The sequence below is a fragment of the Lissotriton helveticus genome, chromosome 4_2, assembly GCF_964261635.1.
Source record: "Lissotriton helveticus chromosome 4_2, aLisHel1.1, whole genome shotgun sequence".
Lineage (NCBI taxonomy): Eukaryota > Metazoa > Chordata > Amphibia > Caudata > Salamandridae > Lissotriton > Lissotriton helveticus.
Window position 1 is genome coordinate 36,002,170 of NC_136064.1, and position 576,716 is coordinate 36,578,885.

Sequence of the window (576,716 nt, forward strand, 5' to 3'; positions counted from 1 at the left end):
AGTAAGTTTCCTACTACATAACCAGTCATTAAAATACTCAAACTATCAATCCACCACCACTCTTATTAGTGGCAGGTGTACAAAGGAAGGACTGGACTTGAGTCTCTAGGGGGCAGATTTACAAGTCCCTTGCAGCTCTTTTGCTCCGTCGTTGCGTGACTTTTGTGACGCAGCGGCAGCGCAAAAGAGGCGCCATGGTGTGGGGTATATTAACAACGTGACGCATCTGGGAGATGCATCACGTTGTAAAGCCCTACGCCATCAGGGGGCGTTCCGGCTCAATGGGAGGGTGTTCCTGCGCAGGAACGCATTCTAAAAGTGGCTGAATGAAATCTACAAGATTTCACTCAGTCACTTTTAGGCCAATGCTGCGTCACTCTAAACCCTGCGGCTGCTTGAAGCAGACGTACGGCTTGACGCAGCAGTGGGGAGATAGGGCACCCAAGAGCATTGCTGGAGCTGCATCGTGGTTGCGACGCAATGCGCTGACTTTAGAGCACAGATGCGTGACGCTTCTGTGTCATTTTTGCCCCATGGTGCGCTGCATTGTAAATGGGGCGCACCATGGGTGATCGAGGCGTGGCGCACAATTACTGGCGCATCCCTGCTAATTTGCAGGGATGCACCAGTAATTGTAAATCTGCCCCTTGTTGTCTAGCATTACGCAGTTCTGTAAAGTACACTCATACATAATTACTCAGGCCAATGAAATGAGCACAAAAAATCGAAAACAAATAAGCATAGTAGCACCGCCAATGAGCAGGAGAGCAGTGCACCTGAAATGCAATCACAGAACATTTTGAAACATAATTTACCTACAATGTAATCAGCAGCATTATTGCTCTTTGGATAAAAAAAATTGCAATACGATAACACAGAGCAGGAGAAAACAGAGTAGTGATTAAGTAGCTACTACTACTCACCAAGCCCTGGTATCTAGACGCCTAGCAGGTCGCATTCACGGTCCAGGAGGTCGGACCACTGGTGCATGGCCTGGTTGTAGGTGCGCCGGACCCGTGAGTGTTTGTACATGGCCCGGCACACCTTCTCCCACAGCTTCCGACGCTCCCGGAGCCTGTACCCGCTAGCGATCTTGCCGCCTGCCGCGATGGTCTTGGGGAGGCGGTGCTGCACATAGTAAACCAGTGCGGCCACCTCCTCCGTGCTGAATATCTCCCGGGCTATGACTTTCTTCCCCCCGCAATCGCCCGCATGGGAGCCGGCAACGGGGTACGGGACCCTTCCCCTTCCCCTTCTCCTTCCCGGCTCCCTTTGCCATGGTCCTGTACAGCAGAAAGAAAAAAAAAGGAAAAAATAGGAAAAAAGTAAAGTAAATTTTTTTTTTTTTAAAGTAGCTTAAAAAGTAACGAAAAGTTGAAAAAAACACAAAATATAGATCTAGAAAAAAAGAGGGATAGATATAGAGTAGAAAAGATTTTAAAAAGTCCAAAGAAACAAAGGATTGCACAGATGAAAGGAGGGTTAGAAAGCATGCACAGAACCATAGCAATGAATGAAAAACAAGATGGCCACGCCCAGTGAGGACCGCGTGGGTAAGTTTGTGTGATTTTCCCCCCGCGAGTACGCAAAAACACTCGCGAATTCGTAATAGCGCGCCGCACACAACGCGACATTGCCAATAGCGCCCGGACACGGAAATACGCAACGCGCACAAGATGGCCACACCCACGTACGACCGCATGGGCATCCTCGCGGTCGGTGCGCTGCAAGCGGTCCGCGAATAAGCAAAAAAACGCGCCAACATGCAAAAAAAAGAAATCCGCAAATTCGCACGAATTCGCGGATTGCAAGTTCGATTTCGAGCAAATTCGCGCCCCGCGAATCTCGCGAAATTGCAGAAAAACAAATTTGCAAAACTGAAAACACTTGGCAGGTGCAAAAGTTCAAGCTAATTTGTAACCATTCCCTGTAGTGCTTTCTGAGGGGCCCCTCCAAAGTTCAGTTGCCTACTTCCAACTATTTTCTGACCCTGCTCTGACCCTCAAAGCAGGGTCAGAGAATAGTTACAAGTATGGCACAATGCTCCTTTAAAAAAAATTAAACTGAAACAGGAAGCACTTACAGCTAAGGAAGCAGGTGCCAGACTTGAAGCTCAAATTCAGTGACACATTAACCAGCCCCAAATTAATTCATCTCAGTTGAGGCTGGGAAGGTGTGCTTTCCCCCCATAATCTACAGTGGTGAACAAGAGGGTGGTAGTGGTGAACCAGAGGGTGACAGTGGTGAACCAGAGGGTGCTGTGATGAACCAGAGGGTGGCAATGGTGAGTGCTGAACCAGAGGGTGTTAGGGTGAACCAGAGGGTGGCAGTGGTGAACCAGAGGGTGACAGTGGTGAACCAGATGGTGCTGTGATGAACCAGAGGGCGGCAGTGGTGAGTGCTGAACCAGAGAGTGGCAGCAGGGGTGAACCAGAGGGTGCTGTGATGAACCAGAGGGTGGCAGTGGTGAGTGCTGAACCTGAGGTTGGCAGGGGTGAACCAGAGGGTGTCAGTGGTGAACCAGAGGGTGCTGTGATGAACCAGAGGGTGGCAGTGATGAACCAGAGGGTGGCAGTGGTAAACCAGAGGGTGGCAGTGATGAACCAGAGGGTGGCACTGGTGAACCAGAGGGTGCTTTGATGAACCAGAGGGTGACAGTGATGAACCAGAGGGTGGCAGTGGTGAACCAGAGGGTGGCAGTGAAGAACCGGAGGGTGGCACTGGTGAACCAGAGGGTGGCAGTGGCAAACCAGAGGGTGGCAGTGATGAACCAGAGGGGGACAGTGATGATCCTGGGGGTGGCAGTGGCGAACCAGAGGGTGGCAGTGATGAACCAGAGGGTGGCAGTGATGATGCTGAGGGTGGCAGTGGCGAACCAGAGGGTGTCAGTGGTGAACCAGAGGGTGGCAGTGGTGAACAAGAGGGTGGCAGTGGTGAACCAGAGGGTGACAGTGGTGAACCAGAGGGTGCTGTGATGAACCAGAGGGTGGCAGTGGTGAGTGCTGAACCAGAGGGTGGCAGCAGGGGTGAACCAGAGGGTGCTGTGATGAACCAGAGGCTGGCAGTGGTGAGTGCTGAACCTGAGGGTGGCAGGGGTGAACCAGAGGGTGTCAGTTGTGAACCAGAGGGTGCTGTGATGAACCAGAGGGTGGCAGTGATGAACCAGAGGGTGGCAGTGGTGAACCAGAGGGTGGCAGTGATGAACCAGAGGGTGGCAGTGGTGAACCAGAGGGTGGCAGTGATGAACCAGAGGGTGGCACTGGTGAACCATAGAGTGCTGTGATAAACCAGAGGGTGGCAGTGATGAACCAGAGGGTGGCAGTGGTGAACCGGAGGGTGGCAATGATGAACCAGAGGGTGGCACTGGTGAACTAGAGGGTGCTGTGATGAACCAGAGGGTGGTAGTGATGAACCAGAGGGGGACAGTAATGATCCAGAGGGTGGCAGTGGCAAACCAGAGGGTGGCAGTGATGAACCAGAGGGTGGCAGTGATGATCCTGAGGGTGGCAGTTGCGAACCAGAGGGTGGCAGTAATGAACCAGAGGGTGGCAGTGATGATCCTGAGGGTGGCAGTGGCAAACCAGAGGGTGTCAGTAGTGAACCAGAGGGTGGCAGTGGTGAACAAGAGGGTGGTGGTGGTGAACCAGAGGGTGACAGTGGTGAACCAGAGGGTGCTGTGATGAACCAGAGGGTGGCAGTGGTGAGTGCTGAACCAGAGGGTGGCATCAGGGGTGACCCAGAGGGTGCTGTGATGAACCAGAGGGTGGAGGTGGTGAGTGCTGAACCTGAGGGTAGCAGTGGCAAACCAGAGGGTGGCAGTGATGAACCAGAGGGGGACAGTGGCGAACCAGAGGGTGGCAGTGGTCAACCAGAGGGTGGCAGTGGTGAACAAGAGGGTGGCAGTGGTGAACCAGAGGGTGACAGTGGTGAACCAAAGGGTGCTGTGATGAACCAGAGGGTGGCAGTGGTGAGTGCTGAACCAGAGGGTGGCATCAGGGGTGAACCGGAGGGTGCTGTGATGAACCAGAGGGTGGCAGTGGTGAGTGCTGAACCTGAGGGTGGCAGGGGTGAACGAGAGGGTGTCAGTTGTGAACCAGAGGGTGCTGTGATGAACCAGAGGGTGCTGTGATGAACCAGAGGGTGGCAGTGATGAACCAGAGGGTGACAGTGATGAACCAGAGGGTGGCAGTGATGAACCAGAGGGTGGCACTGTTGAACCATAGGGTGCTGTGATGAACCAGAGGGTGGCAGTGATGAATCAGAGGGTGGCAGTGGTGAACCAGAGGGTGGCAGTGATGAACTAGATGGTGCTGTGATGAACCAGAGGGTGGCAGTGATGAACCAGAGGGGGACAGTTATGATCCAGAGGGTGGCAGTGGCAAACCAGAGGGTGGCATTGATGAACCAGAGGGTGGCAGTGATGATCCTGAGGGTGGCAGTGGCGAACCAGAGGGTGTCAGTGGTGAACCAGAGGGTGCTGTGATGAACCAGAGGGTGGAAGGGGTGAACCAGAGGGTGGCAGTGATGAACTAGAGGGTGGCAGTGGTGAACCAGAGGGTGGCAGTGATGATCCAGAGGGTGGCACTGGTGAACCAGAGGATGCTGTGATGAACCAGAGGGTGGCAGTGATGAACTAGAGGGGGACAGTGATGATCCAGAGGGTGGCAGTGGCAAACCAGAGGGTGGCAGTGATGAACCAGAAGGTGGCAGTGACGATCCTGAGGGTGGCAGTGGCGAACCAAAGGGTGGCAGTAATGAACCAGAGGGTGGCAGTGATGAACCAAAGGGTGGCAGTGATGAACCAGAGGGTGGCAGTGGTGAACCAGAGGGTGGCAGTGATGAACAAGAAGGTGGCACTTGTGAATCAGAGGGTGCTGTGATGAACCAGAGGGGAACAGTGATGATCCAGAGGGTGGCAGTGGCAAACATGAGGGTGGCAGTGATGAACCAGAGGGTGGCAGTGATGATCCAGAGGGTGGCAGTGGTGAACCAGAGGGTGGCAGTGATGTACAAGAGGGTGGCAGTGGTGAACCAGAGGGTGATAGTGATGAACCAGAGGGTGGAACTGGTGAACCAGAGGGTGGCAGTGATGACCCGGAGGGTGGCCGAGATGAACCACAGGGTCGCAAACAGGCTGAACACGTAGAAACAACATGGTCGCGACCGTTGCGACCACACAAGTAAGTGCGCATTCCTGAACTTGTAAAAAACCCTCGCAAACTGGCAAAAACCTTTGCGAACACGCACAAAAAATCCAAATTTGCGAATTCGCCGCGAAAGCGAACTCGCAATTCGCAAAATCCGCGAATTCGCAAATTTCGCCCATACTTAATAATTATACATCCATGTACCTTGTAGGTATATACGTCGTCAAGGTGCATATAATTATACATCAATGTACCTTGAAGATATATATGTTGTCAAGGTGCATATAATTATACATATAAGGGCCAGATGTAGGTCACCCAATAACGGTCGGTAACGGACGAAATTACCGAATGTTGGCCGTTACTGACCGGTATTAGGCTACTGAGATGTAGGTGGCCTAAATTGCAAATTCGGTAATTTACCGATTCGGTATTTTATGGAATCTGTAAATTACCGATTCCTTAAAATACCGAATCGGTAAATTACCGAATTTGCAATGTAGGGAGCACTCAAATGAGTGCTTTTCCCATTTTAGGATTCGTTATTTACCACCAACTATAAGTTTATGGTAAATAACGAATACCTTTGAAAATGTAATGTGTGCATTTTCAACTGTGCTATGTGGCGGACATACATGTGTGTGCCACATCTGCACACAAGCAGGATTCAGGGATGCAACAGGGTGTCAAACTGACACCCTGGCACCCATGAATGTGTCCCCCATTTTACCGAATCGTAATTTACCGATTCGGTAATTGCCATTCATTCCTATGGGCCTCCATAGGAATGAATGGCAGTTACCGAATCGGTAAATACCGATTCGGTACCGAATCGGTAAATACCGATTCGGTAAATACCGAATCTTACCGATTTGGTAATGTTTACCGATTTTTTTTGCTACATAGCATTTACTGATTCTAAAATACTGAATCGGTAAAATTCGGTATTTTAGAATCGGTAAATGTCCTTTACCTACATCTGGCCCTATGTACCTTGAATGTACATATGTCGTCAAGATACATATATGTGGAGTTAGATATAGAATATCTATACTTACTTTTGATATTTTGTGATCGATATTTTGTCTTCAATATTTGATGTCCTCGATGGTATGCCTCCGATATCAGGGTGCCCACCCCTCTGAGGCATCTGAACATCGGAGACTCTTAGAACTGATTCTTTGGACACAGGTGACAAAGGAAGGGACTCTAAATCAGCACTGATTCTCAAATTGTTTCTCAATTTAAGGTGTTCTGACTTGCTGGTATGTTCTTGAAGAAAGGGATTCGTCCAGTCTGTCATTAGGAAGCCTTCCGTGATGGCATTGGCAAAATTGACTTTGGCGTTAACGAGTTTGTCTCTAATGTTTTGTGTGAGATAGAACAGTACTTGTTTACATGCCCAAAGACATAGAAACTCTGACCCCAACCTTACATGGGCTTCAAATCTGAGATTAGAATCTCACACCAGACATAAATTATTTCTTGGTGGGAGGCCAAGCAGTTAAGGAGGGCTGAGACAATCTGCTTAATGCATGGGGTTCAAATATGAGCCTCCTTTTTTGGCCACATTCGCTTTTATTCCGTTATCATTTATCCATTGGCCTACCTTGACCTGCCCACTTTTTAAGTTAGAAAAATCATATTCTGAGGCATTGATCTACAGACAAATCTGAATATAAGTTGTGCAGGAGTGGTGCACACCTGTGGCCCTAATGAAGAAACACGGTAGTTTTATAAACGTTTTATGCAGGAGGGAGGACAGTGCAAACCCCGGGGCACCTCACATTACACCCCCACTTCCGAAGAGAAGAAAGACTCTTTATGAGTGACCGTCACGCAAATAACAAAACATGCCAAAGCCAACTAACTGCCCAATTGGATCCAGCAACCTTAGACCTCAGCCCAGGTCAAAATACACTGTTATCGTCATCATCGTCAGGTCAGTGACTCACTTTGCAGACATGTCCAAGGGGCAGGTCTCAATTACCTCCTTATTACAGATCATTGCTGCGTGCAGAGTTTTGGGGGCTGGTTGGAAGCTGCAGCGCAATCGCAGGCACCTCTGCATGTCCTCAGCACCTCAAGGCAGAGAGGTCATTACTGTGTCTATGCTTTTTAAGAGTCATGATCGACCAGCAATAAGGTGATAATTCAGAAGACTTCTGGGTCTAAGGAAGCTTTGTTAATCCCTGGAGCCGCACCCGATGTATCCGGCTGCTCCGGATTGTTGACAAAGTGCATACATGTGTTTACCCACCATATAATGTTTGGTGCAATGAGGGACACCATTTTGTTTGGACGCTAAACCCACTAAAACATCATATTCAAAGTGAGTCGGATTCCTTTGTTTCAACAGAGTAGGCGTTTGAAACTCCTCTAGACCCACAAAGAACAACTGTGGAGGAGACATTAGTCCTTCTTTGCTCACTTAAGTCAAAACAAGTTGTTGCCTAGTGTCTTTTGACGGACTATTGCCAGTCCAGTATCAGTGGTTTCCAGAATATTGAAGTGTACGCCTTCTCCATAGAGGTTGCAGCAAAGGAATGAGGCATCTTGGGTTCTCAAAGAACTTTAGCATCTAAGAATTATTTGAGTTTGCACCAAGTTGTTTACATTTTAGTATTAAATTAGATCTTGTTCCCTTTAAAATGGCTTTTTACTTTCTTGCAGTTGGGTCTTCGGTGTGCACTGGTCCTCGATGTGTTTGGACTGCCTCCAATCGGTTTGCAGCCTCCACCAACTGTGCTTACCCTCTCACAGACATGGGGTAGACCAGGATGGCGTTTTGTATGTCTGACAGGTTCATGTCTGCTGCAGTTTGTGCATTACTGTATTGAAACCAATAACAAAAAAAACAGTGTTGCTGCTGAGGTGATTGTAGCCACAAAGCAGCAGCATCGTTTATCACTAGCAGCTTATCCTCCACCGTCGCTGATATCAGTGATTTATTTTGGCGATGTTTAGCTGGTCATCTATTGGTTAGGTGAATTGTGTGTCCTATCTGGGGCTCAATAATAGCAAAATTGACCGGATAAAAAACAAACGAAAGACACTGTCCAAATGGCCGGAGCAGGTATGAAGGTCACCCCATGTTCATAGGTTGCACCAGTGGCAGATGGGAAACAACCTTTACAACACAGTCATTACATTGCACTACATTTACAACACAGTCATTACATTGCAACATCCTTTACAACGCATGCCACTACAATGCATCCATTACATTGCATGTCACTATAACGCATGACACTACAACGCATGTCACTACAATGCAGGCATTATATTGCATGTCATTACAATGCATACCATTACAATGCATAGTACCCCTACACTATCCAACACTTAACCTACTTTTGCACCCCCTGGAGTTGGAATAGTAATTTTTACCCCAACACTATCCAACACTTACCCTACTGTTGCACCCCCTGGAGTGAGAATAGTAATTTTTGCCCCTACACTATACAACACTTACCTTAAATGCAATGTAATGATATGTGTTGTAATGGTATGCGTTTTAAAGGTATAATGCGATGTAATGGAATGCGTTGCAAACGTAGTTTTAAAAAAATTGTTTTAGTGGTATGTGATAAAAATGTATGCGTAGTAAAGGATGTTGTGATGTAAAAAATGCGTTGTAAATGCATGCGTTGTATATTTATGCGTTGTAACGTCATACATTCGTGGCAGATGCACCTCAATTTTCCCTCCTCATTGGTTGTTCTGGTGCTCCTCGAGAAACGAACAGCGGATATTAGAATAAACGTGCCCTTTCTTCAGCACACTACTGTGGCTGACTTCTCATTTTTTATCTCCAAATATTTTTGTGGTTTTCAGCTGTTTTTCAGCTTCAAAAATTCTTTAAAAGTCCTGTACACCTCTATGATTTTTAAAACCGAAATAGAAAGGCATGTTTTTCATTATACAATTTCGCAGAGTGATTTTTCTATCACAATCAATATAAATAATGTTGCGAGTGATTTCATTGAGGAAACCATCTTTCTCACACGAAATGTCGTACGATTCCACTGTGTAAGTATAATTTTTGGCAGAATTATGGCCCCAATAAGGGCAAGTAATACAAAATGAAAAGTTGTTCGAAATAAGTCTTCAAAATAATCTGCAAACATGTATTTAGAAGAAAATATACATATCCTAGCAGTAGACATCCATAATCATTTCCAGGACAAAGTTTTTAAACCATAATAAAATGAAATAAAAAAAATCGACAAATTAAAACCGTTTGTAAACACAATGCCTTGGGGTTTGTGTGAGCTCTTTTTAGTATCCATTATCAACGCATTTGTTTGGACTAGGTAACAAAAACAAGTGAAAAAAATTACACATTTCGAGATAGCAGAAGGTAAGGAAAGTTCGCGGTTGGGTCGTTCTCGCCTCTGACTTTTATCTCGTTTTACCCGCGCTGGAACATCCCCCTCTCCCCCCATACCCCGTCACTCACCCTTTCCCTAGCTCGCACCTTCCCTTGCGGACGCAGTACATCAACAGCTGTGCTGGGATGAATGAAGAAGGCACTTCAAAAGAGATGACAATTGCCTCTGGCAAAGCCTGTCTGCCTCCTATTGGTCGTGGCCATCTAGACCGACCCTCCCCTGTCTCCTGGTGAGAAGTGTGCACAGTATAAACAGGGCTGGTCCTCAGAGCAGCTCCCATTGCGGGGCTCGGGTACAACAGCTCGGAGCTTATGGCATTCAGCACAAGGACAGCACCCGTGGCACCGAGGCAGAACTAATGCGGTTCAGCACCTTAGCTGGCGTAGGGGCTTTCACTGTCAGGAACGGCTTGTACACTGCTGTGCACAGCTCCTAGTGCAAGGCTGCAACACTGCTAGGTAAGAGCTCACACACTGCTGTGCGCAGCTCCCAGTGCGAGCCTGTGAAACTGCTAGGAAGAGCTGACATACTGCTGTGCAGCTCCCAGTGCAAGGCTGCGACACGGCCAAGAAGAGCTGGCATACTGTTGTGCACAGCTCCCAGTGCAAGTCTTCGACACTGCCAGGGAGAGCTAACATACTGCTGTGCACAGGTCCCCGTGCGAGGCTTTGACACTCAGGAACTGCTGGGACACTGCAGTGCCGAGGGGAACTCCCAGTGCAAGATTTCGACACTATCAAGATAGCTCCTTCTGCAAGGTCCAAAACTGTAGGAAACAACGTGTATACTGCTCTGCACAGCACCACCTGCACGACTGCGACACTTTCAGGAACCGCTGAGACACTTTAGTACCCAGGATAGCTCCCGTGCAAGGCTTCGTGATACGACTATGCACAGCTCCCTGTGCACGACTCGGTGACTGTCAGCAACAGTTGTTATACTTTAGAGTCGAGGACAGCTCACTATTCACGACTACTACACTATCAGTACGAGTTTATATACTGCTATGCTCACGTCGGCGTGCAAGGCTTCGACACTAACAGGAACATACGATACACTTCAGTGCCTTGGACAGCTCTCTGCGCAAAGTTCCGGCACTGACTGGAACATCAGACCCCCCTACATCAGATACACGTCAGTGCCTTGGACAGCTCTGCGTGCAAAGGCTTCGACACTGCCTAGGACATTAGATAAATGTTAGTGCTTTGGACAGCTCTATATGTGCAAGGCTTCGACACTACTCGAAACATCAGAAACACTTCAGTACATTGGACAGCTCTCCGCCCAAGGCTGAGACACTGGCAGAAACAGCTGATATACTTCAGTACCGGCGTGGTCAGCTCTCCGTGCAAAGCTGCGACACTGACAGCAACAGCTGATATACCTAAATAACCTTGACAGCTCTCCATGCAAGGCTCCGGCACTCTCGGGAACAGCTGTGCACAGCTCCTTGTGCAAGGCTCTGGTGCTGTCAGTAACAGAGGATATACTTCAGTACAGATGACAGCTCCCGTGTGAATCTCCGACAGTTTTAGAAAGTGCTCAGATCGCTCCTCCGTGAAGGACCACAATTGTGCAGTGCCGAGCACCCCTTCCACTTCAAAGCCCTGGTTCTACCTCACATTTTCCGGCTCAGACTCTTGGACAGCTGGGCAGAGCTGCCCTGGTGCTCCGGCTCTGGGGACAAGGTGCTGCACAAGGCCCTGGAACTGCCGGTCCCTCTGATATAAACTCCAGCACAGAGGACGGCTGGCAGCAAACTCCGGACAGAGCTGCCGCACTTCAGCACTGGGGACAGGAGCTAGTGAAAGGCTCTGACCGGTACATCTGATATACTTTAGCACAGACAACAGCTAGCTTTGCACGCTCCGGGCTGAGCTGAGCTCCAAGAACACAGTCCGGACAGAGCTGCTCCACACTGGTAGAGAGGACAGCTCCAGTGAACATTCAGGACAGAGCCGCTCTGCTTCAGGACAACAGACAGATCCGTGGGCATACCCCGGACAGATCTGACCTGCTCAGTCCTGGCGACAGTTCCCTGTGCACACTCAGGACAGAGCTGCTGTTCTTCAGGACGGAAGATAGCTCCAGTGACACACTCTGGACAGAGCTGCCGTGGTTCGTGACTTAGGACGGTGCTCCCAGTCTATTCTATCCTATTCTATTCTCGCATGGCTATCAGAAGGCCTCCCAACGCCTCCCAGCTCTGATATTGTTGTGTCAGTGATGCTGCAGCTCGTTCACAGCTTCACTGAGCTTGTGTGAAGGAAGCCTATTGATGCTATTGTTTCAAAGTGTGCAATGCCCTGGCGGTTCTATAGCACCTAGAAGCCCATGTCATAGCACAGACGACACTCTACAACATAAAAAAGAAAGAAGGTTTCCTTCCTAAAGGACATTTTCAAATGTAAGAGCTAAGCTGGCGCACCAGACTAGTAAAGTTGCAATCCGTTAATGCAAACTGTAGAAAAGCGCTTTTTTTCGGCATTCAATAGAGAGAATTAGAATTGCGGGATCAGAATTGGAAGCAGACCCCATAAATCTATTGATTCTAATCAACATTAGCGCCATGAGTAGTTGCTGAGTGCCTTGAGGCGTATCTTTCTGACAGTTGAGGCTGAGGTGAGTTTTCTTGGAAGGATGACCTGGCACACCTGGTTCAACTTCTCGATCCCTTACGCTTCCAAGTCCTTCCGGCGCAGAAAGGGGGTGAACGGCACTGACCTCCTATTCGGCCTCAACGAGGACTCCAACATAACTTCATTCTTTGACAACCTCGAGGACTTTGAGAACAGCAAGTATGAGGCCGAGTCCCAGAGCTCGACCCTCAAGGCGCTGCTCATCCCGGCCTACTCCGTCATCATCCTCATCTCCCTCTTCGGGAACCTCCTGGTCTGTCACGTGCTCATCAAGAACAGGCGCGTGCACTCGGCCTCCAGCCTCTTCATCGTTAACCTGGCCGTAGCAGACATCATGATCACTCTACTGAACACCCCCTTCACCCTGGTAAGTCAGCTCTGTGCCCGCCTCACCCCACAGCTATATATTCACTCTTCATCAGTGTGATCCATTAACCAGTGTTAGCGCTAATGTGATGAGGGATATTCGGTGTTATGGTCTCATTTGAATATTCGACCCTGATTGCGCATGCGCGACCCCCTCAGTGCTGCTGCGTTGAGTTTCAGCTTTTTCTAAATGTCCCCAGTGCTTACGCTGGTGCTGCAAGCGCAACATTCACCCGAAGAATATGTACATCCCTTAGACTGATTGCCCGTTGCTTTCTGAGTTATCACAACTGCTCTTCCCAGCTTTCAACATTGCAAACTGTGCGCCTGATGTACGAAGGCTTTTGCCCATTCTGTGTCCCTGGGGAAATGTGTTGATGCAGAAGGGGCTACGTTGCTAAAAGATATTGTAATGTTGCCCAGATATATGGCGTTGGAACTTTGGAAAAACATATCCAAGTGTCCGCTCATCAGTAGAAGGGTATGTTGAGGCTGCTCCCAGTGTTTTATATGTGTCTGGTGTTCTGGTGTATTTCATGTGGCACACACCTAGCTCCAAGGAGCGGTGGAGGGACTTACAGAGAATATGTTGTACTGCAGATGAAGAATAACATATATGATGTGTTGTGCATAGGGCAGAACGGGATTGCCGATATAGTATGTGATGTGAGATATATGAGCTTGCGAAGTTTAATAATGTTTTATTAATTTGTTTAAATGTACTTTATATGACTTTTAACATGTATGAAATGTTGGTATTGTGCTTTTATGATTGTTTGCCTACAATCCAATAAAGCTTTCATGATTGATTGATTGATGTGAGATATGTAACTTTCACGGCACTCTATACAATTAGATTTATTTTTATTATAAAGTGTTATTTTCAGCACATGGAGATTTCCCCAGAATCACAGTCTTTTGATGAACGGTAGGAGGGTAGAATGAACCCAGCCATATAGGCTCCAGCGTCACCAGTTTAGGGTCTGCCCACATCCGTTACCTATTGAGAGGCATAGGTACGAGGATCCGTACTCTGTGGTAAAGAGTCTAGTACTGACTGACCTATTCCACTTACAAAGGTAAACATTAGGGGCTGCCTCTTGACGCCCCTTTCATGCTGGCGAGACATGCTCAGATGCCATTTTGCCCCTCACTTTGCACAGATGGAGTATATTCATGTACTGGTCTTGACTAAAGCAGGTTTTTAGGATTGCCTTATTTCCCCTGTTAGCCTTTGAAATGTGCACTTCAGAGTGACAATACATGGCCTCTTTGGTCACTTGAGACACGTTCAGGCTTTCTATCACTGGCTTATCTGTGCCGGGGCAACTAGCCTATAATGGCACATCACTCTTTAATTATAAGTCTTACTTGATGGTACGCAGTATTCGTGCCCCTGCCCCCACCTGATTTCTCTGCTCCTCTCTGGCGGGGCACCATTGAGTCTCGTTTTACACCCATGGTGACCCCAGAAATAACAATTTCTAGCAAATTATGCATTTCCGTTTTAACGTGGTGAATTTTGTGTATGGCTTATCTTCACTTTCCCCCTTCAGACTGAGCATACACATCAGAAAGTGTCCATTTGTTTCATCTCTCTGCTAGAGCAAAACAGAATAACATGAGTCTGTGCTTTTCCTCTGCTAATAAACTGACGTTCAAACTTGGACCCTTGTGGTGGGTCACTTTAATATGAAATATTTCTGCCCTCATCTCATGGCGTAATAAGACGAGCTGTGTTAATAAGGTCCCAGACCTCACTGTTGTCGTGTGGTGGGGTAAGTACACTTGAATCCAGTACTCCACCTCCCTGCTAAGGTGCCACTGCCCTTCTCCTTCTCCATGTTCCTGGTATTATTATTTTCAGACACTTAGCTCACGCCCCCAGCATGTTCATGTTTAACCTGACTTTCATTGTTATACATGTTTCTTCATAATATTTGTCCTCCCACTTTAACCTGGTGAAATATACTACATTGTATTGTTTACTTTTATTCTCAATCAACATCTGTAAGGTGTTCGGTTATATCCATTATAATCTCTCTTGACACGTGGCATAAGATGATATGTGCTTTTCTTAAATCTTAAATATTGGGAAGATCATTTAAGCTTTCACTCCAAAAACGTCATCTGTGTTGTCCCTTTCTTCGGTTTTCCCTGCAAGATATTCTCCAAGCTGTCTAAGCTGCCCCTCTACCCATAAGATCTAGAGAGACATCAGCCCCTCTTGTTCCCATGTGTGATGATAAAACTTGTTGAGACTGTATCTTTTCACCTCCCCCACATCAACCTGAATAAGAGTGCCCCTACCTCCCCCTTTCTTTTACTTTCACTTCCAGGCATTATTATGGTGTCTCTTCCTATTCCTTCACATTCTTAGGCCCCTCATCTCTCATTCACCATCGTCCGATGCCATCTTTGTACCCAAGCCCAAATGAAGAAACACGTACAATCAGTTCAGAGCCTTCCCGGTGATACTGAGCTGACATGCTTGTTCAGCCCCCTGTCTTCTGCTTTACCCCTATTCACACAATTCCAAAATACCCTACCACTGACTTATTACTAAGATGAGTAACTGTATTTGGAAAACCTTAGCTTACACTCCTGGTGCAATACAGGTGAATGCTTGGATGGAATGCCACAGTGCTGGGGTGTTCCTTTAGTAGACCGTACATTGAGTAGACCACTACACCACAAGGGTGGTCCTTGAGTAGACAACCACACTGCTGATGTGTTTCTTCAGTAAACTACCACTCCACTGGGGTGCTCCTTGAGTAGACACGACATTGCTAGGGCGTTCCTTGAGTGAACTAACATACCACAGGAGTGTTCCTTGAGTAGAGTACCACACAACTGGAGTATTTTTTGAGTACCCAACCAGACTGGCCTTTTATGTTCCAAGGAGGGTGCTCCGATCAGCTTCATCTGCCACGATTGTGGTCCCGTCTATTAAACGTGCTCGGATGGGTGGTCGGTCCTTCCGCTATCTAGCGGCCCTCCATTGGAATGGGCTTCCGATTTCTTTACGGAAAGCCAATAGTCTCCTGACGTTTAGAAAGGAGCTAAAGACGTGGCTCTTCTCTGCGTGATTGACATGACTTTCTGAGCTGCGGTCTGGATTTATTGGTCTCTGATTTCTTTACTAAAGCGCCGGGACACCCGTTTGGGTAGCCGTGCGCTATAAAAGAGCAGGTACATAACATAACATAACTCCACTGGGGTGTTTGTGGAGTAGAGTACCACACCACTGGGGTGTTCCTTGAGTAAACTATCACACCACTGGGGTGATCCTTGAATAGACTACCATGGCACTGGCGTAGTCCTTGTGTAACCTACCACACCACTTGGGACCTACTATACTGGGGTGTTCCTTGAATAGACTACCACCCCACTGAGGTGTTCGTTGAGTAGGCTACCACACCACTGAGGTGTTCCTTGAGTAGACTACCACCCCACTGAGGTGTTCGTTGAGTAGACTACCACACCACTGAGGTGTTCGTTGAGTAGACTACCACCCCACTGAGGTGTTCGTTGAGTAGACTACCACACCACTGAGGTGTTCGTTGAGTAGACTACCACACCACTGAGGTGTTCGTTGAGTAGACTACCACACCACTGAGGTGTTCTCTGAGTAGACTGCCACACCACTGGGATGTAACTTGACTGGACTACCTTACCACTGGGGTGTTTGTTCCTTGAGTAGACTGACGTGCCACTGGAGAGGTCCTTCAATAGACTACCATGGCATGGGGTATTCCTTGTGTAAACCTACCACACCACTGGGGAGCTACTATACCGGGGTGTTCCTTGACAAGACGACCACCCAAATGAGTTGTTCCTTGAGTAGACTACCACCCCACTGGGGTGCTCCTTGAGTAGACAATCACATTGCGAGGACTTTCCTTGAGTGAACTACTACACCACATGAGTGTTCATTGAGTAGAGTATCACACAACTGGAGTATTCTTTGAGTACACAACCACGCCACTTGGGTTTCCCTTGAGTAGAGTACCACACCACTGAGGTGCTCTCTGAGTAGACTACCATGCCACTGGGATGTAACTTGACTAGACTACCTCACCACTGGGGTGTTTATTACTTGAGTACACTGACACACCACTGGGGTGTTTCTTGAGTAGAGTACCACACCTCTGGGGTGTTCTTTGAGAAAACTAACAGACCACTGGGGTGATCCTTGAATAGACTTCCACGGCACTTGGCTATTCCTTGTGTAAACTGCCACATCACTGGGAAGCTACTATACCGGGGTGTTCCTTGAGTAGACTACCACACCACTGAGGTGTTCCTTGAGTAGACTACCACCCCACGGAGGTGTTCCTTGTGTATATTTTATTTTATTTTATTTTGCTATTTGTAAAGCGCTCTGCAACCCTACGGGCATCCTGGCGCTGCGTACATATGGCTGAAAAATGCTGTGCAACAAGGAGGGGTGATAGCCTTAGGATCTAGTAAGTTAGGTTTTCGGGAAGAGCCATATTTTCACCTTTTTTCGAAAGGGCATCAGTTTACTAGTTTTTCTGATGTCAATAGGTAGACTGTTCCACAGTTGAGCTGCAGCTTTACTAAAGGCTCTTCCGCCAAGGGTGGTTTTCTTGATCCTAGGTACATTAATGAAGTTTGAAAAAGAGGATCGAAGAGACCGGGTAGGTTCATACCAGTTAAATTTATTTTGAAGTGGTCGGGGGCCTAGCCCATGCACTGCCCTGAAGACAATGCATAAGGACTTGAAGCGGATCCTCTGGTGTATGGGCAGCCAGTGTAGGTCAGCCAGGGCGAGAGTGGTAGAGGATCTTCGCTCTCGAAAAAGTGCCAGTTTTGCTGCAGCCGCCTGGATACTCTGAAGCCTCGAAATTAGGTAGATAGGGGATTCCAGTAACAGGGCATTAGAGTAGTCCAGGCGGCTGAGAATGGTGCTCCTGACTATAGTTGCTCTGACCTGTGAGGGTAAAAGAGGTAGCAGCTTGCGCAGTCCCCGCATTAGAGCAAGGCAGCTACTAACCTGCTTGTTGACATTAGTCTCTAGGCTCAGACTGTTATTAAAAGTAACTCTGAGGTTCCTTACTGAGCTCACTGGAGTTGGAGAGTTCCCTAGCCCCGCAGGCCAGAAATCTGTGGGTATACTTTTGGGGATTCTTCCTACCATGCAATGCATTATTTCCGTCTTGTCACTGTTGAATTGTAGTGAATTCTGATTTAGCCAGAGTGTCATATCCAGCATACAGGTGTGAAAGGTCTCTAGGGAGTCAGCGTGAGCACCATCAAGAGAAATCATCAGCTGCGTGTCGTCTGCGTAGTTAATCACGCTAATGCCGTGAGTCTTGATGATGCTTATCAGGGGTTGCATATATATATTGAAAAGTATAGGACTAATAGCAGACCCCTGTGGGACCCCATATGGGACTTTGACAAACTCGGACTGATATGGAGGGATGGCTACTGCCTGCCATCTGTCCGTCAGGTAGGAGCGGAACCAGTCCAGCACATCTCCCCCGACTCCAATGTTCCTCAATCTTGTCAACAGGATGTCATGACTCACCGTATCGAATGCGGCGGACAGGTCCAGCAAAATTAAGGTAGCTGAATTTCCCCTGTCCGTCCGCATTCGTAGGTCGTCCAGAACTGTCAGCAGAGCTGACTCAGTTCCGTGAGCTGGTCTGAATCCAAATTGCTCCTCTTCCAGGATGTTGTTAGTCTCCAGGAAGAGGGCTAGGGAACTGCTGACCCACCGCTCTATGATCTTTATGGGGTATGGCAAGAGCGATATAGGTCGGTAATTTTTATGGCAATTAGGGTCTAGATTTGGTTTCTTTAATAGTGGAGTAACAATCGCCAATTTCCAGTCTTTTGGTACGGTGCCAGTGTCTAGAGACTGGTTGCACAGCTGATGCAATACTGGGAGGATTTCATCCCCGAACTCCTTTACTATTTTGTGGGGTAGAGGGTCAATAGGGGATCCCGATGTCGTGTTAAGGGCTATTCTCAAAAATTCTTGCTCTGTGGGGGTCTCAAAATTTTTCAAGAAGGCCTTTGGTCGTGGACACCTTACATTTTCCTCATTTTCCTTCCTGCTCTCCAGATTGCTGTTACTGTTGTCCAGCACCGGAGGATTAGAGCTATCTTTCAATCCTTTTACAATTTTAGAGATTTTCTCCTGGAAGAATAATGCTATACCGTCACACAATTCTTGTGAGGGCTTAATTTGGCTATTCGCACAAGCAGGATGAGATAGCTCTCTAACTATCCTGAAGGTGTCACGGGATTGATTGGAGCTATTTAGTATTAGATCTGCAAAGTGACTTGCTTTGGCTAAGGAGATTTCTTTCTTGTATTGTACAATTGTAAGTCTCCATGTCAATTTCTCCTGTTCCGAATAATTTTTCCTCCAGAGCTTCTCTGCCTTTTTACTGGCGTTTTTCATTTCTTTCAGTTTGTCCGTATACCAGGGTGCGGAGGGTTTTCCTCTTTTCCTGATAATTTTCAGGGGTATAGTATCATCAAGCTTCTTAGTTATCTCTTTACGCAATGAGAGATAGTTTGTAGTGACATCGCTCTCTGGGTTAAACGAGATCCCGACTTGACTGAAGTCAGACTTTCCTTCCTTTTTCCTTTTTTGCAAGCTTTTCCAGTTACGGCCAATAAAAGACCTGGTTTGCGCGTTTATGGATCCTATATTGACCAGGGTATGGATATTAAATAGAAGAAGGGGGTGGTCTGACCAGTCTACTGGAAGAGATGTGCCCATAGTAATTAGATCCTCCGCGGCGAATATTAAGTCCAGTATATTTCCTTGCTTGTGTGTAGAGGTAGTTATCCATTGTTTCAGCCCCAAATTATTACAAGATTGAGTAACGTTAAGAAAAGCCGTGTGTAATTGTTCATTGTCCCAAAGGTTAAAATCTCCCAAAACCAACAGCTTGCTATGAGAAATTGATATATTGTTAATGACAGTAATCAGTTCCTGCTGTTGTGTAACATTGATATGCCCCGGTGTCCTGTAGCAGATTATCGAAACTCCAAGAATTTCAGCACATGAGACTGTATCAACATCCAAGGTAGCAATATTTAGATCCTCCTTGAAAATGATTCCTACTCCTCCTCCCCGTCCTATATTTCTGGGTTTATGAATAACTTTGTATCCAACAGGACATGCTGGCTCTAGCTCTGGCTCCATTCCCGCGGCCATCCATGTCTCGGTTAGAAATAAAATGTCTAAGTTGTTGGACTCAATCAATAACTGTATTTCAGTGGCGTGTTTCGGGAGGGATCTGACATTTAATAATCCACTAAGTAATTTTCCCTTAATAGTATGCTTAGATCCAACAAGCGTTGACGGGATATGTCTGTTGTCAGAGAGCGGATTGGGTTTCAAGAGAAATCCAAGAGGAGGGGATTAATGTTTGGCAGATGCCCTCGGCAGTTCGGAAAGGGGTTCTTGTCTTCATGTACTATGTTTGAGGCAAGGCGTGGGCAGTCAGCAGTATCTGCCAGTGGGGTTCAGTTGCATGAGTGTTTCCCTACTGTATCTGAGTGCCTCAGAGTCCGGAGCTGGTCGATCAGGTGGGGTTGCCCGTGGCCCGGTCTCGGCACGGACGAGCGCAGACAAGCTTGCCTTAAGCGCGCCTTCGGCGCGCATTCGTCGCGCCGGCTGCGCTTCCGGTAAGGACACATACTTTATGGGGATGGAAATCGGGAGCAGATGGGGCATGGCTATGGTTGTTGGGCGTGCCTCCGGAAACCGGCCAATAGTGTGGCTACACAGAGGAGTCCCCGCCCGCTTCAGCTTTCTATCTGCTGAGCGAAGGATTTAGTGCAAAATACGCTGTTAAAAACACAGTATCACAACAGTAAGTTTTAAAAAAGCAGTCTAGTCCCTGCTCCCGGCTGTGCCTCAGGAGAATTCAGCTGTTAGACGCTGCGCTTGCAGTCAGCGCGCGTTATAACACTAAAGGGGGCGTGGCTATGGTTGTTGGGCGTGCCTCTGGAAACTGGCCAATAGCGTGGCTACACAGAGAAGTCCCCGCCCGCGTCAGCTTTCTATCTGCTGAGCGAAGGATTTAGTGCAAAATACGCCGTTAAAAACACAGTGTCACAACAGTAAGTTTTAAAAAAGCAGTCTAGTCCCTGCTCCCGGCTGTGCCTCAGGAGAATTCAGCTGTTAGACGCTGCGCTTGCAGTCAGCGCACGTTATAACACTAAAGGGGGCGTGGCTATGGTTGTTGGGCGTGCCTCTGGAAACCGGCCAATAGCGTGGCTACACAGAGAAGTCCCCGCCCGCGTCAGCTTTCTATCTGCTGAGCGAAGGATTTAGTGCAAAATACGCTGTTAAAAACACAGTATCACAACAGTAAGTTTTAAAAAAGCAGTCTAGTCCCTGCTCCCGGCTGTGCCTCAGGAGAATTCAGCTGTTAGACGCTGCGCTTGCAGTCAGCGCGCGTTATAACACTAAAGGGGGCGTGGCTATGGTTGTTGGGCGTGCCTCTGGAAACCGGCCAATAGCGTGGCTAGACAAAGAAGTCCCCGCCCGCGTCACCTTTCTATCTGCTGAGCGAAGGATTTAGTGCAAAATACTCTGTTAAAAACACAGTATCACAACAGTAAGTTTTAAAAAAGCAGTCTAGTCCCTGCTCCCGGCTGTGCCTCAGGAGAATTCAGCTGTTAGACGCTGCGCTTGCAGTCAGCGCGCGTTATAACACTAAAGGGGGCGTGGCTATGGTTGTTGGACGTACCTCTGGAAACCGGCCAATAGCGTGGCTACACAGAGAAGTCCCCGCCCGCGTCAGCTTTCTATCTGCTGAGCGAAGGATTTAGTGCAAAATACGCTGTTAAAAACACAGTATCACAACAGTAAGTTTTAAAAAAGCAGTCTAGTCCCTGCTCCCGGCTGTGCCTCAGGAGAATTCAGCTGTTAGACGCTGCGCTTGCAGTCAGCGCGCGTTATAACACTAAAGGGGGCGTGCCTATGGTTGTTGGGCGTGCCTCTGGAAACCGGCCAATAGCGTGGCTACACAGAGAAGTCCCCGCCCGCGTCAGCTTTCTATCTGCTGAGCGAAGGATTTAGTGCAAAATACGCTGTTAAAAACACAGTATCAAAACAGTAAGTTTTAAAAAAGCAGTCTAGTCCCTGCTCCCGGCTGTGCCTCAGGAGAATTCAGCTGTTAGACGCTGCGCGTGCAGTCAGCGCGCGTTATAACACTAAAGGGGGCGTGGCTATGGTTGTTGGGCGTGCCTCTGGAAACCGGCCAATAGCGTGGCTACACAGAGAAGTCCCCGCCCGCGTCAGCTTTCTATCTGCTGAGCGAAGGATTTAGTGCAAAATACGCTGTTAAAAACACAGTATCACAACAGTAAGTTTTTAAAAAAGCAGTCTAGTCCCTGCTCCCAGCTGTGCCTCAGGAGAATTCAGCTGTTAGACGCTGCGCTTGCAGTCAGCACGCGTTATAACACTAAACGGGGCGTGGCTATGGTTGTTGGGCGTGCCTCTGGAAACAGGCCAATAGCGTGGCTACACAGAGAAGTCCCCGCCCGCGTCAGCTTTCTATCTGCTGAGCGAAGGATTTAGTGCAAAATACGCTGTTAAAAACACAGTATCACAACAGTAAGTTTTAAAAAAGCATTCTAGACACTGCTCCCGGCTGTGCCTCAGGAGAATTCAGCTGTTAGACGCTGCGCTTGCAGTCAGCGCGCGTTATAACACTAAAGGGGGCGTGGCTATGGTTGTTGGGCGTACCTCTGGAAACCGGCCAATAGAGTGGCTACACAGAGAAGTCCCCGCCCGCGCCAGCTTTCTATCTGCTGAGCGAAGGATTTAGTGCAAAATACGCTGTTAAAAACACAGTATCACAACAGTAAGTTTTAAAAAAGCAGTCTAGTCCCTGCTCCCGGCTGTGCCTCAGGAGAATTCAGCTGTTAGACCACTTAATATACACACTGTGTGTTGCTTATTATTAACACTGTTTTTCTTCACACTTTACTTTCCCTAATTTTTATTGCATTCGTATTGTCTCTCTGGCTCTTTAATTAGGTGCTACACTCTTGTTTATCACCGACTTTGCTTATTTTGGGATCAGTAGCTGAATGGAAGTTTGTACCCGTACTTGTTTTCATCATCCTAGCATGTACTAACAGGTCTGTTCTCATCAGGTTTAGACACACTGCCACACCACTGGGATGTTACTTGACTAGACTATCTCACCACTGGGGTGTTTGTTCTTTGAGTAGACTGACACACCACTGGAAAGTATCTTGAGTAGAATACCAACCCACTAGGGTGGTCCTTGTGTAGACTACTACGCCACTTAGGTATTCCTTGACTAGTATCTGCACCACTGGAGTGTTCCTTGAGTAGACTACCACACAGCTGCGGTGTTCCTTGAGTAGTCTCCACACCACTAGAGTGTTCCTTGAGTAGACTACCATGCCACTCGATGCTGAAATGAAAGTTTTCTCATGTTCTGTCCATCTGATTTGCAAAAAAGTAATCGTTCTGCAGGACCTGCATTGCAAACTAGCAGAACACCCTGCATTTCACAGGGGGAGAAGCACCCCCCCATCCAAGAGTCCTTCCATTCACCCTGTAATAGGGACATGTGGTGCACCATTACTGACAGAATAAGGTCCTCTCTCTTTAACCTTTAACATAAACCAGGCAGTTACTCACTATGCTTGTATCATAGTATTCTAAGTTTATATTGATCTCACCATATCCTAATAAGGCATGCTCACACCTTGAACCCATGAGTGTTGTTCTGATGGGAGATGTTCAGTACGTCCTCTGCCTACCTTGATCTGTGAGAGATGTTTTAGGTGTTGTTAGACCTGGCATCTTTGGCGTGATTTCCCCTGACTTTTTGTCTCTAGGGGGGAGCATAAAAGGCATATGACAAATTGAGTGTGCCCCTCGCGCAGCAAAGGCGAGCAAAAGGCAAGCCCATCTGTGCCCGTCCACGCCAAGACAATGCCAGGCGCTAGGGATGCTTCTCAGCTTGCCAGGGGCCAAAGGGCAGAGCACTGTTACTCTGGTGAGGAAAAACACAGTCTGAATGACAAGCCAACAAATTGCATAGGCCTAGACCATTGCATACTATCTGTAAATTCCTCTGGTAAATGCCCTGTTTGATGCCTCACACTCCAGCTAAACCCTGTGCTGCTGACATCTCTCCCTTCCAATGCACCTTTAAAACTAAATGCTCTAGACATTACTCGCTGTGCTCTAATTATTGCTTGGTCACTGCCCAAGCATAGGCTAGAGATCGCCGAGCCTATTTAGGATAAACAGCTTGATGTACTTTTCATTACTGAAACATGGGGTGACAAAACGTCAGGTCCTAACTTCTACCATGCTGTCCCACAAGGCTATACGTTATTTAGTTTTGACAGAACAGAGAAAAAAAAGGAGGAATTGCATTGGTGCATTGGGACAAAATAAAAGCTACTTTTGCGTCATTACCCAGTCCTGATTGCGAAGCTTTCTTCTTCAATGCAAAAAATTGCCAATCACTTTACTTTTAAAGGGATACTACTTTACCGACCACCAGGAAGCAAAATAAGTTTCCTAAACACAGTTAAATCACTGCTGGAGGTATGTGTGATTGAAAAGTAGACACATCTTTTAGGTGATTTTAATTTTAATTTTGGGGATAGCTCGGACACTAATACTGATGCTCTAACTGAACTTATGACAATGACTGGTCTAAGACAAATAGTCACAGGACCCACACACAGAGCAGGGCATACCTTTGATGGTATTTTTACCATCAATGACTTCATTTCAGTGAAAGAGATCTTGCCTTTGACTTGGACAGACCACTCAGTTATCATTTTTGAGCTATTCAACCCCTCCACTCATGAAGAGAATTATTCAAAACATTTAACCAGGACTTACCAAGCTGGAAACAGGTTGATGGTAATATGCTGAGTAGCCATTTATCCAAAACCCAAATTGTGCTCTCAGAAGATGTTGAATGTGCTTCTTCACAAATTAATATTTGGCTCTCACAAGTGGCCGATAAGTTAGCCCCTTTGAAAAAAACTACAGTCAAAAGAAAATCACCCACTATGGCATGGTTTTCGGAAACTCTCAGGGCAAAAATCAACAAGAACGTAGGTGACAGGGAAGGTGTTGCGGAAAGGACTGCATTGCCCTGACCTCGCCACCTATAAAACCCTTCTGACTGAATACAGAAACCTAATTAAGTGTGTATTTTACTTGTGTAAACTACCACACCACTGGGGAGCTACTATACAGGGGTGTTCCTTGAGTAGATGACCACACCACTGAGGTGTTCCTTGAGTAGACTACCACACCACTGAGGTGTTCCTTGAGTATACTGATACACTACTGTGATGTAACTTGACTGGACTTTCTCACCACTGGGGTGTTTGTCCGCGCATCAGGTCTCCAAATGGTAAATCATTGAGTGAGTCTGCAGGATCGGAGATTGACATTGAAATGTTGATTGATTTCAAAGTAAAGCAACTCAAGCAATTCTGCAAAAAGTTGGGATGTCCCATGAAGAGCCACTCTATGAAAGAGGTGCTGCAGAAGGCCTTCCAGACCTAGTGGGAGTGGCTCAATGGTTAGAGCGGCAGACCCTGATGCAGAAGTCTGGGCCGGGACCAGGGTTCAATTCCCGCCTCAGCGGGTCTTGGGCTCAATTTCCTCGGACCTGTTAATTCTCGCCTCGGTGCCCATTCTAATCATGGGTCCCACTCTGCAACTATGGGCAATAGCTTGCCTAATCTCCACAATGGCCCCAACAACGCAAGGATTCCTGGCTTCACCTTGGGGGTGCCCAGGAGTGGGCACTTCACAGGAAAAGGCCAGGAAGGGTTCCTCAGCGGTATTCGTACAAGCGCCGAGATGCATCCCGGGTAGTCGTGCGCTATACAAGTACCTCTATATTTACATTTAGTCGGAGGCCGGACAACCTGAGGAGACAGGGGATGCTGATGTCGTTGGGAGTGCACCAGAAAATGGTTTAAGATCCCAGAAATTGCCTGTTGGGAGAGCAGTCTCTAGGGCTGGCAGCAATCATTCTTCCAGAAATTCGGCGCCAAAGGAAATGGAGGAAAGGCGCATGGCTAGAGATCATGAGTTGGAGGTTTTGAGGCTCTAGACTAAAGCAAAGGAGAGCAAGAATGCTCGTACTTTGGAGGAAAATAAATTGATCTTCGCCCAGGAGTTAAGCATGAGAGAACTGGATATCAAAGCTAAGTAGGTAGAGTCCAGTACAAATGGTGGCAGCGCACAGCCAGTGCAAGGGGGTAAGGTTTACATTCCCAAGGACTTAGTACAAAACTTCCAGAAGGGGGAACGTATTTATGCATAGTTTGCATCTTATGAGGCTGCATTGCATATGAATGAGGTCCCAGAGAAACACTGGGGGCAGGCCTGAGGAAACACTTTGAGGCCAATGGGAGGAACACCCTGACACATTTCGAGGAGGCAGATAATCTGACCTATCCCACTATGAAGGAGGCTTTATACCTCAGGTATGGGCTCACACCTAAGCAGGACAGGGACAAGTTTAGAACCTTCAAGAAGCTTGAGTCTAATACTTGGGTTGAGTGTGTGAACATGTATTGCAGAGCACTTGATGGTTGGATAAAGGGCAGAAAGGTAACTGATTACTAGGGGTTGTACAGTCTGATTGGTTGGGAGCACTTGAGTAGTCTTTGTGTTCCAGAGCTGCACCAGTATCTGATGGATAGTGAGCTGACTGTCCCCAGGAAGCTTGCTCTAGAGGTGGACCGATGAACGAGTACCAGGTTCCACAAGGAAGAGTGGGGGGACATGGGTAAAAAAATGAGTTCTCTAAAGGGCCCCACAATAGTTCCAAGGTTAAGAAGTCCCAGCCCCCGAGTTCTAAGAAGTCATGGCCCCCTAAAGGTAGTCCAGACACCCGGGTTCCCCACAAGTGTTATTCATGTGGTCAGGAAGGCCACATTGCAAGTGACCCCCTGGTGCCCCAAGACACCACCGGCACCCACTGCTGCACCATCACTGGGGTTAGTTAGTTAGTGCTGGGGGAGGAGCTGATTCCTAGTGTGGGTGGGGAGCCAGCTGTGGTGACCCTTATCACATTAGGAGACAGAGGGATGGTCCAGGTAACCTGCCTGCTGGATAACACTAAAAAGTACCTTCAGTGGATGACCATCAATGGGAGGAAGGTAGAGGCTCTGAGAGACACAGGAGCTAGTGTGACATTTGTCAGGTGTCAGTGGGTGTCTGAATAGCAGGTCATCCCTGTGTAAAGTGGCACAAGTTCCCTTTGAATGGGGGGGGTCTCAGGTTCCTTGAATGTCATTGTTAGTCCATCCATGCCTGTTGACTGTCTGCTTGGCAATGACCTGGAGATCTCACCTTGAAGGGAGGTGGAGTGCCAGGCCCATTTGAAGATGTTGGGACTGCCTTTGTGGGCCTGTGTGACCACTCGGTCAATGACAGCCGGTAGGGCTGATCAAGAGGACCTGGACCCTGAAACAGTGACCCAGGTACCTGCTAGAAGGAGGAAGGGCAGGGGGCATGAGAAACCAGCCCCCAAAGTTCCCACGGCCCAGGAGGAGGCAGAACCTGAGGGGGATAACTTGGAACCTACAGGGGAGCAAGTGGCCGAACTGGGTGACCTGCCTGAGCTGAACTATTGGCAGCATGAAGGAGGTCCGTCTGGGGAGGAGTTTTGCAAGGCGCAGATGGAATGCCCTACTCTTGTTGGTTTGTGGCAGCAGGCTGCAGACTAGGGAGTGGGTGGTCCGTCCGGATCACAGATGATTTATTGGGAGAATGGTCTCGTTTACAGTGAGCCTAAGGTTGCTGGGCCCGAAGCAGCCCATGTGCTGGTGCTACTCACGTGCTACAGGACCTTTCTACTATGGCTGCTGCATGACATGTCTTCGGCAGGACATTTGGGATGTGACAAGACCTATCACAGGCTTGTCACCCACTTTTGCTGGCCCCAAATGCAGAGGCATGTTGGCACACATTGTAGGTCTTTTCAGACTTGCCAGGCAAGTGGCAAGACCGAAGGGAAGTGTAAGGCTCCCCTTCAACCCTTTCCTATAGTGAGCACCCCATTCGAGCAGATAGGCATCAACATTGTGGAGCCACTAGAACACAAGACAGCCTTAGGCACCAAGTTTATCTAGGTGGACCATGCCACCGATACCCATGTCGTGAGCAGTGCATTGATGGGGATATTTACCCAAGTGGGTTCCCTAGAGATGTGGTCTCTGAGCATGGTACAAAACTTCATTTCCAGCTATACAAAGTCACTCTGGGAGGAGTGCGATGTAATGTACAAATTCACCATTCCTTTCCATCCCCAAGGGAATGGGTTGGTTGAGTGATTCAACCAAACCCTGAAAGTCATGATAAAGGGTCTTGCAGAACCCAAGAGGCGTAAGTGGGTCGTCTTTCTACCATGCCTGTTGTTTGCCTACAGGGAGGTAACGCAGAAATGCTTAGGGTTCAGTCCTTTTGAAGTGCTGTATGGGCACCATGTAGGAGGACCTCTGATTCTGGTGTAGGAGGGCTGAGAGAAAACTCCTGGTAAGACCCCCCAAAGATGTGTTCAGCTACATGCTGCCCTTCAGAAACCAGACTCAACACTTCAGGAAACTTGCTCTGGCGAACCTGGAAGCCAGCCAGGAGGAGATGAAATGATGGTACGTCCAGAATACCACTCTGGTTGAGTTTCAGCCTGGCCAAAAAGTGTGGGTGATTGCACCAGTGGTGCCTTGTGCGCTCCAAGACAGGTGGATTTGATGTGGTGGTATAGTGCAAGAGTGATTCAACCTACCTAGTTAACTTGCAGACTCCCCGGAACCCTTTGAGGATTCTGCTGGATTCTGCACGTGAACTGCCTCAAACCTCACTTTGAGAAGTCTGAAGTGACAATGCTCCTGGTTACAGATGATAGAATGGAAGAGTAGAGTGAACCTCTTCCTGACCTCCTTTCAGCCAAGGAACATGATAGTTCAGTGGATGGAGTGAACTTCTTTCCCACCCTGACCCCATAGCAGCAGAGGGGCTGGTGCCATGTGCTGGTGAGTACACCTCCCTGTTCTCCCTGACTCCAGGAGTCACCAATTGGTGCTTCCATGATGTGGACACTGGGGACAGTTTACCTGTGAAGCATAAAATTGATAGGGTAACAGAGTCAGGGCCAGCATTAAGGAGGAGGTTTCCAAAATGTTGGTGTTATGGTTTATAGAGCCCTCTAGCAGCCCCTGGGGTAGCCCAGTGATCTTGGGTCAGAACATAACTGCACCTGGTGCCACACCTGAACTTTGGTTCTGCGTGCACTACCGTGGGCTTAATGCCGACACCAGGACTGACGCGCACCCCATCCCCAGAGCTAATGAGCTCATTGATCGGCTTGGAGCTGCCCGGTACCTTAGCACGTTTGATATAACGTCTGGTTGCTGGCAGATTGCCTTGACCGATGAGACAAGAGAGAGATCTGTGAGGGGCATTACCAGTTTCATGTCATGCCCTTTGGGTTGAAAAATGCCCCTGCCATATTCCAGACACTGGTCAACCAGGTACTGTCCGGGCTGGCGGAATTCAGCACCACTTACCTGGATGATATTGCTGTGTTCAGCTCCATCTGGGAGGAACACTTGCAACACCTCTGTGAAGTGTTGAAGGCTCCGCAGAAGGCAGGCCTCACTATCAAGGCCAGTAAATTCCTGAATGGGCTGGGATCTGTGGTGTACTTAGGGCACCAGGTAGGAAGCGGCCAGGTGGCACTCCTACCAACTAAGACACCATCCTGGGTTGGGAGCCCCTAAGACCCAGATGGAGGTGAGAGCCTTTCTAGGACTCACTTGGTACTACAGATGTTTTGTCAAAGGATATGACACCAGGGTTGCCCCCTTGACAGAGCTGACTTCAAGGAAGAATTCTGCAAGGAAGAAGCCAAGGAAAGCGATCTGGACCGATGCCTGTCAGACCGCTTTTGACACCCTGAAATCTGCCATGTGCATGACGCCCATGCTCAAGGCACCCAACTTCTCCCAAGAATTTGTTGTGCAGACAGATGCTTCAGAGCATGGTGTGGGAGCAGTACTCTCACTAATGAACGACAAGGGCTTGGACCAACCCGTTGCTTTTATTAGTAGGAGTCTAATTCCCAGGGAACAGAGGTGGAGTTCAATTTAAAGAGAAGCTTTTGCTGTGGTCTGGGTACTGAAGAAGCTAAGACCCTACTAGTTTGGGACTCACTTCCGGGCTCAGACAGACCACAGACCCATCAGATGGTTGATGCAGGTGAGAGGTAAGAACCCAAATCTGTTAACGAGGTCCATCTCTCTACATGGAAGGCCTTTATGGTGACTGCCTTGGTACAGAACATGCCAATGCTGATGGTCTGTCCAGATTCTTCTGCCTTAGTGATGAGAAATCCCAAGAGGGTGGTTAGCTCTCCCCATCTTTCAGCTGGGGGGGACACGTTTTAGACTTCTACCTTCTGTATTTTTGATGCTGTGCTGGATTTTGTTTTGCTGGATTAGGTGCTTTGGGCACTGTGCCACTTCTGATGAGTGTCAAAGTGCAAGTTCTGCCTATGTAGGCTGTTGTTACAGTTGGTTCTCCCTGATTGTCATATTTGATTTACTGATAAGTCCCTAGTAAAGTGCACAGAAGTGTGCCAGGTCCTGTAAATCAAATGCTACTAGTGGGCCTGCAGCACTGATTGTGCCACCCACGGATCACTGACAGAATATCGACAGTCAAAATATCAAGATGACAAAATATCGAGGTAAAAATATCGACTGCAAAAATATCGAGTGTAAAAAATATAGACTGTCAAAATATCGAATTTGTTAAATGTCTTAAAATACTTAAATAAACGTATTAAAATATTAATATAACTTAAAAAAAAATATTTTTAATACATATATATATATATATATATATATATATATATATATATACACATATATATATATATATATATATATATATACATATTATTAACAAAACATATACAATATTTTTACCGTAGGATAGCAAGAGGTTTAAATTTACTGTAACGACTCAAGGGAGTGCAACAGTAGGGAAAGCGTTGGATAGCGTAGGGGTAAAAATTACTATTCCCACTCCAGAGAGTGCAACAGTAGGGAAAGCGTTGGATAGCGTAGGAGTAAAAATTACTATTACCACTCCAGCGAGTGCAACAGTAGGGAAAGCGTTGGATAGCGTAGGGGTAAAAATTACTATTCCCACTTCAGAGAGTGCAACAGTAGGGAAAGCGTTGGATAGCATGGGGGTTAAAATTACTATTCCCACTCCACAGAGTGCAACAGTAGAGAAAGAGTTGGATAGCGTAGGGGTAAAAATTACTATTCCCACTTCAGCGAGTGCAACAGTAGGGAAAGCGTTGGATAGCGAAGGGGTAAACATTACTATTCCCACTCCAGAGAGTGCAACAGTAGGGAAAGCGTTGGATAGCGTAGGGGTAAAAATTACCATTCCCACTCCAGAGAGTTCAACATTAGGGAAAGCGTTGGATAGCGTAGAGGTAAAAATTACTATTCCCACTCCAGAGAGTGCAACAGTAGGGAAAGCGTTGGATAGCGTAGGGGTAAAAATGACTATGCCCACTCCAGAGAGTGCAACATTAGGGAAAGCGTTGGATAGCGTAGGGGTAAAAATGACAATTCCCACTCCAGAAAGTGCAACAGTAGGTAAAGCGTTGGATAGCGTAGGGGTAAAATTTACTATTCTCACTCCAGAGAGTGCAACAGTAGGGAAAGTGTTGGATAGCGTAGGGGTTAAAATTACTATTCCAACTCCAGAGAGTGCAACAGTAGGGAAAGAGTTGGATAGCGTAGGGGTTAAAATTACTATTCCCACTCTAGAGAGTGCAACAGTAGGGAAAGCGTTGGATAGCGTAGGGGTAAAAATTACTATTCCCACTCCAGAGAGTGCAACAGTAGGGAAAGCGTTGGATAGCGTAGGGGTTAAAATTACTATTCCAACTCCAGAGAGTGCAACAGTGGGGAAAGAATTGGATAGTGTAGGGGTTAAAATTACTATTCCCACTCCAGAGAGTGCAACAGTAGGGAAAGTGTTGGATAGCATAGGGGTTAAAATTACTATTCCAACTCCAGAGAGTGCAACAGTAGGGAAAGTGTTGGATAGTGTAGGGGTAAAAATTACTATTCCAACTCCAATGAGTGCAATAGTAGGGAAAGTAAATACTTCATATATAAATATAAATAACATAAATAGTAATACCGATTATAAATTAATTAAAATATTTTACAATTGTATAAAATATATTAAATAATTATTTAAAAATACAAATTAAAATTATTTAATTATAAATATTACCTACTAATACTAATTAATTACCTATTAACAATAAATTAATTTACAATTTAATAATTAATCAATTAATTTTAATTACCATTTATATTTTCATTAATTACCTATTAATAATTAATTAACAATTAATTCTTAATAAATACCAATAAATCAAATTACATATTTAATTAATTATATTTAAAATACTTCCCACCCTCTTCCCCTATAAACCCACAACCCGCTACAGAAAATAAATTAATGAAATTAACATATTTATCAATTAATCAATTAAAATTATTTACGAATTATATTTTAATTAATTACCAATTATTAATTAATTAACAATTAGTTGTATATAAATATCAATAAATAAATTAACATATTTAATTAATTATAATTAAATTACTTCCCACCCTATTCCCCTATAAACCCACAACCCGCTACAGAAAATAAATTACTAAAATTAACATATTCATCAATTAATCAATTATAATTATTTTCCAATTATATTTTAATTAATTACCAATTAATAATTAATTAACAATTAATTCTAAATAAATAACAATAAATAAATTAACATATTTAATTAATTATAATTAAATTACTTCCCACCCTATTCCCCTATAAACCCACAACCCGCTACAGAAAATAAATTACTAAAATTAACATATTCATCAATTAAGCAATTATAATTAATTTCCAATGATATTTTAATTAATTACCAATTAATAATTAATTAACAATTAATTCTAAATAAATAACAATAATATTTAATTAATTATAATTAAATTACTTCCCACCCTATTCCCCTATAAACCCACAACCCGCTACAGAATTATATCACACAAAAAATAAAAAATAATATTAACTTACCTTAAATTCGATATTTTTGTTGTTTATATTATGACTAGTCGATATTATGTCCATTCTATATTTTTGATTCGATATTATGTCCATTCTATTCGATATTACATATTTCTAGTCGATATTTTTGTTGTCTATATTGTGTCTAGTCGATATTAAAAACTCGATATTTTAACTCTACACCGCCACCCACATGAGTAGCTTTGAAAAGATAACTCAGGCCTGCCACTGCAGTGCCTGTGCACAGTTGTTAACTGCCATGACGACTTGGTTAACCATCCAGTGTGCCTCTGCTAGGATGTGGATTGACTGGCTGGCTGGGGAGTGACAGGGACTGGGGAGGTGCAGTGGCTCCAAAGAGTCTGGATGAGTCAGGGCTGGGCTGAATAGACCTGGGCTGCATTTAGAGTGGGGGAGGAGATTTTCTTTCACCTGAATGGGCCTGGTCTGACTTCTACAATGCTGTCTCCACCTCCTTCTGGGCAGCTGTACCAGAGAGGAAAAAACTGGTTTTAGATGGGCATAGACACTCTCTGCCTTCAGTGAACAATGCCATTACTGTATAAAAAGAGGGGATCAGACCCCAGAACTTTAAACTACTTCTGGAATCAAGAGGAAGCTTTGCCAAGGAGAAGAGCTGGAGAAACTGAGGAGAAGTACTGCCCCTTTGCTGTGTGTCTGGGGTTGGCCCGTAGTTGCTGTTCCTGCCAAGGAAAGTTGAAGACTGTGCTGTGTGCTGTGCCCCTTGCTTGAAGAAGATCTCCAAAGGTTTGAGTAGAGATTGTCTCCTGTTTTGAAGTCTCAGGGATACAAAGACTTTACTCCCAACTTCCCTGAACTTTCATGCTAGGAGTTCTAACATGCAAGGAGGGGCCTGTGACTGTGGGGGGCTTCTGGAGGTTATTTCTGCTGTTGGGAGCTGGAAAAGCAATGCAACTATAAGAACTGTGATGCATTGCTCTTCTTGCAACAGTTGTTCTGACACAGCACTGCGGTGTGAGTAGAATCTTCACGCATCGCATTGCCGCACCACTGCCGAAACTGACACAGTGCCTGTCGCCGCTGCAAGAACCAATGCATTGAGGGGTCGCGGCTGAAGAAAATGATGTAGCACCGCTCAATGCTGCGACATAGATCGCTGACACATCCCTGCTTTCCACACGTCGTACCTGTGCAGCAAGTTTTTCCAACACATCACCCATGGTTCAGAATCATCTTGGAATCGACTAATCACTTCCCCCTACAGACAGGACACGACGCATCACTATTCCTGCATGCAGAAGAAGTGTTTCATTGCCTCCCTATGGTCTCAGAAACTGACGCATCTCTTTGTGTTTTCGACGCTTCTCATCTCTGTGGCTGTTTGGCCTTATGAATTATGTCGCAACTGCAGGTACTTTGGTAGAAATCACACATCCATAGTTTTCCATGGACCCGGTTGCTTAAAACCTTTTAAAGTTATTTTCTTAATACTTGTATGTTCGATTGTTGATGTTTTCGTCTTGTTGAGTTTAGATTAAGATACTTTATTTTTCTAAACTGGTGTGATGTCCATTAGTGGTGTTTACACTGTGTTACTGTTGGTACAAATACTTTAGTAATTGCCTTTGGGATAAGCCTGTCTGCACATGCCAAGCTACCAAGGGGGTGAGCAGGAGTTATCTAAAGTGTGTATCCTCCTTACCCTGACTAGAAGCAAGTGTCCTTATTTGGACAAAGGTACCTACTTCTGCCAACTAGAGACCCCCCTTTCTAGCAGGTGTCCTCTGCTTCTTTCTTCTTCCTAGTGAGACATGTTCAGCATGTCCTCTGTCTCCATCCTTATTCTGATTGGGCTTGTGTAGTGTGTTGTATGTGTCACCCTTATCAAGTAACACATAATGAGGGTGTCCTCCATCCCTATATATCCTAGTAAGAAATGTCAACGCTCTCCTCCGGCTACTCTTTGTTCAAGAAAGACATATCTAGAGTGACTTCCAGCCCATTGTAACCTAGAAAGAGATATCTAGGGTGTCCTTCTACCACTTTTATCCTAACAAGTGATATGTAGGCTGTTGTCCACCTCCCCTTATCCCAGTAAGACATGTCTAGGGTGTCCTCTAACCCCTTCATGCTAGTGAAACATCTTTAAACTCTACTCTGGCTCTCCTTTATCATAGCAAGAGATGTCCAGGCTGTCCTCTACCTTCCCCATATCTTAGAAGAGATCTCCAGGCTCCTTTATCTGAGTGAGAGATGTCTAGACTGCCCTCTGCGTATGCCTTATCTCAGTAAGACATGATCCGGCATCCCCTTTCCTTCCCCTTTGCCTAATAAGAGATGCCAATGGTACCCTGTAACTACTTTTCTCCCAGTAAGAGATGTCAAGGGTGTCCTCTGGCCACCTTTGTTCTCGTAACATATAACCATGCCCTTTTCCGTTTCTCCCTTATCTAAGTAGGAGATATCCAGGGTGTCCTCCTACCCGGTTTGCTTCTATTTTGAGATGTCCATGGAGTCCTCCTGCTTCCTTTCTCCGGTAAAAGATGTCCAGGCTGTCCTATAGCAACCCTTCTCCAAGTAAGAGTTGTCCAGGGAGTTCTCTAGTAAACCTTCTCCTAGTAACCCATGTTCAGGGAGTTCTCTATCTACTTTAGTCCTAGTAGGAGCTGTCCAGGATGTCCTCTAGCTACCTTCGTCCTAGTAAGTGACATCCAGTGAGTCCTCTAGCTACCTTTCTCCCATTAGGAGCTGTCAAGGGAGTCCTCAAGCTACCTTTGTCCTAGTAACAGAAGCCCAGGTTCTTTTTCGCCTCCCCTTATCCAAGAACGCCATATGGAGGGTGTTCCCCTGCCCCCTTTTCTCCCACTTAGAGATGTCCAGGCTTTCCTTTGCCCCCCTAATATTAGTAGGAGATTTCCAGCCCACTTTATCTGAGTAAGAGATGTGTACACTGTCCTCTGTCTCCACGTTATCCTAGTAAGACATATCCAGACTGTTGCCTGTGTCCCCATTGAATTAATAAGAGCTGTCCAGGGTGTCTTTTAGCTCCAGTTTTCCTAGCAAGAGATGTCCAGGGAGTCATCTAGCTCCCTTTGTACTATTAAGAGATGGCCATGGTGTTCTCGTGCTCCCTTTGTCCAAGTAAGATGTATCCAGGTTGGCCTCTTGCTCCATTTGTGCTACTAAGATATATTAAGGGTATCCTCTGGCTAACTTTGTCCTAGTAAGACATATCCAGGGTGTCCTCTGGCTACCTTTGTCCTAGTAAGACATATCCAGGGTGTCCTTTAGCACTCTTTGTCCTAGTAAGATAAAAGTGATTAGCAATATAAGAACAGCAAAAAGGAAAAACTATTCGACCATTGTGCTAAAGCAGTGTATTTATGCTGGCATTTAAGTACTGTTATAGTGTACTCCTACTATGTGTTCCCTAAGCTACTTGTCTAGGAAGGTTGTTCTTCCAAGAATCTTCTGCTGAAGGATCTAACTCCCCATTACCTGAATGTAAGTGTGTGCAGGTCTCCTTCTTGGTCACAAGTTGGACATCACTCCTTACAGAGGGTAAACAGGAATCCGCAGGGCTGAGTCTCTGACAAAGTGACCTTGCAATGACAGCAGAGTGCTCCTCTGATTTGAGCATGGAATTGCATCTGTATTTATAATTCCATCATCTATGCTTCCATGTCAAGGTTTCTGCCGGGCAATCATCATGTCTTGACTTAGCTAAGATAAAGGATTTGAACACGCCACACATTCTCACATTTGCATGTTTTGAAAACAGTTTACAAAATACAAGGAGGAATTACTAGACACAATGCTACGCAATGGCACATACAATTCAGCGAAGCCAATTTAGAGGGGGTTATTAGTTTGGCCGTTAAATACTAACAGATGTCAAGCACAGTTCCTTGGTAACACCAAGGGTTTCAAGATCAGCAGGCCTGGGTTACATGCAGACAGAACACTCGAGATGGTGCCAACTTATAGTTTGGGAAGTTGTGCCTTAATTGGCTAAATACCTTAACATTGTCCCAGGTGACATAGCACATGTTCCTTCTTTCTGGGGACCTGGAACTATCGGACTTCTTGTTATGTCCTTGAAAACCAAGTCAAAAACGCTTCTAGTATGCAAAAGATAATGAAATATGGACAGTTTCTCAGCTAGAAGCTGTTGAAAGACTTTGGGAGATTGACAGGGCTAATTTAGAAAAGACTCTATCAGTGCCTGACAACGGAATGACAACCTTGTCCTCTAGAATGAGCTCTCTGGGTAGCATAGTGTTGTCAACAATAAATAATATACAACATGACATGTCCGCATTACAACATGGGCAGTCACAACTTAGATCCATCTTACTATTGAGTTGGACACTTCAGACACTTTGTTCAGGTTAAGTACCATGGCAACATAATAATGACACAAGCCTGTTTTCACCATACCACTGTACAAAACAGTAAATACTCATGGCATGCAAACATGTGGCATACACTATGTTACACATAGAGAAGTTACAGAAATTTCCTTTCACTGTTGTTGAAATGCCTTCCGCGGATTGGATAATCCACAAGTTCATTACTTTGCCAATTTTCACATTCCATTTCAAATACTGTCTGCAATATCATCAACTGGGCAGATATGAAGCATTAGGGTATAATATGTTCATGAGTATTGGGAATTAAAATTCTGATCTCTGGATAAGAAATCAGCGGTTTGGGCTGCAGCAAAGCTTTAAGTGGTTCCCTAGTTTGCAAGGAAGTTTTGCTCCATGGGGCTTGTAACGCATCTCAGGCAAACATATCTTGCCACTGAAAGGTTACCCAGGGGCAATGATCAATCAATCAATCAATCAGGAGTTTGTTAAAGCGCGACTACTCACCCCTAAGGATCTCAAGGCGCTAGGGGTGAGGGGGGGGGGAGGGTGCAGGTTCCATTCCATCAAGGAGGGGGTCTGTCGAAGAGCCAGGTTTTGAGGTTTCTTGTGAAGATGGGGAGCGATGTTGTCTGTCTGAGGTGGAGCGGAAGGGCGTTCCATGCTTTGGCCGCGAGGAAGGAGAAGAAGCGGCCTCCCGCTCTGGTCTTTCAGGTGCGGGGGACCACGGCGTAGGAGAGCTGGGCTGATCGTAGGGTCCTTTGGGGTGCGTGGAATTTGAGCCGGTGGTTCAGGTATGCTGGTCCGGTGGCGTGGAGGGCCTTGTGTGCGTGGGTGAGCATCTTAAAGGTGATTCTCTCCTCGACGGGGAGCCAGTGGAGTGTGCGCAGGTGCTGGGAGATGTGGCAGTGCAGTCTTGCGGCAGCGTTCTGGATGTTCTGTAGCTTGCGGATGAGGTTTTTGTTTATTCCGGCGTAGAGTGCATTGCCGTAGTCGAGTCTGCTGGTGACCAGGGCTTGAGTGACTGTCTTTCGGTGTTCGAGGGGGATCCATTTGAAGGTCTTACGAAGGAGGCAGAGGGTGTGGAAGCAGGAAGATGAGACAGAGTTGATCTGGCGGTCCATTTTGAGCTCGGAGTCCAGGATGAGTCCCAGGTTGCGTGCGTGGTCTGTGGGGGTTGGCGGGTTTCCGAGGGCGGTGAGCCACTAGGTGTCGCTCCAGGCGTCGGGGTTTGGGCCCATGATGAGTACTTCTGTTTTGTTGGTGACGGCTTCCATGCCTTCTCGGAAGTTGCGTCTGGCGGTGTTGGGCTCGTTGGATAGGGAGAGGATGAGCTGGGTGTCGTCTGTGTATGACACGATGTTGAGTCCGTAGGTTCTGACGATGGGGGCAAGTGGAGCCATGTAAACGTTGAAGAGCGTCGGGCTGAGGGAGGAGCCCTGGGGGCCTCCGCAGGTGGTAGGTGTGGGGTCTGAGAGGAAAGGGGGGAGTCTGACCCGTTGCGTCCTGCCGGAGAGGAAGGAGCAGATCCAGTCGAGGGCCTTGTCCTGGATTCCTGCGTCATAGAGTCTGCGTATTAGGGTGCGGTGGGAGACTGTGTCGAACGCCGCTGATAGGTCTAGGAGGATGAGGGCTACTGTTTCTCCTTTGTCCAGTAGGGTGCGGATGTCATCTGTTGCGGCGAGTAGGGCGGTTTCCGTACTGTGTTTTCTTCTGAAGCCGGATTGGGAGGAGTGGAGGATTTTGTGTTCTTCAATGAATGTGGCGAGTTGGCTGTTGATGGCTTTACCGATGACTTTCGCTGGGAAAGGGAGCAGGGAGATGGGTCTGTAGTTTTTGAGGTCGGTGGGGTCCGCTGAGGGTTTCTTTAGGAGGGGGTTGACCTCGGCGTGTTTCCAGTTGTCGGGGAACGAGGCGGTCGCCAGGGAGCGGTTTATGGTGTGGCGGAGCATGGGTGCGATGGTGTCGGCGGCTCTGTTGAAGATGTGGTGGGGGCAGGGGTCCGTGGGGGCCCCTGAGTGGATTGACTTCATTGTCTTCAGTGTGTCTTCGGTGGTGAGGGCTGTCCAGTCATCAATCGCTGGTTTCCGGATGTCGGGGGTGGTTGGTGAAGGTTCAGTGTGTTGGTTGTCTTCGTCGAAGTTGTCGTAGATGCTCTTGATTCTGTGGTGGAAAAAGGTGCTGAGTTTGTCCCAGAGGTCTTGTGAGGGAGGGATGTCGGTAGACTCGCTGGTGGGTTGGGCGAACTCCTTGATGATGCTGAAGAGTTCCTTGCTGGTGTGTGCGTGGGTGGAGATTCTGTCTTCAATCACTTTTTTCCTCGTTTCTCTGATGAGTTGATGGTGGGCGTTGGTGGCGGCTCTGAAGTTGTTGTGGGCTTCTGTGGATTTAGTGTTTCTCCAGGCCTTTTCGAGGCGGCGACATGTGCGCCTGGACTCCCGAAGTTCGGTGGTAAACCATCTGGCTTTCTTGGCACTGGTATTGTTGTTTTTCTTGAGGGGGGCTATGGTGTTGGTGCTGTCCGAGATCTATCTATGAAGGGTTTGGGCTGCGGTGTTGGGGTCGTCGTTTTCCACGATGGTTGGGGTGGAGTTGTTGAGTGAGGAGGTGAGCTGGTCGTCGGTGATTTTGGTCCAGTTTCTTTGTGGAAGCAGGTGCTGGTGTCTGTGGATGGTGTGTGTCCTGAAGGTTGAGTGGACGTAATGATGGTCGGTCCATGAGAGTTCGGTGGTGTGGCTGAAGGTGATGGAGTTTCCTGTAGTGAAGAGGGGGTCGAGGGTGTGTCCTGCTGAGTGCGTGGGTTCGGTCACGATCTGGCAGAGTCCAATGTTGTGGAGGTTATCCAGGAGGCATGTGGTGTTGGGGTCCAGTTGATTGTCGAGGTGGAAGTTGAGGTCTCCCAGCAGGGTGTAGTTGGTGGATGCGATGGCCTGCGGGGAGATAATGTCCCTGATGGAGTTGGCGAATGGTCCGCGGGGTCCAGGGGGTTGGTAGATGAGGGTTCCTCGGAGGGCAGCGGTGGGGCTGGCCAGTATCTTGAAGTGAAGGTGTTCCATCAGTTCTGTGGACTCGTCAGGGAGTGTGCTCAGGCGGAGGCTGGATTTGTGGAAGATGGTGATTCCTACTCCTGGGTGGGTGGGGCGGTCCTTCCTGGAGATCTTGTATCCTTGGGGGATGGCGATGGCGATGCCCGGTCCCGAGGTGGTGTTGGTCCAGGTTTCGGTGAAGAATGCTACGTCCGGGGTGGTGCTGTCGAGGAGGTCCCAGATTTCTGTGGCGTGTTTGTGGAGGGATCGGACGTTGAGGAGGATGCATTGCAGGGTCTTCGGTTCGGTTGTATTCTTGTGGGCGAGTTGTGCTGGATCCATGTTCGTGGTGGTGCTGCAGGTGTGCCGGCAGCAGTGACAGCTGAAGGGTCCATGGGTGTCGGCTGGTGATGCTAGCTTGCAGTTGTTGTTGCAGCCTCGGTTGAGTGCGTGGAGTGCTGCTGGGTCGTAGCGTTGGTGGGGCGGAGGTCCAGGGTCCCTGGTGCTGGTCGTGGACGGGTCGCGGACGGGCGCAGACGTGCTTGCCTTTGACGCGCCTTCGGTGCACCAGCGGCCGCCATTAAGTAGGGGTCGGGGAGGGCTGGACAGCTGGGAGGTGGGAGCGGGGAGGGGAGCTGGATTGGGCCGGTCGTGCTGGGGGGGAGGGGCCGCGGGGGCAGCAGCGACGGGGAAAGGTAAAGGGAGGAAAGAAGCAGATAAAGAAAAAAGGGAAAATAAGCAGAAATAAGGCACAAAGAGCAGAGATGCAGAAAAGAGCAGAAAGGTGAAAGATAGAAAGAGTAGAAAAACGAGTGAAAACGAGTGAAGGAGCAGAGAGAGAGAAAGGGAAAAGGGGCAGAAATTAGGCACAAAAGAGCAGAGGTGCAGAAAGGTGAAAGATAGAAAGGGTAGAAAAACGAGTGAAAACGAGTGAAGGAGCAGAGGGAGAAAAAGGGAAAATAGGCAGAAATAAGGCACAAAAGAGCAGAGATGCAGAAAGGTGAAAGATAGAAAGGGTAGAAAAACGAGTGAAGGAGCAGAGTGAGAGAAAGGAGACAGAGGTCCACTGGACCACCAGGGATGAGGCGCAGGGAAACCTGCGGGTGGAGGAGGGCCTCGATCACTAACACTCAAGAGTGCAGGGGCAGGGGCACCTCACTTAATGGTGGAGCTGCGAGGGTGGGAGAGCAATTTCACTGACAATGAGTCAGTGGTTTTGATTTATCCGGCTCTCAGATTACTTTCAAATGAGAGTTATTTGATGTTGAACAATCAAGGTTGTTAGGGTATGAGACCGGGCATATCCTATCTTGTCATAGTTTCTTCCGAGGTCACTTGTTGTACACTAGTATTGTTTCTTCCTGCCTTTACAGTAAGGGAGGTGACTCTTCAGCCTTCGATACAACTTTTGAACATGAACTTTGATGCCTTGAGCAGCCTGAAAGCTTTATTGTTTCAGAAAGATGTGGCCTTAACATTTACAATCAAGATGTTTGATCTTCACATTTCAAGGTCTTTGTTGGACCTGGCCCTTTTTGCAGGGTTAACCCTAAACTTTTTGCCTTCCTTCAGTATTTTCTCTGACTTGTTTTTGTTCGCTCTAGGACCCTGGACACTTTACCACTGCTAATAAATTCTAAAGTGCATGTGCCCTCTCCTTTAAACATGGTATGATTGGCTTCCACCTGTTTGGCATATATAACTTACCTGTAAATCGCTTGTACAGTGTTATCCCATATACCCAGGGCCTGTAAATGAAATGCTACTAGTGCACTTGCAGAGCTGCTGGCACCACTCATAGAAGGACCCTTTCAAACCTGTTTCAGGCCTTCCACAGCAGTGCCTGTGCACACAGTTTACTGCCGCAGTGACTTGGCATTCAAAGTTACTTGCCAAGCTTGAAACTCTCCTTAGGTCACCCCTAAAGTAGGCCGCAGGTAGCCCTATGGGAAGGGTGCTGTGGAGCTACAATGTACAATACGTGCCTTAATTTTGTCACATGTCCTCATAGTAACAAACAGCCTATTTGTTTTCTCGCTGCTGTGAGACATGCTCCTCTAATAAACTAGCATTGGGAATTCCCTGATATGTTTTTTCAGTAGTAATTCCTGATCATGGAGGTAGTGCTGCCTTGTTTGGTATGTTTAGAGTTGATGGGATACATCCGACCCTTTGGTTTAAGTGGATTTTTTATTACCATGGTTGAAATGCAACTTTTAGATAGTTGGCATTTCACTGTTTTTATGACTCTTGTGCTTTGCAGCCTGACACAAATCCATGTCTAGGGTAGAGTGACAGCAGGGCTTTTTGCATACTTTCCAGACAGCCATTACACAGGAAGGGTTAGGTGTAACAGGGTTGCATCTGCGTTTATCTGGATACTGACTGGTCTTCCTGGGCTGGGAGAGAGGGAGGTGGGGCACATTTACATTTATATAGGCTGCATCCTGCCCTCAAACAAAGGGCTCATTTACCCCCTTATGATGTCTGGAGCCAGGGCTGGGATTGAATGAGGGTGATGTGCACTTCTGAAAATAATTTGAAGTTAAGTCCACGTCAAAGACATTTTGAGGGTAAGCACAAGGGCTCTGACCCCACATCTTTAGAAACTGCATGGACTTGTAACCAGATGCTGTTGGCTCCACAGACTGCACATTTCTGGAAGGAACTAGTTTTATGCTGCCAGGAAGAACCGCCATTGGACTGCCTTGCTTGTTGTGCTGATATGTGGCCTGTTGGGCTGCAGGACTGCCAATTCGGTACAAGGACCCTGATGTGCTGGCCTGCTGCCTGTTGCCTTGTTCCTATTGTGCCCCCAGTGTTTTCTTTGGGCTTGTCGGCTTGCCTCTCTCCTGCACATATGAGGGGATTCAGGGGTCCAGGAAGACTCCTGTAACTGTGCCAGCAAATGTGTGCACAGTTTCTTTGACATCAGAGTGGTGAGCGCTTCATTGGAAATTTGAGTTGGGTTTCTTAAGGAGATTAGCATGTGGTTAGTACTTCCTATCTCCCGGTTCCCCTTATATCCGCCCTCAGCGTGTGTTGAGCTCTGAATGCCCCTGTCCCTGCCTGTGTGGCAGTGAAGACCTGAGCATCTGTGATATGGTTCTCCAAGCCAACAGGGTCGTGAAGGACATCCTGTTGAGGAACCTCTTCTGAGAGGAAACCTGCACGCAAAAGCTGACACCATTGCCAATCACATTGAAGCCCCCTAGTGGGGCCCCAGAGATACAGAGTGCCAGACTCACCGGGCTGAGGGAAGACTATTAACCCAGAGCTGTGTCTGAGGCTCCGGCTGTGGTGCTGGCAATCGGGGCCTAATAAGGGAGGAGAGAGTCTTGCCAACACTGCCTAGCCATAAAACGCCCGAATACGAGAACCCAGTGCCCACAGAGGTATTATACAGTGGGGTGGGTCCAGAAGCGTGGTGTGGATCCCAACTAGCTTACTACTGAGAATTGGCCACATAGTGTGGTTTCATCAAATCAAGAGAGACACATCTCTAGTTTCTGCAGCCAGCAAGAGGCTGAAGGAATACAATTCTGGTACCTTCAATGATCAGGACAGGCACAGGATGGCCCAAATTCTTTTTTGTCCACAATTTTCTCCCTGACCTGTTCATTTATGGCAAATCGTTTTTCAGCCACCACTAAGCTGGGACTGTTGAGGTCTGGGACCAATATTTTTACTCCAAACAAGATCTCATAGGAAGTCCGACCACCCAGGGATTTTTTAAGCAGATTGTTCAGTGCCCTCGACCAGATAGATAATGGACCCAATTGCAACCTGAGCCTTGTACCCTAGTTGTTAAATATTGCTTTAAGTCCTGGTTTTTCTCTCCATAACCATATTTCCTTCTGGATGGTAAGGGGAGAAATAACACAGGGTCATACCCAAGCTTCCCATGGCATCTGTGTAAGCCCTGAAGGTGAACGACAGACCTTGGCCGAAATGTAGTGCGCCAACTGCATATGTCCCAATAAAGACTCCCACATCTTTTATAACAGCTCGGGCATCAGCCAACAGCTGTGTCCATACCCACAGGAATCAGCTGCAGGAATCCACTGCAACAAAGATATACCTGTAGGCCCCATGTGACGTCAAAGGGCTGTAATTGTCAAAACAAATACATGCCAGCGGCCTTTTGGAAATCAGTAGCGGTGCCAGTGGATGAACCTTTCATCCACTGGCAGATGTTGCATTTGAAGAAAAAGTTCTTGGTCTGTTTGTAGAGACCTAGAAACCAGTAGTGTTGCAGCAATATTGAAATTGTAGCAGCCACCCCTGCTTGTGCAGATGAAACACCCTCATGTGCAGCTAGAATTAATCTTAGCATGCAGTTTTAATTTGGTATTACTCTATCCCCCACTCCAAAATATGAGCAAATGGTATGTTTTGCGCATCTAACTTGTAGAGGTACTTGAGTGGGAAGCAAGGGGTGTCATTGCATACAGCGCTGACAGCCGTCATGCCTGTGTCTATTCTTGTACTTTAATGAGTAACTGCTATGACTACAGTAGCTTGCACTGTTGCTTTTGTGGCTTCTTCAGCTATGGAATTCCCTGCAGCATGTACACCAGTACGTTGGTAACTGAAGGTATGCATTACACGAGTCAGTGCAAGCAATCTTTCAGCTTTGCCACTTGTTCCCAAAGCATCTTATGCATGATTGTGCACCCTTTTGAACCTATGAATCCATTCTGGCTCCAGGAATGTAAATACTCATTATAGGACTGGGCACAATATTATGAACCACACACCATCAGTGTTTGGATTCCGGGATCCATATTCTCCAGTGCCAGAATTTGAGACCTGAGTTTGACCAGCTCTGTGCAGTCACCAAGTGACTGCATGTAGGTTTTGTCAGTATAGAACTCTCCATACTGCATGCGCCCCTTTATGGCACTGCATTCTGTTGAGTATTGGTGCTTTGTACCTACTTAAGGCTGGGAAGAACCATCAATATGAATTATTTAAACATACTGCTATAAAGGCATAATTTCATTAGGCAGAGGATATTCATGTTCATATTGCAGAAAAGCTTGTGTTTGTAGTGTAGAGTCACATCTGTTCTCTACATCTGCTGCGGTGAGTGAGTAAGCCCATTGTATCGAATGACGATGTAATGCTTTTGCATTTGGAACACTTGCTCTTATGATGGCTTCTAAGGACGGCACTGGGATCATAACAATTATTCATTTGCCCTGAGCCAATGCTCTCTCCCTCACCACAGCAGTTTGTACCACAGTCAGTATTTTTTCTGTCAGTGCAAAGCGCAGTTCGGCATTGGTGTATTAATGTGATTTATATGCAATTGGTACAGTGTCACCTCCATTGAATGTAACACAGGGATACCCTGATGCCCCCACATTATATGGCTTACCGGATTTGTTATGTTAAAACATGTCTGTAAGTGTTTTGATGCTATCATGTTAGATTGTAATGAATATTATATTTGTGTATATTCAGTGGTCAAGTGATACTTGAAATGTGTGGATGAATCAGGTTGTACAATGGTTTAACCCTTTCTGAGTAATCTGAAATGTAAGTTCTGCCAAAATTTAAGAATCATAATATGGATTGTAATCTCTTCAACGTAGTTGGAGGTTGTAGAAGTACACACCTCTCTAAGAAGTGTGTCGCCATGATTTTGCCTTCACTTTACACTTGTACACCAGAAACAAGACATTGTGATGGACAAGCTTTGATAATATAAATTTAAGTTAAAGTTGTGGCCTATATAAACAAATTCCAGAACTATGTGATCTTGTCTTGTCAGGTATACTGAAAGGTCATCCTCCTTCAAATATATCTTATCAACATAGGACCTGATGCCTGATCAGCAAATTGTTGTTAAAGGTCTGTTACTTGAGTTAAAAACAGCCTGGGCTATTGTTATACCTTTGAGATAATCAAAAAATTGTCTCTGAGATCCCAGATTGCTGAATGCGGTCACATACCTGCTTTCAGGTGCTGTACTTTTGCAAAAAAATTCACTTAAGATATCTATTGTGATTTTGTATTTTTTCCTCACTATGTTATTAGTTAGTGTTGCACTGCGCATGTATTGTACTGCAAATGTGTGAGTAGCTGTGTTTAAATGTCTGTAGTCTAATACTAGATGATATGAATGGTCTGGTTTCATCATGGGAAACAAGGGATTATTCTTTGTAGAGGCGCAACTTTCTATTACACCCTGGTATTCAGGTTTTTAGAGAATTTGCCTAACTTCTATTGTATCCTCGTTTTAATGGGGTATTGTCTTTGAGGATGTGGGGTTGCCCTCAGTGGTATTTCATGATATAGGGAACCGCCGTCCCACCCCACATCATTGTGGTATAACGCAGGACCTAGTGCTAATGCCCACTCTTTGGCGTATGAAGGTTTAACTGATTCTTTTTTTTTGTAAACACATTTTTAAAAAGCATTTATGATAAGACCTGCACCCGAATATTATATTAAACAACTTACCCCTGTTAAAGACTGCAGGGATTTGTTAGCATGAGCTGAAACCCATTTTGTATTTTGGCAGCCATTTTAGGTAGCCATGTGCTCGGCATGTGCTGTTTCCATCTTCAGAGCTTTGCACATGCTCAGAAGGGCCTAGCTAGTAGAATGCACCTGCTCCTCTTATAGAACTGTCAGGCTCTTTTTGCTGCTGTATGGAGAAGTAACTCCCCTCCCACTTTGTTGAGCAAGCAGATCTTGTATGCCCATATTAGTCATTTTGCATGCTTACATGTGCCAGGACCTCCCCATGGTCTTATGCTGACTATGTAACCCTATGTTATAGAAAATTGGGTTGGACCCATATAGTCAAAGGGACCTGTGTAAGTAATTATTATAAGCATAGGGGTCCCAGACTGGACAAGAAATAATTTAAATAAATGTTACTAAATTTGAGAATAAACGAATTAGAAACATACTAGAAGGTATACAACCTTTACAACGCAACTTTTACAACGACCTACCATTACCACACATTTTTTACAACGCAGGATCCATTACAACGCATACCATTACCACGCATGTATTTACAACGCAGGTACTTTTACAACGCATACCATTACAACGTAAGTATTGGTAAGTATATTATTTTATTAAAAATATTATTTGGGTTTTTGGGTAAAGGGGTATTTTTAGGGTTCAGGGTCAGTTTTGGGTTTTTTGGTAAAGGGGTATTTTTAGGGTTCAGGCTCAGTTTTGGGTTTTTGGGTAAAGGGGTATTTTTAGGGTTCAGGGTCAGTTTTCAGTTTTTGGGTAAAGGGGTATTTTTAGGGTTTAGGGTCAGTTTTCAGTTTTTGGGTAAAGGGGTATTTTTAGGGTTTAGGGTCAGTTTTCAGTTTTTGGGTAAAAGGGTATTTTTAGGGTTCAGGGTCAGTTTTTAGTTTTTGGGTAAAGGGGTATTTTTAGGGTTTAGGGTCAGTTTTCAGTTTTTGGGTAAAAGGGTATTTTTAGGGTTCAGGGTCAGTTTTCAGTTTTTTGGGTAAAGGGGTATTTTTAGGGTTCAGGGTCAGTTTTCAGTTTTTGGGTAAAGGGGTATTTTTAGGGTTCAGGGTCAGTTTTCAATTTTTGGGTAAAGGGGTATTTTTAGGGTTCAGGGTCAGTTTTTTTTTCTGTTTGGGTAAAGGGGTATTTTTAGGGTTCAGGGTCAGTTTTGAGTTTTTGGGTAAAGGGGTATTTTTAGGGTTCAGGGTCAGTTTTGAGTTTTTGGGTAAAGGGGTATTTTTAGGGTTCAGGGTCAGTTTTGGGTTTTTGGGTAAAGGGGTATTTTTAGGGTTCAGGGTCAGTTTTGGGTTTTTGGGTAAAAGGGTACAGGGTAAAAATTAAATATAATTAAATTTAAATTACATTAAATTAAATTGATTAAATTAAATTAAATTAAATTAAATTAATTTAATTAAATTACATTAAATTAAATTAAATTAAATTACATTATATTAATTTTAATTAAATTAAATTAAAAAAAATATTATATACTTACCAATACTTACGTTGTCATTGTATGCGTTGTAAAGGTATATGCGTTGTAAATACATGCGTGGTAATGGTACTTCGTTGTAATGGATCCTGCGTTGTAAAAATTGCGTGGTAATGGTAGGCGTGGTAAAAGTATGCGTTGTAACGTCATACATCCATACTAGAAACATGCAGTGTTTTTTTATTTTCACTGCAATTTTACCGTTCAATGGTAAATTGATATAAATCAAAACTTTTTGTCACTTTGTTCAATAAGCCCACAGGGGAAGGGGAACAGGGGGATGTGCAAAAATACTTTAAGATAAATGAGTCACTAGTCAAAAAGGTCACTGATATACACATAAATTCATGAATGTAAACAATACGTGCTAGATGGTCCTCACGGAGGAGGCCACACCACAACATACGCAAAAGTCAGAACATTCTTGACAAAAACATATTCCTAAAAAGCAGCACATATCACGCTATTGTTAGGAATTGACATTTGTAGATAGCAGTCTACGTTTCGACCCAGAGGTGTAGGATAGTCGGTCCTTACTGCGCGGGTCTTCGTCAGGACGTGTGGGAAGGGGTGGGACAGGGGCTGACTCCTAAATTAAAGAAAAGGAGAACTATTTGTTTGAAATGGTCCCCGTAAGGTACCATTGATTCATAGTAGAACATCGTGAGTTACAAAATTAGGGGAACTGAGGAATATATACTAGGCGTGAGCCACATAATGTGCTCCAAAACATTGTTATAATCCAATTACCTGTGTTATTGGCGGGGCAGGAGATATACGACTCTGCCGAAAAACTTGTCGTGGGCAATCTATGTAATCAAAGGAATTTAATGAAAACTAGTCCCACTGGTTAGATAGAAAAAGCGTGGTCAGTAGATGAAAATAATGTTAATATTGACTGTTAAAGGATTACCTGCAAGTGTGGAGGGATGATTGGAATGAATCAATCAGTAGTCCGTATCTGTAAAAATGGAAGGTTGAAGGGCCAGTCATTATTTTGACCACGGTGTGCCGATAGCGATTCTAAAACATGATTTTATATGGTATTTCAAAAAAGGGGGGGCTTACCCGTAATTGCTGGAATACGGGAGTAGTATGAGAAGATAAGGGCACGAGTCCCTCACCGACCTTAAAGAATATCGAGGCAAATGGAGCAATCAAGGCTCAATGCGGGAAAATCCGCTGACGAAGTCTGTAAAATTAAATAAATAAGACTCGTCGTTACTTTGTACACTCAACGGCGTACAACCTCAGGTAGGGACATGTGCAGTATATTGGAAGGACTTACCCGATAAATCAGAGCTTCTCGGAGAGTTCAGGGCGGCATGTACAGGAGACGCGCTTACACGCCGCCCTGAACTCTCCGAGAAGCTCTGATTTATCGGGTAAGTCCTTCCAATATACTGCACATGTCCCTACCTGAGGTTGTACGCCGTTGAGTGTACAAAGTAACGACGAGTCTTATTTATTTAATTTTACAGACTTCGTCAGCGGATTTTCCGGCATTGAGCCTTGATTGCTCCATTTGCCTCGATATTATTTAAGGTCGGTGAGGGACTCGTGCCCTGATCTTCTCATACTACTCCCGTATTCCAGCAATTACGGGTAAGCCCCCCCTTTTTTGAAATATCATATAAAATCATGTTTTAGAATCGCTATCGGCACACCGTGGTCAAAATAATGACTGGCCCTTCAACCTTCCATTTTTACAGATACGGACTACTGATTGATTAATTCCAATCATCCCTCCACACTTGCAGGTAATCCTTTAACAGTCAATATTAACATTATTTTCATCTACTGACCACGCTTTTTCTATCTAACCAGTGGGACTAGTTTTCATTAAATTCCTTTGATTACATAGATTGCCCACGACAAGTTTTTCGGCAGAGTCGGATATCTCCTGCCCCGCCAATAACACAGGTAATTGGATTATAACAATGTTTTGGAGCACATTATGTGGCTCACGCCTAGTATAAATTCCTCAGTTCCCCTAATTTTGTAACTCACGGTGTTCTACTATGAATCAATGGTACCTTACGGGGACCATTTCAAATAAATAGTTCTCCTTTTCTTTAATTTAGGAGTCAGCCCCTGTCCCACCCCTTCCCACACGTCCTGACGAAGACCCGCGCAGTAAGGACCGACTATCCTACACCTTCTGGGTCGAAACGTAGACTGCTATCTACAAATGTCAATTCCTAACAATAGCGTGATATGTGCTGCTTTTTAGGAATATGTTTTTGTCAAGAATGTTCTGACTTTTGCGTATGTTGTGGTGTGGCCTCCTCCGTGAGGACCATCTAGCACGTATTGTTTACATTCATGAATTTATATGTATATCAGTAACCTTTTTGACTAGTGACTCATTTATCTTAAAGTATTTTTGCACATCCCCCTGTTCCCCTTCCCCTGTGGGCTTATTGAACAAAGTGACAAAAAGTTTTGATTTATATCAATTTACCATTGAACGGTAAAATTGCAGTGAAAATAAAAAAAACACTGCATGTTTCTAGTATGTTTCTAATTCGTTTATTCTCAAATTTAGTAAAATTTATTTAAATTATTCCTTGTCCAGTCTGAGACCCCTATGCTTATAATAATGACTATGTAACCCTAAGCATATATAAGGCCTCGGTTTTCTGTACTCCTTAGACTGCCTCATTCATTTGCTAAGGCTTCTGTGTGACGTAGTCTACCCTAATTTGAGGTTATTAAAGATGTTACTTTTATATTACAGCTTCTGTGCCAATTTCTTCTTTGCTGGTTTAAACGGACCAAGTATCAGTGAGACCCCTGAGAAGGTTTCTATTTTCTACACCCCCACTACCACCACCCTCCTGTGATTCCAGTCCCCATTACAGTATGTATACAACACATATTTATATAGCAATTTACATTTTAACCCATTTTCTAACCCAGAATCATCAATCTTTTCAGAGAGCCTCATTTATGAAAAGTTTTGCACCTCTGGTTGAAAAAAGCGATGCAACACTTTTCAATGTTTTCTCCTTACGACACCTTTAATGTGCCATATGTAGGGTACGGCGCTTCATGTCGCAAGGATTGACCAGATAAGTCAGGAATGCTGACGTATCTTGTGGTGCAGTAATGACACATTGTTGGAGTGGGTCGCAAAACAGACGCAACTCCAGCAATGTGTCATTACACATGGGCGAATCCTATGTAAAAGGGTCTGCGTCAGTCCATATGCCTTCTGTGAAGCAGGAGTAAGGATTTGATGCAGTGAACTTGTAGAAGTGGAGCAATGAAATCTCATAGATTTCACCGATTCACTTGCACAAGCCTTTTGTTTGGGGGGGAATACCTACCCAGCCCACATTATACCAGATGCAGGTGTAATGTGGTGCGGCTGTTCTGATTCTCCACGATTTGTCGGCTGCCTTTGATACTGCGCATCATGACACACTGCTCCAGCATCTGGGAAAAATAGGAGTAGAGAACTCAGCTCTCTCTTTAATAGCATCATTTAAAGTTGCCCCTTACGTACTCCCCTGTGGGGTCCCTCAAGGGTCATCATTAAGCCCATCTTTGTTTAACATATATGTGTCTGAATTGGCCACTTTGGTTAAAAATATTCAGCTTCAATCTGACATCATATGCCGATGACACTCAGATTGTCATAGAGGTGCATAAAGATCAAGCTCCACCTGCTTCACAATTACAGAATTGCACGAGGGAAGTTAGTCATCGGATGGGTAGGCATTGCCTTAAACTGAACTCGGATAAAACTGAGGTAGTTATTTTCGGCAACCTCCGAGCCACATGGGATGACTTATGGTGGCCGGTGGATATAGTAGAACTCCCAAAGCCGGTAGAAAAGGCAAAGAACTTTGGGGTGTTGATCAATAACAAACTTACCTTTTCTCATTTTTCTCAGCAAACTAATGCAACAGTGTCAGCTGCTTTCTACCTGATAAGAAAACTGAGGAAGATTATACACTTCATCCCTTCAGACCTTAGGAGGACGGTGGTAACAATGTTAGTGCTATCGAAATCTGATTACTGCAAAGGCCTTTATCCTGGGTTACAGAAGCAACATTTGAAAAAACTGCAAATGTTACAGAATGCCGCTGTTAGGTTTTTGCTGGATGTACCAAAATATCAATCTGTTTCAGATGACATGCGGGAACTCCATTGGTTACCAGTAACTCAGCACATCAAGTTTAAAGTACTTTGCCTTGCTTACAGGGCTTTGAACAATACTGGGCCTGAGCCACTAAAAAGTTTGTTTGATGATTCAGGTAGATGTTTAAGGTCTACTTACGCCAGGTTAATGCTTGTACCTAAAATTCATACGACAAATTGGGGAGGCCAAAGTATAAGCTACTCTACAGCTAAACTCTGGAACACTCTCCCAGGTGATATACGAGCGGCCAACTCCCTCATTACCTCCAGAAAAAGTCTGAAAAACGTGGTTGTTTAACTAAGTCCATTGAATCTATGCTCTTTTCTTCTCCTTCTGTCATGGCTACTTAGGTTCAGCGCCAAGACACCTTCGGGTATTCGTGCGCTCTAAAATCATATTGACATGACATAATATAACAGGGGTTTTCAGAGTGACGCAGATGCCTAGATATGTCACTTTGTAAATATGGCGCAGTGTGACGCATTGTTTATGCTGCCGCAGCATCACGAAAATTTGACGCAACTGTGGTGTAAGGCCTCATAATAAATGATTCCATGCAAAACCTTTTTAATTGATCCTCTTCCTTTCCTTAATTCCCTATTCAATTTTGCACTCTCATTACCTGCCCAACTAAGCAACTCCACTTTCCATTTTGCTACCCTAAGGGCCCTGGGCACCTTCCAGTTTCTAGTTATTTCATGTCTTGCAAGTACCAAAGCTAAATTAATAAATCTTGTAGTATTTGTAAACTTTGTAGGTTTTGGAATTCCCCCTAGCAGACAGACCATAGGAGTTCACTGAATTGATCTCTTTGTTGCCTCATTTATACAGAATATTGCTTCCTTCCAGTATCCCACTAATAATGCGTATGACCTTAACATGTGCAAAATATCTCCCAAAAAAGAACATCAATATTCCTAGCTACATGAAGATGATGCAGCTTAAGTAAATGCTGCTTTTGGATGCCCACTTAAAGAGCAATTCCGTAATCAAGTCTGGACAGGGCTAATGCTTTCACACGTGTTTTTCAAGGTATTCAGCAATATATAAGGACAATCTTTCCTTATTATCTTCGGGATGAAGCAGATAGCAGAGGTAAGATTTCAGATCTGGTGTTTAAAGGTCAGATTATCGTCGAATACGAAACCCAAGTTCTTCACCTTTTTGACTGGGACTGGAAGATCTCCCAAAGCAGCTGGCCACCACCTACGTGACCGGAAGAAGGTTTACGTACCCAACAGGAGTACCTCTGTATTTTCCCCATTTGAATTTAGACAGTTGAAGCTTATCCACTGGTTCATACAGCAGTTGAATAGCTCTGCTGTTTTCTCCACCTTCCTTGAGATTGACGCCACTAGCTGGGAATCATCTGCGCAGGATACCACGAGAAACCAAACTACCTGATTATTTTAGCCACAGGGTTCACATAATGGTTGAACAATGTAGGGATTAATGAAGAACCATGAGGCTCACCACAGGGGAGTATAAAATGCTCTAAGGGGGAGGCTTCTATCTGAACAAATATAACCCTGTTGCCCAGATAGGATTCAATCAGTGTAAGGGCTGTCTCCTTTATCCCTGCCTCTAAAAGTCTTTTGACCAGTAAATCCCGTTTCACTGTCTCAAAAGCCACAAATGAATCTAATAAAATCAGGGTGACCTTGCCACCAGTCACCAAGAATGCTCTGAGCTCTTTGGTTGCCATGACCAAGGCAGAATCAGTCCTAAGCCCTTCCCGGAAACCATGTTGAGAGGGATTTAGCAGATCCGCAGACAAGATGAAGGCTGTGAGTTGGGAATTCGGCAATTTTTCTAGTCCCTTTTAAGGTGAAGGTAACCTGGAAATTGGTCTGTAGCTTCCGAGTTTACTTGGATACAGATTAGGTTTCTTTAAAAGTGGTAGGATCAAGGCTATTTTCCAGGTCTCTGGATAAAATACCTGAACTGGGAATCTCTTTGAATACTGCCCCCAATTGTTCAATGATAAGTTCAGGAGCAAGATGTAGTATTTTTGGGGGGCGGCAATGATCTGATGGAGCTCCAGAATTTGATGTCCTAACCACCTGAGATATCTGTTCTACATTAGGTGGGTCAAAAGAAACAAACAGATTAGAAGGTAAGGAGGATGCAGCAGCTGAAGAGATTCCATTTGAATCAGTATCTCCATCAAAAAGGACCTATACACAGTCTCCGCCGTGTCCCTAGAAAAATGTGCTAATGAATTACAAAATTCGTCACTGCTGTCCATGCTAATGGGCTCTGGTAATTTCGCTAGGCTTTTAACTGTTGCAATGAGTTCCTTACTAGAGTTTTTAGCCAGCAGGACGTTTGCTGAGAAGTACTTGCTTTTTTCTTCTACTATCAGTTTCTTGTAGTCAGACAGTGTTTGTGCGTATTTCATTTTTTCCAATGAGCTGTAATTTGTTCTCCACTGTCTGTATGTTTTGTGAACCTCAGATTTAGCCAACAGTGGTTGTATAGTTTAGTTCACTTTGTAAGTCCATTAGAAGGCATTTATAGAGTTGTCCTGTCCTATTTAGGCTCATTAATATCTCCCTGGAGTATTTGATAATGGGCTCCCTACTTGGAGTAAAATGGGCAGGAGTGATGGTGCTGGGCACGTTCCAGGCACAGACGCATGCAGACTGGCTGCTTTTGGCGTGCCAGCTGCGTGCGTCTCTTTAAGCATCCTGATTAAGTAGATGGATGCAGCGGGAAACTGGATTGCAACTACCGGATGCCCCTGGATTCACCGGAAGTGAATTAGAGGTATGTGCGGTCAGTAATGCCTTCCCCGCAAATGGCACAAGTCATGACGGAAACAGGGCTGGGACCGGATTCCCCAAAATGAATAAGTGCTAAAGTGCGATGTGCATAGGGGCGGAGGTCTGATCCAAACAGCTTGTATGACAGTGGAAAAGCAAAGGTAAAAGCACTATATTTGCACCATGTAAGGGAAGCCAAAATTGTAATAAAAGCACTTCCAGTACTGGTAAAATTGAATAAAAACAAAGTGGGTAAATAAAGAGCACAAATAATCACTGCACCTTTAGTAAAAAGTGAGGCGAAGCGCAACTGTGGCAACCTATATCTGGTGTCTGCGCGTCCTCTCTGGCTTCCTGATTAAGTAGGTGAATGTGTCAGGAAACTGGATTGCAACCACCGGATACCCCTGGATGAACCGGAAGTCAATTAAGGGTATGTCCGGTCCGTATTGCCCTCCGCGCAAATGGCACATGTCGCAAAAGAAATAGGCCTGGGACCCGGTCCCCTGCTATGAGTAAGAGCTAAAGTGCGATGTACATAGGGGCGGAGGGCTGATTCCAAACTGCCTGTACGACAGCAGAATAACAAAGGTAAAAGCTCTATATCTGCAGCATGTAAGGGAAGCTAACATTGTAATAAAACACTTCTAGGGTGGGTAAAAGTGAGCAAAAGCAAAGCGGGCAAATAAGGAGCACATATAATCCCTGTGCCATTAGTAAAATTAAGGCGAAACGCAACTGCGACAACCTACCGCTGGTGTCTGGTTCAGAAGCAGTGTTCTTGATATTCGCAGCATTCTTGACCTTAAGTCCAGCTACCTTCTTCTTTTTGAATTAATGTTTGGATGTTTTAGGTTTGGTTTTATTTTTCTTGATTTATTCAGATGATCGTTGTGAATCCTTCTTTATTTTCACGTGCTCCTCTGATCTGCGTTCTGACCATCCACTTCTCTCCGAACGTTCATCAGGTGACTCCTGAAAGGAATGAGATGGACGTGTATCAGTATCCTAATACCTGTCAGGCAGTCTAATATCATATTTATACAGGTTATAGTCTTTCCGAGAGTCTTCCTGTGGTGAAGACCCATCGCATGCTTTAGATTTTCTTTATTTTTCTTATTTTGCCACTTCTTCTTTATAGAACTCTCTGGTGCTTGCTTAGAGTTATCCTTTTCAGAATTACTCTTTAACTGTGGTTTACCAGGTTTAGCTCCCAAATTATCTCTACCCAGCAGAGCATAGGTATCTTCATAAATCTTAGGTAAATCACGCTCCTGTTGTGCTGAAACCAAATCCCTAAGATGTTGGTACATAGCTATCACTGCAGCTTCCCCTTTAATGTTACTTAACATAATAGTGGATACTGCAGCAAAGTTGCCCATCAGTTTAATCCACAAACCCAGGGCAGGTGCTGCCCTGTACTAATTCTGGATCTTTTTAACCCTCTCACATGCCATTCTGTTAGATAGACTGTCTAGCCTTGGGATACAGGATACCCCCTTGGCCTGGATTAGATCTTTTTTGAAGGGTAGGACTCAACAGGTCTTACTCCGGCCTTTTGCTTCAGAGGAAAAACCTCTCATCTGTGGCGTTCCTCAGGGCTCTGCACTAAGCCCTCTCTTTTTTAATGTCTATCTCTCACCTCTGGCTGAGGCAGTTGAATCTTGGGGGGTCAGAGTGGTCTCCTATGCTGATGACACTCAGCTTGTGCTTTCATTTCGAGATCACTCTGACGGCAGCGTTGCCACTGCCTGACCAACATCTCCTCTTGGATGACCCTCAATACCCTCAAACTTAATACGGATAAAACCAAGGTGCTGTTCTTCAATCAAAGTGCCCCACTTCCCTCTCTACTGTGGTGACCATCGGAGCTTAACCCTCCTCCGGTACCAGTAAAATCAGCTCAACATCTGGGTTTTCAATTTGACAATCAATTGTCTTGTAAGACTCAAATTAATAAGATCACCTCTGCATGCTTTAGTAAACTCCGTATGATTAGTAAAATTCTTTCTTTTCTTCCCCTGGACTCACGCAGGACCGTCATTCATGCCCTGATCACTTCCCACCAGGATTATTCTAATAGCCTGTATGCGGGAGCCCCAGCCTTTCTGATTAAATGGCTGCAGATTGTGCAGAATGCCGCAGCTAGGCTGGTATGCAATATCCCCTATCGCCATTCAATTACCCCTGATGAAACTTCACTGGCTGCCAGTCACCTATCGCAACCAATTTAAATCCTTGGTCCTGGTTTTCAGGGCTTTAAACGGCCTTGGCCTGGCCTATCTCAGATGCAGGCTAAGGCATGTTCAGTCTGCCATAGCTCTCGGATCCAATCATCTTCGTCTTCTCCACCCTCCCCGTTTTTGCAGAACGGGAGGAAGAGCCTTTGCTGTTGTGACTGCTAAATTGTGGAACAGTCTACCATTGTGTTTACGGCTGACCGCATCTGAATCTTTGTTCTGACGCAATCTGAAAACCTGGCTGTTTTCCAACCTCTAGCTGCATTAGACATTTCTGCTGCCTTTAGTCCGTAGCGCCAGGACACCCCCGTTGGGGGTAGCCGCGCGCATTATAAACTCCTAAAATAATAATAAAAATAGGTCTTTTCCCTCCATCGGCTAAGCCTTTTTTTGGCTCTTTCGGTTAGTTTGTTCTTAGAGCCCTGTCACTTTTTGTCCACATAAGGTATCCACACCAAATTTACATCCTTTTCTTCCAACATCAGAGGAATTTCAAAGATACCCAGGGTTTGTGGATTGCCATGGTGGGGGCTCAGAAATGAGCCAAAACATTTTGTTTTTTATTTTGCAAAAATGGGTAAAAGTGCTGCAGAAGAAAGTGTCTAGATTCTGCAAATGGTATCAACAAAGGTCTGTGGTGCTGAAATCATCATCTTACCAGCTTTCAGGGACAGGCAGACTTTTGTCAGAAAACCGAAATGTTCTACACAGTTTTGGCATTTTACTGGTACATAGTGAATTTGTTCTACTTTTTGTGCTTTTAACCTCCTTCCAGTTAGTGGTAGAAATGGGTGTGAAACCAATAATGGATCCCAGAAAGCTATATATGTCTGAAAAGTATACACAATTCTAATTTTTGCAATGGGTCATTTGTGTAGATTCTTCAGGGTTTTTTTTTAATGTAAACTAACAGTTGCAAATGGGACATATGAAAATTAGTTGAAAAAAACAGCAATTTGTGCCAACGATTTCACCTGTAACTTCTTTAAATATGATATATATTTAAAAGCAATATAAAGTTACATCCACTGGACACTTTTAGTTGTGGGGATATATAGGACTTGTAGGTTCACTAAGAACCTGAGGAACCCAGAGCCAATAACTGATCTGAGTCGTGCAAGTGTTTTTCATTGTGTACCGGGTATATAGCAATTAATTTGGTAAAATATAAATAGTGTAAAATTGGTATCCAGGACAACTATGTATTTCTGAAATGGGAACAAAATATAGAGTTTATAAGCAGTAGTTATTAGCACATCTCTGAAATTGTTGGTACCCATACTTGCATGTGACTTATAGGACATTTTTAAAAGTGACTTCTTTTTTACACACTGCCTGACATTTGGAAGTCATAAATGTATAGAAACTCAATGGGTAATAGCAGTTTCACTACAAATCTGTATTCCCCTAAGTTTCTCAATTTAAATGATACCTCACGTGTGTGGGTAGGCCTAGGGCCTGTGACATGAAACGGTCTGAAACACAACATGGACATATCACATTTTTCTAGTGAAAACAAACCCTTTTTTGCCTAGCTGGTTTTTGGACCCTACCTCAGCTGGCACCTGGGGAAACCTAGAAAACCTGTACATTTTTTAAAACTGGACACAAGGGGAATCCGGATGGGGTGACTTTTGTGGCTCTCACTAGGTTCTGGTACACTGAATCCTTTGCAAACCTCAAACTTTGTAAAGATGGAAAGTTCTAGAGTCTGCATGGATCCACAAAATTCCACCCCCCCCCATTCTATAGAGTCTCCTGATAAAAATGGTACCTCACTTGTGTGGGTGGGCCAAGTGCCCCCGGCAGGGGAGGGCCCAAAGCGTATTGTGGAGACATCAAAATTACCTATAACAAAACTACCTGGTTTTGCAAGAGGGGCCACCTCGATTTTTGGCCACGGGCTAGGAGGCCATCTAGGGAAATCTACCAAACCCACATATTTCTGAAAACTAGAAACCCTGGGGAATCTAAGGAGGTATGGCTTGCATGGATGCCCCAAAGTTTCCCTTACCCAGAATCCAATGTGAACCTAAAATTTAACTGAAAAAATCACTTTTTTCCAAATTTTCTGTGTCAGATCACTGTGCCGTCACAAATGTTCTACCACCCAGCATTTCCCTTGGGCTCCCAAGTAAAATGAGACCTCACTTGTGAGGGTGGGCCAAGGGCCAGTGGCTGGGATGGGCCATAAACATAAGGATTAATTGTGTAGCAAAGCGAATTCTAAGCTCTACATTTTAAAAAAAATACGTTTTTAACGGATTCTGCATAGGACAGCCACACAAGTGAGGTATCATGTTACTCGGGAGGCCAAAGGGATTGAAGGGTGGTAGGAATTTGCGCTGGCCTGGTGATCCCAAACAAAAATGTGTGGAAAAAGTAATTTTTTCAGCTAAATTTGAGGTTGCAGTGGCTTCTAGGTAGGAAAACGTTGGAGCATCCACGCAAGCCATAACTATGCCGGCTCCCAGCAGTCTGACGCATTGAAGGGGTTAGGAATTCTGGCAAAACAGCTAATGAAGGGGTCGCATGACTTCTGGTATATACTGCAGCAAAACCGTGCCCCTAAGTCGTGCAGCCTTTGACAAGGGGAGCCTTGACTGGCAAAAAAAAATGTTTAAATCCTATGTTTATCCGGCGGTCCTGTATGAGGAAACACTGCTTCAAGATAACATGTTTTTTTGTGCAATCCAGAACATAATCTCCTCCTGTCTGTTGGGAACCTTATCCATGACTGCATTTTGTGTTCTTTGACTGATGCTCAGTGTAGCCAATTGTGGTAGTGCAGCTTGGGCCACCCACACAGAATTTAGTGTTAATGTTCGCATAACAAACTGTCTAAGATCTGTAAATTGTCACAAAATGTTTGTATAATCTACATGCTTGTATTTTTGTAAAATTATCGACATCAGGAGGCTGTGTGTATCCTGCTAAGACTGGCCATGTTGCTTCCTCAGTGCTAGGGGGACCAAGTCTAATGATTTCTGTTGTGTGTGGTAAAGCTCCATTGTTGGAAAGTGTGTTATTGGTAGTGGTAACTTTGCACCTATCACTAATAATAGGTCCACTAACACAGTATAGGATCCAGTGAAGGTTTCAGTATAATAGCCTCCTGCTCAAACATTAGTAGCTGTAACCGAGCAGTCAGGCTTAACTTAGGAGTCAGGTATGTAAAGCATTTAAAAACACCAATACATCAAATTAGTATGACACAACACGCAATAAATATCCCACCCAATAAAAAAAAAATCGTAAACATTTTTAGGAACAAAACCAAACCAAAACGACAGAATTCCAATGTAGGGAACTGGAAATATGAATTCCTAAAGAATAACCACTTTATAGTGCTTAAAACGTATAGCGCCACTCAGACATCTGGTTGCACTTGGCCAGGACAAAGTAAAAGGTTCAGGCTGAACGCAATGGAACCCTGGTCGGATACACTAAGAGGGAGGACGCAGTATAAACTTCATCTTCACACTCAGAAACCTTTCTGGAGCTTTTTCTTCTAATCCCCCTCAATGATCTTCAACAAGCCTGATTCAGAGAGGGTTCCATGAGGCCCCGACAAATCCTGGAAGTCAGAGCTCTGGAGCTTTTCTTCGGGACTAACCTGCAGTCCAGGCTGGATCATGGTTGAAGGAGGACAGCTTGACTCTCCCTGTCGGGGCAGTCACCTTATGGAGCTTTTTTCGATAATTTCTCCAAAATTTGGGAGGTGCTTTCTGAAGGTGTCCTTGTGGGTTCAAAGTGTCCTAAAGACAAATATAAGCGTCTGGAATCTTCTGGATGGTTCTTGGAAGATTGGGACCACCATTTCCACAGTCCACTTGGCCAAATCCTTAAAAGTCCATTAGAAGCATTCCAATTGGGGGACTGTTGGTGGAGATGATGCAGGTGAGCTCTGTTAACCTTTAGTTGCAGGGAGTTTACTCCTTAATACTTCTAGAAACAAGGCACATTCCCCAGGGCTGTAGTACCAAATTGACCAGCAGGCACAGTTATCCAGAGTGTAGGGCATTTGGGTAGCAAACTCTGATTCCAGCAGGATAGTCATTTTTTTACTTGTAGTTTCAGGCAGCAGAACTGAGTGCTATGTACTTCTCACATATTTCATGTCAGGGCATCAAGAAGGGGACACCCCTGACCAATGGGATGCAGTATACCACCCAGGCGCATTACCACTTCCTCAAATGTGTGGTGTATCCTTGTCCCAGAAAGCGCCATTCTTTCATAATCCAACATGGCTCAAATCTCAGCAAAGCAGTAAGAACTAACTAAACCAACACTCAGTGTGGGTCATTTCCATAGCCCTCCCCCCAACAACTTCACAAAGGGGACAAGGGTAGGTAGATCTGGCATTGCCTGCCTGTCCTGTCCTTATTTGAAGCTCATTCTTTATGACCCCTCTACCCTGCCCTGGCATTACTGTGTAGCTGCAGAAGTCTTGCCTAATCAAGACAGCCTGGCTAAGCCTGTTATCACTGACCAATCAGGAAAGACTGCAGAAAGGCTGTTTTTTGGCTTACAGAAAAACAGTCTTACACCTACCTTTCTGTACAAATTATGATAAATTCAGCAATGGCAATCTGTTGGATTTATCATTACCGTTCTTTTAAGTCTTCAAATTATATTTTTTATTCCCTTCTTAGCAATAACTATGCATCCATAAAATATTGCAGTGTTAGCCTATGGGCCAAGTATCTACAATGGGAAAAAAGTCAAATGGGCATAAATCCCTCACAGTGGTTTATAAAGCATCTTTTATAAGGGACCTGCGGAAGATTATCATTTTTCAGTGCCCCTACTAACAAAGTAGAGTGTGGGCTCAGAATTTACATTTAAAAGCATGCTGCAGAGCAGGCCTGGTTTTACAATAATCTCAGGCACTCTTGTGAGTGCAACAAAGGCTGCTGGCCTCTAAACGTCATGCCACTAATAAACTAGTGTGTTATAAGTAGTTTCAATATCCCTGCCCTATTACCTACTAGGAACCGACAGGGTAGGTCACGCCAATTGTAAGAATTTACTTTTTAAGGCAGTCTGCAAGGCAAGGTTGCATTTAAAATGGTAGGCACCTTCTGGTTTCCACTCGTAGGTCTAAGGATTTTGTCGGCGTACTCGCTGCCTCATCACACGTGTATTCAGTGTACTGTTTGAGGGTACTGAGACATAATGAAGTGCCCCGTGGCCTAATCATACTTTGTTGTAAGGCATAGCTCATATGATTAATCAATAAGCCTTCATATTAGCACAGGCACACAAACTATTTTTTAACTTATTTTTAGTATTTTATTCATTTTTTCCTTTTTTGTAGTATATCAAAAGAGACTTTTTACTATTTTCCATATATATTCATCAGTTCATCGACAATAGTTATCATCTTTTCAACATTACAATTCAATAAACAAATCCTTTGTCTTTACAATGCAATGCATATAAAAAACAATTTTTTACAATGAAAAACAAGCGCCATGTCTAACACACACTTATCAACATTCACACCTGCTCATTCATACAATTATACACACTTCTTTTTGAAACCCAAACAATTTCTAAGGTTGAAGTAACACAGATATTAGTTGTGAGTCTCCACGCCAGGTCTACGCGCGTTTCGGTGGGCTTGTACCACCTTCCTCAGGACCAGCAAAGAAAGAGTTTTTCTCTCCTCAATGTGTGTGTACAGGGTACCTGAAATTACAAATATAGTATAATGTACCTATGACAAATTTCTTTTAACCGAAGGACAGTTGAATTAATCTTACACATTTCACTTATATAACATTCTATGATTACTGTAAGGTATCAGATAGCATCAAATTATCCCAACGCTACCCGGGTATGTGACGTTCTTGTAAATGGAGAGGAAGAGTTCGCCTATTTATAATGTGACACTATGTAAGTGAGTTGTCACTTTTAGTTGATTTATCACAATTAGGTGCCTCATTAGGATTTTTTTTTTTAAAAGGGAGATCTTATTGGACATTTTGTTTTGGTCAAATTTATGAAACGCATTATAACAGACATTCTGAGTTGTGGATATATTCTCACCTTTAATTTAACTCTGGTAAAATATGTAATGTATAGTTCTCTTTATTCCCTTATACATTGAGGATCATATCTTTTCAATCAATCAGGCAATCGAAATGTATATGCCTAAAAGAAGGAATCACAGTTTTTTTTTAAAGGCTTATCCTTATTTCTATATACATGGGAAATTTCAATTTTACCAAAATTTTCTTACCCAGAGCTGATTTGAGTCAATAAGTTTACAGGTTGTACTTCTCAGTTTTCCTCACGTAGGCAACAAGAAGAGGGTATTTTTTGGAAGGGCTCCAGTTTTATTCTGAGAGTAAAAAATTGAGTCACATGAGTTCTACTATTACTGAGTCATTTTCTCATATCTGTTATCATGTCATTGATGGTCTCAATTTAACTGACCTTTATATCCGTCTTTAACTTTTTCTCGATAACTTGAGGTCTTCACGTTTATCAGATTCCACTGTATGTTCATTTAATTTCACAATCTCTCAGTCATGATAATCTATAATGAGGAATGCACATATTGATAAAAGTACACTAAACATTTTACACTATCAGGATTTCATGCTGTCTTTTTATATTTAATTATAATCTTTTAATAGACGGTTTCTACTCATAATGTCTGTCTAATTTATCTTGGTGTACCGCTTCACATTGGTTGTATTAATGATGTTAAAGCTCGATGACATACGGGGGTGTGTCATCCTCCTGACTGTACACAAGTTTTCCATATGTATTTTACATGTCTGTCCACATATAAGGCTTTTGCGTTTATACTTGCAGGCATAGAGTTCTTACTAGATTTACACACTCCTATTCATTTTCATACAAGTCTCGTAAAGTCCAAATTACTGGGCTTGTTGTATTAAATGTTGTATTATAGACTTCTCTGTATCAAAAAAAAAAGTCTCTGTTAACCTCGGGAGTATTATTTTAATGCGTTACAATTTTAATAAAAGTACAAAATGCACTTAATTTATTGACAGATGGCTAAATACTTTGTAGTTAGGAAAACACTATGAATTAGACTACTAGGGGTGAGACTTCTCTCCTTTATAACTACATATTCTAACTTATCAGTAGAACATATGTTTGCAGAAAGTGTAATATATTTAAAAAAAAGGAGAGAGAACACCTTTAGTAAAACGCTGAACTCAAGGGTAGTACTTCTAAAGTTACACCAAAACCATAGCCATCTGTCAATAAATTAAGTATATTTCGTACTTTTATTAAAATTGTAACGCATTTAAATAATACTCCAGAGGTTAACAGAGACGGGTTTTTTCGATACAGAGAAGTCTATAATACAACATTTAATACAACAAGCCCAGTAATTTGGACTTTACGAGACTTGTATGAAAATGAATAGGAGTGTGTAAATCTAGTAAGAACTGCCTGCAAGTATAAACGCGAAAGCCTTATACGTGGACAGACACGTAAAATACATATGGAAAACTTGTGTACAGTCAGGAGGATGACACACCCCAGTATGGCATCGAGCTTTAACATCATTAATACAACCAATGTGAAGCGGTACACCAAGATAAATTAGACAGACATTATTAGTTAAAAGAGTATAATAAATTATAAAAAGACAGCATGAAATCCTGATAGTTTAAAATGTTAAGTGTACTATTATCAATACGTGCATTCCTCATTAAACATTATCATGACTGAGAGATTGTGAAATTAAATGAACATACAGTGGAATCTGATAAACGTGAAGACCTCAAGTTATCGAGAAAAAGTTAATGACGGATATAAAGGTCAGTTAAATTGAGACCATCAATGACATGATAACAGATATGAGAAAATGACTCGGTAATAGTAGAACTCATGTGACTCAATTTTTTACTCTTAAGAATAAAACTGGAGCCCTTCCAAAAAAATACCCTCTTCTTGTTGCCTACGTGAGGAAAACTGAGAAGTACAACCTGTAAACTTATTGACTCAAATCAGCTCTGGGTAAGAAAATTTTGGTAAAATTGAAATTTCCCATGTATATAGAAATAAGGATAAGCCTTTAAAAACCCCTGTGATTCCTTTTTTTAGGCATATAAATTTTGATTGCCTTATTGATTGGAAAGATATGATCCTGAATGTATAAGGGAATAACGAGAACTATACATTACATATTTTACCAGAGTTAAATTAAAGGTGAGAATATATCCACAACTCAGAATGTCTGTTATAATGTGTTTCATAATTTTGACCAAAACAAAATGTCCAATAAGATCTCCCTTTTTAAAAAAAAAATCCTAATGAGGCACCTAATTGTGATAAATCAACTAAAAGTGACAACTCACTTACATTGTGTCACATTATAAATAGGCGAACTCTTCCTCTCCATTTACAAGAACGTCACATACCCGGGTAGCGTTGGAATAATTTGGTGCTATCTGATACCTTACAGTATTCATAGAATGTTATATAAGTGAAATGTGTTAGATTAATTCAACTGTCCTTCGGTTAAAAGAAATTTGTCATAGGTACATTATACTATATTTGTAATTTCAGGTACCCTGTACACACACATTGAGGAGAAAAAATTCTTTCTTTGCTTGTCCTGAGGAAGGTGGTACAAGCCCACCGAAACGCGCGTAGACCTGGCGTGGAGACTCACAACTAATATCTGTGTTACCTCAACCTTAGAAATTGTTTGGGTTGCAAAAAGAAGTGTGTATAATTGTATGAATGAGCAGGTGTGAATGTTGATAAGTGTGTGTTAGACAGGGCGCTTGTTTTTCATTGTAAAAAATTGTTTTCTATATGCATTGTATTGTAAAGATAAAGGATTTGTTTATTGAATTTTAATGTTGAAAAGATGATAACTATTGTCGATGAACTGATGAATATATATGGAAAATAGTAAAATGTCTCTTTTGATATACTACAAAAAAGGAAAAAATGAATAAAATACTAAAAATAAGTTAAAAAATAGTTTGTGTGCCTGTGTTAATATGAAGGCTTATTGATTAATCATATGAGCTATGCCTTACAACAAAGTATGATTAGGCCACGGGGGAACTTCATTATGTCTCTTTAGAATCTGTCCTCTCTTTTCCCTGGTCTCAAATTAATTACAGAGGGGGTCCCAAATTCATGCTACTGTTTGAGGGTACTGACCACCTCACTATCTGATTTTCATTCTTTTTGAGTTACTCACCCACATCAGCTGGGACGGAAGTACAACCGGCGGAGAGATAGATCCCTACCCAGCCCATTGGCCCGCATAGCCCTGAAGAAGTCATGGGTCCATTACCCTGAAAAAAACACATATTGGCTGGGCATGTAATCGGCATTAAACAGAGAAAAAACACAACATTTGACTACTGTGATTGTTGTGGTTGTGGATTTCTGTATTCTAGACTTGCAGTATTTGCTCTGCTTCTGTATATCACGTGTGCACAGGCCATCTGTATAAATTGTTCTGTTCTGAGACCTTGTGTCCACCTGGGGGTTCAGGGTTATCCCCTGTCTGTGGCTCCATTTCTTACTGTCATTTTCCACACACATCGAGCAGGCGCCAACGCATATCGCAATGCTTTAAACCCGTTTTGAGTGTCTACCCTCTCAGCAGTGCGCACCTGCAAAGTGAATGAAATATGCTGGGCTTCTAAACCTCAGTGCCCTATTATCTATGAGGGGCTTATAGGCAGATGAATCCCCTCTGCCCTGTTACCTACAAGGGACTTATAGTGTCTTTAAGGCCAATTGTAAGTGTACCCTAATACCTAGTGTACCCTGTAGGGAAATGGACCACTTTAGCAGTTTGGGACTCTCCGCTCCCATCTGCATGAGTCAGCTGCATGGTCTGTGGTCACAGAAAAGTGAGCACCAAACAGGTAGGGTCTCAGTTTTTTCAGGGACCAAACTGCAGCAAATTCACTCTCAATGACATGACATCTTTGTTCTCTGGGAAAAAGTTGACTGCTAATAAAGGTAACCAGCTGATGAAGGCCCTCCTCATTTTCTTGTGCCAACTCTGCCCCATTCTCTGGTCTGAAGCATCTCTCTCAACCAAAAATTCCTTTGTATAGTTGGTGGCCAGTGACACTGGTGATGAACACTTAGCCTATTTCAGTGTGTCAAAAGCCTTCTGACACTCTCGGGTCCAAATCACTTTCCTTGGGCACTTCTTAGAAGTGAGTTTGGTCAAGGGAGCCAAAATGGTCTCATAATTCTGAAGAAACCTTCTCTAGTGCCCAGTCAGACCAATAAATGCCCTGACCTGTGTCTGGGTAGTGGGAGCTGTCCAATCCAAAATAGTTTGGATTTTAGCCTGGACAGGCTGTACATGGGCTCCGCCTACCAGGTGGTCCAGGTACTCCCCAAAACTCTGCCCTATTTCGCACCTACTGGCATTAATAGTCAGACCTGCCTGCTGCATGGCCTGAAGCACTTCCCTCAGGTGATTTAAGTGATCCTCCCATGTGTAACTGTACACACCTGTGTCATACAGATAAGATGCATTGAGCTGCTCCAACCCAGACAGGACCCAGTTCACCAACCTTTGGGAGGTGGCAGAGGTATTCCTTAAGCCAAAGGGCATTACTTCAAACTGGTAATGTCCTTATAGTGTGGAGAATTCTGACTTCTCATTTGCTCCTTCAGTGAGAACACTCTGCCAGTAGACTCAAGTCAAATAAAATGTCAAATCTACTCAGATACTTAGCAGCCCCTAACCTATCAATGAGCTCATCAGCTCTAGGTATAGGGTGAACATCAGTCTTAGTGACTGCATTAATTCCTTTGTAGACCACACAGAACCTTAACTCTCCCCCCCGGAGATTAGGTTTGGGCACTAGCCCCACATCACTTTCAGATAGCTGAACATGAAATGCCTGCCCGTATCCAAAACAACCTTTTTTGGAAAACACACTCTGGTGAACACAAGTAGGGCACTAGCCACTACAGGAGCAGTGACTGTTCTGAGGGTATTGCCTTAAGATATCTGGTGGCATGGTGCACTACCACGAAGATATACTTATTTCCTGATACAGTGGGAGGCTCCAGGGGACCCACAATGTCCATCCCCACCCTCTCAGAAAGAGTACCAACTACTGACTGTGGTACTAAGGGAGCCTTCGACTTTCCCTCCTATCTTGCCACTGGCCTTACAGGTGACACAGGAGCTACAGAACTCCTTTACCTTCTCAGACATAGGGGGCCAAACGAAATGTTTCACCAACCAGTTCCCAGTCTTGCTGCACCTTAAAGGACCTCCAAGGGGATTTCATGACTCAAAGTCAGGATGAACTCTCTCTACTTCTGGGGCACCTTGAGGTTTCTGGCCTCAGAATAGAGCAGCCCATCTTTCCAGTAGATTATGTGGAACCCACTGTCATGTCTTTCCTCTTGTTTTAAGGCAATCCGCCTCAAGTCCTCAAGAGTGGACCAAACTCTATGCCCCTGACAAAACTCCTCTCAGGAGGGACCACCAGCTCCTGTCAGTTCTGCCAAGTCTGACAGCTCTGGCAGGGATCGAGTCACTTAGTGTGAGGCTAGATCCTCACATCCCACCAGGGTTGCAGTTTCAACCCCACCCAGGGATACTAAAGTTGCTCCTGTCACTTCCCTACTCCTCTTTGAGACACTCTAAACCCCCGCACCAACACTAGCCCGCCCCTGGGGCTGCCCATCAGTGGGTGATATCTTTGTGCAGAGAGCATCTCCTTTATTGTGCCCTGGCTGACAGTCAAAGCACTTCCCCACCGTTGAGGGATCAAATAGCCTACCATTCTTTCGTTGATACACCCTCCCTTTAAACTTATTTTGGCTTGGGGCCCCTCCTCTTTGTTTAGGTTTTTGCCGTTCTTTTGAGGACTCCTGTGTTTTACCTTCTTTCCCCTAGGCAGGAAGGACCTGTCCTCCCTTCTTCTGATCTCCCCCATAGTGCTGATTGGAAATCCGGGTCCTCACCAAATCATCAACTAACTCCCCCAGCTCTCTAGGGCTAGTCAGCTTGGAGTCCACTAGATACTGGCGCAACTTCTTTTCTACACAATAAGTCAAAATGTGCTCTTTCAAAATAAAATTATACAATTGCTTTACCCATGTACTGTTCTGGGGTCAGCAAAGCAAGATTGTGAACGGAGTGCTGAAACTTTTCAGACACTCACTACCAGTTACAAATCTGGTTTGAATCCATCATAGTTCTTCAGCTCACCTCACCACCCCAGTTCAGAACTACCCATATGCAAATCAGTCTTGACCCTGTTCTTTATGGGAACAGTCCAGCCTGAACTGCCAAGGCAGGTATCCCCTAGACCGGAAACAAGCATTCTGGGACCAATTTCAGGGTAATTCACCTCATCAGCCATGCTAGCTTGAATACAGTGGCAATGTGGGCAAGGGGCCCACGTCTGGGCATACCCTGCCAACTTAGGGTGAACAAAGCAAACACAAGGAGATGATGGGCGGAGTGCTGAAACTTTTCAGACCCTCACCCCCAGTCACAGATCTGGGTTTAATCCAACATCGTTCTTTAGTTGAAATCAACACCCCAGTTCAGACCTAGCCATATGTAAATCAGCCTTGGTCCAGTTCCTTATGAGAACAGTCCAGCCCGAACTGCCAAGCCTGGTCTTCCCTGGACCGGAAACAAGCATTCTGGGACCGTGTCAGACCAAACTTATTGACTAAGCATTGTCTCATGTGACAGTAGGATTTTGCTTCATCTACCTGCAGGGTCAGGAGCATATCCAATAGCGACTTGTGGGACCTTCGCTAATAATATTACTAAAACCCAAAGTGAGAGGAGTCACAAGAAGGGAACTCGACTTGATCATGGTAAATTGTTAACTCTGCCTGTTCAAATTCGGAACATGAGAAAGGAAACAGACAGACTCTTTCGGCTAGTACGCCAACATCCAGGAGACCCTTACCTGCTACAACAGCTCCATAATGAAAGATGGCAGCTAAAAAAAGAGATCTGGAAGTACAAACAAGCAAAACAGGAAACATTATGGGCCCAGTAACAACATGCCTCCAAACGCACATAAAGATTTTGGTATATAATAAATCGGAACGAGAAAGGCTCTGCAGCTGCAAATAATGCCAATATCAGTGAGACAGATTGGGTAAATTATTTAAAGTCACATTTCAAGAGCGACTTGATTCATCCCGCTAGTACATTCTGCCCTAATAAAACCACTGTGGTACAGCGGAAAATTGCAGCAGCTGAAGTAGAGATGTTCATCAAAAAGTCCCAGGCTGACTGTGCCCCCGGTCCAAATGGGTTACCACAGGCTTTATTCAAACACCTTTCCCAAAAATGGGCTGTTCTCCTCTCATCAATGTTCAATTTAATTTTGGAAAACAATGCTATTCCCGATATCTGGAGGGGCCATTTTCAAAAAAGGCCTGGCTTGTTCACCTAATAGCTATGGGTTAATAGCACTAATGGATGTTGAGTTAAAATATTTTTCAACGTTAATACTCCACAATCTGGAATTGTGGGCGCATGGCAATGGAAGAAATCCCCTAAATAAAACTGGCTTCCAAAGGGGCCAAGATAACTTAACCAATCCTTGGCCCTGGGTATAATCAGGAACAGAGCGAAAGCAACCAGGACACCCCTTTATTTGTGCTTTGTTGACTTTAAAGCAGCTTTTGATGGTGTCCATGGGGACAAATTATGGGCTAAGTTTCAGCATTGGGGCATCCCATCGAGCATCCTACAAGCATTTAGGCTAGTATATTCCGACATCTGGGTCAAAATCAAAATCGGAGACAGCTCTTGCGTATCAAGGAAGTCCAAACAACTTTAGGTGTAAAACAGGGCTGTGTCTTAGCCCCCTTCCTTTTTAGGTCTCGCCCTGGAATAAGCATCCAAAGGATGCCTTCCAGGGACGGAGACGTATAGTCACCTGTCTGGAGGGAAGGACGGACGAGAAGGTGCACGCGCTTCTCCCCGTCTGGATTCAGCTGCTTGCACGCGCACGTCGGCTCCGTCCACATTAACAAGAATTCCCGCGCCGTGCACATCCCCACTCATACACACATGCATGCATGCGCATACACACACAGAGACACTCGCTCGCACACACTCTCTCCCTCCCCCCCGCAGTCATCACACACGCATACACACACGCACGCATACACACAGACTCCAAGACACATACACACACGCAGGCTCACACACATACAGAGCCCCCCGCCGCCCCACGCACACACACATGCCCCCCGCCCTCGCAGCTCAGTAAAGGCCCCCACTCACCGGTACTTGTCTTCAGGCGAGGGCTCGTTGCAGGTGGCGGCGGTCTCTTCCTTCTGTGCGTGCAAGGCTCTCTCACCTCACGGGAGCCCGCCCGGGCTTCCGGTGTGTCTTCACGTCCCGCCCCCGGCCTGCCTGACTTCCGCCCGGGATTGAAAACATTGTTTTTCGCGTAGTCCCTTGTTCTGTATGCATTAATGTCGTGACCTGTTCCTGTTCTGTGTATACACGTCTTTTTTGCCTCACAGCAGCTCTGCAGGGCAGTGAGTGTTGTTGCCGTTGCCCCCTGAGTTCTGAGTAACCGAAAGACCATAAATTCAAGCGTAAAAAGTGGTGAGCACAGACAAAGCGCTGCCTTCCGCTCGGTGGGCCCTTTGTTCACTTTTCTCTTTGTTTCTCTAGATGAAGAGTTTGTGTGCAGTTTTTCATAGCTAGGAATGCGCTGCCGGCGAGCTCATTAGGCCTGCTCTGGCTGAGCCCAAGGCCTTGATAGTTGGCACAGTGTGCAAGATTGGAGGGGAGAGGGGGGCACTCGGGGGGCCTCTGAGAGTCACAGGCCAGTTCATAGAAGTGCGCTAACTCTTTGGGCACATTTGTTTGCCAGTTTACGAGCAACCACCTTTGCTGAAATGTTAGTACTTCTCTTATTGTATTCTCAAACTTTGCAGACGCAAATGTCATATGCGGCAATAACAGAAAATAGCCTTCAACCAGGAGTGTGCGGTGGGTGCAGGAACAAGTGGGGCACTACCGAATAGGTTGGTCCATTGCTGTTCTCTGGGTGACCTTGGGCAGTTCCTCTGTATTGTGGTGCGTTGCCTCTGTGCTACATGCAGGCTTGCATCATTTTGTGTATAGGGTTCAGACTCTACGGTGGTATACCTGCCCCGCACAGCGGTGTGAAGGAAGAGAATGGAGGGCTGGTTGAACATTCTAACATAATCCCATAACCAGGGCACAATCGGGGGTAGACGCGTTCCAGAGAGAGGATATCACCCCCACTAGCCTACGGTCGGGTGAGATGGGGCAGTGTAGTGTCCCCTTGTTGTGAGCCCAGTAGTGGCTTCCCTTTTGCCTCTCTGTGGCGCTTAGATTGATACATCATTGTTGGCTACTGCATAATCATATATTTCCAATGTGGCCGCTTCACAGGGTGTTTGTTAACTCTTCCACCGAGGTTGCATTTGTGCCATCTTTTGGAAAGGCACAGGATGGGTGCACATTAGAAATAAAGCTTTTTGTTTAGGAAGCCGCCCACCATTAACCTTTGATTACTGTATGCAGGTGATGTCCCTAAGGGATCGACGGATGCCCCTTTGAGCTTTTACTCCAGTGTAAAAAATGGCAGCTATAGACAAGCACATTACACCGTCGCAGCAAGCGAAAACCTGCATTGCGCAGGAAAATAAAAATGTGTTCTTTGCATTATGCTTTCCATAGGTCTTCACACAGAACATTTTCATATGCAAAAGATATCCACTCTAATCTTGTACTCATTTCATTGACCTTGGAATGAGGAAACTGTGAGTTCACCAGCTGGGATCTGAGCATGTGAACACTCAAAGTCACACTCCCATCTCAGCAGTGAATGCTTAAGACAAAAACCTTTGTTTGGATTGCAATAAAACTTCCTGTGACATCACATTCTGCATCTGAGGTAGTTCACATTGTGTATCCTAACTAGTCCCCCATGTATGTTTGGTAGGGATTGAGCCCGACTCATGATGTTCAGTGTCCAATAGCTAGATGTATTGATACCCGTTCTGAGGATAACAAGTAGCTTGTTACCCAAAGTGAGGCTGTTAGGCACTAACTTTAGGTTCTGGAGTAGTGTGCTACTCACCTTAAAGCGCTGCATCATCTCCCCTGAGTAGGCACTATATCCATGCAATTAAAGTACAATATGATGTGAGGAGAAGGCTGTTAGGTCTGCAAATAAAAGTAAGAAAGCAAAGTTAAGATCTAACTCTTTTATGATCTTTGAATATATGTGATGCAGAACAGTAGCCCTTTAGTACAGGGTATCCAGTAGATGCAAGGAGCAGCTGGATAACAGTAGTGGTGTTACAGTGGTCTCATGCTACCTGCCCAGGCGACCCCTTCATCCCCAGCCAGCCAATCGAGGGCACAGCTGGATTCCAGTAAAAATTCAAAAACGACACCTACAGTTGGCTGCCGCCTTGAACCGGCTCAATCTGGCCCGTACCTGTCGCCTGGGCCCACCATCACCCGACGTTGTCCCTGGTCCATTCTTGTTAATGCTCATCAGAATTGAAGAGAGTTCAAGGGCAGTCTGACATTGAACACATAGGAATAATGTTTTCTAGTAGACTGGATATTTATGCATTTTTGGAATGTTGCTATTAGAGCACTGTGTTTCTCCACATGATGGGGTAGGAGACCCTCAATATATCGTGCAGAGAGGGACGAAAGTAATGTTTTGGACATTGATAACATGGAAGGAAATGAATGGGACATTAGAGGGAGACAGTGGTTTGAGAGGCACAGGGGATGCAATATTGATAAGTAGTGGTGTGGAAGGGAAGAAGAGGCATTCCTAGAGAGAGAGTCCAAGGAAGGTCACAGATGGTCATATAAAAGTCAATTTGGAGAGTGAAAGCATTGTAAGAAAATGGTAGAGTGCGGAGGAGAGCGCAAGAGACATGGATTGAGTCAAAGATTTAATTATACAGGAGTAGTGACACTTTAGCACCACTGCTGCCCCTTTCAGCTGGCCACACAGTGCATGTGCACAATAATGCATATGCGATGTAAAGTGCAGGGACTGAGCACAGCTTCTAAGCCCCCATCACATGGCAGCGAGAACACCGGACCACAGCGGTGTGTGATGTACAGCATTGACTGAACTACAGGTCATGGATGCGGTGTGGATGTGCTTGGGCCATTTGAGTCTGTGCATCATTTTGTGGTGTGTAAGTGCAGGCCATGCTGAGGGGGATCCAGCGAGGTGAGCGGACAAGTGTTTCTAATAGTGATCTTGGGTGGAATCTGAAATATGCCAACCAACATTTTGGTGCACTTCACTGAGGCCCTCATAATGAGTTGATCGGAGCCTTATCCCCAGGGAATGTAGTTGCCCAGAGAGCAGCAAGGGCAACACAGTCCCGACACTAACAGCCACAGCAAGTCCGTATCAGCTGTCAGTCTGGTCCAGACCTGAAGCTCCACTTAACCAAGTGACCTACCTTGTATTGGGTTTATATGTCCCTTTTTATAAAAACAAAACGTAACTACTGCAAAAAAAATAGCCAATGCCATTTACAATACTAAAAGCTCAAACTTTGCCTAATGCGAGACCTATTGCATTGCAAATGCTTGTTAACTTATTTTTGGCAGATCTTTCCACTTAGCTTGATGAACAGATTGCTCACGCTCCGTCTGTATGAGGTAAACAATTGTCCCATATCCTCTTTGCAGATGACCAGCTGTTGTTTAGCAACACGCGAATAGGACTCCAAAGGCTTCTCAACACTCTGGGAGCTTACACTGAAAAGAATAGCCTGGAAATACATTTTTCAAAAACAAGTGTGATGGTGTGCAATCATCTCGTCAAGACAAATCAGAAATGGGTTATTAACGGAAACAAAAGTGAGGAGGTCAAACTCTACATATACCTAGGAGTGAAAATAGACCAAATTCCTCCTTTGTTTCCATAAGAAGGCGATTAGGGCGAAAGCGCAGGCCCTTAATTACGGCTTATCGTCACTGGCCAGATCTATTAAAGGTCATGATCTAAAGCCCATGGGATCAGTTCTGAAAGCCAAACTGTTGCCAACACTTACATATGGAATGGAGATTATGTTGGGCGATGATGCACTTCTGCTAGAAAAACTGACGATAAGAGCCTATGAACAGATTTTTAGGCTCCATAAAAGTCGGCTTCTCTGGAGCAAATCCGGCTAGAATTTCTGCTTACAAAACAGACACTCGCTAGGCCGGCGGCGTTTGTAAAGCTATGTTATAACTTGCAAGCAGCAGCAGAAAATACTCTGGCAAATCTAGCCTGGAGTGAAATCAACTTGCAAAGGGGCAACTGTGCTTACAAGACATTTTAAGAAAACAGCATTACGACGCTTGATCTGGGTGACCTTTGGAATTCTAATATCTATGGGCAAATCTTTAAGAAGTTTGTAAATATATCTACAAAACGGGTGGCTGGTGTTGAAATCATATTCCACTCTAAGAGAATCAGCCTTGCTAGCTGCACCTTACCACCGGAACATAAAACAGTTCTTTTTTTTAAAATACCCACTCTAGACCTCATGCCAAAATGGAGGATGTCCAGTCAAAGAGAAGACCTGTCCTGCCATGTATGCCACCAGGGGCTTGAATCTCTGCTTCACATTGTCTGTGTTTGTCCTGCTTTGATGATTCAACGAAGAGTTCTATTAAGGCGGGAGTTCCTTGAATGGGGAATTAGGCCCTGCAGGCATGCACTGGTGGGGTCCATGGACCCAATCAACACCATGTTGAACATTAGATTGACTCCGTTACTGATGTGTTTTAAGAAAATGATCAGCTAATAGTTTATGCGATGTGTAATCTGGAGGTGGTCCCTGAATGTAATTCAAAGTTATAATAATTCGGAAACCTTTAATGTTAACCGAGCACGCACAGTAACTGTGAAGGACGGGCTGCTAGGGACTGAAACTAGTATTTTCCTATCCTGTTAGACTCATATAACTACTTTATCTATTTCTGTATTCTTAATGATGTGAATATTTGTATAATTGTTTTTAATAGTGGGGTTCACAGTCCATCTGGCACCGTATTCATACTTTTCTTAGTCCCGCTTATAGGCATTTTAATTATATATATTAATTTACTTAAGGGACATTTTAGTTATTTGTGCAGAAAGCTTGCTTTTTTAGACATATGGGTAACAAACAATTCCTGTTTAGTCACTTTTTATCTAACATAGATTAGTGTTGGTATTCCAACTAAAATTTCTAGGAAGGAAAGTTGAAGAAAGCAAAGTGTATGTAGCGTGAAGAGTCGAGGTTGTACTAGCTGTATGACATACCCATTTCACATCCATTTTACTTTTTATTCGTTATGTACTTTTTAACAGTGTGATTTTGTTTATGGTTTTAAATGACTAATAAACTAAGCTAAACAGTCTTGACCCAGTTACTTATGGGAACAGTCCAGCCTGGACTGCCAAGGTAGGTATTTCCTAGACCCGAAACAAGCATCCTGGGACCGGTTTTGGGGTAAGACACCCCATCAGCCAGGCTAGCTTGAATACAGTGGCAAAGTGGTCAAGGGACCCACGTCTGGGCATACCCTGCCAACTTAGGGTGAACAAAGCAAACACAAGGAGATGATGGGTGGAGTGCTGAAACTTTTCAGACCCTTACCCCCAGTCACAGATCTGGGTTGAATCCATCATCAATCTTTAGCTTAAATCACCACCCCAGTTCAGACCTAGCTATATGCAAATCAGTCATGACCTTGGTCCTTATGAGAACAGTCCAGTCTGAACTGCCAAGCCAGGTCTTCCCTGGACCGGAAACAACCATTCTGGGATCGCGTCAGACCAAACTTATTTACTAAGAATTGTCTCATGTCACAGTAGGATTTTGCTTCATGCCCCTCCAGGGTCAGGAGTCTATCTCTCACCTCCCTGCTACTGGGACCAGTCCCCACAAGAGTGAACCCAAATGTTTGGTGGACACCCCACATCTCAAGGGTCTTTTCAAATGCAGTCAGCCATTTGTCAATATCATCCCCCTATGTGTACCTGGGTATTACACCCTTGGGTAGCTTGTAGTCAAAGCCACCACCCAATGACTTCTCAATCACTGCCACCATTTCTTCCTGCCTTCTTCTCCTCCCACTGCTCCTCAGCTGATTCCACTTTATTCTGCTCCAAAGCTATTACATCTAGTTGGGCCACAAGCTAATGCTCTGCAAGGGACAGCAGTGGTTCCTGTGTATGGGACCCTGCCCCCTTACCACCATCTGGAAATACATAGCTAGCACTGAAAGCAATGGAGGAGGCATCATTCTCACGCGCCTCCTGGGTGACATTGGGGGGGTCATCCACCCCCTGAACTTTATTCTCTGGTGCTGACCTTGCCCAGACCTTCAGAAAACTAACCAACTCAGCCTTCCTAATCTTGCTAGTAGCAGGATGCCCCCTAGCATTACACAAAACCATAAGCTCAGTCACTCTGAGTATAGTCAGGTTAGTAAATTCCAGATCCTAGTTTGGGGTCTCAACAACTATCAATCAGACTTAGAACACATTTAGAAAATTAAAACAATGGATTAAACATCAGCATAATCTAAATTGCATCAAAAACAAGTTTTGATTAAGACAATTTAGCGGATTTTAAAAAGTATTGCTTAATCACTGGATGGTGTACTTTAAACACGAGTCCTCATCCACACTGCTGAATGCCAAATGTTGGAAAGTGGGTTATTGGCAGGAGTATGTTTGCCCCTACCATTAGTAATAAGTCCACTAACACGATATAGGGTCCAGTAAAGGTATCATTAAATTAGCTTCTTACTCAACCTTTGGTAGCTGTAAAGGAGCAGTCAGCCCTAACTTAGGAGACAGGTATATAAAACATTAAAAATATCAATATATCAAATAAGCACAACACAACACAAAATAAAAATCCCACACAAATTTATAAAAATAGTAAATCTTTTTAGGAACAATGGACACCAAAATAACAAAAATCCAATACAGAGAACTAGAGATATCTATTTTTTAAGAATAACCACTTTATAGTGCTTTAAAACCTATAGCACATCTCTGGGACATATGGTCATGCTTGACTGAGACAAAGTCAAAGTTTTAGGCTAATCGCCATGGAACCCTGGTCGGATACATTAAGCGGAGTCCCGGGTCAAAATTTTACCTTCACACTTAGAAACCTTTCTGGAACTTTTTCTTCTGACCCCCCTCAATGCTCTCCACCAGGCCGTATTCAGACAAGGTTTGCTGGCTTTAGTTTCCACAAGGACTAGGTCAAATCCTGGAACTCTGAACTCCAGGGCTTTTCAGTAGGATGAACCTTCATTCCAGGCCGGGTCATGGTTGAAGGAGGCTGTCTTGACTCTCCCAGTCTGCTCGGTCACCTTACGGAGCTTTTTTCTAAAACTTCTCCAAACTTCTCCAAACATCACCAAACCTCAGTAGGTGCCTCCTCAGGGTCTCCCTGTGGGTTCAAAGTGTCCAAAATACAAATCTAATCTCCTGGATGGTCCTTAGAAGTGTGGAAAAGTAAATTTTGCCATGTTGTATGTGCCTACGTGTTCCCCATGTTATGATATATGTGCATGATCGATATGCATGTATTCCCCTCTGATCAATTAAAGACGCAATTACAGTTGTGTCCATCGTTAGTATGCCAGTTTCCAGTCCTCGTGATAGCTACGAGTATTAGGCCTATGTAAACCTACGTTGCCACATTTTACAGTGTGCACGTTAAATCATTGAATTATCCCCGTTTCTAGGCCTCAAAAGGGCCCGGACTCAGATTCAGCTCCTGTCTCCTGAAACCTCTCCAAGGAGCGATACAGCCCCCACCTGTATCCCTGACCCTTCACTTACTTCATGCCTCGCAGTGCCCGGCCCGGCCTGGCTCTGCCTCCCAGTCTGCCAAGAGTATGTTATGATTCTAGTTATCAGTCCAGCCCTCCTTCTCTGCATTCCTAAGCTACTGAATCACATCAATAGTTTCCGTCATGGTCTAGCCTTTATGTCTCCATGTAAGAGAAATACTGTATTAATATTCCTCGCACATGCAATACATTTAGAATAATGCATGCACCAGTCTTAGTGTCTGTTAGCCTTTACCCTGATAACTTTTGGATTCTATCAACATGTTCTATAAACACCAGATACTAGATATGCCTAGGTACATGTCGCTCTGACCCTCCAGACTTTCGTCTCCTCTTCTAGCACAGAAGTCATAGCCCCAGTTTTCCCTGGTAACACGTCATTGCCAGTTTGCGCGCACCACTAGGTTAAAGGTCCCAGCTGCTCAGGTAGCCCCCTCCATGTTTCCGCCCCTTTTTATGACATATTCTGTTACGTTTACATCACATGTCTATGTATACGCCCTGTACACACCTCTTGTTACACCCACTTTATGCCTTATCTTCCGCGACTGCTACAAACTCCGCCTACTGCTACGCCTACTGTATTGAACGCAATGTATTTTGTTTAACTATATATATTGTGCACTGTTATTAAAAGTTACGCCAATTGCCTTATTCCTGTCCCCGGCAGCTGCCATCCCATTCCCGTACAGGCTGTCCTGTTCCTGTCCTTTATGCTTATTAAAGCCTGTCAAACTTCAGCTACCTCGTATCTTGACTCTTATTTATTGAGCTACCCGTTTATCGATTATAGTCAAAAATAGAACCGGTAATTAATTATTTATTTACCACATAATGGCGCCCGAATAGGGACTTGCCCTTTCCCCACGCGCCGGAGAAGCCACGCAAGCCCCCTGATCCTCTGCAGCCGTGACGGAACCATACCGTGCACGTGCAGATATTTCTGCTTCAAGTATCCCTCAGGCCCACGGAGGAGACGGAGGTTGCGGTCCAGCGTCCAGACGAGGCGGTGGAGGAACGCGGCGAGTCCCGACCAGACCCCAAGCCGAGAGTCCAAGGTCCGAGGTATCCGGAGGCCCACCTGTAACTGAAGTCCGAAGTTCGTCCGTCTGTCGTCGTAGCAGTCCAGTCCAGTCCGAGGCCTTCCGTTCTTGCTGCCCGGTGAGTACCGTTGCTGGGGTAGTATCTAGACAGGGTCAATTAATTTGTCTCTGGTCCGTGGGTTTGGGTACACAGATCCAACACGAAGTGTCCACCTAGGTGGATGCGGGTCCTGACGTGTCTCTTTATGATGTGGTAAATAAATAATTAAATACCGGATCTATTTTTCAGGATACAATAATAACAGATAGCTCAATAAATAAGAGTCAAGATTCGAGGTAGTAGGAGTTTGCAGGTTTAATACAGCATAAAGGACAGGAACAGGACAACCTGCACGGGAACAGGATGGCAGCTGCCTGGGGCAGGATCTGGGATGAGCGCGCTCTCTTTAATAACAATGTACAACATATATATACTAAAACAATTGCATTGCAGTGGATACAGTAGGCGTAGCAGTGGGAGGGGATTGTAGCAGTCGCGAAAGATAAGGCTGAAAGTAGGTGTAACAGGAGGCGTGAACATAGACATGTGATGTGAACGTAACAGAATATGTCATAAATGGGGCGGAAACATGGAGGGGGCTACCTGAGGAGCCGGGACCTCTGACCTAGTGGTGCGCGCAAGCTGGCAGTGACGCGTTACTAGGAGAAGCTAGGGGCTATGACTTCTGCGCTAGAGGAGGAGACGAAAGTCTGGAGAGTCAGGGCGACATGTGCCTAAACGCTATCTAGTATCTGATGTTTAGGGAACATGTTGATAGAATCCAAAAGTTATCAGGGTAAAGGCTAACAGACTCTAAGACTGGTGCATGCATTATTCTACATGTAGTGCGTGTAAAGGAATATTAAATGACCATTAATACAGTATTTCTCTTACATGGAGACGAAAAAGCTAGACGATGACTGAACCTATTGATGTGATTCAGTAGCTTGGGAATGCAGAGAAGGAGGGCTGGACTGATAACTAGAATCATAACATACTCTTGGCAGACTGGCAGGCAGAGCCAGGCCGAGCCGGGCACTGTGAGGCAGGAAGTAAGTGAAGGGTCAGGGATACAGGTGGGGGCTGTATCGCTCCTCAGCGAGGGTTCAGGAGACAGGAGCTGAATCTGATGTCCGGGCCCTTTTGAGGCCTAGAAAACGGGGACTTTATAATGAAATAACGTGCACACTGTGAAAACGTGGCAACATAACTTTACATAGGCCTGATACTCGTAGCTATCACGAGAACTGGAAACTGGCATACTAGAGTTGGACACAACTAGAATGGCGCCTTTAATCGATCATAAGGGAATACATATGCATATTGATCATGCACATATAACATAGGATGGGGAACACGTAGGGACACAGAACATGGCAAAATTTACTTTTCCACATTCCCTCCTTGTCACTACGTTTCCATCAGGAAACATCAATATTCATGATACCATCTATCATTTCATACAGTATCATTTGCTCGTCTCAAATTATCTTGGAACGAGACTTAGGACGGGGACTAAGACTGGGGATACAGGATGTAGCACAAATGCCGCAAATCGCAGGGCCACATTGTATACAGAGGCAGCAACTGAATATGATCATTACTGCAATACCTAGAAATGACAATACTTTCCATCCCCAGGCAGAAATTATACTCCAGAGCCAACCGGACCATGTCCAGGTGCCTGGATTCTGGTGTAACTGATGGGCAATTTTATGAAGTCTGGTTATAGCTGAATAAACAGACGGCGCGTTATTAGGAATGAAAATGCAGCAACTAGATCCGATGACTCTACATGCCCCGCCCCTATCGGCCAGTATGACGTCAAGGACGAGACGATTTTGCAAAACTACAAATCTCATAGCAGATTGCTCTTCGGTTAAGTTACCTAGAGCAGAAGTAGTCTCATTCACTACTGCTTCAAGGGTTCTGGTTAACCTACGGATTAGCTTACTGTTCTGGACAGGTCCTATAAAGAAGAAGAATCCTTTATTAAAATCTTGATACTGTTCTAGAGTAGTTTCAGTTTGATCGACAATTGGGGACTCGATCTCCCTTCTATGTCTAACGTGTACTAGATGTGTGTTTCAGTGATAATCGGATGGGGCTAGGAAAACTGGTGGCAGTAGGAAGGCAATGTAACAGGTTCCCTCCCAATCGAGGGGCAGACGAACATATGCGGTCTGGCCACAAACAAAATATGAATGACGTGAGGCTTTGAAAATAGATTCCCTACTGTCACTATACTTGACAATAGTAGTACAATCACTATGTCCTACATGTGCGGAGCCATTATTTCTGACACATAATTCGCCTTTGACTGGTAGTACTGAAATAGCAGGTAAGTCTGGAGTAGTATCAGACTGAACATTCAATACCATAAAATTCGAAGAATAATTACCTAAATTATAAACTTCATTTTCTAGATCTAACCCTGTTCTATGGGGGAGACCTTGCTTGTCTGGAAAACATGTACTGTTTAGAAGGGACTTATCAGTTGAGGATGACGTTAACGTGGACCATGCTCCACACGAACCATTATGTGAAAATGGATAAGGAAAAAGTGGCAGAACTCCCTTCGGTGTCTGGAAAGGGGGGAGTCGACCACACACCCAACAATTAGTGGCATTGCTGGTCTGGTGTGAATAGTGTAACATACGGATGAAGGTATTATTACGCATAGCAAGACGATAGGATAGCTCGTGAGGAGGCAGATCACTAAATGTGTGCTCTACTGTAACATTAGAAGACTTATTTACATGAGAAATTGGAAAACATAAATAAAATGCATAACTAGTGCAGGTAATCATCAAGCTGAGAAATAATATAAAACTTAGAAAAACGATACATCGGATTGAGTTTTGACTAACTCTCTCACTATGGGGGTCTATTTCATACATGTCAGATACCTGTCTAACCGTTTCACCTAGGGGAGGACTTAGACAATCAAACTGGCTGACTTATTTTACTAGACCTTAATTTCTTCTTAAACTCCTGCTGCGGAGTTTCCTCTAACAGGGAGGGTTTGGTATCAGTGTCTTTTGCGGGACAGTCCTTAAGAATAGTGCTTTGGCAGTCTTTAAAATCCTCGGAAGTGTTCTTGGAAACAGTCTTTAGTCCATAAAATTTCTTTACATGAGACAGATGGACCCACCCCTTCCTGCCTTCCAGCTTAACGGCAGTACGGGTGGCCAGGAGGACCTGCTTTGGCTCCTTTCAGCGAGGCTCCAGCGGACTTGAACGATCAAAGTTCCTTACAAGAACCAAGCTTCCTGGAACGATTTCATGCGGTTTCACCTCGGTATTGTCTGGAAATGCGGCGGCAACCTGTGAACGACAAGAGTGTAGGGCAGACATCAAGGAAGCTAGGTAATCTGTCAGCATATTACTGGAAACATCTGTAATACTTCGGGGTCTGGGTGTACCCCACATATTAGGGGGACGGCCGAATACGACCTCGTAAGGGGACAGACCTGATCTGGAATGTGCGACCATGCGCATATAAAACAGAGCGACTGGCAGGGCAACTAACCAGTCTACACCTTTTTCTTGACAGACTTTGGCAATGCGGATTTTCAAGGTTTGATTATGTCTCTCTACGAGACCGGCTGCTTCTGGATGGCGTACACAATGGAACTTCCACTGGTACCCTAACAACAGGGAAACGTGCTTCATCAATTCAGATGAGAATGGTTGGCCGTTATCAGAATATACGACCCTAGGGAGTCCATAGCGGGGGAAGAATTCATGAACCAACTGCTTGGCAGTGGTCGCGGCTGTGTAATCTGGAACTGGATATGCCTCTGTCCACCTGGACAAAGCGCATACAACTATAAGGACATACTTGAAACCTCGACATCGCTCCATCTGAATATAATCCATCTGGAGGACTTCAAAAGGGTGGTCAGGGGGCTGGAATCCACCGTGTTCCACCGGGACACTTTTACCTGGATTGAACTGGCAACATATCATACAGGTACGGACTTTCTGCTTGGCTGCAGCTCGTAAATGCTTGTTAAACCAAATGTTCTGGATACTGTCTAACATGGCTTTTTCCCCCAAGTCTGCTGGACTATGTGCGGTATTGATAATGACTTGAACCATAGAGTCGGGGAGAAACCATGTGGCTTTTCCCTTCGTCAACCATCCTTGATCTGTCTGGACCCCTCCTTGTTCGGACCATTTCTTGATTTCTTCAGGAGTAGCATGTAACTGTATATCTATGACATCTTGAGTGGGGTCCTTAACTGTCATACAAGTAGTCTGTTCTGGAGTGGATGTCTGTGTCTTGTTAACTGGAATGTCTGGTGTCTGAGCTGTAAGCTTGGCTGTTCGATCTGCTAGATCATTACCTTGGGAAATAATGTCAGTGACTTTCGTATGTGCTTTGCACTTCATAATAGCAATAGCTGTCGGTAAATGTATTGCTTCTAACAGAGCTTGAATGAGGAGACCATGCTGAATCTTGGTTCCATGAGAAGTCATGAAACCTCTCTCCTGCCAGAGCACTCCAAAGTCGTGTACGACTCCAAATGCGTAGCGTGAATCTGTGTAAATGTTAACTTTCAGGTTCTTGGCACGTATGCAGGCTTGGGTCAGAGCAACTAGCTCTGCTGCTTGAGCGGACAGGGTGTCAACACGGTGTGTCTCTATAACTTTAGTGTCAGTAGTCACTGCATACGCGGCTACGAGATCTCCTGTACTTGTTCTCATACATGAACCATCCACATAAAGTGTCAGGTCGGGGTCTGGTAATGGAATATCTGACAAGTCTTGTCTTGGCTTTGTCATAGTGTTAACTACTTCCACACAGTCATGTGTGGCAGAATTTGGAGTAACTGGCGGTAACAGTGTAGCAGGATTTAGAACGTTGCAGCGTCTGATTTCTATGTGTGGCTGGAACAGTGTTAGTTCATAACCTGTCAAACGTGCAATTGTCAAGTGCTGAGTCTGTGTTCGATTTAAAAGAACTTCCACGGAGTGTGGAACTTGTACTGTCAGGGAATGTCCTAACACTATGGAATCACTTTGTCTGATAGCTAGTGCTGTGGCTGCAACTGACTTGAGGCACGCAGGCAGAGCCTGGGCTACTGGATCTAATGTGCTCGAAAAATAAGCACAAGGCTTGTATTGTCCTGCTTGATCTTGTGTGAGAACAGATAATGCTGTACCTTCACGTTCTGTGACGAAAAGTATAAAAGGCTTACTGTAGTTCGGTGTAGCTAGAACAGGTGCTTGGCATAAGGCTTTCTTTAATTCATTAAAAGCAAGTGTATGTTCAGATGTCCAAGGGAGAACAGTCGATACGGCTGCCTCCTGTGTCGTTAACTGTATCAGTGGCTTGGCTAGGAATGCATACTGAGGAATCCATTGTCGGCAATAAGAAGTAAGGCCGATAAAAGCACGTACCTCCTTCTGGGTCTTGGGCTGAGGAAGACTCGCTATTAACTGGATACGATCAGGTGTCAACTGCCTACCCCTCTTGGACAGTAAGTGGCCTTAGTAGATCACTTGCTGGACACAGAATTGAAGCTTCGAAGGGGACACCTTGTGCCCCATCTCGGCTAGGAAATACAGAACTGTCAGTGACGCTCGCTCGCAGTCACGTTCAGAACGGGCTGTGATCAGTAGATCATCGACATACTGGAGCAGGGCAGTATCAGTTGGCATGTGAATATTGTCTAGTTGTCTTTTAAGTGCTTGACTGTAAATACTAGGACTTTCTGTGAAACCTTGAGGAGCTCGTGTGAATTTATAGCTCCTTCCATTTAAACAGAATCCGAAAAGAAACTGGCTGTCTGGATGAATGGGGACACTGAAAAATGCGTTCTTGAGATCAATTACAGTAAAGAACGTGGCTTCAGAATCAATGGCTGTCAATAGGGAAGAAATATCTGGGACTACTGGGTACTGGGGTATGATACATTTATTAAGTTCTCGAAGGTCAATCACTAATCGATATACTGGAGGTGCATTTGGATCAGTACGTTTCATGACTGGAATGATAGGAGAATTACATACATTGGAGTCAGTTTCTACAACTACTCCTTGAGCCATGAGCTCGTCAATAATTTTGGATAAGGCTGCTACAGTCTCAGGTGGCAATCTGTACTGTCTGATTCGTGGCAAGACTACACCTGGCTTGAGAGTCACACGATGGGGTGTGATTTGCATGAAACCAACATCAGTTGGACCTTGTGCCCATAGATGCTGGGGGACATTTAACAATCTTGGATCGAAATCACGTAATACATAGTGACCCTTGAAGTCACGCAGAAACAAACGTATTCCTTCTGGGGAGCAGCATATAACTGCACCTAATTCTTTCAGTGTCTTGATACCTAACAAATTCTCTGGACATGACTTCGTAAGTAACAGATCAGTAGTTCGGGACAATGGACCTACTTCTAGAGTAACTGGTTTAGAAATCTCATTTACAATAGGCTTTCCTGAAAATCCAAGGGAAACATTTCTAGAGCCTGAGAGCGGAGCCCCTGGAACCTCGTCGTGACTTATAGTCGTCCTTCTTGCCCCTGTATCAATCAGAAACTTTCTGTCTTTCCCTAATACTTGACTGTGTACATAGGGACCCTCTTGATCTACAGGTATCTCGATGAGAGGCAAGCCTACCTCCCTCTCTAGGCTGTTTCATGAGTACTGTTGGTACTCTGGATACTCGGACTGTGCATACTGGTACATCTGCTGTGTAACATGTTGTGTTGCAGCGATAGGCTGCGGTGCTGTAACTGTCTGGGGTGCATTCTGTGGTAACTGAGAAGTCTGTGAAACTTGTTCTTGTCTAGGCGGACGTGGTCTTTCTTTAGTCTTACCGGTAGCTATATTGTGTTTCAGAACGGCACACTCGTTTATAAAATGACCTGGTTGCTTACAATAATTGCAGGTCCCTTTAACAGGAACTGCAGGATGACTGGCTTGATTCGTACCCCTCTTCTGACTGTCTTGTGGAACAGATTGTGCAACTAATACTTTCATTTTCGTGTCTTTCATACGTTTCCTCTCGTGTTCTTGCTCTTCTCTGATTCTATTCTGGTGATACTGGAGCATCTGAAGCATTTGTGACGGGGTATTAGCTTGCCAGGTACTTTCGACTTTCAAAACTCGATTTTTAACTTGTGGACTTGAATTCTCGACTAGTTTAGTAACAAAAAGATGAGGGTATGACTCACTACTCGTCTTGAGACCACTGTTGATGCTAAAGCATTTCTCAAATCTAGAATAAAAATCACTAGTATCTTCGTCTGGTTTCTGTTTACAGGCTGAGATTGCATCCAAGTCTTCCTTTTTAGTAGCTAGTAATCTTGGCAAAACTTGTATTAACAGTTCAGGTAATTCTTTACATTTATCTCCTAGACCGGTACCTGGTACACGTGTATTTTCTTCAGCTTCTAGAACTGCCCAATCTAACTTTTTCTCTCCCACCTCCCATTCTTTTTCCTTGAGTTTTTCATATACGCCCGCAGGCAACAGGACCTTCAACATTTTAATTATATCTGGATACGTGTATTCTCCCATACGGAGCATGTCTTTTAATTCTCGATGGAACCCTGCTGGATCTTTATCGTGACAGGGAATTAACTTCTTCATCTCTAAGAGTTCCATCTTTGTAATCGGGGTGTAAACAAATACTCGTTGCATTTCACCACCCGCTGTCCTAACTGGGTGTACTTCTCGTAACGGATTCTGTCTGTCTATGTAAAAGGATTTACTTTCTGGGGGTGAGACGTGAACAAAATGCGGGTTCAGAAACGTTCTATATTTGTGGCGTTGTTCTAGAATGATACTAATTAAATCGGTACCTAGACCTTTCCATCTGTACTGGAGTAACTCGTTCAGAACATCATGTAACGGACCTGGATCAGAATGTTGACCCTCATACAGCGTAATGAGGTGCTGGATCATGTACATACCCACCAGTCGCTGCTCGGCTGGGGGCAGTTTCAGAAACATTTGTGCCACTATTTCGTCTGGAAAAGTGGTAGAATCAGTAATCCATCGGACTGCTGATCGGGCTAGTTCTTGTTCATGCATAGTACTAAGTTCACTATAACCGATTCGTGATTTCAGAATGTGATCGGTAGCTTGAAATACTTGCTCTAGAGAACCTTGTTCTGGTGCTGGATGAGGAACAGTCTTCTTGTAGTCTAGACGTGAATGTCGGTCGGAAAGTCTAGCTCTACCTACATACGCTATTCTGGTGGGATTCTCGTCGTCTACCTCTTCAGTAGAAGAGTCATTTTCTTTCTCGCTGACTAGTGCTTCTCTGCGTTTCTCGTGTAACCTTATTATTTCTTTACGGATTTTCTTGTACATACTCTATATACTACTGATGGTTCTGTGCTTACCCTCAGCTATATTATCACTCCACCTTGTCAGAACTTTCATTTCGGCCGGATCTTTAGTCGGGGAATCTTGTTCCCTTATTAAACAATTAATCAGAAACTTTTAATATCATGAGCTGAATCTCGGCTTTCCTTTGAGATATGGCTTCGGCAATACTTTCTGGATCTGTTCCTGTACGAATGAAACGATATATTCTGTCTAGATCTTCTTTCATATTCGGTAGGGTGTCCAAATACTCGGTCACCCGTCTTATACGTACGGAATATATAACCATACTATCCTCGCCTGGGACTGGATCATAACGGCATTCGGTAAGAGCTCGCCTGATTTCTGCAACGGACTGATATTTGGGCGTACGCTGTAACGCACGTTCATGTAACTCGACTAATGTTCCACGTTTGTGTGGCGGCGGGGTACCAGGGAGACCTCCTCCCGCGGCCCCTAAACTAGAATCATCGACGGATACTCTCCGTGCTGGCAGAGTGACTGATGTGGCGGGAAGTTGTACTACGGGCTGGACCGGGGGTACCGTAGCAGGTACTGCTACAGGTGCCCCGGTGGCTGGAGGACCATGAATTGCATGATTTACAGGAACTGGCGGAACAGGATTTGCATATTCTGGGACTGTGTCGTCCAAATAGGACGAGATAAAAATATCAGCTGCGGTCGGTTTGTGACGTAGCTTGATCGGAACTAAGGGTGGCGGAAAATTACTGGACGCCTCCGGGGTCGTTTTTGGCAAGCCCTCGGCAAGAAGAGGATACATACCCTTAATGAGGGCATTCCTCTGTCGGTCTGACTGTTCGTATTTGACTCGTTCACCTATCTCGATTAATTCCCTTTCTTGGGCTCTTTCTGAGGATTCCCTACTCAATTCTGACTTTCTGATTTCTTTTTCGGTTCTTTTATGAGATTCTTTGCGCCATAACTCGATGGCATCTTTCTGTGACTGTCTGGCTTTCTTTTTCCATAATACTTCTTCTACTCGCATGATGCACTCGGCATCCCATGTACCCGATACGGGCCATCTGTACTTTTCTTCTAACTGTTTGGTGTACTCCACCCATAAATCTAGATACAATATGGCACTTATGCCATGCTTTTGATACATAAAATGACCTGGACTGTCCCTAGGCGGGACAGGAACTGCTTCTTCTAACAGACCTTTTCTAGTTTTTAACTGACGTAACTTGGAAAACAAAGGCATGACTGAACTGTAGTCTAGACACAATACAATACACAATGAACACGATAATTACACCACTTTCATACCACAACATTGAAATACATGAATGACATTTAAAATAACAGTTCTGACGAAATACTACCTGGAATACTGAAAACAGAATACATGAATTTCTCGAGAACAGAACGGACTAGAACAGAAACTAGATGCACTGCTAAAACAGTACGAAACTTACCGGTCTCATAAAGAGACACGTCAGGACCCGCATCCACCTAGGTGGACACTTCGTTGTTGGATCTGTGTACCCCAAACCCACGGACCAGAGACAATGCAATTGACCCTGTCTAGATACTACCCCAGCAACGGTACTCACCGGGCAGCAAGAACGGAAGGCCTCAGACGGGACTGGACTGCTACGACGCCGGACGGACGGACTTCGGACTTCAGTTACGGGTGGGCCTCCGGGTACCTCGGACCTTGGACTCTCGGCTTGGGCTCTGGTCGGGACTCGCCGCGTTCCTCCACCGCCTCGTCTGGATGCTGGACCGCAACCTCCGTCTCCTCCGTGGGCCTGAGGGATACTTGAAGCAGAAATATCTGCACGTGCACGGTATGGTTCCGTCACGGCTGCAGAGGATCAGGGGGCTGGCGTGGCTTCTCCGGCGCGTGGGGAAAGGGCAAGTCCCTATTCGGGCGCCATTATGTGGTAAATAAATAATTAAATACCGGATCTATTTTTCAGGATACAATAATAACAGATAGCTCAATAAATAAGAGTCAAGATTCGAGGTAGTAGGAGTTTGCAGGTTTAATACAGCATAAAGGACAGGAACAGGACAACCTGCACGGGAACAGATTGGCAGCTGCCTGGGGCAGGATCTGGGATGAGCGCGCTCTCTTTAATAACAATGTACAACATATATATACTAAAACAATTGCATTGCAGTGGATACAGTAGGCGTAGCAGTGGGAGGGGATTGTAGCAGTCGCGAAAGATAAGGCTGAAAGTAGGTGTAACAGGAGGCGTGAACATAGACATGTGATGTGAACGTAACAGAATATGTCATAAATGGGGCGGAAACATGGAGGGGGCTACCTGAGGAGCCGGGACCTCTGACCTAGTGGTGCGCGCAAGCTGGCAGTGACGTGTTACTAGGAGAAGCTGGGGGCTATGACTTCTGCGCTAGAGGAGGAGACGAAAGTCTGGAGAGTCAGGGCGACATGTGCCTAAACGCTATCTAGTATCTGATGTTTAGGGAACATGTTGATAGAATCCAAAAGTTATCAGGGTAAAGGCTAACAGACTCTAAGACTGGTGCATGCATTATTCTACATGTAGTGCGTGTAAAGGAATATTAAATGACCATCAATACAGTATTTCTCTTACATGGAGACGAAAAAGCTAGACGATGACTGAACCTATTGATGTGATTCAGTAGCTTGGGAATGCAGAGAAGGAGGGCTGGACTGATAACTAGAATCATAACATACTCTTGGCAGACTGGCAGGCAGAGCCAGGCCGAGCCGGGCACTGTGAGGCAGGAAGTAAGTGAAGGGTCAGGGATACAGGTGGGGGCTGTATCGCTCCTCAGCGAGGGTTCAGGAGACAGGAGCTGAATCTGATGTCCGGGCCCTTTTGAGGCCTAGAAAACGGGGACTTTATAATGAAATAACGTGCACACTGTGAAAACGTGGCAACATAACTTTACATAGGCCTGATACTCGTAGCTATCACGAGAACTGGAAACTGGCATACTAGAGTTGGACACAACTAGAATGGCGCCTTTAATCGATCATAAGGGAATACATATGCATATTGATCATGCACATATAACATAGGATGGGGAACACGTAGGGACACAGAACATGGCAAAATTTACTTTTCCACAATGAGACCGGTAAGTTTTCGTACTGTTTTAGCAGTACATCTAGTCAGTCCAGTCTGTTCTGTTCTCGAGAAATTCTTGTGTTCTGTTTTCAGTATTTCAGGTAATATTCTGCCCGAACTGTTATTTTAAATGTTAGTTCATGTGTTTTCAGTGTCGTGGTATGAGTGATTTGTTTCCTTAAAGTTATTATTGTGTTTATCGTGTATTGTATTGTGTTCAGACTCCAGCCTAGTTATGCCTCTGTTCTCGAAATTACGCCAGTTAAGAACTAGAAAAGGTCTGCTCGAGGAAGCAGTCCCTGTCCCGCCTAGGGACAGTCCAGGTCACTTTATGTATCATAAGCATGGCATAAGTGCCATATTATATCTAGACTTATGGGTCGAGTATACTAAAGATCTAGAAGAGAAATATAGATGGCCTGTATCAGGTACATGGGATGCCGAGTGCATCATGCGAGTAGAAGAAGTATTATGGAAAAAGAAATCCAGACAGTCCCAGAAAGATGCCATCGAGTTATGGCGCAAAGAATCTCATAAAAGAACCGAAAAAGAAATCAGAAAGTTAGAATTAAGTAGAGAATCCACAGAAAGAGCCCAAGAAAGGGAATTAATCGAAATAGGTGAACAAGTTAAAGCCGAACAGTCAGACAGACAGAGAAATGCCCTTATTAAGGGTATGTATCCTCTTCTTGCCGAGGGCTTGCCAAAAGCAACCCCGGAAGCACCATGTAATTTTCCGCCGCCATTAGTTCCGATTAAGCTACGTCACAAACAGACCGCAGCTGATATTTTTCTCTCGTCCTATTTGGACGACACAGTCCCAGAATATGCAAATCCTGCTCCGCCAGCTCCTGTAAATAATGTAATTCCTGTTCCTCCAGCCACCGGGGCATCTGCCACAGTACCTGTTACGGTACCCCCGGTCCAGCCCATAGTACAAGTTCCCGCTACATCGGTCACTCTGCCAGCACGAATAATACCAGTCGACGATTCTAGTATAGGAGCTGCGGGGGGAGGTCCTCCTGGTACCCCGCCGCCACACAAACGTGTAACGTTGGTCGAGTTACATGAACGTGCGTTACAGCGTACGCCCAAACAGCAGTCCGTTGCAGATATCAAACGAGCTCTTACCAAATGCCGTTATGATCCAGTCCCAGGCGATGATAATATGGTTATATATTCATTGCGTGTAAGACGGGTGACCGAGTATTTGGACACCCTACCGAATATGAAAGAAGATCTAGACAGAGTATATCGTTTCATCCGTACAGGGGATGATCCAGATAGTATTGGCGAAGCCATGTCTCTAAGGAAAGCTGAGACCCAGCTCATGCTATTAAAGTTTCTAGTTAATTGTTTAATAAGGGAACAAGATTATCCGACTAAAGATCCGACCGAAATGAGAGTTCTAACAAAGTGGAGTGATCATATAGCCGAGGGAAGACACAAGACACTAGGTAGTATAGAGAGTATGTAAGAGAAAATTCGTAAGGAAATAATAAGGTTACACGAGAAACGCAAAGCAGTACAAGTAAGCGAGAAAGAAGACGACTCTTCTACTGAAGAGGTAGACGACGAGAATCTTACCAGAATAGCGTATGTAGGTAAATCTAGACTTCCCGACCGACATTCATGCCCAGAACACAAGAAAGTCTTTCCTCCTCCAGCACCAGAACAAGGCTCTCTCGAACAAGTATTTCAAGTTACCGATCACATTCTGAAATCACGAATCGGTTATAGTGAACTTAGCACCATGCATGAACAAGAACTAGCCCGATCAGCAGTCCGATGGACTACTGATTCTACCACTTTTCCAGACGAAATAGTGGCACAAATGTTTCTGAAACTGCCCCCAGCCGAGCAGCGACTGGTGGGTATGTATATGATCCAGCACCTCATTACACTGTATGAGGGACAACATTCTGATCCAGGTCCGTTACACGATGTTCTGAACGAGTTACTCCAATATAGATGGAGAGGTTTAGGTACCGATTTAATTAGTGTTATTCTAGAACAGCGCCACAAATATAGAACGTTCCTGAACCCGCATTTTGTTCATGTCTCACCTCCAGAAAGTAAACCATTCTACATAGATAGACAGCATCCGTTACGAGAAGTACACCCAGTTAGGACAGAGGGTGGTGAAATGCAACGAGTATTTGTTTACACCCCTATCACAAAGATGGAACTCTTAGAGATGAAGAAGTTAATTCCCTGTCACGACAAAGATCCAGCAGGGTTCCATTGAGAATTAAAAGACATGCTCCGTATGGGAGAATACACGTATCCAGATATTATTAAAATGCTAAAGGTCCTGTTGCCCGCAGGGGTATATGAAAAACTCAAGGAAAAAGAATGGGAGGTGGGAGAGAAAAAGATCGATTGGGCAGTTCTAGAAGCTGAAGATAAAATACGAGTACCAGGTACCGGTCTTGGAGAGAAATGTAAAGAATTGCCAGAGTTATTGATTCAGGTTTTGCCAAGGTTATTAGCCACGAAAAAGGAAGATTGGGATGCAATCTCAGCATGCAAACAGAAACAGGATGAAGACACTAGTGATTTTTATTCTAGATTCGAGAAATGTTTTATCATTAACAGTGGTCTGAAAACGAGTAGCGAGTCATACCCTCATCTTTTTGTTACTAAACTAGTCGAGAATTCAAGTCCACAAGTTAAAAATCGAGTTTTGAAAGTCGAAAGTACCTGGCAAGCTAGTACCCCGTCACAAATGCTTCAGATGCTCCAGTATCACCAGAATAGAATCAGGGAAGAGCAAGAACACGAAAGGAGACGTATGAAAGACACGAAAATGAAAGTACTAGTTGCACAATCTGTTCCACAAGACAGTCAGAAGAGGGGTCCGAATCAAGCCAGTCATCCTGCAGCTCCCGTTAAAGGGACATGCAATTATTGTAAACAGCCAGGTCATTTTATAAACGAGTGTGCAGTTCTGAAACACAACATAGCAACTGGTAAGACTAAAGAAAGACCACGTCTGCCTAGACAAGAACAAGTTTCACAGATTTCTCAGTCACCACAGAATGCACAACAGACAGTTCCAGCACCGCAGCCTATTGCTGCAACACAGCATGTTACACAGCAGATGTACCAGTATGCTCAGTCAGAGTATCCAGAGTATCAACAGTTTTCATGAAACAGCCTAGAGAGGGAGGTAGGCTTGCCTCTCATCGAGATACCTGTAGATCAAGAGGGTCCCTATGTACACAGTCAAGTATTAGGGAAAGACAGAAAGTTTTTGATTGATACAGGGGCAAGTAGGACTACTATCAGTCATGACGAGGTTCCAGGGGCTCCGCTCTCAGGCTCTAGAAATGTTTCCCTTGGATTTTCAGGAAAGCCTATTGTGAACGAGATTTCAAAGCCAGTTTCTCTAGAAGTTGGTCCATTGTCCCGAACTACTGATTTGTTGCTTACGAAATCATGTCCAGAAAATTTGTTAGGCATTAAAACATTGAAAGAATTAGGTGCAGTAATTTGCTGCTCCCCAGAAGGAATACGTTTGTTTTTGCGTGACTTCAAAGGTCACTATGTATTACGGGATTTTGATCCAAGGTTACTAAATGTACCGCAGCATTTATGGGCGCAAGGTCCAACTGATGTAGGTTTTATGCAAATCACACCCCATCGTGTGACTCTCAAGCAAGGTATAGTCTTGCCACGAATCAGACAGTACAGATTGCCACCTGAGGCTGTAGCAGCCTTATCCAAAATTATTGACGAACTTATTGCTCAAGGAGTGGTTGTAGAAACTGACTCCAATGTATGTAATTCTCCTATCATTCCGGTCATGAAACGTACTGATCCAAATGCACCTCCAGTATATCGATTAGTGATTGACCTTCGAGAACTTAATAAATGTATCATACCCCAGTACCCAGTAGTCCCAGATATTTCATCCCTATTGACAGCCATTGATTCTGAAGCCACGTTCTTTACTGTAATTGATCTCAAGAACGCATTTTTCAGTGTTCCCATTCATCCAGACAGCCAGTACCTTTTCGGATTCTGTTTAAATGGAAGGAGCTATAAATTCACACAAGCTCCTCAAGGTTTCACAGAAAGTCCTAGTATTTACAGTCAAGCACTTAAGAGACAACTAGACAATATTCACATGCCAACTGACACTGCCCTGCTCCAGTATGTCGATGATCTACTGATCACAGCCCGTTCTGAACGTGACTGCGAGCATGCGTCACTTACAGTCCTGTATTTCCTAGCCGAGATGGGGCACAAGGTGTCCCCTTCGAAGCTTCAATTCTGTGTCCAGCAAGTGATCTACTTAGGCCACTTACTGTCCAAGTGGGGTAGGCAGTTGACACCAGACCGTATCCAGTTAATAGCGAGTCTTCCACAGCCCAAGACACAGAAGGAGGTACGAGCTTTTATTGGCCTCACTTCTTACTGCAGACAATGGATTCCTCAGTATGCATTTCTAGCTAAGCCACTGATACAGTTAACGACACAGGAGGCAGCCGTATCGACTGTCCTCCCTTGGACATCTGAACATACACTTAGTTTTAATGAATTAAAGAAAGCCTTATGCCAAGCACCTGTTCTAGCTACACCGAACTACAGTAAGCCTTTTACACTTTTTGTCACAGAACGTGATGGTACTGCATTATCTGTTCTAACACAAGATCAAGCAGGACAATACAAGCCCTGTGCTTATTTTTCGAGCACATTAGATCCAGTAGCCCAGGCTCTGCCTGCGTGCCTCAAGTCAGTTGCAGCTACAGCTCTAGCTATCAGACAAAGTGATTCCATAGTATTAGGACACTCCCTGACAGTACAAGTTCCACACTCCGTGGAAGTTCTTTTAAACCGAACACAGACTCAGCACTTGACAATTGCCCGTTTAACAGGTTATGAACTGACACTGTTCCAGCCACACATAGAAATCAGACGCTGCAACATTCTAAATCCTGCTACACTGTTACCGTTAGTTACTTCAAATCCTGCCACACATGACTGTGTGGAAGTCATTAACACTATGACTAAGCCAAGACAAGACCTGACAGACATTGCATTACCTAATCCCGACCTCACACTTTATGTGGATGGTTCATGTATGAGAACTAGTACAGGAGAACTAGTAGCCGTGTATGCAGTGACTACTGACACCGAAGTTATTGAAACACACCGTATTGACACCCTGTCTGCTCAAGCAGCAGAGCTAGTTGCTCTGACCCAAGCCTGCATACGTGCCAAGAACCTGAAAGTAAACATATATACAGATTCACGTTACGCATTCGGAGTCGTACACGACTTTGGAGTGCTCTGGCAGGAGAGAGGTTTCATGACTTCTCATGGAACCAAGATTCAGCATGGTCTCCTCATTCAAGCTCTGTTAGATGCAATACATTTACCGACAGCTATCGCTATCATGAAGTGCAAGGCACACACGAAAGTCACTGACATTATTACCCAAGGTAATGATCTAGCAGATCGAACAGCCAAGCTTACAGCTCAGACACCAGACATTCCAGTTAACAAGACACAGACATCCACTCCAGAACAGACTACTTGTATGACAGTTAAGGACCCTACACAAGATGTCATAGACATACAGTTACATGCTACTCCCGAAGAAATCAAGAAATGGTCCGAACAAGGAGGGGTCCAGACAGATCAGGAATGGGTGACGAAGGGAAAAGCCACATGGTTTCTCCCCGACTCTATGGTTCAAGTCATTATTAATACCGCACATAGTCCAGCACATCTAGGAGAAAAAGCTATGTTAGACAGTTTTCAGAACCTTTGGTTCAACAAGCACTTACGATCTGCAGCCAAGCAAAAAGTCCGTACTTGTATGATATGTTGCCAGTTCAATCCAGGTAAAAGTGTCCCGGTGGAACAAGGTGGATTCCAACCTCCTGACCACCCTTTTGAAGTCCTCCAGATGGATTACATTCAGATGGAGCGATGTCGAGGTTTCAAGTACGTCCTCGTAGTTGTATGCGCTTTGTCCAGGTGGACAGAAGCATATCCAGTTCCAGATTACACCGCCGCGACCACTGCCAGGCAGTTGGTTTGTGAATTCTTTCCCCGTTATGGACTCCCTAGGGTCGTGTATTCTGATAACGGCCAGCCATTCTCCTCTGAACTCATGAAGCATGTTTCCCTTTTGTTAGGATACCAGTGGAAGTTCCATTGTGTGCGCCATCCTGAAGCAGCCGGTCTCGTAGAGAGACATAATCAAACCCTGAAAATCCGTATTGCTAAGACATGTAAAGAGAAAGGTGTAGACTGGCTAGTTGCCCTGCCAGTTGCTTTATTCTTCATGAGGATGGTTGCACATTCCAGATCAGGTCTGTCCCCTTACGAGGTCGTATTCGGCCGCCCCCCAAATATGTGGGGTACACCTAGGCCCCGCAGTATTACAGATGTTTCCAGTAATATGCTGACAGATTACCTAGCTTCCTTGGTGTCTGCCCTACACTCTTGTCGTTCACAGGTTGCCGCTGCATTCCCAGACAATACTGAAGTGAAACCACACGAGGTCATTCCAGGCGACCTCGTGTTGGTCCGGAATTTTGATCGTTCAAGTCCGCTGGAGCCTCGCTGGAAGCAGCCGAGACTAGTCCTTCTGACCACCCGCACGGCCGTGAAGTTGGAGGGGAGAAAAGGATGGGTCCATCTGTCCCACATCAAGAAATTCCATGGACTACCAGAAAAGAACATTTCCAAGGACTGTTCCATTTCTAAAAACTGCCTGAAACCAGAACTTAAATCTGAATTAAAAGTTCCTCTGTTAGAGAAAACTCCGCAGCAGGAGTATAAGTTAAAACTCCGGTCTAGTAAAATAAGTCAGCCAGTTTAATTGTCTAAGTCCCTCTCGGGTGAAACGGTTAGACAGGTTCCTGACATGTATGAGATAGACCCCCATAGTGAGAGAGTAAGTCAAAACTCTATCAGATGTATCGTTTTTCTAAGTTTCTTATTGTTTCTAAGTTTGATGGTTACCTTCACAAGTTATGCATTACATTTATGTTTTCCAAGTTCACATGTAAATATGTTTTCTAATGCTACAGTAGAGCACACATTTAGTGATCTGCCTCCTCACGAGCTATCCTATCGTCTTGCTATGCGCAATAATACATTCATTAGAATGTTACACTATTCACACCAGACCAGCAATGCCACTAATTGTTGGGTGTGTGGTCGACTCCCCCCTTTCCAGACACCGAAGGGAGTTCTGCCACTCTTTCCTTATCCATTTTCACATAATGGTTCGTGTGGAGCATGGTCCACGTTAACGTCATCCTCCAATGATATGTCCCTTCTGAATCGAACATGTTTTCCAGACAAGCAAGGTCTCCCCCATAGAACAGGGTTAGATCTAGAAAATGAAGTTTATAATTTAGGTAATTATTCTTCGAATTTTATGGTCCTGAATGTTCAGTCTGATACTACTCCAGACTTACCTGCTATTTCAGTACTACCAGTCAAAGGCGAATTATGTGTCAGAAAGAATGGTTCCGCACATGTAGGACATAGTGATTGTATTACTACTGTCGAGTATAGTGACAGTGGGAAATTTATTTTCAAAGCCTCACGTCATTCTTATTTTGTTTGTGGCCAGACCGCATATGTTCGTCTGCCCCTCGATTGGGATGGAACACGTTACATTGCCTTCCTACTGCCACCAGTTTTCCTAGCCCCATCTGATTATCATAGAAACACACATCTAGTACACGTCAGACATAGAAGGGAGATCGAGTCCCCAATTGTCGATCAAACTGAAACTACTCTAGAACAATATCAAGACTTTAATAAAGGTTTCTTCTTCTTTATAGGCCCTGTCCAGAATAGTAAGTTAATACATAGGTTAACCAGAACCCTCGAAGCAGTAGTGAAAGAGACTACTTCTGCTCTAGGTAACTTAACCGAAGAGCAATCTGCTATGAGATTTGTCGTGCTCCAAAATCGTCTCGTTCTTGATGTCATACTGGCCGATAGAGGAGGAGCATGTAGAGTCATCGGATCTAGTTGCTGCATTTTCATTCCTAATAACGCGCCGTCTGTTTATTCAGCCATAACCAGACTTCATAAAATTGCCCATCAGTTACACCAGAATCCAGGCACCTGGACATGGTCCAGTTGGCTCTGGAGTATTATATCTGCCTGGGGATGGAAAGTATTGTCATTTCTAGGTATTGCAGTAATGATCATATTCAGTTGCTGCCTCTGTATACAATGTGGCCCTGCGATTTGCGGCATGTGTGCTACCTCTTGTATTCCTAGTCCTAAATCCCGTTCCAAGACAATTCGAGACGAACAAATGATGCTATATGAACAGATAGATGGTATCATGAATATTGATGTTTCCTGATGGAAACGTAGGGCACAAGGAGGGAATGTGGAAAAGTAAATTTTGCCATGTTGTATGTGCCTACGTGTTCCCCATGTTATGATATATGTGCATGATCGATATGCATGTATTCCCCTCTGATCAATTAAAGACGCAATTACAGTTGTGTCCATCGTTAGTATGCCAGTTTCCAGTCCTCGTGATAGCTACGAGTATTAGGCCTATGTAAACCTACGTTGCCACATTTTACAGTGTGCACGTTAAATCATTGAATTATCCCCGTTTCTAGGCCTCAAAAGGGCCCGGACTCAGATTCAGCTCCTGTCTCCTGAAACCTCTCCAAGGAGCGATACAGCCCCCACCTGTATCCCTGACCCTTCACTTACTTCATGCCTCGCAGTGCCCGGCCCGGCCTGGCTCTGCCTCCCAGTCTGCCAAGAGTATGTTATGATTCTAGTTATCAGTCCAGCCCTCCTTCTCTGCATTCCTAAGCTACTGAATCACATCAATAGTTTCCGTCATGGTCTAGCCTTTATGTCTCCATGTAAGAGAAATACTGTATTAATATTCCTCGCACATGCAATACATTTAGAATAATGCATGCACCAGTCTTAGTGTCTGTTAGCCTTTACCCTGATAACTTTTGGATTCTATCAACATGTTCTATAAGCACCAGATACTAGATATGCCTAGGTACATGTCGCTCTGACCCTCCAGACTTTCGTCTCCTCTTCTAGCACAGAAGTCATAGCCCCAGTTTTCCCTGGTAACACGTCATTGCCAGTTTGCGCGCACCACTAGGTTAAAGGTCCCAGCTGCTCAGGTAGCCCCCTCCATGTTTCCTCCCCTTTTTATGACATATTCTGTTACGTTTACATCACATGTCTATGTATACGCCCTGTACACACCTCTTGTTACACCCACTTTATGCCTTATCTTCCGCGACTGCTACAAACTCCGCCTACTGCTACGCCTACTGTATTGAACGCAATGTATTTTGTTTAACTATATATATTGTGCACTGTTATTAAAAGTTACGCCAATTGCCTTATTCCTGTCCCCGGCAGCTGCCATCCCATTCCCGTACAGGCTGTCCTGTTCCTGTCCTTTATGCTTATTAAAGCCTGTCAAACTTCAGCTACCTCGTATCTTGACTCTTATTTATTGAGCTACCCGTTTATCGATTATAGTCAAAAATAGAACCGGTAATTAATTATTTATTTACCACAGAAGGTTGGGACTAGCATTCCCACAATGCCCCTGGTATAATCCTTGAAAGTCCTCTTGGTGGAGATAATGCAGATGAGCTCTGTTCACTGTAGCTGGAGGAAGTGCACTCTATAATTCTTCTTGAAGCAAGGCACAGTCCCCAGGGCTGTAGTATCAAATTGTGAAGCAGGCACAGTCATCCAGAGTGTAGGGCCTTTGGGTGTAAACTCTGATTCCAGCAGGACAGTCCTTCTTTTCCTTGTAGTTTCAGGCCGCAGAACTGAGAGGCTGTGCACCTCGCACATATTTTATCTCAGTTTTTGATCATTAAGGGGGGATACCCCTGACTAATGGGATGCAGCGTGCCACCCAGGTGCATGACCACTTCCTCCAAAGTGCAGCATATTCCTGTCCCGGACAGAACCATTCTCCCAAAATCAATCATGGTTGAAATCTCAGCAGAGTTGTAAGAACTAACTAAACCAACACTCAGGATGGCTCATTTCCATTGACCTCATCTCCCAACATCTTCACACAGGGGGCAGGGGAGGTAGAGCTAGCATTGCCTGCCTGTCCTGTCCTTATTTGACATTCATCCTTTATGACCCCTCCACCCTACCCTGGCATTACTGTGTAGCTGCAGACGTCTCTCCTGTAGATAGCCTCTCCCCTGAACAGCCTCTTTTTACCTAATCAAGGCAGCCTGGCTCAGCCTGTTATCACTGACCAATCAGGGAACACTGCAGGAAGGCTGGATGTTGGCTTTCAGAAAAAAAGTCTTATAACTACTGTTCGGTACAAATTATGATAAATTCAACAAAGGGAATCTTTTGGATTGGTCATTACCATTCTTTTAACTCTTCAAATTATATTTTTTATTCTCTTCCTAACAATAACTATGAGTCCATAAAATATTGCAGTGTTAGCCTCTGGGCCAAGTATATACAATGGTAAAAAAGTAAACTGGGCATAATTCCCTCACCATGGTTTATAAAATATCTTGTATAAGGGCCCAGTGGTATATCATATTTTTTACCACCAAAATTGAGTTTGGGCAGAATTTAGAATTAAAATCATGCTGCTTAGCACCATTCTACCAAAATCCACTCTCTCCCCTGGACAGCCACTTATCACCTAATCAAGGCAGACTGGTTAAGCCTGTAAGCCCTGACCAACCAGGGGAGACTGTAGTAAGGCTGGATTTTGGCTTACAAAAAAAGAAAGTCTTATGACTTCTTTTATGTACATATTATGATACATTCATCAATGGCAATCTGTTGGATTTATCATTGCCATTCTTTTAACACTTTGAATTATATTTTTTACTCCCTTCCTACTGTAAGTGCATAAAAATATTGCAATGTTAGCCTTTGGGCCAATTATCCACAAAGTTCCCTCACCAAGGTTTATAAAACATCCTTTATAAGCACCCTGCTTATAGCTACATTACCCCTACCCGGGACAGCCAGGGTAGAACCTGGAGGTACCTAATATGTAAACATAGGGTGGATTATGACTTTTTGTAAGTGCCCCTATCACCAAAGTAGAATTTGGGCACAATTTACATTTAAAAGCAGTCCTGCACAGCAGGACCGCTTTTGAACTGACCTCAGGCACTCAGCAGTGCACACAAGCAAGTGCAACAAAGGCTGCTTGCCTCTAAACCTCCATGCCCTTATATATACTAGTATCTTATAGGTAGTTTCAAACCACCTGCCCTAATATCTACTAGGGACATTTACGGCAGGTCATGCCAATTGTAAGAATGTACTTTTAAAGGCAGTCTGATAGGCAAGGCTGCATTCAAATGACAGACAGCCAGTCAGCAGCGCGCACATACGAACTGCATAACATCTCCTTGGCTTCTAAAGCTCCATGACCTATTATCTACTAGGGCCTTATAGGCAGATAAATCTCCCTTGCCCTGTCACCTACTAGGTACTTATATTGTCTGTCAAGCTGATTGTTAAGTGTACCCTAATACTTAGTGTACCCTATACATGCATTGTGTTTTAAACATTGCACTAGCCTGAGCCTGCCATCTGAGCCAAGGGCACAGTCAGAGTCAGTAACAGCTAGTATCATTCAGCAAAAAAAAAGGGAGTGAACATGGCAAAAGGATGACTTTCTAACAGCCATCAATCCAATTTTTATGACGCACACGAAGTAGGATATTTTGCAGCTGAATTACAGATGCCTATTATTTTCCAACCCAAAGGCAATTCGTTTATCGATCTCAAAAGGATGAAAAACTGAGTGGATCCACTTGGATTTGAACCTGTGACCATGAGGTCAAAAACAAACACTAGAGCGGACACATTAGTAAATTATGCCACCAGACCCAGTTATTAAGCCACCAGTCCCAGTTACACACCCCATCTCCTGCATCTAATAATGGCGATTCAATTACATCCTCTGGTGTCTCCATCTCCAATATGGCCAAGAAGCATCACCTACTATGTTACATACCTGCTTCCTCCATCCTAACTCCCTAAATGAAAATGCAGAAGTACTGCACTGCTTTCCTTCTATTATTCCACTATATTAAGGGTGTGTTGCTGTTTGAGCACCAACATTGCTAAATATGCCATGTAAACTTTGGAGTGCGCAGGGAATTGACTTTTTAGTACCAATAATAATATAATTCTCTATTTGTGAAAAAGTCATACTATGGTATGTTTACATTATAACTCAGTGTCAAAAGCCCTCCTTCTGGTAAACACCTATTGCACACAAGGTGTGGTTTATTTTTGTTATTATTTGCACACATGGCAGAACGCATGCTTCAATCAAACTTTGATATTCCATTTATCTCAGCGGTAATACACAGTTCTTGTGCCTGAAATTGACTTTAAACCCATTTGAACATCAAGTTCACTGATATCACCTTTCATCTTTGTTTTCCCTCACCCTTTTTCCTGTTATGTATCCATCACCAACTCTTTCTCTCTCTCATCTTGCAGTACTTCTCTCCCAATCTCACTGTCCACTTTCACCATCTTGTCTTTGCTTTTATCTGTGCTTATCTTGCTCTGGTTTTATCTTATCTATCGTCCTCAGTAATCCTTCCTCTAACCCCTTCTTCCTCTGCTTTTTGAAATGCATTTCCTCTTTTTCTCTCTTCCTTTTACGTGTTTCTCTCTCTCTTTACATATTTCTTTCTTTCTCTCTGTCAGCTAAATTCAGTTCAGTTAAATTCATTTCTATATTGCTGTATTTGAAAATTAATTGCCAGGTCGCAAAGTACATGACAGTATAATTTACATTTGAGGTTGCAGAACCCTGGTGGTATCACATGTTGACATTGATTTTGCTGCCTGTTCCTGTCTCTGGTTCTTCACTGACATGGATGAATGTCATTGGTACATCATTCTGTCTCTGGTTAATCACTGACATGGGTGCATTTCATTAGTACATACTTTTGTCTCTGGTTCTTCACTAACATGGATGCATGTTACTGGTACTTCATTCTGTCTCTGGTACATCACTGATGTGGCTGCAAGTGGTTAGTACATTGTTGTCTCTCCGGTTCTTCATTAACATGGATGCATGTAATCAGCACATGATTCTGGCCCTGGTTCTTCACTGACGTGGATGCAAGTAATTAGAAAATCATTCTGTCTCTGGTTCTACACTGATGTGAATGCATGTCATTAGTACATCAGTCTGCCTCTAGTTCTTCACTAAAGTGGATGCATCTCATTAGTACATCCTTCATTCTCTGGTTCTCTACTGATGTGGATGCATGTCATTGGTACTTCATTATGTCGCTGGTTCTTCACTGATGTGAATGCAAGTGATTAATACATTGTTCTGTCTCTGGTTCTTCACTGACATGGATGCATTGTAGTGGATCCTTCTCTCTCTTGTTCTTCACTAACATGGATCGATGTCATTGGTACATCATTCCTTCTCTAGTTCTTTACTAATGTGAATACATGTCATTAGTACATCATTCCATTGCTGGTTCTTCACTGACGCTGGGAGGGATTCCAAGGAACAATGCAGAGGAAAAATAAAATAAATAAATACATTTCCCTCGTCATTGTCCTTCTGAATCTCCCCCACCCGACTCCAACACCCCACCACTGTTACCTGCATGGGATGTGGCTGTACATGTCATTAGTGCATCATTCTGTCTCAGGTTCTTCATTGACATAGATACATGTCATTAGTACATCCTTCTGTTTCTGATACTTGACTGATGTGAATGAATGTCATTAGTATATAATTCCACCTCTGGTTCTTTACTAACTTGGATGGTTGCCATTAGAACATTGTTCAATCTATGGTTCTACACTTACTTGGATGCATGTCTATAGTATGTCCTTCTGCCTCTGGTTCTTTGCTAATGTGGATGCATGTCCTTAGTGCATCCTTTTGTCTCTAGTTCTTCACTGACATGGATTCATGTCATTGGTACTTTATTCTGTCTCAGGTTCTTCACTGACATGGATGGAAGTAATTAGTTCATAGTACTGGTTCTTCACTGATGTGGATGCATGTCTATAGTATATCCTTCCATCTCTGGTTCTCCATTAATGTGGATGCATGTCATTAGTATATCATTCCATCTCTGGTTGTTCACTGCCATGGATACATGTCATTAGTACATCATTCCATCTCTGGTTCTTCACAGACGTGGATGCATGTCATAGTAAATACTTCTGTCTCAATGTTCTTCACTAATGTGGATGCATGCCATTAGTTGGTTGGTTGGTTGATTGCTTTATTTCGATATGCAAATATCATAAAAGCATTACAAAAGTATATAAAAACAGCACATCGTAAAAGACTGTACATTTAAAAGCAAAGCAGATAAGAAGTGGCAATTAGATCGAAAATAAGTTAATTAAAAGGAGAATTAAATTGATATGGACAGTCTTTTTAAACGGATCAACCATGCCCATTTTAAAAATTTGGATACAGCGCAGACGATGGGAGAGGATGTATCAGTTAGTAAAATACGTAGAGCCTCCAGATGCTGGCGAGTACCCAATTGTCTACAAAGTGGTTTAAGCCAGTGGGATCTTGGGCGGGCGTAGTCAGGACATTCAAAAAGGAAGTGGGCCACAGTTTCTGGCCTATTAGTACATAGGGCGCAGTGGCGTGAAGCCTGTGCAGGCATATTCCATCTAGAGAGGAGATCAGCTAGAGGTAAAGTGCCTAGTCTAAATTTAATAAAAAGTGCCCGGTCCACAGATATCGTGATTATGTCCAGATAAGGCTCAAAGGCAACAACGTCTTTTGATCGCAGGAATACTGCGGTGGAATTGCAGTGACGCTGATTGCTGATGAGCTTGGCAGAGACCCAGTCCCAGTATAGTTTTTTTAGGGTCGCTTTCGGTGGGGCAGAGTGGGCGGACCAGCACGACCCCAATCCTAGGTCCCCTAGGAAATTTTTAATATCCCTAAGCCATTTAATCTTGTGCCAGCCGTCCGAGCCCATCACCTCTGACAACCCGTCTGCATATGATTTTAGTTCCGGAACCCTCCACAGACGGGCCCAAAGGAGAAGAGGCCGTAGGCGGGCCTGGTCCTTAATTGCTTTACAACCCGTATCCAGAAGCACCGGAACTGTCGGGGTGCTCATCGGGATGGCCAAGAGGTCCTTTAGAAATTTGTTCTCTGCCTTGGTCAATGCCTCCATGTTACCTAGGCCCCAAAGCTCAGCCCCGTAGAGTGATGCGGTTACAGCTCAGGCTTTGTAAATATCAATTATTGGAGCTACGCATTGTTTAGATGAGTTATTATACTCCTTCAGCAATGCTCCCCCCACCCTTTTATGGCTAATGGTCATTTTGTTTATATGGGGAGTCCAGCTCATGGCATCGCTCATTCGAATTCCCAAATAATCAAATTCTGACACTCTTTCAAGAGGGATATAGTTCAGAGTAGGAGGGCGGCCAAGCTTACGGAGTGGGTGCATGATTAGATATTTGGTTTTGTCCACATTGATGACAAGTCCTCTTTTTGCACAAAAATCCTGGAAGCGGTTCAGAAGCTTCTGGAGGCCCTGGGGGGTTTTGGAAATGAGGAGGGTGTCGTCGGCAAACAGCAGGGTTGGAATCCTAATGCCCCCCAAAGAGGGGGCGTCTGCTGGTTCACCAAGCAGGTGCTCAACCACCCCATTCACGTACAGGGAAAATAAGGTGGGAGCTAGTACACAGCCCTGCCGGACGCCCCTGACGACCGGGATCCTATCGGTCTTTTCCCCGTTCAGTCCACATCGCACCTGAGCATAGTTGGCGTTGTGCAGTTTGATGAGGAGCATTAAGATGTAAGGGGGAATCCCAAGACCATACAACACCCTCCAGAGTTCCTCCCTGGGAACCAGATCAAAGGCAGTCTTCAGGTCTATGAAGGCCAAGTAAAGACTGCCTTTGCCCAGCTCTACCACCTTCCAATGAAGTAACAGGAGTCTAAAGACTTGCTCGGTAGTTCCTGTACCTGAGCGAAAACCGGCTTGCATATCGGACAATATGTGGTTATCATCCACCCACTGGAGAAGCCTCCCTATAATAGCTTTTCCCGCCACCTTCTGGGTTGAGTCAATGAGGCTTATTGGCCTGTAATTCCCCGGTAGATCCCGACAACCCTTTTTAAAAATTGGGACTACCTCTGCCCCTTTCCAAGACTCAGGCACTGAACCTCCCTCGATGATAGCATTAAGAAGGGCAGAGATCAACACCCCCCATTCGCCCGGATAGGCTAGGAGAAGGTCCCCTGGCAACCCATCCGGACCAGCTGCTTTTAATGGTGTTAGAGATTTAATCAGATTCGTAACCTCCCGTGCGGAAAAGAGGTCAGTGCCTCTGTCCAAGGATGAGGGGGGAAGGAAAAAGGGGTCATTGAGTGTGCCTTCTACGGCAGAATAGAGAGCCTTAAAATGGTTAAACCACGCCTGGGCAGTGATAGAGCAGGTCCTCAAAGTGTCATCTGGACGATTTCTACTACCCACCAGGTCCCAGAACCCTTTGGCGTCCCTCCCTCGACTAGCGGCCAAGAGATCCTGCCAAAAGCTGTCCTCCCATTCCTTTTTGGCATTTTTTAGGCAGTGTGAGTAAAGCCTTCTGGCCTCCCTGATCCTGGTTTGTGATTTGAATTTTACCGCTTCGACGAGCAATGTCTTTGCTTCCCTACAATTACGATTAAACCAGCCCTGTCTGGCCCGGGGACGTAGTTTCTTCCCGTTGGGACTGGCTGGGACAATAAAAAGGTTGCTTAGAGCCTGAGTTAGGTTGCAAACCCTGTGTGACACCTCCACCACCCCACCCTCAGGAGAGTCAAAATTATCTAGGGCTGCTGCTAGGAGCTGCGTTATGGAGGATATTTTCTCGACTGAGAGCGACAGCTTGGCCCACTTTAGCCGTCGTCCACAGTTAGAGACAGATGACAGGTCCGGGACGGTGGCGCATGGGGTTCCGCTCCCTATACCTTCTAACCACCAGGGAGTCAAGGCAAGCGAGAGCGGGTTGTGATCGCTCTCGACGGAGGGTATAATCTCCATATCTATGACCGAACTCCATAGGTGGACGTCAAGCAGAATGTAGTCAATTCTTGACGTATGGCTGGGCCTATTGTATGTATGTGCTCCCTTTTTGTCTGAACTAGTCCTACCATTGAGGGCCCTCAGATCAAATTCCATTGATAGGGAATTTACCTGGAGCGCCACTTCCGTCCATCTTTTAATGGGACTAAGCTCGAGAGCCGGTATCCCCCTCCTGTAATCAACATCCTCTTGATCTTGGGTGACATCTGAGCCAAGAGGTTCAAACGTGCAATTGAGGTCGCCCTCTACCAGGGTACAGGACTTATGGGGAGAGGATCGTAGCAGGCCCTCAAGGCGGGCTATAGTGGGGGATTCTCTACCCCCCTTGGTGCCTCGTGCATAGATGTTGTAGATGTTTAAAATGACACGACCCGTGGGGGATTTTAGAATGATGTTAAGGAGATCCGGACATTTTGTGTCGTGCTCCTCCACCCTACAGTTAAGCGAGGAAGCTACCCAAACAAGGAGGCCACCCGAGGGACGACCCCTGCCAGTTACTGAGTGTACAGCTGGTATATGATGGGAAGAATATCCTGCCTTGTGTAGGGGCTCCCTGCTCCAGGTTTCCTGGAACAGACATATGGAGTACTCCTCCACAAGTGCGTTCCAGTCGGGCAGGGCCAGTTTCCTGTCCAGACCAGCCACATTCCAGCTGAGAACCCTAACGAGTGGGTCCGCCACAGCCGCAATGCTACAGGGCTCGACAGGGCCATCCGAGTCTGTGTCTCCTGAGGGAGAACAGACAATGGCATGCTCAATTTGGTCCCTCGCCACCCCAGGTTCCCCTGTATCTACTGGGACGACCTGCTCCCCTGGGATAGTCGGGGGGTCATCACATTCTGCGGATGGAGAGGACTGGACATCAGATGATCGGTCCACCCTGGCCTCATAAGAGGAGTCAGGGAGTCAGTACCCCCTGAGACCCCAATGTGAATACATGTCATTAGTACATCATTCCATAGCTGGTTCTTCACTGACGCTGGGAGGGATTCCAAGGAACAATGCAGAGGAAAAATAAAATAAATAAATACATTTCCCTCGTCATTGTCCTTCGGAATCTCCCCCACCCGACTCCAACACCCCACCACTGTTACCTGCATGGGATGCGGCTGTACATGTCATTAGTGCATCATTCTGTCTCAGGTTCTTCATTGACATAGATACATGTCATTAGTACATCCTTCTGTTTCTGATACTTGACTGATGTGAATGAATGTCATTAGTATATAATTCCACCTCTGGTTCTTCACTAACGTGGATGGTTGCCATTAGAACATTGTTCAATCTATGGTTCTACACTTACTTGGATGCATGTCTATAGTATGTCCTTCTGCCTCTGGTTCTTTGCTAATGTGGATGCATGTCCTTAGTGCATCCTTTTGTCTCTAGTTCTTCACTGACATGGATTCATGTCATTGGTACTTTATTCTGTCTCAGGTTCTTCACTGACATGGATGGAAGTAATTAGTTCATAGTACTGGTTCTTCACTGATGTGGATGCATGTCTATAGTATATCCTTCCATCTCTGGTTCTCCATTAATGTGGATGCATGTCATTAGTATATCATTCCATCTCTGGTTCTTCACTGCCATGGATACATGTCATTAGTACATCATTCCATCTCTGGTTCTTCACAGACGTGGATGCATGTCATAGTAAATACTTCTGTCTCAATGTTCTTCACTAATGTGGATGCATGCCATTAGTACATCCTCTCTGGTTCTTCATTGATGTAGGATTTATTTAATTAGTACAGCATTCCATTTCTGGTTCTTCACTGACGTGGAATTATGTAATTGCTACTTCATTCAGTCTCTGGTTTTTCACTGCTGTGGATACAACTGATTATTACATTGCTCTGTCTCTCATTCTTCACTTACGTGGATGTGTGTCTATAGTACATCCTTCTATCTCTGGTTCTTCACTGACATTAATGCATGTCATTAGTATATCATTCTATCTCTAGCTCTTCTCTAACATGGATGCATGTCATGAGTACATTGTTCCATTTATGGTTCTTCACTAATGTGTGTGCATGTCAATAGTACGGCATTCTAACTCTGGTTCTTTTCTGACGTAGCTGCATGTCAATAGTACATCATTCCATCTCTGGCTTTTCATTAACATAGGTGTATGTCCTTAGTACATCATTCTGTCTCCTATTTGAGATGCTCCTTTTTAACTGAACTCTCATTACCAAGGATCAAAATGTGAAGAGCAAAGATGTAAAACATTTTGCAAAATTCTCAGCCACAATCAGTAACTTGACCTGATGCAAATTGATTGTTTTTATGCTCATAGTTCCACTCCAGACTGAGAGTAAGTAACCCTAAATAATCCGATTTGGTTTTGCTGCAATATCAATGGACCAGTTCGGACTGTCAAATCGCATAGATACTGGACGGTAACTCAAGCAGCCTCAGACCACCAGTTGTGGCCTGCTTGGCCTCATCAGTGACGTGCAGTTTGATAACTATGGCACAGTGAGCAAGGGACCCGCATCTGGGATACCACTCACATTTAGGGTGTCAAAGTTAATATACAAAGGATGAGGAGTGTAAAGCTTGCAAATATCCCACATGCTGGCATCTGCTTGGGGCTGTCTTTTTTTGCCAACAGTACCACTTCAGATGGGAAGTAACCAGATCCAACCAGAATTGGTCCTACGCCAAACAGAACAGTGCAGCCTGAACTGTTGTAAACAGTCAAAATCAAAGTACCAATATAAAAAAAAACATAAATTGGCCACACAAATAGAGTTTAAGAGTGGACATCAATGCCTGATTGGGGTGATGGTACTGTAATACATTGGGGAATAGGCTGAATAGGTTGTTTAGGGAGTGCTACCTCATCAACATAATAGTCCAGTATTTTTCTGAGCTAGATCACAGTTCCAATGATAAATCTTTGCTCAATCAATGATATCTATAGCACAAACAGAGAAATTAAAGTATGGTATTCAAGCAGCTGCAAAATAAAATTACATTCTGAAATGCAAGCAATACTATTTCCAAACTGTAATACATTGAGCTTTTGATTGAGGGTGTGAAAACCAGGCTTGGGCACAGTTCATTTTGTTTTGCTACGCGCAGCTCTGCGAAGCGACAACAAAACTCTGCGGAGTTCCGCAAGTGGCGGAGTGCAGTGCAAACTGCCATTCGCGCTGATCTTTCTGCTACTCTGGTAGCAATTGTACCTGAGCTGCAGCTTCCGCTCGCCAACTTACTGTTCGCGAGCGGGGAAAAAACTCTGCTGCACTCCACGGAGCAGAAGCTTCTGCACTCTGCGAGTTCAGTGGGCGCGGCGTGCAGAAAACTCTGCAAACTCCACAAATGGAACGGAGTACACCTTCCAGGCCTAGTGAAAACTCTCCTCAAGCAGCAACTACAATCCTTGTCAGGGTGAAATGTAAAAGTCATGTAATGAACCAATGCTTAACCGTCTGGTAGGTTGGCACAAAAGCAATCAGGCTTAAGGTAGAGGTACTGTGTTAAGCGTTTATGCCGTACACAAACAGTAATAAAGTGAAAACACGACCACAAGAAAAACTCCCATTCACTTAGCAAAAAAGAGTAAAATGTATTAAATAAAATTACATAAAAATGACAAAAATCCAGTCAGTAGAAATTGAGATTTGCGATATAAAAGATTTGGATAAAAGTAGAACCAAAACGTGCAAAATGCCAACTGAGGGTATCTGGTTGCGCTGGACTGGGAAAAAGTCAAAAGTTTAGGTCAACTGCAAGGAAGCCCTGGCCAGGCACAGGCTCCGCTGACGTCGCTCTGGCCGAGGTCCCCTGCATCCGCAGAATCAGAACAGGCAGGAAAGCCTTCTCCTACATCACAGCAAGGACCTGGATCGAGCTCCCGGTGAACAGCAGATGCTCCCCTACCCTACTCTCGTTCAGGAAGGACCTCAAGACCTGGCTTTTTTACTGATCCGGAGCTGCCCTCCCTACTGCCTTGAGACCCTCACTGGTGTGTAGCACGCTTTACAAACCCCTGATTGATTCATTGATTGAAGGTTGGTCTGCTGAGAATTATAGGAACCAGAGCCCCAATGCCTTGCCAGACCCTCTCCCAAAGCCCCCACAGTCAATGACCGACAAAAGCTGCTTTGGGAAGAAGGCCATGCTTATTACATAAGAAAAAACCCAAACATGACAATTTTAAATGTTATATCATTACTTTAACACCATATAGCAGTTCACAACTAATAAATTCGGAAAAAGCACATTTAACATTTTTATAGTTTATAGTATGAACATAGGGTCTCAAACTTATTAAAAACTAACCACTAGATTTAATGTAATCAAACAATCATATTGAAGTTTCCCATTCTTTACCCATCCAGCACTAAGGTATTGTCCACCTTCACCCAAAGGAGAACCACACAGGTGTACCCCACCTGCGTCCTTGATGGGTGGTTGCCAGTCCTCTGATCATTGTCTGCAACCTCAGTGGCCTGCCCTCCATCAACAGGCTGTCAGTGGGGCTTGTAGAGTTTGACCAGGAGCTTCAGCCCCATGCCCTACACTGACTAACTGTGCGCCCTTGTCTCTAGCCGGTTTGAGCATTCTCTTTGGGGGTTCGTTTTTATGTCTCCCTCTGCAGGGCTGCACCAGGAGGGATGTGGAAGACTCCCCCTGCTGTTGTAGAGCAATCTTGATGTTCACTTTTTTGCCAGTAACAGACTAAAGAAAAAACTAAATTATTGGGGATAGATGGGTGGGTGGGCGTTGTCACCGGTCCAGTCCAGCTGTCGCAATGTTAGAAAACGAAGGGGCTGTAAAAACCCTAAATAGGCCCCTTGACTGCAACAGCACTAGTGGAAGCGAAGCACAAACCACCCGGAACCTTGACCTGTAAGTAGTCACGCCCCCCTCTCTACTGGCCAGAGAATCAGGACAGCAGGAGGAGCGAGTCTGGCCTTTGGAGCCTATAGGTCCTGTTGCTGCAGCCCCGTGAGGTGTGGCACTCAGCCATAGGCCCAAAGCCCCCAAAGCAGCGCCAGACCCCTGCCCAAAGCCCCCACAAGTCAACTACAGACAACAGCTGCTTTGGGAAGAGGGCCATTTTTATTAGGTAAGACAAAATACAAACATTACATTTTTAATCTTCAAATCATTACTTTAACAACATATAGCAGTCCACATCCAATAAAATTGGACAAAACAGATTTTACATTTTTATAGTTGTATGTACATAGGGTCACAAAAAATGTCCTCAGTCATCTGATCCTCGTCTTTAACTCCAGGGTCCTGCCCCTTGAACACCAGGCTGTCTTCAGGGCTTGTAGAGTGTGACCAGTGGCTGGAGCCCCATGCCCTACACTGACAAACTATGCGCCCTTGCCCCACATTGCAGGATCCCCTTGCTGTTATACAGCGATTTTGGTATTCACTTTTTCACCACAATGTCGTCCAAAGCCAACCAGTCCTTCACCCTTGCCACCAAGGAATAATTCCCAAGTAAAGGCCCAGACTCCATCAATAAACAAGTCTGTGCCCAAGTATGAGAAGTGAACGCCATTTCTGTGGAACATTTGGTCCCCCCTGAACAACTTGTAACGCATGCTACAAAGCCGACCTGTCCCGGGCAAAACTTGGCCATTTCAGCATTAGAGCATCTGACTGATACGTTCAAAGCCCCTGTCTTATGTCAGGCACCCAAGTGCGTTGGTGGATCATGTCTGACCAAGCTATCCACGCCCTAGGAAAGGTCTTACCCAAACAGGCAAACTCAGCCAACAGGGCCTCCATGACTTCCCCATGCCCCAGCTTTACCATGTCATTACCAATGACATGAACAATACTCATGTCCGGAAACTTCAACCCCACATGACCCCTTGTCTCTTTCAGCATCTAGCAAAGCTGAGAAATCTGGGGACCCCCAATCCACTCCATCAGAAGAAGGCACTATCCAAACTCGTAGGTTTCAGCTTACGATGCTGTTGCAAATGGTAAGTGGCCCGCCGCATGAAGGAGTGGTGCAGCAGCCATACCACTTTGTAAGGCATACTCCCAAGAGAGGAACCAAATTGAAAAAAACAGCATTACTCAGCAGGTAAGGTGCAAAACACAGACAGTCAGAGCAACTTAGGTGTACATAATGCTTAAAACAAGATAATGGCCAACGACCTATCCGCTTTACCTCATCTGCAGATAACCCCACCCCCGCAGCGAGTCACTGCCCCAATCCTGAATGAGTGAAAAAAATATCCCACTGGATCAAATCCCAGACTGCCAATAATGTTGCATAACAAAACTGAAAATTGATGTTTCAATAGTTCCTAAAAAGACAACATTCTTAGTCAACCCACTCTCATGCCACTCAGCTGGCCAGTCCACCCTGCACCATTGTTGCCCAAGGACGGCCCCAAAACCTGCTACATCAGTAAACAGTCCCAAAGTCTCACTAGTTACTGGTGAAGTTGGACAATCTACCGAACCATTAAAGTGTTGCAGAAATTCCCATCATAATTCCCATAATAGCTGAGATGCTTTTTGTGTGGATTTGCTTCTCCGATGGGCCACTGGAGTTATATTTTGGTGCACTAAGCTTTTTTTTTAACAAAAGGAAGGAAGGGCCCCAGAGACTCCAACTTCCTATTTCTGCCCAGCAGGCTCTTCCCAGGGCTTTGACCGTCTCCTGGTCACGTTTCTTTTGGATTTGGAGCTGGAAGTATCACTCTCCTTGTCTGCTGAATATATACCATTGGATCTAGGGACTTTGTTTTTGAGATTTCACAAGTGAGTTAAAAAAACTGGTGTATAAGAGTGTTGTTTGTTTGATTGGGGGCATGCATAAGGATGTATTTGTACATTTATGCAGATTTTAAAACTTATTGTAGTGTGTGACCTGCAAGTATATTAGGGGTCTAATCATTTTTTTGCATGTAATGTTTCTTATTTCATAAAGGAAAAATGTTGCACAGTTTAATACATTTTCTCGATGTTTTTTTTTAACACAGTTGCAGTATTCATTTAATTTACGATGTGGCCTAGTCTGCCAATGGGCCTTCCAGCCAGTAGGCCCAGTACTAGTCACGGGTGCATGAAACAACTGTTTCTATGATGTCTGTTGAAATAAAACATTATTTAGGCCATGGATGTCATTGGATGTAATTACAAAATGTGTTTTAGGGGGCATTTCATGTTTTGTTCTGCAGAGAGTGTATTGGTGGAGCAAATCTGTTTAATGCTTTCGGAGGATTTTTATTTATTTAAAGTTTTGAATAGCACGAACATGACCCAGGTGGGTATCAGAGTGCTTTACATATGTTTAGGTAGAGAGAGGAGAATAGAAAGGTGATAGAAATCATGGAAAAGGTGGGACAATAAACAACAGAAGCAGGATGAAATTGCGCAACAAGTAACAAGTAAGAAAGTAAAGCAACAAGTAGTGCAATATAGATCAACAGCATATCAGATACATACAAGAGTTACCTTGAGTCAATTTGGTGAGAGAATCGGGTTCATCACATAATTTATTAGTAGAGTTTGTTCATTTGTAGAGTTTCGACTTCCCTTTTGAATGCAAGAGTAGACGGAATCAGTCTTGTTTCTTCTGGAAGGAAGTTCCAGATTCTATGGGCGATGCCAGATTATTATGAAATTTCTTGGGCTTGAGCAGCAGTGTGCCGGTGCTCCTTGTAGCCCTGGAGCCACCTGAGAGTTCCAGCTTGTTTGTCAGGTAGATTGGGGTGTTGAAGTGTAGTGCTCTATGGGTCATACATGCAATCTTTAGTTGTATCCTAGCCTCAAAAGGAAGCCAATTGAGCGATTTAAGGTCCGGTGAAATGTGATTGGACTTCTTAGAACCCGTAATGAGTCTGGTGGCAGCATTTAGAGATGCTCTGATAGGTGCTAAACTGGGTTTCGGCAGACCACAAAGAGTCGCACTGCCATATTCAAGTCTGGAAATGACAAGTGCTTGCACCATCGATTTAAAGTCATCTTGGGGAAGGTAGGGTTTGAGTTTTCTTAGGATGCAGAGTTGATAATTCGCTCCTTTGGTTGATGATCTGATGTGATCTTGCATGTTTAGGTTTTTGTCTAGCACAATTTCCAGTGATTTAGTGGAGTCAACAATATGAGGTGTTCAGTTGAGAGCGGTGAGGTTAAAGAGAAACTGCAGCCCAGTGTGGGTTTGCCTAGCGGGTGCAATGAGGAAGAATTCCGTCTTAAGGGTGTTTAATTTGAGATGGTTGGTGGTTAGCCAGTTCAGTGTTTTGAGAAGGGTTCCATTTAGAGATTTGATGTCCTCGGGGGAGGAGATTTTCATGTAGAGTTGGGTGTTGTCCGCATACATGTGATATTGGATGTTGGAGGCTTTAAGAATTACAGTCCGTGGTTCAAGGAAAAGGTTGAAGAGAGTGGGTGAGAGTGAAGATCCTTGGGGGACACCTAGTGTTCAGGGCCTCGCGGTGGAGAGAGACTGGTTGGATTTGATTCTTTATGTTCTGTTATTAAGGAAAGAGGCAAACTATTTAAGGACCATGCCAGATAGCCCCATTCTGTGTTCCAAGAGGAAGAGTAGATTGTCATGATTGACAGTGTCAAATGCCGATGAGAGATCGAGCAAAATTTAAAGGCAGGTTTCGTTTTGGTCCAGTAAAGTCAGAGCTTCATCCACAATGTGAGTGATGGCTGTTTCGGTGCTGTGGCCACTGCGGAAACCCGATTGGAATAAGTTTAGAAGCTGGAATTGCTCAATGTGTTTGCAAAGTTGTTCATGGACACATTTCTCCAGAAGTTTCACCATTGTCGGAATGTTTGTGATTGGGCGGTAATTGTTCAGGTCAGCAGGGTCAGCCGAGGGTGTTTTGAGAATAGGGAGCACTAGGCCCGCCTTCAAGCAGTCAGGGATCTCACCTTGAAGAAGTGAGGCGTTGATGATTTTGGACCAAAGGGGTGCTAGTGAACCTATCTTTTCTTTAAAGAAGTTGGGGGGAGAGGTCTTTGAAGTGATTTGAGGGTTTGAGGGTAGAGAGAATGTTGAGGATGGTAGAGTCATTGAGGGGAGTGAAGTAACTCCATGTGACACTGTTTTTGAGCGAGAGACCCTGATGGGAGGACAGGGATGTGGAGACAAAGGAGGAGTCAGGAGAGAGCAGGAGAGGGAGTGCAGCAGACCGTAGGTCTGATTCGATTTTGTTTGTCTTTTCGAGGAAGAATTCAGCAACTTCATCGCAGTTAGGTTGCGGGCGAGCAGGGTGCTAAGAGTGGGTAGTGGTGTTGTTGGATTGAGATTTAATGATTTCAAAAAGTCGTTTGGGGCGATTTTTGGCCATGTCAAGTTGGTGTTTGAAGAAGTTGGCTTTCTCCATTCTAATGAGTTTATGTTATTTACTTTTTGGGGATCTTAGAGTTTTTAGAAGATCTGGGGAGATAGAGGATCTCCACTTGCGTTCAGCTGGCCTGAGGCTGTGTCTGTCCGTGTTTAGACTGTCATTGAACCATGGCTTGGATTCTTTTATGGGAATTCTTTTTAGTTGAAGGGGGCTGTATCATTTAAGGTGGATAGCATGGTGTTGTTATAATGGTCAGTGAGGTCATGAACGTCAATCAAGTCAGAAGGGGGTGGGAGAGAGAGATTGCAGCGTTCTATGTGCTCCTTCATGCTGGTGTTATGGAGTGGTCTCTTCCAGTGTTTTAGTTTGAGTGGTTGCGCAGAATTGTGGTTCGAACTTTCAGGTATCAGGAAGTTGATGAGATGATGGCTGGACCAGTCACAGGGGAGAATGGATTCGAGATGAATGGATTTGGGGTTAGAGATGATTAGATCAAGTGTCGAGCCTAAGTTGTGGGTGGGGCTGTCACAGAATTGGGTCAGGGATAGATCAGTGAGGACGTTTTTGAGTGTTGTGACAGCCTGATCGTGGGGGTCATTCCAGTGGAGATTGAAGTCACCAAGGAAGATCTGGGGGGAGTGTCGGCCAAGGTTGGAGGAGATGGTTTCCATAATTTGTTCAATTAGATGGAGGTTATCTCCTGGGGGTGGTAGAAGATGTGAAGGCAGCATACGGATCTGAGTGAGCTGGAGATATCTATGGAAAGGTATTCACAGGAGGAGAGCTTAGCTGAGGGGACAGATTTGCTGTAAGAGAGTTGCGGAAGATGCAGGCAATGCCACCTCCCAGTTTCTTAACTCGGTCAAGTCTGATAATGTTGTGACTAGGAGGGACTAATAGGTCAAGGATAGGGCCAGAGGAGTCGTTGAGCCACGGTTCTGTAAGCATGAGGAGGTCCAGATCTTGGGCGAGGATGAGATTGGCAAGGTCTATGGCATGTTTAACTGCTGATTTATAGTTAACTAGCATGCTTTCATTCCATTTTCTGAAGGGGATGTTTTGAAATACAAGAAGTGGATTGTAGAGCAAGCCGGCGACCTGGAAGAAGAGCAGCTGAAACTTTGCGTCCAGATCCACAGTTCTGGGGTGCTGTCTTCAACATCCAGAGAGGGCAGTCTCATCTCACAGTAGCTAGCACCATCATCAACCAGAGGACTGGCAACAGAAGGACAGGACCCAACCTCTGCATTGTATTGGTTTTAATTGGTAGGGCTTAAGTCCAGTGCAGAGGTGATGGCAAAAGAGGTTGAGCAAGTGGCAGCACCAATGACCATCAAAAGGATGTTCCAGAAGTATCTGGATGATCTAAAAGAGGTCTATGTGGATCAAAATCTATTGTACTGTATGGGAAGATGCACCGATGGTCAGAGCTCAGCAAGCCGGCAATAAAGTATCTGGTTTGTTTTGTAGCCAGTGTTTCTGCAGAGAGTGTGTTCAGTGCAGCTGGTGTGGCAGTTGAAATGAGAAGGATCACCCTCTTGCCTCAAAACATGGTGAGATTGACTATGATAAAAATTAACCAGCATTTCATACCACACAATTACACCATTCCCACAACAGCACAGGGGGAGAAGAATGAAATTAAATTTAAAATTATAACACACGCTAATACCTGGAGAAGTCATGGTGCGGCAGCTCACAATGATCTGCTAACCAGCGTGGGGTGTTAGGACGGTGGGAACGGGCTAGTTGTTGAAAAACAGAGTTTACAAAATGCCAAGAGATTGTTTTCTGTCTTAAGTGCCAATGAGTTCCACAATCTGGCTGTGCCTGCAACAATACTTCTCCACTCCAAGAGTCCATTCTGGCCCTGGGGATTACCAGTTTTGCGGATATTGCAGAGCAAAGCTGCCTCTCTGGAATTTACCACTTGAACTTGTTTGCCAAGTAGTCAGGGACAAACCTGTGCAGTGCTTTAAAAGTGATACAGAGGGCCTTGAATTCAATCCTTCTTTTTACAGGAGGTCAACGTAATGTTGGGAAGGCATAGGCCACTGATTGATGTTTCAGATATCAAGCAGCAGGCGAGCTACTCTGTTTTGGAGGACCTGCATTTTGCTGAGGAAGCGTGCGTGTATGTTAAGGAACAGCCCACTGCAATAATCTATTCTAGACAGTATAAGACCTGTTACCACTGCTTTCTGGAGTTCTAGCGGGATGAAAGGATTAATTTTTCTGATAGTTTTATGACCTAATGATGATTAGTGAGAATCAATTGTGTTAGCTGACCAACTTCTGGGTGAACAACCTGAGTTCGAAGATGAGCTATACTTCCCTGACTAAGTATGCCAGTGCACCCATAGAACTTTTTCTTTTATTTTTGTGTCAGATTTATGCTGCCCCACCATCTTTTAGTCACATATTTTGTCAGATTGCAGTTGGACTAATGTGCCTCCACAATTCCTTTATGACATTGGAGACAATGCCTTCCCCCATATGCCTATTGTCTGTCCCTTTTTGTATCATTTATCACTAGCAGGTCTGCCCCAGAATATCGTTAATTTATAAGAGTGCCAATACCAAATTCCAGTGTGTTGTCTGCATCAATGATGAATACCTAATAAGGTGAGTGAGGGGTTATGAGTGATGATTGATGATTCATTTGTTGGCAGACAGTGAGGGAGGGTGTTGAACTGTAATGTGGGAACTTAACTTTGTTGAGATGATTGATTTGCATTGTTAGCGGCCTTAGTCATGGACTGTCATTTTATTCCTGGAGGTGATTGGCCTTTACAAACTTACTTAGTGAAAATTAAATACCATGTACAGTCACCTCCTATGATCCTTCTGGTTTTCATCACCTGGGGTGGCTTCCCCAGACAATCGTTTCATTTACAAGACTGCCAAATTCCAATGTGTTGCTTCCATCAAAGGAGAGATAGGGGGCTTCATTGTGACACCAATGATGCGTCATATTTATAATATGATGCATCATGTCGCAAGGAAGGACAGATATGTCAGTAAAACTGACGTACCTGCCAGCGCAAAAAGTGGCGCATTGCTGGAGTTGTGTCAGAAGCCTGACGCAACCTCGGCAATGTTCCTTTCAAATGGGGCAAGACCCATGGGAAAGGGCCTGCGTCACCCTTATGCCTGCCATGAGGCAGGCGTAAGGTTTTGACGCATTGGTGTCCTTGAAGTGGCGCAGCAAAATCTCATGGATTTCGCTGCACCACTCCTACAACCCTTTCTTGTGGGGTTACGCCTACCCTGCATATATTATACCTGGCGCAGGTGTAATGTAGGGCAGGGGTCTATTAAGTGACGCATCTACCTAGATTCGTCACTTCATTAATATGGCGCAACATGGCAATTTTTTTTACGCCACTGGTGCGTCACAAAAGGTGATGCACAGGTGGCGCAAAAGTGACACAGGGGCTCATAAATGAGCCCCCAGGTACATACCAACCTGATTGGATTGAAACAGATAACCATTGCACCGGGTGATTGGATTATTGTGAGATTGTGAGTGATGACTGATGATTTATGTGGTGAGAGACAGCGAGGGAGGGTGCTGAACTGTAATGTGGGAACTTAACTTTCCTGAGATGATTGATTTGCAAAGTTTGGGGCCTGAGTGAGAGGCGATAATTTTTTACCTGAAGATGATTAAACCTTTCACATTTAGACAGATTTATTTGCACAGTCCTAACTTTTATTCTGGTTCTTAGGAGACCAGAGCAGTCACTTTAGTTAACAAACAAAACATATGCATAATACTGCAGTGCTGTTTCTCTACTTGTTTTTCAACAGCAGTTCTCTACACATCTATCTTGGTCACATCATGACGACTGGTTGAAAGGAAAACCGAGACTGTGAGGTCTAGTACTCGGCTATGTGGAATGGACAGTGGTCCATTTATTTGTGAAATGATTCTGTATGTATGTTTGTGTTGCACTTGTATTTTTTGATCTGCCTCTGAGTCTTCTTGATACACTCCTCATGAAGCTTACCTTCCGTAAGTCCTTCTCCTTGACTCTAAAATACAGTTTCTGTTTCACAATCTGTAGGCCTTCTAGTCTCTTACATGAGCGAAAGGCAAAAGCTGAGCTCAACACTCCTGCTGACCTACCTGTTATGAGTAACACACCACATTTCATGAGTGTTACCTCACATGCTTCTCATTTGTGCTGTCATGCAAGGGTGTCTGCATAATTACAAGAAGTTATAATATGTGTCTAAGTATTTGACTCCAAATAAGTCTGTAATGTGCACTTTAATTTCTGTGCACATGTGAAAAAGGAAGCAGTTAAACAAATCAATAACACGTGTAAATCTCTCCATGTGTAATCAAATAAGAAACCATCCTCCTTGTTTACAAACCATAATTGACCCATGCATCCATTCCCGCATGTGTAGTCAAATGAGGAACGTGCCTCCTGCGCGTGTACAGCGCGACCTTTCCAACACGTGTCTTTGGCTTATTTAAAGCATGAAAATGTGTCAGGCATTCACTTGGCCTCGTCCTTGCGCTGAAATAGCACTTACCTGAAGTCTCTGTTCTCACTCTATGTTCTCTGACACCTGTAATGTTCTTCCTGCAACGCTCCGGCTACAGACATCAACACCCGGAAAATGACTTCAGCTGACACTAACGTAGATCACGTAAGAGGTGTAACGTAGATCACGTAATAGGTGTGTCTTCAAAGTGGCAGTGAGCCCTCCTGTTGACTCCTAAAAAGAGGAAAATATGAGAAGAGAATTACGGTAAAAACAATCATTTCATTTCCAATGATAATCATGACAATACTTTAAATAACTGCTCAAGACAAAACTTTATTGACAACTCTGTAGTTGCAACAGACAACAGTGTTGTACTTGAATCGAACAAAGCATTACTACATTCAGATAAGAACCAATTGAATTTTTAGTAAAGCGCTACACGATTGGAAAGGCGCAACATAATTATTTTTGGGCACCACTTAATGATAATATTTAGTCCATGATCCTCCTTTTCATTTTCAGTTGAATACTGTATCTGAAACCTTGAAAATATATCATCAGAGTGGGTATTGATTTTGTTGCAACAATGTTTCTTGCCCATAAAATATACGAAAAAATAAAACTATTAATGTCTAATTTTTGCTATTGCTTTACTTACAGATCTTTTTGTGTACATGCTCCTTGTGACAATTATAGATGGCTATCTGATTTTTAAAAGTAACTGTTTCACCTCATTGTTCAAGTATGATACAGCTGTTGTAATTCAAAAGGTGCAGGAAAGCAATACTCATTATTCTTATCAATCTTTCCTTGTAGTGATTAATCAGAAGCGAAAAATAAAACCTTGGCTGATAACTTGTGCCACCACCTGAAATCAGCACATAATGATAACTACCATGGAGAATATCCTGAATTCCCGAATGACCAGTCAGAAGCTGCTGGTGTTCTTCTTTTTTATTTCTTTTCTCTCATCTCATACCCTCCTTCCCCTTGAGAGATTGCTGGTGTTTGATGTTTCAAGATCATTATTCTCATAGTACTTTGATAGGGATTCAGGGACTGCCCTCGCCCAAGTGGAACTACCTGGATTTCAGGTGAGTGGCTATCCTGATACTACTGGGCCAGTCCAGACAGGCACCCAAGAGTGATGGACATTCCCTAGGAGACTGCAGATACACCACCTGATTTTGTAATACAGTATAATTTTTCTTTTACCAATCATATTTGGAGAACTGGATGGTTGGGTTCACTCCCACTCTAGAAGACAGAGCACTTAGATATCTGATAACTTGAGGCAGAAGGACTGTTTGCAATGCATTTAACTGTACTCTGTCATATAGATTCCTTTGGTCATTCCACAACACATTGATGACAAATGCTGTGCTGCTCATTGTCCCGATGAATATTGTCCTTGTGTAATACTTGTCTTTGTCAAACCTTTCCCCAAATCCCCTTTTCCATCCATTCATCAAACCTCTAACCCTCTTCCCCGAGCTATGTTGTTTATTGAGGTGCAGCTTAATGTACACCATTAATGGATCACTCACTTGGTGGAGTGGATGTTGTATAATCAATACCAACTTACTGCATGGTCTTGTAAGCAGTAGCTCATACTGGCCCCATTTACCCATCTGTGCATAATAAGTGATCCATATTTTAGATATAGAACAAAGAACATCACTCGTCAGCTTCATCATTCAGGCATTGTTTTGCATAACCATGAACGCCTAACATGAGCTTGTCCATTCCAGTGTTTTAGTCCATTTTTTATGACTCAAGGATTTCATGAGTTATTAGTAGATCACCATTAACCAAATTACTACCGTTGCTATTTTTTAATATTTTATAACTATCAGAAATTCTTGTTGTGTTATCATGTAGTAGTCTGGTGTAAATACTTTGTAAAGCCTAAATATAACCCACTAACTCAGTGTTTTAAATTTCCATTTGGTAACCTACGATGGGTAACCCTTCTGATTAATCCTACAGTTGGAGCGCACCTGGGTAGAGGTGGAATGTCGCTTGTGAAGTTGTGAGGCCTTCCCTAATATTGCTTCATTTATATTCAGGTAAGACAACTATGGAGTGAAGCGAACTAGTTAACCTAGTAAGTCAGTAACTAACAGCTGCTATCATTTATCTAGGTTGTTGTAAACAATATAGGTCATGGCAGCATCCCCCTTAATGATGAAGCTAGTTAGAGAGGTATAACTCTATAACTTAGTGGTACACTCTCTCGTACAAGCACATAAACAGGCTGCAGAAAAAGTGAAGGCAGCAGCAGTGCAAAATAAAAGTAAACAAACTACTTCAGGGCAGCATAAAGTTTGATCAAATATATAGTTTCCCCTTTATTTCTTTTACAAAGAAACCCACACTATCCACCAACACAAAATGGCCACCCCTCTCCCCAAACAAACTGACCCAAGCCCAAATGTCCCAAAATCTGAAATGTCCAAATAAACCTTGTCCCAAATCCCTTCCCATCCTCTCCACCCAGCCACAAGTGCCCTCCCATTAAAACAATTGTTTTTTAAAGGGCTAAAATAGGGCATTCTGGATATCAGTCCAGAGCTGGTCCAAGCTCTGTTCCACTGTGGTGAGTTGGCTTTTCTTTGCAGGACCTCACACAAAATTTAGTGGAACCTTTATTAGGCTGTTGTAGCGCCTTTAACCCCACTTCCAATAGTCCAGGACGATGGAGGCACCACATGGAGGGTCTTTAACTCATTTGGGTGGAGTCCTGGTACGGTTTCAAGATGGTTGGAGTCTTTTCTGTCCCTGATGCTCTGATAAAGAGGCTAGCCAACTAGCCCTTGGAGACACTAGGGTAGTCCTGGGTGCAAGCATAAAAACATGTCTCAGCAGCAGGACAGTTCTCTGAGGGAACAAAGCAGGATTCAGGAAGCATAACAGCCCTATTAGTGTAGCAGGGCAGTCCCCTGAAGTACACAGCAGTCCAAAGAGAGCAGATCAGTGATTCAAGAGCCCTTCAGCAAGTCCAGAAGTGAACTGAAGAGTGAGTCTGAGAGCTGTGCCCACTTTGAAGTGGAAGACATTTTTGGAGTGTCCCCCTACAAAAGGATCTGGTATTTGCTGCCTCCCTGCTCTGTTCCTAGACTGTCTGCTGACACAATAGGCTAGAGTAAAGTAGAGTCATTGAAGTGCAAGTGGGGCTGTGCAAAGCTCTGCCCCACTACTTTTCAACATCCAGGCTCTCTATTGTGTGGGAAGGAAAACACAAACCCCAACTGCCAACTACATTCTAGTCATGCGACCCAGAAAGCCCGCTGCATGCAACAAATGGTTAGGAGAGAAAATGCAGACTTTATAAAAGTAATCAAGGAACACCAAAGGGCCTTGACTCTACTCAGTAAGGCTGAGTTAAAATGACAACAAAACGGAACAAGTGCCAGTACTGAGTACTATTAGCTAAATCACTTAGTATTTGGACCTCTGAAACCAAATAAACAGGTCCACACTGTTTAAAGTGCCATTATTTATTTTATTTGGCAGCAAACATTTTAATTGCTTGACAAAAAACCTCTATACAAAATTTGTATTTACAAGACAACATCAAAAAACACATACTTAATACAGATCACTAGACACCAGAACACTAACAATCATTCAATACATCCCTTCATTCATTCCCTCATTCAATTAAACCCATTCAACTCACAAATCACACAACCGCCTGACCTGGTAGGGCCACACCAAGCTACTCAAATTTGAAGATGGCCACCAACCAAGGATGCCTACTCCAAAGTCAAACAACCCAAAAATCCCAAAAATCACAGAACAATATCACAATTGCACAAACCTAACTCAAGGTATCACAATGTACAATGTTCATCAATTATATACAGTGCACCAGTGGACAAGCCTAATTAACTACTATTAGAACATGTAGGAAACAACAAAATAAAAAGGGGGGAAAGTGTAGTAAAAAAAGGACACACACATCCAAAGTAGTTAACCATAACCCGGTTGCTCCTATTACTACGCCAGAGGGAAGTACGGCAGCTAACATTACTTTAACCCCAGAACAGTTTGAGCTACTGATACATTCATTAGAAGTCAAATACGAGGCCAAATTAGTGGAAACTGTTCAACCATTAGCGCTCAAGCTGGATACTCTTACAGCAGAAATAAAGATGCTTGGGGCTATGTTAGAAAAGCAGATGGCAGGGACCAATAAATTACCATCAAATAGGAATGTCCAACTAGGGACAGAGAAGTAAGTACAGGCAGAAAAGCAGCAGAGACCGACTCAGCCATTAGTAAGACCAGGCTTAACCATACCTGATCCCTCTGCCCCAACTACCACAGTCCCACTCTCCCAGATAAGGCCAGAGGGAACACCGGGAATGCGGGTAATGAAAAGCAAATCTATTAAATCTATTAATCTCCCACCTGACTGTGCCCCCTATGTCGTGGTTCTAACCAATGTCCCTCCCCTGATCCTCACTCTGCCCAGCCCAGAGAAGAATCTCATGATTCACTTAAACACAAAACTGTGGCGTGGCTAAATAGTAGATGTGGCTTTCCAACAAAATTTGCTACAGATATTCTAACGACTAGAAGGGCAAATTGGATTGGGCCTTCGAGGAAAACATGCAGTGGAGAATGTATAATAGTAAACTTTAGACACCCACAACATGTCGCTACAGTCCTGTTACGGGCAGCCTCTATGCAGAATGATGAAAATAGTATCTGTGCCCGCCCCCTGGGGTATTTTTATTCACACTTAGGTAGAACTATCCCGCTAAGTGCTAGTATGAGACCTTCCACACCCTTTACACCTTCTGAGGCGCGGCCCCCGGGAGCAATGCAGGGCTCTGGGGGAGACAATTGTTTCACATTTGGGCCCAATCTTGTGACCTATAATAGATTCGATGCATTATCAGGCCTAGAGTTATGCGATTGACAGGAGGGATATGAGGGCTTAGGAGGGGATAAACCTGCGGTGGTGCAGTGTATAGAGCAAGAAGAAGCGTGGTTGAACTTAAATCCTAATTATAGCAAGCCTGGGAGTAGGTGCTATAATCTGGTGGATAAGGTAAAGTTTCTAAGTTGGAACATTGCTGGTCTATGATCTAAAAAGGAGGATAATAATTGGCTGAACTTCCTGAAACAATATGACATTGTGGCTCTTCAGGAAACATGGGATAAGGATTGCAACTTTTGGATAGATGGATTTACATCCCACTTTGTGCCAGCACAGAGCTCAGCTGCAGGGAGAGACAAAGGGGGCCTACTGATTTTGGTCTCCGTGTATATAAGGGGGAGAGTAAAAAGGGTTGAGTGTACCTCTGCTAATTCTCTCGTTTTAGAAATTAGTTTGATGGATGGAACAAAACTAATACTTGTGAATTGCTATAACTCACAGCAAGAGGATCACCCAAATGAACATTTAAACTGGTTGTCTGAATTTTTAATTTCTTATAAGGAATCACAAACCACTTTCTGTTACTTTATTGTGATGGGCGATTTTAATGTACATCTATGTAATATGAACTGCCAAATTGTTGATAGCGATGGTCCTGAGCTCACATGCCCGCAGCATTTTGAGCATACTTCTAAGGGGGAAGCATTGGAGAAACTATTGTCCTGCAACGATCTATTTGAGGCAGGGTTCCCCGATGAGATGACCCGTACCCCCACGTACGTTGCAAGGGGCTGCGAAACAATAATAGATTACATATTTCTTTCCTCGGTTCTCTTAAAATGTGTTTTTTTTTATAACGCTATACCCTCCCCTTTTAGTGACCACAACCCAGTGGTGATGAAATTAACAAATGAACTCTATTTTTTAAATAAAAATGACCCACCACAGGTTGTAGTGGAAGCAAAAGCTAAAGATCAGGGCAGAAAATTGAAATGGAGCAAGGTTATCCCAGTAGATTTCTTTCAGAATATTATAACAAAGGTGGCCCCAGAATTAAATATATGTACAAATCCATCTGTATTTGGGGTGGAAGTAATAGCCTCTTTTGAGACTATCTGTTCTCAGGTAGTCAAGGAGCTAACGATAACAAGCAAAAAAGGGAAATCAAGAGCAGTTCAAGGCTGGTTTGATCATAAATGCTCTAAAGCATATAAACTTTTAAAAAAAGCCCTAAATGAGCTCCCAAGGAATAAAGGTTTGGTTGCCGAGCGGAGGAAAGCCTACCATAGAGCTGTCTTGGAACGGAAAAAAGAAATAAAAATAGAGGTGTGGGAGGACTTAATGGATAAGGCCACCATGAAAGATAGCGCTAAGTTATGGGCAATAATTAATACTCCCCTGTTCTCTGGCAAACAGAATTCTGTATTAGAATTAAATATTGAAGAGGAGGAATGGTTAAATCATTTTAAAAAAATCTATGGGAGTGACTTAGAGTTGGGAACTTGTGCGGTTCAAAGCTCTAACGACTCCTTTATGCCAGTAAATTTTAATTTAGGCGATGTTGTTAAAGCAATAGAGGGTACAGCTGGACAGAAAGCTCCGGGCCCTGATGGGGTCCCGGCAGACATGTATAAGGCGAACATGATGTATTGGGCTAAGATCCTGACCAATGTCTTTAACACCGCGGCCATTGTAGGGCCACCGAAATCTTGGTCACGGTCAATTATAATCCCCGTGTTCAAAAAGGGTCAAAGGGGAGACCCCAGGTGTTATAGACCTATCTCACTTCTTGATTCTTCCTTTAAAATACTGGGGAAAGTCATTCTTACAAAAATATCGGATTGGGCTCTGGAAAAAGAAATATTATCGGATGCCCAGTATAGCTTTAGAATCGGGAGGGGCACGGAGGACCAATGCCTTAATTTACACTTAATAATATCTAAATATACAAAGGTGGTAAGAGGCTCCATTTTCTTGGGCTTTATGGATCTGTCCACAGCCTTTGACTTGGTTAATAGGTCTAGGCTGTGGACCATGTTGCTGGAAATGGGCCTTGACCGGTCTCTCGTGAATTTCTTAGCCGAATTACACAAAGATCTGAGTGCCTCAATACGGATGACCACTGAGGGGAAATGCACGGCTAGCTTTAAGTCCGGTAGAGGGGTGCGCCAAGGCTGCATCCTGGCCCCTATGCTGTTCACCCTGTATATAAATTCCCTGGAAGCTAACTTGCTAACTGCGACACTTGACATCCCGCGTATGGGTGGCTCCCCAATTCCGGTGCTACTCTACGCGGATGATGCCGTTTTATTGGCAAGGACACCTTTGGGTCTACAAAGATTGCTTGAATCTTTTGGAAATTTTATGAATTCTTTGGACCTAGTGGTCAACAGTAGTAAATCGCATATCATGGCTATAGGCACAGGAAAAAGCAACGTTAGATCCTTTCATTGCGGCAAGGAGGAAATCAGTAAAGTTAAAGCATTTACCTATCTGGGGGTTGTCTTTGATGACAAGGGAACGTGGACACCCCAGCTAGCTACAAAGGTGAAAGCTGTGAGAAGCTCCCCAGTAGCAATCTTAGGATTTGCTAAAAGATTGGGGGGGAAACCTTATGAGGCAATTTTAAAAATGTATCAAGCCAAAACTGTCGCAATAGCTAGATACGGGGCGGCTATATGGGGGTATACTAAATCTGACCCCATTCAGATAGAGGAGAACACATTTCTAAAAGCCCTTCTTGGCCTCCCACAATCCACTGCAACTCATGCCATACATCTTGAGTTGGGATTGGGTTACATCTCAGACATAATCAAACTAGCTCCAATCCTGCTATGGATGAGAATATGGTTGAACTCAAATTTAACCTTAAACCATAAGATTATAAGGGATTGTATGAACCTTGATAAAAAAAAAGGACATCCATTGGCTGGAGTATGTAAAAAACTCAAGCGAGAAATGGGGCGCCCTGAGAATTACCACCACCCTGAATCTCTATGTAAAGCAGACCTAGAGTGGGTTAAGAAGAACTTTATTAAGCAAAGCGAGGCAGAGCGGGAAAATCTGGAGCTTTGCAAATCATCAGTCAGGACCCACTTTCTGGTAATTTCGTCATTAAAAATGCAATCATATTTGTTAGTTGTTACTAACCAATTTCATAGATGGCTTCTGACGAAATTTCGCTTTAATCAAATACACCAGGTGCTATAGGATTTACAAGGATGGAAGAGGCTTGAAGACGTGACCCCGTGTAAAGGCGATGATTTCTCCCCCCAAGATACTATGCATTTCATGTTATTCTGCCCCTTCTTCCATGAACCAAGAAAAAGGTTTATTTTACCTGTATTGAATAAGATGAATTTTGTCCAATGTAAACCTGCAATATTGTATTTACAACTGTTGGAAACTCCTTATATTATGTGTAGTGTTGCTAGCTTCCTTGTTGCGTCTATTAGGAGTAGGAGATTGAGATTGAGACAGGGAGCTGAACAGGATATGGTAACTTGTATAATATAGGTCATGTACACTGATTAGCGTACTTTAACAATGAACGCGTCTATTTAATGTACCTTTTTAACTGAATTTTAAACTGTACATAATACTTTTTAATGATTCATTTTGTATAGCATCCTTTTATGATTTTAAATAATCGAATAAAGTGGTTTGACTGACTGAATTTTTTTTACTAGGTTTGTTTAACAATAACCATCACAACAGAAGGGGTCGATGCGTTTTGAACCAAACAAATTCTAGGGTTCTCATCAGGACCACAGAATCTACAATAAAGAGAGAGACAAAAAATACAATTATTAATTTTGGAAGCAATTACATCTAATGGGTCAAGAGAACACCGACTCCGGGGAGTGCCACCTACCTGAATCATGCGGCAGAGTGAATCAGCTTTATCACAAAAACATAAATGAAGAGGTGTCTAAAGGGAGGCAAATTGACAAACAAGACAGTCTTACAAAACATTGTTCTTACACAAAAAACTTCCTCTCTAGTCACACTATGAGGAAGTTAGAAGGACTTACAGTGAGGTGTCTCCAGTTAGTCTTCACAAAAGTTTGAATTGCAATGTCTGTCAAACAAAGACCAATGTTTTGATATTATGTCACAGTCCAGTCAAACAGGCTTGAAGTGCCAATCGTCAAGGCCATGCTTAATGAGAAGAAATCACCAAGGCCTACCTTGTTAATGCAAGATCCCAAGTGTTTCAGGCTCTCCTCGTTATAACGTGACCAAATTAATATTAAATCTCATGCTGGAAGAGGAAAGAAGTATAACGATGTTTTAGGTCTTCGGTATATATTACGCCCTTTTATCCTTTTGAATCTTGGGAAGGTTGTATTTCACATATTGTCTGTGCAGCCGCTAGTTGAAGTACTATACACAGAACCAGTGGCTCAAGTCAGAGTAAGGAACACGGTCAAGTCATCGTTGAAAATCTCCAGGGGTGCCCCCTATCGCCCCAATTATATGTACTAGTAGCTGAGTCATTGGCGAGAAACATACATGAATATGACAGTCATAGGGGTATACACTTTGCAAACTAGAATTTCATAATTTCAGTGTATGTGGACGATACATTGATATACTTCTGGGACCCGGAGTGGATCCTCTCTCCTGTTCTCAGAGAGGTGGTGCGCTTTGGAGGCTTATCAGGACTCCGAACCAATTGGGAGAAATCTATGGTATTCCCAATCACTCCAGCTATGACACAGATCGCTTTGCACTGTATGATGTAACTAGTCGGATATTTGGGAAATAAAAATCCACACAGACCCCATGACACTTATACTAGACAATTACACAACAGCAATGACAAGACTGGAGAAAGATGTGGATTGCTGGATCAAATTCCCGCTGTCACTAATGGGATGTATTTTCATCAATAAATTGATGGTCCCACCTAGATTCCTATTTCTATTTCAAACTATCCTAATCCTATTACTAGGCATGCTCTTTACCACACTGTGATCCCTTATGATTACATTTACCTGGTCTGGAAAACAACAATGGGCAAAATAGGAGACTCTTACCCTGCCATATTACATGGGAGTCATAACATGCCATACTTAGAACAATCATACAAAGCAGCGCAAAGCTCTTTTACACATAATTGGCTCCACCGAGTGCAGAACTTGCTACATTTGTTTATAGAAAGAGATGCGGTGGCTTCCAACACTCTCCTCCAGATGCTATTTTCTGCCTCAAAAAGACGTTATGGTGTCTTTGATTCTTTAAATACTACAGTATATGTTTGCTGGAAACTACTGAAAATCAGGATGGCTCTGTACTGTACTCCTCGCACATGTCAATGGATTGGTGCTCACGGTTCACAATTGGGAGAAAGAAGGGGGTCGTTCACTAGGGATCACCAAAATGGGAGACCTGTTCCAAGATGGGGCTATGAAAAGTTAGGAAACTGTTAGGAAATATATGGCCTGCTTTCATTAGTTCAGAGTTAGGCACAACAACTACTTGTTTAGATTTTAAAAGCCTTGAGAAAGCCCAGGTCTCACTGACCCAAAGCTTAGCCTTGTGGGATGCGGAACACTTACCGAACTCATCCGGTTCCTGACAGTGTCATCTTCCCTCTGCTCCACAGCGGCCTTCTTCTAGTCTGCAATTTGGGAGACAGCTCCCTGGACTACTGTGTTGGATCGTCAGCTCCCTGGCAACCTGTATTAGAAGCACAGCACAGTTGAGGTCATTTGGTCATGTTTCCTCCCACTTCGTGTCAAGTAAAAGCAAATAATTTCTCTAGAATCTTCATGATTTTACAACAACACAAGAAAGATGTATTTTTTGTTTAGCACAAACTGGTATTTCATAATTTTTTTTAACTCTGTAAAGTGAACTAAGCATTCGAAATCTTGCTTGGATACAAGTAGCAATAGAGGGTGTGTTTTTAAAGTGCCTGTTGGCAGAACATTATTTATGAAACATTTTTGGCTGAACTTTGATATGCAGCACATGTTCGCTGTCTATGAAACGCGTTGTATAACTTGTTAACTGACCATTTTGGAAGTACTCGTGAAAACATACAGTCTTGACTTTTGGTACAGTGCTGTACAATGGTTGTGTTATACATATTTCTAATCAGTGACTGTGATTAGGAAGAAGTGTTCTTTATTGATCAACCTTGTAGTATGCATTTTAATTGCCTAATTACTAAGCATATTAATGACAATTGAGTATTATATGTATATATTAACAAAACTAATTAATGTATTTCTGTACAGATAAACAGTGTGCAGTAATATACCTTAACTTAACACCATTTACCCAACATCACAGTGTAGTGTGGACCTGAGCATGAACCTAAGACTCCAGGAACCCAAAACAAGAACCCATCAGCACAAGTGTGGCAGACCAGATCTGTGATGTCCAGGTATTTATTTCTCTTTTCTCTCATTCCATCCCCCTTCCCCTGGGTAGGTCACTAGCGGGCAGTGTTGATTCCATTGCCAGCTACTGAACTTCCCTGGGGATTCTGGGAATATCCTCGCCCAAGTGGAACCACCTGGTGTTCAGGTGAGTGACCTACAGCACTAGGGGTAACTTATAGGTACTAAAAAGGGAGTTTTAGGCGTGACAAAAGGTTTATTTTGCCAAGTCACACTTGCAGCTTAAAACTGCATGTAGGCTGTAATGGCAGTGATGAGACATGTTTAGAAAGGCTACTTCAGTGGATAGTACAATAAGTGCTGCAGGCCCACTAGCATCATTTATTATACAGACCCTGGGTATATTTAGTACCACTTTACATGGGACTTATATGTAAATTAAAAGTGCCAATTGGCTGTCAGCATGTTTTTAATGGAAAGACACATTTCTGATAGATGTTAAAGAGGCTTCACAAAGAATTAAACCCCAGGAATCCAGAAAACACGTATATAACAAATTACTCTCCCATCGAAGTTGACTCAAAAATATTTGTGGAACTTACCAAACATACCTGTTGGGGAAGGAAATGGGTGAACCGGAGGGAGAGGGATCCTGGCCTCAAGAGCTACACCAGATGCAGAGGGAGGACACAGACTATTAGGGACTAACACTGCAGAGTGGCTCAGGGAGTGGTAATGATGCTGATATAATTGATGACTGAACAGAAATAAGCACAGGTGGCATGGGAGATAGGGTATATATATCATCTGTAGAAATAGGGAAACAGATGAGTGCATGCTCCTCTTTAATTAAATGCTCTTGATCAAGAAACTGCAGAGTTCCAATTTGATGTTTGTTATTTTGAATATCTTTATTTTTTCCTTACAATCTTCCTCATCATATCATGATTCATAGATTGGCATGGCTCTCCAGAGTGTTAGAGAGATAGTCATTTTGATGTTGGAGCAGCCAACAGATGTTTTGCCCTTTTGTGGTCAAGTAGACCAGGGCTTTCTCAAGGCTTTTAAAATCTAAACAAGTAGTTTTTGTCATGTAACATAGTATTTGACAACATATTCTGCATCAAGCAAATCAAACAACATCCGGTATATTTTGTAACGGTAAACAGTCAAAATATCGAGTAAAAAATATCGAATGGACATAATATCGAGTTTAAAATATAGAATGGACAAAATATCGAATGGACAGAATATAGACATCAAAAATATTGTTTTTAGGTAAGTAATGTAATATCAAATGTTAAAAATATAAAAAGTTAAAATATCGAAGTATATAACATAGGTTATTAAAATTATCGAATTTTTATAATATCGACTTTTTTATAGTGTTATTATATGTGTGAAAAGTGTGTATTTATGTTATAATTTATTTTAATTAATAAATTTTGTTTTTTTAATTTTTGCATAATTTAATTCTATAGCGGGTTGTAGGTTTATAGGGGAATAGGGTGGGAAGTAATTTAATTATAATTAATTAAATATGTACATTTATTTATTGGTATTCATTTTTAATTAATTGTTACTTAATTTATATTTGGCAATTAATTAAATTTTAATTGGCAATTAATTTTAATTAATTGATTAATTGCTAATTATGTTAATTTTACTAATTTAATTTCTGTAGCGGGTTGTGGGTTTATAGGGGAATTGGGTGGGAAGTAATTTATTTATAATTAATTAAATATGTAAAATTATTTATTGGTATTTATTTCGAAATAATTGTCAATTAATTTTTTATGGGTAAATAATTAAATTTTAATTGCCAATTCATTTTATTTAATTGATTAATTGCTAATTATGTTAATTTTACTAATTTATTTTCTGTAGCGGGTTGTGGGTTTATAGGGGAATAGGGTGGGAAGTAATGTATTTATAATTAATTAAATATTTCAATTTATTTAATTGTATTTAATTTGAATTAATTGTTAATTAATTTTTAATTGTTAATTAATTATTTGTTAATTTGTAATTAATTTGTATTAATAGGTAACTAATTGTAATAATTAAATTTAATTTGTAATTTTAATTGATTAATTATTATATTATATTAAATTGGTAATTACTTTTAATAAATTTTTTATAGATATTAATTTATATTTTGTTAAATAATATATGAAGTATTTACTTTCCCTACTGTTGCACTCTCTGGAGTGGGAATAGTAATTTTTACCCCTACGCTATCCAACGCTTTCCCTACTGTTGCACTCTTTGGAGTGGGAATAGTAATTTTAACCCCTACGCTCTCCAATGCTTTCCCTACTGTTGCACTCTTTGGAGTGGGAATAGTAATTTTTACCCCTACGCTATCCAACGCTTTCCCTACTTGTCACTCACTGGAGTGGCAATAGTAATTTTTACCCCTACGCTATCCAACGCTTTCCCTACTGTTGCACCCACTGGAGTGGGAATAGTCATTTTTACCTCTACGCTATCCAACGCTTTCTCTACTGTTGCACTCACTGGAGTGGGAATAGTAATTTTTACCCCTACACTATCCAACGCTTTCCCTACTGTTGCACCCACTGGATTGGGAATAGTAATTTTTACCCCTACGCTATCCAACACTTTCCCTACTGTTGTACTCTTTGGAGTGGGAATAGTAATTTTTACCCCTACGCTATCCAACGCTTTCCCTACTGTTGCACTCACTGGAGTGGGAATAGTAATTTTTACCCCTACGCTATCCAACGCTTTCCCTACTGTTGCACTCTTTGTAGTGGGAATAGTAATTTTTACCCCTACGCTATCCAACGGTTTCCCTACTGTTGAACTCTTTGGAGTCGGAATAGTAATTTTTACCGCTACGCTATCCAACGCATTCCCTACTGTTGCACTCATTGGAGTGGGAATAGTAATTTTAACACTCTTGCTATGCTACGGTAATAATATTGTATATTTTTTAATAATATTATGTTAATATCTATATATGTTTTAACAAATAAAATTGTATTTTTTTATAATTTAAATTAATTATTTATTAATTTTAAGGTTAAGTGTTTTTAAGTATATTTTAGTTATTATTATTATTTATTTTTTTTTACATTAATTTTAATAAATTCGATATTTTTACAAAGTACATATTTTTAAACTATATTTGTAATTCAATATTTTTGTACTTACCTGTTTGTAGATAGGACTTCGATATTTTTGTAGTCGATATTTTGGAGTCGATATTTTAAATGCCTATATTTTTGTAGTCGATATTATGTCAGTGATCCTTTGTAATGAAAGGGCAGCCGGTCCTGGGTAAAATCCCTTGTACAAACAAAAAGCCGCTCTTACCTGAGAAAAACTACTTGTTTAGATTTTAAAAGCCTTGAGAAAGCCCAGGTCTCACTGACCCAAAGCTTAGCCTTGTGGGGTGCGGAACACTTACCTAACTCATCCGGTTCCTGACAGTGTCATCTACCCTCTGCTCCAAAGCGGCCTTCTTCTAGTCTGCATTTCGGAAGACAGCGCCCTGGACTACAGTGTTGGATCGTCAGCTCCCTGGCAACCTGTACTAGAAGCACAGCACAGTTGTGGTCATTTGGTCATGTTTCCTCCCACTTCGTGTGAAGTAAAAGCAAATAATTTCTCTAAAATCTTCATAATTTAACAACGACACAAGAAAGATGTCTTTTTTGTTTAGCAGAAAACTGGTATTTCATATTTTTTTTTAACTCTGTAAAGTGAACTAAGAATTCAAAATCTTGCTTGGATACAAGTAGCAATAGAGGGTGTGTTTTTAAAGTGCCTGTTGGAAGAACATTATTTATGAAACATTTTTGGCTGAAATTTGATATGCAGCACATGTTCGCTGTCTATGAAACGCTTTGTATTACTTGTTAACTGACCCTTGTGGAAGTACTCGTGAAAACATACAGTCTTGACTTTTGGTACAGTGCTGTACAATGGTTGTGTTCTACATATTTCTAATCAGTGACTGTGATTAGGAAGAAGTGTTCCTTATTGATCAATTTATTTTTTTCATTTTGCAGATCATAAACATATTGACAGCCTTGTACTTCTTTAGTAACCTTGTAGTATGCATTTTAAATGCCTAATTACTAAGCATATTAATGACAATTGAGTATTATATTTATATATTACCAAAACTAATTAGTGTACTTCTTTACAGTTAAAAAGAGTGCAGTAATATACCCTAACTTAACACCATTTACCCAATATCATAATGTAGTGTGGATCTGAGCATGAACCTAAGACCCCAGGAACCCAAAACAAGAACCCATCAGCACCAGTGTGGCATACCAGATGTGTGATGTCCAGGTATTTCTTTCTCTTTTCTCTCATTCCATCCCCCTTCCCCTGGGTAGGTCACTAGCGGGCAGTGTTGATTCCATTGCCAGCTACTGAACTTCCCTCGGGATTCTGGGAATATCCTCGTCCAAGTAGAACCACCTGGTGTTCAGGTGAGTGACCTACAACACTAGGGGTAACTTATAGGTACTAAAAAGGGAGTTTTAGGCGTGACAAAAGGTTTATTTTGCCAAGTCACAATTGCAGCTTAAAACTGCATGTAGGCTGTAATGGCAGTGACGAGACATGTTTAGAAAGGCTACTTAAGTGGATAATACAATAAGTGCTGCTGGCCCACTAGTATTATTTAATATACAGACCCTGGGTATATTTAGTACCACTTTACTTGGGACTTATAAGTAAATTAAAAGTGCCAACTGGCTGTCAGCATGTTTTTAATGGAAGGACACATTTCTGATAGATGTTAAAGAGGCTTCACAAAGAATTAAACCCCAGGAATGGGTGCTGAATCCAGAAAACACTATTAGGGAAGGTTATCTTTTTCAAAAAGATAGAATGTTTTTTCACAAGAGGAATTATGACAGCAAATCTTACAATGGCACAGTGACACAGCACTATCATGCCATCCTGGTGTTCAAAAATCTCTTGAAAACTGTTTAAGGAATTTTTGGTTGGACACAATTCATAAGGATGTGCAAGCTTATGTTAATGTATGCCCTGTCTTTCCCTGTAACAAAACACTGCATACAGAGCCTGCCGGATTCTAGCAAACCTTCCCAATCTCTCCACATCCCTGGCATACAATCAGTGTAGATTTTATTATAAATTTACCAGAATTCAATAGAAACACCACTCTGCTGGTGGTGGTTGATCTATTGTCCAAAATGGGCAATTTCTTACCTTAAAAGAAATTATCCACAGCTGTTGAATTTAGTGACATCTTTTTAATACACATCGTATGGGTACTTGGCCTTCCTAGCAAAATTATACTTGACCATGGCCTACAATTTATGTCTAAATTCTGGAAGACCCTATGCTCAAAACGAGGGATTAAAGTTGCTCTCTAATTTCCCTTTCACCCACATTTTGATGGACAGACAGAAAGGGTTAATCAAAGTCTAGAGCAGAGTTTAACATCCACTCTAATCACTCACTGGGATCAGGCCATACCCCTGGTAGAATGTTTGTTTAATTACAATACACATGCAGCTCTAGGGTATTCCCCTTTTTATTTCCTCACACATCATCATCCACACACTTTTCTAGGAATCCTCCCAGTTCACGAAAGTCTTAAGGCCTCCATCTCTACTAGTTTACAACAATTACAAGAGATACAAGTGCAAGCATGTAAGTGCCTCGCACAGAATAAAACAACCACCAAAAGACAGGTGAATAAACATGCGACCCCAGAACATTGATATAAAGAAGGAAACATGGTGTGGGTATCCACCAGAAACATCTGTCTTGACGGACCTAAAAAGTTACAACAAGGGATCATCGTTCCCTTTCCCATTCTGAAGATAGTCAACCTGGTTACAGTGCATTTGCAATTATCTTAAGATGATACTATATATCCAGTCATTCATGTATCCCTCCTCAAACCATATCATCCACACACACTTAAAAATAATCCTACTCCCTCAACCCCTCACACCCACTGAGGCAGCCTTTGGTGGGAAGTACTATCATGGGCGTCACCTCCCTTCAACATCTGAAGTTCTGTCATGCTGGTTTATCAGGATCATTATCAATATGATACAGCTATAACCCTGCTGTCACATGAAACCTCTCACCTTGTATTGTTTTGTCAAGTATTTTCACAACTTTGCAAATCCCGTGTGGCAGTAGTAGGTTGATACTATGATTCATGTGTGTGCTTTTTTTACTATTTAGTGAATTGTGCGCTTGTGAGCACATGCAGATTGCCCTCCATGTGAATGCAACCAATGGAAAGCTTCTACAATGTGCAGCGTTCCATGATGTCAATGTGCGACCATTGGAGTCACTTGCACATGAGCTGTGCACTCATGCTGATCAGTATTTAAAGAGCTCTGCATTCTGACTCAATGCTTTGCCTCGTCGGCTGCAGAACACTTACCTGACTCCTGCGGTTCCTGACACTGTCGTCTTCCCTCTTCTCCGTAGCAGCCTTCTTCCAGTTTGCAATTTGGACACCGGCTTCCTGGACTTCCACGTTGGATCTTCAGCTCCCTGGCAACATGTAATAGATGTGCAGCACAAACAGTCAAGGTCATTTGTTCATGTATCCTCCAGATTCTTGTCAGGTAAAAACTAACCATTATTCTAGAATCGTCATGATTTATCAACTAAACAGGAAAGACGTACTTCTTGTTTAGCACCAACTGGTGTTTCATTTTTTTTTACTCTGTAAAGTGAACTAAGAATTCTTGCTTGGACACAAGTAGCAACCAAGAGTAGGTTTTTAAATGCCTGTTGGCAGAACATTATTTATGAAACATTTGTTGGCAGAACTTTGTTATGCAGCACATGTTCACTGTTTATGAAACTCTTCGTATTGCTTGTTAACTGACCATTGTGAGAGTACTCGTGAACACAGACAGTTTTGATTTTTGGTACAGTGCTGTACAAAGCTTGTGTTATACATATTTCTAATCCGTGGCTGTGATTATGAAGAGGTGGTCACTATTGACCAATGTTTTTTACATTTTGCAGATCCTACTCATATTGACAGCCTTGTACTTCTTTAATAAGCTTTCGAATTGCTGACATTTTTGTGGTATGCATTATAATTGCCTACTTACTAAGCATATTAATGACAATTGGGTATTATATTTATATATTAACAAAATAAATTACTGTATTTCTTTACAGATAAATAGTGTGCAGTAATATACCATAACTCAATACCATTTACCCAACATCACAGTGTGGTGCAGACATGAGCCTGAACCTTATACCATAGGAACCAAAAACCTGAACCCATCAGCACCAGTGCAGCAGACCAGATCAGTGACGTCCTGGTATTTCTTTCTCTTTTCTCTCATCCCATACCCCCTTCCCCTTGGTAGGTCACGAGCAGGCAGTGTTGATTCCACTGCAGCCTAGTGAACTTCCATGGGGATTCTGGGAATACCCTCACCTAAGTGGAACTACCTAGAGTTCAGGTGAGTGGCTTATGACTCTAGGGGTGACTTACATGTGATAATAAGCATTTCAATGCAATAGGTCTCTCATTTGCAAGAGTTTAAGCTATTGGCATTGTAAATGACAATGCCTTTTATTTATTTGTTTTGACAACTCTATAAATAAAAGGCATTGTCATTTACAGTGCCGATAGCATAAACTATTGCAAATGTGGGACTTATTCAAAGAGGTGGCTGCCATTGTACCCGGCTGTTTAGAAAATGAAAGCGCACATAGCTTGCTGAATGTTGCAGGAAAGCATGTTGTGCATTCTGTTGGAGAAAATATTTAAAGTAAATTGTGCTTTCAGACCAAAAAAGACGTACCATGTAGCAACCAAAGTAAAGGGTCAGTCCTCATGGGAGGTTACAAATGAAGGAGGGACTAACAAGCCTATTAATTATTCAGAAGCTATTATTTACGAAGGACAATGACAAGTCTAAGGAGCACAGACGTATCTAAAGTGGAAGAATTGAGGATGTTGATATATTATTTTGTTTTGCTTATATGGTTGTGTTATGCAAACCGAATAAAAGCTTTTGAACTAAACTGACAAGTCAATTATAAATATCGGCGGAGAGTGGACGAGGCTTCTAGTTCATACTATAATACAGCATGCCTTGCAGAGCAGCGCATGTGCTACCCAGGCTGGACCTATAAAAAAGAAATCCCTTTGAAAAAACAGCAGAGGGATCCTGCGTTGGTATCTTATGGATGTAACTGTTATGTTAATGGCATGGAACGGGTTAAGGGTATAATAAGTAGTACTAAGAAAGCATTACAATTTGGTCCAAATGTATGGTCAGGGTTTGGAATATTTGAGTTGGGCAAGCCTAAAGCTAAACGTATGCCTTGGCCCTTAGTTCACATGGTTAGCTTTCATGACACAGCCCGGACAAGCATCCCAGTCGTTTTCCCTTACATCTCCCTATTGCCGTTGTTGACACCAACGATGGTGAAACAGGACATAAAATCTGAGCTCTGCATGGACAAAAATTCTGACAAATAAGGCTGCATTTCACATGTCTTGTAAACTCTTCTGTCTTAGAACACCCCACCCCCTGGAGATGGTGGCTACTTTGTTTGCTAATTTATTTAACTGGTGGCAATGAACCCCCTTGACCCCTAAAATCATTCTGGATTTGTAAGTTCAAGGGGGCAGCATATTAATGTAAAAAAAGGTACACTGTCTTCAGATCTGCTTGACCTCACATTTTTGTAAATAAATACGTGTTTGCCAACAGTGGTTTCACATGCCACTTATATTTATTGGGCAGCTTACCCAATTAGTTTGTGAAAGAAAAATATTTTAATTATTTAAATGGGAGACTCCTTGAGAGATCTATCCAAAGTCTTAAGTAACAAGCAGTGGGGAGGAGGATGTGGCTGAATTAAAGGAGCAAATGGGAGCAGAATGGATCCCTTAGTGGACTTCCTGCTCACCCTAAAGACATGCACGCAGGCAGAATTCGGCACTAGGATGGGACGCGTGCATACATATGTGCGCATTCATGGAGGAATAATTAACGAGAGTAAAGCATGTGAAATGTAAGCAGGAACAACATGGTTACCTTAACACACTGTAACCGTCCGGCAGTGCAAAAATACAATGCTGATACATGGAAAGACAAGCGTGATGATCACTAATTTTCACTTAAGAATGTCCGCTGCTTCCAGATATTTTAGTCAGTCTTGGGAAATCTGTTGTGAACTTACTGCATTGCAGTTAGAGGAAGCAGCTTCTACAAGAGTCCGGGTTGTTGCTGATATCGTTAATGTTCCTGAAGAGCTTGAGTCAAGGATGCAGTAGGACCTTAGGCGTGGGGGGTGGAGGCTGGGAGGGCTGATGTTTAAAAAAATACAGACACTGTGTAGTAGAAAGTCACAGAAGTTTGGCTGCTGCTGCTTTAGGGACTGGGTCAGAAGCTAGCAAATCTGCATCTGAAAGTGCTGGGGCGCAGAGGAAGGAAAAAAAAGTAGATAGTAGTGCTTGGGAAAAACACAGCGCTCCTAAAAAAATAACATATGCAGTAGTACAAAACAGCTAAAGGCGAAATTTAGGCTCAGCAAAACAATGCAAACCACACCCACACATCTAAACGTCTAGAAGGTCTGCCTGACCACTATCTCATACCCCGGGGCACTAGGAAAGTGGAAGAGGGGCGGGGGAGTAAGTCTGCCTTGCAATGGTATACTTGAATTTAAACATGCCATTAGGGTGCATTTACGATGTCCATTTAGTTTGACCACTGTTAGGACTAAACATACATAGAATACATAGTTTAACAGTGAATACTTACTGTGAGCAAATGTAGGCAATGCTGTAAGCAGGTCATTTTAAGCAGGAGTTTTACAATTGAAGGAAGAACAGAACTTGTCATGGCACCAGGAGAAACTGAACTGCTGCATGAATAATTTAGCTTTCTACGGAAAACCGGCCCTGACTGTTGCCTCATTAGAAAGTCTCTAAATCAGAGGACTGGTGACATTGGCAGCGCAGGGACAAAAAGCGGGCACCATACTGAAATATAAGTGTTACAGCAAAGAAAGATCTGGGTTAAATCCATTGTCCTTTTGCCCACTACAGCACTCCAATTTGGACCCAGTCATATGCAAATCAGTCTTGACCCTGTGCCCCATCGGAACAGTCCAGACCAAACTGCCAAGTCAGGTCCTCCATGGACAGGAAACAAGCATCCTGAGACCGGTTTCAGGGTATGTCACCCTTCATCAGCCAGGCTAGCTTGAATCCAGTGGCAGTGTGAGCAAGGGACCCACGTCTGGGCATCCCCATCCCACTTAAGGCGAAAAGTGTTACAGAAAACAAATGATGGATGGAATGCTGCCAATGCAAACATTCTCCCCCAGTCAAAAGATCTGGGTTTAAATCCATTGTTCTATTGCCCACTACGCCACTCCAGTTTGGACCCAGTCAAATGCAAATCCGTCTTGACCTTGTGCCCCATGGAAACAATCCAGACCGAACTGCCAAATCAGGTCCTCCATGGACCGGTAGCAAGCATCCTGGGACTGGTTTCAAGGTATGTCACCCTTCATCAGCCAGGCTAGCATGAATCCAGTGGCACAGTGAGCAAGGGAGCCACGCCTGGGCATACTCATCCCACTTAGGGCAAAAAGTGTTACAGCAAACAATGTTTAAAAAAAGACAGACACTGTAGTGGTAGAAAAGTCACAGAAGTTTGTCTACTGCTGCTTTAGGGACTGGCACAGAAGCTAGCAAATCTGCATTCGAAACTGCTGGGGGCAAAGGAAGGAAAGCAAAGTAGATAGTAGTGCTTGGGAAAAAAACAGCACTCCTAGAAAATAATGTATGCAGTAGTACAAAAAAGCAGGAGGCAAAATTTAGGCTCAGTAAAACAATGCAAACCACACCCACTCATCTAAACGTCAGAAAGTCTGCCTGACTACTATCTGATACCCCGGGGCACTAGGAAAGAGGGAGAGGGTCGGGGGAGTTAGTCTGTCTTGCAATGGTATGCTTGAATTTTAAACATGCTATTAGGATGCATTTAATACGTTCACTTAATGTGACCACTGTTAGGACTAAACGTTTGTAATATACAAAGTTTAACAGTGAATACTTACTGTGAGCAAATGTAGGCAATGCCATAAGCAGGTCATTATAAGCAGGAGTTTTACAATTGAAGGAAAAACAGAATTTGTCATGGCACCAGGAGATACTGAACTGCTGCATGAATAATTTAGCTTTCTACGGAAAACCGGCCCTGACTGTTGCCTCATTAGAAAGTCTCTAAATCAGAGGACTGGTGACATTGGCAGCGCAGGGACAAAAAGCGGGCACCGTACTGAAATATAAGTGTTACAGCAAAGAAAGATCTGGGTTAAATCCATTGTCCTTTTGCCCACTACAGCACTCCAATTTGGACCCAGTCATATGCAAATCAGTCTTGACCCTGTGCCCCATCGGAACAGTCCAGACCAAACTGCCAAGTCAGGTCCTCCATGGACAGGAAACAAGCATCCTGAGACCGGTTTCAGGGTATGTCACCCTTCATCAGCCAGGCTAGCTTGAATCCAGTGGCAGTGTGAGCAAGGGACCCACGTCTGGGCATCCCCATCCCACTTAAGGCGAAAAGTGTTACAGAAAACAAATGATGGATGGAATGCTGCCAATGCAAACATTCTCCCCCAGTCAAAAGATCTGGGTTTAAATCCATTGTTCTATTGCCCACTACGCCACTCCAGTTTGGACCCAGTCAAATGCAAATCCGTCTTGACCTTGTGCCCCATGGAAACAATCCAGACCGAACTGCCAAATCAGGTCCTCCATGGACCGGTAGCAAGCATCCTGGGACTGGTTTCAAGGTATGTCACCCTTCATCAGCCAGGCTAGCATGAATCCAGTGGCACAGTGAGCAAGGGAGCCACGTCTGGGCATACTCATCCCACTTAGGGCAAAAAGTGTTACAGCAAACAATGTTTAAAAAAAGACAGACACTGTAGTGGTAGAAAAGTCACAGAAGTTTGTCTACTGCTGCTTTAGGGACTGGCACAGAAGCTAGCAAATCTGCATTCGAAACTGCTGGGGGCAAAGGAAGGAAAGCAAAGTAGATAGTAGTGCTTGGGAAAAAAACAGCACTCCTAGAAAATAATGTATGCAGTAGTACAAAAAAGCAGGAGGCAAAATTTAGGCTCAGTAAAACAATGCAAACCACACCCACTCATCTAAACGTCAGAAAGTCTGCCTGACTACTATCTGATACCCCGGGGCACTAGGAAAGAGGGAGAGGGTCGGGGGAGTTAGTCTGTCTTGCAATGGTATGCTTGAATTTTAAACATGCTATTAGGATGCATTTAATACGTTCACTTAATGTGACCACTGTTAGGACTAAACGTTTGTAATATACAAAGTTTAACAGTGAATACTTACTGTGAGCAAATGTAGGCAATGCCATAAGCAGGTCATTATAAGCAGGAGTTTTACAATTGAAGGAAAAACAGAATTTGTCATGGCACCAGGAGATACTGAACTGCTGCATGAATAATTTAGCTTTCTACGGAAAACCGGCCCTGACTGTTGCCTCATTAGAAAGTCTCTAAATCAGAGGACTGGTGACATTGGCAGCGCAGGGACAAAAAGCGGGCACCGTACTGAAATATAAAGCGCGGCGCCTGTGCAGAGAAAAGTAATGCTTATGGCATCCAGTGAAGCGGAGCCATGCTAATGATGAAAAAAACATTGATAAAAGCAGACACTTGCTAAAACATTAAGCCCGGCACCCTTACTGTTAATATAAAAGTAGGCGATGTGCTGAAACCTAAAGCGCAGCACCCCGGGTGGAACGGGGGGATTAGGGGCAGCGAGCCCTGCTGACGTCAATGTTGAGAGTGTGTTGAATTATTTGGGTGAGCCGTGGGGCCGCCATTCTAAAACCTAAAGCTGTCTCGCATTTGAAAAAAACCATAAAGATTGTCTTAAAACCGGTGCTTTGAGAAAAAAACAAATTATGGCATGAGCAGCGTTAATGGCGTGACTGACATTTTTTAGGCCAAAAATATTATATAAAATAGAGTACAGCCAAGCTGCTTAAAAAAAAGTCAGAGCCACCAGTATCAACCTTGCAAAATGTACTCGCAAGGCATGTTCACATTAAACAAGCATGGGGAGGGAACTGTATGCTGCTCTCAGAGGGAGAGGTTATGCTTTAGCAGTTAGAGCTGCCGATTCCGGAGCAGAGAACCAGTGTTCGAGCCTTGGCATCGGCTCAACATCTGCAATTATTAGTAAATCCGGATCTAGCACTTTAAATAAATAAATAAATAAATACATGGCATCTCAGAAGGGCAGAGGTGGAAGAAAGATCAACCAAGTGAGGAGCTGCTTGGAAAGTCAAAGCGCACATCGAAAGCTGTAGGACGAACTCATCAAAGAAAGTAGTGCTTACAGATTAAATAACATGTACCATGTAACAGCAGAAGCAAAAGGGCCAGTAGCCATGGGAGGTTACAAATGAAGACAAAGCCTTATTAAGGAGGGACTAACAAGTCAATAACTGAATCAGAAGCCAGCATTTACAATGGACAAAGACACAAGCCAATGAAAAATATGGGCAAGGAATGGACAGGGCTTCTCTTCCATTGTCCAGTACAACGAGTCTCGCAGCACATGCGCGCTGACGCTAGGCTCCACCTGAAAAGAGAGTTTTAGACTTGGCAAAAGGATCATTTTATACACAACACGAGAGGTACCAGAAGTCTATATGCGGGAGCCTATGAAGTACTCATTCTGTGAAGAGACAAAACCAACAGGTCAATGTACAGATTATCCACGATTGAAATATAATAACAGGAGAAGAGAAGAGAAAAACCTGAAGGGAAAGAAGAGCCCCAGAGGTCCTTGAAAAAATTCCCATCAGCCCGCTCAATAGCGGAATGTCGTCATCTGGGTAGAATGGTTGACAAAGGCAATGTCCATGATGCCCTTCCTTAGGAAGCACCCAAGGCTAGCAACAACTTAGGACCATTGCGTTGACCCTCAACCAACAGAGACACGGACTGAAAAGGATTAAATTGCAGTGCTCAAAAGAATGTGTGATAAGGAAAAGAAACAGGGTTCATAATCCAAGTGTTGTTAAAAATACCTACCTTGATGTCATAAAAAAACTTTATTGGGTCTGACCATCAAGGTGGTATGGTTAAAAGCAGAGTGCAAATAGCATGCAAGAAATTGCTATTAATCATGAGTCTTAAATGGTCGACATGTTTCAGCCTTAAAAAGGCTTTCTTCAGGACCTATGATGTACTACTGCAATGAAGAAAAAACGTGAATGAACTTACTGGGTGAAAGCCTCAATAAGTGAATCTGTCCTCCAAAAGTAAGGAGTCAGAAGTCTTCTCCTGTATATGGAACAATCAGAATACAAAGCGACAAACATGATTCTTATTGTCAGCAAAAGGAAAATCTAAGTGTGAAGTACACTCTAGACTCCTGCAGAAATCAACTCACCCAAATTGCAGGGAGGAAAAACCTCACCTCACCTGGCACTTGCTCACAGTGAAGGAGGCCACGCACTAAGAAGAAAAAGAAGAAAATACAAAAGCATACGTATCATTAAATGAGTTTTGTGAAGATCAACACCCCCAATGGTTTTAATAGGGAGTCCTTGAGTCATGATAACAACTCTGACACAAGGGCCTCTAGAGGGTTTAGCATGCCCTACACGAGGCCGCACACCAAGTTAAAAAATGGCCCATCAACCCCAGAGGGCCAGAAGACTAGGCAGCCCTGAATAAAGGCTACACGAGTAGTTCCCATTCAAATATTAACAAAAAGGACATCTCCTTACACTTTTGGTGTCTTATATATCTGTGAAAGCTCAGAGGAAGATCGCCAGTAGGCCAATAATAGCGCCTGATACCCACCAAGTATTACAAAGATCTACCCAGCAAGTATTTGTAGAAAAAAGGCAGCCTCCGTGACAGGCCCCATGTGCTCACCTCTCCGTCGTTACCTCGCTCAAAACTGTGAGTCGAGGGGGAGGTGAGGACATCAGGAACATCGCACGGTGAAGTAGTAAGACTGCGGACCTGCAAGGGAACGAAGCCGTCTCCTTTGGCAGCCAATCAAATGCGAAGGAGCCAAGGCGGACTTCATTTCATATGCGTGCAGTCCCGGGTGGCTGCTCGCTAGCGAACGAGCCCCGCTATTGGTCCGTTTTTGGACCAATCCATACCGCGCACAGAAATGTTGAATGTATAGTTAAAAGCTGTAACGCGATTGGATCAAAATGTAGACCAATGGAGTTTTGCTTGTCTGTGTTGGTTGAAATATACACAGACCGCATCCGCACATCGCGAATGCGGCAAAACGCCATGCAAAGGGCAAAATACTTGATGTTTCTCTGCAGGGACAAATAAAACTAAATGTCCCAGAGAAAAGACTGATCATACTGAAAAGCGAACCACTTTCAGCGCTCAGTTCTCTGACCCTCGCTGGAAGTAGGCTGTTGATCAGATACCGCGTCTATCGAGTCCAGGCATTGGATAGATATAGACCATTCACAGGGGGCCATCTGTTCTAATACAGTGCAGACTAGAACAAGCTCACACACAATCCAAGTGACGTTATTGCAAGAGCAGTTACATATAATCCAATGTCCTCCCTCAATGCCCCATGATGGTGTGGGCTCGCCCTACAATGGAGGCATGAACCAACGTTAGGAAAAGCGTGAGAAGGTACACACGCTCACATCACAACCTGTCAGATGGTATAGGCCAGCCCGAGTACAAAGAGCCAAAAGACAAAGACCACTTTATTCAAAGTTGGAACAGATCAAGGGACCATGAAAAATTCGTGAAAAACTGATACCCACGGTGTAATTGAAAACCAGAGCCTTAAAGTTGTAACCACGGGATATCATCATTCAACCCCTCCGTGTCACTCCGTAATTTATACACCCACTTTTGTTCCCTTCTCAGTAAGAACTGTGAGATATCTGTTATGTGGTCAGGTATGTAAGGTTGTTCCAGGACCACCCACTGTAGGTCATTTGCCGTATGCTTCGCCTGTATAAAATGGGATGTGAGGCGAGTTGCTTGTTTGTTGCGTCTGATCGTACTCTTGTGTTCCTGGACGCGTAGTTTAATTTTCCTCGTTGTCATCCCAATATATCTCAGCATGCATGGACATGTGATTTGGTATATAACTCTTTCGCTATTACAATTTGTATGGCGTCTGAGTATCCACGGTCGAGAGGTGCCTATGTCCACTGAAGTGGTCTTTCTGGTCTGGGGACAAACCGAACAATTCCCACAGGGATGATGGCCCTGCACGGGTGGAAGGTTCCACAGAGTGGACGTGGAAACGTCTCCCACTCTACGTGGTCTGGTATGGACCAGTTCATCCTTTAGATTTGTGCCTCTTTTAAACGCAAAAAGAGGAAGGGGAATCTTGTCACCAGAACTGTTCAGAATCTTCCATTTCTGTCTAACAATTTTCTGCAGTTTAGACGAAGAGGTGTTAAAAGTTGTGACACAAACCATTTGCCCCAGAGGTGGCTTGTCCACCGGTGCCTCTAGCAATGACTCACGATGGTTATTCGTGGCCCGTTTACATGACGTCCTGATCAGCCGGCTGGGGTACTGTCGCATCTTCAGTCTTGTGGAGAGGTCCCTGGCCTGCACTCGAAAATCTCTTATCTCTGAACAGTTTCTCCTCACTCTTAAAAACTGCCCAAAGGGGAGGTTCTCCCTCAGTGAGCGTGGATGATGACTATCAAACCTTAAAAGTGAGTTCCGTGCCATCGGTTTTCTGTACAGTGAGCTGGCTAGATGACCGTCTAGTGGAAAGACCACCAAATCCAAGAATGGTAATTGGTCTCTACTATGTTCTTGAGTGAACCTCAGAAATGGGTTAAGGCCATTGAGCCAGACGTGGAAAGCTAGTAAAGAATGTTCATCGCCGCGCCACACCACCAAGATGTCGTCTATATACCTTTTCCACACCACCAAATGCTGGTGGTGTGGATTGGTGGTACTCAGTACATGCTGGCTTTCAAAGTTATGCATGTAGAGGTTCGCCAGACTCGGCGCAAACTTGCTACCCATCGAGGTCCCAGATGTTTGTAAATATAAGGAATCCTCAAAAGCAAAAAAGTTTTCGGTCATTGCGATCCTGGCCAGTTCAATTATGAAATGGACAGGTGTCACACTGACTGGGGGAGACTCTTCTAAGAGTTCCTGTACAGTTTGCAGAGTCTCCCTCTGGGGTATGCAAGTATACAATGATTCTACATCAAAGCTCGCTAAGATGTCGGTATCCGTATTGAAGTCAACTCCTGGTAGCAAACGAAGGACATCCTTCGTGTCCTGAAGGTATGACGGCATCCGTTTTACCAATGGTTGTAGGAAGACATCAACAAATGATGACAACGGTTCTAGAAGAGAACCAATGCCAGAGATGATTGGCCGACCCGGAGGTGGTCTGGTTGGTTTATGCACCTTGGGTAGTGTGTAAAAGTACGGGACAGTGGGGGATTTAGCCACCAGATAAGTCGCCTCTTGGGAGGTAATCCAGCCTTCTGCGCTAGCCTCCTCTATTAGATGTTTAATCTCATTGGTGATCCTGGCTGTTGGATCCAGATCGAGTAGTGCATAAAACTGGGTGTTGCCTAGTTGCCTCAGACATTCCATGCGGTATGCTGTGGTGTCCTGGATGACAATGGCCCCACCCTTGTCTGCTGGTTTGATCGTAATACCAGAATCATTGGACAGAGTCTCAAGTGCAGATCTCTCTTTCTTGGACAGATTCTGATAGCCTATGCGACTAGAGAAATCCAAAGCTTTCATGTCCTCCAGCACTGCGGCCTCAAACGCTCCAACCTTGGGTGGAACCTGTTGGAGCAAGGGCATGAAGGTGGATTTCACCCTTAGTCCGGTGTTGTTGTCAGCATCTACATCCAGTTCCTTATTCTTAAAGAAAAAATGTAGTCTGACTGTCCTGAAAAAGCGTTCCATCTCCGATCGGATTTGGAACGACTCACCAGTGTTGGTGGGGACAAATCCCAAACCCTTATTGAGCACTATTTTCTCTAAGGGTGTTAGTGTTCGTGCACTCAAGTTTACAACAAGATCGCCCGTGATGCTGGGTGTGTCCCTAACTGGTTCTGTGTCTCCTGGATCTACTCGTGTCAAAGATTGTCTGCCCATTGGACTTGACCTGGGTTTTGTCCTCTCCGCTTCCCCCGATTGCCTCCCCGGCCCTGTCCTAAAAAAGGAGGCTGATTGTAAGGGTATTGTGGAGGGTAATTAGCCATGGGCATCGGAAATTGCGGGTAACCCCACGGGGCTGGAGGCCACCATGGTCCCGACTGGTACATGTTACCACGTGTGTTCTGTCTGCGATTTGCTCGACCGCCACGACTCCTCCCCCTTCCCATGTTGTTTCCTCCATTATCTGAATCAGAAGAATCTGTGTCAGAAGATGTAGCATAGGAGGAACCCGCTGCCTGTTTATGTTTATTGGCATCAGTGGGAGTGTAATTATCACTTGTGTAGGGGTATATTTTTTCATGGGAAAACTTGGCCAGATCTTTCTTAAATTTCTCGATTTTTGCAAAGAAAATAGGGTCTTTGTACTCTTTGTTGGCCTTATTAGAATCCTCCTGCTGTTTTTCGAATCTCTTAGCGGTGAGTGTAGTTTTAATCTGACCTTCCAAGACCTGGATTTCCACCAAAATGGCGTCTGCAACTTTCTTGGCTGTGGCTATAATCAAAATCAGCCAATCCCTGGTGCATCGCCATGCTATCAGGGACCAGTCCTTGATGAAGGTCTTGTCCGTCAGAAAAAGTCTAGGCACGTTAGTAACTATCAGGCCTGTGGGGGCACACTTTCCATGTAGGTATTCGGCCATGATCTGGCCGTGTATAACTGTCCTGGAAAGACTCTTTTTCAAATTAAGAACTGTTTCCCAATCACCTACAGTTGGTGGGGTGGGTGTGGGAACTTGATCCAACATACTGGGATTGTCTGCGAGGATGGTTGTCAGGGTGTCATCATCAAAACCAAGACCCCCAAAGTCAGCCATTATAGTGTGATCAAAAACAACCTATGATACGTATGAAAGAACACCAAAGTGGTGTGTAAAGAAAAGAGAGGAAGGCCCGCAGCCTCAGCTGCACATTTACAACAAACCAAACTGGGTAGGGGAGGGCCTAAGGGGAGAAGTGTTTAAAGACTTAACGGTACCTTGTCCCCCAACTAAGTCATACACAACACGAGAGGTACCAGAAGTCTATATGCGGGAGCCTATGAAGTACTCATTCTGTGAAGAGACAAAACCAACAGGTCAATGTACAGATTATCCACGATTGAAATATAATAACAGGAGAAGAGAAGAGAAAAACCTGAAGGGAAAGAAGAGCCCCAGAGGTCCTTGAAAAAATTCCCATCAGCCCGCTCAATAGCGGAATGTCGTCATCTGGGTAGAATGGTTGACAAAGGCAATGTCCATGATGCCCTTCCTTAGGAAGCACCCAAGGCTAGCAACAACTTAGGACCATTGCGTTGACCCTCAACCAACAGAGACACGGACTGAAAAGGATTAAATTGCAGTGCTCAAAAGAATGTGTGATAAGGAAAAGAAACAGGGTTCATAATCCAAGTGTTGTTAAAAATACCTACCGTTGTCATCATTTGTTGATGTCTTCCTACAACCATTGGTAAAACGGATGCCGTCATACCTTCAGGACACGAAGGATGTCCTTCGTTTGCTACCAGGAGTTGACTTCAATACGGATACCGACATCTTAGCGAGCTTTGATGTAGAATCATTGTATACTTGCATACCCCAGAGGGAGACTCTGCAAACTGTACAGGAACTCTTAGAAGAGTCTCCCCCAGTCAGTGTGACACCTGTCCATTTCATAATTGAACTGGCCAGGATCGCAATGACCGAAAACTTTTTTGCTTTTGAGGATTCCTTATATTTACAAACATCTGGGACCTCGATGGGTAGCAAGTTTGCGCCGAGTCTGGCGAACCTCTACATGCATAACTTTGAAAGCCAGCATGTACTGAGTACCACCAATCCACACCACCAGCATTTGGTGGTGTGGAAAAGGTATATAGACGACATCTTGGTGGTGTGGCGCGGCGATGAACATTCTTTACTAGCTTTCCACGTCTGGCTCAATGGCCTTAACCCATTTCTGAGGTTCACTCAAGAACATAGTAGAGACCAATTACCATTCTTGGATTTGGTGGTCTTTCCACTAGACGGTCATCTAGCCAGCTCACTGTACAGAAAACCGATGGCACGGAACTCACTTTTAAGGTTTGATAGTCATCATCCACGCTCACTGAGGGAGAACCTCCCCTTTGGGCAGTTTTTAAGAGTGAGGAGAAACTGTTCAGAGATAAGAGATTTTCGAGTGCAGGCCAGGGACCTCTCCACAAGACTGAAGATGCGACAGTACCCCAGCCGGCTGATCAGGACGTCATGTAAACGGGCCACGAATAACCATCGTGAGTCATTGCTAGAGGCACCGGTGGACAAGCCACCTCTGGGGCAAATGGTTTGTGTCACAACTTTTAACACCTCTTCGTCTAAACTGCAGAAAATTGTTAGACAGAAATGGAAGATTCTGAACAGTTCTGGTGACAAGATTCCCCTTCCTCTTTTTGCGTTTAAAAGAGGCACAAATCTAAAGGATGAACTGGTCCATACCAGACCACGTAGAGTGGGAGACGTTTCCACGTCCACTCTGTGGAACCTTCCACCCGTGCAGGGCCATCATCCCTGTGGGAATTGTTCGGTTTGTCCCCAGACCAGAAAGACCACTTCAGTGGACATAGGCACCTCTCGACCGTGGATACTCAGACGCCATACAAATTGTAATAGCGAAAGAGTTATATACCAAATCACATGTCCATGCATGCTGAGATATATTGGGATGACAACGAGGAAAATTAAACTACGCGTCCAGGAACACAAGAGTACGATCAGACGCAACAAACAAGCAACTCGCCTCACATCCCATTTTATACAGGCGAAGCATACGGCAAATGACCTACAGTGGGTGGTCCTGGAACAACCTTACATACCTGACCACATAACAGATATCTCACAGTTCTTACTGAGAAGGGAACAAAAGTGGGTGTATAAATTACGGAGTGACACGGAGGGGTTGAATGATGATATCCCGTGGTTACAACTTTAAGGCTCTGGTTTTCAATTACACCGTGGGTATCAGTTTTTCACGAATTTTTCATGGTCCCTTGATCTGTTCCAACTTTGAATAAAGTGGTCTTTGTCTTTTGGCTCTTTGTACTCGGGCTGGCCTATACCATCTGACAGGTTGTGATGTGAGCGTGTGTACCTTCTCACGCTTTTCCTAACGTTGGTTCATGCCTCCATTGTAGGGCGAGCCCACACCATCATGGGGCATTGAGGGAGGACATTGGATTATATGTAACTGCTCTTGCAATAACGTCACTTGGATTGTGTGTGAGCTTGTTCTAGTCTGCACTGTATTAGAACAGATGGCCCCCTGTGAATGGTCTATATCTATCCAATGCCTGGACTCGATAGACGCGGTATCTGATCAACAGCCTACTTCCAGCGAGGGTCAGAGAACTGAGCGCTGAAAGTGGTTCGCTTTTCAGTATGATCAGTCTTTTCTCTGGGACATTTAGTTTTATTTGTCCCTGCAGAGAAACATCAAGTATTTTGCCCTTTGCATGGCGTTTTGCCGCATTCGCGATGTGCGGATGCGGTCTGTGTATATTTCAACCAACACAGACAAGCAAAACTCCATTGGTCTACATTTTGATCCAATCGCGTTACAGCTTTTAACTATACATTCAACATTTCTGTGCGCGGTATGGATTGGTCCAAAAACGGACCAATAGCGGGGCTCGTTCGCTAGCGAGCAGCCACCCGGGACTGCACGCATATGAAATGAAGTCCGCCTTGGCTCCTTCGCATTTGATTGGCTGCCAAAGGAGACGGCTTCGTTCCCTTGCAGGTCCGCAGTCTTACTACTTCACCGTGCGATGTTCCTGATGTCCTCACCTCCCCCTCGACTCACAGTTTTGAGCGAGGTAACGACGGAGAGGTGAGCACATGGGGCCTGTCACGGAGGCTGCCTTTTTTCTACAAATACTTGCTGGGTAGATCTTTGTAATACTTGGTGGGTATCAGGCGCTATTATTGGCCTACTGGCGATCTTCCTCTGAGCTTTCACAGATATATAAGACACCAAAAGTGTAAGGAGATGTCCTTTTTGTTAATATTTGAATGGGAACTACTCGTGTAGCCTTTATTCAGGGCTGCCTAGTCTTCTGGCCCTCTGGGGTTGATGGGCCATTTTTTAACTTGGTGTGCGGCCTCGTGTAGGGCATGCTAAACCCTCTAGAGGCCCTTGTGTCAGAGTTGTTATCATGACTCAAGGACTCCCTATTAAAACCATTGGGGGTGTTGATCTTCACAAAACTCATTTAATGATACGTATGCTTTTGTATTTTCTTCTTTTTCTTCTTAGTGCGTGGCCTCCTTCACTGTGAGCAAGTGCCAGGTGAGGTGAGGTTTTTCCTCCCTGCAATTTGGGTGAGTTGATTTCTGCAGGAGTCTAGAGTGTACTTCACACTTAGATTTTCCTTTTGCTGACAATAAGAATCATGTTTGTCGCTTTGTATTCTGATTGTTCCATATACAGGAGAAGACTTCTGACTCCTTACTTTTGGAGGACAGATTCACTTATTGAGGCTTTCACCCAGTAAGTTCATTCACGTTTTTTCTTCATTGCAGTAGTACATCATAGGTCCTGAAGAAAGCCTTTTTAAGGCTGAAACATGTCGACCATTTAAGACTCATGATTAATAGCAATTTCTTGCATGCTATTTGCACTCTGCTTTTAACCATACCACCTTGATGGTCAGACCCAATAAAGTTTTTTTATGACATCAAGGTAGGTATTTTTAACAACACTTGGATTATGAACCCTGTTTCTTTTCCTTATCACACATTCTTTTGAGCACTGCAATTTAATCCTTTTCAGTCCGTGTCTCTGTTGGTTGAGGGTCAACGCAATGGTCCTAAGTTGTTGCTAGCCTTGGGTGCTTCCTAAGGAAGGGCATCATGGACATTGCCTTTGTCAACCATTCTACCCAGATGACGACATTCCGCTATTGAGCGGGCTGATGGGAATTTTTTCAAGGACCTCTGGGGCTCTTCTTTCCCTTCAGGTTTTTCTCTTCTCTTCTCCTGTTATTATATTTCAATCGTGGATAATCTGTACATTGACCTGTTGGTTTTGTCTCTTCACAGAATGAGTACTTCATAGGCTCCCGCATATAGACTTCTGGTACCTCTCGTGTTGTGTATGACTTAGTTGGGGGACAAGGTACCGTTAAGTCTTTAAACACTTCTCCCCTTAGGCCCTCCCCTACCCAGTTTGGTTTGTTGAAAAGGATCATTTTGCCAACTGATACTGGAAGTTTAAAACTGCATGTAGGCAGTAATGGCAGACCTGAGACATGTTGAAAAAGGCTACTTAAGTGGATGGCACAATAAGTGCTGCAGGTCCACTAGTAGCATTTAATTTACAATCCCTGGGTACATGTAGTACCACTTTACTAGGGACTAATAAGTAAAATAAATGTGCCCATTTGTGTAAGCCTGTTTTAACAGAAAGAACACAAGCACTTTCACACTGGTTAGCAGTGGTCAAATGCACAGAGTCCTGAGGCCAATAAAAAAGAATTCAGCAAAACATGAGGGGAGAAGGCAAAAAGGTTGGGGTGACTTTGCAGAGAGGGCCAAGTGCAACACAATCTGGTTTAGAAACATTTTAAAATTGGTAATACATTAATTAAGACGTAACATGCAATATGAATTTTTAAAGTTTTATTGCAAAAAGGGTCAAGAAATTACAAAGTGTAAATTAAAGTCAGTGGTTGATGATGACTAGGGACTAGGTGCAAATTTTAGCTGCAAAAGATTAGGGGTGAAGCAAGTCTTGTATGTTGCACCAGTAATTAGGTTTACCTTGGGACCCAGGACATCACTTAGAGATTGCTGGGATGGTAGCCTCAGCTTGTTCTAATGTTGACAACTCTAGACATTTCGACTGGTCGACATTCTGGCTGTCGGATCACAGTACTACTTGCTCTGCCCTATCTGGGGAAGGATGACATCACTGGATTTCCCTGTCTGGGTTTGACATACACACAAACCATTGTGGACCCAGGCAAGCAGTAGGTATTTTTTACGTTATGGAACCAAATTTAAGCTCAGCAAGTTTTTTTAGGTAAAAAAAATGAAACAGAGTAGACAATATAAAGCTGGCACCCACTTACTATTCAGCCCTGTGTACAGTACACCTGCAGCACAGAGCAGCAAGGCAGGATACTGAATCAGTTAAAAAATCCTTCAAACTAAACGCATCATGTCTGGGCTCCAGTTGAAGCCATCTGTTGTGGCACAAAAATCTCCATGTGAGACAGAGCTGGATTCTGTAGCTTCTGTGGTGACTTCACTAATGTGAAGGCTTTGCAGCCTTTTTTTGGTTTTCAGAAATTTCCAATATGGCAAGGTGGGAAACTGTACCACAGCTCAATGACATTGCATGCTTATTTTGTTTGAAAATGCTCTGAGTACATTAATGTCCAATTCATACCATTTAGAGTTGTATCTATGTCAGTGTCCTCAGCCCCTTCTCCCTGACCTCCGTAGGCCAGGGAAGTTAGAAAATCCCCCTTTCGTGTAGGTGATGAGAAAAGTCTTGGTTTCTCCTATGACCTCTAGGCCAACAGGAACAATTTGCAGGTTCCCTTATCTCGCCGGCTAGGAATCCCTCAGGGTTCAGTACCATCGACTCCAGGCTGGGCAGGTGGTTCGTCCATAGCGGAGCGGAGCTGTTCTTACGTCTTTTACTTTCACTAAACAAGAGGCTGGGCAGTTGAAACTTGGAGAATGCTTCCAGTTCCTCAGTACAGGTGGACAGAAGGCCAACCCTCAGCCTCTTCACACATGGATCCACACAATAATTCTTCTTCTTAGTCTTTACCATGCTCATTTGCGTTTTGATCAGTCAGTGTGGCAAAGCCACTTTCATCCTGTACACTAAACAGTGATTGATGACAACCATGAACTAATCATTACAGAATAGCCACAGTCCAGCCATCTCAGCTATGCAGCAGTTCATGTTTAGGTGCCTGCAAAGTATTCCAGAAGCCATTGTTCAAAATGTAAGGCACCAGACACCAGGTTCTGAGGCACTTATGCCCCCACGGCCTATAACCAGGCCTGTCCATAGGAAAAAGCTACATCAACCTGTTCAGTTGGAAAGAGGCCTTTGTATGTAGATACTTGAGGAATATAGTATCTTTAATATTTAGGATGTTGTACCTTTGCATAAAAGGCACTATGACGTGTGGCCTGAAAGGCACAAGTCATGGTAAATCACTTAATGTACAAAAGTGGCTTTTTGTACATACACAACAGTTTCTTTTGTTATTCTTAAGCCAGTCAAGCTCGCTCCAATGGTAGGCCTGAACTATGTTTTTCCAGTCACACATGTGGATGGCATAAAGGCAGCCAGAGGCCCACTTGCAAAAATTTACTTTTATGCCATTGGTGCATTTTCTGTGCCAGCTTATAGTGGCCTTACCTAAACGATTAATAAACCAATTATTTGTTTACCCATTTTTTCCTTCTGCTTAGAGGCAGATCACATTCACTAGGAGAGTGAATGGGATTTCACACACCCCTGAGTCAAATTCCAGACATCTAAAAATTGGGGATGGGGTTAGGACTTTAATGGTTTAATATCTGTTTCAGTGTACTTCTTATTTAGAGTGCTTAGTGTGTGACTCATAAAATACATGTGCCATACATGTAAAAAGGAATGTATATTGTGTAATGTTACAAATATAATTATGTGACTGTAAGTACTTACCAAAAAATAATATGATTATGAAATTGAACAAATGATGATGACTGATAATGGATGTGAGTTGCTTACAAGTGATAAGTCTGAAGCCTTCCCTTTACTCGGTATCAAGCATCCATCTCTGGATAGCGACGCAGAACAGTCCAAGGCCTACTCATTAATGGTGGCATGCAACAAAAAACACTGATTAAATAATTGTCCATTCAGTGTTTTTCATTGTAAAAAGAAAAAGTGCTTTATTACGTAAATACTACTAAAGACTACACCTTAATTACAGATATAGATAATCAGGTCACTTGAAATACATTTAGTTACATCAATAGAACAGTTTACATCCCCAGCAAGCCTTAAGCACAAAACTCCCCTTGGCCTACACTACATGCACCTCTAAATAAAGGGGTAGGCTATTCAGGCTGTCAACAAATTAGTAAAAGCAGGAAACGTATAATACACCATTACATCACCATTTAGATCAATGGAAATAATACCAACATGTGATTAAGCATGGGCGGATCTAGCGGATCTCACGTACGCGAACTTGCGGATTTACGGTTTCGCAATCCGCGAAGATCCGCGAACTCTAGCGGATTTGCGGATTTTCCCATTTTTTGTGTTGGCGCGCGTTCGCGCCGATTTTGGGACAAGTTCGCAATTGCGAACTTACTTTTCGGCTCGCAACGGCCGCGACTATGTTGTTTCTATGTCTGGTTTATCATCACAGGTTCACAGCACCCTCTGTTTCACCACTGCCACCCTCTGGGACACCCATGCCACCCTCTGGTACATCCTCACTGCCACCCATTAGGTTTATTTATCACTGTAGATTATGGTGGTTGAAAAAAGCAAGCACACCTGCCCTTCTTCAACTGCCATCAATTAATTTGTGGGTCATTAATGTGTCAGTAATTTTGAAACTTCCAGTCTGGCTGGCACCTGCTTCCTTCCTTATCTGTAATTTGCTTTTTGTTGCAGTGACATTTTTTTTTAAGAGACCTTTATGGTCTACTTGTAGCTATTCTATGAGCCTGCTGTTTGGGTCATAGCAGGGTCATAGAATAGTTGCAAACTCTGGAGGGGCCCCTCAGGAAGCACTACCTTGAATGTTACTAATGTTAAGTTTGAACTTTTGCACCTGCTCATTGCTTTCAGTTTAGCTAAAATCGTTTTTTTCTGCAATTTCGCGTGTTTTTTGAGGCTCGAATCCGTGCGAGATCGATTTCGGAAGCCGTGAATACGTGCGAATACAAAATTGTTTTTTGTGCGACGTGTATGTTCGCGTGATCTTGCGCGTGTCCGCGAGGCGCTTCTAGCTATACGTTTGCCAAGTTACCCTATCGGTCGTACACGGGCGCGGCCATCTTGTTTGCGTGACGTAATTCTGTTTCCGGCCGCTATGTGTAATCTCGCAAAGTGTGCTGCTCGCTAGTACAATTTCGCGCGTGCTCGCAAGGAAAATCTCGCGCTAACTTACCCACGCGGTCGTGAACGGGCGCGGCCATCTTGTTTCTCATTCATTGCTATGGTTCTGGGCATGCTTTCTCTATCCTCTCTCAATCTCTGCCATCCTTTGCTTGTTTGAAGTTTATTTGATCTAATTTTACTTATTATCTATCCCTCTATTTTTCTAGCTCTATATTTTTGTGTTTTCTGCTGCTTTTAGTTACTTTTAAACTACTTTTTTAAACTCTTTTCTTTTCTTCTTCACTATTCTATTTCTTGTTTATCATTTAACTGTATTTCTGCCCAGACCATGGTAAAGGGAGCCGGGAAGCACCCTGAGAAGGGGAAGGGTCCCGCACCCCGTGCCCGGCTCCCGTGCGGGCGTTTGAGGGGGGAGCAAGTGGTCCCGCGGGAGATCTTCAGCGCGGAGGAAGTGGCGGCACTGATCTTCCACGTCCAGCGCCGCCTCCCCAAGACGATCCTGGGAGGCGGCAAGATCGCGACTGGCTATGGCATCCGGGAGCGCCGCAAGCGGTGGGAGAAGGTGTGCCGGGCCATGTATAAGATCTCTGGGGTCCGGCGCACATATAACCAGGCCACCCACCGCTGGACCGATGTCATGGACCGGGAGCGGGACTTGCTGGACGCGCTCGGCGTAGAGGTCCCCGGGCTTGGTGAGTAGTAGTAGCTATTCATTTACTACTCTGTTTTATCCGCCTCTGTTATTTGCAAATCTTTGTTCTTTACCAAGAGCAATAATGCTGCCGATTACATTGAGGTAAATTTTATTTCAAAATCTTCTATGCATTTCAGGTGCACTGCTCTCCTTCTCAGTAGCCTTGCTTGCTACTATGCTTCTTTGTTTTGTATGATGTGTTCAGAAGCATTTCATTGGCCTGAGAAATTATGTATGAGTGTAGTGTAAAGATAAGAACTGCGTAATGCTAGACAGTAAGGGTCATATTTTCAATTACCGGCGCATCCCTGCAAAGTAGCAGGGATGCGGCAGTAATTGTGTGCCATGCCACCACCACCCATTGGCCCAAAACGTCTCAGAAGCCTTACGCATCTGTGCCGTAAAGGCAGCGCATTGCTGGAGTTGCGTGCCAACGATGGCGCAGCTCCAGCAATGCTCTGGGGTACCCTATCTCCCCAATGCTGCATCAAGCCGTACGTCGGCTTCAAGCGCGCAGGGTTTGAGTCATGCATCATTGTCCTAAAAGTGACTGATTGACATCTTGTAGATTTCCCTCAGCCACTTTTAGGATTCGTTCCTGCGCAGGTACGCCCTCCCTTGCGCCGGAACGCCCCCTGATGGCGCAGGGCTTTACAACGTGATGCATCGCCCATATGCCCATATGTGGTTCTTTTTTAATATATACGCCGCACCAACACCATGGCGAGTCTTTTGTTCTGCCGCTGCGTCACAAAAGGCACGCAACAATGGAGGAAAATGAGCCGCAAGGGACTTCTAAATCAGCCCCAACAGACTGAAGTCCAGTCCTTCCTTTAGACACATGGCTATAAGAAGAAATAGTGGCGGTGGTGGGTGGATTGATAGTTTGAGTATTCACTGATCTGCAAGCAGGATGGACTTTGTCTGTCACTTCGCGTGCTGCGGACTGCTGCCTGCAGTGCCAGGCCTAGGCAAACCTCTTTAGTAGTCTGTTTATTGAGTTACATAGGAACTTTCTAAGTCAACGTTCCGCAAATCAGGCAATACGAATAACGTAGTATACCACATGAGATAGATCCTGTGGAATAGTTGTCTATCTATTTGCTATTTCTCCAAAATATTTTGTTATTGTTCTTTTGAAATGTTTGATTTGGTTGAAAAATCTCATCCATGTTTTCTGGTTTTTCTTTCTTTCATGTTGTACATCAGCTCCCCCCAAGGGCAAGAGGACACAGGAGGAGGGTGCTGAGGATGCAGGGCAGGATCGGGCAGGCGAGGGCTCCTTTGCTGGCCCCAGTAAGTTTACATTTTAATAAACAGTACCTATTTTTTCCTAGCGTTCCTCATTCGATTTTTTCTAAATCGTCTTTGATCTTCTTGTAGACTGGATATAAATTCTTATCCTGCCTCGAATATGACTCCCTGTGGTATTACTAGACTATTCTTATTAGTCTGTCTGTGTAGCTAACTAAGATTGGACATTTGGCAATTCCATTGGACTCCCATTCTATTCAGCAATAGCTCTATGCACTGTCTCCTTACTGACTAGATAGTGTGGCAGAGTCATTCAGCTCCCGAAGTCACCGATGATTGATCCCCAATGATCTCTAGATTATCGTACGCAGGACAAGAGAGTACGGAGTCACAGCACAGTCAAGAAGTGTCAGAGGCACTCATGCTTGCAAAAATTCCAAAACCTTTAGCTCATCCACTCTAGTCTGGAGGAACAAAAACCACAGAGTCTATTTAAGTTTAAAAGCTTTATTAAAAGTAAACACATTTATTAAAATCTACTTTGTCATAAAACTATTTAACTGAAAACGGAAAAGTGGTTAGTGAGTGCTGACGATTAATTGGACACATTTCTTGTGGTCGAGCCGAGCTCTCACCTGGTTTGAACTTGATCCTGGTCGTGTTCTTAGGAGTCAAGCTTCTGTCTGTTAGGAGAAAAAGTGGTGCGTGTTAAAAATCAAAAGCAAGCATTCATCAGTTGTGCATAAAAGTGCAGCAAGACAACAGCCTTCCCTGGAAAATGAGACATTTTTACTATGGAGTAGACAGTCACAAATTATTAATTGTATTCAGTTTTTTTAACATTTCTCCTAGACCAAATATTATATAGTAGTGAGTGGTGTATTCTAACATTCTTAAATGTACTTTGTAGGTGTAACATCTGGTGACGGGGCCAGCGCGGAGGTGGCTGTGTTGGGCGAGGACTCGGAGGACTCTGGGGAGGAGGCGGTGCAAGAGCCGGCGGACGGTCCTGTGGGGGTTCAAACGGTGGTGGCGGAAACAGGTAAGCTATATATTCCTTACTTATTGAGATTGAAGACTGCATAGTGTGCTTTCTGCACGGGTGTATTACAATTACAAATCAATCAGGTAGTAGCCTCCTCGAAATGTACTTCGACTTAGCTGTGAAGTTTTTGGTGAGAAGAATCCCAATAAGTTCTTAGACGAACGTGATGGATGGGATGAACGAAAAGCGAAAGAAGGGTGTAAGTAAGTGGGACGCGAACTTCTATGATGGCTGGCAAAGAAGAACGATATGTGTTTGCTTGGCCCCCGAGGTGGCTGGGAAGGAAAGAATATGGTATGGTGCATGGCTGGGTCAATGATGAAGCAAGGATGGGTGGAAGGACAGCAGCCTGGGTGGGTGAAACAGAAACTGTATGTGTGCGTATACTTTGACTGAATGGATGCCTGGAGCATGGTATTCTCTGACTCTTAGATAGCACATGTGTATCTAGAGAGAGTAGATGGTCGCCAGATGAAGTAAGTGTTACCTTGAAGAGCATGTACCACCGCACCCGCACGTCCGTTCCAGTGCAGGGAAGGCAAGGAAAAGAAATTGTAAATGTGTCCAATACTACCATGAATAGTAGCAGTACTTTGTATTGCGTCTGCAATCACAGCATATATCTGGTTATTACGGTGGACACTCCGTACCTCTCTTAATAACTTTAGTTTACTTGTAGTACGTCATTCATGTGTGGGTGTATCACTGTTCACTCAATATTAAGCAAAGCACCTAAAGTCATCCCATATGTCATCAAATACGTCCCATGTGAAATGATAGATAATCAAATTAGTTAGCTTCTTCATTTTCCTTTTCTAGTACTCATTTGCACTGTAGGGTGAAAGGTAAATTAATTAAGCAGTAGCCCTTGTAACAGAGTATTCTCAGTGCCACCCGTAATAGAAACGTAATAGCTTCACCACCTGCATGTACTGGACCGGTACAGTAACGCAAGTCTGTCTCACTCATCATGGTGTGCAACTTTTTTTCTCGGGTGCAAGTTCACTGTGCTGTCCATGTCATTCTGCCGGCTTGCATAAGATAACGTACCAATTTCCCTAAACAAGAGAGAAGAAGAAGAATAAGACTGGTGTACTGTCATAGTCGACTGTAATGGAAGTCCATAGTGGTCGTAGAATTTGTTCATTAAACTACCACTAATGTTAGAGCAAGGATGCAGAAGTGGGAGGTTACAGAGATACTGTCCTCAATAGTTATGTACTGTGCTTTCAATTTGCTACTTGTACTGTGACCCAACTTTCGGCTCAATCACTTTGTGTTATTAATGCTAAGGAGCATTGGTTACAGACTATGTCTTTCTTTCTTCATATAGTTGCTCCTTCCAAATCAACAACACGGAGGGAGCAGGCTAGACTGGCCCGGCAACGGAGGCTGGGGGCCACTGTCGCCGAATATCGGCGGCTGGTGGCCCTGGAGGAGGAGGAGGACACGCAGTCGAGCGGGGCAACAACAACATCCTCGACTGTGACCACTGCATCCTCCTCCGTAACTAAGCCAGCGGGACCGAGCCGGGCTAACAAAGACAACCGCCACCGCCAAGCAACAGAAATACCAGCTGCCCCCCACAGGAGCTGCAAGGAACGCCAACGCCGCCTACGAGTCCGAATGTCCAACCTGGAGCAGGAGGTCCTGAAATATAAGAACTTGGTTAAGGGCCTCCGCTCCGAGCTTGCCACCCTCCGCAAGGAGTATGATGCCCATGCCGCCAAATGCACCAGCACCAGCACCCTCCAGTAGTGGAGTGTCCCTTGCCCTTTTTTTATAGACTTTTGGGGGGTGGGATTTGGGAGTTGGGATCGTTTTGGGACGTTTCAAAGACAATCGTTGGGGTTAGGGTGGGTGAGGGAGATTATTTTGTTAGGGCTACATAAATATATTTTCAAACTTTATCTGACCATACCTGTTTTTTACTGCTTTTCAGTCTGGTGGGTGGGGGGCGGGGGTGTAACAGTAACTTTGTTTTCCTGAACAGTCGTAGGACTTTAGTAGTACAACCGTCAATCTCTTGTCTACTCCGAAATAATACTCCATTATACTACATCCCACCAAACGCTTATCTTACCTGTAATTTGTGTTAGAAATTAGGGCTAGGCCCAGGGCTGGCTCCACGTGAAATGGGGATTAACGTTCTCAATCCTGGGCGGGTGACATTTCCTCATTGCGGTGGTACTAGTGGTGTGACACAGTGGCAGTTGCAGGCCTATGGAAAAAAAGAAAATGAAACCTTGTTTGTCCTTACTGTAGCATTACAACGGTTACGGTACGATCGAGAATATAGCAGGTGACAGACAGAACAGTGCCATAATGTAGCCTAACAAATGGTAAAGTATTTGCTTGCAAGTATAACTAGTACTTGCGTTGAATTTATTTGACATTGGCTACTACTACTAGAAGATATAGTACTGAAGCTGAGTAAGTCTAGAAGATATCCTCGTATTCCTTCACCAGCCTGTTGCTATGACCTTATCCTCCCCAGCAAGTGTGTGGAATTATTGATGTCATTTTAGTCAGACATCAAGCAAAACAACACAGCCCGGGGGAAGAGGGTTAGGGTTTGTAAAATGGATGGGAATGGGGGTTTCTTTTTGGGTAGGTTTTGTTGAGAGAAGAAAAGAAAAGCAGAGCATGGACAAACAATAATTGAAGATAAAGACAATCTTTGGTTACAAAGTAAAGCTAAGCACATGCAGTCACACTCATAGAATCAAACAATGGATACTGTATCTGTATTGCGTATGTTGTTGGAGTTGTCCTTGAATTTGGTAAGTAAGTTGCATGCAGCAAACAATTCCTCTTATTGGCGGCACTCCTCCATTCCAGCTGACGCTTCGTCCATCAATGTTGGTGACCACTGACAGAAGACACCCTGTCCACTGCCTGCCTGGCGGATGTTGACTGAAACCCGGCCTGTAATTATTGAACGGAAAACAGGAAGTGCTATTACAATACCACTGATAAATAAATAAAAGGTATGTACGCTGTGTGGTTCAAAATGTGACACTTTGATTTCCCTAATAGACAGTACAATATTTTTGAAATTGCGTGCTCTGTCTGAGTCACCTTTTTAAGGATAAATAAGTATGGCCAAAATATTATAGCGGATCTTTCCCCTCAAGGTAGGTGTACTGTAAACTGTGTTTTAGAACAAAATTTGACCTTCCCAGCAATGCTCCCACCAAGACCCTTACTAAAGCCAGTCGCAAAAATGTAGAAGAACCCCAATCAGATCTCCAAAAACGATGCCTAGCAGAAAAATGGTTACAAAACGTACTTTGAAAGTAACAGTAGGCCCAAATACAGACCGTGGATTGTATTCAAACCACTTGCAAGCAAGCAAAAGTATCCATAGTCAGCATCGCTCCAACAGTGCTCTACAACACCAGAACTGCGTTGCAATAGAACCCCCCGAAACACATGCAATCCTGCTGCTAGGGCTAACCCTAACGAACCCTAACTTACAAAAAGTGCCAAAACTGGTGTTTCATTCAGGATTTTGTCCAAAACACTTCTATCCGGTATTAGACCTTCCCAGGAATGCCCCAGGCAAGACCCGCCAACCCACCCGGAAAAAACCACCCGACAACACCCCCAAACAGCGAAAAAGCTCAATCTCATACTTACAATATATCTCGGCCTTCGGTCCAAACGCGGCGCTGTGCAGCTAGGTCATCATCATCATCATCAATCATCATAACTCCTGTTTCCCACCACGGATTTCCTGAAAAGCAAATGCAATCAAGATTAGATTGTCGCAGCAGTGCTTCGACAGAGACCCCGGCCGCAACCCACCCACGAACAGCAGGAAGCCCCCCAAAACGCTACATTGAGCAAGATGACAGAAGAAATAGCAAAAAAAAGGCTGTTCCTTCAGGATTTTGTCCAAAACACTTCTATCCGGTATTAGACCTTCCCAGGAATGCCCCAGGCAAGACCCGCCAACCCACCCGGAAAAAACCACCCGACAACACCCCCAAACAGCGAAAAAGCTCAATCTCATACTTACAATATATCTCGGCCTTCGGTCCAAACGCGGCGCTGTGCAGCTAGGTCATCATCATCATCAATCATCATAACTCCTGTTTCCCACCACGGATTTCCTGAAAAGCAAATGCAATCAAGATTAGACTGTCGCAGCAGTGCTTCGACAGAGACCCCGGCCGCAACCCACCCACGAACAGCAGGAAGCCCCCCAAAACACTACATTGAGCAAGATGACAGAAGAAATAGCAAAAAAAAGGCTGTTCCTTCAGGATTTTGTCCAAAACACTTCTATCCAGTATTAGACCTTCCCAGGAATGCCCCAGGCAAGACCCGCCAACCCACCCGGAAAAAACCACCCGACAACACCCCCAAACAGTGAAAAAGCTCAATCTCATACTTACAATATCTCTCGGCCTTCGGTCCAAACGCGGCGCTGTGCAGCTAGGTCATCATCATCATCAATCATCATAACTCCTGTTTTCCACCACGGATTTCCTGAAAAGCAAATGCAATCAAGATTAGACTGTCGCAGCAGTGCTCCCAGACACCAAAAATTACCCACAAACACCCGGAACCCCGCCAAAGAGCACCTCAAAGGCAAGCAAGTCAGCAAAAACGGCAAGAAATTTCCACCTCATATTTGGTCCAAAACACTTTTGTCCATTATTAGAGCTTCACAGCAATGGGCCCAAATCCGTCAACTCACCCGCAAAGAAGTACAACACCCCCACAAGTGCTGAGTCTTTCTTCATTGGGCGTAATCCAGCACTCTGCTTTGAGGGAAATCTCATTCTGGAGGAGGAGGATAGAGGAGCATGTTCTTCAGAACTTGTGAACCTGAGGAATGTAGACTGCGGCACCTTCAAATCAATAAGCAAACAAGTGAAGACAGTTCTGATGATGGTCTTGTTTTTCGGATTAGGTGATTAAAGTTTGAATTAAATTAACTGTGCAAAACAAAGAAAGAGAGACACAAAGCACACAGGAATAAAAGTGAATAAGGACGAAAAAGAAAGTTCTTGATTGATTGTCTCATTTTCAGGGCTCGGTGTCAGGGAATAAGAACAAGATTTCGTCATCATACTCTGCGAATTCAGGCTGGATGAGGTCAGTGCCACCGAACAGAGAACAAATCCCCTCATCTACGTTGCCGTCCTCCTCGTCTTCATGCGGCGTGCTTTCTCGTACTTTGTAATCTGGTGGTATGAGGTGCTGATTCATCTTGATCATTGTCAGCCGCTCCACATTTTTGGGCGAGAGGCGGCTCCGTTTGGGAGTTACAATGCCACCAGCAGCACTGAAAACACGTTCAGAAGACACACTTGCGAGTGGGCAAGACAAATAGTTTATAGCCAGGTTGGAGAGCTGTGGCCACAATTGTTTTTTGCCATGCCAATACTGCAATGGCTCATCATTAAGAAAGACCTCTGTTGAGTCATTCAGATAGTCCTGCACCATCGACTCAAGGTCATCAGCGGTTCCTCCACTTTGTTTACTTTTTGCTGTGCCTGTGACTTTTTTTCGAGAACCATACCCAAGCAAACTTAGCCAATCCTCTACAGCAGCCACTGTTTTTGTTGTGTGTGGTGCAGATGATCCAGTTGCCGGTGTCTTTAACGGCTGAGAGGTCACTTCAGCCACAGGTGCAGAAGTGGATTCTTGTGACTGGGGATGGCCTGCTGATGCTGATGCTGATGTACTGGCTTCTCCTTCAATAACCTGCCGTTCTTTTTCAAACCTCTTGGCTGACCAGGCTAACCAATGTTTGTACTTTTGAACATCTGCATCAGCAAAAGGAAAGAATGCTTCGTCTTCCAGCGCCTTTTTGTAGCGTGGATCCAGAATAGCAGCACAAATGTAATGCTGTTCTGAGTTGATCATTTTAAGACGTTCATCACCACGTAGGCGCTCTAATAATTTCTCAGACAAAATAAAATGGTCTTTTTTTTTCATCTTTTTCAAACTCAGAAGACACCGCCATCAGTTGGTGCTCCAGCATGCACAACAATGGGATAGCTTTTCCCAAATTACAGTCCTCCTGGCTGACTGCACGCGTGAAGAACTCAAAAGGACGAAGCATGTCTGTCAGGCTTTTAACTATGTCCCATTGCGCCGCACCCATCCGCATGTCCTCCTTCTGAGATGTAGCCTCTGTGAAGAAATAGTGATCGAGTACCGTATACTGCTCATACAGACGCTCAAGCATGTAGAAGGTTGAGTTCCAACGTGTTGCCACCTCCTGGATGAGTGCTTTCACTGGCATTCCACGTTGAAGTAGCAGTCTCCGCAGATGCTTCCGGGCCTTAAAAGAATGGCTGAAATGGTTGCACATTTTGCGGCAGGTGGCCATTACCTCGAACGCTGTACTCTGTTTATCACTCAAGAATTTTTGAACTACCAGGTTGATACAGTGCGCCAAACACGGCACTCTAAAATGGTCACCCTTCAACATGGCCTTAACTACATTGGCACCATTATCCGTGGAAACATAACCAATCTTGCGTTTTAGGGGGGATAGCATTTTCAAGACCTTTTTGTTAAACTCTTCCAAAAGGTTTTCTGCTGTGTGACTTTTCTCCAAGCCAAACATGGCTAGTGTTGCATGTTTCCGAGCAGCTTTGAAAACTTTGTCCGGGTCAACACCTGCGTTTAGCTTTGCTTTAACACCTGAAAAAGAGACCCAGTGTGCAGTGATGCACATGTAATCAGCGCCTGCGCCACTGGTCCACCTGTCTGTTGTCAGATGTATTGTGTGAACAGCACTCTTCTGCAAAGCTGCCCCAATCGCCTCCAGCACATCTTCATGTAGTGCTGGAACCGCAACTCTGGCAAAATAGAACCGGCTCGGAACCTTCCATTTAGGGCAGAGCGTTGCCACTAATTCAAGAAAACCTACCGCTTCTACAAAAGAAAAAGGTAGAAGGTCCACAGCTAGCATTTTAGCCAGCTTAGTGTTATACAGACGCGTCAGTGGGTGGTTGCATTCATATGGCACGTCTGAAGTAAGCATTGTTCTAATGTTGCCCTGGACCAAGCATTTACGGGCTGATAATGACTTCGTTGACCCAATTTTGCTGGCTGGTGAACTTTTGTGCGTTGGTGTCTCACTCGCTCCAACACTCTTAGTGTGCCTCACATTGGGTGTGCTGCTGACAGGGGTACTGGGTGTAAGGGAAGTGTTTGACACGTCTTCTTCCTGCTCGTCATCATCAGATGAAACAACAACGTTTCCTTGAATTCGGCCTTTCTTGATCTCATCTAGGTGCGCAAACCATTTGACAGTGTGCTGTCTCCTAAGATGACCTGACCTCTCTGGCCTCCGGTACCATAGTTGGTACCTGGCTTACCACGACTAACTGCTTGCTTACAAATGGTACAAATGGCAAACTTTGGATTTTTTGGACAAACAGTAAAGAAGTCCCAAACTGGGGACTTGAAGTGTCTGTGGGACATGGAGGAGGCGGCGATACTGGTGGTGGTGGTCATGAAGCTAATGCCAGATGAAGTGGAGGATCTGGATTGCCCAACTTTTGTACGTTTTGCACTTTCACCGCCACTAATTAAGGTCGAGGTTGACGGAGGTCTCTTCTTGCCAGAAAGAAATATGGAAGCGGGACGAGTTGGTGTACTACTTAACTCCAATGATTGTGGTGTTTCCACTGCCTCCTCATCGACAACATCATCACCATCATCACGCTCAGCAGCTCTTCGGGCTAGGGTCAAAATGTCTGTTTGCTGCATGCCCGCTGGGGCTGCAGTGACCTTTATGATGACTGGGTCGTCGTTGGCAGAGTCTTCATCAGCAGCAGTATCCGCCACTTCTTGTTGAGACTCATCACACTCCATAACTCTGAGACTTTGGACGAGCTTCCTTTTACGCTTAACTACCTTTGTCGGATCATGGTGTGCCTCACTCTCAGACGGCTGTGGTGCTGGTTCCCAAGTTTGATCCGTATCATCAGAAGGAGGTGTGCTTGAAGAAGATGTAGACACCACCCTTGATCTCTTCCTTGCTAGGGGTGTGGAAGACAATGAAGGATCATCAGGAGGAGTGGCTTCCTCAAATGATACCTCGCCTTGATTGTCGATTTCCTGATGTGCCCCTACTTCGGGAGGAACAACTATTGTGGGCACTTGTGACCCTCCATGCACCTCTGCTTGTGCATCTCCTTGCGCTGCCTCTCCTTCCACATGTACTTGGGCTTGTACTTGCACATGTGATTGTTGTTGCGGCTGTGGTTGTTCAACACTCGTCAGATGAGCTACAACAACCTGTGTTGATTGAGGGACATTGCTGCTGCTTTCTTGCGATGAGCCAACATCACTGGTCGATGGTGATTGAACAACTATACTGGCTGCCTCTGCAGCACTCAAGGGCTTGGACTTAAGTTGGCGTGGTGGTGGTGGTGGCACTGAGCCCAATGGAGCGGGGGTGCTGCTGCCAGCTTGGTCCCCAGCAGATCCCGCTGCTGCTGCTGCAGGCATACTTTTTTTTTTACTCCCAAAAAAAGGGGCGGGCAGCACACCAGTGTCCTTGGTAACTTGCTTCTTCTGCTCCTTACTGGCACCTTTCTTGCTAGAGGAGCTACGGGTTACTTTTTTTGGGGCCATCTTCTTCAGAGCAGGTCAGCAGGCAGCAGTTGCACGAGTTGCAGAGGGTTCTGTGTCCAGACGTGACGTCGCGTGACGTTATGCTGCACACACACACCGCTGCAGGACTTCTTCCTGGCACTGGTGGTTCTCTTGAGTCTTCTTGTGCACCTAAAAGCAATGGAAGACAGAGGAACATCAGTTCAGTTATACACCCCAAAAAATCGAAAAAACACAGAAAAATGAGCACAATCCCATGCCATCCATGATGTTTACATTGAAGACACCCAACAGAAAGACTAGGGACATGCAAGTATGCAACACTCACTACCCCTGGGCATAATGGATGAAAAGTAGGCAAAATAAGTGCAGGCCTCAGACACTGCCTCTCCTCAAAATGGCCCCTTACGCCCCAAGCACATGTTGCCTGTACCAGCCAGCACTCAAGATGGCCACCACCACCACCCACATGGCCAGTCCACATCAACAGTAAACCCCCAAAAAACAGAAAAACAGCCAGAAATCACCACAATCCAATGCCATCCATGATGTTTACATTAATGAGAGTGAGACCACACCACAGGCACACTCAGTCCATGCACCACCACCCCTGGGCAAAAGGCCACACCAGCAGCCCCCCAAAAACGACAAAAAACAATAAAATCAGCACAATCCCAGCCCATCCATGGCCTGAATTATGTTTAAATTCAAGAAGACACCCCACAGAAAGACTAGGCCCATGCAACACTCACCACCCCTGGGCAAAGGGCCCCACCAGCAGGCCCAAAAAAACGACAAAAAACAATAAAATCAGCACAATCCCAGCCCATCCATGGCCTCAATTATGTTTAAATTCAAGAAGACACCCCACAGAAAGACTAGGCCCATGCAACACTCACCACCCCTGGGCAAAGGGCCCCACCAGCAGGCCCAAAAAAACGACAAAAAACAATAAAATCAGCACAATCCCAGCCCATCCATGGCCTCAATGGTGTTTAAATTCAAGAAGACACCCCTCAGAAACACTAGGCCCATGCAACACTCACTACCCCTGGGCATAATGGATGAAAAGTAGGCAAAATAAGTGCAGGCCTCAGACACTTCCTCTCCTCAAAATGGCCCCTTACACCCCAAGCACATGTTGCCTGTACCAGCCAGCACTCAAGATGGCCACCACCACCACCCACATGGCCAGTCCACATCAACAGTACACCCCCAAAAAACAGAAAAACAGCCAGAAATCACCACAATCCAATGCCATCCATGATGTTTACATTAAAGAGAGTGAGACCACACCACAGGCACACTCAGTCCATGCACCACCACCCCTGGGCAAAAGGCCACACCAGCAGCCCCCCAAAAACGACAAAAAACAATAAAAGCAGCACAATCCCAGCCCATCCATGGCCTCAATTATGTTTAAATTCAAGAAGACACCCCACAGAAAGACTAGGCCCATGCAACACTCACCACCCCTGGGCAAAGGGCCCCACCAGCAGGCCCAAAAAAACGACAAAAAACAATAAAATCAGCACAATCCCAGCCCATCCATGGCCTCAATGGTGTTTAAATTCAAGAAGACACCCCTCAGAAACACTAGGCCCATGCAACACTCACTACCCCTGGGCATAATGGATGAAAAGTAGGCAAAATAAGTGCAGGCCTCAGACACTGCCTCTCCTCAAAATGGCCCCTTACACCCCAAGCACATGTTGCCTGTACCAGCCAGCACTCAAGATGGCCACCACCACCACCCACATGGCCAGTCCACATCAACAGTACACCCCCAAAAAACAGAAAAACAGCCAGAAATCACCACAATCCAATGCCATCCATGATGTTTACATTAAAGAGAGTGAGACCACACCACAGGCACACTCAATCCATGCACCACCACCCCTGGGCAAAAGGCCACACCAGCAGCCCCCCAAAAACGACAAAAAACAATAAAATCAGCACAATCCCAGCCCATCCATGGCCTCAATTATGTTTAAATTCAAGAAGACACCCCACAGAAAGACTAGGCCCATGCAACACTCACCACCCCTGGGCAAAGGGCCCCACCAGCAGGCCCAAAAAAACGACAAAAAACAATAAAATCAGCACAATCCCAGCCCATCCATGGCCTCAATGGTGTTTAAATTCAAGAAGACACCCCTCAGAAACACTAGGCCCATGCAACACTCACTACCCCTGGGCATAATGGATGAAAAGTAGGCAAAATAAGTGCAGGCCTCAGACACTGCCTCTCCTCAAAATGGCCCCTTACACCCCAAGCACATGTTGCCTTAAATTCAAGAAGACACCCCACAGAAAGACTAGGCCCATGCAACACTCACCACCCCTGGGCAAAGGGCCACACCAGCAGGCCCAAAAAAAGGACAAAAACCAGCACAATCCCAGCCCATCCATGGCCTCAATGGTGTTTAAATTCAACAAAACAGTTGTATCATGCACCCCTAACCAACCCTGGTCCTACTGGATACTGTGGCTACCCACAATATAATTTATGTAATGTTCTGAAAAAGTTCCAAAATTTTACTTGCACCAACTGTAATGCCCCAAACAAACTTACTTGTGAAAGTTGATTTCTAATCCAAAAGTGATCCAAAGACAGTCAAAAAGGCCTCAAATCCAAATATCCAGCAGCACCCACAAAAAGTAATCCTTCCAGCTCCAGATCCAAATGAAAGTGACCAGGAGATGGACAAAGCACTGGGAGGAGCCTGCTGGACAGGAACAGGAAGTTGGAGACTGTGGGGTACTTCCTTCCTCCCCCCCCCCAAAAATGGACTCCTTGCAAAAAAAAAAAAGGCCATGCAAATGTCAACCTGAGGAGTGATTCTGATAAAAATCATAATTTTCTGAAGGTTTATCCTGTTTGCTGGTGATTTTCTTGTGCGAAATTGCAAAATCTCTGTTTCGCAAGTGCGAGATTGTTCCTTTCCGCCGCAACTACGTGTTCGCAATTGCGAATTCTCGCGAGTTGTGCTGTGCAAGGTGGCAAGCCGCGATTACGTATTCGCGGGCGCCAAACTCCAGCGGGAAAACGCAGCAAGATCTAAAATGGCGCGTCACTTGCAATGAAAAACAACTCGGCAAACGCTAAATGACGGAAAGTGAACGCCGTGCACCACGCCGCGCGCCGCAACCAAGCAAAAAATCCGCCGCGAGCGGATTCACTGATTTTCGACAAATTCGCGAGCGTTCGCGGATTGCGAATTTGCCGAAAATCCGAAAAATCCGCGAGCGGAGCGGATTTTACGCCCATGCTTACATGTGATACTATTCATTTCAGTATAAGACCTTGCACTATCAATCATCAACGTTGTCAATTAAGCCTTATGTTGCGTAACACATGCCCTGGAGTCTTATTTCTAAATTTACACTGCTGCAAATGCAGCCATAGGAACCACCAACAGAGGCCCATGCCCTCCCAAGCCCAAGTGCAAGAAAAAAGGCTCTAGGAGTGGTTTGGAAACCAAGCAACGTTTCCTGGGGACATCAATATTACCCCTGGAACACTTAGAGCTACTTTTGTTTGGACATCTTCAGGGGCTCTGCTGGACTTCCTGTAGCCCCCAAACACGCTTCTGAACCGTGGCTGGACAAAGGTCCCTAAAATACTCTACAAAACTGAGAGTGCCCCAGGAAGAACTCGTCCTTCCTGGGACCCCACCAGAGCAAATTTACTACTTTTAAGAGCATACACAGGACATATGAGGTGAGACCATGTCCCATGGCATGCCTTTTGAAGTAGCAGCTTCACTGCTGTGTCCCTGTCTTGTTTTTTCCAAAATGTGGCTTCATGCTGCTTATATTTCTTTATTTTATTGCCAGCTGCCTGTGCCCACACTGCAGCTGGTTGCTTCCTTTTTGTTGGGACAGCCCAGGGACCCCCCTTCCACCATTGCATCTGGTGCTGGTATGGGATCTGGCATCTCAATCATCTCCCTGACGGCTCCATGCGGGCAGGGTGCTGGGGGTCAATGTGTGCTGTATGCTCACCAGACATGGGCATAGGGAGTCGGAGCAGGCAGGTTCCAGCAAGGGGTGCAGCAGCACTCATCTTTGTGTCCCGGGGGATAGGGTCCAGTGGGACTGTTGGAAAGTGGGTTATAAGTAGTGGGAAATACGTATTTACCACTGGCATTAAGGCCACTAACACCATCTGGTGCTCAGTAAATGTCTCAATAAATTATTCCCATGCTTAACCCTAGGTAGCTTGGCTGCGAGCAGGCAGGCTTAACTTAGGAGGCAGGTATGGAAAGGGTTTAAAAACACTGATTCAGTCAATATTTAAGACACAACACACAATCAAAAATCCCACACCAATTTATAATATTAGGCAATATTTTTATGTTTATAATGACACCTAAATGACACTAATCCAATATAGGTCAGAGGGCAAAGGTGTAGATGAGCCTAGCCTGCCCTGCTTGTCCTATCCCCCTTTGAAGCTTTTCACCCCTCCTCCCTACTCTGGCAGTCCTGTGTAGCAGACCTCTCTCTCCCAGATAGCTTCTCCCTGCTTGGGAGAGCCACTTATCACTTCATCAAAGAGGCTGGGCTAATCCTGTTAATTCTGACCTATCAGGGAAGAGGACAGGAAGGCTGAATTTTGGCTTACAGACAAGAAAGGTTTATAACTTCTCTGAATATTTTAGGATAAATTCAACAATAGCATATTGCTTTACTTATCAATACCATTCTCCTAAATCCTTGAATGATATTTTCTTTTATTCCTAGCAATGGTAATGTGTTCATAAACTTTTGCAATGTTATCCTATTTGGCTGGTGATCCACGATGGGGAAATGAAATGTAAATTTTCTTCAACACCAGGGCTTATAAAAACGTCTTTTATAGTGGTCTTCCTTATACTGACATGACCTTTTACCCCTGGGACACCAAGGGGAGACCCCGGGGTATCTAATATACCAAGATGTTGTAGATTATCACTTTCTAAGTGCTCCTACCACCAAAGTCGAGTTTGGGTATGTAGGAAGCTGGTCTGTATATATTGCCACTTGGTGGTAATATTATGCAGAGAGTCCAGTGGTTCCCCAAAAGTGTACAGGGCTCAATGTAAAACCCAAAGTGCTCTATTAGTGGTAGTGTGGGCGAGCAGCCTTAGGCCTAACACACAGGAGTGTAAGGCATTTATTGCACAACAGTGATGAATAATGGACACATGACTCAAGTAGCAGATACAGTCCAATTTTAGAAAATTATACTTTGTTTGTACTTTATTTTAAGACCAGGATCTTTGCAATAGGGTCAGTATGTGTTAATTAAAAATACTTTGCACTTTGAAATATTGACAGAGAACATTTTCAGCACAGTTCAATGTTATCCTATGGGGAAAACAGTTTTCCCATTATTCAGGTAGGTACGCAACTTACACCTCCAGTCTTCGGGACCAAAGGTTGTTAGTGGGCAAGGGTAAGACAAGCACCAAGACTGACAACCAGCGGTATAGGGTAGGCCTGGGGCAGAGGTCCAAATCAGAGATTGGCCCAATGCATTTCAATAGCAACTAAAGGTCTTTGGAGCCATGCTGCTGCAGGTAAGTGGAACGGTTGCAGGGGTCAAGATTTTGGGTGTTAGGACCAGCACAAAAAGCAGCACCAAACATACACCACCAGTGGCACAGGGGTGGCCGGGTGCAGGGTGCAAACAAAGCATTGGGCCCCAATGCAATTCTATGGAGTTTCTTCTTTGTGAAAACAGGCTACAGGTGCCGAACCGGGGGTGTCCAGGCTGAACACCAGTAACAGCAAATGTAAGTTAAGGTGTTGAGGTTCACAGGGGCACTGCTGGTTGAGCTCACCAAAGGCCCAGAGGCTACAGGTGTAGGTATGCCTTTAGATGCCGGAATTCTACATACTAGGACAATTGCGGTGGGAGGACAATGCTAGATTCAGAGACTTAGTTGCTGGGCAGACATCACTGGGTAGTTGGGCCTCTCAGACTCGGGTCATGGGCGTATGGTACAGAGTGGGCACGAGTTGCGGATTCGCCTGGATCCAGAGCCTTTGTTGTTGGTTTCTTCTGTTCAGGTCCACTTTCCATGTGAGATTTGGGATCTTTGTTGAAGGCAGCAGTCCTCCCAGGGGCTTTAGAGGAAGCTGGCTGCAAGACAGGGCACAGGTTTGTCAAAGCTGGAGGCAGGCTGGTAGGACAGGGGTAAGGCAGTCAGTGTCATCAGTCTTCTCTGCAAGGTTGTCTTCTTTCTTTGTAGGTCTTCGCAGATCTAGTTTCTAGGTCTGGGGAAGCCACCTAAATACTAAATTTAGAAGGTGTTCTAGGGTAATAATAGGTAGGGCCAATGGGCATCTTACCTGGGGTGACTACTCCCTCTATTATGCCACCCTCCTGCGCGAGAAGGGCATAGACCTAGCCCTGATTGGAGGGGTCCCCTCATCTTTAGGATAGTGGGGACTGAAATATGAGCTTCACCTCGCCTCCCTCACCTTAGGGGGTGAATTGATAGGCGTAGGTACACCTCCTATTCTACTTAAGTTTTCCAACCCAAAGTGGGGGTGTAAACTGGATGCTGACATCTGCTGCTAGCAGCAGAGGCTGGGGGCCACATTACAAAGGTAGAAGGCCTTGGAAGCTTCCCTCTTTGAGCACTGACCCATCCTGGGGGAGGAGGTTTTACACCTCTGCCCAGGATATGCATGCATTGCTCTCAAACCAGGTGTCCAGAAACATGTCTGGTGGTGGCTGGCTGCCTACAGCCAGTCAGAGACCACACCAGGGTTGGCAGCTTTTCAGGGGGCACCCTTGATGTACCCTCTGGGTACATGGCACATAACATTTCACACTGGCAACGTGGTGGTGGGGAACTTGAGTTGTTGAGTTTTCAGCCCATATACTCTCTATGGCTTCCCTGGCACTTACAATATCTAGGAATGGACCCCAATATTGTATGGGCATATCTGCTCATGCAGATATGCCCTCATCTGTTGTATAGTGCATCCTGCCTTAGGGCTGTGAGGACTGCTAGAGGGTTGACTTTAAGCATGGGGGTAAAATCCGTTCCGCTCGCGGATTTTGTGGATTTTCGGTAAATTCGCAATCCGCGAACTCTCGCGAACTTGCCGAAAATTCGTAAAATCCGTGCGAATCGGATTTTTTGCTTGGTCGCACTTGCCAACTAGAATACTATACAATTTCGCGGGAGTAAACACTTGCGAACACGTAGATGCGGTGGGCAGCGACAATCTCGCAATTGCGAGATTGCAAAATTTGCAATTTCGCACAAGAAATCCACCAGCAGGCAGCATAAACCTTGAAAATTATGATTTTTATCAGAATAACTCCTCAGGTTGACATTTGCCTGCACTTTTTCTTTGCAAGGAGTCCATTTTGGTGGGTGGGGGTGGGAGGAAGGAAGTGCCCCACAGTCTCCAACTTCCTGTTCCTGCCCACCAGGCTCCTCCCAGTGCTTTCTTCATGTGCTGGTCACTTTGATTTGGATCTTGACCTGGAAGGATTACTTTTTGTGGATGCTGCTGGATATTTGGATTTTTGCAAAACTGAAAGCACTCAGCAGGTGCAAAAGTTCAATCTTATCATTAGTAACCATTCCCTGTAGTGCTTCCTGAGGGGCCCCTTCAGAGTTCACAAAGGTCCTGTGAAGAAAACATTGCACTGCAACAGAAAGCAAATTACAGATAAGGAAGCAGGTGCCAGCCAGACTGGAAGTTTAAATTCAGTGACACATTAATCAACCCCAAATGAATTCATGTCAGTTGAAGCAGGGCAGGTGTGCTTGCTTTTTTTCACCCCCATAATCTACAGTGATAAACCAACCAGAGGGTGGCAGTGATGTACCAGAGGGTGGCATGGGTGTACCAGAGGGTGGCAGTGGTGAAACAGAGGGTGCTGTGAACCTGTGATGATGAACCAGATGTAGAAACAACATAGTCGCGGCCGTTGCTTGCCGACAAGTAAGTTCGCAATTGCGAACTGGCACAGAACCCTCGCGAACTGGCAGAAATCCTTGCGAACACAAAAAAAAGAAAATCCGCAAATTCGCGAGAGTTCGCGGATTTTGCGGATTGCGAATCCGTAAATACGCAAGTTCGCGGATTGCTAATTCGCAAAATCTGCCCATGCTTAGTTGACTTACCTATGCCAAAAGGCAGTGCTGTTTGGCATGGCACCCAATCATGGTGCAATATAAACGTTATCGTTTTCTCCCTCACTTGGGCATGCAAGCTGCAAGGGTGGTGACATGGTCCCAGTGAGGGTTCCTCTTCAGCTCCAAGGCCCTTTGTTGCCAGTGTACCATTTATTAGGGACTTACAGGGCTGAAGTACCAAATGGGGGTTGATTTTAGAGAGAAGCACTGGCACAGGGGAACTGGTTAGCAGAAACCCTGTACTCCTCCAGTCAAAAACAGATGAAAACTAGGCATGAAGTGGAGGCTAACCATGCAAAAAGAGGCCCTTTCTCACAGGGCACAATTTTAAAATGACATCAGGCTCTCACATGAAAGTGCAGAAAAGGCTGCTGGCCTGCCATGCCTCATTATGAAGTAGGGACTTACAGGTAGTTTTAATCCCCCTGCCCTATTATGCACTAGAGACGTATAGAGTAGGTAAATCCAATTATAAGTGTATCCACTTATATATATTCTACCCACCTGTAAGTGTGTGTTTTCACTGTGCTTTCAACATAGGACTGGCCCTGGTTAGACAGAGCCCAGAGGCAGTCCGAATCAGTTACCACCAGTGCGAGTCACCAAAAAAGTAGGGTGCACAGGGCGCCCAGGATGTCTGTGCAACAGGGACAATCTCTTTGTTTTTGGGCCCCCGAGGATGGGGGCATGGGAGGCTTGGGGAGAGGCTCCTGCGCATGTCCCATCCCCATAAAAATTTAATAAATGGAGTTTGAGCTGACCCCAGGGGATTGACATTCCCTAGGGACATGTTCTAAGAACACAGCAAAGTGCCACACACTTTATGTCCTGTCCCCCATACCCAAGGGATACTGAGCTTCAGGTGTTGGTTTCTCTGGTTCTGTAATGCCAGTTTCAATGATCGTGGTCTCATTCTGCTCCGGGTGGACAGCCTTAGTCACCAAAAGCATTCTCTTCGGATCTAATGCATCTAAAGCTTACCTTCCTTTTGGGAACTTGATTTTGCTGTACACTTTTCAGGTCTGTCCTCTGTCTGGGACCCGATGCTCCCCCCTGCTTAGGGGCTGTCCTCCATAACCCCTCCACAGTCAACAAGCGGAACACCCTCCCTGTCGCACTCCACAGGTCCCACAGCCTACTTGAAGGACACATGTGTGTCAATGGAATCAACAGCTAGCCCACAGAAGTTCAAGGAGAACGGTCCAGGGTCCCCAGCGAGTCCATTATCCCTACTGTTTCTGAAGGGGCATAGGATGACCAGCACCACTGACTCATCCTAGTCCAGGGGGCTAGTTGGAGTAACAGCCCTCAAGTCCATCTTGTCAGTGACGTTAGGTAGATTCTCCTTCCAGCTGGTCTTTTTTTGCTGTCATTGCTCCCAGGTCCAGTCTCTTCTCAATTGTCTCTCCCTTGTGCAGGGTTTATGTAAATGGGGGTGAAACGTTCTAGAAAGTTGGTACCTCTGCCCAATTTTATGGTTCGACTTCATCAATGCACCCCTGCCCCAACCCTCCTATACAGCATTCTGGGATATTTAAAGATGGCAATGTCATGTGGTCTATGAAAAAACCTTCCCTGGGAATGGTCCAGGGTCCCCAGCAGGTCCATTTACCCTACTGTTTCTCAAGGGGCATAGGATGACCAGCACTACTGACTCATCCTAGTCCTGGGGGCTAGTTGGAGTAACAGTCCTCAAGTCCATCTTGTCAGCGACGTTAGGTGGATTCTCCTTCCAGCGGGTCTTTTTTTGCTGTCATTACTCCCAGGTCCAGTCTCTTCTCAATTGTCTCTCCCTTGTACAGGGTTTATGTAAGTGGGAGCGAAACGTTCTAGAAAGTTGGCACCTCTGCTCAATTCTATGGTTCCCCTTCATCAATGCACCCCTGCCCTAAACCTCTTATACAGCATTCTGGGATATTTAAAGCTGGAGATGTCAAGTGGTCTATGAAAAAACCTAGGAGCCTCATCCCTTCCCCCAACTGACACAGCTGCTTGATCCCTTCTCATTAAAACTTCAAAGTAGAGCCCTTCCTGTGTTTGACTCCAGAGGTCTGGCCTTCTCCATTTGATTATGTGGAGTTGCCCAGGCCATGTGCAGTGTGAAGAGTTAATGAGTAAATACAGATTTCCTCCCTATCCCTTACTGGTGCAAAAGCTGGGCCAAGCATTGTCACTGGCACTATTGATCCTCCTGCTGGGCAGCATAGTAACTAATTGGGCCCAGTAGGGGGGAAAATGCCTTGAGGTTCCTTATGGCAGAGTCAGGGAATTATGACATTTGTTTAAGTGCCATAAACAGTACAGTCATCAGAAATGTGACAGTGGGTCTGTACTTGATGTGCATGTATATCCTAAAATTTTTACCTGGCTGGTTTCTCTAGGCCTAAATATAGCACAATTGTGGTGGTACATATGTTTTCCAGAATGTTGAGTGCGCCTGTCGGTTTGGCTTTATTGTAATTGTGGGTTTTGTTCCACCAATACTGCCTAAAAGGAAGGAAAATATAAAGCATTATTACTGAATCTACGGTTGCTTATACATACCACACCATCTATTGATGTAAAGAGTTGGAGCAAGGGAACACACACACTGGAGGAATGGATGCAATAAGATGAGTACTCAAGGGAAAGATACAAGAAGGAAATAGCAGAAGAGATAGGATTAAGGAGGTAATCACTCAACAGCTGGAGGAGGACAATAAGAGGCAAGAATGCAGGAGTTAAAGGGATATATGCAAGTATGCATGAAATAAATGGACGTCTGCAAGGAGGGAGGAGCTAAAAGGACAGAGGCAAGAAGACAGGATATGAGGGGAAGAAGAGGTCTTGAATGTATTGTTATATTTATAGAGGGCCTACTACCCCCATGTACTGTACTTGATGGCGGAGGGTCGGCGGCTCTTACCCTCCTTGACCTGTCTGCGGCATTTGATACCATGGACCACACCTTGCTGATAGAACAATTAAAGACCATAGGTTTATGAGGAAAGGCCCTTTCACTTTTAAAGTCATTTTTATCAGCTAGAACCCAGACAGTCCAACTAGGCAATTTTAAATCTGCACCTTTTATCCTGCCTTGTGGGTTGCCTCTGGGCTCCTCATTGAACCCTACACTTATTAATTGTTATGTGTCTGAATTGACACCTTTGATATGAAGTTTTAATCTAATTCTCAACTCGTATGCTGATGACACCCAGTTGGTCATTTCCACTATAAACAAGGATGTTGACTATTCCAGCAATCTTCATGACTGCATGGTCTCTCTGAGCAACTGGATGGGTAGGCACTGCTTGAAGCCTAATTCTATTAAAACTGAGGTGAAATGATGAAATGAAATGATTACGCACTTGTATAGCGCACGACTACCCGTAGGTACCTCGGCGCTTGTACGAATACCGCCGAGGAACCCTTCCTTGCCTTTCCCTGTGAGGAGCTCACTCCTGGGCTCCCCAAGGTAAATCCAGGCATCCTAGCGTTGTTGGGGCCGTTGTAGAGATTAAGCAAGCTATTGCCTAGAGGTGCAGAGTGGGACTCATGTTTAGAATAGGCACCGAAGCGAGAATTATCAGGTCCGAGGAAATTGAGCCCGAGACCCGCCGAGGCGGGAATTGAACTCTGGTCACGGCTAGACTACTGTATCAGGGTCTGCCGCTCTAACCATTGAGCCACACTTCTCTACTATGTGGTGCTATTTGGAAAGCTCTTTCCTCTATGGTCGCCAGTTTGGTGGCCAAACACTTTAAGGTCCCCTCCTTCACCGCTAAAGCTAAAAACTTGGGAGTCATAATTGATGAGAAGCTTTATTTTAAGTCTCAGATTTCGAAGTTTGTGTCTTCCGTATTTTTTACTATTAGAACATTGCATAACATTCTTCCGTTCATCCCTAAAAATACTAGAAGAACAGTTCTAACTTCTTTGGTTTTATCAAAGTTGGACTACTGTAATGGCCTATACATTAACTTACAGTCCAACCTACTCAGAAGATTGCAAACGGTACAGAATGCTGCCACTAGATTAGTGCTGGATGTTCCCAAACTCTAGTCCATTAGGGCTGGGATACAGAAGTTGCATTGGCTGCCAGTCGGTCAGCACGTAAAATTCAAGGCACTTTGTACTGCACATAAGGCACTTTACAAAGAACTTCTATGGGATGCCTTTAGCTGGTATTCTTCAAGCAGACCGCTAACCTCGGCTAATGATTTCCTGATGCGCACCTCTAGAGTCAAAAGGTTGAACTGGGTGGGAAGGAGTTTCAGACACAGTACTATTAGGATATGCAACTCTCTTCCACGCTCTCTCAGGAGGATTTCATCCCTTTTTACAAATTAGCTTCTCTGACACAGTATGCGATCCGTAAGCGCCTAGACATCTATGGGCATTAGTGCGCTATGCAAATTGTTATAACATAACATATATGGAGAAAAGAAGCACTTGCGCTTGCCTACATGAGTGCAGCGCTACAATATATGTTTGGTGTTTGGTTGGAAGGGCACTGCATTTGTTTTGATGCTATGTTGGAAGTGTTTACATTCCATGTTGTGTATGAGGACCATTGAGAGGCGTGTGTGCAGCTTATTGTGCAAAAGGGTGTAGCGCTTAGCAATCTGATGGATTAAGCGGTGTGAGAGATATGCACACTATTTTGTTTTTCATCTTTCTGCCGGTCCATTTCTGGTATTCCTTTTGTTCATTATTCCACTTTGGTGATTACTGAAACATTTGTCGGATCAGGCTGCTTTCTGGGTGGATCAGGCTGCTTTCTGGTGCCTAATCACCAAGGGAAATAAAACTGGGAAAAGCAACAAAGATCTCTACTTAGATGAGAAAACCTGGGTAGACCATTTCACCAATCTCTATCAGGATCACAGTGAGGGTGACTCCGCCACTAGAGATGAAACAGAGGACATAATTTCAGATAGAGTTTTACACTTTAGTCTGGAGGAGACTAAAACAGCAATAGGGGCCATTAAAGCAGGGAATGCCCCAGGCCCTGATAGGATCCCAGGTGACCTTTTAAAACACGATCTAGAAGTATGGGGTCCCTATGTAAATTTTTTATGTAACTCGATAGCCGCCGGGACACCTATTCCCCACACATGGAAAGGGGCGGAGATCGTTACTATTTTTAAAAAAGGCAACCGACAGGACCCAGCCAACTACCGCCCAATTAGTTTATTAGACATACTTCAGAAAATTTATGCTAGGCATATTTTAAACAGATTGATAGATTGGATGGATGAGGTGGACATCTTAACTAAATACCAAGCAGGGTTTAGATCAAAAACAAGCCCACTGGATCAAGTATTTAGGTTCATGTGTATTTATTGGAAATATATTATTTTTAAGAAGGGCAGTCTTTATGTTGCTTTTATAGATTTAAGGGCAGCTTTCGATTTAGTCCCTCGCCCCCAGTTATAGGAGACATTAAGGAAAATTGGGGTACCACTGGAATTATTAACACAAATGGTAAAGTTACATGCAGGGAACTTTGCTACAGTGCGATGGGGACCAAGGGGAGAATTAACTAAACCAATTCCAGTGAGAAGAGGAGTAAGACAGGGGTGCGTCCTGGCACCAACCCTCTTCTCACTATACATTAATGATATCCCCGAGTTCCTATCAGACTCCAGGCACGACTCCCCTCGCCTTGGGGGTGAAGTGGTATCGGCCCTATTATTCGCCGATGATACCATCTTAATTTCCCAAACTCCTAAGGGACTTCAATCCCTAGTGGACACTTTCGATAGATATTGCTTGCAAAAGGGCCTAGAAATAAACTCCACCAAGACCAAATACATGGCATTAAACCCGCATAGATCTTATAAAAAGAACCTTGTTTTAAACAAACAACCATTAGAGTATGTAGACAGCTTCAACTATTTGGGAATTAACCTGGACAGCAAAATGACCTGGAAAGGCCAAATTGAAAAAAGCAGGATAATGCTGGTGCAAAACTCAGCACCCATTTTAAAAAAACACGAGGCTAGCTCAGGTAGGGCAATTTCTCCTGTACTGGAGGTATTTAAAGCTAAAGCACAAGCGGCAGCGCTATACAGGGCGAGATCTGGGCCCACAGTGCAGGAAGAACTTTGAACGGGAAGAAAACATATTTTTTAGACAAATATTAAAACTCCCTAGCAGGACGCCGCTGTTACCTGTAACACTGGACCTGAATATAAAACGTACAGACCATCACGTAGCACTAAGGCCACTCTTGTTCTGGATCAGGATTTGGTCAACTCCTGAACTGACTCATTATAAAACTGGCCTAGAGGAAATTTTAAAAGTGAGAAGACCCAAAGACATTCCGTGGTTAACACACGTTATGTCATGGATGCAGAAGCTAGGCTTACCCCATTACTGGAATGACCCAGAACAGCTAACAGTATCCTCTAAAAAAACACCTAAAAGAGACATTCTGTGCTTACATAATGTTCAATCTAGTAAACAACACGACCATTGGGTCCTTAACTGGGAAGTTTCTGGCTTTCAAAGACGTAGAATATTTGGAGCCTTTCCTTGACGAGATAGAGCCCCCGCTAGCCAAATCTCTATACCTGCAATTTCGATATGGCATTCTCCAAATAGGTGTTAACACATCTAGATGAAATGGAAATGGGGGGTGCTCTAGAAGCGATACTTGTCCCCTTTGTGATGTTCCAGGAAAAGAAAATGTAGCTCACATATTATTCTTTTGTCCAGCGTACATTAAAGCTAGAAAACGCTGGATTAAACCTCTTTGCAGGGCCCTAGATAGTAGGCTCTGCAGTACTGTTGAGCGCATATTGAAAACTGACTCATCACAACCAATAGTGTTCTCTGTAAGCAGGTTCTTATTTAATGTATTCCTGGTTAGGAAGAGAATGGGGCTCAAATTTTAGGAATTATTTTAAATTGTGTTTTAAAACATATGCTGGTAAATATGCTAATCACCCTGCAATAGAGTTAACATTCAGGTGATCCACATCAATCCATACTGTTCAATTTTATGTATGCTTTTAACCCTTTTTAAAATGTCGATATATTTATATTGTTTTAAGCACTAATTTTATATAATGAATATGGTCTAGCAATTAGGGCGTGTAGAGGCCGACCGTTTGATGATCTAGCACTTTGTTATCCTCTGTGCTTGTGTACTATTTTCCCTTGAATTTATTTAATACTTCGGGTATTTGTTAATTTAATGAAATGTTCTTAAAATGCATCTTTTATGATCAAACTGACCGAAATAAAGTATACATGAAACATTTGTCCACTCTGAAATACTGTGTGTACTGTTTAAAGTTAATGGAACTGAGTAGGCATAAATTAAAGGGTAGAAAACAGTGGAGCTGGAATGGACTTTGTAACAAGCATCCCCTATCTGATTGTCATTGTGAGGTGTCAAGAAGCTGTCAAATGTAGCGAACTGGACCAGTTCGGAATAGTCTCTGAGCTGCATCACACGCCTGCAGCAGGCTCAGCTGACTGCCCATTTCTTATTCAAGGGGAGGATGAATGATTAGTGTTACAAAGTATAATCGTAGTCAGGAGGTAAATCCAAGTAGAGGTTTATTGTAAGTTACAAGATGATAGTTGTAGGTTACAAGCTGATTGATGGTTTGTTCAAGATCATTACATAGCTAGTTCATGGCCCCACCAGGAGCTGCATCTTCACAGCTCAGCTCACTCTCTTCAACAGTCATTCTTTCAGTCCACCAGGCACACCAACATTCCACACTGTCATCAGGCATTCTAAGGTTCCATACATACACACAAGCATACTGGCTGAGCAGCTGTACATGCAAGCACAAAATATCCTCTTTCCTTAAGGGAACAAATGAAACAAATAGTTAAGACCCTGTGAGAGTATAACACATATGTATAGAAGACATTATACAGGCAAAAAGCCAAAGATAAAAGAAAGAAAGACTGAGCACAGACAAGCAGCAGGGATAGGTTCAAAAGGAGGACATGGCAAGACACCTCATCTTCCCTTGGGAACATTAAGAAAATAGATAGATGGTAAAATGCAATAAGTAACATGCTGAGAAGATAATAATACAATAATGTGTGGAATTGGGAGATTTAAACTAATCATCCATTTGTACGCACCACACTAAAGAAAACACTCTAGAACATGTGGAATAGAGAACAGTAAAATCATAAAGCTGATGCTAAACACAAAACAAAGAGTACGTAGGGTGAAAACAGTGAGAAGGGTGTGCGCACAACCCACACTGAAGACTAGACCAAGTGTATGAAGACCAGCCTCTATACACAACCACCCTACAGCAAAAAACACATTCTAAACTCAAAGCACTAGCAATACCAAGATAGTCCCAATGTGGAGCAAATACAGCTCACACAAAATGTGTACCACAAAAGTAAAATACACAATTAAAGTGTGAGTAACCAAAAGAATGAATTCGACCACAGTCTTACTTAAATTGCTGCAAAAACCACTACAAGCCTCACTGTGCTACTTAAATTGCTGGAAAAATCATTACAAATATAGTATAACAGTCTTACTCAAATTGCTGCAGTACAAATATAACAGTCTTACTTAAATTGCTGCTCATATCATAACAATATAACAGTCTTACTTAAATTGCTGCAGTACAAATATAACAGTCTTACTTAAATTGCTGCTTAAATCACTATAAATACTACAGTCTTAATAAATTGCTGCATGAGTCACTATAAGCATTACAGTCTTACTAAATTGCTGCATAAATCATTACAAAAATAGAATAGCTGGCTTACTAAATTATTGCATGAATCACCATAAGTACTACATTCTTACTAAATTGCTGCAAAGGCTACTACAAACATTACAGTCTTGTTTAAATTGCTGCAATACAAATATATTATAACAGTCTTACTAAAATAGCTGCATAAATCATCAAAAATATATTATAAAGTTAAACAAACAATTAAAAATGCCAATGTATGAGCAAACACCAGCGAGTGTACCCTCTCACCCGAGTATTAATGCAAGCTTGTACATTTAAACAGCAAACTCGCACTTCTAAATAATCATGGTGTGCCTGTCACCGCTATGATAGACAGGCGTGGCTTGAAACATTTCTTGAAGTGAAGGAAAGAAACTCACATGAATTAAAGACACAGAAGATAGATGATCACTAATTCAAAAGAAGAATTCCAACTTTGGACAATAGATGGCAGCATAACCAAATGTACATGTTTGAAATACATTAAAATACATTACGTTTCGAATAAGCCTTAAAACTTTCCAGATAATCTTCTGACATTTCCAGTAGAAAATGGCATCTTAACAAGGTACTTTGCAGAAAGATTCGGGTGTGGAAAGTCCAGTTCATAAGAAGGACACTGTCTCCAAACTTGAAGTCGAAAACAAAAGGCAAAGTCAAATGTCCGATGAATTCTTGTGAAACATGTTGACTGCCCAAACGACGAAATGAAAAAAGCACATATTTGAGAAAAATCCTCATGGTGCGGCGCTAATGAAATGTCTCGATATGCCAACTTCCAAAATGACGGGACACACAGGAGGCGCAAGCCGAGTGGCTCACGGCACGCTTCTGCTTCAAAAACACCATATGCAGTATCGGAAAACAGAAATGCCAAAGACGTCATAGAAGCTGAAGAGAGGCTCGGCGAAGCATTAACCAGTGTAAGCACGAGCCAGTTTTGAATTTTAAATCCCGCAACTGTCTTTACAAGTAACACCTCAACCATCTCCAAAACAATTTTATATGACTTTAAATCAGTCTGTGCTCACATTCAAAGTGACCTCTTCATCCCGTAGAGAGACTTGACTCATTATTTTCATGCTTGGTAGCTCGAGCGTTATTTGTACTTCAATGAGAGTTTCTTTTCTACTCTCAGTTTCTCCTGGTTTCATCCAAAAAAATGTCAGACAGAGTGCAGTAATCTTCACTGTAGTTAGAGAAAAGGCAGCCACATATAACCTTAGTTGAATAAAGACTGTAATTCAGTGAGTGAACAAAAACGATCTCCTCTTACGTTTATTAGAAAGCAGGAAGCTTCAATGTAACTGCTGACAGGTTGTCTTCAAGAGACATCTCCTCTTAAGCAGTACGTTTGCACAATGTCAGATTCTGCTCATATACACTGTAAATCTTTCTTTATGCTCGTTGAATAGGTTGCCTTTAAGAAACACAACTTTTGAAACATGGTGTTAAATCCTTAACCTCTTCTATTTCCTTTAAGTTAATCAATATAAGGAGTGTGAAGCACCCAGGCAGGCTCTCCCGATGGTAGTGGACACTGGTGGGGCTAGGCGGGCGTTCTTCTCCTTGATTAAATTTTTTTTTTAACGCAGTTTCAGTAGTATCCAGTACATATATAGTCTCATATTAGGTTAAAATGTTACCTCAGGTAGCTTGTAAGCAGGGTTTCTTCGCCAGATCATCGCCAATGTTACAAAGTATAATCGTAGTTAGGAGGTAAATCCAAGTAGAGGTTTATTGTAAGTTACATAGTGTGTCATATTATTGTCCCACAAAGCACTGCACTTTAAAATTCAAGATGGTGGATTCCTCTCCAGGAAAGTAGGACCTGGTTAAACCGACCTATGTGGCTCATTTCCACTAACACTGCCTCTCCAGACCATCTACAAATTCCATTCCTGGGCCTGCCATCTGCCTGGGGTACAGGGAGAGAGGGGGTAGGCCTGGATGTCCTTACTTTACTGCTCTCTTTGAAGCACAGCTTGATTTACCCAGCCCGACCTGGCCTGTTATTCCACAGCTGTGGAGCTTCCCCATCAGATAACCTCTGCTCTATTACAGCCACTTATCACCTCATCAAGGCACCTTGGCTAAGCCTGTTAATGCTGACCAATCAAGAGAGGCCCCTGGAAGGGTGGATTTTGGGTGAAAAAAAGAAAGTTCTAAACCATATTTTCTATACTAGTTATGATAAATTCAACAGCTGTAAGTTAGAATTATAATTGACAATCTGTTAAGTCCTTAAATGACATGTTTAGCCCCATCCTAGCAATATTAATACTTAAATAAATGTTCTCTGGAGCTCCTAGCAGAGACCTTAGGGGTGACTTAGGTGTAAAAATAAGGTAGATTACCACTTTGGAAGTACTGTTAACTCCAAAGCAGAATTTGTATATAATTTACTTTTACAGACAATCTACAAAGCAGGGCTGCCTTTAAAAGTGACAGCAGGCAACACAGTGGTGTACACTCCAGTGCAGGAAATCTACTAGGCCTCTAAACCTCCCTGCTCTGTCATATACGAGGGACTTATAGGTAGTTTGAATCCCCCTTGCCTTATTATATTCTAGGAACACACAGGGGTATGTCATTTCCAATTGTAATAATAACTAACTACCATATAACTTTTCAATTAGATCACTGGCTCTGGGTCTGGTTAGCAGAGCCCGGGCACAGTCACTTAACAAAGCAGCAGTCCACAAAAATGGGGGAGAACAGGGTGAAAAGGATGGCTTTCTCACAGACTCACTACTCAGCTGACTTGTTTTGCTTTGGGTGAGAATTCATTTGGTAGAAGTACAGTACTCAAAGCTTACTTTGCTTTTTAATATACGTATAATTTGCCAATGCAACTTGAAAGGAACACACCATCTGGAATTCTTGAGATAGCGCGTAATGCAAGACAGGGTTTTAGCGTAACAGGTACATTAGTAGCGCTCATATTCACCATGAAGGGTTCTCGTGGCACTACTGATCGGAAATAGATATTTTGAAGTTACTCAGAGGTATTCATGTTAATAACCTTGGAAGAGCGAAAGCCTTAGCAGAGCTGTTAGATCTGTTATCCTTAGGATGGTTTTTCTCCCAAATGTATGCCTTTTGCCTCCCATTTTTGCTTATTCTTTTTATTGGCCTTAGGACTCTGAGCACTTTACCTCTGTTAACCAGTACTAAAATGCATGTACTTCTTCCTTAAACATGATGACATTGGTGTATGTTTGATTGTCATATTCAGTCTACTGATAATTCCTTCTAAAGTGGTATACCATATACCCAGGGTCTGTAAGCTAAATGCTGCTAGTAGGCTGTAGCACTGATTGTGCCACCCACAGACAGAAGTAGCCTTTCAAACCTGTTTCAGACCAGCCACTGGAGTGCCTGTGTGTGCAGTTTGCCACCACTTCGACTTGGTATTTAAAACTACTTGTCAAGCCTTAAACACGCCTTTTATTACATATCAGTCACCCCTAAGGAAGGCCCTAAGTAACGCTAACGGCAGGGTGCTATGTAAGTAGAAGGTAGGACATGCACCATTATGTTTTGCATATCCTGGCATGTCCTGGCAGTGACAAACCGCCTATTTTTTTTTCACTACTGTGAGGCCTACTCTCATATGTCAGAAGTGGGAATCCCTTAGTATTCGTTTAGCTGTAATTCCTGAACAGTGAAGAGCAGCTTTTTCATGTTTGATGTGTTTGGAATGGTAATGATAAATTCTTCTTACTGGTGAAGTTGGATTTAACCTTACTGTTTTAGAAATGCCACTTTTAGAAAGTGGACATTTCTCTGTACTTACTGCTATTTGTGCCTGACAGCCTGTCTCAAACACACGTCTGGGTTGGATGACACCCGCACTTTGTGCAGTCCATCTAGACAGCCACCAACACAGGACGGTGAGGCTCTTCTGCTTTCTGAGCACTCATCTGCATTCTGAGGGGTCTTCCTGGGAAGGTTGGAATGGGAAGGACTGACATGTGCACTTCAGTAGGCAGTGTGCTGTCCACACGCAAACCACTGATTTACCCCACAGCGTTAGCCTGGCAAACAGGAACAGATAGAAAGGCATCCCTGTGCACTTCAGAGAGTTCCTTTGAAGTCACCCCCTACATCAAAGGCACTTTTGGGCATAAGTACTGAGATACTGACTCCCCAAAATCAGACACATCTAGATCTTGAACTGAACCTCTGTCAGAAGGACTGCTGTGCAGCTTAAAGGACTCAACTGCAATGCTTTCCTGAAAGGACTGCTTTTCTTCTTGTTGTCCTGCTACCTGTTGCTCTTTGACTCTGCTGGATGGACTCTGCCTTTCCTCCAAGTGATCTCCAAGGGCTTGCTAGCTTGCATCCTGTTTTCTGAAGTCTCAGGGACACAAATGACTTCCTACAATTCTGCTGGTTCTGGTGGACTCTACCTTCTGTGAGCCCTGCCATACCTGAGGTGCCCTCAACAAGCTCTGGGCTTCAGAAGTGGGTTCTGCAGTTGTTGTCATAAAAAACTGGCGCATTGCTTCAACTGTGTGACAAATTTCACCACATCGTCTTTTGACGCCGATGCAGTGACTGCCTGACAACAGTGGTTCCACAGCCTGCACTGTTTGACAATGATGCTCTGTACGGCTCAATGACAACTAATTACCTTCATTTCAGCAAAGCTCAACGACGAGCCAGCAACCAGATTGCGTGGAAATGATCAACACATCGAGCCCTCAGCGCCAATGCTTTGCTCCATCCAAAGTACATTCTTAGCAGGCCCTGCATGGGTCAGCCTGTACTTTGGATTTGCACTGGTCCCACGTGACCTCAAGTAACCTTTTGACCTCTAGTGACTTGTAAGAACTATTTTTGTATTTAATCTTTACAAATTCATATCTCAACTTCTACTGATTGGATTTTCGTCACTTTGATCTTAGTTTGCTCAGATACATATTCTCTATTTTTCTAAACCTGTGTAGAGTCTTTTTGCCATATATTTATTGTGTTACTGTGTGTGCATGTTCGTGTGTGTATATGTGTGTGTGTTGCGCAAATACTTTACACATCTACTTGTTAGATAAGCTGACCGCTCTCTGTGAAACTACCCGATGGTGAGCACAGGCTACCTTTTAGTGTGTAACTAGCTTACTCTGACTAGAGTTAGGGTACCTGCCTGGCCTGGGTGCATACCTCAGCCAACCAGGAATCCCATTTCCAACAAACACCTTATAAATCACTGGAGTGTATGCATTAGCCCACTGGGTAATCACACACAGTTTCTAATGCTACTGTATGCTGAAAGGCTGCATAAATACAAAGGTACTTATTATCTGTGAGATACTTTGCTTTGAATAGATCTTCACCCATCTCTGGTTGAAGATGTAGGTGCATTTGCAGTGAGTAGGGTTCAGAAAGTAGAGTCCACATTAGCTAGAGGGTACAGGGGTAACATGTAAGGTAATATGGAAGGCTGGTTGCTGAGAGCTTGTGACACACAGTTGCCTACTCTCAGAATGATGAGAGAGTGTAGGACACTAAGTGAATGGGGAGTAGCATACATACTTCTGTGTGTCAGCGAGGAACCTAGGCAAGGGAAGCCTTTGGACCGGCCAGAATAACTTCCAACCTGTCCCTTTCTCAGTGGGACCAGATGTGAGCCTGGGTATGGGAGATAAGCTGGGTTCTGACAGGACCATTTTAACCCAAAGTGTGTCCTGCATTTGCGTATATTCCTAGTCTACACACATACATACTATCTATCAGGCCCAACACAGACTGTCTCTTCCTCTCTCTCCATCTCGCTCCCTCTCTCTCACACACACCCACATACACCTTTTTTCACACACACACACACCTTCGTCCCTGATATACTAGTAAGTAGCGCAGATAGAATAATAATGTTTACAACAAACAGACGGTAGCCTGGAATATGTTGGTTGCATCTAAGGGATTTTGGGTGGGGATGAAACATTCCTATATTTATTTATTTTAATTTAACATGTTTTATATATTGCTAGCTGGACCCGGGGGTATCAGAGCACTTTACATGAGTATACATTGTAAGATAGCAACATTTACAATGAGGTAGTATTCAGAAATTAATACAGACGACAGAAAGCAATTTAAAATTACACAATCGAATTAAACGAAACAAGTTGCCATGGGTTACAGCAAATCATGAGGGATTAGGCTAGAGAGAGAGGGAAAGGATGTAAAATAGGGAGGAAGGGTAAGGAAGGGGAGAGGTAAAGGAGGGGGATATTTAAGGCAATTTCAAACAGCTACAAATAGATACAATTATTTGCATATAATAGGTTATAGTTAGTTATATTTATATAGCGCTGAATCACCCATGAGGGTATCTCGGCGCTTAGGCTGTGGAACCCTTCCTGGCTCTCCCTGTGAGGGGCGGAGCCAGGCATCCCAGTGCTGGTGGGGCCGTTGTGGAGATTAAGCAAGCTATTGCCCAGAGTTGCAGCGTGGGGCACATGATTAGAGAAGGCACCGAAGCGAGAATTATCGAGTCCGCGGACATTGATCCTAGACCCTGCCGCATCGGGAATTGAATCCTGGTCCCGGGCCTGATCTCTGCTTCAGGGTCTGCCACCTCTAACCAGTGAGCCACACTTCTCCACTTTACAATGTTTACAATGAGGTGGTATTCAAAACCCCACAAGAAGGTAATGATAACTCTAGTTTTATACCATCACCTTACATGAGTTGCAAAGGGTTACAGCAAGTCTTGAGAGATTAGCCTAGCGTGGGGGGAGAGGATGGAGAAGAGGAGGGAAGTGTAAGGGAAAGGAGAGAGGCTGGGTGGGTGAGGTTTCGGTAATACCATGTGTGACGAGGCAGGTCATATAGGAAAGATTGGAGCGAGGAGTTAGTGGGCGAAGGAAGATGAGAGATGGGGAAGAGAGGAATAGGAGGTAGGGGAGGGAAGAGTGCTCAGGGGAGGATTTAAGGACCCCAGTATTTGGTAAGCAAGAGAAGTTTAAGGTCTTTTTTTAAGCTGGCGTAAAAAGGGTTGCAGCGAAGATCTTTAGGGAGGGAGTTCCAGAAGTAAGGTGCGTTCCCAGAAAAGGAACGAGATTGTGTGGTATTCTTGTTTAATAGAGGAGGGACAAGATCGAGGGTGTTCGAGCTTCTCAGTGGTCTAGAGCAGCCGGCTAAGTGAAGTTTGTCTGTGAGGTATTGCAGGGTGCATTGATGCAGGGCTTTGTACGTAATGCAAGCTGTCTTGTAGGAAGCTCTGCCTTCAACGGGCAGTCACTTAAGGGCTTTAAGGGCAGGGTAGATATGATCAAACCATTTGAGGTCGCTAATGAGCCTAGCTGCAAGGTTCAGAACCAATTTGATTGGGGCGAGGTGGGCTTTAGGAGTACCAGCGAGGATGGCGTTACCATCGATTTTTGACAGGACCAGCGATTGGACAACTAATTTAAAGTCATCAGCTGGAATGAAGGGTTTTATTTTCTTTAAGTGATGGAGAGAGCGCTTTTGGCCGAGCTTTTTATGTGGGGGATAAGAGTGAGGTTCTGGTCAATGTTAAAACCGAGGGATTTAACTGAGTTAGAAATAGTGAGAGAGCAGTTGAGTGCTGTAAGGTCAGAGATCGAGGATAGAATAGGGAGAGAGCTGTTTTAAGGGAGAAAAGAATGATTTCAGTCTTTTTTGAGTTGAGTTTGAGGTGGTTGTGGTGGAACCAGGCTTGAATCTCACTCAAGGCATCATTGAGGTGAAGGACGTCTGAGCGGGATTGAATCTTATAGTAAAGTTGTGTGTCATCGGCGTATAGGTGGTAATTGATTCCGCTTGTTTAAGGATGAGGGTGAGGGGTTCCATGAAGAGATTAAATAGAGAGGGGGAGAGGGTAGAGCCCTGTGGGACCCCTAGGGAGACGGGCAGAGATTTAGAAAGGCAGTCGTGAATTTTAATTTGCTGGGTTCTATGTTGGAAAAAGGAGGTGAACCATTTGAGGACTGAACCGTTGATGCCAAAACAATCTTTAAGTGTGTTAAGAAGCGTAGAGTGATTAACAGTGTCAAAAGCAGCAGAGAGATCAAGGAGAATGAGTAGGGAGGATTCACCTTTGTCGAGGGCGTGATGGATGTCATCAATTATGTTTAGCATTGCTGTTTCTGTACTACGCAAAACAAAAGGGGATGGGGCGATACAAAAGCGGATGATGGACCGTTTCTGTACTACAGCCCTTTCTGAAGCCTGATTGGAGCGGGTCTAGAAGATTGAAAGAATCAATGTGTCTATCTAGTTGGAGCAGGGCATATTTTTCAGGGCTTTTGAGAGAAGAGGGAGGTTAGAGATAGGACGAAGGTTATTTAGGTCATTAGGGTCACCAGCGGGATTTTTGATGTTGGGAGTAATTTGTCCCAGTTGGAGGGACGCAGGGACACAACCAGAGGTAAGGAGGAGTTGATTATTGAGGTCCAATAGGGGGCAATGATATGTTTTAGATCTTGTACAAGGTTGGGAGGGAGAGGATCTTTAGTGTGAGATGATGGTTTCAGTCTGGAAATGACGTTAAGGACATCAAGTTCAGTGATTGGATGAAAGTTGTGCAAGAAGCATTATTTTTTAGTTCAAGTACGATGGGTCCGGGTTCAAGAATAGGGAAGATAAGAAGGAGTGATAAGGAGTCTTGAGGGAGCGTATAGAGTGAAGGAGAATTTGAGGAAATGTCTGATGAGGGTAGTGGCTATGGCGAAGGATTGATCAATTTTGGAGATTTTTTCTGAAAAATAGTTGGCAATTTCCTCCCATCTCTAAGTGGTAGCAATCACCTTGGGGGCTGCAGAGGAAGTTTGGTTTTTCACAATGCTGAAGAGTTCCCTAGGTCTGTTTTTGGCCCGGTAGAGTGGGGAGCGGAAAAAAGATGTCTTAGCATTGAGGATGTGTTTTTTTATAGTTGGATCTAGCGGATCTGAGGAGAGAGAGGTTAAAGGGGGAAGGGTTTTGCCGCCATAAGCTTCCAGTTGATCTAAGTGAACGCCAATCATTGTTGAGCTCTGGTTTGAACCAGGAATTGGAGGAGTTTTCTTTCATTTTAGTTTGGCTGGGGCAATTTGGTCAAGGACCTCAACGATGGATTTGTGAAAGTGTTCGGTGAGGTCATTAGCATTTTGGGAGGGAGGAGAGAGTTGAAGTTGAGCTTTGACTTTGGCCTCAAGTTCGCCTGGGGGGATAAGCTGAAGATTCCTGGTCTGTTTCATCTGGTTGATGGTTTTGGGTGGAGGAGGTGGAACCGAATTGATGATCGTGAAAAGGATGAGGTGGTGGTCGGACCAGTCGTTGGGAACTATGGAGGAAAGGGAGGCCAACTCATTATTAGTAATGGTAGCGTCAAAAGTGGCTCCTTTTGAATGAGTGGGAGTGTGGCACAGTTGTTTTAGGTCATGATGTCGAGTAGATCAGTGAGGAGGTTGACCATTGGATTGTCGTTTTTGTTCCAATTATTTAATTATTTAATTCATATTAAAAGCAAAGCTTTCTTACATATGACTTCTACCATGCCCAGGCTTGTGTATTCATCATTTAGCAAAAAAGTTCAGCAGCAAAATATTTCAGTAGAAATGGGAGAGTCCATTGATTGTTCAAAGCCAGGTTTTCCAAGGCTCAGTATAGACTAATGCAGGGGCCGGTGTCGGAATGGCATGCTTTGTAGGCAAATCATTCCTTTCTAAATACAAATGCCTTGAAATATTTTCTATGTCAATTTGCAAGTTTCATTTAATATATATGCTATATGGGATGTTGAATATACATTTTTCTCATGTGGTACTTATTGTTGTGGCATTGATGTCTGACCTAGATGTGGGTGGATTGTGCCCCAAAGCACTATTTACATTACCAAAGGAGTCCACCTTAGTTTGGGAGGGTATTTTGTCACCATTCTATAATTACACAGCTAACCTTTTACATTCGGTCATCACCTTCCCTCTTAAATGTATGCAAATGTCAGTATTGTTTCTTTAACAAGTCACAAGGGAGCAGTTAACCTCAGGGCTTATTTATGAACCCCATGCAGCACTTTTACACCATTTATCCATCAATTTGTTGATGCACTGGTAGAGTAAATAATGCGCCACGTTGCACTATATTTACAAAGTGGCGCATCTAGGCAGATGCATCACTTTGTAAACCTCTGCTCTACAGTATATTTGTGTCAACTATAATGTATGCACGGTAGACGTTTCTCCGCAAGAATCCATTGTAGAAGTGGTGTAGTGAAATCTATCAGATTTTCAATGGACCACTTCTAGGACTCTACTGTGTCAAAACCTTACGCCTGCCTCACAGCAGGCGAAAGGGTGACACAGGCTCTTTCACATGAGGCTTGCCCCATGTGAAAGGATTCGAAAGGACACATTGCTGGATTGCATCTGTTTTCAAACACACCCCAGCAATGCGCCACTTTTGTGCCCGTAGATGTGTCAAGATTCCTGATGTATCTGTAAATCCTTGTGACATGGCGCACTGTACAGAACATAGGGATCAACCAAGGTGTTGCAGGGAGGTTGCAATGAAAAGTGTCACATCACTGGTTTCCCCAGCGATGTGACACTTTTAATAAATGAGGCCCTTCCTTCTTAAATATTCATGAAGATTCAAATTGGAGTAAAATGAGAATTGCTGGTCGCCCATTGAAGATGAATTTGAGGAAACCCCTGGCAAAAGTGCAGGCAGACTTGGCAAACCAAAGGCAACACTTTAAGTCATAGTTAAAAGGCATCCTAGCTGTTGTGAAGTACTAACCCTCTGTGTGTTCATGTTTTTTTGTTGATGGCTGTCCCACAGGCCCGTTTCATTAGCAGTACCTGGGTGTTTGGGAAGTACATGCGTCACCTAAGCCGCTTCGCACAGTACTGCTCGGTCCATGTCTCGGTGCTGACTCTGGTCGCCATCGCTCTGGATCGGCACCAGGTAACAAGAGTGATTTGAATATAGTTCTATTTAGGCTGAAACATGTCAAATGTACTCGTCTTTGGTCATTCATTGAATTATTGGTGTGAACTGCAAGTTAGGTGGTGTCTACAGAAATCTGAAGTATGTACTTATGCTCATACATACATACAAACAAGTACATGCATACTGAAGTATGTATGTACTTGTGAGCAATGGTGGGGTAATAACCTCATAGATAATTGAACATCCTGAGACTAGAATCTGGTTTATCATTCTATCAGATATTTACATGAACAGTTTTCTAAAACTAAACTAGACATGCAACCCATAAACAAACATGTTGAATTGATACCTGAAATATAGAGGAAGAGGCAGCTACTAATAGAGAATTCCCACACGGATAGTGTCGCAGAATCAAATACAACTCAGAATTACTCTTTCCAATACAAAGCAGAGGGTTTTTCGTCACCAACTAAAACTCTCAGGGGGTCATTTAGAGTTAGGCCCAGTGAGGGCCATATGATAAGCAGGTAGACCTCTCTTCCTGATGAATATGAGGTTTCCTGCTTATGGTTGAGTGACCCACTGGATTCAGGAACGAGGAGGCTGTATTTAAGGCGAGCTGGTGGGAGCTGCTCGACCTTACGGTAAGGGGACACCTATACCGCCTTGGCGCCTTCCTTCTCAGCTGCAGTAGGCGCGCAGCGCTTTTAAAACTGGCAATTTTAATCGTTTTTGTGTGTTTGTTTAAAACTATACTGTGCACCTGACTTTTACCTGTTTTTCACCAGCGCGGTAGCGCCCACATTCTTCCACCATAATTGTGCCCCCCACCGCTTGCAGAAGCGGAGCGTTGTCACCTGGCATTATTTTTCTGGGCAGGAAGTAGGGCCGCCATCTTGGGGCTGCTGCCTTGAAGCGTGCCACCTCACTCAGCGCTCTAGTTCTCCGCGGGGAGAACGAGGAGGCTGTATTTAAAGCTCGCTTCCTCCGCGCAGCGGCGACGCGCAGCGGAGGCGCCTGACTCGCGCCTGAGTCAAGCCAGAGTCCTGCCCGTCTGCGCCCGTCAGCGTCCCGGAGGCGGTTCGGGCGGCGGGCGGGGCTCTGCTCACCTAGCATGTGTAAACCCGGTGCACTTTCTGTGCGGTACACATCCGAGGAGCTGTGCTCTCTGAATTATCGGGAGAGCCGTTGTGGCTCTGTCTTTCCGGCACGCCATAGGGGTAAGTCTCGTTGCCCGGGTTGTGGCTGGCGCCCTAATCGGGCATTGTCATCTGTCCCTATTAGCAACAACGTGGGCGCAGAGTATGCCTGTATGCTGCTAAATACTAGATCAGCGTGCTGTCATGCGCAAGACATCTTTGAGCTCCTCGAGACAGAGAAGCCTCTCTGTTTATTGTTGACCGAGACATGGTGGGGAGAATCCTCGAACCCCGATGTGGCGATGGCAATTCCGCCGGAGTATAACATCCTCAGGAAGGACAGGGCCAAGGGCCGGGGCGGAGGTGTCGCACTGGTGGTGAAGAAGGGTACGGTTTGGACCGTCTTGCAGACGGAGGATATCCGTGGCTCGGAATCGCTTGCTTTTTCAATCATGCTGGCGCCGCACCAATCAGTGAAGGGACTCCTGGTCTATCGACCACCAGGTCCGCCCGGAATGTTCTTTGCTGATCTCGATTCGGTGTTGCTGGGACTGGTCCTGAGAGCAGAACATTGCATAGTAGCGGGGGATTTTAACATCCGGATGGATGATCCGTCTGACCCCGCTGCTATAAAGCTTTCTGAGACCATGACCCCGCTGGGTCTTACCCCCTATTTGAAGGGCCCGACTCATGCTAGGGGGCATACGTTGGACCAGGTCTTCTCCACGTCACCTTTGGTGGTGAAAGAGATTCTTCCGGTCTTGTGGTCGGATCACTGCCTTGCCAAATTTGTTATCAGTGGCACGGTTAGGCCGTCCATCCCTGTCCCTCAGCAACGGGTATGTGCTGCTAGAGCTTTTAATAGAGTGACCCCTGAGATGTTGGCTCAGGCCGCTTTGGATCACCCCTGTCCTCTTGCCGGTGAGCTGGAGAGAGACTTGGAGTCTCTGCAGAAATGGCTTGTGGATAGGCTTAATGACCTGGCCCCGGTGCTGCCTCCCTGCTTAACATCAAAGCGGGCCTCGGCCCCTTGGTTTACTACTGCACTGTGGGCTACGCGGCAGCAGTGCAAGGTAGCCGAAAGGGCCTGGCGGGCACACTATGACAGCGTGGACAGGTCTGCCTATAAGGCTGTGGTGAATGCTTACCATCGGGACATCCGCCTTGCAAAGAAAACCTATCTCGCGGGTAGAATTGAAGCAGCCTCTAACTCTAGTAAGGAGATCTTTACTATTGTTAGAGAATTCATTGCTCCTCGGACCTTCGCGTCGGATGAGGTGCCCTTAGAGTCCTGGGCGGCGGATCTTGCCTGTTTTTTTACGGGCAAGATAAAACTTATACAGGACTCTTTTCCATCGGGTGCACCTGAGGAAACATCGCGTACTTCCGAGGCTGATCTGTCCCCTCCCATCCGGCAGGGTGCCATCTTGGCCGAGTTTCCATCTTTGCCTGCCTCTGCCTCCCTAGCGCTTATGGGCAATTTAAAATCTGGGTCTCCACTTGACCCCTGCCCAGCTAAGCTTTTGGGCAAGTTGGCGGAGGTGGTCAACCCACTGGCGAACCCTCTTCTCAATCTTTCGTTGAGTCAGGGAGTGGTTCCGCCAGTGTGGAAGCAGGCAATGGTTATTCCGTTGCTTAAAAAAACGGGGCTTGACCCGAAGGTCCCAGCCAATTATAGACCGATTTCGCTGTTGCCGGCCCTCGTTAAAATCTTGGAGAAGCACGTTCAGTCGGTGCTCTCCAATTTCTTGGAGTCTCATGAGATCTTGCACGACTCCCAGTCTGGCTTCCGTACAAATCGTAGCACCGAAACCGCGCTCCTTGAGGTTTCCGAAACCATTAAAGGAGTGTTGGATACCGGTGGCAAAGTCATGCTGGTGTTGTTGGACTTGTCGGCGGCTTTTGACACCGTCCCCCTTGATGGCCTTCTTGCAAGACTCTATGAGATTGGCCTGCGGGGGACGGTGCTCAAATGGTTTTCATCTTTCCTTGCCGGCCGCCGGCAAACGATCTGGACTCCGCCTGACACCGCAGTGATGCCGCCATTGGGAGTCGGGGTCCCTCAGGGCTCTATTTTGAGGCCGACCCTTTTTAACATCTTTATGACCCCCTTGGCGGCGGTCGTGGAGTCTTTTGGTGTCCGGATCGTGTCGTATGCCGACGACACCCAGCTCCTCTTCTCTTGCGAGAGAGGGGCTGACTTTGACGGGGAGAGTATCCGGAATTGCCTTGGGGCGGTGTTCTCATGGTTCCAACTGAACAGCCTCAAGTGCAATTCCGATAAGTCCGAGGTACTCTTCTTCGGGTGCGATACGGAGCCTAGCTGGCAGGCCTGGTGGCCCATCGATATGTTCCCTCCGTCCGGCTCTTCCCCTATGGCTAAGAACTTGGGGGTTAAGATGGACAGGGGACTGTCGATGAAAGCCCAGATCTTTGGGGTGACCGGCACCTGCTTCGGTCTTCTAAAAATGCTGCGGAGGTTCCTGCCTCTTCTGTCGGAGGAGCATAGGAGGCTGACAGTGCAGGCCCTGATAGGCTCCAGGTTGGATTATGCCAACATTCTTTACCTGGGCCTACCAGAGTACCTGCTGCAGCGGCTTCAAGTTGCGCAGAACGCGGCGGCCAGGGCCATTTATGGTCTGAACAGACGCACCAGCGCCTCCGGGTTAATGCGGATTCTGCACTGGTTACCGATCCGTAAACGGATCGCTTTTAAGGCCATGATATTGGCCTATAAGGCACTCCACGCAGTGGGAGCAAAGTATCTCCAAAGGAGATTGGTCTTTTACCAGCCGGGCCGCTCTTTGCGGTCTGAATCTTTGCTGCTGGCGGCTGTCCCTCGTGTTAAGAGAGCTCGCTTGGGCGGCCGCTCTTTCAGTCTGCTGGCCCCACAGATGTGGAATTCGCTCCCACTTCTACTGCGGGGAGCTACTACTCTTTTGGATTTTAGGAGAGGTCTTAAAACTTGGTTGTTCACCCAGTAGGCCTCCCTAGCAGTCCCTCTTTGTTTCTGTGTGTGTTGTGTTTTCTTTTTAACTGTGTTATGTTATTCTGAATTAGTTCCCCTTACCCAAAGCGCCGGGACACTCTTTTTGAGTATCCGTTGCGCTATATAAAAGCATAAATAACATAACATAACATAACATTCTCAAGAGTGTAGCCTCATATGTCTGCACCATTTGAAACCCCTGACTCAGAGCCCCATACATTAACAGTCATCTTGGCTCATGTAAGGCAGGCCATCATCATTGATTTCTTTCTTGGATGTAACCACCATGTCAGTCATACACAGGAAACAAAAACATCATGTATCTCACATGAAAGGAGAAAACTCCCTGTGCATTAGGGACGTTTGTATGTGTTTTAGTTAAATGAAACCTCCAATTTGGAGGTTTCATTCTGCAGAGCAAACATGACTACTGAGTCTGCCACATTAAAATGAGGTATGTATCCATGCCTAAAGTGTAACCGCTGCACGGTTTGCTTAAGGCACAGAGGTCCATGCCAATAGATATCTCCCACTATACAAAGAGGCATATTTACAAGGTCATTGTGCAGCACACACAGAAGTAACAATTAGCCATTATGGATTTTTTATGTGCAGGAAGGGACATATTCCTGCACATAAACAATCATTCCCTGAAATGCAGGTACCTTTCTACTGTGGTGCAAGGGTGCCTGTGTTGGTGCTAGGCAGCTAAATTTAGCACCAGTGCAATGGAAAACACAGGGGTGCGCCGTATTGTAGCAAATACTGCGCATCCCTCCATTTTGGAAATGTCAGAGCGCAGCACAAATTTGGCGCAGCTTTGCGCTCCGACATTTTGTTGTAACAACGCTTCCGTCAAAATGTTAATGAGGCTCAGAGATGTATTCATTCATTAAGTAGCTGTGTTTACTTCCTGCTCAATATTTGTGAAGTCTTTTTTAGAAAAGAAAACAGGTAGCATAGACTTATTTGAGGGGATACTTTAGATATGACCTCGCCAAGGACTGCTAACATTGAGATTTTGGCTAAGGTTGAAATTCTAATATGTCCAGCGTGGCCTGCTCCCATGTGAGAAACAAGTCTTCCTTCAAGCCGAAAATACTACCTGTCCTCGCAGCAAAGTCTCATGGTGCATGAGTTGCATCAAAGCAATACATATACTTGGTTAGTGCTGGGAGTAATCTTGCATAGTGGACTGAGACACACCTCTTGGACCAAAGATGTGTGCGAGGTAAAACACCATTAATGCAGGACTTTACGAAATGGTAATCAGTAGAGTTTGTATAGCCCCTATTTGGGGTTCTGATGGGGTCTGTAACCAGAATTACCAGCTCAATCAGCATTTGGAATCTAAGAGTTTCACTCTGGTACTCTGGCTGCAGGAAACAGCTGAAATCTCTGTGTGAAAATCCTAGCGAGAATGAGGAATTACCATCAGAACTGAGTACATTATTCCTGATTTCCTGATTATTTCTCCTTCCTCAATGGAGTCGCAAGGTTCCAATTGTAATCCTTTCAACTTCCTCATCCCTGTATCCATAACTCATGGTATTTTGCAATAACCAAGGACAAATCTGAGACACCCAGAATTAGTCCCTTAGTGGAAGGTCTTGACTGAAGGGAAATTCAGGCCTATGGCTAATTGGATAAGATGCAACAAGGCTGTGCTATTCTATTAGGGTTAGGAGTGAAACCCTCTCTCCACAATGCAGAACGTCTGCATCACTCAGGATGGCATGTTCATATATTTTCTTAGCTTTGTTGTTAAGAGTATGAGTCTCACCTGAGAGGCAGACAGGGCTGTGAAGCCAGGGCTGGACTGGGGAACCCAAAACAACCCTGGCGAAAATGCTCCACTTCCTTCCTCTCCCCGCACAATCTCTTGCTTTCCATCTTTTCTCTCTCTCTTCTCTCTGTCTGATCACTTTCACTCTACCTTTCCCCTCCCTCCTTCCCTCCCTCCCTCATTTTGTCTCTCTTGTGAAGCCTCTGCATGCCTGCTCCAATTAACCCTGAGAGCTGGAGAAAGTGACAGAGGCACCAGGAGAGGCTGTGGGCTTTCAAACCCGGCCTCCCGCGACTCCAGCCCACTGGGGTAATGCCAAGTAGAATGAAAGGCCTGTCCTGCCCTGTATACAATGGGATAATAATATATAAAAACAAGCACAAAAATGAAAACCAGTATTTGCACTAAAATAATATTTTATCATTTTATAGGTAATTTTAAAAGGAACATGTTTTGTTTCAAATATTTATTGTTCTTAGTCGAGAACTAAATCAAATAAACTCAAACTTGAAACTCGAAAAATCAAATACAATATTTAAACTGTCTAAAAGGAACGTCGAATAACAAGGAAGCTGAAATAACTCTATGTTCAAGGGATTTGTAGCACACAAAATGTTATGGAACAAGGCATAGATAAACCATTAAAAAGGTATCTGGAGAATTTTGCAGTGGGGTGCTAATAATTTGACAGGGAAAGAATTCAAAAACCAGAGACAACAACTGGGAAATATTTATTAGAACCTTTTGTACGATTAAACCCAGGGGCTGGTCTCTTGTGCATCAATGGATTCTTGTAATGATAAGCCTCGCTGCGGATTCCTTTTGATTTGCCAGTATCCATCAGGATAGAGAGTGGTAAGAACCCCTAACTCCAAAATGGATAGTAAAGGGATCTGCCAGGGTTTCTTCAAGCTAGCATGTTTTATGTGACCTAGGACCACGAGACAGTAAAGATTAAGATTAAGTTACCTGTCTGTACTAACTGGGCAAGGGCAACCTATGGTTGATTTGCTTCATCCCAGATTATCACAAAACGTGGGGAGGTGAATAGGCCTAAGATCGGCATCCTCACATCCATATAAAGAAGAATTATAAACAGATTCAAATGGGGGTATTATTTCAAGTAAAAACAAATAATGATAGGAGTCAAATAGCTGGTGACACCTACCCAAACAAAAAGTCACCAGTGGAAGCCAATATGAGGATGCAAGTTCTGGCAAAGGGTGTAGGAGCTTTAATCATGTTCAAAAGATTCTAAAAATAGCAACGCTATGATAAAGTAATTGATAGACTCCAGGATGACATGGGGAAGATCAGATCTGTAGGCTTAGGGAATAATGCAAGAAGACTGGCAAGACCATCCGGAAGGATATGAAGGGGAAAGCTCAGAGCTTGTGCAGTAAAACATAAGAAAAACAAAAGGTGGAACGTTGAAAGAATCTTAGCCATTGGTAGGAACAGTGGACTGCAATCCAGTTAATTGTGTTTGCCTTCTATCCTTCTCTAGACAGAAATAACTTTCATGGCAATCAGACTTGTTAACACCCCAATAGGAACGACCAGTCTTGAACTGCCAAGTCCAGTCCCTTGGACATCAAAACAAAAACAATCCCAGACCAATTTTAGCCTATTTGGACCTCACCGGTGAGAACTGACGAATGAGCCCAAAACTTCAACTCAATATATGTTGCATGAAGAAGGATTCCTGTAAACATAAATGCCAACATTGTGATTTTTGACAAACAAAAGATCATACCAACCTTATATCAACCTTGTTTGTAGGTCTGCTACATCCATATAAACCATTCTCCAAAGTTTATAGTGATTTTGTCCTCACTTCAATAGTCTAACATTTGTCATTTTTAGATGCACACTTTCAGTAACTAGACCATAGTTCCACATTTATGAACCCATGTGGTTAGCTTTGTAAGCAGTCTGAAGATGAGCCGGTCATACTTGCAGACATCTGACATTCAACTACATCTCAAGAGTTCCTCTAACAAAGTCAAGATATGGATTGATTGAACAGTATGGGGATTCTGGAATTTAAATGCATGCAGATATATTTCAGACCATTTATATTTTTGTGCTTCCAATTGTTCCTTATTGTGCTACAAACCTATAAGTTAATGCCACCATTTTATGTTGGTGAGATAGGTCTGACTAAAGCACCATGAAAAACATTTGTGTCTGAATAACAAACCATGAGAAACATTTCAGGCTGAGGGAATGAGGTCATAGTCTTGATGTGAGCTGTAGCTGTTCCTCAACAAATTCCTCTTCCAGAAATTGTATGTTGCATACGTATAACAGCTAGTCCAAAAACAATTATTAAGAAAAAAAAACTAGGAGACACCAGCCCAAAAAATTAAAATGACAAAAGGTACATAAGAGAAATGTCACAAAATGAGGAAAATCAGATAAAAAGAATTAATGATTGAAGGAATAAAAAATGTCCTTTAGAAAAGCACTGCAAAAAGGATTCAGTGTTGTCCTATGAGAAATGCATAAAATATGAAAAAAGGTTGGTGGATGGTCATACTGTATGTTTTCATCTTCGGGCTTTGAGCATGATTGCGAGTAAGGCGGAGCTACTACCCAAAAACCATGTCCGCCAATAGCCCACAGCGCTGGCGGTCTTTAAACCGCTGCATTACGAGGTGACCATGGTGCCGGCAGTGTGGATGCAATGATTTTGTAGAGGTGGTGAGTATTGTTTCAAATATATTGATGCCTGTGTGTGTATTTTGATTACAAATGTGTTGGATGCACACATATTCATGATACATGTGGAAAAATACCATCTACCCATTTCTAGAGTCGGGCCCATAAGTGGTAGTCCTGACAATAGGCATACATGGAACGAAAAGGACTCACCTGTTGATCACCACAAACAAGGCTGTATTCCCCAGGTGTTGATCCTACTGTGAATGGAGGCTCTGGAGAAAGGGATACATGTCAAACTCTGCCTGGAAGAACATGAAAGGTTTGGGTACGCACCTCAAAGCTTCATTTCCACCACCTGGAAACAGGCAGTCGGACCGCCGGGGTCAGCTTGTGGAATGCGCTCACCTGTGTTTCCTATGTTTCAGTAGTATTTCTAAAAGAAAAGGAGACAAAAGAAGGGAAAGGAAGAATTAGCGGGGCAATTTTCCTGGATTTATTGAAAATAAACTACTGCCACCGTGAATTTCTATGTGTACTTATTATCAATATTCAGTGATTCATTCTATCCTAAATTCGTTAATTCTAGCCGTGCAACTTCCTCCATGCTATCTTTTGGATAAAGTGATCCCTATAACTATATTTGAAAGGATTTGTTAAAAAATGTTTTCTTGTGAAACAACAGGGTGATATTATTAACATAGTGGCCGTATTATTCCTGAGTTGGCCATGCTTGTATTTAGCTACCAATATTGAACGTTTGTTTGTTTTCACACCAAATTATTGCTATGTGGTGGAAAGGCACACAGTCAGTGTCCCAAAATCGCTAGTATTGTCGCGTGCACATTCATTTATAGATATGATTCCAAATGCACTTTTTTACTTGGCTTACCTACTGGGGCATACTAATTTGCACCATGTGGGTCGATGGAGAGAGGTGCTGTCTTGTAGTCACAAAAATATAATAAATATAATTATAGAACAACAACTCATTTAGGGGTCGATTAGGATGGCGGACGGAAATGGCCACTGTCCGCCATGGTGGGGGAAATTTTACTCCCGGCCGCGCCGCGGAGATTCCGCGTTTGGGATTAGGATAATCATGTCACGAAACTCCGACCGCGGCGGACGGATCATAACCAACACCGTCCGCGGTGGACGGAACACATCCAACTCCGTCCGCGGCGGACGGAGTCCAATGAACAACCACTGCCGCGGACGGAAATGACCGCGGAAAATAACACATGTACCGCCATACCTGTGAATACTCCGTGGCCGCTATTAGGATTAATCCGCCCGGACCACGGAACTCACAGCCATCCACGTCCGCGGCGGAAAGAATGCTACGATAACCACAGCATCACTGCGGAAGGCCAACACGCACAACATCCCTAGCGGCAAACAAATGTCAGGAAGCCTACCGCTAGTCCAAAGCAAACATACCAACATTGACAACGCCCCCCCCCCCAACATCAAGCACAAGCCGCCATGACACGTCCCAATTATCCAATTATGCACACTAGTCAACACGCCCACCCACCACCTGACTGCCAACAACCATTGAGACACGACTATAAAATGACACACACACGCTACCACAATCCTTTGCATCACAACATTGCTGCTAGCAAGAGGCCAAAATCTAGATAGTGCAAACTCACATAGAAGACACACAACCACCACCCTACCACACCCACCACACAAACACCCACCACACAAATCCTACACATCACACACCACACACCTGCACCCCCCAACTCACTCAACTCACACACTGAGCACCACACACCATGGCACCCAAAAAAAAAAACAAATTCACGGAGACAGAGTTGAGGGTAATGGTAGATGAAATACTCCGTGTGGAGCCCCACATCTTCGGGGCCCAAGTCCAGCAGACGTCCGTGGCGCAAAAGAACCACATGTGGGACAGGATCGTCACTCGGGTGAATGCCTCGGGGACTGTGCCGAGGACGAAGCATGACATCCAGAGGCGGTGGCATGACCTGAAGACCAGGGTCAAGGGCATCCGAGCTAAAAACTTTGCCCGAGCCAATCATACTGGCGGTGGCACACCCCCGGAGCCCATACCCTACACCGATTGGGAGGAGAAGGTGCTGGTGATACTACACCCAGAGAGCCTGGACGGACTTGACGAAGGAGAAGAGACTGGTGAGTACAAACCAAGCACCACGATCAGCACGACATGGTCAGGCTCACACAACTGAGAAGAAACATCTCCTATGCCCCAACCCATGCACGTTGGACACCAACTCACTAACATGTCCATGGCTCCCAACAGGCCCCCATGCTCACGGGGAGGGTGCTGGTGGTGGTGGTGGTGGTGGTGGTGGAGGGCGGGGTGTGTGAGAGGCCCAAACTACAACTCCCAACAGGCCCCCATGCTCACGGGGAGGGTGCTGGTGGTGGCGGTGGTGGTGGAGGGCGGGGTGTGTGAGAGGCCCAAACTACTACTCCCAACAGGCCCCCATGCTCACGGGGAGGGTGCTGGTGGTGGTGGTGGTGGTGGTGGTGGAGGGCGGGGTGTGTGAGAGGCCCAAACTACTACTCCCAACAGGCCCCCATGCACACGGGGAGGGTGCTGGTGGTGGTGGTGGTGGTGGAGGGCGGGGTGTGTGAGAGGCCCAAACTACTACTCCCAACAGGCCCCCATTCACACGGGGAGGGTGCTGGTGGTGGCGGTGGTGGTGGAGGGCGGGGTGTGTGAGAGGCCCAAACTGCAACTCCCAACAGGCCCCCATGCTCACGGGGAGGGTGCTGGTGGTGGCGGTGGTGGTGGAGGGCGGGGTGTGTGAGAGGCCCAAACTACTACTCCCAACAGGCCCCCATGCTCACGGGGAGGGTGCTGGTGGTGGTGGTGGTGGTGGAGGGCGGGGTGTGTGAGAGGCCCAAACTACTACTCCCAACAGGCCCCCATGCTCACGGGGAGGGTGCTGGTGGTGGTGGTGGTGGTGGAGGGCGGGGTGTGTGAGAGGCCCAAACTACTACTCCCAACAGGCCCCCATGCTCACGGGGAGGGTGCTGGTGGTGGTGGTGGTGGTGGAGGGCGGGGTGTGTGAGAGGCCCAAACTACTACTCCCAACAGGCCCCCATGCACACGGGGAGGGTGCTGGTGGTGGTGGTGGTGGTGGTGGAGGGCGGGGTGTGTGAGAGGCCCAAACTACAACTCCCAACAGGCCCCCATGCACACGGGGAGGGTGCTGGTGGTGGTGGTGTCGGTGGAGGGTGGGGTGTGTGCGACAGGAAACAGAAATGTCTAAAAATCTACATAACCATGTAATGTCCACATCACTGACCAGCTCTATCTTGTCCCTCAGGTGATCGTCAACTGACTGGGGAAACCAGTACCCGGCCGCCAGCCTCGCCTCCCACACCTACAGGACTCTCTGGTGACGAGGACACAGGCAGCTCCGGTGCGGAGGATGGAGCGGGACCAAGCACGCAGCCAGGGCCATCCGGCTCACAGGGACTCCCGGGACCGACCAACGTCGCAAGTGTCACTCCAGCGACACCTGTCTCTGTGATCTGCACAGTCCCCACCACCACCAGTACCACCAGTACCACCAGTACCACCAGTACCACCAGCACCACCAGCACCACGACTCCTGCCGGTGCCACCCAGCATGACCCAGCGCACAACGCTGGTCCATCGGCCCCACACACAAGCAGGGTGAGTGGGCCACAGACACAGGCAACGGGACATCAGCCAATCAGGCGAGCCACACACCGCCGTGCAGAGGAAGGACAGCTACCCCAGCCAGTGGCACAGTCCCTACAAGCCCTTGCCAGGTGCCAGGCGTCATACGACCGGTCCCAGGCAAACGCAGACCGTGCACACCAGGACTCGGTGGACAACAACAACATCCAGCGCGAAATCTGTGGCATCCTTGGCCAGATGTTGCAGATCATGGGCCAGCAGGCAACGATGTGGAGGGAATGGGTTGCCCGGAACAACCCCCCCCCTCCACCAAGTGTCGTAGCGCCACCGCCACCGTCACCTCCGCCTCCACCGCCACCGTCACCTCCGCCTCCACCGCCACCACCACCACCTGTGCCCCTGGCGACGGATGTGGCCCTTCAACAACCTGCCCTCCCAGCTGACTCTGTACCACCTCAGAGACGGAGGGGCCGGCCGAGGCAGGAAGTGGCTGAGAGCAGTGTTGGAGCGCCATCCACACGCTTCAAGAGGGGACGACCATGACAATGTCACCGCCTGTGCCAGACATTTACCCAGCTAAGTATCCTGTCCCACAGACAATCATTCCCACTGGTCTGCTGGACTACCCTGACACCCCCCAATGTGGTGTCAGCACGGACATTTCATCTGCCATTACCTTCAACTCCAACTCCCTCCACCCCACTTACTTGTAAACATTCACCAGCACAGAAGCACAACCTGTAAATAAATAGCACTTACTCACACAATGATGTTTTGCCTCCATGTTTATTCACATGATTGCCTTCAGTAACAGACGTAAACAGGTTCAGGGATGACAGTCGTACATGATCATGGCGCTGCGGGAGTGACCTAGAGAAAATCAGAGACAGCAAACACACGTCAGGAAACAGATTCACACACATCACAACACAATGCACAGCAACATTACACAAACGACAACCATCACAAAAGCATGGGATGAGAGCACACACATCATGGAGACATGTATGTCCAAAGAAATAAAGACACACATTAGCAACCATCACAAACAAGAACAGCCAGCTGATTAACCCCACATCCACACAACACCAGCAAACATACATGAGGCATTGTCAACCGCCACTAGAGGTAGTAACTCACATTCAAGGGAAGTAGCGATCTATGAGCTGGCGCCTCTGGTCCACACCTTCCTCCTCACCACTATCCTCATCAGTCGACATGGGTGGGATGGGAGGCGGAGGAACTCCTTCGTCTTCAGGGTCCAACAGCAGTTCAATGTCATTGCGTACTGCCAGGTTGTGGAGCATGCAGCAGGCAATCACGATCCTGCATACTTTTCCTGGTGAGTAAGGCAGGGCCCCTCCGGTCTTATCGAGGCACCGAAACCGAGACTTTAGCAGTCCAAAGGTACGTTCGATGACTCTCCGTGTCCTTCCATGTGCATCATTGTACCGCATTTCACCCGCTGTTCTCGGATTACGTAGGGGACTGAGGAGCCAGGGCCGGTTTGGGTAAGCCGAGTCGCCTATGTAGGGGGATGACAGAGACAAACATCACAACAAGATATGGTGGGTACCCCATGCAACACGGAGATCACAAGAGTCCCCACTGCACACTCACCAACAAGCCACGCTTGACCGGGTCGCAGATTAGCCATGAGTCGTGGGACATTGCTGCTCCGCATGATGTGGGCGTCATGTGCAGATCCAGGAAATCTTGCACACACATGTGAGATGATGTTGTTTGCCAGGCACACCACCTGCACGTTCAGCGAATGGAAGTGTTTGCGATTCCTGAACACTTGTTCCCGTGCCCGTGGTGGAATGATTGCGATGTGTGTGCCATCAATTGAGCCCACAACGTGAGGTATGTGGCCCAGGGCATAGAAATCAGCTTTGACAGCTGCCAACTCTTCCGGACGTGGGAAATGTATGTACTCATCCTTGTACAGCATCATAGCTGTTAAGACATCCCGAAGAACCGTGCTGAACATGGCCTGTGACATCCCCCCGGCATGTCCAACTGTGTACTGAAATGTGCCAGTAGCAAAGAAATGGAGTACCGCCATGACCTTTGCAGTGGGTGTAATCGACCCAGGATACGTCCTACGTGGCTGCAGATGAGGAGACAATTGAGCCACAAGCTCCAGCAACCGACGTCGATCCAGCCGGAATTTCCGAATCACCTCCTCGTCAACCATATCCTCCAGCACAGTGTATGGCCGATGCACATTTGGAGCCCTCCTGTGTGGGAGAGAGATGTAACTTAGGTCAACTTGCAAACGACGCATACGTGTACAACTCCATCACATGTGAACCTTACTGACAATACTTCAGTCTGCACCCTATTGTTTAGTAGCCACATCACAGACACACATGCAACTGCATGCACACAAACGATAATTATACACACGCCATGTCATCAAGCACACATGCCAACACCAAGAATGATGTACATACGGTAATTACATGCATGGTGACACAACGTACAAAACTCACACACGGAATGCATGTGTACCACCACCACTGTAGTCACCTCGCCAGAACAAGACACAGACAACAGATGCATAATTTGGGCACACAGCCGTGATGTACTGTGTAGTTGTGAAGATGTAAGAACGTATGTAGGGTCACACCCGACGTCAACACGTACAAATGCACATCTGTTGCCCATTGTGTGCCGACCGATGGGCATTGCATGGACACATATGCTACATTGTATGACATATGACCTTTCCCTATCACGCTCACATCCCTCATGACGCAACTGCACACAACACATCACGGTGCAGCGTCTGACAAGATAACATAATTGGCGCCGCCATGGCGGTGCTCAACTTCCGCTACTTCCCAAAGACCATACGCGGCCAGCGTCCCTCTTCCCATTGGCTGCATGTGCGGGGACCGTCACGGGCACACATCGGCAACCGCACGTGCAAGCCTCAGGCACGGATGCTTCAGTTGCAACTATGTTCCATCACTGGCGCCACCATGGCGGTGCACGTACTCAGCGGGGGAGGTGCAGGCCTATACACCCTGTAGATGTACGCAATGGACATGCCAGGTCATGACCCCCCTTACAGTCACCTTGCATCATCCACCGTACACCGGCCGTAGCGGCCGGGCCTAGGACGGCCGTGGCCGGCCATGAACACAACCGCCGTGCCCGGCCATGAACACAACCGCCGTGGCCGGCCATGAACACAACCGCCGTGCCCGGCCATGAACACAACTGCCGTGGCCGGCCATGAACACAACCGCCGTGCCCGGCCATGAACACAACCGCCGTGCCCGGCCATGAACACAACCGCCGTGCCCGGCCATGAACACAACCGCCGTGCCCGGCCATGAACACAACCGCCGTGGCCGGCCATGAACACAACCGCATGGCCGGGCACGGCGGTTGTGTTCATGGCCGGCCACGGCGGTTGTGTTCATGGCCGGGCACGGCGGTTGTGTTCATGGCCGGCCACGGCCGTCCTAGGCCCGGCCGCTACGGCCGGTGTACGGTGGATGATGCAAGGTGACTGTAAGGGGGGTCATGACCTGGCATGTCCATTGCGTACATCTACAGGGTGTATAGGCCTGCACCTCCCCCGCTGAGTACGTGCACCGCCATGGTGGCGCCAGTGATGGAACATTGTTCCAACTGAAGCATCCGTGCCTGAGGCTTGCACGTGCGGTTGCCGATGTGTGCCCGTGACGGTACCAGCACATGCAGCCAATGGGAAGAGGGACGCTGGCCGCATATGGCCAATCGCAAGTAGCGGTAGCTGGGCACCGCTACAACAGGGCCAGTAATTGGCCCATCTCACGATCACGCTTCCAGGGCTGACCAATTGCTGGCGACGTATGCCACTGACACGTGCTGAGGGCCCTATATATGTGTGTTGGCCAAAATGACACTTCCTACCCTGGGGACCAGTGCTGCCTATTCACCTCGACCTGCTGCTGCTGCTGAGCTGACCACCGACTGCTGCCTGTGACCATCACCTCGACCTGCTGCTGCTGCTGAGCTGACCACCGACTGCTGCCTGTGACCATCACCTCGACCTGCTGCTGCTGCTGAGCTGACCACCGACTGCTGCCTGTGACCATCACCTCGACCTGCTGCTGCTGCTGAGCTGACCACCGACTGCTGCCTGTGACCATCACCTCGACCTGCTGCTGCTGCTGAGCTGACCACCGACTGCTGCCTGTGACCATCACCTCGACCTGCTGCTGCTGCTGAGCTGACCACCGACTGCTGCCTGTGACCATCACCTCGACCTGCTGCTGCTGCTGAGCTGACCACCGACTGCTGCACTAGTGCCATACTCCGTGATCTTGCCATGTCGAGAGGCAAAGAGATCCGGTCTCGACCCTTCACCGCCGCGGAGCTTGATGTCCTCGTGGACGGTGTACTCCGCAACTATGGACGCCTCTACGGCGCACCAGGACGGGTGGTAAGTGCAGTGTGGGACATGTTGGTGTGCGTGAGGGGGCCAAATGATGTGGCCTATTCCTATCTTAGCTGTGTAGTGTGGGCTAGACATATGTTCCTGATTGTGCATGGCTGCTGACAGTTACGTCTTGCCCCTATGTGTGTGACAGGCCACCTGTCCACTGACTTAAACCCTTTTGTCTCCCATCATGGTAGGTCAAGCTGCACCTTCGCAAGGACCTGTGGAGGAGCATAGCACGGGAAGTACGGGCATTGGGGGTGTGCAACAGACGACATACACACTGCCACAAACGCTGGGACGACATTTCTAGGCTGAGCAAGAATGTAGCGGAAGTAACACTGGGCCTGATTCCAAGGACGCCCCGTCTGGCCCGACGCTCCATGACCCCTCTCATGCACCGTATCATTGCAGTGACGCATCCTGAACTGGCCGAACGTCTGAGTGCCGATCAACAGCAAACTAGCGGTGAGCAAACTGTCTGTGTAGGAAACCTGTGAGTGCTATGCATGTATTGGTGCACAGACACACTATTGAGTTCCGTGTTGCATATGTATGTCTGTGATGCCATTTTGGTCCCATTGGGTGGTTCTCATTTGACATCCAGGTCCGCCATGTTGACACGCCACTTGCTTAGTAGTTGAGTGTTGAGGCACATCCCCTAGTGGTCCATGGCCCCATGGCAGGAAATGTGAGGATGACTGGTAGATGTGGGCCATGTGCAGGATGAGGGCTACATAATCTTTGTCAGCTATGTAATTTGGCAATCCTGTTCCTTCTGTACGTCAGTCTGCCCATGACTCACACATCTTTTATGTGCATTTCAGGTATGACAGAGGACACTCAGCCACAGACGGCGGAGAGTAGTCGAGGAAATGAGTCCGGCTCAGACTTCGCACACACGCAGACTGACACAGAGGAGGCCAGCGCCGGAGAGGGGGACAGGACCGTCCCTGAGGACTCGCATGTGGAGACACCATCGTCCTCCTCGTCGGACACTCTTGGTGAGCCTGCACTGTTGTCACAGACTGGGAGTGGGCACTCTTCACCTTCTGTCGGAAGACAGCACACAGGGCCCACACTTCCACAAACTGCACCATGTACTGTTCGTGGCCGGAGGAGTAGGGGGAGCAGAGTGGCGTTCGGTGCAGGCACCGCTGCCCCTGCCACGGTGAGCCAAAATGCACTGTGTGCTGAGGCCGTTGATCTGCTGCGACAGCTGTGTGTGGGGCAGACCAATATGACAAATGCTTTCCAGGACCATGATAGGAAGTTGGGCCAGGTGGTGGCTTTCATGGAAGGGATGCATGGCGATCTTGCAGGTCTACACAGGACAGTGCAGTCATTGGCAAGCAGTGTGTCGTCTGCAATAGTACAGTCGCATGAACAGGGTGCTACTTCTGTTTCCCCATCTACACCACTGGATGTCTCAGGGGGTAGTGATTATTCTGAGCAGGACTCAAATACAGGTTATTGCACTAGAAGCAGCGTCAGACAGCACGTCAGGGCACGCAGGGCACAGACCCCATCCCCTAGATCAGCTAAATCTGTTCACGTAGACGACGTCAGATACACTGGAGTACACACACAGGATCCACAAGTGTTGTTGGGGGACCTGCCTTCAGGAGCTACACAGGCATTCAACACAAAAGGTACTCCCAAGGCAAGGGATACTCACATGTCCATGGACTGTACCTTGGACAAGGCCAGTCAGAAGACAAAGGCACCTACTAGGAGCAGGGAGACTCCCAAGGGCAGGCCCACAGCAGAGGAAAGGGACACTCCCAAGGACAGTGACAAGACAAAGGCACCTACTAAGAGCAGGGAGACTCCCAAGGGCAGGCCCACAGCAGAGGAAAGGGACACTCCCAAGGACAGTGACAAGACAAAGGCACCTCCTAGGAGCAGGGAGACTCCCAAGGGCAGGCCCACAGCAGAGGAAAGGGACACTCCCAAGGACAGTGACAAGACAAAGGCACCTCCTAGGAGCAGGGAGACTCCCAAGGGCAGGCCCACAGCAGAGGAAAGGGACACTCCCAAGGACAGTGACAAGACAAAGGCACCTACTAAGAGCAGGGAGACTCCCAAGGGCAGGCCCACAGCAGAGGAAAGGGACACTCCCAAGGACAGTGACAAGACAAAGGCACCTCCTAGGAGCAGGGAGACTCCCAAGGGCAGGCCCACAGCAGAGGAAAGGGACACTCCCAAGGACAGTGACAAGACAAAGGCACCTACTAAGAGCAGGGAGACTCCCAAGGGCAGGCCCACAGCAGAGGAAAGGGACACTCCCAAGGACAGTGACAAGACAAAGGCACCTCCTAGGAGCAGGGACACTCCCAAGGGCAGGCCCACAGCAGAGGAAAGGGACACTCCCAAGGACAGTGACAAGACAAAGGCACCTCCTAGGAGCAGGGAGACTCCCAAGGGCAGGCCCACAGCAGAGCAAGGTCCATCTCCCAAGGGCAGGGACACACACAGAGAGCAGGTGTCTACTGGAGACAGGTGCACCACAGACGACAAGTCTGCTGGCAGGAACAGGGCGGCGACCAGGGCACAGGCTACATCCAGAGACAACACTCCACCTAAGGATAAGGCACATCCTACGGACAAGGCATCTAGCATAGACAATGGCGCAATCAAGGACAGGCATACTTCACCCCTGGCTGCACTGAGGCTGATGTTTTCTACTGTACGCCAAACAGATGTCTCCGCGGCGGAGTCCCCCCATACCTCCACTCCCATCCAGGCCAGTCAGAAGCAGAGGAGGGTGTCCCCTGTTGTTGCATCCCCCATTACACATGATTCCGAGTCCAGGCGGCAGGCACAGAGCAAACGACAAGCAGGCTCCAGCACGTCCCCAGAAACCAGATCCCCGGCTGCAGATGCTCCACCTATGGTGGGTGGTGATTCTTTGGAGTCCCCACCACTTGCCAGTCCTGTCCTGTCCAGGGTGCACTCACACATCCCTAAGAAACGCAGACACACACCATTGACACCTGCCAACCCCGATTTGGCTCTAGGTCAGCTATCCCCAGCTCCCAGGCCCACCCTGCCTCCTGGCCCATACAGCCCTGTGGCTCATCATTTCAGTTGTCCCAGTGGCGCTGGTGCAGTTGATTCTCATGTATCAGAGGGTGGCACAGTGTCAGTTGTGCCCTCTCCTGTTGCAGGTCCTGGCAGTGTATCTGGGTCTATGGCTCACGTGTCAGTTAGAAGATCTGTGGCTGTGTTGCACACTCCTGTTTCTGGTGCTGGCAGTCTGTCTGGGTCAGTGGCTCACGTGTCAGTGACTACATCTGTGGCTGTGTCTCACACTCCTGGTGCTGCCAGTGTGTCTGGGTCCGTGGCCCATGTGTGTGTCACTCGGGCTGTGGCTGTGTCTCACACTCCTGTTGCTGGTGCTGCCAGTGTGTCTGGGTCCGTGGCCCATGTGTGTGTCACTCGGGCTGTGGCTGTGTCTCACACTCCTGTTGCTGGTGCTGCCAGTGTGTCTGGGTCCGTGGCCCATGTGTGTGTCACTCGGGCTGTGTCTCACACTCCTGTTGCTGGTGCTGCCAGTGTGTCTGGGTCCGTGGCCCATGTGTGTGTCACTCGGGCTGTGGCTGTGTCTCACACTCCTGTTGCTGGTGCTGCCAGTGTGTCCGAGGCAGGTATTTCACGCAGTCCCCCTGATTCTGTGATGTGAGGTGCTGAACACTTCACTGAAATGTAATTTCACATGGTGTGTCCATTGAGAACTGCGTGGCACTCTTGTGGTTCCTGTGACGGGTTGGTAGGGACACGTACTTGTGCAGCCTATGATGTACCTGCTCTGTACTCTACAATGCCCTGTTGATGCTCTGATACTACATTCTGCCCTCTCGTTAACTGCCAATGATGTACCTGCTCTGTACTCTACAATGCCCTGTTGATGCTCTGATACTGCATTCTGCACTCGCACGTGCTGCCTCTGATGGAGCTGTTCTGTGCAATGGACTGTTGATGCACTTGGCCCCTCTCACGTGCTGCCTCTGATGGAGCTGTTCTGTGCAATGGACTGTTGATGCACTTGGCCCCTCTCACGTGCTGCCTCTGATGGAGCTGTTCTGTGCAATGGACTGTTGATGCACTTGGCCCCTCTCACGTGCTGCCTCTGATGGAGCTGTTCTGTGCAATGGACTGTTGATGCACTTGGCCCCTCTCACGTGCTGCCTCTGATGGAGCTGTTCTGTGCAATGGACTGTTGATGCACTTGGCCCCTCTCACGTGCTGCCTCTGATGGAGCTGTTCTGTGCAATGGACTGTTGATGCACTTGGCCCCTCTCACGTGCTGCCTCTGATGGAGCTGTTCTGTGCAATGGACTGTTGATGCACTTGGCCCCTCTCACGTGCTGCCTCTGATGGAGCTGTTCTGTGCAATGGACTGTTGATGCACTTGGCCCCTCTCACGTGCTGCCTCTGATGTACCTGCTCTGTACTCTACAATGCCCTGTTGATGCTCTGATACTGCATTCTGCCCTCTCGTTAACTGCCAATGATGTACCTGCTCTGTACTCTACAATGCCCTGTTGATGCTCTGATACTGCATTCTGCCCTCTCGTTAACTGCCAATGATGTACCTGCTCTGTACTCTACAATGCCCTGTTGATGCTCTGATACTGCATTCTGCCCTCTCGTTAACTGCCAATGATGTACCTGCTCTGTACTCTACAATGCCCTGTTGATGCTCTGATACTGCATTCTGCCCTCTCGTTAACTGCCAATGATGTACCTGCTCTGTACTCTACAATGCCCTGTTGATGCTCTGATACTGCATTCTGCCCTCTCGTTAACTGCCAATGATGTACCTGCTCTGTACTCTACAATGCCCTGTTGATGCTCTGATACTGCATTCTGCCCTCTCGTTAACTGCCAATGATGTACCTGCTCTGTACTCTACAATGCCCTGTTGATGCTCTGATACTGCATTCTGCACTCTCGTTAACTGCCAATGATGTACCTGCTCTGTACTCTACAATGCCCTGTTGATGCTCTGATACTGCATTCTGCACTCTCGTTCCCTGCCTATGTTGTCGCTGCTCTGGTGCCCACTTTGCCCATGCTCACGCATACACTGTGATTATTCCCCTATTTTGTACAATAAAGGTAGTCTATCAAGTCTCGTGGTCTGTCGTTGTCATTCCTGCTTGCGTACTACAAATGTGTATTCGTATATGCTTCTCATCAGTGGTTTCGGTAACATGACACTCCCCCTCCCTACGTCACGTCCCTTGCTGCTATTCCCCTCCAGACAGCCAATGGTTTGTGCCTTACCTGCGTCGTCGTCCATAGTGGGCCATGACTAGGACGTGGTGGATCGCGAAGAGCATCGGGAAAGCGTGTAGCGCTGGGTCCATGGTGGTGGTCAGCTTGAGGTGGGTATCTCTGCTATGTCACCTATGTTCGCTGTGTGGATTCCGCCGTGTTCAGTCAGGTTGTTTTTCCGCTGCGGTTTTATGTGGAGTTTCCGCCATCTTGATTTGGAGGACGGTCTTAGACGTCAGTACGTACGGCGGGGCCTCCGGGAGTGTTCCGTCCGCCACGTGGTCGTGTGTAGTTCGGCGGCGGTGCGTCCTTTTCCGTCGCGGACGGAAACTTGACACGTTTTCCTATCCTGATATGGCGGACGGAGTATCCGCGGCTGGCGGACACGGAAAGGGCTTTTTCCGCCTACTCCAGGGCCGCGGTGGCTCTTCCGTCCGCCATCCTAATGAGCCCCTTAGTGTGGTGAAATGGTATTTGTATTCTGAATGCCCAGTCTGTTTTGTTCATACAAAATATTTTCTATGACGTTTGCCATGTTAGGAGTTTGTAGGTATAATATTGTTCCACTGTAGCAATTGTGGTCCAGATGTCACTCGTTCTCATTCTAAAAATGCTGGGAACACATTTGGACACATTGTTTCTCATTTAATCACCTGTATGTCAAGGGTGTATAGCTCACAAGGTTCAGTTTAAATTGTTTTAAATTCTGTTCGCAACTGACACAATATTACCCTGTTTTCAAAAAGACTCGCAATATCCATGTGTACTGTCACGGTATCATATTGTCAGCACAAGTTTACAAGTTTACAAGTTTTTATTTTATTTGTTTTGGTACTCTGCTGAGGACCACAAATTTTGTACAGTAAAATTCAGTTACAAATACTTTTAGAATTTCATATTAATACAAAGCTAAAAAAGGTTTTAAAAATTTATAAAAGTTATAACAAACTAATTCATTGGGGGGAAATTTACATACTGTGATCAAGTCCTTTACAGTAGTAATACGGCAGTTAATGTATATAGGATTCAGATGTTTTGTCCTAGCTGCCACTACTTTTGGATTAGGGCATGTGAATAAAAGATGTTCTACATCCTGCTCCCCTCCGTAGCAGAGGTTACATAATGAAGATCCATTTAGGTGTCATCTTGATGTTATGGTTAGCACTGGCAAAATGCCAAGCCGTAACAGGATGATTGTTCTCCTAGCGCCGTGCGAAAGATTAAAGTCTATGTATTGTTGCACTGGCTTAGGTGCAATTGTTTCCGCAAAGCTTTTATACAGAGTCAATTTGGCACAATGTGAAAAGTCAAGATCGTAACTGAGTCTGGGGGTAAAACATTTTAAAAAAAATTTCAGTTGTGATGGAGTCCACGTAAGCAGCAGGTTAACATTGATCTCAGCTAGTTTAAATGCAGTGGACATATTGCTGAAGAATACTTGTTTCGAAGCATCACAGTCGAAAGTCTCGGCTTTAAGTAGTGAACGGAGAGTTCCATCCTTTGCGTGCAGCAGGTTATATGCCCACCTGATGACGTTTGCAATGGCTCTTGAATAGGAACTCGTGATTGAGAATTCGAGGCGAAGGGCTTGCACCGGAATAGATTGTGATACCTTCAGCATTTTCCTCAGTATCTTCCCTTCTTTTTGGTCCAGGAATGACCACTGTTTTATTGGAATGTATTCCAAAGCAAATGATAAAACTGGAGGTATCTTTGTACTATATACTTTGAGAAGGGCTGAAAAATGTCTGATACCTGAAGCCGTGTATAGTCTTTGAAGGGCTCCAGCGTGCACCTCGGATTTCCTAGTCAGGTTATTAATCTGTGAATTGTTTTTTAATGTCTTAGTAAAAATCCTGCCCAAGTGTATTCGTCAGTCTCTTCTATTGTTCCAGCACCGAGTCTCCAACGGAATTTGGTACTTCTTTTTCTTCCTGAGAAGGAAACTATTTTTGTCTTTGTGAGATTTGGAATTAAGAAGTTTTCCTGAGTATATTTGTTCAGGGTGTCTAAAAGTCTTTGCAGACCAAAGGGCGTAAGATCAAACATTACAATATTGTCTGCGTATAAGAGAGCGTGAACGTTTTGGGCAGCGATCTTTGGAGGCAGACTTGGCACTTGTTGCAGGCGCTGAGGCAAATCACTAAGGTATAGTGAGAATAACAAGGGGGCTAGGAGACACCCTTGCTTGAGTCCATTTGCTGTTGGAATTATGTTGGTCAGGCCCTTTTCACACCCCATTTGCACTTGGCACCACGTATGCGAATGTAGTGTAATTATGATTTGTAATAATTGTTCAGGAATTCTTAGCTTCCTCAGTTTTTTCCAGAGAGATGGTCTGTCTACTCGATCAAATGCGGTAGAAAAATCGATGAAAGCTGCGTATACCATTTGGGATTTTTCTACAACGTATTTGTCGAGGATCGTTTGTAATATCGCGATATTATCAATAACCGAGTGCTTTGGCCTGAAACCGGCCTGATATAAGGGAATTAAATCCTGAGAAAATGCCCAGTTTTTGAGTTGGTCCAACACTTCAGTGGCGAAGATTTTCCCCGTGGCATCTTGTAATGCTATTTGGCGATAGTTACCAGCCTGATGTCTTGATCCTTTTTTAAAAATCGGTTTTATGATACTCCCCTTCCAGGATTTTGGCACTGTTCCTGTTTTGAAAATGAAGTTAAAAAGGGGAGAGAGCATCTTACTCCAGCCCTTAGGGTCAGCCTGTAGGACCTTGATTGGTATTTGGTCTGGGCCAGAGGCGCCTGTGGATCTCGCCTTTCGGATATGCATTTCTATTGAGAACGGAGAGGCGTATCCGATCGGAGCATTGTTTCCTTCGCTATTATTCCCTGTGTTTTCGGCCGCTTCATTACTCGTGTTTACTCTGTACAAAGCTGTCAGGTAGGTTTCCCATTCTTGAGGTGGAACTGGGATGGTGTGCAGGGCCTTTTTTGTTCCGGTTTCCTTTGCAATTAATGACCAGTATGATCGTTGGTTGCGCTATTTTGCCGCAATTTGTAAGTCGACCCAGTTTTTGTCCTGCATTATTCTTTTTAAACGATGCTTTTCTCGCTTGAGTTGATTTTTCAGTTTGTTAATTTCTACCTGCCTTGAGATTGAGCGGTCCACATATTGAGCTCTAATAAGTTTGTTTAGTCTTTTTGCAATTGCAGAATTCGAGAGTGAATTTTTGTTTTTATTCTTTACTGATACAGCTTGTTGCAATTTGTTTTGAAAGACTTGCTTTAGATTCTCGAAAATGGATTCAAAGTTTGTTATTAGGTCAGCGGAGTATTCTATGAATAAAAGATGATTTGTGTCAATTAAGGTAGTTATTTTGTCTAACGTAGTTGAGTTCCAGTAGATCCGCCTTTGGTTTATTTTTGTCTCTACTGTACTATGTTTATACATGATTTTACTAGGTGAGCAGGTGCTTATTTTCCATTGCGCGTGTAATAGTAGGATTGCGTGGTCACTCTCTTCAGTGAAGTAGGTGCGAAGATGTGAAGCGGACTCAAACAACTCCATGCTGCAGATCATATAATCTAGGATTGAAATGGTGCAATTTCCCCGTCTTGTGTGGGATGCAGGGATGTCTCCTTCCACGTTCCCGTTCAGTATAATTCCATTTAATATTGGAAGTGACCCTAATAGCATTTCCCCCCTTTTATCAGCCCTGCTTCTGGTCGGGAATGTCGGCACCGGTATTTCTAAAGCTTCTATTTTATACCAGTTCGCCCAGTTGGAAATTTCGGTGTTTGATATTTTGCCGTTGAAATCACCCATGATCAAGTATGGCAGATAAGACTGAGCTTCGAATAGTTGCTGAATGGCGTCAAGGATTTCCTCAAATTGGACATCGTTCTTTGATCCGGGGGGGACGTATACATTGAAAAGTAGCAGACAACATTGACAACATTGAAAAGTAGCACTATTACATCTATGGCCAAGACAAGTTCCTAGTGCCGCCCCAGAATTTAAAACAATATAACCGATTGAATTCAAAATAAACACCATTCAGACTCGATTTTATCCTGTACCCCAGGTACCCTACGAATAAACACATGGTTTGGGTATATCTCTCGGTGTTTTTAACATCACCCTTCTGGTTCTCAGTTGTGTCAGTTTTTAGTATTCTAAATGCCAGCATGCATTTGCGGAAACCTAGGTTTTTGAATAAAGGAACAAGCCAGTGTTTCCTAGCCTTGTAATCACCTGGGCAAAAGAACAACACGTGCAGTTCAGTTTCAGAGTCGTATTTGCACGCTGGTCAATTTTCGGGGCAGAAGGTGACCACCTGCTGGTGACAGCTCGCAGTGGCAAAACACTGTGCCTCCACTGGACATATAGTTTTTTTGCTAAAAGAGGATAGTTGTCATCTAAGAATTTCTCAAATAGGTAAAAGTCTTTGACCAGCAGGAAAGAGGCTGTTAAAGAGCCAGTTAGGGGATTGCGCTGTGCAGCATTAAGTCTATCAGCAAGAAATATGTTTGTGAGTTGTGTGCGCGAGAGTTTTTTGCAGTCCCGGTCTGGGTCAGACCAAAGATCAGAGATATCTAACCTTGTTAATTCTTTTCTTATGTAAACAAGCCAGGGAATATTCCCCAAGCCTGTAAAGGTCAGAATCTCCTTAAGTTCTTCTCTATATTGTAACAGCTCTGGGGTGACCCAGAGCCTGCGCCAAAATCTGAGGGGTTTTAGTGCAAGCTCTTCATTGATCAGTCTGATTCCCAAGTCACACCTTAGGGGGAAAAGTGGGGTGCTTGACGGTAGTGCTAGTAGCCCTCTTAGAAATTTATTTTCTGTCCTATTGATTTTGGACCTCACGGAATAGCCCCAAAGTTTGCCGCCATACATGATGGCTCCCCTTGCTTGCGCCTTATAGACCTCCAAAGGGGGTCTCAGGGGTTTGATTGTGGACGTATTAGATAGTTTAACATCATTGGTTTAGTCTGCCCAGGTAGTACCATCTTACCTGGGTGTGGAAAGATGCGTATGATGAAGCATGTCACGATAAGTGAGAGAGGCATCTTCTCCAATTCTTTGGATACCCCACAATCCAAAGTGGTTTTGAGGAAGGACGGATTATCTGGGACCCCGTGGACTTACTCCCTTACCTCCCTTCCCCATTTTTTGACAGTGCGCATATCCACAAAGGATAAACAGACAAACAGCATTTGCATTTTGTGATATGATTAATCTTGGGAGATTGCAACTGATCTGGTTCTCTCACTCTCCATTGTGAAAAAGAGCTGTGTAAGTACACCATACCGACCTACGGCAGCTGCCTTTCTCCGACTGCGAGCTGGGAAGTCTGCGGTTCGTCTCAGCGGTTCGTCCGCGATCTTCACAAAGCCAATCCACACAACTTGTGATACAGCTGTCGGAATGCCGAGCTCTCCTTGGTCAGACCTCCACCACAGACAGCAAACTCATAATAACGCCCTTAGAAACACTTTGAGCACTCAAATATCTTCAGTAGAAGAAGTGTGGTTGTATAGCTGGACATGGTACCCCATAGTTCGATATGGTAAATTAGGCAGTGCTTCTGCAGATTCAAACTTCAGCTTAAAACATAATGCAGGAAAAACACTATCTTTAAACCACTGAAGTTGAGTCTTTTGTGGACGGATTAGCAGATTGTTTCAGTCCTTCAAAATTCAAAGTGTTTATGCAAGTTCTAGTCAGGGCTGGACTGGCTTGTAGCGCAATCAAGCACTTCCTGAAGGGCTGGTCTGACAGGTCAGTGTGTGGACCTGTTTTATAGTCTGCTGGGTCGGTTTTGATATTTAAAACAAACATTGCCTGCAGCAAGCTCAAATCTATAGTCTTCCATACCTTTCAAACACTAAGACAGAGTGTATTTACAAGTTGACAACAGCTCCAATTTGCAAAAATGAGCCACATTTTAAGCTATCCAATTCACTAATGGCGGCCACTTTTCTTTGGGTGCCCGAGTCGATTTTCTTTCTTAGTCTGACCCTGATTCTTACAGAACTAACTTGAGATACATTGTGGAACTTGCAGTCATCATGAGAGACATTTCCTACAGAAGGTGTTTTTTTTCAACCCACAAGCACAGAAATTGTATGGTTATACGACCTGCCAACAAATGTGACCGAGTTTTGATATATATATGAAAGAACTAATAATATCAGACCCTCAGTGGAGACAAGCATTGAGAAAGGCGAATTCTCGCTGAAACGTGTCTGCTTGGCACAATAAATGGTCTTTGGAATCTGCTGTGTGCTCCTGAATGTTCCTATTGAAGCGTTGTTGTTGGAAATATTAATTGTGTGCAGCCACTTGTACGCCAAAGGAGGTGAAAAGTGTTTGGCTGCCATAATAGAGGCATTTGGTGAAATGTTGAAATCGAGACTGCCAGACCGTCACTTCACTAAAAGGACAGTCATACCTATGGACCCTGAGCTTCCATTACATAATTGTTAGCATGAGTAACTAAATGAGCGTTCAAGGGTGTGATACCTTGCATATGATAATTGCGGCTAATCGAGGAGGTCAGAGAATATTTCCCCATTTTAAGACAAAACAGCCCATTATCTACTAATTGTAAGAACTTGGGATGCATTGTGAAACTTGCAGTCATCGTTAGAGACGTTTTCTACTGATGTTTTTTTTTCAAACCACAGGCACTGCAACTGGATTTTTATAAGACCTGATAACGAATGTGAGTGAGTTTTGTTATATATATGAAAGAACTGATAATATCAGACCCTCAGTGGAGACAAGCATTGTCAAAGGCGAATTCTTGCTCAAGCGTGTCTGCTTGGCACAATAAGAGAACTTTGGAATCTGCTGTGTGCTCCTGAATGATCCAATTGAAGCATTGCTGTTGAAAATGTTAATTGTGTGTGACAATTTTTTTTTCTTCTTAGTTTTATATAGCACAAACTTGTCCCGAAGGTATTGGGTATCAGAGCGCTTTGCACAAGCACCAGTTACGGTACATGAGGACACATTCATTTTTGATAGGCTTGGGGAGATTAAGTGATTTGCCCAGAATCACAGGATGTTGCACGTCCTTGCTGAGACTCGAACCCGGTTCCCCAGATTTGAGGTTGACCACCCTAGCCTCTAGTAGACCAACTCCTCTCCCGTTGCACGCCAAAGGAGGCACCCGATCTGAAAAGTGTTTGGCGGTCATAATAGTGGCATTTGGTTAAATGGTAAAATAACTAAATATATATTCATATATATCCAAACAAGAGTTGCCTGCAACAAAAAGGTCACACACAGGAAGGTATAGCTGAAATCTTTAATGGAGGCATGGCATAGACACACCAATGTAAGCTGCAGTTATTGTGTCCAGCCGATGCATTTCGTGCTTCATGCACGTTGTCAAAGGCTCATCACTGCTGGCAAAGCATCCAGCATTTTTTCAAGCACCAATATTAACTCAAGGCACCTGCCCCAGTGGGCGTGGCCACGCTCAGCCTCCTGGTAGCTGTAGTGCTGAGTGTTATTGCAGTGATTTGCGGTCATGCTCTGCCACAAAATAAAGTGAAAATAAAAATATAAAGTGGGTTACTGCAGCTTCCCCGTTAAACCAGCAAACATTAACGCCTCCAAAAACAAGCACCTGTCCCTTCAATTGCTCCGCCACTTGGTGTCACATCGGGTCTGCAATCAAGCAGCGGGGCTCCCTCCATGGCTCAGACCAGCCTTAAAAAATACAAACAAGAGTTGCCCGCAACAAGAAGGGCCCACCAAGGGAGACGCGCGAGCGCACATTTAAGATGGCCGCCGCAGCTCTGTATTAGCGTTTTTACGCCCGCATTTTCGTTTTTAAACGCCGATTCCTGTCCCAAATTACCTCCAAAGTCGGCGGAGAGCCTTCTGAATGCCTACCTGCACTGTATGAGGACTTTTATCGACTTTGGGGCACTGGAGGTTCCTCTTTTGATGGTGTGGTTCCTGATCCCAGCCCAGCTTCTGAGGTACTGCAGGGCTTTCTGTCAGAGGGGCGGAGTGCAGTTCTAAGAAAGGGTTCCATGATGAAATATCGATTACTAAAACATCGACCTACAAAAATATCGCCACAAATACATCGTCTACAAAAATATCGTCACCATATACTTAAACAAGAAATTACACAAATATCGATATTTTTTTATCGACTACTCTAATATCGTTAACAATTATATCGACTACATAAATATCGACTACTACATTATCGACTATCTTTAACATAACATTACCTTCTACACTAATATCGACTACACAAATATCGACTACCTTTCTACTTATATTAATATACAAAAAATATCGTCATTTTCTTTATAACCTTATATACACATTACCTTTCTATTATTCACTTTTTCATAATAATTAAAAATCAAAATAAGCTTTTCTAACATATATGTATATACACTATGTATGTTTTATTTATATATAATAATAAAAAGATACATTAGTAATATAAAGGATGTATGACGTTGTGGAAAAGTAAATTTTGCCATGTCATATGTGCCTACGTGTTCCCCATGTTATGATATATGTGCATGATCGATATGCATGTATTCCCCTCTGATCAATTAAAGACGCAATTACAGTTGTGTCCATCTCTAGTATGCCAGTTTCCAGTCTTTGTGAATACAACGAATATTAGGCCTATGTAAAGCTACGTTGCCACGTTTTACAGTGTGCACGTTAATTCATTGAACTATCCCCGTTTCTAGGCCTCAAAAGGGCCCGGACTCAGATTCAGCTCCTGTCTCCTGAACCCTCTCCGAGGAGCGATACAGCCCCCACCTGTATCCCTGACCCTTCACTTACTTCATGCCTCGCAGTGCCCGGCCCGGCCTGGCTCTGCCTCCAAGTCTGCCAAGAGTATGTTATGATTCCAGTTATCAGTCCAGCCCTCCTTCTCTGCATTCCTAAGCTACTGAATCACATCAATAGTTTCCGTCATGGTCTAGCCTTTATGTCTCCATCTAAGAGAAATACTGTATTTATATTCATAGAATATTCCTCGCACACGCACTACATATAGAATTATGTATGCACCAGTCTTAGTGTCTGTTAGCCTTTGCCCTGATAACTTTTGGATTCTATCAACATGTACTATAAACACTAGATACTAGATATGCCTAGGTACATGTCGCTCTGACCCTCCAGACTTTAGTCTCCTCTTCTAGCACAGAAGTCATAGCCCCCAGTTTCTCTCTGGTAACACGTCATTGCCAGTTTGCGCGCACCACTAGGTGAGAGGTCCCAGCTGCTCAGGTAGCCCCCTCCATGTTTCCGCCCCTTTTTATGACATATTCTGTTACGTTTACATCACATGTCTATGTATACGCCCTGTACACACCTCTTGTTACACCCACTTTATGCCTTATCTTTCGCGACTGTTACAAACTCCGCCCACTGCTACGCCCCCTGTATTGAATGTAATGTATTTTGTTTAACTATAAATATTGTGCACTGTTATTAAAAGCTAGCCAATTCCCAGATCCTGCCCCCGGCAGCTGCCATCCTATTCCCATGCAGGCTGTCCTGTTCCTGTCCTTTTATGATTAATTTAAGCCTGTATACTCCAGCTACCTCGTATCTTGACTCTTATTTATTGAGCTATCTGTTTATATGAGTATCCTGAAAAAGAGAACCGGTAATTAATTATTTATTTACCACATAATGGCGCCCGAATAGGGACTTGCCCTTTCCCCACGCGCCGGAGAAGCCACGCAGGCCCCCTGATCCTCTGCAGCCGTGACGGAACCATACCGTGCACGTGCAGATATTTCTGCTTCAAGTATCCCTCAGGCCCACGGAGGAGACGGAGGTTGCGGTCCAGCGTCCAGACGAGGCGGTGGAGGAACGCGGCGAGTCCCGACCAGAGCCCAAGCCGAGAGTCCAAGGTCCGAGGTATCCGGAGGCCCACCTGTAACTGAAGTCCGAAGTTCGTCCGTCCGTCGTCATAGCAGTCCAGTCCAGTCCGAGGCCTTCCGTTCTTGCTGCCCGGTGAGTACCGTTGCTGGGGTAGTATCTAGACAGGGTCAATTAATTTGTCTCTGGTCCGTGGGTTTGGGTACACAGATCCAACACGAAGTGTCCACCTAGGTGGATGCGGGTCCTGACGTGTCTCTTTATGAGACCGGTAAGTTTCGTACTGTTTTAGCAGTGCATCTAGTCATTCCAGTAAGTTCTGTTCTGTTCTCGAGAAATTCATGTGTTCTGTTTTCAGTATTCCAGGTAATATTCTGTCCGAACTTTTATTTTTAAATGTTATTTCATGTGTTTTCAATGTCGTGGTATGAGTGATTTGTTTTATCGTGTATTGTATTGTGTCTAGATTCCAGTCTAAATCATGCCTCTGTTCTCGAAGTTACGCCAGTTAAGAACTAGAAAAGGTCTGCTCGAGGAAGCAGTTCCTGTCCCGCCTAGGGACAGTCCAGGTCATTTTATGTATTATAAACATGGCATAAGTGCCATATTATATCTAGACTTATGGGTCGAGTATACTAAAGATCTAGAAGAGAAATATAGATGGCCTGTATCAGGTACATGGGATACCGAGTGCATCATGCGAGTAGAAGAAGTATTATGGAAAAAGAAATCCAGACAGTCCCAGAAAGATGCCATCGAGTTATGGCGCAAAGAATCTCATAAAAGAACCGAAAGAGAAATCAGAAAGTCAGAATTAAGTAGAGAATCCTCAGAAAGAGCCCAAGAAAGGGAATTAATCGAAATAGGTGAACGAGTTAAAGCCGAACAGTCAGACAGACAGAGAAATGCCCTTATTAAGGGTATGTATCCTCTTCTTGCCGAGGGCTTGCCAAAAGCAACCCCGGAAGCACCATGTAATTTTCCGCCGCCATTAGTTCCGATTAAGCTACGTCACAAACCGACCGCAGCTGATATTTTTCTCTCGTCCTATTTGGACGACACAGTCCCAGAATATGCAAATCCTGCTCCGCCAGCTCCTGTAAATAATGTAATTCCTGTTCCTCCAGCCACCGGGGCACCTGTCACAGTACCTGTTACGGTACCCCCGGTCCAGCCCGTAGTACAAGTACCCGCTACATCAGTCACTCTCCCAGCACGAATAGTACCAGTCGACGATTCTAGTTTAGGGGCTGCGGGGGGAGGTCCTCCTGGTACCCCGCCGCCACACAAACGTGTAACGTTAGTCGAGTTACATGAACGTGCGTTACAGCGTACGCCCAAATATCAGTCCGTTGCAGATATCAGACGAGCTCTCACCGAATGCCGTTATGATCCAGTCCCAGGCGATGATAATATGGTTATATATTCATTGCGCGTAAGACGGGTGACCAAGTATTTGGACACCCTACCGAATATGAAAGAAGATCTAGACAGAGTATATCATTTCATCCGTACAGGGGATGATCCAGAAAGTATTAGCGAAGCCATGTCTCTAAGGAAAGCTGAGACTCAGCTCATGCTATTAAAGTTTCTAGTTAATTGTTTAATAAGGGAACAAGATTATCCGACTAAAGATCCGACCGAAATGAGAGTTCTGACAAAGTGGAGTGATCATATAGCCGAGGGAAGACACAAGACACTAGGTAGTATAGAGAGTATGTACAAGAAAATTCGTAAGGAAATAATAAGGTTGCACGAGAAACGCAAAGCAGTACAAGTAAGCGAGAAAGAAGACGACTCTTCTACTGAAGAGGTAGACGACGAGAATCCTACCAGAATAGCGTATGTAGGTAAAACTAGACTTCCCGACCGACATTCACGCCTAGAACACAAGAAAGTTTTCCCTCCTCCAGCACCAGAACAAGGTTCTCTTGAACAAGTATTTCAAGTTACCGATCACATCCTGAAATCACGAATCGGTTATAGCGAACTTAGTACCATGCATGAACAAGAACTAGCCCGATCAGCAGTCCGATGGACTACTGATTCTACCACTTTTCCAGACGAAATAGTGGCACAAATGTTTCTGAAACTGCCCCCAGCCGAGCAGCGACTGGTGGGTATGTATATGATCCAACACCTCATTACACTGTATGAGGGACAACATTCTGATCCAGGTCCGTTACACGATGTTCTGAACGAGTTACTCCAATATAGATGGAGAGGTTTAGGTACCGATTTAATTAGTGTCATTCTAGAACAGCGCCACAAATATAGAACGTTCCTGAACCCGCATTTTGTTCACGTCTCACCTCCAGAAAGTAAACCATTTTACATAGATAGACAGCATCCATTACGGGAAGTACACCCAGTTAGGACAGAGGGTGGTGAAATGCAACGAGTATTTGTTTACACCCCTATTACAAAGATGGAACTCTTAGAGATGAAGAAATTAATTCCCTGTCACGACAAAGATCCAGCAGGGTTACATCGAGAATTAAAGGACATGCTCCGTATGGGAGAATACACGTATCCAGATATCATTAAAATGCTAAAAGTCCTGTTGCCCGCAGGGGTATATGAAAAACTCAAGGAAAAAGAATGGGAGGTGGGAGAGAAAAAGATCGATTGGGCAGTTCTAGAAGCTGAAGATAAGATACGAGTACCAGGTACCGGTCTTGGAGAGAAATGTAAAGAATTGCCAGAGTTATTGATTCAAGTTTTGCCAAGGTTATTAGCCACGAAAAAGGAAGATTGGGATGCAATCTCAGCATGCAAACAGAAACAGGATGAAGATACTAGTGATTTTTATTCTAGATTCGAGAAATGCTTTATTATTAACAGTGGTCTGAAGACAAGTAGCGAGGCATACCCTCATCTTTTTGTTACTAAACTAGTCGAGAATTCAAGTCCACAAGTTAAAAATCGAGTTTTGAAAGTCGAAAGTACCTGGCAAGCTAGTACCCCGTCACAAATGCTTCAGATGCTCCAGTATCACCAGAATAGAATCAGGGAAGAGCAAGAACACGAAAGGAGACATATGAAAGACACGAAAATGAAAGTACTAGTTGCACAATCTGTTCCACAAGACAGTCAGAAGAGGGGTCCGAATCAAGCCAGTAATCCTGCAGCTCCCGTTAAAGGGACATGCAATTATTGTAAACAGCCAGGTCATTTTTTAAACGAGTGTGCAGTTCTGAAACACAACATAGCTACTGGTAAGACTAAAGCAAGACCCCGTCCGCCTAGACAAGAACAAGTTTCACAGATTTCTCAGTCACCACAGAATGCACAACAGATAGTTCCAGCACCGCAGCCTATCGCTGCAACACAGCATGTTACACAGCAGATGTACCAGTATGCTCAGTCAGAGTATCCAGAGTATCAACAGTATTCATGAAACAGCCTAGAGAGGGAGGTAGGCTTGCCTCTCATCGAGATACCTGTAGATCAAGAGGGTCCCTATGTACACAGTCAAGTATTAGGGAAAGACAGAAAGTTTTTGATTGATACAGGGGCAAGTAGGACTACTATCAGTCATGACGAGGTTCCAGGGGCTCCGCTCTCAGGCTCTAGAAATGTTTCCCTTGGTTTTTCAGGAAAGCCTATTGTGAACGAGATTTCAAAGCCAGTTTCTCTAGAAGTTGGTCCATTGTCCCGAACTACTGATTTGTTACTCACGAAGTCATGTCCAGAAAATGTGTTAGGCATTAAAACATTAAAAGAATTAGGTGCAGTTATTTGCTGTTCCCCAGAAGGAATACGCTTGTTTTTAAGGGATTTTAAAGGTCACTATGTATTACGTGATTTTGATCCAAGATTGTCAAAAGTTCCACAGCATTTATGGGCGCAAGGTCCAACTGATGTAGGTTTTATGCAAATCACACCCCATCGTGTGACTCTCAAGCAAGGTATAGTCTTGCCACGAATCAGACAGTACAGATTGCCACCTGAGGCTGTAGCAGCCTTATCCAAAATTATTGACGAACTTATTGCTCAAGGAGTGGTTGTAGAAACTGACTCCAATGTATGTAATTCTCCTATCATTCCGGTCATAAAACGTACTGATCCAAATGCACCTCCAATATATCGATTAGTGATTGACCTTCGAGAACTTAATAAATGTATCATACCCCAGTATCCAGTAGTCCCAGATATTTCTTCCCTATTGACAGCCATTGATTCTGAAGCCACGTTTTTTACTGTAATTGATCTCAAAAACGCATTTTTCAGTGTTCCCATTCATCCAGACAGCCAGTACCTTTTCGGATTCTGTTTAAATGGAAGGAGCTATAAATTCACACGAGCTCCTCAAGGTTTCACAGAAAGTCCTAGTATTTACAGTCAAGCACTTAAGAGACAACTAGACAATATTCACATGCCAACTGACACTGCCCTGCTCCAGTATGTCGATGATCTATTGATCACAGCCCGTTCTGAACGTGACTGCGAGCGTGCGTCACTTACAGTCCTGTATTTCCTAGCCGAGATGGGGCACAAGGTGTCCCCTTCGAAGCTTCAGTTCTGTGTACAGCAAGTGATCTACTTAGGCCACTTACTGTCCAAGTGGGGTAGGCAGTTGACACCAGACCGTATCCAGTTAATAGCGAGTCTTCCACAGCCCAAGACACAGAAGGAGGTACAAGCTTTTATTGGCCTCACTTCTTACTGCAGACAATGGATTCCTCAGTATGCATTTCTAGCTAAGCCACTGATACAGTTAACGACACAGGAGGCAGCCGTATCGACTGTCCTCCCTTGGACCCAGGAACATACACTTGTTTTTAATGAATTAAAGAAAGCCTTATGCCAAGCACCTGTTCTAGCAACACCGAACTACAGTAAGCCTTTTACACTTTTTGTCACAGAACGTGATGGTACTGCATTATCTGTTCTCACACAAGATCAAGCCGGACAATACAAGCCCTGTGCTTATTTTTCGAGCACACTAGATCCAGTAGCCCAGGATCTGCCTGCGTGCCTCAAGTCAGTTGCAGCTACAGCTCTAGCTATCAGACAAAGTGATTCCATAGTATTAGGACACTCCCTGACAGTACAAGTTCCACATTCCGTGGAAGTTCTTTTAAACCGAACACAGACTCAGCACTTGACAATTGCACGTTTAACAGGTTATGAACTGACACTGTTCCAGCCACACATAGAAATCAGACGCTGCAACATTCTAAATCCAGCTACACTGTTACCGTCAGTTACTTCAAATCCTGCCACACATAACTGTGTGGAAGTAGTTAACACTATGACTAAGCCAAGACAAGACCTGACAGACATTGCATTACCTAATCCCGACCTCACACTTTATGTGGATGGTTCATGTATGAGAACAAGTACAGGAGAACTAGTAGCCGCGTATGCAGTGACTACTGAAACTGAAGTTATTGAAACACACCGTATTGACACCCTGTCTGCTCAAGCAGCAGAGCTAGTTGCTCTGACCCAAGCCTGCATACGTGCCAAGAACCTGAAGGTAAACATATATACAGATTCACGTTACGCATTCGGAGTTGTACACGACTTCGGAGTGCTCTGGCAGGAGAGAGGTTTCATGACTTCTCATGGAACCAAGATTCAGCATGGTCTCCTCATTCAAGCTCTGTTAGATGCAATACATTTACCGACAGCTATCGCTATCATGAAGTGCAAGGCACATACGAAAATTACTGACATTATTTCCCAAGGTAATGATCTAGCAGATCGAACAGCCAAGCTTACAGCTCAGACACCAGACATTCCAGTTAACAAGACACAGACATCCACTCCAGAACAGACTACTTGTATGACAGTTAAGGACCCTACACAAGATGTCATAGACATACAGTTACATGCTACTCCCGAAGAAATCAAGAAATGGTCTGAACAAGGAGGGGTCCAGACAGATCAGGGATGGGTAACGAAGGGAAAAGCCACATGGTTTCTCCCCGACTCTATGGTTCAAGTCATTATTAATACCGCACATAGTCCAGCACATCTAGGAGAAAAAGCTATGTTAGACAGTATTCAGAACCTTTGGTTCAACAAGCACTTACGAGCTGCAGCCAAGCAGAAAGTCCGTACTTGTATGATATGTTGCCAGTTCAATCCAGGTAAAAGTGTCCCGGTGGAACAAGGTGGATTCCAACCCCCTGACCACCCTTTTGAAGTCCTCCAGATGGATTACATTCAGATGGAGCGATGTCGAGGTTTCAAGTATGTCCTCGTAGTTGTATGCGCTTTGTCCAGGTGGACAGAAGCATATCCAGTCCCAGATTACACCGCCGCGACCACTGCCAAGCAGTTGGTTCGTGAATTCTTTCCTCGCTATGGACTCCCTAGGGTCGTATATTCTGATAACGGCCAGCCATTCTCATCTGAACTTATGAAACATGTTTCCCTTCTGTTAGGGTACCAGTGGAAGTTCCATTGTGTGCGCCATCCTGAAGCAGCCGGTCTCGTAGAGAGACATAATCAGACTCTGAAAATCTGCATTGCGAAAGTTTGTAAAGAGAAAGGTGTAGACTGGCTAGTTGCCCTGCCAGTTGCTTTATTCTTCATGAGGATGGTTGCACATTCCAGATCAGGTCTGTCCCCTTATGAGGTCGTATTCGGCCGCCCCCCAAATATGTGGGGTACACCTAGGCCCCGCAGTATTACAGATGTTTCCAGTAATATGTTGACAGATTACCTAGCTTCCTTGATGTCTGCCCTACACTCTTGTCGTTCGCAGGTTGCCGCCGCATTTCCAGACAACACCGAGGTGAAACCGCATGAAGTCATTCCAGGCAGCCTCGTGTTGGTGCGAAATTTTGATCGTTCAAGTCCGCTAGAGCCTCGCTGGAAGCAGCCGAGACTAGTCCTTCTGACCACCCGCACAGCCGTGAAGTTGGAGGGGAGAAAAGGATGGGTCCATCTGTCCCACATCAAGAAATTCCATGGACTACCAGAAAAGAACATTTCCAAGGACTGTTCCACTTCTAAAGACTGCCTGAAACCAGAACTTAAATCCGAATTACAAGTTCCTCTGTTAGAGAAAACTCCGCAGCAGGAGTATAAATTAAAACTCCGGTCTAGTAAAATAAGTCAGCCAGTTTAATTGTCTAAGTCCCTCTCGGGTGAAACGGTTAGACAGGTTCCTGACATGTATGAGATAGACCCCCATAGTGAGAGAGTTAGTCAAAACTCTATCAGATGTATCGTTTTTCTAAGTTTCTTATTGTTTCTAAGTTTGATAGTTACCTGCACAAGTTATGCATTGCATTTATGTTTTCCAATTTCTCATGTAAATAAGTTTTCTAATGCTACAGTAGAGCACACATTTAGTGATCTGCCTCCTCACGAGCTATCCTATCGTCTTGCTATGCGTAATAACACATTCATTAGAATGTTACACTATTCACACCAGACCAGCAATGCCACTAATTGTTGGGTGTGTGGTCGACTCCCCCCTTTCCAGACACCGAAGGGAGTTCTGCCACTCTTTCCTTATCCATTTTCACATAATGGTTCGTGTGGAGCATGGTCTACGTTAACGTCATCCTCCAATGATATGTCCCTTCTGAACAGAACATGTTTTCCAGACAAGCAAGGTCTCTCCCATAGAACAGGGTTAGATCTAGAAAATGAAGTTTATAATTTAGGTAATTATTCTTCGAATTTTATGGTCCTGAATGTTCAGTCTGATACTACTCCAGACTTACCTGCTATTTCAGTACTACCAGTCAAAGGCGAATTATGTGTCAGAAAGAATGGTTCCGCACATGTAGGACATAGTGATTGTATTACTACTGTCGAGTATAGTGACAGTGGGAAATCTATTTTCAAAGCCTCACGTCATTCTTATTTTGTTTGTGGTCAGACCGCATATGTTCGTCTGCCCCTCGATTGGGATGGAACATGTTACATTGCCTTCCTACTGCCACCAGTTTTTCTAGCCCCATCTGATTATCACAGAAACACACATCTAGTACACGTTAGACATAGAAGGGAGATCGAGTCCCCAATTGTCGATCAAACTGAAACTGCTCTAGAACAATATCAAGACTTTAATAAAGGTTTCTTCTTCTTTATAGGCCCTGTCCAGAATAGTAAGTTAATACGTAGGTTAACCAGAACCCTCGAAGCAGTAGTGAATGAGACTACTTCTGCTCTAGGTAACTTAACTGAAGAGCAATCTGCTATAAGATTTGTCGTGCTCCAAAATCGTCTCGTTCTTGACGTCATACTGGCCGATAGAGGAGGAGCATGTAGAGTCATCGGATCTAGTTGCTGCATTTTCATTCCTAATAACGCGCCGTCTGTTTATTCAGCTATAACCAGACTTCATAAAATTGCCCATCAGTTACACCAGAATCCAGGCACCTGGACATGGTCCAGTTGGCTCTGGAGTATTATATCTGCCTGGGGATGGAAAGTATTGCCATTCCTAGGTATTGCAGTAATGATCATATTCAGTTGCTGCCTCTGTATACAATGTGGCCCTGCGATTTGCGGCATGTGTGCTACCTCTTGTATTCCAAGTCCTAAATCCCGTTCCAAGACAATTCGAGATGAGCAAATGATGCTGTATGAAATGATAGATGGTATCATGAATATAGATGTTTCCTGATGGAAACGTAGGGCACAAGGAGGGAATGTGGAAAAGTAAATTTTGCCATGTCATATGTGCCTACGTGTTCCCCATGTTATGATATATGTGCATGATCGATATGCATGTATTCCCCTCTGATCAATTAAAGACGCAATTACAGTTGTGTCCATCTCTAGTATGCCAGTTTCCAGTCTTTGTGAATACAACGAATATTAGGCCTATGTAAAGCTACATTGCCACGTTTTACAGTGTGCACGTTAATTCATTGAATTATCCCCGTTTCTAGGCCTCAAAAGGGCCCGGACTCAGATTCAGCTCCTGTCTCCTGAACCCTCTCCGAGGAGCGATACAGCCCCCACCTGTATCCCTGACCCTTCACTTACTTCATGCCTCGCAGTGCCCGGCCCGGCCTGGCTCTGCCTCCAAGTCTGCCAAGAGTATGTTATGATTCCAGTTATCAGTCCAGCCCTCCTTCTCTACATTCCTAAGCTACTGAATCACATCAATAGTTTCCGTCATGGTCTAGCCTTTATGTCTCCATGTAAGAGAAATACTGTATTTATATTCATAGAATATTCCTCGCACACGCACTACATATAGAATTATGTATGCACCAGTCTTAGTGTCTGTTAGCCTTTGCCCTGATAACTTTTGGATTCTATCAACATGTACTATAAACACTAGATACTAGATATGCCTAGGTACATGTCGCTCTGACCCTCCAGACTTTAGTCTCCTCTTCTAGCACAGAAGTCATAGCCCCCAGTTTCTCCCTGGTAACACGTCATTGCCAGTTTGCGCGCACCACTAGGTGAGAGGTCCCAGCTGCTCAGGTAGCCCCCTCCATGTTTCCGCCCCTTTTTATGACATATTCTGTTACGTTTACATCACATGTCTATGTATACGCCCTGTACACACCTCTTGTTACACCCACTTTATGCCTTATCTTTCGCGACTGTTACAAACTCCGCCCACTGCTACGCCCCCTGTATTGAATGTAATGTATTTTGTTTAACTATAAATATTGTGCACTGTTATTAAAAGCTAGCCAATTCCCAGATCCTGCCCCCGGCAGCTGCCATCCTATTCCCATGCAGGCTGTCCTGTTCCTGTCCTTTTATGATTAATTAAAGCCTGTATACTCCAGCTACCTCGTATCTTGACTCTTATTTATTGAGCTATCTGTTTATATGAGTATCCTGAAAAAGAGAACCGGTAATTAATTATTTATTTACCACAACGTTACAACGCATACTTTTACAACACATACCTTTGCAACGAAATTTTTACAACACAAATACTAATACAACGCATGAATTTACAACGCATGTTTTTACAACGCAGGTACCTTTACATCGCATACCATTACAACGTAAGTATTGGTAAGTATATATTAATTTTGTTAATATAAATTAATTGAAAAAAATAAATTGTAAATTAATTTAATATAAAATCATTTCATATAAAAAAAAAATTCAATTTATATATCATTTTATTTTTTTCTATCCTGTACCCCTGTACCCCAAAAACTCAAAACTGACCCTGAACCCTAAAAATACCCCTTTACCCAAAAACTGAAAACTGACCCTGAACCCTAAAAATACCCCTTTACCCAAAAACTAAAAACTGACCCAGAACCCTAAAAATACCCCTTTACCCAAAAACTGAAAACTGACCCTGAACCCTAAAAATACCCCTTTACCCAAAAACTGAAAACTGACCCTGAACACTAAAATTACCCCTTTACCCAAAAACTAAAAACTGACCCTGAACCCTAAAAATACCCCTTTACCCAAAAACTGAAAACTGACCCTGAACCCTAAAAATACCACTTTACCCAAAAACTGAAAACTGACCCTGAACACTAAAAATACCCCTTTACCCAAAAACTAAAAACTGACCCTGAACCCTAAAAATAGCCCTTTACCCAAAAACTGAAAACTGACCCTGAACCCTAAAAATACCCCTTTACCCAAAAACTGAAAACTGACCCTGAAGCCTAAAAATACCCCTTTACCCAAAAACTGAAAACTGACCCTGAACCCTAAAAATAGCCCTTTACCCAAAAATTAAAAACTGACCCTGAACACCAAAAATACCCCTTTACCCAAAAAATAAAAACTAACCCTGAACCCTAAAAATACCCCTTCACCCAAAAACGCTAAACTGACCCTGAACCCTAAATATACCCCTTAAAAAAAAAAACATTTTACATTTTAAATATAATTATATACTTACAAATACTTACGTTGTAATGGTATGCGTTGTAAAAGTTACGTTGTAAAGGTGGTAAACCAATATAAACATTACCAAACACTATCATACACTCTTATCGGATTACTTTAAATAACATTTCACTAATTTTAACATTGTAATAAATATTTACATTTAAAATAAAACGCATATAATACATTTTGTAATTAAAATCGAAAACAATTATTGATGCTACAAACTCTTTACAAATTAACGGCTTTCAAATTCAAACTAATGTTCTCAGCCAATGAATTTAAAATATATGTAATTGAACCAATCAAATATAACAATTAATTAACTCACTACTATAAAGACAATTACAGACTTAACGTAATTTACCATTTTTTGGCCAAACTTGGATGAAAACGGTTACTTTGCTGAAAACAAGAGAATACACACCTACTACAACGACTACAACACAGCATACTAAAAATCAAGTAAGTGAAGTCCCATTTCATTTATCATACAAACCTGTCGATAACTAGCTAAACTCCCTAAACTAAAAAGATGGTCTTTTTATTTGTTTAAATATAACTACAACATCCTATCAACAACTACCACAAGATAATAATTAAATGAAATTATGAACTGCCTTATCCATGTGTACTTAGAAAGCTTTAAAATAAATGTAAAAAGTCACAAAGTAAACTTGCTAAAGACTTGATATGTTATTACCTACTAATAGATCCTAATACAATAAATAACACAATTTAACTTTCTTTTACAGATTATAGAAAATTCATCTACCAATCTACAACTAAACTAACAACATCTTCTACTACATTAAGTAAGTATACCCACTGTGTCTATTAATAATCAGAAAGTAAAAACAAACAACTATAAAACTAAATCATTTTTTTGTATTATTCTTTACCACAACTACAGAACATTAAAGAGTGAAAATCTACATATAAGAACAGAAAACATATAATTAGCAGGAAAACAACATTGGAAGTAAGTTTTTGCAGTTTTTCCTTTTAACGTACACATGTCAAGAAATGTTTATCACTTTTACTAAAAAATATATATATGTCTTCACAGATCTACCTTAGACATGGCAACAGGAGCTACTTTTATTACTTCTCAAAAAGGGAAAATTATGCTGAGCTACATGGGTTACACCTACACCCAAGAAAGAATCAAAGGGAATAAAACTTATTGGAAATGTAGTAAATATTACTCAACTGCATGCTATGGTAGAGCACAGACTGTTGATAACAATGTTGTAAATGTACATGAGCATAACCACCCACCCAATGTAACAGAAGTCGAAGTAAGAGAAGCACTAGAGACATTGAGAGAAGCTAGTACAGGCTCACAAGAAACAAGCACCACTATTTTGAAAAATGTTTTAAGCAAGGTGCCAGAACATGTCACAGGACAGTTACCTTCAATACCCAACTTGAAAAGATTAATTGCAAAAACAAAACGAGCTTCTGATCCAACTCCACCAGCACCTAAAACTTTTCAAGACATTATAATTTATCCTGAATATACTATTACACACAATGAAGATAAATTCTTAATGTATGATAACCACAGTCATGATAAAAGAATTTTACTTTTTGCAACAAATAGCAATTTGCAAAAACTAAAATCGTGTGAAACCTGGATGATGGACGGAACTTTTAAAGTATGTCCCAAACCTTTCTATCAACTTTACACCATCCATGGTGAGTACCAAGAAACAAATATCCCTTTAATTTATACACTGCTGCCAAATAAAACAAATGCTACCTACGTAGAAATTTTAACAACTATCAAAGAATTTACTGATAATTACTATCCACAAAGAATAATAATAGACTTTGAAATAGCCATGATTCAAGCTATACTTAAAATATATCCTCACACATCAATACAAGGGTGTTATTATCACTACAACCAAAGTATATGGAGGCACTTACAAAAATCTACTTTAAGCATTGAATATTCAACAAACAGTAACTTTGCTTATCAGATTAAAAAGTTAATAGCATTGGCATTTGTACCAACAACAGAAGTTGCTAACTATTACAATTTACTACTTGACAGCCCTTTCTACCGCACCAATGAGACAAAATTAACTCCCTTCTTAGACTATTTTGAAGATACCTGGGTGGGAAGATTACATCGTTCGGGCCACCGCAGACAACCTAAATTCCAAATTCCATGGTGGAATGTGTATGCTAGTACTATGGCACAGAAAGCCAAAACCAACAACGCGGTCGAAGGATGGCATAATGCCTTCCAAGCCACAATAGGAAGAACACAACCCACACTTCATAAACTAATCCAAAGCATCAAAAAAGAGCAAAGCTACCAAGAACTAAGAATAGAGCAATCTCTATCTAAAATCGGCCCTAAACTAAGTAAACAAACATTAAATATGTACGAATACCTACAGCAAAAAGTCAGAATGTACCCAAGTATTGAAGGTATTGAATACTTAGAACTAATAGCAAAATCTATCCTTTAACAAGCAACACATAAAAACATTTCTAACAATAAATAAAACAAACCTTTTTATTTAATGTAGTTACATTATGTCATGTAAAAATAAATGTAATCTATTATTACAAGACATAATAAAACGACATTAAACAAAATTGCACAATATAGCTCAATCCACCCCAATCTAAAATATAATAATAACTTAAGTGTTGTGCAGCTGTAGAATGTGTTCCAAAAAGATGGTTTCAAGACGAATAGAACATAAATAAATCCACATGGTTTAAAAAAATCCCCACAAAATGGAAAAAAACAACTGTTTTATAAGGGTCCCACGTAGCAATCCTCTCGAGAACGGAACCATAAAAAACGAGAAAAATAATGACGATAAAAACGCTCCAAAACCCCGAAAAATCAAGAAATGTAGTTAAACATTTAGCTGTATTTAACCAAAATTACGCGATAAAATCCCTCAGCTCACCAAAACGAACACCTGTAAATAAATACAAACAAAACTCACCCACAATAAATACGAAAGCCACTAAGCCTAAACATAACATATAAAACATAGGAAAACCCCTAAATTAATTCATTTACACAATACATAAACCTTAATTTCATAATAAATATCTTACAAAGTACGTTATCAATAAAGACCTTAAATAACACGTATTTTTCACATAAACTGTAAAGTACAACACATACCAACACTTACACAATACAACTAGCTCTATAATGTCTTAAAATGTAGTTAAAAATAATGTAAAATAAACTTACATTCACCAACACGAAGCAGCTCCCAACCGCGAGGTTCCGTTTTCTGAATTGACCCAAACAACGATGTAGATAGACAAAAAAGTGAAGTTCAAAAATTAAAATGGCAGCACAATAAAAACTAAAATAGGACAACATCCGCATAATTTAAACAAAAATAGAGATGAATAGCATTATTTTTTCCATGTATTGTAATAAATGTATTATTGTTTGTAAAGAACCTTTTGATTAATGTAAAATATACAATAATATTTTTAATATAATTATATATTAAATAATTATAGTATATTAAAAAGATGTTTTTGATTGTTAAATTTTTTTTATATGTATAACACTGAACACAATTTTATGTACATACTTTAGAAAAATACAATTACATGTAAATTAATTAACATTACATTTTAATTTAAAAATTTTAAATTTAATATAGTAATTAATGTAATATAACAATGTATATATGATAAAAATTGCAATGTAGAATGTAAACAAATATTTGAAAAAAGTGTATTAAAAAATATGAAAATGTTTGCATCAACAACTGAAAAGTATGAATAAAAAAAGTGTCCAAAACTATATTACCATTGTACTTAATAAATGTTGACACTTGTGATATATATGTAAAAATGTACAAAAGAATCATATTTGTTTATTATTTAAAAAAATATAGCAAAATTATATATCATAATAATTGTAAAATATAAAAAAATAAAAAAAGTTAATTTATTTTTTTATAAAATATAAAATATAAAACATAACACATAGAAAATACTTAACAGTAAGCAAAAATAAATCACAATTTTAACTCCAATCCTACATAAGTCAGGTAAAGTGCTGGACAAGAAACCATAATAAAGAATTATTCTAACTCCAATCCTACATAAGTCAGGTAAAGTGCTGGACAGGAAACAATACTATTTGTGATATTATAACACATAAACATCACTATATATATTAATAACCACTCTTATCTATTATACTACAAAATAGACTATTAAATTACAATCACACAATATTTTATTTTGAACATAATAATACCAAATTTTTTAACCAAAATTTAAAATTTCAAAAATCTAATTTTTTTAACAATTTTAAAAAAGTTTAAATTTTTTTTAAAATGTAACCCAAACTTTGTATATTTGTATTTTGACTCATTCTTAGCATATATTATAACAAATACACAAACATAAAATATTACACACTTGACTTATAATAATATAATGTAAAAAATAAATGTAAAATTTCAAATTTCAAATTTGAAATAAAAAATTTCAAATTTCAAATTTCAATTTAGAAATTTAAATATTGAAATTTCTAATTTCGTATTATTTATAGAATTTTTTTATTAAACACTATATAAAAAATATAACACTTAATTACCAAATTATTATATAATACATTCAATTTCAAATAAATTAAAAAAAAATTCGTATTTCAATTTATAATTTATTTTAATTTAATTTAAATTTTATTAAACATATTTTAATATACTACCCACCCTTATCCCCTATATCACCAACAACCCGCTACTAAATCTTTAAAAAATAACAATTCAATCAATAATTCAGTAATTTAAATTAAATTTAAAATTTCGCCATTGAAAAAAATTGTAATTTGAATTTTTTACCATTATATACATATTATTTACACTACTTTTTTAAATTACTACCCACCCTTATCCCCTATAATACCAATAACCCGCTCCTAAAATATTTACTAATATTAAAAAAAAAATACATTTTTATCCCTATAATAATAAAAATAAACATTTAATTAATAATATTTAAACATAAAACAAATTTTTCTACACTTATATTACACATTCAATTATTTTGTCGATATTATATTCAACGATATTTCTCTAAACGATATTCTATTCAACGATATTTTATTTTGACGATATTTTTGTCATTCTACAAAAACGATATTTACAACAACGATATTTACTACAACGATATTTTTTACAGTCGATATTCTTACCTCGATATTTATGCTAGTCGATATTATCCCGTCGATATTCCTGCTTTATACCCTAAGAAAGGGCCTGGCTTGGGCCTAGACACGCCCACAGCTCAGTTTAGCTGCTGCACCAGTGATTGTTGCTGCATTTCCACAATTTTAACAGTTTTTGAGCTATTTTCCTGTTTTTCTACTGTTTTTCTCCTTCTTTTTGACAATATGGAGAATAAGGCTGTAGTTAATAATAAAAGGAGGCAGCAAATTTCTCCTCCTCCTGTAAAATCTAAAGTTGTTGAATCTTCAGAGCCTTCCTTAGCGTTAATATTGGAAGAAATTCAAGCGTTAAGAGTCAATACTGATTCCATTGCGTCAGAAATTAAAAATGTTTGCAAAGAGATGGCTAGTTTATCCATGAAAAGTTCCGATAATTCAATTAAAATTCAGGATAATAAATAAGGCTCCCGGTTTTCCGTTTAAACGGATTTTTACACATAAATACAGACGGAAAAATATTTTTTTTCCGTCTGTATTTATAATAGAAATGGAAAAATACGACCAAACCAGTCCTCCAGCCAAGTAGTTGCCTCGCCACGCCACATGCCGCTCTTCCTGATTTCAGTGTCTGCCTGCCCCCTTTAACACCTGCTGGGCCATTAATCTTTGGATATGCGCGGGGAAATTCCTTCCTATGAGGCTCTTGTATTGACCTCTGGCCTGCCCTCCATAGCCCTTTTGTTTTACTGTTTGCTCATTATGGAGGCTGGGGATGTGCTAAGTAGCTGATGAAAGAACAGTAGAAGTGAGTTGATGGCAGGATAGATTCTGAGGATCGGCAGGATGAAAAAGCATTCAAAAACTCTTTTACTCCTTTCTTTTACGTGTGGCTTCAGTTATTTTCTTTTTTTTAAAACTAATTATTATTGCCACATGCTTCCAATAAGCAATTAACCAAATGGTCACTGAGTCACTGTGAGAAACAAAAATGAATCTTTTGAATGTGACCTGAAAAGGGCTAAAAGACCCGCAGCATAAACACGGGGAAATTCGGTTGGATTAACATTCATATCCTTGCAGGCCGTAAAACAAAAGTTTCCACCCTGACTTTGGTTGGCATGAAGAAACACAACAAGAAAACAATAGCAGAATGTAAACATTCCTGTGAGGTGCATCTAGCCAGAGACAGCCAGGCCATATCTGTAAACGCTATTGAAAGTTGAATAGTTTTTTCCCACTGTGGTCACAGTTACACTGTGTGATATAGCGCACTAATGCACCAAAAACGTCTTCAACAAACAGAACTTCGTCTTCTAAATTCAGTAAAAGGTTCAAGGCTACTAGACAGCAAAAAGTAAAATAAGGCAAATGAAACACGTCTAAGGCCCAGACTCTTTGATGCAGAGATTGTCTCTCTCTTCTGGAAAATGTATTTTGCACAAGTGAAGGAATTAGTTGAAAAAAAAAGTGATTAAAAAGATGCCAGCACATGTGGGTGTTCATTATTTCAGGCTTCAGAAGTGTGAGGAAAATAGAGCCTGGCAGAACTAATGCAGGGCCTTAATTTCTGAGGAGTGCAACTTTATTCCCACATTAGGTGGACGATTTATACTCAAGACTGCCCTAGCCACATGGGAGACTATGGCGAAAGGCAGAGATGGAACGAAGGTGTGGGCATGATGCTTTAAAGATACTTGGTCTTCAGAAATAAGAGCCCTCTGCCTCAAAGGAGGTTGTTTGCTCGCTCAGCTGTGGGCAGTAACTTGCACCACAGAGTATGCTGCGGAGAGGAGCATGGAACTAGCAATAAGAGCAATGAGGCACCCAATATATCTAAATTATCATGAAAGCTGTCAGCTCTTTCATGCCTTCTTTGGCCAGGTCACTGACAGTGCACTGGTGCACTCATCTAAATTCTAAACATGTTTGCATCTAATAATCATGACTAGTGGTGCAGTGTTTCCAATATTGTAACAGCAGCAGCTCAAGAATGTATTGTATTCACTTAATTTGGCATGTATATATAAATGTAGCTAAACCTATAACAACCGTGTGCACTGTCTATTTAAATAAATGTGGAAAAATACTAGCTCCAGAGTCTTATCTTGCTTGCGCCAAAAATAAATGCAGATATATACAGATAAAATGACAAAAAAATAAATATGGATAAATACAGACGGAAATGCTAAAAAAATAAATACCATAAAACCGGGAGCCCTAATAATAAAGCTAGAATTGACTCTTTTGCTCCTCTGGCGACACAAATTTCTCCTTTGTGCTCTCAGTTGCTCGAGTTGGAAAATCGCAATAGACAATACAAACTTCGCATTTTTAATCTGCCTGAAGATGTTGAAGGGGATAATTGCAGATTATACTTGGAAAATTTGCTCCCTGGTCTTTTGCAACTCAAATTTTCTGAAAAATTTGAAATAGATAAGGCTCATAGAATCCCGTCACATCGAAATTCTCACCACACCAAACCACGTCAGATGATCTTTAAGGTTCTGCGTCATCACCATTTGGTCCTAATTAGAAATTCCTTCGCTGATGGTTAATGGGAATAAGATCTTTATCCACCAAGATTTTGCTAAGGAAACTGTTGCAATATGAAAAGAATTTTCTGCTTTCCGTCCTCATCTTCGCCGCCTTGGTTTCAAATATGAACTTTTTGATCCATCCACGATGCGTGTCTGGATGGATAATTTTTCCAAATCTTTTCAACGTCCTGATGACCTACGACATTTTCTTGACCAACAGTCTCATCATTCAATGGATACTAATGACTCCAATACTTGAGTTATGATAATTTTGCCTTTCTCTTTTGACAGGATGCTAAGATTTTCTTCTACTGGGCTTCAGCGGTTCTGGCCATTCTTGTAACCGTGTGTGCGTTTTCACAATTCATATTTATGTCTTTCGTTTGTCGTTTTTCCCTGTTTACTTTTCTCCTTCCTTTCTTTGCTGTGTGTTTTGGAGCTACTCTTTTCTCCTTGCTTTTCTGTGGCCGATTTTTTCTTTGCTCTTATACGTGTCGTCTGGTTCTCTTTTTCAATCACTTTCTACTATGGCTAATTTTCATAAGTTGAATGTTGTATCATTAAATGTTAAAGGATTGCGACATCCAGTTAAACGTACTAAGATATTAGATTACTTAGGAAGACTTAATGCTGATATTTGTTTTATTCAGGAGACTCATATTGATGATCACATTTTGAACTTTATGAAAAAGAAATGGGTTGATACCATTGTCTCTTCTCCTGCTTCTGGCAAGAAAAACGGAGTGGCGATATTGTTTGCAAAAAGATTACATTGCCAGATTTTAAGCAAACACTCTGATGCTGATGGTAGATATATATTAACCAAAGTTAAAGTTCATGATTCATTCTTATTTTTATTGAATGTTTATGGCCCTACTGCTGACGATCCTACTTTCTGGACCACTCTTACTACAGAGGTCTTAAAGGTCGGAAATGTTCCTTTAGTTGTTGGTGGGGATTTTAATGTCATTTCTGACCCTTTACTGGATAGAATTTCTCAAGCCAAATTCCACCCTTCTAAAGTATATTTTGCTTTCAAAGCCTTTCTTCAATCCACTAAATTAGTTGATATATGGAGGTTACACTTTCCCACAGAATTTTTTTTCACTTTTTTCTCCAATCCTCATAACTCCCATTCCAGAATTGATTGTTTATTAATTTCTAGACACTTAATTGCTTCTGTTTCAGATCCCCAGATTGGTAATATTGATATATCTGACCATGCTTTGGTTTCTTTATTTTTAACTTTGCAGTCCACATACACTAAACAATCTAGGTGGCGTATGAATACAGATATTGTCTTGGACGAGAAACATAAACCAAAACTTTTATCAGCCATGACTGACTACTTTTCATTTAACCATGAAAGTGATACTTCTTTAATTACGAGATGGGATGCTTTTAAAGCTTATATTAGGGGGACTACAATTTCAATTATGGCACATGAAAATAAATCCTTCAATGCTTCCATTTTAGATTTGCAAAAACAAATTGCGAAAACTGAAAGACTCTTTATAACTTCTAATGATCCCAAATATAGGTTTACGCTTCAAAAATTGCGTTATGAATTTAATTCCCTTCTTTGTAAGAGGGCTGGCGTTCAGATTTCTAATGCTAAAGCCAGATTCAAGTTTAATACTAATCGCTCTGGCCGACTATTAGCTAATTATTTACGCATTAAAAACAGACAAAGCTCAAATCAACTCTATTCATAGCACCCATGGTAAAATTGCTTTTTCTCAAAATGATATAGTTAAGGAATTTTTGAAGTTTTATTCTACATTATATAGCAAACCTGATTTTCATGAGGATTCTTTAATTGACTCCTTTTTATTTTCCTGTAATTTACCTAAGATATCCCAATCTGATAAACATGGTCTTGATTCACCTATCACAAAAGAGGAAATTTTACTTGCCATAAAGTCCCTTAAAAAAAATAAGTCTCCTGGTCCTGATGGGTTACCAGCTGAATTGTATAAAGCATTTCAAATGCTATTGTTACCCTTTTTACATCAACTGTTCACATTTTTTGGTTCCAGTGGTGCAACCTCTGGCTCATTCACTGACGCACTAATAATTGTACTCCCAAAACCTGATAAAGATCCCACTCATGTTTCTAATTATCGCCCTATTTCTTTGATTAACCAAGACTGTAAGTTATATGCAAAAATACTCGCATCTAGATTAGCTCCTATTTTAGATTCTGTTATTTCTCCTGATCAATCTGGTTTTATGAAAAATAGAGTTTCTGCTAATAACACTAGAACTCTCCTTCATGTTATTGAACAAAGTCCTACTCTATCATCCTCAGCAGGTATATTGGCCTTAGATGCTGAGAAAGCCTTTGACAAGATTCATTGGCAATTCTTATTTCATACTTTATCTTTTTTTAACCGCATGCGTGCGGGCGGAATTCCGCCCGTACGCTGGGTTTTGCGAAACCGCACTTTACGTGACGAGCTGGGCTCGTCATGAGCGTGCGAGGAGGCTACGCCATGACGAGCCCAGCTCGTCATGAGCGTCGAAGGGGTTAATTTTGGAGATTCCTTTATTCGTATGGTTTCTGCCTTATATTCAACACCGACTGCTCGATTATTCATAAATGGACATATTTCTCATCAATTTTCTCTTTTTAGAGGTACTAGACAGGGATGCCCCCTTTCGCCTCTTTTTATTTCTCATTAGTATTGAACCCTTTCCCTCCTCAATTAGGAAGTGTGATGAGATTCAGGGGATCAATATTAAAGGTGTTCTTGTTAAAGCCCTTGCATATGCTGATGATTTACTTTTATTTTTAAATGACCCTGTGTCCTCTTTCCCACCTTTATTGTATATAATTACACAATACTCTACAATTTCTGGGTATACTTTAAATATAACTAAAACAGAATTTTTCCCTTTGAATGTTTATTGTACCCCGGATATGCTTCCCTTAAATGGTTTACTTTGGCAAAAAAATAAGTTGAAATACCTTGGGATTTTATTTTCTACATCTATAAAATCAACCATTACGTTGAATTGTGATTTTCTTTTATCGTATATCAAGGACAAAATTTCCAAATGGTCCTCATTACATCTAACTTGGTGGGGAAGGTTAGATTCTATAAAAATGACATTGGCACCTAAAATTTTCTATACACTTGCAATGCTTCCAATTCAATTTCCTCTAAAGTTTTATAAAGATGTTGATAAAGTTTTGCCTAAGTTCTTATGGAATAATAAATCACCTCGTATTAGTTATAAACTGCTCAAAATTCCCAAACGAAATGCCGGTTTTGGCATTCCAGATTTCTTTCTTTATCATAAAGCTTTTATTTTGAAACAAAGTTCCCTTTGGTTTAACACCTCGTTATTAAATACTCCCCCTACTTGGTTATCTATTGAGAAATCACTAGTAACTCCTCACCCTCTTTCTTCTCTGTTAACTATGTCTAATACCACTGCATTTTTCCGTAAATCAGTCATTATTAAATCTACTAAAATGATGTTTAATGATCTAGACTTAATTTTTCTTTCCCCCATGAATACTACTGGAGATATGTCCCTTTGGTATAGCAATGTTATCAAATTGAATAGGAATGTCCCTTTTTGGTCCTCATGGATTAATACAGGTATTTTCTATCTTAAAGATGTGTATTCTAATAATAATTTTATTTTGTTTGAACAGTTTCAATCTCGATTTGGTTTACCTCGATCCCATGTTGTCAAATACCAATATTTATGTAACTCAATTTTAGATTCTTTTCCTGTTGCTATTCCTTCTAATGTTGATGTTGATTTGGCTAGATACATTCAAACGGTTTCCTTTTCTTCCCATGGGGTCTCTATTTTATATAAAAAATTATAGGACACTCTTGGTACTAATGTTGATACGCTGTCATCCTTCTGGAATAATGAACTATCTCTTTCCTTATCCAATGACACTTGGAGCGAAATTTGGGGTAATGGTATATCTGGCTGGCTCCCTGTTTCTCTCTTTCAAACTAATGCTTACATTTTACTTAATAGACTGTGGACCCCTTTCCGTTTATTTCATGCTAACCTTATCCCCTCTCCTGACTGTTGGCATTGCAAGGTTGAATCGGGTACATTGCAACATATGTTATTTGATTGCCCTTCTATTTTCAAATTTTGGTCTGATGTTTGGGTAGTTATATCTAAGATTTTTAATATTCAAGAAGATATTTCTTACAAAATGTTGATTTGTAAATCGCATATCTTATCTCTTGATTTAAACGTTTTAGAATGTAAACCTTTTAATAATCTTATTTCTGCAGCTTTGAAGTCCATTACTTATTGTTGGAAAGATTGTTCTTCTTTATCTGTTCATGCATGGTGGTCTTGGGTTCTTTTTACAAGAAGAGGTGCTCAACTATCTTTGAAGGGGCTTGTTCATAATTCGCTTTCTTTCCAATCATTTTGGATACCTGTTAATATTTATTTAGAAGTAATGTATCCATTTTTGTCTTCCAATATTGGCATTCTTTTGGCCATTCATGGATGTTCTATTTTTATTACAGTAGCTCCTTTCACTTTTTTCTTATCCTAAGCATTTATATTTTCCCTTCCCTCCCCCCCTTTTTACTTTTCATTACATTCCGATTTCTTGCTACCTTTTGCAATCTTTTATTGTGCGGTTTGCTAACTCTTTTGAAATGTATTAATGTATTTTCGCTATTTTGTAATATTTTTTGTATTGTCTTCCTGTTTCACCTGCATTTAAAATTCAATAAAATATTTTGAACTAAGAAGGGCCCACCAAGGAAGGTATGGCTGAAATATTTAATGGAGACTTTGCACAGGCATCCCAAGGAAAGCTGCAGTTATTGTGTCCATCCGACGCGTTTGTGCTTCACGCACATTGTCAAAGGCTCATCACTGCTGGCAAAGCATCCAGCATTATTTCAAGCACCAATGCTAACAAAAGGCACCTGCCCCAGTGGGCGTGGTCACGCTCGGCCTCCTGGTACCTGTAGTGCTGAGTGTTACTGCAGTTAATTCATTTTATCTTTCATTTTTAATAACTATTAAATATATATTTTAATACTTTAGATGACCATTTATTTTTTAATTTAAAGTTCTGCAAAATAACTTTTATTTAATGTAATATTCTTAATTTAATTAAACATGTAATTCGAATTTCGGTTCATAGCTTTGTTGTATTTTTTCTTTTGTCTACATTTAAAATAAATATACAAAAAATATGTAAAATATTATTTAACATAGAAATATTTTTCCAAGTTTAATTAAAAATGTTTACTTTTCCCTTTACTTTACCATATGGAGGCCTCAACACACCTGTGGAGCCTCTGTTGTAAAGTATAGGGAAAAGTAGAAAAGATTATTTAACTCAAAAGAAGTATTAAAAATATTGATGTATATATTATGTATATAATATAAATTCATGTTATATATTGTTTGCAAATGTAGAACAAAAGACAAAATGTTACAGTAAAATTAAATCCATTTTGAATTAGGTAATTCATTCATTAAAATACATTAAATTGAACTGAGATATGCTGAAGTTTAAATTATTGAAATAATAAATATAGTTTATCTTAGATATTTTGATAACATTAAATTATATTCGTAAATATTTAAAATAACAATTCAATATAGTTTAGTTTAATTTAACCTTCTTCCCTATGGGGTTTTATTTTATGTCCCTACCTTTCATTATTTTCTATGGTAGGTTGCTTCTGTACAAGAAATTAGCCATGAGGCTAGATTCACTCCAGCTCTGAGCTGAGGTGACTTACATAATATTTGGATCTTGTTTTTGTTGCAGTACCTTTAGAAGTGCAGTCTGTGACTAGCACTTGGCATATTCTTTGTGGGTCAGTGCACATCCATCACTAAACCATTGCCCAACCATACCTTAACCCCTCCTTACTGCCCTAAACCACAACTCTTTTGTAACGAGTATGCCCTATTCTTCAACCTCTCCCCAGTCTCTCCATCATATACTAATTATAACCCTAGGTATGTGAATGGTACTTTTGCAGTACTACTAAACATACTAACAAATTTAGTTTGTGAATAGGGCCCTTGGACTTTAATCAATCAATCAATCAATCATAGCATTTGTATAGCGCACTATTCACCCGGAAGGGTCTCAAGGTGCTTGGGGGAGGGGGTCCTCTATTGCTCGAACAGCCAGGTCTTGAGTTGCCTCCTGAAGGCGAGATGGTCCTGGGTCAGCCGAAGGTGGATGGGGAGGGAGTTCCATGTCTTTGCCGCCAGGTAGGAGAAGAATCTGCCTCCGGCAGTGGCTCTTTGGATGCGTGGTACGGCGGTGAGGGCGAGGCTGGTTGACCGTAGCTGGCGGGTGGGCGTGTAGAAGGTCAGGCGGTCGTTGAGGTACTTGGGGCCCAGGTCGTGGAGAGATTTGTGTGCGTGGGTGAGGAGCCTGAACGTGATCCTCTTGCTGACGGGGAGCCAGTGCAGGTCTCTCAGGTGGCCGGAGATGTGGCTTGGTCGGGGGATGTCCAGGATGAGTCGGGCGGAGGCGTTCTGGATGCGTTGGAGTCTTTTCTGTAGCTTGGCTGTGGTTCCGGCGTAGAGGGTGTTTCCGTAGTCCAGTCGGCTGGTGACGAGTGCCTGGGTTGTGGAAAATTAGTACGGTTTGGTGAACATTATCTGCGCCATCTTGCCTTTTTCCCCGGATGCCACACTTTTGTCGTACGCACCCGCCATTTTAGGTGCCTCGATCAGAACCACCCTCTGCACGCCACTGGCCCCCAGCATAGCCCTTCGCCCTCGCAAAGCCCGCACGCTGACAACCCCCACACTCGCATGCCTTGGGTCATAAACTCCCTTCAACGCAGCTCTGCCTCAGAACCCCATCCTGTTCCCAGCGCGACACCTCCCTTCATTCCCTTTCATGGTCCCAGGCCCTTTGATACAAACCCCTTTTTCCTGTGTGCCCGTTTGTCTTCCTCTTTCCAAGGCCGACACCTAGCTCTGCCAATACTGTTATTTGCCCCTCCCCGTACAGTAGAAAGCTTCCCTCATCAAAGGACCCCCGAGTTGATCAAAGCCCCCCACCCTATGAGATCCGATCAAACCCCCACATTCCGTGAATCGGCGGAATGTCCAGCTGCGCGATAATCATCACCTGTTGTGACCGGGGTGGGGACTTCAACTGTAAATGTGTGTGGGAACGGGCTTGGAGGGGAGATTCAGAGGATGTCCTTTCATACTTCAAAGCATTACAAGACTGTGTTACCTGCAATAAAATTCATTTAACTGTGTATAAGAGGCCAGGCCTCAGAGATGCGGTTAGAGCACCTCGTGACGATACTGGCTGTCTGAACTGATGTGTTCTCCTCCGGAGAGAATAAACCTTGTTTCCTGCCTTCCAGTCTCCAGCGCCTGCCTCTTCATTGGTTAATATTTTGTGGGTTAAAGAGGCGATACCGCCGGGCAAATATTGATTGTCCATTGACCTTAGTTTTAACAATTGGCGTCCCAAGCGTGGGGCCCATCAGTGACTCGTGGATCCAGTGGGAGAGGTCCTGACGACAGAGTGAACGACTGCAACGATCGGGAGAGCTCTTGCCCAATAGACCCTCGTCTGGCAGCCGATCATCCGAACTTCACTGGCTCCGAACAGACCTCTCTCGAGTGATCTACGGTCCTGACTGGGAACCATCAGGAGTGCCGCGAGGAATACGAGGAAAGGAGGACGATCGGGCGCTGGATTCGGAAGATAAGAAACTGTCCATACGGTCCGGGTAAGGTTGTGTAGACACGACGAACTGCGAAATAGTTGTTTAATTGTTCAGAAAATACTAGTATTACTCTTTGTTGACCTATTTGGAGATTCACTGCCTGCAAACAGAGAAACAGTAGGCTCTTTCTCTTTGCAAACAGTGAAGGATAAGTAATGCAGCCAGCATGCCTATCTTTCTCCCCCACTGATTGATTATTTATTCACGAATTGTTTTCGGGAGATTCCCTCTCCCACACTGATTAACTGTTTTTTGACCCCGAGCTACTGTTCGCGGATTGTTTTCTGGAGATTCTCTGTCTACAAACAGGAAAGAACAGGTTCCCCTTTGCAGATAGTGAAAGGGTAGAGGACGCAGACCTTTGCGGGTCTACTTATTCTTCCCACTGATCGTTTATTTATTGTTTTGATATTGGTTCATGAGGTATTCACTGCCTGCAAACAACGTAGAATAGAAATATTCTGTCTAGTCTTTGCACGCAGTGATAAGATAGGCAGTGCTGACTTTTTGTCCTCTTCGCGAGCCGTCATGTCTGTCTTCTCCCCACTGGTCGATAGTTGGTTCAGCCCGGACCGCTTATTAGAGGTGGATCATCTAGCTCCGCTGGAAGGCACCCCTAATAAAGACATGTTCATAAACTATGGATTAGTTACCATAGCCTATAGTAAACTGTGGCACAGGTATACCAAAGAAAATCAAGAGAAACAGTGGCCACTGATAGGATCCTTCGATCTTGATAAAATAGAAACGTTAGAAATAGCCCTTCGTAATAATAAGACAACGCCTATTATGCTCGACAGTCTCGGTATGTGGCGCAAAGAAGCAATGCAACGAAAGAAAAGAGACGAGGACAGAGTAGGTAAAGGAATATATCGACAGGACAACCCCAGGACACAACGACCCGAAAGTAATCCCCCGACACTGCGCACAGGGCGACCAGACTTAGGGCAAAACCAATGTGCTTTTTGTAAATATGCCGGGCACTGGAAAGCCCAATGTCCGACTTTACTGAACGAGAGTAGGAGCAGAGGGCCGACAGGAACAACAGGCCGGCAGAAAGGGAAAAGGCGTGAGACAAAGATGAATCAGACCGACATGGACAGGCCAGATAGAACCACCACATTCGATTATGCCCGATGGCACAGATTTCGCCAGGCCGATTTCAGCGACATGTTCGAGTCCTCATAGATCAAACAACGCTAAGACGGGAAACCCAGTCTAGCTCTAAATTAACCACGACAAACCCCGAATAAAGCAAAAAGAATAATGTACACACGTGATCAAGCATTCTTACGTTTAGCCAAGTAGGGAAAAGTTTAGGGTATTTCGAGGTAAGGGTTACACGAGTATCCTCCGCCGAGAGGACTAGGGATACTGCCAATTATTTGAAAACCTCCTACCTCCTTTTCCGCATCCTTATAGGCACATAACTAAAAGCTGCCCCAGTGCTCTCCAATTGACACCAACGGTTTGTCAATCAAAGCCACCAGAAAAAGGCAGCCAACGAATAAAAAGACAAGAAACAGGTAAAAAGAACTCAGAACAATAAGTATGCGCAGCAAACAGAAAAAGATAATTATGGCCAATAACTGTTTCATGTTCGTCTTGGGTCTTTGTATATAATACTTGTACTGTCTCCCCGTCTGAGTTTGTGTGTACGTGATGCATGAATCTACGTCATCCCTCTGCCTGTGTTTCCGTGTTACTTAACTTCTGTTATCAGAAGCTTTAGCATGAAACGACTTGGGAAGAAAGGAATGGGAAAACGAAATCAGTAGGCCACTGATGAACATGAACTTTTATTTAACATAACGAGCAAGAAACAATAACAATACGTAATAATAACACCTATTAATGCCCTAACAACAGGAAACGTTAGAAACAGGAACGGTAAACTGTAGAAAATGAAAGTCAGCAGAACATCCCTCCCCCCACTCTGGAAACTTCCAAGGTGGGGCAGGGTTGCGGCTACGCCCAGCCGGCAGCAACTCATATAAGGCGGGTCCTGCTGCCAACAGTCGGCCAGGAAATTGTAGCATAGGGTGGAGCCGGAGGAGAGACAGGGGCCAGCGGGACCCAGCCAGGGGATCGCCTTGACCACACTGGAGAGTTGTAAGGGGGGGAATGTCTATGTCCTCGACCCCCCCCCTCTCTCTCTCTCCCAGTCCAGCCGCGGTGGCACGTGATAGTTGCAGATAGTCCCGCCACATGCTCCCCCGGTCCAGCCACCAATGGCCGGGGACTGGGGCCAACTGGATCCGGCTGCAGCCGATGAGCCAAGGAACCCGTTCATGGGGCCAGAGCAAGGGGCGTCCGGCCGACATCCACCGGAAGCCCGGCCCAGAGACGGACAGGACATTTTTTTCCTTTTCTCCTTCGTAATGGCAGCGACAACACACCAGGCGCCACTTCTTTCTTTTCTCCTCCGTAATGGCAGCAGCAACACGCCAGGCGCCACTTCTTTCTTGAATAATGGCTGCGACAACTCTGGGGGGGGATGTCTTGTACATACCTCCGCGAAAATTAGTCCAGGTCGGGCTGGGAGGGAGAGGCGACGCGGACGAGCCTCTCCCGCCTCCACGGGTAGGAGGCTTCCCAGCCCCCGGCCCGGCACCGAAATCCTCCAGCCGGACGGTGCCGATACTTGCACAGCACCGAACATGCAACGGTGCCGATACTTGCGCAGCACCGAACATGCAACGGTGCCGATACTTGCGCAGCACCGAACATGCAACGGCTGCGCCAATACTCGCACAGCACCGAACATGCACCGCAGGTGGCCATACTTCCGCAGCACTGGACATGGGACTTGAGGAACACGTGATGTGGAGTGGCCATCATGCGTGCCCATGAAAGAGAGCAACGTGGGGTACACCGGGAGAGGGAGACGGCGCGAACGAGTCTCCCTCGCCCCCCCAGGTGGGGGCGCCACAGCTGCACCCTAGCCGAATGTCCAGCTCCTACGACACAGAGTTCCTTTTCTTTCACTCCAAAAGGTCTCCTCCACTCTTGCAGACTCGACGAAGGGCGGCTGCTGCAGGCCTCAAAATGGCGTCTGGGCCCCCTGGAAGGCGGGTCTAGGCCGCTAGAGTAACTTTGACCAGCAATATAACCCGGACGCTTGTCCACCGGGGCACGAGCCCCCACCCCCAACAGCATCCCCACAGCCTTGAAGATTCTACCAAAGTCCCAGGAGCCCTCGGCCCCTGCCGGCTCTCGGTGAGGAACGACTGCCTTGGTCGCTAACGAAAATAACCACGACATAGCCACCCCTTCTGTTAGCACGAGTGTTTGAACTGCCAAAAAGGACTCTGGTCCAACCGCCGGTTATGGGAAACATTTTGTCTCTGATGCTACTTCCGGACTAACCCGGCCCCGCCCAAAATGGCGCCGGAATCAATGAGAACTTGCGAACGCCTCGTGGTGTTTTTTTTTTTTTTTTTTTTTAGCTAAAAAGACTCGATGTTCTGAAATATGTATATGATCCTTTGTACACTTGACGAAAAAGAGGGAGGGTTCACTCGACGAACATGTAAAAGGGTCCCGTGAAAAGTTTTTTTCAAATGTACAATTTATTATGATGTTTATCGTAGCCGATACATAACCTCGCTTACGACACACACCCACGGTATACATATAGGAAATTTGATTGCAACTAGTCCAACTGTACTGCCAACTATGAAATGAATGCCCCTTGATCCCTCAACTATCGATAGACATTTTAGTCCCCTGCAAATGAATGAATAAGCCTTTTTAATATTTTTAATATTCCCAATACTGCAAAATAACCCCCCTACTGTACACACTTTAGCCATTGCCGTGCCCGGCCAAATACGATAGCACTGTCATATCTACATGCTGAACGATTGTGCAAATAAAGGTTTTCCGAACTATGAAATGGGTATTGCATGCTTTTTTAAAAATGTGGGGTCAGCGGGAGAGTTTTTTGTGCACCTTGCTTTGTTCTCTTTTTAAGGTTATTAGAAAATGGTTGCTCAGCTCCAGAGGGAGGATCGAATCTAAGACACGATACTCTGCCTCCAAGTATGCGACTGGCTCTGGAACTAACGCATGGAGAAGGACCTCGACTTCTGAGGACGGGTAACGTGAAGCGGTGTAAATGATAGAACGTTATGAAGGTACAGCACTCAAAGGTACTAGGGAACAAAGTTGGCCGAAGAGCTGGTATGCCTTAGACCATCACAGCATTGGAAAAGATTTAAGGGCCCCGATAGCTAGATACATCTACCAACTAGATACCCCGCACTGAGAGCCCCTGATTTTTTAACGTTTCCCTACACGTGACCTATAAGGACACACTGCCCCTTTTTCCCCCCCTGGCTTCAGAAACCAAGACCCCAGGGATTCTATCCCGAGGAGACAAGACGAGTATGAGGTAAGTAAAGAACTTTCGTGCCCATGCGTTTGAAATGCGCGAATGTTGTCCCCCTCCCTTCCCCTCTTCTCCTCCCCCTACAGGTTACACTGGAGATCACGACCGAGGTATGGTGAAGATCTGAAGCCCCGCCATGTCTGATAGACGAAGTGGACTAACGTTGCCAGATGGCCCCTAAGCACACCCACAAACTGCTCTTGTAACGAAAGAGCTAATAAGTTGTATAATATGATAAAACACGGTCACCCCTAATCCGTGTTGCGTGAATGGGCACGTGTCACGTATGTCTGAAAACACGGTCACCCCTAATCCGTGCTGTGCGAATGGACACGTGTCACGTATGTCTGAAACTATGAGAACATGTTTTTGTGCGACTGAGGCGCTGACTTGACTGGTCGGCGGACCAAGAGTGCGAGAAGTGCAATACAGTGGTGTCTTTTACTCAATGCATGCCCCCTCTACCCTGCCTAATGCTCGTCCATCCCAAACTGCATGTTTTCGAGATTCTAACACAGACCCGTAATGTCTCATGTTGTGTAAATGCGCTGAATAGCCTATCTTAATACACAGCCACTCCCCATGTCGCACGTGTACTATTTAGCCTGTTGTAGCACATCTCTCTCTCTCTCTCTCTCTCTCTCTCTCTCTCCCTCCTTCACACTCCCACTCTTCCGAACGACTAGCACCTAAATTGGCAAACCGCCACCCCTAGTGCACCACCCAATTGGCTCCAAATACCGCAAGTATTTGCACAAAATTTGTCTTAAATAAAATCACCCTGATGCCGTGTCACTACCTCTCCTTTCTGCTAAAAATTGATGAAACCGAGAATTGGCCAGAAGGGAAAGAACAGGTAAGACGACTGAGGTTCCCTAATCTGGCCCGTAATAAGGGAACTACATGTCAGTGGCTTCTAAAAAATTTGCCTCAGGATAATGCGACCTTCCCCATCCCGAATTGTCGCAATCCCCGAACAGTAAAAAGTGATCGAAACATCCCCATCTTCCCAGAACGCCCCCAGTTTTGTATCAGCTGCCCCAGACGAGATTTTTAAAACTGTCCCTCACCCCCGATTGTAAGAGATGGGTCGGCTTACGACTAACGCAGGCCAGCCGTTGTCCCTAGAAATGATTTGTTGATAAGCAAACTACAGAGTTTAGAATTCGAGAAATGTCGCTGAACGCTTACCAACCGAACCGTGGCCTTCTGCTAAATAACGCCCTTATAACACAAAGCAAGACGATAGTCCCTTACCACAGTTTGCTATGTCCCTAGTTGTTTTTCATAAGACCCCGGTTTTTAATGAAGTAGTCAGGTCGTAAGAGGCTATGTAGGAACTAGAATGATGTTTGCCAAACTAAGATTAGACCGAAATGAAGAAATTGTTGCAATGAACCCTGTTGAGAGTAAAATGTTTAGCTGAAAGATAGGATGCATGGATAGAATGGAAATTGTTTAGCCTATGTTCGTCCCTCAGAAAGATACCTATCAGACCATGGTGATAGCACGTTGCACTTTTTTGAAAAATATAAAGTCCTGGAGAACGGTATAGCTTTGTAAGGCACGTACTAGGAAGGTGGGTCTCTGTCAGAAGATCTGACGTAACTGTAATACACAAAATACGATGAATAGGCACCAGATTTCATACCACGACAATGAATGTAACGCCAAAAAGCACCAAAGAAATAGTTACGAAGGAAAGTTATAGGAAATCCAACGAGCCCATCATCAATTATTTATATGATGGTTGTGAACCCCAATGTAACGGATGTTTCTCATTTGCGTGGAGCTGGGAGAGAAATAGACTTATGTGATTACCTTCCTCTGCCAATTCTCTAAAGACTGTCTTTTCAAACTCATTTAAGGGTACCGCTGTCGGAGGAAAGAGAGACCGGATGTGGGAGCACGTGGCCTGACTACAGATCGTGGAACATCTGCGACATTGGCCAAGGCGAGACCACGACAGAAAGGAGTTACAGGACGAGGCACTGTTTCCGACAAAATGAGAGGAAAGGGCTGACCTGATGCCCCTGCTCAATGTTCAACGTGTGCCGAAAAGTCCCCGCTCTCTGAATTCGGTCATGAGCCCGCCTACCTGAAATTTTCCGTCCCCCTGACCTGTTCCCGATTTGGCCCCGCTCCATCCCCCCTTTTCCTCCGACCTACCCTATGGACTACTTACACACACTCTTCTTCCACCTGAACTTTTTGACAATCGACTCCAAAGGACACAGGGCGAAAAGGACCTTCTTGACCAGGAAAGCGAGGAAAAGATCATGCCCTGCAACGCGGAGCTCAGAAGAGAGCTGGACTCATCGCTCCACCGTGCCAACAGAAGACGACAAAGAATGCTGAGAACTCACTAATAACGGTCCATGACAATAGGACCTCCCCTTCGAACAATGGCGCCTCTGATTATCGTTTTTTCTATGCCTCATTTCTCTCCCAGCCACCGTTGTATTGATTATGCTCCAACCAAATATGAACAGAACTTACATATGTAATAACCTATCAGTTCACTTTCCGAATGACTATAAGTATCTGCAAAATGTACTCAATGCTCTCACTACAGAATCGTTTTTGTCCGATATTGCATTACTATGACTTTTCTGCAAACGAGTTTATCAATAGACCCGCCTCCTAAGACGAAAGATTTTAAATGAAATGTTTATAGCTCCTTTCACCTGGGTTCCTACTTCTTTACTTATGACCGCCACAGTAGACATGGATAGGAAATAGGCCAGCAAGATGTCTTGGATATGTTAAAGGGAGGACTGTGGAAAATTAGTACGGTTTGGTGAACATTATCTGCGCCATCTTGCCTTTTTCCCCGGATGCCACACTTTTGTCGTACGCACCCGCCATTTTAGGTGCCTCGATCAGAACCACCCTCTGCACGCCACTGGCCCCCAGCATAGCCCTTCGCCCTCGCAAAGCCCGCACGCTGACAACCCCCACACTCGCATGCCTTGGGTCATAAACCCCCCTTCAACGCAGCTCTGCCTCAGAACCCCATCCTGTTCCCAGCGCGACACCTCCCTTCATTCCCTTTCATGGTCCCAGGCCCTTTGATACAAACCCCTTTTTCCTGTGTGCCCGTTTGTCTTCCTCTTTCCCAGGCCGACACCTATCTCTGCCGATACTGTTATTTGCCCCTCCCCGTACAGTAGAAAGCTTCCCTCATCAAAGGACCCCCGAGTTGATCAAAGCCCCCCACCCTATGAGATCCGATCAAACCCCCACATTCCGTGAATCGGCGGAATGTCCAGCTGCGTGATAATCATCACCTGTTGTGACCGGGGTGGGGACTTCAACTGTAAATGTGTGTGGGAACGGGCTTGGAGGGGAGATTCAGAGGATGTCCTTTCATACTTCAAAGCATTACAAGACTGTGTTACCTGCAATAAAATTCATTTAACTGTGTATAAGAGGCCAGGCCTCAGAGATGCGGTTAGAGCACCTCGTGACGATACTGGCTGTCTGAACTGATGTGTTCTCCTCCGGAGAGAATAAACCTTGTTTCCTGCCTTCCAGTCTCCAGCGCCTGCCTCTTCATTGGTTAATATTTTGTGGGTTAAAGAGGCGATACCGCCGGGCAAATATTGATTGTCCATTGACCTTAGTTTTAACAGGGTGACCGTCTTCCTGGTTTCGGTCGGGATCCATCGGAAGATCTTGCGGAGCATGCGTAGGGTGTGGAAGCATGATGAGGAGACGGCGTTGACTTGTCTGGTCATCGAGAGGGAGGAGTCCAGGATGAAGCCCAGGTTGCGTGCGTGGTCTGTTGGCTTGGGGGTCGTGCCCAGGGTGGGGGGCCACCAGGAGTCATCCCAGGCGGAGGGCGATGGTCCCAGGATGAGGACTTCTGTCTTGTCTGAGTTCAGTTTCAGGCGGCTGTCCTTCATCCACTCGGCGTCGTCTTTCATCCCTTCGTGTAGGCTAGTTCTGGCGGTGTCGGGGTCTCTGGTGAGGGAGAGGATCAGCTGGGTGTTGTCGGCGTAGGAGATGATGTTGAGGTTGTGTTGGCATGCGATGGCTGCATGAGGTCTCATGTAGACGTTGAAGAGGGTGGGGCTGAGTGATGATCCTTGAGGTACGCCGCAGATGACTTCGGTGGCCTCGGAACGAAACGGGGGGAGGCGGACTCTCTGTGTTCTTCCGGCGAGGAACGAGATGATCCACTTCAGTGCCTTCTCTTGGATACCCATGTTGTTGAGGCGTTGAACTAGGGTGTGGTGGCAGACAGTGTCGAACGCTGCGGAGAGGTCCAGGAGGATGAGTGCCGCTGTGTCCCCGTTGTCGAGCAGGGCTCGGATGTCGTCGGAGGCTGCGATGAGGGCGGTCTCGGTGCTGTGGTTGGCTCTGAAACCGGACTGCGAGGGGTCGAGGGATCCGTTCGTCTCGAGGAAGGCGGCAAGCTGTCGGTTGATGATCTTCTCGATGACTTTGGCAGGAAAAGGGAGGAGCGAGATGGGGCGGAAGTTCTTGAGGTCGGTGGTGTCCGCTGTAGGTTTCTTCAGCAGGGTGCTGAGCTCGGCATGCTTCCAGCTCTCCGGGAAGGTGGCGGTGTTGAGGGAGCAGTTGATGATGTCCCGGAGTTGGGGTGCGATGAGGAAGTCGGCCTTGTTGAAGACGTGGTGGGGGCAAGGGTCGGTTGGGGATCCGGAGTGGATGGTGTTCATCGTGCGGGCTGTGTCTTCGGTGGTCACCGTGGTCCAGGTGCGGAGGGTGGCGGCGGGGGGCGTTGGTTCGACGGTTGGGTGCGTGGATGGTGCACTGAATCTGTTGTGGATGTCAGCGATCTTGTGGTGGAAGAATGAGGCGAGAGAGTTGCAGAGATCTTGTGAAGGAGTGATGTCGTTGTTGCCGGTGCTGGGGTTGGAGAACTCCTTGACGATGCTGTAGAGTTCCTTGCTGTCGTGGGCGTTGTTGTCCAGTCGTTCCTTCAGTGATTTCTTCTTGGTGGTGCGGATGAGCTGGTGGTGCTTGCAGGTGGCTTTTTTGTTGTCAGTGGTCTGATCGAGGAGCCAGGCTTTCTCGAGGGTGTGGCAGTTCTTCTTGGAGTCCTTGAGTTCGTCTGTGAACCAGGAGGCTTTCTTGCTTCTTGGTCTGCTGGGGGGGTTCTTCAATGGCGCGAGGTCGTCGGCGCAAGCGGTCAGCCACTTCGTGAAGTTGCGGGCTGCTTCGTTGGGGTCCGTTGTGCTGGCGGGTGGGTTCTGGCTGAGGGAGGTAGTGAGCTGCTCAGCGGTGATCTTGCTCCAGCTCCTGTGAGGAACCCTGTTGCGGGTGGTGGTTTGTCGTGGTTCTTCTGAAGCTGAAGTGGACGCAGCGGTGGTCGGTCCAGTGGAGTCCGGTGGAGTGGCTGAGGTGATGTGCTTGCTGGATGAGAAGACGGGATCAAGCGTGTGGCCGGCGTAGTGGGTGGGGGTTGTCACCAGTTGCTTGAGTCCGAGGTTGGCGAGGTAGTCCAGCAGGGCGGCGGTGTTGCGGTCCTTGTTGTTCTCCAGGTGGAAGTTGAGGTCCCCTAGGAGGATGTAGTCGGCGGAGGTGAGGGCGTGTGGGCTGATGAAGACCGTGATGTACTCGCTGAATTGTGTGCGTGGTCCCGGTGGTCTGTAGACGAGGGTGCCTCTGAGGGTCGTCTTTGGGTCGGTGTGTATCTGGAAGTGGAGGTGCTCGGCGGTGGAAAAGGTGTCGTTGGAGTCGGTCGTGATGCGGATGGTGTTCTTGTGGACAATGGCGATGCCTTCTCCAGTCTGATTGACGCGGTCCCTACTGATGATCTTGTATCCGTCCGGGATGGCGATGGCGATGTCGGGGGCTGAGGAGACGTTCATCCAGGTTTCAGCGAGGATGACGACGTCCGGGGATGTGGTGTCGAGCAGGTTCCAGAGTTCCACGGCGTGTCTGTGGACAGAGCGGGTGTTGAGCAGGATGCACTTGAGGTGGTTGCTGCTGGAGCTTGGTTTGGCGGGTGCGGTGCAGGTTCGGATGCAGGTGAACTTGCTGGTTTTTCAGGTGAAGGATCCCTGGATGCGTTTCGGGGTGGTCCGGCAGCAGGCGGGGTTCCGGCCGGCATTGAGTGCATTGAGGGCGGCGGCGTCGTAGGTCTGTCGGGCGGTCTTGCAACGGCGGGGACAAGGGGTCCTGGCGCTGGGCGCGGGCCAGGCGCGGACGGGCGCGGACGGGCTTGCCTTTGGCACGCCTTCGGCGCACAATCGGTGCGCCCGCTGCGCGTGAACGCTGCATGTATGCATGGGCGTCATAAGAAGGAGCTGGGAGGGAGGAGCAGCTGGGTGGCGGGAGCGGGGCGGCGAATGGCAGGAGGGGGGCGGGGCCGCAGGGAGGCAGGGGCGGGAAAGGAGGTCGGAGGGCAGCTCAGCAGCGGCTGGGTCGCCCTGTGGAAAACGAAATGGAAAACAAAGGAACAGCAGAAGTGAAAAACGAGGCAGCAAAAGAAAGGCAAGCTAGGGCAGGCTGGAGTGAAAATGAAGGCAGCAAGAGATAAGGCAACGAGGCACTAGCAGGGGTGTGTGGGGGCGACCTCGCCTGGTTACAGGCTCAGCGGTCTCTCCCTGCACCTCTGAGCGGTCCCCTTAAGAAGGATCTGGGAGGTAGGAGCAGCTGGGCGGCGGGAGCGGGGCGGCGAATTGGCAGGAGGGGGGAGGGGCCACAGGGATGCAGCAGCGGGAAAGGAGGTCGGAGGACGGCTCAGCAGCGGCTGGGTCGCCCTGTGGAAAACGAAATGGAAAACGAAGGAACAGCAGAAGTGAAAAACGAGGCAGCAAAAGAAAGGCAAGCTAGGGCAGGCTGGAGTGAAAAATGAAGGCAGCAAGAGATAAGGCAACGAGGCACTAGCAGGGGTGTGTGGGGGCAACCTCGCCTGGTTACAGGCTCAGTGGTCGCTCCCTGCACCTCTGAGCGGTCCCCTTAAGAAGGAGCCGGGAGGGAGGAGCAGCTGGGTGGCGGGAGCGGGGCGGCGAATGGGCAGGAGGGGGGCGGGGCCGCAGGGAGGCAGCGGCGGGAAAGAAGGTCGGAGGGCGCGTCAGCGGCGGCTGGGTCGCCCTGTGGAAAACAAAATGGAAAACGAAGGAACAGCAGAAGTGAAAAACGAGGCAGCAAAAGAAAGGCAAGCTAGGGAAGGCTGGAGTGAAAAACGAAGGCAGCAAGAGATAAGGCAACGAGGCACTAGCAGGGGTGTGTGGGGGCGACCTCGCCTGGTTACAGGCTCAGCGGTTAGTTCTACTCATAAGCATTCTATTCTAATTTAGCACAAGGTGATATGCAGTGCTTTACAGAATAAAACATAAATAAATATATAAGTAAATGAATAGATGAAACAGTGTGATAGTGTCAGGAGTATATTTGAGGCTGATCTATTCTTAGATAATGCTGTATTGGCGTAATACATAAAGAGACTGCAGGTAGGGGAGTTCACTCATAGGAATAAGGGAACCCATGGGTTGATTAGCAATTTACCCACTGGGACAAAGCACCAGGCATTTTGAAGAACCATTAAATTCAGGTTTCCTGTGAATGTTTACAATAAAACAACAGGAGGTGCTCTAAACATAGCCTACTTTGGTCATGGAAATTTCCTTAGGATTGGATTACTAGTTGTCACTAATCGTTGCCTAGTAACCACTACTAAAAAAAGAGCACCTTAAAGTGTAGGTTTCCAGCGTCATGATGCCAAGATTCAGTCTTGACCTGCTGAAGAATTTTTAGTTCAAAAAGTGACTTTGGGCTGTGCCATATTTAGAATTTGGTGTTCAGGGTTCTCCATCACATTCTTGGGGTACTCAATCAAACTCTAGGGGTCCCCACTCTGCATAGAATCAGGCAAACAGTCATGTTTCTGCTAGCGAAGCTTCTTCTTATTTTGATATTGGAAACAACTGACAGAAGACCCATTGGATATTTAGCTATTGGTCAATACCCATGAGACCAGCCACCCAATTGAGGAAAAACCTCTTCTGATCTGCCACCAGGGAAAGCCTGGCAATCCTAAGCAGGAACAAATAATAATGACACTCTCACACACACACAATGGGATATAAGTCTTAGCCAGCTTGGACACTTATTTAGTGTTTTTAAAACAAAAGTCCTATTTTGTAAACTAGGTTTTGAAAAAAATTGGTTGAGAGGCTGCATTTATCATGGCATCTCCATCATGCTGGCTGAAATATCTAAATATGGCGGGTGGTCATCTGGTTGGGTTTTGGAGGTTATGACCTCCACCTCTTCAGTGGGACAGTATGCCTGACAAATTCTACTGAAAGCCATAAGTCTGAATGTAAAACTCAAAAGCAAGAAATGATTGCAAAGTTAAGCTGGTGACAAGAAGGTTTCAAGGCTACAACTTTCCAATGTGTACTACTTGGAACTTTTGCCAGTAAAACTCAAATCTTCAGATGAGCTCTAAAACATGTGTACCCAAATTGATGGAGACCCTGCAGCTTACAGGGCCCAGCTTTGCAAAAGTAAAACTCTTAATAAATGCACACCAGTGTGGGAACATTTTTTAAAATTCCCTTCAGCATAGATCTTCTCATTGATTGGGTGTAGACAAAAATCAATAAACCCGTAAGCAGACACATGAGCAATAGAATGAAAAACAGTGGGAGACATGCAGTCAAGCCCAAACACAGACATGTAGGCAGACACACAGGCAGACCTGACAATATTAAAAATGCAAGAATGGTGATTGGTCAGAGAGGTCAATGTAAAAATGTTACAAAAACTTGCACAGATATTGAAGGAATACAACATTAGAAGGGAGAATTTTGAGATACTTCTTTAGTCTGGAAGCCATATCTTATAATTGTGTGCATGTGCAGAACTAAGATGGTTTCCTGTTTCTGAAATTATTTGCAGTTTTTACAATGCATACACAATGGTCTCCATTAGAAGACCCTCTGTATTCACTCTGCAATTAATCCCACAGCCAAAATTACCAATAGTGTATGCATCAGTAATTCTGGATTATGGCACTACTGAGGATTAATATGCAGAAACTGGTGTTTACGTATCTAATTTCCAAGCCTTTTGCATGGACAAAAGCCAGCATGTTTGTCCAGATGGAATTGTTCCCAGTTTTACCTGTGAATTATTTTGAGTACTATTGCCACATTCTTCATTATACCAATATAGGCGGAAACTCTTGTTGCTTATATTAAGAACAACTTGCAATGTGGGCCTTATTCAGAAAGATAGTCGATGAGTTGCTGACTGTAAAGCTCACAAACAAGACTAGTGATCACAGCTCAGTGTTTCCATTCAGTGGTGTTTGAATCTCATTTAGTAATTATGCTCCAAATGTATATGTTGGTGCAAAGGTGACAGAGTACCCTTTCTTTTAACCTGAAGGTCTGCCAGCCTAATTTAGAGTCGGGTGGAACTTCAGTGTGCAGATGGCAAAGACAACTCAGTCTCCACCACCTACATACCCTTCTGATGGCCTGACGGGGTGGACTGTCAGTTGATTGGCTATGTGCCTGCCCGCCATATTTCTGAAAAGGCATGAAAGTGGGTAGGTGTTTTGACTGTAATGAGACAGGACACAAAAGAGGAGAGGCTGTCTGTACAAGGAAGCTCCCACAGGTGGGCAATCCAGGGAATTGTCAGTGTAGGTGTGGGGGGTGCAGATTGTCCCTGAGATGGGGAAGGGCATCAAAGAGGCAACCTTTGTGTCCTTGGGTGGGGTGGAAATTGCAACCTTGGTCACCTTGTCTCCCAGTATGGAGAGGTACAGGCAGAGGCCTAAAATCAATGGAACTGAGGTTGAGGCTCTGAGGAATATAGGAGCCAGTGTGACTATAGTCATAGTGATACTGGTTTCCCTATGGTAGATCATACCTAATGTGCAACACCAGGTAACATATACAGACAGCAGACCCAAACTTCATCCTATGGCAATGGCGAGTTTGGAATGGGGAGGTGTGACAGGCCCTATGTAGGAAATTGTGTTTCCTGCATCCTTAGTAGCGTATCTACTGGGAAATGTTCTTGAAGTGTCTTTCTGGTCAGAGGTGGATAGAATGATCCATGTGAGGATGCTAGATCTCCCTGAGTGGTTATGTGCTGTGACCAGGTCACTGGCTATTCTGGAAAGGAAATGATGGACACTTGGACCCTGGAACAATGGACAAGTATCCAATGACAAGGGAAGGGGCACAGGGTCTGGTGAGTCGGCCCAGAGGTGTGGAGGAGGAATCTGACCCTGATGGGGAGGAACCAACCTCTGAGGTAGGGATTTTACTGATGCTAGATCTGTCCAACTTGGCAGAATTGGCAGGAGGTGGACCCTCCAGAGAGGAGTTGTGTCAGGAACAGAACGCGTATCCCAGTCTTGAGAGCCTGAGGCAGACCACCTCCAGGCAAGAGAAGGGTGAATGAGTCAATGGATTCCACAAAGTCTACTGGGATAAGGGATTTCAATATACTGAGGCCAGAGACCTCAGTATGAAGAAGCCGCCTAGAGGTTGGTGGTCCTCCAAAAAGTATAGAGTACTCCTTCTCACATTGAGCCACAGCATCCCTTGGCATGTCATTTGGGACAGAATAAAACTTGAAACTGGGTGGTTAGTCATTTCTATTGACCCACCATGTCTGCCAAAGAGAAGAAGTTTTGCAGCTCCTTTGCAACCTGTAAAGCTTGTGACAAGACAGGGGGAAAGCCAAAAGCTCCCTTGATACCACTGCCAGTGGTTGGGACTGCCTTTAAGAGGGTGGGGTGGACATTGTTGGTCCCCTATACCCATCAACTGCATCAGGGATAAGATCAATCTTGGTGGTAGTGGACTGACAGTCGCTGCTGCTTTAGTGGCTTGGGCCCTGCTTGGTGGGCTCACCAGAATGGGTTTCCCAAAGGAGGTGGTTTAAGATGGAGGTACGAAAATCATGTCTGAATATATGAAGGCGGTGTGGGAAGAATATGGTGTTACCTACAAGTTCACTACCCAATATCATCCCCAGACTAATCGTCTGGTGGAAAGCTTAAATAAGACCCTGAAGGCATTATCCTGGGTTTGTTTGAGACAGTGCTTAATTTGTAAAATATGAAGTCCAAGTGCTCAACATTTTTGCAGAGGCCACACCCACTTCCTCCCTGGCTCCACCCACTTCCTCTACCTAATTACTCTACTGGCTCCGCCCGCATCCTCAACTGGCACTGCTGAAAGTCTGATGTAATACCCGATCTGAATTTCAGCAAGAGAGCCTTCGCGCAAGTAGGGATTTGATAGGAGGTCCCCCTGCCATGTGAACATTTTGAAAAAGATTAAATAAAAAGTGCATTTAAAGCACAATTTTGGAATAAATGAGCTAAAAGGACTATTGCATTTAAAAGGGACATGTGAAAAATGTGACCCACTAGAAGGCACACCAGGGCCATAAATAACATTGGGAGTGCAAGAAGTGTGTCGCGCTGCTCCGGACACCCTAACTTGTGGGCCAGTATCACTTGTGTATGGCATCCTATAACATCGAACACAACAACAGACACACACATACAAACATGCACAACGCATAAAATGTTGTTTTCAGGACTCCAGAGTCATCGTGAGCAGCAGAACTTCACATGACTGAGCTTCTAAGTGTGTATTCACACTTCACCGGTACAGGCCTGCCACTGTAATTCATCAATCATGGTACGCTGCCATTTCCACGCTCAAGGCAGAAACCAGTAAACTCACGATAGGGACAGTACGCTTGGTGCATCCCTCCCGGTTCAGGACCGTGTCCAGAACCTAATATAATCAAAAGATTGTTCCTCAGTTTACACAAATGGGATTAGTGTGTGTCATGACAAAAGTCAGACACCTAGGATCACAGGAATGCAAGTCAGGCATGCAGAGCTGGCATGGCACACGGGCAGTCATGCAAATTACACTTTTGTCCCAACAATGCCATTTTTTTAAAACTTAGTGTATTTGATTCATATATCTTTTTCACTGAGTTGAATTGTGTGTGCTTAAAAAGTAGTCAATCAAAAACAGTAGGAACATACTGTCAAGTTCACACCTATTTGCCCTGTGTAAAGCAGTTTAAAATCCTAAATGTTGCCACAAAGATCCAAGAACATAGGAAGGTCAGAGGCACACAGCCTGCTTAAGCTGCACAAGAGCTAATGGAAGAGATGCAGCTGACCCTGCCTTTTCTAGAACTCCAAACGAAAATAGTGCTACAGATAACAGTTGTTTTTGTCCCTGAATTTTAGGAAGTAAAATGAGCAGGGAAATAATGTAATTGTTTCACTGCATCTTCTCACCAGGGCAGGCTTCTTAGGCCCCTTCTTCCATGGCGTTTGCATTTTCTAAAAAATGAAATCCACTGGAAAGGGAGCCCGTGAAAAGGTGCTCCCTCCCTCTGTTTGCAGAGCTCAGCCTCTCCTGTGAGAACTTTGACCTCGTTATCTGTATATTCTTGTTTCTGTTTCTAACAGTGTAATATACTTATACAGGGTTTCAGCGTGCCCCCACCCAATTAATTCATTTCCTATTGTGTCTTGATTCACATTTTTGCCTACTCAGTGCTCATAGCTGCCAAGATTTCAGATTGCCATGTGTGACATTTTCATAAATTTAGTGTAGCTATCAGTGACATTCCAACGACTGGGACAGTGTCTCGCGAGCAAAAATTAAGCAATGAAGACAAGTAAGTAAATTATTTTATTGCACGATTAATAAAAATCTTTGCAATTTGTCTAAAAATACACCATTGCAAAGCACATAAAAAAAGACAAATAAAAAAACAGGTTAATTCAGTGCAATAACATTAATGTAAAAACGTTTTTAGATTTGCAAATATATAAAAAAATATAAATATGTACAAAAGCAAATCGTAATTTATCCAGTTCATGGACTGGCTGCTGGGTTTAGCGCGGTGTTTGCTAATTTCATAAAGCGAACCAGACTACAGGCTAATTGAATGTCGTCCCCCTTAAAGCTTGCCAATAGGGCTTGTCGGCGGGTTCGCAGATGTCTTTGGTTCCAAAGCTGTGTTAACTGTCTCCTTCGTTCACAATCTAAGGCTTTGCATCTGCATAGCAGGTGCAAGACGTCCTCCTTTGGGTCTTCGCAGAGTCTGCACTTTGTATTGAAATCTAAGCGTTTCCACGGGGGAAGATGTTCCTTTGCTGGTATTACCCCCACCCTTAACTGCAGAAGGGATTCCTTCGCCGTCCTTGAGAAGCCGGTGCCTAAATATCCCTGTGGTAGGGACCTGGTGTAGCTCTGGATCACGAACCAGCCATGTGTCCTCCTGGTTAGTGCTACTTTGTCTTCTTCCAGAGATTTTATCTTCACAGTTTTGTTAATGAGGCGCTGAAAGCATTTATGTGTACAACTTGCTTCCCAGAGGTCTTTTAGCTCAGGGGTCTTTATTGCTACTTGAAGGTAGACCATTGCAGGGCTGGCCATGTTTCTTTCATACATTCGCTGTGATAGGTTATCAATGGCAGTAGTTTTGCTTGTAGAGTGTCTAGCAGAGGGATTAGGTTTGGTCCCGTTATTTTGTTCTTTATGCTTTTTAGTGTGATGGCCAATGAAATCCCTCTTGTCTTGATTACCATTTTTTGTTGTTTAAATGAGCCTTTTGTATCGAAGATTATGCCCAAATATTTATATTCTTTGACTGTTTTCATCTTTTGATCGCGTAAAAACCACTTTGGCCGTAGCTTTTTGAGTTTTTGATTTAATATCATCACCTTTGATTTTTCTGAATTTATGGTTAGCCCGTTATTTTCTGGAAAATTGCTTGTTGCATTAATGAGATGTTGGAGACCTACGGGCGTTTGGCTGATTAATATTAAATCATCCACGTTTAATAAGTTGGACAGAGTGAAGGCCCCTAGCTTTGGGGCATGATAATTGCAGTTGTTAAGATCTTCCGAGAGGTCGGACAAAAAGAGATTGAACAGGGTCGGTGTGAGGACGCACCCCTGCTTCAATCCTTTTGTAGTTGGTATCTCTCTTGATAAACAATTACCTGCCCCCAGTTTTATTTGAACCCAGGTTTCCGTGTGCAATAAAATCAGTAGATTCAACAGTTTCGGGTAAGCATCCCAACTTGAGAGCCTAGCCCAGAGTTTTCCTCTGTCTATGCTGTCAAAAGCAGCTGAATAGTCGATGAAGCACACGTATAATGTTTTTTTCTGTTTAATTGTGGAGTCTATTAACAGAGAGAGGGCTAGAATATTTGTTGCTGTCCCTGTATTTTTTGGAAACCACTCTGATTAATGGGGATTACATTTTTCTTTGACGCCCAAGTAATTAGCTCTTCTAGTAGGAGTCCCGAAAAGTTTTTGGCGTCTATATCTATAATGGCAATGAGCCTGTAGTTCTTTGCTTCAGTCCTGTTGCCTTTTTTGTGAATGGGGCGATAATTGATCACTTCCAGGAGCTCAAAAAGCTATGGCCACAGTGGTTTTTACGCGATCAAAAGATGGAAACAGTCAAAGAATATAAATATTTGGGCATAATCTTCGATACAAAAGGCTCATTTAAACAACAAAAAACGGTCATCAAGACAAGAGGGATTTCATTGGCCATCACACCTAAAAGCATAAAGAACAAAATAGCGGGGCCAAACCTAATGCCATCGATTAACTATGGCAGCGAATGTATGAGAGGGAGAGACGAGGCCATTTTAGACAAAGTAGTATCCAAAACCATGCAAATACTCTTCAGTCTCCCGTCGTACACCTCGCCAGCTCAATTAAGGCTTGAGTTCGGCCTACAGAAACAACAAATAGCACACAAAGGTGCGTACGTAAAATGTTGGCACAAAGTAAAGAGTGCTGAGATGGGCTCCCTGAACACTTACCTTTGGAAGGAGCTGGAAAGAAACATGGCTTGCCCTGCAATGGTCTACCTTCAAGTAGCAATAAACACCCTTGAGCTAAAAGAACTCTGGGAAGCAAGTTGTACACATAAATGCCGGCCGAAAAGCAACCTAAAAACTCATCCTCCGACTCCCCAAACACGTAAGTTAATGCAAACAAAAACAGCAATTAATAGGACACTCCGCGGGCTGCGGAGAAACGGGAGCGAAAACAACTTACTGACTGAACTGAGGTCTTTAAAGATCAATAAGAACAAGATCCTGTGGCGAATAAAACAGGACTTGACAGAAAAAACATGGGTGAAATTGCTTTACGACTCTAGAAATAAAAACAGTGCGAGATTCTGGGACACAGTTAATAAAATAGAGAATCCTAAAGCTTCTGGAGTAAACTCCTACATAACGGAGGAGACGTGGGTCACACACCTAACTAACCATTTTAATAACGAAATTAACAATGCAAACCAAGACCTAGAGGTCCGGGAGGAGAGCACGAAGGGCCCGACGTCTCCGGACGAAGACTCCAACTTCCCAGGCTCAATATTACAGATCAAGGGAAGAATTGCCTAAGGCCGGAAAGAGGGAGCCTCAGGGCCAAACGGAATAACCCCCATTCTCTACAAGCAAGAACCAGATTACTGGGCAGAGCGTGTAGGTTTTTTTTATGGCTCAATGGTGCATAGGTTTCCTGTAAGGGGTTGCTCTTGGAGTTAGCTAGGCCAAATATTTTCAGGAAGGTTTCCCAGGCGCTTATGTTGTTATCATTCAAATATTTGGCACTTTCCCAGTACATCTTGGCGTCTTTCGCAACTTTTTCTGGGTCACTGATTTTACATTTGATTCTTTTACATTTTGAGGAGGTCGCTAAATTTTGCACGTCAGTTGGAATTGTTAGAGCTGTCCCCGGTGCCATCAGTGTCAGTTCTTGCGAAAGATGATCGCTGCAGTCGGCAATGCGGATTTTGAAGTTGTTTACTAATGTGAATAGTGAATAAGATAGAAAGGTGTAATCTATCGCTGAGCTGAGCTGAAGTTAGAGTTGTGGAAGGTTGCTGATTGGGGTCGATCCCCGAGTGATCGTCCGTTTATCGATATAAGGCCCAGATCTGTTAGGTCTTCTAATAGGTTTTTGGATAGATTTGTTTGTTTGTCCCATGGGCACCCTTCCAATGGAGGAATCCCCCTTGCATGTAGTAGATCTTCTGTTGGATGGTTGTTTTCTATACTGTTTGAGAGGAACATATTAAAATCACCCGATACAATCAGGTTCAGGGTGTCTCCTTCCGTTATTAATTTCATCAGTTCTGATACCAGTGATTTTGCGCCATCTTTTTTCCTTTCGGGTGCAAGTATTTACCAGGATTAACTGTTGTCTGTTTTTTCCCGGGGTTGATATTTCCAGCTGAACTGAGTTAATTCCGTTGACCGTTCCCGGTGTGTTTTTATTCAGCAGTTCTTTTGCTGTGTTTATTGTTTTTATCGACGTGTATGTAGTTAATCCTCCTTTCAGGTGTCCGAACTTTGAATTTCTACTGGCCGGGAGATGGTATGTTTTATAGCCGTGGAGGTGAAACGGCTCTGCAAACCAGGTTTCTTGCAGTAGAATTAGATCGTACTGCTGGAAATATAACAATAGATCTTTATTTGTAGTTTTTGCACCTAGCCCATTTATGTTCCAAGAACACATTTTTAACAATGTCTTTATTTTTGGCTCATTCATGATTCGTTCTGCTGACTGTCACGGACCAGTCTGTCTGTTATTGATAGTTTTTGCTACCCAATCCCAGTCTTGTCTTGGGTCCGATTCTCCTTTGTTTTTGGGCAACGCGAGATCTCTTTCCATTCGTTCGGCTGATCTTCCTCAGGCTCCTCTTAATATGGATTTGTTGGATACACTAGGGCAGTCTTTTTTCTGTGTTGAGTTAATGCATTCTTATAAGTTGCGGAGTAGTGGTTCGGGGTAGCCGGGATTATGGTACTGTTTTATACGAATCCCCCATGCCTCTAGTTGCCTTTCCTCCTTTAAGATTTTTTCCACCAGGTCTCCGAAAAGCCAGGTAGTTTTTGTTATTTCCTGTTCAGACAGGTGCTTATAGCTGATAAATTCTACGGCCTCCAGATCTTGGGTGTTTACTCTTCCCAGGTTTGTGATTGAGTTTAAAACTCAAAGGATGTTGCTTCTATTTAGAATGTCCTCTCGGCCCTTAGGTCTGTACTCTGGGATGTATAGTATTGATTTGTAGTCAACATGATTGTTGTTAACCGGAGGTTGTTCGGGTCTTGTTTTCAATTCTGACCTTTGGAGTATTCTGGGGGCGTGGGAGGCTTGCACTCTCTGGTTCATTGGTACCATGTTGAGAATTGGATTGTGGGTAGCATAAATAGTGTTGTCCAAAGATTGTTCAGATTTTACTTCAAGTATTGATCTTTGAGGTGATCCGGAGGTGTGTGGGGCTTGCCCTCTCTGGTTCACTGATTCCATGTTGAACTTTACCTCAGGTTCTTTTTTCCTTGTTATTGGGGTAGTAGTGGTGACAAGTTCCCGGAAGTCTGAGTCCCCTGCTTTTTGTAAGGCCATATAACGGTTTTTGTTCCCACCTTTTCCATTCCTGAGGACTTTTCTACACTCTTATTTTTTGCCCTTAGACGTTCTTGCTTGATCACTTCCGCCTCTGATCCTTTAGTCTTATCTGCTTTGATAAATTTGGTCTGTGGGGACATTATTTCTGGTCCTGTTTGGGCGAGGTCGTTAAAGCGACTGAGCTTGATATTTAAATTTGGTTCGTCGCGAATGTTTCCTTGTTCCGTCTCGGCATTTTGTTCACCTGTTGGAAGAAGGAGTTTATGCTGCGTGTTTTGTTTCTCCCTTTTCTCTTCATATTCCGTCTTTGTTTTGCTGTTTGTTTTCTGCCGGTCCATTGGTCTCCTGCTTCCGAATTATTTGGCGGCTCTATGAGGTTACTCTGCTGATGTTGTTCATGTTAGGGCGAGTCTGAGAGTTCCGCTTGATCATATCTGAAGCTATTATTCTTTTGTGGTGTATGTCCATCCTGGACACCCTCTTGGAGTATGCTCGATTCGAACTTTTCCTTGGACTGGACTTTTGTGCCATTTGATTCCTTGGTTGGTTCGCAATGGTTCACAGCCTCACATTTTTGTATTAAGGCATAGTCCCCATTTTTTCTTTCTTTGCTTCCGATTGCCTTTACTTCTCCTTCTATTTGAGGGTTGTTTGCGTATTTTATGTCTGTTAGGAGATCGCTCATTACTGTCAGGAGGGTGGCTAGTTTATCGATAATTGAATAACAGATGCAGCTTGGGGGGTTGACCGCAGTTTCTGATTGGGCTCTTTTAATCAGTTCGTTCAGATCTAATAACTTGTTGTCGATGTTGATGACATGTGTGGTTAGGCGGGTTAGAAGGGTTAGTTGGATATCCATCTTATCCGAATGGTATTCCATGGCTTTTGTCGAGAGGTTCATGGTGTTTAAAAGGGACGCCCATTGACCGCTCTGTTCTCTAGTTACGGCTTTTGGTGCTTCATATATCTTGTTTTCTATATCATGCAATGACGTATCGCAATTTCCCTGGGAATATGTATCCACCATTTTTTCCCACTCTTCAGTTGTCAGGAAGGGTGAATTAAATGCAGCTGTACCCTAAAACTCATCCTGCGCTTCGTCGATGATCTTGTTTTCTAGGGATGGGGTTTTAGTTCGATTCCAGGTGCCATTTGTTTTAGTTATTGAAAAATTGTCTCTGGATTTGTCTGTAGACGAATGTTGAGACCTTCCATCTCCTTCTTTTTCCAATTCATCAATGTCGTTGCGTCCCTCCTGTGTTCTTATGGGGTGGAGGGGAATTGGGTAGAGGACTGAGCCGTTTGCGGCTGTTGATACTGGGTCTCGTGTTGTGTTTGGCCCAAGATGGCTCGATTGAATTAAGTAGTTTGGTTCAAAAGCCACTCTTGGGGTTTCCAGGGGCCTTAAGTGGAGCTTGTTTGTGTGGTTTTGCATAGTCTGGTTATAGCCCGTCTCTTCTGTTTTTCCATCTTTCTCGTCTACCTCTAGTTGGGGCTCTACTTTGCTGCATTCAATGCTTTCCTTTTGCCACCTGGCTTGGTTCTCTTCCTTTTTGATGACTTGATCTCTGTTTTCTTGTATATTAAGTTCGGATGTTGGCTTCAAGGGATATTTTGTTGTTTTTTCATTCTTCAGGGTACTTGCCGACACGGAGTTTACTAGATTATCTGGACTTTTTGTGGGATTTTTTTCCGGGCATAAGGGGGACGGAAAGCCCTTCTGTGTGGTGCTTGTGTGGTTCAGCGCTGCCCCAGCGTCTTTTTTGAATGAAAATCTGGTATAAATTTTTGGTTGGAAGAGAGTTTTTTGTGTTTTGGTCTAGATTGACACCTGCCCCTCTGCTTCTAATTTCCTTCCCATGTCCAATTTTACCAAGATTTCATCCTCCATTTTGCTCAGTGCGTCGGTTCTCGTTGGTTTCTTCTGGGTATTGGCAGGCACCTTGAGGATCCTATTTTTCTTTTTCCGATTGCTAATCACTGTTGAGATGCTCCACCTTTCTTTCCCCGATCTCATGTCTAGTTTGCTACCTAAGGCGTCTATCTGTCTGTCTGTCTATATCTGTGTCTGTATCTATCAACCTGAGCCTGGGCCTGAGCCTGAGCCTGAATCTAAAAACTGGCTATTTTTTCCTGTTGTTCCTGATAGATATCGTAAAGCTCCTGCTTCCACGCCTCTTAATTAATTTGATTAATTTGCAAATTTATGTTTTTCGGCCTTGGGCCTTGTACACAACTTAGTGGTACCAAGTGGATTCCTGGTGCCAGGTAGCTTTGGTTATATCCTTTGCCAGCATTCTCCTTGTTATTAGAGACTTTATCACCTTGTTTTGCTTTAATTTTCCTTAAATTTTTCTTAATTTTTTGCTTGAACACCTTCGCTACCAGGATTAGCAACGTGTTTTGCCTTACCCTGTCTGCTGCAGTGCTCTATGCTCAGCACCCCCTATCAGCCAAGTCGACCCGAACTGCCAAAACAAGCAAAGATATCCAATAGAGCCGCTGATGTGGGGTGAAGGCGCAAGGCAGAGCAGGGCTGGTAAGTGTAGGTGAGGGCTGTTGGAGGCTGATGCAGGTAAGTGTAGGTGAGGGCTGTTGAAGGCTGATGCATGTGGCGGGAAGATAGAGTCGGTCTCTCTGGGTCTTTTCGCAGAGGAATCACTGCTGCAGCAATCACAGCTGTCAGTCAGTCACAGCCATGGCAAAGGCAAGGCTGAGAGCCGAAAAGACTGTATAGATACTGCTCCCGCTCCAAATTAGAATTACGGGAGAACAGGGAACCCGCGGGGGGTCAGGGGGAGGGGAGCGTTTATAGTGGACACCTCCCCCAATGCAAGCAGGGCAGCGGCTCACCTCCGAACGCCCATCCAGCTCCAATTGCAGCCGCCGCCTCCGGTGTTTGCTCTCTCATCTCCTCTCTCCTACTCCGTGGGCTCGTGTGACTCGTTTCCCGGCTGCCATTCTCCGCCGCGCAAGCCTTTCCCTTTCCCTCGCTTGCGGCGGTGATGACGGTGATACGGTTTACAATTGCGGCTGGGTAGTGGCGGTTAGCGGGAGAGATGCTCTCACTTGCTCCCTGCTCCCCGCTCGCACTGCACCTCCGCTCCGCTCCTCGACTCTCGTGACTCCTCCTCCTCCTTAACTCTCGCGACTCTCGAACACCTGACAAGGAAAAAATTATCCGAAATTACACCCATTTGAGCAACGAGAACTCTAAGGGCCCGTGACAGACATTCAATCATGACGCCAGTGACAATACCCGACTATCACAATTTCAGGGATTGTAGCATAGTTATGCTGGCAAAAATGCACAGGTTAAGAAACAGTCACAAAGAATAGCTTATAAACAACAAGAAGGAATTATATACTTTTATAGTAAGAGAATCAGTGCCAGAATGATAAGCATAGTCATATACAATATGCACATTTGTATAAAAGGTCAATTTGTATGCCAGCTTTTGTGTGGAATGTTGAATGGATGCTATTATGCAAAGGATCTTTGGCCTGTCGCCCTAAATGCTTTACAACTAATCATCTCTACTCATCCACTGTGCCTATGTTTACTTACATGTACACTGAAACTCGAAGGTTTTGTGCCCTTTAAATCATTTTTACCTAATTCATGAAAAGTTTTATTCCTACGCTAGTTTCCATCGCTTTTTAAGTGCCAGACTGGAGCCCAGGGTACGTTTGAAACGGTAAAAGTAGCTGTCAGCATGCAAATGCAATATTAAGTTAAATGTGCAATTTAAACGTAACTGCCCCCTGCATTGATTACCTCAAGGGGGCTGCACTGGCCCAGTGTTCGCTGCACAGCTAGATGTTGCGTGGGCTCGGCATCCACTGCGTCACCCCCAGTGGTTGAAGTGGGGGAAAAAAGTAGGGGAAGTGTGGGCGAAGAATCAGAGGGCGGGAATAACACAAGGATTGGATTAGTGGGCAGAGCCAGAGGTGTGGCCAGAATGCGCAAACAACCCAATTGTTTGTATTTGTTTGGCATTTCACTCCCCAGTTTAAGGTCATAATGAGTTAGTGACATTAAAACACATTCGCAAAGTGAGATATGCTTCTAATCACAGAATGTCACAAATACGATTAAATGTGGAAGCACAAACCATTTGTCCCCAGCCATGGAGTTTGTCTTCAGCACTTCTCCCTTTTTCCACAACAGCAGTTCAAACATGAATGGCAAAATATCTTAGTTTGCAAATGTTTTCTATATTAATATTGCTCTGTCATATTTGCCTCATAATGCAAGATCTGCTGCATGATCTGACCATTTAAACTAATAAATTGTTTATAGCTCAAAACGTATCAAAAGTTAATAAAAAATGTGACTTGTTTTGCTGCAGAGTGGATGGATTATTGCAAAGGTTGACTGAGCACCTTTCTCAATGTTACATTTCTATGTTACACTGGCACTAATAAGGCAAAAACTTTCCAGAGACTGTCAGCATGTGTACATAGGTCAAAATAATAAAATATCAGAAAATATACTGCATTACTCTGCAGCCTTTTTTTATGCATAACTCAGTCAACACTGCGGCATAATTTAGTCCTCCTTCACTTCATAATTAATTCCAGTGGCCCCACAGCAAGCACCACATGTTAAAAGTGCTTGTGAATGTAGCAGAGAGACTGTGAAGTTTGAGAACTTAGTTTGGTGTGCGTGCAAATCCTGCATTGCCAATCCCTGGTGAGTTGCAGCTACTACTTCTGAAACAAGGTCAATAGAGGTACCTATGGGTGAGGCAGACTGGTCTCAAGGGCAGGGCCAGCCTTATCACTGGTGGTGCTCCGTGCATTAATGTTTGTTATTGGCCCCCCAATGACCACCTCTGCCATGTATTCCCTCACTACCACCCTTTAACAGTGCCCCTCAAGTTTCCATGACCACTCTCAAATGCCTTTAATTTGATTTACAGCGTCACTCATACCAGTGCAGGGTGTCGGAGCACTTTACATCACACACATTACTCAGAGACAATCAATATGTGTGTAAATTACTGTATAGAAAATGTTTCATAAGACTAAGGACTACAAGGTGTAGGAGCCACATGACAGCCATACTAGTAGGCCTAGGCCGTATAGTTTAATAGTGATTGGTCTGGAGAAACACAAACTCAGAATTTAAAACGTAATACCATGGTTGGGGGTTCTCTTTAAGAATCAGAATTGATATCTGTGCAAAAGAACACTTTTTGCAACATTAGGTTAATCAAAGACTGGGGGGGAAACATAACGCTCTAATTTATACATTGCAGTTTGTATACAGCCCTTAGATGAAAGTTAATAGCTCACTGTTCTATGTTAACTCTATGTCAGCTCTCTGACAAAAGCAATAGCCCACTAACCTATTTACATTATGTGCACTTTGCGATCTGCATGGTACATGTTCTTTGCAGCAGGCATCTTAACCCTCTGAGCTACCTTTCCATGAGTCAAAACTTCCAATAGACAAAATGATCTCTCTCTAGGAAGAACATTAAACACCAGAGTCATCTTGAAATTTTTATTTTGTGCCGAAAATTGCTCGAGGGAGGCCAGGAAGGAGTCAGCAAGAGCCTTTAAAACCTTAATATACTTGCAAACATAATGCCTCCACCCAAAGTCAGAACCCGGTGCGGTCACACCGGTTGCATTGCCCTAGAGCTGGCCCTTCTCATGGGTCCTGTGACCACAGTGACAGAGCCACTGTTGTTCTAGGTTGTGCTGCTTAATATGCCTGCCCGCAAGACAGGAGGTGAACTTCAGTATGGATTGTGATGAACAAACTTCGAAGGTTAACCCACACTTGACACTGCTAGAGTCCACCTGCTGGTGCTAAGACACCAGGGATTCTAAGGACTTACGAAGCCTTCTAAGGTCTTGCAAGGAATTGTACTCTCTAAGAGTGGTCAGTTCGACTGGTGCTTAAGGCTGAACCTGATTCCCCAGTTCCAAATTCAGCAGCTCTGGCCATTGTGCCACATCCTCTCCCCCACCAAAGACCATACTGCCCCACTGAGAAAAACTCACACTGCCTTCAACTACAACCCAATTGCTGCCGGCTATAAACACCTGGATGCGGGTCAATTTAAATGACGCACTAGACAAGAGCAATATGCATCCTACAAAAAAAGTAACAACATCCTGGAAAAAGCAAACACTCATAGGCAATGCAACATTTACCAAACCATGTGAAATGTAAGCAGGAACAACATAGTTACCTTAACGCTTTTACACTCACTGTTTAGAAATCAGTGAGTGCTTTTGCCTGAAAAGTTAAGGACATGACTACAGGGCCCTGAATGGACCCATTTGAATGTCCATTGCTTATATCCTTACAAAACTTAATCAGTATGGTAAAAAGACCACATCCCTGTACGCAGAGCCGCAGTACACATTTTGTTTTCCAATCCACACATTGCAGTACCTCCAGGATTGGTGCACTAGTGGCAAGCCCAGGGAAAACAAAGACAAGAAAACAAAAACTGTGCTTCACTGGCAAACTCTGTAAAAGTGGCACTAATGTGTTTGAGTGTGAATAAAATCAATCTGGCCAGCTAGCTACCAGTCTGTCTTGCTTTAGTTAGTTAGTTTTCATATTTTTAACCTTTTATTCCAGATGCTGCACTTTGGAATTAAAATGTCAGAAAAATACGACATTTCTAGCAAAAATGTTTCTTTTTTGGATCCATTTCACTGGGGAGCAAATAGAAAAAGGAGAGGAAAGAGAGTGAGAACCCCGTATTGAAGTCACGGTTTTCAGTAAGAGTATTAATGCTAGACAGAAAGAGAGGGAAGAAGGAAAGAGGGGAGGGGGAGGGGTGGGCAGCTGAAGCGGCAGAGCAGGAGTGGACACTTTTTTTCTTCTCTTGGTGACTCACCCTTCTCAGTCATATCAGTCTTCCGACGGCGACCTGGAGTAAAGAGGGCTGAGCAAATACATGGGCTCCCGATCATCGCACTGGTTACTCAGGTCTCAGGGCCAAAGGAATTCCAGTGCAGCCTTGGAGAACCGGCCCTGTCTGCTTTGTCCCGTCTGGCAGGCACACAGTTATTGTGCTCACGATCAAACATTGCTCAAGTAATGCCAGTCTGCCCGGGGGCCGAGCACTGCACGCCTGGCACAGTGGCATGAATCTTTGCTCGGGCCTGGGGTGGCGGGCCTCTGACTGGGTTCAGGTGACCGTCACTGCATCACAACGTGCAAGAAAAAAACAGAAAGAGCATCAGGTTGTGTATTAGATAAACTTACTGTGGTACTTGCTTGGTTACTGCTGGTCTGGTGGCACAGCCTTTATTAAGAGGCCTGCTGCGCAGCTGAATAAAAGGGCCCACCTTGACGTCCTGCTAACTGCTGCTGCAACTCGTCCAATGCAGTGCGCGTGTGCGGGCGTGGTCCACCTTTGGTTGAAGGAAAAAGTTCACGCGCGGCATTCGCTGCCCCTCAGTCAGTGGCCCGCCCATCTGCAACATTGCAACCGAAAACAAATAATTAATGGATTTAATTATCTGTCTCACTGTGCTGTCTCAGCAGCACTGCACGTCATCATCAACACACTTCTTCTTCACCGAAGGACTGGAGACACTCTCGGATTGTAACAGAGTGTACAAACAAGACTGCATGCAGTAAGCCATTATATTTGATTTAATTTGACATGACGCATGACGTTCCGACTGCAGTAATGTTGGTTTGCAATGTAGAGTATACCTGGCCCTGATATAAAGGTGCCGGTGCTAAGCCCCAGAAAGCACCGGCACAAATTAAGCACTGGTTTGAGAAAGTTAGAAGGAGATGGGACCGTCTCCTCCCATGCTTACTGTTTACATACAGGGAGGTGCCACAAAAGGGGTTGGCTTCAGCCACTTTGAATTGTTGTTTGGGCACCCTGTTAGGGGTCCATTATGTCTGGTGAGAGTCTTGGGAAAAGCCTCTCTTGGATACCAAGGACAATGTTCTTGATTATATACTACGCCGGGGATCTTGCATGACAGAGTACATGTACAAACCAAGCAGAAAACTGGAGGCCAGCTAATAGCTCATAAAGCTCTGGTATGACCGAAAGGCTACCATGCCTTAGTACACTCCAGGACAAATGGTGTGCGTTTTGAAGCCGGTGGCTCCAAGGGCCCCCCAGGGCATGTGGGATGGGCCCTACACAATGCTAGAGAACATGGGTTAGGTTACCTACCAGAAAGACCATAACACCCCCAGCAACCCCCACAGGTCCTGCATGTTAATAGGTTGAAACCCCACCAAGACAGACCAGACATGACAATGTTGATGGTCACAGATGAAGGAGAAGAGGAAGAGACTGAACTATAGCAAGATATCCTCTCTACCAATGTGCAAGATGGGTCAGTGGAGGGAGTAGTACTCTCTCCCAAATTAACAAACCAACAGCACAGAGACTGCAAGCAGGTGCTGGAACAATTTGCTGGTTTGTTCTCTTTGACCCCCGGTATCACCAGCTTTTTTATGCATGACATTGAGACTGGTGACAGCCTACCTGTCAAAAATAAACTGTATAGGTTATCTGATCATGTCAGAACCTGCATCAAGGCTGAGGTAGCTAAGATGCTGGAGTTAGGGGTTTTTGAGCCCTCTGAAAGTCTATTGGTCAGCCTAGTGGTGCTAGTGCCAAAACCTAATCACCAAGTGGAAAGAATGAGTTAGGGGTTCTCTGTGTACTATATAGGATATAATACCATCACTAAGAGTGATGCTCACCCTATACAGAGAGCTGATAAGCTCATTGATAGGTTAGGGTCTACAAAGTTCCTGATTAAATCTGATTTGACCACAGGCTACTGGTAGACGACCCTCAAAGAAGGAGCAAAGAGAGTTCAACATTCTCCACAATGGAGGAACTTTACCAGTTTAAATGAATGCCTTTTGGCTTAAAGAATACACCTGCCACCTTCCAACTGTTGATGAGCAGGATCCTGTCTGGGTTGGAGCAGTAACGTGCCCACCTATGTGGATGATATAGCTGTGTGCAGTTCCACCTAGGATGTTCACCTGGACCACCTGAAGGGAGTTCTTTAGGCCCTGCAGCCGGTGAGCCTTACTATCAAAGCCAGTAAGTGCCAGATAGGGCAACGTTCAGTGGTGTTACTGGGCCTCATTGTAGGTGGAGGCCATGCACAACATCTCCAGTCAAAATTCTGACACTTTTGGATTGGGTAGCTCCTACAACCCAGACACAAATCAGGGCATTCCCTGGTCTGACTGGATACTATAGAAACTTTGTTCAGAACTATGGGACCATTGTGACTCCCCTGACAGAACGGACGCCAAAAAAGCAGCTCAAAAAAGTCATTTGGGCACCAGAGTTTCAGAAGGCCTTTAAAACTCTGAAAGGGGCCATGTGTTCAGCAACAGTGTTACTGGTCCCTGACTACACAAAGGAATTTGCCGTTCAGACAGATGCTTCAGAACAAGGAATTGGGGGTGAGCTCAATTAAATGAAGAGGGCTTAGATCAGCCAGTTGCCTTCATTAGCAGGTGACTTCTCACCAGAGAACAAAGATGGAGTGCCATTTAGAGGGAAGCCTTTGCCGTGGACTGGTCTCTGAAGAGGTTAAGGCCATACCTGTTTGTTCAAACTGGAAACAGACCTCTCAGATGGCTAATGCGGATGAGGGGGAAATCCTAAATGGTTGAGGTGGTCCATTTCCTTACAGGGGCTGGACTTCACTGTAGCACACAGATCTGGGACTTTCCAGGTTTTTTCATTTAGCTGATGAGGACTACCAGGGTATAGGTTAGTTACCCATCATCTTTCGTCTGAGGGGACTATGAAAGAAGGAATTTTAGCTTTGTAGAGTGCAAACTTTTCCCAGGGGCATCAAGGCGCTATGTTAAGGGGCCAGCAGACGATTATGCGTATATGTACAAGGCTTACAGAGTTGTGAGGGTGAAAAGCTAGGTCTTCAAAGCTTTACGGAAGAGAGAATGAGTTTCCAGTCCAGAGATTATGGAAGGAAGGGAATTCCAGAGTTTGACCTTAGCTAGAGAGAAAGCACTATCCCCATCTAGCTTTCCTGTAACTCCGAACTATCAGCAAATTCTTGCTGGCAGATCTTAGATGCTTGGTGAATGAGGCAACGAGCTTTAAGTACAATTCTCCGACCAAGCGGGAGCCAATGCAGATTACTGATAGTGGCCGAGACTGAGTGATATTTGGGAAGACCCATCACCAGCCTGGCAGCAGCGTTCTGCACTAGCTGAAGTCGATGCACAAGCCCCTTGTTAATACCCAAATAGAGGGCTTTACAGTAGTCCAGTCTGGACAACACAAGGGCCACAACTGCCTGTTTTTGGGAGGAAAAGGAGAGAAATTGTGAGATCTTTCTAAGAGTCCTTATAATTCCAAAGCAGGTGGAAACTGTTCTACTGATTTGGGGTCCAAGGGGGAGGGAATTGTCATTTATGATGCTTAAGGTTTTAGCACTATACCCAGGGCAGGGGCAGGGGCCAAGCGTATCCGGCCACCAAGCCTCTGACCAGGTATCCTGATGGTTTCCAAAAATTAAAATCTCAGTTGTATCCCCATTGAGTCTGAGATAGTTCTCTACCATCCAGGAAGCCACTGCCTGCATGCAGTTTTTAAAATTCATCGCCGAAGCTTCAACGCTGTCAGTGATGGAAACCATAATTTAAGTGTCATCAGCTTAGGTTAACACTTCCAGAGCAAAACATCTTAGAACCCTTGCGAGAGGGGCAACATCAATATTAAAAAAGGTTGGGCTCAATGAACAGCTGAGTAGATTTGGCCCATCTTAACTATTAACTATTTGGGACCGTTCCATAAGAAATGAGGTGAGCAAGTTTAGGGCAGAGCACTTGATCCCTATTTCCCTAAGCCTGCCTACCAATCTTAGAGGAGAAATTGTAAGGTCCAGAAGGATCAGTACTGTCATATGACCAGCGTCAACCTGACTTTGGATGTTGTTAAGTACCAAGGTTAACACCGTCTCAGTACTGTGCTCACTTCTGAACCCATGCTGCGATCCATCGAGCAGATGATGTTCCTCCAAATAGGAACTTAGATTGAAATTTAGATGTTTTCTGCTGGAACAGGTAATAGGGAAATGGGACTGTAGTTTATAACTCAGCTGAATCCAGAGAGTGCTTTTTTAGAAGGGGTTTAACCACCGCAGTTTTCCAAGAGATGGGGTGCTGCCCGGATGTGATAACAGTGTTCAGTAATGATGTCAGGTGAGGAACAATAACCTCCCTTCCTAGTTTCTGAATTTTCAGATGGCAGGACTCCAGCAGGGAACCAGACTTGATTCCATTTAGCAACTGATCAGTGTCCTCTTGCAATTGAGGAGGGAAGGAAAAATAATGACTTTCCTCCATAGGAGTTACCAAATGGTCCTCAACCGAGGAGTGGAATGGAAAACCTACATTAACTCTTCCAGCATTAAGGACCTCCATCATTTTAGATTGGAAAATACACTCCATATTGTCACACAGACCCAGAGGGAATTAATCACAGTAAAGAGTTCCCTTGGAGACCTTAAGGATTCAGTCACCGTAGAATAAAATAAAACTTTTTCCTCTGTGATAGCATTTTTGTATTCTCTTAATCTAAGTTTGTGCAAATCTCGTTCAGCTGGTTTGAGATCGCGGCCCCATTTCCAATCTTGGTGTTGGCATACTTGTCTAAGTTTCCTCACTCTCTGAGAACCAAGGAGCCGAGGGTCAGTTTCTGGCCGTATAGTGCTCCAGGTTCATGGAACTGCAATGCAACTCGCTCTGCATTTATAGGTGAAGCAGCTGTTCTCTGGAATAAATACCTGACTTAATGTGATCTGAGGTAAATCCGCCAGGGTTCCTGGCGCAAGACGCAGACAGTGCATGGACGCGCGCAGAGGGGCTTGCCTTTGGCGCACATACGGCGCGCCGGTGGCACACCCGCTACATGTTCAGTCCAGCATGCCGTGCAATGGGCTGGGCCGGAAACAACTAGACCGCAACCCCACAAATGCGAGCAGAAAGTGGGAGGGAGGAAAAATCCAAGTACTCACTTCCCTCCGCACAAACGACAAGCCGTGGTGGACCGGGGAAGGAGTAGTACTCCCACAGCGCCTCAGAACGGATCGGTAAGTGCACCGATTGGACCGGCGAATAAAATAAAGGCTCACAGTATGAAAAATGAAAATTTAAATATGAGAAAGTCATCCTTTTTGCTCTGATCATCCCCATGGTTTGATTGATACTGGTGGTAACTGACTGACTGGGCCCTTGGTTCTGCTAACCTGACCCAGGGCCAATGCTCTGTGTAAAAGGTAATTAGGTGTAATTACAATTGGTATGACAACTTACCTGTAAGTATATATATATGGTGAGGCATGAGGGCTTTCACTTCCAGCAGATTCAGTGCACCTAAATGTGCAGTGCTGTGTTGCCAGCAGCCATTTTAAAGGCAGCCCTGCTTTGTAGACTGCATCTTAAAGTAAACTATATGCATATTCGACTTTGTAATACAGGTACTTACAAAATATTAAACTACCTTATTTTTACATATAAATCACCCCTAATGGCTGCCCTAGGTGCCCTTAAGTTTAGGGTGCATTGTAACTATAAGCATAACCATAGTGCAAGGTTGCCTGCATTGCAATGAATGATTGTTTATGTGTAGGAAGGTGTCTATTCCTGTACATAAACAATCCATAATGGCTGTTGTGTGCTCCATTGCGCAACTTACATAGAAGTAGTACATTTTCATTATTTAATGATTGTTTATGTGCAGGAAGGGACACTTTGTGCAGAATGCAGCACACATGGCAAAAACAAACACAATAAGAAATAAATGCATTTCTCCTTGTGCGCCATTCTAAAGCCTGCTCTTGCCTGGTGTTATTTTTTGCCTTTGCCACAGATTTACACCTCCTTCTAAATCTGGGGCAACATCAAAAAGCAATGGGTGTTGCAGTGGTACACCCACAACAATACCCATTGCACGCCCCTTTCAATCACATGTTTGTATGAAAGGGTTACATATGTATAAAGCGGTGTTAAGCTTCGATGGCACCAGGGGCTTGTACATATGCCCCAAAATATGTCAATGTTCACAAATAAATCCCATGCAATCATAATTAATTAAATATACATACCACATAATGGTGAATGGAGTCTGATGTCTGCGTTGGATATGGACGCTGACTATGACACCAGCACATGAAAAAAGTCTGGAATAGAATGTTATTTTCAGAAAAGCCTGATTGTTATATATATATATATATGTATATATATATATATTGTTCAATTATCACACGGAATCTGTGATATACAAGTAGCCTGTTATTGAAAGTGATAGAAAAGGGCTCAGACCTGTTAAATGAATGCATTTTTAAGTAACTATGCATGACCTTGAGAAGAGGACATATCTTACGTTCACAAGACAAGGGAGATACCAACAAGAGACGAGGCTGAGTAGAAATTATCTCTAATGGACCAAGTGGAGATGTTAGCAGGAGTTGTGCACTGTGAAATTACACGTGTTGGGCCAGGACTTTACTTGCTGAGGCAAATGTATTTGTGAAAGGCATTACCTCTGGGAAATGATTTAGAGGAAAGTTTACCAGGGGAGCCTTATAAATAGGGAGTGGTACTCTAAATATGAGATTTGTATCAACATGATTAAAAGGGGGTAGAGGAAGTTATTGGAGAATGAGACGGAAGAGTTGAATGAGTGGTGAAATATGTAGGGTTAAGGAAAGCACAGGCTGGATGCATTGGGAAAGTAATGAAGATATAGTATAAGGATGCCGATTGGTGGCCTTTGTAGATGAGTGTAGCTAAAGTGGCCACCTATGGCCAAGCGCAGCGAGTTCAAGGCCCTCTGTCTGGCCTTTAAAATTCTGAAGTCCGCCTCCCTGAGGATCATGGTCAATCTATTAGTGCCTTACAATCCCCAGCTCCCCCTGCACTCTATGGGGCAATGCACGGTCACCGTTCCTTGGGTAAAACGTGTTCGTGCTGGTGGACGGTCTTTCCATAGCCTAGCGGCTAAACTCTGGAATTATCTTCCTTCCCAGATCTGATGTTTGGACAATTATCTGATGTTTCGTAAGGCGATAAATACCTACCTCTTTCCTGTAGCTTAAGTCTCTCTCCTGTGTTTTGCTGCTCGCACACCAGGACGCCTCTTTGCTGGGGAAGCTGTTGCACTATACAAGATGGCTTAACATAACATAACATAATTGATGGTGACTCAGTGTTGCAGCCCTTATATGATCCAACTATGAATTACCATGTAAAAATGGGATGGTAATACGAGATAGGGCATTAATGATTCCAGGTGGTGTTATTGCCTCTTTACTGCAAGCTTTGGGGAATAACATGAATCAGCAGGAATTAGAGGGTTTGCCTCATGATTTTCCTAATTGCTGGCCTTTTTTCGCCATAGCATATTCTACCTGACTGTAGCAGGTGAAAAATGTTACGGGAAATGTCAATACTGGGTGCCATATTGCTGGATGGGATTTTGCACTTATTATAACTTGCATAAAAAACATTCTGCACAACTCTTAAAGTGTTCCATAATGGCATAGGATGGGAAAGTTGTGGCCTTATTATTTGTAAATCTGCATCCAAAGGTGTATGACATGGTTGAGAATTGTTCACATTCCCTTCCGGATACTAAATTTAAGACACTGGTAATTTACCATCTAGCGCTGAAAATAGGTAGAGCCATCTCTATAATTGCAAAGTTTGCCTTGAACAACCAAGTCACTGCAGTGAAAGATAAAGTGAAAGTGATCTTATCTAGAGGTCCTAAGAACATTTACCTTCATTTTAGGTGATCATGCACCCACTGAAACCTCGGATGTCCACCGTCAAGAGCGTCATCTGCATTACCATCATCTGGGTGATGGCGAGCTGCTTCTCTTTGCCACATGCGGTGTATCAGAGCCTTGAGAAATTTTCCTTCGGGTAAGATGAAGAGAATCTCGGTGCAAATTATTTAAATCTCTTGCAATCTGTTTTTTCGGTTTTGATTCCAACAATGCCTTTCTGCCTTAGTCATTGTGCAGTCTGAGTTTGACATTATCTCTTATTGGACAACCCTTCTATCTGCTTTCCATTCTCATTCTTTCTTTAACATACTTTTGCTTGTCCTTTTGCTCTCTTCAGAGAACTCGGGACCGATTAACAGAACTAACTTAAGACAAAATCCTAAAATGACTACCTTTTTGGTATTCACAGAAGGCACCTACTTATTTTGGTATTTACAGAAGGCACTTACTCAGTTTGGTATTCACAGAAGTTAGGAGTCCTACCTTTAGGATGCCTTCTGTGAATACCGAAAGTCTTAAAGTTAGGATTTGTCTCTGTTTAGGAGTAGTAAAGTTAGGACTCCTAATTTTAGGACTCCTAAATGCCTTATGTGAATACCGAAAGTCTTAAAGTTAGTATTTTTCTCAGTTTATGAGTAGTAAAGTTAGGACCCTTTACTGATATGTAACCCATGTTTCCAGTAACCAATAATGTTCATCCAGGAGATATACAATGCCAAAGACACACATAAATGTGCACACACGCATAGACACACAAAGATGTATGCACAGTGGGGCCTGGAAGTGGATCTCAGCTCTAGATCGGGCCACTGCTCTCCCCAGTTCCTGGGCTGATCATGCACCCTACTCACACACTTTCTCTATGGCTCTTGACAGCCCACACTTATGTGACTCTGCTCTATCTCCTACTCCAGTTACCGTTGGCATTCTTATTTCCTGGCCCATTGTTCACAAACATAGTTTGACTGAGAGAGTAGCACCTACAACATATCCAATCTCCTAGTGACTTTTCAAGATGAAGAGTGCATACAGATGCCTTACAGGCTAACATAGTGTATGTCTGTGTGCTACCATGAGGCCCTTCCAATAGTTTGGCTGGTTGCCACTCCAAGGGTCTTGAGATGCGCTGTGCAGCTTTCTATAACATGCATACACCCTCTGAATGTTATACTGGGCTGAGCTTCACTTTGGTGAGCTACGCCAAAGGTGTTGGTGAGCTACCAACGGCTCCCGAGCTACTCGTTGGAGACCAAAGTTATATACTACCTTGAAAGAATCCTCTAACAAGATCCCTTACTTGTTTTTTAAATAGCCTGAGACCTTTTGTAGTAGCGTTTGCAGAATACATTTTTACTCTAAATTTGAGTAAACATTTTAGTTCACTATTAATTGTAATCCTAAAGTATTTATACTAATCTCTATAGCCCTTCTAATTGCCACAAGAAAGCATTTCTAATTGATTTTGGACTAACAAAGAATATTGTCATAATTTTTGTGAAAATATTGAATATTGAATTAAAAAAATACACATGAATAATTTTACCAGTTTATAAAACTACAGAGATGTGAACTCTTTTTTTTTTATTGAGCAGAAACACAGACGATACAGAAAAAGGAGGAAACTGCAAAACGATTTAGATAATGAGCATCTTAGTATATTTATATAAATTATCGCCCATAACAAGTATAGACAAGTATAAAGTGCAATGTGTCATAAGTGTCATGTATATGTCGTTCTCAATAGGGTTAATGTTCGCAGCTCCTAAATAGTTACAGTACAAATATAGTACATCCAAACATAAAAAATCACAATTGATCTTTGTAGAAAAACTGCACAAAGTGCCAGTGCAATACAATACTAACAGACATATATAACAAAAAAGATGTTGAATTTCACAAATATTTACTATTCCTGCAAATTAGGACTGATGCCTTATAGATAAATTTCCGACTAAAATGCTGAGTACTGGTTACCATCAAAACGTGATATTAAAAAATCTAAGCAAATTCAGATAGGGAGAGAGAAAGAAAAAAGGAAAATTGTTCATATACATCTTCCAAACATACCTCGAAGTACCATCTAACATAGTATTTTCCAAGCTAGAATATACAAAAAGAACAGTGTATAAAGTGCAAATGTGCTAAACATTTTTTCCCTTGCCCTTTTCCCCTTTCTCGCCCCATTTTTTTTATCTGACCCTACATGCACGAAAAGGTCTCCAGCCTCTCCATAAATCGCCATATAGTATTGAATCTTTTATTGGCACCTTTTCTCTTAGCGTATGCTTCTTCAAATTTCCTAGTACGAATTTTATTGAACCATTCAAACTAAGTGGGTGTTTCCTCCCCTCTTGACATTCTGACAGTTTGTCTTTGGCTTGAACAAACAAAAAGTGCAATCTCAGCATCAGGATCCAAACTTTTCTGTACTCCCCAGCTTAAAGCCAGGAAGAACTTTTCCCAGAATTGTCCTAACTTCGGGCAGGTAAAAAAAGGTATGGAGCCAGCCTCCCTCGCCTGGAATCTGGCAAAAAAAGCATTTGTTCTCTAATTCAGGATAAATCTTATGGAGAGCATGGGGAGTGTAATACGCCATCCAGGGTGACAGAAATGCCATTCTTTTAAAATTAGCTGCTCATAGGGCCTTGCTGCATAGCTGAGTGAAGGCTTGCTAATCCCGATTTGAGAACCGGTCTCCAGTGCCACTTTTTCTAAATGATTATTAACCATTGTAGGTTCCCCTTGAGACCGTATACACTAATACCAGTTGCCTACCCCTCTCTGTTTTGCTCTAAATAGAGCAGTCACAAGTGGAGTTGAGACAGGGCCAGGTAAAAGGCTATACTTTTGTAGTAATTGTGAGATCTGAATGTATTCTCGCTAAGACTTCTGACCAGGTAATGCCTCTGCCAGCCACTAGAAAGTGCCCTAGCTCTTTGAATCCCCAATTAGTCCAGGACCTTAGATGGCTGGACTGTATTTGAAAGCCCAAGCTCTTACATTTGGTTTATTCTAAAAAATAAGATCCTGTGGAGCAGGTCTGTTTCTAATAAAAATGTGTAGTCTGTAGATATACTCTTGCAAGGTCTTATATCTCGTTTTTTAGGGAGTTTAGCTGTTTTCAGAAATACTGGGACCTGTGAACCCGCCTCTTGCACCATCTTGAGTAAGAAGAAATCATCAATAGAGTCCTTACGGTCAAGTAAACAGGCTGTTAAATCTAAAAAGGCTGCTTCATAGTATATGCGGACTTAAGGAAGTGCAAGCGCCCCTGACTGATGTCTAGTTGGAGCACTGGAAGTTTTATTCTCTGAGCCTTTTTATTCCAAACAGACCTTCTAAACAACATTTGTATCTCCTTAAAATAAATCATGTTAATTTTTGTAGGAAGATTTATAAACAGGAAGACCAGTAAGGGTAAGATTGACGTCTTAATAAGAGCCACAAGACCTATCAAAGTAAGCGGTAATAGTGATCATTCTTCTAACAGCTTTATAATTTTTTTCCTCGTGGCTTTATAATTTAATTTGTAGATTTCCGTGTATTGAAAAGTGACATAAATCCCTAAATATCAAATTGGATTGGGACTAAGGGCTTGCTGTTTAAGATTGTTGGGGATAAATTCATATGATATATTCATTGATAAAACCTCAGTCTTGTTTTGATTAATTTTGTAGCCACCAAATAATTCAAATTGTGTAAATTTGCCTAATATTAGATCAATATTCTGTCTTTCTGGTCTGAGATAAAGGATGATATTATCTGCAAACAGCTTCAATTTAGGCATACCTGGTATTGGAGGTTTAATCTCCATGGTATTACAGATTTTAGTGACTAAGGGTTCAATAAAGAAGGCAAAAAGTATAGGAGAAAGTGGGCACCCTTGCCTGATCCCCCAACTGACATTAACCATCCCAGCTAAATTTGAATTGATAATCACCTGTGCCTGAGCCCCTTGATAAATATTACAGAGCATTTTTACAACCTCGGGGGGAATCCCATACCTACTCAGACCATAGAACAGGACATCCCAATTAACTAGGTCAAATGCCTTTTCGGAGTCAACCATCATGATGAGAGCTGGAGTTTGATTACAGTTAAAAAAGTCTAGTTCTTGTACTAAAAACCCTGTATTTGTGGACATCAACCTTCCTGCACTGAACTCTGTCTGGTCTTTATGGATCACTTTTTGTGCAAGAGGAGAGAAGCACTGCGCCCAGATTTTGATTAAAATCAGAATTAAGTAAGCTTTATTGGTCTATATGAGTTGATCTCTCTGGAGTTCTTCCCTTTCTTTACAAAGCTGACAATTATGGATTCCTTAAAAATTGTCGGAACCAGCCCCCCTCATTTTTACATAATTAAAAAGCTCTACCAAGAAAGATGTTAAATCTTTTGCAAAAGCTTTATAAAATTCTATTAGTAGCCCATCAATACCACACGCTTTCCCTCCGGACATAGAAGCAAGGGCGCGCTGAACTTCAGCTGCAAAAATATCGGCTTGAACCTCCTTTACCTGACTATTTGATAGCTGCGGGAGATTGGTGTCCTCAAAATATTGTTGGATACCCTCTTGCCCCACCAAATATTTAGTTGCATACAACTGCTTGTAGTGCTGCAGGAAAATGTTAGAAATCATTTCTTTATCAGCCACAGGCAATCTTGTGTTAGGTTCTAAAACTTAGGTAATAAGGTCTGCTTCCTGTTGAGTCTTAGCAGACCAAGCCAGCATCTTGCCTACCATTTGGCTCTCTTTGTAGGCTTGCTGCTGGAATGTGCCGGAACTGTTAATTTCATCAAGAATGTAGAACTCCTTTAGCTCCTGTTTAGCTTTTTGAAGCTGCCCTCCCACTGGCTTATTTCTTCCTAAAGAAGCATTTTTCTGGAGCAAGGCATAATCAACCGCTAATTGGAGTTGATCTATATGAGTCCTGTGTGTTTTAGACTGTGCGGCCATAAAGACAATTAACTCCCCACTAATTTTGGCCTAAAAAACTGAAAAAAGATCTGCTGTGCCATTAAAAAATTCCCATATCTATTCTCTCGTGTCAGCTAACCATTGTAGATTCAAAAGAAGGAGTCGATCCATCTGCCACCTGGAACTCGTCCTCCTGACGTCATCTATTTCTATTTCGACTTTGACCAGCGAGTGGTCAGAGAAGGAATTAGCCCCCATTTCTGCTCCAAAATATTTCAAAGAGCGATATTTCATAAAAAAGTCAATGCGTGAGGCTGACTGGAATTGTCAGGAATAACAAGTATATTCTCGTAAATCTCTAATGAATGGTTTTTAGTAGTCAGGGATTGTAGGTGCATTGCTGTATAACGCAAATTGTGAATATGTCAAAAGGGTCCGATGGTGCTACTAGGAGAGGGGATGAGCCCTGTAACCCCTCAGTGTTGTGTGGTAAACGGCCCTCACACTTTCTAAATGTTATCCAAACCTAGGCACACATCTAGGTAAATAAACAGTCTGTATATTCACTACAAAAGCTTAAATAACTTCAAAACAATAATCCATAAACATATAGGTGCGGTGTTGCTTTGTCTTTAGCTCGGGTTTCTTTAAGCCAAAACAGAAACCAGCCAACACGTGTTTCATCGCATGTGGAAATAGTTCTGCAACTTTCTAAGGGCAGAATAGTGAAGAAAAAGTTTTTGCAACTGTGCTGCCGGGGATAAATCCAACCCGGCTGTGCTAATCACTAGGATTGGTTGAAAATCTTTGTAAATTAGAACCTCGTGCTGCCGGTTCAGTTATTCTCTGGCAGGCCTTAACGTAGTCCAGGAGTGAGGGACTCAATTGGTGATATCGTGCTGCCAGTAAACAGAATCTCAGGCTCGGCAAGAGAAGTCCTGTAATGTAGGAATCGAAAGATTTGATGTAACCACGCTGCCGGTAAACAGAATCTCCGGTTCGCATAGAGAAGTCCTGCAGCATAGGACTCGAAAGATATGATGGAACCGTGGTATAGGTTTAAATCATGATGAAGGCACCGTGAGGGAAATCTGTGTAAGACGGCAATCATATTCAATGGCAGATCTATAGCGTGTGTGCTCAGACCTCCTCACGGCATATAAATATGTTCCGGGTATGGACGTCCGGTGCCGGGTTTGGACGTCCCCCGCTTCAAATACCAGAGGCAAGGTGGCAGTTCACTGACAAGGAAGGCCTCTCTTGCTTGGAATGCACTGCCCCTTGCTCTACATAATATTCAATATCCAATTGTATTCAAGAAAAACTTGAAAACACACCTTTTTGCCAAAACAGACGCTTTTACCCTTTGCTACGTACCGCGCCGGGACACTCGTGAGTGTATGAGCGCTTTACAAATTAAAATAACATAACATAACAATGGTGACATTGACAGAAATGATCCAACATTTAAATTTCATTTCCAAGAGTCATACTTCAGCATTGCATTAAATATTGCATTAATCAATTCAGCACAGTGTATTGTTTTTCCGCCATCCCTCCGCTATACAACTGCTCATTTTTTTGCCCCTGCACTCACCTGCTGCCATCCCCTCCGTTCACCCTCCAAATCCCTGTCCTCCCCAAGAGATGTGTGAGAACCTGTGTACCACATCTCCACCCTCCCCGGCTAACTCTTAAGGGGTGCCCTGGAACTGCACCCTAGGTGACCACTACCTCCCCGTCGACCCCAGAGGACCTTCATGGCAATCATGACAATCTCTAATTCTATTCTATTTTCCACAGGAAATATCTCTTAATAAATCCTGCTCTCCCTCCAAGTTAGTAAACATATTGAACTTTCCTCTCACTAGGACTCGTAACTTGGATTGCTGAGCTATTGACGCTTGTGTGCCTTGGGCTTTGAAATTTTATAATATTTCGATGAACTCTTTTTGCCGGAGTGCAGCAGCTGCCGACATGTCAGCAAAAATCCAACAACTAGAGACCTCATTGATTGAAAATTGCCTCTGCTGAATTGCCTTAGTTAAAATCTTTCCTTTAATATAGTAGTCGGCAAAATTGATCAGGATTGTGCGTGCAAATTTTTAATTTGGCAGAGGCTGGAGGGGAACCTGATGTGCTCTTGTTACAGTGAGGTATCCAGTGAATTCTGGTAAGAAGTTTTTCTTAATAATGCTCTCGACCCATTGAAGTGTGTGAGATCCCCCATTTCCCTCAGGAACCCTAAACTATGCGCAAATCTGCTAGCCATGAATGATTTTCGAGTTCCTTGTGTTTAATTTCTAGTAATGTTGTTTCATTAGTTGCTTCATTCACTTTCTGATGTATAATGTTCATGTGATCTTCCAAATGCGCAATCCTTGACTCTGCTTCTTGTATCATATCTGGAAAGCTAGCTACTGCCGCCTTGATTTTTCCAACACGCTGATGTAAGGAGGTTATTTCAGTCTCTTGTGATGTCTTCAAATCTCTTATCTCATCTAGAATAAGATTCAACATGGTCTTTATATCACACTGCAGGATGGTGCTCTTTTCTTGAGTTTGTGTCAGCTATCTGTGGCTCCTTAATCCCCTCGGCATCGGTTAAGAGCTCTTGTGGGCAGCGAGGCCTGGGGGACAGGGTGATGTTATAGGGGCGCAGCCACCATTGTCCCAGCGGCTTCGAAAGTGAAAGTGGGCTTGGCCCACTGAATGTAAGCAAAGCATGTTGTGGGGCTTAACATAGGGAAAACTTAATAAATAAAAAGTACACGTACCGTGTAACAAACAAGTAAAGGGGCCAGTAGCCTTGGGAGGATACTAATGACGACATGGCCCTACTAAGGAGGGACCAACAAGCCTCATAATGAATCAGAAGACAGCATTTACAAAGGACAAACACACAAGCCAATGAAAAATAAGTTTGGGGGACGGGGCGAAGCTTCTCTCCATAGTGAACTACCACAGATCTTCGCAGAGCTGCGATTGCGCGCTGGCTCAGGCTCGATCGATAAAATAGAAAAAAAGTCAGGCATTGGAGTAAAATCCCTATGTGTCAGAACAATTTACTTTATGTTTCATTGAAACAAATTCTCAATGTTATTGTTTATTTCTGTGAAAAAATGAAGTTCTGAGCAGGCCTCCAAGCATTACATTTGTGTTGAAAGAGCCCCCACCAGGTTGCTAAGAATACTATTGTCCCCAAATGGATTAGCAGAGCACACACCATGGTCTACATTAGCCTTCAAACTCAAAAGGATTCATTCAAGTACAGAAATGCAACGCTGGTCAATCAATCTAGAGTCTTTTATTTTAAAAGTGATGTTTGATATTTTTTAGAAACTACATCAATCAAAGGAAATGGCAGTCTCATTAGTTGCTACATAAAGTAATTTCAACTTTCTTTGCATATAGTAATAATCATACCATCTCTGAGACTGTCTAATACTAAATACAGAATGCTGACATGTTTAGTTGAACCACTTCTAACATCAGGCACAAATTGTTTCTTTCCATATCTTTCTCTGTAAAGGAATCATTTTTTAAACATGTCACTCTTGATTTCTTGCTTAGAGTATACCGGAAGAAGTGTTTTTGCTCTCGTTAAAACCATAATTTCTCCTGGGTCCGTATTGGGAGTAGCCCAGTACTTGTTGCAATATTTATCACACCCTCAGGAATTATATACTGTGTTAAATAAATAGCTCATATTACCAGTTGCCCCTGCTAGTGGGGAATTACAATGTGGAAAGCCACTTCTTAATAAATATAATTTTGCTTAAAATCTGCAATGTACGCTGACAGTGGGCAGATGATCAAACAACATTTCCTGGCTCATTTCCATCATCCTTGACTCTCAGCATGGCACCAATGTGCTTGGTGCACTTCTCATTCACTACTGCCATGCTACCGGTCTATGAGGCCTGCCCGGCGCGCTTCTCATGCACTACATCCATACTGCCGGGGCAACAGACCTGCTCGACTTCACTGTTTTGCAGGCATCCTCAGATTGTACCTGTGGGAGAAACAGTAGGAAACAAAGGCCATTGATGATTTTACTGTGACAACTGAGGCAGAAGCAAAACATCTTCTGATGGTTTTATATATTGTAATGATATTTCATTTAAATAAATGCATTTATTTTTGGTTTTCTCAGGTTATGATCTGTGAATCCAATTCAGTAAAAACTATGTGAATCCAAAATAAAATTCCATCAGTGTTTCATTCATCATGTTAAACAATACTACATTCACCATGCTATCCAGTTGTTCCTGATATCTGTCAAATTAAAATGTTTTTCTTTCTTCTCCAGCACCACGGTGAGGATGGTCTGTCTGAACAGCTTCCCCCATCCCTCAGACCTCTTCTGGAAATACCTAGACTTGGGAACCTTTGTACTTCTGTACGCCTTACCCTTGCTGGTCATTTCCATCACATACACAACAGTGGCCAAGAAGCTATGGCTGCGTAATGCCATTGGGGACATCACTATGGAACAGTTTTACGAGCACCGTCGTAAAAAGAAGGTTACCCTCAAGATGCTCATGTTGGTGGTGGTCGTCTTTGCCGTCTGTTGGTTCCCCTTGAACTGCTACCTGGTGCTCATGTCCAGCAAGGTCATCAGCAGCAACAACGCGCTCTACTTTGCCTTTCACTGGTTTGCAATGAGCAGCACCTGCTACAATCCCTTCATCTACTGCTGGCTGAATGAGCACTTCCAGTCGGAGCTCAAGTATCTCCTCTGTGTGTGTGCCGGCGGAAGAGCGCTGCCCAAGGCCACGCCCTGCACGCCATCTCCCCTCCTTTCAAACATGCTTGAGATGAGAACTGTACCTATAAGAGAGGGAATCCCTCAAATAGCAACCGGTGAGCCTTTACTGCCAACTCAGGAAGGACCAACATTACCATTGTTGAGCCCATTGTGAATGTGGGCTAAGGTGTTTCCGCTCCACCTTACACATGTGTTGTGTTTCAATAGTTTAAAAATGTGGAGAAGTGAATTCATGCCCGAAGTGTCTTAGTCTTTTATTCAATGTTAGTGGAAACTATCCTCAGTTCCCTATAGCAAGGTAGAAGTACTTTGGTCAAGTAATTCATCCTTTATCCGGAAATAGTAGATTTCATTATTAAGAGAGGAACAGAGGCCAAGGGCCTTATTTATGAAGGCCTTGCAACACTTTTGCTCTGCCACGTTGTACCATGTTTACAAAGTGACGCATCTAGGCAGATGCGTCACTTGTAAGGTCCTGCGCCTCATTATACCTGCGACAGGTATAATATATGCAGAGTGGGTCTTCCCACCAAAAAAAGGATTGTAGAAGTGTTGCAGTAAAATCTATAAGATTTCACTGCAACACTTCTAGTATGCCACTGCATCAAAACCTTACGCCTGCCTCATGGCAGATGTAAGGGTGACACAGTGCCATAGTCACAGGCCTACCTCATGCATTGCTGGAGTTGCATCATGCTTGCGAGACAGCTCCAGCAATGCGTGACTTTTGCACCAACAGATACATCAGGATTCCTGGCGTTTCTGTCATTCCTTGTGACATGTTTCACCATACATTAAATATGGTGCATCCATCGTGTTGCATGGAGGGGAAAACTTTTATTGCAGCAAAGCAATAGTTTTTATAAATGAGACCCCAAGTTTCTTGCATAATTTAAAAAGTTTGCTTTTATTCTTAGGAATTTTAATAACAAACGTAGAGGACATTATTTCCCCAAAAATATCACATTCCACAAGCACATGACATGTTCATTGTGTGTTCAGTTTAAAAACTTTAAGTAAACAAAACAAAAATAGGTTGAATAAATCATTCAATATTTGATTTTATAATTGTATAGGTAAGTTGTGCTAGACCTTTTTCCATAGGGGAGTAGCAATTTAAGATTTTTAGGATAACAAGTGACAGTGTAGAAGATTCCCATTTACGTTACAAAACCTCAATTTACTTTGCAAATGTATATTGTTGCTTTTCATTCACAGCATGAGAATTTAAACTGATCAATGTATTTGTTCACAAATAATATTGCACCAGTAGTGCATTATATCACCTTAGAACAAATCATAGTCAAGGGATATATGTGTGTGTTTTCTTTGGCAGAGAAAACTGCAAATGGATGTGTAAATCCACAAACTTGCAGTTTTGTGGTGCCTACACTCTAGGCTCTCTTATACCCACTGTGTATGGAGTCAGAATTTTACTGGTGCCAAAGACAGGTAAATAACATAAATTGGAAAATAAAATAACTTAAATGATGGGGGTAACAGAAGAGGTTCCATCAAATGAATTATATTTTTCACTTTCAGAAACAAATAAAGAAATGACAAGTGCACTGGCCCTTGGAAGTCACATGTATGCATGCACACAAGTGCACCCAGCACCTTCAAACATGCCAAAATGGTACGTGGGATTTGGAAAGATTTCCAGTACTCAGACCAGGCTTGACTGTAAAGTTTATAACCTCAATTCGTTAGCCGAAACCTTTTACTAAATTAATATGCATAATATACTTACATAAAAGGACTTCCAGGTACCTCTCTTCATCCACTGGTCTGTTCTTGTGTCATTCTCATTTTGCTTCTGCCCGGTACCGTACACAGGAGGGTGCAGTGGGTGTGCCTACTTCAGCCACTGACTAACTTCACTTTGAGTGACTGCATTTAGTCGTTTCACAAAGAGCACATCCGCACACAAGGTAGTTCCCTACAGGGCCAGTGTTTCTGTTTTTAATAAAATATATATTTTTTGTTTTGCCTTTGTTTGTAGAGCCTGATGTGTTAGCAGGAAACTATTTACCAGATGAGAGCACAGGGCACATTCCAGCTTTATCGCTTCCTGTCTCCTGTCGAAACTGTAGGAAATTCCTTTTAAAGTGGCTTTTGTTTATCTGATTGCTGTTTTTTCACATCAGAACAGCAGCTCATGTGAACTCTGAATATGAATAAGGTCATGAGGGTGCTCTATCTGTGGAACCCTATCAGTCCTTCTTTCCACATTCTTTAATTACTTCTCTCTTCCGTCCTTCTTTCCACTTTCTTTAATTGTCTTTCTCTCTTCCTTCCTTCTGTCCACTTGTATTATCTTTCTCTCTTCCTTCCTTCCACGTTCTTTAATTATTTTCCCTCCCTCCGTCCCTCCCTTCCTTCATCTCTTCTTTCCTTTCTCCCTTTCTTCCTTCCTCTCACCATCCCACCCTGTTTCCCTCCCTCCTTCCCTTCCTTCCTTCCATCTCTCTCTCCTCTTCTTTTCAAAGCAAAGACACTGGTGGCGTTGCCAGTCCCAGTGGCTTTTTAAAGTCTGTGTTAACCAAGGCCTTTTTTTTATCATACAAACATTTTGTGTTACCTATAGGGGTATTCAGCCAAACATCGCCCATTAGTCTGTGGTTCCGTCTTCAAACTTTTTTTCCACCCACTCCAGCATGCATCAAGGGTTAATGTGACAGCCCACTTCACTGACCGACTTTATTATGAGTTATGCTTGCTGTTCTTTCAAAATGAGCAAATCAACACACCATTTCCATCAGGGCCAGGGAGTACTATGCCAATGTGTGCTCTTTCGGGACCAAAACACAATTTTTGCGTTTAACCAATGTTTTTGATTACATTGAGGAGGGCCCAGCATGACAAAACAATGCAAGTATTGCCAAAAGGATGGTGAACTATGCCCAACCTATTGGCTTTAACAATGCTTGTAATACACTGAGGTCCTCATGTCTACTGTCTGAAGTAGAATATATTATCAGAATACTCCGGTGCTTGGGTACTTTTAACAATATAGGCCTCTAAAGAGGGCATTCTGTGGCTGGCAGCACACAATGTCCATCCGGAATAGGCAACAGGAAGCGTCGCTTGGGCAGAACCATTCTTTCTGAGGAATGTATGGGCAAAGAAAACAGCTTTATTCTACCCTGGCTCATGTCATACTGTCCATGCATTCTTTTTTCAGTTTTATTGGTGGTTACATCAAAAGATGAGTGGGAAGAAAATATGCAGATGGGATCCAGGCACAAACCACAAGGAATCGAATAGTTGGAATTAAATTAAAAAAAGAGCGAATTAATGACACCTTTTTCAAATTCAGAGAATTATATAAATATAAGTACTGGAGAAGCCCCCAATAAATGTATAAGCTCCTAAAAATGGAAAAAGAAGCTAAAAGGAAAAGGAGTAGGGAAATGAAAGAGGAAAAAGTGGATATGTGGGGATATGAAAAGTACAAGGAAAGTTGGGACTAAAAGTAATGAAAAGCCTTCTGTGTATTGCGAGGGGATAGACACTCAACTCTCATGTGCACTGTAGATCTATGCACATTAATTTGTGCATCTTCTCCTGCGTTCCCCAAAGCCAATATACGTACTAACATCTTTGTAAACACAAATTTTGCATGCTGCCTTGACTTGAAATATATTAGGTAAGCTGGCAGAAGAATAGGCAGGCCTTCCTATGCAATATTTTCAGGCCCGAAAACGACTCTTTTAGCTGTTGTTTGCAGAGTGGGGCTCAGGTTCTGACGGGAGCCGGCTTGTCCCCAAATCTTGCACATTTATGAGAGACTAGAGCTGGGAAACTACTGTATCCATGTTTGGAGAAAATGGGAGTGACCTTGGAATTGACTAAATATTGAGCAAATCTAAATATAGTTCCCCATAAAATTTCACTGATCAATTACTCTTCCTAAATCAATTTCCCTTCTTTTATATCTTTGAGAAACTCAGAGTGGGAGCTGAAAGCGTGTAGCACTCAGTAAGCAACAAAGGGAATACTTTATAAAAGAGATAGAGTTGTCAGTTCAATGATAGAAACATGGTCATTGTTTATTTAAATATACTGATGGATAATTGGGGTGTAGATATATAAATGCACCTTCTATTTGGTACCCCCTGCGTCTGATACCATTGTCAATATATGACCATGAGAGAGCGCCATGTAAAGTGAATTTTGTAGAGGTGCACCATATGTACAAGTAGTCAGCACCCGGATATATAGAGGACCTTTAATCATGTTTAGATACGATATATGACAAGGCATTTGAATGAATTGACATCTGAAAAAGTGCAGAACTAGCGTTACAAGGTGCAATTCCATGCTTACTACAATGTAGAAGAGTTTGAAATGAAAGCTTTCATTAATGTAGAAGTGTTTCATAGATTAATAATGTGCCTTTGAATGAACTATAGCAAATGTATAATCATGCTTTATGTACTAGATAATTAGTTTAAGATTAGAGCAAATGCTTTTGTCATTAAGGTTGGAGGCCTAAGTGAACCAAGAAAGCGCTAATGTAAAGCGTTGGGCCTATAACCAGCAGAGGCCTAGTAAATGGAAATGGCGCAGGCCTGTATGAAAATGTCTTGCTTAAACACATAAACGATAGAAATGCTTATGAAAGACCTTTAAGAATTGTTGTAACATTTGTAGACTGTGAGTTATGTGCGTATTTCTTTGCAGGCGCCTCATCAAGCAGATAGTAGAGTAGAAGGGCCCATTGTGTTTAAGCGTTAGGATGCTAGACTCAGACACCGAACCCTAACCAAGCAGCCATTAACCTCACACAATGGCTAACCAACAGCGCCGACAACCTAGCACCCTTGAAAAAACGCCAAATCAAACTAGGCAGCAAAAACGCCAACTGGTTCAACGATGATCTTAAGAAATCCAAGAAACTCTGTCGCTCCCTTGAGAAGGTCTGGAAAAAAGACCCTAACACTAGCACCAAGGACGCCTTCATAAACGCCACCCGTATACACCACCAACTGATCCGGTCAGCCAAGAAATCAGCATTCAAAGACCGACTAGACAACAATGCCTACAACAGCAAGGAATTATTCAACATGGTCAAAGAGTTTACTAACCCCACTGCCAACTCCAACGACATCACTCCCTCCCAAACCCTCTGCGACTCCTTAGCCTCGTTCTTCCACGACAAAATCGCCGACATCCACAACAGCTTTGACAACCAACCCGGAGACCAACCCACCCAACCTTCTGCCGAACCCTCACCCTCCTTGAACATCCTTTCTGACTGGAACCCAATCTCAACCGAGGACACCATCCGCCTGATGAACTCCATCCACTCAGGATCCCCCACAGACCCCTGTCCTCACCACATCTTCAACAAAGCAGACTCCATCATAGCACCACACCTCCGAGACGTCATCAACTCCTCCCTCAACTCCGCCACCTTCCCGGAAAGCTGGAAACACGCCGAACTCATTGCCCTTCTGAAAAAACCCACAGCAGACCCCACCGAACTCAAAAACTACCGCCCCATCTCGCTCCTACCATTCCCGGCCAAAGTCATCGAGAAAGCATCAACAACCAGCTCGCCGCCTTCCTCGAAACCAACAAATTCCTCGACTCCTCACAGTCCGGCTTCCGAGCCAAACACAGTACTGAGACCGCCCTTATCGCAGCAACAGATGACATTCGAACTCTACTGGACAATGGAGACACAGTCGCCCTCATCCTTCTCGACCTCTCCGCAGCCTTCGACACAGTCTGCCACAGCACCCTTGTACAACACTTCAACAACATCGGAATCCAAGGAAAAGCACTGGACTGGATCACCTCGTTCCTTGCAGGAAGAACTCAGAGAGTCCGCCTCCCACCGTTCAAGTCTGAAGCCACCGAGGTCATCTGCGGCGTGCCACAAGGATCCTCTCTTAGCCCCACCCTCTTCAACGTATACATGAGCCCCCTCGCGACCATCGCACGCCAACACAACCTCAACATTATCTCCTACGCTGATGACACTCAACTGATCCTCTCACTCACCAAAGACCCTAACACCGCCAAAACCAACCTACATGAAGGAATGAAAGAAGTAGCTGAGTGGATGAAGCACAGCTGTCTTAAACTGAATTCAGACAAAACAGAGGTCCTCATCTTAGGTACTTCCCCTTCCGCCTGGGACGACTCTTGGTGGCCAGCGGCCCTAGGAAAAGCACCCATCCCAACGGACCACGCACGGAACCTGGGCGTCATCCTGGACTCCTCACTCTCGATGACCAAACAAGTTAACGCCGTCTCATCATCTTGCTTCAATATTCTTCGCATGCTCAAAAAAACATTTCGCTGGATCCCCACCGAAACTAGAAAAACGGTCACCCACGCACTAGTTACGAGTCGCCTAGACTACGGAAACACCCTATACGCCGGTACCACCGTAAAACTTCAGAAAAAACTCCAACGCATCCAGAATGCCTCAGCCAGACTCATACTAGACATCCCGCGCAAAGATCACATTTCTGGTAACCTTAAAGACCTCCACTGGCTCCCTGTCAATAAGAGGATAACATTCCGCCTCCTCACTCACGCACACAAAGCACTTTACGATCTTGGACCCGATTGCCTCAACACGCGACTTTCCTTCTACACCCCCTCCCGCCAGCTACGCTCCTCCAACCTAGCCCTTGCTGCGGTTCCACGCTTCAACAAAACCACCATGGGAGGAAGATCCTTCTCATACCTGGCAGCTAAAACCTGGAACTCCATCCCCACACACCTCCGCCTCACTCAAAACCACTTAGCCTTCAGAAAGCAACTTAAAACCTGGATATTCGACAAGTAAGTCCACACCCTTCCTCAAGCGCCTTGAGACCCTCTGGGTATGTAGCGCGCTATACAAATTATTTGACTTGACTTGACTTGACATGGAGGAGTAGACCAGGAATTCACTGAAGTAACTTGAAAGGATGAAGAGCCTGAGACCCAAGAACGTCTGAACGGACAAGAATGGACTTGTGCCATGTGGAAAAATACAGAACGCAACACCTTTTTGAGGGGCGTCCCAGTAGGCGTGATGCTAACATTGTGGGGTTTGGTATTAGGGACAGTGCCCCGAGGGTGGAGGCAGAGCAGACGAGCTGAGGAGCTAAAGAGAGCTGTCAGATGGGCAAAGGGCATAGATGCAAGTCAAGAATGATAGTCTAAGAGAATGTGGGCGAACTTCACTTGGAAGTCACCACGGCTGACACCTATTGGATAGGACTGGCGATTGTTGAGTAGGGATGTCATCTAGTATAGAGTAGGGACAGACTAACCTGAATTTATGTCTATTATCCTGATGAGTACCAGAACTCAAGTGATAGCAATTTTGTTTAGCCTGATGGTCTTGGAATTAATTCTCGTTCTGTTCATTAGCCGACTGAGACTTTTCCGTAGGATTATGTTTGTATTAGTACCTGTTTATCTGTTGAACCTCTTGCTGAGGTGCCTGTATCTGCAGTTATTTTTGGTTATGTAATAAACCTTCTAAATTCAGTCTTTAGTCAGTGGTTCTTTGGGGAAAGCAATTGGGTATTTTGAATTTGATCTTTTTAGTGTCAACTAGGTTGCCTTATTCACTCCATGACAGGTAAAAAGGTCCAGTCGACCTGTGATGGGATTCTAGAGGATGTGAAGCAGACTCTAGAGGAGAAATCCCGCCGTATCAATTGGCAGCAGTGTAGGATGGTTATCTTCTAGAGTGAGGGTAATCTAGAAGTAGGTTGAGATTTCCCCGAGGCCCATAGAACCCAAGGATGAGTGTCCAGAAAATCGCGGATGGCGTTCCATGGAATCTGACGGAGACTAACAGTGCGGCAGACAGCAGCAGGTCGGAGGAGAGTGAGTATGAAAAGGGTCATGCGTTGTTAGATTGCGGTGTTATGTGTATTGTATGTGTATTGTCTTGCGGAGTTGAATGCCTGTAGTGTGAAAGAGGACAGGTTGTGAGCGCGCGCAACCGGTGAAAATCTTAAGCTTAAGGGCAGTTTAAGTGGTTCGGGTGTATCGAACACCCAAAGTAATTGTCGACCATTGTGAAAGGGGGTCATGAGGTACCATTGATCGCCCACAGGACCGAGATAGGGGGAACGTGTGTGTGAGTGTGTGGGTAACGGACGCTGGTCGGAAGTTACCGTGAACTTGTAACCTATCAGAGTGGCGAGTGTCCGGCCGTTCGCCGACAGACACCTGCCAGTTGGTGACAATTACAGTTAGATTGTGGCCGTACAGTCAGGGAAGTGGTTGCTTGGTCGGAAGCAATCATTTTCAGTGTATGATTGGGACGCATGCGAGACCGCGAGAAGAACGGAGAGAGGAGGGGAACTGCTGCAAAACGGAGGCGAGTGACGTCAGAAGGAGCCACGCTGTGATAGGGCGGTTGGCGTGAAGCCGCGCTGGGATTGGTGGATTGTCATCAGGAAGTACAGCGAGTGTTGTAAACAAGGAAACGCGTTGTTTTCATCATGAAATGTTTTAAGATATTGCGAAAATGTTTCAAAGGAGAAAACAGGATAGAACCTCGGGGTGGGGAGGAGGCTCCACCCGAGGATACCCCAGCTTACTACATGGCAACGAATGTTGGGTTGCATACCATATTGTGGCTCGATAATTGGTGTAAGATGACAGATGGAAACGAGGAATTGACTTTTCCTAAATATGGAACGTTTAGACTAGAAGTGTTATACCAGTTGAAAGCGATTATGGCTGCATTGCGACCTTTGCCCAGACCAACACAGTTCGAAGCACTAAACGCATGGATAAGGGCAGCCCACGGCAGGAACAGAGATAGGAGACAAGAAAGAGTGAAACGCTCGGTAAGGGCGGTTCAAGAGGCGAGGTGGGATGCCATGGAAAAGAGATGGAGGGTACAGACCATTGCAGTAGACAAGTTGTATCCATTGCTGGAAAGTGCAGGCAATGGGCAGAAAAAGAGTATAGATGATGAGGAAAGCGAGACAGACGACAGCCTGATAGAAAGGCTGTTGTCAGAAAGGCCACCCCCCATACAATCCAGAGTTGCAGGGAACGCAAGCACCGGCAAAGCACTGGGAAGCCCCAGCATGGGAAGGCGGGGTTCCAATGGGGAACGGATGGGAAACCCCAGGGGACAGGTTTACCCCAGAAAAGGGAGAAAGGGCACCCCCACCCTCCCCAGTGTCGAGAGTAGTGGGACGGTTTACAGTACAGAAAGTTAGGGTAGAAGAGGGTGTCCATTCTCAGAAATTGCCAGATGCCCTGACTGTACCTGTCACCATAGGTCCTATAGTATCAGTGTATAATCCAGAACAGACCCAAGGCGAGAGTCCACCAAAGATGGGGAGCGAGAGGAGTGCTAGTGAAAGTAGGACTGGTGCGGCAGATGGGTGGAAGACCTTACCCAGACCAGTAGAACGGAGCACCCCTTTGGTGGCATCGGCAGACTCCTCAGAGGAGAAAAGAGGTTGGAGGGATTCGATGGATTTGAGAGGACCGAGGCCGAGGTCGATGAGGCGATGAGGAAGTTAAGGCCAGATTTGAGAACTTGGGAAACAATTGTGGACACCCAGAGCGACAGATCAAAGAATGTGTTTGGGACAGAGAAGGAGGAGAATAGGATGGGTTCTCACTGTGCAGCTAGCGAAAGCAGGCAGGAGTGGGAAAACGGAGGGGTGGGGAGCAGGGGGACGTCTCATCATTCCTCCGGAGACAGGCGGCAGGAGTGGGACTGTAAGAGTTGCGAAGGTAGAAGGGTTCCTCCTAATACACCTGAGGAGAACAGAAGAGGGAGTCAGGAAGGTGGCGGAAGAGACTCTAAGGAAACCTCTAGCCAAGGCACACTGAGAGCGGCAATAAAGACTAGGAGGTTAGATGTGCTGAGATTAAAGTCAGAAGTAGAGGAAATAGTGGAAGGTACGCTGCCACTCGAAAGGATTGAACTTTACGAACCAGATGAGTTGTTGTTTGTGGCAAAAGATGTTACTCGAAAGGCTAGGACAGCTCATGAGAAACTTTCTGAATTGGCAAACAAGTATGTGGTGGACTTGACAAAAACGAAAGCCCTACAGGGGGGCCACAGGTTACAGTATTCAGATCAAGACCTAGAAGAAAAGAGGGTGATCGGATTAGAAACCCATATTAGGGAACTGATAATGTGAATCCGGACATGGTCCCAGCTGGAGAAATGGGAAGAAAGGTGGTCAAAGAAAAAGACAGTCAGACGGAGTGTTATCGAGACATCCCCGGGAGGAGGGTTGATGCACGCGGAAGCATACCCCTTGCGGGAGGTGGCTCATGGGGGATATGTACATGTACCCTGGAGCAGGGGAGACCTGGCTGCTTTTACGAACACATTTCCTAAGTTGAGGGAGAGTCCAGTGGAATGGTACAAGCAGGTAGAGAGGTTTGTTAAAATTTCTAAGGTGCTGTGGATTGATTTGAACACACTGTTTGATATTGTGGTTCAAAGTGATTTATGGATAGCATGCAAAGTCAGTGTCGAATGGCCCACTGCGGAGCCAGAGAGAGATAGTGCCACAAATGGACCGTCACCTAGGGTGATGGCAAAGTACGAGCAGGCGATCACGTGGCTAAAAAATAAAGTACCACCACAAGACATTGATTGGGTGAAAATAGACCGTACAAGACAGGAACCTAAAGAGACAGTGCATGAATTTTATGAGAGGCTATTGCTGATTTTCAAGCAGTACAGCGGATTAGATGTGATGGATCCGAAGGATATGGGACAGTTCGTATCCAAGTTTGTGCTGGGATTGAGGCCTGATATCTGCCTTATGATACAGCAGCATTTGATTTGTTGGCAAAACAAACCTCTAGATGAGATTTTGAGATATGCGAGGTACTGCAGTGATGAGATAGACTCGAAGACAAAGAAGCTTAAGGATAAACTAATGTTAGTCCAGATGCAAGCCGGAGGACAGGGTCAGTCAGGAAATGACACCATGGGAAGGAGATCAGGGGGGCAGAAGAAAGACGGGGAGGAAGGTCCGAGACCTAGAATAGACATAGAGGCCCTGAAGAAGACGACCAGGTGTCATCAATGTCACGAGGTCGGGCATTGGAGACGCGAGTGTCCCCATAACCCAGACAATCAGGTACAGGAACAGGAGCAGGAGGAGGAGGAAGTCCAAGCCCCTCCGGCACGGAAGATGACAGTGCATAAGTCTCAGATGACGAAAGGGGGGTCTTCAGCCCCTAGAGCTCGGGTTCCCCAGCCACCAAAGATTTCAGCAGGGAACAAGGTATACCACCAGATGCCTTTCATAGTTGAGGGGGATGAGTGCTATTACTTTGACCCAGTGACAGGTCGGTACCAGGATGGGGAGGAGGGTTGTACCCTTGGAGCAGTACTGGAGGTAGATCAGAGAGGACCGTTTGTAGAGGCAGATGTAGATGGACATCCCACCACCTTCTTGGTTGACAAGGGCGCTTCTCGCTTCACTGTGCGGTCTGCGGTAGTTCCCAACTTACCCCTCTCAGGACAGACCATCCAAGTGGTAGGAGTAGCAAACAGAAGAATGACAAACCCCCTGACTGAGCCGGTCCCTGTGAAGATTGGAAGTTTTAGAGATCGACACCAGTTCGTGGTGTGTGATTCCAGTCCTGTGTGTCTGTTAGGAAGGGATCTTTTGTGTAAACTTAATTGCACCATCTATTGTACCCCCAAGGGAGTAGAATTGCAGACTAATGATGATGATGCTGATTTTAAGGTTGCAAATACGCAAGTGTGCATTGAGTTGTACCCTGCCATAACTGTGGATGAACTCCCATGGGATTTGAGGGATTCAGTCTCGCCGGAGGTGTGGGACTTTACGGGAGAAGAGATTGGACTGATCAAAGGGGTAGAGCCTGTCCGAATCCAAGTGAGACCAAATGCTGAATTCCCGAGAACACCACAGTACAAATTGACCCCAGATACACTTGCAGGTATAAAACCCCTGATTGAGTCCATGATTAGACAAGGGATCCTGAAGGAGGTTATGGGCAGTCCCTGTAACTCTCCGATAATGGGTCTGCAGAAGCCAAGTGGCAAATTCAGGATAGTGCAAGATTTGCGAAAGATTAACAACATTGTTGTCCCATGCTGTCCAGTGGTACCGAATCCATCAGTGATATTGTTCCAGATACCGTTCCAAGCTGAATGGTTTTCTGTGATTGATTTGTGTCAAGCCTTCTTTTCCATCCCATTGCATGAAGAAAGCCAATTTCTTTTTGCGTTCAAAATAGAGAGTCGCGTTTTAACATGGTGTCGAATTCCTCAAGGGTATACAGAGAGTCCATCGATCTTTAACCAGTTGCTGAAAAGGAATTTGGAGAGTCTGGTACTGCCGCAGAATTCGGTTCTCGTACAGTACATAGACGACCTCCTTGTTGCGTCAGACACCGAAGATGCATGTAGGATTGATACCATTGCCTTGTTGAACCATCTGGGAAGGAACGGTCACAAGGTGTCCCCCAACAAGTTGCAGTACTGCCTACAAGAAGTGCAGTATCTGGGTCACAGAATAGAGCAGGGAAAGAGGAAGGTGTCGCCTGACAGGATCGAAACAATCATGAGAATGAACGTGCCCTCGACCCAAAGGGAGGTTAGAATGTTCTTGGGCATGGTTAGCTACTGCAGACAATGGATTGTTAACTTTTCCCTGAAGGCGAAACCCTTGCAGAAACTGACGCACAAGGACGTGAGTGATCCGGTACCATGGGACTCAGACTGTATGATGGCTTTTCTTGAATTGAGAGAGGACTTGTGTCGGGCTCCGGCTCTGGGAATGCCTGATTACAATAAATCATTTGCATTATTCTGCTGTGAAAGAGAGGGATGTGCATTGGCAGTTTTAGTACAAGATCATGGAGGAGTCCGTAGACCAGTTGCATACTTTTCGGCTACCCTAGATCCAGTAGCCGCAGCGTTGCCCGGATGTCTCAAATCCGTTGCTGCAACAGGTGTCAGCATTGAAAGATGCGAAAGTATAGTGATGGGATATCCGCTGACAGTGCATGTACCGCATTCTGTAGAATTGCTGATGACCAGGACCAGGACGCAGCACCTGACCAACAATAGGCTCACACGCTACGAGCAAGTTATACTTGCAGCGGAGAATGTGACTCTTAGAAGGTGCTCTGTCTTGAATCCTGCTACCTTGTTGCCATTACCCAATGATATAGATGATGATTGGGAAGATCATGATTGTCTTGATGTAACTGAACTGTGTACCAAGCCTAGGCCGGATATTGTTGATGTGCCGTTGACTGACCCTGATGAAATTTACTTTGTCGACGGCTCATGCATAAGAGACAATACTGGTCAGCTGAGAGCAGCGTTTGCGGTTTGTACCATTTCTGGAGTAATTGAAGCAGCCTGCTTGGAAGGAGTACACTCCGCGCAGGTGGCTGAGATAGTTGCATTGACGCGTGCCTGTTTGGCAGCCAATGGAATTCGGATCACCATCTTCACCGACAGCCAATATGGATTTGGGGTGGTTCATGACTTCGGTCAGTTGTGGTCCCAGAGGGGTTACATGACATCATCGGGCTCCCCAATCAGAAATGGCGAGTTCATCAGGTTATTGCTGGAGGCTTTGCAGGGTCCTGCAGCAATAGCAGTGGTGAAATGTACTGCTCATACAAGAGGAAGTGATTTTGTGACAATGGGAAATAAATATGCTGATGAAGTTGCACGCTATTGTGCGGAGCAAGGTTATTCTTTTACTGAACAAAGCATTGAAGGACCAAGGGAAAGGACTGAACTAAGCATGATGCTTGAGATGGCAGACACATGGGAAGAGTTGAGAGACATGCAAGGACAAGCGTCGGAATATGAGAAAAGGGTGTGGACATTGGCTGGCTGTGTCAAGGGAGACTTGGACATGTGGGTTTCTGCTGATGGAAGAGCTGTGTTGCCGAATGAGTTGGTGAGTGCAATGGCATGACAGATACATGGTCCTGTGCATCTGGGAAGGGATGCGATGTGTCGTGTGTTCAGGCAGACGTTGTATAATTCCAAATTTAGACAGGCTGCAGAGGCAGTATGTCAGAGATGTGTGACGTTTCAGCAGATAAATGTGGGAAAAAGAACACCGGTTACACTGAGTCACATTGGAAGGTCCGGCGGACCTTTCTACAGGATGCAAATAGATTTCATTGAAATGCCGAGGTGCAATAGCCTTAGGTATGTCCTGGTGATTGTGTGTGTGTTTTCTAGATGGGTTGAGGCATATCCCACTCGTAGGTGCGATACACTCACGGTAGCCAAACTATTGCTGAGGGAATTGGTGCCACGATTCGGGGTCCCGACCTCTCTGGAATCGGACCGAGGAAAACATTTTAATAGCGAAGTTGTGAAGATGCTTTGCACTGCTCTGAACATTGATCAAAGACTGCATTGTAGCTACCGTCCAGAGGCGTCTGGCATTGTAGAACAGATAAATGGGACATTGAAAGCCCGAATGGTAAAGGTGTGCTCATCTACATCCCTGAAGTGGCCCGATGCACTGCCGTTGGTACTAATGAGTATGCGTAGTACCCCAGATAGGAGGACAGGGCTCTCTCCTCACGAAATCTTGATGGGGAGGGCTATGAGATTGCCATCGATTACTACGACTGCTTTGCTGAATATCACAGATGATGTCATTTTGACTATTGCAGAGGACTTTCTGATGTCATGCGTTCTGTGTCCCTTCAGGTGCAGGCTGCTGAAATTCCAGCTTCTAGCAACCTTTGTCACGACCTGTGTCCAGGAGACTGGGTCTTCGTGCGAAAACACGTCAGGAAAAACTGCCTGGATGTGCATTGGAGAGGTCCGTTCCAGGTTATCCTAAAAACCACGACATCTGTGAAAGTTGATGGACTGCCAAATTGGGTCCATGCTTCTCACACCCGACGAGCTCCAGCACCCAAGGAAGGAACAGCTCCCCTCATAGACGAAAACAATAACGAAGAAGAAGATCCGGGTGAGGGAACAAGTCAAGCTGTGGAGGTGCCAGTGGAAGATAGGGATTCCCCTAGTCAGGCTGTATATGATCACGACGACAGTGACACCGAATCTGCCCAAGAAGAGGGAAGTGGCGGAGAAGGTGATCTGAGTGCAGAAGAGCCTGAGAGTGGGGACGAACAGGGTGTGCAAACGAGAAGCAGACGAGCAAGAGGTGCAGAAGCTCATTGGCCTGAGAGACAGAGGCGAAGAAATGTGAGACTGGCTTCTAAAAGAGAATTTGCCCCTGTGTCTGAAGAATCTGATCTGGAAGGGGAAGAAGAAGAAGCTGAGCAAAGGGGTCCGAGAAGGTCAAGGAGAGTGCGAGTACCTTGCGGAAGATACGCTACTCCAGAGTGGACCTACCCTTTCGCAAATGCTAGGGCTACCAATGCCAGGAGTACTGAGGTCCGGGAGGGTGAGGACAGTGACGGTGATCAGCACGATTCCCAATGTTAAGCTGGAAGTGATGTTGTTGGTACCTGGACTTGAAATTGAAGGTATACTGACACTCACTATTCCTAATCCCCCTCTCCTAAGCAAGATACGTGATTTACTCCTGGATAGACTGATTTTCCCTACCTTTGTTCCGGACATGCCAGTCTATGATGAAGTTGTGCTCCGTATGGAACTTTTAGATTATGTGCTGCAGGCAATCGGATCAAGTATAATCATCGACTATTGAGAACTTTGAACTTTGAACTTTGAATTTGAATTTTGATCTTTGCTTGAGCTTTGAAGTGCTTAAAAGACTTTTGAAAAGACTTTGTCAATAGCTGTTAACTTAACCTAGAGCCAAGTGGAAGAAGAACAAATTTGGGGACTTTCCACAGAGGACGGAGAAGGGTTAAGGCTGTCTGTTGATTGAAGCAAAAGAAGAACTGAAACAGAATTTTCAAGCTGCCAGGTGTGGTTCAAGAGACTCGAATAGCAGAGAAAGAGACTTTGGGTGCTTTCTGAGAACGAACTGCTTCGCGCTGAGACCATGGCACCTGGGAACCCGAATCGTAGAGCCAAGTGCATAGTAGGCACTCTTTTAGCTGTAGTGATTCTCCTTATAGTTATAGTAGTTTCCGTTTCCTATTTTGCACCACACAAACAAGTAGAGAAGGCTGGGGGAACACCGACACCTATTACCCCTAGCCAGAAGGAAGAAAGAGAAAGAAGAGAGAAGGCCTTGTTGGCTGCAGAGAGTCGTAGGTTACATACAGATCTGTCTAAGGGAAATTTTGGACAGAACGCATATGCAAAGCTGCTGTATGAATACATTGATGCGATGGATGCGAAGGACTGTTACGTGTGTATGCAATTGCCAGCTTCAGTAGATGAGGGTATTAGATACCATCACCTTCCATTGACATATGGGATATCCTGTAGTTTGCTGATTAGTATCCTGTATGGGCGAAATCACTTTGAATACTTCTTTTCGAATTATGATGCTGTGTTGCCAGAAGTCCAGAATTACAAGCATTTGAACAAATGGGACTATTATAAGTCTGAGGACAGACTTGGATATTTTTTCATTCCCACTCAAGAGCTAGACACCCCGTATGTACACCGACACAACTTGACCTGTTCACTATCCGAGGTAGAGAAGAAGTTCATTGAGCAAGTGGAAGATAGATACACGAAGCAAAAGAAGTTGCGAGATTCAGGTCAAGGCAAGGTAGATTGGACCGAAGAAGAGAAACAGCATAAGTCAAGGGGGAGTTATGGTCCAACAGCTCTAGATGTAGTACAGAAAGGAAAGTTATGTCTTCATCGACCACAGACGTATTATGAAAATGTGTACGTGGGTCAGACCTCGTGTGACCACACCTTCACATTAGAGTATTATACGAAGGGCTTCCTGAAGAGAGTGGTTCAGGTGATTCCTACTGTGTATTTTGTCTGCGGAAGGAATGCGTATGTGAGATTGCCAGAGAAGTGGTATGGAACGTGTTACCTGGCAATTATCTTTCCCAAAATTTACCACACTGAGGATTTTGCTCTCTTAGAGGGAGGGTCTCAGAGGAGGGTGAAGCGGGGGGAGAGTGCTGGAGCAATAATTGGAGATGTGTTTGGGGCAGCGATACCCATGCTAGGTATCATTTTAAATGACATCAAGATAAGGCGGTTAGCAACTGTCGTAGATGAACTGTCAATGAGTACAGCCAAGTCATTGGTGCTGGTCGAGGGTGAGATGTTGTCGATAAGGACAATGGTTTTAAAGAACCGTCTTGCTCTTGACGTCATCCTAGCAAAAGAGGGCGGGGTCTGTAAACGTTTGAAGGTCCAAGAATGTTGTACTTATATACCAGACAACTCTAAGGATCTGGAGAAATATATAACCAACATTACTGCAATCCATTATGAGATTGAGGATTTGACCCAAGAGAATACATGGGAGACCGTGGGCAAGGGATTTGGAAAGGTTGGAAACTGGTTTGCTAACATAGGGAAGGGATTCCTGGGATTTGTACTGAAACCCCTCATTATAGCAGTGGCATGTGTGATTGCTTTGTGGGGACTAGTGAGGTTGTACAAATGGTACAAATCAAACAGATTGGCGAGATCAATGAGAGCGCAAGAGATGCGAATGGAAAGGATGCAAGACAGTCAATACCGCAGTTTGAGAGCATTGGAGATGCTCAAGCGAGGGAACATGGCCACGAGCTCCGTTTAGTTCAGTTCTTACCCTGAGTGTGATGTAAGGGTGGTGATGACACAGGTCATCAAAGGGGGGAACTGAGAGAGCGCCATGTAAAGTGAATTTTGTAGAGGTGCACCATATGTACAAGTAGTCAGCACCCGGATATATAGAGGACCTTTAATCATGTTTAGATACGATATATGACAAGGCATTTGAATGAATTGACATCTGAAAACGTGCAGAACTAGCGTTACAAGGTGCAATTCCATGCTTACTGCAATGTAGAAGAGTTTGAAATGAAAGCTTTCATTAATGTAGAAGTGTTTAATAGATTAATAATGTGCCTTTGGATAAACTATAGCAACTGTATAATCATGCTTTATGTACTAGATAATTAGTTTAAGATTAGAGCAAATGCTTTTGTCATTAAGGTTGGAGGCCTAAGTGAACCAAGAAAGTGCTAATGTAAATCGTTGGGCCTATAACCAGCAGAGGCCTAGTAAATGGAAATGGCGCAGGCCTGTATGAAAATGTCTTGCTTAAACACATAAACGATAGAAATGCTTATGAAAGACCTTTAAGAATTGTTGTAACATTTGTAGACTGTGAGTTATGTGTTTTTTTTTTTTAACGCGCCTCATCAAGCAGATAGTAGAGTAGAAGGGCCCATTGTGTATAAGCGTTAGGATGCTAGACTCAGACATGGAGGAGTAGACCAGGAATTCACTGAAGTAACTTGAAAGGATGAAGAGCCTGAGACCCAAGGACGTCTGAACGGACAAGAATGGACTTGTGCCATGTGGAAAAATACAGAACTCAACACCTTTTTGAGGGGCGTCCCAGGAGGCGTGATGCTAACATTGTGGGGTTTGGTATTAGGGACAGTGCCCCGAGGGTGGAGGCAGAGCAGACGAGCTGAGGAGCTAGAGAGAGCGGTCAGATGGGCAAAGGGCATAGATGCAAGTCAAGAATGATAGTCTAAGAGAATGTGGGCGAACTTCACTTGGAAGTCACCACGGCTGACACCTATTGGATAGGACTGGCGATTGTTGAGTAGGGATGTCATCTAGTATAGAGTAGGGACAGACTAACCTGAATTTATGTCTATTATCCTGATGAGTACCAGAACTCAAGTGATAGCAATTTTGTTTAGCCTGATGGTCCTGGAATTAATTCTCGTTCTGTTCATTAGCCGACTGAGACTTTTCCGTAGGATTATGTTTGTATTAGTACCTGTTTATCTGTTGAACCTCTTGCTGAGGTGCCTGTATCTGCAGTTATTTTTGGTTATGTAATAAACCTTCTAAATTTAGTCTTTAGTCAGTGGTTCTTTGGGGAAAGCAATTGGGTATTTTGAATTTGATCTTTTTAGTGTCAACTAGGTTGCCTTATTCACTCCATGACAGGTAAAAAGGTCCAGTCGACCTGTGATGGGGTTCTAAAGGATGTGAAGCAGACTCTAGAGGAGAAATCCCGCCGTATCAACCACTCACATCTGTACAGGTAGGTTAGGCAGTTCAGTTTGGCTGACGTCTACAAACTATTTTTCATGCATACAAAGTAAAATACATGTGAAGAGGGTCTTTTGAATTAAGGAGGTTCCAAATGCTACGAAGTTCATAGCAGCAACTTGAGTTCAGTTAATCTTAATACCAATGGAGAAATGTCAGATTTCCTCCTATGTTAACAGTAAAAGAAGCTGACGAACTAGAAACAGCACCTCACATTCATTTTGTGGCTAAAAGCCAACCTCCTCATTATAGGTTAACTATAGTGATTTTAAGAAAATATTTCAGAAATTGGGATATTAGTTTGGGAAGGTGTGACCCTCTATCAGCATATTAAAAACAATCTTGGCTAGAGCTAAAAAAGTTCTTGAAGAGTCTCTGCTCAACCCCCTGATAGCTATGGCACTTGAATCAGCAATTCCCCAGAAATGTGCACATTAAGTTCAAGCCATACCAACAAATTTGAAGTCCTGAAAACACCAACAATGTCAGAAATTAATATAGAACAGTAGCACAAACTGCATTAAGCAAAAATATTGAATAAGCGGAATCGTAGGTATGCATTTATAAAGTGATTTTGCTAAAAGCATCTAGAAAATGTAAAGTGCCATTGAAAACTGTTTGTAAGTGACCAAGATCTAGGCACAAGTCAGGCAGACTGTGATGGAACAGAGGTTAGATACACCAAGCAGGTCTTCTGAATCAATGATCTATCTTCTGACTTAGGGCCTCATTTATATCTTGACTTCATCCCATCCACCCTATTACAAGTGCCATAGGATATTATGCACTTATAATACGGCAGAGGGGATAGGCATCATATTTGTGACAGAGTATCCCATCCGCCAAGATATAAATCAGGCCCTGAGTCTCCTAAATGAAAGTCTGACTCCTTCTTCATGACAACATCCAAGCCTAGGACCTTTGAGTGTTCCTCAAAGTCAGACACCTCATTGCTGAGTTCTGAATAGTCTTTGATTGCAGCACCAAATAGCTCCAAGGAGGACAAAGCTGGATTTCATAGCCACCATGGTCACTTTAAAGGATGGATGAATTTGCCGATGTGCCATAGTTGAAATTTTTCAATCAGAATCTGTCTTTTTTTGACTTTCCAAATATTGGAGCAGAGAAAAGTTGGAAGCTATGGTCAGGCAGGTGTCCTTGAGGATCGATACCTTTTTGGCACGCTCCTTCTGAACTCGTTTTCAATGCAGTAAAGTAACCCTGATGCAGCTTAAAAACTGCTCACTCTTTCCACGTCACATAAACCTATAAATGACAAACGTTATCTGGCATGTCAAATGAATGCGCATGTTGCACAAAAGCTGGACTTTAGAGATTAATGAAAATAGCGAAAAGAGAAACATGAATGTTTAATTTAGCTAATGAAGTGAATATTGTTAAGTTAAAACGTGTTAATATGTAATGGTTAGCTTAAAAAAGTTATATAAATCCACCCTTTGGCCAATAGAAAATATAAGATGTACAACATGGTGTCAATCAGTGGGAGTAAATGTTAGAGGCTAGAAAGTAACACTGAACATACTACAGCTAAGATATTGAAATGTCAAAAAACGATTTTTATTAAACAAAGGGGCATATTAGCAAGAACATCGTTAAAATTATCGCCGTTTTAGCGGAAGCCCAGGTTAGATGTGCAGGACATCTAACCTGGGCTTCTATTGGAATTCTATAACGCATAATAGCAAGCCCATTATCGCCTTTTTAGCTGCAGTTTCCTGCCGCTAAAACGGCAATAATTTTAACGAGGTTCTTGCTAATATGCCCCATTGTATTTATATATATTACATGTATGCACTTTAAATTCGTAGCACCCATTCATAGTTAAGCCTGATTATGTTGATGTCTTTCTAAATTATGTTATGTGCATTAGAATTAATTAAAAATCTATATTATTTATGCTGTGCTTACATATGCTTTCATAAGCATTAATGAGAAATTAATGTTTTAACAACATCTATTGTGAGGCCTGTATTCCTCGCCATTATGATTAAATGAAATCATTGCATTCTTGTTTTCTGCTAACATGACTGTTGCAGGTATTGTCATGTATTGTCAGCAGTAGTAGATACATTTTTGCATTAATGGACTGGTACATTTCTCTGGGAAAGAAACCTTTGAGAGAGCACACGGGAACTGCGATACTTTGAATGGACAATTAAATGCTTACCCTGAGTGTGGGAAGAAGCAACTGTTCTTATAACCAGTGTGAGAACATTCTCAGATGTTACAACTGTAAAGTGTAAAATGTGTGATACCACAGATAACGAAAAGTCGATGGTCGTGTGACTAAATTGCCATCCCTAATGGGCTGTTTAGAAGTGATATATTAATCATCATCATGAGAGGAGTCTTCTTGGTCTTCCTCTTCGCTCTACTCACCGTGGGTGCTCTCCTTCCTCTCCCTTCTGATGAGCAGAGCGGATGAGATGCTGATGAAGAGCTTTACCCAGACCAGGATGAAGAGGCCGATGCTAATGCCCTTTACCCATTATGCCTTGAGTGTTTCTCTCATTGGGCTTCGAGACAGAGATGCTCTTTCTTTGGAGATGCTTCTCCAACCTATAGACTTTTTACTGAACTCTCCAGTTCTATGGAACTCTGCAGAACTCATATGAATCCTTTCATTTCCTTTCCATGCTATAGATAAACCTTAATGGAGTCTGAGAACTGTAAATCGCTTAGGAGTAACCTTGGTTATCACATTCTCAGAACTAATTAGTGACTCTTGACAAAGCCTCAATCTGCTATTGTTTACTTTGTTTCTGCCTATATTACTATACAACAATATAGTCCTAAGATGGACTATATTGTTTCTGAGACCTTTTAATATAATTCTATTTGGTAATTAATCAGCTATATATCTAATGGCTAAGAAGACTGGAAACATTATTTTCTGAGCCTCAAATACTAATGTTACTGTCACCTCCAAGAAGGCGTCGAGACAGGCTACCGACCGCCAAAACTTATTGTGAGAACCTGCCAACCTTCTTTATTGAGAAGGTACGCACAATATATAGATCCTTCGCCACCAATGCCCCGCCGACTGCTCTGAGCTGTGAAATGACTCAAATTAGACCAGAGGGTATTAACAAACTTTTGACTATCCCGGATATTAGCAATGAGGAATTCACCGGATTATGTGGAAAAGTCAAATCGGGCTCTCCAGCAGACCAGCTCAATTCAGGGAAGCACCTACTTTCATTCTTTATCCCCTTCGACAAATTATTAATTCTTCTTTGAAATCAGCGGAGATACCGGCAAGATAGAAGCAAGCCTGGGTTTCACCAATCATAAAAAAACCTACTTTAGACCCCAATAAACCGGAAAATTTTAGGCCTATCTCCCTGCTTCCCTGGCCTGCTAAAGTAACGGAAGCACATGTCAATAAAATACTTACCAGTTTCCTCCAATCCAATAACACTCTGGATGCCTCTCAACATGGCTTCCGAGCCTTTCATAGTACCGAGACAGCGCTTCTAAGCGTGACGGAACATCTCCGGTCCACTTTGGACTCGGATCAAACGGCGGCACTGATCCTGCTGCATCTGAGTGCCGCCTTTGACACTGTCTCGCATGCGATTTTGCCGTATCAGCTGGAAGAGGCGGGCATAGGAGGACAAGCCCTGGAGTGGTTTAGAGCCTTCCTAACGGGAAGAAGTTTCCGGGTTTCTACCCCACCGTTCCTCTCTAAAGCACATACGATTCATCAAGGCGTCCCTCAGGGCTCGGCTCTCGGCCCCACGTTATTTAATCTTTATGTGCAGCCACTAGCTGCGGTCGCTAAGCTATGGGAACTTGATATGATCTCATATGCGGACGACACGCAGCTAGTGGTAGCCCTGACTGAGGACACCGTCCACAATGCCATCAGATTTAAATGTGCAAAAAACACAGTTGATGGACAGAATGTAGAACAATGTCATACATTCACCCCAGTACAAGGATCTGGGCCTAAATCCATCGTTTTTTTGCACTCCACACCACCCTGGATTAGACACTGGCTATATGCAAATCAGCTCTGACCCTGTGCCTCATGGGAACAGTCCAGTCCGAACTACCAAGCCATGTCTTTACCAGACCGGAATCAAGCATCCAAGGACCGGTTTCTGGCTATCAGCCTTCATCAGCCTGGATAGCTTGACTCCAGTGGTGTGGAGAGCCTGGGACTCACGTCTGAGCATACCCAGCCCACTCGGGGTGAAAATTGCAAAAAACACAGTTGATGGACAGAATGTAGAACAATGTCATACATTCACCCCAGTACAAGGATCTGGGCCTAAATCCATCGTTTTTTGCACTCCACACCACCCTGGATTAGACACTGGCTATATGCAAATCAGCTCTGACCCTGTGCCTCATGGGAACAGTCCAGTCCGAACTACCAAGCCATGTCTTTACCAGACCGGAATCAAGCATCCAAGGACCGGTTTCTGGCTATCAGCCTTCATCAGCCTGGATAGCTTGACTCCAGTGGTGTGGAGAGCCTGGGACTCACGTCTGAGCATACCCAGCCCACTCGGGGTGAAAATTGCAAAAAACACAGTTGATGGACAGAATGTAGAACAATGTCATACATTCACCCCAGTACAAGGATCTGGGCCTAAATCCATCGTTTTTTTGCACTCCACACCACCCTGGATTAGACACTGGCTATATGCAAATCAGCTCTGACCCTGTGCCTCATGGGAACAGTCCAGTCCGAACTACCAAGCCATGTCTTTACCAGACCGGAATCAAGCATCCAAGGACCGGTTTCTGGCTATCAGCCTTCATCAGCCTGGATAGCTTGACTCCAGTGGTGTGGAGAGCCTGGGACTCACGTCTGAGCATACCCAGCCCACTCGGGGTGAAAATTGCAAAAAACACAGTTGATGGACAGAATGTAGAACAATGTCATACATTCACCCCAGTACAAGGATCTGGGCCTAAATCCATCGTTTTTTTGCACTCCACACCACCCTGGATTAGACACTGGCTATATGCAAATCAGCTCTGACCCTGTGCCTCATGGGAACAGTCCAGTCCGAACTACCAAGCCATGTCTTTACCAGACCGGAATCAAGCATCCAAGGACCGGTTTCTGGCTATCAGCCTTCATCAGCCTGGATAGCTTGACTCCAGTGGTGTGGAGAGCCTGGGACTCACGTCTGAGCATACCCAGCCCACTCGGGGTGAAAATTGCAAAAAACACAGTTGATGGACAGAATGTAGAACAATGTCATACATTCACCCCAGTACAAGGATCTGGGCCTAAATCCATCGTTTTTTTGCACTCCACACCACCCTGGATTAGACACTGGCTATATGCAAATCAGCTCTGACCCTGTGCCTCATGGGAACAGTCCAGTCCGAACTACCAAGCCATGTCTTTACCAGACCGGAATCAAGCATCCAAGGACCGGTTTCTGGCTATCAGCCTTCATCAGCCTGGATAGCTTGACTCCAGTGGTGTGGAGAGCCTGGGACTCACGTCTGAGCATACCCAGCCCACTCGTGGTGAAAATTGCAAAAAACACAGTTGATGGACAGAATGTAGAACAATGTCATACATTCACCCCAGTACAATAATCTGGGCCTAAATCCATCGTTTTTTTGCACTCCACACCACCCTGGATTAGACACTGGCTATATGCAAATCAGCTCTGACCCTGTGCCTCATGGGAACAGTCCAGTCCGAACTACCAAGCCATGTCTTTACCAGACCGGAATCAAGCATCCAAGGACCGGTTTCTGGCTATCAGCCTTCATCAGCCTGGATAGCTTGACTCCAGTGGTGTGGAGAGCCTGGGACTCACGTCTGAGCATACCCAGCCCACTCAGGGTGAAAATTGCAAAAAACACAGTTGATGGACAGAATGTAGAACAATGTCATACATTCACCCCAGTACAAGGATCTGGGCCTAAATCCATCGTTTTTTTGCACTCCACACCACCCTGGATTAGACACTGGCTATATGCAAATCAGCTCTGACCCTGTGCCTCATGGGAACAGTCCAGTCCGAACTACCAAGCCATGTCTTTACCAGACCGGAATCAAGCATCCAAGGACCGGACCAGATTTAAATGTGGCCTTTCGGCTGTCGCAGATTGGATGACGCTTAACTGTCTGCATCTTAACACTAGCAAGACAGAGGTCCTACTTGTGGGCACAAACACTTCTGCCTGGGGAGGACATTGGCGGCCTGACACTTTGGGTAACCTTCCTGTTGCAAAAACTGAGGTAAAAAACCTGGGGGTATGGATCGACTCCTCTCTCAGTTTCTGCACCCACAACAAGAAAACAGCGGCTACGTGTTTTGGGATTTTACGGAACCTCCGACCTATTTTGAAATTCTTTGACCCTCACACCCTCCAGCTCATAGTGCAATCCACCATTCTTTCCTGTCTTGACTATGCCAGTGCCTTGCTGTTAGGAGCTAATCAGGCAGAGATCAACAGGCTACAGCGGGTTCAAAATGTGGCAGCAAGAAGCCTAGTTGGCCTACCCCGTTTTCTCTCGGCAGCAAGCACCTTGAATAAATTACACTGGCCTCCAGTGGCCAAACGCATCCAGTTTAAGGCTCTCTGCCTATTATTTAAAATCATGAAATTGGACTCCCCTTCCACTATCTGTGCACTACTCACCCCCTATGTGCCCCCTCGGACTCTGGGTTCGGAAGGCCAGAACCTCGTATGTGTCCCACGTGTGAAACGCTCTTGGACTGGTGGACGCTCCTTCCGCTTCATGGCTGCTAAACTATGGAACTCGCTGCCATCATGGATACGTGGCCTAAACGACCTGCTCACTTTTAGGCAAGCTATCAAAACTCACCTTTTCCCCCAGTAAGCATTGGATATGTTACTTTCCCTGTAGGCCGGACGTCAGTTGTTTCTGTGCTTTTTGGAAGCGCCGGGATGCCCCTTAGCTGAGGCCGCTGTGCGCTATAGAAATGTAATTAACATTAACATTAGCATAACATTAACATATATTTTAGCGACTGAACTTCTGGTCTACTTCATTCTAGTCAGACTTAATTTCTTCAGAAGATTCGATTTACCTGTTGTGATAATTTACCTATATAACATTGTCTTAAGAATGGTTTACCTAAACCAAATGTCGTCTTTGTAATAAACGTTATGTTTAGTAATTGCCTACCGATCCCTGGTCCTCATTGTGCAGCCAATGAACTTCTAACTTGCTTTCTTCTCAGTGCAATGCACAAGGTCCATTGAAGGAGGAAGTGTAAGTTAGAGAATACAAATTAAGAGTAACAGTTTTGATTCAATGTTTTCATTATAAATTGACCCAGATCACGCTCGAACAGAACTTAGTAGGATGTCAGATGGTTAATGTCCACTGACATTAGGGAGTTAGGGTGCCCTCCTTGGAAATAACCCATCCCAGTCCAAGCCCAAAAGCCCATGGTTCAATTACAAGCCTGATGGAGTCGAACTGGTATGGAGACGACTACTGCATAGTCAACTTGTAGCAGTGGATGAGCGTGAGTATTAATGGGGTTGCACGTTGCTATTGCTTATGCTTAGATTGCGGTTTCTTGAAATGGCTGTGTAAAGTTATACAGAGATGAAATACGTCGATGTGTTAATGTGGCACTTAATGCAAGTAAGTTGAAGTTGTGTTCGGGTCTGTCGTGGCCTAAGATACGCAGACAAAAAACAACTTGGTGGTCTCAGTGTTAAAGACACTGGGTGTAGTTGTCTTCTGTATTGTTGTGTTTCCGTGAGACGTCGTTAATGGTATCTTTAAGATAGGCACTCTTGTGCGGACCAGTGTGTAACAACACGGAGGTTCCAGAGAAAGTAAAGTTCCAAACTTGTAGAAAGTTCTCAAAATTTTAATTCAAATTTGTATGAAGTATGTTTCATATTAATTTCATATGAAAGGGTTGACAGTTGTTGATGTCATCATAAAGCGTTAAAGAAGCTCCAAAAAGCTCCAATGCATTTTGGACAGATGTCCTTTATCAAGGAGCTCTGCAAACAAAGGATATACCAAAACCATAATGAAGATTGTATCACATTACCATAATGGAACAATAAAATAACTGCACTTAACATATAAATAAATCGGTGAGAACGACCACATGCGCCCATGGTTGTGAACGGTGAAAGAAAAAGTTAAAAGAAAGTGTTTGCGGGCAAGTTCAAACGTGAAATGACATGACCCTGAACGGTCGGTAACATGCGGGTAGTGAGCGTTTTATGAGACGATTAACAGCAGCAGGTCGGCGTGCCTGTGAAGTAACGTGATTACCGGCGAAAAAACGGGTGCTTTACAGAGTGTACGAGTGGATTTAATTAAAGTCAAAAGGCGGCTCCCAAGAGCATGCAAAGTTAAAAGATAGGGAAATAGACGAGTGAAAGCGCAGTTACACGGGGAAAAGTACCCAAATGCTGCTTACTTCAGAAACGTGGATTAGAGCATGTACTGCTCCTGTTCAAACGGCTGTCAGCATGAAGTGTGCGCGAGGTTTAGACGAGTGGATATCAGAGTGGTAGACACAAAAAAGGGTAAAATAAAATAAAAAAGGTAAAATAAAAAAGGTGCAAAGCGTAGACCATCTTGGAGTGGTGTTTAAGTGGGTTCGGGGTGAGGAAAAGGTGAAATTATAACCGTGCAGTTTATCACAAGCATGCAGCAAAAACAGGATGAGGTGCATCAAAAAGTGCCCAGGTGGGCATTTATAAGTAACAACTCAGTTCGGTACGGTCATTAAGACCGAACGGTTTTTGGGATTGCAATCTGTACATCCATGATGTTTCTCGCTGTAGAAGTGTTTTGTTATTGTCTCTCCCTTCTGTCTTGGGGACGATTTCCAACACTAAATATTTGAGTTGTGCCACGCTGTGATTGGCTTCGTTAAAATGGATAGCAATGTTAGATTTGATGTTCTTTGTTCGGATGTTGGACTTATGTTCATTAAGTCTGGTTTTGATTTTTCGACTGGTTTTGCCCACATAGGTTTTGCCGCAAGGGCACTTTAGCAGGTAGATCAGATTGGCGGAATCACAAGTCGCATCAACATTAAGCCTAATTTTGAAGCCTCTCATGGGGTGATTAAGAAAGTTGCCTCTAATCACATTGTTGCAGTTGCTGCAATGGTGGCATGGTCGTGTGCCCGTGTGTTGACTTGTGGTGGGTTCACTGTCACATTTAGAAAGTAGTTCTTTCAGGTTCATTGGTCTGGTGTAGGCAAAAATCGGGGGATCTTTGAATAATTCACCAAAATCTGGTTCAGACGACAATATGCGCCAATGTTTCAAAATGATCCTCTTATATTTATTGCTAGAGGTGGAATACCTCGAGACTAGTACCATTCTTTCATTCTGGGCTTTCGGTTTGCTTTGTAAGGCTTCCTTGCGTGAAATGATTGCGGTGCGATCAATTGCTTCCTTTAAGATGGTTTCTGGATAATCTCTCTCTCGAAATCTCGATGCCATTGATAGAATCTGGTTGGTTCTGGTGTCGAGGTCTGACACGATCCTGGTAATCCTCAACATCTGACTGTAAGGAAGATACCTTTTGAGAGAGTTCTGGTGGAAACTACTGAAAAGCAGAGAGTTGTTACGATCAGTGCTCTTACGAAAGAGATCTGTCTGTATACCCTGGGGGGTGATTTTAATGAGAACATCCAGGAATGCAATTTCGTTGAGGTTTAGATTCCAGGTAAAGTCAATCCGATCATCTTTGGAATTAAGTTCAGTGAGAGCTGATTTCAGACTCTCTTCAGTGTCTTTCCAAATGAAAAGTAAATCGTCAATATAACGAACATAAAATTTCAAGTTGTCCGTCCATGTGTTGTTTTGATGAATGTACTTGTGCTTGAAATTCCCCATGTACAGGTTAGCGTAGGTCGGCGCTGCGCAGTTGCCCATGGCCATCCCGGACAGTTGCAGGTACCATTTCTCTTCAAATTTAAAATAACTATGATATAGAGTATATATCATTAGTTCCAGAATGAAAGGTTTCAGGGTGTCATCGATGTTGGATTGGAGTAAAGCTTGCTCTACGGCATCAATCCCACCATCATGGGGGATGGAGGTGTATAAACTCCTTACATCCGCTGTGCACAAGATGAGTTTTTCATTTTCAAGAAAGTGAATGCTGGACAGTTTATTCAGTAGTTCCGTAGTGTCCTTGATGTAGCTGGGTAAGTTCGAGACCATGGGTTGGAGGTAACGGTCAATGAATTTGCCAGTTGGTTCATGTATGAAACCTCTGGTGGATACGATTGGACGGAACGGAGGGTCCGTCAGATTTTTATGGATTTTAGGTAACATGGTAATTGATGGGCTACGAGGGTGTTCTGTGGTGAGATATTTCTTTGTCCTTTCGTCTCCAATTCCAACAGGTTGGTGTTGCTGGTGGGTACGAATGATAATCCTTTTTGTAAGATTCTTGTTTCGTGGTTCGTCAGGCGTACATCAGAAATGTTGATGACTAACGATTTCTCCTGGTTTTCTTGGTGTCCTTCTGTGGTTGTTGGGTACCTGAGCTGTTTTTTGCCTGCCCTTTTGCCCCGTCTGGGTCTGCGGTTTTGTCTGGGCCTACCTCTAAAAAAGGCTCCGAGGTGGTTAAATCAACTTGACTAGTTGTGGAGGTGCCTTTAGACGGAGGTGCTGAAGACGGTGTTTCAGTGGAGGTTCTCCTTGGTGGGTGTCTGGTACTGTCGCTCTCAGAGGACGAGGTATCAGTGTTCGGGTTATAAGGTTTGTTTCTGCGACGCTGGGCGTAAATGTCCGCCCATGTATAAACTTCTCCCAGTTTATAGTCCAGGGTGTCCCGGCGAAATTTACGTAATTTGCGTTCATTGATTTCTCTCGTGTGTTTATCTAATTGGACTTGGATGTCTGCAAGTGTCGCACTGAGTTCCTCCGGTGTAGCTAGATCCTCCAGTTCCTTTTCGATGGTGGTAATTTCGAGCGAGAGCTCAGTTAGGATCCCTGACAGTTCCTCCACTATTAATAGAATGAGGTCCAGACTACACTTATTTAAGATGGCATTCCATCGTTCAATAAATGTTTTCGAATTTTTACAAAGTGACGGTTTTAAAGCAATCCGTAGGCCACGGGGGATGCGGAGCACCTTGTGATATTTTATTAAGGTGTTGGCGTGTAATTTCTGGTTAACTCGACGTCTTGACAAATAAAGAAGTTGTTTGATGCACTGTTCCTTTGTTTTGTTGGATGCAGTTTGGGTGAGATCCTCATTAATAAGCGCGTATATCCTCTCTGTTGCGTCGGTATCGAAAGCTAAAGTATCTGCTCGAGCTTCAGTTGACTTAGAGATTTCTTCATACTGCATTTTAATTGGGTACGTGCTGCCTGCTCAGAGAACAGTGGATAGAAAATGAATAAAGGTGATGTGAGCGTGGCGCACAGTTGTAGGTTGAGGATGGAGGTTTAGGAGGTGAAGCGAAGTTAATCAATTTAAGGTGCTCCTTACAGGTGACGCAACTGTTCAGATGCGTCCTATAGGATTATGGGGTTGCGTGCGCTACTGGGGTGTAAGCGCATCCCTGTGGTGGGCACTCTTGTGCGGACCAGTGTGTAACAACACGGAGGTTCCAGAGAAAGTAAAGTTCCAAACTTGTAGAAAGTTCTCAAAATTTTAATTCAAATTTGTATGAAGTATGTTTCATATTAATTTCATATGAAAGGGTTGACAGTTGTTGATGTCATCATAAAGCGTTAAAGAAGCTCCAAAAAGCTCCAATGCATTTCGGACAGATGTCCTTTATCAAGGAGCTCTGCAAACAAAGGATATACCAAAACCATAATGAAGATTGTATCACATTACCATAATGGAACAATAAAATAACTGCACTTAACATATAAATAAATCGGTGAGAACGACCACATGCGCCCATGGTTGTGAACGGTGAAAGAAAAAGTTAAAAGAAAGTGTTCACGGGCAAGTTCAAACGTGAAATGACATGACCCTGAACGGTCGGTAACATGCGGGTAGTGAGCGTTTTATGAGACGATTAACAGCAGCAGGTCGGCGTGCCTGTGAAGTAACGTGATTACCGGCGAAAAAACGGGTGCTTTACAGAGTGTACGAGTGGATTTAATTAAAGTCAAAAGGCGGCTCCCAAGAGCATGCAAAGTTAAAAGATAGGGAAAAAGACGAGTGAAAGCGCAGTTACACGGGGAAAAGTACCCAAATGCTGCTTACTTCAGAAACGTGGATTAGAGCATGTACTGCTCCTGTTCAAACGGCTGTCAGCATGAAGTGTGCGCGAGGTTTAGACGAGTGGATATCAGAGTGGTAGACACAAAAAAGGGTAAAATAAAATAAAAAAGGTAAAATAAAAAAGGTGCAAAGCGTAGACCATCTTGGAGTGGTGTTTAAGTGGGTTCGGGGTGAGGAAAAGGTGAAATTATAACCGTGCAGTTTATCACAAGCATGCAGCAAAAACAGGATGAGGTGCATCAAAAAGTGCCCAGGTGGGCATTTATAAGTAACAACTCAGTTCGGTACGGTCATTAAGACCGAACGGTTTTTGGGATTGCAATCTGTACATCCATGATGTTTCTCGCTGTAGAAGTGTTTTGTTATTGTCTCTCCCTTCTGTCTTGGGGACGATTTCCAACACTAAATATTTGAGTTGTGCCACGCTGTGATTGGCTTCGTTAAAATGGATAGCAATGTTAGATTTGATGTTCTTTGTTCGGATGTTGGACTTATGTTCATTAAGTCTGGTTTTGATTTTTCGACTGGTTTTGCCCACATAGGTTTTGCCGCAAGGGCACTTTAGCAGGTAGATCAGATTGGCGGAATCACAAGTCGCATCAACATTAAGCCTAATTTTGAAGCCTCTCATGGGGTGATTAAGAAAGTTGCCTCTAATCACATTGTTGCAGTTGCTGCAATGGTGGCATGGTCTTACGAAAGAGATCTGTCTGTATACCCTGGGGGGTGATTTTAATGAGAACATCCAGGAATCCACCTCATCCTGTTTTTGCTGCATGCTTGTGATAAACTGCACGGTTATAATTTCACCTTTTCCTCACCCCGAACCCACTTAAACACCACTCCAAGATGGTCTACGCTTTGCACCTTTTTTATTTTACCTTTTTTATTTTACCCTTTTTTGTGTCTACCACTCTGATATCCACTCGTCTAAACCTCGCGCACACTTCATGCTGACAGCCGTTTGAACAGGAGCAGTGCATGCTCTAATCCACGTTTCTGAAGTAAGCAGCATTTGGGTACTTTTCCCCGTGTAACTGCGCTTTCACTCGTCTATTTCCCTATCTTTTAACTTTGCATGCTCTTGGGAGCCGCCTTTTGACTTTAATTAAATCCACTCGTACACTCTGTAAAGCACCCGTTTTTTCGCCGGTAATCACGTTACTTCACAGGCACGCCGACCTGCTGCTGTTAATCGTCTCATAAAACGCTCACTACCCGCATGTTACCGACCGTTCAGGGTCATGTCATTTCACGTTTGAACTTGCCCGCGAACACTTTCTTTTAACTTTTTCTTTCACCGTTCACAACCATGGGCGCATGTGGTCGTTCTCACCGATTTATTTATATGTTAAGTGCAGTTATTTTATTGTTCCATTATGGTAATGTGATACAATCTTCATTATGGTTTTGGTATATCCTTTGTTTGCAGAGCTCCTTGATAAAGGACATCTGTCCGAAATGCATTGGAGCTTTTTGGAGCTTCTTTAACGCTTTATGATGACATCAACAACTGTCAACCCTTTCATATGAAATTAATATGAAACATACTTCATACAAATTTGAATTAAAATTTTGAGAACTTTCTACAAGTTTGGAACTTTACTTTCTCTGGAACCTCCGTGTTGTTACACACTGGTCCGCACAAGAGTGCCCACCACAGGGATGCGCTTACACCCCAGTAGCGCACGCAACCCCATAATCCTATAGGACGCATCTGAACAGTTGCGTCACCTGTAAGGAGCACCTTAAATTGATTAACTTCGCTTCACCTCCTAAACCTCCATCCTCAACCTACAACTGTGCGCGACGCTCACATCACCTTTATTCATCTTTAAGATAGGGACTTCATCGGTATTGGACTGTGAAATATTGGTTGGTTAAGTTGATCTCAGTGCACAGAGACCTGTATCAACTGAGAGGAAATGTTGCTTATCAAGGTTTTGCTTGATGTGATTGTTAAAATAGGTTGGAATAGTGTTATTCAGAATTATTTCTTATATATTTATGTAAATCTTTCATTCATTAGTGGAGTAGAGAAACATGGTTGTTGAAAAGTGCTTGCCTTTGTTTATATGAATATTGCTTAGAAAACGTGCTTGAGAGAAAATTGTAAAGGAGCGTTAACTACTTCTAGCAGTAAGATTGATGTCACAGTGTGCCGCTCTGGCATAGGTCGGTTGGTGTAATGCTGGTATTGGTTGACTACGTCATGGAAAGCCGCGCAGACTGGGACTGGGTGAAAAAAATCGTACTGAGGATTGTGGGTAAAAAATCATGCCCTCTTTTCAATGGAAAGTCATTTTAGAATATTTAGTAAATTTCGATTACAATGAAATTCCTTAAAACAATATAATGAGACACAATTTGGTGGGACGAATAATGTACCTCTCACTGAACTTGTTGAGGTTTCTTCTGCACCTGTGATTAATAATACTGATTTAATTAAGAACTCATCAGGAATGGCAGCTCCGATGACTTCACAAGCTATAAACGCCCTAGATGCATTGACTGTACCAATCACCATTGGTCCTGTAGTTCCTTTGTACAACCCAGGAATAGCTGAGAATAATATGCATACTTTGACCGTTCCTATGTTCCAATACAAGTACCTCACCACTGAGTAACCATATTATCCATATTTCAGAGACACCTCTGTGAGTACCTAGATCTGACATGTCCCTTTTATATTCACTGCCAGCATTGAATTGTGGTATTCATAGTGGAGAGATTATCTTTCATACACCGGTAGGAGAAACAGGTCTTACTTATCGAGAATTAGATGAATGACTCAAATGCATAGAAACTTTAAATTATAGAACAGTTTCTGGGACACGTGGAACAAAAACACACAACCCTGATAAAGATAAAATAATACACATATCTAAATTAAAAGTGGAATTGGAAGAAATTATTCTTAGCACTCTTGACATGTCATGACTTAAAACCTACCAAAAAGAGGAACTGTTGTTCCTATGAAAGTATGTCACTATACATGAAGGATAGGATCATGATAGAATACCTGAATTAGCCCAGACGTGCCGAATTGACGTACAGAATTCTACATTTTGACAGACAAATTACAGGGTATGTTTCAGGTACTAGGGCATTACAAACATGCGTTCTTAAGGAATGGGAATACATATTAAGGAATCGATTCTTTACATTTGGAAGTGGAGTGGATTGGATAGGTGGGAAAGTAGATGGTCTAAAACGAAAGAAACAAAGAAAGCTAGGATGCAAAGAATTCCATCTGAGATAGGAGAGTATAGGGAAGACGTACAAATGCTCCCTATGGGAGAAGTACCTGCTGCAGGATGCATTCATGTACTATGGACTAGGACTGATCTTACTTCCTTCACAAATGATATCCTGAAATTGAGAGTAAATCCAGTAGAATGGTACAGACAAGTTGATCGATTTGTGAATATGTTGAAAGTTTTGTGGAAGGATTTGGATGCTTTGATTGAAATTGCAGATCCAGGTGATTTGAGGACTGAATACAAGATTGCTCTAGATTGGCCAGTAGCGGAAACAATGAGACATCCTATAACATATGCCCCATCTCCATTGGTAATGAAAAAGTGTTATCAAGTAATTATTCACTTGAAATCGAAAATATCTCCTAAAAGATTGATTGGATTAAGATTGATAGAACAACTCAGGAGCCCAAAGAGTCGATTTATGCTTATTATGAAAGATTGATACAGGCATTTAAACAGTGCAGTGAGACCGAAATAATTGATGTGAATGACATGGGCCATTTTGTTTACAGATTTGTGATTGGATTGAGACCTGAAGTTAGTTCAATGATTCAGAAAGATTTAACTTGTTGGCAGAGTAAACCCATTGATGAGATTTAGGATAAGCAAAGTATTGCACTGATGAACTGGAAATGAAACACAAAAAGCTTAAAGAAAAGTTAATGATTGAGCAGTTGAAAACTGCTCAAAGAGGACAGAATTTGCTGATGTATGATGTTTCAGGTGCAGGGCATGGAGTGTATCAGCAGGGAGCTCCTATAATGCAGGGTTTTAATGGATTTCAGTAGCAAGGTTTCCAGCCACAAAGTAGAGGATGAGGTGATCAAATGGGACCTAGAGTAAGCATAGGTGTAAAATCCGCTCCGCTCGCGGATTTTTCGGATTTTCGGCAAATTCGCAATCCGCGAACTCTCACGAATTTGTCGAAAATCCGTGAATCCAGTCGCGGCGGATTTTTTGCTTGGTTGCGGCGCGCGGCGTGGTGCACGGCGTTCACTTTCCGTCATTAAGCGTTTGCCGAGTTGTTTTTCTCGATCATATTTTACGAGTGCTGCGCCATTTTGCATCTTGCTGCGTGATCCCGCGGGAGTTTGGCGCCCGCGAATACGTAATCGCGGCTTGCCACCTTGCACAGCACACCTCGCGAGAGTTCGCAATTGCGAACATGTAGTTGCGGCGGAAAGGAACAATCTCGCACTCGCGAAATAGAGATTTTGCAATTCTGCACAAGAAATCCACCAGCAAACAGGATAAACCTTCAGAAAATGATGATTTTTATCAGAATCACTCCTCAGGTTGACATTTGCATGGCCTTTTTTTTTTTGCAAGGAGTCCATTTTTGGGGGGGGGGAGGGAAGGAAGTGCCCCACAGTCTCCAACTTCCTGTTCCTGTCCAGCAGGCTCCTCCCAGTGCTTTGTCCATCTCCTGGTCACTTTCATTTGGATCTGGAGCTGGAAGGATTACTTTTTGTGGGTGCTGCTGGATATTTGGATTTGAGGCCTTTTTGACTTTCTTTGGATCACTTTTGGATTAGAAATCAACTTTCACAAGTAAGTTTGTTTGGGGCATTACAGTTGCTGCAACTACAATTTTGGAACTTTTCAGAACATTAAATAAATTATATTGTGGGTAGCCACAGTATCCAGTAGGACCAGGGTTGGTTATGGGTGCATGATACAACTGTTTTGTTGAATTTAAACACCATTGAGGCCATGGATGGGCTGGGATTGTGCTGATTTTTGTTGTTTTTGTCATTTTTTTGGGGCTGCTGGTGGGGCCCTTTGCCCAGGGGTGGTGAGTGTTGCATGGGCCTAGTCTTTCTGTGGGGTGTCTTCTTGAATGTAAACACCATTGAGGCCATGGATGTGCTGGGATTGTGCTGTTTTTTGTGTTTTTTGTCGTTTTTTGGGGGCTGCTGGTGTGTCCTTTTGCCAAGGGGTAGTGATGCATGGACTGAGTGTGCCTGTGGGTTCTCACTCTCTTTAATGTAAACATCCTGGATGGCATTGGATTGTGGTGATTTTTGGCTGTTTTTCTGTTTTTTTGGGGTGTACTCTTGATGTGGACTGGCCATGTGGGTGGTGGTGGTGGCCATCTTGAGTGCTGGCTGGTACAGGCAACATGTGCTTGGGGTGCAAGGGGCCATTTTGAAGAGAGGCAGTGTCTGAGGCCTGCACTTATTTTGCCTACTTTTCATCCATTATGCCCAGGGGTAGTGAGTGTTGCATGGGCCTAGTCTTTCTGTGGGGGGTCTTCTTGAATTTAAACACCATTGAGGCCATGGATGGGCTGGGATTGTGCTGATTTTATTGTTTTTTGTCGTTTTTTTGGGGCTGCTGGTGGGGCCCTTTGCCCAGGGGTGGTGAGTGTTGCATGGGCCTAGTCTTTCTGTTGGGTGTCTTCTTGAATGTAAACACCATTGAGGCCATGGATGTGCTGGGATTGTGCTGTTTTTTGTGTTTTTTGTAGTTTTTTTGGGGCTGCTGGTGTGGCCTTTTGCCAAGGGGTAGTGATGCATGGACTGAGTGTGCCTGTGGGGTCTCACTCTCTTTAATGTAAACATCATGGATGGCATTGGATTGTGGTGATTTTTGGCTGTTTTGCTGTTTTTTTGGGGTGTACTGTTGATGTGGACTGACCATGTGGGTGGTGGTGGTGGCCATCTTGAGTGCTGGCTGGTACAGGCAACATGTGCTTGGGGTGCAAGGGGCCATTTTGAAGAGAGGCAGTGTCTGAGGCCTGCACTTATTTTGCCTACTTTTCATCCATTATGCCCAGGGGTAGTGAGTGTTGCATGGGCCTAGTCTTTCTGTGGGGTGTCTTCTTGAATTTAAACACCATTGAGGCCATGGATGGGCTGGGATTGTGCTGATTTTATTGTTTTTTGTCGTTTTTTTGGGGCTGCTGGTGGGGCCCTTTGCCCAGGGGTGGTGAGTGTTGCATGGGCCTAGTCTTTCTGTGGGGTGTCCTCTTGAATTTAAACACCATTGAGGTCATGGATGGGCTGGGATTCTGCTGTTTTGTGTGGTTTTTGTCGGTTTTTTGGGGCTGCTGGTGTGGCCTTTTGCCCAGGGGTAGTGGTGCATGGACTGAGTGTGCCTGTAGTGTGGTCTCACTCTCTTTAATGTAAACATCCTGGATGGCATTGGATTGTGGTGATTTGTGGGTATTTTTCTGTTTTTTTTGGGGTGTACTGTTGATGTGGACTGGCCATGTGGGTGGTGGTGGCCATCTTGAGTGCTGGCTGGTACAGGCAACATGTGCTTGGGTGCAAGGGGCCATTTTGAAGAGAGGCAGTGTCTGAGGCCTGCACTTATTTAGCCAACTTTTCATCCATTATCCCCAGGGGTAGTGAGTGTTGCATGGGCCTAGTCTTTCTGTGTGGTGTCTTGAATGTAAACATCATGGATGGCATGGGATTGTGCTTATTTTTCTGTGTTTTTCCATTTTTTGGGGTGTATAACTGAACTGATGTTCCTCTGTCTTCCATTGCTTTTAGGTGCACAAGACTCTAGAGAACCACCAGTGCCAGGAAGAAGTCCTGCAGCGGTGTGTGTGTGCAGCATAACGTCACGCGACGTCACGTCTGGACACAGACAACTCTGCAACTCGTGCAACTGCTGCCTGCTGTTCTGAAGAAGATGGCCCCAAAAAAAGTTACCCGTAGCTCCTCTAGCAAGAAAGTAGCCAGTAAGGAGCAGAAGAAGCAAGTTACCAAGGAGACTGGTGTGCCGGCCGCCCCTTTTTTTGGGAGTAAAAAAAAAAGTATGCCTGCAGCAGCGGCGGGATCTGCTGGGGACCAAGCTGGGAGCAGCACCCCCGCTCCATTGGGCTCAGTGCCACCACCACCACCACGCCAACTTAAGTCCAAGCCCTTCAGTGCTGCAGAGGCACTTAGTCTAGTTGTTCAATCACCATCGACCAGTGACGTTGGCTCATCGCAAGAAAGTAGCAGCAATGTCCCTCAATCAACACAGGTTGTTGTAACTCATCTGACGAGTGTTGAACAACCACAGCCGCAACAAAAACCACATGTGCAAGTACAAGCCCAAGTACATGTGGAAGGAGAGGCAGCGCAAGGAGATGCGCAAGCAGAGGTGCATGGAGGGTCACAAGTGCCCACAATAGTTGTTCCTCCCGAAGTAGGGGCACATCAGGAAATCGACAATCAAGGCGAGGTATCATTTGAGGAAGACACTCCTCCTGATGATCATTCATTGTCTTCCACACCCCTAGCAAGGAAGAGATCAAGGGTGGTGTCTACATCTTCTTCAAGCACACCTCCTTCTGATGATACGGATCAAAATTGGGAACCAGCACCACTGCCGTCTGAGAGTGAGGCACATGATCTGACAAAGGTAGTTAAGCGTAAAAGGAAGCTCGTCCAAACTCTCAGAGTTATGGAGTGTGATGATGAGGCTCAACAAGAAGTGGCGGATACTGCTGCTGATGAAGACTCTGACAACGACGACCCAGTCATCATAAAGGTCACTGCAGCCCCAGCGGGCATGCAGCAAACAGACATTTTGACCCCAGCCCGAAAAGCTGCTGAGCATGATGATGATGATGTTGTCGACGAGGAGGCAGTGGAAACACCACAATCATTGGAGTTAAGTAGTACACCAACTCGTACCGCTTCCATATTTCTTTCTCACAAGAAGGGACCTCCATCCACCTCGACCTTAATTAGTGGCGGTGAAAGTACACAACGTACAAAAGTTGGGCAATCCAGATCCTCCACTTCATCTGGCATTAGCAGCATGACCACCACCACCAGTATCGCCGCCTCCTCCAGCCCCCACAGACACTTCAAGTCCCCAGTTTGGGACTTCTTTACTGTTTGCCCAAAAAGGGAAAAGTTCGCCATTTGTACCATTTGTAAGGTTGCAGTTAGTCGTGGTAAGTTTGGTACCAACTATGGTACCGGAGGCCAGAGAGGTCATCTTAGGAGACAGCACACTGTCCAATGGTTTGCGCACCTAAAGGCGATCAAGGAAGCCCGAATTGGAAGTCAAGAAAACGTTGATGTTGCATCTGATGATGAGGAGGAGGAAGAAGACGTGTCAAACACTTCACTTACACCCAGTACCCCTGTCAGCAGCACACCCCATGTGAGGCACACTAAGAGTGTTGGAGCGAGTGAGACACCAACGCGCAAAAGTTCACCAGCGAGCATAATTGGGTCAACGAAGTCATTATCATCCCGTAAATGCTTGGTCCAGGGCAACATTAGAACCATGTTTTCTTCAGACGCGCCATATGAACGCAACCACCCACTGACGCGTCTGTATAACACTAAGCTGGCTAAAATGCTAGCTGTGGACCTTCTCCCTTTTTCTTTTGTAGAAGCGGTAGGTTTTCTAGAATTAGTGGCAACGCTCTGCCCTAAATGGAAGGTTCCTAGCCGGTTCTATTTTGCCAGAGTTGCGGTTCCAGCACTACATGAAGATGTGCTGGAGGCGATTGGGGCAGCTTTGCAGAAGAGTGCTGTTCACACAATACATCTGACAACAGACATGTGGACCAGTGGCGCAGGCGCTGATTACATGTGCATCACTGCACACTGGGTCTCTTTTTCAGGTGTTAAAGCAAAGCTAAACGCAGGTGTTGACCCGGACCAAGTTTTTAAAGCTGCTCGTAAACATGCAACACTAGCCATGTTTGGCTTGGAGAAAAGTCACACATCACAAAACATTTTGGACGAGTTTAACAAAAAGGTCTTTCACTGGCTGTCCCCAAAAAAACGCAAGATTGGTTATGTTTCCACGGATAATGGCGCCAATGTAGTTAAGGCCATGGCGCTGGGTGACTATTTCAGAGTGCCGTGTTTGGCGCACTGTATCAACCTGGTAGTTCAAAAATTCTTGAGTGATAAAGACAGTCCAGCGTGCGAGGTAATGGACACCTGCCGCAAAATGTGCAACCATTTCAGCCATTCTTTTAAGGCCCGGAAGCATCTGAGGAGCCTGCTACTTGAACGTCGAATGCCAGTGAAAGCACTCATCCAGGAGATGGTAACACGTTGGAACTCAACCTTCTACATGCTTGAGCGTCTGTATGAGCAGTATACGGTACTCGATCACTATTTCTTAAAAGAGGGTACAGCTCAGAAGGACCTGCGGATGGGTGTGGCGCAATGGGACATAGTTAAAAGCCTGACAGACATGCTTCGTCCTTTTGAGTTCTTCACGCGTGCAGTCAGCCAGGAGGACTGTAATTTGGGAAAAGCTATCCCATTGTTGTGCATGATGGAGCACCAACTGAAGGCGGTGTCTTCTGAGTTAGAAAAAGATGAAAAAAACAAAGACCCTTTTCTTTTGTCGGAGAAATTATTAGAGCGCCTACGTGGTGATGAACGTCTTAAAAAGATCAACTCAGAACAGCATTAGATTTGTGCTACTATTCTGGATCCACGCTACAAAAAGGCGCTGGCAGCCCAAGCATTCTTTCCTTTTGCTGATGAAGATGTTAAAAAGTACAAACGTTGGCTAGCCTGGTCAGCCAAGAGGTTTGAAAAAGAACGGCAGGATATTGAAGGAGAAGGCAGTACATCAGCATCAGCATCAGCAGTCCATCCCCAGTCAAAAGAATCCACTTCTGCACCTGTGGCTGTGGCACAAGTGACCTCTCAGCCGTTAAAGACACCGGCAACCGGATCATCTGCACCACACACAAGAGTAACAGTGGCTGCTGAAGCGGATTGGCTGACTTTGCTTGGGTATGGTTCTCAAAAAAAGGTCACAGGCACAGCAAAAAGTAAGCAAAGTGGAGGAACCGTTGAGGACCTTGAGTCGATGGTGCAGGACTATCTGAATGACTCAACAGAGGTCTTTCTTAATGATGAGCCATTGCAGTATTGGCATGGGAAAAACCAATTGTGGCCACAGCTCTCCAACCTGGCTATAAACTATTTGTCTTTCCCACTCGCAAGTGTGTCTTCTGAACGTGTTTTCAGTGCTGCTGGTGGCATTGTAACTCCCAAACGGAGCCGCCTCTCGCCCAAAAATGTGGAGAGGCTAACAATGATCAAGATGAATCAGCACCTCATACCACCAGATTACAAAATACGAGAAAGCACGCCGCATGAAGACGAGGAGGACGGCAACGTAGATGAGGGGATTTGTTCTCTGTTCGGTGACGCTGACCTCATCCTGCCTGAATTCGCAGAGTATGATGACGAAATCTTCTTCTTATTCCCTGACACCGAGCCCTGAAAATGAGACAATGAATCAATAACTTTCTTTTTCGTCCTTATTCACTTTTATTCCTGTGTGTCTGTCTTTCTTTGTTTTGCACAGTTAATTTAATTCAAACGTTAATCACCTAATCCCAAAAACAAGCCCATCAGCAGAACTGTCTTCACTTGTTTGCTTATTGATTTGAAGGTGCCGCAGTCTACATTCCTCAGGTTCACAAGTTCAGAAGAACATGCTCCTCTATCCTCCTCCTCCTATTTCCCTCAAAGCAGAGGGCTGGATTACGACCAATGAAGAAAGACTCAGCACCTGTGGGGGTGTTCTACTTCTTTGCGGGTGAGTTGACGGCTCTGGGCCCATTGCTGTGAAGCTCTAATAACGGATAAAAGTGTTTTGGACCAAATATGAGGCGGAAATTTCTTGCCGTTTTTGCTGACTTGCTTGCCTTTGAGGTGCTCTTTGGCGGGGTCCCGGGTGTTTGTGGGTGAGTTTTGGGGTCTGGGAGCACTGCTGCGACAGTCTAATGTTGATTGCATTTGCTTTTCAGGAAATCCATGGTGGGAAACAGGAGTTATGATGATGACCTAGCTGCACAGCGCGTTTGGAACGAAGGCCGAGAGATATTGTAAGTATGAGATTTTGCTTTTTGGCTGTTTGGGGGTGTTGTCGCGTGCTTTTTTGCGGGTGGGTTGGCGGGTCTTGGGGCATTCCTGGGAAGGTATAATACCGGATAGAAGTGTTTTGGACAAAATCCATACGGAAAAGCCTTTTTTTTGCTATTTCTTCTGACATCTTGCTCAATGTAGCGTTTTGGGGGGCTTCCTGGTGTTTGTGGGTGGGTTGCGGGGTCTCTGTCGAAGCACTGCTGCGACAGTTTAATCTTGATTGCATTTGCTTTTCAGGAAATCCGTGGTGGAAAACAGGAGTTATGATGATGACCTAGCTGCACAGCGCGTTTGGACCGAAGGCCGAGAGATATTGTAAGTATGAGATTTTGCTTTTTGGCTGTTTGGGGGTGTTGTCGCGTGCTTTTTTGCGGGTGGGTTGGCGGGTCTTGGGGCATTCCTGGGAAGGTCTAATACCGGATAGAAGTGTTTTGGACAAAATCCATAAGGAAAAACCTTTTGGCACTTTTTGTAACTTAGGGTTCGTTAGGGTTAGCCCTAGCAGCAGGATTGCATGTGTTTCGGGGTGTTCTATTGCAACTCAGTTCTGGGGTTTTAGAGCACTCTTGGAGCGATGCTGGCTATGGATACTATTGCTTGCTTGCAAGTGGTTTGAATACAATCCATGGTGGGTAAGGGTGTATTTGTGCCTACTTTTACTTTCAAAGTACGTTTTGTCACCATTTTTCTGCTAGGCCTCGTTTTTTGAGATCTGATTGGGGGTCTTCTACATATTTGCGACTGGCTTTAGCAAGGGTCTTGGTGGGAGCATTGCTGGGAAGGTCTAATTTTGTTCTAAAACACAGTTTACAGTACACCTAGCTTGAGGGGAAAGATCCGCAAAATTATTTTGGCCATACTTATTTATCCTTAAAAAGGTGACTCAGACAGAGTACGCAATTTTAAAAATATTGTACTGTCTATTAGGGAAATCAAAGTGTGACTTTTTGCACCACACAGCGTACATACCTTATATTTATTTATCAGTGGTATTGTAATAGCACTTCCTGTTTTCCGTTCAATAATTACAGGCCGGGTTTCAGTCAACATCCGCCAGGCAGGCAGTGGACAGGGTGTCTTCTGTCAGTGGTCACCAACATTGATGGACGAAGCGTCAGCTGGAATGGAGGAGTGCCGCTAATAAGAGGAATTGTTTGCTGCATGCAACTTACTTATCAAATTCAACAGGACAACTCCAACAACATACAGAATACAGATACAGTATCCATTGTTTTCTTCTATGAGTGTGACTGCATGTGGTTAGCTTTAGTTTGTACCCAAAGATTTCTTTATCTTCAATTATTGTTTGTCCATGCTGTGCTTTTTTTTTCTTCTCTCAACAAAACCTACCCAAAAAGAAACCCCCATTCCCATCCATTTTCCAAACCCTAACCCTCTTCCCCCGGGCTGTGTGGTTTTGCTTGATATCTGACTAAATGACATCAATGATTCCACACACTTGCTGGGGAGGATAAGGTCATAGCAACAGGCTGGTGAAGGAATACGAGGATATATTCTAGACTTACTCAGCTTCAGTACTATTTCTTGTAGTAGTAGGAGCCAATGTCAAATAAATTCAACGCAAGTACTAGTTATACTTGCAATACTTTACCATTTGTTAGGCTACATTGTGGCACTGTTCTAGTGTACTGTCACCTGCTATATTCTCGATCGTACCGTAACCGTTGTAATGCTACAGTAAGGACAAACCAGGTTTCGTTTTCTTTTTTTCCATAGGCATGCAACTGCCACTGTGTCACACCACTAGTACCACCGCAATGAGGAAATTTCATCCGCCCAGGATTGCCAACCTTAATCCCCATTTCACGTGGAGCCAGCCCTGGGCCTAGCCCTAATTTCTAACACAAATTACAGGTAAGATAAGCGTTTGGTGGGAGGTAGTATAATGGAGTATTAGGACTAGACGAGAGATTGACGGTAGTACTACTAAAGTCCTAGGACTCTTCAGGAAAACAAACTTACTGTTACACCCCCACCCACCAGACTGAAAAGCAGTAAAAAACAGGTATGGTCAGATAAAGTTTAAAAAAGTATATTTATGTAGCCCTAACAAAATAATCTCCCTCAAGACCCTCCCTAACCCCAACGATTGTCTTTGAAAAGTCCCAAAAAGAACCCAACTCCCAAATCCCACCCCCCAAAAGTCTCTAAAAAAAGGGCAAGGGACACTCCACTACTGGAGGGTGCTGGTGAATTTTGCGGCCAGGGTATCATACTCCTTGCGGAGGGTGGCATGGTCGGAGCGGAGGCCCTCCACCAAGTTCTTGTACCTAAGGACCTCCTGCTCCAGTTAGGACATTCTGACTCCTAGGCGGCGCTGGCATGCCTTGCAGCTCCTGTAGGGGGCAGCTGGTCTTTTTGCTGCTTGGCGGTGGCGGTTGGCTTTGTTAGCCCAGCTCCGTACCGCTGGAGCACTGCGCTGGCTGGCAGCCCGTGGGGTCACGGAGGAGGATGCAGCTGTCCCAGTCGAGGATGTTGTGGTTGCACCGGTCGACTGCGTGTCCTCCTCCTCCTCCAGGGCCACCAGCCGCCGATATTCGGCGACAGTGGCATCCAGCCTCCGTTGCCGGGCCATTCGAGCCTGCTCCCTCCGTGATGTCGATTTGGAAGGAGCAACTATATGAAGAAAGAAAGACATAGTCTGTAACCAATGCTCCTTAACATTAATAACACAAAGTGATTGAGCCGAAAGTTGTGTCACAGTACAAGTAGCAAATTGAAAGCACAGTACATAACTATTGAGGACAGTATCTATCTAACCTCCCACTTCTGCATCCTTGCTCTAACATTAGTGGTAGTTTAATGAACAAATTCTACGACCACTATGGACTTCCATTACAGTCGACTATGACAGTACAGCAGTCTTATTCTTCTTCTTCTCTCTTGTTTAGGAAAATTGGTACGTTATCTTATGCAAGCCGGCAGAATGCCAGCGCAGTGAACTTGCACCCGAGAAAAACAGACGCACACCATGATGAGTGAGACAGACTTGCGTTACTGTACCGGTCCAGTACATGCAGGTGGTGAAGCTATTACTTTTCAATTACGGGTGGCACTGAGAATACTCTGTTACAAGCGCTACTGCTTAATTAATTTACCTTTCACCCTACAGTGCAAATGAGTACTAGAAAAGGAAAATGAAGAAGCTAAATAATTTGATTATCTATCACTTCACATGGGATGTATTTGATGACATATGGGATGACTTTAGGTGCTTTGCTTATTATTGAGTGAACAGTGATACACCCACACATGAATGACGTACTACTACTAAACTAAAGTTATTAAGAGAGGTACGGAGTGTCCACAGTAATAACCGGATATATGCTGTGCTTGCAGTTGCAATACAAACTATTGCTACTATTCATGGTAGTATTGGACAATTTTACAATTTCTTTTCCTTGCCTTCCCTACACTGGAACGGACGTGCGGGTGCGGTGTTACATGCTCTTCAAGGTAACACTTAGTTCATCCAGTGACCATCTACTCTCTCTAGATACACATGTGCTATCTAAGAGTCAGATAATACCATGCTCCAGGCATCCATCCATTCAAAGTATATGCACACATACAGTTTCTGTTTCACCCACCCAGGCTGTTGTCCTTCCACCCATCCTTGCTTCATCATTGACCCAGCCATGCACCATACCATATTCTTTCCTTCCCAGCCACCTCGGGGGCCAAGCAAACACATATCATTCTTCTTTGCCAGCCATCATAAAATTTCTCGTCCTTCCACACTTACTTACACCCTTCTTTCGCTTTTCGTTCATTCCATCCATCAAGTTCATCTAAGATCTTATTGGGATTCTTCTCACCAAAAACTTCACAGCTAAGTCGAAGTACATTTAGATGAGGCTACTACCTGGTTGATTTATAATACACCCGTGCAGAAAGCACACTATGCAGTCTTCAATCTCAATAAGTAAGGAATATATAGCTTACCTCTGCCCGCCACCACTGTGTGAACCCTCACAGGCACATTGGTGTCGTCCGGCACTCGCACCGCCTCCTCCCCAGAAGTGTTGTCCTCCTCATCCACCACCACCACCTCCGCGCTGGCCCCGCCACCAGATGTTCCACCTACAAAGTACATTTAAGAATGTTAGAAAACACCACTCACTACTATATAATATTTGGTCTAGGAGGAATAAAGAAATTTTAAAAAAACGAAATACAATGTAATAATTTGTAACTGTATACTCTACAGTAAAAATGTCCCTTTTTCCAGGGAAGGCTGTTGTCTTGCTGCACTTTTTGGCACAACTGATGAATGCTTGCTTTTTATTTTTAACACACAACACTTTTTCTCCTAACAGAAGCTTGACTTCTAAGAACACGATCAGGGTCAAGCTCAAGTTCAAACCAGGTGAGAGCTCATCCCGACCACAAGAAATGTGTCCAATTAATCGTTAGCACTAAGCACTTTTCCATTTTCAGTTAAACGTTTACTTTTATGACAAAGTTGATTTTAATAAATGTGTTTAGTTTTAATAAAGCTTTTAAACTTAAATAGACTCTGTGGTTTTTGGTCCTCCAGACTAGAGTGGATGAGCTAAAGGTTTTGGAATTTTTGCAAGCATGAGTGCCTCTGACACTTCTTGACTGTGACTCCGTACTCTTGTCCTGCGTAGGATAATCTAATGATCATTGGGGATCAATCATCGGTGACTTAGGGAGCTAAATGACTCTGCCACACTATCTAGTAAGTAAGGAGATTGGGGGTTCTTCAAAGTCTGATATCACTGAGGTATGTGGAAAGAAAGTCTACCTGCGCCTAATATAATTGATAAACAATGCACTATTTAGTGTTCATAGTTCGGTTTGTGCAGATTTGTCCCTGCAACAGTAGTAGAATGGATTGTCCTCCTATCCAAACCAAAAGTAAAGTAGTATCTTATTCTTTCTTGGTGGTCATTCACCTTTTTATTGTTGGCAATTGTCAAAGCATAAACATTTAGAAGACTTGAAAAGACATTATGGACAATCCCAGAGGACTGCACTCACTGCATAGAGCTATTGCTGACTAGAATGGGAGTCCAATGGAATTGCCAAATGTGCAATCTTAGTTAGCTACACACACAGACTAATAAGAATAATCTAGTAATACCACAGGGAGTCATAGTCGAGGCAGGATAAGAATTTAGATCCAATCTACAAGAAGATCAAAGACGATTTAGAAAAAATCGAATGAGGAACGCTAGGAAAAAATAGGTACTCTTTATTAAAATTAAAACTTACTGGGGCCAGCAAAGGAGCCATCGCCTGCCCGATCCTGGCCTGCATCCTCCTAAACAGCACCCTCCTCCTCCTCCTCCTGTGTCCTCTTGCCCTTGGGGGGAGCTGATGTACAACATGAAAGAAAGAAAGACCAGAAAACATGGATGAGATTTGTCAACCAAATCAAACATTTCAAAAGAACAATAACAAAATATTTTGGAGAAATAGCAAATAGATAGACAACTATTCCACAGGATATATTGACCTATCTCATGTTGTATACTACGTTATTCGTATTGCCTGATTTGCGGACCGTTGACTTTCAAAGTTCCTATGTAACTCAATAAACAGACTACTAAAAAGGTTTGCCTAGGCCTGGCAGGCAGCAGTCCGCAGCACGCGAAGTGACAGACAAAGTCCATCCTGCTTGCAGATCAGTGAATACTCAAACTATCAATCCACCGACCACCACCACTATTTCTTCTTATAGCCATGTGTCTAAAGGAAGGACTGGACTTCAGTCTGTTGGGGCTGATTTAGAAGTCCCTTGCGGTTCATTTTCCTCCATTGTTGCGTGACTTTTGTGACGCAGCGGCAGAACAAAAGAGTCGCCATGGTGCGGCGTATATATTTTAAAAAAACGCATATGGGAGATGCATCACGTTGTAAAGCCCTGCACCATCAGGGGGCGTTCCGGCGCAAGGGAGGGCGTTCCTGCGCAGGAACGAATCCTAAAAGTGGCTGAGGGAAATCTACAAGATGTCAATCAGTCACTTTTAGGACAATGATGCGTGACTCAAACCCTGCGCCTGCTTGAAGCCGACGTACGTCTTGATGCAGCATTGGGGAGATAGGGCACCCCAGAGCATTGCTGGAGCTGCGCCATCGTTGGCACGCAACTCCAGCAATGCGCCGCCTTTACGGCACAGATGCGTAAGGCTTCTGTGACGTTTTGGGCCCATGGGTGGTGGTGGTGGCATGGCGCACAATTACTGCCGCATCCCTGCTACTTTGCAGGGATGCGCCGGTAATTGAAAATATGACCCTTAGTGTCTAGCATTACGCAGTTCTTTACACTACACTCATACATAATTTCTCAGGCCAATGAAATGAACACAAAATACAAAACAAATAAGCATAGTAGCAAGCAAGGCTACTGAGAAGGAGAGCAGTGCACCTGAAATGCATAGAAGATTTTGAAATATAATTTACCTACAATGTAATCGGCAGCATTATTGCTCTTGGTAAAGAACAAAGATTTGCAAATAACAGAGCCGGATAAAACAGATTAGTGATGAAATAGCTAGAAATAGCTACTACTACTCACCAAGCCCGGGGACCTCTACGCCGAGCGCGTCCTGCAAGTCCCGTTCCCGGTCCATGACATCCGTCCAGCGGTGGGTGGCCTGGTTATAGGTGCGCCGGACCCCAGAGAGCTTAAACATGGCCCGGCACACCTTCTCCCACCGCTTCCGGCGCTCCCGGATGCCATAGCCGGTTGCGATCTTGCCGCCTCCCAGGATCGTCTTTGGGAGGCGGCGCTGGACGTGGAAGATGAGTGCGGCCACCTCATCCGCGCTAAAAATCTCCCGTGGCATCACTTGCTCCCCCCTCAAACGCCCGCACGGGAGCCGGGCACGGGGTGCGGGACCCTTCCCCTTCTCAGGGTGCTTCCCGGCTCCCTTTACCATGGTCTGGGCAGAAATGAGTTAAATAATAAAGAAGAAATAGAATAGGGAAGAAGAAAATAAAAGAGTTTTAAAAAGTAGTTTAAAATTAACAAAAAGTAGCAGAAAACACAAAAATATAGAGCTAGAAAAATAGAGCGATAGATAATAAGTAAAATAGATCAAATAAACTTCAAACAAGCAAAGGATGGCAGAGATTCAGAGAGGATACAGAAAGCATGCCCAGAACCATAGCAATGAATGAGAAACAAGATGGCCGCGCCCAGTCACGACCGCGTGGGTAAGTTCGCGCGAGATTTTCCTCGCGATCACGCGCGAAATTGTACTAGCGAGCAGCACACTTTGCGAGATTACACATAGCGGCCGGAAACGGAATTACGTCACGCAAACAAGATGGCCGCGCCCGTGTACGACCGCTAGGGTAACTTCGCAAAGGTATAGCTACAAGCGCCTTGCGAACACGGAAAAAATCACGCGAACATACACGCCGCAAAAAAAAAAAATTGTATTCGCACGCATTCGCGGCTTCCGAAATCGATCTCGCACGGATTCGCGCCCCGCAAATCGCGCGAAATTGCAGAAAAACGATTTTTGCTAAACTGAAAGCAATCAGCAGGTGCAAAAGTTCAAACTTAACATTAGTAACCATTCACTCTAGTGCTTCCTGAGGGGCCCCTCCAGAGTTCAGTTGCCTATTTGCAACTATTCCATGACCCTGCTATGACCCAAACAGCAGGCTCATAGAATAGCTACAAGTAGACCATAAAGGTCCTGTGAAAAAAAATTGCACTGCAACAGAAAGCAAATTACAGATAAGGAAGGAAGCAGGTGCCAGCCAGACTGGAAGTTTCAAAATTACTGACACATTAATCACCCCCAAATTAATTCATGGCAGTTGAAGAAGGGCAGGTGTGCTTGCTTTCACTGCAACAGAAAGCAAATAACAGATAAGGAAGGAAGCAGGTGCCAGCCAGACTGGAATTTTCAAAATCACTGACACATTAATCAACCCCAAATTAATTCATGGCAGTTGAAGCAGGGCAGGTGTGCTTGCTTTTTTTCACCCCCATAATCTACAGTGATAAACAAACCTAATGGGTGGCAGACAGTGAGGATGTACCAGAGGGTGGCATGGGTGTACCAGAGGGTGGCAGTGGTGAAACAGAGGGTGCTGTGAACCTGTGATCATAAACCAGACGTAGAAACAACATAGTCGCGGCTGTTGCGAGCCGAAAAGTAAGTTCGCAATTGCGAAATGGTCCACAAATCCTCGCGAACGCTCGCCAACACAAAAAACGTAAAAATCCGCAAATCCGCGAGAGTTCGCGGATCTTGCGTATTGCGAATCCGTAAATACGCAAATTCGCGTACTCGAGATCCGCTAGATACGCCCATGCTTAACCTAGAGTAGGTGCTGATGTGTGGAATTTCAAGAAAACAAACCCTGCCACATTTATGGAAGATTTGGACATTGGAAACACGAACATCGATTAAATGCTGGTAATATGGCTAATGGGAATCAGATTCAGAATAGTGGATTTGTGCAGTGTCTAGGAAACAGTGTGCGTTTGATACAGCAGGTACAAAGACAAAGAGTTCAAAATTCTAATGTGCATCAAGCTCAAGCACTGCAGCTGCTCCAAGCACCAATGCCAAATACAAATGTCGCAAATGTTCAGAGTCAAAATAATGTCAATACAAATCCCTTTGTAAATCAGAATGTATCCCAACAATATTCTATGTTTCAGACAGACTATGTTAGCTCAGACCTGTCACGATAACGGGGCCTAAAAGGGGCAGAGGATGTGTGCTTGGTGCAACCTTGGAGGTAGACCAGTGTGGACCATACATCGATGCTGGTGTAAATGGGAATCCTGTGTCATTCCTCATTGACGCTGGTGCTACCCACTCTAATGTAAGAACAGCAGGGGTTCCAAACCTACCCCTCTCCAAGTAGTAGGAGTTAAAAATAGAAAATTGATCAGTACAGTCTCAGAAGCGGTACAGCTCAAAATAGGGTCCTTTAGGGACAGTCAACACTTTGTGGTGTGATTCTAGTCCTGTGAATTTACTTGGTCAAGACTTTTTATGCAATCTAAATTGTTCCATTTACTGTACCCCAAATGGAATTGAGTTTCACACTAATAATGAGGATGATGTTTTCAAACTTGCATGACAGAAAACAGACATTGGAATGTGCACCCTATTGACGCAAGATGATTTACCACCTGATGTGAGAGACACGGTCTCACCTAAAGTCTGGGACTTCACACGTAAAGACATTGGACTTGTCAAAGGTGTCTGTGTCTGTGTTACTGTGAAGCCAAATGCTGAATTTCTGAGAATCCCAAAATATAATCTGATTCCTAAAACAAATGCTGGGATTACTCATGTAATTGGATCAATGATTGAAAAAGGCTTCTTAAAAGAAATTATGGAGAGTCTATGTAACTCTTCTATTATGGGTTTGTGGAAACGTTTTGTCCTGTGCGACCGAATCCAGCTGTGATTTTATTTCAGATTCCATGTCAGGCTGAATGGTTTTCTGTCATTGACTTGTGTCAAGCCTTCTTTTCTATACCATTGTATGAGGGTAGACAATTCATTTTCGCTTTCTGTTTTGGCAGCTGTGTCTTGGCATGGTGCTGAGTCCCACAAGGGTATACAGAGAGCCCCTACATTTTTAAACACATACTCAAAAAGAATTTAAAATCATTAGTGATGCCATATCACTCAGTTCCGATTCAGTACAGCAACAACTTGCTTGTAGCATTGAATACCCAAACGCTTGCAAATGTGACACTATTGCTTTGCTGAACCATTTAGCTGAGAATGCATATAAAGTATGCCAAACTAAATTACAATTTTGCAAGATAGAAGTCCTATATTTATGACATCACATTGAAAAAGGAGCAAGGAAAGTGTTTCAAGAGAGAATCTCAACAATTCTAAAATGAATCTTCCAGCCGCTCAGAAATACGTCAGGATTGTTTGGGGAACAGTGGGCTACTGTCGCCAACAGATTCCCAACTTTTCCCCAATTGTCAAAACCTCTTCAGAGGTTTACACACAAGGATGTGTCCGAACCAGTATCATTTGATGAAAGCTGCATGCATGCTTTCAGAGATTTGAGAGCACGTCTCTTGTGCCCCAGCTCTGGGAATTCCTGATTATAACAAATGTTTGATATTGTTTTGCAGTGAAAGAGAGGGCTGTGCTCCTTCAGTGCTTACCCAAATTCACAGCAGTGCATGCAGGCCAGTGGCATATGTTCCTGTCACGCTTGATCTTGTAGCCGTAGCATTGCCTTGTTGCCTGAAAGATGTAACTTCTACTTGTGTGAGTTTTGAGCAATGTTATGGGTCACCCACTGTCAGATTTTGTTCCCCACTCAGTTGAGGTTTTGACTCATACTCAAACACAGCATCTTACAAATAGAAGGCTTAGGTATGGGCAAATTATTTTGGGTGCAGAGAACATCACTCTTAGGGCTAGATGTAGGTGGCTAAATACCGGTCGGTAAAGCCGAAATTCGGTAAATTTCTGCGTTGCCGAATGGTATTTAGCCCTGTGCGATGTAGGTATTACCGAATGCCATCGGTAATAACGAATCAGTAAATTAAAGGGAAACAGTTACCGATTCCTTATTTACCGATCGGTCAACACCGAAACCTCAAAATACCGAATCGGTAAATAAGGAATCGGTAATGCGATGTAGCAAAATTCAGTAATACCGAATTTGTCCACAAGAATAGGTAATTACCACTGACCCAGAGCAGGTGGTAATCAGGTGCAGTGCATAAAAACAGCCCCAAAAGGCAACAGTGTGAACACAATGGTGGCCCTCCATGTGATAGCACGGCGGCTATGTTTGCAAGCAGCAGGACAGACGGGAAGAGCGTGTGTACAGACTGCGTGTCACACTGTTCCAAATGACTGAGCCAGAAATCCATGACAGGTACAGGCTACACCCACACACCATCCTTGACCTGATACAGGACCTGCAACCATACCCGGAGCATCAGACACCAAGGGCTCATGCAATATACATGTACAGGTACTCCTGCCTGCACCTCCTGGCATCAGGAAGTTACCAGAGTGTGATAGCCGCAGCAGGTGGTGTGTCACAGAGCTGCCTGTCCCGGTTCTTCAACTCCTTTCTGGATGCAATGATGCAGAGACTACATCACTACATACGCTTCCCCAGCACACAGACAGAGCTGCAGCAGACCAAGCTGAATTTCTACCAAAAGGCACAGTTCACACATGTAATAGGCTGCATCGATAGGACCCACATACCAATATGCCCACCTGCTGCCACAGAATACATATACCGTAACCGCAAATCCACTCACTCCATCAACGTGCAGGTGATATGTGATGCAAACTTTATCATTACTGACATTGTGGCCAAATTCTCAGAGAGTACCCACGACTCCTACATATTCAGGAACAGTGGGATCTATACACGTCTGGCTACTGGTGAATTCGGAGAAGGATACCGACTAGGTAAATCAATGTGAAACACCCTGATGTATACCTTGGATTAACGTATTGGTGACCCAAATTATTGGCACTTTCTTTCCCATTTAGGTGACAGGGCATATGCCCTCCGGTCATTCATACTAACTCCATACCTCAAACCATCCACCCCAAGGGAGAGGAGATACAATGTGGCACATAAAAGCACGTGCAATGTTGTGGAGCGCACCTTTGGACTGCTAAAAAGTGGAGGTGCACGTCAGTACCGCCCCATCATCTGCTGCAAAATAATAGAAACATGTGTAATGCTGCATATCCTTGCCACAAAGAAAGGAACAGCAGTGGAACTAACTGACTCTGAGGACGAGGGTGAGAACAATACACTGCCAGAGCCCAGTGCAGCTGGTGTGGCAGCAGCACCGGATGGGAGACACAGACGGGCTGAAATAACACGCAACTATTTCTGAGTGGGTAAGGAGACATAGCCAGTATTTCAATGATGGTGTTTAATGACCAGTGCACACCACCAAGATCTGAAACAGTCTCCATACACCCATGGGTTACATTACCCATTAATGTACAACCATGGCTGGCTCTATTTCTTGCACCCATGTGCTGCATTGCCACGTTCTTTGGCCCCACTGTCTGAACTGCCAGTATGTTCCTGGGCAGCGTTGTGGCGTTCTCTGCGCCTCCTGGTCTCGGTGGGAGAGGGCGTAATGCTAAAGTAGCCTCCTCACTGTCCCCCCCCTCTGCTGTAGTGGCCACCTTCTCTGTTTGCAGCAGTTCAAGTGCTGAGGTCATTGTGACCATCCCCCTAGCCACATCCCAACTACAGTGTGTCATCTCCTCCTGCATGGCTATTGAGCATCTGCACATGAGGGAGGTAGCAGTGGACAGGCGGTTCACTGCCTTGGTGTATGCATCCAGTCTCTGCCTCTCCCTGTGCATAGACAGGCGGTCCTCCCCAAACTTGCTGCAGAGCTACCTCACAGCCAATGCCACGTCACTCATGCCCTGAGACATCGTGTTGTTAATTGCACTGATGCCTTTTTCGATGCGATGCATGTGCGCATTCATGTGTGACATCTCCCGCTGCACTGACCGCATCGCTCTACATTGCAGGCGCTGTACCTTCAGCATGTTGCCTTCCAGCCCAGCGAACACACTGTCACCTTGACCCGGGATTGGAGGACTGGCTGCCCTTGGCGACTGCTCCTCCTCCTGTTGTCTCCCCTCTGGCCTGGGTGGCTACCCTCTGCTCCCCTCTGCTGCACTGCGAGATGTCTTGCCTGTAAAGACAGAATGTAGATATACTCACTTATCTGGCAGCATTTGCATTGCATTAAACATTATGCCTGCCAATCACACTGACTGTCCCCTGCTTGCTAATTGCTGTCACATGCCTTTGGGGCTGCTAGACTGACTGTTCTGAAAATGTGTTACTTATGTCTACATCTCCCATAATGCATTGCAGGTTATGAGTGAAACATGGACTGGAGTGGGAGTACCTATGCCTCTCTGGGGATTGGGGTTGGGGAGGGGGGTGCACAGCATGCTGTGCATGCATCTTACCTTGTTTGCTGGCAGCTCTGGCAGAGCTGTCTGCGTCGCCGATCCCACTCTCACTCTCCAGCTGGAGGGTGGACTAAACCATGAGCTCCAGAGCTGTTGGTGCAGGGTCTCTGCTCCTCCCTCCACCTGTTTTGCTGGCCTGCCTCTGCCTCTCCGCCATCCTTGCCTTCGCAGTCTTCCTCAGGTCATACCACCTTTTCTTTATGTCCTCAATGGAGCACTGGGTTACCCCGATGGCATTTATCTTGCTCTGAATCGCAAGCCAGATCTGTCTCTTCTGCGATTCTGGCACATGAAGGGACTGCTTGCCAAACAGCTTCTCATGGTCCTTGGTGACTTCTTCAATGAGGACCTCCAGGTCCTTTTTGCTAAACTTCTGTTTTTGTTTTCTTTCTGCTCCCTCCTTCTCTCTCTACTGGTTTGCCATTTTGCTAGTTTTTGTTTTTTTTGCAAAGAGAGTCTGTGTTGCTCCTTGCTCTTCTGCTCAGCTACCTGCCTCACAGTCAGCTCCAGGTTGAGTGCAGCTGCCTTGGTGTGGCCACTTCCTGTTTGGGAGGTAATTGGGATGCACAGGATTGGCTGATTCAACATATTCCGAATTTTTAAATCACTGAATCGGTATTTACCGATTCGGTATTGGATTCGGTATTTACGAATCGGTATTGGGGTTTCGGAATTTTTTTTTTTATCAATAGCTTCCGAATCGCTATTTTTTACCAAATAATACCGATTCGGTAATTTTTAACAAATCTTTACGTACATCGGAGATACCAATTCCTTAATACCGAATCAGTAAAATTCGGTATTAAGGAATCGTAATTTCACGTTTACCTACATCTAGCCCTTAGTCATTGCACTATACTCAATCCTGCTACCCTGTTGCCCCTACTTGAAAAACAAAAGTGTGGGAGATGAAACTGAACAGGATTGCCTCGATGTAACTGAATTGTGCACTAAACCAAGACCTGATATACAAGATGTGGCCCTACCTCAATCAGATAATGCGCTAGTTGTTGATGTTTTTTTTACCTGTGAGACAATTAAGGAAACCTGAGAGCTGCATATGTAATTTGTACTGTTGCAGGTGTGATTGAACCATCTTGGCTTCAAGGAATCTGTTTGGTTTAAGTGGCCAAACTGTTTGCTCTTACCCAAGCATGCTGTGTTTCAGATCAAATGAGAGTGATGATTTTAACTGACAGCAAGTATGTATTTGGCATGGTGCATGATTCTGGGCAATTGTGGTCCCGCATGGATTCATCACCACCTTCAATAGAAAATATTTCAATGAAAACAAATTGCAATCTGTTGCAATTTATACTTTGGAAGACATCAAGAGGGGGAAGTGCCAGAAGCAGAACAGCTAGGTTGGATCATAGCAGGGTATGCTAAGAGAAATTAGGATGAAGTTTGGGTTGCAAATCATAGAAGACCAGTGTTGCCAGATCGTTTGTTACCTTCTATGGTACAACATTATCATGGTCCCGCACATGTAAGGAGAGACGCCATGGTGTGCATCCTTAATCAAACATGGTTTAATCCTACATTCAGATTAATGTCTGTAAGTTTGTTTCACAGATGTGTAGTGTGGCAACAATAAAAACGCAGGCAGAAGAACTTCTGTAGTAATGAGTCATGTAGGAAGATCTGGTGGTCCCTTCAACAGAATGCAAATGGACTTCACAGAGATGTCCGCTTGCAATGGGCTGAGATATATCATAGTGAATGTGTGCATCTTTTCACAATGGGTTGAGACTTACCCATGAGGAGAAATTATAATCTTACAGTAGTAAAACTGTTGTTGAGCGATGCAATACCACGATTTGGCTTACCGACTTATCTGGAGTCAGACAGTGGAGCTCATTTTAATAATGAGGTCCTGAAGATGCTATGAGCATCACTACAAGTTAAGCAGAGACTCCACTGCAGTTATCGTACAGATGCTTCCTGAATTGTGGAGCAAGTCAAAGGCACTTTGAAATCGAGATTGGCAAAGGTGTGTGCTTTGGCATCATATGTGTCACTTCTTGTGTTGATGAGTTTGCAAAACAGTCCTGACAGAAAAAGAGGGTTGTTGCCCAATGAGATTATTAAGGAAAGAATCATAAAACAGTCCACTGTAATTGCACATGCTCCAGTTAACAGAACAGATGACAAGGTTCTTTATTACTGCAAAGGACTGACTGACGTGGTACATTCTGTGTCCCACCAGGTTGGAGAGGCGACTGCCTTGACTCTGCAGGAGCAGTGTCATGACCTCAGTCCCAGTGACTGGGTAAAAGTACGCAAGTCATGCTTGGAGCCTTGCTGGCATGGGCCTTACCAGGTAATACTGGTTACCACTACTGCTGTGAAGAGTGTAAGTCTCCACAAGTGGGTACATGATGCATATACTTGCAGAGTCCCTTGTCCCCCTGATGATATAACAGCACCTGTTCCTGATGTGCCAGTTGTTACAGAGGGATCAGATTAGTGAAGAAAGATACTCAACTCACATAAAACTAGATAACAGTGTACTGTAGTTGATAGATAATCTACTAATAGAGCTGGAGGATTTTTAGTCATTAGTACAGAAAAGATAGCCATCATATTGATGGTCTTATAGAATAGACCTGCCTCAGATATTCTTCTAGCACAAATGGGTGGAGTCTGCTGGCTGTTAAATGTTCAGCAATGCTGTACTTACATTCCAGACAGAAGCAAAGACCTGAAGAAATAGAATACAAGTATTACTGACTTATGGAAATATTCAACAGTATATATTGTGTAATAAAATCACTAATATGAAATAGTTAGCTGCTAAAAGTTATATAAAACCATCTTTTTACTAATAGAATGTATAAGATGTTCAACATGGTGAAAATCATCTGTGAGAGTAAATGCCCAAAGTAGTCCTACCATTCCGCTTTTATATGATCTCGGCAGGAAAAAAGTAGAGGATATAGCACGGTTACGGCCCCTATTGTACTGGAGGCGTATCTGGACAACTCCAGAACTAGCGCGTTACGCCCTTGCACTAAAGGATATTATCAGGGCCGACCGTTTTCACAATATCCAATGGCTTAAAGGGAAAAGGGGCTTATTAACAAAACTGGAGCTTGATCATCTATGGGTAGATGCAGATGTCCCAAGCTTCCCGTCAAAAACAATTCTGAAAAAAATGTATTGGGAAATGATTTGGATATCCACCCATAGTACCTGTATAAACACTAATTTAACAGGGCGGTTCCTTGATTTTAAATCTCGCCCACTCTGTGAAGCTTACTGGGATATTATAGAGAGTCCGCTTGACCGAAAGCTGTTTTTCCAGTTCAGAACTGGAACCCTACCTGTAAAAGCTTTCAGTTATAAGTGGTCGGCAAATTGGGATGACAAATGCCATAATTGTAAAAATTTGATCGAGAATGTATCTCATATGCTGTTTGTATGTCCCCTCTATATACGCCCTCGCAGCAAGTGGCTAAAACCAATATGTATTAACATGGGCACCCGGAGATACATTGAGGCGCTACGGATATTGGAGACTGATTGTTCACCTTGCCTAGCGATTGCTGTTGCCAAATTCTTAAGGTGGGCTTGGATTATTCGCACCCGCACTTTAAAATCCTTAGATTCTAGCCAATGATTTTTTAAAGACTCTCAATAAGATGATTGATCATGCTTTCGTATACACCAGTGTTTTAATAAAAAAAACCTTTTTTTAGAACATCTGTTTTTAACTTGTAAATGACAGCTTTAAGTTTTAATAACTTTTTAACATTGTATTTTTACTTTGGTTAGTATTCATAATAATTATGTCTAATGATTGTATGAGGAAGTATAATTTTGCTTTTATGACATGCTGTCTAGGCATGGGCGGATTTCACGGATCCACGATCCGCGAATTTTGCGTATTTGCGTATTGTTGATCCGCAAAATCCGCGGATCTGCGGATTTTTTTTTTTTTTGCGGATTGCGCTTATGAAAGTCAAGGTTGAAAAGGCCTCTATCCAGCATCACAGCTGATTTTCGACGGTAGATTTGGGAAGAAAGCACACCTGCCTAGCCTCGACAATGCTCACGATTGTTTTTGGGCTGATTTATGCATCACTGAATTTGAGCTTCAACTGTCCATCATAGTAGGTAAATGGCGGGAAGACGGTTCACACCGCAAGTGTGTGGGCGGGGCCAAACGGGCGGGGATTCCATGCGAACACACATGCCTCTGGTGTGTATAAAAGGTCAGAGACCGATCAGAGCAGCAGATGAAGAGAAAGAAGCTCCTGGTCACAGGAACAGCCAGGGGATTGCGCTCGTGAAAGTCAAGGATGCAAAGGCCTCTATCCAGCATCACAGCTGATTTTCGACGGTAGATTTGGGAAGAAAGCACACCTGCCCAGCCTCGACAATGCTCACGATTGTTTTTGGGCTGATGAATGCGTCACTGAATTTGAGCTTCAACTAGGGCACATGCTTTATTGATATCTGTAAGTGCTTCCTGTTAAGGTTTAATTTTTGTGACAGGACCATCGTGCCAGAATGAACCCTGCCCTTCATATCCTGTAACTATTTTAGGATGGCGCCGGCAAGCTGCCAGCGCCATCCTGAAATAGTTACTAAATTAGCTTCAACAGGAAGCACTAATAGATAAAATAAAGCAGGTACTCGAGCACCAGCTTTATTTTATCTATTTGTGCTTCCTGTTGAAGCTAACTTAGTAACTATTTTAGGATGGCGCTGGCAGTTTGCCGGCACCATCCTAAAATAGTTACAACTTCTTCAAGCTTGAAGGCTTGAACTCTTGCCCCCCGGATCCGCCGCCCGCGGATTTGCGGATTTTTGGTAAATTCGCGGGAGTTCGCGGATCGCGAATTTACCAAAAATCCGCAAAATCCGCGAGCGGAACGGATTTTGTGCTCATACTTAATCGTACTCCACTAGGGGATCCAGGTGGGATGAACGCTAGGCGACTATTCACGAGAGCCTCACTGGGCTATAGTGAGAAGGAGGCTATAGCAGAACAGGCAGTTAAATGGATGCGGAAAGATGTATATACAGTGGCCGATTTGTGGAGTACCATAAAGGACCTTGAACCGGTTATGCAACAACATGCTTTGCATCAAATGTCCCGGTATCTTATTGACGCATGAGAACGATGCTTTGGACCGAGCTCATAAGTTTGATCTAAGTCCGGTGGAAGTGTACAAAAATGTAAAGACATTGGTGAAGTACCGAGGCCGAATGTTTGTAAAATGTCCCAACTGGGATTTTCAACATCCCATGAGGGAAGTGCATCCCATTTTTCATACAGAGGTACTTGAAGTACGTGACGGTAACAATCAAGTTACGAGAGCCCGAGAGGATGCGCGGTTTTAGGAGCAGTGGGTGTATACGCCATGGAAGCGAAGTGAAGTCCTTGCTCTAAAATCACTGCTGCCGGGCCCTCGTAAAAATCCCACCGCTTACTATAAAGAGTTAACTAAAGCCGCAGCATCAGCTGTAATGACTTTAGCTGATGTCGAATTGTTTTTTGGGTTGATAGTTCCTGTAGATATATGGCGACAGGTTCATGACACCGATCATGCAGCGGAATTGGGGGGAACTTTGAACCAGTTGAAAGACTGGGACCGAGACCGCGAACCTGGAGACAAGCCCAGAGATGAATTTACTACTCTCCCCGCGAAAATATTTGCCTACATGCATACCCTAATTCCCCCACGTAAAGTCGACTGGGATAAATTGACTGCTTGTAAACAGAAGAAGTGTGGAAAAGTAAATTTTGCCATGTTCTGTGTCCCTACGTGTTCCCCATGTTATGCCATATGTGCATGATCAATATGCATATGTATCCCCCATGATCGATTAAAGACGCAATTACAGTTGTGTCCATCTCTAGTATGCCAGTCTCCAGTTCTCGTGAATACTACGAATATCAGGCCTATGTAAAGTTACGTTGCCACGTTTCTCAGTGTGCACGTTATTTCATTGAAAAGTCCCCGTTTCTAGGCCTCAAAAGGGCCTGGACACCAGATTCCGCTCCTGTCTCCTGAATCCTCGCTGAGGAGCGATACAGCCCCCACCTGTGTTCCTGACCCTTCACTTACTTCCTGCCTCACAGTGCCCGGCTCAGCCTGGCTCTGCCTCTGAGTCTGCCAAGAGTATGTTATGATTCTAGTTATCAGTCCAGCCCTCCTTCTCTGCATTCCTAAGCTACTGAATCGCATCAATAGTTTCTGTCACAGTCTAGCCTTTTCGTCTCCATGTAAGAGAAATACTGAATTAATGGTCATTTAATATTCTTCAACACGCACTACATGTAGAATAATGCATGCACCAGTCTTAGAGTCTGTTAGCCTTTACCCCGATAACTTTTGGATTCTATCAACATGTTCTCTAAACATCAGATACTAGATAGTGTTTAGGTACATGTCGCCCTGACTCTCCAGACTTCAGTCTCTCCTTCTAGCGCAGAAGTCATAGCCCCCAGCTTCTCCTAGTAACACGTCATTGTCAGTGTGCGCGCACCATTAGGTTAGAGGTCCCGGCTCCTTAGGTAGCCCCCTCAATGTTTCCGCCCCATTTATGACATATTCTGTTACGTTTACATCACATGTCTATGTATACGCCTCTTGTTACACCCACTTTCACCCTTATCTTTCGCGACTGCTATTGTTACACCCACTGCTCCGCCTATTGTATGTATTACAATTGCAACTGTTTTAGTATATATGCTTGTGTATTGTTATTAAAGTTAGCGCGCTCATCCCAGATCCAGCCCCGGCAGCTGTCGGGCCCCCCTGCCGGGCCCTGTCATCCTATTCCTGTGCAGGTTGTCCTGTTCCTGTCCTTATGCTGTATTAAACCTGCAAACTCCTACTACCTCGAATCTTGACTCTTATTTATTGAGCTATCTGTTATTGCTATGTCCAGTCAAACCTAGATCCGGTATTATTTATTTATATACCACAGAATGGCGCCCGAATAGGGACTTGCCCTTTCCCCACGCGCCGGTGAAGCCACGTATGCCCCCTGATCCTCTGCAGCCGTGACGGAACCATACCGTGCACGTGCAGATATTTCTGCTTCAAGTATCCCTCAGGCCCACGGAGGAGACGGAGGTTGCGGTCCAGCATCCAGACGAGGCGGTGGAGGAACGCGGCAAGTCCCGACCAGAGCCCAAGCCGAGAGTCCAAGGTCCGAGGTATCCGGAGGCCCACCCGTAACAGAAGTCCGAAGTTCGTCCGTCCGGCGTCGAAGCAGTCCAGTCCAGTCCGAGGCCTTCCGTTCTTGCTGCCCGGTGAGTACCGTTGCTGGGGTAGTATCTAGACAGGGTCAATCTAATTGTCTCTGGTCCGTGGGATTTGGTGGTACACAGATCCCAAAACGAAGTGTCCACTCCGGTGGATGCGGGTCCTGACGTGTCTCTTTATGAGACCGGTAAGTTTCGTACTGTTTCAGCAGTGCATCTAGTTTCTGTTCTAGTCAGTTCTGTTCTCGAGAAAATCCATGTATTCTGTTTTCCGTATTCCAGGTAGTATTCTGTTCGAACTGTTATTTTAAATGTTCTTCATGTATTTTAATGTCGTGGTATGAATGTGGAGTAATTATCGTGTTCAATGTGTATTGTAATTGTGTCTAGATTACAGTCCAGTCATGCCGTGGTTTTCCAAACTACGTCAGTTAAGAACTAGAAAAGGTCTGTTAGAAGAAGCAGTTCCTGTCCCGCCTAGGGACAGTCCAGGTCATTTTATGTATCAGAAGCATGGCATAAGTGCCATATTGTATCTAGATTTATGGGTAGAGTATACCAAACAGTTAGAAGAAAAGTATAGATGGCCCGTATCGGGTACGTGGGATGCCGAGTGCATCATGCGAGTAGAAGAAGCATTATGGAAAAAGAAAGCCAGACAGTCACAGAAAGATGCCATCGAGTTATGGCGCAAAGAATCTCATAAAAGAACCGAAAAAGAAATCAGAAAGTCAGAATTAAGTAGGGAGTCCTTAGAACGATCCCAAGAAAGGGAATTAATCGAGATAGGTGAACGAGTCAAAACCGAACAGTCAGACAGACAGAGGCATGCCCTTATTAAGGGTATGTATCCTCTTCTTGCCAAGGGCTTGCCAAAAGCAACCCCGGAGGCATCCAGTAATTTTCCGCCACCATTAGTTCCGACCAAGCTACGTCACAAACCGACCGCAGCTGATATTTTTCTCTCGTCCTATTTGGACGACACAGTCCCAGAATATGCAAATCCTGTTCCGCCAGTCCCTGTAAATCATGCCATTCCTGCTCCTCCAGACACCGGAGTACCTGCTACGGTACCCCCGGTCCAGCCTACATTACAATTTCCCGCCGCGCCAGTACGAAGAGTATCAGTCGACGATTCCAGTTTAGGGGCCGCAGGAGGAGGTCCTCCTGGTACCCCGCCATCACACCGACGAGTAACGTTAGCCGAGTTACATGAATGTGCGTTACAGCGTACGCCCAAATATAAGTCCGTTGCAGATATCCGACGAGCTCTTACTGAATGCCGCTATGATCCAGTCGCAGGTGATGATAGTACGGTTATATATTCCATACGTGTAAGACGGGTGACCGGGTTTTTGGACACCCTACCAGATATGAAAGAAGATCTAGACAGAATATATCGTTTCATCCGTACAGGACAAGATCCAGAAAGTATTGGCGAAGCCATGTCTCAAAGGAAAGCTGAGATCCAGCTCATGATATTAAAGTTTCTGATTAATTGTCTAATAAAAGAACAAGATTATCCGTCCAAAGATCCGACAGAAATGAGAATCCTGACAAGGTGGAGTGATAATATAGCCGAGGGTAAACACAGAACTATCGGTAGTATAGAGAGTATGTACAAGAAAATTCGTAAAGAAATAATAAGGTTACACGAACAACGTAAAGCAGCACAAGTAAGCGAGAAAGAAAATGACTCTTCTACTGAAGAGGTAGAGGACGAGAATACCGCCAGAATAGCGTATGTAGGAAAATCTAGGTTTCCAGATCGCCATTTACGCCTAGAACACAAGTCAGTTTTTCATCATCCAGCACCAGAACAAGGTTCTCTAGAACAAGTATTTCAAGCTACCGATCACATTCTGAAATCACGAATCGGTTATAGTGAGTTAAGTACTATGCATGAACAAGAACTAGTCCGATCAGCAGTCCGATGGATTACTGATTCTACCACTTTTCCAAACGAAATAGTGGCACAAATGTTTCTGAAATTGCCCCCAGCCGAGCAACGACTAGTGGGTATGTATATGATCCAGCACCTCATTACATTGTATGAGGGTCAACATTCTGATCCAGGTCCGTTACATGATATCCTGAACGAGTTACTCCAGTATAGATGGAAAGGTTTAGGTACCGATTTAATTAGTGTCATTCTAGAACAGCGCCACAAATATAGTATGTTTTTGAACCCGCATTTTGTTCATGTCTCACCTCCAGAAAGTAAACCATTTTACATAGATAGACAGCATCCGTTACGAGAAGTACACCCAGTCAGGACAGCAGATGGTGAAATGCAAAGAGTATTTGTTTACACCCCGATTACAAAGATGGAACTCTTAGAGATGAAGAAATTAATTCCTTGTCATGACAAAGATCCAGCAGGGTTCCACCGAGAATTAAAGGACATGCTCCGTATGGGAGAATACACTTATCCAGATATTATTAAAATGTTAAAAGTCCTATTGCCCGCAGGGGTATATGAAAAACTCAAGGAAAAAGAATGGGAGGTGGGAGAGAAAAAGATCAATTGGGCAGTTCTAGAAGCTGAAGATAAGATACGAGTACCAGGTACCGGTCTTGGAGAGAAATGTAAAGAATTACCAGAACTGTTAATACAAGTTTTGCCCAGATTATTAGCCACTAAAAAGGAAGACTGGGATGCAATCTCAGCCTGTAAACAGAAACAAGACGAAGATACTAGTGATTTTTATTCTAGATTCGAGAAATGCTTTATTATAAACAGTGGCTTGAAGACGAGTAGCGAGTCATACCCTCATCTTTTTGTTACTAAGTTAGTCGAGAATTCTAGTCCACAAGTTAAGAATCGAGTTTTAAAGGTCGAAAGTACATGGCAAGCTAGTACCCCGTCCCAGATGTTACAGATGCTCCAGTACCACCAGAATAGAATCAGAGAAGAGCAAGAACACGAGAGAAAACGTATGAAAGACACGAAAATGAAAGTACTAGTTGCACAATCTGTTCCTCAAGACAGTCAGAAGAGGGGTCCGAATCAAGCCAGTCATCCTGCAGCTCCCGTTAAAGGGACATGCAATTATTGTAAACAGCCAGGTCATTTCATAAACGAGTGTGCAGTTCTGAAACACAATATAGCTACTGGTAAAACTAAAGAAAGACCACGTCTGCCTAGACAAGAACAAGTTTCACAGACTTCTCAGCCACAGAATGCACAACAGACAGTTCCAGCACCGCAGCCTATTGCTGCAACACAACATGTTACACAGCAGATGTACCAGTATGCTCAGACAGAGTATCCAGAGTATCAACAGTACTCATGAAACAGCCTAGAGAGGGAGGTAGGCTTGCCTCTCATCGAGATTCCTGTAGATCAAGAAGGTCCCTATGTTCATAGTCAAGTACTAGGGAAAGACAGAAAGTTTCTGATTGATACAGGGGCAAGTAGGACCACCATCAGTCACGCCGAAGTTCCAGGGGCTCCGCTCTCAGGCTCAAGAAATGTTTCCCTTGGATTTTCAGGAAAGCCAATTGTAAACGAGATATCTAAGCCAGTTACTCTAGAAGTAGGTCCATTGTCCCGCACTACTGATCTATTACTTACTAAATCATGTCCAGAAAATCTGTTAGGCATTAAGACACTGAAAGAATTAGGTGCAGTCATTTGCTGTTCCCCAGAGGGAATACGTTTGTTTTTACGTGACTTCAAGGGTCACTATGTATTACGAGATTTTGATCCAAGATTGTCTAATGTCCCGCAGCATCTATGGGCGCAAGGTCCAACTGATGTTGGTTTTATGCAAATCACACCCCATCGTGTGACTCTCAAACCAGGTGTAGTCCTGCCACGAATCAGACAGTACAGATTGCCACCTGAGGCTGTAGCAGCCTTATCCAAAATTATTGACGAGCTCATGGCTCAAGGAGTAGTTGTAGAGACTGACTCCAATGTATGTAATTCTCCGATCATTCCAGTCATGAAACGTACTGATCCAAATGCACCCCCAGTATATCGATTAGTGATTGACCTACGAGAACTCAATAAATGTATTATTCCCCAGTATCCTGTTGTTCCAGATATTTCTTCCCTATTGACAGCCATTGATTCCGAAGCTTCATTTTTCACAGTCATAGACCTCAAGAACGCGTTTTTCAGTGTCCCCATTCATCCAGACAGCCAGTTTCTTTTCGGATTTTGTTTAAATGGAAGGAGCTATAAATTCACACGAGCTCCTCAAGGTTTCACAGAAAGTCCTAGTATTTACAGTCAAGCACTTAAAAGACAACTAGACAACATTCACATGCCAACTGACACTGCCCTGCTCCAGTATGTCGATGATCTACTGATTACAGCCCGTTCTGAACGTGACTGCGAGCGAGCGTCACTGACAGTCTTGTATTTCCTTGCCGAGATGGGGCACAAGGTGTCCCCTTCGAAGCTTCAATTCTGTGTCCAGCAAGTGATCTACTTAGGCCACTTACTGTCCAAGTGGGGTAGGCAGTTGACACCAGACCGTATCCAGTTAATAGCGAGTCTTCCTCAGCCCAAGACACAGAAGGAGGTACGTGCTTTTATCGGCCTTACTTCTTATTGCAGACAATGGATTCCTCAGTATGCATTTCTAGCCAAACCACTGATACAGTTAACGACACAGGAGGCAGCCGTATCGACTGTCCTCCCTTGGACATCTGAACATACACTTAGTTTCAATGAGTTAAAGAAAGCTTTATGCCAAGCTCCAGTTCTAGCTACACCGAACTACAGTAAGCCTTTTACACTTTTCGTCACAGAACGTGAAGGTACAGCATTATCTGTTCTCACACAAGATCAAGCAGGACAATACAAGCCCTGTGCTTATTTTTCGAGCACACTAGATCCAGTAGCCCAGGCTCTGCCTGCGTGCCTCAAGTCAGTTGCAGCCACAGCACTAGCTATCAGACAAAGTGATTCCATAGTATTAGGACACTCCCTGACAGTACAAGTTCCACACTCCGTGGAAGTTCTTTTAAACCGAACACAGACTCAGCATTTGACAATTGCACGTTTGACAGGTTATGAACTGACACTGTTCCAGCCACACATAGAAATCAGACGCTGCAACGTTCTAAATCCTGCTACACTGTTACCGTCAGTTACTTCAAATTCTGCCACACACGACTGTGTGGAAGTTGTTAACACTATGACAAAGCCAAGACAAGATCTGACAGATATTCCATTACCAGATCCCGACCTGACACTTTATGTGGATGGTTCATGTATGAGAACAAGCACCGGAGATCTAGTAGCCGCGTATGCAGTGACTACTGACACTGAAGTTATAGAAACATACCGTATTGACACCCTGTCTGCTCAAGCAGCAGAGCTAGTTGCTCTGACCCAAGCCTGCATACGTGCCAAGAACCTGAAAGTTAATGTTTACACAGATTCACGTTACGCATTCGGAGTCGTACACGACTTCGGAGTGCTCTGGCAGGACAGAGGTTTCATGACTTCTCATGGAACCAAGATTCAGCATGGTCTCCTTATTCAAGCTCTGTTAGATGCAATCCATTTACCGACATCTATTGCTATCATGAAGTGCAAAGCACATACGAAAGTTACTGACATTATTTCTCAAGGTAATGATCTAGCAGATCGAACAGCCAAGCTTACAGCACAGACTCCAGACATGCCAGTTAATCCAACACAGACACATACTCTAGATCCGACTACATGTATGACAGTTAAGGACCCTACTCAAGATGTCATAGATATCCAGTTACATGCTACTCCCGATGAAATCAAGAAATGGTCCGAACAAGGAGGGGTCCAGACAGATCAGGGATGGGTGACAAAGGGTAGAGCCACATGGTTTCTCCCCGACTCTATGGTTCAAGTCATTATCAATACCGCACATAGTCCAGCACACTTAGGAGAAAAAGCTATGTTAGACAGTATCCAGAACATTTGGTTCAACAAGCATTTACGAGCTGCAGCCAAGCAGAAAGTCCGTACCTGTATGATATGTTGCCAGTTTAATCCAGGTAAAAGTGTCCCGGTGGAACAAGGTGGATTCCAGCCCCCTGACCACCCTTTTGAAGTCCTCCAGATGGATTATATTCAGATGGAGCGATGTCGAGGTTTCAAGTATGTCCTTGTAGTTGTATGCGCTTTGTCTAGATGGACAGAAGCATATCCAGTCCCAGATTACACAGCCACGACCACTGCCAAGCAGTTGGTTCGTGAATTCTTCCCCCGTTATGGACTCCCTAGGGTCGTATATTCTGATAACGGCCAACCATTCTCATCTGAATTGATGAAGCACGTTTCCCTTTTGTTAGGGTACCAGTGGAAGTTCCATTGTGTTCGCCATCCAGAAGCAGCCGGTCTCGTAGAGAGACATAACCAGACTCTGAAAATCCGCATTGCCAAAGTATATAAAGAGAAAGGTGTGGACTGGCTAGTAGCTCTGCCAGTCGCTTTATTTTATATGCGCATGGTCGCACATTCCAGATCAGGTCTGTCCCCGTACGAGGTCGTATTCGGCCGCCCCCCTAATATGTGGGGTACACCTAGACCCCGAAGTATTACCGATGTTTCAAGTAATATGCTGACAGATTACCTAGCTTCCTTGATGTCTGCCCTACACTCTTGTCGTTCACAGGTTGCCGCCGCATTTCCAGACAATACCGAGGTGGCACCGCATGAAATCGTTACCGGAAATCTGGTCCTCGTAAGGAACTTTGATCGTTCAAGTCCGCTGGAGCCTCGCTGGAAGGAGCCAAGACAGGTCCTCCTGGCCACCCGTACTGCCGTCAAGCTGGAAGGCAGGAAGGGGTGGGTCCATTTGTCGCACATCAAGAAGTTTTATGGATTAAAGACTGTTTCTAAGAAAATTTCCGAGGATTTTAAAGACTGCCAAAGTACTATTCTCAAGGACTGTCCCGCAAAAGACAATGATACTGAACCCTCCCTGTTAGAGAGAACTCCGCAACAGGAGTATAAGTTAAAATTAAGGTCTAGTAAAATAAGTCAGCCAGTTTGATTGTCTAAGTCCTCCCCTAGGTGAAACGGTTAGACCGGTTTCTGACATGTATAAAATAGACCCCCATAGTGAGAGAGTTAGTCAAAACTCAATCCGATGTATCGTTTTTCTAAGTTTCGTATTGTTTTTCAGCCTTATGACTACCTGCACATGTTATGCATTTTATTTGTGTTTTCCAGTTCCTCATGTAAATAAGTCTTCTAATGTTATGGTAGAGCACACGTTTAGTGATCTGCCTCCTCATGAACTGTCTTATCGTCTTGCTATGCGTAATAACTCCTTTATCCGCATGTTACATTATTCACACCAGACCAGCAATGCCACTAATTGTTGGGTGTGTGGTCGACTCCCCCCTTTCCAGACACCGAAGGGAGTTCTGCCACTATTTCCTTATCCATTTTCACATAATGGTTTGTGTGGAGCATGGTCCACGTTAACGTCATCCTCAACAGATATGTCCTTCCTTAACAGTACATGTTTTCCAGACAAGCAAGGTCTTCCCCACAGAACAGGGTTAGATCTAGAAAATGAAGATTATAATTTAGGTAATTATTCTTCGAATTTCATGGTCCTGAATGTTCAGTCTGATTCTACTCCAGACTTACCTGCTATGTCAGTACTACCAGTTAAAGGCGAATTATGTGTCCGAAAGAATGGTTCCGTACATGTAGGACATAGTGATTGTACTACTATTGTCAAGTATAGTGACAGTAGGAAATCTATTTTTAAAGCTTCACGTCATTCTTATTTTGTTTGTGGTCAGACCGCATATGTTCGTCTGCCCCTCGATTGGGAGGGAACCTGTTACATTGCCTTCCTACTGCCATCAGTTTTTCTAGCCCCACCTGACTATCATAGGAATTCCCACCTAGTACATACTAGACACAAGAGAGACCTCCCGATTGTCGATTATACTGAAACTGCTCTAGAACAATACATAGATATCAATAAAGGTGTCTTTCCCTACTTAGGTACTGTCGTGAATAGTAAACTGATACGTAGATTAACCAGAACCCTCGAAGCAGTAGTGATTGAGACTACTTCTGCTCTAGGTAACTTAACCGAAGAGCAATCCTTTATGAGAATTGTCGTGCTCCAGAATCGTCTCGTCCTTGACGTCATACTGGCCGATAGGGGCGGGGCATGTAGAGGCATCGGATCTAGTTGCTGCATTTTCATTCCTAATAACGCGCCGTCTGTTTATTCAGCTATAACCAGACTTCATAAAATTGCCCATCAGTTACACCAAGATCCAGGCACCTGGACATGGTCCGGTTGGTTCTGGAGTATAATTTCTGCCTGGGGATGGAAAGTATTATCATTTCTAGGTATTGCAGTAGCGATCATATTCAGTTGCTGCCTCTGTATACAATGTGGCCCTGCGATTTGCGGCATTTGTGCTACCTCTTGTATTCCTAGTCCTAAATCCCGTTCCAAGAAAATTCGAGACGAGCAAATGATACTGTATGAAATGATAGATGGAATCATGAATATTGATGTTTCCTGATGGAAACGTAGTGACAAGGAGGGAATGTGGAAAAGTAAATTTTGCCATGTTCTGTGTCCCTACGTGTTCCCCATGTTATGCCATATGTGCATGATCAATATGCATATGTATCCCCCATGATCGATTAAAGACGCAATTACAGTTGTGTCCATCTCTAGTATGCCAGTCTCCAGTTCTCGTGAATACTACGAATATCAGGCCTATGTAAAGTTACGTTGCCACGTTTCTCAGTGTGCACGTTATTTCATTGAAAAGTCCCCGTTTCTAGGCCTCAAAAGGGCCTGGACACCAGATTCCGCTCCTGTCTCCTGAATCCTCGCTGAGGAGCGATACAGCCCCCACCTGTGTTCCTGACCCTTCACTTACTTCCTGCCTCACAGTGCCCGGCTCAGCCTGGCTCTGCCTCTGAGTCTGCCAAGAGTATGTTATGATTCTAGTTATCAGTCCAGCCCTCCTTCTCTGCATTCCTAAGCTACTGAATCGCATCAATAGTTTCTGTCACAGTCTAGCCTTTTCGTCTCCATGTAAGAGAAATACTGAATTAATGGTCATTTAATATTCTTCAACACGCACTACATGTAGAATAATGCATGCACCAGTCTTAGAGTCTGTTAGCCTTTACCCCGATAACTTTTGGATTCTATCAACATGTTCTCTAAACATCAGATACTAGATAGTGTTTAGGTACATGTCGCCCTGACTCTCCAGACTTCAGTCTCTCCTTCTAGCGCAGAAGTCATAGCCCCCAGCTTCTCCTAGTAACACGTCATTGTCAGTGTGCGCGCACCATTAGGTTAGAGGTCCCGGCTCCTTAGGTAGCCCCCTCAATGTTTCCGCCCCATTTATGACATATTCTGTTACGTTTACATCACATGTCTATGTATACGCCTCTTGTTACACCCACTTTCACCCTTATCTTTCGCGACTGCTATTGTTACACCCACTGCTCCGCCTATTGTATGTATTACAATTGCAACTGTTTTAGTATATATGCTTGTGTATTGTTATTAAAGTTAGCGCGCTCATCCCAGATCCAGCCCCGGCAGCTGTCGGGCCCCCCTGCCGGGCCCTGTCATCCTATTCCTGTGCAGGTTGTCCTGTTCCTGTCCTTATGCTGTATTAAACCTGCAAACTCCTACTACCTCGAATCTTGACTCTTATTTATTGAGCTATCTGTTATTGCTATGTCCAGTCAAACCTAGATCCGGTATTATTTATTTATATACCACAGAAGGACGAAAGTGTTTCTGATTTTTTCACTCGATTTGAGGGTACTTTCATTGATTTTAGCGGGCAGGACCTTGCCACGGAAGGCGGGGTCCGATTGTTTGTAAATCGTTTTGTGACCAACTTGATACCTGAAGTCTCTGCTCAGCTGCAAGCCGCAGAGAGTACCTGGACTACCTCTACCCCCTCCATAATACTAAGCATGGCCCAATATTATGAGCACAGGGAAAATGAGAGTAATGATAAAGTAGAGAAAAAGGCCAAGGATCTTAAAAGACGGGTGTTGTTACAGCAAGTCTTTCGAGGACAAGGAGGAGGGAGAGGAGTCCGAGGCCCAGTATCCGGGGGGGTGGGGACAGGAAGAAGTGCAGGCCCAGCCCGCCATTAGGGATTAATCAGTGTGCTTATTGTAAACAGGAAGGGCATTGGAGAGCTCAGTGTCCGTTACTGCTTGCCCAGAACGGAGCTGTTCGAGGACGGGGACGTGGTCGAGGTGGTCCGGATCGAAGTGACATGCGTAGGGAGGAAGTCACTCAGGGCAGGTCTGAACGAAACCACTTTGATAACCCTCAAGGTAGGCAATACTTTAATGAGGATTACGCATTTGGAGATCAGGATGGGTATGCTCATCCATAGGACAGCCAGGGAAAGAGCAGGGGCCACGTGTTGATCCCAGTCAATCAACAAGGACCTTATGTGAAAGGGGAATTGATGGGGACTTTCGAGAATTTTCTAATTGACACAGGAGCAATGAATAGTTCTGTTGCTCGATCATTGGTTCTAGGGGCGGCTCTGTCCTGGCAAAATAATGTATCAGTGGGATTTTCAGGAGTTCCAGTGGTAAGCCCCATCTCTAAACCCCTCCCATTCACTATTGGCCTTGCTACAATTGATTTCCCCTTTTTATTGACTTCGCATTGTGGTGAGAATTTATTAGGTCGGGATATTCTGAAGAAATTGAACGCGAAAATATATTGTTCCCCTGATGGTGTTTACTTAATGACACAACCCCACACTGAGAATATGAAACAGTGTTTTGCTAAGAATGAACCTATTCCCCCTGAGTTTGATGCCATCCCTAACATGTTGTGGGCAACAGGGGATGCAGATGTCGCTAAATTAGACATCCCTCCTGTCCACATTACACTGAATCCTGGTGCGAAATTGCCACGTATACCTCAGTATAAGATCTCGCCGGCTGGCGAACGAGCTTTACTCTCAAATATTCAGGATTTAATTGATAAAGGGGTGGTGGAGGAAACAGCTGCCAATATTTGTAACAGCCCTATTCTCCCGATTTTGAAGAAATCATCTGTTTCTGGATCTCCCGGGAATATTGATGCATATCGTTTTGTAATTAACCTGCTGGAGGTGAATAAGATAGTGGTGCCTCCGTGTCCTGTGGTGACTGATATCACTACTATCCTCACAATGATCCCACCATCTGCCAAATGTTTTTCGGTCATTGATCTGAAGAATGCTTTCTTCAGCATCCCGATCCATCCAGATAGCCGTCAGATCTTTGGCTTCTCGTTATCTGGCCGAAGCTTTAGATTTTGTCATGCACCTCAAGGCTATACTGAAAGTCCGAGTATCTACAGTCAGGCCCTTAACCCCTTCCATGCTCATGACGAGCTGGGCTCGTCATGAGGTAGCCTCCTCGCACGCTCATGACGAGCCCACCTCGTCATGTAAAGTGCGTTTTTAAAAAACTCAGCGTGGGAGCGGAATAACGCCCCCACCCATGCGGTTAAGGCCCTTTTGGATGATTTAGTCCTGCCCGCGGGTAATGTGCTCTTGCAATATGTGGATGACTTGTTGATAGCGTCTGACACTGAGAAAGGTTTTACGGATGCCACTGTTAAGTTACTGCACCATCTGGCGGCGAAAGGTAATAAGGTGTCCCTGTCTAAATTCCAATACTGTTGACAGGAGGTGACCTACCTAGGTCATCTACTGTTGAAGGAGGGTAGGCGTTTGACTCCTGAGCGAATTACTACTATCTCTAACATGTCTGTCCCTTGCACCAAGCGTGAAGTTTGTGCTTTTCTTGGCATCACTTCCTACTGTCGCCAATGGATACCTAATTTTTCTCTTCTTGCTAAACCTTTGTTGCATTTAACCACTAAAGATGTGCATGAACCTCTTCCCTGGACTGACGAATGTCAGCATTCTTTGGACTCTTTGAAATCTGCTCTTTGTTCTGCACCTGTCTTGGGTACTCCTGATTACTGCAAACCCTTTGTACTCTATGTGCATGCGGTTGACGGTTGCTCGCTTTCAGTGTTAACGCAAGGATTTGGTGGTAAGCAAAGACCTTGCGCTTATTTCTCGGCCACATTGGATAATGTTGCCAGAGCGCTTCCTAGCTGTCTGAGGGCCACTGCAGCTGTTGCGGTTGCCATCCAGCAGTCGGAGGGGTTCGTTCTAAATTCTAATCTAACAGTGATGGTGCCGCACGCAGTGGATGCATTGCTAAATAAAACAAAAACGCAGCATCTTACAAGTGCACGCCTCACCGGCTACGAATTGACATTGTTTGCTCCACATATTATGATTCTGCGATGTGCAACGTTAAACCCTGCCACATTGTTACCTCTCCCTTCGAACGAAACGACAAATTATGTACATGATTGCATATTTCGGACGGAAGAAGAAACGAAGAGGAGGATTGACCTCACTGACATTCCTCTATATGACCCCCAAGTGGAATTATATGTGGACGGGTCTTGTTTCAAGTTAGCAGATGGCACAACAACAGCTGCATATGCAATTACTACACTGAAAACGATAGTTGAGACCTCGCGAGTTCCCTATCGATCAGCTCAGGCTGCTGAACTAGTGGCATTACTACGAGCCTGTGAACTAAGTGAAGGACTCGCGGTTAACATCTATACAAACAACCAATACGCCTTTTTCGTGGCCCATAGATTTGGGCGGCTGTGGAAGGAAAGGGGTTTTCTCACCTCCCATGGTCAGAAAATACAGAATGGCCCTTTGGTGATGCAATTACTTGCTGCCCTAACTTTATCCAAGAAATTAGCCATAATAAAATGCAGTGCATATAAGGCAGTGGTGGACGAAGTGGGGGAGGGAAATGCATTTGCTGACCAGGTTGCTAAGCAAACGGCTCAGACCACTTTATCGACTATGTTTGTAATGTCCTCTGCAAGATGGGTGAAAGAAACTGATTTGTTCAATAATACCATGGAAAGCATGAAAGAAATACAGAAGGAAGCCACCCCAGTTGAATTGGTGCGATGGGAACAGGAAGTGGGAAGGTTGGATGAGAATAACTGTTGGGTTGATTTAACGGAAAAACAAAGATGGTTGTTGCCCAATGCTTTGGTACAGGCCATTGTAACTATGGCCCACGGTCCAGCTCATATTGGAGCTAAAGGTATCTGTGCTTTGTTGGACCCAGTATGGAATAACACCAACATTCAGAGGACGGCTGTCCATTTGGTCCAATATTGCATGGTCTGTTTACAACATAATCCAGGAAAAGGGGAAAGTGTGTTGGGTGGGAACTTTGCACCTCCGACTTTGCCATTTGAAGTGCTTCAGATTGACTATATCCACGTGGAGCGCGTCAACAACTTAAAGTATGTTTTGGTAGTGGTTTGTGCCTTCAGCAAATGGGTTGAGGCCTACCTACAAGGGCTTCAAGTAAATGACATTCGCCCATTACCGTGGACAGACCACTATGCAGTTTTTTGCACATTAGCTATGGACAAAAAATCCATAACTGACATCCCCCCTCGACAGCCTATTACCTTTAAAGCCTGGCATAATGTCAATCAGCAGGATCTAACTACCTTACTGGACGAATCCCGCCCATCAATCTCTGCTAATCCCAACCTGGCTACACAACAATATAATGACTGGTTGGGGCAGGCTATGAATTCATTAGCCCCTACAAAGAAAATATCCACAAATAGGACTAGCCCCACCGCACCATGGTACTCGGATGAATTAAAATCACAAAAATTACAGAATAGATATTGGGAAAGACAGTGGAGAAAATCTTACGATCCTACAAGCAAAATTAAATATAAGGAGGCTCTGACAATTTATAAAGCCATGATTACTAAGGCAAAAAAAGAGTACTTTATGCTTCAAATTGAACAGGCGAAGAATTCGAGCAAAAAACTGTACGAGATAACTAAAGTGCTCTCGGGTAATACCCCAGACTTGTCCCCACCTCAAACCCAAGTCATGTGTGACGCCATAGCCGACTTCTTTTTTAAGAAGGTGGACGATATTTACCAACCATTTCTGGCAAAAATCACGCACTTGAACGAAACCATTACTAGTCAGGAAAACTTATCACCCACAGGGACATCATCTTTTACTGAGTTTCAACCACTGACAGAAGACCAAGTACTACAAATTGTAGCGACAATCAGAACTGGATCCAAGCTAGACCCATGCCCAATATCGGCACTCTTATCGGTGATGGAGTCGATTATACCAGTCGTGACTCAAGTTTGTAACTCCATTTTACTCTCTGGGATATACCCCACTAGTCTAAAAACAACACTGCTCAAACCTCTGCTGAAAAAACCAGGAGCAGATAAGGCAGAACTAAAAAATTACCGACCCATTGCGAGTCTTCCGTTCATGGCCAAAGTGGTGGAAAAGGCCATGAACCAACAATTAACTGAGTATATAGAAACCCACAAGAAGCTAGACGATACTCAGTATGGATTTAGGAAATACCATGGGACTGAAACTGCCCTTATTAAGGCAACTGAAGACATCCGAACAATAAGAGACCAAGGCGGCACAGCGGTGCTGGTATTGTTGGATCTCTCAGCAGCTTTCGACACGGTCGACCATGGTACTCTGGTCGGCCGTGTCGGAAAAATGGGCATTTCCTCCATGGCAAGAGATCTCCTTGCCTCCTTTCTCTCGGAGAGAACGCAGGCTGTCTCTTTGGGCCCTTATCAATCTGCCAAATTGTCGCAACCGTGTGGGGTTCCTCAAGGCTCATCCCTGAGTCCGACACTCTTTAATATATATGTGTCGGACCTGGCTAATATCATCAAGTCACACGGGATGAGCCTTACCTCCTACGCGGATGACACACAATTGGTGTTGGCTATAAGGGGAGATGGTGAGGAGGTAGCTAAAACATTCCAGAGAGGACTGACAGAACTGGGGGATTGGATGACAGCAAATTGCCTAAAACTAAACTCGGAAAAAACCGAAGTTATGATTTTCGGGCAACTCTCACCAGAATGGCCTAACTCGTGGTGGCCACAAACTTTTGGCGTTCCCCCTAATCCAGTGACCAAAGTAAGGAATTTAGGGATAATTTTTGACAATCATCTTAATTTTATGGACCATGCCAGCAAAGTGGCATCAATTGCACACCATAAACTGCGCATGATCCGAAAGATAAGTCCCTATCTTCCAACTACCGCCATCCAAACTCTGGTCAGCTCACTAGTCCTGACATCTTTAGACTATTGCAATGGGCTATTTATCAATGCCCAAGCAAGAGTCCTAAAAAAACTGCAGACTATACAAAATGCAGCAGCACGTCTCATTCTGGGAATTCCAAAATTTGCTCCTTTATCTAATGCCATTCCTAAACTACACTGGTTGACGATTCAGAACAGAGCCAGATTCAAATCCCAGTGTATTGTATATAAAGTCCTAAACAAACAGGGCCCACAGTTCCTTAAAGACCATCTACGACCATACCAACCCACACGCCAACTGCGTTCTACTAACAGCAACCAACTGACGGTACCTAGAACCAAAACTGTGATGTGGGGAGACCGACGATTTGTAGTGGCGGCTTCCAAGCTTTGGAATACCCTACCCCAAGATATCAGGGCTTGTCCCACGCTACTTCAATTTCGCAAGAAATTGAAGACTTGGCTGTTTAATAAATAAACTGCTAAGAGACTCCAGGTTTAGAATTATCATTAGAGCAAGGCAGTTTCACCAAGCCGGCAAGATTATTCAGCGCCAAGACACCTGAGGGTATATGCTGCGCTTTACAAGTACCAATAAATAAATAAATAAATAAATAAATACCCAACTAAAGATAACACTGCTTTGGCAGCAGCAAAAGCCCTCATTAAGGAGTTTATCCCTAGGTACGGATTGCCCCGCTTGATCTGGTCGGACAATTGGGGGCATTTCCATGGGGCTCTTGTCAAACATATCTGTGACGGGCTGCATATACGACAGTAATTCCATGCAGCTCGACATCCTCAGTCGGCAGGACTAGTGAAGAAATATAATGGAATTTTGAAATTAAAAATGGCTAAGATTCAAGAGAGTACTGGTTTAAAATGGCCAGACACTTTACCCCTGGCCCTCATGTCATTACGAGTTACCCCCCAATCACGATCTGGGCTCTCACCTTACGAAGTAATTTTTGGGCGGCCTGCTAATGTGTGGGGAGTGCCCAGACCACGGTCATTTACTGATGTTGAATATCCTATGTTGATCGATTACTTGTATACTTTGACTAAAGATCTCCGTTCTATTCATCAACAGGTAGCATCAGTACTGTAGTCCTGCCAGAGGGCCCCGGACATCGATTAGAACCCGGCCAGTGGGTGCTAGTCAAGAAGTACGAACGAGACACCAGCTTGGCTCCGAGGTGGTCCAAGCCGTATCAGATCCTTCTCGCCACGTGGACGGCTGTAAAGGTGGATGGGAAGAAGCATTGGATCCATGTCTCTCACCTTAAACGGCTGCCACTCCCGCTTCAGTATGATCAGCAGCATCCGGATGGAATTTTGACCCAGGAAAGTGAAAGAGCCACTGCATTTGTTCCTTTTTCCGACGCCTGTGAAATAGAGCCAAGGCAAGAAGAAGGAGTGACGGGATCGGGTGAAACATCCCCAGTTGAACCCGCAATTGCCCCTAACCTTGTCACCAATACTCCAGTAAGCAGGGGCTCTGATGAAGGAAATGTACCTTCCCCTGTACTATTTTCTGATCAAGAAGCTCCGGGTCATGTGCGTTACACCCTACGGCCGAGAAAACATCACGGTACCTCAGACACCACGGCTAGGAGATAAGGAAAGACTGGAATAAATAGGGTTTGTTAGATTTGTGTCTGAGGTACTGAGCGAGACACTGGACTGAACTCGTTGAGAGCTGGAACTTTGGTATTGTGCTCTGTTCAGAAAGAAAGACTGTCACATGTAAAAGGCCAGGTTGTACATCGGATTTCCGCGACGACGGCGTCTTGTTTTCTTGAGATGAACGATAGGAGTCTGCCTGTGAGACTCTAGATGGACACAGGGAGAAGAACCCTCTGGCAGGACGGACTGCTTTGCCCGAGTTTAGCTTTGGACTTTTAGTTAGGAATGTACCCTTTTGGTCGTATTGTACCTGAAAAAGAGCGCCCTTTTGCACCATGATACTTGCCATTTTATGAACCAATGTTTTCTGCTTGGACCATGAATGTAAAAATAGCATTTGTGTTAGTAATAGCCATTATATTAGCCATTTTTATGAGTATATTTGTATATTTGGAGTATAAGCACCCGATGCAAGCGATGATGCCCACTACCGTTGCCCCACCTTAGCATCTGATGTTCACCTTAGCCCCACATAAGGAAAGACATCGCCAGAACCTACGCTAAGAATGTATTTGTAGAAATGCTCCACCAAACCCACAGCACTACTAATATGACAGATTGTTGGGTTTGTGGACTTCTGCCATCAGTTATGCATAAACACGATTTGTTTCTCTCTTTGCCATTGTCATATTTAGGTAGCTGTGAGGCATGGTTCCAAATGTTCTTTGCCATGTATAACCAATTATGTGGAGAACCCCAAACAGTATTCAGAAAAAGATTATAACATGATCCTAGCTTACATTGAAATACACCAGGGGTTTTATCCAGCAGGAAAAGGGGGGGAGGGATCATTGGATCCAGATGCCTGTATGAACTTATATACGGCAAGCGAAAACAGTACTTGGTTGAAAGATGAACTTTACGATTTTTCTAATTTTAACCATTCTCGGTATTTCCAACAGTTTATTACCAGGAATGTCACTAGTGAGCGTGTCTTACCCATCCCTATCTTGAATACTTCCTCACTCTTTTGTGTGCAGGGAATTGGGCATGTGCAGGTTGGGAATAGTATCTGTAATTATACATATAGAATGAAAATGTTCAGCAGTCCACCATTGTTAATGCCTCCAAATGTGTATTTTGTATGTGTGGAAAATGCCTATACCTGGTTAACGTGGGGTTGGGCAGGCCAATGTTATCTATCCTTTCTGTACCCCCCTGTATATATAGCACCGTCAGACTATCACATAACTCATCAACTTCATAACACAAAGGTGGTTTCCAATAGGCAGCGAAGACAGCTCGGAATGACTGAGGTTGACCAAACTGACACTTCCTTGCAGCACTTTACGGATTTTACTAAGGGTTTGGTCCCATTCTGGGGACCGATATTCAATAGTAGGGAGATAAGGCGATGATTTTCAGGGTAGTGGAGAATGTCATTAATATCACCACTGAGATTATGACAAACATAACTGAATAGCTTCAGGCTACGAGACTCGTTTCTCTTCAGAACCGGATGGTTCTTGATGTCATCTTGGCCGATCGGGGAGAAGCATGCCGGGTGATCGGCAGCTCCTATTGTGTTTACATTCCAGACTCCGCCCCCACGGTCCATTTAGCTATCCAGAAATTGCACCGCATTGCTGCCGAAATGCACGTTGTGAATGGGTCCTGGTCACTCTCTAGCTGGTTTTGGTGGCTTCTGTCTACCTGGGGTTGGAAGTTATTGATGATAGCTGCTGGAGCTGCAGGTATCCTCTTTACTTGCTGCCTTTGTATGCAATGTGATCTTGCCTGTTGCTCTTATTGTGCTACCAAATTGACAGCCATGATCGTCCCTTTTCCCAGCCCTTCTAAGTCTCAGATGCTCCAGCAGGATATTCGTGAGTTGATGGCTATTGATGAGGAAGTTTTCCAGGATTAATACTTTTCTTAGTTAGCTCCATCACGCTAAAAGGAGGGTTTGAGGAACTGAAATCTGAATTAGGCCTAGTAAAACCTATAGTAACGTTTAGAAATTAGCGTGATGCATCTATTAGTCTACTGGAGGTGTTCGAGTGTTAAAGACCTCACACATGTAATAGTTGAGGGATTAATGTATGCATTATTTTAGTAATTTGCCTTTTTGCGAGCAATATAGATTAACCCGACAAGTGCCATTTTGTGGCCTAGTCTGCTTGCAGCATTAGTGGAAACCTACCATTACATTTAGCAAGAGTCGTTCTCTCGAGAAATAGTCTGACAAATGTAGCCAACTGCTGCTTCTGCCCGTTAGGCCTGTCAAGGTTGTAGGTGGGGGTAGGATAGATAGGCACATTCCAGGAGGTGCTCTGCGGACTCTCCTAGAGCTGGCAGAAGGGAGTCACCCTCCTCGACCTTGCTATAACGAGCTGAGCTAAACTAAGGATGCTTTGTGTTCCATATATGGTCTTTCCTTCGCACCAACCTGTACCAACTTGTATTTTTCCTTCTTAGGTAACGGTTTCGAAATGTGACTGTATATATGTGATCTGTTGATAATGTGCCAGCAGTCTTCTCGGCGGACCTCGAGGGGTTAGGTCGCGAGAGGCTCCTCTGGCAGAGTTGTTTGTTTAATAAACGAATGAACCTTCTACACTGCCAAGTGACTGATTAATGGTAATTGGTATTAGGGCTATTAGTAAGTATAGCTCTATATGATTGTAATTATTTTTTCGGTACTTCAGTTAGTACATGAGTAACTTAATAAAACTCAAAAACACACCTCTCAATTTTTTATGCATAAGCACCATGCTTTATTGCATACCTTCAACGTATTTTTTAGGAGAGTTTTGTGTCCTAAACCTTTCAATCACGAGTAAGGGAAAGTTGTGGGGAGGTTATAGGTTGTTTTGAGTGAAGAGGTTTGCCCACAAGAGTAGGCAATGGAAATTTTTATCATTTTCCGAGATGCACAGCACCCCTGGTAAGACTACAATTGCTTAACACTTCATGTACCATGATCTCTTGAGAAGTTCTCTCACCTGAGATAAATAAAATGACTGTATTAAGCACAAGCTGTTTTTCTGTGCATTCTGTGTCTGGCTGTCTGTTAACAGGGACTGCAATATTCTAAAACACGTAAGGCAAGAGGCCAAGATTTCCAGTCATCACGCTTTGCTCCTTCGTCCTGAGACCAGGGTGCAACTTCGCCCCTTGAACAAAATTTCTTGTAATAATAAAGCGGTGGTCCAAACCGCTAAAGCTGCACCAGCGCTTCGAAACATAAGCAGGTCTGCGTGCCCTCTGAACTTTCAAGCGTGAGTAATGGAACATTGTGAGATTGGCATAGGTAATTTTGAGTGAAGTGTTTTGCACACAAGAGGGCGATGGAAATTTTAACATTCCCCGGGATGCACAGCACCCACTTGGGTAAGACTAGAATTGCTTAACACTACATGTACCATGATGCCTTGAGAAATCTACTCACCTGAGATAAATAAAAGGACTGTGCTAAACACAAGCTGTTTTGCTGTGCTTTACGTGTCTGTCTGCTGTGATAAAGGACTGCAATATTGTAAAACACGTAAGGCAAGAGACCGAGTTTTCCAGTCATCATGCTTTGCTGCTTCGCCCTGAGGCAGGGAGTTTGACTTTGTCCCTTGGACAAAATGTCTTGTAATGTTAAAGCGGTGGTCCAAACTGCTGAAGCTGCACCACCGCTTGGAAACATAAGTGGGTTTGTGTGCCCTCTGAACTTTCAAGCACGAGTAAAGGACTGTGTTAATCTGTTTTTCTATGCATTCTGTGTCTGGCTGCTGTGATCAGGGACTGACATAGTCTGAAATGCCTACGGCAAGAGGCTGTGTTTTCTATTCATCACACTTTGCTTCTTGGCCCTGAGACTGGGATTGCGACTTCGTCCATTGGACTGAATTTCTTGTAGTACTAAAATGTGGTTATAAGACTTGCCAAACAGCTTTTACAGGGTAAGTGAAGCTGGCAGCGAAGGGGCACAGACAGGATCTACACTACTAGGCCTGACCCATGTTTTAACAGCTATTGGCTGAATTGATGGCGAGGTTGTGCCACTATTTGTCTGCCTATCTAAGTGAGTGTAGGGGTCCATCTATAGCAGTGCCATGAGATGTTTAAGTAAATGTGCCGGCAAATGACTGTTTCTTTTAGTACCTCAATAGCTCTCTAAATATGTGTATAAGTGACAGAACAAATACGTCAGTGACCGTGTTAAGACAATAGAAGGGTTATATAGGTGCCTGTGCAACTACCTTTGATCGTGATGCATATCTAAGCAGTTTCTGAGTATGTGAAAGAATGTGTAAGTCCCTTTGTTTGCTCTGTGAGTGGGAGAGGAAGAGGCTCTGTACATTGGAAATATGTATGTTAGTTGCATTATGAGTGGTATACCCTTTGTAGTTCTTGGCAAGTGCTTGAGTAATTTAGTAAAAGTAAAAAAGACATCTGTAAATCTTTTAAACACCAACCACCATGTTTTATGGCTTACCTAAAACATATCTCAAAGATGAGTTAAGTGTACTTAAACATGGATTTAAGACTTGCTAACTGGCTTTTACATGTCAAGTGAAACTGGCAGTAGTCACTAGTAGGCTTAACCCATGTTTAAAGAACTATTTGTTTGGATGGATGATGAGGTTGTGTCACTACTAGCCATCATATCTGAGTGAGTGTAGGAATCCACCTATAGCAGTGCTGTGACATGTTTAAGTCTGTATGTAAGTGGCCTGACAAATACCTTACTTCCTGTGTTAGAGATTAGAGAGTAATGTAGGTGTGTCTGCAACTGACTTTGGCAGTACTTCATACATATGCAGGTACTGAGTATGTGACTGAATATATAAGTCCCTCTGTAACTCTCTCACTGGGTGAGAGGGAGGCTGTATGCTTTGGAAATATGTACGTCAGTTGCAATATGGGTTTTATACTCTATGTAGTACTTGGAAAAGGGGTCTGCAAGTGCACAAGTAACTTACTAAATTCAAAAAGACATCTCTGAATCTTTTAAGCACAAAGCACTATGCCTTATTGCATACCTACAACGCATCTCAGAGGTGAGTTATATGTACTAAAACATAGATTAAAGACTGTCACCCACGCACTCATACCCATCTGACTGGTCTATGGAATCGCCCTCTATGCTGGAATCAAAACGTCTGTGCTCCACAATCTCCAGACCATACAGAACACCGCAGCCAGACTCGTCCTTGGCATCCCTCGACATGAACTTATCACCCAGCACCTCCGTAACCTCCACTAGCTCGCTGTTGAGAAAAGATTAACCTTCAAGATACTCACCCACGACTGCAAATGCCTCCACAACACCGGACCACAATACCTCAGCAACAGAATCTCCTTCCCCATACCCAAGAGGGACCTCCGATCTGCTGACCTCATCCTCATAGAACCCCCACGCATCTGCAGAGCAAGAATGGGTTGAAGTGATAGAGAGCGGTAATTTCTTCTGGTAGTTTCTCAATGCAAAACCCTCATGCTACCTCTATTTTACCGCTCAAAAGGTGTTGGGCCCTTCACACCATGTATTACCATCAGGAGAAATTTAAATAAAGATGAACAGTCAAAATGCAATTATTATTGTAAGCCAATAAAGAGAGTTGTTGATTATTTTAAAGGGTTTTATTTTCTAGTCAAAAAGTTAATTTTTCTCTGACCCTTTATTCATTAGTAAAATATCAATTAGGTTACAGAATTTTGGAAAACAGGAAAAATATCAATAATACAGAACACATTACAGTCTGCATATAAGCATTACATGTAGTTATGAAAATGTGGCGCAAAATTTCAGTCACAATTCTTAAAGAGTTTCTAAGAAAAATAGTCTTGCAAAGCTAATCAATAATTAAATAGTTGGCAAAAAATCTCCCATTAAGAGAAATAAATGCATAAGACAAATAAATCTTTTAGACCTAATTAATTAGTCAAAACATGAACTTAAAGTTTAGCATCTATCCTGATCCACTGCACTCTCTGTCTGTCTGTGTCTAAAGAGGAAAGCAGCCCGCCCTTCACAGGCCTCAAAGGAATGTGGCATAAAGTGCCAAGATATGACGTGGAAGCAAGAAACCTCCCCCTGACACTCCTCGGACGCAAGCCCGCCCTTCAGCAATCTCCTGGGACGTTTCTCGTACCTAACCCATAGAAGCCAGCTGAGCTGAGAAAAAAAAGAAGTGGTGGCTCCCATCCAGAGAGGACAGTATTTATACCATAATTATTGGCAGAGTACACAAAGATGTAACATTTTTCAGGAGAACCTTACGTGATTGGTCAGTCATAAAGGCCTGAGGTCACACTTCCCTGACTCATTCTAAAAACCTGACTTCACTAGTCCTAACAAAAGAAGCATACATGAATAAATACATTTATAAACATTTGCAACATTTACTAGGAAAAATGTTTCAATCTAATTCATCCTTCTTCCTTCTCAGCGCAGTAGATGGATACTTTTAACTAACTGGTACATTGGCAGAATGACAAGAATGTGCAGTTCACGCTGTTCTTGTCATGAGGAAAGCTGCCACAGTCTGCGCATGCTCCCTTCTCATTAAATTGAAAGTCAAAGCCTTGATGGATTCACAGGCAGCCATGTTTTGTTTAGGCCCCAAAAATAAAACAAACACAAAGATAATATTAATTTCATGTAAATCAGTCCATTATGTGTCCCAAGTGCATTATTAATTCACACACATTATAAAAAGAGGTGTTATTAACTGAAAATGTTTATCAAAATATGCAACAAGTCAAAGTCTATTAAGACAGGAATAATACATTTAGTTTACATGGATGTGCTGGGAAGAGAGAAACACATTCTATTAAAAATCTTCAAAGGTAAAAAGGCCACTTTTTCTCTACATTGCAAAAAAACACATGTTAATTTAATTCAGCAAAAGCATTTTCAGTCTGAAGTGAATAGGCCTCACTTTTCATGTTTTTCATGTGCCATGTTTTTAACCTGCACCAAAATGTGCGTGGCAATTTAAATGCAGCCTGTCTGAAGCACAAAAAATAAAACAATGCATGACTGCAGATGAAATCTGCTCCATCAATCCACCCTCTTGATAATTCAAATCATAATAAAATGATTTATAATTAATCACACATATTTCATTTCACAAGTGACAGTATATATATATATATTTTTTTTTTTTAATTGCAAAGCTGAGCATAAAGAATGTTACTTCTTATTTCTAAGGCAAAACATAAGTTTGGTCTGTAATCAGATCATATATAGCCAAGCTCAAATGTTTTAGTGCAGAGATCTGTAAGTAGCTTCTTGGAACAGTTAGTCTTCTTTAAAATAAGTAACTAAAATAATAAAAAAGGAATTCAACAGGACAGTTTCAGCATTTCTTTACTCATTGTCATCAGCTTGTCATCAGTATGGCTCATACTTTCCATGCAAATTGGACTACTTAGGTGCTGAGAAACTCTGACAGAGCACCATCAATCCTTTGCACTTTTTCAACCAAGGCCTTTCACTCTTATTTTCACTTTGATCAGATTCAGATGTTTCACCACAACATCTCTCAGATCAAAACCGTTGCACCATCCATTATGCAGATCTTGTGTAGCAGCTGCAATCTGGTGAGAAACTGCACACTGTACATCAACCAGACCTACACAGCAATGGCTAGTGTTCTCCTCAGTGTTTTCCACAAGTGCATTTGCATATGTATTTTCAAGCCACTTTAGTGTTGCTGAAACACAGTCTTTTGCAAAAGGTAACTCTGTGCTGCCATTGTTTTGCTTTATTATGCGTGACACTTCAGGCAGATAGCTACAATCCATTTCTTGTCCAATCTGTTGTTCTGCACTCATTATCTTTGAGACCACATTATGATCTGATTTCAGAGAAACTGGCAATTTATACCTGGGCATCAGTCTTTGCAATAACACATTTGTCACTTTGCAGTTGTCATTTTTCTCAAAAACAGTTCTGATACAACCCTGTTGTGCTGCTTCAAAAAACATTTTCTTGAGCCTCTTTAAACTTAACTGTGAAGATTCCATAGAATGTATATGCTAACAGAACACAATTTTGTGCAACTGAATTAGCATTTCTCTCTCCCATGACAACAGTGACTCCCAATTGAGCAGATATACTGCATGTTATGGTAAGGGCAATCAATTTCGAATTTTGGGCTGGGGTAATTACTAAAAGCCATGAAGCTTTGACAACATCATGTATAAGGAGCACAGCATGTGCTGCTTTTAATGTGTCACCTTTCAAACATGGGCCATCTACAAAATGGACATTGTTGGGCTGACTCAGATGTTCATCCTTCAAGTCTGAATTTGGCTTTATGCATATTTTCATGATATTTAGACACTCATTTTCAGTTTCATCACAATCCAATCCATTTGCTGACATTTCTGTGAAGTTAGGGTCAAAGGCCATTGGGCAATACATCACAGACCCTTGAAAACATTCATCTTTTTGAATAAGCAATGAGAGAGCGCAGCCCTCCCTCTCACTGCAAATTAGTGTATTTTCTTTCAAATAAACTTTCATTCCTAGTGCTGGGGCGCGCCATTTTTTCTCTTTCAACTCTAGGAATGCTTTTGTGCAATTGTTGTCCAATGGAAGCGGATCAGACACACCTGAGTGTGTCAGCCTCAGTAAAGGCTTAGCCACTAGGGAACTGTTTATTAACCACTCTCTACAGCAGCTAACCATTCCCAAAAATGTCCTGACTTCTTTCTGAATTTGAGGTGGATTCATCTTGGAAATTATTTCCACCTTCTCTGGTGACACCTTTCTACCTCCCTTTCCAATTTTGTGTCCCAGATATTCATCTTCTTTTTGACAGTACTCCTGACTATTCTCATGCAATGGCACTGTGACATGAACTTGGCAAAAATCAATAAAAGTAAGCCATTCTTCACCACATGGAATGTGAAAAAATATATTGGCTGGATTCGGTACCACAGGACAACATGGAAAAAATATGCTTTTAATCTCCTGCACTATTCTGTTCTTTTTATTTGGTTTCTGTGAACCTGTGATCAGAAAGTTACATAAACTTCCAATCAATTCCATCAAAAATCCTTTTATTGGTAAAATTCCTGCAACTGATTGTGTTCCTGAATACATGTCATCTGGTTCAAATTTTAATAAGACATGTTCTGCACACGTTATTAACCTGGCATCCTTCTCTGTGAACTCTCTTATTTCTGTGTTTATTATTTTTTCCAAAGCAGAAGGTAATTTTTCAACTGTCTTTTCTGAAAACAATGCTACAACTGTCTCTTGATGGGCCATTTTAAAATGTACATCCTCATCAGGAATCTGAAAAATAGCATTATCTGGTGTACAGTAATCTGTGCTGCTTAATTTGCAAAATAATTGTTTTCCTGCTAGGCCTGAGTCACAGACAACAGTTTTGCAATCTTCCTCAAATGGGCCTAATTTTGGTGCACAATTTTCTAATACTTGGTTTGTAATTTCTTTCTTTAAAACTCCTGCAACTAAATCTGGACTTTCCACTGCCCTCACAATGGAATTGGTAAATTCAGAATTGTGAGTGTTAAAACTCTCATTTGCAAAAAGAGCAACCTGTTGGACTGGGTTCTGTTTTTGTCTCTGGAAACAATTCACATTTACTCTGGGCAACTCATTTAAATTCATGTTGGTATTTTCCATATTTTGTGGGACCATCTGTGCTTGAAAAATTACTGCCATAGGTACCTGTTCCTGAACTGACATTTGCATTTGCTTAGCTGGCATATTTTGCACCTGCATTTCTCCATGTTTTTGTGCATCATGTTTAAATTTATATTTCTTCTTCCAATGCTCAAATCTGTTATAAAGATGGCAAAAGGACACATTTTCCAGCAGTACAACATCCATACCTGAATTTGCACTAACCAAAATACCTTTACTTCCATCCTGTGCTCTTTTAATCTGTACCCAATCAACATCCTTTGCTGGCACTCTGCCCTTCAGGAAAATAATCACTGCTATATTTTCCTCCATAACAACAGAAAATGATGGTGCTTTCATGCAAACCATTTTCACTGTCTCCTCACCTGGCCCTTGAACAACAACTTTAGATTCAAACCACAATTTAGTCAGCATGGCAATATAAAAGAACATTTCCAAATTAATGCACAACTCTTTCAATATTTCATCAAATCCATCAACTTGTGGGTACCACAGCATAAATGTGTCTCTCAATTGTGGGATTGTGTTCAGAAATGCTGCAAGTTCACTTTTATTCTGTGGCATATGAACATACATTTCTCCCACCTTTTCTCTCAATGAGTAAGCAAAAGCCTCTCCCTCATTCTGTTTATTATTTTTCTCAATTATATCTGGTGGCTTCCTTTCCTTAGCCAGTTTCCTTGCTAGGTCTGGTCGTTTCTTTTTCTTCTCATGTTTTCGTGCCCATTTGTCTCCTAATTTCTCAAACCCATTGCATTTGAAAATATATTTTATTTCTGCAAGGTGCAATTGCATTTCTGAAGAATACATTTTCTCATTTGCTTCATCATCCATGTGTACCCTGAAACTTTTCTGAAATGGAAAACTTCCTGAAACATCAGTTTTATATTTTTGAGCCAAATCTGTCAGTCCATTATGAGTAATTAATGAACATGTAGCTGTTTCCTTACTCAGGGAAATTAATTCTTTTTCTTGACACTGGTTCACATTTTCATTATTTAAACAGCAGGGACAGTTAATTTCTTCATGTTCACATGTTGAATTTAAAACACTAAGCTGTTTCTCTTTTTCAGGGCCTGTGTTAATATGTTCCCCCATGTTTTCTATATTTTTAATCACTGCTGCTTCCTCAGAGCAGGTTTGAAAAATCCCATTTTCAAATATATTTATTTTATCCTGGGCTGCAGATGTTGTAAATACCATTTTTCTCTCACCTTTCAGTGCTTGGTGTACTTTCTGTTCAATAATCTGTGTGTTCTTAGTTTCTGAAATAAACCCTGGCAAAATCACTGATTCTGCAGCTCTTTGAACCTTTTCAGTAGGGACCATATTAATTGGGACAGTCATAATTTGTCTAGGCATTATCTGTGCATCTGCAGTTTGCAATTCTTGGACTAAATCAGGCACATTTAAAGCAGTAACACCTGGAGGTATCACTGTCAGTACTGAATCAACAGGTAATGGTTCAATATAAAATGTCTGCACAGTTCTCTCAGTCTGTATTTCTCTCTGTTCAACAGAAGCAGTAGCCCCTGTAGTATTTACTGGTGCACTATTTTCAGTATTTTTCATGGGAACCACATAAAGTGGTGGACACTCAGTTAACAATGCATCCATTATTTCATCCCCTGAATTATTATTTATTTGAAGCTCTTTATCAGCATTAATTCCCTTCTCCTGTATCTGGTGCTTTACCTTTTTATCCTCACATGCTTTCTCTCTTGCTGTCTTTTCCCACAGGCTTAAGGCCTCAAATTGTGCAGCTTTAGAGGGTGTCTTTATTTCACATAACACTTCCCTTAATTTGTCAATAATTTGCAATTCAAAAGTACCATCTTTTGGAAACCTCAAAGCACCCTCTTTTTCAGTAATCTTGCACCATTGTTGAACCCACATACATGTGTTTTGTCCCAAACTGGTAGACATAAAATGCACAGGTGTTCCTTCAGGAGCATCACCAATAAAAAACGAATTTTTCACTTTACCTCTTAACAGCTTCTTTAAACCTTCAAACAGTTTCATTTTTGCAATAGTTCAATGCAATTTCTTTTCTCCAAAGCTGTCAATCTAAATTTCAGTCAGTTTTACTCCTACCACTGACCCTCCACAAAATCTTACTGCAATATTTTCTTAATCAATAACTCTGTTAGTAACAACATAAATACATTCGCTACTCTGTCTGTTGTGCTAAATAAAGGATAGATTTATATTCACTGCGAGTAACACATTCCGCTTACCCTTCACAAAGTAAGACCTTCCGTTTACTCTTCAAACACTACAGGTAAATCCCTTCCGCTTACCTTTCAATCAAGCTCAGAAGAACCTGCTACTCCTTTGGACTTATCCTTCAGGATATATCTTAGTCCAAAGTTTCACCAGCGAACCCTTTTGCTGTCAATCAAGCTCAGAAGAACCTGCTACTCCTTTGGACTTATCCTTCAGGATATATCTTAGTCCAAAGTTTCACCAGCGAACCCTTTTGCTATCAATCAAGCTCAGAAGAACCTGCTACTCCTTTAGTGTGACCCTTTCTAGGTGATATCAGACCAAAGTTTCACCAGCGAACTCTTTGCTATTAATCACTCACACAGAAAATAGTCCCTAATTTAACACTGCCAGCCCTACCTAGCTTCTCAGTGCTATTCCAACAGACGAGTAACCTCAGTGCAGTGTGGCTTCCATTTACCACCCGCTATTCCTTCCCGGGATTCCACAGGTGTGCATACCTGCGTGTTCCAGACAACAAAGAACAAGACACTAACTAAACATGAAGAGTTAAAACATGTAATCAATAACCAAAAAAGTATGTCCTATGAAATTACCAATATAATCAATAACACCATCAATTCAAAATGAGCAAAATATCACCAACAGTAAAAAATCCTTACTATTTTCAACACTTCAAAAAATACATGCTAGCATATTAACAACATTTCACAACCCTATTGATACTCACACCTCTTCTTGCATCACCTGCCAGTACTGCTTTGCCAGTCTTCAGGTTCTGAGCATTGGAGTCAGGAATCAGGACTTGGACATTTATCTAACTTGGGCAATTATTTTATTTCCCTCTTAAGGTCAATGATCCATTAGTTGAGTAGTTGATGGTGAAATCAAAAATTACTAATCACCAAACTAATCAATAATGACCATCCTCTGCTTACCAAAAACTGATAGAGAGCGGTAATTTCTTCTGGTAGTTTCTCAATGCAAAACCCTCATGCTACCTCTATTTTACCGCTCAAAAGGTGTTGGGCCCTTCACACCATGTATTACCATCAGGAGAAATTTAAATAAAGATGAACAGTCAAAATGCAATTATTATTGTAAGCCAATAAAGAGAGTTGTTGATTATTTTAAAGGGTTTTATTTTCTAGTCAAAAAGTTAATTTTTCTCTGACCCTTTATTCATTAGTAAAATATCAATTAGGTTACAGAATTTTGGAAAACAGGAAAAATATCAATAATACAGAACACATTACAGTCTGCATATAAGCATTACATGTAGTTATGAAAATGTGGCGCAAAATTTCAGTCACAATTCTTAAAGAGTTTCTAAGAAAAATAGTCTTGCAAAGCTAATCAATAATTAAATAGTTGGCAAAAAATCTCCCATTAAGAGAAATAAATGCATAAGACAAATAAATCTTTTAGACCTAATTAATTAGTCAAAACATGAACTTAAAGTTTAGCATCTATCCTGATCCACTGCACTCTCTGTCTGTCTGTGTCTAAAGAGGAAAGCAGCCCGCCCTTCACAGGCCTCAAAGGAATGTGGCATAAAGTGCCAAGATATGACGTGGAAGCAAGAAACCTCCCCCTGACACTCCTCGGACGCAAGCCCGCCCTTCAGCAATCTCCCGGGACGTTTCTCGTACCTAACCCATAGAAGCCAGCTGAGCTGAGAAAAAAAAGAAGTGGTGGCTCCCATCCAGAGAGGACAGTATTTATACCATAATTATTGGCAGAGTACACAAAGATGTAACATTTTTCAGGAGAACCTTATGTGATTGGTCAGTCATAAAGGCCTGAGGTCACACTTCCCTGACTCATTCTAAAAACCTGACTTCACTAGTCCTAACAAAAGAAGCATACATGAATAAATACATTTATAAACATTTGCAACATTTACTAGTAAAAATGTTTCAATCTAATTCATCCTTCTTCCTTCTCAGCGCAGTAGATGGATACTTTTAACTAACTGGTACATTGGCAGAATGACAAGAATGTGCAGTTCACGCTGTTCTTGTCATGAGGAAAGCTGCCACAGTCTGCGCATGCTCCCTTCTCATTAAATTGAAAGTCAAAGCCTTGATGGATTCACAGGCAGCCATGTTTTGTTTAGGCCCCAAAAATAAAACAAACACAAAGATAATATTAATTTCATGTAAATCAGTCCATTATGTGTCCCAAGTGCATTATTAATTCACACACATTATAAAAAGAGGTGTTATTAACTGAAAATGTTTATCAAAATATGCAACAAGTCAAAGTCTATTAAGACAGGAATAATACATTTAGTTTACATGGATGTGCTGGGAAGAGAGAAACACATTCTATTAAAAATCTTCAAAGGTAAAAAGGCCACTTTTTCTCTACATTGCAAAAAAACACATGTTAATTTAATTCAGCAAAAGCATTTTCAGTCTGAAGTGAATAGGCCTCACTTTTCATGTTTTTCATGTGCCATGTTTTTAACCTGCACCAAAATGTGCGTGGCAATTTAAATGCAGCCTGTCTGAAGCACAAAAAATAAAACAATGCATGACTGCAGATGAAATCTGCTCCATCAGAAGAACCTTCTCCTACATGGTGGCCAAGACCTGGAACGAGTTACCGATCAACATGAGACATGCCCACACCCTGCACATCTTCAGGAAGACTCTCCAGACCTGGCTCTTCGACTGGCCAGAGCTGCCTCACCCTCAGTGCCTTGAGACCCTCAAGGCACTTAAGTAGCACACTTAAACTCCCTGATTGATTGGTTGATTGATTGCCAAATGGCTTTTACATATCAAGTGAAGCTTAGCAGTAAGAGTCCAAACAGAGAGTCTGCACTACTAGGCCTGACCCATGTTTAAAGGACTATTTGTCTGGAATGGATGATGAGGTTGTATCACTACTTGCCAAAATATCTTTGTGAATGTAGGGGTCCACCTATAACAGTGCCATGGGATGTTTAACTATATATGCCAGTATGTAACTATCTTTTTTATTACCTCAATGACTCTATAAATGGATATGTAAGTGGCCTGATGAATACCTCAGTGCCTGTGTTAGGGAATAGAGGGGTATGTAGGTGTCTGTGTAACTGCCTTTGGTGATGGTGCCTATATAAACAATTTCTGAGTATGTGAGTGAATGTGTAAGTATCTTAGTCGCTCTGTGAGTGGAAGAGAAAGAGGCTCAATGTTTTGGAAACATGTATGTCAGTTGTATTATGGGTTATATACTCTATGTAGAGCTTTGCATAATGGTCTGCAAGCACATGAGAAACGTACTAAAACTCAAAAGAACAATTCTCAATCATTTAGGCACAAGGCACCATGCTTTATATCTATAGCATATCCAAGGGGACACTTATGTGTGCTAAAATGTGGATATTAGACTCGCCAAATGGCTTTTATATGCTAAGTAAAGCTGTCAGAAAGACTCCAGAGACAGGGTCTGCACTTCTAGACCTGCCCATAGTTGCAATTATCAGCGATGAACTGCCCTCTCTCAGGAGGTAGGAGGGGGGAGTCTTTTTCTAGGAGGGGGTGCAATAATATAGTTGTGCCCCTAACGCATCTTCATATTGGGGGCCCTGTGGGTTCCCTGGGCTTATTTTGCTCATTTGGGAGGCAGGTTCCATCGTGTATGGAGAAGGGTGAAAAGCCTGAGACCAGGAACCTCATTCTTACTAGGAGGGTATGTAGATACACTCTCTGGACTAGGGGGGCCCATATCACACCAGCACTTGGTTCAGAGGGGATGGTGCTGTAAATCTCGCCCAGTGAATTGGCATCTGTAAATGCTCTTACCATCTTTGCTCAACCAGCTGGACGGTCAAGAAGAGTAAAGGGGTTAGCTGGTAAAGTGATGAAAGTTGGACCTGTAGGTGTGGGCAAGAGCCCTAGGATCCACGGCAGGGGAAAAACATATCGTAGACCAAAGTGAGAGTTGCTCCCTCACTGAAATCATATTATGAAGTGATTGCTTCTTTGACCCTGGCAATGGATGCAAATGTGGATGGAGGAAGTAATTCCACCGGAAGGAGTCAGGCGGTAGGTTTAACCACGGAGGTTAGTATATCATCCTCCGAATCTCTGCTTCTATTGGGGGCTCATAGTATTACATCGACTGATGGAAGCTGTTCATCAGGGGCAGTTTCAACATCCAACAGTTTTAAGGTTTTGGAAACACATGAAGAAGACAAGCGAGACAAGCAGGAAGGAACTCCAAAGATCAGAATGTTGGAAGTTATTCCCCAGATGTCCTTGAATAATCCCTGACTTCTATTCTTCTGGCCCTTAAAGAGGAAATGAAGAGCAGATTCACAATATCAGAGCGCAATCGGGCTGCGATACAGGTATCCTGTGCCACCCTAGCAAACATGCTTGAAGAAATCTCTGCCAGAACCGATATCCTGGAGCAAGACGCTCCAAAAGTGACGCAGGCCATTGAATTAAACACAGTGAGTGTCAGCTGCCTTGCTAAGCAAAATAAGGAGCTGAAGGAGGACCTGCAATGCCTGGAAAATCATTCACTAAGAAATAATCTCAGGCTTCTTAATGTACACAAGTCCAACGATAGATAGGCTTTTGTGGTCTCACTACTACATTATGTAGTGCTCAAAAACATGTCAGTTATAGATCTCCCTGCTGATATCCAACAAGTTCATCGAGACCCCTTCAGGAGGAATCCGGGAAGGCAGAAGCCTAGGAATATTTATAATTATCTTGCTTTCCTATACAGCTTAAGAGGCGATTTTGACTAGGACATTAAAAGAAGGCCCTTTTTACTCTGGAACATACTCTTTCTCTATAAGATTTGATTTGTACCATTCTACAGCTCAATAACAGTGGAAATTGGGGAAGAGGATGGAGGAACTCAACAAACTTGGAGCCAAAGTTCAGTTAAAACTTCTGGCTTCGATCCAAGTAATGTAGAACAATCAAATGTATAATTTTCGGTCCCTCAAGGAAGTATATTTACTGATCGATGAAGTAAGGAAGGGAGCAGGTACTAAGGAAAAGCAGGGAGGTCAGCTGGGGTAGGGGGATGAGGGGGGACCCCATCTATCTCTATTTCCTTTTATCCCGATAGACCGTAAAGCTTTTTGCCTTCTCGGTTAGGGAGGATTCCCCAGGGATGGACACTAGGGCAAAGAGGGTGGGTGGAAGATTGGTTGGGCACAAGGTGGGGAGCAGTGGGGAAAAATCCCAAAAAATAATGTCCTCTATAGCACCAGAATGTATGTCTTGCACTGCAGATATAAGCAAGAGTGCCTTTTTAAAATCTCATAATGAGGCAAGTTAATAACCTTATATTTATATCCTGGAACAATAATGGGCTCATGTGCAAACGCAGACAGAGGCAGCCATTGAAGTACGTGGAGGAGAGTAAGGCAGATGTATTCTTGCTCCAGGAAACCCACTTGGAGACTAGTGACAGTCGGCCTTATTCTCAAAATGCTCCTGGATAGATAGTTTTTTCAGTCTCAGAGCAGGCATTGCACTGTAAAGGGGTTGCTATTTTTATAAGACAAAAAGCAGGATGTGTTAATAAATCCTCTAAGACCAATAAATCAGGAAGGTAGATAATGGTGACCATGGGATTTGGTGGGGTTTATTTAGTTTGTGTATCTTTTTACAGGCCTAATATTGATCATCCTTCACATTTATTAGACCTGGGGTGGAATTTGAGCAAAGTCCCCTCTCCAATAATAGTAGGGGGGGATTTAAATGTTCTTCTGGACCCAATGCAAGGCAGGTCTAATAGAAGAAACTACGATCCCTCCCCTGTGTGCATCAGACTCTAAAGAACATGCTCCATGATCTAGCACTACAGATTTATGGACGTATAACATGGAAGGTACTCAATGCTTTACTTTTTTTAGTAAAACGTATGGCCACTTTTCTAGGCTTGATACCATTTGAAGATAGGGCTGTTATAGAAGCAATATTGACCATAACATTTCTCCCAGCACATATCTTAGACCATGCAGCAATTAGTATTTCCCTAATAGAATATGGGAAACGATCTAGGCCAAGATGGACCCTAACAAGGACCACACTCTCTGATCCTGAGATGGGCGAGGCACTAAAACGCGCCTGTGCAACCTATTTTAAGGATAATATTGGCTCCACCTCTCTAGATTTCAAATGGGATGCTTTCAATGCATACATAAGAGGGATTTTACAAAATCTGGCATGTATTAGAATCAAATCTGAGAGAGCTTGTTTAAAGGAGCTTTAGGATAAAATTGGATTGATTGAGGCCAATTTGCGACAGGCTGATTTATGTTCTATTGCCATAAGGGAACAGGCACAGAGGTTATTTGAAGAAGCTAGGCAAGATTACAGGGTAAAGGCCGATCAAAAGTGTAGAGCGCTGTGGCAAGTGAGATCTATGCAGAACTTCGAATATGGGGAAAGGGCAGGTGCATTTTTGGCTTGGAAAGCAAGAAGAGACAGATCAAGGAGCAACATTAAGCAGCTGGTTGTGAACGCTAGAGGGGATGTTTCTGATAAAGTTGGGCATATGCAAGCCTGTTTAGTTGCTTTATTCTCCACGTTGTATAAGAAGGAGATATGTCCCAATCAAGATGGTCTCCAAGCTTGGCTAGATAAGGTACAGCTCTGTTGTGTTACTGCAAAGTGTCCAGAATAATTGGATGCCCAAATCACAAAGGATGAGGTCCGTCAATGCCTGGCCAACAGTAGGAATGGTAAGGGTTTAGGTACAGATGCCGTTCCGAAAGAAGTCTATAGTATAAGTGCAGAATTGGTTTCAGTGTTGAAAGCCCTCTTTAATTCAATATATAGATTGGGGGTCCCATCCCGAATTCTTGGATAGAGGCCACAATAGTTCTTATCCTAAAACCCTTTAAAGACCAAAGTAGAGTCGATTCTTATAAACCCATCTCCCTGCTTAATGCGGACTATAAAATCTACATGAGCATTTTAGCAGGGAGACTTGCTAAGTTAGATCAGATCAGATCAGAAGGGCTTCATTCCTAAGAGGCAAATGCAGGAGCAGACTCAGCAACTTATTGGCATAATAGACCTTGCCATCGATAGATCTGCTCTATTGGTAGTAATTTCTTTGGATACGGCCAAGGCTTTCGATCGAGTGTGTTGGAGGTTTCTCTGGGAGGTTGTGAGAGTAATGGGACTTGGCTCCTTGTTTTTGGAAATACTCCAGTTGATTTATGAGGGTGCCTCTGCCGAGATCCTTGTTAATGATACATTAACACCCAGCTTTAGTATTTCTAGAGGAATACGGCAGGGCTTCTCCCCTTTTGTTCGATAGCTACATATAACCCTTTGGCCCAACTTATAAGATCAAATGCTATGGTGGTGCTCTTTAGCTCTCCCACTCTACAGCAGTAAGGTTCTGTTGTACGTGTATGACCTTTTGATCTATACTGCAGACTACACCTTAACTATTCTGAGAGTAGATCACCTTATGGCTAAATATGGGGCTCTCTCAGGGTACTCTGCGAGTACATATACAACGGAGGTCATGTATTGGATTGTTAGAGGTTGGGGTGGCAGAGTAAGCACACATTTTAGATACTTAGGGACCGCAATTGTGGATGATATTGATAAAATCCCCAGGATCAATCTGGAGAGGGTAGCCAGAGAAATTGACTGTTTACTTTCCAGGTGGAAAAGTCTCTGGTTATCTATCTTTGGGCATGTCAATTTGATAAAAATGGTGATACTTCCCTAATTGACCTATATTTTTAATGCTATTCCACTTATGTTCCCAAAATCGGACATCGAAAAAATCAAGGGGAAGGTTGCCAAGTTTTATAAATGTAGGCGTAGGCTTATGAAAAGGAGGGTTGGCCTTACCTGACTTCAACTTATATTGCGCAGCGTTCCAATTAAAAAATATCAGGATGCTGATGGGAAAGCCTAATGATTCCACATGGGGGAAGCTATATGGGGAAATGGTGAGAGGTGCGAGTATGGAGGGATTTCTCTATAAGTTTGGTTCTCCTAAGTTCTTTCAGAAGGTTCGATTGAAAGTACTAAACTCAGCCCTAAATTTGTTGTACAGGATGAGGATAATTTGGGGATTAGGTTATTGTTCCAATCTGGCCCCAGTTTGAAATTCCCCAGGGACTCCGATCTGTTTAAAAGACACATTAATTCTTCCACATAAGTGGGCTGGTCTTAATACATGTGCAGCATTGAGGACGAATGATGGATTGATGGATTGCTTCCATGGGACGTTTTAAGGCAAAAACGGGTAATAATCTCTCTAAAAACCTTTCTTCAATATATAAGACCTACAATTAAGTAGGTCGCAAGGTGGTATGGAACACTTCTGGAGGCTGGGGAGAAGAAGTTATCGCCCCCACTCAAATATGGAGTGGGGTATTTCAGGTGGAGGACATAAAACCAATTTGGAATAACTCCTTGATACTTCTGCATTCCATTGTTAGATCAGCAAACTGGAAGAGAAACCATTTATCAACTCTATTGGACACCGGTCAAAATTGCCCCCAGCCCTCCTCTAAGTGTATATGGTGTGGACATCAGGAAGCTGATGATGTTCAATGTCCCAGGCTAAAAACCTATTGGGAAAGTATAGAACTCTGCCTGAATGATATGATTGGTGGGGGGGTTATACTGAATGCAATAATTGTCCTATTTGGAGTTAATGGGATAACCAGTAATCTCCTGGGATGATCACAGAGACAGTTGCTTTTCTTTCTGATACTAATACCTAGGCAAGAAATTCATATGAAATGGAAAGACAGTATCCCCCAAAAGTAGAAGATCAGGGCTACCAGCAGGATATGGAGGCTGGATCAGGGCACAGAATTGTGCTCTTCTATGACGATATGGTCTGATTTCTCATGTTGGTATGGTTCCCTATGGCACTGGTCATATATCCCAATTATTACACCAAGGCACCAATAATGGTGAAGGTCCTGTATGGTGTTCGGACCATGGGTGAATGCAGTGACTGCTGGGCGGTTAGATAGTTGGTGCAGTCCCTTGAGAGTTGCAAACGCTCTTGGTGGTATGAGGAATAAAAAATAATACTTGCATACATATTAGGGGTAGATTTTTTAGGTTTAATGATACAATATCTTTAATAGAGGGTGTGAATCATAAGCCTAAGTATTTCATTTTCGTTGGGCTCCAGTTAAAGGAGAAAGACAAAAAAATTAGCGTGAAAACAATGTTTGTTTAAAGGAAGGATTTCGCATTTATCAACATTGAGTTTGTATCCTGAAACTAAAGCAAAAGCTGAGACTTCTGATAAAAAAGTTGGTATAGTAGTTTGGGGATTAGAAATAAATAAAATAATATTGTCTGCATATGCCAAAATGTCTAAATGTTACTAACCATATGGAAAACCCGTAATATCCTTGTTCATGCAAATTTTTGTTAGGAAGGGTTTTAATGCCAAAATAAATAAAAGAGGAAAAAGTGGACAGCCTTGTCGGACACCCCTGAAGAGTGGAAAGGAAGAGGAGACAAGGCCATTAGCGAGAATACAAGATATAGGAAAAGACTATAATAATGAGATATAAGAAAGAAATTTAGGCCAAAACCAACCCAGATGAGTGTTGAAAATATAAACTGCCAATAAACCCTGTCAAAACTTTTTCAGCATCTAGCGCGAAAGCTGCTAGAGATTGTGTAAGAGATTGGGATTTACTAAGAACATTGAAAAAGAGACGAGTGTTATCAGATAAATGGAGGCCTTTAATAAAACCACATTGTTCTTTTCCAATTAGATTTGGTAAGATGTTATCCAAACAGAGCGCAAGAATTTTTGAAAATATTTTATAATCCAGTTTAATTCAGAGATGCGTCTATAATTCTTACCTAATGTATGATCTTTATTTTCCTTAGGGAGGAAACAAATCAAAGCTTCTTGGAATGAACCTTCAGATTTCTGGGATGCTATAATGAATAAAAATAATTGATGGAATTTGGGAATGAGTAAATTGGGAAAGTGCGTGTAAATTTATATGGTAAAGCCGCCTGGCCCAGGAGCTTTTCCTTTTTTGAGTATTTGAATAGCTTTAAGAATGTCCTTAGTTTGTATATCAGCTTCTAAGGAGGAGAAATCAACATCTGAGGAAGAGGGTGAAGGAATGCAGGATAAATATTTAGCAATATCAGACTGCTCAGGGGGGATTTAGGGGTATAAAGTTTTTGATAAAAGTTAGTGAGTTTTAATAAAATATCTTCATATTTATGGACTGTAATATTGAATGAAGTTACAATAGATTCAATCTCAGTGTGTTTCTTTTTAATTTTAAGATAATTAGCAAGAAAATTGCCAGATTTATTTTGTGCACTGTGATATTTAGCACTAGACCTAAGTAAGTACAAATTCGCAGAATCATTGGAAAGTTTATTAAAAGGGAGTTTAGCTTTAATAATTTCATTTAAGTCAGATTGGGACTTGGATAGATAATACAAATGTTCTACTTTTGAGAAATTGTCTGACTTGAGAGGCTGCTCATCGTTTTTGGGCAACATATGAAATAATGAAGTCTCTAGAGGCAGCTTTAAAAGAATTCCATATAATTTCAGGAGCAACCTGAGGGGATTCATTTTCTTCAAAAAATGGGGTTGCAAAATCAACAAAGGCTGATGTAAATTTATGATCCAGTAGAAGATAATTATTGAAACTCCACCACCTAGTACTTTTAATGGGTTAACGGGTTCGCTGATTTATCGTCCGCCGGGTTCCGCCAGTAATTGGGCTTCTTTCTTTCCAGAATTCATCTCTCCATTCTTGGCGCAATCAACCAACTTCATTATTATCGGCGACTTAAACATTCATTTTAATTCTGAATCGTGTGCTATTGCTGCACGCCTCTTACAGGACTTGGCAGCTTTAGACCTTCATTTGCATAACTTTGATCCCACTCACAAAGCCGGCAACCTTTTAGATCCTATTATCTCAAATCTTGCTGGCATCGCCTATCAATCCTCTGAACCAGTCATTTGGTCAGATCATTTTATTGTAAATTTCTCAATTGAAATAGAAAGGGTCAAACCTTCGAATCCCGCTCTTCCTCACAAAGCTAGTAGGAATTGGAAGCATCTAGATATTGACAATCTTAACCTCCTTCTCATCAAGGATAAACCCGCGCATCCCAGTATATCCACTAAGGAGCTGCCCATTATTAAACGATGGCTGACAACGGCTCTGGATATTTGTCTTCCAACGCAAAAAAACAAACCCCAAATCCATCACCCACCAGCACCATGGTTTACTGACGCACTTCGTCATGAAAAATCTAATTGTAAAAAACTGGAACGCATTTGGCGTTCCGAGTACAATATTGACCATAAAATAAAATACAAGGTAGCCCTTAAAGCCTATCATCTGTCTTGTGACACCGCCAGAGCCAATTTTGCCAGTACTTCTATTCTTACGGCACAAAATAGACCTAAGGCGCTGTTTAAAATCATTAAGGAACTCTCAGGTGCATCTACGGCACCTAAAGACCCTTGTTTAAATACTGCTCAATGTGAGGTTTTGGCCAATTTTTTCGTTGAGAAAATTGACAAAATCTATGATACGTTTAACTCTAGCTCGGCTGGGCCTATTCATTCCGATCCTACTCTATGCACTCCCGCTCTTGATATTAACCTTGGCTCCTCTTCTGCACGTCCTTCTTTGCATGCCTGGGACCCTATTTCTTCCACGCTTTAAAAAAAGTATCTTCAAGATATTAAATCTGGCTCCCCCCTCGATCCAATGCCCCCGCAAGTCTTGGGATCCCTTGATCCAGCCCTGCTTCAGATTATTTTAAAAATTCTGAATGCGTCGTTAACTGAAGCTATCATCCCCAACGAATGGAAGCATGCTATGGTGGTTCCATTATTAAAAAAGGCCAATGCTGATCCCAATATTCCATCAAACTTTCGCCCCATCTCCTTGCTTTCATGCTTTTCCAAAATTTTGGAGAAACACGTTAACTCTTTACTTTCCTCTTATGTTGAAACCTATAATCTTCTTCACGGTTCCCAATCCGGGTTCAGGACTGGCTTTTCGACTGAAACCACGCTTCTTGGAGTGTCGGAATCCATTAGACTAAAGGTGGACAATGGGGAGTCAGTGGCACTCATATTACTTGATTTGAGTGCCGCATTTGACACCGTCTCCCATTCCATCTTGTTGTCCACCTTGAAATCTGTGGGTGTCGGTGGCTCTGCCCTGGCCTGGATTGCTAATTTTCTTTCTGATCGCACATTTCAAGTGTTCTCCCCCATTTCTGTTTCATCTATCTTCCCTTCTAAACACGGTGTTCCTCAAGGGTCTATCCTCAGTCCCCTCTTTTTTAATTTATATGTGAGACCCCTGGCCTTTCTGGCTGAGCAGGCAGGTCTCACGATTTACTCCTACGCTGATGACACGCAAGTCATCTACTCACTTTCCACCAACAAAAATTCCTCCTCCTCTTCTCTTCAAAATGGACTCCGACAAATAGCTGCATGGATGCATGACCACAAATTAAAATTAAACGGGGACAAAACGGAACTGCTTCTGTTTGGCCAAGATATCTCGTTATGGGGCCCACAGCATTGGCCTCCGGAGATGGGTCCTCTTCCTACCCCAACTACGAATGCTCGTAACCTTGGGGTCCTCCTCGACAACCAATTGTCCTTTAAGCAGCACGTTGTGAAAGTCTCCGCCACCTGTACCACCATCATCAGGTGGCTGAGGAAAATCACATGGATGCTGCCTGCTGACACCCTGAGGACGGTAGTCCAGGCTCTTGTCATCTCACGCCTGGACTACGGGAACATCTTACTCTTGGGTGCCAGTAAGGAGGTAACTAGGAAATACCAGGTGGTACAAAATATGGCGGTCCGCCTTATTTGTAACCTTCCTGCTAGAACTTCCACCACAACTCATATGCGTAACCTGCATTGGCTGCGTATTGAGAATAGGACTAAATTCAAGGCCTTGTGTCTTATGCACAAAATTCTGACTGGAACAGCTCCCCACTATCTCTCTGTTTTAGTGCAGCGTTATGTCCCATCTCGCGCACTTAGGTCCTCCACCCAAAATAAAGTGAAAGTACCGCGAATCAAAAGAGCTAAAATGGGAGGTCGGTCATTTTCCTCGTTAGCCCCCTCTCTTTGGAACTCCTTACCGCCATCTCTACGATCGGAAAGGTGTTTTTGACCTTCCGTAAGGGTATCAAGACCTGGCTATTTGATATGTAAGATGCTGACCTATTGCGCCCTTCACCTTTAATACCTAGTGTCTGCTTTAGCGCCGGGAAACCTCCGGGTAGCTGTGCGCTTAATCAAGTGTAATTATAAATAAATAAATAAATAAATACAGACTTAAAGAGACCGAGGCATGATCGGAAATTAGGATAGAGCATATGTCGGAATGAGAAATGTCTTGAGTTAAGGCTTTGGAGATAAAGAGGTAGTCTATTCGAGATTGAGAGGAGTGAGCAGGTGAATAATAAGTGTATTCGTGTAGCGTAGGATGACAAAGTTTCCAGGTGCCTGCAAGAGACCTTTGAGAGATAGTGGAGGTAATTTGTGTGTGCATGAAAGAAGGAGAGAATCTAGAGTTAGACCTTCTATCTATAAAAGGGTCCATAATCATGTTACAATACCCACCCAAAATTAAATATTCTTCAGTGTATTGCATCAAAGAGGATAGGATTTGGGGCAAGAAAAATTTATCGTGGTTAGTGGGAGCATAAATATTAAAAATGGTTAAAGGAATCCTGTTATTCAACAAAGACACTGCAACCCATCTACCTTCAGAATCATTATCCTGACTTATGAGTTGGACATCCAAACGTTTATGGCTGAGAATGGCAACACTATTACGCTTTCTAAAACCTGGTGATGCAAAAACATGTCCTACCCAATGACGTCATAGTTAAGTTACCTCAGTATCTGTTACATGAATTTCTTGTAGTACAGCAATGTCACCTTTTAAACTTGCAAAATGGGATAAAACTCACTGACGCTAATGGGAGAACCCAAACCCTTAACATTCCAAGATATGATATTTAACGACATCTACATCTATACCTTAAATTAGAACAATGTGAGAAAAAATACTTATACGTATATGTGAATAATAATACATCACATGTCTATTCATAAATTTGAAGAACTGTTATAGAGAAACTGTAAGTAGAGATATAGAAAATCAGGAAATAGAAAAATAAGTGAGGATGAAATGAGAAATGAGAAATGAGAAGTGTAAAGAAAAGATAAAAGAAAGACCAGTAATGAAGATGAAACAAGAAATTTGGGAGATAAAAGTGAAGGGCAAGAACAGAACAAGAACAGAAGGACGTAACCAAACAAACCTTTGATGAAAAAACTACAGTACCAAAAAGACATACCACAAAAAGACAATAAAGGTGGGGTTGGTAGAGCAACATAGGGGAGGTAGGACGCCGAACTGAAGACCCCAGGTTGAGATCGGCAAGGGGTCATCATCCAGGAAGGAGAATGGAGGGAACAAAAAGTGAGGGGTCACATATTCATAACCTGACAAGGAAAAGAAGAGAACAGATTAACAAAGGACAGTACAAAATTACAAAATACATCAGGGGTGGGACAAATTTTCAATAAGAACAAAACATGTAGCACACAACCAATATTAGGATAATCAAGACATTTATGGTCTAGGTATGTCCATGAATTCATATCTGCAGGTGTTCAAAAATTGTTGAAGAAGTGCAGTATCTTCCTAGTTTGTTGTTCTGTTGTTAAAAGTACCCTTGAAGAGACAAGGATGAAAGAGACCATTTGGGGCATTTAGACTGCGAAGTGCAGGTCTCATATCCAGGAACTTTTTCTGGCGGTCTGCAGATTTTTTGGCATAGTCTTGGGCAAAAAAAGAGGTTAGATCGATTCCATGAGATCTTTACTCGTTGTTTGGCAGCGTGGAGAACCTTAATACATCTGTGTACTCCGGAAAATATAAAATAATTCATCTAGGTTTCGCTGAAGAAGATAAAGAATCAGAGCTCTGCCCCAAGCGATGTGCATGTTGAAAATTCAATGGTGGGGTATCAGGGAGACCAAGAAGTGTTGGTAGAAAATATTGAAAAAAGGATATTGGATTAGAACCTTTGAGACCTTCAACCAGACTATAAATGCGTAGGTTGTTGCGTCTATTACGGTTTTCCAAATGTTCAACCTGTCGTTTAAGATGTTCAATCTCTCTATGCATGAGGGGGACCTGACCTGTATATTCTTGAACAGAGTCAACTCGTTTCTCAAGATCCTCAACACTTTGCTCAGTATGAGGCCAGTTGTCTTCAAGGTTTTGTAGATGTGTTTTGGTTTCTTCCGTATATGGTTTAAGAGCGCAAATTTCTTCAAGAAGGTGTTCCATGGACATTGAAGTTGAAGAATTAGTAGGAGAAGGTGGGTTTACTTTCACTCTTTTGCCTGACGTGGAGGACAAAGTTAATGGTATTTTGTAACCCTGTTTGGGGCAGAGGAGAGGTGTAGAAGAAGCCGAGCCCTTTATATTAGCAGAGTCAGTGAAAACCTCTTCAATGTTCTCTTGCAAAACATTAAAAGGGTCATGATCCTCTACAGATGTGCTATTTCAATTAACTTCAATTAACACAAGGCATTGCCATGAAGGAAATTAAGCAGAAGATCTCTTCAATTATCCTAGAAAATAGGGGTGGGCGGAATTTGCGTAATTGCATTACGCAAATCTCCGTGAAATGGTAAAAGAATTCCGCGAACACACAGGAATTCTGCAAACACACTGATTTGCTTGTTTACAATGCTTTTTCACTGTTTGCAATCGCTGTTTGCATGCTCGGGGGAAATATCTCGCGAACAGGCATTTTGAGAAAGCGAGCAAGCAAAAAATTTTGTCACGGAACGCAGAATTTTGGGCAATTTCGCATTCTCTGCGGAACACAAAATTACCCAAATTCCACGAACGGAACAGATTTTACTGCCTAGGCCTACTAGAGAATAAGTTACACTAATGGAGTCAGACAGAAATTGTAAATTGTAATTGATGAGGGAAGGCATACTGTGTAGCTTTGAGGTGAGGTGAAAAAAACATTTATTTTCGTCCAGGAATTATGCTGCATGAAACAGTGGTGAAAATGAGGAGAAAATGGGAAAGCAAGAAAACGAAATGAGGAGGATTTTCCCTACCACCATGGACATCTCCAGCTTAAAATATGAATAGGGATCTCTGATTAGGCACGATGGAACTACTCATTTGATTCATACAAAATAAGAAACCAACCAACTTGGTAGCACTAGGTCATGTAGTTTTCACTAATCCATAGGAACTGTGCATTCGTGAATGACATAAACTTAGCATGGTACCAGAATGATTCTATACACCCCCACAGAGTATGTCATCCCTTGCAGAAGCTTGCTTACAGTGCCACCATAAGCCCCCGTAAACCAAGACAGGGAGCAAACAGTTATGGCAACTACTGAATATCACAACTCTGTTCCCTCGCTTACAGACTTGGAACCTGTTGCTTTAATGCTCTCTTTTGCTCAGAGAAATATACAAAGAATACACAAAGGAATGTTTTCCAATATGTATTGAACCAAAGGGACTCTTGTATAGAACATGTATTGCAATGATCAATAGACAGAAGCAGACAAAAGTTATAATTAGCATCAAGACTGTGAATAAAAACAAAGAGTCCCACCATCTTGCTCAGACAACTTATATATAAATTCATATACAGTATATTAACAGTCTAATTTACTCCTATGATGCAAACCATAATCACCTTGTCTAAGGTGTAAATGCATGTCTGCTAAGAAACACCTTTCTCACCCCTTTACCTGGAGGGTAAGAATGTGGGAAGCCATCATGGTCATGAACTGGACACCCCTCACGGAGTTGTCGGTCAGCTGATGGGTGACAGCTTCAGCATGCAGGGACCCCTCAAAATCAGCAGAAGTGTCTCCTCTGATTATACTTGGGAAATAAAAGGTTATAAATCGAAAAAGGCATCCTTGCCTTGGGCCAAGATTGTCATCAGTCTGCCATTTTTTGTATTCCACAGATAGCTGTGTCTCCATATGGTCGTAATAATAAACACATTTGTATAATGAACATGAGACCCTTGTACACAGTGCCATGGTAGTGTGATAGTGTTCTCATGAGGTTCTCTGTGTCATCATGTTTGGTGTTCGCAAGAAACTAACCCAAGTGTAATGAATGCAAATGTGTGTCAAAACTTGATGTGACAAAGTGAAGCAACTTTAGGAAAGAACTGTATATATGTAAATTGGCACTATTTCCTACCAGGCTGATCTTGGGCACTTGACAGACTGGCATATCTAACAGAAAAGTAGGGTGTTGTAATCTTTCACAAAGTGAAGTAGAGTGTTTTAGAGTGAAGTATCATGAAGTAGAATGTGGTAGAGTGGAGTATAATAAAGTGGAGGGTCATACTGTACAGTGTTATGTTATGTTATACAAATGTTTTTAACAGCTAGCCGAGCATGTCAAGGCGCTAGCTCAGTGAAAAAAAGACAGACGCCGCAGTAATATAGCTTGTTAGAGATATACTTTTTACAGAGGTAGTTCCCAGTACTTTGAATTAGTAAACAGACAGGTTTTTAGAGCCTTCCTAAGTATGAACAGGTTTGATATTTTCCTAATGTTAGGAGGAAGTAAATTCCATTCATTAGCCGTAGTATTAACAAACCCTCTGCCTCCCCAATTTATATGTTTTAACCTTTGGATCTCCAGTTTCCGAGTGCCTAGGACCTCTGATTTCTCCCTGGGTTATACCAGGATTGTTTCAAGAACTCTTGGCACGCTCCTTGAGAGAACTATGACCTTAATTTGCTGCCTAACCAGCAAACAGTGAATCGCTTTATTAGCCTGTGTGACTGCTTTGTGCTGGGGAATCCCTGTCAACAGTCTGGCAGAGGCATTTTGTAAGACTTGAAGTTTGTTTAGGTGTATATACTGCATATTAAGATATATGGCATTACAGTGGTCTACTTTGGCCATGACTACTGCCAGCATCACCGTCCTTTGGGCATTGGCTCGGATGAAAGGGAAGACCTTTTTAAGCATCCTGAGAGTGTAAAAACTGAAGGAGGTAACTGCTTTAACCTGCAGCCCAAAAGCCAGTTTACTATCCATTACTACTTCCAGGTTTATGACTTTACTCAGTGGAGTGGGCAGAGCCCCCAGTTCTGCTGGCCACCGAGACAGAGCCCAAAGGGAAGGTTTGCTTTCAAACAGGATGACCTCTGTCTTCCCTGAATTAGGTTTCAAATAGTTTAGATTCATCCATTTGCCAATTGCTGCCACACAATTGTGAAAATTGGCACCTGCTGAGTTATTGAGAGAGGACATTGTGACCACAATTTGGGTGTCATCGGAATCTGCAGTAAAAGCCAGCCCAATTGATCTTATCAGTGTGGCCAAAGGTTTTGCATAGAGATTAAACAAGGTTGGACTGGGGGCAGAACCCTAGATGGTAGACTAAAAGGTTTTGATAAATAAGGATCCATGGCCACCAATTGGTTTTTATCAGAAAGGAAGGATTATGACAATTTCAGGGCTACCCCGTTCATACTGACCTCTTGGAGACGGGCAACCAAGATCTTGTGGTCGACCATATCAAAGGCTGCATATAGGTCTAGGAGTATGAACACCACGCTTCCACCCTCGTTGAATATTGCTCTGATCTCTTCAGTAGATTTGATCAGGGCTGTGTCGGTACTATAACCACTTCTGAATCCAAATTGTGTAGTATCTACCAGCTGGTTGTCAAATAAATATTTGGTTATTTGCTGGTTCATTGACTTTTCTATTGCCTTAGCAGGCAAGGGGTAGGTGAGCAATGAGCAGATAGTTGTTTGGATATTTGGGATTTAAATGAGACTTTTTCAGTAGAGGGAGGATAGATGATTCCTTCTAAAGGATGGGAGAGTTACCTGGTACCAGCATGAATTTGAAAATGGTGATCAGGGTGATTGATGCAGTATCTATGGCCAGGTGTATGATTTTTGGAGGACAGGGATCCATAGATGAGCTTGATTTGATGGCTGCAATAATGGTAGAGACTTGCTGATTTGAAAGAGGAGAAAAGTTTGTACATTTGGGGCAGGCCTCAGATGGAGTTGATTATGGTGCCTTTACCAACTGGATGGTCACCTTTTGGTCAAACTTGTTAAAAATCTTAACAACTTTTTCCAAGAAAAAGTTGGCCAAAGTCTCACAGAAGGCGTGGCTAATATTCAATTGGTAATACCTGCGGGAAGAAACCAGATTGGAAACTAATTGAAAGAGCTCTTTCTGTGAGTTTTTAGCTGTTATTTTATGAGAATATTAGATGCTCTTTTCCCTAATAATTAGTGCTTTATATTCATTTAGGCAGACCTTGTATTTCTCTTTTTCCATTTTATCACCATATGTTCTCCACCATCACTCCTGCCTTCTACGGACTTGCTACTGGAGCTTTAAATTTTCAGTGAACCACAGGACTAAGGGATTTCCTCTGCACAAGTTTAGAGTTTTAAGAGGTGCAGAGATTGATGTGGCTGAATGGATCCATTCAGTATATTGGCAGAGGAGTCATCCAGGTTGTCTGAAAAAGAGGCAGTGTGTCTTTTAGGGTTTATTAAGAACATCTGCCTGTATATTGTTCCAGGCACTCCCTATAATAACTCGATTTAGAATGATACCAGCAATGGTTTTCTGTTTCAACTTAATATAAAAAATGATTGCTTGATTAAGGATCCATGTTAGAGTTAGTGAGTCTTTCATAAACAAATTATGGTTATTACAGAACATCTCATCTAAAGTGTGCCTGCAATGTAGAGTGGAGTGCCTTGTCATAGAGGGAATTTGAGTGGCGTTTCATCGAGTGTCATTCAGTACAGTACCATGGCATAGAGGGGTTGTTGGGCATAGAGTGGAGCAGAGTGTCACAGAGTGACAGAGTATATATTGCAGTGTTGTAGTCCGTAGCTACATACAGTAGAGTAGAGTGTAGGACAGAGGACCAGTGTCGAGCTGATATGGCACATTGACGTAGAATGAAATAAAGTGTTGTAGAGTGGAATATAATGACGTGGAGTCCACTGAAGTTGGGTAGTGTAGGGTGGAGTAAAGTATCAGAGTGGATTGGTGTGTCATAGACTATAGTGGCCCGGAATGGAGAAGAGTAGAGTGGAGTGGTGTAGCATACAATCAAGTAAAGTGTCATAATTTGGAGTACCGAGTTCTACAATATAATGTAGTGGCATGTCATACATTATTGGAAAGTAATGTAGACTAAAGTAAATTAGAGTGGCATAGAGTCTATTTGAGTTTTGAAGAGCGAAGTGGTGTATAGTACAGTACAGTGTTGTAGAGTTTGGTAGATTGGATTGGCATATTGTGTTATGGAGTACAAAGGCTTTGAGTTGATTGGAGTCCAGTGGAGTACATTGGAATACTGTGTCATAGAGTGGAGTAAAGTGGGGTGCAGTGACATACAAACAATTGCGTACATTGTCGTCTAGTGGAATAGAGTATTGTAAGCGGCATATAGGGGAATAGGGTTTTTTACAGTGGCATACAGTTAAGTGATGTGTTGTACAGTGGAGTGGAGTGGTATAGACAGAAGTAAAGGGCTGGAAAGTAGCATACAGTGTTATAGAGTATTGTACAGTGGTATTGCATGGTGTTCAGTAGTGTGTCACATACTGGAACTAAGTACAGTGGATTATTGTGAAGTAGCCTAAAGTGAGTTAAAGTCTTGTACAGTGAAGTAGAGTTGAGTGGAGTAATTTAGTGTTGAGTAAAGTACAATAGAGTATATTAGTGTCTCAGAGTAGAGTAGCATGTAGTGGAGTGGAGTGGCGTAGTGTAGGTAGTAAACTGTTATACATTGGAGTGGAGTGTCATAGATTACAGTAGAGTGTTGTGTCATATAGAGAAGTGTTGTATAGTGGGATAGAGTGTTGTACAATGGAGTTTACAGGCATAGACTGGAGTTTAGAGTTGGACACTAGATTGTGCAGGGATAGAGTGGCGTAGAATGTCATAGAGTGTCATAAAATATGGTTGATTTTTATAGAGTGGAGTTATATAGAGTAGAGGTGATTGTCATACAGTGGAGAGGTGGAGAGTGGAGTGGTGTAAGCTGTAGTGGCATAGAGTATATTACCGTAAAGTGGAGTAGCATACAGGGGAACACTGTACAGTGGAGTGTAGAAGAGTGGAGTGGCATTGAGTGGAACGGAGTAGAATGGAGTGGTGTACAGTGGAGTGGCATAGAATGGTTTAGAGTACAGTATATTAGCGAAGAGTGCGTTGGCGTATATTGAAGTTGCTCAGAAGAGTCGAGGAAACTTTTAGAAATTGGGTCTCTAGTTGGCAGAGGTTTGCACCCTGTCCAGGTAAGGAGAACAATCCTAGTTAGGGTAAGTTAGATATACAACTGAATGAAACTGTGCTCACCCTCTGGTAGCTTAGCACAGACCAGTCAGGCTTAACTTAAGAGGCAATGTGTAAAGTATTTGTGCAATACTTAAATTGCAGTAACACAGTGAAAACACCACAAAAAGACAATGCCAGTTTTGAAAAATAAACTGTTTTTAGGAGTAAAACAAAGCCAAAACAACAATAATCCAAAAAGTAGCAGTTGAGATATGATTTTTTAAAGATCAAACAGCAATATAGTGCTTAAAAGCCAATAGAACTTACGGGTTACTTGAGGTCTCACTGGATCAGGGTAAATTCAAAGTTCAGACCTACCGCAATGAAGTGCAGTCGGATAAATACATCACCATCAAGCCTCAAATGTGGGTACTGCTTTATCATTGAACCCCCTTATGATGTAGGCACTGCGTAGTCTTTAATCCTTGCAGTCGTGTCCCACGTCATTGTCAAGCCACTCAGGGATGTCCTTGAGGTGGCGGTGCTTCTGCTTTGAAGGGCTCTACGTGAATTCTCATTACGCAAAGTCATCACTGAGTCAGATTTTGCAGAAAAACAACTACAGAACCCACTTTCAAGGCCCAGTACTGGATTGGCACCTCTTGGCAGGACATGAGTAACAGTTGTCAGATTCCTGCAGCTGAAGCAGAGTTTAAGGAAGTCTTTGATGGCTCTCAAACTTCAAAATAGGAGACAAGCCTGCAAGCCCTTTGAAATACTTAAATTCTTGGAGAATGTAGAGATGCAGGTCCAGTCTTTCTCACTCCCAGGCAAGAATCAACAGGCAGCAGACCAACACAGCAAAGCAGGTAGCAAAGTGGCAGTCCCTCGTACAGCACAGCAATCAGTAGGCAGCAGACCAACAGATCAGAGCAGTTAACAAAGTGGCAGTTCCTCCTACCGCACAGTAGCTCTTCTTCCTGTCAGAATATCCTTAAATCCAGAAGTTTACTGAAATCATGGTTTACAGAGGTCCAGTTCTTATACCCACTTGAGCCTTTGCATTGAGGTAGACTTCAAAGAGGGCTATGAATTTAACTATTCCCAGCCCTTCCTCCCCTGACTTCAGATTTGCTACAGGGAGTATGCAGCTCTTTGTGTGAGGGCAAGCACAGTCTTATTTTCAATTTCAATTCAAGAAACTTTATTTCGGTTTTGAATTACAAAACATAAAAGTTACACAAACAAATACATCAGGGTAAAAATTTATTCTGGAAAATAATGTAAACATTAGAATATAATCAATAATTAATTTAAAACACTAATTAATAATTGTTACGATACATTTGGACGTCAATATATGAAAGGAAGAAAGTGACAGTGCATTCTTAAATGATCTCTATAGCAACATACAGTTATTAAAATACTTTAAACATTTTTAGAAAAAGTTCATTATAAGTCCATAGACTATCTGTATTTGACAACTGATTTTAAAAATTCTAGCATAAAAAGTATGCAATCACTATACAATAATTGTAAATACATCATGATTGGCCTAACCTGACCAAAAATTTTTTTTTTTCAAAGAGGGACCAGATAGCGTTTGCGGAGGAATTCATACAATTTACATAAAAACATAAAATGCAGCATGTCCTGCGGAGACTTTCCGTTGCAGCCGCAGGGAGCTACCTCTTTGTTAAAAATAGAACATTTTGGCCTTACAAGCAAATGATGAAACAAGTTAATCCGAAACCTGGTTAGTAAAAATTACTCGTGCGTGGACAAGATACCCAAAAGATAAGGCTCAGTGTTTGGTGTTGTTTTTAACATAATGTATGTCCTGACGCTAGGTTTGTGTACCTCTTTAGCTTCCCTTGTCAATTTTCTTTCTAGGAGGAAAGCCATTTTTATTGCCTCCACATCCCCCTTGTTAATACATTCAGGGTTATCAAATAACTCACCCCGCCCTAGACTTACAAGGCCTTTCCTAATGCAATTCAGCCGCGGTACTGCAAATGAGTTATCCACTGACAGGCAGTCTTTTAAAATCATGTGGGTCAAGGGAATGTCAGGGTTTAACCACGTTTTTAACAAGCAGGTCAGAGGGCGCAAGGAGAATGCATCACTGACATACTGGATCCCCAGTTCCTCATGAGAAGCTAGGTTTGATATCCCTCATGGGAGACAGAATAAGCGTTTCAAAAAGGCATTCTCCACAATTTGTAAACAGTGTCCAGCGATATACCCCCAAATTTCACTGCCATAAGTTGCGGTAGCCACTGATTTAGCCTTACATACTTGCAATATTGCGCCAATAGGCTTTTCCCCAATTTGGATGCAAAATTAAAATTTGCTGCATTCACCCTAGCAGCGTCCCCTTTCTTTTTCAGAACGCGAGGGCCCCATTTCAGCTTGTTATCAAAAAGGACTGCAAGATTCTAGAAAGTGCTAGTGAGGGGAATTTTATCATCTCTCCTTTTAAATTGAAAGTTCTTTTTTGGTGATTGTCCTACCTGCATAATGTATGATTTGGAGTTATTTATTGTTAAATACCTGTCTGTCATAAAAGCCTTTAAAAGTGCTTGTAGACCCCTTTCTGTCCTGGATATGAGGACCGCGTCATCCGCATATAGCAGGGCCGGGATACCCCGGCGTCCCACGCTGGGACAATCAGCCTCCACCTCCCTCAAAACGCTATCTAAGTCATTAATATAAAAATCAAACAGAAAGGGAGCCAAAATACATCCTTGACGGACTCCCTTTTTGATATTAAAATCCTTTGTCACACTCGGGTCCTGTGAAAACCTAACATTTGCACTGGTGGACCTATGTATATCTTCTAAAAAATCTACGATACCGCATTCGACCCCCTTTGTCCTCATGGACTGCCAAAGCTTCTTCCTGTTCACACAGTCAAAAGCTGAGGACAAGTCCATGAAGGCAAGGTGAATAGTCCCCTTGTGTGCCATTGTGTACTTACTTAATATAAAAAAAAGATTGAGGCACTGGGCACTGGGCAGTGGTAGATCGCCCCCTGCAGAACCCATACTGGGTGTCGGACATGATCTTATTGTCCTCTGCCCACGATGCGAGCCTTTGCAGGAGAACCCTCTCCACTACTTTCACCATAGAATCTATGAGTGATATGGGTCTGTAACAGTGCGGACTACTTTTGTCCCCTTTTTTAAAAACGGTGACTATAGTAGAAGTCAACCATGACTGTGGGCAGCCGTGTTGTGCCGCAGCGTTAAAAACGGACTCCAGTATTGGTGCCCAAAAAGAGGGGTCAGACTTAAAAAGATCTGGGGGGATCACATCGGGACCAGGGGGTTTACCAGCTGTTAAGCCTACAATTCCTTCCAGTATTTCACCCCTCCCAACTTGACTTCTGCGTCATCGAGGCTGGATACCAGCCTATCATTCTGTTCAGAGGGACAGGCATACATCTGCTCAAAATGAGCCTCCCATTCCTCCTTAGATAAATAACATTCAAGGCCTCCTCCTGCCTCCTGAACAAAGAATGGTTTATTTAGTAGGCTCCAAAACTTTGAGCTATTCTTACGGGTTTCAGGGTCCAATAGCTCCCCCCAAGCCTCATCCCTTAAGGCTCCCTTGGGAGTAGCTAACGCTACTTTGTAATCCCTGCGACACGCTATAACGTCAGCTTGCACTCTAGGGATGATGGCTAGGACTTCCCTCAGCCTTTTTGCTGTCTTTGAGCATTGCTGATCAAACCATCTGGGGCCCACATTTGTCTGTTTCTTGGCTGGTGCCGATAACAACTCCGTAACCTTTTCTGTGATAGTGGCCTTTCAGACTAACACCTTTGTAGATGGGTGCACTCCCTGTGTGCAAAAGGCTATTTCATCTGCACATGCAACTTTTATATTATTAAAGATCAGTTCCGGAGTTATTTGTGACCATCTTAGTCTACGTTTTCCATCAGTTGATCGCAATACACCCACTTTAGGGTTTTCCCCTGTTTTAGCTACCTAGGGGCCAGTTAGATGTAGTGATAAAAGGTTGTGATCGCTAAATTCGCTCCCAAGAATTAGAAAGAAGTGTACAAATGATTGCATTAGAGATTAAATTAAAACACAGTCGATAAAAGTCCCTTTCCTATGGCCCTTAAACGTGGGCACTGTAAAGCGGGTATATGGATCCGACATGGCCATGGTAGATCTAAGTCATTGATCATGTCATTTAGCCTATCCCCTTCGACCGAGTGCTCGAAGTGAAATCCATGCATTCGTGGACAACTCAACTCGGAGATACATGACAGTAAGGGGTTACCACATAAATGAATATTAAAATCACCTACAATGATAAGATTATGTAGGCTTTGACTCATGGAGTTATTGATAAAATCTTTCAGAGCAGATATATTGGTTTGATCAGGACAGGATGAGAATGAATTGTAAAAGTTTACTAAGCCTAATATACAGGTCCCACTACGTAATGTTAATGCAAGGATGCCCAAGTGAGCGGTGGGTACTGCACAGATTTTACATGCCACAGCTACGGAGACATAGATGACCATTCCCCCCCTTGGTCTCCCCCTATTGGATACAGTGGCTGTAACAAAATAAGCCTTGTAACATTCCAAGAAAAGGTTACATTCTGCCAACCAAGTTTCTTGTAAGCAAATTATCGAAAATTGCTTAACATAGGTTGTCCATCTGGGGTCCCCTAATTTGGCAGCCAACCCAGCTATATTCCAAGAAATAAAATTATTCAGACTCCCCCTTTGTTGCTTGGCCTCTTCAACTCCTAAGGTGGCTTTCCCCCCTCCTGGGATACAAGTTTCCCTAAGTCAATCGCAAGCCTCCAAGCCAGACAAAGTTTCATATTTATTGTGTACTGGTTGTCTGTACCTGGTATTATTTTGTCTATTTGATTGTATCTGTGGTGGCATAGGAAGAGCAGGATGATATAAGAGTCTCGACCTAGACCAGTCATCCCCCAGAGGGTCTTCCTCCAGGCCGAGTCTCACCGGATCCTTCCGCAGTAGTGGCCTGTAGAAGAACCCCAGAGGTAATAGTTGAATTACGGTACCCATTGTTGGCTGTAGACTTAGACCCCTTGAGAGTAAACGACCCACAGTATTGGGGTTGTCAAAGTTAATAATAATGCAGTCACCGTCCCTTGTTTACTGGATCTGCAAATGATTACATGGTTAATTAAATTGGTTCCGTCTAGGGTATTCTGGGAGAACCAATGCACTATTTTATTCAACAGTTGCCCATAATTTTCATTCTTTCCTGGTGGGAGGGCGGGGACATGCCCCAATATAATTACATATGGGGTGGCTTCTGGTGGGAGGTAAATAATTGAAGATTTCTGGGGCACACAAGGCCCCTCCTCTAACCTCTGATTTAACTCCGGCAAGGGAGAGGTCCTTCTAGTGTTGGGGGATTGTGTTAAATCCATTTTATGTCTCGTGTCCACCCTGAGATTACTTGGGCCACCTGCAGCGTGGGGCCTTATATTAACCAAAACTGGATCATCGTCCTTGCCACTATTCCCACCTACTCTATCATTCATGGTCGATGCTTGGGTTTTAGACTCATGGGGGTCCGCTATAACTGTGACTTTTGAAAAATTAACCAGCGAAGATTCTAAATTCAGTAGCCTTGATTCTACCCCACATAATTTTTGTACAATGGGTTCTAGCATGGTTTTTACCATAGTCTCTAATTTTTCCCAAAAATACCCATCGGCGGGGCCAGCAGTAGGTATCCCTCCGCCACTCTGGGCATTATTAAATAAATCTCTCTGAGTCGCATTTCCCATGTCATGTATTTCTACCACTGTCACCCCCTTATTCCCTTATGCTGTGTGTCCTGGGTGTCTGGTTTCCCTGGTTTTCTTAGGAATGGTACTAGTTTTCTTAGGGCGGGTAGTTACTACTTTTTGTTTCTGCGCCCTTCCCCATAATTTATAGTTAGCGGGGCTAGGTATCGGTTCCGGAGTCCCAGCGAGCCTAGTTCCATTTAGTATAGCTGTATCAGCCTCCGTCTCGGGAATCCTTTGTTGAACTGGGGTTGAGGTAGTGTGATTAAGGGTAATCAAAGTATCTGGTAGGGCAGGGGTAGTAGAAAGCCTACCAAATGAGGGGTCCAGGGATAGCCTACGCTCAGTCATTATGATTTCATTTTTGAGAACTGACTCTGCCATAGTCAAGTAGGCATCTAAAGTTCCAACCACTCCTAAGACCACCCCTACTTTCCGTTTGCTCATTTTAAAGTACAGTCAATAAAAAAAAACAAGCAAAATACTTAGGATAATAAATACCCCAATACGAATGATAATCAAGGGCTAATGAGACTAATTAGCCAAGATAGGAAATGGAGCCTAGCTGGCTTAATGCAGAATCACAACACTTGACTTTTTGTGCAGAACACACAGGATATTATACCATGATACTACGTATATGCCGTAACAATGTTATAAAATAGAATAAACTTAGAAATAAATACTGAGTTTCCACATTAATATCTTTAAGATAAAACTAAATAAATAAATTTGAGACAGTTGTCCGCTAATAATCTGTTTCGGTATTCACAGAATGTCCGTAATTGTCAATTTTGAACAGAACTTGTAATGCTGATCCGTATACTGTTTCAAAAGTTCAAAATGCCCATGGGCTTACTCACAGAACCATATGGACTGATCAGGAGTAAATGTTTAGAGGGGTGGCCCGGCCCGGCCTCAAACGACCTCTGATGGGCGCAGACGTCCCCTCCCTTGTCCCGGGCTTAGCCCGGTGCACGCCCGTTCGCGTCCCGCGTTGCGGGGCACCGGCTGGGCTTTTGTAGAGCCCTGGCGCTGCCTGATGACGCCAAAGGCAGGCGCCTGGGCTGTGACTGGGGCTGGTGGGAGCTGTAGTGCGGCCCCGGTTGCATCAATCGGTGGGCAGCCATTCCCCTCACAGAGTTATGTTCCTCAGTGCCTGCAGAGCCCGCAGTGACTCAAAAGGTAACCTCCAGCAAGATTAGAGATAAGCGCGTCCCGCGCTGCAGGGCACTGGCTGCGCTTATGTAGAGTTCTGGCGCTGCCTGATGACGCCAATGGCAGGTGCCTGGGCTGTGACTGGGGCTGCTGGGAGCTGTAGTGTGGCCCCGGTTGCTTCAATCGGTCGGCAGCCGTTCCCCTCATGCCGTTCATGTTCCTCAGTGCCTGCAGAGCCCGCAGTGACGCAAAAGGTAACCTACAGCAAGAATACTGCCGCCTGGAGCCTCTCGCGGGCAAAGCACAGGCAGGAGGGGGGCGGGCACCGGCAATGTGCCCCAACGTTGGAATCCCTCCTCGGGGGACTCACAGAACATTGGACCCCAGAGCCCTCAGCAATTACTGCCCAAGCCCCTCACAGGGACTTTAAACATAGGTAGGGCACGTTGGAGCCACATGGGGCTCGGCAAACAATGGTGGGGGCTCGGAGCATTAGAGGCCCGCTCTGGGGCCTCGGGGCTTCACTCACCGGTCTCTGGTGGCGGCGTCTCCTCTCTATGGCGACTCCTCTCGGTTCCTCACCACAGGCCAGACTCTGCCACAGGTGGGGCTCTCCCCTGGCACGGGAGCACGGCGACTTCACCCGTGGCTTCCGGTCTTTGCAGAGGTTCTGCTTGGCTTTCCCAGACCGGGGGAAGCGGAAGGGAGAATCGGCTGGGCCCGCCCACGTTCGGGTGTTTTGTGCCTGGCTTCCTGTTTCCGGCTACTGAGGACCGCCAATGGCAGCGCAGCCCTTGGTAGGGAGGCGGGCACAGCGCCTCCTAATTGATCCCCATGCCGGGGAATCCCTTGAGGTAGGGCTCGCCGCACCCGCGGCGCAACGCTCTATTTTCGGAGGGGGAGACCAGCACTCCCCAGGTGCTGGCGGGCCCCAGAAGTTTCCAAAGGTCCAGGGACAAAATCCTGTAATAAGAAGGAAGGCAGGGGGGCAAAGGCTGGGTCCAGGGACCAGCTCACAGGGCCCTCCAGGCAGGGAGGCAATCCCCAGTGGCGGTCCTCCTGGCGCCCAGCAGCAGCAGGCCCCCTCCAAGTTAGGATCAGGAAGAGAACATTTTGTAAGGGGACACAGCCCCTTTTTATACACCTAAATTCTTTGTCTGGCTTCAGGGTGAGGGGAAAAAACAGTTGCAGCTGGTTTTGGAGCACTCTGTTGTGCTCAGCCACTCTTCCTATTCACTAGTCAAGCTAGGGTCATCAGAAGCACCACAGGGGGTGGAGCCAGCATTGTGTGGGGATAGGACAGCCCTATTCAGGTCACAGGTGCACTCCTCCCTCACATCACTCATGCAGATCTCCCATTCACCACCGGGGCAGACCCATCCTGACTCCTGGAGCCTGGCTCACCAGCCAGCTCCAGCCAATCACAAGCCAGACAGCCAATTCACATAAATTACACAGACATGCCAACTTCTAGAAGTGGCACTTCCACACTAGACACAATAACGGCGCACACATCATTGCGCAGCATTCAATCACACGAGTCCGCACGTATCAAATTCGAGCCTGCACTCCTCACGCATCAGGAACTAACATGGACACATACATTCCCCATGCATTCCTATGGGAGGGCAGGCATCCTTACCACACGCACGTACTTTACCCTGGGACACAGTAGTAAAAAACGCAGAAACCAAAAATCACTATCACCAGGTCACAATTAAAAAGCAAAAAGTTTAGGGGTGAACTTCCAGAAGGGCCAAGTCCAACACCAATGTTACCATGTTTAGAGTACAGAGCACATGCACTTTAGCACTGGTTAGCAGGGGTAAAGTGCTCTGAATCATAAAGCCAGCAAAAACGAAGTCAGCAAAACAGGAGGTCAGAAGGCAAAAAGCCAGGGGAAACTACACTAAGGATGCTAGTCTAACAGAAACTTGGAGTGGCATCTCATACAATACAATGGAGTGCTGTGTTGTACAGTGTTGGAAACTGTGTTTAAATTTGGACCGTCACCCACTGTGACCGACCAAGCCCCCGATCTTGGCATCCTCCTGGACAGTAAGTTCACCATGAAAAGACAAATCAACGCAGTCTCATCTGCCTGCTTCCCTCACCTTTCGCACGCTCTGGAAGGTCTTTACGTGCCTCCCCATTGAAACTAGATGAACCATAACCCAAGCCCTAGTCACCATCCAAATGGACTATGCCATTCATACTATGTAGGAGTCACCTCACACCTCCTCAAGAGACTGCAGATATTACAAAACTCTTTGGCTTGACTCATTCTAGACTTATCATATCCATATCACCGCACCTCAAGAAGTTCCTCTGGTTACCCGTTTGGAATAGATGTCAGTTCAAGATTTTGATCCACGCCTACAAAGCACTACACAACCATGGTCCATCATACATCAATCACCACCTGAACTTCTACCTTCTCTGAAGACATTATTCCTCCCTCTAAAGCCTTGTGTGATAGTCTGGCGACTTTCTTTCACGATAAAATCTCAGAAATCTATGCTTCATTTCCTCGACCAAAAGATGTGGAATCCTTCTCTCCTGTGTCGGGTAACATACAAAGATGGTCCTGTTTTGAGCCATTTGATGTACAACGCTCATTAGTTGATCTAACTCAGGTTAAATCTGGGTCCCCTGAAGATTCCTTGCCGGCAAGGTTTTATAGGACCTTGGCCTCAGTACTGAACCCAGCTCTTAATTTAATCTGGAACCAGTCACTGGTGTCCGGCTTCTACCCCGTTGATTGGAAAAAAGCCGTGGTGAGACCCATATTAAAAAAAGAAAATGCAGACTCTTTGGTCTTGAAAAATTACCGACCCATCTCGCTTCTCTCGCCCCCTGCAAAAATCTTGGAGAAAGAAGTGGAACGGCAGCTCTTTGACTTTCTAGAATTGAACAATCTGTTGCATGACTCGCAGTCTGACTTCAGAAAGGGTTTCAGCACTGAAACTGACCTGCTGGACACTGCGGGAATATGTGGATCAGGGACACTGTGCAATGCTTGTGTTGTTAGACCTTTCCGCAGCATTTGACACAGTGTCCCATAAGATCCTACTGCACAGGTTAGAAAGTCTAGGTGCCTCTGGCTCGGTCCTCTCCTGGTTTCCGACCTTTCTGGAGGGGCGTTCTCAGCAAGTGACTCTCCACCCTTTTACCTCAACAACGAAGGGGCTATCATGTAGAGTCCCGCAGGGCTCTGCTTTGAGCCCGATTCTTTTCAATGTTTATCTCACACCACTAGCCTCAATAGTTGAAAGCTGTGGGATGAGAGTGGTCAACTATGCTGAAAACACCCAACTGCTATTTTCTTTTAATGAAATAGATGGTGGGGACTTGAGTTGCTTCAAAGAGTGTCTGTTAAACATCGTGGCATGGATGCCAGACAACTGCCTGAGGCTTAATACCGAAAAGACTGAGGTCCTTTTCTTTAACAACAAATTTCCTTTGCATTCGGCGCAGTGGTGGCCTACCTCCCTTAACCCTCCCCCAATACCTGTTAAATCAGTGCGTAATCTAGGCTTCAAAATGGACACAGAAATGTCAGGAAAAGACCATGTTGCGCAACTGTCGTCAAGCTGTTTTTGGAAACTTAAAACGTTACGTAGGTTTCTGTACTGTCTTCCTATGGACTGCCGCCAAGCGGTGGTACATGCCACCATTACTTCGCGTCTGGATTATGCAAACAGTCTCTTGATTGGTGCCCCTGGGTACCTGATCGCTAGACTCCAGCTTATCCAGAATGCGGCAGCCAGAGTTATCAGAAACATTCCTGTAAGACACAGTATAGCCCACCATTTGGTGAGTCTTCACTGGTTGCTGGTGATGAAAAGAGTGATGATCAAATCTATGGTATTGGTACACAGAGCCCTTCATGACACAGGCCCTAAGTATCTCAGAGTCAGGATCCAGAGATACTTTCAGACTAGAACCTTGTGATCGAATAGTCAAAACCTTCTGAAAATTCCTAGATTTTCTAAAAGCCGTATGGGCGGCCGGGCTTTCTCGGTACGGGCTCCGGTAATGTGAAACTCTATGCCAGTTGAACTCAGAGGGATGGAAAAGGAATCTCTCTTTAGGAAAGCATTAAAAACCTGGTTGTTTCGATCTAAGTAACTGTTCTGTCAGCTATGTCTTTTTATGCCTTCTGTAGCTTACAGTCTCGCCGGAAAATGTGCCGGGACACTTCCGTTGGAGGTAGCTGTGCGCTATATAAGTATTCCAATAATAATAATAATAAGACACATGCATACTGCCTCCCTTTGCCTTGCTCACACTCCCCACTCCAGTGGAGGGTGCTTCTTCTACCTTGCAGGAAAGTCCTGGAATGGCCTTCCATTTCACCTCCAGACCTTATCTTCTCTGCTGGAATTCAGGAAAGGACTTAAGACCTGGGTTTTCAACCGACCCTCCCCAGCAGTAGTTATTGCCTAAATGCCATCATGGGTGATTAGTCATGGACTACAAATCCAGTTTGATTGATTGATTTGAAACTGTTGTAGAGTGAAGTAGAGTCTTGGACATTAGAGTGCATGTGCATAGAATGTAGTACAAATTTGGACAATGGAGTGTACGGAGATACAGTGGAGTAAAGTCTAGTTGAGTGGCATTGAGTGTAGTAGAGTTTTGTAGAGTGGAGTTAAAGAGTGGAAGCAAGTACACTGGGGTGGCATAGAGTGGAGTAGCGTACAGTGGAGTGGCATAGAGTGGAGTAGGGTACATTGGAGTGGAGTAGCATATAGTGGCATGGTGTAGATTGGAATAGCATATAATGGAGTAGAGTACAGTGAAGTGTTGTACAGAGGAGTTGGGTGGACTGGAGTACAATGGAATGGTGTAGTGTAGTAGCATACACTGTGGTAATATACAGCGGAGTGATTTACAATGAAGTGGTGTAGACCTGAGTGATGTATTGTGGGGTGGGATACAGTGTAATACCATACAGTGGAGTGCAGTAGAGTGGAATACCATATAGTAGAGTGGCAAAGATTGAAGTTGCATACAGTTTAATAGCATAGAGTGGCATGGTGTACTGTAGAATAGCATAGAATGGAGTTCAGTGGAGTGGCATACAGTAGAATACAACTGAGTGGAATAGCATAGCTTAGAATGGTGTAGAGTGGAGTTGAGTGGCATACAGTGGAGTGGTACACTGTGTAGTGGTGTTGAGTGTAATAGCGCTTAGTGGAGTAGGGTACAGTGACGTGGTATACACTGGAGTGGAGTAGAGTGGCATGGTATACAGTGGAGCGGAGTGTAGTGGAGTAGCGTCCAATGGTATAGCAAAGAATGGAGAGACATTCATTGGAGTGGTGTAGAGTGGAGAAACATGCAGTATAAGAGCATACATTGAAATAACATGCAGTGGAGTGTTTATACAGTGGATTGGCATACAGTGGAATAGCACAGAGTGAAGTGGTATACAGTGTAATGGCGCAGAGTGAAAAAACATATACTGGAGCAGCATATAGCATAGGGGCATAAAATGAAGTGGCATAAACTGAAGGGACATATAATGTAAAAGCATAGCATGGACTGGCATAGAATGGAGTTGTGTACACTGTAATAGCGTACAGTGGAGTGGTGTACAGTAGAGTGTAATAGTGGAGTAGTATACAGTGGAGTGGCGCATAGTCGAGAGGGGTAGAGTGTAAAAGCATATAGTGGAGTGGTGTACTTTGGAGTGCCGTTCAATGGAATGGTGTAGAATGAAGTGGCGTAGAGTGGAGTAGCATACAGTAGAGTAGTGTACAGTGGAATGGCGTAAAGTGGAACAGCATATAGTGGAACAGCATCCAGCGGAATGGCATACAGTGGAGTGACATAGACTGGAGTGGCATAGAGTGGTGGAGAGTACAGAGTAAGAGTGTAAAGCATAGTGGCGTACACTGGAGTTGCGTAAAGTGTACTAACATAAAGTGAAGTGGCGTAGAGTGGAGTCTCGTGCAGTTTGAGAGGCGTAGAGTGGAGTAGCATTGCTTGGAGTAGCATAGAGTGGAGTGGCATATAGTGTAGTGTTATATGGCCTCTAGGGACATTGTCGACATTGCTAAGTTATCATGAACTCTGTTGCTATGATGTTGCTTTTGCACACATTACTACAGGACTTTGTGTTTGCAAGAATCTGTTTGTGCCTTTCACATGTGAATGGGCTGCTTTTCGGGTTCTCTGCCTTTTCTGGAGTTTAGTCTAAACAAGATGTGTAAGTTTGATAAACAATGCCCATTGTTATTCAGATCTGGTCAGTCCCTAGCACCTAGACATAACTTGCTACAGTCAGATGCAGTACTGAAGAATCATGCTTTAATATTACGTGGTTGCATCTTGTTTTAACACACTTGGAAAAAGCCTTTCCATGGAGAAGAGCTCCGCTGTTCCTATGATGTAAACCTTACATCCAGGCTTTAAGGTATGGGGTCTGCTGTCAATGCCCAGAGATCTTCCTTTATATCAAATAAACTTCATCTAGTCCAGGGAAGGGTGGTAAGGCCTAATTGCCCTTTTTTTCACAGTAGTTATATAATGACTTCTCCCGTTGTATTCTATGGAACTGTAACACTGCTAACTTTGCTGAGTTTATGCATTTTGCTGCTGGTACTGGCTCGTATACTGTATTGTAGTGCACGATAGGTAAAATAAACATTTTGAACTATTTTCAGTGACTCTGCCAATTCCGATTGTGGACAAGTGTAAGTGAGCGAAAGAGTATGTCTTGGTCCCGCTATTCCTGAGAGAGTCGGAAATGTTGTGTTCTGAGTTGGTCTAATCATTTGTAGTTTTGTAATAATTGAAGGAGAATGAATGAGACACCAGAGCTAGTCAGTTTTGGGATTTTGGGTACTAATGTGATAGGTTGGTACACCCCTATACACTGAGGTCCTGTTTTCCTACGCATAGTTCTGTGTATGTGCTGAATCCCTGCAAAAGTAGTAACAACAGTAGTATGACTTTATTGTATGCATCGAAAGAGTACAATAAAAGGTATAAAACATCACTATCAATACAAGTATCAAAAGATCTATACATGTTCTAGAATAATAGTATTTTAAAATCAAGGCATAAAAGCAATTTGCATAGACATAGATACAAATAAAATCAAAATGTCATCCATGTAAGACAATTTACATGGATTACAGAATGGTATGCTTTGAAAGCCTAGTCTAATATCATCATCAGCATTAGTATTGCACTATTGACCCAGACACTGTTGTGGTCTCAAGCAGCCTCTAAATTGGATCTAATTTTGCATTCTAAAACCTATTGGAGCTAACTTTTCTTAAACATGCACATTTTGGGCAAAGGCGCAAAATGGGCAAAAATATGTAGTTTAATATCAATCATTAAAAACAACTTGCTTAAATCTAGATACAGATGGAATCCAGTCAGGGTATATAAATAAGTGCTAAAATCATTAAGTTAATCCTTTGTAAGCCAGGTCTAAAAATGTAATTTGCATTATTATTGCACTTTCTTTCCTATCACTAAAACAGTATCTAAAGGCCTCCACAGTTGATCTTATTTCTGCCTTTTTAAAAATTAGTTGTAAATACGTGTTACTTAAATACAGAAGTTTAGGGCAAATGCATATAACATGCAGAAGGGATTCAGTTGTGCACACACAGGGTTGATAAACGGTTTTATCTTTAACATCTGGGTACCATTTATGCTTGAATTCATAGATCGAGATATAAAACAATCTGAACTTTAAACATTTCATTTTAAGATACCATGGCAAATTTGACTCTAGATACTCTTTTGTCTGCAAGGAATTGGTGTCAAAGACTAAGTCCATGTGACTGTATTGTTTAGCGTGGGCCAATTTAGAGTACCTCTGCACTCCATCTATTACTGCTATTGAGTGAATGTCCTACAATTGCAAAGGCCACCCCCAAAGGGGGCCTCGAGGGCCGGCGCCATAACATGCGCCAAACCACCGGTAGGTTCAAGTTCTGGGCTCTGCAAATTACCCAGAAGCAGATGGGGGCAACCCTTCATGCCTTAGGTGCACCTGAGAGGCGCCAAACCTCCCGACCAATGGGGGGTTGTGGCACGGTGGAGAAGGAGACAGTGAGACAGGGAGTATTTTGCTGAACTCTACTTTATTTCTGGGTTCAGTTTTTAGAATTAAATGCTCTTCTGAGTAAGTAACAAATATCCTTTTCCAGGGTGAAGTCTTCGTTCTCTTACATTAGGGAACCTTATCCCAGAGTTTCAGGATGCCGGGGACTGAAGGGCTGCTTCTGTCAGGTAGACACTGCAACTCCGGGAACAATAAAGAAAAGAAAAAAATAAGCTTGGTAAGGGCACGTCTCCGTGGTTCATAGAAGAGATGGCAAGGGAGTGAGGGACTAGATACCCGACCAACACAAGTGAGTTTGCTACTCCTATCTTTAGTTGTTATGCGCTGTGTATCTTAGCCTCCGATTAACGGACTCAGCTTCTGTGCGTACGTGGAGCAGCATGCCCTCTATTCCCGGCCAACCCTTGCCCCACACAGCCCCCAGTTGTCCCCATACCTTCTGAAGCCACGACCCTCCTGGGCCATGGCAGGAATTAGCTCGTTGCCGGGAAAGGTCCGGCTGCCTCTTTTCCTCGTCTCCGTCTGGCAGCCCCAAGGCGTGCTGGCTTTCCGCTTCTACCTCCGCGACAGGGTCAATCCACGGTTCCCCGAGTCCTGGGCCGAAAATGAAGGTCTGGAAGTTGTGGTCTCTTCCATATGCTAATATTCAAAAAGTAGGATTATGCTGTTCCTCCAGTGTCAGGGTTTTAGAGAGTCAGAAAGACCGGAACCAACTAAGCCCCAACTGGGGTTTAGAGTTGTAAATGCATGTGTTGGATTGTAATGCCCTCACACATTCTTTCAGGTGTCATGCTTCATCATTTGGGCTGCTCCTCGTTGAGCCGGCGGGCAATACCCAACGGGCTCCCTATATTAGGGGCACTTTATTGGAGATCCTTTTTCCAACAGCCGTATGGTGAAGAGCGGGTGTGGGGCCAGAACTGTGTAGGAAGGTGCTTAAAATGGGTTTTTGGTGTACCTAGGACACACTTTTATTCAGGGGTCTCCTACCCTAAGTAAAAACAAGTAACAAGGCACTCGCCGAAGCCTAATATCTTGGGTTAGGGTTTCTTGTTGAAAAGTGTAGGTCAACATGTTTCTCGCTATAAGTTCATCCTACTTTGCGCTTCTTCACGACCGGAAAGAAAATACTATCTACACCTAGGGTTTGTGGTATCGAATTTTATCACAGAAAAAATATATCTACTTATTAGTGTACCTGTTTTGACCTGGATCTACCTGTAGTGGGAGACAAAATGTTGGTATCTTTCAGGCTGATATCATACATAATAAACACAGATACGATCTATGTGGTGAACTAGGCATGGGCGGATTTCACGGTTCCACGATCCGCGAATTTTGCGGATTTGCGTATTGTTGATCCGCAAAATCCGCGGATCATTTTTTTTTGGGCGGATTGCGCTCGTGAAAGTCAAGGATGCAAAGGCATCTATCCAGCATCACAGCTGATTTTCGACGGTGGATCTGGGAAGAAAGCACACCTGCCCAGCCTCGACAATGCTCACGATTGTTTTTGGGCTGATTTATGCATCAGTGAATTTGAGCTTCAACTGTCCATCATAGTGGGTAAATGGCGGGAAGACGGTTCACACTGCAAGTGTGTGGGCGGGGCCAAACGGGCAGGGATTCCATCTGAGCACACATGCCTCTGGTGTGTATAAAAGGTCAGAGACCAATCAGAACAGCAGATGAAGAGAAAGAAGCTCCTGGTCACAAGAACAGCCAGGGGATTGCGCTTGTGAAAGTCAAGGATGCAAAGGCCTCTATCCAGCATCACAGCTGATTTTTGACTGTAGATTTGGGAAGAAAGCACATCTGCCCAGCCTCGACAATGCTCACGATTGTTTTTGGGCTGATGAATGCGTCACTGAATTTGAGCTTCAACTAGGGCACATGCTTTATTGATATCTGTAAGTGCTTCCTGTTGAGGTTTAATTTTTGTGACAGGACCATCGTGCCAGAATGAACCCTGCCCTTCATATCCTGTAACTATTTTAGGATGGCACCGGCAAGCTGCCAGCGCCATCCTGAAATAGTTACTAAGTTAGCTTCAACAGGAAGCACTAATAGATAAAATAAAGCAGGTGCTCGAGCACCAGCTTTATTTTATCTATTTGTGCTTCCTGTTGAAGCTAACTTAGTAACTATTTTAGGATGGCGCTGGCAGTTTGCCGGTGCCATCCTAAAAAAGTTACAACTTCTTCAAGCTTGAAGGCTTGAACTTTTGCCCCCCGGATCCGCCGCTTGCGGATTTGCGGATTTTTGATAAATTTGCGGGAGTTCGCGGATCGCGAATTTACCGAAAATCCGCAAAATCCGCGAGCGGAACGGATTTTGTGCTCATACTTAATGCTGTCGAATAAAGCTTTTTGAATTTGAATTTGTAAATGTTTGAGGCTTGAAAGTAACACTGAATATAGAACACCTGTCTAAGAGACTGAAATGCTAAAAATTATTTGTATTATACAAAGTATTCATATATGTTACTTGTATGCACTTTATATTCATAGTGTCCATTTAAAGTTAAGCCTGATTATTTTGCTGAATTCTGTTTTGTGCATTAGAATTACTCAATAATCTCTATTATTTATGCTATTGTTACAAATGCTTTGATTAGCATTAATGAGAAGTTAATGTTTTCACTTGACAGCTATTGTGAGGCCTGTATTCCTTGCAATTATAATTAAATGAGATCATTGCATTCTTTATTTCTGCTAACATGACTATTGCAGGTATTCTCATGTACTGTCAGCAGTAGTAGATACATTTTTATAAAAATGGACTGTGACATTTCTCAGGGAAAGAAACCTTGAAGAGAGCACAAGGGAACTGAGGTACTTATGAATGAACAATTAAATAATAATTCTCATGACCAGTGTGAGAACATTCCTAGATGTTGCAACTATAAAACTTGTGACACCATGAGCAATGGACATTCAATTGTTGTGTGACTAAATAGGCATCACTTACAGAATGTTTTGGAATGATGTATTGATCATTGCAAAGTCTTCTTGGTCTTCGTCTTTGATCTACTCCTCCTCGGCTCTCTCCTTCTACTCCATTTTGATGAACAGAGTGGATGAAATGCTGATGAAGATCCTTATGCAGACGAATATGAAGTGGCCAATGCTAATGCTCTTTCCCCATTATGCCTTGAGTGTTTCTCTCATTGTGCTTCGAGAGAGAGATGCTCTTTCTTTGGAGATGCTTCTCCAACCTATAGACTTTTTACTGAACTCTCCAGTTCTACAGAACTCTGCAGAACTCATATGAATCCTTTCATTTCCTTTCCATGCTATAGATAAACCTTAATGGAGTCTGAGAACTTTAAATCGCTTAGGAGTAACCTTGGTTACCATTCTCAGGACTGAATAGTGACACTTGACTAAACCTCAATTTGCAAATGTTTACTATGCTTGAGACTAAATTACTTTATTTCTGTAACTAAGATGGTCTATATTGCTCCTGCGACCTGTTAATATAATTGGATTTGGTAATTGGTCAGTTATATATTTAATGCCTTAGAAGACATAAAAGATTATTCTCTGAGCCTCAAATACTAATGTTACTGTTGTACATTGTGTTGACCAAACTTCTGTTTTGCTTTTTGCTAGTCACACTGAATTTCTTCAAAAGATTTGGTCTATCTTTTGTAATACTTTACCTATATAACATTGTCTTGAGAACGATTTACCTAAACAAAATCTTGACTTTGTAATAAACTTTATGTTTGATAATTGCCTACCAATTCCTGGCACTCATTGTGTAGCCAATGCATTTATAACTTTTTCCCCTCAGCGTGTCACACAAGTTCCATTGGAGGACAAAGTGTAAGTCAGAGAATACAAATTAGGAGTAATAGTTTTGATTCAAATGGGTCCCGATTGCATTGGATGAGCTCTGAGTGTAATAAATCTGGGTTGCTTGCCGATCCTTGCTGTGACCTCCCTAAAATTCCTGTACTCTGTAGGTGGAAAAATTGAATAGGTATCGATTTTCTCCAATTGCGGGAAAGTTCCTTCTGGTCAGTTTTACAGGCCCTAGCTCCTCAGAGCAGGTATCTATACAATAGGTCAATCGCCAGCCTTGTCTCCTGCAGGTCCAATCCTCTGTGGTCAGCCAACACTCATTGAGTCAGGAGTCTTTTTGCTTTTCATATCTCTGAAGCAGGAAAACTGGAGGCGTACCACTTTACCCTCAGAGTTCTTGAGTGAGCCCTCTTCTTCCAGCAGTAGTCTTTCTTCTTCATGTATATTATAACCAGGTACAGGAATGTTTTGAGTAGGTGATGGCGAGGGCCCAGTTGCATCATGTGTGCTAATAAGTGTCTGGAGAATTCCCATACTAAATCCTGGGTGCTTTCTCATCCTACTTTCACCTCTGTATGCAGCTCTTCTTCTTTGCATACATGTAAAATTACCCAGGACCCCTAGTACCAAAATGGCAGACTTCTATCACCAGATTGGACTCACTTGAGCAGCCTATCCCCCCCTTCCATTTAGATGAGTTCTCCTCCCTCCTGACTGGGTGTGATGACCCATTTGATATTATGTGCAGAATTCCAAGCTCAAACCCTCCTTTTCCCATGAGGGTCTGCCTGTTAAATATTGCAGGGATTTGTTAGCATGAGCTGAAATCCATTTTGTATTTCTGGTAGCCATCTTGTTTGCCATGTGCTGCCACGTGCTCGCCATGTGCTCTGTCCTCCCTCAGTGTTGACTGCTCTTGTAATCTGCCTAGAAACAAACTATATTTAGCATCTTCCACCTTCGCACATGCTCAGAAGGGCCTAGCTAGTAGAATGCACCTGCTCATCTTGTAGAACTGTCAGGCTATTTTTGATGCTGTATGGAGAAGTAACTCTCCTCCCACTTTGTTGAGCAAGCAGATCTTGCAGGCCCATATTAGGCATTTTGCATGCTTACATGTGCCAGGACTGCCCCTTGGTCTTATGCTGACTACGTAACCCTAAGCATATATAAGGCCTCTGTTTTCTGTACTCCTCAGACTGCCTCATTCATGTTGCTAAGGCTTCTGTGTGACATAGTCTCCCTCATTTGAGGTTAATAAAGATGTTACTTTTATATTTCAGCTTCTGTGCCAATTTCTTCTTTGTTGGTTTAAAAGGACCAAGTATCAGTGGGACCCCTGAGAAGGTTTCTATTTTCTACAGATGGCGCTCCAACGTGGACCTCATCAGAGAAGTGGCTATCTAAGGGAGTGATCTTGTCAGGAGACAGAAATCTACTGAGGAGGACAGGACAGGACTCTACTAAGGAGGTACTCTGTGCACGGAGATTCTGGAGATTCTCTGTCTCTGCAGCCCAGTATATTTCTGATCTTCCTGATTTTGATCCTCCACATGATGTTACTCCTGACTGAGAACCTTTTTCGCGTGAGTATTCTAAAAAAGACCGTTAATTAATTAATTACACAAATTACATATACACTGAACAACCACCTTGAGGTTCCATTATTAAGTGATTTCATATATATCTCAAATGGGCACCACATGGGAATAAATTGCTCCCTCATACAGATTTATCCAAACAGAAGAGAATTGCTAACATTCAGGACAGGCTCACAGTGATCGAAAACGGTATAATCAGCTCAAGTTCAATGAAGTGCATAAGAAGGGCAATTACGACAATTATTATTATTATTATTATTATTATTATTATTATTATGCGTTCTTATATAGCGCTCGATTACCCGTAGGCATCTCGGCGCTTGCCTTGGGAATCCGTCCTGGCTTCCCCAAGGTGAAAGCCAGGCATCCCGGCTCGGGGGGGCCGTAGTGGAGATTAAGCAGGATAATGCCCAGAGCTGCAGAGTGTGAACCCGTGATTCGAGTAGGCACCGAAGCGAGAATTATCGAGTCCGTGGATATTTGGGCTCAAGACCCTGCCGCGTCGGGAATTGAACCCTGGTCCCGGGTCTGACCTCTGCTTCAGGGTCTGCCTCCTCTAACCAGTGAGCCACACTTCTCCACAATTGTGTAATTAATTTCTGTAGATATACTTGAAATATTAAGGGACATAGTACTGATATGTCGTTTCGTGTCCATTCTCTCCTAATAGAAAATTGGTGATAATTTTTTGACATCCCTTTGGAAGTGGTTCTACTTATGAGGACACATTGGATAAATATCGATCCTGATAATTATAACTGGATCTATCGATGCTCCACACTGTCCTGTACAGTAGGAAACCTAAAACAGGTGAGCTAACAAGCCCAACTTTCCATGGTGAATGTTTTTCAGTTTCTTTTATATTGGTCCATGTTGGGCACCCTCGTGCGCCCGTGTGTTTTTAATCTGAATTCATCTTCACTGTAAATATTACATTCCCTTTCTATTGTTCATTTTCTAGAGAAACCAGTGCTCCCCAGGGCCCCCTTTTGTCCTGATGAAGACCCCTCTTTAAGGTGTGACGTATACCTACCAGTATATTCGGGGTCGAAACGTTGACAGCTATTACCACCTACCAGTCGATGCAACCATCATTCTACTCATTAATTAGTAGCATCGCTATTATGGTTTCATTTTAAACATTGAGCATTGATAGCTCATTTATTGTACTGGCTCAGGGCTCTGAAGCCAGTTATATTAACTGTTTGATAATCATACATTGAGATATTTTTGTCACGAATAACCTACCTTGCACATTCCCTTCCTAACCCATTCACTCTCCCTCACCTTCCCTTCCTGGGGCACAACAATTTTGTTATGAATTTGCCATAAAGAAATATGAACAAGCACGTTGTGAAGAAACAACAGTGTGTTTAAATCATTAGTTTGCGATTTTATATTGTGTGATACAAAGGTGTTTGTTTGTGTACTTGTGATACCTTCACTGGGACCCCTTATTCTGTACCATATAGCACCCAGGTCCCCAGTGACTTTATTGGGTAAAACCCCCCTTATTTAATGTTTCAAGCACACATCGGAGATTGTGTTGCTTTTTGGAGGTACCATAGTGAGATGTGAAGTGAAATAGCCGGCTCCCCTAGAGGGAATACCTACATAGGTTTAGGTATAAAAACATATTTTTTCCTTGGTGATTCTGTATCCCAAGGGAATTAAAATATGACAATAATACAAACAAGGATCCTTTTCTGTGCACTTTTGAGAAATTCAGAGCGATTTTTTGGTGTCCTGCCAGACAAAGCTTGTGAATTGAGTGTATTTTGGCTACTTGAAAATGAAACACTCTGTTGGGCTGTTTTTTTGCAGTCTTTTGGAATAGTATTGAGAAGCTCTTCTTGTAAATATGACTTACAACTTGTATTTACAAATGGTTTGGTTTAAGTACAGTTTGTGGGCTGTCCCTTGTTTCTGTCTTAAGTGTTGATCTGTGGGTTAATCATATGTTTAAATGTCTATGTGGTTTCACATTAGTGATTCTTCTGTAAGTAAATAGCGATTGCGCTATTTGTCAAATAATGTCTCTTAAGCATGCTGTATCATGTGTTCTGAGTGTATGACCCCTTCTGTATATGTCTGGAATGAGCTCAGTGTGTTTGTTTGTGTTTTCTTGCTGTCATCAGTCTGTTATGCAAATTGTCATTTAATTAATATTAAATAAACATTAAATAAAAATCCAGAAATGAACCATATGATATGCTAAATAACTACATGTTACTATTAGACTGATAAGAGCAAGCAACTATGCACATGTACAAACTGCCAATGCTTAAAAGATAAAATTAGAATTCACATTGAATAGGAATAAAATAGGCTAAAAAAAACGAAATTGTGTGGTTTTGCAATAAATAAACAATTATAAAATGTTACAACATTTTCCTTAGATACATTGTGTTAGATTTAAACAGACAAACACATCTTTTAAGTAAATTGGATGTTGTTGAACTAAAACACATAATATAGAACATGCATTCAAATGACTCAGTTTTAAATAGACAGTCACCGTGCTTCCATTTCAACACTAAAAAAAGCTTTACAACAGCTGTGTTTTAATTGCTGCTTAGCAGCAACTGTTGTTGTGATTGTAGGCCACGGAGAGACTGGAATGTTGAATCAGCTAGGATTTTGTCAGTTAAACACGGGGTAAAATCCTGTATTTCAGACTGCTGTTTTAAAATGTTTAAAAAATCAGGTTCATTATTTTAGATAACAGGAAAACATTGAAATTAGGGATTTCCTTTCTTAAGGCCTTTTTATATAAGCACATTCTTGGTTCTGAAAATAAATAATAATTGTCCTTTTAAAAAGTGGCGCAAAACTTTTCATGTTTTAAGTTAGGCTTCTGTGCTTAGGCTTATGAATGAATGTGTCTAAATATGATGCGCAAGGAATGAAGCTTGCTTTTTCTATGTGGAATTCTCAAAATGATTGGTTTTATTAAAAAAAAATATTATATTATGGAAAAAAAAATATTAAAAAAAGAAGTGCTTTTAATTTTTTTTTTTTTTTTTTTAAACAGATTTTATTTGTCTGGACACACATACGATGCATTGCCCCGGAAGCCGGGGTTCACTGCGAGCAATAACGTGTCATAAATACCAGTAACAGACTTTCAACGACAAGCAAAAACCCCTCCCCCCTCCCACTCCACCCCCCCAAGTGCGCAGTTGTTGAATGAAAAACATAAGACACAGAAAGCATACAAAATAAAGCCAGGACACAGTACAGAATCGTCAAATGTCTGAATGTGAAGGCACCGAGAGCCCAGCCCCCTCTGTTGCCGGGTTCAGATCCAGCCCTCGATAGTCAGCCCACCTTTTCCAGATCTTAAAATGTTTGCCGGGGCAGCCCCTGGCCAAGAACACAGGTTGCTCCAGTCCCATGGAAAAGTCCATACCATTCTTCCAGGCGGCCAAGGGCGGGGGCTGGGGTGCTTTTCAAGCTCGTGCAATGTCCCGTTTGGCCAAGGTGAGGCCCAGCAACAACAAATGGCGCTTGTAGCGATAACCCCCAATCCCCTCCATTACGTGGAGCAGTGGCAATCTAGGATCTCGAGGAAGCACCCAAGCCAGTACTTCCGACATGCAACGAAATACCCCTTCCCAGAACCTCTGTAGCGTAGAACAGCTCCAGACAGTGTGAAATAGCTTAATGCTCATACTGTGACCTCCTAGCATTAAATTTTAATTTAAGTTGTGTTGTACCGCATAATGAGGAAATTTGCATATGAAATTACACTCTGCCCAGGCGTAATAAACTCATTTTTATAAGGGTAATTATGATATATTTCTAATTTGTCATTCCTGGGCCATCTAGAGAACATTGTGAGGATGACTATTATGCAAGAAAAAGTATAGGATATTCATTTTTAAGTGCCCCAAATATCAAAGTCGAAATTGGGCAAAATTCACTATTTAAAAAACAAATTTTGCATTCAGAGTAGCTTTTAAAATGCCTTAGGCTTCAGTAAAGTTAATGTGAACAACAAGGACCCCCGGATTAGAACCAATAAATCTTGGGACAGGGAAAGATATTGTGGCTCCTGAAGAAGGCGTTTTTCAGAAACGCCGAAACGCGCGTCGAGAGTATTGATTGCCACTTTTTGGCTTTTTTTTATATTACATGAGAATATTGTAGTTACTTTGCATACTTTGTTTATATATGTCAATTTTCTATAATTTTGGTGTATACAATGTTTGTTTTTAACATAAACACTTATTAAAGAGACTAGAACATTTATATTGGAATTATTTTAATGCCCTTTTCCTTGCAAGTACCCTTCCCTTTTGTTTGATAAGATTGCTTTTAGTTGTACACACAATTAGGCTTCAGTAAATGCATACATTTAGGTATAATACAAATAGCTGACTTCTATATGGTTAGACAAGTATATTGCACACTGCTTATAATTGTAAAATGTATAAAACCAGCAGAAGTTATTAAGCTGACAAACACGGGGATAAGTGCTTTCCCGCTTTCTGTCTCTAGAGTGACTTTGAATTGGGACAGCTGCATGGAAACCCTTGCACACAGAATAAGACAGCTGGGAAGATTTAAATGTCAGTTTTATATTTAGAAGCCTGGCAGAGCAAGGTCTGCTTTGACATTTTGACATCTGAGACTTTTTGAAAGACAACATAGCAGCGCAGGGGAAGAAGGAGGAGTTGTGCTTATTTTTTGTTGGCAAAAGCAAGTTTTTATGCACTCATTTGAATATACCACAATAAATTGTATATGTGAGCGTGACCATATATACAGCACTAATGCTTTTAGTCTGAGGATTACTGTAAAAAAAAAGCTGAGGCAATGAAATTTAGTTTGACTTCATGTGCCCTCATGTTACACTTGTACATTTTCTAAAAGGATTGGGGGTTGAGTATTCATGTTTTTCAGTTCTCTCAAATGTACTATCTACCTCCTATAACTTTGTTTATGCCTAGTTACTAGGGGCTGATAGTGTTGACAGAAGTTAAACCTGTTTTAGGTTTCCTACTGTCAAATTAAGGCCAGGTAAAATGTATGTTGCTCTCTCCTTTTCTCAATTTTTTTTAGCCTGTCTAAGCTGTCTGTGAAATAGCAATGAGACATTTAATTGGCTATTTAGTAATACTGTTTTAAACACTGTTAGCATTAATAAAATGAATAAATATATATGTTATGTTACTGCCCATCCTGTTTGATGAAATTATGACAGGAGCAATAGTCTAGATTGTTGTTCCCTTATTTGACCTTTAAGGGGAACTAAATGTGGGTAGTTTTAGTCTACAAGTCTTAAGGTGATAACACCATTATTTTATGTTAGTCCATGCTACATAGTTTTGCAAGGGCATTGCTAGTTTTTTATATTAGCTAGTCTGTGTAAATAAACTGATAGTTCTTATTAGAGCTGATGTTGCATAATTTGGATCATGAAAAGTAGAATGCAGGGAAGATGCCCATGTGATCCTTAGCAAAAAATGTTTTGAAGGAAATATCGTTTTATAGATAAGAACCCATGTTAAATGAGCAATTTTAGATTTTTTTCTGTTGCTCCTATAACATGAGAGCATGGTCCTAATCATACAATGTAGGTGTTTTTATTAAGAAGAATACATTTTAGAAGTGGCTGCAGTCCTATACAAGTAATGTAAAGTTTATGAGCAAAAGTGTAGGACATTTCCTTTTTTGAGGGTTTTCATATTAGTACACAGGAATACACCAATGTAAGGATTTAGGGTATGTCTGTGTTGTTTTTCTCTTTTCCTCACAATTTAGTAAATGAACAGACTTCCTTGGCTGCTTGGGATTGGGTGATGTATTATTCTTATCAGTTCACCAAAGAGTTTGTTTTATACTTGTCAATAGGTCCAGGATGTTGTTGTTTTTTTTACTGTCACATAGATAGATGGAAGTGGTTCTTGGGTGCCTTGCTAATATATGGGGCGTCCCCAGACTAGGAAGTATTCTGAGACTATCCTCTCTGCTGATAGACTGTTTCTGTGCCTTGTCTAAAGACTTTTTGTTCTGTCCACCAATAGATATTTGCTGCCTTACAAACATTGCCAGAAGGGCCCAGACATCAGATTCAGCCTGGGGAGTCAGCCTCAGCACCAGTCCAGCTTGAAGCCAAAGTGAAGGTAACCAGCACAGGCATTGCTGGCAACTAGGACCTCAGTGAAGGCGGAAGCCCTGGAATGAATTGTGTACCCCAGTGACTGTCTTGGGCGAAATACGGGGTCACGCACCAGAAAGGAAAAATTGTGGATAAAGTTCTTGATGCCCAGCTGAGAGTCACAGACCGACCAGAATGGCGAGGAAGCTTTGCTTGAGGTGACCCCTTTTGAAACAATGGTTGTTAAAGAGATCCTACCATCAGGCCTCTGAATCCTGGTCCTGAAGTGAATGCAAGTTTGCTCCTTGGTTTGCTGGGCAAGAGGTGCCTGAGTACACTGGATGCAGTGTTTGGCCCCCATTGAATGAGCAGTGCACCAGCAGAGCAATACAGGATAAGGAAGGACTTGAGTTTAGGGTACAGGTGCTGTGTCTCTGGTGCCTGTTAGATTGAAGTGAAGAAAACTGGTGCACTGCCTGTGACACTGGACAGGATCGCTAAGAGCATTTGCCCTGGAGGGTGACTGCCCTGTCCTGAAAGAAGAGACTTTTTCCTTGAAACTGGGGTGTGATTCTTGAGTTGCGAGTTGTGCAGCTCCACCGTGGAAACAACAAGAGCCTGCCTGTGAGGCTCAAACAGACACAGGGAGAAAACTCCCCTCTGGTTGGTTGTACAGTGGCTTCAATTTCCCCAAGGACTTTTTCTTTTTGTCAATAATATACCCCTTTGGATGTCCCGTTTTTAAGGAGGAGCAGCTCTTCGTTCTAATTCCTTTGGCCCTGTGTGGTCCTCCTGGTCCCAAATATAATTGATGTTCTAGCCCTCATAAAAGGGAAATGGACAAGTAGCCCTGAAAATGTTTTTACTAGACGGTTTTAGGATTTGCTTTTGCTTAGGACTAGGAAAAATGATAATTCTGCTTGTAATAGTGGTCATTACTATCTCCTGTAATCTGTATGTTAATTATGACCCGATGCTCCGTTCCCTTTGTATTTCTGCTTATACTTCAAATATACCAGCTTAATGAAATGTTTAGAATGGAAAATGCCCACCTAGCAATGAATTAGGATATTGATACATTTATGAAAATTAATCTGCAAATATTTTCTATGTTCCTATTGGATCATAGGAATGTCTTTAGCTCATGCTAAAAGGACTATCTGTTCAATATTGCAGGGATTTGTTAGCATGAACTGAAAACCATATTGTATTTCTGGCAGCCATCTTGTTTGCCATGTGCTGCCACGTGCTCGCCATGTGCTCTGTCCTCCCTCAGTGTTGACTGCTCTTGTAATCTGCCTAGAAACAAACTATATTTAGCATCTTCCACCTTCGCACATGCTTAGTAGGGCCTAGCTAGTAGAATGCACCGGCTCATCGTGTAGAACGGTCAGGCTATTTTTGCTGCTGTATGGAGAAGTAACTCTCCTCCCACTTTGTTGAGCAATCAGATCTTGCAGGCCCGTATTAGGCATTGTGCATGCTTACATGTGCCAGAACTGCCCCTTGGTCTTATGCTGACTATGTAACCCTAAGCATATATAAGGCCTCTGTTTTCTGTACTCCTCAGACTGCCTCATTTAGTTGCTAAGGCTTCTGTGTGATGTTGTCTCCCTCAATTGAGGTTAATAAAGATGTTACTTTTATATTTCAGCTTCTGTGCCAATTTCTTATTTGTTGGTTGAAATTGACCAAGTATCAGTGGGACCCCTGAGAAGGTTTCTATTTTCTACATGCCCACTGCCCGGGTAAAATCTCAGGACAGTGATTGTAACCCATGTTCAATGGGAAGAGAGGGGTTTGAGGTTGAAGACCAGTACTGGATTCGTAACACCAACAGTAAAAACACAGAATCTATGACTAAGTAGATGGGCTGCACATTTCTGCCAAAAGAGAGAGACAATGTAGACACAGTTATTAAGGAAGCAAGAGTAAAGCACATACATAAAGGTTTGACTTACCAGTGCAGGTGCAGGCAATCTGTGACTAGTCCCCAATGTAGCCAGGAACCTTGTCAAAGAATCAAAGTAGACTATGTGAACTCTGACACACCAGGAAGGAGACATTTCACAGGAGGGAAACAAAGTGGCAATGATGCAAGAAGTCCAAAAAAGGGTCACAGACCGAGGGAGCCAATGAAAGAGTGAAATAACAAAGGTACAAGAATGAAAGACTGTGTGCGAACTGTAGTGAGAGCAATGGATTTTTAACAACCACTGTTGCCAGGTACCTGGTTTCTGTGAAAGACCTTTATACTACTCTTCCTAGAGTGACCTGGAAATGTGGATCGCTATGATCGGGCCTGAATGGAATACTAAGCTACACTGCGCTGATAGTGTTTGCCCTTCCCCTAGCCTGGTCTCCATCTTTGCCACATTTAAAATATTTAATGAAAACAATTATGCAATTCATCATATGAACGTTTTAAATGCTAGTTAACATTTATGAACCACTGAAGCTGCCATCCTAAATCGAAATAGTGACTTTAGACTAGTGAATGATTACAGATTTGTAGACGAAGGTAGTCCATGCATTAATTAGTTGGAGAAAGTTGTTCAGTTTGTGTGAAACCCTTAGGTAGAGTTGGGAATCTGTAGCACATTGATGTATTATGATGTTTTCAATTTGAGGTAAAACAGCAAATAAAAAGACACATGATTGGAAAGCAAGATCCTGTTAAAGAGAATAGTGGGGTGTTATACAGTGTAAGGAGATACAGAGGATATAGAGAAAAGAACACGTCACGCAACATTGAAACATCTCTTTAGGTGTGAAACAATATAAAAACTCCTGTTTTCTTTCTCAGGGAATTTTTAATATATGATGGACATTTTTTGATCCAATATCACGTGAAAAAATGATAGAAATACAGGAGTCCAGATATTAAGGCTAAAGATAGCTGTTATCACAAATTATCAACCACACTGCACAGTACATTTTTTTGCTGGTAATGGGGCGGCATTACAATGATTTTATCCCATACATATTCTGAACCTCCATTAAGTAATGGATGTATTTATAGAAGCATTTCAAATACATGGACTCCATACTCTATATATTTATTCCTATCAATTCTCTTGCAGATCACACCTCCTTAAGTGACTGATCTGGCCAGTGGGAGTTTTTCCTGGGCTTCATTTTTGCTTCTAATTGTCCATATTGTTGTTTTCCATGGAGGAGGATCTCGCCACTCTAATTGTGATTGTCGTCAGTCTGATGTAGCATTGATTCAGCCAGGGATAAATACTCCACCAACAAATATTCAATGGGGCCCATACACATTTACCCAAATGTTCATCCACACTCCCTGGCAAAACCGCTGGGGTCAAGTTTTAGAATTCACTTAAGCTCTTAATAGTTAACTTTCTGTAATCTCAAACAATTTGGAATAATATTTAATACTCAATTAATCTTTCACAGATCAACACTCTTTCCTCTGGTCAATGGACGATTAGTTTAGTTAGTTGATGGTGATATTAACAGTTATCTTACCAATTCATAGATCTCAGTGAACTAACCACAGACTCTGGGGAAGATTCATAAGTGTATTTAAGATTTCAGTCGTAAATTGAATGCTCATTAAGACAAATTCACAGTGCAAACTCCATCATTCTTCATATGGGAGAGAAAATTTCATTTGGCAAATACAACCAATGATACAAACTCATTCAACAAAATCAATGCAAAAGAGTGTATAGATGAAGAGACAGAAGGTTCAAACAAAAACACATTTGCAAAGGAATATGCAAATTCTGAGACAGAATAATATTTATCTACTGAAAAACCACCTCTCTGGCCAAAGGACTGGTGGGTGTCCCCTGAATTAGAATCAGGAGACAAAGACTATAGGACAGGATCAGGACAGGACAGATACTTACTAGACTTCTCTACAAACCCGACGCACCATAGAGCATCCCTCTCTTACACTTACTCCCTCCTCGATGTTCTTACGGAATCGTCGAATCTAATCAGGCTGTCATTCAGATCTGAATCTTCCCAGTCTGCTCTCATCTCTTGCTTTCTTGATCTTGCTAGACCCAGCTTCTCTCTCTCTCTTTCTCTCCAGCAGCTCGATCTAACTTGACCTCTCTGATATTCTATGTCACTCTAGTTATAGTCTTCATTTCAACATGTCCCGCCCTCAATAGTTGTAAATGTCAATAAAATAAGGAATATGATTGGACAGGACTAGGGGAGTTTTCATCACACTATGCTCACATATTAATTTTTATGAAGGTACCATTTTTTCACAAACCCTTCCCCTTTAGCTCATTCATATTTTCTTTCACATAAATTTATTGTTGCAATTTTTAATAACACTTTCAATACAGGCTCCATAGATGAGGGATACACTTCTTCACTTTCCCACGTCTTCTGTCCTTGATATCTGGCAGCTGTTCAGTTTTCCGGTCATCGTGTCACATTATGAATCCACTGGGCATGGCCGACTCATTGTCATCCAGCGCCATTTTCTCCCTTTGTCATAAACGTAACAGGCCCAAATGCACACAATTAATAAAAGAATCATAAACAGATGTTATTTTCTTAAACATATAATTCTCACTGTTCACCACTCACTTCTACTCTATCCCATGTTATTATTATTTTTCTGGGCAAAAGCATTAAGAATGCCGGGCATGCAGTTCCTCAAGACCAAATGTTAGTCCTTCTTGCGGATGCGTGAGGCTTTTCCCTCTCAAGGCGAGTTAGTCACGTTATTTCTACGTAATTATGGTTTGCACATGCGCAAAGCATTTTTACAAATTAAAGTGGGTTTTAGTCGCGTTGCACTTTATTCCATATTAATTAAGCATGCGTAAAGCCTTCTTCGCATATGTCGGTGTCTGGTGTTTATAAGTTTCGTTTCATCTACAGTTTTAACGGTTAGTAAAAGTTAATGAAGGATTGCTCCAAGCAAGTTTTGTTTTTCTTAAACACTTGCTCCATCAGCGTGAGGAGTAGGGAAGCATTGTCAACCTAAATCGCTAAGTGTACCCTTCCACTTAGAGTGTGCATATTACCTCCATGGAGGCACCCACCAGCTATAATTGGAGTCATTTTATTTTCAGGACTGAATTTTACAACCGCATTTATTGATGAGGACAAGGGATACATAGTGTGTGATAAAGTCTGGAAACAGAGCCTTATCCTTAGTTCACAACTGCATATTTCAGTGAGATGAATTATATTTTCGTGCATCACTATGTACATTGAAGTAATTTTGGTTGTCACAAAAAGGTAAACAATTTAAGAAATCCGTTCTACCCCTTGCAAATTCTCACACATTTAGCTTTAGGAATAAAACACGTTTTTACCTCTGCTGGGTAGGAATCAGCCTCTGATCTCTGAAGTAGCTTTTCCCTTTCCTAACGTGTAGGGCAATTAATGTAGGACCAGAATGACACCTTGCCAAGGAGAGTTCAAACATGAATACTCAGTATACTGCCAGATGGCTAAGGAATATAGGTTACTGCATGCCAGAGCATATGTGTTTTTGGGTTTTAAAGCTTGAACGAAGATAGGAATTTTCTCTCTAAGCCAGTCATTTCCCATATGACATGTCCAACTACAAAAGAAGGTGGGAGATTAAGGTCCACATGTACAAAGCTTAGTGTTTGCTGTTACCAAAAAGCAAACTTTTGCAATTCTCTATTTGGTAACGAAATGTACGAAAGTGTGTTTTACATTTTCTGTGATTCCCAGTGGGTCGCAAATATACCTATCTCATGAATATGAATGAGGTTGGTCTCAATTTGCGGCCTACTGGGAATCCCAAAAATCACAGGGATGGTGGACTATTGGGCTCAGCAGACTATGGCAGTGGTTGCTTTTAAATAAAGCTATCTTTTTTTTTTAAACACAGCCTGATTTCTTAAAGGAAAATGGGATGCATCTAAAAATAAAAAAACGAAACATTTACATTTCATTTTTCTAAGAGGAAGCAGTGGTCCATGAGACGGGGGACTGAGTCCCTGAATCCCAAAAAGGCTGTTGCCACATCTTTGTTAATGTAGGGGCAGCCAATCAGATCATGTCTTGTGATCTGTTAAATCAGTGGATCCTGTTAGGATAATACATTTTTAAGCTTAATTTCTCAATACCTACTGAAAAGATTTATACCAATCACAAAAAGCATGCTTTCTGCACCAAAATCAAGCTGTCTGCCAAATCTGCTGTAATTCCACTCAGCCGTTTTTGATGCAACTATGTCTAATTTTCCTGGGAAAAACTGCATGAGGAAAATACGTTTAAGGACTCTCCCTATTTCTCGGCCCCTGCTTCCCAAATCATCCCAAGTTTTTCTTGGAGGGAGCCAAGATGGATGAACTTTTGTTTTGTGAAAATGTGTCAAATGGTGCTAAAGTTATTATAAACAATCCAAATAATCAATTTCCTATAGAAAAGTGGCCCTGCCTATAACTACCCAGTACCCAGTGGCGACTTCCTTTAATACCTTTGGCGTCATTTAACAAATCTGCGCACAACATTCAAAAAACAAAATTCATGGAAAGTTTCACGTTGATCTATCAAACAGGGGCAAAGAAAAAGTGGATTTCTAAAAGTGGGATTTTGTGTGTTAATTCATATAGGAAACTTTGCTGAATGGAATTATACCAAATTTGGCAAAAAGTTGGAACTCAGAAAGCAGTTTTTTTTTTAATTAGGCTGTAAGTCAGTTGAGATCTTTTTGAAGAATGAGCCTTTAAACATGTGCTTATGGTGCACATGAAGGGGTTAGTACTGTAAAATGTAGAGATATCAGGACCATAGGGGTCCAGATATGCTCTGATTCACCCATTCAAAGTGGTTGATAGATCATTATAGGCTGGCCACAACATGGAGAATATGTTGTGGCAGACATTAAAGAACCCTGGTCTCCAAGTCAAAAGAAAAAAATCAAACGGTGACCAAAGGGGCAATGGTGGGCACACCCTGACCCCCAGGACCATGTGGGTGGAGGTCCAAAGAGACCCTCCCTTAACTCACAATTTAAAAATATATATATTTTGGGTGACGGGTACCCCTATGGTACCACAGTATTGATGCTGGTACTGAAGTGCCAGTAAAGCAGTACCTAGGTAATGTGGTACCAGTCCTGGTAAAAAAAGCAATAGGCCATGCGTAGTAAAGGTTAAACACCTGCAGTGGGTTGGGAACAGGGTAAAACCACTGCTGTGCAAGTCTAATGGCTGTGCTGGTTTGGGTGCCATGGGCTTTGGGCACCCATGAAAGGTTGGGCACTCATGGGATTTTGACACAGGGATGAGTGGAGGCCAGGGCCTGTAGCAAGCTACACACGATGCATGGCCAAAGGCTACCTGCTGGAGTTTGGGGGCTCCTGGGGCCATACTCCTTAGACAGGCATCCTACAAGCCACAGCATGTGTTCTCCAGGGTCTGAAAAGATAGGATCACATCACCCTCATCTGCTGGAACTCCATTGGCTTGTTTGCCAGCCCACATAATTTTCAAAACCAGCTGCATCATTAAGAAATTCAGCACAACCAGCATACCTACTTATCTTTTAGACAAGCTCACTATATCTTGTGGTTTCCGCCACGCTAGCAGCTAGGGCACCATCAGACTGCAGACTAAGAAGCCTACAAAAAAAAGAAGATGACAACCCTTTTAGGTCTTTGCTCCAATGATCTGGAACAACACTTCTGTATCCATTAGGGCTGCCCCAACGCTGATCCACTCTAGGAAATAGTTGAAGACTCACCTCCTTAAAGAACATTAGGCTTGTCTTTGATCATGTACAGTGCTCAGCTGCCTTTTGGCTAGGTTTGCACTATAGAAATAACATACACATACATGTCAAAATACATCATTGATAACATCACTGATAACATCATGGAGTTTTTTTACAGTGTCATATAGGGTTTGTGGACTTGATGTAATTCAACAATTGACCACATGCTGAACACACAGCATATCTGATTCTCACCAAATTAAATCAAATATAAAAGGTTTAATATAGAATGTGTCATGCATGAATTTGGATTGAGTTAAACTGTTACACTATGGTAAGGCCGTACACCCTTGTGCTTAGCTTAAATCTCCTAACTGTGCATGCAGGCCTTAATGGTCTAACATCCTAATTCGGCCCACATCGAACATCGTGGACACTTTCCCTGCTCACCAGAGGATGTTTTTATAATTGATAAAGAGTAAGGACCTGATTTAGTAGTTGGCAGTCTGCCCGCTGCCCTGAAATGACTGCAGGCCAAAGTACTCCATCAAGCTGACGGTGGTCCACTTGCTGTATTGAGATGTATACGCGATACACACATGACTCCCAAGCCAGATGTCTACTGTACTGCCACCATTGCTGTCTTGATGGCGGGGGTTCCACCGAGCTAATTTATATGTTCCTGTTTGGCTGGCGGTGTCCTTTTGGTGGAGTCCTGATGGGAGAGGCAACGGTGGTGGTAGTGAGAGAGGTAAGTGACTTTTCTTTCTTTACATAAAACATATATATGTAGTGTATGTCTATGTTTGTGTAGGATATGTGTTATTAACTTACAATGTACATACTGCTGTGTACATACCCCACATACACACACCATGCATTGTATACCAGCACACAAAACAAACACCTACCTCTAAGTCAATCAGAAAGGAGTGCAGGTCTGTTGTGGTCAAGGTGCAGCAGGACAAGGAGGACATGGACAACGGCCATGAGGTTGAAATCACATCTCGTAATCCTGGAAAAGGTGAGTTTGCACTTAGCCGGCAACCGAGATGGCTGCCTGAGTCCGGAGCTCCTCCGTCCAGACTATCAATCCTGCATGAATCCTGTTTAGTTGCAGCTCTATGCTGAGAGATCGTGGCACCGGAGAGTGCACATTCATCGAGGACTTGCCTCCCAAAACTCCGCTTGAGTTTCTTGCCCGCAAAGCCAAGTTTTAGCGCTCCCAACTGAGACGCGCAGCGGGCCTGCTGAGCCGCGGTCTCAAGTTTCGCGCTCCCCGCAGTGGAGATCGTGGCCTCTGACACTGAGGCCCCGGGAGACACCACACTGCGGGTTGAGGCGACGGACTACTGGCACGGCGGTGAGTGGGGGCGCGCATACCATAGGGGGCATTATCGGACATTGTGAGGGCCCCGGACACCGGGTCACTCCTTCCCCCCCCTCCCGCCCAGAGGCTCGGTCCGTCGACGAGAGGCCTGTTGCGCCGTCGCTGTGCTCCCAGAGAGGGAACCTGCACACCGGAGGATACGCTGCTCTAGCGGAGAACTCTCGCTGACCCTCGGTGGCCATCGAGAGAGCGCTACCAGCTGTGGTGCTCGCTGGGGTAAGCTCGATCCCGCCCGAGGCTGCTCTCACCCCTGCCCACCCGGGCAGTGAACTCATACTGTGTGGGGAACAGAGTAGGGCAAATTGGGGTGATAGTGGAGCCTTGGCAGAGAGCGAGTGCTGGAAGGTTTGGCTAAGGATCTCAGTCCACGCACATGCGGATTGCCTCTTGTCTTGCTCGCAGCGGCTACCACCCTGACGCTTGGGTCTTCGCCATATATGATGGAGACGCTTTTGGGGTGATGGATTCTGCTTGCTGACTGCCTGCCGCTGGAAGCCTCTGCATTAGATATCGCCTATATTGCCTCAGCGCGCGCGCGCCCATACCCCCAGGCCATCAACGGGCGCCTCGCTGCTGTGACACCATCTGCTTCCCCTGGACACACCTGCCCTCCACACTGACGCTATCTCTCCTCTCAGATATAGTCTTCGAGAGTGAACTTGGTGTGAGACCCAGACGACGTGATCAGATTTGGGGTGACCCTCGGTGGAAGTCTTGCACCTGCAGAGAGGGGGTGAAATCCCGATTGTTATGGGACTCTCAGACAGAACGCAGTTCAAGCTTTCCTTCGGCCCCAGGGGCCCGAAAACAATGGAGGATGCGGGTGGAGCGGCGGACAGGCCCGCGATGAATGAGGCGCAGCAGCAGGACTTACGTGGGATTCTTCTTTCCATGGAAAAAAACCTGCAAGGGGGTATGGCTACTCTGGGCACGAAACATTGTCGCTCTTACATACAGTATGGATCGTATGGCCGAGCGGCTCGACAAACACGCGGAGTGGATCGACATGTCAGAGCGCCGGCCTACTAAGGTGGAGGAGGCCCAGACCACACTGGACTCTGATAATAAGCAAATCGGCAGAGCCATGCAACCTCTCCTGGACAAAACTGAGGATTTGGAGGCCCGCTCACATAGATGCAAGCTGCATATCACGGGCCTTCCAGAAAATACCTCGATAGGCAACATGGAGTTGTTGATGGAGGGACTCCTGAAGAAACTGCTTGGGGACACGGCGTTTTCATCCATGTTCATAGTGGAAAGAGCTCACCGCTCATTGGGCCCACGACCCAAGACAGGGGCTCCCCCTCGGCCCATCATTGCCAAACTGCTAAATTATCGGGACCGAGACGTGGCTCTGAAACTGGCCAGAGAAAAGCAGCCGTTGCAATACGAGGGCTCGGTTCTGTCCATATATCCTGATTTTACGACCAGGGTACAGGAGACCAGGAAACAGTTTGCTCCTATGAAACGCCAGTTATGAGAACTTGGTGCGGATTATGCGATGTTATATCCAGCAAGACTTCGCATCAACCGACAAGGGAGATCCATGATCTTCACGGACCCCAAGGCGCTACAAAAAGCCCTGAAAGACTGGCAGAAGGAGAAGCGCTCGCTGAGAAAGGAGGACAACGCTCTGGAGGAGGGTTCCATGGAGGAGCAGGACTGAGTGCTACCATATGGGTCCTTCCGGTGGCCCTGACGTTACTTTACAGGTCGTGTTAATGTACGGGGGGAAGCTGGGGTGCATGGCCCTTATCATTCTTCTTTGCAGGTATGTTTTTTTTTATATGGGGGCCTGCCTTTGACACAACAACCAATGTTGGAGGGAACAACGTCTACTCTTCAGGTATCCTATACTACACCCTTGTGGACTAATTTACTTCTATATTAAGACTATGTAAGATGACATTATGTCCCTGTGCCTTCTAGGGCTTGTTTCTTGCTTCCTTGGACCCCAATTTGCTTGAAAGTACTCACTTGACCTTTGCAATCTTTCTTGTTGGCTTGGGAGCCCTCTGTTTTTGTGCGCTTTTGCAGTTTGCGATTTTTCCTTTGAAGATAGGTTCTTTGGACAACTAAACACGGTGTGGTATTGACACCCCTCTATTTCCTTGGGTACTGGGATGGAGGGGCAAAGGGGGGCGTTGCATTTGGTACTGTTCTTGAGTGACTTCGCACTGTTATTGCCGACTACATCTGCCCCCGTGTGATTACCACTGATTTCAATGTATATGAGGGGGGAGACTGAATGGGTTATGATGTGTGCTAGTGAGTGGTTTGTTGTGGGGGTGTGTGCGGGGGGTGGGAGATTGCTTGATGGGGGCGGAAGGATGAACGCAGTATAGTTGGGGACGGGCAGGCGTGGGTGGGGGTCCGGAAAAGGAGAATTATGGGAATTGTTATGATGCAATGTTTTAAATTGGTTATTTTGTTAAAGTCGAACAAAGGAGATGTACGAAAAGGCAGGAATGTGCACACAATACTTCTTCTAATTACACTTAACATGGTAGGAATGTCCCCTTCACACTCAGGATGGCAGGCAACATGACAGTAGGGGATGACTCTCCCGATACGTTACTATTCCTTACCTGGAACCTAAGAGGATTGAACGACCATCGTAAGGTACGAAAGGTCCTGCAATATTTAGTCAGACATAGAGTAGACATTGCTGTCTTGCAGGAAACGCATCTCCCATTAGTTAGTCCCATCCTCCGCTATAGAGGACTCAGGGTCAAGTCCACGCAGCCGGCTTTAACACTCATGCCAGAGGGGTCCTCACTTGGTTTAACCCAAAGTCCTCCCTAACTTGGACGCCGTTAGAGGCGGACAGTGATGGTCACTTCGCGATCACTGGCTGCTTTGGCAAAGGCACGGACATGTGCATAGTGAACACTTATGGCCCCAACTTCGACTTCTCTAGCTTTTATACGGATCTGGCAACTAATATTCTTGCGCATGCTGACAGTATTACTTTCTGGGGAGGGGATTTCAATTTGACCTGACACCCTGGTCTGGACAGGTCGGATGGTTCAACGCGACCCCCCTCAGCCTCTGCACGTACGCTATCTGCGCAACTTACCAATATAGATTTGGTAGAAGTCTGGCGCCATAGACACCCGACGCAGGGCGGGTTTACGTACTACTCAGCCCCCCATAATAAATATACGAGAATAGACTACTGGTTTGTGTCCTCATGCTTTCTTCAGAGTGTGCGTGCATGCAAAGTCTTGCCGCGAACCTACTCAGATCATTCGCCAATCTTGATTTCTTGCTCCATGCCCACCCGGCGGATCCCGCCTTTTGCCTGGCGCTTCCCTCCATACTCCTTGATGGATCCTCTCTTTAAAGAGGAACTTCTAGCGGTATTGGAGACCTTCTTCGATACTAACGTTGGCTCTGTAGACTCGTTTCAGTCAGTTTGGGAAGCATTTAAGCTATACACTAGGGGAGTTACTATCTCCAAGCATGCAGGGGTGCTGAAGTCGATCAGGGGCCATCTCGAGTTACTGGAAAGTAAGCTTAAAGAACTGGAGGCTCTGAGGTTGCAGTCTGGTGATGATTCTGTTGATCAGGAGATAGCAAGAGTCCTTCGGGAATATAATGATTCGGAAATTAAACACTTGGGGAAGTATGCCACTGCCTGGAACTATTGCGAAGGTGAACACCCAGGCTCTGTTTTGGCCCTTTTAGCTAAACCCGGTAGGGATTGCGCTTCTGTACCGTTGCTGCGATCGGAGGACTCAGATGTTCCGCTTTCAAATGAATCGAATGCGGCACGATTCCGTGACTATTATGCGTCCTAATATGCGTCGAGAGTCACATATCGAGCTCCCGTGGCTCTCTGACCTGCACCGAGAATTCCTTGCTCGCCCATTTGATAGAGATGAGGTGGTTTTGGCTTTATCGTCCATGAAAGGTGGGAGTGCCTGGGCAGCGATGGACTTACAGTTGCCATTTACAAGGCCTTTTCCGAACTCTTGATACCACATCTTCTTACCTTGTTTGATGACATGGCCAACTCGGGTGCCATGCCGCCCTCCATGAGAGAGACTATCATTGTGGCAATTCTTAAACCAGGCAAGAATCCGAGCGATAATGCCTCGTACCGCCCGCTTTCTCTTATGAATGTTGACACAAAATTTTTCGCAACGCTCCTCTCTAACCATTTGCAGCCTCTGGTCACGTCCCTGGTGGCCCCAGAGCAGTCTGGTTTCGTTCCAACGCGCAGTCTTACATATAATATCAGAACTGTCTTCGCTGCGTTCCAGCACACGCGCCCGGAGTTGTCCGCTGTTGCAATCTTCTTGGACATGGAGAAGACATTTGATTCGGTGGAGTGGGCGTTCCTGCATCAGGTCCTGAGCATGATGGGAGTGGGTATGCTGTTCTTACAACTACTGTCGACACTGTACTCTATGCCAACGGCACGCATACGCATAGGCCCGTTGGTCTCTGAACCCATCGCGATATTTAACGGGACGAGGAAGGGATGTCCCCGCTCCCCGATACTCTATGCTTTAGTAGCTGAACCGCTTGCGTGTGCTCTACGGGAGTATCATAGTCACTGAGGTCTCCGTTTCCCCGCGTATAACCTTATTGTCTCTACCTATGCGGACGATACGTTACTCTACGGTAGGGATCCCGCTACTCATCTTTCTCTGGTCCTGCGGGAGGTGGTTCTCTTCCGATCCCTCTCAGGCATACAGGTTAACTGGACTAAATCAATTATGTTTCCATTGACGCCCTTCACGGAGGAGTTTGAGCCGGAGTATCCACTACAGTGGATTACCGAGGCGGTCAGGTACCTTGGAATACACCTCCATACGGACTCAGAGATAGTTCTTAGAGAAAACTATGGTTGCGCTATATCTAAACTGGAAGACGACATTGAGAAATGGATTACCCTTCCATTGTCATTATTGGGGCACATTTCATTAATGAAAATGGTGGTGCTCCAGCAATTCCTCTTCTTATTTAGTAACATCGCTATGGTCTTATCTTCCCACTTTTTTCGTTGGTTGCAATCCCTATTGGTTCATCTTGCTTGGGCGGGGAAGCAGCCTAGGGTTGCTTGGAATATTTTAGTGCGGCCATATGCTGCGGGAGGCCTGAACGCTCCTGACATGGAACTCTATTATCGCGCGGCGCAGAGTGCTCATGCTTATTTCTGGATACACGGACCGCAGGATGCTCCTCACGTCCGTACTGAAAGGATAGTTGCGGAGCCGACTCCTTTGCCAGCCTTGTTAACACGGTTTCGTGATCGACGTATGGGCTTGCTAGACTCTTTGAATTTGGTTATTCATGCTTGGCACTACATGATGGAGATTCAGGCGTGTACATTACTGTACTCCCCGAAGGCGGAGGCGGAATGGTGTCATTGGTTAGCTCCCTGCAGGGAGAAAGGAGTAATACAAGCTCTCCACCAACTTGGAATGCACACCATGGACGAACTATTCGTGGGAGGCACGGCGCGAAAGTGGGACGACATTGCTACTGACGAGACAAACCCCCCCTTAATAGCGTGCATTCAGTTCCATAGTGTACGACACTCTCTATGGGAGCTCCTGGGTGCCGACATGGAGCAGCCGGTGACGATTGCTCCATTTGACTATGTGGTGGCTGCCAAATCGCCTTTGAAATTAATGGCTAACCTCTATATGAGAGGCCAATCTGAAAAATACACTGAATACACAAAGCCGCGATTGGCCTGGCAGCTCGACCTGGGCATTGAAATGAGCGAGGAATTGTGGCAGTACTGCTGTACCAGCACTAGGAAGGTCTCCCTAAATGGACGTCACAGACTCATACATTTTAAGTTCCTAAACAGAACTTACTATACGCCGGAGAGACTCCATAGGTACCGCCTTCGCGAGTCATCTGAATGTGAGCGATGCAGGGCTCCTCTGGCAGATTTCCTTCACATAGCTTGGTCATGTCCCGCAGTTTTCCCCTTTTGGCAGGCAATCTATGGGGACCTTAACAGAGTTATGTCTTTAACCCTAGTGCCGGACCCACTGTTGGCCCTTCTGGGATATTCGAAACCCTTACGACCCCTCCAACGTAGGCTTGTTGACATGGCGTTTCTAATTGCTAAATGATATATTGCAAGAGCATGGATGAGAAGCCCGCCCCCCACTCTTAACTTATGGAAGAGGGAACTGATATACTGTTGCACACAAACTGAACTATACAGTGATTTGATGCCCCCGAAGAACAGGCCTAAGAATTTTTGGTCCGTAATACCGGACGGTACGTTTATGTCAGAAGCTCAGAATAGGGAGGGTGAAGATGATAGAGATGCCCGGGAAAGGGTGGATATGATAGCAGATGACGCTCACTGCGACGGCACTATGATGACAGATATGACAGACCTTGCGAGTGGCTGAGATACAACTTATGGCCTTGCGACCTGTTATACAGGGGCTATGGTGGAGGGAGGTGGGTGTGACAGATGGATTTGTCGTATTATAATGTCCGTCTTTACTGCAATGATTTATGCCTTGCTACTGCAATGATTGTAATGCTGCCATTTTAACGCACTGCCAATTGTAATCACTCTCATGAATGTCCTACTAATCGCTTGTGATTTGCCTTTCTTTCTGTATTGTTTTTGGTTTTCTTATCTTTGAAATTGCAATAAAAAATTATAATTTTTTTTTTAAAAAGGTGAGTTTGCACCCCTTTTCCTACCTTTTCGCCGTCTCAAAGTAGAAGGGATTCCCACCAGAATTCCTTTCGAAACAACCCACATACAATTTCAGAGGGTAGGAATCCTAACTAGAATCCCTCCATTGCCTCCTGCAACCCATCCTGCTCTAGGGGTGGGAAGTAAAGTTCTGGCAGAGTCGGCGGGACCACAGTGGTCTACTCTCCTGTTGCCAGTCAACATCTAAATAGGGCGGGCGGGATGACCGCCAAAAAAGCCCACTTCGTTACCATCTTGCCAAGATCTAAATCAGGCCTTAAGACTTGGAGACAAGGTGGAACAAGATCTCTGCCCACCCCCTCAGTGGCAGAGATAAGACACACGTCTTTACACATGTAAAGAATTTTTGCAGCCATGGGTCGCTGACATTCCTTTGGCTACATTGCAGGGGAAACACTACACATGAAAAATATATAATGGCTGATTTTGCTGTTCTGAACTACATAAAGACTGTGTTTAATGTTTAAACTGTGAGAAGATTGAAACAGATGCAGAGGGGGTTGGTGTGGTAGTGGTGTCACTCACTATGTCCAAACTGGCCATGAAGTGGAAATGCTACACGGAAAAAGCATGCACTAAGACAACATTAATGAGGGCTACAAAATTAAAGACGCCACACTTCCCACTGTCATTCAACGAAACCACCAGAATATCTAGTTTAGCATCTGGTACGTAGTCGTCATGTAAACTCAATGGTAAATCACCATGGCAATCCCAGAAGAGTAAACAAACAGGTACTATTGTACTTCTGCAAGGCAAGTCTCGATACAATTACCCATGTTATGCAACCTAACTTCACTTTGGCAGTCATTGGCAGGTGCAAAGAGTGGGAACATGTATTTGTGCGAGAACTAGCAAAATGGCCGTTTCTAATGTGGTTTCTCGTCGGCGATGTCTTTGCGGTCTCAGAAAGTAAACCCAGCAGGGAATCAAATATATATATATATATTAGATCACCTCCAAAACTCGGTGGTGGTAATAGGGAGAAGCTTCTGCATCAGTTGGAAAGCAAATATATCCTTCAGTTCAACACCAAGACACCCACAGGCCTCAACACTAGTGATGATTTGCATCATTTCCTGTGATCTCTATGGGCCCGATTCACAGAATGAACTTAAGACAAAATCCTAAACTTACTACAATTTGGTATTCACAGAATGCACTTACTACTTTTGGAATTCACAGAATGCACTTACTACTTTCGGGATTCACAGAATGAACTTACTACTTTCGGTATTCACAGATTGGATTTAAGACAACTAACTTTACGTCCGCCACCGGGGAGTAATTTACGGCTCAAAATCGTAATTTACGGCACTGTGCCGTAATTTACGATTACGGGGCGTATATTACGATTACGGGGCGTATTTTACGATTACGGGGCGTAAATTATGCTTTTGGGCCTTTGGGCATGTTAGCTAAGGGGAAACACCTGGCCAAGGTCCACCCATCCCCCAACATGGATCAGCTGACACACAGCAGCCAATCCCAGCCCTGCAGCATGTATGAAAGCAGAGCAGACACAAACAATCCCTTTTCAGGATGTCACTGAACGTGTTTGTAGCACTACCCCTTGCCAGGCGGCAAAACGACTTGCGGAGGAGGAGAAGAGCAGAGAGGATCTACAGGCAGAGGGTCAACATATTTGGAATGTCCAGCCACGATGTAAGGGCCAGGTACCGTTTCCCACCTGAAGTCATCTTGGAATTGATATGTGAGTGGGAGCAGGAACTTGACTCTGTGACCTGCTGCTCACATGCAATACCAGCATACCTCAAAATCCTTTCTGCCCTCCACTTCTTTGCTTCTGGGTCCTTCCAAAGGGTCACCAGTGACCATGTGGGCATTTCCCAGGCGAGCCAGTCGCGGTGCCTGCTTCAGGTACTGAGATGCATCACTGATAGAGCCCCCAACTACATCAAAATGCCATATACTTTGGCCATGAGACAAAGGACAGCAAGAGATTTTTATCTCCTTGCACAATTCCCACGTGTGCTAGGTGCAATCGATTGCACCCATGTGGCCCTTCAGCCACCCCGCCACATTGCACACATCTTCTGCAACAGACACAGATGGTATTCCATCAATGTACAAGCTGTCTGTGATGCCAGTGGAAGGTTCATCAATGTGCATGCAGTGTTCCCAGGCAGTACACATGACAGCTTCATATTCCGCATGTCACCTCTTGCTCGGCGTATGGCTGCTGGAGAATTTGGTAACATGTGGCTACTGGGTAAGTACCAAGCACTGAAAATGAGTGATATGCGTCATTGAAATGTCTGAATGCCCCCCAATAGTAATGATTGTACAATAAGAAACATGGCCCAACAGACACTGCATGTATGAACGTATAGATCATGTCCTGTGAAAGTCAAAGAGTGAAATGTTAACAACTGCCCTTTCTTCCCTCCTCAGGTGACGCTGGGTATGCACTCTCTCCACATCTCCTCACCCCTTACAGGTGTGCTAACACTGTACCTCAGTGTAGGTACAATAGGGCACACATACGTACTCAAGCGATCATCAAGCGCACTTTTGGACTGTTGAAGTCGCGATTCAGATGTCTCGACCGTACAGGTGGTGTGCTTCTGTACTCCCCAGTAGTCGTGTGCAAGATCATACTAGCCTGTTGTGTTTTGCACAACATTGCTCTAATGCATGGCTTACACATGCCTCTCGAACCTCGACTAGCTCTGAATGTGGGAGACCGGGCTATTGCACATGACCGACGTCAGGGCATGCAAGTCCGTGATCAGCTCGTTGCCACGTATTTTGCATGAGCAACCTGTAGTGTCACGGCCAACATGTGGTTTGCTGTCTGTTGTCAATGATGAAATGTGGACAGACACAACAGTGTCCATAAATGCCACCCTGAGACGACTTTGCAAACCACACTAACTGCATGCAAGTCACAGCTGCTGACAGAAGTCAAAAGGTGGATTGTGCCTCAGGTCATGTGCCCATGACAGCAAGCAGCGTAGTGGACAGCCCTAAAACAAACTATTCACGCTGATCACAAACAATACATGTCCTGAGAGACATACCTGGACCTCATAAGGATGGGTCACCAAATCACAAAAGGTTGCATACTCAGGCCTATGCCCACTACAGATTTGACTCCCCCACAGATGATGGGCACAGAATGTGAGTGATGATGTCATGGGAGATTCATGCACCATGGGTCAGGTTCACAATAACAGTTGAATCTCTGCATATCAGCAGGGATGCCCCAGTAATTGTGCCTCACAGCAGACATCCCTTGCACCATCATGGATGTGCCGCATTTACAAAGCTGTGCGCTGTGGGCCAAGTATAGACAGAAGCGTGAAGCATATGCTGTCATAAAGGTAAAGCACCACTGGAGTTGGGTCGCAAGTGCAATGCAGCTCCAGCAAGGCAAGCGGCGATCCGATGCTTAACATGCTGCATCAATTCTTAGGCCTCCTACAAGCAGGCGCAGGGTTGTGACGCAGCATGGCCATGAAAATGACTGAGTGTAAATTGGTAAATTTCACCCTGCCTCTGTTCGGAGGTGTTGTGTGCTGGAAGGCCCCCCTGTGCAGGAATGCACAACTGCGGTGCAGGGACTTACAATATGACATATTTCACAGATGCGTCACGTTGAAGATACCCCTCAGCATGGAGGTGGCGTAGTGCTGCTGCGCCACCAAAGTTACGCTACTGTGGCGCAATAGTTGCATACACGGCTCGTATAGCTGCCCCCATATGTATCTGACATATCCACACCAATGTTACATAACACTTCATTCAACTCTGATACTGAGTACTCAATATGAACTACATGTCCCATAATGCAAAGTATGAGATTAGGAAAGTGGGATGGATGTTGTCAGCCCCCTACCCCCTTCACTGCATAAATGACTTGAAATTACCTGTTCCCCCTTTTCATACATATTCATGATACACACCTGCATTGTCATTTCACCTTCCCCTACATCAGATCAACAGGATGGCAGTGGATTTGTTTACAGAATGTGGATGGCCCAGGATTAATACAAAATGGCTGCAAAATACTTCCTGTGATGTATTTCCTGTCTCCCACTACCTGTATAACATTTCCTGTATGATATAATGTGTTCCGGGTCATTATCGTAATTTACGGCGCAAAATCGTAGTTTCCGGTGCCGCGTCGTAATGCGCGTGCGCGTGAACTACGATCCGGAACCGGAAACTACGATTTCGCGCCGTAAATTACGAAAATAAACTAGAACACATATTTTCATACAGGCAAGCAAATACATGAAGTGGGAGACAGGAAATACATCACAGGAAGTAGTTGGCAGCCATTTTGTGGTCATTCTGAGTCATCCTCTATCACTGATCAGATCCTCAGGCATCCTGCTTCTCTCATCTCACCTAATTCCCTATAATGGCTGAGGAATATGATGAGAGAGCCCCCCCTTTCACAGACAGGGAATTGGACATCTTGGTGGAGGGGGTGCTGGAGAAATTCCCTCAGCTATATGGGGACCCTGAGCAGCAGCTGAGCGCTGCAGCCCGGGGCAGGCTATGGGCCAACATCGCCGAGCGCTGCAGTGCAGTGGGAGTGGCCAGCAGGAGGCCTAGGGCGTGCCGCAAGCGCTGGGAGGACCTGAAGCGGTGGGCCCGTACCAAGGCTACCGAGCTGGCTGGCCTGTCCTCCCAGCACCATGTACATCGTCCTCGCCTGTCACCACTGTACAGGAGGGTCCTGAGAGCATCTTGGCCGACCCTCCATGCTCAGCTGGAGGAGCACGAGCAGCATGTACCTAGTAAGTGCATCATATGCAATATGAGTCTGGGAGTATGATGTGAGTGAAACAGTGCTGTACCATTGTGTGTTCCATGCCTCCATTAGCCAATTGTATGTCCAAGCAGCAGTCACCAGGTTTCAAGAGGCACACTGTGGCATATGTACTATACAGGCCAGGGTGCATTTTGGGAGTTGTAGTTTTCTCATGACAACTGGGTAAATGCGCCACACTCATGCATCCATATTGAATTCTGCTCTGCCAGCACCACTACAATTGAACCAAGTCAATCATAACAGATGTGTGCATTGGATGAGCGATGGTACAGAGACTGTCCAGTCCGCACATGGCAGGCCATAGGGGATTAGATGTTGTGATTAGCATTGCACCTGTAGCGTTGTGTTCCAATTGAGACAGATCATCATGTGCTTTGGAGTCATGACAGATTTTGAGATCCTTGCATCACTCACAAGTTTACATAGTTTGGCAAGGTGTGTCCAGTGACAGACGTCTCACCCTCAGTGGCCTATATGACATTTCACATGTATAGGTAGCTGTCACAACCGCCCACCACTGTTCAGCGGTGTACTGCACTACCTTGTAAGTCAAGTAAGGCACTATGTGGCACTGGATTGTTCGAAGATGTGTGGGGACATCAAAAGGCCAGACACACAATGCAGCTAGAGGAGTACTCCAGAACCCACGTGGATGTGTGACCCACATTTGTCTTGTCCCATACAATGCTACAAAGCAGATGACACTTGTCCAGACTTTCAATAGCTGCTAATCCATATCAATGGCCAATACCTATCATATCTGGACTCTTCATGTTCTCCTATGGTGGACTTGTAGTTGAACTGGCACATGCAGCAGTGACACGACACACAGATCACAACAATGCAAAGGTTGAGGTTTGGATAATGCAGTTTCGAAAGCCACAATAATACACATGAGATATCCATGTGAAACTCAAATCAGTATATGACAGTGTGCAAACATGTAATGTAAGTGCATGGACAGAATGGGGGTTGGGAGCACACTGCCTTACAGTCCCAGCACGGTTTGTCCCTTTGCATCCTGGTAAATGCTGTACACAGTTCAAACTTACTTAGGAATAATCTGGAGCCATACACCAATTTTGCAGCTGACTTTGCTGTATGTCTCTAGACACATGTTCCTGGAATGAGCGCTTCATCAGTAGAGAGCAGCAGTTTCAGAGAGCAAAGTAAATCATCTGGGTTTGCTGTGTGCCTGTGAGTGTTACTGTGATCTGAGAGGAACTTGGCAGCATTCCCTGCAAACACAGATGATTCAGGAGTAAGTTAGTACTGTAAACAGCATTTTCCCGGATGCAAAGGGGGCAAACTGTGCTGGGACTGTGAGGCAGTGTGCTCCCAACCACCATTGAGTCCATAAGGACTGATGGGCAGATCAACAAGGCACCTGCGCCCCTGTGCACCGCCATAGGGTCACTTTAGTGACGCAGCGGCGGAGCACACAAAGCGCCATGCAGCAGGATTATTACAACGTGACGCATACGGTGCAGGAGTGCATCCTAAAAGTGGCTGATTGTAACTACAAGATTTCACTCAGTTACTATTATGGCCAAACGGATTGAAATCTACGCACCCGCTTGAAGCAGGTGTAAGGATTGCCGCAGCATGTCAGCACTCCAGCAAAGCCCGGTTATTCCACCTGGGATGCATCACACATCTGCCACCCAAGCGCCACACTGTGCCGCTTTGTACATGCGGGCCATCAGGGGTGACGCACGGGTGGGCTGATGCGTTGCAACTCATCAGACACACCTCTGCTGATTAGCGAGATGTGCCAGTAGTTGTAAATCGGCCCCTGATAACTATACAGTCTGATCAGAGGCAAACAAATTCGGACCTAGGCTATTCAATGTATGTGTAGCGTCATGCATGGAACAACCACCACATCAGGATTTTGCTTACACTTCTGCAGGCACGGCTGGTGAGACAGGAGATCCGCAGGAACAAGTCCGGAGAAGGAGACCATCAGTTCGGCGGCGGCTAAACCCTCTTTCCACCAGCGATGAAGAGGAGGAGGAAGAGGAGGAGGAGGGGCCCTCAACATCTGCAGGCCAGGGGGTTTCACCCACCCGGGATGAAGAAGAACATGACACTGGTACTATGTCCCGGGTGGAGGCTGTGGACATTGAAGGGGGGGTTGAAGAACCAGACACCTCTGACCACGATGTGGGGGATGGCCACTCAGCCACACATACCTCACCAGTGGGTCAGGAAGAGGTGTCCCCAGGGCAGGGCAATGTTCAACCTGGGCCTGCCATCAACCCCTCCCTACCTCTAGCGTCTCCCATGCCATGGGGGGCTCCAACTCAATCCCCTGATACCTGTCCCCCTCCTCGTAGCCGCCAAGCCGTACCCATCCGCTCCGGACCTGAGGCACCACATCCCTTCTGGGTCCCCCCCCCGTGCCAGTGCTGTTCCTCCCGTGGCTGTGCCAGGGGACTTGAGTTGGATGGTCGAGGGTAAATTGGACATGTCCGCTCGCATCTTGCTACAGGTGTGTCTGGAGATACGCTCGATGCAAGCGCACATAGTCCGATCATTGGACATCCTCACCACCCATGTCCAGTCCATGAACACTGACATAGTAAGATCTATGGACAACCTCGGCACCCAAGTCCAGTCCCTGAACACAGCCATAACCTCTTTCATCTCCCAAGTGCCTTCCCATACCACCGTCAATGTGTCCCCCTGTCCGTTGCCCCACACTGTTTCCCCCCATACTCCTCGTGTGTCACGTTCCCGTGTGGTGCCTGTTCCTGCATCAGCCAGCCGTGTGGATGTGTCCGACCCAGAGGATCTAGACATTGTGGTCCTGGAGGATGACCAGAAAGACACTTGACTGTTGGACTGAGACATTGTTTCGGACGGAGATTTCTTTTTCCCCTTGTGAATAGACTGGTTCCCATGACGCTACCTGACGTATTATATTTGTTTTGTCCCACCCAAATCCAAGTTCCATTCTCCTTCTGCATTAAGATCATCATTTGTTTTGCTTTCTCCCTTCCAAACGGACGGTTTGTTTGTGTTCCTACATAAATAACTTGCAGAATTAGACTTTGTCTGACTAGTTTTACTTCATTTTGAATGTTTATCCCCAAATATAGACACATATTTAGTAAGTCACATTCTATGCACATGACAACGTGTTGCTATGATGTGTTACACTTGTACCTGTCACACACACACACACACACACACACACATGCCTACATTTTCAGAAGGGACATGGTACACAACAGGATATTACTTTGGTAGATATTTATTGTCTAAATACTCCTAAGGAGCCCAAAACAAATTGGCCATGTCAATGGCGGTCATGTTTGCGTTTCCTCAATAGTGGGGGGGAGGAACGCGGTGAGGGGTGAGGTTGAGGTGGTCGCCTTCGTGTCTGTGGGTGTTGTCCAGGCTGATCAAGAGGTGCAGGTGCCAATGGTGTCTGCACATTAGGTGTCTGTGGCTGGAAAAGGGCTGGTTGTTCAGGTGGTTGAAGTGACTGTGCAGAGGTTGGTGGTGTTTGCGCAGGTAGTGGCGGTGGTGGGAGTGACTGTGCAGGGTGCAGGTGTGTTTGGGTACCTTGGCTGTGGTGCTGTGCAGTTGGTGTTACAGGTGTGGGGATGTGCTGTCCTACAGGCCGACATGATTGTTCCCCTCCCTGCGTTGGCCGTGAAGGTAGACTTTGGATCACTCTCACCATGCCCTCCATCATCTTCATGGCCAAGGCATGGTGTCGTGCACTCTCTTCCCTTTGGATGGATATCAGGTCTCTCATAGTTCTAGACATTTCCTGCCAAGTGCTATTCATCCTATCCAAAGCATGGGCCATCCTGTCCACCACCTGAGGGAATTGGGCCATGTCCTGCAGGGACCCAGAAATGTCAGACAGGGTAGCCCCTATGGCCCGAATGTCCTGCCTCACATCTGCCTGCTCTTGGAAGAAGTCCTGCTCCCACTGGCCACCATCGCCACGTGCAGACCCCCTCTGCTGGTGTCTGCCAGGGATGAGATGAGCAGGTCCAACAACAGGGGGGGGCAGGTAGAAGTCTGTGGGCAGGAGTAGGGCGCCCAGTGGATACCAGGTCCACAACAGGGCTGGTACTTCCCACAGTTGTTGGAGAGAATGGCTGGGATAAACTGCGTAGGGAAGAGTGGGTAGGGGAACCACCATGTCGGTCACGGACGTGAGGGCTGTGAGTGAGTGATATCTGTGAGTGGATGTGTGTGAGCCGTGGATGGTTTGATGTATGCCGTGTTTTTGATGGTTTGAGAGGAGGCAGACGGGCGTGGCTTGTCAGAGGATGTGAGTCCAGGACATCAGTATTGTCATCCCCGGAGTCAATAGAAATGTACTCATCATCCTCTAAGTCAACGTCCTCTTGATCTTCATCATCCTCCTCTTGGGCATGAGTTGCAGCCGACATTGCTGCCTGTAGGATCAGAGGATTCTCCCCTTGGATTGCCCGTCGGCCACCACTGGTTGTCGGGCTGTCTGCCTCTCCCTCAGCATCACCTGATAGACAGAGGTTGCAACTGTATTAGTGATTGACCAGGTATTACATGTGCAGCAACACCAGGGTTGTATTTACTGCACTTTTCATCAGCAGATGAGGATCATGTGATCATGTTAGGGTACCACCACAAATGGCCGCTCACACCATAGCACTGAGGTGTTACACGGAGATCTACATGATACTAGCAAACTCACCAGCTCCAGCCCCAACTCTCTGTCCCTTTGCGTTCCCTCCTGGTGTATCCTGCTGCACCTGTCTCATCATAGTTGTTGTAGAAATAGCTGTAGAGGGTAGAAACAACATTCTCAACGATCTGCCTCACCAAATGACAGACCTGCATATGTGTCACTCCTGGTCTGTATTTCACTTTCTAATCAACAACTGTTGATTCCATGTAAAAGGGGATCTCGATCTCTGTAAAGGCTTTGAAATCTAAGCTGTTGACACTCCTCATGCCCGATTTACCTGTGGGACAGGTGCGCGACGGTTTCACAGCTGCAGCCAGGATGTCATGCAAGCCCCGGGATGGTGTCTGCTGCAGTCGTCTCATCCTGTCAGCACCTGTGATGAGAAATACATGTCCATATTTTAGTACAACAGATTGTGGCTATGAGATCAAATAAATTGTCTTTAGCCATTTGTGGATAATCAAGGACGATGTGCAGCATGTGCAGCTCATTGACTTAACATGTGGGTACCTGCTCACAAGCAGCATTTGCTAGCTTACAGCCATGCAGCACTGACATCAATAAGATGACACATCAACTGACGAACTTGTATGAGAAGGTTACTGATTTCACCCTTACCATTGTGACAGACTTTTTCCATGGGTGTAATGTTGTCTGTTGACAAATCAGAAAGGAGTACATGTGTGAGATTTGCAGTTGTCAGGGGCCTGATGTTGCCCATTTGTGCTTCCCTACCCATGAGGTCACACAGCTCATTTTGGAATGAGCGAACACAGATTACTAATGTCCATCCTTTGAGTGTTCTCTGTTCCCAAGCTCCATTTCCAACATCATGGTACTACTTACATGACAACAGATGGTGTCTTGTGCAGCAGACATCCAAACCTCATATTTCATACACTCACCTATACATTTGAATATGGTAGAAGGGAGGCAAGTTGAAGACAACATTTGGTTTAGATCACACATTGCAGATGAGGTGAGTAGCTTTGAATCTTCCCACCTGCACAGGATTATCCTGTTGCCCTTCAGCAAAAACATTTAGCAGGTGTAACTGCATGAAGATTCTCCTTAGCAGCCCCTACACCCATCTCACAGGTACACAACTGGCACCAGTGTGTGCCTCAGCCATACCAATTTCATGTTGATTTGACCATGTTAATGTTGCTAGGGATTTAGCATATCATTGAATTGCAAGCCTGTTGTGTTGTGGACGTTTCTTATGACACATTGTGCTATTGTATCTCCATTGTGCACACACTTGGCATACATTTTGTGTCAGCATCTCATTTGCCACCAGGGTCTGATCGGCCATGTGTTCAAATGCCCTATGTGAGCATATTGTGATGCAGGATAACAATGTTGTACAACACATACGGTGGAGGTGAAAGGCACAATTAATAAGCATTCAGCAAGCTTGACTTACCGTGGCCCTGAACCGGAGCAGTAGGTGGTCCCTGGACAGATGTCAAGTCCAACCTAGTAGCAGAAGTCAGTGGGTGTCTGGGGTTCTGGGAGGACAACATTGTACCTACAATAATAAGTTTGTTTAGCAACTTTACATTCCTGCTGCCACATGTGATGCATTCAATTTCTGGCACAGGACGGGCACAAGCAGTCATGGTCACCACCGTTGCAGAAGTGTGTCATACAATATGTAACGAGTGATCCCACATATAACTTAGATTGGGCCCACTACCTTGATGCTACCTACGTCACAATGACATGCCTACGAATCCATAGGTTAAGTCCACTATCGTGTTTTGTTGATGTCCGGAAATTATCCATCCAATGTACGCAGTACATGATCAGCTGTGTGGACTGTGCTGAATGAAGTATGTATGACAGATTAGCAGATGGACAGTGTATGCATTGTCAATACTACAGAGACTGGTATCTCACTGTTTGGTCTTCATTTCCGTATCGGTGCAAATGCTATTTCTTGATAAGGTCTACATACACTATTACAATATGGTGTGTACACCCTTTTGACTTGTTGTGGCCCTCGATTACAGGATTGCTTTCCCCGTTCTGGGTTTGTTGGTGTAATACATGTTGGGTACCACAATTACAAAGGTATGATGAGCCAAGACATTTTATGATTTGTCTTTTGCTGTTCACAAATGTCATATGTTAAAGGTGAATGTCCATTGACAACTCCAATTGTAATGCAGCAAATGTAGCATAAATGGTTGACTTACATAGCTGGCCACTATTTGTCCCTCTGTCGTCTTCTGACGATATCTACATTTTGACCATCTCCTGTCCACTTTGACTTACCAGTTTGTGTGGTTGACATGCCTTCCTCGGTACGTTGCCCATTCCTCCTATGTGATGCGGTGACCTCTGCTACTGCAGTTGTCTGTGATCTGGCTGGATGTGTCAATGGGTGAGAAGAGAGAAAAGTTGACAAATGGGAAAAGTGCTTGTGTAACGTTTTGGGGATTTGCCCATATCTTCTGTGTGATAACAGTACTGTGCGGAACTGCCGCTTACAGGGCAGGTAGGAACAGTGGTGTGTTGGGGATGGAATGGCGTGGCGGAGTGGGAATTGGACAACAGGATATGTGTTGGACATATTTACATCAGAGGATACTCTCACCATCTACTTTGTGATTTAGGCTGGCACAGGGTGAAGTACTTTTTGGAGATTTTGTGGCAGGTTTACGACCCCCTACACTGTTGTTGCATCACTTCTGTGACACGACAGTGGTTTACAACAGACAACACATTTAGGATTATTTGCAACATGACGCTACTAGGGTGAAACGTCATGTTGTGAGGCCCTGCGCAACGTCAGCTTGGAGGTAGGCAGGGTGTGCACTCCTTTGGGATATGCCGCGTCCAAGTGAGTCAGTGTAATCTACGTGATTTCACAGTATCACTTATCAGAGGTCGCTGCGACGCAACCTTACGCCTGCTTGAAGCATACGTAAGGAGTGGCACAGCACGTTAGGTATGGGCAGTGCATGGACATTGTTGGAGTTGCAACGCTGTTGCGACACAACTTCAGCAAAGCCCCCCTAGACACCATCAGATTCAACACACATCTGTTTATCCCTGCACCACAGTGCACCACCATATGTACACGACACATCCGTGTTTGCGCAAGGCTTGAATTGCATGTCTCATTGGTACTGGCGCTTCCCTGCTAATGTTTGTCTTTAGCTAATTTAGGGCCAGATGTAGGTAATTCTATTTTACCGACTCATAAATACCGAATTTTACCGATTCGGTATTTATGAATCGGTAAAATAGAAGTACCGAGATGTAGGTAAATCCAGATGTGGATTTACCGAATCTTTAAAAGTCGGTATTTACCGATTCGGTAAATACCGACCGGTAAAGCCCCATTCATTCCTATGGGCTTTGAAGCCCATAGGAATGAATGGGGCATTACTGGTCGGTATTTACTGAATCGGTAAATACCGATTTTGACAAGGGTGCAGGGGGTGTCACTTTGACACCCTCTAGCACCCCCAAAAAAGGTTCGGGGGCCATGTGGCAGGCATACCTGCCCTAAGGGCAGGTCTGCCTGTCATATGGCACAGGTGTGCATGCACACATGTGCATGCACACCTGAATCGGTATTTTACCATCAAATTGAATTTGATGGTAAAATACCGAATTTGTAGGGCTTGTGGGACTCAGAAGAGTCCCACCTACATCTCAATTTTACCGATTCTGTAAAAATACCGGTCGGTAAATTTACCGACCGGTATATTTACCGAATCGGTAAAATTACCGAAATGGCCTGTTTCCTGTCCCCTACATCTCAAAAGCCAAATACCGGTCGGTAACGGCCGAATTCGGCCGTTACCGACCGGTATTTGGCTACCTACATCTGGCCCTAATTTATTTAACGTAATTTTAAATTTCCATTTGTCATTGCACATTTTCTGTCATTATGTACAGTTATTGAATTAGCTGGGTTGTGTATGTATGGCATCAGTACTGTGCACATGTTTTTAATAGGGTGGTGGGTATTAGCCTTTTCGGAAGCAAAGGTTTCTGGGACTTGTGGTGCTACATAGTGGGTGACACATGAGTCTCTGACTAACCATATATATTTATGCATTTTGGACAATTTCCATGATCACTATGACAGTGTAACACAGACAATCTCTTCATGCACTTTTGCTTTTCATTCCACTTACCTGGTACCACGTAGCGGACGTCACTAACAGGCAGCCCATGGACCAAGTGGGGGTGTATAGTTGTTAGGATATCCTCCTCCAGTGGGGTGAGCTGGATGCGGGGTCCAGGGCATGCAGCAGGGAGGACTCTCCTCAGTTCTATCCTGGAGTACTTTTCCTTTACTCTCTGCTTTTCGTCCTGCCACTTTTTTTTAATGTCCTGTACACTTCGCCTCTCCACCCCCAGGGCTGAAACAGCAGTGGCTATCTGCTGCCATAGTTGTTGCTTCTGTGCACCACTGGTGCAATATGGTGGTAGCCCATATAGGCGCTTGTGGTGCCTTACTATGTATTCCACGAGCATGGTGGTCTCCTCTGCTGAGAAATTTCTCTTTCTGCGCATCTCCATGGTCTCTGGCACTGGAAGCGTTGTCGTAACAGTCTCTCTGTGGCCAAACCTGTTCCTTCACTGTGTGCTGCTTTTATGTGTGTTGTGGTACTGGCCAATTAGTGTTAATTGGCTTTAGCTGGAGTGTGGTGGGGGATGGTAGGCAGTGACAGCATACACCATGGCGAAATGGAGCTGTTGGCTGGGATTGGCTGCTGTGTGTCAGCTGATCCATGTTGGGGGATGGGTGGACCTTGGCCAGGTGTTTCCCCTTAGCTAACATGCCCAACGGCCCAAAAGTGTAATTTACGCCCCGTAATCGTAAAATACGCCCCGTAATCGTAAAATACACCCCGTAATCGTAAAATACGCCCCGTAATCGTAAATTACGGCACAGTGCCCTAAATTACGATTTTGAGCCGTAAATTACTCCCCGGTGGCGGACGTAAAGTTAGTTGTCTTAAATCCAATCTGTGAATACCGGAAGTAGTAAGTTTATTCTGTGAATCCCGAAAGTAGTAAGTGCATTCTGTGAATTCCAAAAGTAGTAAGTGCATTCTGTGAATACCAAATTGTAGTAAGTTTAGGATTTTGTCTTAAGTTCATTCTGTGAATCGGGCCCCTATATGTCTTTTTCCCCCCTTGAATACCTGTTATTTCTTGTATATCTGTGTGTACCATTTCTGCGTTGGCTTTGAAGACTGCCATATATCTGCACTGTATATACACTGAGCACACCACCCCATGAAGTTCAAGTTGGGGAACTTGCTCACATCTATTTGCTACTCTGAAACAGCATTTGTTTATTTTATTTTCAATGCCAGCATCATGCAGCGTCTGTGTTCCGTTTAAACTTTTTATTTTAATTACATGCTTTACTCGAGAACTTATTCTTCCCATGACTATAGCCTCAGAATTAACAGGCAGTAGTAGGCTCCTTTGGGCCAACATATGGCATTTATGACTATTTGTATTCCGCATTTGCCACATTTTTTATTAGCACCCATTTGAAGAGGTATCACATCACGGCACCATCATTATCGCTATTTATGCGCGCTAACCATGCACAACTCTTCATATGTGTACATATCACAGCACATATCCCTGACACTCACTTTTTCATTTTATTATGCTCCAGTGGTGAATATCCCTGCATTTATTTATTTATTTATTTATTTATTTTTTACATTTCTAAAGCGCACTGCTACCCAGAGATGTCCTGGCGCTGATTGATCACTAGCGGGAGTAGATGGGGGGTTAGCGGGTAAAGAGCAGGGTTTTGAGTGCTTTCTTAAATTTAAGCAGATCGGGAATCTGTCTGAGGCTGGAAGGCAACGCATTCCATGCCTTGGCGGCTCCCAGGGAAAGGCTTCTGCCTCCCCAGCGGGCTTTCCTTACTCTCGGGATTGCGGCCAGCCCCTGCTCGGCTGATCTTAGGGCCCGTACTGGCTTGTACCACTGGAAAAGAGGGATCATACATTGGGGCCCAGGCCGTGCAATGCCTTAAATATCATGCAGAGTGATTTAAACATGATTCTCTTGTGAACTGGCAACCAATCAGGTCCTGAGAAACTGAGGCAAACTTGGGGGTGCCCGTAATCAAACGTGCTGCTGCATTCTGCAGGATTTGAAGTTTATCTAAAAGTCCCTGCTGGGCATTCAGTAGCAGAGCATTGCAGTAATCCAACCGCGACATTACAAGCCCTGTCACTACTGTCTTCTTGTGTTCCACTGGCAGAAATGGCAGAACTTTCTGGATAATTTTGAGCACATAATGGGTGGATGAAGAGAGTGTATTGATTTGTGGCCTAAAGGACAGGGAGTCGTCCATCAGAACTCCCAGATGTTTTACTTTTGCCACCGGAGAGGGAGGAGACCCCATTTCCTCTGGCCACCAACGTGGGGACCAGAAATTGTCTCTTGCTCCAAACAGCAGCACTTCTATTTTAGCAGAGTTGAGCTTTAGCCAGTTTCCTGCCATCCAATTGCTCACCTCCCGCATGCAGCATCTAAACCGATCTGCTGTGTTGTCCAGTTCACCCGGACGCAGCGACACCACAATCTGTGTGTCGTCAGCGTAGGATGTAAGATCAAATCCGAAGGAACTAATTACTGGCGCCAGGGTGGAGACATAGACATTAAAAAGAGTCGGACTCAGGGATGAGCCCTGTGGGACTCCGCATGGGAGCTCAAATAGCTTGGACTCGAAATCCCCGATGGCCACCGACTGAGTCCTACCGGAGACGAAGGCTTTCAAGATGTCAAGTGCCTTTCCCTGAATCCCGCTGGCCCTCAATTGGTCCACCAATAATGTATGGTGGACCGCATCGAAGGCCGCTGATAGATCCAGCAGGATCAGGGCGACTCTGCCCCCCGCATCCAGCACCCTTCGAATGTCTTTGGCTGATTTAGTCAGTGCCGATTCTGTGCTGTGTCCCACCCTGAATCCGTGTTGAGAGGGGTCCAGCATATCTCCTGCTCCCAGGAAGGTGCTAAGCTGTTTATTTAGGATGACCTCCATAATTTTAGCTGGGAGGGGTAGCCTGGCGATGGGATGAAAGTTGTTCAAGTCGGTTATGTCTAAGTTGGGCTTTTTTAAAATGGGCAGGATAGAGGCTTGTTTCCAGCACAAGGGAGCGGGAGCTAGTTTAGCAATAGCGGCGGGGCATGGGTCATGCGGGGAGCCTGATTTTATCCTCAATAGCTGATTTGATACCTCCTCCTCACTAATAGGGGAGAAATGTTCTAATGTAACAAGTATCCTATTAGTCACTGAATGAGTATCGGTAGTGTAGTCTGAGGCGTTAATCATGATTTGGCTGTCCAGGGGATAAAAGATTTTCTCTACCTTGCTCAAAAAGAAATTGGCCAGGTCTTCACAAATTTGGCGACTGGGTGGTATATCAACTGATTTAGGAGCAACCAAGGAAAAAATTGAGTTGAATAGTTCCTTAGAAGAGTTGTTAGATTCTTTAATGCGTTTAGAGAAGAACTCACATTTAGCCTGGCGGATCATTTCCTTGTAGGCTCTCAACTCTGCACTGAGCAGTTTTTTATCCTCTTCCCTATAGTTTTTCCACCATACTCTTTCTAATTTTTTGCAGAGGGTTTTATGGTTCCTAATTTGTTCGGAGAACCAAGGAGCAGAGGGGCTTGTACGAGTGGAATGATGGATAGTTGGGGGCGCTAGTTGCACGCAGGCGGCATCTAGCCAGTTTGTGTAATCTATAGCTGCTTCCTCCACATTGCCTGAGTTAGGCATTAGAGAGGATTTCAGAAGACCCTCCAGCGTCTTGCCATCTATGTTTCTCCATTTCCTAATCCTCTTAGGGGGGGTTTTGGCCTTGCTGGGTCTGGTAGGGGTGGCTAAGATGATGTTGAAATGGACTGCCGCATGGTCCGACCAGGAGCCCGGCTGAACTGTTGTAACCTCTAGGTTAGGGTGATTTGAAAAAATCCCGTCCAGGGTATGCCCTGCCTTATGAGTTTGGCCGTTAACCAATTGTTTTAGCTCCACCCCATGTAACAGTTCCAGAAGATCCTGCGTATCTGGATCGGAGCCGTTCTCTAGGTGAAAATTAAAATCCCCTAGTAGCATGAAGGAGTTGGCACAGATAGCTTCTTCTAACAAACTACTCAAGGCTGAGAGGAAGGGTGCTTTGGCCCCGGGCGACCTATAGAGTAGGCAGCCTCTCAGGGTTTGATGGTCAGAGGGGATAAAGTTGAAGACCAGCGCTTCATCTAGATTAGTTAACCCCGGCTTCACTATCCCTCTGAGTGATTTATGATATATAATAGCCAGCCCACCGCCTTTCTTCCTTTCTCTGTTCAACGTGTGACAAACATAATCCGGGGGCGTTGCAATGACGATGTCTTGGCCTGATGCTGCATCTGTCCAGGACTCGGTTATAAAAGCAATCTGAACCTCAGAGTCCCGAATGAGCTCCGCCAGTTCAGTGCTGTGTTTTACAAGAGATCTTACGTTCAGTAACATGCACTTGATGATGACTGGGCTTTTTTCCTCTCTCGAAAAGTGCTTGGCCGAGGGGGGTAATGAGGGGAGCCATAATATTGTGGGAAGGTTCTGTTTACAGTTGACACAGTAATGAGGGAGGGACGGCAAGTCCTGCTCCATTGTCATGTTGACACAACCTATTGTAGTGGTGTAGCCGCCCAGCATCAGTAGGGTATTGCTGTTGTATACCAGCCGCGGAATGGATCTTAAATCAGTGTGACCAGGGGTTCCGGCCCTAGGCGCGGGTCCGGCGCTGACGGGCGCAGACGGGCTTGCCTTTGGTGCGCATTCGGCGCAACGGCGGCGCGCCCGCTGCGCTTCCCAGGCCAAGGTGTCATTTTATACAGGCAGGGGCGAGCGGGGCGGAGAACTAGACTGCTCACCCAGCTCGTCTCCCTCACTCAAGATGGTGGGACCGGTGAGGCGAGATCGCGGGGTTCGAGCCCTGCTTTGTGCAAATCGGCAAATTTTTAAAAACCCAATAAGGCACACAAAGTATTAAAATTAAATAGCAGCAATCAGGGGAAAGTAGCTAAGAAAGTCCCGGCTTCCGCCTCAGGACTAGTATCATCCCTCGCTAGCAATCAGCTGGGGATGCGAATGCTCGACGTTTTTATGCAGGCAGGGGTGGGCGGGGCGGATCACTAGACTGCTCGCCCTGCTCGTCTCCCTCACTCAAGATGGCGGGACCGGTGAGGCGAGATCGCGGGGTTCGAGCTCTGCTTTGTGCAAATCGGCAAATTTTAAAAAACACAATAAGGCACACAAAGTATTAAAATTAAATAGCAGCAATCAGGAGAAAGTAGCTAAGAAAGTCCCGGCTTCCGCCTCAGGACTAGTATCATCCCTCGCCAGCAATCAGCTGGGGATGCAAATGCTCAATGTTTTTATGCAGGCAGGGGCGGGCGGGGGGAGCACTAGACTGCTCGCCCAGCTCGTCTCCCTCACTCAAGATGGCAGGACCGGTGAGGCGAGATCGCGGGGTTCGAGCCCTGCTTTGTGCAAATCGGCACATTTTAAAAAACACAATAAGGCACACAAAGTATTAAAATTAAATAGCAGCAATCAGGAGAAAGTAGCTAAGAAAGTCCCGGCTTCCGCCTCAGGACTAGTATCATCCCTCGCTAGCAATCATTATGCAGTAATATTGAAATTAGGCTGCCTCGAGGACCCATTAGCGCTGTCTGGCACTACGGACTTTGTTAGGCACAACGCGGATTTCAAATCACAGACTCTTTGCACTTTCATTGAGCGTGTACTGTCATAACGCGCCAGTCAGGCACACTGTGTTGCATTCCCCAACCCACCAGCTGTCTAATGCTCTCTGTAACCTTATGCCACTCACGGTCAAAAATATGGGAATACTAGTTTCCAGTAGGGGGTCAGCGGGAAGCCTGGTAGTTCGCTTGTCATTTAGCAACTTACTATTTAGGTGCGCACAAGTTGGCTCGAACTTTATCCAAGTAGGTTGCAGAGCGCAAACACTGCTATCTGTACAGTCTGTTTTCTTCTTCTGCCTCATATGTATGTGTAATTACAAAAGGGGGTGGTGATGGACAGAGTATCTGAGTTAATCAGAACACTCCTACCCAGTCAACAGATCAGGGCTTGATCCATCACCGTTTTTTAGCTCACTGCACCATCCCAGTTCAGAACCTGGCTATATGCAAATTAGTCTGTCCCTGGCCCAGTGCATCATGGGAACAGGGCAGACCAAACTACCAAGCCAATTCTTCACTGGAAAGGAAACAAGCTTCCGGGGACCGGTTTCTGGCATTACAGCCGTCTTCGGCCCGGCTTGCTTGAATCCTGATGGTGCAATGAGCAAGGGACTCATGTCTGAGCATACCCTTCCACACTCATGGTGGCCAAAATAATTACAAAAAGGGGGTGGTGATGGACAGAGTATCTGAGTTAATCAGAACACTCCTACCCTCCTGGTAGGTCGCTCCCTCTCCACGCAGCTCCGCATGTGTGCCCCTGCTGCCGCTGCTGAGTACCCGCTGGTAAGTGTGCTCTACCCCCATTTCTGTTCCATGTTTGTGCCCTCTTTGCCACTCGTTTTTCCCCTCTGTTGTGCCCCGTTTTCACTTTCTGTGTCACAGTTTTTCCTCCTCTGTGTGCCCCGTTTTTGCTTCTATGCCACTCGTTTTCCCCTCTGTTGTGCTCTGTTTTTCACTCTGTGCCACTGTTTTCCCCCTCTTTGTGCCCCATTCTGCTTTCTGTCCCACTGTTTCCCCGTCCCCCCTGCCATCTCGCTGCTCCCGCCTCCCGCCTCCCAGCTGCTCCTCCCTCCCACCTCCCCATATAATCTGGGCGCTGCTAGGCCGCACAAAGGCGCGCCTAAGGCAAGCCCGTCTGCGCCCATCCGTGCCTGGACCGCGCCCAGCGCCAGAATGCCTGGATCCCGCAAACGCCACAACACCAGACTCCGCTACGATGCCAGCACCCTACACGCACTCAACGCCGGCCGAAACCACACCTACTTCCAAGCCGCCCCGAAACGGACCCACGGTCCCTTCTGCTGCTGCACCTGCAGCTTCACCTGTGACAGAGCCACCAAATTCAAAGGACGGGACCCAACCACCTCCGCTGCATGCTCCTCAACACCCGCTCCGCACACAAACACGCCGTAGAGCTCTGGGATCTGCTCGACATCTCCGCCCCAGATGTGGCCTTCCTAACCCAGACCTGGTGGAACGACTCCTCGGCGCCCGACATCGCCATAGCCATCCCGGACGGCTGCAAGATCACCCGCAGGGATCGCGCCAACAGAATCGGAGGAGGAATAGCCATATTCCACAAGTCCACCCTCAAGGTCGCCACCCATGCAGACGACACCCTCAACACCTCCGAACACCTGCACTTCCGGATCCACACCGACCCCAACACCACCCTCAGAGGAACACTCGTCTACAGACCCCCCGGACCCGTGGCTCAGTTCAGCGACTCCATCGCCGACCTCACCAGCACCCACGCACTCGCCTCCACGGACTACATCCTCCTTGGGGACCTGAACTTCCACCTCGAGAACAACGAGGACGCCAACTCCGCCACACTGATCGACAACCTTGCCAACCTCAGCCTCAGACAACTCGTCACCGCACCCACTCACGCTGCCGGCCACACGCTGGACCTCATCTTCTCCACAAGCACACACGTCACCTTCGACCACACCACCGAGCTCCACTGGACCGACCACCGCTGCATCCATTTCACCTTCAAGAAACCAACCACGCACCACCGCACCCAACAGCTGCCTCGCCGCTGCTGGAGCAAAGTCACCGAAGACTAGCTGATCACCACCCTCGCCCAGAACACACCCACCGACCCCACCAACCCAGACGCCGCAGCCCGCATCCTCAGACAGTGGATCGACGACTGCGCCAACACCCTCGCCCCACTCAAGAAACCCTCTAACAGACGTGCCAGCAAGAGAGCCACCTGGTTCACCAACAAGCTCCAGACCTCCAAACGCGCATGTCGGAAACTGGAGAAGAAATGGCTCCATGAACGCACACCGGATAACCACGCAGCACAGAAGAACGCCATCCGCAGACATAACCACCTCATCAGATTATCAAAGAGATCCTCCTTCGAAGACCCCCTTGATAACAACGCACACGACAGCAAAGAGCTCTTCAGCATCGTAAAAGAACTCTCCAACCCCAGCGCCAATGCCAATGACATCCCGCCCTCACAAGAACTGTGCGACTCACTGGCCATCTTCTTCCACCGCAGGATCGCTGACATCCACGTCAGCTTCAACACAAAGACCTCCCCGACTACACCAGACTCCACCTCCCCTGCGAACACCACCAGCGCCAACCGCCTGACCTCCTGATCCAACATCAACAAGGACGAGACACGCAAGGTCATGAACTCCATCCACTCAGGAACACCGTCAGGCCTGTGCCCACACCACGTATTCAACAAAGCAGACGCAGCCATCGCACCCCAACTACGGAAGGTCTTCAATATCTCCTTCGAAACAGCGACATTCCCAGAAAGCTGGAAGCTCGCCGAAATCAACTCCCTCCTCAACAAGCCCAAGGCGGACCCCAAGGAACTCAAGGACTTCCGGCCCATCTCCCTGCTCCCGTTCCCGCTGAAGGTCATCGAGAAAATCGTCAACATACAATTGGCCCGCCACCTCGAAGACAACAACATCTTGGACCCATCCCAGTCCGGATTCAGACGAAACCACAGCACCGAGACAGCCATCATCGCCGCCACAGACAACATCAGGTGCCAACTAGACAACGGCGAAACATCAGCCCTCATCCTCCTGGACCTGTCAGCCGAATTTGACACGGTCTGCCATCGCACTCTAAAGACACGCCTCCAAGAAGCCGGAATCCAAGTGAAGGTCCTTGACTGGACCACGTCCTTCCTCTCTGGCAGAATCAAGAGCGTCCGCCTCCCACCCTTCCGATCCAAAGCCACCGCCATCATCTGCGGCGTCCCACAGGGCTCATCCCTCAGCCCGACGCTGTTCAACGTCTACATGGCCCCCCTCGCCCAAGTGGCCCGCCATCACGATCTCAACATCATCTCCTACGCCGATGACACCCAGCTCATCCTCTCCCTCACCAAGGACCCACACACCGCCAAAACAAACCTCCACAAGGGAATGAAGGCTGTTGCCGACTGGATGAGGAGCAGCCGTCTGAAACTGAACTCGGACAAGACGGAGGTCCTCATCCTCGGACCCACCCCCGGACCCACCCCCTCAGCCTGAGACTACTCCTGGTGGCCGACCACACTGGGAACAGCACCGACACCCACCGACCAAGCACACAACCCAGGATTCATTCTCAACTCTTCCCTCTCCATGTCTAAGCAGGTCAATATGAGAAGTTAGCCTGGCATATGATGTCCACTAGTTCTAGTAGGCACCTTGTACCAGTCTAATCGTCCCTCATGGAGGTAGAGCCTTTTCCGTCTTGGCTCCTAAACTGTGGAACTCCCTCCCCCTCGAACTCACCAGTCAATCGTCCCAGGTAATTTTAAAAAAACTTTTGAAGACCTGGTTTTTCTCTCAAGCATATTAGACTATGCCTTTCCAATGGCGTTTTATTCTGGTTAATTAGTAGTTTGCACTTTTATGTTTGTCACTATTTGCGCCTTGATGCCCCCTGGGGCTAAGTTTTGCGCAGTATAAAAAAGCCTTTTATTCATTCATGGCTGGTGGTAGTAAAGTCAACCTTATAGAAAGCTATCCTAGTCTAGCATTAACCAGCAGTCTTTAGGCTAAGACTTCAGAAGGCGAGTTAAGCAATTTGTTTCACCATATATAATCCCTTGAATACCAAATGAAAGGACACCACACAAGGTATATATCAAATATATATTTATTTAATCTAAACACAACCCCTCAGCACTCTTTATGAGGTCAGAGGTAAAAATACAATACAAGCTGCACAGTTAATACACAATAAGTTGCACAATATACGTTATGCCCTATGGGCCTCACCAACCATATACTAAGAAAGTGGTATAAGAACCACAAGAGATATAGAAAGTAGGCATAGGGCCTTTAGAATCGCTGGGGCTACACTAAACAACCAAAGGTTCGGAAGTAGGAGACCCACGGGAGGGGCGTGCAGTGTCTAAACATGGGCGCGGGCTCCTATTGACTTTCTATGGAGTTCGTAAAAGTTACAAAGTTACAGATTAAGGACACTTCCGGATGGACTAGGATGAAACCCTCTTAGACAAGGAAACTTCTTGTGTTGATACCCACGGGAGCACCGGAGTACTCAAGTTACCTCACCCAGGGAAGCCGGGTGCATAGGGTGTCTTTTCGTGTCGGGTTTCGTCGTTGTTTACTATGGAGAGCTGCAAAGAAGTGCTGCAGGTGACCAGAGGAAAAGGGTCCGGGTGGATCCAAGGGTGGATCGGTGATGTGAAGTACCTGAAAGCAGAGGGGACAGAGTCTGGGTCACTAGCCAGTGACCAGGAAGGAACGAGGAAGGAACCAAGAGATGTTGGGTGCATAAAGGTGAAGAAGGTGAGTTTGTCTCTTCAGCCACGAGGTCCAGGAGGCATCGACGATTACCAGGAGCTGGATTAAAGCTGTTCCATGATGGATCTAGATGACTGTGGTTTCGGTGTCCGGATTGGACCCAACAAGCCTTGGCAACCGCAACACATGCAGGATGTCAAGATTGGCTCTGTTGCAGATCAGCAAGGACTGTGGTGCTTCTCCTTTACAGGAAAGCTGGGGCAAGCGTGGAGCAACTAGGACCGTAAGGTAGTTTTAAAATGGCAACTTTGGGGGGCTCACTAGCCAACAGCCAAGCAGCCAGGTAGAAGCATCGAGCACAAATGTGAAGGCGGGGCCCACGAGACACTGGCGGAGTGTGGGGGCTTGAGCTTCAGTGAAAATGGAGCTCTGGGCTGAGGCTTCTTGTACCCAAATGCACAATTTACTGAGGCTTCAGAAATGCGTGCATTTCGCAAAATGCAGGATGTCCAAGATGTCCGGTCCCACATCTCTCGTGTCTGCCACGTGTCTCAGCTTTGCTGTGGATGTGGGTCGGGAACAGAAGAGTCTGGAAGTCCAGTCCTTGAGTCTCAAAGTCTTCGGGATCCGGCGGGAGCCTCGATGATGCAGACCGACAAAGATGCTGTTGGTGCCTGTTTGAACAGGGTGGTCACTCCTTGACCACAAGGGAGATGTCTTCCATCTTCTAGTCAGAATAGAATGTCGAAGGTCCAAGAATTTTGTATCAGAGTTTCGTTCCAGGATAATCTGAAGTCCTGGGGACTCAGCTCCTATACTTATACTAATAAATGGGGCTGGATTACCTGACTAGGTCCCTCCTATAGGTAGACCTGGGAAGGGGTGGTTACACCCCTTTCCCTTTGTCCAGTTTCGTGCCAGAGCTGGGGCTGGAGTGCCCCAGCAACTGGTTTGAACCGGGCTATGCATGGAGCACCTTGTGTGCCCCAGGCAATGTCTAGATGCATTCACTGAATGCAGCCCTCACGCCCCAATACACAAAACCCCTAACTAGAGAGGTGCCAGCACCTCCCTGGCCAGGAAACCTATTGTCCAGGCCTCCCCTGCCGGAGTTTCGTCCAGCAGCTGGAGGTCAAACTTGTGCCTGTGGCAGCAGCATCCATTTTGTGATGCTGAGGCTCTGTTTAACTTTCACTGGGTAAAGCAGTAACTACATGTCTTCTCCCTCTAGAAGGGTGGAATGCTACCCCTGCCGCCAGGAATGGTGGGGGGGTAGTATTCCAAAGTGTTTGACACCTTACACGACAATTATTGATAAAGCCAACGTTAGCATTAACCGCAAGAGTTATAATGCACTTAAGAGTATATGGTATGGCTATATCATAGAACAGCTATAAGGAGACGGTTCCGAAAGCTGCAGAGGGGATCAGCTCATGCTAGGGCACCCTTTCACATAAAACCAAGCACTCTGCCTCCAGGATTGTCGAGGCCTACCATAGGTGTGGCTTATAGATTTATATGTGTCTATATGTAAAGGTAGATATAGGTATACTATATCTAAATTAGGGGTGATTACACCACCTTACCCAGGCTGTGTGAACAGACCTGTGGTGTCAGTTTGGAAGACAAACCACGGTGGCACAATACATGCTGCAGCCCCTGGTAGGCCTAGGGTGCACCTATGCCCTGGGTACCTATGGTACACTATACAGGGGCTCACAAGGGTGACCCAGTGACCAATCTGGTATCAATTTAGAGAGAGAACAACTGGGCTATGGGTTTGTTTAGCAGGCCCACAGCCACAATAAAGCTGAAAAACCAGAGAATCAAAGCAAAAAGTGGGGGTGACCATAGACAGCAGACCAAACTCTCCTACACAACCCCTCCCCAAACGCAGCTAACCTTGACCAGTTGAGTCTTCATGTTCTAAGTGGAAATATCTGGAGAGTCCATCTGCATTGGCATGGTCAGTCCCAGGTCTATGTTCCACTGTAAAGTCCATCCCCTGCAGGAAAATGGACCACCTGAGTAGTTTGGGATTTTCACCCATCATCTGGTTTAGCCACAAGAGGGGCTTATGGTCTGTCTGAATCTTGAAGTGAGTGCCAAACAAGTATGGCCTCAGCTTCTTCAAGGCCCAAACCACAGCAAAGGCCTCCCTCTCAATAGCTGTCCAGCGTTTCTCTCTAGGGGTCAGCCTTCTGCTAATAAAAGCTATGGGCTGGTCTTGACCATTTTTATTCAGTTGTGAAAGCACAGCACCTACCCTCAACTCAGAAGCATCTGTTTGAACAATGAATTCTTTGGAGTAGTCTGGACTTTGCAGAAGGAGTAGTGTGGCTCACTGATTAGAGCGGCAGACCCTGATGCAGAGGTCTGGCCCGGGACCAGGGTTCAATTCCCGACGTGGCAGGGTCCTGTGCCCAAAATGTCCACGGACTCGATAATTCTCGCCTCGGTGCCTATTCTAATCATGGGGTCCCGCGCTGCAACTCTGGGCAACAGTTGCTTAATCTCCACGACGGTGGCCCACCCGCTGCGGGATGCCTGGCTTTCACCCTGGGGATAACCAGTAGGGGTTATCTCACAGGGAAAAGCCAGGATAGGTTCCCAAGGCAAGCGCCTTGATGCCTTTGGGTGATACGTGCGCTATATAAGTCGCAATACAGAATAGGAGCAGTGCACATGGCCTGCTTCAGGTCATCAAATGCCTTTTGACAGCTTACTGTCCACTGAACTTTTTTTGGCATTTTCTTGAAAGTTAAGTCATTCAGGGGTGTCACTATGGAACCATACCCCTTGACAAATTTCCTGTAATACCCAGTCAGGCCCAAGAAAGCTCTGACCTGAGGCTGGGTGGTTGGAGCAGTCCAGTCCATTATGGTCTGGATCTTGCTCTGCCTATGGTTGAACCTGTCCTCCACCTACAAGGTGGCCCAGGTATACAACCTGACTCTGCCCTATCTGGCACTTGGTAGCCTTGATAGTTAGGCCTGCCTTTTGCAGGGCCTCCAAAACATTCTTTAGGTGGATCAGGTGATCTTCCCAAGTGGAGCTAAAGACAGCAATATCATCTAGATAAGCTGCACAGTAGTCATCCAGACCTGAGAGGACTTGGTTCACCAACCTTTGGAATGTGGCAGGTGCATTCTTCAAACCAAAGGGAATCACCACAAATTGATAATGCCCACCAGGGGTTGAAAATGCTGTCTTTGGCTTTGCATCCTCAGCTAGTCTGATCTGCCAGTAGCCAGCTTTCAGGTCAAATGTACTCAAAAACTTGGCAGATGCCAATCTGTTAATGAGTTCATCTGCTCTGGGTATTGGATGGGCAGCTGTCCTAGTGACAGCGTTGAGGCCTCTGTAATCCACACAAAACCTCATCTCTCTCTTATTTTTATTATTTTTTTTTTTATTTTTTTTTTTACGATTTCTAAAGCGCCTGGTGACCCGTGGGCATCCCCGCGCTATAAATCTGTGGAAACCGGAGAGGGGAAAAAGGGGATGAACTATTTGGGGAACAAGAGGGTTTTAAGTTTTTTCCGGAAAAGAGCATGAGAAGGTTCCAGCCGTAGACTGCGTGGTAGTAAGTTCCATCCTGTGGAGGCTTTGACCGAAAAACGACGACCACCGGTGCGAGCCTTCCTGAATTTAGGTACATTGGCAAAGTGTTCGGCGTCAGAGCGAAGAGGTCTAGAGGCTTTATATGGAGTAACCATGTCTCTCAAAGCGGCCGGACCACCACCATTGATGAGCTTATGGGCGGTACACAGGGCTTTAAACTCTACTCTCTGGCGAACCGGGAGCCAGTGTAAGGCCTTGAGGGCAGAACTGGCTGAGGCTCTGGGTGGGAGGTTCAAAATGAGCCTAGCCGCCGCATTTTGGGTGCGTTGGAGTTTAGCCAGGGTGAATTCCGGTGCCCCGAGATAAATGGCGTTGCTGTAATCAAGTCGGGCTAAAATAAGTCCCTGAACCAGTAGTTTCCTGGATGGGGGGGGGAGGAGGGGGAGGATCTTGCGAACAGAACGCAAGAGTCCAAAACAGGTGCCAGCTGTTTTGGCGGCCTGAGTCTTCATGGTAAGATCAGGTTCCAGCCAAACTCCTAGTGTTTTAATCTCTTTTTTTGGTGAAGGAGTTTTGCCAAAGGAGTCCGGCCAGACTGATGGTGGAATGGACGTCCATTTATTGCCCAGGAGCATGACCTCGGTTTTTGCACCATTTAACTTCAGGGCGGAATCACACATCCAGGTGTTGATGTCCTGGAGACAGTTCAGCAGGCTATCTGGGTGGTTATCCAAATGAGACAAGGAGACGACTAGTTGGGTGTCGATGCATAATTTATTATTTTTATCCCATAGGGAGTCACTACATCTTCAAGGGGGGCCATGTACACATTAAACAGGGTGGGACTAAGCGATGACCCCTGGGGGACTCCGTTCTTGAGTGATAGTGGTTCAGAACGTGAGTTACCGTCCCACACCTGAAAAAAGCGATTGGATAGAAAAGATTCGATCCATGCTCGCGCCGTTCCCACAATACCTGCCTTGGCAAGGCGATGTAAAAGGACACGGTGGTCCACCGTATCAAAGGCGGCACTGAGGTCCAGGAGGATCACTGCCACTGATCCTCCTGAGTCCAGGATACACCTTGCCTCCTCGATGACAGAGAGGAGGGCAGTGTCCGTGCCATGGCCGGGCCGGAATCCTGTTTGGGATTGACGCAAAAGATTGTTTGTCTCCAAAAATTGGGATAGTTGCGAGTTCACTAGCTTCTCCGCCATCTTGCTGATGCATGGAAGCAGCGAGATGGGTCTGTAGTTAGCCATATCATCCGGGTTGAGTTGGGGCTTTTTCAACAGGGCCTTGACGACCGCGTTCTTCCAGTTAGGAGGCACCATTCCTTGGGAGAGGGAGATGTTGATAAGGTCCATGATGGTAGGGGCTATGATGGAAGACACGGATTTTAGGAATCTAACCGGGGCTGGGTCAAGAGGAGACCCGCTTTTCATTTTGTCCAGCGTGGAAGTTACCTCGGTGAGGGAGACTGCTCTAAAAGTGTTCAACTGAGGGCTGTCGTTGCAGGCCACTATGTCCATATGGATCGGTGGACTGATGGAAGGAAGGGAGTCCAGTATCCGCGAGATTTTAAGGTCGAAGTAATTAGCCAGATCCTTACTTCTGTCTGGAGGGGGGGAGTGAAAGGTAGGTGCTGTTGGGATATTTAGTAGTTCTTTGACTATCAGGTATGATTCTTTGGACGAGTTAGTGGCGTTTTTTATCCTTTTGTCATAAAATGCAACTTTGGCTAGCTTTAAGGCTGATTTATAGCGTCTTACCGCGCTGGGGTACATGTCTTTGTTGCTATAGAACCAGTCTTTTCTCCACAATCTCTCAGCCTTTTTACACTCTTTACGAAGAGCTCTGAGTTCGGTGTTATACCAAGGAGCATGGCCCTTAATCCTATTTTTGTTCTCCCGGTTTTTAATGGGGATGATGGTGTCAAGGGAGGATGAGATCCAATCTCTGAACTGATTATCAGCAGTGGAAGGATCAGCCGAGAGACTGGGGTTCGTACTAAGAGCATTGGCCCAGTCTTCCATCGAAAGTCTGGCCCAAGATCTGTCCTTAAAGTAAGTTGTGGGTTTTTGAGGTTTCTTAAAAGACCCTGGAAGGTGGACCGAGACCAAAAAATGGTCCGTCCAGGGGAGAGGGAGAGAGTTTGTGAATTGAAGGGAAGGAATATTCGAGAACATAGGGTCGAGCAGGTGTCCTTTCGAGTGCGTGGCTCCTGTGTTAACAAGGGAGAGGCCAAGGGCTTCCAGATCGCAGGTTAGATCAGATGCCCCTGTATCTAGTGGGTCATCGAAGTGTATATTAAGGTCTCCTGTTATCAAGAAGTTAGATGTTAGGTGGGCCAGGGAAGAGACGGTTTCCAGGAAGGCGGCAGCAAAGGGGCCAAAATGCCCTGGGGGCCGGTAAACCAAGAGACCTGACAGGGAATTGGTCGGGGCAAGCTGTAGCGTAAAGAGGCAGCTCTCCGACTCCAGGCTCTGAATCTCGCTGGATCGACAGGTGAAGTAGTCTCGATAAATGATGGCTAATCCACCTCCTCTACCCAGTGGGCGGGGTTGGGACATGATCAGGAAGCCCGGAGGTAAGGCCAAAACCATGTCCGAGTTAGAATACCCTGTGATCCACGTTTCGGTGAGGAAAAGTATATCCAGATCGAGATCGCCAATCAGATGATTAATGAGTAGGGCGTGCTTGGGAAGCGACCTGCAATTAAGTGTCGCTATTTTAAGGCCTGGGAGAGGGGCCGCCCGACTGGGAAGGAGTAGCTTTCCCGGTTTACAGATCTTGCAGCTAATGAAAGGGACATTGGGATCGTGCATTACATGGCAAGTGCTGTTTCTAGAAGGTCTGAGACTGAGGAGATCTCTACGACAGTAGCTTACCCTTGTGGTGGCAGTATCCGGCATAGAGTCTAGCCCTAGGCCCGGTCGTGCGCGGACGGGCGCAGACGGGCTTGCCTTAGGCGCGCCTTCGGCGCGCAAACGGCGCTCCCGCTGCGCTCGTCCGCTGCGCTGGTATGGCCGGCACATTTGAGGTGGAGGGAGATGGGCGTGGCCTCGAAGTGGGCGTGTCTACCCTTCGAGCGGCGATGGCGGATGGAGGGGAGATTCCCTGTTCAGCGCTCAATCGGCTGTGTCAGGGGGAGTTAGGCGATCCTGCTGGGCGCTAAAGGTAGGCGCTTTGCGTGCAAGTGAGTGCAGTTTAAGAACAGTGCAGGTGACAAGTTTTCAAATTTTTTTAAAAACATAAAATGCAACAACACACCTCCGGCTTTCCGCCTCAGAGGTCAACAAGATTGTGGCCGCGCTAGTAATCCGCGTTTAAGTACAGCGGGGGGCGTGGCCTCGAAGTGGGCATGTCTACCCTTCGAGCGGCGATGGCGGATGGAGGGGAGATTCCCTGTTCAGCGCTCAATCGGCTGTGTCAGGGGGAGTTAGGCGATCCTGCTGGGCGCTAAAGGTAGGCGCTTTGCGTGCAAGTGAGTGCAGTTTAAGAACAGTGCAGGTGACAAGTTTTCAAATTTTTTTAAAAACATAAAATGCAACAACACACCTCCGGCTTTCCGCCTCAGAGGTCAACAAGATTGTGGCCGCGCTAGTAATCCGCGTTTAAGTACAGCGGGGGGCGTGGCCTCGAATTGGGCGTGTCTACCCTTCGAGCGGTGATGGCGGATGGAGGGGAGATTCCCTGTTCGGCGCTCAATCGGCTGTGTCAGGGGGAGTTAGGCGATCCTGCTGGGCGCTAAAGGTAGGCGCTTTGCGTGCAAGTGAGTGCAGTTTAAGAACAGTGCAGGTGACAAGTTTTCAAATTTTTTAAAAAACATAAAATGCAACAACACACCTCCGGCTTTCCGCCTCAGAGGTCAACAAGACCAAGATTACCATCTTGGGTGTGAGTTTAGGCACTAGGACTACTGGACTGGCCCAATGGCTCTCTGAGGGCTCAATGACTCCCAATCCAACATCTTTTGGACCTCTGTCCTGATACAGTCCCTGACACGATCAGGTTGCCTGTAGATGTTACTCTTAACAGACAGACTGTCCCCAGTGTCCACTTTATGAGTGCACCAGGAAGTCTGACTTGGAGTCAGAAGAAACATATGTCTGTAGGACTGTAGAACTTGTCTGCAGTCCTGTTGCTGTTGGTCAGTGAGGCTCCCTGCCAAGGTTACATCATCAACTGAACCATCATCAGGGTTCTGAGATAGCAGGTCTGGGAGAGGGTCACTCTCTTCCTCCTGTCCCTCATTTGTAGCCATGAACAAGCCCATGTATGCCCTGTCAACATATGATTTCAATCTGTTGACATGAAGCACCCTGTGGGGGCTCCTGGGAGTTCTAACGTCAACCAAGTAGGTGACTTCTCCCTTCTGTTCAACAATAGTGTGGGGTCCAGTCCACTTGTCCTGGAGAGCTGCTGGGGCCACAGGCTCCAACACCCACACTTTCTGTCCTGGCTGGTAAACAGTCAGCACAGCCTTTTGGTCATGCCAGGTCTTTTGCAATTCCTGACTAGCCTTAAGGTTTTTAGATGCTTTTTTCATGTACTCAGCCATCCTGGAGCGGAGACCAAGTACATAATCCACAATGTCCTGTTTGGGAGGTTTAAGAGGCAACTCCCATCCCACCTTCACCAGACACAGGGGTCCTCTTACAGGATGCCCAAACAAAAGTTCAAATGGGCTGTAGCCAACCCCCTTCTGTGGAACCTCTCTGTAAGCAAACAAAAGGCAGGGCAGCAGGATGTCCCATCTCCGCCTAAGCTTTTCAGGGAAACCCTTAATCATGCCCTTTAAGGTCTTGTTAAATCTCTCAACTAGACCATTGCGTTTTGGATGATAGGGTGTGGTGAACTTGTAGTTCACTCCACACTTCTTCCACATAGCAGTCAAATATCCAGACATAAAGTTTGCACCTCTGTCTGAGACAACCTCCTTTGAAAAACCCATTCTTGAGAAAACTCCCAGGAGGGCTCTTGCCACAACAGGTGCTGTTGTGGTCCTTAGGGGAATTGCTTCTGGGTATCTGGTGGCATGATCCACTACCACCAGAATAAACCTGTGCCCAGAGGCTGTTTGGGGATCCATTGGTCCAACAATGTTAATCCCTACACGTTCAAAGGGAACCCCCATCACAGGTAGTGGTATTAGGGGGGCCTTTGTGGTGCCACCTGATTTGCCACTTTCTTGGCAGGTGACACAGGAGCGACAAAACTCCTTGGTATCTTCTGACATGTGAGGCCAGTGAAAGTGAGGAACAATCCTGTTCCAAGTCTTGTTCTGGCCAAGATGTCCTGTAAGGGGAATATCATGGGCTAGTGTGAGAAGGAAGCCCCTGAATGCCAAAGGTATGACCAACCTCCTGGAAGCTCCAGGCTTGGGGTCTATAGCCTCTAAATACAAGAGCCCATCATCCCAATATACTTTGTCGGTTCCACTAGCATTCAAACGCAGCCTCAGCAGCAGCTTGCTGTCTGAGGGGTTCAAGAGAAGGGCAGTCTAACTGCGCCTGCCTCAGATCTGCCCTGGAGGGTCCCCCTGTCCCAAGAAACTCAACCAGATCAGGCTCAAGCTCTTCTAGGACAGTTTCCTCCTGGGTCTCACAATCAGCTTCCTGTGAAGTCTGACCCTCTTGAGGCAAGGGGGAAGGCGTTGCCTTAACCCTACTGATTCGCCTCCTGGTAGGCAACTGGTCCATTGTTCCAGAATCCAGTGCCACTTCAGTGTTGCTATTTCTGACCTGTGACCTAGTCACAGCAAGGACATGTGCTGATATTCCTAACATTTCTGCATGGGTCCTATACTCCACTTCAGACCAGGCTGAAGTCTCCAGGTCATTGCTAAGCAAACAATCTACAGGGAGGTCTGAGCTAACCACAACCGTTTTGAGGCCAGTTACCCCTACCCAGGAGACATTAACAATTGCCATACTGTGAGTGGTAGTGACATTGCTAGCATTGGTCACTAGGTCATTTTCACCTAGTATGATCTATCCAGGGTCCACAAAGCCAGGCGTCACCATTGTGTCCCTGTAGGCCTGAGCCACTTTATCATTAATTAAAGGAGTCTGTCTGTACTTGCCCAAGGTATTGGGACTCACAGTAGAGGACATGATTATGTCACCATCACAGATCAGGACAGCTTGAGTTGGTATTCTGACTAGGCCAGAATCCATCTCAGTTCCCAGGGTTAACCCTACTAATACCTTTGGTTGAGAACCACCACTTGGAGCTGAACTAGGGGGAACAATTGCCTTAGGGGCAATGGTGGATGGAGCTGCCTCCTTCTTGGTGCAATCACTGGACCAGTGAGTATTAACATTACAGATCTTGCGCCATGGTTTCTTTGGGCCTTCTTTTTTCTTAGATTGTTGGGAACCCCCACCATTAGAAGCTTTTTGGGGACCGTGTGAAGGCTTCTGGTCTTTTGCTTTCTCCCCACCCTTTTGGTTAGGCTTCTTCTGATCACCACCTTGGTTCTGTACCTTCTGATTCACCCTGGTTCTGACCCATTTGTCTGCCTTCTTTCCCAATTCTTGGGGAGAGGTCGGATCAGAGTCAACCAGGTGCTGATGCAATAACTGGTTCTGACTGTTGTTAAGAATTTGTTCTCTCATAATCAAATTATACAACCCTATGTTATCATTGACCTTACTGCCCAGTAACCAGCCTTCCAGAGCCTTAGTTGCACAATTAATAAAATCAGTCCAGTCCTGAGTCTCTGTCTGTTGGGTATCCCTGAACAGCAATGTGTACTGTTTAGTGGTTAGGCCAAAGCCATATATTAGAGCACTCTTCAGGACATAGTAATTGTCAGCATCCTGTTCACTAACTGTCAGGAGCTTATCTCTGCCTTTATCTGAAAAGGAGAACCTCAAGATTGCTGCCCACTGACTTTGGGGTACCTGCTGTACTCTGCAAGCCCTCCCCAAAGCAGTTATCCATTTTTGGAAGTCTTCCCCAATCTTATAGGGAGGGACAATCTTGTTCAGGTTTCTATGGTCTTGAGACCTTTCCCTATCTCAGGAATTATGCTGCCACCAGTGCGCTCCAGTCCACTCAATTTCTTCTCTCTTTCAAGAGCCAGGGTCTCTTTTGCAAGGGCAACTTCTTGCCTCTTGATCCTAAGCTTGACTTCCTTCATCCTAGCTTTGTGTTCTCTCCTCTGAGGGGTAGTCATCCTCCTCAGAGCAGAGGCAGTGGATCCTACTGAGGAATCAGAATGCTCAGAGCCACTGGGAAGTGACCTGTGCCTTCTGTTTCCATGGTTAGGCCTACTGGGGTGAGTGGAGGGGGGCCTCTCTTGGCCCTCTCCACCTCCAGATAGTCCTAGGTTGCCCAGGCCAGTTTCATCAACTGCATCCTGGTCAGCATCCTCATCAGAGATCAATGGATCATCTCCAGTGGTATTGTCCTCTGCTGAGAGATGGCCCCCTCTCTACTACCTTGGTTCCCTGGGTCTGATGCATTCTCTACATCATAGGTCACTAAGATTTCTACCAGGTGGTTAAAGGTTGGACTCTGTCCTTGTCTCAACTTTCTGACTGCAAACAGACTTCGCAGTTCCTGAAAAGTGAATGTGTCGTACTTAGAAGGTACCCTCTGGGTCTCTTCTTGTAGAGGTCCACTAGGGCCTCCTACCAAGGACCTTTCCTAGTGAGGTGTGATGTGTGCACCTACCTACACTAAATGGTTTCCTACTAGAACCTCTCTAGAATTTGCAGTCAGGGTGTGCTAAGCACTTACCAACTCCAACTATAAGTTCAGTAGAACTTATGTATTACTAAGACTTGATTTATATATACCTACAGGTACCCTGATATGATCTTTCAGATGATATTACAAGATTATTTGGTAAAAAAATGGCAAGCTCTTATCCAACCGCTGCACACCAATGTGAGTAGTTAGCCTGACGTATGATGTCCACTAGTTCTAGTGGGCACCTTGTACCAGTCTAATCGACCCTTGTGGCTGGTGGTTGTAAAGTCAACCTTATAGAAAGCTATCCTAGTGGAAGCATGAACCAGTAGTCTTTAGGCTAAGACTTCAGAAGGCGATTTAAGCAATTTGTTTCACCATATATAATCCCTTGAATACCAAATGAAAGGACACCACACAAGGTATATATCAAATATATATGTATTTAATCTAAACACAACCCCTAAGCACTCTTTATGAGGTCAGAGGTAAAAGTCGCACAGTTAATACACAATAAGTTGCACAGTATACGTTATGCCCTAGGGTCTCACTAACCATATACTAAGAAAGTGGTATAAGAACCATGAGAGAAATAGAAAGTAGGCCTAGGGCCTGTAGAATCGCTGGGGCTACACTAAACAACCAAAGGTTAGGAAGTAGGAGACCCACGGGAGGTGCGTGCAGTGTCTAAACACGGGAGCAGGCTCCCATTGATTTTTTATGAAGTTCGTAAAAGTTACAAAGTTACAGATTAAGGATACTTCTGGATGGACTAGGAGGAAACCCTCTTAGACTAGGACACTTCTAGTGTTGATACCCATGGGAGCACTGGAGTACTCGAGTTACCTCACCCAGGGAAGCCGGGTGCATAGGTGTCTTTTCGTGTCGGGTTTCGTCATTGTTTTCTATGGAGAGCTGCAAAGAAGTGCTGCAGGCGACCAGAGGAAAAGTTTCCGGGTGGATCCAAGGGTGGATTAGTGATGTGAAGAACTTGAAAGCAGAGGGGACAGAGTCTGGGTCACTAGCCAGTGACCAGGAAGGAACCAGGTGATGTCGGGTGCTTAAAGGTGAAGAAGGTGAGATTGCCTCTTCAACCACGAGGTCCAGGAGGCATCGACGATGACCAGGAGCTGGATTCAAGCTGTCCCACAAAGGATCTAGATGACTGCCGTGTTGGTATCCGGATCGGACCCAACAAGCTTTGGCAAAAGCAAACCACACAGGATGTCAAGATTGGCTCTGTTGCAGACCAGCAAGGTATGTGGTGCTTCTCCTTTGCAGGGAAGCTGGGGTGAGTCTGGGGCAACGAGGATCGGAAAGTAGTTTTAAGATGGCGACTTTGGGGAGCTCACTAGCAAACGGGCAAGCAGCCAGGAAGACGCGTTGAGCACAAATGTGAAGGCAGGGCCCACGGGACACTCGTGGAGTGTGGGGGCTTGAGCTACAGTGGAAATGGTGATTGGGGCTGGGGCTTCTCGTAATCCAATGCACAACTTACTGAGGCTTCAGGAAAGTGTGCAGGTAGCAAAATTCAGGATGTCCAAGATGTCCAGTTCCACGTCTCTTGTGTCCACCATGTGTCTCAGCTTTGCTGTGGATGTGGGACAAGGTCAGAGAAGTCTAGAAGTCTAGTTCTTGAGTCGCAAAGTCTTTGTGATCCAGCGGGAGCATCGATGATGCAAACTGGCAAATATGCTGTTGGTACCTGTTTGAACAGGGTGGTCACTCCTTGACCACAAGGGAGATGTCTTCTGTCTTCTAGTCAGAATAGAATGTCAAAAGTCCAAGAATTTTGTATCAGAGTTTCATTGCAGGATAATTTGAAGTCCTGGGGACACAGCTCCTATCCTTATACTGAGAAAGAGGGCTGGATTACCTGACTAGGTCCCTCCTATGGTTGGACATGGGAAGGGGGTGGTTACACCCCTTTCCCTTTATCCACTTTTGCACCAGAGCTGGGGCTGGAGTGCCCCAGCAACTGGTTTGAACCGGGATATGTATGGAGCACCTTTTGTGCCCCAGACAATGTCTATATGCATTCACTGAATGCAGCCCTCCCTGCCCCAATACACTAAACCCCTGTCTGGGGAGGTGCCAGCACCTCCCTGGAGAGGAAACCTATTGTCCAGGCCTCCCCTGCCGGAGTTTTGTCCAGCAGCAGGAGGTCAGACTCGTGTCTGTGGCAGCAGCATCCATTTTGTGATGCTGAGGCTCTGTTTAACTTTAACCGGGTAAAGCAGTAACTACATGACTTCTCACTCTAGAAGGGTGGAATGCTACCCCCACCACCAGGGCTGGCGGGGGGGGGGGTAGTATTCCACAGTGTTTGAAACCTTACACGACATGTTTTGATAAAGCCAAACCAAAGTTAGCATTAACCGCGAGAGTTATAATGCACTTAAGAGTATATGGTATGGCTGTATCATAGAACAGCTATAAGGAGATGGTTCCAAAAGCTGCAGAGGGGCTCAGCTCATGCTAGGGAACTCTCTCACATAAAATCAAGCACTCTGCCTCCATGATTGTCGAGGCCCACCATAGGAGTGGCTTATAGGTGTATATGAGTCTTTATGTAAAGGTAGATATAGGTATACTATATCTAGGTAAGGGGTGATTACACCACCTTACCCAGGCTGTATGAATATACATGTGGTGTCAGTTTGGAAGGCAAACCAGGGTGGCACAATACCTGATGCAGCCCCTGGTAGGCCTAGGGTGCACCTATGCCCTGGGTACCTATGGTACACTATACAGGGGCTCACAAGGGTGACCCAGTAACCAATCTGGTATGCACCTAAAGTGCATGATATCAATTTAGAGAGAGATCAGCTGGGCTGTGGGTCTGAATAGCAGGCCCACAGCCACACTACAGTCGAAAAACCAGAGAATCATAGCAAAAAGTGGGGGTGACCATAGGAAGCAGACTATACTCTCCTACAGTCAACGCCGTCTCCTCCTCCTGCTACAACACTATTCGCATGCTCCACAGGATCTACAAGTGGATCCTGACCGAAACAAGAAGAACGGTGACACAGGCCCTCGTCAGCAGCAGACTAGACTACTCTGCACAGGAATCCCAGCCAAACACCTACGACGACTACATGCATCCAAAAAGCCTCTGACGACTACATGCATCCAAAAAGCCTCAGCCCCAGCCACACTACAGTCGAAAAACCAGAGAATCACAGCAAAAAGTGGGGGTGACCATAGGAAGCAGACATACTCTCCTACAGTCAACGCCGTCTCCTCCTCCTGCTACAACACCCTCTGCATGCTCCACAGGATCTACAAGTGGATCCTGACCGAAACAAGAAGAACGGTGACACAGGCCCTCGTCAGCAGCAGACTGGACTACTCTACACAGGAATTCCAGCCATACACCTACGACGACTACATGCATCCAAAAAGCCTCCGCCTGACTGATCGTCAATGTCCCCCACCGCAGCCACATCAACCCCACCTGAGAGACCTACACTGGCTCCCCATCAACAAGAGGATCACCTTCAAGTTCCTCACCCACGCACACAAAGCACTCCACAATGCCGGACCAGCCTACCTGAACGGCAGACTCAGCTTCTACACCCCCACCGAGAAGCTCCGCTCCGCCAGCCTCACCCTCGCCGCTGTCCCCCACATCCAACGAACGATCTCCGGTGGCAGATCCTTCTCCCACCTTGCCGCCAAGACCTGGAACACCCTCCCTACCCACCTACGGCAGACCCAAGACCTGCTCGCCTTCAGAAGACTCCTCAAGACCTGGCTCTTCGAGCAGTAGCGGCACCACCCTCCCCTCAGCGCCTTGAGACCCTCGCGGTTAAGTAGCGTGCTTTACAAGTACTCTGATTGATTGATTGATTATCTCATTTCATGACAGAATTTTGCTTATGTCATAGCCACTAATTGCAGTAAAGCAGCGCTATAGTAAAAGAAAACCACAAGTGATAAAATGCCTATTCACTTCAGTCTAAATGCAACAAATATGACCACTGTCACCTGTATATATTGCACCATTTCTAACAGCATGCTATGTGAACAAGGCTGCATGTCTGATGGCCGAAACGCGCCATTTGGACATTAATGTTTGAATAAACTGCACTTACCTGCATCCTTGCTTACGGAGTCTGTACCCTGGTGTTGCTCTGTTCCGGCTGGTTTCGCTTTGGGATTTCGTTGTGGATATATATATATTCACTGAAAAAACCATAGGTTTTACAGACGTTATAGTTAGGAATTAGCATTTAAAAAACCTTTGAACTTCACTGAAAAACCAGAGGTTTCAGGGACGTTACAGTTAGTTGGACATTTGACTCAGTTAAAACCAGAGAAATTCGCCTGTTATAGTTAGTTGAGCTAACTATAACTCGCGCGCCCGAAATGCACTGGTGATGATGTCACATATTACATCACTCACGACATGGTCAGTGACATCACTCATGACATCACTCATGACATCTCAAATGACATCACTGATCACATTACTGATGACATCATCCACGTGATAGTCTGACACACCTCCTCATACTCTAAAATAACCTTTGATACACGCACTTTAAAATACAGACTACCATTTTCGAAACCATAGACACACCAATACCAAATACTAGATGCCCATCCACTGATTCCTATCTATATATTGTGAGCCAGACATACACTGATACAGTCACTCATACATGCTATCACTCATCATTACATCATTATAATATCCACTCATACACCTATACATACATTCACACAGTGATACTGACCATAGAGTTACTCACACATCTACTCAGTCATGCCAAAAATCAATCACACACCCATGTACTCACTTATGCAGATATATATACACCACCTGACTTATTTATACACACACCACCTCCCTTATTTATATAGATACTAACACATATTACTCTCTTAAACAATCACGAATACAAGTACACAATCATGTATGGAGACACTCTTGCAATCACTCTCTCTCACGTATAGTCAATTATACACCCCAACACTCATATATACTGTTTAAAAACATATATAGTTACTCACTTATATACAACTGAGACATCAATTCACTAATCAACACACCTGTACACACAGTCAGCTACCCATAAAGCCCTTCCAAATTGTACTTTTGAATCTATAGAACCAGTGAATCAGCCATTCAGACATGTATGCACCCCCCACCTACCCACATAGACACTCAGACACCCATACATATACTCATACAATCAATCAATAACTCATATAGACACTGATGTAGCTACTCAGCAAGCCATGCACCTGCTTACACACCAACTGGGAGACTAATATAGACATTCACACAGTTTAGTCACTAACCCATGCATTCAGTAACATACGTTTAATTAGTGACTTATACAGTCAGTCATGCATCCACTAAATAATCCATTCAGGCACTTGTACATCAACTCATTCTTCAATAGACCTTGGCATAGATATATATGAAACATATTTAAACTTTACAGAAACTCACATTCACTGGATGATGTCATCAGTGATGTCATCAGTGATGTCATTTGAGATGTCATCAGTGATGTAATGAGTGATGCCACTGACCATGTCATGAGTGATGTAATATGTGACGTCATCCCCAGTGCATTGCGGCACGAGTTATAGTTAGCTCAACTAACTATAACGGGTGAATTTCTCTGGTTTTATATGAGTAAAATGTCCAACTAACTATAAAGTCCCTGAAACCTATGGTTTTTTAGTGATTTTCAAAGGTTTTTCAAATGCTAATTCCTAACTATAACGTCTGTAAAACCTATGGTTTTTTCAGTGAATTTCGAAAGTTTTTTTAAATGTTAATTTCATATTTTCATATGTATAAAACCTATATTTTTTCTATTTTTTAGTAATATTTTGGAACTCTATTATCCTTTTTTTAACTATAAAAATTATGTAATGTTTTATAGCTTCCCAAAAAAATTTATATCTTTATTTTTTTAGACAGCTGGAGTCCCGTACTGGTAGTATACCAAGCTCCATCAGCATGTGTGAGAAGTTGGCCTGATGTATGATGTCCCCAGTTCTGGGGGCACCTTATATCAGTCCAAACAATCCCTTATGGTGGTGGTTGTAAGTCAACCTTATAGACAAGCTATCCTAGGGGTAGCATGGACTAAGCAGCCTTAAAGGCTTAACTTCAAAGGGCGAGTAAAGCGAGCTGTTTTACCATATACCATCCTGTAAAATCAAATGAAAGAACACCATACAAGTTATATATTATCAAAATATATGTATTTATTCTTAGAATAATCCCCACTACTCTTTATGAGCAATGAAGCACAAGCGTTTAAATAAAAGCACGGTTAAACATACACAAGTTGCACAATTATGGATGAGGCCGGTGGCCACTCAAACCATATATAAAACAAGTGGTATAACAATCACTAATCGATCTGGGGTAAGGCCTAGGGCATTGTGAATCGCTTGGACTACACTGGACTAACAGCAGTTAGGACGGGAGTAGCCCGCGGGATTCGGGTGCTGTGCAGAAAGCACAGGCATGCACCAATGCAAAGTCAATGGTGCGTAAAAGTTATCGAGTTACAGTTTTTAGAGACTTCCGACTGGACTAGAAGGACAAAACTTTAGACTTAGACACTAGAAGTGTAAAACACTACAGGAGCACCGGCGTTCAAGAGTTACCTCACCCACAGGAAGCGGGTGCACAGGTGCAAAGGTGTGTCGGGTTTCGTCACGAAGATCTAGTGTGCCTGGAGATAAAGATGCTGCAGGCGTCCAGAAGAGAAGTGTCCGGTGCGATCCAAGGGTGGATCGAAGTTGTAGAGTACCTGAAAGCAGAGGGGACAGAGTCTGGGTCACTAGCCAGTGACCAGGAAGGAACCAGAAGGGAACCAGGCAATGTTGGGCGCAATCAGGTCGATGTCGTGTAGCTTCTCTCCGATGCCACGTGGTCTCTGGGGCATCGAGGATGTCCTGGAGTGAATCACGAGCTGTCCCTTAAAGGCTCTCACTGTTGGCGGCGTCGGCTTTAAAATCAGAGTCAACAGGCCATGTCAAATGCAACCCACGCAGGATTCGAAGATGGCTTCACACTCGGACCAGCAAGGTCTGAGCGGGTGCTCCTTTTCAGAGGAGCTAGGGCCAGTCTGGAGCAACCAGACCAGCTGTGTAAATATGTAGGTTCGTCAGTTCTGGTGCCACTAGCCAATGGGCAGGCGACCGGACCAACGCGTCGAGCAGGAAAATGCAAAAGGGCCCCACGCAGCACTCATCAAGTGTGGAGGGGTGAGCTTCAGAGCAAAAGCTACTCGGGGATGGAGCTTCTCAAACTCCAATGCAGAGCTTCGAGGGAGCCTCGGTTGCTGCACGGTCAGCGTTTTGTGGTTTATCCAAGATGGACGCTCCCATACTTCAGGTCACCTCCACGGGTCTCAGCTCTGCATAGACTGTGGATTGGTCTGTTGGAAGGCAGGAAAGCTGGGTCTTGTCGATCTCTGTTGCTCGAGTTCTGGCGGGAACTGCAACAAAGCAAACTTCGAGGTGCTGGATGGTGCCTGTTTGCACAGGGTGGTCACTCCTTGACCACAAGGGAGATTCTTCAGTCTTCCACGAGGAGTAGGATGTCGAAGGGTCCAGAGTTTCATTTCATAAGTTTCAGTCAGGATAATCTGATGTGCATTGGCACAGCTCCTACCTTTATTCCAAATCAAGGGGCTGGATTACCTGCTAGGTCCCTCCTATGGGTGGGACCTGAGAAGGGGGTGGTTACACCCCTTTCCCTTTGTCCAGTTTCGCGCCAGGACTGGGGCTGGATGGCCCCAGAACCGGTTTGACTGGAATCTGCCCAGGGACACCTTGCGCGCCCCAGGCCGTGTCTAGTTTCATTCAACCCTCCCTGCTACAATCCACTATCTCCTGTCTGGGGGGGTGTGACACCTCTCTGTGACAGGAAACCCCTTGTCCAGGCGTCCTCTGCCGAGTTTCGGTCAGCAGCAGGAGGCCAGACATGTGTCTGTGGCAGCAGCATTCATTTTGTGATGCCGGGGCTCTGGTTAGGATTAACCGCATTTTAGTAAGGTAACATGCCTTCTCCCTCTAGCAGGAGGAAACGCTATCCTCATCACCAGGACTGGTGAGGGGATAGTATTCCAATGTGTATGACACCAAACACGACATGTTTTGATAAAGCCAAACCAAAGTTACAATAACCGCTAGGATTATAATGCACTTAAGAGTATATGGTATGGCAGTATCACTGGAACAGCATTAAGGAATTGGTCCCAACACTGCAGTCAACCTCAGCTCATGCTAGAGCACCATCTCACATCAAACCAAGCACTCTGCCTCCAGGACTGTAAAGGCCTGCCATAGGAGTGACTGATAGGTATAGATGTGTCCAGATAGAGGTTTAGACATAGGTATACTACATCTAAGCAGGGGGTGAGTACACCACCTTGCCCCAGCTGTGGGAACAGCCAGTTGTGTCGATTTAAGTACCAGCCAGGGGTGGCAAAATATATGCTGCAGCCCCTGGTAGGCCTGGGATGCACCTATGCCCTTGGCACCTATAGTGCACTTGATAGGGGCTGACAAGGTGTCCAGGACTAAATTGGTTATGTACCTATAGTACATGTCTGTGAATTTCGAGAGAGAACAGCAGGCTGGGGTTCTGATTAGCAGGCCCACAGCCACATTAATTCGAAAACCAGTGAAGCAAAAAGCAAAAATTTGGGTGACCATAGGATAGCAGACCCTACTCTCCTACTCAACCCCCCCACCACCAAACGCAGGGACATTAAACTTAACCTTGATCAGATGAGTCTTTATGTTCTAAGTGGAAGTACCTGGAGAGACCAATTGCATTACCATGGTCAGTCCCTGGGTGGTGCTCCACTGTAAAGTCCATCCCCTGTAGGGAAATGGACCACCTGAGTAGTTTGGGGTTTTCACCCTTTATCTGATTAAGCCACAAGAGGGGCTTATGGTCTGTCTGAATTAGGAAGTGAGTACCAAACAAGTATGTGTGAGAAGTTGGCCTGATGTGCAGTGTTCACTATTCTAGTGATCACTATATATCAGTCCAAACAACCCTTATTGATGATTGGTTGTAAGTCAACCTTATAGACCAGCTATCCTAGTAGCATGGATACGAGCAGTCTAAGGCTAAGACTCTAGAGGGCGTGTTAAGCCAGCTGTTTTACCATCACATTACCCCTTGAACACCCAGTGAAAGGACACCACACAAGTGTTATGAAAATAAACAGTGTATTTATTAGAATCACAACAACCCTGTACTCTTTATGAGGACAGGGTGCTAGGCACACAACAAAACTCTTACGAAAATACTTAAGTTAGCACGTTATACACAAATGCCCGAGGGGCACGAAAAACCATATACTTTAAAAGTGGAATGCGAATTACTAGCAGGTAAGTAACAGATCTAATAGGCTTTGGAATCGCTAGGACTGGACTAGGGAATCGTTAGATTACTACTAGGAGGCCCAGGGGGCTCGGGTGCAGAGTGTGCACTCTCACGCGGGATGCGGGACAAAGTCTATGGAGGCTAGTAAAGGCAAAGTTAGTGTTCACGGGCGAACCCGACCTGGTAGGAAGAAAACGACAGTGGATCCTGACCCTAGGATAGTGAGGCTATGCTGGGACACCGAAGTGCCGAAGTTACCTAGCCCAGGGGCTGCAGCTGCATAGGTCTGAAAAGACGTCGGGGATCTCGTTGCCGGACCAGGAGCCTGGAAGGAAGAAGTTGCTGGCAGGCGACCAGTGAAGGAAAGTTCGATGGATCCAAGCCTGGATCAAGGAAGAAGAAAACCTGAAAGCAGAGGGGACCAAGTTCTTGAATCACTAGCCAGTGATTAAGTGGGCACCAGGATGGCACCGGGCGAAGTCACCGCAGTCAGGTGAGTGGGCGCTGCTGGGCTCTGCAGTCTCTCGGACCAGGAGGCGTTGTCGGCGACCAGGATGGAGGTGCGAGCTGTCCCACGAAGGTTCTTGCTGTCGACGTCGCTGGACCCAGGATTGGGCAACAAGTCTTGGCAAATGCAAGGCCCACGCGGTGGACCTAAAATGGCGTCTTGGGCGGACCAGGAGGGTCCAGGGTACTTCTCCGATGGAGGGAAGCAAGGGCCAGTCTGGAGCAACCAGACCAGCAGCAGAAATGTCGTCGGGCGTCGTCAGGAAGGCCACAAGCCAGCGGGCTAGTAGCCAAACAACGCGGTGAGCAGCAAAAAGCAGAAGGGCCCCACGCAGATCGTGGAGATGCTGGGGGGGCTGCACTTCGGTGCTGGAGCTGCTCAGGGTGGGGGCTTCTCGGACCCCAAAGCACTCACCAGGAATTCACTCGGCGGGCTTGCTGGAAAGAAGTCGTGCAGTCTTGAAGATGGCCGGTCCCTCGAGGTCTCGTCACACCCACGAATCTCAGCGTGACTGATGATGCAGGTAGAGGTCAGAGGTGCCAGGGAAGCCGGTTCTCGTCGAGCTGGGCAGTCTTGATCCGGAGGAGAGACTTGCAGCAGACCGCAGTGTTCTTAAGATGGTGCCTGCGGATGCAGGGTGACTACTCCTTAGTCACAAGGGAGAAATCTTAGGAAGAGTCTTGAGTTCCTTTCGTGGAAAGTAGTTTCAGGATTCAAAGATGATCTGATTTGGAAGGGGGCCAGTTCCTACCTTTATCCTGTAAAAAGGGGCTGGCACGCGACTAAGTCCTGCCCTATGGGTGGGACTGGGAGGGGGGTGGTTACACCCACTTCCTTGGCGGGCTTTTCCCCAGCACAGGGTCTGGAGTGACCCTGGAACTGGTTCCAGCCAGCCTATGCACAGTGAGCACCGGGGTGCCACGTGCAGTCACCTTCCTCTAAAGCCCTGCCTACCTACAATACACAAAACCCTGTCTGGGACGGTGCTGGCACCGCCCCTGGCAGGAAACCCTTTGTCCTTATCTCCTGCTCTGGGAGGACTCCCAGCAGCAGGAGGGCAGACTTGTGTCTCGGTGGCAGCATCCATTTTGTGGATGCTAAGGCTCTGTCTGACTTTAACCGGGGTTAGGGGTTACATACATGTCGTGTCCCTCTAGAAGGGTGGAATGCTAACCCCATCGCCAGAATTGGCGAGGGGTTAGTATTCCAATTCGTATGACACCTTACTCGACATGTTTTGATAAAGCGATACCAGAGTTGGCATATAACCGCGAGGATTATAATGCACTTAAGAGTATATGGTATGCGATATCATGGAAACGGCTAAGGGATGGATCCCGAAAGCCGCAGACAGGCTCAGCTCATGCCAGAGCACCATCTCACACGATTCCAAGCACTCTGCCTTCAGGATTGTTAAGGCCTGCCATAGGAGTGACTGACAGGAGATCTGTGTGTCCATTTTAGGGTTAGATATAGGTATACTATATCTAAAGCAAAGGGTGAGTACACCACCTTGCCCCAGCTGTCAAGCAGCCAGTTGTGTCAGATTTGGATGGCCAGCCAGGGGTGGCATAATACATGCTGCAGCCCCTGGTAGGCCCTGGGTACACCTATGCCCTGGGTACCTAAGGTACACTGTACAGGGACTGATAAGGTGGCTCAGTATCCAATTTAGATATGTACCTAAGGTACATGGAATCCATTTTACAGAGAGAGCAGTGGGCCTGAGGTCCTGAACAGCAGGGCCTCAGGTCAACTAAGTCAGAAAACCAGCAAAACACCAGGCAAAAAGTTGGGGGCAACCATAGTCAGGGATCAACCTTCCTACACCCCCCAAACAGCCAAAAAGCAAAAATGGAAAAATGGGCACTTTGACAAATTTCTGCATAGTTCCCAGATCACTCCGTGCGTGCTCTGCAGCTAGGCCCTAACTCCCCTTTGTCATCATGGATTTTCTTCAAACCTCTTGCAATCAAAAGTATCCATACCCAGCGTTGCTCCAATACCCCAAAACCCACCCACAAACACCAGGAACCCCCCCCCAAGCAGGCCCCCGAAAACACGAAAGTGAGCGAAAACTCTGAAAAGTTAAAAACTATTTCAGCATGGATTTTATCCAAAAAACATTTATCCGGTATTAGACCTTCCTAGCAATGCCCCCAGACCCCTCAACCCAGGCGAAAATAAGTTTAACCCCCCTCAAACAGGCAAAAAGCAAAAATGGAAAAATGGGCACTTTGACAAATTTCTGCATACTTCCCAGATCATTACGTGTGCGCTCTGCAGCAAGGCCCTAACTCCCCTTTGCCATCATGGATTTTCTTCAAACCTCTTGCAATGAAAAGTATCCATACCCAGCGTTGCTCCAATACCCCAAAACCCACCCACAAACACCAGGAACCCCCCCAAGCAGGCCCCCGAATACACGAAAGTGAGCAAAAACTCTGAAAAGTTAAAAACTTTTTAGGCCTGGATTTTATCCAAAACACTTTTATCCGGTATTAGACCTTCCTAGCAATGCCCCCAGACCCGTCAACCCAGGCGAAAACAAGTTTAACCCCCCCCCCACTCAGGCAAAAAGCAAAAATGGAAAAATGGTCACTTTGACAAATTTCTGCATACTTCCCAGATCACTACGTGTGCGCTCTGCAGCTAGGCCCTAACTCCCCTTTGCCACCATGGATTTTCTTCAAACATCTTGCAATCAAAAGTATCCATACCCAGCTTTGCTCCAAGACCCCAAAACCCATCCGCAAACACCAGGAACCCCCACAATCAGGCCCCCAAAAACACGAAATTGAGCGCAAACTCTGAAATATAAAAACTTTTTCAGCATGGATTTTATCCAAAACACTTTTATTCGGTATTAGACCTTCCTAGCAATGCCCCCAGACCCTTCAACCCAGACGAAAACAAGTTTAAACCCCCAAACAGCCAAAAAACAAAAATGGAAAAATGGGCACTTTGACAAATTTCTGCATAGTTCCCAGATCACTATGTGCGCGCTCTGCAGCTAGGCCCTAACTCCCCTTTGCCACCATGGATTTTCTTCAAACCTCTTGCAATCAAAAGTATCCATACCCAGCGTTGCTCCAATACCCCAAAACCCACCCACAAACACCAGGAACCCCCCCAAGTAGGCCTCCAAAAACACGAATGTGAGCGAAAACTCAAAAGTTAAAAACTTTTTCAGCATGGATTTTATCCAAAAGACTTTTATCCGGTATTAGACCTTCCTAGCAATGCCCCCAGACCCGTCAACCCAGGCGAAAACAAGTTTAACCCCCCCCAAACAGCCAAAAAGCAAAAATGGAAAAATTGGCACTTTGACAAATTTCTGCATAGTTCCCAGATCACTACTTGCGCGCTCTGCAGCTATGCCCTAACTCCCCTTTGCCACCATGGATTTTCTTCAAACGTCTTGCAATCAAAAGTATCCATACCCAGCGTTGCTCCAATACCCCAAAACCCACCCACAAACACCAGGAACCCCTCCAAGTAGAACCCCAAAAACACGAAAGTGAGCGAAAACTCTGAACAGCTAAAAACTTTTTCAGCATGGATTTTATCCAAAACACTTTTATCCGGTATTAGACCTTCCTAGCAATGCCCCCAGACCCGTCAACCCAGGCGAATACAAGTTTAACCCCCCCCAAACAGCCAAAAAGCAAAAAAATAAAAATGGGCACTTTGACAAATTTCTGCATAGTTCCCAGATCACCACGTGCGCCCTCTGCAGCTAGGCCCTAACTCCCCTTTGCCACCATGGATTTTCTTCAAACCTCTTGCAATCAAAAGTACCCATACCCAGCGTTGATCCAATACCCCAAAACCCACCCACAAACACCAGGAACCCCCACAAGCAGGCTCCCGTAAACATGAAAGTGAGCAAAAACTCTGAAAAGTTAAAAACTTTTTCAGCATGGATTTTATCCAAAAACATTTATCCAGTATTAGACCTTCCTAGGAATGCCCCCAGACCCGTCAACCAAGGCAAAAACAAGTTTAACCCCCCCAAACAGCCAAAATGCAAAAATGGAAAAATGGGCACTTTGACAAATTTCTGCATAGTTCGCAGATCACTACTTGCGCGCTCTGCAGCTATGCCCTAACTCCCCTTTGCCACTATGGATTTTCTTTAAACCTCTTGCAATCAAAAGTATCCATACCCAGCTGTGCTCCAATACCCCAAAACCCACCCACAAACACCAGGAACCCCCCAAAGTAGGCCCCCGAAAACACAAAAGTGAGCGAAAACTCTGAAAAGGTAAAAACTTTTTCAGCATGGATTTTATCCAAAACACTTTTATCCGGTATTAGACCTTCCTAGCAATGTCCCAGAACCCGTCAACGAAGACGAAAACAAGTTTAACCCCCCCAATTAGCCAAAAAACAAAAATGGAAAAATGGGCACTTTGACAAATTTCTGCATAGTTCCCAGATCACTACGTGTGCGCTCTGCAGCTAGGCCCTAACTCTCCTTTGCCACCATGGATTTTCTTCAAACCTCTTGCAATCAAAAGTATCCATACCCAGTGTTGCTCCAATAGCCCAAAAACCACCCACAAACAGGAACCCCCCCGCAAGTAGGCCCCCAAAAACACGAAGGCGAGCGAAAACTCTGAAAAGTTAAAAACTTTTTCAGCATGGATTTTATCCAAAACACTTTTATCCGGTTTTAGACCTTCCTAGCAATGACCCCAAACCCGTCAACCCAGGCGAAAACAAGTTTAACCCCCCCCCACAAACAGCCAAAAAGTAAAAATGGAAATATGGTCACTTTGACAAATTTCTGCATAGTTCCCAGATCACTACGTGCGCGCTCTGCAGCAAGGCCCTAACTCCCCTTTGCCACCATGGATTTTCTTCAAACCTCTTGCAATCAAAAGTATCCATACCCAGCGTTGCTCCAATAGCCCAAAAACCACCCACAAACAACAGGAACCCCCCCGCAAGTAGGCCCCCAAAAACACGAAGGCGAGCGAAAACTCTGAAAAGTTAAAAACTTTTTCAGCATGGATTTTATCCAAAACGCTTTTATCCGGTTTTAGACCTTCCTAGCAATGCCCCCAAACCCGTCAACCCAGGTGAAAACAAGTTTAACCCCCCCCCACAAACAGCCAAAAAGTAAAAATGGAAATATGGTCACTTTGACAAATTTCTGCATAGTTCCCAGATCACTACGTGCACGCTCTGCAGCAAGGCCCTAACTCCCCTTTGCCACCATGGATTTTCTTCAAACCTCTTGCAATCAAAAGTATCCATACCCAGCGTTGCTCCAAGACCCCAAAACCCACCCACAAACACCAGGAACCCTCCCAAGCAGGCCCCCGAAAACACGAAAGTGAGCGAAAACTCTGAAAATGTAAAAACTTTTTCAGCATGGATTTTATCCAAAACACTTTTATCAGGTATTAGACCTTCCTAGCAATGCCCCCAGACCCGTAAAACCAGACAAAAACAAGTTTAACCCCCCAAATAATCAAAAAACAAAAATGGAAAAATGGGCATTTTGACAAATTTCTGCATAGTTCCCAGATCACTACGTGCGCGCTCTGCAGCTAGGCCCTAACTCCCCTTTGCCACCATGGATTTTCTTAAAACCTCTTGCAATCAAAAGTATCCATACCCAGCGTTGCTCCAAGACCCCAAAACCCATCCGCAAACACCAGGAACCCCCACAATCAGGCCCCCAAAAACACGAAATTGAGCGCAAACTCTGAAATATAAAAACTTTTTCAGCATGGATTTTATCCAAAACACTTTTATTCGGTATTAGACCTTCCTAGCAATGCCCCCAGACCCTTCAACCCAGACGAAAACAAGTTTAAACCCCCAAACAGCCAAAAAACAAAAATGGAAAAATGGGCACTTTGACAAATTTCTGCATAGTTCCCAGATCACTATGTGCGCGCTCTGCAGCTAGGCCCTAACTCCCCTTTGCCACCATGGATTTTCTTCAAACCTCTTGCAATCAAAAGTATCCATACCCAGCGTTGCTCCAATACCCCAAAACCCACCCACAAACACCAGGAACCCCCCCAAGTAGGCCTCCAAAAACACGAATGTGAGCGAAAACTCAAAAGTTAAAAACTTTTTCAGCATGGATTTTATCCAAAAGACTTTTATCCGGTATTAGACCTTCCTAGCAATGCCCCCAGACCCGTCAACCCAGGCGAAAACAAGTTTAACCCCCCCCAAACAGCCAAAAAGCAAAAATGGAAAAATTGGCACTTTGACAAATTTCTGCATAGTTCCCAGATCACTACTTGCGCGCTCTGCAGCTATGCCCTAACTCCCCTTTGCCACCATGGATTTTCTTCAAACGTCTTGCAATCAAAAGTATCCATACCCAGCGTTGCTCCAATACCCCAAAACCCACCCACAAACACCAGGAACCCCTCCAAGTAGAACCCCAAAAACACGAAAGTGAGCGAAAACTCTGAACAGCTAAAAACTTTTTCAGCATGGATTTTATCCAAAACACTTTTATCCGGTATTAGACCTTCCTAGCAATGCCCCCAGACCCGTCAACCCAGGCGAATACAAGTTTAACCCCCCCCAAACAGCCAAAAAGCAAAAAAATAAAAATGGGCACTTTGACAAATTTCTGCATAGTTCCCAGATCACCACGTGCGCCCTCTGCAGCTAGGCCCTAACTCCCCTTTGCCACCATGGATTTTCTTCAAACCTCTTGCAATCAAAAGTACCCATACCCAGCGTTGATCCAATACCCCAAAACCCACCCACAAACACCAGGAACCCCCACAAGCAGGCTCCCGTAAACATGAAAGTGAGCAAAAACTCTGAAAAGTTAAAAACTTTTTCAGCATGGATTTTATCCAAAAACATTTATCCAGTATTAGACCTTCCTAGGAATGCCCCCAGACCCGTCAACCAAGGCAAAAACAAGTTTAACCCCCCCAAACAGCCAAAATGCAAAAATGGAAAAATGGGCACTTTGACAAATTTCTGCATAGTTCGCAGATCACTACTTGCGCGCTCTGCAGCTATGCCCTAACTCCCCTTTGCCACTATGGATTTTCTTTAAACCTCTTGCAATCAAAAGTATCCATACCCAGCTGTGCTCCAATACCCCAAAACCCACCCACAAACACCAGGAACCCCCCAAAGAAGGCCCCCGAAAACACGAAAGTGAGCGAAAACTCTGAAAAGTTAAAAACTTTTTCAGCATGGATTTTATCCAAAACACTTTTATCCGGTATTAGACCTTCCTAGCAATGTCCCAGAACCCGTCAACGAAGACGAAAACAAGTTTAACCCCCCCAATTAGCCAAAAAACAAAAATGGAAAAATTGGCACTTTGACAAATTTCTGCATAGTTCCCAGATCACTACGTGTGCGCTCTGCAGCTAGGCCCTAACTCCCCTTTGCCACCATGGATTTTCTTCAAACCTCTTGCAATCAAAAGTATCCATACCCAGCGTTGCTCCAATAGCCCAAAAACCACCCACAAAAAACAGGAACCCCCCACAAGTAGGCCCCCAAAAACACGAAGGCGAGCGAAAACTCTGAAAAGTTAAAAACTTTTTCAGCATGGATTTTATCCAAAACTCTTTTATCTGGTTTTAGACCTTCCTAGCAATGCCCCCAAACCCGTCAACCCAGGCGAAAACAAGTTTAACCCCCCCCCCAAACAGCCAAAAAGTAAAAATGGAAATATGGTCACTTTGACAAATTTCTGCATAGTTCCCAGATCACTACCTGCGCGCTCTGCAGCAAGGCCCTAACTCCCCTTTGCCACCATGGATTTTCTTCAAACCTCTTGCAATCAAAAGTATCCATACCCAGCGTTGCTCCAAGACCCCAAAACCCACCCACAAACACCAGGAACCCTCCCAACGCGGCCCCCGAAAGCACGAAAGTGAGCGAAAACTCTGAAAAGTTAAAAACTTTTTCAGCATGGATTTTATCCAAAACACTTTTATCAGGTATTAGACCTTCCTAGCAATGCCCCCAGACCCGTAAAACCAGACGAAAACAAGTTTAACCCCCCAAATAGTCAAAAAACAAAAATGGAAAAATGGGCACTTTGACAAATTTCTGCATAGTTCCCAGATCACTACGTGCGCGCTCTGCAGCTAGGCCCTAACTCCCCTTTGCCACCATGGATTTTCTTAAAACCTCTTGCAATCAAAAGTATCCATACCCAGCGTTCCTCCAAGACCCCAAAACCCACCCACAAACATCAGGAACCCCCCCAAGCAGGCCCCATAAAACACAAAAGTGAGCGAAAACTCTGAAAAGTTAAAAACTTTTTCAGCATGGATTTTATCCATAACACTTTTATCCGGTATTAGACCTTCCTAGCAATGCCCCCAGAGCCATCAACCCCGGCGAAAACAAGTTTACCCCCTCAAACAGGCAAAAAGCAAAAATGGAAAAATGGGCACTTTGACAAATTTCTGCATACTTCCCAGATCACTCCATGTGCGCTCTGCAGCTAGGCCCTAACTCCCCTTTGCCACCATGGATTTTCTTCAAACATCTTGCAATCAAAAGTATCCATACCCAGCGTTGCTCCAAGACCCCAAAACCCACCCGCAAACACCAGAAACCCCCACAATCAGACCCCTGAAAAAACAAAAGTGAGCAGAAACTCTGAGAAGTTAAAAACTTTTTCAGCATGGATTTTATCCGAAACACTTTTATCAGGTATTAGACCTTCCTAGCAATGCCCCCAGACCCGTCAAACCAGACGAAAACAAGTTTAACCCCCAAACAGTCAAAAAACAAAAATGGAAAAATGGGCACTTTGACAAATTTCTGCATAGTTCCCAGATCACTACGTGCGCGCTCTGCAGCTAGGCCCTAACTCCCCTTTGCCACCATGGATTTTCTTAAAACCTCTTGCAATCAAAAGTATCCATACCCAGCGTTGCTCCAATACCCCAAAACCCACCCACAAACACCAGGAACCCCCCCAAGTAGTCCCCCAAAAACACGAATGTGAGTCAAAACTCTGAAAAGTTAAAACTTTTTCAGCATGGATTTTATACAAAAGACTTTTATCCGGTATTAGACCTTCCTAGCAATGCCCCCAGACCCGTCAACCCAGGCGAAAACAAGTTTAACCCCCCCAAACAGGCAAAAAGCAAAAATGGAAAAATGGGCACTTTGACAAATTTCTGCATACTTCCCAGATCACTCTGTGTGCGCTCTGCAGCTAGGCCCAAACTCCCCTTTGCCACCATGGATTTTCTTCAAACATCTTGCAATCAAAAGTATCCATACCCAGTGTTGCTCCAAGACCCCAAAACCCACCTGCAAACACCAGGAACCCCCACAATCAGACCCCCGAAAACACGAAAGTGAGCGGAAACTCTGAAAAGTTAAAAACTTTTTCAGCATGGATTTTATCCAAAACACTTTTATCAGGTATTAGACCTTCCTAGCAATGCCCCCAGGCCCGTAAAACCAGACAAAAACAAGTTTAACCCCCCCAAATAGGCAAAAAGCAAAAATGGGAAAATGGGCACTTTTACAAATTTCTGCATACTTCCCAGATCACTCCGTGTGCGCTCTGCAGCTATGCCCTAACTCCCCTTTGCCACTATGGATTTTCTTTAAACCTCTTGCAATCAAAAGTATCCATACCCAGCTGTGCTCCAATACCCCAAAACCCACCCACAAACACCAGGAACCCCCCCAAGTAGGCCCCCAAAAACACAAAAGTGAGCAAAAACTTTGAAAAGTAAAAAAACTTTTTCAGCATGGATTTTATCCAAAACACTTTTATCCGGTATGAGACCTTCCTAGCAATGCCCCTGGACCCGTCAACCCAGGCGAAAACAAGTTTAACCCCCCCCCAAACAGACAAAAAGCAAAAATGGGAAAATGGGCACTTTGACAAATTTCTGCATACTTCCCAGATCACTCCGTGTGCGCTCTGCAGCTAGGCCCTAACTCCCCTTTGCCACCATGGATTTTCTTCAAACATCTTGCAATCAAAAGTATCCATACCCAGCGTTGCTCCAAGACCCCAAAACCTACCCGCAAACACCAGGAACCCCCACAAGCAGGCCCCCAAAAACACGAAAGTGAGCGAAAACTCTGAACAGCTAAAAACTTTTTCAGCATGGATTTTATCCAAAACACTTTTATCCGGTATTAGACCTTCCTAGCAATGCCCCCAGACCCGTCAACCCAGGCAAAAACAAGTTTAACCCCCCCAAACAGCCAAAAAGCAAAAAAATAAAAATGGGCACTTTGACAAATTTCTGCATAGTTCCCAGATCACCACGTGCGCCCTCTGCAGCTAGGCCCTAACTCCCCTTTGCCACCATTGATTTTCTTCAAACCTCTTGCAATCAAAAGTACCCATACCCAGCGTTGATCCAATACCCCAAAACCCACCCACAAACACCAGGAACCCCCACAAGCAGGCTCCCATAAACATGAAAGTGAGCAAAAACTCTGAAAAGTTAAAAACTTTTTCAGCATGGATTTTATCCAAAAACATTTATCCAGTATTAGACCTTCCTAGGAATGCCCCCAGACCCGTCAACCCAGGCAAAAACAAGTTTAACCCCCCCAAACAGCCAAAAAGCAAAAATGGAAAAATGGGCACTTTGACAAATTTCTGCATAGTTCCCAGATCACTACTTGCGCGCTCTGCAGCTATGCCCTAACTCCCCTTTGCCACTATGGATTTTCTTTAAACCTCTTGCAATCAAAAGTATCCATACCCAGCTGTGCTCCAATAGCCCAAAAACCACCCACAAACAACAGGAACCCCCCGCAAGTAGGCCCCCAAAAACACGAAGGCGAGCGAAAACTCTGAAAAGTTAAAAACTTTTTCAGCATGGATTTTATCCAAAACACTTTTATCCGGTTTTAGACCTTCCTAGCAATGCCCCCACACCCGTCAACCCAGGCGAAAACAAGTTTAACCCCCCCCCCACAAACAGCCAAAAAGTAAAAATGGAAATATGGTCACTTTGACAAATTTCTGCATAGTTCCCAGATCACTACGTGCGCGCTCTGCAGCAAGGCCCTAACTCCCCTTTGCCACCATGGATTTTCTTCAAACCTCTTGCAATCAAAAGTATCCATACCCAGCGTTGCTCCAAGACCCCAAAACCCACCCACAAACACCAGGAACCCTCCCAAGCAGGCCCCCGAAAACACAAAAGTGAGCGAAAACTCTGAAAAGTTAAAAACTTTTTCAGCATGGATTTTATCCAAAACACTTTTATCAGGTATTAGACCTTCCTAGCAATGCCCCCAGACCCGTAAAACCAGACGAAAACAAGTTTAACCCCCCAAATAGTCAAAAAACAAAAATGAAAAAATGGGCATTTTGACAAATTTCTGCATAGTTCCCAGATCACTACGTGTGCGCTCTGCAACTAGGCTCTAACTCCCCTTTGCCACCATGGATTTTCTTAAAACCTCTTGCAATCAAAAGTATCCATACCCAGCGTTGCTCCAAGACCCCAAAACCCACCCACAAACATCAGGAACCCCCCCAAGCAGGCCCCTGAAGACACGAAAGTGAGAGAAAACTCTGAAAAGTTAAAAACTTTTTCAGCATGGATTTTATCCAAAACACTTTTATCCGGTATTAGACCTTCCTAGCAATGCCCCCAGAGCCATCAACCCCGGCGAAAACAAGTTTAACCCCCCCAAACAGGCAAAAAGCAAAAATGGAAAAATGGGCACTTTGACAAATGTCTGCATACTTCCCAGATCACTCCATGTGCGCTCTGCAGCTAGGCCCTAACTCCCCTTTGCCACCATGGATTTTCTTCAAACATCTTGCAATCAAAAGTATCCATACCCAGCGTTGCTCCAAGACCCCAAAACCCACCCGCAAACACCAGAAACCCCCACAATCAGACCCCCGAAAACACGAAAGTGAGCAGAAACTCTGAGAAGTTAAAAACTTTTTCAGCATGGATTTTATCCGAAACACTTTTATCAGGTATTAGACCTTCCTAGCAATGCCCCCAAACCCGTCAACCCAGGCGAAACCAAGTTTAACCCCCCCAAACAGCCAAAAAGCAAAAATGGAAAAATGGGCACTTTGACAAATTTCTGCATACTTCCCAGATCACTCCGTGCGCGCTCTGCAGCTAGGCCCTAACTCCCCTTTGCCACCATGGATTTTCTACAAACCTCTTGCAATCAAAAGTATCCATACCCAGCGTTGCTTCAATACCCTAAAACCCACCCACAAACACCAGAAACCCCCCCAAGCAGGCCCCCGAACACACGAAAGTGAGCAAAAACTCTGAAAAGTTAAAAACTTTTTCAGCATGGATTTTATCCAAAACACTTTTATCCGGTATTAGACCTTCCTAGCAATGCCCCCAGACCCGTCAACCCAGGCGAAAACAAGTTTAACCCCCCCCCACACAGGCAAAAAGCAAAAATGGAAAAATGGTCACTTTGACAAATTTCTGCATACTTCCCAGATCACTACGTGAGCGCTCTGCAGCTAGGCCCTAACTCCCCTTTGCCACCATGGATTTTCTTCAAACATCTTGCAATCAAAAGTATCCATACCCAGCATTGCTCCAAGACCCCAAAACCCACCCGCAAACACCAGGAACCCCCACAATCAGGCCCCCAAAAACACGAAATTGAGCGCAAACTCTGAAATATAAAAACTTTTTCAGCATGGATTTTATCCAAAACACTTTTATTCGGTATTAGACCTTCCTAGCAATGCCCCCAGACCCGTCAACCCAGACGAAAACAAGTTTAAACCCCCAAACAGCCAAAAAACAAAAATGGAAAAATGGGCACTTTGACAAATTTCTGCATAGTTCCCAGATCACTATGTGCGCGCTCTGCAGCTAGGCCCTAACTCCCCTTTGCCACCATGGATTTTCTTCAAACCTCTTGCAATCAAAAGTATCCATACCCAGCATTGCTCCAATACCCCAAAACCCACCCACAAACACCAGGAACCTCCCCAAGTAGGCCTCCAAAAACACGAATGTGAGCGAAAACTCTGAAAAGTTAAAAACTTTTTCAGCATGGATTTTATCCAAAAGACTTTTATCCGGTATTAGACCTTCCTAGCAATGCCCCCAGACCCGTCAACCCAGGCGAAAACAAGTTTAACCCCCCCCCCCCAAACAGCCAAAAAGCAAAGAATTGGCACTTTGACAAATTTCTGCTTAGTTCCCAGATCACTACTTGCGCGCTCTGCAGCTATGCCCTAACTCCCCTTTGCCACCATGGATTTTCTTCAAACGTCTTGCAATCAAAAGTATCCATGCCCAGTGTTGCTCCAAGACCCCAAAACCTACCCGCAAACACCAGGAACCCCCCCAAGCAGGCCCCCGAAAACACGAAAGTGAGCGAAAACTCTGAAAAGTTAAAAACTTTTTCAGCATGGATTTTATTCAAAACACTTTTATCCGGTATTAGACCTTCCTAGCAATGCCCCTAGACCCGTCAACCCAGGCGAAAACAAGTTTAACCCCCCCCCAAACAGGCAAAAAGCAAAAATGGAAAAATGGGCACTTTGACAAATTTCTGCATACTTCCCAGATCACTCCGTGTGCGCTCTGCAGCTAGGCCCTAACTCCCCTTTGCCACCATGGATTTTCTTCAAACATCTTGCAATCAAAAGTATCCATACCCAGCGTTGCTCCAAGACCCCAAAACCCACCCGCAAACACCAGGAAAACCCACAAGCAGGCCCCCAAAAACACAAAAGTGAGCGAAAACTCTGAACAGTTAAAAAAAATTTCAGCATGGATTTTATCCAAAACACTTTTATCCGGTATTAGACCTTCCTAGCAATGCCCCCAGACCCGTCAACCCAGGCGAAAACAAGTTTAACCCCCCCCCAAACAGCCAAAAAGCAAAAAAATAAAAATGGGCACTTTGACAAAGTTCTGCATAGTTCCCAGATCACTATGTGCGCGCTCTGCAGCTAGGCCCTAACTCCCCTTTGCCACCATGGATTTTCTTCAAACCTCTTGCAATCAAAAGTATCCATACCCAGCGTTGCTCCAATACCCCAAAACCCACCCACAAACACCAGGAACCCCCCCAAGTAGGCCTCCATAAACACAAATGTGAGCGAAAACTCTGAAAAGTTAAAAACTTTTTCAGCATGGATTTTATCCAAAAGACTTTTATCCGGTATTAGACCTTCCTAGCAATGCCCCCAGACCCGTCAACCCAGGCGAAAACAAGTTTAACCCCCCCCAAACAGCCAAAAAGCAAAAAATTGGCACTTTGACAAATTTCTGCATAGTTCCCAGATCACTACTTGCACGCTCTGCAGCTATGCCCTAACTCCCCTTTGCCACCATGGATTTTCTTCAAACGTCTTGCAATCAAAAGTATCCATACCCAGCGTTGCTCCAAGACCCCAAAACCCACCCACAAACACCAGGAACCCTCCCAACGCGGCCCCCGAAAGCACGAAAGTGAGCAGAAACTCTGAGAAGCTAAAAACTTTTTCAGCATGGATTTTATCCGAAACACTTTTATCAGGTATTAGACCTTCCTAGCAATGCCCCCAGACCCGTCAAACCAGACGAAAACAAGTTTAACCCCCAAACAGTCAAAAAACAAAAATGGAAAAATGGGCACTTTGACAAATTTCTGCATAGTTCCCAGATCACTACGTGCGCGCTCTGCAGCTAGGCCCTAACTCCCCTTTGCCACCATGGATTTTCTTAAAACCTCTTGCAATCAAAAGTATCCATACCCAGCGTTGCTCCAATACCCCAAAACCCACCCACAAACACCAGGAACCCCCCCAAGTAGTCCCCCAAAAACACGAATGTGAGTCAAAACTCTGAAAAGTTAAAACTTTTTCAGCATGGATTTTATACAAAAGACTTTTATCCGGTATTAGACCTTCCTAGCAATGCCCCCAGACCCGTCAACCCAGGCGAAAACAAGTTTAACCCCCCCAAACAGGCAAAAAGCAAAAATGGAAAAATGGGCACTTTGACAAATTTCTGCATACTTCCCAGATCACTCTGTGTGCGCTCTGCAGCTAGGCCCAAACTCCCCTTTGCCACCATGGATTTTCTTCAAACATCTTGCAATCAAAAGTATCCATACCCAGCGTTGCTCCAAGACCCCAAAACCCACCTGCAAACACCAGGAACCCCCACAATCAGACCCCCGAAAACACGAAAGTGAGCGGAAACTCTGAAAAGTTAAAAACTTTTTCAGCATGGATTTTATCCAAAACACTTTTATCAGGTATTAGACCTTCCTAGCAATGCCCCCAGGCCCGTAAAACCAGACAAAAACAAGTTTAACCCCCCCCAAACAGGCAAAAAGCAAAAATGGGAAAATGGGCACTTTTACAAATTTCTGCATACTTCCCAGATCACTCCGTGTGCGCTCTGCAGCTATGCCCTAACTCCCCTTTGCCACTATGGATTTTCTTTAAACCTCTTGCAATCAAAAGTATCCATACCCAGCTGTGCTCCAATACCCCAAAACCCACCCACAAACACCAGGAACCCCCCCAAGTAGGCCCCCAAAAACACAAAAGTGAGCAAAAACTTTGAAAAGTAAAAAAACTTTTTCAGCATGGATTTTATCCAAAACACTTTTATCCGGTATGAGACCTTCCTTGCAATGCCCCTGGACCCGTCAACCCAGGCGAAAACAAGTTTAACCCCCCCCAAACAGACAAAAAGCAAAAATGGGAAAATGGGCACTTTGACAAATTTCTGCATACTTCCCAGATCACTCCGTGTGCGCTCTGCAGCTAGGCCCTAACTCCCCTTTGCCACCATGGATTTTCTTCAAACATCTTGCAATCAAAAGTATCCATACCCAGCGTTGCTCCAAGACCCCAAAACCTACCCGCAAACACCAGGAACCCCCACAAGCAGGCCCCCAAAAACACGAAAGTGAGCGAAAACTCTGAACAGCTAAAAACTTTTTCAGCATGGATTTTATCCAAAACACTTTTATCCGGTATTAGACCTTCCTAGCAATGCCCCCAGACCCGTCAACCCAGGCAAAAACAAGTTTAACCCCCCCAAACAGCCAAAAAGCAAAAAAATAAAAATGGGCACTTTGACAAATTTCTGCATAGTTCCCAGATCACCACGTGCGCCCTCTGCAGCTAGGCCCTAACTCCCCTTTGCCACCATTGATTTTCTTCAAACCTCTTGCAATCAAAAGTACCCATACCCAGCGTTGATCCAATACCCCAAAACCCACCCACAAACACCAGGAACCCCCACAAGCAGGCTCCCGTAAACATGAAAGTGAGCAAAAACTCTGAAAAGTTAAAAACTTTTTCAGCATGGATTTTATCCAAAAACATTTATCCAGTATTAGACCTTCCTAGGAATGCCCCCAGACCCGTCAACCCAGGCAAAAACAAGTTTAACCCCCCCAAACAGCCAACAAGCAAAAATGGAAAAATGGGCACTTTGACAAATTTCTGCATAGTTCCCAGATCACTACTTGCGCGCTCTGCAGCTATGCCCTAACTCCCCTTTGCCACTATGGATTTTCTTTAAACCTCTTGCAATCAAAAGTATCCATACCCAGCTGTGCTCCAATAGCCCAAAAACCACCCACAAACAACAGGAACCCCCCGCAAGTAGGCCCCCAAAAACACGAAGGCGAGCGAAAACTCTGAAAAGTTTTCAGCATGGATTTTATCCAAAACACTTTTATCCGGTTTTAGACCTTCCTAGCAATGCCCCCACACCCGTCAACCCAGGCGAAAACAAGTTTAACCCCCCCCCCACAAACAGCCAAAAAGTAAAAATGGAAATATGGTCACTTTGACAAATTTCTGCATAGTTCCCAGATCACTACGTGCGCGCTCTGCAGCAAGGCCCTAACTCCCCTTTGCCACCATGGATTTTCTTCAAACCTCTTGCAATCAAAAGTATCCATACCCAGCGTTGCTCCAAGACCCCAAAACCCACCCACAAACACCAGGAACCCTCCCAAGCAGGCCCCCGAAAACACAAAAGTGAGCGAAAACTCTGAAAAGTTAAAAACTTTTTCAGCATGGATTTTATCCAAAACACTTTTATCAGGTATTAGACCTTCCTAGCAATGCCCCCAGACCCGTAAAACCAGACGAAAACAAGTTTAACCCCCCAAATAGTCAAAAAACAAAAATGAAAAAATGGGCATTTTGACAAATTTCTGCATAGTTCCCAGATCACTACGTGTGCGCTCAGCAACTAGGCTCTAACTCCCCTTTGCCACCATGGATTTTCTTAAAACCTCTTGCAATCAAAAGTATCCATACCCAGCGTTGCTCCAAGACCCCAAAACCCACCCACAAACATCAGGAACCCCCCCAAGCAGGCCCCTGAAGACACGAAAGTGAGAGAAAACTCTGAAAAGTTAAAAACTTTTTCAGCATGGATTTTATCCAAAACACTTTTATCCGGTATTAGACCTTCCTAGCAATGCCCCCAGAGCCATCAACCCCGGCGAAAACAAGTTTAACCCCCCCAAACAGGCAAAAAGCAAAAATGGAAAAATGGGCACTTTGACAAATTTCTGCATACTTCCCAGATCACTCCATGTGCGCTCTGCAGCTAGGCCCTAACTCCCCTTTGCCACCATGGATTTTCTTCAAACATCTTGCAATCAAAAGTATCCATACCCAGCGTTGCTCCAAGACCCCAAAACCCACCCGCAAACACCAGAAACCCCCACAATCAGACCCCCGAAAACACGAAAGTGAGCAGAAACTCTGAGAAGTTAAAAACTTTTTCAGCATGGATTTTATCCGAAACACTTTTATCAGGTATTAGACCTTCCTAGCAATGCCCCCAAACCCGTCAACCCAGGCGAAACCAAGTTTAACCCCCCCAAACAGCCAAAAAGCAAAAATGGAAAAATGGGCACTTTGACAAATTTCTGCATACTTCCCAGATCACTCCGTGCGCGCTCTGCAGCTAGGCCCTAACTCTCCTTTGCCACCATGGATTTTCTACAAACCTCTTGCAATCAAAAGTATCCATACCCAGCGTTGCTCCAAGACCCCAAAACCCACACGCAAACACCAGGAACCCCCTCAAGCAGGCCCCCGAAAACACGAAAGTGAGTGAAAACTCTGAAAAGTTAAACATTTTTTCAGCATGGATTTTATCCAAAACACTTTTATCCGGTATTAGACCTTCCTAGCAATGCCCCCAGACCCGTCAACCCAGGCAAAAACAAGTTTAAAACCTCCCCAAACAGCCAAAAAGCAAAAATTGAAAAATGGGCACTTTGACAAATTTCTGCATAGTTCCCAGATCACTACGTGCGTGCTCTGCAGCTAGGCCCTAACTCCGCTTTGCCATCATGGATTTTCTTCAAACCTCTTGCAATCAAAAGTATCCATACCCAGCGTTGCTTCAATACCCTAAAACCCACCCACAAACACCAGAAACCCCCCCAAGCAGGCCCCCGAACACACGAAAGTGAGCAAAAACTCTGAAAAGTTAAAAACTTTTTCAGCATGGATTTTATCCAAAACACTTTTATCCGGTATTAGACCTTCCTAGCAATGCCCCCAGACCCGTCAACCCAGGCGAAAACAAGTTTAACCCCCCCCACACAGGCAAAAAGCAAAAATGGAAAAATGGTCACTTTGACAAATTTCTGCATACTTCCCAGATCACTACGTGAGCGCTCTGCAGCTAGGCCCTAACTCCCCTTTGCCACCATGGATTTTCTTCAAACATCTTGCAATCAAAAGTATCCATACCCAGCATTGCTCCAAGACCCCAAAACCCACCCGCAAACACCAGGAACCCCCACAATCAGGCCCCCAAAAACACGAAATTGAGCGCAAACTCTGAAATATAAAAACTTTTTCAGCATGGATTTTATCCAAAACACTTTTATTCGGTATTAGACCTTCCTAGCAATGCCCCCAGACCCGTCAACCCAGACGAAAACAAGTTTAAACCCCCAAACAGCCAAAAAACAAAAATGGAAAAATGGGCACTTTGACAAATTTCTGCATAGTTCCCAGATCACTATGTGCGCGCTCTGCAGCTAGGCCCTAACTCCCCTTTGCCACCATGGATTTTCTTCAAACCTCTTGCAATCAAAAGTATCCATACCCAGCATTGCTCCAATACCCCAAAACCCACCCACAAACACCAGGAACCTCCCCAAGTAGGCCTCCAAAAACACAAATGTGAGCGAAAACTCTGAAAAGTTAAAAACTTTTTCAGCATGGATTTTATCCAAAAGACTTTTATCCGGTATTAGACCTTCCTAGCAATGCCCCCAGACCCGTCAACCCAGGCGAAAACAAGTTTAACCCCCCCCCAAACAGCCAAAAAGCAAAGAATTGGCACTTTGACAAATTTCTGCATAGTTCCCAGATCACTACTTGCACGCTCTGCAGCTATGCCCTAACTCCCCTTTGCCACCATGGATTTTCTTCAAACGTCTTGCAATCAAAAGTATCCATGCCCAGTGTTGCTCCAAGACCCCAAAACCTACCCGCAAACACCAGGAACCCCCACAAGCAGGCCCCCGAAAACACGAAAGTGAGCGAAAACTCTGAACAGCTAAATACTTTTTCAGCATGGATTTTATCCGAAACACTTTTATCAGGTATTAGACCTTCCTAGCAATGCCCCCAGACCCGTCAAACCAGACGAAAACAAGTTTAACCTCCCAAACAGTCAAAAAACAAAAATGGAAAAATGGGCACTTTGACAAATTTCTGCATAGTTCCCAGATCACTACGTGCGCGCTCTGCAGCTAGGCCCTAACTCCCCTTTGCCACCATGGATTTTCTTAAAACCTCTTGCAATCAAAAGTATCCATACCCAGCGTTGCTCCAAGACCCCAAAACCCACCGACAAACATCAGGAACCCCCCCAAGCAGGCCCCTGAAAACACGAAAGTGAGCGAAAACTCTGAAAAGTTAAAAACTTTTTCAGCATGGATTTTATTCAAAACACTTTTATCCGGTATTAGACCTTCCTAGCAATGCCCCTAGACCCGTCAACCCAGGCGAAAACAAGTTTAACCCCCCCCCCAAACAGGCAAAAAGCAAAAATGGAAAAATGGGCACTTTGACAAATTTCTGCATACTTCCCAGATCACTCCGTGTGCGCTCTGCAGCTAGGCCCTAACTCCCCTTTGCCACCATGGATTTTCTTCAAACATCTTGCAATCAAAAGTATCCATACCCAGCGTTGCTCCAAGACCCCAAAACCCACCCGCAAACACCAGGAAAACCCACAAGCAGGCCCCCAAAAACACAAAAGTGAGCGAAAACTCTGAACAGTTAAAAAAAATTTCAGCATGGATTTTATCCAAAACACTTTTATCCGGTATTAGACCTTCCTAGCAATGCCCCCAGACCCGTCAACCCAGGCGAAAACAAGTTTAACCCCCCCCCCAAACAGCCAAAAAGCAAAAAAATAAAAATGGGCACTTTGACAAAGTTCTGCATAGTTCCCAGATCACTATGTGCGCGCTCTGCAGCTAGGCCCTAACTCCCCTTTGCCACCATGGATTTTCTTCAAACCTCTTGCAATCAAAAGTATCCATACCCAGCGTTGCTCCAATACCCCAAAACCCACCCACAAACACCAGGAACCCCCCCAAGTAGGCCTCCATAAACACAAATGTGAGCGAAAACTCTGAAAAGTTAAAAACTTTTTCAGCATGGATTTTATCCAAAAGACTTTTATCCGGTATTAGACCTTCCTAGCAATGCCCCCAGACCCGTCAACCCAGGCGAAAACAAGTTTAACCCCCCCCAAACAGCCAAAAAGCAAAAAATTGGCACTTTGACAAATTTCTGCATAGTTCCCAGATCACTACTTGCACGCTCTGCAGCTATGCCCTAACTCCCCTTTGCCACCATGGATTTTCTTCAAACGTCTTGCAATCAAAAGTATCCATACCCAGCGTTGCTCCAATACCCCAAAACCCACCCACAAACACCAGGAACCCCCCCAAGTAGGCCCCCAAAAACACAAAAGTAAGCAAAAACTCTGAAAAGTAAAAAACTTTTTCAGCATGGATTTTATCCAAAACACTTTTATCCGGTATGAGACCTTCCTAGCAATGCCCCTGGACCCGTCAACCCAGGCGAAAACAAGTTTAACCCCCCCCCCAAACAGGCAAAAAGCAAAAATGGAAAAATGGGCACTTTGACAAATTTCTGCATACTTCCCAGATCACTCCGTGTGCGCTCTGCAGCTAGGCCCTAACTCCCCTTTGCCACCATGGATTTTCTTCAAACATCTTGCAATCAAAAGTATCCATACCCAGCGTTGCTCCAAGACCCCAAAACCCACCTGCAAACACCAGGAACCCCCACAAGCAGGCCCCCAAAAACACGAAAGTGAGCGAAAACTCTGAACAGCTAAAAACTTTTTCAGCATGGATTTTATCCAAAACACTTTTATCCGGTATTAGACCTTCCTAGCAATGCCCCCAGACCCGTCAACCCAGGCGAAAACAAGTTTAACCCCCCCCCCCAAACAGCCAAAAAGCAAAAAAATAAAAATGGGCACTTTGACAAATTTCTGCATAGTTCCCAGATCACCACGTGCGCCCTCTGCAGCTAGGCCCTAACTCCCCTTTGCCACCATGGATTTTCTTCAAACCTCTTGCAATCAAAAGTACCCATACCCAGCGTTGATCCAATACCCCAAAACCCACCCACAAACACCAGGAACCCCCACAAGCAGGCTCCCGAAAACATGAAAGTGAGCAAAAACTCTGAAAAGTTAAAAACTTTTTCAGCATGGATTTTATCCAAAAACTTTTATCCAGTATTAGACCTTCCTAGGAATGCCCCCAGACCCGTCAACCCAGGCAAAAACAAGTTTAACCCCCCCAAACAGCCAAAAAGCACAAATGGAAAAATGGGCACTTTGACAAATTTCTGCATAGTTCCCAGATCACTACTTGCGCGCTCTGCAGCTATGCCCTAACTCCCCTTTGCCACTATGGATTTTCTTTAAACCTCTTGCAATCAAAAGTATCCATACCCAGCTGTGCTCCAATACCCCAAAACCCACCCACAAACACCAGGAACCCCCCAAAGAAGGCCCCCGAAAACACGAAAGTGAGCGAAAACTCTGAAAAGTTAAAAACTTTTTCAGCATGGATTTTATCCAAAACACTTTTATCCGGTATTAGACCTTCCTAGCAATGTCCCAGAACCCGTCAACGAAGACGAAAACAAGTTTAACCCCCCCAATTAGCCAAAAAACAAAAATGGAAAAATGGGCACTTTGACAAATTTCTGCATAGTTCCCAGATCACTACGTGTGCGCTCTGCAGCTAGGCCCTAACTCCCCTTTGCCACCATGGATTTTCTTCAAACCTCTTGCAATCAAAAGTATCCATACCCAGCGTTGCTCCAATAGCCCAAAAACCACCCACAAACAACAGGAACCCCCCGCAAGTAGGCCCCCAAAAACACGAAGGCGAGCGAAAACTCTGAAAAGTTAAAAACTTTTTCAGCATGGATTTTATCCAAAACTCTTTTATCCGGTTTTAGACCTTCCTAGCAATGCCCCCAAACCCGTCAACCCAGGCGAAAACAAGTTTAACCCCCCCCCAAACAGCCAAAAAGTAAAAATGGAAATATGGTCACTTTGACAAATTTCTGCATAGTTCCCAGATCACTACCTGCGCGCTCTGCAGCAAGGCCCTAACTCCCCTTTGCCACCATGGATTTTCTTCAAACCTCTTGCAATCAAAAGTATCCATACCCAGCGTTGCTCCAAGACCCCAAAACCCACCCACAAACACCAGGAACCCTCCCAAGCAGGCCCCCGAAAGCACGAAAGTGAGTGAAAACTCTGAAAAGTTTAAAACTTTTTCAGCATGGATTTTATCCAAAACACTTTTATCAGGTATTAGACCTTCCTAGCAATGCCCCCAGACCCGTAAAACCAGACGAAAACAAGTTTAACCCCCCAAATAGTAAAAAAACAAAAATGGAAAAATGGGCACTTTGACAAATTTCTGCATAGTTCCCAGATCACTACGTGCGCGCTCTGCAGCTAGGCCCTAACTCCCCTTTGCCACCATGGATTTTCTTAAAACCTCTTGCAATCAAAAGTATCCATACCCAGCATTGCTCCAAGACCCCAAAACCCACCCACAAACATCAGGAACCCCCCAAGCAGGCCCCATAAAACACAAAAGTGAGCGAAAACTCTGAAAAGTTAAAAACTTTTTCAGCATGGATTTTATCCAAAACACTTTTATCCGGTATTAGACCTTCCTAGCAATGCCCCCAGAGCCATCAACCCCGGCGAAAACAAGTTTAACCCCCCCAAACAGGCAAAAAGCAAAAATGGAAAAATGGGCACTTTGACAAATTTCTGCATACTTCCCAGATCACTTCATGTGCGCTCTGCAGCTAGGCCCTAACTCCCCTTTGCCACCATGGATTTTCTTCAAACATCTTGCAATCAAAGGTATCCATACCCAGCGTTGCTCCAAGACCCCAAAACCCACCCGCAAACACCAGGAACCCCCACAATCAGACCCCCGAAAACACAAAAGTGAGCAGAAACTCTGAGAAGTTAAAAACATTTTCAGCATGGATTTTATCCAAAACACTTTTATCCGGTATTAGACCTTCCTAGCAATGCCCCCAGACCCGTCAACCCAGGCGAAAACAAGTTAACCCCCCAAACAGCCAAAAAGCAAAAATGGAAAAATGGGCACTTTGACAAATTTCTGCATAGTTCCCAGATCACTCCGTGCGCGCTCTGCAGCTAGGCCCTAACTCCCCTTTGCCACCATGGATTTTCTTCAAACCTCTTGCAATCAAAAGTATCCATACCCAGCGTTGCTCCAAGACCCCAAAACCCACCCGCAAACACCAGGAACCCCCACAATCAGACCCCCCAAAACACGAAATTGAGCGCAAACTCTGAAATATAAAAACTTTTTCATCATGGATTTTATCCAAAACACTTTGATTCGGTATTAGACCTTCCTAGCAATGCCCCCAGACCCGTCAACCCAGACGAAAACAAGTTTAAACCCCCAAACAGCCAAAAAACAAAAATGGAAAAATTGGCACTTTGACAAATTTCTGCATAGTTCCCAGATCACTATGTGCGCACTCTGCAGCTAGGCCCTAACTCCCCTTTGCCACCATGGATTTTCTATAAACCTCTTGCAATCAAAAGTATCCATACCCAGAGTTGCTTTAAGACTCAAAAACCCACCCACAAACACCAGGAACCCCCCCAAGCAGGCCCCCGAAAACACGAAAGTGAGCAAAAACTCTAAAAAGTTAAAATCTTTTTCAGCATGGATTTTATTCAAAACACTTTTATCCGGTATTAGACGTTCCTAGCAATGCCCCCAGACCCGTCAGCCCAGGCAAAAACAAGTTTAACCCCCCAAACAGCCAAAAAGCAAAAATGGAAAAATGGGTACTTTGAAAAATTTCTGCATAGTTCCCAGATCACTCCGTGCGCGCTCTGCAGCTAGGCCCTAACTCCCCTTTGCCACCATGGATTTTCTTCAAACCACTTGCAATCAAAGGTATCCATACCCAGCGTTGCTTTAAGACCCCAAAACCCACCCACAAACACCAGGAACCCCCCCAAGCAGGCCCCTGAAAACACGAAAGTGAGCGAAAACTCTGAAAAGTTAAAAACTTTTTCAGCATGGATTTTATCCAAAACACTTTTATCCGGTATTAGACCTTCCTAGCATTGCCCCCATACCCGTCAACCCAGGCGAAAACAAGTTTAACCCCCCCCCAAACAGCCAAAAAGTACAAATGGAAAAATGGGCACTTTGTCAAATTTCTGCATAGTTCCCAGATCACTCTGTGCGTGCTCTGCAGCTAGGCCCTAACTCCCCTTTGCCACCATGGATTTTCTTCAAACCTCTTGCAATCAAAAGTATCCATACCCAGCGTTGCTCCAATAGCCCAAAAACCACCCACAAACAACAGGAACCCCCCGCAAGTAGGCCCCCAAAAACACGAAGGCGAGCGAAAACTCTGAAAAGTTAAAAACTTTTTCAGCATGGATTTTATCCAAAACACTTTTATCCGGTATTAGACCTTCCTAGCAATGCCCCCAGAGCCATCAACCCCGGCGAAAACAAGTTTAACCCCCCCAAACAGGCAAAAAGCAAAAATGGAAAAATGGGCACTTTGACAAATTTCTGCATACTTCCCAGATCACTCCATGTGCGCTCTGCAGCTAGGCCCTAACTCCCCTTTGCCACCATGGATTTTCTTCAAACATCTTGCAATCAAAAGTATCCATACCCAGCGTTGCTCCAAGACCCCAAAACCCACCCGCAAACACCAGAAACCCCCACAATCAGACCCCCGAAAACACGAAAGTGAGCAGAAACTCTGAGAAGTTAAAAACTTTTTCAGCATGGATTTTATCCGAAACACTTTTATCAGGTATTAGACCTTCCTAGCAATGCCCCCAAACCCGTCAACCCAGGCGAAACCAAGTTTAACCCCCCCAAACAGCCAAAAAGCAAAAATGGAAAAATGGGCACTTTGACAAATTTCTGCATACTTCCCAGATCACTCCGTGCGCGCTCTGCAGCTAGGCCCTAACTCTCCTTTGCCACCATGGATTTTCTACAAACCTCTTGCAATCAAAAGTATCCATACCCAGCGTTGCTCCAAGACCCCAAAACCCACACGCAAACACCAGGAACCCCCTCAAGCAGGCCCCCGAAAACACGAAAGTGAGTGAAAACTCTGAAAAGTTAAACATTTTTTCAGCATGGATTTTATCCAAAACACTTTTATCCGGTATTAGACCTTCCTAGCAATGCCCCCAGACCCGTCAACCCAGGCAAAAACAAGTTTAAAACCTCCCCAAACAGCCAAAAAGCAAAAATTGAAAAATGGGCACTTTGACAAATTTCTGCATAGTTCCCAGATCACTACGTGCGTGCTCTGCAGCTAGGCCCTAACTCCGCTTTGCCATCATGGATTTTCTTCAAACCTCTTGCAATCAAAAGTATCCATACCCAGCGTTGCTTCAATACCCTAAAACCCACCCACAAACACCAGAAACCCCCCCAAGCAGGCCCCCGAACACACGAAAGTGAGCAAAAACTCTGAAAAGTTAAAAACTTTTTCAGCATGGATTTTATCCAAAACACTTTTATCCGGTATTAGACCTTCCTAGCAATGCCCCCAGACCCGTCAACCCAGGCGAAAACAAGTTTAACCCCCCCCACACAGGCAAAAAGCAAAAATGGAAAAATGGTCACTTTGACAAATTTCTGCATACTTCCCAGATCACTACGTGAGCGCTCTGCAGCTAGGCCCTAACTCCCCTTTGCCACCATGGATTTTCTTCAAACATCTTGCAATCAAAAGTATCCATACCCAGCATTGCTCCAAGACCCCAAAACCCACCCGCAAACACCAGGAACCCCCACAATCAGGCCCCCAAAAACACGAAATTGAGCGCAAACTCTGAAATATAAAAACTTTTTCAGCATGGATTTTATCCAAAACACTTTTATTCGGTATTAGACCTTCCTAGCAATGCCCCCAGACCCGTCAACCCAGACGAAAACAAGTTTAAACCCCCAAACAGCCAAAAAACAAAAATGGAAAAATGGGCACTTTGACAAATTTCTGCATAGTTCCCAGATCACTATGTGCGCGCTCTGCAGCTAGGCCCTAACTCCCCTTTGCCACCATGGATTTTCTTCAAACCTCTTGCAATCAAAAGTATCCATACCCAGCATTGCTCCAATACCCCAAAACCCACCCACAAACACCAGGAACCTCCCCAAGTAGGCCTCCAAAAACACAAATGTGAGCGAAAACTCTGAAAAGTTAAAAACTTTTTCAGCATGGATTTTATCCAAAAGACTTTTATCCGGTATTAGACCTTCCTAGCAATGCCCCCAGACCCGTCAACCCAGGCGAAAACAAGTTTAACCCCCCCCCAAACAGCCAAAAAGCAAAGAATTGGCACTTTGACAAATTTCTGCATAGTTCCCAGATCACTACTTGCACGCTCTGCAGCTATGCCCTAACTCCCCTTTGCCACCATGGATTTTCTTCAAACGTCTTGCAATCAAAAGTATCCATGCCCAGTGTTGCTCCAAGACCCCAAAACCTACCCGCAAACACCAGGAACCCCCACAAGCAGGCCCCCGAAAACACGAAAGTGAGCGAAAACTCTGAACAGCTAAATACTTTTTCAGCATGGATTTTATCCGAAACACTTTTATCAGGTATTAGACCTTCCTAGCAATGCCCCCAGACCCGTCAAACCAGACGAAAACAAGTTTAACCTCCCAAACAGTCAAAAAACAAAAATGGAAAAATGGGCACTTTGACAAATTTCTGCATAGTTCCCAGATCACTACGTGCGCGCTCTGCAGCTAGGCCCTAACTCCCCTTTGCCACCATGGATTTTCTTAAAACCTCTTGCAATCAAAAGTATCCATACCCAGCGTTGCTCCAAGACCCCAAAACCCACCGACAAACATCAGGAACCCCCCCAAGCAGGCCCCTGAAAACACGAAAGTGAGCGAAAACTCTGAAAAGTTAAAAACTTTTTCAGCATGGATTTTATTCAAAACACTTTTATCCGGTATTAGACCTTCCTAGCAATGCCCCTAGACCCGTCAACCCAGGCGAAAACAAGTTTAACCCCCCCCCCAAACAGGCAAAAAGCAAAAATGGAAAAATGGGCACTTTGACAAATTTCTGCATACTTCCCAGATCACTCCGTGTGCGCTCTGCAGCTAGGCCCTAACTCCCCTTTGCCACCATGGATTTTCTTCAAACATCTTGCAATCAAAAGTATCCATACCCAGCGTTGCTCCAAGACCCCAAAACCCACCCGCAAACACCAGGAAAACCCACAAGCAGGCCCCCAAAAACACAAAAGTGAGCGAAAACTCTGAACAGTTAAAAAAAATTTCAGCATGGATTTTATCCAAAACACTTTTATCCGGTATTAGACCTTCCTAGCAATGCCCCCAGACCCGTCAACCCAGGCGAAAACAAGTTTAACCCCCCCCCCAAACAGCCAAAAAGCAAAAAAATAAAAATGGGCACTTTGACAAAGTTCTGCATAGTTCCCAGATCACTATGTGCGCGCTCTGCAGCTAGGCCCTAACTCCCCTTTGCCACCATGGATTTTCTTCAAACCTCTTGCAATCAAAAGTATCCATACCCAGCGTTGCTCCAATACCCCAAAACCCACCCACAAACACCAGGAACCCCCCCAAGTAGGCCTCCATAAACACAAATGTGAGCGAAAACTCTGAAAAGTTAAAAACTTTTTCAGCATGGATTTTATCCAAAAGACTTTTATCCGGTATTAGACCTTCCTAGCAATGCCCCCAGACCCGTCAACCCAGGCGAAAACAAGTTTAACCCCCCCCAAACAGCCAAAAAGCAAAAAATTGGCACTTTGACAAATTTCTGCATAGTTCCCAGATCACTACTTGCACGCTCTGCAGCTATGCCCTAACTCCCCTTTGCCACCATGGATTTTCTTCAAACGTCTTGCAATCAAAAGTATCCATACCCAGCGTTGCTCCAATACCCCAAAACCAACCCACAAACACCAGGAACCCCCCCAAGTAGGCCCCCAAAAACACAAAAGTAAGCAAAAACTCTGAAAAGTAAAAAACTTTTTCAGCATGGATTTTATCCAAAACACTTTTATCCGGTATGAGACCTTCCTAGCAATGCCCCTGGACCCGTCAACCCAGGCGAAAACAAGTTTAACCCCCCCCCCAAACAGGCAAAAAGCAAAAATGGAAAAATGGGCACTTTGACAAATTTCTGCATACTTCCCAGATCACTCCGTGTGCGCTCTGCAGCTAGGCCCTAACTCCCCTTTGCCACCATGGATTTTCTTCAAACATCTTGCAATCAAAAGTATCCATACCCAGCGTTGCTCCAAGACCCCAAAACCCACCTGCAAACACCAGGAACCCCCACAAGCAGGCCCCCAAAAACACGAAAGTGAGCGAAAACTCTGAACAGCTAAAAACTTTTTCAGCATGGATTTTATCCAAAACACTTTTATCCGGTATTAGACCTTCCTAGCAATGCCCCCAGACCCGTCAACCCAGGCGAAAACAAGTTTAACCCCCCCCCCCAAACAGCCAAAAAGCAAAAAAATAAAAATGGGCACTTTGACAAATTTCTGCATAGTTCCCAGATCACCACGTGCGCCCTCTGCAGCTAGGCCCTAACTCCCCTTTGCCATAATGGATTTTCTTCAAACCTCTTGCAATCAAAAGTACCCATACCCAGCGTTGATCCAATACCCCAAAACCCACCCACAAACACCAGGAACCCCCACAAGCAGGCTCCCGAAAACATGAAAGTGAGCAAAAACTCTGAAAAGTTAAAAACTTTTTCAGCATGGATTTTATCCAAAAACTTTTATCCAGTATTAGACCTTCCTAGGAATGCCCCCAGACCCGTCAACCCAGGCAAAAACAAGTTTAACCCCCCCAAACAGCCAAAAAGCACAAATGGAAAAATGGGCACTTTGACAAATTTCTGCATAGTTCCCAGATCACTACTTGCGCGCTCTGCAGCTATGCCCTAACTCCCCTTTGCCACTATGGATTTTCTTTAAACCTCTTGCAATCAAAAGTATCCATACCCAGCTGTGCTCCAATACCCCAAAACCCACCCACAAACACCAGGAACCCCCCAAAGAAGGCCCCCGAAAACACGAAAGTGAGCGAAAACTCTGAAAAGTTAAAAACTTTTTCAGCATGGATTTTATCCAAAACACTTTTATCCGGTATTAGACCTTCCTAGCAATGTCCCAGAACCCGTCAACGAAGACGAAAACAAGTTTAACCCCCCCAATTAGCCAAAAAACAAAAATGGAAAAATGGGCACTTTGACAAATTTCTGCATAGTTCCCAGATCACTACGTGTGCGCTCTGCAGCTAGGCCCTAACTCCCCTTTGCCACCATGGATTTTCTTCAAACCTCTTGCAATCAAAAGTATCCATACCCAGCGTTGCTCCAATAGCCCAAAAACCACCCACAAACAACAGGAACCCCCCGCAAGTAGGCCCCCAAAAACACGAAGGCGAGCGAAAACTCTGAAAAGTTAAAAACTTTTTCAGCATGGATTTTATCCAAAACTCTTTTATCCGGTTTTAGACCTTCCTAGCAATGCCCCCAAACCCGTCAACCCAGGCGAAAACAAGTTTAACCCCCCCCCAAACAGCCAAAAAGTAAAAATGGAAATATGGTCACTTTGACAAATTTCTGCATAGTTCCCAGATCACTACCTGCGCGCTCTGCAGCAAGGCCCTAACTCCCCTTTGCCACCATGGATTTTCTTCAAACCTCTTGCAATCAAAAGTATCCATACCCAGCGTTGCTCCAAGACCCCAAAACCCACCCACAAACACCAGGAACCCTCCCAAGCAGGCCCCCGAAAGCACGAAAGTGAGTGAAAACTCTGAAAAGTTTAAAACTTTTTCAGCATGGATTTTATCCAAAACACTTTTATCAGGTATTAGACCTTCCTAGCAATGCCCCCAGACCCGTAAAACCAGACGAAAACAAGTTTAACCCCCCAAATAGTAAAAAAACAAAAATGGAAAAATGGGCACTTTGACAAATTTCTGCATAGTTCCCAGATCACTACGTGCGCGCTCTGCAGCTAGGCCCTAACTCCCCTTTGCCACCATGGATTTTCTTAAAACCTCTTGCAATCAAAAGTATCCATACCCAGCATTGCTCCAAGACCCCAAAACCCACCCACAAACATCAGGAACCCCCCAAGCAGGCCCCATAAAACACAAAAGTGAGCGAAAACTCTGAAAAGTTAAAAACTTTTTCAGCATGGATTTTATCCAAAACACTTTTATCCGGTATTAGACCTTCCTAGCAATGCCCCCAGAGCCATCAACCCCGGCGAAAACAAGTTTAACCCCCCCAAACAGGCAAAAAGCAAAAATGGAAAAATGGGCACTTTGACAAATTTCTGCATACTTCCCAGATCACTTCATGTGCGCTCTGCAGCTAGGCCCTAACTCCCCTTTGCCACCATGGATTTTCTTCAAACATCTTGCAATCAAAGGTATCCATACCCAGCGTTGCTCCAAGACCCCAAAACCCACCCGCAAACACCAGGAACCCCCACAATCAGACCCCCGAAAACACAAAAGTGAGCAGAAACTCTGAGAAGTTAAAAACATTTTCAGCATGGATTTTATCCAAAACACTTTTATCCGGTATTAGACCTTCCTAGCAATGCCCCCAGACCCGTCAACCCAGGCGAAAACAAGTTAACCCCCCAAACAGCCAAAAAGCAAAAATGGAAAAATGGGCACTTTGACAAATTTCTGCATAGTTCCCAGATCACTCCGTGCGCGCTCTGCAGCTAGGCCCTAACTCCCCTTTGCCACCATGGATTTTCTTCAAACCTCTTGCAATCAAAAGTATCCATACCCAGCGTTGCTCCAAGACCCCAAAACCCACCCGCAAACACCAGGAACCCCCACAATCAGACCCCCCAAAACACGAAATTGAGCGCAAACTCTGAAATATAAAAACTTTTTCATCATGGATTTTATCCAAAACACTTTGATTCGGTATTAGACCTTCCTAGCAATGCCCCCAGACCCGTCAACCCAGACGAAAACAAGTTTAAACCCCCAAACAGCCAAAAAACAAAAATGGAAAAATTGGCACTTTGACAAATTTCTGCATAGTTCCCAGATCACTATGTGCGCACTCTGCAGCTAGGCCCTAACTCCCCTTTGCCACCATGGATTTTCTATAAACCTCTTGCAATCAAAAGTATCCATACCCAGAGTTGCTTTAAGACTCAAAAACCCACCCACAAACACCAGGAACCCCCCCAAGCAGGCCCCCGAAAACACGAAAGTGAGCAAAAACTCTAAAAAGTTAAAATCTTTTTCAGCATGGATTTTATTCAAAACACTTTTATCCGGTATTAGACGTTCCTAGCAATGCCCCCAGACCCGTCAGCCCAGGCAAAAACAAGTTTAACCCCCCAAACAGCCAAAAAGCAAAAATGGAAAAATGGGTACTTTGAAAAATTTCTGCATAGTTCCCAGATCACTCCGTGCGCGCTCTGCAGCTAGGCCCTAACTCCCCTTTGCCACCATGGATTTTCTTCAAACCACTTGCAATCAAAGGTATCCATACCCAGCGTTGCTTTAAGACCCCAAAACCCACCCACAAACACCAGGAACCCCCCCAAGCAGGCCCCTGAAAACACGAAAGTGAGCGAAAACTCTGAAAAGTTAAAAACTTTTTCAGCATGGATTTTATCCAAAACACTTTTATCCGGTATTAGACCTTCCTAGCATTGCCCCCATACCCGTCAACCCAGGCGAAAACAAGTTTAACCCCCCCCCAAACAGCCAAAAAGTACAAATGGAAAAATGGGCACTTTGTCAAATTTCTGCATAGTTCCCAGATCACTCTGTGCGTGCTCTGCAGCTAGGCCCTAACTCCCCTTTGCCACCATGGATTTTCTTCAAACCTCTTGCAATCAAAAGTATCCATACCCAGCGTTGCTCCAAGACCCCAAAACCCACCCACAAACACCAGGAACCCTCCCAAGCAGGCCCCCGAAAACATGAAAGTGAGCTAAAACTCTGAAAAGTTAAAAACGTTTTCAGCATGGATTTTATCCAAAACACTTTTATCCGGTATTAGATCTTCCTAGAAATGCCCCCAGACCCGTCAACCCAGGCGAAAACAAGATTAACCCCCCCCCCAAACAGCCAAAAATCAAAAATTGAAAAATGGGCACTTTGACAAATTTCTGCATAGTTCCCAGATCACTACGTGCGCGCTCTGCAGCTAGGCCCTAACTCCCCTTTGCCACCATGGATTTTCTTCAAATCTCTTGCAATCAAAAGTATCCATACCCAGCATTGCTCCAATACTGCAAAACCCACCCACAAGCACCAGGAACCCCCAAGCAGGCCCCCGAAAACACGAAAGTGAGCGAAAACTCTGAAAAGTTAAAAACTTTTTCAGCATGGATTTTATCCAAAACACTTTTATCCGGTATTAGACCTTCCTAGCAATGCCCACAGACCCGTCAACCCAGGCGAAAACAAGTTTAACCCCCCCAAACAGCCAAAAAGCAAAAATGGAAAAATGGGCACTTTGACAAATTTCTGCATACTTCCCAGATCACTCCGTGTGTGCTCTGCAGCTAGGCCCTAACTCCCCTTTGCCACCATGGATTTTCTTCAAACCTCTTGCAATCAAAAGTATCCATGCCCAGTGTTGCTCCAAGACCCCAAAACCTACCCGCAAACACCAGGAACCCCCACAAGCAGGCCCCCGAAAACACGAAAGTGAGCGAAAACTCTGAACAGCTAAATACTTTTTCAGCATGGATTTTATCCAAAACACTTTTATCCGGTATTAGTCCTTCCTAGCAATGCCCCCAGACCCGTCAAGCCAGGCGAAAACAAGTTTAACCCCCCCAAACAGCCAAAAAGCAAAAATGGAAAAATGGGCACTTTGACAAATTTCTGCATAGTTCCCAGATCACCACGTGCGCCCTCTGCAGCTAGGCCCTAACTCCCCTTTGCCACCATGGATTTTCTTCAAACCTCTTGCAATCAAAAGTATCCGTACCCAGCATTGCTCCAATACCCCCAAACCCACCCACAAACACCAGGAACCCTCCCAAGTAGGTCCCCGAAAACACGAATGTGAGCAAAAACTCTGAAAAAGTAAAACTTTTTCAGCATGGATTTTATCCAATACACTTTTATCACGTATTAGACCTTCCTAACAATGCCCCCAGACATGGCAACCCAGGCGAAAACAAGTTTAACCCCCCCAAACAGCCAAAAAGCAAAAATGGAAAAATGGGCACTCTGACAAATTTCTGCATAGTTCCCAGATCACTCCGTGCGTGCTCTGCAGCTAGGCCCTAACTCCCCTTTGCCACCATGGATTTTTTTCAAATCTCTTGCAATCAAAAGTATCCATACCCAGCGTTGCTCCAATACCTCAAAACCCACCCTCAAAACCCAGGAACCCCCCCAAGCAGGCCCCCAAAAAACAAAAGTGAGCAAAAACTCAGAAAAGTTTAAAACTTTTTCAGCATGGATTTTATCCAAAACACTTTTATCCGGTATTAGACCTTCCTAGCAATGCTCCCAGACCCGTCAACCCAGGCGAAAACAAGTTAACCCCCCAAACAGCCAAAAAGCAAAAATGGAAAAATGGGCACTTTGACAAATTTCTGCATAGTTCCCAGATCACTCCGTGCGTGCTCTGCAGCTAGGCCCTAACTCCCCTTTGTCATCATGGATTTTCTTCAAACCTCTTGCAATCAAAAGTATCCATACCCAGCGTTGCTCCAATACCCCAAAACCCACCCACAAACACCAGGAACCCCCCCCAAGCAGGCCCCCGAAAACACGAAAGTGAGCGAAAACTCTGAAAAGTTAAAAACTATTTCAGCATGGATTTTATCCAAAACACTTTTATCCGGTATTAGACCTTCCTAGCAATGCCCCCAGACCCGTCAACCCAGGCAAAAACAAGTTTAACCCCCCCCAAACAGCCAAAAAGCAAAAATTGAAAAATGGGCACTTTGACAAATTTCTGCATAGTTCCCAGATCACTACGTGCACGCTCTGCAGCTAGGCCCTAACTCCCCTTTGCCATCATGGATTTTCTTCAAACCTCTTGCAATCAAAAGTATCCATACCCAGCATTGCTCCAATACCCCAAAACCCACCCACAAACACCAGAAAGCCCCCCAAGCAGGCTCCCGAACACACGAAAGTGAGCAAAAACTCTGAAAAGTTAAAAACTTTTTCAGCATGGATTTTATCCAAAACACTTTTATCCGGTATTAGACCTTCCTAGCAATGCCCCCAGACCCATCAACCCAGGCGAAAACAAGTTTAACCCCCCCCAAACAGCCAAAAAGCAAAAATTGAAAAATGGTCGCTTTGACAAATTTCTGCATACTTCCCAGATCACTACGTGTGCGCTCTGCAGCTAGGCCCTAACTCCCCTTTGCCACCATGGATTTTCTTCAAACCTCTTGCAATCAAAAGTATCCATACCCAGCGTTGCTCCAATACCCCAAAACCCACCCACAAACACCAGGAACCCCCCCAAGTAGGCCTCCAAAAACACGAATGTGAGCGAAAACTCAAAAGTTAAAAACTTTTTCAGCATGGATTTTATCCAAAAGACTTTTATCCGGTATTAGACCTTCCTAGCAATGCCCCCAGACCCGTCAACCCAGGCGAAAACAAGTTTAACCCCCCCCAAACAGCCAAAAAGCAAAAATGGAAAAATTGGCACTTTGACAAATTTCTGCATAGTTCCCAGATCACTACTTGCGCGCTCTGCAGCTATGCCCTAACTCCCCTTTGCCACCATGGATTTTCTTCAAACGTCTTGCAATCAAAAGTATCCATACCCAGCGTTGCTCCAATACCCCAAAACCCACCCACAAACACCAGGAACCCCTCCAAGTAGGCCCACAAAAACACGATAGTGAGCAAAAACTCTGAAAAGTAAAAAACGTTTTCAGCATGGATTTTATCCAAAACACTTTTATCCGGTATGAGACCTTCCTAGCAATGCCCCTGGACCCGTCAACCCAGGCGAAAACAAGTTTAACCCCCCCCAAACAGCCAAAAAGCAAAAAAATAAAAATGGGCACTTCGACAAATTTCTGCATAGTTCCCAGATCACCACGTGCGCCCTCTGCAGCTAGGCCCTAACTCCCCTTTGCCACCATGGATTTTCTTCAAACCTCTTGCAATCAAAAGTACCCATACCCAGCGTTGATCCAATACCCCAAAACCCACCCACAAACACCAGGAACGCCCACAAGCAGGCTCCCGTAAACATGAAAGTGAGCAAAAACTCTGAAAAGTTAAAAACTTTTTCAGCATGGATTTTATCCAAAAACATTTATCCAGTATTAGACCTTCCTAGGAATGCCCCCAGACCCGTCAACCCAGGCAAAAACAAGTTTAACCCCCCCAAACAGCCAAAATGCAACAATGGAAAAATGGGCACTTTGACAAATTTCTGCATAGTTCGCAGATCACTACTTGTGCGCTCTGCAGCTATGCCCTAACTCCCCTTTGCCACTATGGATTTTCTTTAAACCTCTTGCAATCAAAAGTATCCATACCCAGCTGTGCTCCAATACCCCAAAACCCACCCACAAACACCAGGAACCCCCCAAAGTAGGCCCCCGAAAACACAAAAGTGAGCGAAAACTCTGAAAAGTTAAAAACTTTTTCAGCATGGATTTTATCCAAAACACTTTTATCCGGTATTAGACCTTCCTAGCAATGTCCCAGAACCCATCAACGAAGACGAAAACAAGTTTAACCCCCCCAATTAGCCAAAAAACAAAAATGGAAAAATGGGCACTTTGACAAATTTCTGCATAGTTCCCAGATCACTACGTGTGCGCTCTGCAGCTAGGCCCTAACTCTCCTTTGCCACCATGGATTTTCTTCAAACCTCTTGCAATCAAAAGTATCCATACCCAGCGTTGCTCCAATAGCCCAAAAACCACCCACAAACAACAGGAACCCCCCCGCAAGTAGGCCCCCAAAAACACGAAGGCGAGCGAAAACTCTGAAAAGTTAAAAACTTTTTCAGCATGGATTTTATCCAAAACACTTTTATCCGGTTTTAGACCTTCCTAGCAATGACCCCAAACCTGTCAACCCAGGCAAAAACAAGTTTAACCCCCCCCCCACAAACAGCCAAAAAGTAAAAATGGAAATATGGTCACTTTGACAAATTTCTGCATAGTTCCCAGATCACTACTTGCGCGCTCTGCAGCAAGGCCCTAACTCCCCTTTGCCACCATGGATTTTCTTCAAACCTCTTGCAATCAAAAGTATCCATACCCAGCATTGCTCCAATAGCCCAAAAACCACCCACAAACAACAGGAACCCCCCCGCAAGTAGGCCCCCAAAAACACGAAGGCGAGCAAACACTCTGAAAAGTTAAAAACTTTTTCAGCATGGATTTTATCCAAAACACTTTTATCCGGTTTTAGACCTTCCTAGCAATGCCCCCAAACCCGTCAACCCAGGCGAAAACAAGTTTAACCCCCCCCCACAAACAGCCAAAAAGTAAAAATGGAAATATGGTCACTTTGACAAATTTCTGCATAGTTCCCAGATCACTACGTGCGCGCTCTGCAGCAAGGCCCTAACTCCCCTTTGCCACCATGGATTTTCTTCAAACCTCTTGCAATCAAAAGTATCCATACCCAGCGTTGTTCCAAGACCCCAAAACCCACCCACAAACACCAGGAACCCTCCCAAGCAGGCCCCCGAAAACACGAAAGTGAGCGAAAACTCTGAAAATGTAAAAACTTTTTCAGCATGGATTTTATCCAAAACACTTTTATCAGGTATTAGACCTTCCTAGCAATGCCCCCAGACCCGTAAAACCAGACGAAAACAAGTTTAACCCCCCAAATAGTCAAAAAACAAAAATGGAAAAATGGGCATTTTGACAAATTTCTGCATAGTTCCCAGATCACTACGTGCGCGCTCTGCAGCTAGGCCCTAACTCCCCTTTGCCACCATGGATTTTCTTAAAACCTCTTGCAATCAAAAGTATCCATACCCAGCGTTGCTCCAAGACCCCAAAACCCACCCACAAACATCAGGAACCCCCCCAAGCAGGCCCCTGAAAACACGAAAGTGAGCGAAAACTCAGAAAAGTTAAAAACTTTTTCAGCATGGATTTTATCCAAAACACTTTTATCCGGTATTAGACCTTCCTAGCAATGCCCCCAGAGCCATCAACCCCGGCGAAAACAAGTTTAACCCCCCCAAACAGGCAAAAAGCAAAAATGGAAAAATGGGCACTTTGACAAATTTCTGCATACTTCCCAGATCACTCCATGTGCGCTCTGCAGCTAGGCCCTAACTCCCCTTTGCCACCACGGATTTTCTTCAAACATCTTGCAATCAAAAGTATCCATACCCAGCGTTGCTCCAAGACCCCAAAACCCACCCGCTAACACCAGGAACCCCCCCAAGTAGGCCCCCAAAAACACGAATTTGAGCGAAAACTCTGAAAAGTTAAAAACTTTTTCAGCATGGATTTTATACAACAGACTTTTATGCGGTATTAGACCTTCCTAGCAATGCCCCCAGACCCGTCAACCCAGGCGAAAACAAGTTTAACCCCCCAAACAGGCAAAAAGCAAAAATGGAAAAATGGGCACTTTGACAAATTTCTGCATACTTCCCAGATCACTCCGTGTGCGCTCTGCAGCTAGGCCCAAACTCCCCTTTGCCACCATGGATTTTCTTCAAACATCTTGCAATCAAAAGTATCCATACCCAGCGTTGCTCCAAGACCCCAAAACCCACCTGCAAACACCAGGAACCCCCACAATCAGACCCCCGAAAACACGAAAGTGAGCGGAAACTCTGAAAAGTTAAAAACTTTTTCAGCATGGATTTTATCCAAAACACTTTTATCAGGTATTAGACCTTCCTAGCAATGCCCCAGACCCGTAAAACCAGATGAAAACATGTTTAACCCCCCAAATAGTCAAAAAACAAAAATGGAAAAATGGGCACTTTGACAAATTTCTGCATAGTTCCCAGATCACTACGTGCGCGCTCTGCAGCTAGGCCCTAACTCCCCTTTGCCACCATGGATTTTCTTAAAACCTCTTGCAATCAAAAGTATCCATACCCAGCATTGCTCCAAGACCCCAAAACCCACCCGCTAACACCAGGAACCCCCACAAGCAGGCCCCCAAAAACACGAAAGTGAGCGAAAACTCTGAACAGCTAAAAACTTTTTCAGCATGGATTTTATCCAAAACACTTTTATCCGGTATGAGACCTTCCTAGCAATGCCCCTGGACCCGTCAACCCAGGCGAAAACAAGTTTAACCCCCCCAAACAGTCAAAAAACACAAATGGAAAAATGGGCACTTTGACAAATTTCTGCATAGTTCCCAGATCACTACGTGCGTGCTCTGCAGCTAGGCCCTAACTCCCCTTTGCCACCATGGATTTTCTTCAAACATCTTGCAATCAAAAGTATCCATAACCAGCGTTGCTCCAAGACCCCAAAACCCACCTGCAAACACCAGGAACCCCCACAATCAGACCCCCGAAAACACGAAAGTGAGCGGAAACTCTGAAAAGTTAAAAACTTTTTCAGCATGGATTTTATCCAAAACACTTTTATCAGGTATTAGACCTTCCTAGCAATGCCCCAGACCCGTAAAACCAGATGAAAACAAGTTTAACCCCCCAAATAGTCAAAAAACAAAAATGGAAAAATGGGCACTTTGACAAATTTCTGCATAGTTCCCAGATCACTACGTGCGCGCTCTGCAGCTAGGCCCTAACTCCCCTTTGCCACCATGGATTTTCTTAAAACCTCTTGCAATCAAAAGTATCCATACCCAGCGTTGCTCCAAGACCCCAAAACCCACCCGCTAACACCAGGAACCCCCACAAGCAGGCCCCCAAAAACACGAAAGTGAGCGAAAACTCTGAACAGCTAAAAACTTTTTCAGCATGGATTTTATCCAAAACACTTTTATCCGGTATGAGACCTTCCTAGCAATGCCCCTGGACCCGTCAACCCAGGCGAAAACAAGTTTAACCCCCCCAAACAGGCAAAAAGCAAAAATGGAAAAATGGGTACTTTGACAAATTTCTGCATACTTCCCTGATCACTCCGTGTGCGCTCTGCAGCTAGGCCCTAACTCCCCTTTGCCACCATGGATTTTCTTCAAACATCTTGCAATCAAAAGTATCCATACCCAGCGTTGCTCCAAGACCCCAAAACCCACCCGCAAACACCAGGAACCCCCACAAGCAGGCCCCCAAAAACACGAAAGTGAGCGAAAACTCTGAACAGCTAAAAACTTTTTCAGCATGGATTTTATCCAAAACACTTTTATCCGGTATTAGACCTTCCTAGCAATGCCCCCAGACCCGTCAACCCAGGCGAAAACAAGTTTAACCCCCCCCCCAAACAGCCAAAAAGCAAAAAAATAAAAATGGGCACTTTGACAAATTTCTGCATAGTTCCCAGATCACTACGTGCGCCCTCTGCAGCTAGGCCCTAACTCCCCTTTGCCACCATGGATTTTCTTCAAACCTCTTGCAATCAAAAGTACCCATACCCAGCGTTGATCCAATACCCCAAAACCCACCCACAAACACCAGGAACCCTCCCAAGCAGGCCCCCAAAAACACGAAAGTGAGCGAAAACTCTGAAAAGTTAAAAACTTTTTCAGCATGGATTTTATCCAAAACACTTTTATCAGGTATTAGACCTTCCTAGCAATGCCCCCAGACCCGTAAAACCAGACGAAAACAAGTTTAACCCCCCAAATAGTCAAAAAACAAAAATGGAAAAATGGGCATTTTGACAAATTTCTGCATAGTTCCCAGATCACTACGTGCACGCTCTGCAGCTAGGCCCTAACTCCCCTTTGCCACCATGGATTTTCTTAAAACCTCTTGCAATCAAAAGTATCCATACCCAGCGTTGTTCCAAGACCCAAAAACCCACCGACAAACATCAGGAACCCCCCCAAGCAGGCCCCTGAAAACACGAAAGTGAGCGAAAACTCTGAAAAGTTAAAAACTTTTTCAGCATGGATTTTATCCAAAACACTTTTATCCGGTATTAGACCTTCCTAGCAATGCCCCCAGAGCCATCAACCCCGGCGAAAACAAGTTTACCCCCTCAAACAGGCAAAAAGCAAAAATGGAAAAATGGGCACTTTGACAAATTTCTGCATACTTCCCAGATCACTCCATGTGCGCTCTGCAGCTAGGCCCTAACTCCCCTTTGCCACCATGGATTTTCTTCAAACATCTTGCAATCAAAAGTATACATACCCAGCGTTGCTCCAAGACCCCAAAACCCACCCGCAAACACCAGAAACCCCCACAATCAGACCCCCGAAAAAACAAAAGTGAGCAGAAACTCTGAGAAGTTAAAAACTTTTTCAGCATGGATTTTATCCGAAACACTTTTATCAGGTATTAGACCTTCCTAGCAATGCCCCCAGACCCGTCAAACCAGACGAAAACAAGTTTAACCCCCAAACAGTCAAAAAACAAAAATGGAAAAATGGGCACTTTGACAAATTTTTGCATAGTTCCCAGATCACTACGTGCGCGCTCTGCAGCTAGGCCCTAACTCCCCTTTGCCACCATGGATTTTCTTAAAACCTCTTGCAATCAAAAGTATCCATACCCAGTGTTGCTCCAATACCCCAAAACCCACCCACAAACACCAGGAACCCCCCCAAGTATCCCCCAAAAACACGAATGTGAGTCAAAACTCTGAAAAGTTAAAACTTTTTCAGCATGGATTTTATACAAAAGACTTTTATCCGGTATTAGACCTTCCTAGCAATGCCCCCAGACCCGTCAACCCAGGCGAAAACAAGTTTAACCCCACCAAACAGGCAAAAAGCAAAAATGGAAAAATGGGCACTTTGACAAATTTCTGCATACTTCCCAGATCACTCTGTGTGCGCTCTGCAGCTAGGCCCAAACTCCCCTTTGCCACCATGGATTTTCTTCAAACATCTTGCAATCAAAAGTATCCATACCCAGCGTTGCTTCAAGACCCCAAAACCCACCTGCAAACACCAGGAACCCCCACAATCAGACCCCCGAAAACACGAAAGTGAGCGGAAACTCTGAAAAGTTAAAAACTTTTTCAGCATGGATTTTATCCAAAACACTTTTATCAGGTATTAGACCTTCCTAGCAATGCCCCCAGACCCGTAAAACCAGACAAAAACAAGTTTAACCCCCCCCAAACAGGCAAAAAGCAAAAATGGGAAAATGGGCACTTTGACAAATTTCTGCATACTTCCCAGATCACTCCGTGTGCGCTCTGCAGCTAGGCCCTAACTCCCCTTTGCCACCATGGATTTTCTTCAAACATCTTGCAATGAAAAGTATCCATACCCAGCGTTGCTCCAATACCCCAAAACCCACCCACAAACACCAGGAACCCCCCCAAGTAGGCCCCCAAAAACACGAAAGTGAGCAAAAACTTTGAAAAGTAAAAAACTTTTTCAGCATGGATTTTATCCAAAACACTTTTATCCGGTATGAGACCTTCCTAGCAATGCCCCTGGACCCGTCAACCCAGGCGAAAACAAGTTTAACCCCCCCCAAACAGGCAAAAAGCAAAAATGGGAAAATGGGCACTTTGACAAATTTCTGCATACTTCCCAGATCACTCCGTGTGCGCTCTGCAGCTAGGCCCTAACTCCCCTTTGTCACCATGGATTTTCTTCAAACATCTTGCAATCAAAAGTATCCATACCCAGCGTTGCTCCAAGACCCCAAAACCCACCCGCAAACACCAGGAACCCCCACAAGCAGGCCCCCAAAAACACGAAAGTGAGCGAAAACTCTGAACAGCTAAAAACTTTTTCAGCATGGATTTTATCCAAAACACTTTTATCCGGTATTAGACCTTCCTAGCAATGCCCCCAGACCCGTCAACCCAGGCGAAAACAAGTTTAACCCCCCCCAAACAGCCAAAAAGCAAAAAAATAAAAATGGGCACTTTGACAAATTTCTGCATAGTTCCCAGATCACCACGTGCGCCCTCTGCAGCTAGGCCCTAACTCCCCTTTGCCATCATGGATTTTCTTCAAACCTCTTGCAATCAAAAGTACCCATACCCAGCGTTGATCCAATACCCCAAAACCCACCCACAAACACCAGGAACCCCCACAAGCAGGCTCCCGTAAACATGAAAGTGAGCAAAAACTCTGAAAAGTTAAAAACTTTTTCAGCATGGATTTTATCCAAAAACATTTATCCAGTATTAGACCTTCCTAGGAATGCCCCCAGACCCGTCAACCCAGGCAAAAACAAGTTTAACCCCCCCAAACAGCCAAAAAGCAAAAATGGAAAAATGGGCACTTTGACAAATTTCTGCATAGTTCCCAGATCACTACTTGCGCGCTCTGCAGCTATGCCCTAACTCCCCTTTGCCACTATGGATTTTCTTTAAACCTCTTGCAATCAAAAGTATCCATACCCAGCTGTGCTCCAATAGCCCAAAAACCACCCACAAACAACAGGAACCCCCCGCAAGTAGGCCCCCAAAAACACGAAGGCGAGCGAAAACTCTGAAAAGTTAAAAACTTTTTCAGCATGGATTTGATCCAAAACACTTTTATCCGGTTTTAGACCTTCCTAGCAATGCCCCCAAACCCGTCAACCCAGACGAAAACAAGTTTAACCCCCCAAATAGTCAAAAAATAAAAATGAAAAAATGGGCATTTTGACAAATTTCTGCATAGTTCCCAGATCACTACGTGTGCGCTCTGCAGCTAGCCCCTAACTCCCCTTTGCCACCATGGATTTTCTTCAAACATCTTGCAATCAAAAGTATCTATACCCAGCGTTGCTCCAAGACCCCAAAACCCACCCGCAAACACCAGAAACCCCCACAATCAGACCCCCGAAAACACGAAAGTGAGCAGAAACTCTGAGAAGTTAAAAAAAAATTTCAGCATGGATTTTATCCGAAACACTTTTATCAGGTATTAGACCTTCCTAGCAATGCCCCCAGACCCGTCAAACCAGACGAAAACAAGTTTAACCCCCCAAACAGTCAAAAAACAAAAATGGAAAAATGGGCACTTTGACAAATTTCTGCATAGTTCCCAGATCACTACGTGCGCGCTCTGCAGCTAGGCCCTAACTCCCCTTTGCCACCATGGATTTTCTTAAAACCTCTTGCAATCAAAAGTATCCGTACCCAGCGTTGCTCCAATACCCCAAAACCCACCCACAAACACCAGGAACCCCCCCAAGTAGGCCCCCAAAAACACGAATGTGAGCGAAAACTCTGAGAAGTTAAAAACTTTTTCAGCATGGATTTTATCCAAAACACTTTTATCAGGTATTAGACCTTCCTAGCAATGCCCCCAGACCCGTAAAACCAGACGAAAACAAGTTTAACCCCCCAAATAGTCAAAAAATTAAAATAAAAAAATGGGCATTTTGACAAATTTCTGCATAGTTCCCAGATCACTACGTGTGCGCTCTGCAGCTAGGCCCAAACTCCCCTTTGCCACCATGGATTTTCTTAAAACCTCTTGCAATCAAAAGTATCCATACCCAGCGTTGCTCAAAGACCCCAAAACCCACCCACAAACATCAGGAACTCCCCCAAGCAGGCCCCTGAAGACACGAAAGTGAGCGAAAACTCTGAAAAGTTAAAAACTTTTTCAGCATGGATTTTATCCAAAACACTTTTATCCGGTATTAGACCTTCCTAGCAATGCCCCCAGAGCCATCAACCCCGGCGAAAACAAGTTTAACCCCCCCAAACAGGCAAAAAGCAAAAATGGAAAAATGGGCACTTTGACAAATTTCTGCATACTTCCCAGATCACTCCATGTGCGCTCTGCAGCTAGGCCCTAACTCCCCTTTGCCACCATGGATTTTCTTCAAACATCTTGCAATCAAAAGTAACCATACCCAGCGTTGCTCCAAGACCCCAAAACCCACCCGCAAACACCAGAAACCCCCACAATCAGACCCCCAAAACACGAAAGTGAGCAGAAACTCTGAGAAGTTAAAAACTTTTTCAGCGTGGATTTTATCCGAAACACTTTTATCAGGTATTAGACCATCCTAGCAATGCCCCCAGTCCCGTCAAACCAGACGAAAACAAGTTTAACCCCCCAAACAGTCAAAAAATAAAAATTAAAAAATGGGCATTTTGACAAATTTCTGCATAGTTCCCAGATCACTACGTGTGCGCTCTGCAGCTAGGCCCTAACTCCCCTTTGCCACCATGGATTTTCTTAAAACCTCTTGCAATCAAAAGTATCCATACCCAGCGTTGCTCCAAGACCCCAAAACCCACCCACAAACATCAGGAACTCCCCCAAGCAGGCCCCTGAAGACACGAAAGTGAGCGAAAACTCTGAAAAGTAAAAAACTTTTTCAGCATGGATTTTATCCAAAACACTTTTATCCGGTATTAGACCTTCCTAGCAATGCCCCCAGAGCCATCAACCCCGGCGAAAACAAGTTTAACCCCCCCAAACAGGCAAAAAGCAAAAATGGAAAAATGGGCACTTTGACAAATTTCTGCATACTTCCCAGATCACTCCATGTGCGCTCTGCAGCTAGGCCCTAACTCCCCTTTGCCACCATGGATTTTCTTCAAACATCTTGCAATCAAAAGTATCCATACCCAGCGTTGCTCCAAGACGCCAAAACCCACCGCAAACACCAGAAACCCCCACAATCAGACCCCCGAAAACACGAAAGTGAGCAGAAACTCTGAGAAGTTAAAAACTTTTTCAGCATGGATTTTATCCGAAACACTTTTATCAGGTATTAGACCTTCCTAGCAATGCCCCCAGACCCGTCAAACCAGACGAAAACAAGTTTAACCCCCCAAACAGTCAAAAAACAAAAATGGAAAAATGGGCACTTTGACAAATTTCTGCATAGTTCCCAGATCACTACGTGCGCGCTCTGCAGCTAGGCCATAACTCCCCTTTGCCACCATGGATTTTCTTAAAACCTCTTGCAATCAAAAGTATCCATACCCAGCGTACCTCCAATAGCCCAAAACCCACCCACAAACACCAGGAACCCCCCCAAGTAGGCCCCCAAAAACACGAATGTGAGCGAAAACTCTGAAAAGTTAAAAACTTTTTCAGCATGGATTTTATCTAAAAGACTTTTATCCGGTATTAGACCTTCCTAGCAATGCCCCCAGACCCGTCAACCCAGGCGAAAACAAGTTTAACCCCCCCCCAAACAGGCAAAAAGCAAAAATGGAAAAATGGGCACTTTGACAAATTTCTGCATACTTCCCAGATCACTCTGTGTGCGCTCTGCAGCTAGGCCCAAACTCCCCTTTGCCACCATGGATTTTCTTCAAACATCTTGCAATCAAAAGTATCCATACCCAGTGTTGCTCCAAGACCCCAAAACCCACCTGCAAACACCAGGAACCCCCACAATCAGACCCCCGAAAACACGAAAGTGAGCGGAAACTCTGAAGAGTTAAAAACTTTTTCAGCATGGATTTTATCCAAAACACTTTTATCAGGTATTAGACCTTCCTAGCAATGCCCCCAGACCCGTAAAACCAGACGAAAACAAGTTTAACCCCCCAAATAGTCAAAAAACAAAAATGGAAAAATGGGCACTTTGACAAATTTCTGCATAGTTCCCAGATCACTACGTGCGCGCTCTGCAGCTAGGCCCTAACTCCCCTTTGCCAACATGGATTTTCTTAAAACCTCTTGCAATCAAAAGTATCAATACCCAGCATTGCTCCAAGACCCCAAAACCCACCCGCTAACACCAGGAACCCCCACAAGCAGGCCCCCAAAAACACGAAAGTGAGCGAAAACTCTGAACAGCTAAAAACTTTTTCAGCATGGATTTTATCCAAAACACTTTTATCCGGTATGAGACCTTCCTAGCAATGCCCCTGGACCCGTCAACCCAGGCGAAAACAAGTTTAACCCCCCCAAACAGGCAAAAAGCAAAAATGGAAAAATGGGTACTTTGACAAATTTCTGCATACTTCCCAGATCACTCCGTGTGCGCTCTGCAGCTAGGCCCTTACTCCCCTTTGCCACCATGGATTTTCTTCAAACATCTTGCAATCAAAAGTATCCATACGCAGCGTTGCTCCAAGACCCCATAACCCACCCACAAACACCAGGAACCCCCCCAAGTAGGCCCCCAAAAACACGAAAGTGAGCGAAAACTCTGAAAAGTTAAAAACTTTTTCAGCATAGATTTTTTCCAAAACACTTTTATCTGGTATGAGACCTTCCGAGCAAAGCCCCTGGACCCGTCAACCCAGGCGAAAACAAGTTTAACCCCCCCAAACAGGCAAAAAGCAAAAATGGAAAAATGGGTACTTTGACAAATTTCTGCATACTTCCCAGATCACTCCGTGTGCGCTCTGCAGCTAGGCCCTAACTCCCCTTTGCCACCATGGATTTTCTTCAAACATCTTGCAATCAAAAGTATCCATACCCAGCGTTGCTCCAAGACCCCAAAACCCACCCGCAAACACCAGGAACCCCCACAAGCAGGCCCCCAAAAACACGAAAGTGAGCAAAAACTCTAAAAAGTTAAAATCTTTTTCAGCATGGATTTTATCCAAAACACTTTTATCCGGTATGAGACCTTCCTAGCAATGCCCCTGGACCCGTCAACCCAGGTGAAAACAAGTTTAACCCCCCCAAACAGGCAAAAAGTAAAAATGGAAACATGGTCACTTTGACAAATTTCTGCATAGTTCCCAGATCACTACGTGCTCGCTGTGCAGCAAGGCCTAAACTCCCCATTGCCCCCATGGATTTTCTTCAAACCTCTTGCAATCAAAAGTATCCATACCCAGCGTTGCTCCAAGACCCCAAAACCCACCCACAAACACCAGGAACCCTCCCAAGCAGGCCCCAGAAAACACGAAAGTGAGCAAAAACTCTGAAAAGTTAAAAACTTTTTCAGCATGGATTTTATCCAAAACACTTTTATCCGGTATTAGACATTCTTAGCAATGCCCCCAGAGCCATCAACCCCGGCGAAAACAAGTTTAACCCCCCCAAACAGGCAAAAAGCAAAAATGGAAAAATGGGCACTTTGACAAATTTCTGCATACTTCCCAGATCACTCCATGTGCGCTCTGCAGCTAGGCCCTAACTCCCCTTTGCCACCATGGATTTTCTTTAAACATCTTGCAATCCAAAGTATCCATACCCAGCGTTGCTCCAAGACCCCAAAACCCATCCGCAAACACCAGGAACCCCCACAATCAGACCCCCGAAAATACGAAAGTGAGCGGAAACTCTGAAAAGTTAAAAACTTTTTCAGCATGGATTTTATCCAAAACACTTTTATCAGGTATTAGACCTTCCTAGCAATGCCCCCAGACCCGTAAAACCAGACGAAAACAAGTTTAACCCCCCAAATAGTCAAAAAACAAAAATGGAAAAATGGGCACTTTGACAAATTTCTGCATAGTTCCCAGATCACTACGTGCGCGCTCTGCAGCTAGGCCCTAACTCCCCTTTGCCACCATGGATTTTCTTAAAACCTCTTGCAATCAAAAGTATCCATACCCAGCGTTGCTCCAAGACCCCAAAACCCACCCGCTAACACCAGGAACCCCCACAAGCAGGCCCCCAAAAACACGAAAGTGAGCGAAAACTCTGAACAGCTAAAAACTTTTTCAGCATGGATTTTATCCAAAACACTTTTATCCGGTATGAGACCTTCCTAGCAATGCCCCTGGACCCGTCAACCCAGGCGAAAACAAGTTTAACCCCCCCAAACAGGCAAAAAGCAAAAATGGAAAAATGGGTACTTTGACAAATTTCTGCATACTTCCCAGATCACTCCGTGTGCGCTCTGCAGCTAGGCCCTTACCCCCCTTTGCCACCATGGATTTTCTTCAAACATCTTGCAATCAAAAGTATCCATACGCAGCGTTGCTCCAAGACCCTATAACCCACCCACAAACACCAGGAACCCCCCCAAGTAGGCCCCCAAAAACACGAAAGTGAGCGAAAACTCTGAAAAGTTAAAAACTTTTTCAGCATGGATTTTATCCAAAACACTTTTATCCGGTATGAGACCTTCCGAGCAAAGCCCCTGGACCCATCAACCCAGGCGAAAACAAGTTTAACCCCCCCAAACAGGCAAAAAACAAAAATGGAAAAATGGGCACTTTGACAAATTTCTGCATAGTTCCCAGATCACTACGTGCGCGCTCTGCAGCTAGGCCCTAACTCCCCTTTGCCACCATGGATTTTCTTAAAACCTCTTGCAATCAAAAGTATCCATACCCAGCGTTGCTCCAAGACCCCAAAACCAACCCGCTAACACCAGGAACCCCCACAAGCAGGCCCCCAAAAACACGAAAGTGAGCGAAAACTCTGAACAGCTAAAAACTTTTTCAGCATGGATTTTATCCAAAACACTTTTATCCGGTATGAGACCTTCCTAGCAATGCCCCTGCACCCGTCAACCCAGGCGAAAACAAGTTTAACCCCCCCAAACAGGCAAAAAGCAAAAATGGAAAAATGGGTACTTTGACAAATTTCTGCATACTTCCCAGATCACTCCGTGTGCGCTCTGCAGCTAGGCCCTTACCCCCCTTTGCCACCATGGATTTTCTTCAAACATCTTGCAATCAAAAGTATCCATACGCAGCGTTGCTCCAAGACCCCATAACCCACCCACAAACACCAGGAACCCCCCCAAGTAGGCCCCCAAAAACACGAAAGTGAGCGAAAACTCTGAAAAGTAAAAAACTTTTTCAGCATGGATTTTATCCAAAACACTTTTATCCGGTATGAGACCTTCCGAGCAAAGCCCCTGGACCCATCAACCCAGGCGAAAACAAGTTTAACCCCCCCAAACAGGCAAAAAGCAAAAATTGAAAAATGGGTACTTTGACAAATTTCTGCATACTTCCCAGATCACTCCGTGTGCGCTCTGCAGCTAGGCCCTAACTCTCCTTTGCCACCATGGATTTTCTTCAAACCTCTTGCAATCAAAAGTATCCATACCCAGCATTGCTCCAATAGCCCAAAAACCACCCACAAACAACAGCAACCCCCCCGCAAGTAGGCCCCCAAAAACACGAAGGCGAGCGAAAACTCTGAAAAGTTAAAAACTTTTTCAGCATGGATTTTATCCAAAACACTTTTATCCGGTTTTAGACCTTCCTAGCAATGACCCCAAACCTGTCAACCCAGGCAAAAACAAGTTTAACCCCCCCCCCACAAACAGCCAAAAAGTAAAAATGGAAATATGGTCACTTTGACAAATTTCTGCATAGTTCCCAGATCACTACGTGCGCGCTCTGCAGCAAGGCCCTAACTCCCCTTTGCCACCATGGATTTTCTTCAAACCTCTTGCAATCAAAAGTATCCATACCCAGCGTTGCTCCAATAGCCCAAAAACCACCCACAAACAACAGGAACCCCCCCGCAAGTAGGCCCCCAAAAACACGAAGGCGAGCGAAAACTCTGAAAAGTTAAAAACTTTTTCAGCATGGATTTTATCCAAAACACTTTTATCCGGTTTTAGACCTTCCTAGCAATGCCCCCAAACCCGTCAACCCAGGCGAAAACAAGTTTAACCCCCCCCCCACAAACAGCCAAAAAGTAAAAATGGAAATATGGTCACTTTGACAAATTTCTGCATAGTTCCCAGATCACTACGTGCGCGCTCTGCAGCAAGGCCCTAACTCCCCTTTGCCACCATGGATTTTCTTCAAACCTCTTGCAATCAAAAGTATCCATACCCAGCGTTGCTCCAAGACCCCAAAACCCACCCACAAACACCAGGAACCCTCCCAAGCAGGCCCCCGAAAACACGAAAGTGAGCGAAAACTCTGAAAATGTAAACACTTTTTCAGCATGGATTTTATCCAAAACACTTTTATCAGGTATTAGACCTTCCTAGCAATGCCCCCAGACCCGTAAAACCAGACGAAAACAAGTTTAACCCCCCAAATAATCAAAAAACAAAAATGGAAAAATGGGCATTTTGACAAATTTCTGCATAGTTCCCAGATCACTACGTGCGCGCTCTGCAGCTAGGCCCTAACTCCCCTTTGCCACCATGGATTTTCTTAAAACCTCTTGCAATCAAAAGTATCCATACCCAGCGTTGCTCCAAGACCCCAAAACCCACCCACAAACATCAGGAACCCCCCCAAGCAGGCCCCTGAAAACACGAAAGTGAGCGAAAACTCTGAAAAGTTAAAAACTTTTTCAGCATGGATTTGATCCAAAACACTTTTATCCGGTATTAGACCTTCCTAGCAATGCCCCCAGAGCCATTAACCCCGGCGAAAACAAGTTTAACCCCCCCAAACAGGCAAAAAGCAAAAATGGAAAAATGGGCACTTTGACAAATTTCTGCATACTTCCCAGATCACTCCATGTGCGCTCTGCAGCTAGGCCCTAACTCCCCTTTGCCACCACGGATTTTCTTCAAACATCTTGCAATCAAAAGTATCCATACCCAGCGTTGCTCCAAGACCCCAAAACCCACCCGCAAACACCAGAAACCCCCACAATCAGACCCCTGAAAACACGAAAGTGAGCAGAAACTCTGAGAAGTTAAAAACTTTTTCAGCATGGATTTTATCCGAAACACTTTTATCAGGTATTAGACCTTCCTAGCAATGCCCCCAGACCCGTCAACCCAGGCGAAAACAAGTTTAACCCCCCAAACAGGCAAAAAGCAAAAATGGAAAAATGGGTACTTTGACAAATTTCTGCATACTTCCCAGATCACTCCGTGTGCGCTCTGCAGCTAGGACCTAACTCCCCTTTGCCACCATGGATTTTCTTCAAACATCTTTTAATCAAAAGTATCCATACCCAGCGTTGCTCCAAGACCCCAAAACCCACCCTCAAACACCAGGAACCCCCACAAGCAGGCCCCCAAAAACACGAAAGTGAGCGAAAACTCTAAAAAGTTAAAATCTTTTTCAGCATGGATTTTATCCAAAACACTTTTATTCGGTATGAGACCTTCCTAGCAATGCCCCTGGACCCGTCAACCCAGGTGAAAACAAGTTTAACCCCCCCAAACAGGCAAAAAGTAAAAATGGAAATATGGTCACTTTGACAAATTTCTGCATAGTTCCCAGATCACTACGTGCTCGCTGTGCAGCAAGGCCTTAACTCCCCATTGCCCCCATGGATTTTCTTCAAACCTCTTGCAATCAAAAGTATCCATACCCAGCGTTGCTCCAAGACCCCAAAACCCACCCACAAACACCAGGAACCCTCCCAAGCAGGCCCCCGAAAACACGAAAGTGAGCGAAAACTCTGAAAAGTTAAAAACTTTTTCAGCATGGATTTTATCCAAAACACTTTTATCCGGTATTAGACATTCTTAGCAATGCCCCCAGAGCCATCAACCCCGGCGAAAACAAGTTTAACCCCCCCAAACAGGCAAAAAGCAAAAATGGAAAAATGGGCACTTTGACACATTTCTGCATACTTCCCAGATCACTCCATGTGCGCTCTGCAGCTAGGCCCTAACTCCCCTTTGCCACCATGGATTTTCTTTAAACTACTTGCAATCAAAAGTATCCATACCCAGCGTTGCTCCAAGACCCCAAAACCCACCCGCAAACACCAGGAACCCCCACAATCAGACCCCGAAAACACAAAAGTGAGCGGAAACTCTGAAAAGTTAAAAACTTTTTCAGCATGGATTTTATCCAAAACACTTTTATCAGGTATTAGACCTTCCTAGCAATGCCCCCAGACCCGTAAAACCAGACGAAAACAAGTTTAACCCCCCAAATAGTCAAAAAACAAAAATGAAAAAATGGGCATTTTGACAAATTTCTGCATAGTTCCCAGATCACTACGTGCGCGCTCTGCAGCTAGGCCCTAACTCCCCTTTGCCACCATGGATTTTCTTAAAACCTCTTGCAATCAAAAGTATCCATACCCAGCATTGCTCCAAGACCCCAAAACCCACCCACAAACATCAGGAACCCCCCCAAGCAGGCCCCTGAAAACACGAAAGTGAGCGAAAACTCTGAAAAGTTAAAAACTTTTTCAGCATGGATTTTATCCAAAACACTTTTATCCGGTATTAGACCTTCCTAGCAATGCCCCCAGAGCCATCAACCCCGGCGAAAACAAGTTTAACCCCCCCAAACAGGCAAAAGCAAAAATGGAAAAATGGGCACTTTGACAAATTTCTGCATACTTCCCAGATCACTCCATGTGCGCTCTGCAGCTAGGCCCTAACTCCCCTTTGCCACCATGGATTTTCTTCAAACATCTTGCAATCAAAAGTATCCATACCCAGCGTTGCTCCAAGACCCCAAAACCCACCCGCAAACACCAGAAACCCCCACAATCAGACCCCCGAAAACACGAAGGTGAGCAGAAACTCTGAGAAGTTAAAAACTTTTTCAGCATGGATTTTATCCGAAACACTTTTATCAGGTATTAGACCTTCCTAGCAATGCCCCCAGACCCGTCAAACCAGACGAAAACAAGTTTAACCCCCCAAACAGTCAAAAAACAAAAATGGAAAAATGGGCACTTTGACAAATTTCTGCATAGTTCCCAGATCACTACGTGCGCGCTCTGCAGCTAGGCCCTAACTCCCCTTTGCCACCATGGATTTTCTTAAAACCTCTTGCAATCAAAAGTATCCATACCCAGCGTACCTCCAATAGCCCAAAACCCACCCACAAACACCAGGAACCCCCCCAAGTAGGCCCCCAAAAACACAAATGTGAGCGAAAACTCTGAAAAGTTAAAAACTTTTTCAGCATGGATTTTATCTAAAAGACTTTTATCCGGTATTAGACCTTCCTAGCAATGCCCCCAGACCCGTCAACCCAGGCGAAAACAAGTTTAACCCCCCCCCCAAACAGGCAAAAAGCAAAAATGGAAAAATGGGCACTTTGACAAATTTCTGCATACTTCCCAGATCACTCTGTGTGCGCTCTGCAGCTAGGCCCAAACTCCCCTTTGCCACCATGGATTTTCTTCAAACATCTTGCAATCAAAAGTATCCATACCCAGTGTTGCTCCAAGACCCCAAAACCCACCTGCAAACACCAGGAACCCCCACAATCAGACCCCCAAAAACACGAAAGTGAGCGGAAACTCTGAAGAGTTAAAAACTTTTTCAGCATGGATTTTATCCAAAACACTTTTATCAGGTATTAGACCTTCCTAGCAATGCCCCCAGACCCGTAAAACCAGACGAAAACAAGTTTAACCCCCCAAATAGTCAAAAAACAAAAATGGAAAAATGGGCACTTTGACAAATTTCTGCATAGTTCCCAGATCACTACGTGCGCGCTCTGCAGCTAGGCCCTAACTCCCCTTTGCCAACATGGATTTTCTTAAAACCTCTTGCAATCAAAAGTATCAATACCCAGCATTGCTCCAAGACCCCAAAACCCACCCGCTAACACCAGGAACCCCCACAAGCAGGCCCCCAAAAACACGAAAGTGAGCGAAAACTCTGAACAGCTAAAAACTTTTTCAGCATGGATTTTATCCAAAACACTTTTATCCGGTATGAGACCTTCCTAGCAATGCCCCTGGACCCGTCAACCCAGGCGAAAACAAGTTTAACCCCCCCAAACAGGCAAAAAGCAAAAATGGAAAAATGGGTACTTTGACAAATTTCTGCATACTTCCCAGATCACTCCGTGTGCGCTCTGCAGCTAGGCCCTTACTCCCCTTTGCCACCATGGATTTTCTTCAAACATCTTGCAATCAAAAGTATCCATACGCAGCGTTGCTCCAAGACCCCATAACCCACCCACAAACACCAGGAACCCCCCCAAGTAGGCCCCCAAAAACACGAAAGTGAGCGAAAACTCTGAAAAGTTAAAAACTTTTTCAGCATAGATTTTTTCCAAAACACTTTTATCTGGTATGAGACCTTCCGAGCAAAGCCCCTGGACCCGTCAACCCAGGCGAAAACAAGTTTAACCCCCCCAAACAGGCAAAAAGCAAAAATGGAAAAATGGGTACTTTGACAAATTTCTGCATACTTCCCAGATCACTCCGTGTGCGCTCTGCAGCTAGGCCCTAACTCCCCTTTGCCACCATGGATTTTCTTCAAACATCTTGCAATCAAAAGTATCCATACCCAGCGTTGCTCCAAGACCCCAAAACCCACCCGCAAACACCAGGAACCCCCACAAGCAGGCCCCCAAAAACACGAAAGTGAGCAAAAACTCTAAAAAGTTAAAATCTTTTTCAGCATGGATTTTATCCAAAACACTTTTATCCGGTATGAGACCTTCCTAGCAATGCCCCTGGACCCGTCAACCCAGGTGAAAACAAGTTTAACCCCCCCAAACAGGCAAAAAGTAAAAATGGAAATATGGTCACTTTGACAAATTTCTGCATAGTTCCCAGATCACTACGTGCTCGCTGTGCAGCAAGGCCTAAACTCCCCATTGCCCCCATGGATTTTCTTCAAACCTCTTGCAATCAAAAGTATCCATACCCAGCGTTGCTCCAAGACCCCAAAACCCACCCACAAACACCATGAACCCTCCCAAGCAGGCCCCAGAAAACACGAAAGTGAGCAAAAACTCTGAAAAGTTAAAAACTTTTTCAGCATGGATTTTATCCAAAACACTTTTATCCGGTATTAGACATTCTTAGCAATGCCCCCAGAGCCATCAACCCCGGCGAAAACAAGTTTAACCCCCCCAAACAGGCAAAAAGCAAAAATGGAAAAATGGGCACTTTGACAAATTTCTGCATACTTCCCAGATCACTCCATGTGCGCTCTGCAGCTAGGCCCTAACTCCCCTTTGCCACCATGGATTTTCTTTAAACATCTTGCAATCCAAAGTATCCATACCCAGCGTTGCTCCAAGACCCCAAAACCCATCCGCAAACACCAGGAACCCCCACAATCAGACCCCCGAAAATACGAAAGTGAGCGGAAACTCTGAAAAGTTAAAAACTTTTTCAGCATGGATTTTATCCAAAACACTTTTATCAGGTATTAGACCTTCCTAGCAATGCCCCCAGACCCGTAAAACCAGACGAAAACAAGTTTAACCCCCCAAATAGTCAAAAAACAAAAATGGAAAAATGGGCACTTTGACAAATTTCTGCATAGTTCCCAGATCACTACGTGCGCGCTCTGCAGCTAGGCCCTAACTCCCCTTTGCCACCATGGATTTTCTTAAAACCTCTTGCAATCAAAAGTATCCATACCCAGCGTTGCTCCAAGACCCCAAAACCCACCCGCTAACACCAGGAACCCCCACAAGCAGGCCCCCAAAAACACGAAAGTGAGCGAAAACTCTGAACAGCTAAAAACTTTTTCAGCATGGATTTTATCCAAAACACTTTTATCCGGTATGAGACCTTCCTAGCAATGCCCCTGGACCCGTCAACCCAGGCGAAAACAAGTTTAACCCCCCCAAACAGGCAAAAAGCAAAAATGGAAAAATGGGTACTTTGACAAATTTCTGCATACTTCCCAGATCACTCCGTGTGCGCTCTGCAGCTAGGCCCTTACCCCCCTTTGCCACCATGGATTTTCTTCAAACATCTTGCAATCAAAAGTATCCATACGCAGCGTTGCTCCAAGACCCTATAACCCACCCACAAACACCAGGAACCCCCCCAAGTAGGCCCCCAAAAACACGAAAGTGAGCGAAAACTCTGAAAAGTTAAAAACTTTTTCAGCATGGATTTTATCCAAAACACTTTTACCGGTATGAGACCTTCCGAGCAAAGCCCCTGGACCCATCAACCCAGGCGAAAACAAGTTTAACCCCCCCAAACAGGCAAAAAACAAAAATGGAAAAATGGGCACTTTGACAAATTTCTGCATAGTTCCCAGATCACTACGTGCGCGCTCTGCAGCTAGGCCCTAACTCCCCTTTGCCACCATGGATTTTCTTAAAACCTCTTGCAATCAAAAGTATCCATACCCAGCGTTGCTCCAAGACCCCAAAACCAACCCGCTAACACCAGGAACCCCCACAAGCAGGCCCCCAAAAACACGAAAGTGAGCGAAAACTCTGAACAGCTAAAAACTTTTTCAGCATGGATTTTATCCAAAACACTTTTATCCGGTATGAGACCTTCCTAGCAATGCCCCTGCACCCGTCAACCCAGGCAAAAACAAGTTTAACCCCCCCAAACAGGCAAAAAGCAAAAATGGAAAAATTGGCACTTTGACAAATTTCTGCATAGTTCCCAGATCACTACTTGCGCGCTCTGCAGCTATGCCCTAACTCCCCTTTGCCACCATGGATTTTCTTCAAACGTCTTGCAATCAAAAGTATCCATACGCAGCGTTGCTCCAAGACCCCATAACCCACCCACAAACACCAGGAACCCCCCCAAGTAGGCCCCCAAAAACACGAAAGTGAGCGAAAACTCTGAAAAGTTAAAAACTTTTTCAGCATGGATTTTATCCAAAACACTTTTATCCGGTATGAGACCTTCCGAGCAAAGCCCCTGGACCCATCAACCCAGGCGAAAACAAGTTTAACCCCCCCAAACAGGCAAAAAGCAAAAATTGAAAAATGGGTACTTTGACAAATTTCTGCATACTTCCCAGATCACTCCGTGTGCGCTCTGCAGCTAGGCCCTAACTCTCCTTTGCCACCATGGATTTTCTTCAAACCTCTTGCAATCAAAAGTATCCATACCCAGCATTGCTCCAATAGCCCAAAAACCACCCACAAACAACAGCAACCCCCCCGCAAGTAGGCCCCCAAAAACACGAAGGCGAGCGAAAACTCTGAAAAGTTAAAAACTTTTTCAGCATGGATTTTATCCAAAACACTTTTATCCGGTTTTAGACCTTCCTAGCAATGACCCCAAACCTGTCAACCCAGGCAAAAACAAGTTTAACCCCCCCCCCCCACAAACAGCCAAAAAGTAAAAATGGAAATATGGTCACTTTGACAAATTTCTGCATAGTTCCCAGATCACTACGTGCGCGCTCTGCAGCAAGGCCCTAACTCCCCTTTGCCACCATGGATTTTCTTCAAACCTCTTGCAATCAAAAGTATCCATACCCAGCGTTGCTCCAATAGCCCAAAAACCACCCACAAACAACAGGAACCCCCCCGCAAGTAGGCCCCCAAAAACACGAAGGCGAGCGAAAACTCTGAAAAGTTAAAAACTTTTTCAGCATGGATTTTATCCAAAACACTTTTATCCGGTTTTAGACCTTCCTAGCAATGCCCCCAAACCCGTCAACCCAGGCGAAAACAAGTTTAACCCCCCCCCCCACAAACAGCCAAAAAGTAAAAATGGAAATATGGTCACTTTGACAAATTTCTGCATAGTTCCCAGATCACTACGTGCGCGCTCTGCAGCAAGGCCCTAACTCCCCTTTGCCACCATGGATTTTCTTCAAACCTCTTGCAATCAAAAGTATCCATACCCAGCGTTGCTCCAAGACCCCAAAACCCACCCACAAACACCAGGAACCCTCCCAAGCAGGCCCCCGAAAACACGAAAGTGAGCGAAAACTCTGAAAATGTAAACACTTTTTCAGCATGGATTTTATCCAAAACACTTTTATCAGGTATTAGACCTTCCTAGCAATGCCCCCAGACCCGTAAAACCAGACGAAAACAAGTTTAACCCCCCAAATAATCAAAAAACAAAAATGGAAAAATGGGCATTTTGACAAATTTCTGCATAGTTCCCAGATCACTACGTGCGCGCTCTGCAGCTAGGCCCTAACTCCCCTTTGCCACCATGGATTTTCTTAAAACCTCTTGCAATCAAAAGTATCCATACCCAGCGTTGCTCCAAGACCCCAAAACCCACCCACAAACATCAGGAACCCCCCCAAGCAGGCCCCTGAAAACACGAAAGTGAGCGAAAACTCTGAAAAGTTAAAAACTTTTTCAGCATGGATTTGATCCAAAACACTTTTATCCGGTATTAGACCTTCCTAGCAATGCCCCCAGAGCCATCAACCCCGGCGAAAACAAGTTTAACCCCCCCAAACAGGCAAAAAGCAAAAATGGAAAAATGGGCACTTTGACAAATTTCTGCATACTTCCCAGATCACTCCATGTGCGCTCTGCAGCTAGGCCCTAACTCCCCTTTGCCACCACGGATTTTCTTCAAACATCTTGCAATCAAAAGTGTCCATACCCAGCGTTGCTCCAAGACCCCAAAACCCACCCGCAAACACCAGAAACCCCCACAATCAGACCCCTGAAAACACGAAAGTGAGCAGAAACTCTGAGAAGTTAAAAACTTTTTCAGCATGGATTTTATCCAAAACACTTTTATCCGGTTTTAGACCTTCCTAGCAATGACCCCAAACCTGTCAACCCAGGCAAAAACAAGTTTAACCCCCCCCCCCACAAACAGCCAAAAAGTAAAAATGGAAATATGGTCACTTTGACAAATTTCTGCATAGTTCCCAGATCACTACGTGCGCGCTCTGCAGCAAGGCCCTAACTCCCCTTTGCCACCATGGATTTTCTTCAAACCTCTTGCAATCAAAAGTATCTATACCCAGCGTTGCTCCAATAGCCCAAAAACCACCCACAAACAACAGGAACCCCCCCGCAAGTAGGCCCCCAAAAACACGAAGGCGAGCGAAAACTCTGAAAAGTTAAAAACTTTTTCAGCATGGATTTTATCCAAAACACTTTTATCCGGTTTTAGACCTTCCTAGCAATGCCCCCAAACCCGTCAACCCAGGCGAAAACAAGTTTAACCCCCCCCCCCACAAACAGCCAAAAAGTAAAAATGGAAATATGGTCACTTTGACAAATTTCTGCATAGTTCCCAGATCACTACGTGCGCGCTCTGCAGCAAGGCCCTAACTCCCCTTTGCCACCATGGATTTTCTTCAAACCTCTTGCAATCAAAAGTATCCATACCCAGCGTTGCTCCAAGACCCCAAAACCCACCCACAAACACCAGGAACCCTCCCAAGCAGGCCCCCGAAAACACGAAAGTGAGCGAAAACTCTGAAAATGTAAACACTTTTTCAGCATGGATTTTATCCAAAACACTTTTATCAGGTATTAGACCTTCCTAGCAATGCCCCCAGACCCGTAAAACCAGACGAAAACAAGTTTAACCCCCCAAATAATCAAAAAACAAAAATGGAAAAATGGGCATTTTGACAAATTTCTGCATAGTTCCCAGATCACTACGTGCGCGCTCTGCAGCTAGGCCCTAACTCCCCTTTGCCACCATGGATTTTCTTAAAACCTCTTGCAATCAAAAGTATCCATACCCAGCGTTGCTCCAAGACCCCAAAACCCACCCACAAACATCAGGAACCCCCCCAAGCAGGCCCCTGAAAACACGAAAGTGAGCGAAAACTCTGAAAAGTTAAAAACTTTTTCAGCATGGATTTGATCCAAAACACTTTTATCCGGTATTAGACCTTCCTAGCAATGCCCCCAGAGCCATCAACCCCGGCGAAAACAAGTTTAACCCCCCCAAACAGGCAAAAAGCAAAAATGGAAAAATGGGCACTTTGACAAATTTCTGCATACTTCCCAGATCACTCCATGTGCGCTCTGCAGCTAGGCCCTAACTCCCCTTTGCCACCACGGATTTTCTTCAAACATCTTGCAATCAAAAGTATCCATACCCAGCGTTGCTCCAAGACCCCAAAACCCACCCGCAAACACCAGAAACCCCCACAATCCGACCCCTGAAAACACGAAAGTGAGCAGAAACTCTGAGAAGTTAAAAACTTTTTCAGCATGGATTTTATCCGAAACACTTTTATCAGGTATTAGACCTTCCTAGCAATGCCCCCAGACCCGTCAACCCAGGCGAAAACAAGTTTAACCCCCCAAACAGGCAAAAAGCAAAAATGGAAAAATGGGCACTTTGACAAATTTCTGCATACTTCCCAGATCACTCTGTGTGCGCTCTGCAGCTAGGCCCAAACTCCCCTTTGCCACCATGGATTTTCTTCAAACATCTTGCAATCAAAAGTATCCATACCCAGCGTTGCTCCAAGACCCCAAAACCCACCTGCAAACACCAGGAACCCCCACAATCAGACCCCCGAAAACACGAAAGTGAGCGGAAACTCTGAAAAGTTAAAAACTTTTTCAGCATGGATTTTATCCAAAACACTTTTATCAGGTATTAGACCTTCCTAGCAATGCCCCAGACCCGTAAAACCAGATGAAAACAAGTTTAACCCCCCAAATAGTCAAAAAACAAAAATGGAAAAATGGGCACTTTGACAAATTTCTGCATAGTTCCCAGATCACTACGTGCGCGCTCTGCAGCTAGGCCCTAACTCCCCTTTGCCACCATGGATTTTCTTAAAACCTCTTGCAATCAAAAGTATCCATACCCAGCGTTGCTCCAAGACCCCAAAACCCACCCGCTAACACCAGGAACCCCCACAAGCAGGCCCCCAAAAACACGAAAGTGAGCGAAAACTCTGAACAGCTAAAAACTTTTTCAGCATGGATTTTATCCAAAACACTTTTATCCGGTATGAGACCTTCCTAGCAATGCCCCTGGACCCGTCAACCCAGGCGAAAACAAGTTTAACCCCCCCAAACAGGCAAAAAGCAAAAATGGAAAAATGGGTACTTTGACAAATTTCTGCATACTTCCCAGATCACTCCGTGTGCGCTCTGCAGCTAGGCCCTAACTCCCCTTTGCCACCATGGATTTTCTTCAAACATCTTGCAATCAAAAGTATCCATACCCAGCGTTGCTCCAAGACCCCAAAACCCACCCGCAAACACCAGGAACCCCCACAAGCAGGCCCCCAAAAACACGAAAGTGAGCGAAAACTCTGAACAGCTAAAGACTTTTTCAGCATGGATTTTATCCAAAACACTTTTATCCGGTATTAGACCTTCCTAGCAATGCCCCCAGACCCGTCAACCCAGGCGAAAACAAGTTTAACCCCCCCCCCCAAACAGCCAAAAAGCAAAAAAATAAAAATGGGCACTTTGACAAATTTCTGCATAGTTCCCAGATCACTACGTGCGCCCTCTGCAGCTAGGCCCTAACTCCCCTTTGCCACCATGGATTTTCTTCAAACCTCTTGCAATCAAAAGTACCCATAACCAGCGTTGATCCAATACCCCAAAACCCACCCACAAACACCAGGAACCCTCCCAAGCAGGCCCCCAAAAACACGAAAGTGAGCGAAAACTCTGAAAAGTTAAAAACTTTTTCAGCATGGATTTTATCCAAAACACTTTTATCAGGTATTAGACCTTCCTAGCAATGCCCCCAGACCCGTAAAACCAGACGAAAACAAGTTTAACCCCCCAAATAGTCAAAAAACAAAAATGGAAAAATGGGCATTTTGACAAATTTCTGCATAGTTCCCAGATCACTACGTGCGCGCTCTGCAGCTAGGCCCTAACTCCCCTTTGCCACCATGGATTTTCTTAAAACCTCTTGCAATCAAAAGTATCCATACCCAGCGTTGCTCCAAGACCCCAAAACCCACCCGCAAACACCAGAAACCCCCACAATCAGACCCCCGAAAAAACAAAAGTGAGCAGAAACTCTGAGAAGTTAAAAACTTTTTCAGCATGGATTTTATCCGAAACACTTTTATCAGGTATTAGACCTTCCTAGCAATGCCCCCAGACCCGTCAAACCAGACGAAAACAAGTTTAACCCCCAAACAGTCAAAAAACAAAAATGGAAAAATGGACACTTTGACAAATTTTTGCATAGTTCCCAGATCACTACGTGCGCGCTCTGCAGCTAGGCCCTAACTCCCCTTTGCCACCATGGATTTTCTTAAAACCTCTTGCAATCAAAAGTATCCATACCCAGCGTTGCTCCAATACCCCAAAACCCACCCAAAAACACCAGGAACCCCCCCAAGTCGTCCCCCAAAAACACGCATGTGAGTCAAAACTCTGAAAAGTTAAAACTTTTTCAGCATGGATTTTATACAAAAGACTTTTATCCGGTATTAGACCTTCCTAGCAATGCCCCCATTCCCGTCAACCCAGGCGAAAACAAGTTTAACCCCCCCAAACAGGCAAAAAGCAAAAATGAAAAAATGGGCACTTTGACAAATTTCTGCATACTTCCCAGATCACTCTGTGTGCGCTCTGCAGCTAGGCCCAAACTCCCCTTTGCCACCATGGATTTTCTTCCAACATCTTGCAATCAAAAGTATCCATACCCAGCGTTGCTCCAAGACCCCAAAACCCACCTGCAAACACCAGGAACCCCCACAATCAGTCCCCCGAAAACACGAAAGTGAGCGGAAACTCTGAAAAGTTAAAAACTTTTTCAGCATGGATTTTATCCAAAACACTTTTATCAGGTATTAGACCTTCCTAGCAATGCCCCCAGACCCGTAAAACCAGACAAAAACAAGTTTAACCCCCCCAAACAGGCAAAAAGCAAAAATGGGAAAATGGGCACTTTGACAAATTTCTGCATACTTCCCAGATCACTCCGTGTGCGCTCTGCAGCTAGGCCCTAACTCCCCTTTGCCACCATGGATTTTCTTCAAACATCTTGCAATCAAAAGTATCCATACCCAGCATTGCTCCAATACCCCAAAACCCACCCACAAACACCAGGAACCCCCCCAAGTAGGCCCCCAAAAACACGAAAGTGAGCAAAAACTTTGAAAAGTAAAAAACTTTTTCAGCATGGATTTTATCCAAAACACTTTTATCCGGTATGAGACCTTCCTAGCAATGCCCCTGGACCCGTCAACCCAGGCGAAAACAAGTTTAACCCCCCCCAAACAGGCAAAAAGCAAAAATGGGAAAATGGGCACTTTGACAAATTTCTGCATACTTCCCAGATCACTCCGTGTGCGCTCTGCAGCTAGGCCCTAACTCCCCTTTGCCACCATGGATTTTCTTCAAACATCTTGCAATCAAAAGTATCCATACCCAGCGTTGCTCCAAGACCCCAAAACCCACCCGCAAACACCAGGAACCCCCACAAGCAGGCCCCCAAAAACACGAAAGTGAGCGAAAACTCTGAACAGCTAAAAACTTTTTCAGCATGGATTTTATCCAAAACACTTTTATCCGGTATTAGACCTTCCTAGCAATGCCCCCAGACCCGTCAACCCAGGCGAAAACAAGTTTAACCCCCCCCCACAAACAGCCAAAAAGTAAAAATGGAAATATGGTCACTTTGACAAATTTCTGCATAGTTCCCAGATCACTACGTGCGCGCTCTGCAGCAAGGCCCTAACTCCCCTTTGCCACCATGGATTTTCTTCAAACCTCTTGCAATCAAAAGTATCCATACCCAGCGTTGCTCCAAGACCCCAAAACCCACCCACAAACACCAGGAACCCTCCCAAGCAGGCCCCCGAAAACACGAAAGTGAGCGAAAACTCTGAAAAGTTAAAAACTTTTTCAGCATGGATTTTATCCAAAACACTTTTATCAGGTATTAGACCTTCCTAGCAATGCCCCCAGACCCGTAAAACCAGACGAAAACAAGTTTAACCCCCCAAATAGTCAAAAAATAAAAATGAAAAAATGGGCATTTTGACAAATTTCTGCATAGTTCCCAGATCACTACGTGTGCGCTCTGCAGCTAGGCCCTAACTCCCCTTTGCCACCATGGATTTTCTTAAAACCTCTTGCAATCAAAAGTATCCATACCCAGCGTTGCTCCAAGACCCCAAAACCCACCCACAAACATCAGGAACCCCCCCAAGCAGGCCCCTGAAGACACGAAAGTGAGCGAAAACTCTGAAAAGTTAAAAACTTTTTCAGCATGGATTTTATCCAAAACACTTTTATCCGGTATTAGACCTTCCTAGCAATGCCCCCAGAGCCATCAACCCCGGCGAAAACAAGTTTAACCCCCCCAAACAGGCAAAAAGCAAAAATGGAAAAATGGGCACTTTGACAAATTTCTGCATACTTCCCAGATCACTCCATGTGCGCTCTGCAGCTAGGCCCTAACTCCCCTTTGCCGCAATGGATTTTCTTCAAACATCTTGCAATCAAAAGTATCTATACCCAGCGTTGCTCCAAGACCCCAAAACCCACCCGCAAACACCAGAAACCCCCACAATCAGACCCCCGAAAACACGAAAGTGAGCAGAAACTTTGAGAAGTTAAAAACTTTTTCAGCATGGATTTTATCCGAAACACTTTTATCAGGTATTAGACCTTCCTAGCAATGCCCCCAGACCCGTCAAACCAGACGAAAACAAGTTTAACCCCCCAAACAGTCAAAAAACAAAAATGGAAAAATGGGCACTTTGACAAATTTCTGCATAGTTCCCAGATCACTACGTGCGCGCTCTGCAGCTAGGCCCTAACTCCCCTTTGCCACCATGGATTTTCTTAAAACCTCTTGCAATCAAAAGTATCCATACCCAGCGTTGCTCCAATACCCCAAAACCCACCCACAAACACCAGGAACCCCCCCCAAGTAGGCCCCCAAAAACACGAATGTGAGCGAAAACTCTGAGAAGTTAAAAACTTTTTCAGCATGGATTTTATCCAAAACACTTTTAACAGGTATTAGACCTTCCTAGCAATGCCCCCAGACCCGTAAAACCAGACGAAAACAAGTTTAACCCCCCAAATAGTCAAAAAATAAAAATTAAAAAATGGGCATTTTGACAAATTTCTGCATAGTTCCCAGATCACTACGTGTGCGCTCTGCAGCTAGGCCCTAACTCCCCTTTGCCACCATGGATTTTCTTAAAACCTCTTGCAATCAAAAGTATCCATACCCAGCGTTGCTCCAAGACCCCAAAACCCACCCACAAACATCAGGAACTCCCCCAAGCAGGCCCCTGAAGACACGAAAGTGAGCGAAAACTCTGAAAAGTTAAAAACTTTTTCAGCATGGATTTTATCCAAAACACTTTTATCCGGTATTAGACCTTCCTAGCAATGCCCCCAGAGCCATCAACCCCGGCGAAAACAAGTTTAACCCCCCCAAACAGGCAAAAAGCAAAAATGGAAAAATGGGCACTTTGACAAATTTCTGCATACTTCCCAGATCACTCCATGTGCGCTCTGCAGCTAGGCCCTAACTCCCCTTTGCCACCATGGATTTTCTTCAAACATCTTGCAATCAAAAGTATCCATACCCAGCGTTGCTCCAAGACCCCAAAACCCACCCGCAAACACCAGAAACCCCCACAATCAGACCCCCGAAAACACGAAAGTGAGCAAAAACTCTGAGAAGTTAAAAACTTTTTCAGCATGGATTTTATCCGAAACACTTTTATCAGGTATTAGACCTTCCTAGCAATGCCCCCAGACCCCTCAAACCAGACGAAAACAAGTTTAACCCCCCAAACAGTCAAAAAACAAAAATGGAAAAATGGGCACTTTGACAAATTTCTGCATAGTTCCCAGATCACTACGTGCGCGCTCTGCAGCTAGGCCCTAACTCCCCTTTGCCACCATGGATTTTCTTAAAAACTCTTGCAATCAAAAGTATCCATACCCAGCGTTGCTCCAATACCCCAAAACCCACCCACAAACACCAGGAACCCCCCCAAGTAGGCCCCCAAAAACACGAATGTGAGCGAAAACTCTGAAAAGTTAAAAACTTTTTCAGCATGGATTTTATCCAAAAGACTTTTATCCGGTATTAGACCTTCCTAGCAATGCCCCCAGACCCGTCAACCCAGGCGAAAACAAGTTTAACCCCCCCCCCCCAAACAGGCAAAAAGCAAAAATGGAAAAATGGGCACTTTGACAAATTTCTGCATACTTCCCAGATCACTCTGTGTGCGCTCTGCAGCTAGGCCCAAACTCCCCTTTGCCACCATGGATTTTCTTCAAACATCTTGCAATCAAAAGTATCCATACCCAGCGTTGCTCCAAGACCCCAAAACCCACCTGCAAACACCAGGAACCCCCACAATCAGACCCCGAAAACACGAAAGTGAGCGGAAACTCTGAAAAGTTAAAAACTTTTTCAGCATGGATTTTATCCAAAACACTTTTATCAGGTATTAGACCTTCCTAGCAATGCCCCCAGACCCGTAAAACCAGACGAAAACAAGTTTAACCCCCCAAATAGTCAAAAAACAAAAATGGAAAAATGGGCACTTTGACAAATTTCTGCATAGTTCCCAGATCACTACGTGCGCGCTCTGCAGCTAGGCCCTAACTCCCCTTTGCCACCATGGATTTTCTTAAAACCTCTTGCAATCAAAAGTATCCATACCCAGCGTTGCTCCAAGACCCCAAAACCCACCCGCTAACACCAGGAACCCCCACAAGCAGGCCCCCAAAAACACGAAAGTGAGCGAAAACTCTGAACAGCTAAAAACTTTTTCAGCATGGATTTTATCCAAAACACTTTTATCCGGTATGAGACCTTCCTAGCAATGCCCCCAAACCCGTCAACCCAGGCGAAAACAAGTTTAACCCCCCCCACAAACAGCCAAAAAGTAAAAATGGAAATATGGTCACTTTGACAAATTTCTGCATAGTTCCCAGATCACTACGTGCGCGCTCTGCAGCAAGGCCCTAACTCCCCTTTGCCACCATGGATTTTCTTCAAACCTCTTGCAATCAAAAGTATCCATACCCAGCGTTGCTCCAAGACCCCAAAACCCACCCACAAACACCAGGAACCCTCCCAAGCAGGCCCCCGAAAACACGAAAGTGAGCGAAAACTCTGAAAAGTTAAAAACTTTTTCAGCATGGATTTTATCCAAAACACTTTTATCAGGTATTAGACCTTCCTAGCAATGCCCCCAGACCCGTAAAACCAGACGAAAACAAGTTTAACCCCCCAAATAGTCAAAAAACAAAAATGGAAAAATGGGCACTTTGACAAATTTCTGCATAGTTCCCAGATCACTACGTGCGCGCTCTGCAGCTAGGCCCTAACTCCCCTTTGCCACCATGGATTTTCTTAAAACCTCTTGCAATCAAAAGTATCCATACCCAGCGTTGCTCCAAGACCCCAAAACCCACCCGCTAACACCAGGAACCCCCACAAGCAGGCCCCCAAAAACACGAAAGTGAGCGAAAACTCTGAACAGCTAAAAACTTTTTCAGCATGGATTTTATCCAAAACACTTTTATCCGGTATGAGACCTTCCTAGCCATGCCCCTGGACCCGTCAACCCAGGCGAAAACAAGTGTAACCCCCCCAAACAGGCAAAAAGCAAAAATGGAAAAATGGGCACTTTGACAAATTTCTGCATACTTCCCAGATCACTCCGTGTGCGCTCTGCAGCTAGGCCCTAACTCCCCTTTGCCACCATGGATTTTCTTCAAACATCTTGCAATCAAAAGTATCCATACCCAGCGTTGCTCCAAGACCCCAAAACCCACCCGCAAACACCAGGAACCCCCACAAGCAGGCCCCCAAAAACACGAAAGTGAGCGAAAACTCTGAACAGCTAAAGACTTTTTCAGCATGGATTTTATCCAAAACACTTTTATCCGGTATTAGACCTTCCTAGCAATGCCCCCAGACCCGTCAACCCAGGCGAAAACAAGTTTAACCCCCCCCCCCAAACAGCCAAAAAGCAAAAAAATAAAAATGGGCACTTTGACAAATTTCTGCATAGTTCCCAGATCACTACGTGCGCCCTCTGCAGCTAGGCCCTAACTCCCCTTTGCCACCATGGATTTTCTTCAAACCTCTTGCAATCAAAAGTGCCCATAACCAGCGTTGATCCAATACCCCAAAACCCACCCACAAACACCAGGAACCCTCCCAAGCAGGCCCCCAAAAACACGAAAGTGAGCGAAAACTCTGAAAAGTTAAAAACTTTTTCAGCATGGATTTTATCCAAAACACTTTTATCAGGTATTAGACCTTCCTAGCAATGCCCCCAGACCCGTAAAACCAGACGAAAACAAGTTTAACCCCCCAAATAGTCAAAAAACAAAAATGGAAAAATGGGCATTTTGACAAATTTCTGCATAGTTCCCAGATCACTACGTGCGCGCTCTGCAGCTAGGCCCTAACTCCCCTTTGCCACCATGGATTTTCTTAAAACCTCTTGCAATCAAAAGTATCCATACCCAGCGTTGCTCCAAGACCCCAAAACCCACCCGCAAACACCAGAAACCCCCACAATCAGACCCCCGAAAAAACAAAAGTGAGCAGAAACTCTGAGAAGTTAAAAACTTTTTCAGCATGGATTTTATCCGAAACACTTTTATCAGGTATTAGACCTTCCTAGCAATGCCCCCAGACCCGTCAAACCAGACGAAAACAAGTTTAACCCCCAAACAGTCAAAAAACAAAAATGGAAAAATGGACACTTTGACAAATTTTTGCATAGTTCCCAGATCACTACGTGCGCGCTCTGCAGCTAGGCCCTAACTCCCCTTTGCCACCATGGATTTTCTTAAAACCTCTTGCAATCAAAAGTATCCATACCCAGCGTTGCTCCAATACCCCAAAACCCACCCAAAAACACCAGGAACCCCCCCCAAGTCGTCCCCCAAAAACACGCATGTGAGTCAAAACTCTGAAAAGTTAAAACTTTTTCAGCATGGATTTTATACAAAAGACTTTTATCCGGTATTAGACCTTCCTAGCAATGCCCCCATTCCCGTCAACCCAGGCGAAAACAAGTTTAACCCCCCCAAACAGGCAAAAAGCAAAAATGAAAAAATGGGCACTTTGACAAATTTCTGCATACTTCCCAGATCACTCTGTGTGCGCTCTGCAGCTAGGCCCAAACTCCCCTTTGCCACCATGGATTTTCTTCCAACATCTTGCAATCAAAAGTATCCATACCCAGCGTTGCTCCAAGACCCCAAAACCCACCTGCAAACACCAGGAACCCCCACAATCAGTCCCCCGAAAACACGAAAGTGAGCGGAAACTCTGAAAAGTTAAAAACTTTTTCAGCATGGATTTTATCCAAAACACTTTTATCAGGTATTAGACCTTCCTAGCAATGCCCCCAGACCCGTAAAACCAGACAAAAACAAGTTTAACCCCCCCAAACAGGCAAAAAGCAAAAATGGGAAAATGGGCACTTTGACAAATTTCTGCATACTTCCCAGATCACTCCGTGTGCGCTCTGCAGCTAGGCCCTAACTCCCCTTTGCCACCATGGATTTTCTTCAAACATCTTGCAATCAAAAGTATCCATACCCAGCGTTGCTCCAATACCCCAAAACCCACCCACAAACACCAGGAACCCCCCCAAGTAGGCCCCCAAAAACACGAAAGTGAGCAAAAACTTTGAAAAGTAAAAAACTTTTTCAGCATGGATTTTATCCAAAACACTTTTATCCGGTATGAGACCTTCCTAGCAATGCCCCTGGACCCGTCAACCCAGGCGAAAACAAGTTTAACCCCCCCCAAACAGGCAAAAAGCAAAAATGGGAAAATGGGCACTTTGACAAATTTCTGCATACTTCCCAGATCACTCCGTGTGCGCTCTGCAGCTAGGCCCTAACTCCCCTTTGCCACCATGGATTTTCTTCAAACATCTTGCAATCAAAAGTATCCATACCCAGCGTTGCTCCAAGACCCCAAAACCCACCCGCAAACACCAGGAACCCCCACAAGCAGGCCCCCAAAAACACGAAAGTGAGCGAAAACTCTGAACAGCTAAAAACTTTTTCAGCATGGATTTTATCCAAAACACTTTTATTCGGTATTAGACCTTCCTAGCAATGCCCCCAGACCCGTCAACCCAGGCGAAAACAAGTTTAACCCCCCCCCACAAACAGCCAAAAAGTAAAAATGGAAATATGGTCACTTTGACAAATTTCTGCATAGTTCCCAGATCACTACGTGCGCGCTCTGCAGCAAGGCCCTAACTCCCCTTTGCCACCATGGATTTTCTTCAAACCTCTTGCAATCAAAAGTATCCATACCCAGCGTTGCTCCAAGACCCCAAAACCCACCCACAAACACCAGGAACCCTCCCAAGCAGGCCCCCGAAAACACGAAAGTGAGCGAAAACTCTGAAAAGTTAAAAACTTTTTCAGCATGGATTTTATCCAAAACACTTTTATCAGGTATTAGACCTTCCTAGCAATGCCCCCAGACCCGTAAAACCAGACGAAAACAAGTTTAACCCCCCAAATAGTCAAAAAATAAAAATGAAAAAATGGGCATTTTGACAAATTTCTGCATAGTTCCCAGATCACTACGTGTGCGCTCTGCAGCTAGGCCCTAACTCCCCTTTGCCACCATGGATTTTCTTAAAACCTCTTGCAATCAAAAGTATCCATACCCAGCGTTGCTCCAAGACCCCAAAACCCACCCACAAACATCAGGAACCCCCCCAAGCAGGCCCCTGAAGACACGAAAGTGAGCGAAAACTCTGAAAAGTTAAAAACTTTTTCAGCATGGATTTTATCCAAAACACTTTTATCCGGTATTAGACCTTCCTAGCAATGCCCCCAGAGCCATCAACCCCGGCGAAAACAAGTTTAACCCCCCCAAACAGGCAAAAAGCAAAAATGGAAAAATGGGCACTTTGACAAATTTCTGCATACTTCCCAGATCACTCCATGTGCGCTCTGCAGCTAGGCCCTAACTCCCCTTTGCCGCAATGGATTTTCTTCAAACATCTTGCAATCAAAAGTATCTATACCCAGCGTTGCTCCAAGACCCCAAAACCCACCCGCAAACACCAGAAACCCCCACAATCAGACCCCCGAAAACACGAAAGTGAGCAGAAACTTTGAGAAGTTAAAAACTTTTTCAGCATGGATTTTATCCGAAACACTTTTATCAGGTATTAGACCTTCCTAGCAATGCCCCCAGACCCGTCAAACCAGACGAAAACAAGTTTAACCCCCCAAACAGTCAAAAAACAAAAATGGAAAAATGGGCACTTTGACAAATTTCTGCATAGTTCCCAGATCACTACGTGCGCGCTCTGCAGCTAGGCCCTAACTCCCCTTTGCCACCATGGATTTTCTTAAAACCTCTTGCAATCAAAAGTATCCATACCCAGCGTTGCTCCAATACCCCAAAACCCACCCACAAACACCAGGAACCCCCCCAAGTAGGCCCCCAAAAACACGAATGTGAGCGAAAACTCTGAGAAGTTAAAAACTTTTTCAGCATGGATTTTATCCAAAACACTTTTAACAGGTATTAGACCTTCCTAGCAATGCCCCCAGACCCGTAAAACCAGACGAAAACAAGTTTAACCCCCCAAATAGTCAAAAAATAAAAATTAAAAAATGGGCATTTT

General features: G+C 44.6%; 1 pseudogene; it reads left to right on the forward strand.

Moving 5' to 3' along the window:
* The first annotated feature begins 12,181 nt into the window (after positions 1-12,181).
* On the forward strand, positions 12,182-305,028 carry LOC144751951 (G-protein coupled receptor 83-like; annotated as a pseudogene).
* Positions 305,029-576,716: the final 271,688 nt, after the last annotated feature.